General features: G+C 48.1%; 69 protein-coding genes and 8 long non-coding RNA genes across 175 annotated transcripts in view; 42 read left to right on the top strand and 35 right to left on the bottom strand.

Annotated features, from left to right (window-relative positions):
• Positions 1-18,910, bottom strand: part of mtnr1aa (melatonin receptor 1A a) — a 19,770-nt gene extending 860 nt beyond the window's left edge. Inside the window, exons 1-2 of the mRNA XM_037261558.1 lie at positions 18,406-18,910; positions 1-1,280 (exon numbers count right to left, since the gene is read on the bottom strand). The exon at positions 1-1,280 is cut by the window's left edge and continues 860 nt beyond it. Of these exons, the coding sequence (XP_037117453.1) occupies positions 400-1,280; positions 18,406-18,601 (1,077 nt within the window). The 5' untranslated portion in view covers positions 18,602-18,910 and the 3' untranslated portion in view covers positions 1-399. The remainder of the gene's footprint in view (positions 1,281-18,405) is intronic.
• A 1,359-nt stretch (positions 18,911-20,269) lies between these two features.
• fat1a (FAT atypical cadherin 1a) lies at positions 20,270-60,411 on the bottom strand. Of its 6 annotated transcripts, XM_037261499.1 has the most exons (31): positions 60,252-60,410; positions 55,168-58,434; positions 50,283-50,597; positions 45,769-45,830; positions 43,056-43,391; positions 42,610-42,826; positions 42,104-42,172; positions 41,534-41,673; positions 37,287-37,562; positions 36,984-37,194; positions 32,363-36,436; positions 32,086-32,282; positions 31,868-32,021; positions 30,641-30,874; positions 30,155-30,541; positions 29,522-29,736; positions 29,301-29,438; positions 29,083-29,226; positions 28,753-28,950; positions 27,624-28,208; positions 27,265-27,487; positions 27,050-27,184; positions 26,819-26,976; positions 25,997-26,471; positions 25,216-25,369; positions 25,029-25,139; positions 24,313-24,953; positions 23,873-24,007; positions 22,553-22,612; positions 22,287-22,322; positions 20,270-21,857 (listed from the first exon to the last, which is right to left on the bottom strand). In XM_037261499.1, the coding sequence occupies exons 2-31, from the start codon at positions 58,403-58,405 to the stop codon at positions 21,304-21,306; spliced, it is 13,872 nt and encodes a 4,623-aa protein (XP_037117394.1). In that variant the 5' UTR covers positions 58,406-58,434; positions 60,252-60,410; the 3' UTR covers positions 20,270-21,303. The 6 variants fall into 6 exon arrangements, with proteins under 6 accessions (XP_037117394.1, XP_037117404.1, XP_037117414.1 ...); XM_037261509.1 differs by lacking the exon at positions 22,553-22,612; XM_037261519.1 differs by lacking the exon at positions 42,104-42,172.
• Positions 60,412-116,917: 56,506 nt separating this feature from the next.
• LOC119123517 lies at positions 116,918-119,951 on the top strand. Its single transcript, XR_005098094.1, has 2 exons — positions 116,918-117,272; positions 119,319-119,951. It is a non-coding gene; the product is annotated as an uncharacterized LOC119123517 (long non-coding RNA).
• A 1,297-nt stretch (positions 119,952-121,248) lies between these two features.
• frg1 (FSHD region gene 1) lies at positions 121,249-123,523 on the top strand. Its single transcript, XM_037250785.1, has 9 exons — positions 121,249-121,380; positions 121,737-121,804; positions 121,898-122,020; positions 122,154-122,211; positions 122,287-122,401; positions 122,491-122,595; positions 122,665-122,756; positions 123,192-123,302; positions 123,389-123,523. The coding sequence occupies exons 1-9, from the start codon at positions 121,325-121,327 to the stop codon at positions 123,423-123,425; spliced, it is 765 nt and encodes a 254-aa protein (XP_037106680.1). The 5' UTR covers positions 121,249-121,324; the 3' UTR covers positions 123,426-123,523.
• A 529-nt stretch (positions 123,524-124,052) lies between these two features.
• On the top strand, positions 124,053-128,435 carry asah1b (N-acylsphingosine amidohydrolase (acid ceramidase) 1b). The gene is made up of 14 exons (XM_037250775.1): positions 124,053-124,212; positions 124,295-124,341; positions 124,802-124,892; positions 124,975-125,061; positions 125,133-125,211; positions 125,305-125,379; positions 125,477-125,522; positions 125,612-125,756; positions 125,826-125,880; positions 125,978-126,059; positions 126,253-126,384; positions 127,502-127,625; positions 127,899-127,955; positions 128,032-128,435. Exons 1-14 carry the CDS (start codon positions 124,144-124,146, stop codon positions 128,119-128,121), a joined length of 1,179 nt encoding a protein of 392 aa, XP_037106670.1. The 5' UTR covers positions 124,053-124,143; the 3' UTR covers positions 128,122-128,435.
• On the bottom strand, positions 128,168-139,299 carry pcm1 (pericentriolar material 1). 2 transcript variants are annotated; one of them, XM_037250774.1, is made up of 39 exons: positions 139,133-139,299; positions 138,304-138,415; positions 137,946-138,182; positions 137,540-137,872; positions 137,006-137,176; positions 136,805-136,924; positions 136,544-136,733; positions 136,325-136,434; positions 135,935-136,208; positions 135,735-135,870; positions 135,340-135,543; positions 135,077-135,228; positions 134,786-135,003; positions 134,567-134,715; positions 134,359-134,488; positions 134,103-134,279; positions 133,851-134,026; positions 133,575-133,769; positions 133,248-133,491; positions 133,036-133,181; positions 132,897-132,970; positions 132,584-132,773; positions 132,171-132,505; positions 131,925-132,080; positions 131,720-131,776; positions 131,385-131,557; positions 131,187-131,318; positions 131,000-131,105; positions 130,805-130,930; positions 130,628-130,728; positions 130,422-130,556; positions 130,071-130,328; positions 129,881-130,001; positions 129,535-129,731; positions 129,427-129,487; positions 128,912-129,117; positions 128,732-128,827; positions 128,554-128,669; positions 128,168-128,483 (listed from the first exon to the last, which is right to left on the bottom strand). In XM_037250774.1, exons 2-39 carry the CDS (start codon positions 138,397-138,399, stop codon positions 128,474-128,476), a joined length of 6,108 nt encoding a protein of 2,035 aa, XP_037106669.1. In that variant the 5' UTR covers positions 138,400-138,415; positions 139,133-139,299; the 3' UTR covers positions 128,168-128,473. The 2 variants fall into 2 exon arrangements, with proteins under 2 accessions (XP_037106669.1, XP_037106668.1); XM_037250773.1 differs by having other exon boundaries at positions 129,427-129,466; positions 129,499-129,731; positions 130,628-130,725.
• LOC119122508 lies at positions 137,629-139,261 on the top strand. Its single transcript, XR_005097902.1, has 2 exons — positions 137,629-137,739; positions 137,819-139,261. It is a non-coding gene; the product is annotated as an uncharacterized LOC119122508 (long non-coding RNA).
• Positions 139,300-141,900: 2,601 nt separating the features above from the next.
• Positions 141,901-158,420, top strand: tll1 (tolloid-like 1). Of its 2 annotated transcripts, XM_037253585.1 has the most exons (21): positions 141,901-142,491; positions 148,232-148,333; positions 148,416-148,496; positions 148,672-148,824; positions 148,998-149,115; positions 150,178-150,356; positions 150,609-150,714; positions 150,812-150,936; positions 151,342-151,457; positions 151,703-151,805; positions 151,889-152,005; positions 152,069-152,214; positions 152,520-152,715; positions 152,795-152,920; positions 153,287-153,447; positions 153,518-153,698; positions 153,852-153,977; positions 154,373-154,500; positions 155,586-155,799; positions 156,221-156,471; positions 156,698-158,420. In XM_037253585.1, the coding sequence occupies exons 1-21, from the start codon at positions 142,317-142,319 to the stop codon at positions 156,830-156,832; spliced, it is 3,039 nt and encodes a 1,012-aa protein (XP_037109480.1). In that variant the 5' UTR covers positions 141,901-142,316; the 3' UTR covers positions 156,833-158,420. The 2 variants fall into 2 exon arrangements, with proteins under 2 accessions (XP_037109480.1, XP_037109489.1); XM_037253594.1 differs by lacking the exons at positions 141,901-142,491; positions 148,232-148,333; positions 148,416-148,496 and having other exon boundaries at positions 148,696-148,824; positions 150,614-150,714.
• Positions 158,421-158,852: 432 nt separating this feature from the next.
• Positions 158,853-168,002, bottom strand: stox2a (storkhead box 2a). 3 transcript variants are annotated; one of them, XR_005098159.1, is made up of 5 exons: positions 167,516-168,002; positions 162,570-162,722; positions 159,975-162,486; positions 159,138-159,616; positions 158,853-159,042 (listed from the first exon to the last, which is right to left on the bottom strand). XR_005098159.1 is itself a non-coding variant. In XM_037253559.1 (4 exons), exons 1-4 carry the CDS (start codon positions 167,847-167,849, stop codon positions 159,409-159,411), a joined length of 3,207 nt encoding a protein of 1,068 aa, XP_037109454.1. In that variant the 5' UTR covers positions 167,850-168,002; the 3' UTR covers positions 158,853-159,408. The 3 variants fall into 3 exon arrangements, 2 of the variants coding, with proteins under 2 accessions (XP_037109454.1, XP_037109466.1); XM_037253559.1 differs by having other exon boundaries at positions 158,853-159,616; XM_037253571.1 differs by lacking the exon at positions 167,516-168,002 and adding an exon at positions 164,082-165,201 and having other exon boundaries at positions 158,853-159,616.
• A 240-nt stretch (positions 168,003-168,242) lies between these two features.
• casp3a (caspase 3, apoptosis-related cysteine peptidase a) lies at positions 168,243-171,307 on the bottom strand. The gene is made up of 6 exons (XM_037259178.1): positions 171,111-171,307; positions 170,845-170,969; positions 169,846-169,974; positions 169,508-169,683; positions 169,249-169,360; positions 168,243-169,119 (listed from the first exon to the last, which is right to left on the bottom strand). The coding sequence occupies exons 1-6, from the start codon at positions 171,170-171,172 to the stop codon at positions 168,890-168,892; spliced, it is 834 nt and encodes a 277-aa protein (XP_037115073.1). The 5' UTR covers positions 171,173-171,307; the 3' UTR covers positions 168,243-168,889.
• Positions 171,308-171,756: 449 nt separating this feature from the next.
• Positions 171,757-178,173, bottom strand: LOC119122553 (oxysterol-binding protein 1-like). 3 transcript variants are annotated; one of them, XM_037250920.1, is made up of 18 exons: positions 178,083-178,173; positions 177,352-177,500; positions 176,995-177,203; positions 176,821-176,932; positions 176,647-176,758; positions 176,390-176,588; positions 176,214-176,316; positions 176,074-176,131; positions 175,650-175,817; positions 175,336-175,581; positions 175,033-175,153; positions 174,536-174,639; positions 174,375-174,470; positions 174,118-174,302; positions 173,829-174,058; positions 173,643-173,681; positions 173,257-173,304; positions 171,757-172,872 (listed from the first exon to the last, which is right to left on the bottom strand). In XM_037250920.1, the coding sequence occupies exons 2-18, from the start codon at positions 177,489-177,491 to the stop codon at positions 172,727-172,729; spliced, it is 2,316 nt and encodes a 771-aa protein (XP_037106815.1). In that variant the 5' UTR covers positions 177,492-177,500; positions 178,083-178,173; the 3' UTR covers positions 171,757-172,726. The 3 variants fall into 3 exon arrangements, with proteins under 3 accessions (XP_037106815.1, XP_037106796.1, XP_037106806.1); XM_037250901.1 differs by lacking the exons at positions 173,257-173,304; positions 173,643-173,681 and adding an exon at positions 173,028-173,099; XM_037250911.1 differs by lacking the exons at positions 173,257-173,304; positions 173,643-173,681; positions 176,647-176,758 and adding an exon at positions 173,028-173,099 and having other exon boundaries at positions 176,390-176,539; positions 176,867-176,932.
• A 665-nt stretch (positions 178,174-178,838) lies between these two features.
• Positions 178,839-181,774, bottom strand: sart1 (spliceosome associated factor 1, recruiter of U4/U6.U5 tri-snRNP). 2 transcript variants are annotated; one of them, XM_037250887.1, is made up of 3 exons: positions 181,606-181,774; positions 179,116-181,470; positions 178,839-179,082 (listed from the first exon to the last, which is right to left on the bottom strand). In XM_037250887.1, exon 2 carries the CDS (start codon positions 181,457-181,459, stop codon positions 179,126-179,128), a length of 2,334 nt encoding a protein of 777 aa, XP_037106782.1. In that variant the 5' UTR covers positions 181,460-181,470; positions 181,606-181,774; the 3' UTR covers positions 178,839-179,082; positions 179,116-179,125. The 2 variants fall into 2 exon arrangements, with proteins under 2 accessions (XP_037106782.1, XP_037106772.1); XM_037250877.1 differs by having other exon boundaries at positions 178,849-181,470.
• A 440-nt stretch (positions 181,775-182,214) lies between these two features.
• LOC119127297 lies at positions 182,215-183,679 on the bottom strand. The gene is made up of 2 exons (XR_005098781.1): positions 183,571-183,679; positions 182,215-183,152 (listed from the first exon to the last, which is right to left on the bottom strand). It is a non-coding gene; the product is annotated as an uncharacterized LOC119127297 (long non-coding RNA).
• On the top strand, positions 182,886-185,592 carry tnip2 (TNFAIP3 interacting protein 2). Of its 2 annotated transcripts, none has more exons than XM_037259199.1 (6): positions 182,886-183,210; positions 183,604-183,900; positions 183,980-184,066; positions 184,132-184,395; positions 184,497-184,613; positions 184,745-185,592. In XM_037259199.1, exons 1-6 carry the CDS (start codon positions 182,917-182,919, stop codon positions 185,009-185,011), a joined length of 1,326 nt encoding a protein of 441 aa, XP_037115094.1. In that variant the 5' UTR covers positions 182,886-182,916; the 3' UTR covers positions 185,012-185,592. The 2 variants fall into 2 exon arrangements, with proteins under 2 accessions (XP_037115094.1, XP_037115085.1); XM_037259190.1 differs by having other exon boundaries at positions 184,742-185,592.
• A 2,368-nt stretch (positions 185,593-187,960) lies between these two features.
• fam193a (family with sequence similarity 193 member A) lies at positions 187,961-198,792 on the bottom strand. 9 transcript variants are annotated; one of them, XM_037249169.1, is made up of 22 exons: positions 198,388-198,792; positions 197,251-197,325; positions 196,673-196,918; positions 195,605-195,774; positions 195,349-195,516; positions 195,005-195,284; positions 194,800-194,924; positions 194,543-194,690; positions 194,396-194,470; positions 194,247-194,312; positions 194,059-194,168; positions 193,744-193,983; positions 193,362-193,509; positions 193,190-193,297; positions 192,442-192,744; positions 192,082-192,349; positions 191,593-191,931; positions 190,641-190,923; positions 190,376-190,562; positions 189,322-190,297; positions 189,108-189,189; positions 187,961-188,786 (listed from the first exon to the last, which is right to left on the bottom strand). In XM_037249169.1, exons 1-22 carry the CDS (start codon positions 198,610-198,612, stop codon positions 188,693-188,695), a joined length of 4,716 nt encoding a protein of 1,571 aa, XP_037105064.1. In that variant the 5' UTR covers positions 198,613-198,792; the 3' UTR covers positions 187,961-188,692. The 9 variants fall into 9 exon arrangements, with proteins under 9 accessions (XP_037105064.1, XP_037105045.1, XP_037105097.1 ...); XM_037249150.1 differs by having other exon boundaries at positions 194,247-194,321; positions 198,388-198,791; XM_037249202.1 differs by having other exon boundaries at positions 191,635-191,931; positions 194,247-194,321; positions 198,388-198,791.
• A 106-nt stretch (positions 198,793-198,898) lies between these two features.
• On the top strand, positions 198,899-205,850 carry arfip1 (ADP-ribosylation factor interacting protein 1 (arfaptin 1)). Of its 6 annotated transcripts, none has more exons than XM_037249245.1 (10): positions 198,899-199,282; positions 200,489-200,772; positions 201,569-201,670; positions 201,732-201,840; positions 202,167-202,268; positions 203,300-203,412; positions 203,583-203,804; positions 203,886-204,043; positions 204,189-204,363; positions 204,440-205,850. In XM_037249245.1, exons 2-10 carry the CDS (start codon positions 200,491-200,493, stop codon positions 204,593-204,595), a joined length of 1,419 nt encoding a protein of 472 aa, XP_037105140.1. In that variant the 5' UTR covers positions 198,899-199,282; positions 200,489-200,490; the 3' UTR covers positions 204,596-205,850. The 6 variants fall into 6 exon arrangements, with proteins under 6 accessions (XP_037105140.1, XP_037105168.1, XP_037105158.1 ...); XM_037249254.1 differs by lacking the exon at positions 198,899-199,282 and adding an exon at positions 199,317-199,513; XM_037249273.1 differs by lacking the exon at positions 200,489-200,772.
• Positions 205,851-206,190: 340 nt separating this feature from the next.
• Positions 206,191-218,167, top strand: fhdc1 (FH2 domain containing 1). The gene is made up of 12 exons (XM_037258816.1): positions 206,191-206,409; positions 211,048-211,564; positions 212,206-212,267; positions 213,023-213,125; positions 213,217-213,302; positions 213,920-214,020; positions 214,158-214,228; positions 214,286-214,393; positions 214,504-214,574; positions 214,713-214,830; positions 214,913-215,077; positions 215,139-218,167. Exons 2-12 carry the CDS (start codon positions 211,202-211,204, stop codon positions 216,963-216,965), a joined length of 3,075 nt encoding a protein of 1,024 aa, XP_037114711.1. The 5' UTR covers positions 206,191-206,409; positions 211,048-211,201; the 3' UTR covers positions 216,966-218,167.
• A 249-nt stretch (positions 218,168-218,416) lies between these two features.
• LOC119127197 lies at positions 218,417-221,576 on the bottom strand. Its single transcript, XR_005098768.1, has 3 exons — positions 221,534-221,576; positions 221,435-221,501; positions 218,417-219,777 (listed from the first exon to the last, which is right to left on the bottom strand). It is a non-coding gene; the product is annotated as an uncharacterized LOC119127197 (long non-coding RNA).
• A 211-nt stretch (positions 221,577-221,787) lies between these two features.
• trim2a (tripartite motif containing 2a) lies at positions 221,788-228,935 on the top strand. Of its 4 annotated transcripts, none has more exons than XM_037258834.1 (13): positions 221,788-222,003; positions 222,746-222,976; positions 224,294-224,484; positions 224,549-224,801; positions 225,015-225,166; positions 225,229-225,409; positions 226,335-226,682; positions 226,954-227,496; positions 227,605-227,772; positions 227,886-228,054; positions 228,158-228,228; positions 228,292-228,432; positions 228,507-228,935. In XM_037258834.1, the coding sequence occupies exons 3-13, from the start codon at positions 224,351-224,353 to the stop codon at positions 228,657-228,659; spliced, it is 2,313 nt and encodes a 770-aa protein (XP_037114729.1). In that variant the 5' UTR covers positions 221,788-222,003; positions 222,746-222,976; positions 224,294-224,350; the 3' UTR covers positions 228,660-228,935. The 4 variants fall into 4 exon arrangements, with proteins under 4 accessions (XP_037114729.1, XP_037114722.1, XP_037114746.1 ...); XM_037258851.1 differs by lacking the exon at positions 222,746-222,976 and having other exon boundaries at positions 221,789-222,003; positions 226,954-227,332; positions 227,396-227,496; XM_037258827.1 differs by lacking the exon at positions 222,746-222,976.
• A 982-nt stretch (positions 228,936-229,917) lies between these two features.
• On the top strand, positions 229,918-234,406 carry mnd1 (meiotic nuclear divisions 1 homolog (S. cerevisiae)). The gene is made up of 8 exons (XM_037259016.1): positions 229,918-230,104; positions 230,639-230,704; positions 230,785-230,842; positions 231,552-231,700; positions 231,829-231,903; positions 231,978-232,092; positions 233,196-233,240; positions 233,641-234,406. Exons 1-8 carry the CDS (start codon positions 230,102-230,104, stop codon positions 233,745-233,747), a joined length of 618 nt encoding a protein of 205 aa, XP_037114911.1. The 5' UTR covers positions 229,918-230,101; the 3' UTR covers positions 233,748-234,406.
• Positions 234,407-234,612: 206 nt separating this feature from the next.
• tmem131l (transmembrane 131 like) lies at positions 234,613-246,317 on the top strand. 5 transcript variants are annotated; one of them, XM_037258803.1, is made up of 35 exons: positions 234,613-234,816; positions 235,226-235,299; positions 236,581-236,624; positions 238,381-238,452; positions 238,577-238,700; positions 238,790-238,906; positions 239,042-239,146; positions 239,741-239,818; positions 239,915-240,068; positions 240,464-240,522; positions 240,605-240,710; positions 240,783-240,879; positions 240,937-241,081; positions 241,155-241,325; positions 241,390-241,459; positions 241,531-241,654; positions 241,737-241,806; positions 241,875-241,984; positions 242,052-242,121; positions 242,197-242,330; positions 242,441-242,583; positions 242,649-242,841; positions 242,925-243,110; positions 243,191-243,340; positions 243,440-243,956; positions 244,084-244,208; positions 244,283-244,452; positions 244,542-244,724; positions 244,810-244,888; positions 244,995-245,095; positions 245,181-245,319; positions 245,412-245,482; positions 245,560-245,699; positions 245,826-246,042; positions 246,079-246,317. In XM_037258803.1, the coding sequence occupies exons 1-35, from the start codon at positions 234,693-234,695 to the stop codon at positions 246,207-246,209; spliced, it is 4,593 nt and encodes a 1,530-aa protein (XP_037114698.1). In that variant the 5' UTR covers positions 234,613-234,692; the 3' UTR covers positions 246,210-246,317. The 5 variants fall into 5 exon arrangements, with proteins under 5 accessions (XP_037114698.1, XP_037114689.1, XP_037114682.1 ...); XM_037258794.1 differs by having other exon boundaries at positions 245,826-246,045; XM_037258787.1 differs by having other exon boundaries at positions 241,393-241,459; positions 245,826-246,317.
• Positions 246,318-249,273: 2,956 nt separating this feature from the next.
• Positions 249,274-252,661, top strand: pdia2 (protein disulfide isomerase family A, member 2). Its single transcript, XM_037258884.1, has 11 exons — positions 249,274-249,551; positions 250,000-250,203; positions 250,268-250,401; positions 250,468-250,605; positions 251,226-251,342; positions 251,419-251,544; positions 251,618-251,809; positions 251,873-251,993; positions 252,073-252,251; positions 252,346-252,450; positions 252,544-252,661. The coding sequence occupies exons 1-11, from the start codon at positions 249,302-249,304 to the stop codon at positions 252,601-252,603; spliced, it is 1,626 nt and encodes a 541-aa protein (XP_037114779.1). The 5' UTR covers positions 249,274-249,301; the 3' UTR covers positions 252,604-252,661.
• A 192-nt stretch (positions 252,662-252,853) lies between these two features.
• LOC119127151 (lipopolysaccharide-induced tumor necrosis factor-alpha factor homolog) lies at positions 252,854-256,906 on the top strand. 10 transcript variants are annotated; one of them, XR_005098762.1, is made up of 9 exons: positions 252,854-252,929; positions 253,540-253,687; positions 253,834-253,905; positions 253,989-254,069; positions 254,205-254,297; positions 254,374-254,602; positions 254,668-254,677; positions 256,539-256,699; positions 256,818-256,906. XR_005098762.1 is itself a non-coding variant. In XM_037258932.1 (9 exons), the coding sequence occupies exons 2-9, from the start codon at positions 253,567-253,569 to the stop codon at positions 254,942-254,944; spliced, it is 756 nt and encodes a 251-aa protein (XP_037114827.1). In that variant the 5' UTR covers positions 252,854-252,929; positions 253,540-253,566; the 3' UTR covers positions 254,945-255,137. The 10 variants fall into 10 exon arrangements, 9 of the variants coding, with proteins under 9 accessions (XP_037114827.1, XP_037114806.1, XP_037114846.1 ...); XM_037258932.1 differs by lacking the exons at positions 256,539-256,699; positions 256,818-256,906 and adding exons at positions 254,824-254,834; positions 254,890-255,137 and having other exon boundaries at positions 253,540-253,663; positions 254,668-254,785; XM_037258911.1 differs by lacking the exons at positions 256,539-256,699; positions 256,818-256,906 and adding exons at positions 254,824-254,834; positions 254,890-255,137 and having other exon boundaries at positions 254,668-254,785.
• LOC119127198 lies at positions 255,479-255,641 on the bottom strand. Its single transcript, XR_005098769.1, has 2 exons — positions 255,577-255,641; positions 255,479-255,527 (listed from the first exon to the last, which is right to left on the bottom strand). It is a non-coding gene; the product is annotated as an uncharacterized LOC119127198 (long non-coding RNA).
• A 140-nt stretch (positions 256,907-257,046) lies between the features above and the next one.
• Positions 257,047-259,976, top strand: zgc:136472 (uncharacterized protein LOC678514 homolog). Its single transcript, XM_037258897.1, has 11 exons — positions 257,047-257,252; positions 257,487-257,687; positions 257,853-257,980; positions 258,063-258,200; positions 258,296-258,403; positions 258,489-258,614; positions 258,673-258,870; positions 258,935-259,055; positions 259,165-259,346; positions 259,425-259,514; positions 259,590-259,976. The coding sequence occupies exons 1-11, from the start codon at positions 257,090-257,092 to the stop codon at positions 259,674-259,676; spliced, it is 1,542 nt and encodes a 513-aa protein (XP_037114792.1). The 5' UTR covers positions 257,047-257,089; the 3' UTR covers positions 259,677-259,976.
• A 100-nt stretch (positions 259,977-260,076) lies between these two features.
• On the top strand, positions 260,077-262,741 carry LOC119127182 (synaptogyrin-3-like). The gene is made up of 4 exons (XM_037259003.1): positions 260,077-260,306; positions 260,817-261,051; positions 261,140-261,285; positions 261,457-262,741. The coding sequence occupies exons 1-4, from the start codon at positions 260,202-260,204 to the stop codon at positions 261,688-261,690; spliced, it is 720 nt and encodes a 239-aa protein (XP_037114898.1). The 5' UTR covers positions 260,077-260,201; the 3' UTR covers positions 261,691-262,741.
• A 60-nt stretch (positions 262,742-262,801) lies between these two features.
• On the bottom strand, positions 262,802-266,562 carry esf1 (ESF1, nucleolar pre-rRNA processing protein, homolog (S. cerevisiae)). 2 transcript variants are annotated; one of them, XM_037258862.1, is made up of 13 exons: positions 266,331-266,562; positions 265,932-266,247; positions 265,617-265,831; positions 265,443-265,556; positions 265,263-265,372; positions 265,025-265,177; positions 264,803-264,917; positions 264,391-264,697; positions 264,157-264,299; positions 264,013-264,094; positions 263,843-263,922; positions 263,624-263,776; positions 262,802-263,558 (listed from the first exon to the last, which is right to left on the bottom strand). In XM_037258862.1, the coding sequence occupies exons 2-13, from the start codon at positions 266,203-266,205 to the stop codon at positions 263,226-263,228; spliced, it is 2,079 nt and encodes a 692-aa protein (XP_037114757.1). In that variant the 5' UTR covers positions 266,206-266,247; positions 266,331-266,562; the 3' UTR covers positions 262,802-263,225. The 2 variants fall into 2 exon arrangements, with proteins under 2 accessions (XP_037114757.1, XP_037114765.1); XM_037258870.1 differs by having other exon boundaries at positions 265,932-266,234.
• Positions 266,563-267,670: 1,108 nt separating this feature from the next.
• On the top strand, positions 267,671-269,173 carry LOC119123749 (small integral membrane protein 28-like). Its single transcript, XM_037253107.1, has 2 exons — positions 267,671-267,826; positions 268,345-269,173. The coding sequence occupies exons 1-2, from the start codon at positions 267,728-267,730 to the stop codon at positions 268,753-268,755; spliced, it is 510 nt and encodes a 169-aa protein (XP_037109002.1). The 5' UTR covers positions 267,671-267,727; the 3' UTR covers positions 268,756-269,173.
• A 990-nt stretch (positions 269,174-270,163) lies between these two features.
• On the bottom strand, positions 270,164-271,583 carry LOC119123764 (flocculation protein FLO11-like; the record flags this gene model as incomplete). Its single annotated transcript, XM_037253108.1, has 2 exons — positions 270,164-270,188; positions 270,346-271,583. A coding segment is annotated over one exon (897 nt), but the record flags the coding sequence as incomplete, so codon positions are not given.
• On the bottom strand, positions 271,489-272,751 carry LOC119121519 (sialidase-like). The gene is made up of 2 exons (XM_037249124.1): positions 272,589-272,751; positions 271,489-272,410 (listed from the first exon to the last, which is right to left on the bottom strand). Exons 1-2 carry the CDS (start codon positions 272,749-272,751, stop codon positions 271,584-271,586), a joined length of 990 nt encoding a protein of 329 aa, XP_037105019.1. The 3' UTR covers positions 271,489-271,583.
• Positions 272,752-275,215: 2,464 nt separating this feature from the next.
• LOC119123734 lies at positions 275,216-278,485 on the bottom strand. 3 transcript variants are annotated; one of them, XM_037253089.1, is made up of 5 exons: positions 278,352-278,432; positions 277,871-278,060; positions 277,069-277,668; positions 276,648-276,708; positions 275,216-275,502 (listed from the first exon to the last, which is right to left on the bottom strand). In XM_037253089.1, the coding sequence occupies exons 2-5, from the start codon at positions 278,052-278,054 to the stop codon at positions 275,439-275,441; spliced, it is 909 nt and encodes a 302-aa protein (XP_037108984.1). In that variant the 5' UTR covers positions 278,055-278,060; positions 278,352-278,432; the 3' UTR covers positions 275,216-275,438. The 3 variants fall into 3 exon arrangements, with proteins under 3 accessions (XP_037108984.1, XP_037108975.1, XP_037108992.1); XM_037253080.1 differs by having other exon boundaries at positions 277,871-278,085; positions 278,349-278,374; XM_037253097.1 differs by lacking the exons at positions 275,216-275,502; positions 276,648-276,708 and having other exon boundaries at positions 277,013-277,668; positions 277,871-278,086; positions 278,351-278,485.
• A 1,453-nt stretch (positions 278,486-279,938) lies between these two features.
• On the top strand, positions 279,939-286,602 carry akt3b (v-akt murine thymoma viral oncogene homolog 3b). Of its 2 annotated transcripts, none has more exons than XM_037253057.1 (14): positions 279,939-280,265; positions 281,536-281,747; positions 281,853-281,978; positions 282,096-282,207; positions 282,284-282,428; positions 282,551-282,682; positions 282,878-282,943; positions 283,026-283,094; positions 283,205-283,327; positions 283,414-283,542; positions 283,858-284,072; positions 284,189-284,276; positions 284,475-284,577; positions 284,671-286,602. In XM_037253057.1, the coding sequence occupies exons 2-14, from the start codon at positions 281,702-281,704 to the stop codon at positions 284,754-284,756; spliced, it is 1,440 nt and encodes a 479-aa protein (XP_037108952.1). In that variant the 5' UTR covers positions 279,939-280,265; positions 281,536-281,701; the 3' UTR covers positions 284,757-286,602. The 2 variants fall into 2 exon arrangements, with proteins under 2 accessions (XP_037108952.1, XP_037108961.1); XM_037253066.1 differs by lacking the exon at positions 279,939-280,265 and adding an exon at positions 280,291-280,438.
• A 557-nt stretch (positions 286,603-287,159) lies between these two features.
• On the bottom strand, positions 287,160-290,662 carry pus10 (pseudouridine synthase 10). Of its 3 annotated transcripts, none has more exons than XR_005098120.1 (19): positions 290,507-290,662; positions 290,153-290,281; positions 289,846-290,061; positions 289,686-289,772; positions 289,582-289,616; positions 289,403-289,517; positions 289,256-289,317; positions 289,143-289,188; positions 289,019-289,083; positions 288,871-288,956; positions 288,670-288,795; positions 288,531-288,587; positions 288,373-288,449; positions 288,250-288,305; positions 288,041-288,158; positions 287,819-287,961; positions 287,645-287,744; positions 287,424-287,563; positions 287,160-287,389 (listed from the first exon to the last, which is right to left on the bottom strand). XR_005098120.1 is itself a non-coding variant. In XM_037253035.1 (18 exons), the coding sequence occupies exons 2-18, from the start codon at positions 290,276-290,278 to the stop codon at positions 287,525-287,527; spliced, it is 1,554 nt and encodes a 517-aa protein (XP_037108930.1). In that variant the 5' UTR covers positions 290,279-290,281; positions 290,507-290,662; the 3' UTR covers positions 287,160-287,524. The 3 variants fall into 3 exon arrangements, 1 of the variants encoding a protein (XP_037108930.1); XR_005098125.1 differs by having other exon boundaries at positions 287,160-287,392; positions 287,428-287,563; XM_037253035.1 differs by having other exon boundaries at positions 287,160-287,563.
• A 352-nt stretch (positions 290,663-291,014) lies between these two features.
• cct4 (chaperonin containing TCP1, subunit 4 (delta)) lies at positions 291,015-294,309 on the top strand. Its single transcript, XM_037253023.1, has 13 exons — positions 291,015-291,332; positions 291,630-291,682; positions 291,754-291,843; positions 291,917-292,025; positions 292,128-292,392; positions 292,457-292,589; positions 292,669-292,808; positions 292,916-293,012; positions 293,177-293,287; positions 293,365-293,495; positions 293,714-293,948; positions 294,016-294,129; positions 294,206-294,309. Exons 1-13 carry the CDS (start codon positions 291,215-291,217, stop codon positions 294,218-294,220), a joined length of 1,611 nt encoding a protein of 536 aa, XP_037108918.1. The 5' UTR covers positions 291,015-291,214; the 3' UTR covers positions 294,221-294,309.
• Positions 294,310-294,642: 333 nt separating this feature from the next.
• fam161a (FAM161 centrosomal protein A) lies at positions 294,643-298,953 on the top strand. The gene is made up of 7 exons (XM_037253010.1): positions 294,643-294,936; positions 295,670-296,389; positions 296,516-297,114; positions 297,334-297,501; positions 297,660-297,759; positions 298,096-298,220; positions 298,308-298,953. Exons 1-7 carry the CDS (start codon positions 294,760-294,762, stop codon positions 298,552-298,554), a joined length of 2,136 nt encoding a protein of 711 aa, XP_037108905.1. The 5' UTR covers positions 294,643-294,759; the 3' UTR covers positions 298,555-298,953.
• A 441-nt stretch (positions 298,954-299,394) lies between these two features.
• usp34 (ubiquitin specific peptidase 34) lies at positions 299,395-320,513 on the top strand. Of its 11 annotated transcripts, none has more exons than XM_037252981.1 (79): positions 299,395-299,786; positions 301,436-301,529; positions 301,599-302,055; positions 302,289-302,339; positions 302,461-302,610; positions 302,691-302,758; positions 303,045-303,237; positions 303,317-303,378; positions 303,452-303,533; positions 303,614-303,706; positions 303,907-304,032; positions 304,113-304,242; positions 304,314-304,429; positions 304,515-304,838; positions 304,922-305,307; positions 305,439-305,653; positions 305,755-305,873; positions 305,959-306,086; positions 306,163-306,252; positions 306,365-306,460; positions 306,558-306,640; positions 306,708-306,862; positions 306,962-307,075; positions 307,143-307,242; positions 307,312-307,474; positions 307,542-307,668; positions 307,760-307,910; positions 307,988-308,088; positions 308,210-308,425; positions 308,507-308,635; positions 308,728-308,847; positions 308,965-309,048; positions 309,155-309,241; positions 309,315-309,515; positions 309,589-309,671; positions 309,887-309,927; positions 310,036-310,160; positions 310,230-310,382; positions 310,453-310,557; positions 310,946-311,001; positions 311,074-311,378; positions 311,444-311,607; positions 311,674-311,739; positions 311,847-311,993; positions 312,072-312,128; positions 312,224-312,301; positions 312,367-312,461; positions 312,555-312,727; positions 312,819-312,954; positions 313,031-313,109; positions 313,301-313,354; positions 313,425-313,520; positions 313,593-313,657; positions 313,734-313,809; positions 313,886-313,933; positions 314,117-314,182; positions 314,271-314,351; positions 314,431-314,516; positions 314,588-314,756; positions 314,924-314,998; positions 315,079-315,230; positions 315,308-315,461; positions 315,537-315,581; positions 315,719-315,823; positions 315,891-316,038; positions 316,116-316,420; positions 316,631-316,960; positions 317,032-317,189; positions 317,292-317,370; positions 317,451-317,577; positions 317,643-317,750; positions 317,846-317,950; positions 318,040-318,164; positions 318,235-318,358; positions 318,436-318,515; positions 318,584-318,724; positions 318,824-318,964; positions 319,027-319,183; positions 319,266-320,513. In XM_037252981.1, the coding sequence occupies exons 1-79, from the start codon at positions 299,744-299,746 to the stop codon at positions 319,847-319,849; spliced, it is 10,701 nt and encodes a 3,566-aa protein (XP_037108876.1). In that variant the 5' UTR covers positions 299,395-299,743; the 3' UTR covers positions 319,850-320,513. The 11 variants fall into 11 exon arrangements, with proteins under 11 accessions (XP_037108876.1, XP_037108860.1, XP_037108817.1 ...); XM_037252965.1 differs by having other exon boundaries at positions 310,910-311,001; XM_037252988.1 differs by having other exon boundaries at positions 299,396-299,786; positions 304,925-305,307; positions 310,910-311,001; positions 319,323-320,513.
• Positions 299,512-300,495, bottom strand: LOC119123780. Its single transcript, XR_005098138.1, has 2 exons — positions 299,893-300,495; positions 299,512-299,808 (listed from the first exon to the last, which is right to left on the bottom strand). It is a non-coding gene; the product is annotated as an uncharacterized LOC119123780 (long non-coding RNA).
• A 136-nt stretch (positions 320,514-320,649) lies between the features above and the next one.
• On the top strand, positions 320,650-323,499 carry LOC119122597. 3 transcript variants are annotated; one of them, XM_037251010.1, is made up of 5 exons: positions 320,650-320,743; positions 321,152-321,264; positions 321,337-321,351; positions 322,326-323,196; positions 323,266-323,499. In XM_037251010.1, the coding sequence occupies exons 2-5, from the start codon at positions 321,152-321,154 to the stop codon at positions 323,377-323,379; spliced, it is 1,113 nt and encodes a 370-aa protein (XP_037106905.1). In that variant the 5' UTR covers positions 320,650-320,743; the 3' UTR covers positions 323,380-323,499. The 3 variants fall into 3 exon arrangements, with proteins under 3 accessions (XP_037106905.1, XP_037106896.1, XP_037106888.1); XM_037251001.1 differs by having other exon boundaries at positions 322,326-323,239; positions 323,282-323,499; XM_037250993.1 differs by having other exon boundaries at positions 322,326-323,499.
• A 190-nt stretch (positions 323,500-323,689) lies between these two features.
• Positions 323,690-325,004, top strand: commd1 (copper metabolism (Murr1) domain containing 1). Of its 2 annotated transcripts, XM_037251030.1 has the most exons (4): positions 323,690-323,899; positions 324,229-324,519; positions 324,695-324,802; positions 324,893-325,004. In XM_037251030.1, exons 1-3 carry the CDS (start codon positions 323,708-323,710, stop codon positions 324,800-324,802), a joined length of 591 nt encoding a protein of 196 aa, XP_037106925.1. In that variant the 5' UTR covers positions 323,690-323,707; the 3' UTR covers positions 324,893-325,004. The 2 variants fall into 2 exon arrangements, with proteins under 2 accessions (XP_037106925.1, XP_037106918.1); XM_037251023.1 differs by having other exon boundaries at positions 324,695-324,982.
• Positions 325,005-325,102: 98 nt separating this feature from the next.
• Positions 325,103-326,871, top strand: b3gnt2a (UDP-GlcNAc:betaGal beta-1,3-N-acetylglucosaminyltransferase 2a). The gene is made up of 2 exons (XM_037250981.1): positions 325,103-325,668; positions 325,750-326,871. The coding sequence occupies exons 1-2, from the start codon at positions 325,294-325,296 to the stop codon at positions 326,644-326,646; spliced, it is 1,272 nt and encodes a 423-aa protein (XP_037106876.1). The 5' UTR covers positions 325,103-325,293; the 3' UTR covers positions 326,647-326,871.
• Positions 326,872-327,053: 182 nt separating this feature from the next.
• zgc:66455 (uncharacterized protein LOC393502 homolog) lies at positions 327,054-334,155 on the top strand. 2 transcript variants are annotated; one of them, XM_037250967.1, is made up of 10 exons: positions 327,054-327,219; positions 327,325-327,355; positions 327,694-328,503; positions 328,623-328,664; positions 328,750-328,850; positions 328,920-328,981; positions 329,060-329,220; positions 329,342-329,497; positions 329,584-329,846; positions 333,983-334,155. In XM_037250967.1, the coding sequence occupies exons 1-10, from the start codon at positions 327,082-327,084 to the stop codon at positions 334,076-334,078; spliced, it is 1,860 nt and encodes a 619-aa protein (XP_037106862.1). In that variant the 5' UTR covers positions 327,054-327,081; the 3' UTR covers positions 334,079-334,155. The 2 variants fall into 2 exon arrangements, with proteins under 2 accessions (XP_037106862.1, XP_037106852.1); XM_037250957.1 differs by having other exon boundaries at positions 327,688-328,503.
• A 3,581-nt stretch (positions 334,156-337,736) lies between these two features.
• Positions 337,737-344,469, bottom strand: vps54 (VPS54 subunit of GARP complex). 3 transcript variants are annotated; one of them, XR_005097915.1, is made up of 24 exons: positions 344,312-344,469; positions 343,410-343,579; positions 343,042-343,283; positions 342,519-342,606; positions 342,400-342,434; positions 342,188-342,316; positions 341,743-342,128; positions 341,540-341,666; positions 341,358-341,465; positions 341,229-341,284; positions 341,052-341,148; positions 340,718-340,977; positions 340,452-340,587; positions 340,085-340,266; positions 339,905-340,017; positions 339,771-339,834; positions 339,568-339,673; positions 339,406-339,493; positions 339,222-339,343; positions 339,079-339,159; positions 338,866-338,973; positions 338,704-338,798; positions 338,190-338,372; positions 337,737-338,159 (listed from the first exon to the last, which is right to left on the bottom strand). XR_005097915.1 is itself a non-coding variant. In XM_037250931.1 (23 exons), exons 2-23 carry the CDS (start codon positions 343,567-343,569, stop codon positions 338,267-338,269), a joined length of 2,889 nt encoding a protein of 962 aa, XP_037106826.1. In that variant the 5' UTR covers positions 343,570-343,579; positions 344,312-344,469; the 3' UTR covers positions 337,737-338,266. The 3 variants fall into 3 exon arrangements, 2 of the variants coding, with proteins under 2 accessions (XP_037106826.1, XP_037106839.1); XM_037250931.1 differs by having other exon boundaries at positions 337,737-338,372; XM_037250944.1 differs by having other exon boundaries at positions 337,737-338,372; positions 343,410-343,575; positions 344,312-344,465.
• A 172-nt stretch (positions 344,470-344,641) lies between these two features.
• On the bottom strand, positions 344,642-349,178 carry LOC119122959 (UTP--glucose-1-phosphate uridylyltransferase-like). Of its 3 annotated transcripts, none has more exons than XM_037251693.1 (10): positions 348,981-349,178; positions 347,520-347,635; positions 347,103-347,210; positions 346,456-346,641; positions 346,250-346,383; positions 345,903-346,188; positions 345,632-345,829; positions 345,305-345,547; positions 345,113-345,217; positions 344,642-344,909 (listed from the first exon to the last, which is right to left on the bottom strand). In XM_037251693.1, exons 2-10 carry the CDS (start codon positions 347,616-347,618, stop codon positions 344,802-344,804), a joined length of 1,467 nt encoding a protein of 488 aa, XP_037107588.1. In that variant the 5' UTR covers positions 347,619-347,635; positions 348,981-349,178; the 3' UTR covers positions 344,642-344,801. The 3 variants fall into 3 exon arrangements, with proteins under 3 accessions (XP_037107588.1, XP_037107580.1, XP_037107597.1); XM_037251685.1 differs by lacking the exon at positions 348,981-349,178 and adding an exon at positions 347,825-347,967; XM_037251702.1 differs by lacking the exons at positions 344,642-344,909; positions 348,981-349,178 and adding exons at positions 344,925-344,978; positions 347,825-347,967 and having other exon boundaries at positions 345,080-345,217.
• Positions 349,179-349,608: 430 nt separating this feature from the next.
• LOC119122977 (malate dehydrogenase, cytoplasmic-like) lies at positions 349,609-355,088 on the bottom strand. 2 transcript variants are annotated; one of them, XM_037251714.1, is made up of 9 exons: positions 355,020-355,088; positions 352,158-352,256; positions 351,920-352,016; positions 351,257-351,432; positions 351,048-351,170; positions 350,802-350,978; positions 350,559-350,672; positions 350,384-350,473; positions 349,609-349,954 (listed from the first exon to the last, which is right to left on the bottom strand). In XM_037251714.1, the coding sequence occupies exons 1-9, from the start codon at positions 355,071-355,073 to the stop codon at positions 349,832-349,834; spliced, it is 1,053 nt and encodes a 350-aa protein (XP_037107609.1). In that variant the 5' UTR covers positions 355,074-355,088; the 3' UTR covers positions 349,609-349,831. The 2 variants fall into 2 exon arrangements, with proteins under 2 accessions (XP_037107609.1, XP_037107617.1); XM_037251722.1 differs by lacking the exon at positions 355,020-355,088 and adding an exon at positions 353,468-353,614.
• Positions 355,089-356,689: 1,601 nt separating this feature from the next.
• Positions 356,690-366,515, top strand: LOC119122825 (interferon gamma receptor 1-like). Of its 3 annotated transcripts, XR_005097963.1 has the most exons (6): positions 356,690-356,814; positions 359,132-359,443; positions 359,528-359,673; positions 360,048-360,473; positions 360,522-360,638; positions 366,175-366,515. XR_005097963.1 is itself a non-coding variant. In XM_037251432.1 (5 exons), the coding sequence occupies exons 1-4, from the start codon at positions 356,742-356,744 to the stop codon at positions 360,573-360,575; spliced, it is 1,059 nt and encodes a 352-aa protein (XP_037107327.1). In that variant the 5' UTR covers positions 356,690-356,741; the 3' UTR covers positions 360,576-360,602; positions 362,652-362,778. The 3 variants fall into 3 exon arrangements, 1 of the variants encoding a protein (XP_037107327.1); XR_005097960.1 differs by having other exon boundaries at positions 360,048-360,638; XM_037251432.1 differs by lacking the exon at positions 366,175-366,515 and adding an exon at positions 362,652-362,778 and having other exon boundaries at positions 360,048-360,602.
• Positions 362,393-362,600, bottom strand: LOC119122854. Its single transcript, XR_005097965.1, has 2 exons — positions 362,493-362,600; positions 362,393-362,453 (listed from the first exon to the last, which is right to left on the bottom strand). It is a non-coding gene; the product is annotated as an uncharacterized LOC119122854 (long non-coding RNA).
• LOC119122818 (interferon gamma receptor 1-like) lies at positions 363,327-366,801 on the top strand. Of its 2 annotated transcripts, none has more exons than XM_037251418.1 (4): positions 363,327-363,599; positions 364,707-365,013; positions 365,100-365,242; positions 365,608-366,801. In XM_037251418.1, the coding sequence occupies exons 1-4, from the start codon at positions 363,540-363,542 to the stop codon at positions 366,196-366,198; spliced, it is 1,101 nt and encodes a 366-aa protein (XP_037107313.1). In that variant the 5' UTR covers positions 363,327-363,539; the 3' UTR covers positions 366,199-366,801. The 2 variants fall into 2 exon arrangements, with proteins under 2 accessions (XP_037107313.1, XP_037107303.1); XM_037251408.1 differs by having other exon boundaries at positions 363,332-363,612; positions 364,708-365,013.
• On the bottom strand, positions 366,793-369,934 carry ltv1 (LTV1 ribosome biogenesis factor). 2 transcript variants are annotated; one of them, XM_037251388.1, is made up of 11 exons: positions 369,766-369,934; positions 369,337-369,468; positions 369,009-369,197; positions 368,863-368,950; positions 368,568-368,697; positions 368,204-368,423; positions 368,005-368,132; positions 367,808-367,941; positions 367,408-367,460; positions 367,101-367,301; positions 366,793-367,000 (listed from the first exon to the last, which is right to left on the bottom strand). In XM_037251388.1, exons 1-11 carry the CDS (start codon positions 369,766-369,768, stop codon positions 366,887-366,889), a joined length of 1,392 nt encoding a protein of 463 aa, XP_037107283.1. In that variant the 5' UTR covers positions 369,769-369,934; the 3' UTR covers positions 366,793-366,886. The 2 variants fall into 2 exon arrangements, with proteins under 2 accessions (XP_037107283.1, XP_037107290.1); XM_037251395.1 differs by having other exon boundaries at positions 369,018-369,197.
• A 529-nt stretch (positions 369,935-370,463) lies between these two features.
• On the bottom strand, positions 370,464-376,271 carry capn9 (calpain 9). Of its 2 annotated transcripts, none has more exons than XR_005097947.1 (19): positions 375,983-376,271; positions 375,489-375,558; positions 374,699-374,817; positions 374,497-374,630; positions 374,258-374,426; positions 373,740-373,909; positions 373,508-373,585; positions 373,200-373,360; positions 372,946-373,103; positions 372,439-372,647; positions 372,302-372,338; positions 372,130-372,210; positions 372,012-372,069; positions 371,846-371,910; positions 371,707-371,775; positions 371,351-371,429; positions 371,048-371,164; positions 370,838-370,974; positions 370,464-370,787 (listed from the first exon to the last, which is right to left on the bottom strand). XR_005097947.1 is itself a non-coding variant. In XM_037251306.1 (19 exons), the coding sequence occupies exons 1-19, from the start codon at positions 376,184-376,186 to the stop codon at positions 370,711-370,713; spliced, it is 2,064 nt and encodes a 687-aa protein (XP_037107201.1). In that variant the 5' UTR covers positions 376,187-376,270; the 3' UTR covers positions 370,464-370,710. The 2 variants fall into 2 exon arrangements, 1 of the variants encoding a protein (XP_037107201.1); XM_037251306.1 differs by having other exon boundaries at positions 370,464-370,737; positions 370,916-370,974; positions 375,983-376,270.
• A 654-nt stretch (positions 376,272-376,925) lies between these two features.
• Positions 376,926-380,169, bottom strand: taf5l (TAF5-like RNA polymerase II, p300/CBP-associated factor (PCAF)-associated factor). Its single transcript, XM_037251377.1, has 6 exons — positions 380,023-380,169; positions 379,361-379,505; positions 379,146-379,250; positions 378,608-378,954; positions 378,123-378,542; positions 376,926-378,055 (listed from the first exon to the last, which is right to left on the bottom strand). Exons 2-6 carry the CDS (start codon positions 379,500-379,502, stop codon positions 377,258-377,260), a joined length of 1,812 nt encoding a protein of 603 aa, XP_037107272.1. The 5' UTR covers positions 379,503-379,505; positions 380,023-380,169; the 3' UTR covers positions 376,926-377,257.
• Positions 380,170-380,461: 292 nt separating this feature from the next.
• On the top strand, positions 380,462-382,563 carry mrpl4 (mitochondrial ribosomal protein L4). The gene is made up of 9 exons (XM_037251470.1): positions 380,462-380,693; positions 380,900-380,981; positions 381,048-381,219; positions 381,292-381,343; positions 381,497-381,614; positions 381,678-381,784; positions 381,854-381,963; positions 382,133-382,206; positions 382,367-382,563. Exons 1-9 carry the CDS (start codon positions 380,643-380,645, stop codon positions 382,510-382,512), a joined length of 912 nt encoding a protein of 303 aa, XP_037107365.1. The 5' UTR covers positions 380,462-380,642; the 3' UTR covers positions 382,513-382,563.
• Positions 382,564-382,744: 181 nt separating this feature from the next.
• si:dkey-23f9.4 (hydrolethalus syndrome protein 1 homolog) lies at positions 382,745-386,881 on the bottom strand. 2 transcript variants are annotated; one of them, XM_037251456.1, is made up of 12 exons: positions 386,672-386,881; positions 386,189-386,299; positions 385,895-385,996; positions 385,744-385,811; positions 385,409-385,548; positions 385,276-385,331; positions 383,766-383,899; positions 383,644-383,689; positions 383,493-383,547; positions 383,351-383,432; positions 383,244-383,270; positions 382,745-383,170 (listed from the first exon to the last, which is right to left on the bottom strand). In XM_037251456.1, the coding sequence occupies exons 2-12, from the start codon at positions 386,286-386,288 to the stop codon at positions 383,039-383,041; spliced, it is 942 nt and encodes a 313-aa protein (XP_037107351.1). In that variant the 5' UTR covers positions 386,289-386,299; positions 386,672-386,881; the 3' UTR covers positions 382,745-383,038. The 2 variants fall into 2 exon arrangements, with proteins under 2 accessions (XP_037107351.1, XP_037107341.1); XM_037251446.1 differs by having other exon boundaries at positions 386,189-386,324; positions 386,673-386,881.
• Positions 386,882-387,539: 658 nt separating this feature from the next.
• Positions 387,540-394,876, top strand: col9a1a (collagen, type IX, alpha 1a). The gene is made up of 32 exons (XM_037251323.1): positions 387,540-387,732; positions 388,552-388,626; positions 389,166-389,204; positions 389,287-389,349; positions 389,720-389,773; positions 389,879-389,914; positions 389,992-390,015; positions 390,172-390,225; positions 390,311-390,364; positions 390,437-390,469; positions 390,551-390,607; positions 390,689-390,742; positions 390,840-390,893; positions 391,553-391,606; positions 391,675-391,728; positions 391,843-391,896; positions 391,968-392,021; positions 392,179-392,232; positions 392,319-392,372; positions 392,444-392,488; positions 392,555-392,608; positions 392,677-392,730; positions 392,804-392,857; positions 392,953-393,024; positions 393,203-393,238; positions 393,319-393,363; positions 393,435-393,467; positions 393,544-393,690; positions 393,812-393,866; positions 393,934-394,122; positions 394,221-394,298; positions 394,381-394,876. Exons 1-32 carry the CDS (start codon positions 387,667-387,669, stop codon positions 394,587-394,589), a joined length of 2,058 nt encoding a protein of 685 aa, XP_037107218.1. The 5' UTR covers positions 387,540-387,666; the 3' UTR covers positions 394,590-394,876.
• On the bottom strand, positions 394,658-402,036 carry nup133 (nucleoporin 133). 3 transcript variants are annotated; one of them, XM_037251263.1, is made up of 26 exons: positions 401,801-401,916; positions 401,234-401,349; positions 401,064-401,167; positions 400,775-401,008; positions 400,537-400,707; positions 400,256-400,411; positions 400,027-400,097; positions 399,807-399,954; positions 399,588-399,738; positions 399,360-399,517; positions 399,132-399,223; positions 398,853-399,016; positions 398,663-398,757; positions 398,342-398,566; positions 397,839-397,961; positions 397,638-397,737; positions 397,319-397,570; positions 397,028-397,161; positions 396,805-396,963; positions 396,599-396,734; positions 396,412-396,530; positions 396,184-396,264; positions 396,032-396,099; positions 395,841-395,929; positions 394,947-395,080; positions 394,838-394,892 (listed from the first exon to the last, which is right to left on the bottom strand). In XM_037251263.1, exons 1-26 carry the CDS (start codon positions 401,914-401,916, stop codon positions 394,890-394,892), a joined length of 3,399 nt encoding a protein of 1,132 aa, XP_037107158.1. In that variant the 3' UTR covers positions 394,838-394,889. The 3 variants fall into 3 exon arrangements, with proteins under 3 accessions (XP_037107149.1, XP_037107168.1, XP_037107158.1); XM_037251254.1 differs by having other exon boundaries at positions 394,658-395,080; positions 401,801-402,036; XM_037251273.1 differs by having other exon boundaries at positions 394,658-395,080; positions 396,032-396,096.
• Positions 402,037-402,341: 305 nt separating this feature from the next.
• Positions 402,342-408,613, bottom strand: si:ch211-69b7.6 (neuroblast differentiation-associated protein AHNAK). Of its 3 annotated transcripts, none has more exons than XM_037251244.1 (6): positions 408,510-408,598; positions 407,452-407,490; positions 407,254-407,371; positions 406,945-407,114; positions 404,088-406,881; positions 402,342-404,045 (listed from the first exon to the last, which is right to left on the bottom strand). In XM_037251244.1, the coding sequence occupies exons 2-6, from the start codon at positions 407,452-407,454 to the stop codon at positions 402,823-402,825; spliced, it is 4,308 nt and encodes a 1,435-aa protein (XP_037107139.1). In that variant the 5' UTR covers positions 407,455-407,490; positions 408,510-408,598; the 3' UTR covers positions 402,342-402,822. The 3 variants fall into 3 exon arrangements, with proteins under 3 accessions (XP_037107139.1, XP_037107122.1, XP_037107130.1); XM_037251235.1 differs by having other exon boundaries at positions 402,732-402,766; positions 402,797-406,881; XM_037251227.1 differs by having other exon boundaries at positions 402,342-406,881; positions 408,510-408,613.
• Positions 408,614-409,838: 1,225 nt separating this feature from the next.
• abcc10 (ATP-binding cassette, sub-family C (CFTR/MRP), member 10) lies at positions 409,839-417,267 on the bottom strand. Of its 4 annotated transcripts, none has more exons than XM_037251189.1 (24): positions 417,186-417,267; positions 416,340-416,544; positions 415,991-416,277; positions 415,157-415,839; positions 414,749-415,087; positions 414,417-414,644; positions 414,175-414,331; positions 413,930-414,075; positions 413,771-413,850; positions 413,534-413,705; positions 413,374-413,472; positions 413,121-413,310; positions 412,932-413,009; positions 412,671-412,859; positions 412,482-412,608; positions 412,190-412,367; positions 411,722-412,065; positions 411,491-411,660; positions 411,254-411,414; positions 410,920-411,173; positions 410,698-410,843; positions 410,532-410,629; positions 410,360-410,472; positions 409,839-410,298 (listed from the first exon to the last, which is right to left on the bottom strand). In XM_037251189.1, the coding sequence occupies exons 2-24, from the start codon at positions 416,513-416,515 to the stop codon at positions 410,142-410,144; spliced, it is 4,572 nt and encodes a 1,523-aa protein (XP_037107084.1). In that variant the 5' UTR covers positions 416,516-416,544; positions 417,186-417,267; the 3' UTR covers positions 409,839-410,141. The 4 variants fall into 4 exon arrangements, with proteins under 4 accessions (XP_037107084.1, XP_037107101.1, XP_037107109.1 ...); XM_037251206.1 differs by having other exon boundaries at positions 412,671-412,856; XM_037251214.1 differs by having other exon boundaries at positions 412,671-412,853.
• A 466-nt stretch (positions 417,268-417,733) lies between these two features.
• sp2 (sp2 transcription factor) lies at positions 417,734-423,088 on the bottom strand. Of its 4 annotated transcripts, none has more exons than XM_037251346.1 (8): positions 423,031-423,088; positions 421,330-421,406; positions 420,446-421,210; positions 420,104-420,325; positions 419,710-420,004; positions 419,441-419,624; positions 419,147-419,340; positions 417,734-418,885 (listed from the first exon to the last, which is right to left on the bottom strand). In XM_037251346.1, the coding sequence occupies exons 1-8, from the start codon at positions 423,035-423,037 to the stop codon at positions 418,785-418,787; spliced, it is 1,845 nt and encodes a 614-aa protein (XP_037107241.1). In that variant the 5' UTR covers positions 423,038-423,088; the 3' UTR covers positions 417,734-418,784. The 4 variants fall into 4 exon arrangements, with proteins under 4 accessions (XP_037107241.1, XP_037107251.1, XP_037107258.1 ...); XM_037251356.1 differs by lacking the exon at positions 423,031-423,088 and adding an exon at positions 421,806-423,023; XM_037251363.1 differs by lacking the exon at positions 423,031-423,088 and adding an exon at positions 422,786-423,023.
• Positions 423,089-423,642: 554 nt separating this feature from the next.
• On the bottom strand, positions 423,643-428,644 carry socs7 (suppressor of cytokine signaling 7). 2 transcript variants are annotated; one of them, XM_037251286.1, is made up of 10 exons: positions 426,831-428,643; positions 426,639-426,733; positions 426,459-426,566; positions 425,731-425,865; positions 425,452-425,597; positions 425,212-425,380; positions 424,999-425,127; positions 424,647-424,782; positions 424,436-424,560; positions 423,643-424,369 (listed from the first exon to the last, which is right to left on the bottom strand). In XM_037251286.1, the coding sequence occupies exons 1-9, from the start codon at positions 428,153-428,155 to the stop codon at positions 424,458-424,460; spliced, it is 2,346 nt and encodes a 781-aa protein (XP_037107181.1). In that variant the 5' UTR covers positions 428,156-428,643; the 3' UTR covers positions 423,643-424,369; positions 424,436-424,457. The 2 variants fall into 2 exon arrangements, with proteins under 2 accessions (XP_037107181.1, XP_037107189.1); XM_037251294.1 differs by lacking the exon at positions 425,731-425,865 and having other exon boundaries at positions 426,831-428,644.
• A 967-nt stretch (positions 428,645-429,611) lies between these two features.
• si:ch211-156l18.8 (probable G-protein coupled receptor 179) lies at positions 429,612-437,234 on the top strand. Its single transcript, XM_037258485.1, has 11 exons — positions 429,612-430,621; positions 430,769-430,877; positions 431,975-432,071; positions 432,188-432,384; positions 432,494-432,562; positions 432,889-432,998; positions 433,172-433,410; positions 433,477-433,615; positions 433,688-433,790; positions 433,880-434,020; positions 434,136-437,234. The coding sequence occupies exons 1-11, from the start codon at positions 429,756-429,758 to the stop codon at positions 437,085-437,087; spliced, it is 5,022 nt and encodes a 1,673-aa protein (XP_037114380.1). The 5' UTR covers positions 429,612-429,755; the 3' UTR covers positions 437,088-437,234.
• Positions 437,235-437,239: 5 nt separating this feature from the next.
• On the bottom strand, positions 437,240-439,872 carry mrpl45 (mitochondrial ribosomal protein L45). Its single transcript, XM_037258497.1, has 8 exons — positions 439,734-439,872; positions 439,341-439,539; positions 439,053-439,170; positions 438,876-438,974; positions 438,703-438,751; positions 438,406-438,555; positions 437,566-437,739; positions 437,240-437,489 (listed from the first exon to the last, which is right to left on the bottom strand). The coding sequence occupies exons 1-8, from the start codon at positions 439,785-439,787 to the stop codon at positions 437,391-437,393; spliced, it is 942 nt and encodes a 313-aa protein (XP_037114392.1). The 5' UTR covers positions 439,788-439,872; the 3' UTR covers positions 437,240-437,390.
• Positions 439,873-440,830: 958 nt separating this feature from the next.
• Positions 440,831-448,813, top strand: npepps (aminopeptidase puromycin sensitive). The gene is made up of 23 exons (XM_037250138.1): positions 440,831-441,184; positions 442,231-442,315; positions 442,393-442,470; positions 442,602-442,723; positions 442,797-442,904; positions 442,978-443,178; positions 443,473-443,569; positions 443,643-443,676; positions 443,890-444,004; positions 444,084-444,248; positions 444,323-444,427; positions 444,509-444,569; positions 444,866-444,975; positions 445,042-445,105; positions 445,230-445,369; positions 445,441-445,575; positions 445,646-445,865; positions 445,937-446,079; positions 446,151-446,207; positions 446,276-446,383; positions 446,503-446,658; positions 446,838-446,885; positions 446,951-448,813. Exons 1-23 carry the CDS (start codon positions 440,900-440,902, stop codon positions 447,095-447,097), a joined length of 2,784 nt encoding a protein of 927 aa, XP_037106033.1. The 5' UTR covers positions 440,831-440,899; the 3' UTR covers positions 447,098-448,813.
• Positions 448,814-449,115: 302 nt separating this feature from the next.
• c1h6orf120 (chromosome 1 C6orf120 homolog) lies at positions 449,116-450,841 on the top strand. Its single transcript, XM_037250496.1, has 2 exons — positions 449,116-449,216; positions 449,819-450,841. The coding sequence occupies exon 2, from the start codon at positions 449,899-449,901 to the stop codon at positions 450,457-450,459; it is 561 nt and encodes a 186-aa protein (XP_037106391.1). The 5' UTR covers positions 449,116-449,216; positions 449,819-449,898; the 3' UTR covers positions 450,460-450,841.
• Positions 450,842-450,881: 40 nt separating this feature from the next.
• Positions 450,882-451,980, bottom strand: mrpl21 (mitochondrial ribosomal protein L21). The gene is made up of 2 exons (XM_037250369.1): positions 451,655-451,980; positions 450,882-451,479 (listed from the first exon to the last, which is right to left on the bottom strand). The coding sequence occupies exons 1-2, from the start codon at positions 451,973-451,975 to the stop codon at positions 451,183-451,185; spliced, it is 618 nt and encodes a 205-aa protein (XP_037106264.1). The 5' UTR covers positions 451,976-451,980; the 3' UTR covers positions 450,882-451,182.
• A 458-nt stretch (positions 451,981-452,438) lies between these two features.
• Positions 452,439-457,985, top strand: wipf2a (WAS/WASL interacting protein family, member 2a). The gene is made up of 8 exons (XM_037250256.1): positions 452,439-453,046; positions 453,926-454,061; positions 454,133-454,265; positions 454,453-454,545; positions 454,675-455,295; positions 455,952-456,179; positions 456,253-456,354; positions 456,486-457,985. Exons 2-8 carry the CDS (start codon positions 454,005-454,007, stop codon positions 456,527-456,529), a joined length of 1,278 nt encoding a protein of 425 aa, XP_037106151.1. The 5' UTR covers positions 452,439-453,046; positions 453,926-454,004; the 3' UTR covers positions 456,530-457,985.
• A 317-nt stretch (positions 457,986-458,302) lies between these two features.
• cdc6 (cell division cycle 6 homolog (S. cerevisiae)) lies at positions 458,303-462,053 on the top strand. The gene is made up of 12 exons (XM_037259960.1): positions 458,303-458,474; positions 458,969-459,220; positions 459,329-459,595; positions 459,905-460,104; positions 460,240-460,388; positions 460,584-460,690; positions 460,772-460,911; positions 460,984-461,084; positions 461,163-461,224; positions 461,336-461,511; positions 461,583-461,723; positions 461,805-462,053. Exons 2-12 carry the CDS (start codon positions 458,977-458,979, stop codon positions 461,892-461,894), a joined length of 1,677 nt encoding a protein of 558 aa, XP_037115855.1. The 5' UTR covers positions 458,303-458,474; positions 458,969-458,976; the 3' UTR covers positions 461,895-462,053.
• Positions 462,054-463,111: 1,058 nt separating this feature from the next.
• Positions 463,112-474,948, top strand: LOC119138720 (M-protein, striated muscle-like). The gene is made up of 34 exons (XM_037279329.1): positions 463,112-463,259; positions 464,507-464,636; positions 465,101-465,190; positions 465,247-465,391; positions 465,452-465,606; positions 465,675-465,767; positions 466,381-466,469; positions 466,535-466,573; positions 466,645-466,809; positions 466,873-467,034; positions 467,104-467,245; positions 467,462-467,673; positions 468,995-469,172; positions 469,241-469,362; positions 469,698-469,885; positions 469,961-470,087; positions 470,145-470,323; positions 470,386-470,500; positions 470,569-470,728; positions 470,797-470,903; positions 470,978-471,022; positions 471,101-471,240; positions 471,378-471,522; positions 471,597-471,656; positions 471,718-471,785; positions 471,855-471,968; positions 472,040-472,127; positions 472,200-472,238; positions 472,315-472,420; positions 472,882-473,045; positions 473,174-473,210; positions 473,293-473,315; positions 473,394-473,449; positions 473,802-474,948. The coding sequence occupies exons 2-34, from the start codon at positions 464,530-464,532 to the stop codon at positions 474,549-474,551; spliced, it is 4,410 nt and encodes a 1,469-aa protein (XP_037135224.1). The 5' UTR covers positions 463,112-463,259; positions 464,507-464,529; the 3' UTR covers positions 474,552-474,948.
• myom2a (myomesin 2a) lies at positions 467,725-468,972 on the top strand. Of its 2 annotated transcripts, XR_005097367.1 has the most exons (3): positions 467,725-467,780; positions 468,040-468,167; positions 468,238-468,972. XR_005097367.1 is itself a non-coding variant. In XM_037246047.1 (2 exons), exons 1-2 carry the CDS (start codon positions 467,751-467,753, stop codon positions 468,481-468,483), a joined length of 474 nt encoding a protein of 157 aa, XP_037101942.1. In that variant the 5' UTR covers positions 467,731-467,750; the 3' UTR covers positions 468,484-468,972. The 2 variants fall into 2 exon arrangements, 1 of the variants encoding a protein (XP_037101942.1); XM_037246047.1 differs by having other exon boundaries at positions 467,731-467,780; positions 468,040-468,972.
• A 127-nt stretch (positions 474,949-475,075) lies between the features above and the next one.
• On the top strand, positions 475,076-482,468 carry LOC119139464 (protein FAM83B-like). 2 transcript variants are annotated; one of them, XM_037239444.1, is made up of 5 exons: positions 475,076-476,166; positions 476,569-476,733; positions 477,262-477,386; positions 477,513-479,941; positions 480,039-482,468. In XM_037239444.1, the coding sequence occupies exons 1-4, from the start codon at positions 475,714-475,716 to the stop codon at positions 479,347-479,349; spliced, it is 2,580 nt and encodes an 859-aa protein (XP_037095339.1). In that variant the 5' UTR covers positions 475,076-475,713; the 3' UTR covers positions 479,350-479,941; positions 480,039-482,468. The 2 variants fall into 2 exon arrangements, with proteins under 2 accessions (XP_037095339.1, XP_037136468.1); XM_037280573.1 differs by having other exon boundaries at positions 477,513-479,947.
• On the bottom strand, positions 479,576-482,012 carry lgsn (lengsin, lens protein with glutamine synthetase domain). Its single transcript, XM_037249111.1, has 4 exons — positions 481,424-482,012; positions 481,148-481,314; positions 480,417-480,956; positions 479,576-480,325 (listed from the first exon to the last, which is right to left on the bottom strand). The coding sequence occupies exons 1-4, from the start codon at positions 482,010-482,012 to the stop codon at positions 479,669-479,671; spliced, it is 1,953 nt and encodes a 650-aa protein (XP_037105006.1). The 3' UTR covers positions 479,576-479,668.
• Positions 482,469-482,959: 491 nt separating the features above from the next.
• Positions 482,960-487,037, top strand: ptp4a1 (protein tyrosine phosphatase 4A1). Its single transcript, XM_037245949.1, has 6 exons — positions 482,960-483,116; positions 484,563-485,144; positions 485,396-485,488; positions 485,578-485,708; positions 485,782-485,856; positions 485,997-487,037. Exons 2-6 carry the CDS (start codon positions 485,040-485,042, stop codon positions 486,112-486,114), a joined length of 522 nt encoding a protein of 173 aa, XP_037101844.1. The 5' UTR covers positions 482,960-483,116; positions 484,563-485,039; the 3' UTR covers positions 486,115-487,037.
• A 391-nt stretch (positions 487,038-487,428) lies between these two features.
• Positions 487,429-490,178, top strand: LOC119115601 (centriole, cilia and spindle-associated protein-like). 9 transcript variants are annotated; one of them, XM_037242390.1, is made up of 5 exons: positions 487,429-487,577; positions 487,815-487,960; positions 488,281-488,648; positions 488,817-489,115; positions 489,264-490,178. In XM_037242390.1, exons 3-5 carry the CDS (start codon positions 488,300-488,302, stop codon positions 489,456-489,458), a joined length of 843 nt encoding a protein of 280 aa, XP_037098285.1. In that variant the 5' UTR covers positions 487,429-487,577; positions 487,815-487,960; positions 488,281-488,299; the 3' UTR covers positions 489,459-490,178. The 9 variants fall into 9 exon arrangements, with proteins under 9 accessions (XP_037098285.1, XP_037099088.1, XP_037097444.1 ...); XM_037243193.1 differs by having other exon boundaries at positions 488,278-488,648; XM_037243954.1 differs by lacking the exon at positions 487,429-487,577 and adding an exon at positions 487,584-487,722.
• A 2,604-nt stretch (positions 490,179-492,782) lies between these two features.
• LOC119122662 (hexokinase-1) lies at positions 492,783-500,746 on the top strand. 2 transcript variants are annotated; one of them, XM_037251157.1, is made up of 18 exons: positions 492,783-493,039; positions 494,256-494,418; positions 495,247-495,395; positions 495,706-495,825; positions 496,202-496,297; positions 496,364-496,463; positions 496,539-496,722; positions 496,806-496,961; positions 497,029-497,262; positions 497,328-497,632; positions 497,700-497,848; positions 497,913-498,032; positions 498,098-498,193; positions 498,277-498,376; positions 498,459-498,642; positions 498,714-498,869; positions 499,238-499,471; positions 499,549-500,746. In XM_037251157.1, the coding sequence occupies exons 1-18, from the start codon at positions 492,977-492,979 to the stop codon at positions 499,697-499,699; spliced, it is 2,760 nt and encodes a 919-aa protein (XP_037107052.1). In that variant the 5' UTR covers positions 492,783-492,976; the 3' UTR covers positions 499,700-500,746. The 2 variants fall into 2 exon arrangements, with proteins under 2 accessions (XP_037107052.1, XP_037107138.1); XM_037251243.1 differs by lacking the exon at positions 492,783-493,039 and adding an exon at positions 493,098-493,208 and having other exon boundaries at positions 499,549-499,699.
• Positions 500,747-501,016: 270 nt separating this feature from the next.
• Positions 501,017-507,583, top strand: zbtb45 (zinc finger and BTB domain containing 45). Of its 2 annotated transcripts, XM_037251451.1 has the most exons (8): positions 501,017-501,330; positions 502,005-502,729; positions 502,772-502,887; positions 503,243-503,653; positions 504,484-504,618; positions 506,000-506,140; positions 506,625-506,904; positions 506,964-507,583. In XM_037251451.1, the coding sequence occupies exons 2-8, from the start codon at positions 502,246-502,248 to the stop codon at positions 507,353-507,355; spliced, it is 1,959 nt and encodes a 652-aa protein (XP_037107346.1). In that variant the 5' UTR covers positions 501,017-501,330; positions 502,005-502,245; the 3' UTR covers positions 507,356-507,583. The 2 variants fall into 2 exon arrangements, with proteins under 2 accessions (XP_037107346.1, XP_037107267.1); XM_037251372.1 differs by having other exon boundaries at positions 501,018-501,330; positions 502,005-502,887.
• Positions 507,584-508,396: 813 nt separating this feature from the next.
• Positions 508,397-511,863, top strand: LOC119122621. Its single transcript, XR_005097926.1, has 2 exons — positions 508,397-510,988; positions 511,115-511,863. It is a non-coding gene; the product is annotated as an uncharacterized LOC119122621 (long non-coding RNA).
• On the bottom strand, positions 511,623-517,735 carry dla (deltaA). The gene is made up of 11 exons (XM_037250621.1): positions 517,160-517,735; positions 516,753-517,061; positions 516,213-516,273; positions 515,863-516,120; positions 514,862-514,922; positions 514,655-514,785; positions 514,154-514,323; positions 513,849-514,065; positions 513,004-513,769; positions 512,581-512,689; positions 511,623-512,211 (listed from the first exon to the last, which is right to left on the bottom strand). Exons 1-11 carry the CDS (start codon positions 517,214-517,216, stop codon positions 512,206-512,208), a joined length of 2,145 nt encoding a protein of 714 aa, XP_037106516.1. The 5' UTR covers positions 517,217-517,735; the 3' UTR covers positions 511,623-512,205.
• A 5,244-nt stretch (positions 517,736-522,979) lies between these two features.
• On the top strand, positions 522,980-525,960 carry si:ch211-133l11.10 (rho-related GTP-binding protein RhoU). Its single transcript, XM_037250943.1, has 4 exons — positions 522,980-523,307; positions 524,148-524,206; positions 524,296-524,325; positions 524,742-525,960. Exons 1-4 carry the CDS (start codon positions 523,052-523,054, stop codon positions 525,243-525,245), a joined length of 849 nt encoding a protein of 282 aa, XP_037106838.1. The 5' UTR covers positions 522,980-523,051; the 3' UTR covers positions 525,246-525,960.
• The window catches only part of LOC119122330 (basement membrane-specific heparan sulfate proteoglycan core protein-like), a 2,969-nt gene continuing 1,063 nt past the window's right edge, over positions 525,896-527,801 (bottom strand). The window contains exons 3-8 of one of the 3 annotated variants that reach the window (XM_037250810.1): positions 527,447-527,656; positions 527,027-527,377; positions 526,721-526,966; positions 526,270-526,621; positions 526,164-526,203; positions 525,896-526,084 (exon numbers count right to left, since the gene is read on the bottom strand). In XM_037250810.1, coding sequence (XP_037106705.1) covers positions 526,025-526,084; positions 526,164-526,203; positions 526,270-526,621; positions 526,721-526,966; positions 527,027-527,377; positions 527,447-527,656 — 1,259 coding nt within the window. In that variant the 3' untranslated portion in view covers positions 525,896-526,024. Of the gene's footprint in view, positions 526,204-526,269; positions 526,622-526,720; positions 526,967-527,026; positions 527,378-527,446; positions 527,657-527,801 lie in introns of all 3 variants that reach the window. The other 2 variants (XM_037250771.1, XM_037250749.1) reach the window with 2 other exon arrangements.

Here is a 527,801-nt window from a genome sequence, read left to right as displayed (position 1 = left end):
TAGAAGTTGCTAGCAGCCTACTAGCAGGTGCTCACACGCTACTAGCAGAGCGATAGAAGCTGGAGTTGCTGATGACCAATTAGAAGTTGCTAGTGGACCACCAGAAGCTGCTACACTCCCAGGAGCTGCTAGTGGAGCACCAGGAGCTTCTCGTCGACCAACAGCTGTAAGCGGACCAGCAGAAGTTACTAGCTGACTTGGTCCCAGACTACGAGCTGACCTACTTGGAGTTCTTGGTAGAGCAGCAGTCATCTAACTTTAAAGCAAAGTGGCTGACAATAAGAATAAGATAATAATATGCACCCCTGTTGTACTGATTGTGGAGGTCAAATTAGCACCGTGTCGCAGTCACTTGAGGCTTTTCCATTCTTTCATATTTGGTTGTTTTGTTTTTCTTCTTCAGACAGAGTCCACCTTGACGCGGTTATTGTTCGTCATAAGCGGCGAGGGCTTGCTCTTGAGCCTGTCGCCGCCAACGCCGGCCTGATCGTTGGAGCTGTCCTGGAAGAAAAGTCTGGCGGTGCACAGCGACACCACAATGCGCTTGTACTCGCGGCGGAAGTTCTGGTTGAGCACGCCGTACACGATGGCGTTAAGGCAGCTGTTGAAGTAGGCCATGAAGTAGCTGGCCACAAACAGCCAGTCGGGCACCAGGGGCAGCGCCACCTCGGGCCGGATGGCCACCGCCAAACCGATGAGGTTGAGGGGCGCCCAGCAGACGGCAAAGAGCACAAAGACCACGAACATGGTGACAAAGTTACGCACGTCGTGAGGCGTCAGCTTGGGCCGGTTGTCGGGCTTGACTCGGCGCCGCACCTGGATCACCAGGATCCAAATGCGTAGGTAGCAGTAGGTGACGATCATGATGGGCAGGATGAAGTGGAAGAAGACCACGGCGATGGTGTACGCGGAGCTGGCCGACTGCTCGAAAGTGCAGGAGTAGACGCGCGGGTCGTAGCGCAGCGAGCCCACAAACAAGTTGGGCACGATGGCCACCACCGTCAGAGCCCAGATGAGCGCCACGTAGCACAGCGAGTTCTTGTCGCTGTACAGCTTGTCGTACTTGAGGCTGTGGCAGATGTAGCAGTAGCGGTTGAGGGCGATGCCGGTGATGTTGAAGATGGAGCCGATGACGCTGATGCCCATCAGGAAGCCGCTGATCTGGCAGTGAGCGTAGCCCAGGTTCCAGCCCTTGTGGAAGATGGAGGCCAGCACCAGCGGGTACGGGTAGATGGCCACCACCAGGTCGGCCACGGCCAGGCTCACCACGAAGAAGTTGCCTGCGGTCAAACAAAAAATACAATGACTTTATTCTCATTGGGTTTCAGTAAATGAACATTTTTTTGGTTTCAATTTCATTCGCTTTTGTGAACAAAAACAACTTGTGTACGCACATCTGCAAGGCCAGCGTCCACTCGTACATTCGTTATGTCAACACTGACTGTCCATTCACGTTATCGCATGCCAACATTCATTTGTGTCTTCACACACACACACACACACACACGCACACAAAGACGCGTGGCTTTGCTCACGTGCAGAAGAAGCTTCCAGTACAGGCGCTTTGACGGCGACAGCGTCGGTGCCGCGAGCGACTTACACTGACTGTCCATCCGTCTATCAGCAAGCCAGCAGCTAATCTGCGCTGACACGTTAATAGCTGCGATGTCTATCCGCTTCATGACTGGTCTTCTCTTGGGCAGGCCCGGCGTCAAAGCGCTACACTCGACTGTTGCAGCAGCCTTGACCTTGGCAAGGATACGAGCGGCGAGCTCTTTTAGCGGACTGATTGGACATCCGCTATTGATTCGACTTCTGCTTTGTCTTTCCGCTTCAGCCCTATTACTCCAAACTCTCGATTTCAAACATGCTAGTTCAAGTACTTCCCAATGTCACAGAAGGACGTGACCGGTGTGGTCGGAAAGAGGACGCCGGGAAATCGGTGGTGGATTTAGGACTGTCCGCCTTCCTTTGAAAAGTGATCTCAAAGGGAACCATGCCCCCAAATCCTACCAAATCCCAGTTCTGGCACTTCCCAAGGACACGGCGGGCTATTGTTGGAAGACTCTGGAATCTGAGAGCGATCCACTTCGTCCGCGTGCGGCGTTTTATTTACCGTGGTCAGCTGCTCTGCGGCCTCGCTCTCATTACGACCTCCTCCAAGGAGACCGACGCTAGCCAAGAGCTTAATTGGACATTAGCTACGAACCTCGCGTAAACCGAAACGCCGTCAATGTTTAATCCCAGCCGCTTTTGTTTCATTAACGGCTGGCGCGCGGCGAGTCAGTGACTCGGTTGGAACGGCCAGGAAAAAAAAGTTCACACTTGGCTGAGTTTGGCGCGTTGAGACAAGCGTATGAGACGGCCACCTCGGCGCGTCTCTGCGGGGGATGTTGTTTCGAAAGCCGCTGAGCTGTCTCCTTCCGCTGGATCGCGCCGCATCACAACATCGTTAGGCGGGCGGGCCGCTCGCCGCCGGGAGTCGTGCTGTTTTTCCGCCGCTCGCTTTCCAAAGGGCCAACTTCAACCTTTGGCTGCTTGTTTCTGGTTGAGACGGCGTTATTTGCGCTGTCCCTTTTAATACGTGCACGTGGGATGCGATTCAATGAATTTTCAATGAAGAGCTGCTTGATAAATTTGACTTGACGCCGTGTGTAGCTATGCAGTGAGATATTTACTGTCGTCAGAGCAAGACGATTTAACAACAGATCATACGTGTCAAACCCAAGGCCCGGGGGGCCAGATACGGCCCGCCACATCATTGTGTGTGGCCCGCGAAGACAAATTATGCATCAATACTAAAATGACAAATCGTTTTCACTTTTAAAAAATAAAAAATGATCATAAAAGCGAGTTGATATGAAATGTTTCCCACATGTGAGTGCCAATGCGTTTCAATGAGGTCACTTGGCTCCAGCCAGAGACGACGACTACACAACAACGGCAAGCGAGCAACTTTTCTTATAACGCAAGGAATACACTTCATACTCCTGTGTGGTTACGATTGGATTTGAGGGATATTGTCTTTTCATGAATGGAGCCAGGTTTCATCTCCTCGCCTCCTTTATCAAATCTATTTCCGGAAGCCACAAACCGCACACGGGCGCCCGGAACGTAAACCACGTTAATAATGAAACGCAGAAACGTGCACGGCCACATCTGACCGTAGCCGCTCGGAGATGCAGGAAAAGGATGCGGATTTAGGTAAAAGCCGTAATGCGCCACATGCTGCCTGACCTAAATGGCCCCTGGGATTGGAAAGTACTGAGGCAAAGCAGCAGGGTGGAAGGGGGTTGAATGGATGACTCTTTGGCTTTTTTTTTTTTCAAATCCTATGGCGGTGCCTTGTGATTTATGTGACTGACATCTTCGTTTGAGCTTCTTCTTCTTTTTGGGCAGTCGACTGTCAACTAGATAATAAACATAGTCAAAATAATTCGACTTTCTAACTGTACTGCAATCTGAAATGATGCTAAACTGTTTAGCATTAGCATGACTACTCACAACTCTTATGAGAGAAGCGGAACTCGTACGAAAAACATCTTTTTCTTTAAAGACGTCGTCTTCCGGCGGAAGGCAATCGAGTTAAGTAAAGCCCACGGCGCGTTCGGGGTACGTCCGAGGCTAAGCGCCAACGCGGGTGCTAGCGTCAGCAAAACAATCCGCCGCTGCCATGTTAGCGACAGTTTGACAGAGCGACAAGTCAGCAGAAAGCCTTTGCTGGTGCTTCCCTTCAGACGGGGAACGCTTCGTCGTTGTTGTCCTACTTAAGCAAAGAGGACGAAAGGATGCCTGGCGGACGTTGCGGACTTCGCTCGTGTGGCTTATTTGCTGGGGAGGAGTTGGACTGACTGGAGAATATTTGCAGTACACATGCTTCGCCCCGACCAGGCCCCGGCCCGGCCCGGGGGGTCCATACAGTGTCCCGCTCACTGTGACCTTTTGGCTCACTGAGATCAGAAACAGTATGACAACACTAAGCCAGAGGAAGTGCTACATCCATTTCCATCCTTTTATCAACAAACAGAAATATTACCGTAACGACCTAATAACCTGAGGCTGAGTACAAAATCGGCAAAAATGTTCATGGTAGCGTTCCAACGTGAAAGCAGATGTTTGCAGATGTCTAATTTGGATCAAATCCAAACACAAATTGGAGAATCGTCACTGCTAAGTTGACATTAAACGATGCCAAGAAACTATTCAATGATTACACAAGTGATTTGAAATATGCTCAACACACAAGTCATTGTGTTACCATCATTATTATCTTTTTTTTTTTTTTTTGGGCGACACACTCAAAGCGTGGAATCAGATTGACAACATGACACGGGACAAGTTTGTCCAGGGGGGCTTCATCGGCGCAACCTGTCAGGCTGTGTCAGACCACCAGCTGTGAGGCTCTGGCGGAAATCCAGCGTGACACCACCCGTGGTGTTTTGTCATCTCGGCCGCCTCGCCGGAGAACGTAAGCGTGGCAGACAGGTAGGTACTCTGGCGGGGATGCTTCCGCTGAGATTTCAAGTCCAACGTACACCAAGACCATCAATGGAAAACTATTAACTGATACAAAAGTAAATACAGGAAGATGAAAACAAGCGCGTGGAAATCCTTCCCACAAGGGAAAGGATGTGGTCAACTTGTAATCTGGCCAATCTCCCCTTTCGCACCTTCAAGCCAGCCTCGTTCGTATCTGTCTTGATATCTACAATGCCTCCTTTTCTTTTTTGGCTGGCGTCCAATCAGCTCCCAGCACGTCCTCGTGTTTCGCCACCTGATCCTCCACGTCTCGGGCCAACTGTACGCCGTGCGAATTGCTTTTGAGTGGCTCTCTCACATACACACACAAACATTATAATGATTTGCCAAGAGCAAACTGGTTTTGAAGTTTCAAACGGATTAGCAACCCAAAAATGTATTTCCCAATTTATTTGTGTTGGCACAAACCATGCCATAAAAACCCTGACCCGAGTAAATAGCAGTGGAATGAAGTTTTTAAAGTGGGATTTTATTTAGAATTTCGGTCCCATCAAATCACAACATGTTGTCCAGGTCGTGAAGTCGCAAAGCAGCCCCAGACCATCACGCTACCAGCATCACGTTTATCTACTGGTATGAAGAATTTTCATCTTGTCAGGTTAGGAACAGCATTGATTTGAATTACAGTTGATTAAGGTCAGACAGGGTTTGCTTTAGGCTAGACCATTAGGCTACATTAAGCTTAAGAAATTAAACGAGAGCCAATAGTGTGGCTAATGGTCAAGGCCAACGAGCTCAACTGTGCTACTGGAACTCAATCCACATTTTTAGTGAATAGAAGCTTCAATTCTTCCCAAATAAATAATTGGATTTTTATCCGTGTAATCACCGGGATTTGGTCGTGACAGTCACAGACATCGCAAACACACACACACACACATTCAGTGGATCTAGACAGAGCGTGCTACGTCGTCAGTAGTCAGAATCAAAGAAAAACACCTCAATCTTTGCTCACTGCCAATGCAAAGCTGAGATTTTCTTTCGCCGAAGCCACACACGCACATTCAAAGCCGACTTGCAGTGTGTTTTGACAGCAGCTCGGTTTGAAAGGTAAACGGGACGGGAAGACGCCCGCCTGTTAGAAGGCAAGCCTCGGGGCGACCGGACCCCGGGACACCTCCGACCTGTCAACCTGGGCCGACTCCTCTCACGGAGCTTGGCGCGCACGCGGGCTGATAACTTATGTATACGGAAACCCGGAGCGTTCAAACCAAGATCAACGGTGATGTTTTTGAAATGGAAAACGCAGTGTGTGGATTTTTTTAATAAAGCCCCACAGGGAGATGTTACCGTCTCTTTTGTGTTGCTGGCAGATGTTCTCTGTTTTTGGGGGGGATTTGTGGAGCCAAGAAACGTAGAGAAAACAGAACGGTCTCTCTTGACCCGAGTGCGGCCATTCAAGACCGACTAAGAGCAGTCTCGGGTGTCGCAACACCAATTGACACTCTCCGCAAACAATCAAAAAGTCAATTTGACATAACGCAAGCGCTTTTAAAGGATCACCTTCAAGCAGCAACGGTACAAAAAAGAAAAAGGCCCACATTGTGTTTACAAAACAATCACTTTTTTACACCATGTTTTTCCTCAATTCAATAACAGGGATGAAGAGTGGTAGGCAAAAAAAAAAGACCCCGCCACAGACAAAATTGCCAAACATGATGAAGCGGGATATGAATTGGATTTTGGGCCCCGCAGTGAGACGGAGAAAGCAGAAGAAAGCGTCGCGACACACAATGCAGAAGAATTATCTGCTGAAAACAGACTTTCATTCTTGTCCTCACCCGCCACCTGACCCGGCGGAAAACATTTCATCGCTTCTAGCGCACCGCCTCGCTATTTGACGGGCCGGCCAGGTCGGAGCGTGGCCTGTCTTGAAAAGGCCGAGCTTGGCGGGAAGGGAGGGGAGGGGGGAGGAAGGGCGTCTTAACGGGTTGACCCAGTTAGGAGCGCACAGTACCATTGTCCACCAGTTCTGTCTTTTAAAAGAACAACCCCAAAAAATTCCAGTTGAAACAATAACAATAGATGCATTTACTGTACGTGCGCTGCCATTGGCTGACATTGAGTTCAGATGGAATAGGCTCACCATTGACCCAAGGGAGACTAAATAGTAAGCAAAATGGATAAAGGAGGGAAAAAGAAAAAAAAAAAAAACGCCATGAAGTGAAGTCTTTGTGGCTTTTTGGTCGTGTGACAACTTGTGCTGCTTTATGAGTAGAAAAAGAAAATAAGCCCGAGGGAGCGCTTCTCCAACTGTTACATAAAAAGCATCTTGTATGGACGGACACATGCCTTTGCTGATGTTGTGTCGCGTCTTGGGGATTCAACCTGAGACATGCTAACGAAGGCGTGCATCACGTTGCGTTGTGTCATAATCAAAAGATCCAGCTTGCATTTCCGATGTGGCTTCAGGGTTTTTAGGGTTGAAGGTAGTAAGGCCGCTAATGCACGCGCAAAATGAACGTCTGTCTTGGGCTCCCATTTTGCAATTAGCGAGCAGCTTGATCCCGTCAGAAGATTGGAAGCATCCCATTTATGGCATTCAGGTCCCAGGATGGCGAGGCTCTAATGAGAACTAACTGGCGCTCATTACAGAACGAGCACACTCGTACTTGTTGGGCTTCAAGGTTGGAAGGTTAACGCGCAGCGTAAGAGACGCTACGACTCCCTTTTGGAACGTACGATTGCCGAAAGGGAACTCGTTGCAAATTTAATGCAAGTCTGAACAAGGGAGCCGTGAAACAATTTAGCTTGTTTATAGTAGTGGGAATGTATAAAAGCCGAACACAAGTGTCTGTTAGCGACCGCTGGCAACATTAGCATTATAAGAAGCGAGCCCCGTAACATGAAATGTTGCCATTTTAAGTGGTGGGAGTAAACAGAAGCCATTTCGCGACAATGTAACCACAGGTCTCTGTTAGCGTCCGTTAGCAACATTAGCGTTACTAGACAACAACAACGAAACCCCCATTCTTAATTTTAGCAATGAGCGACAAAGGTGTGACGCAAACTTCATTCTTAGACATCAGTCTCAACCATAAACATACTGCATATAATTCGGGGCCGACCGGGACTGCAAGATTATATACAAGATTGCACTTTCGCATGCCGCACTTTCCAGCATGCTCTTTCCCTGAAGTACATTCAAAGCCGACCGACTGGGACAAGAAGAGCAAACGAGTGAGGTCACCTGAATCGAGTGCCTAGTATGCGAGTGACAATCGACCACGTCATAATATCCACCGTGCGGTGGCAGCTTTACGGGAATGCAAGATGGGTAAACATCGTAGCGCTTGTGTGTTTGGCTCATGGGACGCCGGGACCCCGCACCGCTGCACAGCTGATGCCCAGCACGTGTTGTTTGTTTTGCCCCACTTTCCTGGTGTGACAGATGCTGGCAACTTGGCCGCTGTGTGTTGAAGGTGAAATATTTGCGAGCGCTATCAGCAAACATGAATGGGGCGCTTTTCTTGCCATCTGTCTCTCACCCCCCTCGCCCCCGTCCAAATATGTAAAGTTTGATTACTTTCAGCTGAAGGTTACTGTCAAAATTAAAACAATAAGAGAGTTATACATATTGAAAACAAGCACAAGGCCTTTGCTAGCTTAAGGTTAGCATGCGATGGAGACGCCATTCGCACACGGGCTAACGGTTAGCATATTCGTCATGTTTTGTATTTTCTTACCAAGGTTTTACCCGACCGAACCGCACATTTCATTTACGGTTGCACTAATTCTCATTTGAGTACGGCTATAAGCAAAAGTGTCACATCAATTAACCTCAGCCCAAAAAAATTCTGGCCTATATGTCGGCGTAGCGATTCCCGTGTAAAATGGAAGTCGGCCAGCGTGTATGATTATTCTGTGCCGCTTTTGACCCCAATTGACTGGCAAAGAGCTCAGCGTGTAATCTTCTTACGCTATAGTTAGCGTAGCGGTGAGTTCAATGTCTTTCCCTGCGTCTTCGGGGCGCACATAGTCTAGTATTATCGTAAAGGCCCCGAACATGATGAGGCGCGTGTTATTGCTGCGCTTATCTTGGGCATAATCTGACATTATGCGTCAGCTTTGGACGCGCTCTCTAATTTCCTATTTTAGGGCGCTAACCGCTCGGCGGAAGGAGCAGCCGACAATGTCTTGTGCGCACGTGATTCTTTTAATAATATTTTTTCCCCCCAAAAAGTTATCTTTCTTTGGAATCGCGTGCATCGTGACTCAACCGAGCTCCGACGCGCGGCGGTAAAGTGCATAGCGTGTCAACGCAACAGCTGGCAGACAGACGTCAATCTCTCGGGCGCTGGCAGACAATCTGCGTCTAGCCCAAAACGATGTAATATCCGCCGACACCGACGGCCAACTGCTGCTCGGAGAACTCGCACGCCGCCGCTACGCTCGACGGGCGCTTTAATTGAAGTCTTCGGCATTTCAAGTTGCTTCGTGACGGACTGTTTTTCTTTTCGTGGCGGCCTTTTGAGCTTGTAAGCACTCTGGCAACATGTCATTTACCTCTTCAGGAAATGAAATTCTTGGTAATCATATCCCAAAAGCCTCACCCCGCCCCCCCCTTAAGGTTTAGAAGCGTAAACTCATTTAGGATCCAATTACGTGTGCGGCGAACAAGCGAGCGTTACGTCAGCGGGCTTTCGTAGACTAATTGAATTCATTTTCAGAACGTGTCGGGTAATTTTTGCGTTCACAACAAATTGAGGCACAGCCAGACATTGTTCACACTCGGCGGGGGGTGGGGGATGTTCTCCCCCCTTCCCCTCCCGCCTCCCCGGGGTAAGTCACTAAAAATGCAACAATGCATGAGGAATTCATGAAAAGTTCCACTCTGCTGGACTCAATCGGGGATATTTTTCGAACAGAACAGAAATATTCCACGCTCCTATCACTTGGCTAATCCGAATATAATTGCGGTTGTCACGGTTCAGCCTTCCCAGGTTCAGATCTTATCATCCGTGTTAGCGCGGCGAGTCGTGATTCGGAAACGATCGGCGCCGAGTCGTCGCAAAAACGTCAAGCCGCGCGCATCGATGCGCGATGCAACATTGCCCATCGTTGAGCATTTTGTAAGAATCACTCGTGGAAAACATTTTTACATATCCATTTTTTGTTGCTTTAATGTTTTATTTTCAGCTTCTTAGTCACGACCCTGCAACCATTTGAGGCCACCTTTAGTCGTTCTCTCAAATTCTGCATGATAATAGAAAAAAGTAAAAGTTTTCAATTCCAGCAGCTGACTTTTCCCTCAACTTGCTTATCGACTCCCGACTTCAGTTGCGGCACAGCACCGTTTGATCCGAAAGCTTCGGGTTTGAAACTGAAAATTAATTGCTCGACCGCCGCTCCGGAAGAGTCAGCAGACAGCGTTTTATGTTCGCTGTCCTACTGCTGTCACCGATATAGCTAGATTACATTTACCCTCTCTCTCTCCCTTTTTTTTTTTTTTTTTAAATCACGCCACGTGTGAGCATCGTATACGATAATCGCAGCGTTTATGGGTCACCACAAGCAATTTAATTATTTTTCCAACAGGAATGTGTCATAATCTCCCTCCTCATATTTAGTGCGCCTCCACACTGCTAAAATGTGACACAAAATCGGGAAGGTGTGTACATACATACAAATGTAAAATAAAATAAAATAAAATACGGTATATATCACAATCCTGTCGTGTGGCTACAGCTCGTTAATCCCCGATTTATCAGTGACTGTTTAATTGGAATAACGCAACCATAACAGTAATATAACTTAACTGCAAGCCATAAAAAAAAAAAGAGGACAAACACACTATTGCTGCTTCCAGACTCTCATGTGCCTCGACGACAACACTTGGTTCGTTCCAAGACGAATCCCGGGACATTCCGAGCTGGTGGATATTGCGTAATGCAAGTTCATGGAGGGATTTGATGAGAAATCTTTTATGTTTGTGTGCCAGCGTGTCGCTGTGAAATGTCCAATAAAGCGCAGGTCAGAGCTCCTTGGGACGACACATTCTCCTCCACTTCAACTGTGATATTACTAGTAAACTTACAGAGAATTTAAAAAGTGGTAGCTCAACACCTGAACCCCAAAACCGTAATCCTAAACCCAACATTGATACATCCACTCGTAAAACCAAACCTCAAATAAGGAACCACCACTCATAAATCCTAAACCTGTTCTTCCTAATCCTTTTGCTCTTGATTCAGCTTATGAGAGCATCTTGGTAAAGTCAACATGAACTCTCTCTCCCCTGCCTTTGTTTTGTGTCGGCAAATTCCAATGGCGTGCGAGCCACAGCGAGGATCGAGACGCTCGCTTGGCCCGGTTGGATGGAGCTCCATTCACCGCAGCGACGTCGAATGACATTCATGTGTCTGCCGGAATAATCGTCATTACACACCGTTGCCATTAATCACGCCCTGTTAAGTGATTTCAGTGATTTGCTTTGAAGGACATTGAATATGTTTGAAGAGACCTGATGAAAGTGTGCAAAGACTGACAACAATTTAGTACAATTGAGTTTTTTAACATATCAGTTTTTTATATTTTTTGAGCATCAAGCCACTGGGGCTTACCATTTAAGTATCGAGTCCCTTCATTTGATCAGTGGCAGGCTGCATGTTAGCCTGCTAGCTACTATAGCCTGCTATAGCTAGCGGCTAGCACCGACTCAAATGAGAGAATGTTTATATTTCACAGCCTGCTTTCATATACATTCAAATTTTCACACAAAAAAAACTCAAATGTACAAAAGTGCTCCAGTATGTTTCTTAACTTGTATCAAATTTAGTAGCTGTACATTTTAGGCACGTTACTAAGTGGCTCATGGTGCTTTGAACTTCACCAACCGGGGCCTATTTTTTGGAAAATGTGTGGTGTCATTCCATGACACGCTAAGTAGTAGCCATGTGGAAGTGTTGTGTTAAACATTCTACGGCAGGCAAGGCCGAGCGCATTTTTTTCTCCATGAGCGCCCGCCTTTAACGCTCATGCAATGTGACGCATTCACAGCTGGAAGCTGCTGAATGGCGCACGCACGCACTCTTCTTCTTCTTCTTCACTGCCGGCCGCCGCCGCCGAGTCGCGGCGTTCGACTAAGTGCTTCGTTCAAGGGCACCTTGGGAAAATAATTCCGCTTTTGCGTTGTCCCGTTTGGCGGAGAGGGGGATTCAAACTGGCGCTCTTCCCGCCTCGTCCCACGGGCGAGTTGCGGAAGCCGTGCGCGTGCATGCGATGGAGTCGTTAGCGCTTCGCCGTGCGCATGTGTTCTGCATAATTCCCCTTGGATGAGCATTGGCTTTTTACTTGTTCTCACTGCCCTGAGCAGCAGCAGCGGCAGCAGTAGCATGCGTCATGCCGAGCTCCCGTCAAGCAGAAACAACTTTCCACTGTAGACTATTGTAAATACATAAAAATAGCACAGGAATGGGGAAGCGCACGGGGAGGAGGGTGTTGGGAGTAAATGTCTGCTCACGCTTTCATGTATGGTCTCATTAAGTGTTTGTTTGTTTTAATCAAAAATAAAAGAGAGAATATCTGAGCCAGAGCGTGCGCGCATGATAAAGCGAGCTTGTGGGGTGGAAAGGGGTTGCCCTCGATAAAGAGCCTGTTGTCACGGCAGGACCCAACATCCATACTCGGATATCCAATCATAAAAAAAAAGGAAGTATAACGTTAACATCACAGCAGTTGCTGTTGGCAAGAGTTAAAAGGATGCAAGTTGGCCAGTTCTTTTTCTTGAGCTTGCAATTAGACGAACTAGCCACATGGATCGCAGCGTTCACGGTTTAGGTTTGGCTTTTTCTGGACGGCTACCGAACTCAAACTTTGAAACATGAAACGCAAAACTCGAACAAGTTAACTCAAGGTCACATGACCGTGTGCAGAGGCGTAGCCAGGAATTTTTCCAGTAGGGGCGCAGCCCACAGGAAAAAAAATCGAACATCACCCACGCCGTTCGCTGATCGCTAAAACAACATCCGGGTCCGGGAGGCAAACGGTGAATGGATAACATCGCGCACATAGAATAGCGCAAGCACATTCGCGCAAGACCGAAAGAAAAAAACGGCATGAAAATGAAGAATCGAAAAAGCTCGATTTTTTTTCTTTTCTTTTTTCAACCGGGGCGCAGGGAGTCCTAACCGGGGCGCCGCCCCGGCTCGCCCCGGCTTGGCTACGCCTCTGACCGTGTGCGTGTATGACGACGTTCCACCGTAAAGAGACTCATAGGCGCCCCCTAAAGGCGGAATTGTTTAGGGTTCTGCAAGCGACAAACCGAGTTTGAGTCAAAGCGCTTGCGTCAAGAGCCCCTCCGCAGGTATGAGGCTTGAACAAGCGTGAGATCTTTGGACCTCAGCAGGAGTGCCGGGTCAGCGTGATCTAAACAGACAGGATGTCAGGTAACATGAAGCCGGCCAGGTCAAAAGGGAAACGCAACGGAGCCATTTCAAAAATAAGGAGAGAAAGTCTCAGCAGAATGTAAAAGCATAAAAAGAGAAAATAGAGAGAGGTTTTCTCACTGGGGACGCATCACGCGTAATAACGCAAAGCATATCTTCGGAAGGGGATTAGCGCCTGCACGCCGTGTGTGCAGATAATCCTGCAAATATGAGAAAATCATAAAATGGTCTGTGAGCTGATAGGAGGGCTTGCTGGCTTGGCGTTTCCCGCCTGGTCGACCCAAAAAAAAATAGATTGGGGGGGGGGGGAAAAACACGCCGACGTGCTTGGATATACGCTGTCAAACCGCGACAAGACAGCAATGACGTCAAAGTCGAACTCTCGCCATTCGAGCGTGAAGCTGCCACGCACAAAATATTTTTTATTTCCCCGTGCTTGACACATTCTTAATCGTGATTTATGGCAGCACAATAGCGCAACGCTTTCAACGTTTTAAACTCGACAAAATGTGTGACTCGTATTGGGGACGAGTCACCTTTTATTTACTCACGTTTCTCAAATTTTTGTCTTTTGTCTCACCGGCAAGGTCAAGCCTAATTGTATTCATTTGGCCCAAATTCTTTTTTTTTTTTTTTGCCAAACTAATTGTGTACTTTTATGATGTATTGTTCAAGTTGCAGCTGTGGAAAACATGAAGAGACCAACGCCGTTTGCTTCAATTTCATGTTCAATTTAATGTCTGGCGCGACAAAATAGTAAAAATGACTGGCACAAAAGAAATTATATCGAATTTTGTGTCATTCTTTCATAGATAGTAAAGGTACGTTATCATATCGATGTTAGCTACTTGGCTAAATGTTGGCTAACGATCAGCTACTGAACATCGCATCTGATCCGCTGTTTCATATTAAGTATCATAATCGTCAAAAAAACGTAGCATAAAACACATTGCGTTTATTTTAGCTGGTCTCGGCTTTCACGCTGCGCGTTCATAGACAAGGTTAGCCAAACAAAAGATAGCATCAAGCGGTGCGGCGAACTGTAGCAAAGAGATCAGCTAGCTAATTAGATCTTTGCCATATCGACAACATTTTAATCCCGAGACGGTGTCGCTGGGCACGGGCAGACAGAATTAGCGATCAAGTCTTCACATAGTTTCACAAGGTTATCGGGTCCGAAGACTCTCGGAACCATCGTCTCAGATTCGCAGTTTGGAATTAAACGCCCAGCGGGTAAAGAAAGCCTAATCTCCTAATCGTGGTTCTCCCACTCTCTGGCAAACTGTAAATTAATTGTCGAGTCATGACCCGCCGGCTCTTGCGGGCTCCCTAATTAGTGCGCGATTTTTTTTTACCCGCTGGGCCATCTTCCGTCTGAGACGTCGGCGTTAAGCCGCCGCCGCGCCGCGTCCGCTCTGATGCTTATCGTGCCATTCGGCGGCGTAGCGGGACGGGACCCAGCGAGCGGGCCCGGAGAGCAGCGGGTGCAAGCAGCCAAATATGCGCTTTTAATTAAATAACACCTGCGTACCTTCTGTTTTCCCTACCGAGAGCTGGCAGATCAAGACGTGGCTATCATATTCCCGACTGATACTGCAGGATTTGCCGCCGCGCCGTTGGGCTTATTTGGCTAGCCTGGCACGATAACGCGCTGGAAAAATACAGTGGGTACATGACTGCTTGTACAAGCGAAGATGAGTTTGCTGATGGAAAATACTTGTAATACAGTACTTTGTTTTAACGACCTTTTGGCACTTCGTTTGGAAAAAACAACAACAGTACACTACCAAAGGCCGATAGCATGCCAATTGTAAGTTTCGCAATCGTTACAAAATATATATTTATAATATTTGAGAATAATTTCACGAAACAGCGACAATGTTACCATTCAGTAAAGAGGAAGGTTTTCCAAAATGTCCGCCCGCCTATAGTATTATTAGTATATATAGTATATACAGTATATATATATTATAGTATTAGTATAAATTGATGATTTAGCATGATAGCAAAAGTCGTGTGCTATAGTTTAAGTGCTATCGCTAGATTGTGTATTTTTTATCTGTCAGTCATTCAAGCAAATTTCCTCAATCAACTGTGTGGAAAATTACTACGACTCAATGACTCAATTAATGGCTTCTTTGAGAAGATTAACAGAATGTGAGATTCTCTGCAATGTTGATCTCATCTCCATGATGATGAATGAGTGAAGGTAGCTGAGAGGAAGCGGCCTTCCCTGAGTCTTTTCTCAACGGATAGGTGAAGCAGAAAGAAGGGGGGGGGGGGGCTCGGCCGGGCTGACAAAAGAGTCAGTCCTTGTCATCACAGCACAAGCCGCCTGCCCCCCTCCCCTGATACCGGCTGGAAGCAGGCCCGCTGTGCAGCGTAGCTGAACAATGGCGCCCAGGCTGTTCAAACACTAATTAATATTGTCCACAACGAGGTTGATGCGACTGCCATGAACTTGGTGGAAAAACGACCACTTGGTGATAAACTGAGTTCCGAATTGTAATAAAGGCACAAAAGTAAAGCGGTGACCTCCGCTAGATATGAAACAAAGAATAAAACAAGAAAATATCTTAAGTTTGTTCAAATTGGAATTTTTTTTTTCCCTTGGTGTTTTTTAGTTATTTTATAAAAATAAAAAAAATGTTTGTATGACCTCCTTGATGGAGATATTAATATGAAAATATAATATGAATGAATATATAAATAAAGATGTATTGTAAAAGAGTCAGATCCTTCAGAAAGAAAAAAAACTCAACTAAATCCGTTCCGCCGTCATAAATCACACGCGTGCAAAATGGATCGACGTGATAAAAATCATGTGTAGTGGCTGAGTGTTGCTCACAAAGTCTTTGAAATTCTTCAAGCAGGAAACTCACATTGGACACAAGCGGATTTGTTTTCCTTTCACTCATCCATTTACGCTTTCATGATCCAATTTCCGTTGAGGATCTTCCCAAAACAAAGCCAGTGGATATTTAGAAAAGCCGGAACGTTCCATTTTTAATAGGAGACCTCGGCAAATGCCGCATAATTCTGCATGACTGTTTTTCTTTTTTCTTTTTTTCTTGTGCGTGTGTGAAATATTCATTATGCCCAGAGCCACGAGAACGTCAGAGGTTTTTTTTTTTTCTTCCTTTTAATGAACGGGAAACAGCCGGAAATAACATCCCGGCCGACACGCCGCCAAGTCACGCAATCGCTGAGGGTTGAACTTGCGTGTCACATTCAAAACATTCAATGGAATAACAAAAACAAACTCCGGGGTTTGTGTTTTTCCCGTGCGCGAGCCGAGCGCACGGACGCATCACTTTTGCGGATTCGCTCCACAACATCTTGTTTTTATGAACAATTGCCGCAAAAAATGACAGATAATGCAAGTATGTCCACTTCGGGATAGCTTGCAGGCTTGGAACCTAGCTGCCAAGACCATAGATATACAACAGCTAGTGTTTGTGCCTTTCTTTAGTGTCATCAGACAGCCAGCTATGAAAAACATTGAGAAAAGATGCCAACCAACCCTGAGCATGTTTCGGGGAATGTTGAGTGATGACATTAACGCAGGTGTCAGTCAAGTCGATGCTATCTCCGATTCTAACTGTGACAGAAAAGGCTATCTGAGGGCGTGCTTTTATTTTGATAAGCGTCTGCTCAGCCATGTGACACGTATTAGCAGTATTATACAAATGTTAAGCCAAAGGAGAATTCGAGAAGAGCCCCTAGTGACGAAAGCACGACGGAGAACGACGTCAATCCATCTGTCTGCCAATTTGCATACAATTCCCCCAAAACCGGGCCGGTGGCGAGTTAGGCACGCACGCACCCCATCTTCGATCGGAAAGCGGCACCTCGGAGACACGGCGCCACCCGGGGGGACAGCTAGCGCCGCTAAACACAATTACGCAATGATTCGATCACTTGCTGGAGATTGTCGGAACTTTTCCATTCTGGGGCATTTGGTTATTGGCAAGAGAACTACGCTCGCCGTCGAACTCTGGCGGCGGCTGCTTTACGACCCCCTTGCATGTAATGAGCTATAATGAATGGTGCTACTTCAAAGAGGCCGTTCTCTCAATGTACCTCTTGTACCCCCACCGCCTCCATCTTCCCCCTTGCGCCGGTTTAATACTCAAGGCTGACAAGTGTACACATAGCAGTACTAACGCAATAAGAGCATGTCGCCATTGTCCCACGGTGAGCCCCGACGACTACGATCATAACTCCGTCACTGGCAGCCCACTTCAAATGGATCTCGAACATCTATTTCCGTCATTGGCGGTGAACGAGTCAACCGACTCCACCGGCCGCGTGAACTTCACCATTCCAGAGCACACCTGCATTCACACGTTTTTGATGACTGTTTTGATAAACCAAGTTCAGCCAACAACGTCGCTAGCCGTCATTGCAAGCTGACGTTGCCAAATCCAGCTCATTCACTAGACTCAAAACTAACTCAGAGGACACTTCAGTTCGGCTAAAAATAAGACGAGGTACGCCGAAAACATCATTAGATCGATGCCCCGAGCTCGGAGCTGCATCGATTGTCCGGAGGCCGCCGAAACGTCACGGGAAGCATCAATGCCCGGATGAGGCGGCTTCCCCCTTTGGCTTCAGACTGCCAATAATTGCTTCAGTTGTTGCTCTTTGCTCGGCTCTCTGCGCTCACTCGCTCGCTCTCGCGCTTTGGGGTCAGTGAAATTACCTCCGCTTCAAAAAGTAGGCTGTGGCCAGTCCACGCGAGCCGGCTGCCACAAAAAGGGCAAAGGAACACAACATATCTTGCCTCAACAGGAAGCTGACCAGTGAACTGCAGGTGGAAATAAATACAACAATAATAAAAAGGAATGGAAGCTTGACATGCATGGGCTAAAGCTTTGATAGTTCTGTTATTGGGGAAAAGAATGATTACAAGATCAGCCAGCAATAAATCACCACAAAACACAGCAAGTAACTACTCACAGCATCCCTGAAATGTTTTTTTTTTATATCTAAAATATTTGTCTACACTTGACATTGTTTTTTCTCACAACCTCTGTTACTTTCTTACTTTTACTGTTTCTTTTTACAGTATTATAGAAGAAAAGCATATAAAAAGTACTTTTGATTTATAAGACAAAAAAAGGACTGTGCCAGTAACCTGAACCGGGAGTCAAACTTGCCACGTTTTAACGTGAAAGTGTTCACATTGAAACGTGAAACTTATCACGTTAAAACGGACATTTCTCTTGAAAAAAAAAACGTTATTTTTTTGTTAACACATGGCATTTCTTATGTTAAAGAGTGATATTGACCCTGCCCCCTTGCGTGGCAAATGCACTTGTCTTTGGAGAACATTATAAAATGACAATTATGCCAATTATACCTCGTCGAGTAAAGAGTATTTACATTCTCGAAAATAAAGCAAAATGTCACCTTGTAAAACGACTGTGACAAAGTTTGCTCCAAATTGCGCGCGGTGTTCCGGAATGCAACCCACCTGCGTTCCGGAGCTTCTTGTTCCGATAGACGGAGAAGATGACCAGCAGGTTGCCCAGGATGTCCACCACGATGGTGAAGATGAGGAAGCAGCCCAAAGTTGTGGTGACCCACGGCGGGCGGTTGAGAACGGCGGCGGCGGCGGCGTCGTCGGGGTCCGGCGCGGTGCTGTTCAGCTCGGACCCATTTGTGACCATTGTACAGGGAGGACGAACTTGATTGTCCCGAAAGTGAACGAACCGAGCCGAGGGGCCGGCCGGCGGGCGGGCGGTGGACTCGGCGCGCTATCGGCGGGTTCCCACTGCCAACGCCGGGACTCGGTCGCCTGGCGGGGCTCCGGTCCTCATCTTCCACCGCCTCCTTCCTCGCCCTTTCCCGGTTTGAGTGACGGCGAGTGGACTTGTGTTTCCTCCCCGCACCATCCCCTCTTGTTCTGTTTCCTCCCCTCGCCTCACGCGGCGTGTCTCTCCTCTCCGGAGTCCACGCGTGTTGTGTGTGACAACTTCCACACGCCAGAAGCACCACGTTGGGGGGGTGTTTTGGGTTGTCGGTTTTCGGGCGGTAGGGGGAAACACTCCCACCCTGAGACCGAACAGAAGAACTGCAGGCTTCATTCATGGAGCTCAGCCATTCACTTTTGCACCCCCCCACGACGGCGCGTTCTTCATTCACGTTTTTTCCTCGTCTTTCATGAAAATGCCACTAGACAAGGCGACATATTCAGGGACGTGTCTCTCAATGAACTACTCCGGCTCCGTTAAATGCGCATGAAAACACTCACGTACCTGATTAGTCTACATTTTGGAACAGTTTTCGGATCAGAATGAACATAAAAGTGAAAAGGAAAACTCACTTCCAGCTGGACTAAGTTTTTAATGTAAAAAAAAACTAAATATGAATGTCTAATGTCTGAAAATCGTGATAAGTCATCATCAAAATATTATAGGGGAAATCTGTGCTCATTTCAGACTTTGAAAATATCAAAACTATTCCCCAAGTAGCGTACTCCCTTTATGTCTTGGATTTGAGGCTTTTGTTTTAGAATATTTTAATGGCCTTCTTATCTCTCAGAGTTAATTTAAGGTATGAATCTTCCCTGGCACCGAGGTCCTCCGGTTCTGATTACAGCACACACACGGTCATATTTTAAGAACAGACTCAAGACCCATCATTTAAAATCCTGTTATAACATTTAAAGTGTTTTATTCCTTTTTAGTTGTAATTCTATTTTTATTTATATTCTCTGGCAGTGTTCTCAATAGCAATTGTTATCGTTTGATTTTTGCAGTTATTTTTAACACGCGCTCTACAAACATTTTTAGGCCTGTCTTGCAGCACCACCTTGTGGTCTCGATGCGGTACTACATACACTCCTACGGCCACATGTTCATTTAAAATTATAAATATAAATTATACCCGAGTTTTTTCCACAAAATACTGATATGAAATCGTGATAACTAACTCAAACCCATTGTGATACATAAAACAAAATTAAAAGCAAATTTTAAACTAATCAATTACCATTTAGTTTTTTAAACCAAATATTTGAATACATTTTAAAATATCCGAGCACAAATGCATATATTTTAATCTAGAAATAGACTAATATAAAATACATTTAAAATAATATAATTATTTATAGACTATTATTATGTCCAGGCAGTTTTAAAAATCAGAAATTGTAAAACACTAGATGGGTGGAGCTGCCAATGTGGGGTAAACATTTTTTGACTGGCCAATACGTTCAAATGTACTAGCAAGGACGTTCGAACATAGCCAGTCAAAATGTTTTCACTACCCATTGGCACCTCCACGCTTCCGTAACAAAAAACTATCTAAATAAAAAAGATGCACACAGCAATAAATGTATTTTTTAGGAATAATTTATTGCCAGTAGGAAAGCGTGAGCTGGTGGCAGTAATTCAATAAAAACCTTAATAAGACCGATGCGTTGCTCACGCACACACTCGCACATACATACACCTACACGGGCGGTATCCATGACGACCAAAAATATCATCGGGTCCCGTTTCCATGATGGAAAAATAAAAGAGGTTCCAACGTCAACATGTACAAACAAACATTAAAACAAAAACCATGAATAATGCAGTCGTTCACTGAAGACCCTTTTTTTTCTTTTAACGACAAACTTTTTTTCGTGAACGTTAGCACAGTAAGGCCGATCATGTCACACAGTTTCTTCAAAATAAAAGCACTGAAATATCTACAAAATCTACTTTGAAATCAAAACTGTACATAGACATTTACACTGAAAATCACCACTTGTAGAAAATGTTCTATTGATAGAAATTGTTGTGAACTTTTCTTTATTATTGTCAGGGATGTTTTCTTTTTTGTTTCCATCTTGAACTGTTGAATCGGAAAGTCCATTTCCTGTGACTTGACTTTTTCTCCCTAACATGCCATGGATTGACTGACGGGTTAATACTGTTGAAATGTTTGCAAAACCTAAATTGAGAGAAAATAGCAGTTTTCCAGGAAAAAAAATGGATGGTCACAATTACCGTAATTTCCGGACTATAAGCTGCTCAAGTTTTGAACCCTGCGACTTGTCGTCCGGTGCGGCGTATCTATGGATTTTTTGAGATTTTTGTGATGACTTGATCACTTATACACTCTTAAAAAGGCTGTAGACCGCTGTTGTTGCTTTGCTGGGCGGAGGGATATGTGACACGGGCACTGGGGATACAAATTGCAGACTAATACAGAGAAACGTTTGGCAATCCTAAGTGGGTGACATAAGGTATACCAGGTTGGCAAGTATGCATCGGTCCCTTTGTGGACTCAGATCGTACCAGGTGGAAAAGCGGACAAAAAAAAATAAAAAATAAGGAGGGCTCGTGGGGCTGCTTCAGGCACTTTTTGTGGGGATCCAGTGTCAGACTTCAGTGTGCTGCTGGGAGCCCAGCGGCGGGATGGACAGCCGCTCAAAATGGCTGTCGTCACCGCTCTCGTAGTCGCTGATCATGGCCTCGGACTCCTCGCAGCACGCCGACATGTCCGAGCAGGAGGCGGTGGACGCGTACAGCGACAGCGACATGTCGTCAAAGTCCCGACCTGGAGGGAAGCCGACGGTGGCCGTGGTGGAGGATGGCGGGGCGGCGTCGCCCCGGGGGCTCAAGTACTGACCGAGGCTGTACAGTTCCGGCAGGGCGGGACGGCGGCGGGTGCCCTCGGTGGCGCTGGACCGCAGCGTGTCGCCGTACTCTGGCGGTGGCGGCGGCGGCAGCTCGTCGCCGGACGGGAAGTCGTCGGGCGGCGGAGGGAAGTCGCTCTCGATGTCGTAGCCGCCCGGGTAGTAATCGGTGTCCATGGCGCTTGGGTCGCTATACAAGGTGGCGGGAGGTGATTCCACCAGCTCGTACTGCGGAAATTCCTTGATGCCCGGCAGCTGGACGCTCGGCATCCAGTCGGACGTGTCCCAGTGGTATCCTGGGTGGGGGAAAACACAAACGTTTCACATTCTGACGCTAACCTCTTGTTAACGTTGATAAAGCCATGCAACCAACACACCACGTTTTTTTAATAACACTCCACGACATCCCGAGTAAAACAAAATAACAAGGATTTGGACATCTGGTCACACACAAACAAACAAAAAGCAAGTTTGCGATAACTCCAGGCATTTCAAGTTGTTTTGAACTGTAGAGTTTAGCGACAACCCCAAAAAAGAATTAGTTACCAAATAGAATTCCTTCAAACGAAACTCACCAAACCATGCGTAGGGAACGCTAACAAATTTACGCTTCAGCTTTCACACCAGCACACAAAAAGCAAAACAAGCTCTGATTGTTAGCGTCGGGTTAGTGGTTAGCTGCACCCAAACTCACGATAACACACAAACACCAAAGAAAAAGTCACCTCTTGTGTTCTTGAGCTCACGAGCCAAAAAAGACTCTTTAAAAAGTATCCATGAAAGAACAGGAGGAGGAGGAGAAAGAGAGAAAACACATTAAAAATTGCCAAGGATGCTAATAACACAGCGGGACACGGGAGTTGTTGTGAAGGCGACAAAACACGTGGAGGGCCAATTTGACAGCGTTGCCATTTTACTTGTTAGCGAGCTAGCTAAAAGAAAATGGTGACTGCTAGCCACACGACAACAACGACAAATGGAAAAATAGTACCTTCTCCTTCCACCGTGTCAAGCACAGAGTTGACAAAGTGGATGACAGTCACTATGGAGGCTTGCAAGAGGAGAGATGATGGAGCATTAGCATATATGCTCACAAAAAATGAGAACGATACACATGGAGGGAACATGGCGCTAATGCTAACACAGAACATTGGTGTTTCTGACAAAGACATGTTGGCAAAGGAATCCTAAGGGAGGGCATGAACCTACATTCATTTTTTCTTTTAGTAAATCTTGTCTTCTAAGATTCCCCAAAATATTATTCATATTAATAGAAATAACCAAAATAATAATATCGTTCAGAATTATTGGCATGATAATAATGTACATATTGGAATATTTGTTTTGCTTTCACTTATTTTTTTGCAAATTTAATTTTGACCAGATGCTTTTTGCCTATACCCTCTACTTTTCCCCAAATTTCAATTTGTCTTTCAAAGAAATTTACGGACATGCCCATTCCTAACGGTAACACGTTTAAAGGGGGGCGTGGTTGTGGATTACAACATGAACAATGACGCACTACGAGACGCTATTGCTACACACATATTTTTGAATGAAATCCCCCAAAGATTTAAACGGTCGTCCCCAGAAAGGCGAGGGGGTGTGGGGAAATGAGACACTAATGATCCGTGAATTCCATTTTATGGCTCATTTTCATTGTGGAGGATGAGCAATGACAATTCGGTCTGATGACACGAATACAAGACTTGTATCAAAAATCTGCTGCAATTGAGTATGCTCATGATGCAAATATTGGTAGTCAATTTACGTAATATATAAAAGGTGCAGAATTTTTTGATAGGTGTCTTGCATTGGATGGTGACGTGATGAGTGAATGGGAAGAGAGAACAATGAATACCATTCTGATACGTTCCTTGAGGTTTGCTTTAACAAAAAAAAGAAAAGGGGGCATGCTTAAATGAAATAATCAGCGTGCAAGAATTTTTAAACATAACATGGTTGCCGTGCTTATGTCGACCACGTAAAAAAAAAATGGTAGGGAACGACATCATGCTACTGATTTTTTTTTTGTTTCATCCCAGAAGAACTTACAGGTCTTTCTTTTTTGTAATTCTAAAAGCGTGTTCTGGACCTGTGGACAGATTTGATCCATATGGGAGCTGTGCCCCGCAGCAAGGATAAAGAGAGAGTGAAAAAAAAAACCCACATCAACAAAATGCGACTCGGGAAGCCACCACCATTGGGAGTCCAGAAAACAAGTTAGCATAACAGATGAAAGAAAGATATCGAAAGAAAAATAAAAGTTTAGATTTGATGATGGCCGTTGAAAGTGGAGGAAGTGGCTCACCGTTGTCGTCGCACGACTCGGATTGGAAGGAGCTGAGCGACTGGACTTCCGACATGCTCCCCCTGGTGTTGAAAGGGTGACATGCGCTCTCCTCTACGGGCTTCTTGGTCACGCAGTCCAAGTCCACAACTTTGGCTGCGGGGTCGACATGCAAAGTGTTACATACAAATATAAATTGCAGCTTATGTTTAGGATAGGAATAGACATTTTTGAAATCTACAAAAAGTTTTTGCAATAAACTAAAATGTATTCTTTGTATTATCAGTTTGGGCATTCATAAAAAAATGCAATAATTCATTAATTAAAAGTATATTTTACAACAAAGTACAAGTTGAATTAACATTGTAAAAGCATTTTTAAATACAAATAATTACTATATCCTTTTAAAAGTCACTAAATATATTTTTTTGTTAAACAATTGCGCCTTCGCTCCAACTCACCATCATAGTCGTAGTCCCAGCTTGGCTTCTGTATGGAGTCGCTGTCCGACACCGAGTTGGAAGGCGGCGGAGGCGGCAGATTGGGCGCCACGCTGCACACGGCTACCGTTTTGCGGTGGCCGTGCGCGGCGTCCGGGTTGAAGGTGCTGAACTCGGGGTGCTCGGGGATGGCCGAGCCCTCGAAGGAGTTGCGGTCCAGGTTGTTGCGCGAGTCGCTGGGGATGCTGGGCGTGTACGAGATGGGCCGTACGGGCACCTGCGGCGGGATGTCCGAGTAGACGTTCTTGTTGAACTTGGCGTCAAAGTACGGCCTCTGGAGGAAAGAATGCGGCACGCCGGAACCGCCTCGCTTGTCGTCGTCCTCTGTCTTGGACTTAGCGCGGCACGCCTTCTTGCGCAGGAGGACGAAGAAGAGCACCAGGATGAAGATGCTGGAGACAAAGATCACGATGCCCACCACCTCCTCCAGGCCGATGTTCCACGAGGTAGACACAAAGTCGTTGCGGACGTCGGCGGCCAGATCGCACGTTGGGCCGCCGAAGCCCAGAGAGCAGTTGCACTCGTATGAGCCGTACGTGTTGTGGCAGCGGCCGCCGTTGGAGCACGGGCTCCTCAAGCATTCGTCCACGTCGTTCAGGCACCTGCGGCGGAAAAAACATCAGATGCCTCGTCATGCTCCGAGTGGGGGAATATTTCTACCAAAAAGTTTTACATACCATTCTCCTTGGAATCCGGCTTCGCACTCGCACACTGGCCCGTCCAGACTGTCGATACACTTGCCGCTGTTTTTGCACGGGTTCTCCGTGCAAAATGAACCCATCTGGCACCTGTTGTCAAAAAAAAAAGAAATTGCGACACAGGCCAAAAAATATGACGGGTGGCATCCAGGTTGAACGCTTTTACCTTTGACCTGAGTACTGCCCCCTGCACTGGCAGTAGAAGTCGTCCCCGCGGGGTACGCACGTGCCACCGTATAAGCACGGGTTGGAGGCGCAGGGGCTGACGGCCATCTCGCAGTGGGCGCCCATGAAAGCGGCGGGACACTTGCAGAAGTAGCCTGAGGAAGTCCAATAAGACAGCAATCAGCATGTTTCCTTTTGAGCGCTCCGCTCATTTCCCCTCGGGCGGAGCTTGTTCACTCACTCCATTTTTCACTGCTGCTTAGCTTGCGTTTTTTCTTTAATTAGCCTGATGGCTAAAGTGTCGGATGAGTCAAGCGGCTGACAAAGGATTACGACCCCACCTTAAAATGTTGAGTGTGCATACCCGGCACATTAACCCAGCACACCCCCATTAGTATTACTGGATGTAGTTCTTGCCTGGTGGTCGTTTTTTTCCATTTCCTGAATGTCTACCGGGTCCCAATACTTTTGTGCAAATCAACATCCTGGCATGAGAGTGAACTTTGAAATAATGATTTTTTTTTGTACTTATTTAGATGCCCCAATACTTTTGTGCGAATCAACCATCTGACATGAAAAATATTATGGTGAGTCCTGACTGTTTTTACAGCGCATTGCTTGACTGCAGTACCAACGTTCCACCAAGAGAGGGCGCTATAGGCTGTGAAAGACTGGAAATGCATGTTTGGGTGCCGTTGAAAATTCGGGGCAAAAATGGTGTCGACAAATTTTTGGGTGTTTTTTTTTTTTTACAGCCAAAAGGAGCATGTCACTTAACATACCTCCATTCGGCCTGGGGTTGCACACCCCACCGTTGCCACAAGGATTGCTGGAGCAGCTCTCTGGCGGTGCGAGCGCGCAACCGGCCGCCACGTCCTCGATGGCCTCCATGACGGCGTGCGCCCGCCGCGCCTTGGTGTTGAGGGGCAGCTCCTGGCCGTTGAGCGTCATGGCCTCCATGCAGCCACGGAAGCCGTTGGTCACGGGTAGGTTGCGTCCGTGGCGGGCGGCCGAGGCTGCGTGCTGGCGGACGTGACCGCCAAAGTAGATGCTGTTGTCCAGGTTGAGGGTTCGCAGGTTTCCCGGCGCCGTTCCCGAGGCGGCGTGCACGCGATCCAGCACCAGCTTGGCGTAGTTGCCGTCCACCTCCAGGGAGACCGAGTGCCACTCGCCGTCGTTGACTGTGGCGCTGTGGACCGACACTAAGCCGGGGCCGCTGCCGCAGTCGAACTTGTACTGCAAGCGACCGTTCAAAATCTGTTCAAAACAAAGAGGAGGTAATTAAGGATATTTTTTGTCATTTCCAAGTGTCCCAATACTTTTGCAGATATTAAGTGCGCGTGTGGCATTGTGAAATCTTTCAAAGCTTTTTCTTGAATCAAACATTTTCCCTATGGAGTCTGGCCATTGCGGAATGTGTGGAAAAGTGCTCTGCGCTTGCCTCCCAGCCTGAAAATAACTCGGTTATTTTCTTTATCCAACCCGCCGCCAAATTCCCATCGTTGCTCATGTGAACGGCCAACCGTTTTGAGCTGCGGGTTGGCCGTCTTCTCGTACCTTGCGACACGGAACCGCAGTACTACTGCTAAAAGCCACGAACGTACCTCGAGGATGCTGTAGTCGGTGCCCTTGGCGAACATGACGGTGGCGTGTCCGGAGAAGGTGCGCAGGCGCAGGGACAGCTTCATCTGCTCCTTGTTGTCGTTCTCCATCAGGTGGTACTTGACGTAGCCGCTGCCGCTGAATGTCAACGAGTGGCCGTCTGAGCGAACGACAGAGTAGGAGTTAGGTCTTAGGACTCAGCTTGGGGATTTGTCTTTGGAGTGTTCTCTTACCGGAACATTTGTTTTTGTTCCCTGGAGGACACACACACGTGTACTTGGTGTCTGTGTGCACGTCAGCCACACAGTCCAAGCCCTCCGGACAAGGGCTGTGATCACACACGTTGTTCAGCACGGGACATTTGCCACCTGTTGGATGTAAGGTGATGTCAGACACGTGGGTGGGCTGGACCATTTTCCAGTGTGTGTGAGTGTGTGTGGTGAGCGACCTTCACACTGGCAGGTGGCATGTCTGTGGTGTCTGGGCGTGACGAAGCTGAGGCGCGCCGTGCTGTAGGTGGACATGGACGTCCTGTCCAGCGAGACCACCTCGTCGCAGAAACGCAGCGGGCAGTCCATGCCCGAGCAAAGCTTCTGAGCCACGCGCACGATGCGCACCCCCGTCATCTCCTCGATGACGCTCGCCGACGAGTTCAGCTTGCGGAAGACCACCTGGAGGAGAAAGTTAAAAGAACACAATGGGATCAAAAAAATTGAATTTTGTGTGTAAAACTGGAAAGGAAATCTTGCCTGATCTCTCAAATAAAAAAATATATATAGAGAATTTCCTCATAAATGTCCCTCTCACCTCCTGAGACTGGTAGGGGCTTCCAGATCTTTCCAGCGCCAGCAGCACATCGAGGTCTCCCTGCTCGGACGGCTGCAGGCTGACCAGCTGCACGTCGCTCCTTCTCACGCCGGCGATGTTCCTCAGCGCCCTCTGGAAGTTGCGCCAGTAGTCTCCGATGAACTCCTCGGGGGCGATGCTGGCGAAGCGCACGGCGATAGAGTTGTCCAGCGCCTGGCGGGCCACCTGCCGCACGTGAACGTTGACGTCGGCGGCCGCGGTGAAGCGCCCGTCGGTCACCGTCACGTTGAGCGGGTAGTGGCCGGCGTCCAGCGGCCGCAGGGCGATCACTTTCCCGTCTGACGCCGACACGGAGAAGGATTGCGAGGACGCGGCGGAGGAAGGGGCCAGGCTGTACGTCAGCGTGTCGTAGACGTCCTGATCGGTGGCGTGGATTTTGCCCAGGACGCCGCCTGCGTATTCCTCGCCGGCCGTGGACACAAAAACGTCGAGCGGGAGGATGGCGGGCGGGTAAACGCTTTCCTCGATGATGCGGATGCTGATGTAGGCACTTGAGGAGAGCGCCGGTTTGCCGCTGTCAGACACCTGGAAGTCAAACACGGTGTTCAGAAACAAAGTCGACGACATGAAGTGCTAATTGTGTTCATCAGAAGGAATTTGAGATTGGCAACCACTTGCAATCATAAGATATTATGCGTTAACATTTTTAAGTCTTTTGAAAAAATCAATTGACGATTTCGATTTGGTGCCATTTCGGACTTCTCGAGGAGCAACAGGCGCCCTGTAAAATATTTTCTCTACATCCTGCAGAGGGCACTGTTGGCATTCATGAGGCACTGGAGCGCACGAACACACACAGATGGTCAAATAGCACAGTTGGAAGGAAAATTGCTGACTCCACCGCAATGTCCGAAGAAACATCACACCTCCGTTTCATCATTCTATCTTCTCATTCTGTCCCTTAGCACACAACTCCGCCCACTCATGGCACTTGGAGACGTTGGCTTTTACCGCGGACCCTCACAACATGATCACAGATGGAAATGCCAAGCAAAAAAAAAAAAAACACACTAGAAACAGTAAAGAGGAGTCAACACAGAGTGAAGACAAACGAGTCGGCGTATCTGACCTGTGCTTGAAGCAGGTAGTGTTCCTCCACGTTCTTGTTGAGCGGCCCCGCCAAGAGCAGCGCGCCGTTCGGGTCGATGCGGAAGACGTCGCCTGTGTTGCCGCCGGCGATGGAGAAAATGAAGGGCGGCCCGTTGTGGGAGGCGTCTCGGTCGGACACCAGGAGCTGCAGAACGCTGCTGTCCTGAACTTGGTTCTCCTGTGGGACCGACAACAACAGATGAGAACAATCTTGACGTGGGAACAAAACAACAATTGCTTTTTAAAACAACCACATAGCAAATCACGTTCTGCGTTGTCAAAAAACAGATTTGAAATATATTCATAGTACCTGGATAATGAGGCTGTAGTTAGCCTGGGAGAAGAGCGGCGGGTTGTCGTTGACGTCGGAGATGTCCACGTTGACCACGGCACTGGCGGACAGCGGCGGCGTGCCGTTGTCCACGACTAGCACCGTCAGCGTGTAGCCCGACGTCTGGAGGAAAAGTACATCCGCACACGTCAAGAACAATCTAGAATGTAATAAGACTCTTCAAAAAGAATATTTACCTGCTCCCGGTCCAGCTGGCGGGCCACTTTGAGCTCGCCTCGAATGGGGTCGATGATGAAGGGGCTGCCGCTGTTGCCGTCCACGATGGCGTAGCGCACGCGGTTGTACGACGGCCCGTCCGCGTCCTCGGCCACCACCTGAGGGTCACACGAAAGCACATTGCTCAGAAAATAGAACTTGCAGAATTTCCAGTCAAATAGTGTCGTGGTTTGAACCTCACCGTCAAGACTGTCCTGCCCAGCTCGGCGTCCTCGCCGACGACAGCGGCGTAGACGCGCTGACTGAAGACGGGCGCGTTGTCGTTGACGTCCGTCACGTTGATGTTGACGGTGGCCATGTCGCTGAGGGGCGGAGAGCCTCCGTCGGTGGCCTCCACCGTGATGTAGTACTCGTGAGACGTCTCGTAGTCCAGCGGCGCAATCACAAAGATGTCGCCTGAACAACGAAAAAAGATTACATCGGATTGACGTCCGCCTGTCAATCAAAGCGAGTCACATCATTCCAAGACCGACATTCCAAAGATTCTTGTCATGGGAAGTATTATTTTTCCCGTTCCACAAACTCTTTTAGTATTATTTTCGTAAATTTGATCAATGTATTAATTTATTGATTATCTTATTTTGTAGCATCTCATTTTTCTAGGCACTGAAAGGATTAATTTCATCTTCAAACTTCAGCAAAAACTGATTTTGAAATACTTCCTGTTTTCACTCTTAAAATTTACAATGATAGTGTGCCACCACCTAGAGGCCGACACTGGAATTACACCCAAAATAACCAAGTATAACCAAAAAGAGTTTTGATTTGCAAAATAGCGGGACAGGCTTTTCCTGTAGTCGGGTTGGTCCCGTACCTGTGCTTGGGTCCACGCTGAACACCCCGTGCTCGTTTCCGCTGATGATACTGTATCCAATCTCTCCATTGGCATCCGCGTCCCGACTGGCGGCCTGTACCCTGAGCACTTGTCCGCCCACGGCCGCGTCCTCGGGTACGGCGGCTGCGTACTCGCGCCGCTCAAACACGGGCGGGTTGTCGTTGATGTCAAGCACGGAGACCAGAACGCGGCATGTCGCCCACAGGCGTGGCGAGCCCCGATCGGAGGCGCGGGCCTCCAGCTCGTACAGGGCCCGCGTCTCGCGGTCCAGCGGCCGCTCCAGGCTGATGATTCCGCTCACTTCGTCTATGGAGAACCAACCGTCGCCAGAGCCCAGCAGCGAGTAGACCACGTCGCCGTTGAGCCCTGGAAGCGCAACAAAAGTATTTCAACAATTATCCCCAAATTGACTGATATGACATCTCTGTATTTGTCTGATCAGCCGGTGGGAGGCGAGTGGCTTACCGCTGTCGGCGTCGTCGGCTTGTAGCTTGGCCACGAAGGTTCCCGTCTCTGTGTTCTCGAAGACGGCGAAGGCGTACGGGTCGGCGGCGAACTCGGGAGCGTTGTCGTTGACGTCGCGCACGGCCACGTGCACGTCGGCCTCGCAGAAGCGCCCCCCGCCGTCCACCGCTCGCACTTTGAAACGATGCTCGTCGCGCTCCTCGCGGTCCAGGGGCTTCAGCGTCTTCAGCTCGCCTGAAAGGTGACACGGTGTAATTAAGATGACACAATGTGAAGCTTTTTTGCATATTTTCTAACAGTAAATTTGACAGAAAAATATGTGGCTTCACGAAGCACTGCTTGAGTATTTTATTTTGCCAATGAAAAAGCTTCCCTTGCCCGATCTGATTTATTACTATGGTAATTCACGCTGGAGGGAACAAGGTCAGCTAATGTATGCATGAATCCAGCAAAAAAAAAGAAAGACATAATTATGTATTTTCCAGCACCATACCGTGCAAAAAGCATCCAAAGCGTGTAATTAAGTCAGACGGCCACACAAAAAAAAGGATAAAAAGGAACATTAGTGCCTCTTAAAGCAGATTTTCCCCATCTTGTATGCTATAATTTATACATTATACATGGCACCTTTATAACGACCCCCTTTGGGCGCTCAAGTTAAATGCAGGGGACATAATGCCTTAGAGCCAGAATATGCTCTCATGGGAGAAGAAAAAAAAAAATACAGTAGACTGATGGAGCGCGTGATTTAGGGACTCTTCCAGTCGGCATTATTTGCAGGCAACAAGTAGAACAGACATAAATTCAACCTAAGTGTGCAACTTGGGATTTTACTGCTGCCGTGGTTCTTGCCCTGAAGGGAAATAGTCTTGGATGGTTGCAAAAAACAAACAAAAAAAAACCATATGTAACTGGGCACTAGGGTGTTTTGCTGGCCCTTGGCCCCATCACAACTGACAGTTAATTAAAGAACGTGTTGTTCTGTTTCAAGCAATAAAATAGATATCATTTCATGCTGAAAAAAATGAAATCAAAACAGCCCAGCCCAGGTAGCGCGAAGCTAAGGTTTAGCATTTCTTGGAAGGATCGCAAAAATAAGTGAAGAGATATAACTTCATTTATTTTGTTTCCACTTGATTGCGTCTGGCTTTTTGACTTTTCGAGCATGTTGAAGTCCGCCCAAAAAAGGCTAATAATTTGCCACCAATTGGAACAACGTCAACTCACCCGTCTCAGGGTCGATAAAGAAAAGTTCCGAGCCAGCTCCCTGGAGTTCGTAGGAGATTTGCGCGTTGGATCGGATATCGGCGTCGGTGGCTGAGACTTGCAGGATGAGTCTGCTGGCTGGCGAGTTCTCGGCAACGCTTTCACTGTACAGAGACTAAATGGGGAAGCCGAAGTCAAGACTCGGACTGGACCCCGACGTGCTGTTAAATGGCCGTTACCTTATCACACACGGGGCTGTTGTCGTTGGCGTCCAACACTTTGACCTCAACCACAGCTTTGGTTGTAAAGATGCCGTCGCTGGCCGTGACGTTGAGCAGATAATAGTCGGTGGTCTCGCGGTCCAGAGGCTTCCTGACCGACACCTTCCATTCGTTCTGCACATGCTCAATGGCAAACTGTCCCAGAGGGTCTCCGGCTGTTGGATGAAAGAAAATATGAGTTACATATGTACACATACAACTAACAGAAAAAATAAAATAAAATAATCGAACTGACCGGTAATGAAATAGTTGACTTGTCTGTTAATGTCCTCCGAGTCGTCGTCGGTGGTGCTGAGGATGGCGATGACGCCGCTGGGCAGAGGGTCGTCCTCGCTGACCGTGCCCTTGTAGACCTCGGCCGTGAAGCGGGGCGGATTGTCGTTGACGTCGGCCACCGTCACCTCCACCCGCGTGCCCGTCGCGTGTTGGACTTTGTCGCCCTGATCGGTGGCGACGACGGCCACCGAGTACTCGCTGCGCTTTTCGCGGTCCAGCTCCTTGAGGGTGCTCAACCAGCCACTTTCGGCATTGATGGCGAAGAGCTCGGCGATGTCCTGGGAGTTGAGCTTGGCGTCCAGGCTGTACAGAACCAGGCCATTGGTACCTGAGTCCAGGTCGCTGGCTTTGACTTGGACCACCTGCGCTCCGCCAGGGAGGTTCTCCACCACCACGGCCTGGTAAGGGTCCGATTCAAAGACCGGCTGGTTGTCGTTGAGATCTTTCACTTGGATGTTGACGCTGACGGAAGCGGCGACGTCGTAGCCGTTGTGCTGAGCTTGTGCCCGCAAGGTGAGCTGGTACCATTTGGTGGTCTCGTGGTCCAGGCTCTTCTGGAGTTTCAGGGCGCCGGTGTCCCTGTCCACGACAAAGACCTCGTTCTCGTTGCTCTCTGGAGTGTTGCCGTTGATGAGGCTGTACGCAAGCGGCTGTTCGCTTTCTGCCCGAAGCACGTCGATCTCGGTGCCGATGGGAAGGTCCTCGGCCACGGTGTAGCGGTATTGAGGCTCGGCGAACTTGGGGATGGGCGTCTCAGGCGCAACAATCTGGATGTGAACCTGCACCACTGAATGTTTCGGCGGGTTTCCGGTGTCTTTGGCCCGGACGAAAAACGCATAGAGCTCGCCCTCGAGACCAATCAGGCTTTCTTTGGTCACGATGACCCCGGACGTTGGGTGAATTTCAAAGTTCTCCGCCACGTTCTCCACGTCGGCTTCGATGGAGTACTCCACGTCGGCGTTGCTTCCCTCGTCGACGTCAGAGGCGGCGATCTTCACCACCGACGCGCCCCTCGGGGCGTCCGACGCGATGGTGACTTTGTACTCGGCCGCCCTGAACTGCGGCGCGTTGTCGTTGACGTCGGTGAGGACCACGTTGACGGTACAAAAGCCCACCTTACCGCCGCCATCTCTGGCCTCCAAAGAGATGGGAATGACCTTCTCCACGCTGCTGTCGCGGTCCAGGCTCTCCAAGGTGAAGACGTCGCCGTTTTCGTTGACGGTGAATTTGTCCTTGGCGACGCTGTTGACGATGCGGTAGGTGATTTGCCCGTAGATGCCTTCGTCGTCGTCCGTCGCTTTGGCCTCGGCTACCAAAGTGCCGGCGGGGGAGTTTTCCACCAACTCCACGGTGTATTCCAACCGAGTGAAGGCGGGGATGTGGAAGTTGGCGCCGATGACGGCGACGTCCACCGGGGCCGAGCTCCGATAAACGCCGTCCGACACGGACACGTTGAGGTGGTAGCGCGGCTGCATTTGCGGCCGGCGGTGGTTGGAAATGACGATGGCGCCGCTTTTCTTATCAATGGCGAAAGTCTGGTCCTCGTTCCCAGAGACAATCGCAAACTCCAGCTTGTCTGCGTCGGAGCTATCGGCGTCCGAGGCTTGGACTTGGGTGACAAAGTGTCCGCGTGAGGCCAACTCGCTGACGGCCGCCTTGTAGGCCGGCTCGGCGAACACGGGCGCGTTGTCGTTCAGGTCCGTGACGTCCACCGTCACCACCACGTCGCTGAAGAGGGCGGGGACTCCTCCGTCCGTGGCGCGGACTCTCAGTCGGTGTTGCGGGCTCTCCTCGTGATCCAGCACTCGCGCCGTGGAGATGAGTCCCGTGTCGCGATGGACAGCAAACAAATTTGAGCTTTTCCCCTTCTCCTCCACCAACTGGAAGAAGATTTCCTGATTGTGGTCCGTGTCGAAATCAGTGGCCTCGACTTGCAGGACAGACGTACCGATAGCCGACGCCTCCGAGATGGCGGCGTAGTAGGAATTTGACAGAAAGACGGGCGAGTTGTCATTGACGTCTTCCAGGATGATGTCCACGAATACATCCGAGTGCACACCGGTCAGCGAGTCGGTGGCCCTGACGCTCAACTTATAGGCTGGGTGCGTCTCAAAATCCAGAGGCTGAGCCACGTGAAGGACCCCCGTGTTGAAGTCAATGGAGAACTGCTTGAAGGGGTCCCCCTCGGAGATGGTATAAACAATACGAGGCCCCTCCGAGTCACTGGCCTGGACGTGGAGAACGGGTGTGTGCACCTGGACATTCTCGGGGATTTCCACAGTGTAAAAGGCTTTCTCAAAAACGGGGACGGCTCGGTTCACCACGGTAATGGGAACTTCCGTTTCCGCCGACAATGGCGGATCGCCGCCGTCTGTCGCCACGACGACCACGACAAAATCGGCGTTAAGCGATTCTTTCTCCAGCGTCTTCTTGATGGTGATTTCTCCCGTGGGCATGATGTCAAAGTGCTCCTGAGGCTCTTTGAGTTTGTAACGTATTTGCGCATTGCGACCGTGGTCCTTGTCCACCGCTGTGACCTGTCGCACCGGTTGTCCTTCCTCGGCGTCCATCTGCACCACGGCGGCGTACGGGAGGTTGACAAAGACAGGCGCGTTGTCATTGGCGTCCTCCACCGTCACCGTCAAAACAACATGGGCGGCGTCTTCGGATGGCTCCTCCTTGGTCACCTCGACCACGACGTCAAACGTGTCCTGCTTCTCACGATCGAACGGGATCCCGGTGGTGGCGACCACCCCCGACGTCCTTCCGATTTCAAAACGTTTGTCGGGATTTAGGATTTTGTAGAACAGAGGCTCGTTGACTTGGTTACCGACAGCGGCGATGACTTCCAACGTTCTCTTCTCCGACAAGTTCTCTGGGACCGAAGCTCTGTAGGACTCTCTGGTGAACTTCACCTTGCTCTCTTTGTTCTCCTTCAAGTGGATCTTGACGGCGGCGACGTTGGCAAATCTCCCGTCCGAAACCCTGACCTTGAGCTCGTAGCGGCTCCTCAGCTGGGTGACATTCTGGATGGAGATCACGCCGGTGTTTGCGTCTACTCTGAACTTGTCGCCGATGTTGCCTTCGGAAATGGAAAACAGAAGTTTGGCATTGGGTCCCGAGTCCAAGTCAGTGGCATTGACTCGGACCACTTCCACGCCTCTGTAAGTCGGCACCACCACGGTGGCCTCGTAGACGTCCCGGCTGAAAAGCGGCGGGCAGTCGTTGACGTCGATGACCTCGATGGTCACGTTGGCCGCCGTCTCTGCGAAGAGCCGCGGTATGCCCAGATCGTGGACCTGCACCGTGAAGCGATAAAGGCTCCTCTGCTCGCGATCCAAAGCGGTTGTGATCCTGACGGCGCCGGTGCTGGAGTCAACGGCAAAGTAATTGAGGGCGAAGGGTTCCACGATCTGATAGACCAACATGGCGTTGCGGTCACTGTCGGCGTCCGAGGCACGGATGACGAAGGGAGCGTTTTCTCGAGTGAGAACCACGCTGTTGACGGCAGCAGACTCGCTGACCACGCCTTGGAACTCCGGCTGGAGGAAACGGGGGGCGTTGTCGTTCTCGTCCTTCAGATGAATCACCAGAGTGGTATTGCTGGCGAGTCCGGCCATGTTGGTGCCCTGGACCAGCAGCTTGTACTGCGGGGTCACCTCGTAGTCCAGCTCTTTCTGCGTGACCACCACGCCCGAATTAGGGTTGATGTCAAAGGCGTTGTCCGTGTTGCCGCTTTTGATTTGGTAGAAAACCGACGACTGGCTGACGGCTTCCAGCGAGCTCACGAAGCTCCCCGGAGCGGCCGCCTCGCTGATGTCGGCGGAGAAGGCCTTCTCGGAGAACCTGGGGGCAGCGTTGTCCGAGACGGTCACGGCGATGTGGACGACGGCGGTGGTGGACAGCGCCGCGGCGCCGCCGTCGGTTGCCTTGACGGTCAGCTCGAAGCGGGTCTTGCCACTTCGACTGAGTTCTTTGGCCACTGTGATCGTGCCCAAGACGGGATCCACGGCAAAGGAATTTGCCACATTTCCTGTAGAGAAATTCGATTATTTGATTTGCCATAGTGAGGTATTGATTAAATGGAGCAAAACGGTCATAAAGATAAAGCATCAAAGTCCTGTCGGTTCAAACAAAAGCCACGTGTTTAAAAAAGCTCATTAGAGCAGAAAAGTATGCGGGCAATTCCGGGGGTCGACCACATGGCTGACATATTTGGAAACTCCAGACAAAGCCGCTGACGTGTTCCTGAAGATTCCAACAAACATCCAGTAGGCTGACTCATGACTTCATTTGTGGTACATTACAATGAAAGCTTTCATTTCGTCCAAATGCCTCAAGTCCAACATTTTTTTTTTCCACCATAATTTGGGTGAAAAGCCTTCGCTGAAGTTTAAAAGTCAGCATATCGGCGTAACTGCCTTGACCTCATTTTAGCTGGAATGAATCTATTAGCTCAGCTCTGTGTTGGAAAATGTCTTTTGAGCTTAGTTTCACTTTTTCCAGGTTGCTAATGTGCTCTAATTGCGAAATGCTAATGTTGCTAATGTGCTTTTTTCTTCTGATTTCCGGGACCCTACCTGACTCGATGCTGTAGACGACCTCGGCGTTGCGACCTTTGTCTTTGTCCAGAGCCGTGACCTGCAGCACGGCCGAGCCGACGGCGGCGGACTCGAACGCGCGGCCCGAGTAGGGCGTGCCGACAAACCACGGCGCGTTGTCATTGGCGTCTTCGACGTTGACCACCACACGCACCAGGTTGCGTTTCACTGGGATGTCCTGGTCGCGTACCTGCGAAGGAACATAGAATAATACAAATGAATGAAGTCATTGGGATAACAAGGATGGTGCAAAACTTATAAACCGACATCATGCGCACTCACCATCACTGTGAGGACGTGGCTGCGCATGGTCTCGTGGTCCAGAGGTTCGGCGGTGAACAGCGTGCCCGTGCCCGGATCCAACTTGAACTTCTTCAAGCTGAAGGGGTCGGTGCTGCTCAGCAGGGTAAAGGTCAACTTGTTCTTTTCGTCCTGGTCCGTGGCGTCCACACGGAGCACTTCGCTTCCCACCGGCACGTCCTCGGGCACGCTGACTTCGTACTTGGCGCGGGAGAACTCGGGCCGGTGGTTGTTGGTATCGATGATGCGGATGAGCACCTGTTGGTGAGGACCGAGTTTTTGTCATTAGCATTCTTGCAATCCCTCGATAACGGTCGCGTGACGTTTTGGCGATTTGGTTTTTATTTCAAATATCAACCTCATCTTGGTGTTACCATTTTACCATGTCAAAATGATGAACTGGGAAATGTTTTAAATGTGGATGGAACAAAAATGTGACAGCAATGATGCATTGGAATAGATGAAAGACTTCTTCCGAGTCCTTCCACAAAGTCAAATCTGTGCCCCAAATGTCCATACATGTTCCTCTCTGCCTTTGATCAGCAGAAAAGAAAAAAACCCCAGTGCCGCTTTTGTGTACTCCAAACATCATCCACCAAGCTGTAAAATTCCACCGGGAGAGTGTTTTATCAACACCAGCCACTCGTCTGCTGGACTTCCGACAGAGGATTACGGAGAGCTGCTGGAATGCCATCTCGGCTTCACAGCGAACGTCGCCAAACATGGGGAACAAAGGGATCAGGCCCGATTAGACACCTGCATACCAGACACCAGGGGGTGATATCCCTTAAGGAGGTGAAAATAAATAAGACAAAGCTGTGCAGCTCCACTCTTGTGGGTCGTAACGCTGTTTGCTGAGCTCTACGACACACACGGGCGGAACCTGAGAGGAGCGATAGCCCGCCGCCATGCTGGCAATGCGCCTCACCGGGCTCGCTCGTGTTGAGTGTCAAGGTCCGCTACCGCTAATCGCAGACTGCCGTGGAATACCGAAGCTGGCGAGTCGTCAAACTTCACCGGCATGATCAAGCTCCGCCCACACGAATATTCAAATCCCTGGCAATTCCGTCTCGCCCATCTGTCGAGTATACGTGGTCCAAATCTGATTGCAACCGGACCAAATCTCAAAGAATGAAATCTTTCAATGATGCGAAAATGTGTTTCAAAGCAAATGGGCTTCCTTGGAATCATGAGACGTTTTTGTCCTGATTCATTCGCCACACAAATGTCACGTTGCCCAGTAAATCTGGCGTTCAGAGCGAAATTATATCTAAGACTGAATGGATCGACCAAGCCAACGTGCAACTTTGAACCAAAATGGCAGAATCTTTTTTTTTCTTTCCTCCCTAATTCATATTAGACACATCTACCAAATGTCATGTTGCTGAGTGAATCAGGCTTTGAGAGCTGGATTTTCAAGAAACCTCTGGACGGTGGGCTAGCGAGCCGCTTCCTTAGGGAACCTTTTGCATCACACTCTCTTGCCCAGAAGTGGCACTCAGGAATGGGGCCTCTGTTGCATGCTTGCGCGCTTAAGCAGCCATTCCAGGCATGTCTTCTCATGTCATGCCAGACATCAGAAAGCAGCAGATCCCTGATGTCTCACAACACACACAAACAAACACACACATGCTTCAAGTGACCCAATTACCATTTTGTTGGAATATGTTACCATCACCATATGGAATCATCACTTCACTCAATGCAAACCAGACGTCATCGACGCGGGGACAAGTGATCACAAAACGGCTACATCGCAAACAACATTGCAAATGCTAAGGTTGTGCGTGTGCGTGATTGTGTGTGCATAGCCTCCTCCAGGGAATGCTGTGCAGAGGCGTGACTGTGACTGTGTGTGTACACATGACATATGGAGCCACACTGTAGGACGGGTTGGGAAGGGAAGAAAAAGAAGCTGTGAGGGTGAAATAACAGAAATGGAAGCGGGGAATAAAAGATCGAATTTACAAAACATATGCTTGTGAGCGAAAGGTGCAAAGACAAAATGGCTGAGAAGAACAACGCTGCCAGGAAAGGCAAGTGTTAGCATGTTAGCGGTTTGTTTCTTTTCATTCAAAATGGCTACGCGGTGGGATCAAATCTTTATTGAACGGTTTTCGACTGTTATTCATCACTCTCACTTTGGTACTTATTTATCTGCTTTAGTTATTTCTGTATATTGCTATATGCTAGTTAGAACATCAATTGCTATCATGCTAGCAAAATGCTAGCATCATTTGTAACATCCTCTTAGTGCTACCTAACTCGTCAATTTATTTTTATCACACCAACTATTAGCAAGCTAGAATGTTGTTAAATAAGATATTTTACACCCAAAATCATTATCAGTCTGTCGGAACTTTGCGTAGAGTACCATTCTCGCCTTATGTTAGCATGTCAAGTGTTAGCATTTGCTCAATCCTCCGGTCCTTCCGACTTGAAACATGACAAAGGACTCTTAGGAAGGAAGATGGATTCAATGTGATGAAGTAACCTTTTGTGCAGAATTAGGAAGGGGCGGGGGGGTGTTTTGTGCCGATCTCCCCCCAACTGGGACTGGCTTTGGAAAGACCGGGCCCCCCTGCCAGGTGGCAGGTTGCGGGTACTGGCAACGGGCACGCACACATGTTACCAAAACAGGATTAACACCATACTACATACATCTCTTCCTGCCATGTCATGAAAAGAGCCCGGTATACGTGTAAGCATGTTGTTAAAAGAAAAAAGTGAAGAAAGCCAGTGAAAATAGGCCAACGTAGCGTGTCAGGCGTAGCTTCCACATGACTTTGATTGAAGACAAGATAATGGAGCAGAACTTTCACGAGGTCGCCTTTGCAATGCGTGTGATCGCCCACCCAGTCTAATTTGGAGACAAACTCGGCAAGCCTGAATGAAAGGCAAACAAAACTTATATGTTGTCTCCAGAGAATCGAGTTTGCAACGACAACTCGTGATTTGGGGCTTGCGTGTTCCCACTGAGCTCCCACACACATCTATTGAGGTCAGCCCGTCTAGTCGTCCCTTGGTCATCCACATTTCACAAATTTACGTGTAATTTTTTAAGGAAATGATCTGAATTTCAAACTATGCTAATTAACGCAGGCCAATTTGATCTATTTAAGAAAACGTCAAATTTGCTCTTTAATTTCATTACCATGATTCATTTTGCAAAATGACAAGAATGTAAGTTTGATATTCAATTCTGCCTGTAAAGAAACTTTTATAAAACAGGCAAATTTGTGACAAAAATGACAAGAATCGGTTCACCTTTCAGTGCAATTCATTGAAGTACGAGTTGATGTTTGTTGCTTGTAAGATGGTAGCAAGCAAAAAAGAAGTGTTGCACTAAATGAAAGGACGCGCTGCGGATGAGCGAGGGCGGCTCGGCTCGGCTTCAACCGAGAAGAAGCGTGATGATGAAAGGCCGCATTCATAGCCAGCGACAACAAACGGATTCTTTCGCCACCAAGGACAAAGGGTGGCAACGGCGGAGCGTGGAAGACCCCGCAAAACTAGCATGTCGCTACATCGCTAAATCTCACAGACAAAGCGTGACCGTGAGAACGGCATCGCAAGAAAAACGCAGACACTTTTCTCCAAGCGTGAAGATGCACATTTGCATATTCATTTACAGTTACAAATTTCAAGCAAACTACTCCCGATGTCGCTTTTTCTTGGAAATAAAAGAAGCGCCATTTATGATAAGAATTTAAGTCGGGTTTCTATGTCATTCTCTTCTTGGAAATATAAATTGTTAAGCACAGATTTAGTAATGATTAAAAATCCTTTGTTGTGCACGTACAAGATCATTATTACATTACCGTAAAAATAGACTCATTCATCATTTTTAAAAAAAACCTTGACTTATATGCTAATTGGCTATGCTAAAATATTGCTCAAAATGACTTTTATGATGGTGAAATTACAACTGCAGGAAGGGATGAATTTTATTGGCATTATTCCTCAAATTTCAGGAAAGGATTTTTTTTTTAATTGCCGCAGTATGCTGATTAGCATCGTTAAAACACGTCAGCCTTCATTAGCGCAAGTCTCATTTCACAGAATTGATTCGCACAACAATCAAATGACAAGCGATTAACCACTGCAGGCAAAATTTATTATCTACAAACTAGAAAAAGCTAATTACCGATGCGCGAAACAAATCTAATTACCCGAGCTGACCGAATATGGCGGTCAAGTCAAAAAAGATTTTCCATCGGTTTCCTTACCTGTGTGCTAACCGTCCTGGTCCCGTCCGTGGCTTCCACCGTCAGGTTGTAGTTGGACTTCTGCTCGGCATCCAGCGGCCTCGCCACAATAATGGTGCCGCTGGCCTTGCCCACGTCAAAGCGGCTGTCGTAGTTTCCGCCTGGGAGAAAGAGGACCATCAAATAAAAGATGGAGTTTGTATGCTCACAACACTCAAAGGGGAGATAACTCAAGGGTCGGAGGTGGAGTTTTGTACCAGATGTGTCTAAAAAAAAAATTCTGACATTTATTTACATGACAACTGCTCTTGGTTAACTCATCATTTTGTTGCGATTTATTGATTGTGGTGTTGTGTCATTCCAAAGTGACACTGCCACCTACAGGCCTGGCATGCACATTGCAGTGTTTTCTTTTGTTGTCATGTAAACGCGCCCAAGCTAAAAACAACAGAAATAAAACACTCAACACAATAGATAAAGGCGATAAGAACATACTGACAATGTGAAAGTAAAAGGTAAACAATGTTCAAATCGAATGGAGTGGAGGGTAAACGTGAGGCACGAAACGACACCGAGTTTGCCAGCAGCTACCTTCTGCTGTACAGTTGTGGTCGCAAGTCGTCTGAAGGACGTAAAACGTCTCAGTGTCCTCTATGCCGCCTTGAAAGCGTGACAACGCACCAGAGAGGGAAGAAAGAAAGAAATCACGGGATGGTGCTTGAGGAGGAGAAGGAAATGTGCCAGGAAAGTTCAATCCAAGTTTTTTTTGAGAGGTCATAAAATGGGACAAGTTAGCGCTACACTGAACAAAATCGGAGTTATTTTGTGGATTTCAAAACCGGGTTCCGTTTGAAGACTCAAATTAGTTGTCGGGTGAACTTTTGACAAACTTAAAATGCACTCTTCCCTTTAAAGGAATTGTACTTTTCGAAACTTTTCTTTTTTTGATGCATACCGGTAACTTTCGATCTGGTCCTAATCTAGGACTTTCTGTGGCTCTTCCAGTCTCTCTGCTGATGTCACAAGTCACATGACTAGACCAATACATTTCACTAGAAAGCTGAATAGCCGCAACATAAATGTGCGGCGTCGGCTACCTGTGATCTCGAACCACACGGGAATGTCCGCCGCCTCGGTGGCCACGACGCCCACCATGTGCGCCACGGGGTCGCTTTCCATCACGGAAAATGAAAAGGGCGACTCCTCGAAGACCAGCGGGGCGGCGTCGGCCGGAATCTCCGGCTTGGGGATCCACTCGATGTGAAGGCGACACGTGGACGACTTCTGAGGGCGCCCGTTGTCCACCGCTTTGATCTGACACGGTCAGGTAATGATAGCGCGTTAGCTTCTGTGTGCTCTTTTTTTATTGCAACTAATTCATATGGGCGACACACACACAATCTACATATTCATATCGATTTTTCGTCTTATGGAGAGAGTAAAGCGGGAAGGAGATTGTCAGCCAAGACAATCTTCCTTGCGCTGTCTCTCCCTCAGAGACTCTCACGGCGGGGGCGCCCGCCTCCGACTTTCAAAAACTCACCGTGAGGATGTCGTACTCCCCAGCCGACGAGAACTTCTTGGATGACACGGCTCCCGTCTTGGGTTCGATGAAGAACTTGCCGTGCTCGTCGCCCTCCTCCACGCTGTACGAGATCTCGGCGTTGGCGCCGTGGTCGCGGTCGGAGGCCAAGACGCGGTACACGGGGTCTCTCCGGGCGGCGGGCCGCTCTTTCTCGGGGATCCGCTCGCGCTCGGGAAGCTTGATCTTGTAGATCTTCTCCAGGAAGAGCGGACGGTTGTCGTTCTCGTCCAGCACACGCACGATGACGCGCACCGTGGTGGATTTGGCCGGAATGCCGTGGTCGGAGATGGTGACCTGTTGGTAGAAATAATTGGAATAAGATTTAATTTAGCAGAAGTGTGATGCTTTTAAAAGCCTTTCCGTTGGGAACACTGACAATTTTGGGAATTGTACAACTTTGGTAGAAACTTGGGCCGCTTCCTGCTTAATGTAGGTTGACATATGGACGATGGCTACGTTTTGAATTCTGTGCTGGACTGCAACATTCATGCTATGATGACTCAAAGCATTCGGATTGCCAAAGCGGTATCCATTCTGACTTTTACACAAAGAACAGATGTAGCTTTGTGTCATTATTGAGGCTTTTACTCAGGGAATGGGAAAAAAAAAAACACAACTGAACGCGCAGTCACAGTACTGCTGGCATGAGACGCCGCAAGTGCACAACAAATGTCGCCGCCATTAAGAAGCACCTTCCAGCTACACACCATTTGCTAGCGTCATTTCAATTAGCCTGCTAATGTAGTTGTTTGGGGCGTCTGCGGATTTCTGCCAAAATGCACCATTGATACAAGAGAAGGACTTAAGAAGGATTGGTTGGCTAGTTCTATTAGCTGTTAGCGTGCAACACCGTGTTCATGGAGAATGTTGGGAATGAACCTGGGCTCATGTGATAAAGACAAGTTGTTAATTTAATGTTATTGTTTTTTTTAATGAGAATTGAATGAGTTTAGTGCAGTATCAGACTCCAACCAGTAGATGGCAGTATTTTCAGTTGCGTGGTTAGCAAGCTAGCAAACAACTATAGTAGTAGTGTTGTGGGGAAAAATATTAATAGTGTAAAAAAAAAAAGTTGACGATTTAGCTGGTTAGCTTGTTACATTTCACAATGGTTTAAAATCTTACATTTCAATAGTGTAACTTACATTCGACTGTGGTTACCTTCTTTTAAGTAGACTTTATACTTACACTAGTACTTTGATTTAAGAATTAAGTACGAGTAACAGCGTTTTTATACACAAGTACTTCAACTTAGAAATTGCACCTTTTGCACTTGTGTGCCTCAGTCATACACATGAGGTGATAAGGATGTGTGTTTGCCCAGTTGCGTAGCACTCAGGTAGTGATCTAGGTTGCGCTAAAGGCATGCTGTGTAAGCCCACTGTTCACAGCAGATGTTCAGCCTCCCTCCGCCTTTCCCCCTTCTGTTGTTTCTTCTTTCCACTCTTCCTGGTCCAGGGACCTGATTCCTTAGCATGCCCCGGCATGTCCCACTTTGCTACTCCCCCCTTGCTCAACCTCTCCCATGCAGACCGACAAGCTGCCCTAACTGCTCTCTGTGTTTTACAACCAGGCACAGGAACCTACCAACCCCCCCCACGTGCCTTCGACCCCCTGTGCCAAAGTTACCCGCCTCCGACTGGGTGCGTCTGGTTTTGCAAAAACAAAAAACAAAAAAAAAAAAAACGTTTGACAGTGGCTAACACTCGCATGGTAATTCGTAATGCTAACATGAGTGTTTTGTTTACTGATAGCGGCAGTTTACTTCTACACTGGTATCATATTGTGACTAAAAACAATGTTTGAGTCGCCACCATTAGACCCTGGAACTGATTAGAATCTCCACATACAGTATAGTTTGGTTATGTCAAGGTTTTCAAAATGCACAAACAGCTGTTAGTACGAGTGTATTTATCGTCTTATGTATTCTACTCTGCCTCTTTGTACCTTTGTTTTAAAACACGTTTTTAAACATTGTCTGTGGAAATTGCGATTGAACCGCATTCTACAGCTTTAATTGAAACATGTATCACAATCCGAGGATGAGAAATAAGGCGGCTCAGGCAGCAGATGCACGAGCAGCTGAACGCCGCCGCTCCCGACTGTAATTAAAAGCCCGAGAAGAAGAAGTGGAGAGAAAAAAGGCAATTAAAACGGCTCCATTATCAACTTTGGCTTGTGTGGCGAGGAAAGATAGCGGGGCCGAGGTCAATTAAAAGCTTGGAGTCGAAAACATCGACTGCAGTTTCCTAGTGTACAAGACAGAGTGGTGGGGACAGGCAGGGGATGGGGGGGAGGACTTTACTTTTTAGTGCTAACCAGTGATAAATGTTAACACATGCTAACCTGGACAAGAGTCTGCAAAAAGGGACCCATAAAAAAAAAAACAATGTTTGCCATTTAGATTTGAAGCATCAATTTTTGATGAGTAATACCCTCATGAATTTGTTTTTTTAAACCCCCAAAGACAGTTTTACATAGCAAGAAGAAATGTACTTTTATGAGCAAAAAACCAAAAAAAATCTCCGGAACTCTAAAAGAAGGAAGTCTGCAATTTTGGTTGGAAGCGGCCATTTTGGATCTGTAGTGCCACCCAGAATCTTTTGAAAATCCGACCGACCCTTATGACAGTTTCCCTGAGCCACATTAAACTTCATAGTCTCTGCCTTACCTCAAGAATGTGCTCGTCCTGCTGCTCTCTGTCCAGCTTCCTTGACGTCGTCGTAACAAGGCCTATAGGGGTGAAAAATGATCACTAAATCATCATAAATACACTTTATTCAGAAATAATGTAGTGTCATAAAAACTACAACTGTAAAACATGCACAGGTGTAGACGTAAAAGAACTTTCCCGCCGTTAAGAACTTTTGGGCCAAGACAGCTGCCAGACGGACACGTGCGAAATGTCGCAAAGCCCCGCCAAGACCAGCCCAAATAGCTCAGCTGGATAGTGCTTAATTCCTGCGCAAGCTGAACAAACAAAACACGGAACGTATCTAAAAACGGGGAAGAGACACAACTAAATCAGAAAGCCTTTGTTAGTTTTAGTCGTTTTTTTTGTTCTTGGCGATAGAGATGATCGATTCCAAAAAGATTCATTTGTGACAGCCCTCGTTTAATCCTTACGGTATTCTGGCCAAACCAGGAGTTAGCTTGTTAGCTAATTTGGAGGGTTAACCCTAACCCTAACCCTCCTTGAATCTGAAAATCGTCTGCTAGCTAACATAAATATAAAAACAATTCACATGGCTTCCCAATCAGGACCCTTCATTTCCAGCTCGCCTCAGTGTGTGTCCAAAAAGACACTTGCTGATTGCAGAAAGTGCCTTTCCGCCTCATCGATTGGCTGGATGGGGCATCTTTTTGCCAAACGCTAAATAAATCCAGCTCGTCAAACAAGCAGACAAAGGGGGAAGAAAATCTGGCTAAGCGGCAACGTTCTCAGCGGCATCTCGTGCTCGTCCTGCCAGCGTTAATTGCACCCGAGCGCCGAGTTGATGAGCCAGCTCGGACCGCACCAAGAGCGGCCCCGTCGCCGCAACGCGACCCGATTAGCATCGAGCAAAGGATTTCCGAAACCCCAAAAGCCAGCGAGGAGCGCGAAGCCCACAACTTACGGTTTTGCCCAGAAATAGTCGCATGCTCAGCACTGCAATTAGGAAAAGACAAGCCGGCCACTCGAGCAACTTTTCCATTTTCGGCCTTTCCTTTTTGGCTCTTTTTAATCTTAAACATAAGACTACTGATTTTCATTCAAAGGGGGGGAAAAAAAAAGACCAAACAAATGTGCTTTCTTTTCTTATAACCTTCACTCGAACAACAGGAAGAATAAATCTTTCACCCTGAATGGCACAAATGAGTCTTTGTTTTCAATCTTATCCAATACAGGGTGAAAATTCTTGTTAAAGATAAAATTCATTTCTAAAATTTGGAACACTGAAGAGCAAAAAGCATATTTGGTCTCAAAAGTTATGCAAAAAGAAAAAAAGAAAAGGCTGAAGGAAATGTTAGTCAATCTTCTGAAAATAGTCCTAAATGCGGAAAAATGTGTTGCATATTTGCTGCCAAACAAAAAAAAAACCTAATTGTGTCACTTGACACATGTAGCCTAGCAGTGGCCAAAGTATGATTCAGAGAAACAGGTTTTTTTGGTTGCCTTTGCGTCCTACATCTTGTCCTGGTTTTGTTGCACGTTGACAGCAAAGCGTAAAGCGGCGGATTCAGGGCCAAGGCAAACATCTCAGAGAATACTTTCATCTCTTTCAACAGCTCCAAAGTTTGCTTCCTATATAGCTTTATTGGACCTAAAATGAATGCTTGCTAAACAGAACCCATCCTTTCATGCAAAGGATCCGCGGACGATCCCGAAAAGTGGAAAATGATCGGGTTGACGAGCCAAATGAAGTCCGCGCTTCCAACACGCAGGCCTTCCTTTTGTCCCAACGCGCACAAAGCTGTCGCAAGGCGTGGGCCGAGGAGAGCTGACGGTAATTATAGCCGCGGTAGTCGGGCGAAGGGGGGGGGGGGGGGGGGGGGGGGAGTTCTATCCTTCCGTGGAAAATGTATAAAAAAAAAAAAAAGACAAAATGGAGGCCAGTGGGGTAGTTGGAAAAGTAGAATCGCTATTTGCCTTTTTTTTTTTTTATCACTCACCTATGATCTTACAAGATTTATTTCCCTAATCTAGGAAAAAGAAAGCACTCTTAAGAGAATAAAGTCCCATTTAAAAAATTTCATATTCAGTAAGTAGCTTGTATTGCTATGGGACACAAAAGGTCATTAAACAGTATTTTCCTCCAGAAATAGGCATGACACGTAAGCAAAAAGAAAAAAAAAAAGTTGTGTAAAAGTATTCAGGTAATGTTCAACTATTCTTCTCACTGGCAGTGTGACAATAGTTTGACCTGAGGACAATAGCCAGGAAACGCAGGAAGTTGTTGGAGTTATCCTTTCCCTATCTCACTTCCCGTGATAATGAATGTGTCTCTGGTGAAAAGGTAACAATGAGAAGCATCCCAATTTTTTTTTCACCTTCGCTTGAATCCAAACCAGAACGACCCCCGACTACAGATAGCGACAAATGCCAGGTAGAAAACGACAAACACGCAAACATTTAAACACAAACTACAACAAATACAAATATCAACCAATGACAACAAAAACAAGGTAGACAAAAAAACAGTTAAAAATTGCACAGTTGAGTTGTATTTAACAAAGTTTGCGTTGGTTATTTAAAGCGTTACCTACTGCAACATAAATGCTAGTTTCATTAGCACTGACTGTTAGCATTAAGCTAGCAGACTCGTAAGGGCAAATATTGTGGTTTGGTTATGTGATTTTCTTTGTTCTAAGCTCGGCTTTATAGTAAACTAGTGGTAATAAACACTAAGTAGGGATATCATTTCAAAAATTACAGTTAAGGAAAAGACATCGTAAATCTTGCGCGGGGAACCCCAGCCCGAATTGAGCTAGCATGGGTGCCGCGTGATAAGATTGTCATCCGTCCTTGGCAACAATCTCTTTCCCGTGTTTGGCTTGGTTACTATCGCAAAACAAACATGCCATTTACCGGCATGCCGTTCAAAGTCCAACGACACATCAAAAAACGGGCGCCCGCCATTGACGACCTTTAATAAGCTCGCCGACAAATCCTCCGCGAAGGGACAATAAAAGCTGACATGCAGTGGGATGCCTCGACTGAAGTGTACATGAGTCAAGTATGCGTGCGTGGGATTCAAATGAATGCTTGTCCACCCATCGTGACACAAATTGGAGCAGCCTTGCCTATTTTACATTTTAAGCGAGTTGGCACACCCCGAACTCTGGCAAGCCGCAAATTCCATCTTGTGATGTTGATTTTGAAATCCATGCACCTTCCTTGACGCACCCGTATCAAAAACGACACTATTGAAACTCTGAGCGGAGAACCAAAAGCCATCACTTCCATTCCAGATTTTTCCGCCTCTTTTCAAGTAGTTTCTGACTCGAGCCGTTCCGTACTTTGCCCGCGGGTGTTGATTTTTGACAAAAAGAGCCGCTCGAGGATTTCAGGTGTCAAAGTTTTGTGTCGGAGAAGGTCGTAGTTCCTATTCCAGTAAGTGCCGGGCAACCACGACCACCAAGTGAAGCTGCAGTAGATAAAGGAGGACGACTAAGCTTGTTAGCTTAGCTTGAAACACACACACACACGCACGCAAAACATAGGCTTTCATTTATTTTCCCAACCTTTGGTTCACAGGCTGTGCATGAACGCCAAGACGGGGGCCCCGCGCGCCCGGCCGACGCAGATTTAGAACGTGTCATTATGGAAAAATAAAGCCTCGCACGCTGTAAATTTCGACATTTTCACCAACCGGCAATATGCGGTTGTCGTGTCCCATTGACGCGTCCAGCTTATGCAGTCGTTTTCAAATAGAAATCATTCAAATTTGATGTTGAATAACTTTTTACACCTTTAGACGTTGATGACACTTTGCCACTGGAAGAAATTAATTCAACGGACTTGAAATCCTATGGGAGCGCAAGCGGCGTTTTTTTTCCCCCTTCTCTATTCGCCATCCTGGCACATTTAATCAGCGAGCAAAGAAGGGGAGGGGAAATGAAAGTTAGCGTGCTCTTGCATTAATTACTTTCTCCGTCTACTTGGGAATACCCATGCATGACTTATGCCAGGACGGTTTAGGGGAGAGGGAGGGGCGCTACTAACGCTCGCCGTCCTTATTTGGTCAGAAAGATCACATTGGCGGTAGTAACCAAAATAACTCTGAAGCCTCCGACTACCTTTGGGAGGGGGGGAAAAAGGACCACACATACATACGCACATAACTGCCAAAGTGTGGAAGGCATGGGCCAGTTCATAAGAACCCGATGAAATATTAATGGTCACGCCATTTGCGAGTTGCCGCTTGAGAAAAAGTACTTTTAAAACAGGAGAGAGGACCCCTCAGGCACAGACCATAAAAAAAAAAAGAAATTTCTTCTTCATTTTCATAAATTAGCAGTTGTGAGCTATTCACACAGGCACGTTAAATTGAGGCGCACCGATTCATCGATTATCAAATTTAAAAAGGGGTGTGGCCAAATGTGTTGGTGTGGAGGCGCCAGTGCTAGCCTAGAGTTAGCATAAATCTCTGGAAAAGGCTAGCAGGCAATTAGCAATTCATGTAGCCCAAAAAGCAGTCTTACCTGTTCTGGAATTGATGGCAAAGAAGCCTTGCGGATTCCCGCTGGTGATCTTGTAGCTGAGCTTATCGCTAGACTTAGCATCCGGGTCCACGGCGTCTATCTGGATGATGGACACGTCCTTGGGTGAGTTCTCCATCACGGACGGGTAGTAGACGGGTTCTGACGCTTGCGGCGCGTTGTCGTTGACGTCCTGGACTTGGATGTAGACCTCCACGAAGGCGGAAAGCGGAACCACGCCTCGATCCATGGCGTAGACCGTCAGCCAGTAGTGGGGAGTGGTCTCGTGGTCCAGGAGCTCTTGCGTCCGGATGATGCCTAAAGAAATGAGACCATAGCCTGAGTTTAGCCAGGGATTTTCTTTGGGGCGAAATTTTTAGTGTTGGGTGAATTAATTAAATTTTGCAAACGAAAACGATCGCAGGAGTTATGTTTAGATGTCAACATGCTATCGTATCAACAAGAAGCCCGTCGGGCGTGGTTTACATTCGCCAGCAGGGAAGGTTGTTTTACTGCCATGCGGGGGCGACCGTCTTCAGCTGAGCAAACAAAAGAGCTTTCAAACTACCAGGTGAAAGGCACCCAGTCACAATGGCGTCAAGAGGAAGATGGGCACGTCGGGTTAGTCAAAGAAAAATGAAGTCGTGAGGATGGACTGAAATAATTTAAAAACATAAAAAATAATTAGAAAATTTCCAATGTCATAAAATCACCCAATTAGAAAATTTCACAAACTTAATAGATTAATTCTGCCATTTTGCTTTTTGTTTTGCAAAACATTTGTATCCTGACGTGATTTCAATATGTGAACTAAAATAAACGGTTTGGAAAATGAATTCCTGGTTAAAAAAAAAATAGACACACCAAAAGCTAAATAAACCATTGAAGTACGCAGGACTTAAAAGGACTCAAAGAAAAATGTACAGTATACATTTTAGGCGACCTAAATAGTTTACAAAGGGTGTCGCTTTGTTGACACTGCCTTTTGTAGAATGACAGCAGCCGGGATTTGTAAGCGAGACCAGACAAATAGTGGCTTCAGGTCATGAAAAGCTGCTGGGGGGTGGGTGGGTGGAGACTCGAGGCAAGAGGGGGGCGGGATTTACGAGAAGAATGCTGCAATACAGAAAAATACTAAAACGATAGCAAAGTTACAATATTTTGGAAATCTTACAAAAATAACGTCGCCTAGAGAAGTTGTAATGTGCAGATAATCTTAGAATAATCAAGCGAGAAATGTTTTTGAGAACATATTTGCGGGAACTTTTGTTCCTAATGTTCATGAAAAGCAAAAAATAACAATTACATTTTGATTTACGGCCCGGAACAAACGTTATGAAAACCAACAGATCGTAAAGATGATCCACGTGCGTCGCTAGTGCTGCCACCTGATCCACCCCACCCTGACTGAATAGTTTACAAACAAAGCACATATATCTGCTTGCCGCACCCATTCCGCACCGTTATCCTAGCTGCTTTGAAGGAAGAAAGAAAAAGTGCCCTTAGGCCACGAGAAAAGAAAAAACAGACAAAACCAGATTTGCTTTCCACTTCTTTTTTTGCGCTAGCTTTCCCCGAGGCTTTGTTATTCAAAGCTACCTGAGCTGAGCAAGACGTGCAGTGTCATGACCCGCGGCCATTTTTTTTTTTTTGGTGAATGTGTACACTGCACTCACATACACAAAGGCCTTATTGAAACAAGCCACACGGTTAAGGTAGAAGCGAGTCAGGATGAAACAGAAGTACTCGCTTGTTTGCAGCAAGGCATGGGGACCCGGCTTTGAACTGCGCTAACTGCCGCTAGCCCCCCTAGCGACCCGCATTCCGCGAGCCTCCCGCTCACATGCTTCCATAAACGAACTTCGTCTCTGTGCCGCAGACCTGCTGAAACGCTTCGCATTCCGCAAGCGCACTGAGAAAGAAAAAAAAATAGAAAAAGGCTTGAACTGAATCTTTGTGTTACCGGGCAACTTCTTTTTTTTTTTTTTTAACAGTTCCCCAGACTTGCCAAGAAAGTTCCCAGACGTTTTGCCATGTGTTAGAAAAATATCAGTTCATCAAAAGGTAAACGCTTAGCATCTTGCTATATGTTAGCAAACCAACCATTAGCATTAGCAATTCTCACTTGGAATAACTTTTTTTCTATATATATAGTATATTTTTTTAGAATTGATTATTCCTACTGATTAAACAAAACCAAAAAAACTGGGAGCTACTTCTTGGATACCGATTAAAGCAAAGGGAACATCTGAGGTCGCTTGAGGCTCAACTACACGTCACGTTCTTCTTACCGACTTAACGTTGTGATTGCGTAGAATGCAAACTCGCGATCGGCATTACAAAAAAAAGTCCATTTGTGTATGCACAGTCGGTTCAGTCTTGATTGATTTTAGTCCCGCTGCTTTTCTTTATTCATTGCTTTTCTCGAAGGGGGGAAAAACGCTGAAAAGTTTCATAGCCTCAAAATGAAAGTGAATACTAAATTTCATTTTACAACGACAACAAACAAGCGGCATTAATAATACAACAAACGATTATTTGCCTCAGTCTGAACTGGCTGGGTGGTGGAAAAAAAACAAACAAAAAAACAGATTCTCTTCTTATTTAACGGTTACCTACCCCGTGATCGTCGGCTGAACAAGTTTATCTCTCCTCAAATTTATAAAACGGCTCGTTTGTCAGATAATGTGAGTTCAGAAGGCCTTGGTGGAGGCCCTGAATTGAAGTTTGCGCAAGACTCAGAGCAACAGGTAAACGAACAAAGTCTTCATCGGGCGTAGCGGGGAATTTCTTTAGCGGGTCTTTAATGGGGTCGGCGGCTGAGAAGTGCCGCCGCATCCTTTCAACGACCAAAGTGCGCTTTTGGTTGAGCGGCCGGCAATCAACTTTGTCCCGTCGCGTGCATTCCTGCCGCCGTCTCCATAGTGACGGCGCTCAAGCGGGAAGACTGTTTGGATTGGATTCAGGTGGCACTTTGCGCTCCCTGTCGATTTTATCTGAGCGCTAACCCAAAGAGGAAGGCCGCTTAATACTACATCTATCCATTACGGCTCCGATGAAAAAGTTTGACATTTTGCAGCAAGAAGAGTGGGAAAAAGCCAAAGACTTCTTTTTTTTTTTTTTTAAACTGTAATGGAAAATACAATAACACAGTTTCACAAAGGAATGCAGCAAAAGGGCAATGCATATATTATCAGAAGAAAGGGCAACGCATACATTATACAATCTAGTTTGAAGCGGAGCACACCTTTTTAGACTCTGAAGAAAAAAACAATTTGACAACTGCCAAGTCAAACTCAAATCGACATTTTTTTTCCCCTATGTCGGTTTTCTAATTTTGCTCCGTTTTAAAAACATTCCGTCCACCGCAAGATGCAGCTGCGGCTCTGCATATAGCTCGACTTGCTGCTACGCCTTTAGCTCGCCAAAGCAACCGCACCCTCCATTTAGGCGAACCTCTGCGAGGCATTACCACCTCGGCCGCATTCCGCTCGTCTCGGATATGATCAACGTACAACATGGCGGGGCACAAGTCAATCAATCCATATCTGATAATCGCTTTGGGGTCGAAGCCAGGCGAAGACAAGCTTTCCATGAAAGCGGAAGAAGCATCCGGTTATCTGGTCGCTCGTAAAACAACATTATATTGGATTACGACGGGGGGTCAAACACACCACAGCTGACACCCTCAGCCCCCCCCCCCGTCATAAGACGCTAAATATACCTGAGAGCCAACGTTTCCCAAAGGGAAAGGCCTGTGGAAAAAGTCTCACGTGTATCCAATTCTGAATCCAAACGGAAAGAAATCCAGAAACATGGCGAGGCTACTTTTGTACGTCTCTCTATTTACCCAAAAAAGACTTTACCAAGTACTCTGTGTGAGTTTTGATTTTTTCTTGGCCCACTCTACAATCGGCGATGAATGGGTTACTCATCCCGCTATCTGTATCAGTCCACCGCAGATCATAAAAACTCCCCGGGTGGTCCGAGACTCTTTACACAGTTACGGCATTCATGTAAATCTACCCGGAAACCCGCCAATATCTTTGGCCATGTTGGAATTTTCTTTGGCCAACGCATGGTCCCACTACAATTCCTTTAGCAGTTTTCTACATGACGATCCCGCACTCCCTTTTTTTTTTTTTACAGTACTGTATTTATGTCGCCTTACCCAGACCTGTCAGTTTTATAGGTCCTACATGATCCTCCTAACGATGTCTGTCCATTTCCTAAGATCATAAAATCTTTGCAGAGTCCTGTATCTTCATCCAGACCCTCACCAAATTTATGAGCCCCGAAGGCATTTTTTTTCTTCTTGACCCACTCAACCCCCCCCCTCACTTTTGAACATCTCACTTGAGCCTACAGTTTACAATTTCCAATGATCATTAAAAAAAAAAACATTTGCGCAGTACTGTATGAAATCTGGTCTCGCCACACAGGAAGCTAGCAAGCAAGTTCCAAAACAACCACATCAGGTGCTTGTGAGTTTTTTTTTTTTTTTACGGGGGTCTGGGGGAAGGCGTGGGTGCTGCAGGAACTCCTGGAATTCCAGACTGCTTAGTTTTGGAGCTAATTTGACTCAGCTGTTAAAATGATTACCACGATGCAAGAATCCCAACCGGCAATAGTCGAAAAGATTAGCGTGAACAACAAAGAAGGGAAGAAAAGGAGGTCAAGGCGGGGAGAAAGATACTCGCTTCATTCCACGGCGACTGCTAAGAATGTCCGCTTAGGTCTGGCAAGCAGCTGCTACCCCTGCCCCCAATGCTTCGGGAAAAAAAAAAAAAGAAAGGGAAGAGAGAGAGAAAGAGCGAGAAGGAGCAGGAATACTCCCTTCATCTCATTGTTCACACCAACCTTTGATTTTTATTGCAAAATGACTTACCAGTTTCTTCATCAATGGTGAATATCCCGAGGCCAGAGCCGTCCCGGATGGAGTAGCGGATCTCCCCGTCTCGGCCTTTGTCGTCGTCCTCGGCCACGAGCGTCATGACGGAAGTCCCGACGGCGGCGTCCTCCTTGATAAATCCCTTCTCCACAAAGGAGCGGAACAAAGGCCGGTAGAGATTCTCGTTGACATCCACCACGTCCACCTCCACGAAGCAAGTGGATGACAACGAGATGGGCTTGCCTTTGTCTTTGGCCTTGGCCGTCAGGTTGTACACCTGCTTGCTCTCGTAGTCCAAGCTCTGCACGATCCGCACGGCCCCGCTCAGTTTGTCCACTTCAAAGTGGCCATCGCCGTTGTCCATCAGGCCGTAGCGGATCTGACTGGATGGCCCCACGTCGGGGTCGTGGGCCTCCAGCCACATGACCACTGTTCCGACGGGGAGGTCCTCCCGCACCTTGACGCGGTAATTCGGGGGCAGGAATTTGGGCGGGTTGTCATTGACGTCCTCCAGAGTGATCCTGAGCGGGACGGCGGACACGCGCTGGGGCTCGTTCTCGGCCAGGTCGCGGGCCGTGACCTTCAAGTCGTACACGGGACGCAGCTCGCGGTCCAGAGGCTTGGTGACCGTCACCACGCCGGACTCGGCGTTGATGGCGAAGTGATCGGTGCCGCCCAAAATGGAGTACCTGACCGCGCCGTTCTCCCCTTGATCCTTATCCGTGGAGTCCACCTGGATGATTTCCGTGCCCACCGGAGTGCTCTCGCTTATCTCCACCGAGTACGAGTCCTTTAAAAACTGCGGGCTGTTGTCGTTGGCGTCCAAGATCTTAATGTCGAGGAGGCGCGAAGAGGACTTTTGCGGAACGCCAAGGTCGTAGACCGTGACGTTGAGCGTGTAGTGATCTTTTGTTTCCCTGTCGAGAGGCGAATAGACCAAAAGCCAGCCTGTCTCCATTTCGGCCACAAAGTGACTCTCGGTGTCGCCTCCCGAGATGACGTAGACGAGCTTCCCGTTGAAGCCGCTGTCGCCGTCGATGGCGCCTAAATGAGCGACGCGACCCCCGACGGGGAGGTCCTCCCTGACCTCCACTGAGCCGGGGAAGGACTCGGCGAAGCGCGGCGCGTGCCTGTTGATGGAGTGGATGTCAGCAAAGTGGTCGTCGGGCTCGGCCTGAGTGTGCACCTTGCTTCCCTGGAGCAGCTTCTCGGCCAACATGGTGGCCACGCCCGTTTCCACGCACTTGACCTGCACGGGCATGCGGGCGGTGATGACTGTCACGTTCATGTACATGGGTCGGGTTTCCTGTTCGCCGTCGCTGGCCACGATCTGCAAACTGTGAAAGGACCTTTTGGCCGCCTCGCCTTCGCTCAGCGTGTTCTTGAGGGAAAGCACGCCCGAGTTTGCGTTAAGCTCAAAGAGATCCAGCTCGTCGCCCGATTTGATGTAGTAGCGCACCAGCTGCAGCTCGTCGGCGTCGATGGCCGACACGGTGGTTATCTGCTCGCCCACGCCGTGGTCTCTCGGCACGGTCACATCGCAGTCCACGTTCTCGAACAGCGGCTTGTTGTCGTTGAGGTTGTTCAAGGTCACGGTGACGAGCGCTTCTGCCTCCCGCCGAAAGGGGGAGCCCCAGTCCGAGGCTCGGACTTTAAGACTGTAAATCCGGGGCATGAGCTCGTAATCGAGCAGCTCCGAGGTGCCGATCACGCCGGAGAAGTAGTCGATGACAAACGGCTGCGGCTGGACGTTGGTGATGCTGTACGTCACGTAGCCGTTCTCGCCTCGGTCCAGGTCCACGGCCTGGACCGTCACCACGCTGGTGCCGACGGGGGCGTTTTCGTCAACACCGGCCCTGTACGACGTCTGTCGGAACTCGGGCGCGTTGTTATTCACGTCCGTTACATCCACGATGACTTTGGTGGCCGCTCTCCCGCCGCCGGCCGTCACATCCAGCTCGAAACGAGCGGCCGCGTTGGCGCCGATGGGCGCCGCCGTGCTGATCAAGCCCGTGTCGGGGTTGATGGTGAACAGCTCCGATTTGCGGCTAAAAGCATATTTGGGCTGGGGCTGCTTCGGGAGAGCGGTCACCATGACGACAGGCGTGTGAAGTGGGGCAAATTCGCTCAAGTTGACCCTGTAAAGAGCCTTTTCAAAAACAGGCGGTCCCGTTTTGAACCGAGGCGAGGCGACGTGGACCAATTTGGCGGATGAAAACTGAGGCGGGCTGCCCTTGTCCTTTGCCTGCAGAGTGAGATTATATCCAAACGGCTGGCTCTCCCAGTCCACGTCCTTCACTGCTTTGATTTTATACTCCTTGCTCCCCGGGCCGGTTCTCACGGCTCGGAACTGCTGGAGCGGGTCGCCGGCAACGATGCTGAGGGACGCGATCTCCCCGTTGGCTCCCTGGTCGGCGTCCTCCACCGTCACGATGGCGTAGGTGGGGTCGGGGGAGGCGTCGGAGGGCGCCAGGGCCACGGCGGTGACGGCGGGCGCGTTCTCGTTGGCTTGCTCCACTCGCACCGTCAGCTTGGCCGTGCTGCTGAAGCCGCTACTGCCGTATAGCTTCATGCCGCGGTCCACCGCCAGGATCTCCAACTCGTAAAGCTTGGTCTCGGAGTAGTCCAGCCGGCCGGTGAGCGTCACAACGCCGCTGGTGGGGTGCACGGCGAACGTGTCCGTCCACTCGCGGAAACTGTAATAGTACTCCCCGTTGGTCCCGATGTCGGCGTCCGTCGCCGTCACCTTGGCCACGCTGCTGCGAACGGCCGTGTTTTCGGCTAAGGAGATGCTGTACGAGGTGGGCGAGAAGAGAGGTCTCAGATCGTTGGTGTCGAGCACCCGCACGGCGACCTGCGCGCGGCACTCCGCGTCGGTGCTCCTCTCGGTCGCTTTCACCGTCAGCACGTAGTGGTCTCGAACCTCCCGGTTGAGAATGGCCGTGCTACCCCCTTTGGTTCTGATGCGCAAAAAGCTAAAATCTCCCAACAGGTAGTCCTCGGCCTTGAACAAGTTCTCGTTGTCCCCGGAGATGATTTTGTAGCGGATCTCCCAGGCGGGCTCGCTGACGTAGATGCCCATCTTGATTTGGCTCTCGAGGTAGGTCTTGGCGGCGGAGTTCTCGTAGATGGTGGCGTTGTAAACGGGCTGCGTGAAGCGCAGGGAGGCGGCCCCCGCCGTCCAGACCAGCTGCAGGAGCAGCGAGGCCGACCAAAGCGCCCACCGGCCCATCATCGTACCTTTTCGCGCCGCTGCCGTACCACCTGCGCAAAGGGGAACGAGATTCGAGAGTGAATATAGACATTTTAACATCGGTCCAATGAAAAGCTAACATCTATCATAACAAGACGCACAAAAAATTCTCAATCGCCGACACCTGAGAGTCGGCCATTTTGGTTTGAAACGGGCATTTTCTGGCTCCTGTATTAATGAACTCCTACAAGGGAATTCACCCCCAAAAAAAGCCCCGAGCAGTCATCCTGATCCTCGCTAGTGATTCACAATCTGTGCGCTGTGCCGTGGGAAAGTATCCAATTTCACAGGGAGAACAATTAAATGCTCCTCCACAAGATAGCACAGAGTCCAGTTAACCCGTGGAATCACCTTGCCATTCAAACAACTGCCTAATAGCTTTGCGGCCAAACAAACAGGCCCAGATCAATTTTTAATACCATTTCAATATACATTGTAACATTTTTGTTTGGTGGTGGGCTTAAGATCGATACGGGTGTGTGACTTATTTCAAAAAGGTTGGGAAACAGTCTTGACAAACGTAAAATGGAAACTAGGCCAGCTAACATGGGATCAAATTTTGATGATTACTTTGAAGGTCTTTTGTGAAGAAAACGGTGCTGGCGCGAGGATCCATTTCATTGCTACTCGTATCTTTATCCGAGTTAGGATTTTTTTTCTTCTTTAGTTTATATACACTGAGGACAAACCAAACAAGACGGGACACGGACACTTGACTAAGAACAAATAAAGAACCTCATTTTAGTAGTATTTTGCTTGAGTGACAATTTTTTTTTCTTCTAAATATGGAAATAGCACATTGGTGATTATTTCAGAAGCAAAATAAGTCCCACTGCTTTATGCAAAAATGCTACAATAACATGCACAATACATGAAATTTTTCACAGCATTTTTCCACAACTCCCCAATGGTGTGTGGAAAATCTCATTTCCTCAGTAATGTGCACTTTATAAACGGTGTGACGTGCTGTGATAAGCTATCACACCACATACGTTCCTTGCTTGGGGGGGGGCAGTCTAGTGACTCGTTGACTCATTTCTGCGCGCACGCCGCAAATTGCCCATAAACCACCGTTGCGTACACATCCCATTATGCAAATGTATTCCATTTCGCAGACTTATTCCTCTCCATCAATTATGCCACGATGGATAAAGAAATTCCGCTATCTCGCGGCTCCTGTGCAGTCATCAAAGTAGTTCCCGGCACATAAAATGCCAACACAATTACCATTATAACGGAATTAAGAAATCGGGGGGGGGGGGGGGGGGGGGGGTACAATTTTGCGAGTTTCTTTTTCGTGTTCACCTTAAATATGAACGCGCATAGCCTGCAGGTACAAAGAACCATCTGCTGCTCGTGGGCGTCCATTGTGAGGGAATACCGGGGGAGAAAAAAGCCCAACTTTAAATATCTTACTTTAAACAAAAGGAAAATAAGGTTTACGCGTAAGGACAAGAACGGCGCAGATAAATACTTGGCCTTATTTTAAAATACGAGGTTTGAGTTTGTGTCAAAAGTGAAGCGCTAAATGAAAAGTAGTTTGAATTCCCATCCCCCAACTCGAAACATCAACCTCATGCAACTAGTCGAGAGAGGAATTTGTTGGAAAGATGGAAAAAGCGAGCTTTTATTCAAACAACGAACGCGAAAATCACACTCACTACTTTGTAAAAAAAAATGAATTGAGTTTTAGTCCAAATGAAGTCTCAACCCAACAGCGACGTGATTTGGTTCTCAAAAACCATAAAAGGCGAACTAACGCGTAACTTTTCCACACTTTATTCCGCACGGAACAGGGACTATTTCAGGACAAAAACGCGCCACGTACCTTTTTTTCCTCTCCCAAAGAAATAAAGATTAATCCCGAAGCTTGGGAGGTTTGCTGGGTACTTTAGGTAGTCCAAATGTCGGCATGGTGATACGTGGAGCTCCCACTAGCTCGCCGAAGATCCATCTGGTGGCAGCTCCGAGCGGTCTCTCGCTCACCACCCTCCTCTTCCTCACCACTTTCCCTCACTTGCCGCCTCCGCCGTGCACCACTCGAGCGTGTCTCGCGCGGTGTTTTGTATCACTCCGCCGTGGACTGGAACTACTTTCGTTTGGGCAACAAGTAATGAAATCAAATATATGATTCTTGGAGAAGTATTCTTAAATGATCATACTTGAATTTGACAATAGTTAATTTATTTGATTTGTTAATGGCACAATGAATACACTGTGCTGAGTCTCTATCTTCAACAAATACAATTAGTCGTACTGTCATATCACACTCCAGCAAAAGTTTAATCATCATTTGGCATTTTGTTAAAGACTTTTTGTTTCTCGATGTTGATGGAATGGCAGGCATGCCAGAAACCCAAGTAACTGTGTTCAAACAAGAAAAAATAATATGTTCCCTCAAAAAGTGTCTTGGCACTTCCCTCAAACTTTTCCTGTTTCTGGCACAATGCTGCTAAATTTATCCATGTCAGAATGAGCTGCAATGTTAGGAAGCAATTAAGGAAAAATCTTACACGCAAACGTTTTGGGCATTATGCAACTCAGGAGAGATTTACATGGATGTCTAATTTCCAACTCAAGCTCTCCAGACACCCAACAACAGTATTTGTATACAAGCCATTAAAAAGTAATTTCTCCACAAAATGTCCCTTTTAATTTTGCAACATGTCCCAAAAAGCGCTCCCGTTGCTGGCACCACGAATACACCCAGTTCCATCTGCCAATGTCGCCATTGAACCACACAATTAGCCCCGCTGCTACCTGAACATTCTGGCAAATTTCCGCACTTGAAAGCTTAGCCAGAGAAGCACTCCAGAGAATCAAGTTTACTTTTCATGATAAATCCGCTTTGAGTTTCTTGACACCTCCCTCAAAGCACTCCTGCTTCTGGCATATTGAATATCCCACCTTTCATCCACCAATGTCTTCATTCAACACACACGTACAACTTAAGTTTGACGCCACGCTGAGAAGTGGCCGGCGAAAAATGCCCAGGCCGCCCGGAGCCGTTCGGTGGTCTGGCGTGAGAATGCGGGCCTCGTGTCCGTTCGGCAGGAGCTCATTAAAATCACATTTGCCCACGGGCTGAGGCAACCGACAAGACCTGTGGGCTTTGAGTGCGCTCGTATGTGGGAGAATTATTGAGCTTGAGAGGGGAGAAGGAGGAAGAGGAAGCGAGGGGGAGGGCGGCGGCATTCAATGTTTCATCTTCTTCCATCTCTACCTCAGTTTAGTTGGAGACGGCGTTGAGCTTTGTGACCCGCCCCCACCTTCCCTTCTGATCCGCCTGTAAAGCTTTAATTGAATTCAGGTCAGGTGACGCCCGCGGCTGCTTCCTCCGCTTTGATCCCTGCGAGTGTTTGCGCTCTTCGATGCTGGGGGGGGGGAGTCACGTCCCGCTGCCTTATGGACCTCGCGGATGGAGGGACGGACTTGCGGGCTTTTTTTTTTTTTTGCACTGGCGGACTAAAGCGACCTCTGTCAACCAAAGCACAGGAAGTGCTTTATTAACTTGTGACAGAGAGCAGACGCACTTGCGTCCTGGGTGGCTTTTTTTGCTTCGGACTTGTCTTTGGAGGAAATAGTACTACTGCGGTACATAAAATGGAAAAAAAAAAATGCTGAATCTGTATTTCGAGAAATGCAAACCCACCAAATCAGGAGTGCCAAACTAATTTCTGTCACGGGCCGCATCATAGTCATAGTTTCCTTCGGAGGGCCAAAACTGTTCAAATACTTTTAAAAATGAATGGAAATAAAAATTGCTCGCAATAACTATTTTTTAAAAGTGAACTGACTTTTTAATTTAGCATTGGCACATGAAGTCGATGCACAATTTGTTTTCACGAGCCACATAAAATGATGTGGCGGGCCGTATCTGGCCCCCGGGCCTTGAGTTTGACACTTATGCGCCAAATAAACGGGGACCTATTAAGGAAGATTACCAACTTCGACTTGGTTTCTTTGTTCAACTTTTGTTGACCATTTAATGGCCCGTCGTGTCTCGCGCCGCCATTTTTTCTTAGCGCGTGTTGGTAACCAATGGAACAGCGATCCGATCCAGATCCATCATTCGATGTCGTCACGGCAGACATCAATCAAAGCCGTTGCGTCTAACGGCAAAATGGGACTTCATTGAGACATCCCGGTGGCTGGCTACATCTGGCGCGTTGAGTGAGTTATGTCCTGCTTTTCACGGTGACTAATGTCTTTAGCTGTGAGGCCCCCCCTCCCTCCCCGGTAACTCAAAACCGGAGATCAAGAAATGACAGAAGACTTGTCGTACGCCCGCGGCGAGGTCGAGGTAGCTCTCCTGGTTGCGCCGGCCCGCTCTACAGCCGGCCTTTAACGGTAAAATAAAGAGAGGTTGGATTAGAATAATATATGTGGACGAGCCCTGCGGTGATGCCCCCCCCTCCCTCACTGGAAGCTCCCCCCAATCAGCAAGAGAAATGATAAATAGAGACACGGCGCTGTAGCGTAACCTGCTTGGAGACTTCCCACGATTGCCTCGTCATAGCCGCCTGCCGCATTGCAAGTGGGAAAATTTTTTTGTCCTAAATAGACAAGTGCGTGCGTATAGCTTTGCATCCAAATTGAGCTTCAACCTTGGGAACTCAACTGCATTTTCCTCTGATACGGTGTAAGAGTCAAATTGCTTTCAAGACAAAACTTGGTACATTTTTCCGCCAGGTTTTGTGGAGAAGAAAGTCCAATTTTCAGGGTTCAGGAATAAGCCAGTTTGGGACTGAATCGCTCCATCGTTAGAAAACAATCAAGTGGCGCGTGCACAGATGGCGCAGAAGTTGATGCCAGAAAGCTGCAAATATATATTTTTAAGAATCTTTTTTTTCTCTCGGCGAGAAGCGCGGTGGATTCACTCCAAGGTTGTTTGAACGTCACTGATGGTGCTTGCGTTGCCGCCTAAAAGTTGGACGAGAACATCAACGATGCGGCCAAATTAGCCTGTTAGCTTAGTCTGTTAGCTTAGTCTGTTAGCTTAGCGTGAAGAGAACAGGGCGACAAAGAACGTCAACGATGCGCCCAAATTAGCTTGTTAGCTTATCCTGTCATTTTAGCCTGTTAGCTTAGCATGAAGTCAACAGGGGTATAGTCGGAGAATCAGGACCTGGGTCATTTTAGGCTAAAATAGCTCAAACTTTTTTTTCTCAAGTCTTTCAATTGAGCAGCACACCGACATTGATATTTACGGTTTCCAATATTTGGCATGTATGCCTGGCTGCCTCCCCCCACCTTGCACTCATCCCTAATCCCACATAAATTGTGTCGGGATTATACACAAAAGGCACATTTTGGACATGGATTTTCATGGATGGATTAGCAAAGCCTTGTAATAGAGGCTCGCCATTGTGGAGAAACGCCGTAATGTGATGCCGAGCTACGCTCATCGCGCTCGTCTGCCGCCGCCCGGGTAGGCAGGCGGCATCATTTCATGTTGTGATTAAAACTTGGGCCTTTTCTCACACTATCGGCCAGAAACAGAATCTGCCGTCGCTTTTTCATGGTCTGGAAACAACAATCGGAGACTCGTCTTAAAGACGGCGAGACGGAGACATTGGAGAGATTTTCAATCCCACAACGCCTCCTTACTCTCCAGAAAGGATGAAAGTGAAAATAAATAACCGACACCATTTGGTATGGATGATTTTCTTGACTAATCTAATGTCATACTGACATAAGATTAAATAATAAATCTAAAGATGAGTTTTCCTACCAGAAATCTATGAATTTTGGAAAAAAACATTTGAGAAAAAAAAAAATCAATGACTAGATGATAAAAAAAAAAAAATAGTAAAAACAAAAAAAAAGAAGTAGTAACTTTACAAGAATTCACTATCCCACGAACAAATATTTTTCTTAAAAAGAATGAATCATTAATATTTCAACTGGAATATTCACAGTGATTTGAACGTGATTCCAGCTGCATTTTTCTTGCCGCTCAAAGAAAGATGAAATTACAAACAGCAGACAGCATTTAACACTTCAAATGCTCTACAAGACGCTCGGCTGGCTCCTTAGCAGCAAAAAAAATAATAATCCAATCGCCGTCGTGACGATGCATTATGCATGCACATTTGCTTATCTAATAGCGGCCGCTCACATTTCCAAAGCTTAAGGATCTTGGCTACTTCCCAATTCTCACATCTTGGTCAAATCACTCCTGGGATGAAATGAAAGAACCTTAAAGGAGCACGAACGAGTTGAGCTTATAGCGCAATATGGACGTGACGAGCGTGTTGCGCGAGCGTCCTTGTCGTGGCTCTTCAAAAGAGGATGCCATTGCTTAGAGTAGTCTTTTGCATAATCCGCTCCTTTGGCAAACTATCGTGTTCACGTAGCTATTAAACATGCTATTCTGTAGCAAGAAAAACGAAAAACACGCTCCCCTAAATCGTTAACGGAGCAGCCTGAAGCGGAAAAAGAGACGGTTCTATTGACGGTGATTCCCGTAGAGACGGCAAAAAAGTATATAGCTGCTACAATGAACACAAAGTGAGCCGAGTGTCCACTGTCCAAGTTTGATGCTCGGCGACCCTTGAAGATTATTTTGTGGTCTGAAGTGTGTTAAGAGTGAATTTTTTCCTCTGATGATAAAGTTTGTGAGTGTGTGTGTGGACAGCAAATCAGCCACCCTGAGGATGGAATCTTCTCACAATTTTGTTATTGTAATAAGCCACTAGGTCTTTACGGGCAGGAGTTTGCCACCTCCGGGGGGCTCAGTGGTAGGAAACTGGACCGAGATTGGTATTCATTAATTTTTGATGGACTTCTCCCTCAAGCTTAGCGTGAAGACAAACACACACACAAATGTCAACATTGCGACAGGGGAAAGACATCTCGGCGGTGTCTTGGGAAGTGAACGCAGTCTTGTCGTGTCCCCATTTTGTTGTTCCTCGATGCAATTGCGAGGGGCAGCTGTTTCGCTTGAAAGTGATGGTGGCTGGTGTTTGTGATCTTGCATGGAAGAAATTCCCCTGCTGTCAACTCAGTGCTTGTTAAAAATGTGGCATAGGAACATGGGAAATTGGCAAATGGAGACAGCTGACCTGTCCCAAATTTATTTACAAAAAATCTAGTTTTATTTTTGGGGATAATATATATTATATTGTTTTATATCAAATAAAAATATATTTGTTATCTATATATATTTGATCTATTTATATATATTTTTTTTCTTTTTTTCTAATATATTATGTAGTGTATTTATTTTTTCCCAAAGGGAAAAATCATAATTTGAATAGTTGTGGTATCAGGATTGAGGTGTGCCCAGTTTTGCAACGTCTGTTCTGTCGTCTAAAATCAACATAAGTCTTTGATAAATAGATTTTGTTGGGATTTTGGGGAGAGGTTTGGGAGTGCCAATTTTTGCGCGTGCTTTCAAAAGTTTGGGAAAGGCTCGTCGACGATGTACAATGCAAATTTACACACGTCAATTCTTGACGCTAACCAACATTTGTCTTCCTTGATCATTCCGCTGAAATCCGAGAATAATGAGCAGTGTTTTGGATCTTCAGGGGATAAGTGGTCACTTGCCAAAACTCTGACAGAATAAATCAGCAGACCTATTGATTGACTCTTGTCTCCATGTTTGTTATCACGGTGGAACGACAAGGCAACGGCACACTTGCGTATCGATCGGACAGTCCCCACGGTTTTCTCCTGGAGAAATCTAACGTTATTATTCCCCCCTAAAAGGGCTCCATGCAGATTGTTTAAAAATAGCTCAACCTTCAGCGTGTTCACCTGCAAGATAACGCAAGCGTGTAAGATTAAATATTCGCTGCGGATTTGACATTAATTTATCCGGCTACGGCGGAACGCTCGCTCGCTCGGCTGTGCTTATTCATGGATATTTGATGCGTGGCAGCGATGACATGGGATTGAGCTGTCTCCGAGGCCAAGTGCCAATCATGTAGTCCATTTCTCAGGTGTATTGACTCGGAAGTGTTATTTTTTTTCTTCCTGAAGAGGAATTTAAATTACTGTTCGTGCTGAGCATCACACAGCTACGTTACCTGACTCGGAAAACCACTGTGAGGCCGAGTTGATTTACAAATGGTAACATGTAATTAGAATAGAAATATAATCCTGCAATGAATAAATAAACGCATAAATAATAAAATCTAAAGAGGAATAAATGTAAAATAAATAAGATTTAAAGATGAATGAATATTAAATAAATAAATAAATGAATAAAGAAAATCTAAAGAGGAATAAATGTCAAATAAATGACCAACTAACTAAATAAGTTTTAAAGGTGAATGAATATTAAATAAATTAAATAAATAATAATCGAATGATGAATGAACAAAGAGTCGCTGTCAAAACGACATTTGAAGATTGTTAAAGGTACTTTGTGGGTTTTGCCGAGTCGTCATTTTTGCTCGGCGTTCAGCCTCAAAGTCTTCCGTCTGTTTTGAAGCAATGCCGCAAGTTGCTCCCCCTGATAGCGGCGTCACAGCACAGCCTGTTCCCACACGCCTATCAAGGCTCGCAGGGACGGCCGGCGTTTTGTTTGAACACCTTAATCCTTCGCAACCTCCGTTTTACCCGCACTTCAAACACCTGCCGCCTTTTGACGCCTCCCCTTCAGCGAGGCACCTCGGAAATGTTTTGCACACACACCAAAAAAAAAAAATCAAAAGCAGAGGAAGCAACGCGGCGGCCTTTCAAAGGCGGCTGGACCCGCTTGATGTCGAAACGATGTTTTCAACGCAAACCGGAGTGTAAGTCGGGTCGGATGTTTGAACAGTCAACTGAAACAGCAGGTTCTGACTCCCTTTATCACTCTTGACCTTTTTAAAGTGTACGTTTAAAGTGATGCACGCCGTGTTAAGGCGAGCCGTATTGATCTGGCCGTGTCGAAAAGGTCGCGGACTGCGTCGGCCTTGGCGCAACCTGGCATTTAGCTAGATTCGCACAATGCCGACTCGGCAACAGGCTAGTGTATGTGTGTGTGTGTGTGTGTGTGTGCGTGCGTGATGGCTCATTAGCTGTTTGCTAAATGGCTGATTAAGCACCAGAATCCTTGGGGAACACGCACAAATACTCAGTATTTTCCAGGATTGTTTTAAGATCCAATTCTAAGTCTAAGTCAGCACCTTCCGACAAAAGCTACACACCAAAACCCACAACGCCCCCCCCCCCTCCAAATAGCCATCCAGACCCCATTTAGCATATGCCTCACTCTCTCCCGAAATGTTTCAAGTCCATGCGGATGAAACAAAATGGCGAGAGCGGTCCCCACGACAGCACGGGCGCGTCCAAATGACTCTGAAATCAAGTGAGGCGACCATGGGGGAGTGCTCGCTGTCAATGCGCCAAAACAACATTCAGGCTGGAAGTAATAAGAACCAATTCCCACTCCCCCAAGCACTCCAAGAAAACATGACGGGGGATTCTTCCTCAAAGTGGGAAACCCAATCACGATGTGTCCCCCCCCTTCCCTTCCCCTCCCCTCCGACTCCGGTAGCGCCGTTAAAAGGCCTCGTCATTAAGTCCATCCTTCGCTTCGGATGCGTGAGCTCTAATCAGCGTTCAAATATTCACAAAGCGGAATGTTTATTTCAGCGCACCGAGAAGTCATCAAATTTACATGACCTCAGCAAAAAAAAAAATGATGTGAATATTTCACGACAGCGCGGCCTGCCGGGGAGCCGGCGGTCATGGCAGATGTCGATGGAGAGTCAAAAATACATCAGATGAGACTTAAATATTCCGGAAGGGAAGAGGATGCATTGATTTAGCATGTTATTAGCATCATCATTCATTTGGTTCCACCTTTGGACCGCCCCACCGGACCCGCATCTCGTAGAGGCGCCGTTCTCATAAAAAGTCATTTCAGGGGTGTTTTGTATTCTTAGTGGACCATAAAATCGCCGTATAAATTTTCTGATTATTGGAGGAGAGGTAGAAATAATAAAAGAGGATGTGTTCGGCCAGCGCTCTCAAAGGGACTCAGAATCCAGGGAAGGGCCCAAATGTGTAGCTCCATCCATCCATCCATCCATGCATCCATCCATCCATGCATCCATCCATCCTTCCATCCATCCATGAATAACCCATTGGCCATTCGTCCTCTGCCCCGTTGGGCACTTTTCCCGCCATGCCTTCGTAAGTGGTTATGCTAATATATGAATTCCTCGCATTCCACCATTTTTTGCCTTGAAAGCTGATCTATTTTCACAACACTGTGAAATCTCAGCGCCGACGTGCATGAAGGAAAACTAAAGCTAAGATCAATGAGATTGCGTTACAAACGGCGGCTTTGGACGGGGAGCCGCTACCCCCACCTGGGGGACCGCACCGCCGAAGCAATTAGCCACTATTCGGAGAGGCAATTAGAGAATGTAAATAGACGGCACGCACTGCCACCGCCGCCGCTGCTGAAAACACACCACGACATAATTAATCATCCTTTACTCAGCTGTCGATTTGCCCAAATTTAGCTCGTTTGAAATCTGTTTGTTTGTTCGGAAACAACCTCGGAGCGTCGCAGTCCTGCTCGATTTCAATCGCCGGAAGATTTGAAACTTTTCGTCTTCCCCAAACACCCAAACTGGAAACTTTTCAAATTCGAGAAGACGATTTTTCGATTTATAGGCCCCTGCTTACATTTTTTATTATTTTTTCAATTTGTCATAACAATTTTCACGACGTCAATACATTTCACAGCCGGAGGCAGATGTGGCCGTTTCCAAATTGTATTAGCCGGAAAATACCCGCTATGCTAATCGAATGCTTTTTTTTTTTCTGGTTTCACAAGGCGAGTCGATTAGCTCAAGGCCTCCTGTTTGTGAACAGCCATTAATGAATAGTTCATTTTAACGAGCTCTATTTGTCAGCACAAAGAAGGCTGGGGCGATCGCAGCTGCGCCGGTGTCGGCTTTCCGGAAAAAACGCGAGCGTCTGGCGCTTGACCTTTGCAGCTGCCCGTCATCCGCCCGAGAGTAAATAGCGACGACGTGGCCGTCACCCGCGTACATGTACCGGAGCTTATTTGCATGCGGGCGTGTTGACTGGGCCAAGTGGGAGGCTCATAAATTGACTACGGGTGGTCCGCAACCACAAAATGGAGAGAATTTCCATTTGGTTCACGTTAGCGGTAGCATAATTGTAACGGCGTGAGGGGAAAACAGCAGCGGCTAATCAAGCTCGTTTATTAGCAAACGTGCAAAACGTGCCTTTGTACTCCATGAGAAGAATTTTGCAAGAAAGTTTTGTAAGTCCTCAGAAAGAACATATTCGCGAAAAAAAAAAAAACAATCAATGTGAGCCTGACTTAGATAAATGGCGGCTATTGCAGATATTGCCTCCCATAATCAATGCCAGACTGCAATATTTCAAATCAATCAAGAAATAAATGAAATCTATGCATGTTATTTCTTGCCTTCCACTTTAAGATGCTACCACAAAATGCACGGCACAAAAAGGAACATTTGCAGCGACATTTTGATTGTGATCCTTCATTTTCTTCCAATCCAGGTGCAAATAGCTTTTTCCACATTGTCATTTTTGATGATTTCCCTTTTTTTTCAAGCTCCACCGAGTTATAATTTTCCCATCGCATGATTCCGTGTCGGAGCTAAATCAAGATTCAGCTTTTATGACTCGACGTAACAACGGCGAATGAACTCTCCTTTATGGGCTGGCGCCGTTGCATGCTCAGCTGGCAGATAAATTGACGCCAAAAGGCAAAAAGGCTCATAAATAGCAATAAAGTCGCGTTTTGTACAATCAAATTGAAAAAAATCAATAAAGGAAGCGACAGTAGTTGTACAAGAAATTTTGTCTAACCACTTTGAAGTATCGGCAAAATCTGGTGTACTTGGTCGCTAAATTGCGAAGGGTTGTCGTTTTACTCGTATCTTTTATTTTATTCCACTTTTATGTTGGGCCATTTTCTACTGACACTTTCTACTAAATAGCCTCTTGTCTAATTCTGGTGCATCTACAGAAATGTCCCTGTCAAATAAAATAAAATTGGAGCATATACAGAAATGTCCATTGATGTTTCTGTCAAATAAAATAAAATGCATCCAATTGTGTTGGCGTGGGAGTGGAGGCGTGGTCGTTTCACCCTGGCAGAGTTTCAGAACGTTTGTTGGAACTCTGTTTGGACCAGGGCCCGGCGGGCCGTTGTTTCGCGGCAGATGTGATGCGCTTAAACTATACGGCGAGCTTGGCGCCAATTCTAGGGGAGGGCAGGCGGGGCTTAGTGAACTGGCTCCATTACGTCTATGATATTAAAACAAAGTCTTTTAGGGGTTCAATTTGACGTTAAATAATGAAATGACTCCCGACAATATAAACAGCATAACGTTGCTCTTGTCACCTAAATAACAATTGAATGTCCGTTTTAAAATAAATGTTTTGTTCTGATTCATTTCCATCCAGTCCAGCCTGAGTGTGAAACCACACAGCGACTTGGTGGAGCTATTAAAGCTCCGTTGGGAAGGTTATCTCGCCTCTTAACCTTGTAGAGATGACTTAGTGAGGCTTTTGTGTTTTACGACAAGTACCGTGCATACAATAGCCAAAACCCTGAAAAGTTATCTTGTGAATAAAAGTTTTGGGCAGAATCTTGAGGTCAAATTTGGGTTTGGACATTCCCTGAAAATGGCCCAAAAAATGCGAATAACTGCTTCAAACGATTTGGAGTTTGGAATGGACGACTCTCTCGATGCATATTTGGAGAAGGACAAAAAAAATAAACATCCCCACTCACAAATCAAGTCTAGCGTTCACGTGATGCACGGCGTGAAAAAAGCGAGATAAAAATCTTTTTTGGGAGGACCTTAAGGCACAACATCAAAGTGGCGCGCTTGGACACGTTGGAGATAGATGTACCTGCATCCTTTTCACGCGTCTCCGCCTCGGGGAAACGCAAACTTATTAGCATTATTTATACAACACGACACATCGCTGCAGCCAAGTACAACTTGTGCTAAATTATTCCATTAAAAAAAATAAAATAAAATAAGGAAACATTCCTGATTTAATGGCTGTTCACCAAAGAACCAGACGAAGTTAATACCGACCAAGTCCAAACCGTCCATCCTGATCGCGCCTGCACATTTGAACAAAACCCAAAATAGAAACATTATTTCATGGCAATCTAATTTCTGATTTCAATTGCACCGAAAGCCAACGGGAACGGACGGCGCTTCGTAAATCGAGTCTGAAGGAGCCCGCTCGGCCACATCGTAACTCGTGAAGATGGACACTGGATAGGCTGACATTGGAATGAAATGTGCACTTGCCATCAAGAGGCTCACTCATACAGTGTGTGTGTGTATGTGCATGTGTGTGTGTAAGCTGCAAAACAATGAGGGGCCATTACTGGCGTCTGCACTCCTTTTGGACCATTAAACACAGCACAGCCGCACTGCGCTGGTAGTGACGGCAAAAACACACACACACACACACACGCACATTCATCTGCACACAGAAAGTAGTTAATGCTGTGTAGAAAGCTCTTATTGTAATGCAAGGTTATTTAGAATGTATATGATTAGACTTGTACAGCAGTACGTTGAATTACAAGTTGAATTTGTGCCAAGCTTGTCATTCACTTTTCAGATCAAAACCTTTTGTTTTATTGAAAGGAATTGAAAAACAATTTGCTCTTGCAGCCCCCTCCCCCCGACTACAATTTACAATAGTCTTGGCACAAAGAGGGTTTCAAACAACTTGTTAATGAGGATTCCAAAATGAGTCTGAGTAGACAAAGACGAGCTAGCAAGCTAGACGAGTCTTTGGAATCCAGAAGAAGTAACTTGGCCATGTCGGACGACAATGTCCATTGTGTGGATCGCAGGCGATCAATCGGCTTTTTTCATTTATTATTCAACTTCTTTTGTAGCGCATAAGTCATCCTTGGCCTGATATATATTTGTATTTGTGCTCAGCAACACAGCAGGCGTAGTAATGGAATCTGTGCGATTGCAATAAAATACGCTCGAACCCGCAGGGGGGGGGGGCACGAATCTATTTCCCGTTCGCGTCGATGCATTTGCACTTTAACTTCCTGCCACGGGAATACAAGTCATAAGTCCAACCGCCACAAAGTTGAACAATTGCTTACATTTCTGCGTTTGTGAAAATGTATACTTTTTTTGTTTTGTAATCCAAATGTTTACATTATATTTTCTCTCTAAATAAAATCAAGCATATAGCAAAGAAACTTGATTTTCATTGATGATGTACGTATGTTATTGGTTACGCCTTTGACTCGTTTTGTCTTTCCAAAAAAAAAAATAAAAATTAGAGGCCGAGCGTAGACATTCAACACACGTCATTTGTTGTACAAGCAAGAAAAAACCCCTGTCAAGGTACATGTCTCCACTTTTGGGAAAATGTGTGTGAAGCGTCCACGTACTCGCACCAAAGTCTAGCAAGTGCACACCGACTTCATTTATTGTTGGAAATTGACTGCCGGTCCACCTCTAAGCTCAAAACAAAGGCTGGCTTTTTCTCGGGAATAATGAAGTATCCATCTGCTGCAAAGGTGTGTGTGTGTGTGTGTGCGCGCGCTACCATCTGCTAGTTATGTAAGGCAGCCGTTTTGTGTAAACACATTTCCACGGTCGGAAGTGTCAATCCGTGTCTTTTCTCGCCTCAACCTTCACAGTTCATTGAGGCTTCCGCGCCAATTCCATCGCGGCGCAAGTCGGCCGAGAAAAAAAAAAAGAAAAAACACGCCCCCTCCCCCCAAGTAAATATGAACGTACCTTGAGGTACGAGTGACCTAATTGATTCGAGTTTTGAGTTACGAGCCGGCTGTCAAATGGCCAAAAACTGGATAATTGAACCCCATTATAATTGCGAAAAAAGACAAGAAAATTCTTTTTCCATTTTTTTTGGGCCGACGTGGACTTGAGTGATCGCTAACTCCACGCTTCCGTGCTCCCACCTGCACGCGCTGGCATTAATCATCAAGTAGCTGGCGAGGGGCCACGATGGACTCTGAGTGTCGGCCGGCCCCACCTTTCCTTTCCTTTCCCCCGCTCTCTCACCCGCCACCTTTTGATTGGCTTCTCCGTCACTCACCGGGGGGTGGGTGGAATGTGCATTACGTGCCGTTTATCACGGCGCGCCCCGCAGCTGTCATTCGCCCATAATTGTCTTTCTCTCTTCTCGTCTACAGTGGATAATTTGCTCCAGTCAAAGTTGACAGCCCTCATCCGTTTTTATCTCGCACTTCTTCATCCAGATGTCATTTGAAGCCATTGAGTTTTTTTCGGTATTCAAGTAACAATCAGGGCTGCTCTCCAGTGTAAACAGCCCAGCGAGTGGGCGGCTTTTTCCATGCATTTACCGGAACCCTTGAAGGTGACATATTACTCGATGTATTTTTTTTTCTCCATCCATCCATTTTCTGCAGTGTTTATTCTCACTGCAGCTACAGGAGGACTAGTTCCCATCCCACCTGCCTTTGGGATGAAAGGCAGCGTACACGCTGGACTGGTTGCCATATACCGATACGATTACGTTCACATCTTTCGACTATTCAGAGCCGATAGTGAATCGAACTTGCTCCAAACAGAAAGGCGGGAGTTAAAATTCAAACCCATGGACGTCGGAATTGTGATGGCTGGGTGATCTGGCAAAAAAACAAAACAAAAAGATTACAAGGTAGCTTTTCATGTCGTACGATGTCGATTATTAAGTACGATCTCGATTATTAACAAAATATGTTGACACGGAATTTAAACTGACAGTTTTCATCTTCCGAACCGAATGTAGGAAAATACAAAATAGCTATTAGTGTGCAGTGTCTTACTCTGACCAGCAGAGGGCAGCAATTATCGCTAGCTAGGCTAGCATTCTAAAAACAAAGCGCACACTGCAAACGTTATGAGCCGATGTATTTCACATTTTTTGTCTTCTACGCATCAAACAAAAGAAAATATTGCCCAGCCGTAGGCAGACAACATTTGCCACAAATTATTTCACTCGCTGCCACTCGACTGGAGTGGAAGAGGAGTAGCGGACCGACATGTCGGCAACGAGGGGGTGCGAGAGCCTCTTTGAATCTCATCGCCAGCGGAGGCGAGCGCTTGCAGAATGGATTGAGGAGGTTGCGCCATTACAGGCCGTTTTCATGCTGTCCTCAAGCCCGTTAAAAAAAAAAAAAAAGTGTAAATAATTGCCGTTTTATGCTAGCTCACATGTGGTCATCCCTGCATGAAACGTAGGCGACGGATGTCGTACGACTTTATGTGAGCTCGAACTTGCCTGCTATTGATTTCAAGTGTGAAATATGGCGGGGGGGGGGCAGAGTGGGCGACCTGCTCAAGTAGCAGCGCTGTGTATGATTCACCATCATAATAAAGCTTTATGCTTTATGTTAGACTCAAGTTTCTCATTTCATCTGCACTAAAAGGAAATGCGCCTTTAGTGCCTCTTGACATTTTTTTTACCTTTTAATAAAAAACACCATATTTCTGCAAATACCGCCCATGGTGGGCGAGGCCTTTATTTGTGCACAATATAGAATAAGTGGAGGCAATGTTTGTGATGTATTAAGATGTATTACCAAAGCTAGGCTATAAGGCTAACACAAGCACGACGTGTGATCAATAAAAGGCCCGATTTAGTGCGTCAGGCAACTCCAAGGTCGTTTTTAAGAATAAGCGCAGATTAAGTTTATTAGAGTTGGAAGTAAACAAACTTGGGTTATTTGCAATGTCACACGCGGGAGTGTCGGCATTTACCCTTGACCGCTTCCAGATAAGGATTATCTTGTGTGTATTTTTTTTGCCTCGCTGCTTTGCTGCCTCCTATCATTTATTTCCTTCATTTTGTTTTCAGCCTCCTTCGTCTATAACTCTTATTATCTTAATAACAGCCTTTTATTGATACTACTAGGACGAAAAGGGTTTTTTATCTCCCCCGTTTTGCCGCCGTTTTAAACAATACCTTGCGCATTGTTTGAACAGCACACAACCATCCCAGTGCGGTGAGTTTGTTTGTAACTCAAAGCACTCATATTCCAAATCATCTTTCTCATTGAAATATTTTTTTAATTAATCTGTTCAAGCCTTTTCTCATCAGTACGGCGCTAATTCTCTGCAAAATAATCAAGGATATATGAAAATTAGCCCATGTTGGTGCATGTTTTTAAAAACATCTCTTGCCAACCGCTCAGTGTTGACGTCTTTTAGCCAAAAGCTAATTACTTTAACACGACTAATTATCTCCAGACATTTATTAATTATCTTCATTGTCTTTGTGGCCTCATTATCGCTTTGTTGAGTAAACCGAGGTTTGTATTATGTTAATTGACAAAAAACGCCAAAGTCTGCCCACACTGATAAGAAAAATCGTGATACAGAGTTCATGAATTAATAATTGTTGATTTGGAAATACAATGTCTGAAACAAACGATACAGGTTCAGTGAGCCTCCTTTGAAAACCAGACCAAAAATGTTATGTACATGCTTTATGTGCTTCTCATTAGCATCTATGAAATCATTTAAATGTGACACTTTCCATCCTGCAATCAGATCCATTTCCTGCTCTAATGTAGCCATAAAAATTCTCCATGCCTGTCATTAGCCACTGTGCGACATCAGCATATAGTATGTAATTATAATAAGCACGCTCATAATGTAACTGAGCCAAGACATTTCCATTTCCTATCCTACGGTTAGCATCACATTTATGCTAGCCATTAGCCATTGCACTCTCTTAGCTACATGCTGTAGCGTTAGCTTCTGTAAAATGAATCTGGTCGTTTGTGATCATCAATGTTGCTCATATGGAGCAGCAAGAGCCTCTCAGTTCCTGTTCTATGGCTGTTATCATTTTGATACAGCCCACAAAACAGTCAAAAGACTTGAATTCCGCGCGCCGGTCGAATTCTTTAGATTCTAGCTGAGCTAAAGGATTCAAACTTAAAAAAAAAAAAATCCCGCAAAATTATCTTGGCAGACTTTGAACAAGGAGTGATATTAAATATGAAATAACAGTGAGAGAACACGACGAGTCTGTAGCGCTCAGATTTATCCCGTCATAAAAGCCACTGCGGTGCCGTGCCGTTAAAAAGACAAACGGTATCCGCATGAAGGGGCTCTCTTGATAGCCGACATAAAAGCGCCACGTCTGTGAATCCGAGTCATCCCAAATAAGAAAGTTTCCGAAACTGTCCCTTTAAAGCGGTAAAATCAGACAGCTGTTGATGCACTGCGCCCCCTTTTGGTCACAGGCAGAATTTGTTTGCAATTTCAGCCACTTAGAGCAGAGTAGCCCAAAATATATTTTGTATTAATTGCAAAAGGAAGGTCCAGCAGTCATTTGGGAATTGTAGTTCACTTTATGACATAATACTTTTTTTTATGCTGCTGGGCAAAAGTAACTGGACATCACCGCCATATTTTCTGCTACTACCACTTTGATGGCAGCTCAAATGAGGTCTAGCCACGTGCGCCCGCGCCGCCGTGATTATTTTTGGCCGAGCGCCTTAGCCGTCGTACCATCTGCTTTTGCGCTTGTGTGGCGTTAGAGTGGGACTCAATTAAAAGCCGCCTACAAAGGCCATGCATGTGTTATTTGGCCCACCTGCAACGCCTCTTGGCAGGAGAAGGCAGCCGGGGAATCAACATGGCCGCTCTCTTTGTGTGTGCTAATTAACCCGAGGAGAGGATTTGATGTTTCCATTAAAAAAAAGAAAATCAAGTTTGAATCGAATCTGGTGCTTGGTATAAGTGAAGCAGCAGCTAGCTGTTAGCATGTCGTTCATTACCCAACCTTCTTGTGTATTCGGTTTCAGATTAAAAGATCATTTCAAAAATACCCAAGAATTTAAATTGTTCAAAAGGCTCTTTGAATAAACATAACAATCATGAAGTTCCGGACAACAAACATTGATTTCTTTCAAGGCACGAGCATCTGACTATGCTAAGCCTCATCTCAATTTTTGCAAACCAGGTGTTCGCCCCTTGGTGGTTGACTGACTAATTCGCCGAATTTTAAATGTCGCAGATGATTGGGTTAGTTTAACGGTGGCAGCCAAACTTAAAAAATAAAAATTGGATTAATTGAGTCGTGGTTCGGTGCCATATGCTCTGGCGCACCGCCCCACCTGGGTTTTTGGCCCGATAACAGAAAATCTCTCGGCTGCGGAAGGTCTCTATCAGTCACTGAGCAGTCACTTCTTATCTAGCCAGACTTTGATGAGAGGAAGGGGAGGCTGGTGCTGGTGCTGGTGCTGGCGGTGGCGGGTGAGGTGTCTTGATAATCTGAATGTGAAGGTCAACACTTGGTGAGGAATCTGATAAGGAGCGAAGGTGCGCTGCTTGAAAGAGACCCGCCAAAGACAACTGTGCTGCTCACATCCACGTGAACTGGTCGCATGGAAAGCTATTGTCACTATTGGATATTTTTAGAATCGGTTAATTGGATAATTGAAAAAAAAAAATTTGGATAATTGAAAATTTTAAATGAAATCAAAAGTAAAAACTTAAAATTAAGAGGTCAATACTTTGGCTGCTCGAAACTAGTCAACGAGAGTAGTTTTATGAAGCACAGTTTTAAAAACAAAACACATTTCAAGGACAGTGCCTTTTCCAAATGAATTTATACCAGGAGGCACACTGACAAATGTGTAAATTATCCACTATGTCACCTTAAAATCAAAGATAAGAGGGGGAAAAAAAGTTGCAAAGGTTTGATTTGTTGTGTTCGCCGTTCCTTCATTGTTCTTCTTTCCCGCGCCATTAATCTCCAAAGCAAGTCGGCGTGACGTGGCTGCCGATGGCGTGCAAATAACAACATCAATATAACAACAACATGGCAAACCACACCATCGCACGCTTCACTTTTGCTTGCCATGAATCAAAAAACTAATAAAACACACTCAAAGGACCAAATACAAAACGTGTTTCTTCATTCTTTATACGTAAAAAAAAAACATTTTTTCGACAGACTGTCGCGAAGAGAAATGAGTTGAGTTGAGGGTATAGCAATGCCCGGATAGCGCACAGGCATGTCGCCAAGTCATATTCCTCCAAGTCGTATTCCTCAAGATTTTATAAATATTCAGAAAGGAATTAAAAATGATCATAATTATTATCACAAGCATAAAAAGCAGAATTTGCAGGCTGTCCCGAATACCAATGTTGTGATCAGGCCTCGACTTATCTGAATATTTTGAGCCGCAATGTTGATTTAAAGCACAGGAAGGAAAAAAAAAGAAAAGAAAAAGAAACTTTCCGCCAACATTGTTGTAGTTTGTGCTACAATTCTGCTTTTAGAGAGGAAACGCTTGATTAAACCTGCAAATCGGCGAAGAAACATTGCAATGTTGCCAATGACAATGTGCCTCGATGAGAGATGGCCAACTGTGCGGAGGAAGAGGAGGAGGAGGCGGAAGAGCGCGACCGCAGCCCGCAGGGCTCGAGCCCAGAGAGAGTTTGTCTGCATCCGTCCGCATCGGCGTGCCGAGAGACAGACCGGCCGGCCGCGCTTTTATCGTCTATCCTGCCGAGCGGGAACACGCGCCCGAGGTTCTGGTTCCCTCAGAAACCAATCGCTGGAAATAATAGTCGCAGAATTGCTGAGTCGCCGGAAAGAGAGCGCGAGAAAGCCCAAAAGGTTTGGGCGGGCAAAAATAGGGACTAGCTTGCAATGAAAGTTAGCATTTAATGAGGACCAAGCGGCACATTTACGCTCCAGTCTTTTTTGTGGCGTACTACCATTTTTTTTTTTTTTTTGTAGTTAGACGGCGCGTGCACAAAACATCTCGACGAGTAGATGTATCTTGTGTGGATTCTTCTCTGCTGCCAGAGTGCGTGTTGTCATAACTTTTCATTCCTGCTTTTAATAGACTGGCGGTCATGAAACTGCGCTTAAGTGGAGAGGAGACGACACGTTGCCGCCGCCGCCAGCGATGGAAGACTTCTTGAAGAAACATGACCTTCTGGCCTGCACCGAGATTTTTCATTCACTTTTGAGTCAGCAGCGCAAGGCCGCGCGAGTAAAAATGCTTCAAGCGGGAGAAACGGGTCGTTTATTTTGTATTATAAATTGGACTCAAGCATACTCGGATATCAGCCTGTTTTATTATTCATTCCTTTTTTTGCCCTTTCAATCTGCAGGGCAACAACAGTGTTTGTTAGAAACCAAACAGACTACAGACAGACAGACACTAAATTATCAGAGGAAAAATATATTCAATTAAAGCCATATATTCTCAAGAAAAAGTTTCTTTCGAGGGGGGGGGGGAAATCACTATCGTCAAGTGAAACGATATTTTTAAAGAATTTAATATAAAAATGCAAACTTATAAAATCGTAAGTATTTTTGTTCATTTTTGGAACGTGTTTTTTTTTATCAGTAAACAACTACAAGAATAAAAAAATATTTGGGGGGGGGGGGGCCTTGATCTCAGGTGCGTTAGACTCGCACGATTTCTCAAAATACGTCCGTACATTTGACGTGAACGGATCTCCTTTGAGTCAGTCTCAAAAGATCGACACCGTTGGGTAAAGACAGACTGCGTTCGTTTATCGTCTGTAAACATTTCCTGATGGATCAAATTAGTGACTGATCATGAAAGCCAAAAGACATGAGAGCGAAAAGCATTTTGAAAGCATCTTCCCTTGATAGGCTTTTATTGTTTGTGAGTTTATGTGTGCTTTTCCTGCTGACAAGATAAGCGGCCAGAGAGGAAATCTCTGGCAAAGTGCTAGGCGCACACCTGCAGAGCGCAGATTAGCCGTGAATTATCTGAAGAAGTGAGCCTCGGCCGATGGCTCTCCCTGGCTAATCGGACGTTTTCATCGCGAGCCTTCTTATTGCTGTTTGGCTCCCACCGATGCGGGGCCGCTCGCTCAAAATATTCTTGGGCTGATTGCGATAAACTGTCGGACGATTCAAGTGTTGCCGCCGTTTCGCCCAATGACCAAAACTCAAAATCCTTCTGAATCAATTCCATCTAGTCGTCAAATGGCGCGGTAGCAAAAAGGTCTTACTTCATTAAGTAGCTTATTTGTGTCAAGGATAAATGTTGCTCCTTTACACAGCCTCGAAAATCACATTTATTTAGTCCGCGTCAATCTCTCGAAAGTAAATCGAGCGGCGTGACCGTGAACGGAACCTTTTCAACTCCTACTTGATGAGAAGGTTCAATGCCGGTCACGTTTTTGCACTTCCGTCTCAGCCAACTTTATCCGACAAGACCCTGGTGGGTTGTACCTTCCGCTTCTGTCAGCGGCGACTTTGTCCAACCAAACCTTCCTGAGCTAACCTTGACTTTTTGCTAGCTTTTAATAAGCGTCATTAAAAGGGCCCTTGCAGCTCGTTTTGTAACAAAGCCTCTGAATAATCATCTAACTCGCGCTTGGGAGCACCATCTCTCTGTTCCTGATTGGAGCCTATTTGGATTAAATCCAAAGGGCGGTGATTGATTGATTGGTTGATGGATCGGTTAATCTGACTGACTCCCGATTTACTCTGAGTGACCCTACGTGACTGGAGCACACCAGCTGACGGTCCAACTAAGCTAATTTCTTTTGCGTACCTTACGGCTAGATTAACTTGGTAAATCCTCTTTGGGCTTGATCGCTTTGCGGGATTTGGCCTAGAAGACGGGCAGAAAACACGAACCGACGAAGCTTATGGGAAGTAATCGAGACTGGGTCAATCGCTGAGCTCCCCAATCCTTTAGTTTTGCACCTGTCACATGTTCTTATTTCAAACAAACCAGAGATAGACAACTTAAAGGAATGCTATAATGCCTAATTTGCCTAGTGTAGCATTAGCAAAGTAGCAACTGTAACGTGGACAAACAGTATACAATGTGCTAGTATTAGCCTAGCATTCATTTTTTTGTTTTTATTCTTATTTATCTTTTATAGGATACACGCTATATAGCATTAGAAGCTAATGTGATTTCGTTCATTAGCTGGCGAGCCAGCATTAGCTGAATGGAATAGCATTAGCTTGTAAAGGTGCCTTAGACTAGAAAATATTTGTTTTTTGTTAGCCAAAAGAGATAATAAATTGTTGTACGACATTGATTAATGTTTCACAGTTAGCTAGCGCTTTGTACTTTGTTTTTATTTCGCTCATCTGTCCATTGTGTGAGTTAGCCAACATCGACGAACCCACACAGTTGTTTGAGTTGAAGTTTTGTGTTAGTTTCTTTCTTTGCTTCTTTCTTGCGCAAGCGTGGATGAAAGCGAGTCACAAGCCTCTTTTGACAGCCTTTTCCCCTGAGCATTTTTAATGAAGAGATGTCTTCCATCTCAGCTACGTTTTGTTCTTGCTTTCATTTGCCCTTGTTATGTGCAAATCTAACACATCTTTCAATCGCAATTAAGCTGCTCTTATTATTTTGTAGAACTGTTTTCCCACGGAGCTCCTCCAACAAACACAAAAAGAGATTTTATATATCGTGACTTTTGTTTGAATTGATTTACGAGCGGCTAATTAGGAGGCATGCAGAAAGGAAAGGAAACGATTTTTTTTTTTTAACGATGGCAAATGGAACCAAGTCATTATGATGTGTGGAATGCAGATGTGGCAAAAGTACCCTGTACTTGATTTGAAGTACACAGGGGCGCAGTAGAGGGTGGACAAGGGAAGAGAGTCCTCTCCCCCCACACGTTAAGATTTCTTTTTCCCCTTTGCCCACCCCACTATAGCCAAATTTGCTTTGAACGAATCACATTTTTCGAGCCACCCTAGAAACACATCAATGGCCGCGCAATCATCAATCGCAGACAGCAGATGAGAGACGTTACAACGCAAGCTAGCCTGACAAAGTGGAAAATATGTTTCAAATTCTACTTGTAAATAGTAAAGACCTAACTTGGCCTTGTCGTCCTCCAGGATCACCATGGCGATAGGATGGAGGAAAAAAAGGACAAATTAAGTACTCAGCCCCCTCTGCTCTGATTGAATGAGATCACGGGCCCTTAATCAAGACTAATTGAATGTATGGGCAGGCTCAAGGAGTAGCAAATGGATTTAATGGCAGTCATTCACAATTGGAAGTCACAATTTTAAGTTTATTGGCTGACTGGTGAAACAATGGGCTGATTGGGTTGAAGGTCGAGGGAACGTATCGCTTCAGAGAGTCGGGGGGCGAAAACCGTAGCATTACGGAATATTTTTGGAGGTTCGGCGTCAAAGTTTGGATCACAGACTAGATTTAGGGTTTGGGGTTAGACTTTAAGAGTAGGAAGTAAGGATTTGATGGTTAAGGATACATAAACGTTTGGCTTTAAGTTGTCGTTAGCTCATTCCATCAAAATGCTAATGTTAGCTACGACGTGCGGTTTAAATCACTGTCTCAAGGCCTTATGGTCAGTAAGACTTCGGCATTAAATCATCTCGTTGAAAATTATATTAGGAAAAGAAATTGAGCATCAGTTGCTCATTCTGGGAAGTAGATGCCTTGAAGGCGTCACTAGCGAATAGATCAATAGTGTTGTAGCGGACAAGGACACAAATAAGCACCAAAGCGCTCGGTCTGCTCGCGGCAGGAATAGATTAGCAGCATAATCAGAGGCTAAACCTGTCACACTGCACCGGATTAGCCGTAAATCACGCTAATCGCTACGTCGGCGATACCTCTCGGTTAGGTTTTACTGCACAGCCCAGCTGTATATGTTCAAAAAAAAAAGTCAACCTTAAAAGAGAGGCTAACAGATGCTATCTCAACGCCAGAGTGACACAACGCTGCGATAAAAACACTGATTAGCATCGGAGGAAATTGGATTGATCCGACAATTTTTTAACACTCTGTCTCAATCCGATTGTTTTAAATGATTGGAGCAATGTCTTAATTTGTGTGGGAAAGTTCATTTATGACTAAAATGTGATTTAAAGACATTTAATTACACAGACCAAACAGGAAGCTTTGTTTGCGCTACTTCTTCAAACTAGCTCAGTTGGTTGTTTAGCTTCCCGCAATAGTTCAGTTATGGTTTGGCTTGGAATTAGTTTATGGTTTTGGTGAGCGGCCCTTGGCAAAGTTTGCCCTTTAATAAATCCTGGACAAAAACGCTTTTAGCGGCAAGATCTTGACACAAAAACAAGAACACAACCCCTGATACACTGACGATGCAAAACACAACTTTGCTTTTTTCTGATGACATCACACATAATAATAATAATAATAAAACTGAGGCTGTATTAACGAGCCCTAATGTTCACGGTCTCAGCCGCAGTGGACGCCGTTTGACAAACGACCAATTAGCATTATTTGAGACATAATTGCCTTTGCTTGAGCATGATGATGATGACTCAGGGACGTTAAAGACGACCATGGCTTTAATCTAATTTCCCCAACAAATACTCGGGGGGGCGGTCACATTTTATGATGAATTAAATGGCGGAGTGTCGCTTAGCTAGGCACGCGCCATCAAGGCGCAATTTCACCCTGGATTAGCGCTGCTACGCTAGCGGAACTGGACCCTTTAATGAATAAATGAAACGGCGTAATCACGACACTTCAGTCGACGTGATTAACAAGCGGCCGCATAAATTACAAGCGCCGGCAAACTTTTAAAAAATATAAAGTTGATTGATAAAGTATGTAGAGGAGCTTTTGCTTCATGCTAATGCAGAACGCCTTGGACACTGAACAGCCTCCTGATCACCTTCATACAATTGTTGGAACGAGGTGTACAAGAACAACCTTGAGCTGAGTTTATTGTGCATCAAAGGACCAATTCTGAGCTTTATTTTTCCTCCTTTGCCGTTTTTTTTTTTGAATAATGTTAACCACACACGCACATAAAAAGTCCCCCTTAAAATTCATAGACATCAATAATTGATGCTGACTGAAATTAAATCTACTGAACTATTATTTTTTCCATGTGGGACGTATTTAAGACGGATAACTTTTTGGTCTTAATGGCTCCTATTTTCGAGATGTTTTTGAGATGCGTTTTGACAGACTCTTGAAAAGCGGCGGGCGCTCGCTCCCCTGCGGAAAATCATCACAGGAATGAGATTTCAGGGCTATATTTAGCCGGCAACCCTGCGACTGGAGCATCTGCGCCTGCTACGGCCCGCCGCGAAGCTCCTTCCCCGTTGCCAGGAGGCCACACGCGTGCCGCCTTTGTGACCAGACCGCTGCGTTGCCTTCATGCTCCGTGTGCTACGTCCGTGTTTTTGTTCCTGCCGAGTATCCGCCGCGGTCGACGTGTGGTTAGCTGCCTTTGGTAACATTGGAAGAATACCAATAAGCATACATTTGGGGGGGAAAAAAATACCATCTTAAAGTCGCATAAATTGTGAGACCTTGGGGGGAAGGAAATAGCAAAGAAGCCACAAACCATTGTAACCGGTTGTAAAATGTAAAGTTTTTCATCAAATGCTAAATAAGTTGCATTTATTTGATTTTAGTCTCATCCTAGTTTGAGCCTGGGAATTCACTGATAGGATCCCCCCCCCCCCCCCCCCCTCCAAAAGGGACGGGCCGTTTAATTGAATATGCTAATGACGGCGGCGAAACATAATGAGAATGTGCGGAGCGCTAACGCGTGTCAAGTGGGGAGGGCCGATTCTTCCTCCTTCATTTGGATGATTGCGGGATTTCATTAGCACGCAAATGGCGTATTGATCCCCGCTGACAAAGAGCCGGGAGAGCGACAGAATGCAAATGGCGAGAGACACAATAGTTGTGTCACTCTTACAAGTCAGTCAAGTTAATCAGTCTCCGTTTCAAACTGACATTTTATGGAAAAATGACTTTTTAATAGCTTGTATACAAACAGTGGCATCTCTGGAGGGCTTTCCTCGCTATTCAGTCTGAAATAATAAAAAGGAAAATGCCCCCTTCATGAGTGAAAAATGGAATCTACGCTAGTTTTTGCCTTCATACTGCCGCAATTAGCTTTAGCCGCTAGCTATGTCGTCACCCCTCACTCAGTGGGAGGACTGCATGAGAAAGAAACGCCCCCTCAAAACAAGCACCGAGGATAATAAAAAATATGGTGTAATTCTTAATCCTCGGGTTATTTTGACCAAAGCGAGTAGCGGGCGTGCTATTAGCCGCCTGATTTTAAATAGGCGAACATGCATCATTTTTCCTTTCATTTAACATGATTAATGATAAGAATTTAAATTTCAGGAGTAGCTATCGTGATTGCCAGTTTTGATGATTACGATGAAGATTAGCATCATTTGAAATTCACATTACGCGCCAATGCTGGCCGAGGACATTCAAATTCGACCCTATTTGAACATCATTCGATGGAATGTGATTGTTGAGCGCCACCCAAAATAGCAAAATAGCCTTTTTTTTTTAACAATCAACTTGTTTTCTTTGTCCATTTGTCAAATTTTCTTTCACTGCTTGGTTTCTATTTAGCAGGCCTTCCTCCCGTGTTCCGCTGCCTCATTGTTTTTTTCTTCTTTGTTTTTTTCTTTCTTTCCCGGGGTCTGACTGTCTGCTCTTTAAATAGAATTGACCTCAGTTCAAACTGGGCCGCTCCTACTGTATTTAACTCTGGAGCCAGCCATGTAGATTCTAAGATTGTTGGAAGGTGGAATTCAGAGCGGTTGATTAGAACTGGCAGTTGGCCACTTGTTGCTTGGCAGAGTTCATCTGGCTTAATAATAAACATCCAAAAAAGGGGTGATATATTTGACTTTCAGGAAACCCCAGGAGGCCAAATTAAGCCTGAACCAGTGGTGCCATTGTGATTTCTGCTCAGTGTGCATTTGGATTATTCCGATCCAGAGAGAATCGTGGGCGGCAATGCTTAACCAATAATGCCTGTCAATCAGCGTGTCAACCGGGACTAATTGGGCCTCAGAGAAAAGGGGAGGGGCTTATCTATGGAACCCTGGAGCGGAAAATTTGGAAAATTCTGGCATAACAACACCTGAGCCAGGGATTGGTGCATCTTCCAAACGTTTGGGCCCCATTGGGTTTCCAGCTAGCCTAATATTTCACAATATTTCACATCTGTGATGAAAATTTGCTGTCACGCGGTGTCATTGATGGTTCATCATTTTAGCTAGTCACACAAACTGGATAGCGCTATTTATAGATCCACATCAGACCAACAAGACCGATCATTTTCTGCCATAATCTCGTCCCCCGGCAGAGTGGAATGAGAATTGATTGTCCAGATAGGGGAAAAAAAAAAAAGAGTGGCCATTTGCATTCCAGTCGCTGTACGATTTTCTGAACACAACACCTTGTTCACGTCGCTCACTTTTCGGTGGAGCAGCAAAAACGATTATGAAGCGCTTTGCAAACATGTTCGGTCAGAACATATTGATTTTCTCCTGGATTCTGTCTGGAGTACAAGGAGTCATTTTTCTTCCCATCCCACAGAGAAAAAGCATCAAAGGTAAACTTATTCGAGCGTTCATTTAGCTATCGAGTCGCCGATTAGCTGAAAACAACAATGGAATCGTTTAAAGTATAATATTTGAAAGAAATTGAGCTGGTATGCGTTACAAGCTAAAAGTAGCAATTTTAAAAAAAAAATAAATAAATAAAAAAATACTTTGTTGCTTCACACCACTGAGTGGAAGCAACATGTCGGTTTGGTTCTGACAGCTGGACGAATTTTGTCGCTAAAGGAGGCTAGTGAAAAGTCAATAACATCGACGAGGGGTCCGGCTGCTAATTTCCAGCAGAGACACAGCAGAGTGCAGCCAAAGAGTGCGACCAATCAAAGTGTCGTCGCCCTTGTGCTGCCGCCACCGTAGTCGTCCCTTCCATTTTTAACGCTCTCTCTCACCGGCACCGGCGCTAATAAAAGTATTACGTCCGTTTCATAGGAAGCCCGGCAAAAATAGCGACTCGAATTGAACGGAATTAAGGAAGGTCGGGCGGGACAGCCGCCTTGAAATGGATCAAGCAGTTTACACGGGACTGACCTTGACTTTATGCGCCTGTCGTGAAGTCAGGTCGCGGCCGTATTTTTTGGTCAATTTTACGCTAGGAAGCACATTTAGCCGACTGCAACGGTGTTGCCACACCTTTTGAGCCGACGACTCACTAAAGATTACTTCGAGCCAGAGCCAGCATTCTTCTAGTTGAAACTAGCAACATCCATTCTGTTGAAATATCATTTGCCACATGCTAACTGTTAGCATGTCAATGGGATTGTCATGTTAGCATTAAGCTAGCTGAGGCTGTTGGTTTCTTTTAAGTTCACAAGGAGTAATTCTCTTGATTCTGTGAGTTGAACCGAACTTGCCGTGCAGTGTTCATATTTTAAGTCAAAGCAAAAATATCCGAATGACAATTCATATGTACTACATGACACTCGACTGTATTATTATTTCTGTACGAATGATTCCAGTGGCTGTCGCACCCATCCCTTGACCTTTCCGAGCAGCCTATTCTTCGTACTTTTCTCCCAAGGCTAACATAGCGGGTTTTCAGATCCAAATCAATCCGTGTCACCACATGTCACTTTGTAAGAAATTGAAAATGCAGAGGAAATGTACACAAATGCCTCATTTCTGGGTTGTCACCTCCAGAGTACCGGTTGGTAGGTTGATTGAAATTCATCAATTTAGCCAGAAGGATAAATAACATGACGTGTGTGCTTTATTTTTCTTCCGCTTTTTAATCAAATGATTTATTTCCTAGTCAGTGTTTGAAAACACAATTTGAATGCGAGACTGATAACGCTAACCTGACATTAAGCTGTGTTGCTTTTGATTTTCACTGATTCCAAATTATTATGCGGACAATCGCTTCACCTCAACATGACATTTATGCGAGTTCATTTTGATTTTTGACTGTTTTTACTGACTCCACGGACGACTGCATAGCTTTAGCGCAGCCTGCCTGGTCTACTTTGAATTTTTGACCCATTTGAGCGTACCGTCTCGTGGTTTTGTCTGTTAGTTTGCATTTTTGTCCATTTTAGCGGACGACCGCATAGCTTTATCCCCACCTGGCGCAGATTGAATTGACCACGCAGGATTTGTGCAGGTTAGCTCTGCGTTTGGACTCCAAGCAGGTAAATGAAAACCTTCTTGATGGAGGTAACAATGCTATTGTGGTGGATTAAATGTGTGCGGCACAGTCCAGTGCGTTTTAACACAACGCCGGCACGTGACAGATTATCCCGCGTTTGACGGCCGCATAGCTTTGAGCAGCAGCCCGTGTCACATTTCACGGCCGCCCGCATTCACAGATTAGCCCGTTTGCTAAGATACGCCAACGTCGCTCGTTCTTGTCGCCGCTCAACAGCCGAATGGCGTCAGTAAACTTTCGGCCGGGATCGTCAGTCGCCCGGCGGTTTTTGGAATTTGTACGCATGGTGTGATTAATCTGGATCTATTTTCCAATTAAAAAGCAACACAAATAAATCATGGAACATTAAATAAAATAAAACTCGACAATCAATGAGTCAAACGTTCAACAAATAATTTGAATAAATAAAAATACATTATTTAAATAATTGAAAAAATGGAGTTGAAGAATTTTCATCTAATGCTTCTTATTATTACAAACTGAGCATGATCCCATAATCATACCAAACATTTCTAGTAATATGGCAACCGTTTTGTAATCATGTATAGTGTACACGTAAAAGCATGAGGCTGCCTCCAGGTAAGTAAAAACTGCCTTTGCCTACAGAATAACCACTTTTATTTTTTTTTTAAAAAGTGTTCCAATATGAGCCTTCCCGTGTGATTTATGGTCCCGTTGCGGTCTCCCAACACGCAAACACAGGAGAGGGGGAAAAAATGACATCATTTGGGAAACATGTCGGCCAGCCACCACGACGAGGGATTTCCACCGGGATTATCCTCTTAAGCTTCATTGGACTCGTTTAAGGCAATAAGCGTATTGACCCCACTTTTGCTCTCTTTCCACTTTGATCCATTCCGACGCACCGCGCCAAGTCTGTCATCGCACATTGACGGGCTAAAATGAAACAACATGCCGCCGCGGAAGCTCGTTTGAATTGGCAGACGATAAAAGGACCGTTGGGTGACAAAGGGCCTTATTTTGGCGGCTCTACCAAATAAGAGGACAATTGCTATGCTTGTCAATCATAACCAGAACCACGGAAAAAAGAGAAAATCTGACCCACGATGGAAGGACACCAAAAGTCTGGAATTTAGGTTTGAAGTGGCAGTAATAGTCGCCGTTCTTTGCAGAGGATAAAGAATTCATGTATTCCAAAACTAGTTCATCCCATTTGCAGCTCACTTTTTAAGAAAGAAGCAAATTACAACTACTAAATCATATATTTTAACATCATCAAGTTGAGTTGAGTAACAGATGCGGCAGAGACTTCCGGCACGCGCACTGCACGCATTTGCTTGTCATCCGCTGAGGGATTATTTGAGGATGAATGGAATGATGAAGAATACGACGACATGCCATTTCCCAGATTAGGATTGACCTGCTTTGAAACATAATGGCGATTTCGACTCATCCCGTCAAAGCTGCCACATGACCCACATTGTTTGACTTTCTTCGCATTAAACGTCGCGCTAGTTACAATAAAGAACACCACGTGGAATAATCATATTTATGCCAATTGGGATATACCATTGTAAAATTTTTGCAGAGGCTTGATGCTGACATAGAACGATCACAGTATAATAATAATATTAGTGTACCTATTATAACACAATTGCTGTAATGATAAAACTACTTTATAAATCACAAATTAGTGGGGGGAAAAAATTGTCATAAATCAAAATTACATGAAGTCATAATATTAAGTATCAAAATTACAAGTAATTCATATTCATATTAAGAAAAACATAAAATTAAGAAATAATGTAAAAATTATTAAAATCTAGTAATATAACAAGAAATTATGAATTAGGAAAGCAAAAGTTAAAAGAAATTTTAAATTCTATCTTATCATTGCTACTTTTTTTTTTAAATCAGCAGTGGCATTTTTAGTGGAATATCTGCATTAAGGTTGAAAAACTATATTTGTCGACTTGTATGAGAGCTGACACGGTGGCTTGTCAGTCTCCCATTGAAATCTCCAATCCTTTGTGATTAGCTTCTTCTCCTGGGTGGTGTGGGATCATCCCTTCATCTCTCATTGCTTATCTTGAGAGGCTTATGCAATTTTGATACTGTGACTCTTTTTTTGTTTTTTTTTGCATTCGTCTTAATCCCACCACCTCTGCATCTGTTCCTTCCTTCACAAGCACACGCAAGCTTCTCTCCATTCATACAGCCAACTCCTCCGACGCTCAAATTTATTCCAATATCAAAATCAATCTTTCATTAGATTTATTAATGTTATTACATTTTTTGCTTTTATTCTACAGTGGTCAACTTGTCCTTCTACTCCTTGACTGGCTGTTGAAATATTGCTTCGTCAGCAGTTAATGGCACTTTGACCCTGGAAGACAAACTTGCAACTTTTATTTGGAAATGTCAATTTAGCGCAGCATGTACGGCTCATAAATAACAGCGCGCGGTTTCGCCGAGGTTGATTGTGGTCGAACGTGCGCGCAGCACAGAAAAGTGACGCACAAAGTGACGCATGTGGCTGGAATAAATTCCGATTCAACCCGGCCGGATTTTCTTGCCTCGTTTGCCTTTTTGGCGTGGCCGTCAGAAAGAGAGATCGATGCCCCCGCATTGAAGCATTGATTCACTAGCGTTAGCACAAAGTAAACCGCCTCAAATGGATTCCGGCCCGTTGGTGGAACACACCCGCCGAATAATAATGCTTCGTTATCGTCGTATCCACGGCGGGGGGGGGGGGGGGGGGGGGGATGACGAATCAAAACAACGTTTACGGCCGCTGCGTTGAAATTGGGCCGCTTCCTGCTTGACTCAGCAAAACCACGTGGGTGATTATATCAGCACTGTATGTGGGGATTAAACCAAAAAAAGGAGAATTACGGCCACATCGAAAAGTAGACGTTACGCTCATGTCAGCTAATTTGCATTTTGTGCAGAATCGTATCGTAATCGTTTTGAATCGAATCATGGAATCGTAATTGTGGAGTCAATTGTTTCAAACACTACTACAACCAGCTAGTAGCATTTTGATACAGATGAGTCTGTGCTGTCCAAAAATAAAAAGCAAATGAATAGCATATGGAAAGAGAGAATCGAAAATTCATGTAGCAAAAACTCATCTCCTCCCAGAGGTCGGAAAATTCGCTTGTTCACCATTTAACAGCAAAAAAGCGTCTGTTTCATTTGGAAGCCACGCAGCCAGCCACAAGACGTGATTAATAGGTGCGCACACCAAAACATGTTCAACACCACTTGGATTCTTATTTTTCGGAAAAAACACTTAATAGGGATTTTAAAGTATAGCCTCGGTTTCCGCACCTTCCCGTGCCACCCACGTCGCAGGCCGTAATACGGGATGTGGACTTCCCGGGAAGGGAAATGTGGTCGGGACTCGACTCGGCTAATAAAATTTGCCTTCGTTTATTTTCGCTGCATATTTTATGTTTTATCTTGAAATGATGACGTCATCTTTTTTGGTGGAGTCTTTCACACCAAAAAAAAAAACGTCCTTGCAACAAAGATAATAAAATTGGCCACATGCTGCCTTAGAGTTATTAAAGTTCATAAAATGGAAGGAAATAACTAAAAAAAAAAATAGTTATAATGAAATCTCGTTGTGATGACAAACTTGTTGGCACTTACATACGAGCGCAGTGTATCGTTATTAACTAGAATAATGAATCGCATGCTCCTGCCCTAAGGGAAAACATTTTTTTTTTTTTTATTCTAAATTATACAACGCTATCAGACACACTTTTGATGTGAAGGAGGTCCTGGGTGTAGATTAACACCAGGCCACTCGTCTTCTGGCATGTAAATAATTACGACTTCCACCACGCAGGGCTGTAATCGGCAGCCTGTAATCAAGGGCGACCGGTTTTTCCATTTTTTTTTTTTTGACTCTTGTATGGACTGAAGATGTTTTTGAAATGAGCTGCAAGTTGATTGCGGCGAGTTGGAAAAGTGATTAATGTGTCACCACTTCCAAGAAGAACTTTTTTTGATCTTAATAGAAAGAAGGGAAAATATCTGATTCTATTCGGAGCTCAAGCTGCCACATAAAAAAAAATTGGTGTTCACGGCGAGGTTAAGTCAGATTGCTTGACTTTGAAAGTAGCTTTTCTCTCCACACGCACACACATTAGACGACTTACTGGTATGTGTGTTTTAAGTGGATGTAATTTGACGACAGAATTTCTCCCAGCGGCGTGCTGATAAGGAATTGCGCTATTATCAATGGGAATAAAAGAAGACGGAGCGGGAATGCACAAAGTCAAACATCTTTTTTTTGTAAAAGTCCTTCTCATTATTTCTCTGTCTGGAAATGGTTGGCATCAGCGTGACAATCTTTCGGCCATCTCGTGGCAGGTTTGTTTCATTCCTGGAAGTACGCTGAGGTATTAATTAAGATGGATGATATTCTTGGAGTAACAAAGTCAATGATAAAAGATGGAGAGAATGTTCAAAATGTGAGGAACTGGCTCGAGGAAAAGAATCAATACACCAAAAAGGGACATGTCGCTTCGAAAATTACAATGACGAAATTTGTCATTTTCGAGGAGCATTTCGGTTTGATTTTTCCAAGGTCGTTTGAGGCAAAGTTTTTGCACACCAACCGAGATTTGAGCCTTCCCCCTTTTTTTTTTAAATTCTTCATCGAGGGAGTGTCTCGATGGGGTCAGCGAACGCAGCGCACGGCGAAGGCTTATCTCGGCCTCCCCTCAGATGAGGCGAGTGTCTGGAGACCACCTGAAGCCCATCATCTTGTCTCTCATCATTGCATCGCAACGTATTGCTTCTTATCTTTGGCTTCCCTCCTCCCTCCCTCCCTTCTCTTTCTCGCTCTCTTCTTCTTCTTCTTGACGCTTGACTAATAAATCTTTCAGTGCACTTGAACAGACTCCGAGCTCGCCGTAACGGCCCCCAATGACCCAGAAACACAAATAATGCTCGCTTTCTTTGGTTATTTCATTGTATTGACGTGGACAAATCTACAATATTCGCTTTGCGTGCCCAGTCGATTTTTTTTTCTTTCTCAGAGTTCCAGACTTGTTTTTGTTCCCTCAATCTTTCTGCTTTCAGATCTCTCGGGCTCAGAGATCAAATCTGTTATAGCGGGAGCAAACGTCATTTCTTAAAGCGTCTTGAATTGTTTTGCTTTGAAAGATGCCATACTGGTTTTATTTTTTTTACCATCACAAACCGCTTTTCTTAAATGAAGTGCGCTGGAAGATCAAAAGGGTTGTATTCAATGTTCAGGCAGCAAAATCTTTTCATTAAATAATCCATATTTGCACACAAAAAATGCTAATTTCTCCGAACGATATTCCAACGCAGTAGGAGAAAAGTATCTCATGACATTGGAGACGTAGTGGAGCTGTAATGGACCACGGATGGAATACAAACCATCCCAGTTAAATGTCAAGCTCTTTGTCCTGAAGGTCATTGCGGGGTTTTGGCGCAAGCCGGTCGTCCGGTGCAATGATATACAATATAAAGACGAAGCTCCAAGTGGTAATTACCTGGAGGAATATGGATGGGCCCAAAGGTCACGGGTTAGCCGAGAGGCCGTTCTAATTCATCAAATAGCATCGCGGCTGAAATTAAGATAGGAAATTGCCACCAAAGCTAATCATTTACAGGTTTAAAATAGACACTGTGGCCAGAACTGATCCGCTCTGGTCTTGCAGGGAGCATTATTTTATTTTAATCACTTTAAAACTGCTGGTGGACTAAAACAACTTGCTAGCAGACTAGCTGGAGTTACTAGCGGACTAAAAGAACTAGCTAGCTGGCTAGCAGGAGTTACTAGCGGACTAAAAAAACTCACAAGCAGACAAGCAGGAGTTGCTAGTGGACTAAAAGAACTTGCAAGCAGACTAGCAACAGTTGCTAGTGGACTAAAAGAACTTGCTAGCAGACTAGCAGGAGTTGCTAGTGGACTAAAAGAACTTGCAAGCAGACTAGCAACAGTTGCTAGTGGACTAAAAGAACTTGCTAGCAGACTAGCAGGAGTTGCTAGTGGAAAAGGACTTCATCCATTCAAATACAAGTGCGTTCCAAATCAAGGCCTCCTCTCAAATGAAGGCCTCCAGTATTTTAAGTAAAGAATGTCCCTGGTGACTTTGGATTTCTATTTCCATTCACAGGAATAACACGTTGCTCACAGCTCGCTTTTCCTCTTGTTGTTTTCATCCCCCGGTGAGATGTTCTTTAATGCAGGTGTTTATTTTCTAGCCAAGCTTGGCTTGCCTAAGAATATAATGATGTGTCTGCTGCACTTGCCTTTTTAGTTTTCCTGTGAAACTACCCATGAAATAGACAAGTGCTTTCCGCAGAGAGAAGATTAAAGCACGACTGCGGGCAAATGACGGAAAGTGCAAAGTGTGAAATGATTTGATTTTTCTCCCCGTACAGTACATTTATGTTCTCGCTGACATTTTAAGTCATCACCTAAGACGTCGCTCCAGGGAACACAGTTTACGTGCCTCCATTGCAGTTGTACAGTACTTTTAATAACTAAATCAAAATGTTATTGATTTTTTTTATTTTTTATTTTCTATCCGGCGTACTTGCAACTCTCACAGTCAGAACCTTTAATAGCAAGACAACAATCGCATGTTTGTCGTAACGAGGCGACTCGATGTTCAGGGTGACAAAGTTTGACCAAACCAATTGATAATCCATCCGATTAATAATCTATCAATCATTCGAGGGTATCGAGCATATCTTTCTTTTATTGGAAGATGACTTCATAGCAAAGTTCACGCGGTGCATGACAGTGCACGGTAAAAGTCAGTATCCCCTCACACATGGCGTTATGCCTGCCGTCAATCAAACGTCTGACGAAAGGAGAGAAATGCCTGATATGAGACCTCTGGGAAATTGCCTGAGGTGGAAGTCAAAATGTCGGAACTGCTTCACATTCCCCCCACAGAAGAGAGACGGATTATATTGAAATAAAAAAAAAAAACTTTTCATGGGAAGGGCTAATTCCAAACAAACGGCACCAATTCTTTCAAGCGTCTTCTTTACATTTGCCCCAAATTTCTCATCAATGGTTGAAACCGATGACGGGGTTCCACTTATGTCTCACTGTCTCTGCCGCTTCTATTTTGAAATTCATCTTTAAAATTGATTTTCAACGGCCACCCAATTTCATGTGGATGAAATGAAACTGGCGTCGGTGGATTATTTTATTTTTTTCCCTCGCTCTCGTTTTCCAGGTCCGGGGTTTTTGTCCGTATTGAGATGTGAGACTAAATAGCAGGCAAACCTCCAGCAAGGCCAAACAAACAAATCAAAGCATCTTCGACAGGCTCAAGGCTTCATACAGGCTCAAACAAGACAAAACTGTTGACGGGGAAATATGAATTGCAAAATTACAAGGTTACAAATCCGTGTTTGCGATCACGAGGCAGCTCGATGTTAAGTATGTAAAGAAAACAAATATGTTTATTTTACTGGTTCTTTTATCACAAAGAAATTATTTCGGTTTCATTACCTAAAAAAAAAATAAACTAAAAATATATTCTCATATGTGACTGTTCCAAGTAATTAACCATGTTTGTCATCATGATGTGTCATTACAATGTGATTAAAAATATCTCCATCCCATAATGACTGCTGGGGACGTATTTGTGCTCTTCTATTTGGGGGGAAAAGTCCACATTTCTCCTTTTTTTTAGTTTAGGATAAGCCGCTCCAGAAGAAAAGTATTTATTGTGTCTGGCAGCAAGTGCACATAGTTTCCCATTGAGGTGCCCGACGGAATGCGCTGGATGAAGGTCAAAAAAACATACCAGCTGCTTGAAGAGAAAAAAATGCAGCAAGAGAAGTGAAAGAGGTGATAGTTGACTGCTTTTTGCCATTTTGCAATGGGGAGAGCAAATTATGAATCCAATTGATTCACTTGAGTCAGTGAATCAATTCAAGCAAATCCTCCAACAGTTACCAAGATCAGCCTTTGCACGATAGCATCTCTACGGAACGACAAGCTAGCTCGGCCGTTTGGCGTCTTTTGTTGCGCCGGAACGGTGTCTAAACAAGCCCGGCTTCTTCTCCATTCTTCCCCAAGTCAAACTGAGGGCAAAGGAAAAAAAACAACAACACTTTGAGCAATTGGAGTTATGCCGGTGCTAATTGGCCACATTGTCTGATTGTTGTTCCGACTGAGACATCGGAATCAAACGCTTCTTTCTTTTGACACGCTTTCCATCGTCTTTTCTTTCCTCGGCAGCTGCGGGCTGTTCGAAAGCTCGCCGGGAAACTCGAGTGTATTAGCTTTAATTAGCAAGATAACGAGGTGAGATCCCACTTTTGACACCGACGTGGCTTTTGCGAGAATACGCCACAGCGTTCCTGTCAGTGTTAGGTAGGAGATTCAAAACTAAAAAGCGCATCTTCCCGTGCTTCCCTTTATGTAATGCTGTGGGCTGTTTGAAAGTTTGTCTACCAAAATTTATATTAAATGCTGTACCTAATGAAGTGTCCAAAACATTCCTAAAGCAGCACTTCCTCGCAGCAGCTCGCAAGGTCAAAGAGGTTGCACGCGGAGCTTCAAGATGCCAATCGAGCTTCCAGGAAAGGCGCTTATAAAGCTAGATTTTTTTTTTTTTTTTTACCCTCTTTTATAAATCTCTTGAAGGTGTCTCGCCTGGGAGATGAGGCTTAAGATGAAGATGTAATATGGTCACCGTGGGACACCCCAATCTGCTTTAGTGATTCCGTGACCCACATCGGCACACCGGGATTGGCTTAATTTTTAGCTTTAAAAAAAAAAGAAAAAAAGGTCTGTGCATGTGTGAGCACAAGTTGAGATGTCATCTGATGTTTAAAAAAATAAACGGTAAAATTGCAGGAGCTTCTGATGGACTGAAAAAGTGGACACTGAATTCTTTTGCACTATTTTTCCTTTTCATCATCAAACTTTGCCGCTCTGCTTGAATGGCTGCAATGACCAAAATTCCTATCTTTCGCAATTTGGTGTTTTTCTTTTTTGATCTGTCTAGTCGACATCATTGAAAGTTGGCAGCAATTGGAGAAAATCTCTGGAATGAATCCATCCTCGAAAGACCTCGAAAGAATAGGCCTAATTGGCGCTAAACTGTCCGACCTTCTACGTCGTTTCACGGATGGTTTGAAAGAGGAAAATGCCTCAAATTTATCATGAAAAAGCAGCTGGCAAAATCCAAAAGAAGCAAACGGATCTCAGAGGCACTGCAGTTCTTTTAGAAGTGCTGGAAACTTGAAAAAAGGGTCAGACAATCAGACTGGCTACAAAAAAGTGGATCCAGCACAGCTCGCGGTGACGATCAATTTCGAAGGGCGAGACGTTTTCGCTCGCTGTCAAATAATCCCTTTAACCTACTTTGCGCCTCACCGCAATTTCATCTCCCGACTGCTGAGCGTACTTTCGACATCCCATTTTTCACGCTGCTTTCCGAAAATATGTTTTAACAATTCTGTTAGCTTCATTTCTGTGCTCATTACGCCATTGAAAATGGCTGAAGGCGGGTCACAGCTACCGGATTGCCCCTTTTTTTTTTTTTTTCTCAAAAGTCTGCTAGCAGCTCCGAGTTGATAACTTGCAAAGACTAATATGCGAAAAACTCCTCGTTGTCCATTAGCCACTAATTGTCATTTGATATCTACTTATAATAGTCTGCTCGCAAATAATTGTGGGTTGCTAGCAATTTTTAATTGTCTGCTAGCAAGTGTAGCGGCAGACTAGCAACTCCTTGTCGTCCATTCGCTAATCCTCAGAATCAGCTCCTTGTCTGCAAACAACTCGTGGTCCGCTAGTATTTCCTAGCTGGCATTTAATATGAGTCCTTAGCATGTTAGCGACTTCTGCAGAGTAGTTTGCTAGCAACCTGTGGGCCACTGTTGGTCAGCTAGCAACTCTTAGCGGTCTGCTAGCACCTCCTAGTACATTCCATCTTTTTTTTTTTTTTCATCAGAGAGCCTCTTTTAATCCCGACAGTAATCCGTCAGGATCTTGCACAAGGCATCAGTGTGAATATTCATGTGTATTACTTGCTGTTCCATAATAGGAGAAGATAGGCCGGGTCAGCGCTAGTTCACGAGACATCGCCCAGGCAAAGGTTTAACGCTATCGCCGTATGTTAATCAAGGTTAATCCTCTGGCATGAAAAATATCGACGAAAGTCTCGTAGCCTTCCCATCCAATAAAAAGCATATTCAGGATATTCAGTTGTTGTGAATTTACAAACCTAATCTGTGTTTTGGTGAAAGAAATTTAGCCGTGCGTGTTCGTTGTTTTTATTTTGTCATCGCAAGCAGACCAACAAAGCAGGGAAGCATTTTGAGCGCTGCGAGGTTTTATGTGCGTAATAAGCACGGGCTAATGACTAGCTTGCTAATGTTGATGACCAAGGAGAGCGGGGCGATAACATCTGCCTCTAACTGCTTCTGCGTGCTGGTTCTTTAAATATCAAGCCAATTACTCTTACGGGCTGCACTATGATTTAATGGTTTGTCCTGGCATTAGTGATGAACCATTACGAGCATGTATTTAGCCACATTTTTTGCATTTCAGAATGAACTGACTTCTGATGTGACCTTGAAGATGGCCTTTATAAAATCATTCAAGTCGAGATACATTTATATAGTCGCAGCACAGATGTCTGTAAAGAAGACGTATACTGAAAATGCCGCTTCCCTTTAAAAGTGAATAAAACATGACATTGATACTTCTTTCAAGCCAGATAAACCTTCCCCAACAAAGTGAATAGACACATAGGACAGAAGGACATAAAATACACGGCGGGAAAAAAACATCCAAACAAAAGAAAGTGTTGTGTTGCTGACACGCAGCAAAGAGAACTTCCAGTGAGCTTCATCGAGTCGCGGGCGCGGCTGTCGCGAGCAGAATACAAACGTGAAGACCGAGACTGTGTTGTGTCGAGTCGGCGCCACACACGCGCGAGCAACAACACATTTGTCAGCAGGCAGCGCGCTCTCTCCCGAGGCCCGTGTTGTCGGGGAAGGTCTGAAGCGGGGACAAATAATCAATCACGCCGCACAACAGCCGCAGGAGAAGCGCAATCGGCCCAGAAATCTTCCCGATGTTTCAAAGCGGCTCATTTTTAGCTTGGAAAACTTTCTATGTTTAAAGGAGGCTAAACTAGCATAGCGTAGCCCCAGCATCGGTTCACACGGTTTGGCGAGTTTGAGGTCCGGAGCGAGGCAAGAAAGCAACATTGCAAACACTGACTTTACCGAGGTAAAAAAAATAAAATGTGTGAAGCCTCTCTGTCACTATTTCATTTGCTCTTTGCCAGAACGCAGCCGGACAAATCGAATTACGCTCCCCAAAAAAAGCAGTGCCCACCAGGTCGAAGGAATCTCATCAAATAACTCATTTAAGGCGATGAAAAGAAGCCCGGTGTTAAGAGGCTAGTGCAGCACGGAGATACGCAAACAAATAAATTGAATTTCTCATCATTTCTCACCTTGGGAATGAACAAGATAGAATAGATTTCCCTGTGCTGTAAAAGCTTTGGCGGAACAAATGCGACCGAAAGACTCCAAAAATGATTTATTTTGCTGAAAACCTTTATTATGATGTAGTACATCCGTAAACAAGCGGCGAACATGAAAACAATATAAGAATCGACGATATCGACATCATTCTGAATTGTAGTTTTGCGCAATATGTCATATTCCACATTTATGCTAATTTTGTATGACTTGCATTTACAAAAAAAATGTGTGTGTGGTCTAGCTCCATTTATTCATGCTTCCTTCTCTTCTCCATCTTTTCCTTTCATTCTACTCCCTCGTCCTTATATTTGTCTCTCAAACCTTATGTTTGTTTTGGAGTAGACGGCAGTTAGCATGAAACGCGCGCACATTCGTTCGCGGTACATCCGTCCGCATTAAGGCTCATTATGCGCAACGACAAATCCTTCCAAACATTTTAATTGTGGCTTTTATGCTAATTCATGTCTCATTATTTTTATTCACAGACTCCATTAGAGTCGTTTGCTGTGATTAAGTCCTTCTTTGCTTTACTTTCTTTTTTCCCCCCTCCGCAGCCCTTTTAGCTTTGACTCTGGCCGGGGAAAAAAAACACACACAAAAACACAAAACGATTTAGTGCTCTAAAGGGCCAGCTTTCATCTCCGCTGGATTAAGGAGCTTTTAGGACCATTTAGAGGGGATGGAGTTTAAAAGTTTAATCGTCAAACATCAAAAACAAAGCAAGGCTGTCAGTGAGAATGCTCATTTTGTGACAGGAAGTTGGAAGCTTTTACAAGCTCGGTGATGGAGGCTTTGTTCAACTGTACTGACAAATGACAAATTAATTAAAAAAAATAAAAATGATGTGAAATAAATGTTAAATAATAATGTTCACTAAAGTCACACAATTGTAGGTCTCGAGATTGTCTTAAATGTTTACACATAGCTTTGAGTCAACGAGGTTCTTCAAAACCTTTTTTTGTTTACAAAAACATGAACGCAAAGTTAAACTGGAGACCAAAGACGCTTTCCGTCAGGGGCACGCCGTGTATAAAATGGAAGTGCTATCTCTTGCGTTATATTGTTCATTTAGAAGATTTTCTGACATATCAAAAGCCAATTTTCTGCTAATAAATGAGATTCCTTTTTTGTTTGTTTGCAATCAAGCGGCATCTAGTTAGCACTGCAGGTTTTCATCCAAGAGAGTCACACCTGTATCTTTTTCTTATTGGGCTTTTTTCATTTTTTTTTAGCTTTAGCTAACAAACGTTTGATGACACAATTTGAGAAAATGTTCTCGTCGCCTGGAAACGATATGCAACGTGACGAATGAGTGATTTCTCAAAGGGGTTTGCTTTTGTTTTCTCCTCACTCCTGATGGTTCTTCAGTGCTTCCACTTTGACTTATAATGTCAAACACACACAGAGGATGTCGAATATCGTCATTTCGGAATAAACTACGAGTAACACTGCAACAACTGAGTTATTTGTATGGTTGTTAATATACACACAACTTTAGTCAATATTCTTCAAAAAAATAAACTTCGAGCAGTTTATTGCCACTCTCACTGTCAAAGTAAACAAAGACATTTACAGTTTGTGTATTTAGCCTCTGCTAGCTTAATGCCAACATACAAAGGCTCACGAGCTAACAACGAGCTAGCATCTATGTAGCTGTTTTGTTATCATTTATGAAATGGATATATGAACAGTACGCAACACAAGTAGACAAATAATATCACAATATTCACAAGCATACTGGATATTCTTTATCCTCTGCAAGGACCAATTCGCGCACTGAGGAACTGAGAAGCCGAACTTTCAGCTTTTGCCCAACGCTGCGCTGTGATTGGCCAATCTGGTCCATTGTCGAGACTTACCCAAATGTCTTTTTACGTCTGTGAAACTAACTAGTGCCACTGGCATGAGCATGAGTGGATGCTCTAGTTGTCTTTGTAGCACTCAGACTTTCTTATTCATATCAAAGTTCCGCATCCATTTGATGTAATTACAGGATGTCAACCGGCTCTTGTACCTGATGGTCATGCAACGAGCCACATATGGTCAAAATTCGTCTTGCAAAATTACATCCTATGCCTTGCGCTGGTGGAAGAGAGCAATTTGCCCTGTTCAATATGCAAAGAAAATGTGAACGGGAAGAAACATAATTTGATATAATGGTAGGTTATAATCATGCTAATGCGTTTTCTTTCCTGAAGCCGTGGAGAAAAGTGGGCTCCATTACACAGCGTGTGTTCAAAATTGCAATGAAATTTTCACAAGTCTCTCTGTCGATGAGAAGTTTGCGTCGACAACTTCTGGGATAGCGTTTAGCTAAAACAGCTTCCAGGTTTAATATAACAATTGTACATTCTTTAAATGGCACTATAGATAAACTAAAACGTTCTTTTTTGTGATTAATCACTTTTTTGTTTTGAAATGTGTTTTTTTTTAAAGACATCAAACGCTGAAAATTCCACGGTGATATAAAACTTCAGGCTGGTGAGTTGGAGGCGGCAACTAGCAAACACCTGAATCACTGTCTTGTTTTCCCGAGCAACCGCTTTTTTGCCTTGGCGTCAACCTCATCAGTTAGCCAAAGGTTATCCGTCTCCCGCCGAGCCCGGAGTGATGCCTGACAAACGGCAGCTTCATGGAAAGCCGCAACGGCGGCCCGGAGGATGCCGCAGACCTTTCCCACAACAGCGGGGGAAAAAATAAAATCAATACTGTCAAAAAAAAAGAGAGGATTGTTTGGGCGGACTGACAGTGAGCAACGACACCGCGGTTATTACACGTGTGAGGGTATCGAACGCGTGACCTCCCGCTGAAACCCGCTCAACCGCACGCTGTCACCTACTGCGCTACGTCAACAGATGAAAAAATATATAGATTTTGTAGCAGCCACAGAGGATGGCGCAATGTTATACATTCTGCTTCTTGCTTTTAGCCGAGAGTCAATTTGCCGAGCAGCGAGTGGCTAATTAATAAGCTTGTCGTTCGCTTAATTGAATCGAAAGTTGGGTGAATCTGAACGTAACCTTCTATATTCCTTGATGTCTTCTTTCGAGGCTCTTGTATCTTCCCGTTAGACTCCCTTTCAATAAAAAGAAAGCGCTCTCATGAAATTATCATGCGAACCAGCCCGCCTTTCGATGAATCGAAATGTTACTTCTAACGAGCCCTTTTCAAAAGAGTGCTGTTCATTCTCGCTCGCCGTCATCCTGCTTGTCCTACGCTGTCACTTCCACTTTTCTGCACTGTCACAATCCTTCTTGTTCAACATTCCGACATCATTACATCTGTCCCATTCTCCTTGCAATAGCTAATCAGCCACTGGAAAGCTTCACGTTCCTCTGGCACAGTTCCATCGCGGACTGATATTTAAATCACGTCTCGGTACCAAACATTCTTTCTGTCTTCTCCCAAATGGCGGAGCAAAGATGTCAGCTTCGCAGTACGAAGAGTTGCCAGACGTCAGCTCGCGAGCTCCCGAGCGTTTGCTGCCAAAGCAGCCGCCGGCTTAAGGCATCCGCTCAAGGCTGTAGAGCGACCAAACAATCCCTGGCGACGCACCCCCCGGCCCGAGCCCCCAGCCGCATCAACATGCATGTCTGTCTGCAGACGTGCCAAGGACTCTTGGAATTCCACGGACACTTCCCTGTGACCTTCAGAAAACACCTGACAGGAGGTCCCTGGGAAGCTCATTTGCTCTACCAGTAAACAACCACTCAAGAAGCAGGAAGGAAGGAAGGAAGGAAGGAAGGAAGGAAGGAAGGAAGGAAGGAAGGAAGGAAGGGAAGAAAGGAAGGAAAGGTAGGAAAGGAAAGAAAGGAAAAAAGAAAGAAAAAGAAAGAAAGAATTTAGTTTACTCGTTCGCCACACATTGCTAAGCACAATGACTGCTTATAAGATTCACAAATTTAATGAGCAATATGTGTTCGTTTTTCTAATTAAAAGTGAGTCTAATACAAAAGATACAAGGAGATGTGTTATTTTCACTTTTGAAGTAAAATAATCGGGGAGGTTAGCATGCTAGTTGACAACTTAGCGGTTAGCAGAGTGACTGAAACTAGATTTTGAACCAAAACGTTAAATAGTGAGACAGTTCACCTTGAGAAGTTATAGCGCATTTCAAGCTCATCTTGAAATGTCACTCGTAAGCCTGAACTTTTTGCGATTGTGGTGTTTAGTAGCCAAAAAAGATTGTGAAGTAAAACCACCACAAGTGACTTCGCTCACCATTAGTCAAATCCTCGCAGAAATGTGACCGGATTGGTCTTGGCGCTAATGACAGTCATGGCTGACAAATTCACAGCGCGTTCCCTCCCGGCATCTGTGACTTCCTCTTTGGGCGGCAAATTTGTCACGCTTGATTGCTTGGGTAGCACCATTTAGCAGCCATCATAGTCTCCCTCCCCGAAAATCCATTTTCAGACACCGTACTGACACATCATGGAAAATTGCAAGGGCTTCCCAAGAGAGGTTTCGCGAAGAAGGCTCTCATATGACCTTTTTCGTCTTCTGTGACGGTTTTTTATGTTTGTCACTGTGCACACATCACAGCGGGAAGTGTAAAGTCAAAGAGAGAGAGAGAGAGAGCGAGAGAGCTACTCCTATACCTTGTAATCCTAAATCCTTCTGCAAGAGGAAAATAGTCCTTTAAAGGCGACAGCTGCTGTCTGCTTAATATAAAATAAAATAAAAAGAAAGGAAATGGTACGGAAAAATCATGATGGCACGTCTAAAAAAAAAGAAAAAAAAGTGTGACGCTGCTAAGAGGAAAAAAACAAAGGCGGGAATGGGCTTTGGGAGCGGAGAGACGGAAGCGGAGCGATGGCGACAGCCGTTGATTGTTTTCGCCGCTGAAAAGAATGACAAGCGCTGACACAGAAATGTCATCCGGCATTTTCAACCGGCGGCATTCTTGAAGCGACAGTCTGACGACTTTAGTTCCGCGAGGAAGCCTTGGGAGGCAAATATATAAAAAGGGTTGAACCTAAAATACTATTGTTTTAAGACGGAACAAAAATGGCAAAAAACGAAACGTGCTAACGTTGTTGCTAACCGTAAACAATGCTATGTTGATGATATTTGTCCTGTCCTTTACTATCCTGAACCAAAATTGGCCATTTTCACGGTGTGGCTTTTACAAAAACAGCAAACTCGCTTTCTCGCTCAAACTTTGCTTTGTAATAACATTTTGATGAACAGTGTAGCGTTACCTCACCGCTAAGCTAGCAACGTTGTGCCGACAGTAGTTTGGGATGTGGTCGATTTGTTGTGGCAATTCTGGCTAGCACCAAATTCTCTCCCAGGATTTATAACAACACACACACACACAGACACGGCCTTTTACGTCAGTGCTTCCAACCTCGTCCTTATCAATGAGATGCAGCTTCGGTAAACACTGCATATAATTCTGCGGCAATCCTCGTTGCAGCGGTGATAAGCGGATGTTTGCGCCGCCACTCCAACTAACTTTGCGGATTCACCTCGCCGGAGGACGGCAAACACGATACGTCTCGGCCAGGGGCTTTCCGAAAGCGTTTCTAAGCGCATCAATTAGACGCTCGCTTATCCTGGCGTCTCATTTGCATCTGCCGTCGTAAATATCCTTTACCTGGCATGTTTTGGGGGGCCAGGTGGAGACGCTAATGTGCCATTAAAACTTCAGCGGGCTCCCAAGCGGTGATTTCCATTCTGATTGAAATGCTGATGAGACTCTTTAAGATGCAATTCTGTTTAAAGTGATTGACGACCAAGCTACTATTTGTGGGTTGACTGATTGAGGCGGAGCCAACCGCCCGTCATTTTGCTTATGTTTTTATTCTGCCTATTTTTCTTCATCAACAGACCCTCGAATGACAATAGTGGACGAGTGAACAATGTTTGAATCGGTCTCGAAATGTGGATGAAAACTCAAATTTGATTGATGTTTTACGTCATGCGAAATGTTTTATTTAAAAGTTTTCCCGTCGTGGTATTTCAATTGTCATTCACGTTCCGCCATATGCCAGACAAAAAAGGACATGTGAAAATATGATATGTCAATCACAATGAGGACATTGTTATTTGTTGTCATTTTCAAGGTTGTCACCGAGACGTGTTTGTAAAATAAGCAGCAGACGAAGGTTAATCGATGTCCCGGGATGAAGTTCTTTCATTTTGCGTCACGTCATATATGATTGATGCACTTTCTCCCTTTGCGCCGACGTCCTCGTTCATCATGTATCACATTTTGTTTCGAGCTTTCATCCATAAAACAACTTTTAGCTGCCTTGCTATTGCTGGATGTTTCGATGTTATGGTGGAACGCCCAACAATCAAAACACAATTTCTAATTGAAACTACCGTATTTTCCGGACTATAAGGCGCACCTAAAAACCTCAAACTTTCTCAAAAGCCGACAGTGCGCCTTATAGTCCAGTGCGCCTTATATATGGACCAAATTCCGGCCCGTGGGCCAAATGTGTTGTGTGATATTAACATTATTGATATATTGTTATTGTTTTCGCTATTTCAAGTTATTATACTGTGATTGCATTAATGGTGCGCCTTATAGTCTGGTGCGCCTTATATATGGATAAAGTTTTAAAATGGGCCATTCATTGAAGGTGTGCCTTATAGTCCGGTGCGCCTTATGGTCCAGAAAATACGGTAATTGTATTTGTCCAGTCACAATTATCCCAACTGGTAGCCCCAAAAAAATCCCAGAAAATTGGTATTGGACTGTTTCACAGATGAATTGCCTTTCCATTCATTTCAATAGGAAAAGATGATTTGAGATACGTTTGGAGTTACAAGCGTGGTCACGGAACAAATACTTGATCGCAAGGCACCACTGGCAAAATTTCTATTCAGTTCCATTTGTATTGCCAGTATTATTCATGCTACTCTATTATTCCTCCTCATCCATTATGTATTATTTAATTGGAGCCGGTTTTGTGGTGCGGCGGTTGCAGGACATGGAGCTCTATTGTGTAAAAAAAGCCGCCAATGCGTATGTGTGAGAAATGATTCCAAATGAAACACCGAGCACTCAAAAGGCAGCTCCGTACTCGGGGAGCAGGAACACGGCCCGGCCGGCCTCGCGCCCAAACCGCACAGTCGTGTAAATGGAGTCTGCGCTGAGGTCGACCGCCTGCCCGCCCGTTCGCTATTTCTGGAGCAGACAGGCTGACTCCGAAGGAAATGACAGACTAACGTTCGGGAGACGGACGCTCGCTTTTCAGGCGTCTACGCGGCTGTCCATGTGTGTAGATGAGGGGGAAAAAAAAAAATGCGGCGGGAACATGAGTGGAAAGTTTACTAGGAGTTCAAACCAAAAGCAATGTCTCACACACACCCGAGATTGGACATATATGAACATTTTTTATATTTGTCTGACAGCAAATGTAAAATGGAGGGTCTGCATCCTTTTTTGTTTAATTCACGCCGGAGCGCCCACGTGAGCCATTTTGTCCATTAAAGTCATTATTTGAACCAATTAAGTGCAAAATGCAACGCTCTCTCGACCCACCACATCTAATTAAACAACCTCCAAGATCAAACAAAGTGTGCTTTTAAGAGCAATCGTCAACAATGTGGAGGACCTCTGCGACATTTCCAGATTTTCACGGGCAAAACAAGATTCATTTGTTTTTCCACTTTAGTTCAGTTAATGCGTGCAAATTGATCAGAGACTTTCCGTACCTTCGTCTGCTTGCTTAAAGCTAATGCATATGCTAAGATTAGCATGGAGAGTATTGTAGCTTTTTACAATGATACATGATACTGTAGTCTTTGTAAAGAGCAACTATTTGAATCCTGCTGACCTAAACATAAGTGAACTCAATTCACTTGGGATGTCAGCCCACAAAAACAACTAGCGAGATCAAACTTTGCTTAGCTCTGAAGGTGGTTTGAAGTCTGCGAGAAAAAAAAAAACCACACACAAACACACAGTTGGTGAGTTAAATCTTTCGAGTTAGAATTCCTCTGACGCTCCGTTCCCATAAATGCTGACAACTCAACCCGCGGGGAAAAATGGAAGCTGATAAAAGTGCATGCGATTTCAGCAATGGCGTTATAGATAGAATTATTTGCATAAAGAAATGTTTTGCAATTTAAATGACTTTTCTGTTTACGTTTGCCGTCCTGTGCGTTATTCTGCATTCCATTGTGGCGGTGATGGGCTTTTTTTTTTTTCAACAGTAACATCCAAACTATTTGGTTTTCAAACGAGGCGATTTGTGATAAATAATCCCAACTCAATAAATTAGTGCTAATGAATGAGTTTGCTTGCTTTTCGCTTTACAAGAATCTCAATTTAGCGCTTATTAAAGCTGTGTAAGAATGAAGCCATTCCTGAAATTTACTTGTATATTTTATTTGATAAACCCCCAAATACTTCACATTTGGAAAGTAAATACATTACTATTTATTAACATAACTATACCACAAAAACAATGAAGACTGAAAAAGTATTTATAATGACATATATAATTAGGTAATTATTCATAATTTAAAAAAATTATACAAACTAGCTAAGAACAAAGCCATCAACAGCGCCTCTGCTGGCCATACCGAGTATTACATCCCGGTATGACTTCAAGGCACGCTTCATAGTCAGTCCATCGTACATGATTAATTAATCAATTAGCAGACCTGATGGTCTTTTTTACAAGCAGTACGTAAAATGAGACCCCCATCTTGATCCTTAAGCCAAGGGTCAGGCGGCCATTAAAAGCGTTTTACGCTATCTCCTCAGCGGATGACTACAGACAATTCAGGAGCAGGAGCATGAAAGTCAATTCAAAGTAATGTCCTCTTTTTTTAATGAAGTGGGGAATTTTGATTCAACGATTAAGCAATAAAATTATTGATAGATTAATGATTTGAAAATCATTAATGACATCTCTGATATAATATATTCAAGAGACCGGAGACTAAATTTGAGACGGGAATGAAACAAGGCACGCTAATGTGGTAGAAGAACAAAGAACCAAGCAGAATTGTTTTTCTGCTTCCAAACCAAAATTGCAGTAGTGGCCAAAACAATCGACATTTAAAAAAATAAAATAAAGCCAAAGATGAATGAAGAAAAAGTGAGTAGGATTTGTTTTCAGTCACATCATTAGAGGAGACTCAAATGTGCAGCGCCTTTGGCTCCGCCTCTTCTTTGGACATTTTCATCTGGAGTCCCGCCAGAACCACAAACGGGTTTGTATATTAACCTTAAAAGATGTCTTCCATTTCCTCCCATCAATTACACTGTCAATTTATGTTTTTTTACGAGCAAGGAGACAGTTGCTTGCTTGGCCCGGCTTATTCCTCATCCTCAACAGATACGGCCTCTTTCTTTTTTTTCCCTCTCTTCCTCATTTGAACTAACAACCGTCGACGACGCTCGTCAAACGTTCAACAAAGCTGTAAAGTCTCGCCGTCATCTGGGCCCACGGCTCGCCGCGAAGCGTTAAACGCCACCCGCGGGGATTGTAATCCTACCGGTTCTCGCCACAGTGTATATTATCAGCACACAGAACGCGGTTAAACAGAAGGCGGCCAAAAATCGCCCGTCAACGACTTGGAAGGACGCCTGGCGGGATGCGGTCGGTTGCCGGAACGGCCGGCGCGCGTCCGCCAAACAAAAACATCAACCCCCAATTACGCTGCTAATTTGAGGCGTGCACTTGAAAGGTGTATTTATGTACACGCACACGCTCACAGCCCGCAACATTAGCCAGCTAGCACCGTCCGCCGACATCTGACGTGAAACCGAGCCGCCAATGTTGCTATTTTGTCAGAGTTCCTAAAAGGTCGCAAACAGTATTTCCTGTCGTAAAGACATTCATCAAATAATTTGATGGCCAGGTTTGATTTTTTTACTCCTTCATGGTCTCTGCAGGAACTTGGAAAGCTTCGTCTGAGCCAGATGTTTAGTAGTCTGGAGAGCCTCGGCGGAGGGCGCAACCTTTGCCTGCTGAATTTGGATTTTCGGCAGCATGCATTAGCTCCTCCGAGGTGGCGCTGACCTCAAGCGGTGACTTTTGTTTTCTTTTTCTAACACCAATCAGGAGGGAATTGAGCCCGCTAACCCGGCCTGTCACGTATCAAACTGGAGGTCAGCGGCCCTTTTCGCATGAAGTTGCCATCAACAGGCCTCTTGGCGTTCCGCACAACCGAGGCGGGATGTTGTCAGCGCACGTTTGGTACCAGACTATTTTTTTTATTTCTTCAATTATAGCATCAATGATAAATACAATTTCAAAATCTGCAATACAGCAGAGGCGCAAAAGATGAACAGTAATATTGCGGGGCTTCACTCTGTCGATGCATTGTCAGCACTTTCTTGACCGTCGTGATTTTTTTTTTTTAATCTAACGCAATTCTGTCTTTAAGGTGAAATTCCTCTGTTTATTTGTTTTTGCAAATTTGGTTTATCCCAAAATTGCCCACCCCCCTACAAAGTCTCCCCAGGTGTGGTAGACAAGGACATGCGGCTGTGCAAAATCCGACCACTTTGCCTTCAATAAAGAGCGAAAGACGGATGAGAGTGCTTTCATGCAGTCAGCAAATCATTTGGCCGGAGATTGATGTTCTCTCGTCTGCGCGCGTGTGTGTGCTCGTGTGTGTGTGTGCACGGTCTGCAGGCACTCACAAACTGACCATTTTTTTTGGCACTCACTTATTGTGTGTTGATGTTGAGTTTACAGCTGCAACTAGCAATTATCCACATAATTGTTTCATCTGTCCATTCATTGATGAAGTGGATCAGAAAATGATATCATTTCCATCCTTTTGATGAAATTGCCCAAACGGGAATGAGTTAGTTTGGTCTGTCGTAAATTGATTCGTAAAATAATTATTAATTAATTTGATCATCTCAAGGCACCTCTATAAAACCATAAAAAGGATATTTATTTATATTTCCACATTTTGAATCTTTTTTTAACAGTGAGGATTTGGCAACGTAATAAGGTAAAAGGGTCAAATAAATACAAATATTGATTAAAACACAGCCTGTGTGTTTGTGTGAGATGGTGCATTAAATGAGTGTCCTACACTGACATTGTAATTAAACAGATGAAGTTTCGTTTTTTTAGATTGCTTTCCGCAGGTACTCGCATCGCAGGTAATTGCTGTACAAAAAAAAAAGGTCAAAAATCTTCCTTTGTCTCCAATTTATTGTAAGGACGTTAGAAAAGACGGCAGAGTGCTTTTGAGTGATTTTGAGGCATTTAAGTTGCCCTTTAGCGAGCTTTAGCAGGTCCCGGTGGATCCACTCGGGCACTTTTAGGATTATATTTATTCAAAGCATTTGTGAGTGCAATGTTTTTTGTTTTTTTTCAAAGTTCCTCTTAATCTGTCCCATTTAAAAAAAATAAAATAAAAATAGCACATTCTAATTTTATACTTTGGGAAAAAAATGCAACTGATGATTTTAAAATCCTGTTTAGCGTTACAGTTATGTAAAGTTGATAACGGTACGAACAATGACTTAAGTATCGATCGATCCGTCCGCCCGCCGCAGTAGTAAAGGTAGAAATGAGAATTTCCAGTAAAACGTTTTCGCTGTTAGAGGAAGACTCAGCGCTTCTCCGCATCTCGGCTTTTCTTCTGCCAGCTTCTCTCGTCAGCTCTGCCATCACGCTAATTAAACACGACTCACATCAATACTTCAAGTTACTTCTTGTGATCTCTATGGGAGGATACGCCCAACCGTGTTTTCCGCCGTTAGCGTGACCGAGGCTATTCCGCCTGGCAAATGTACGCGTGCGAGCCGTGTTAAGAATTCAACGATTGCATTTAAACTTGTGTTGAAATTTTGAATAAAGTTAGGAAGATGAATATAAATGAACAAACATGTAGAGTTACGGATTACGAAAATAAATAAATACATAAATAAATAAATGTGAAGGGATACATTTTGCACCGGTGAGCTAAAAATGGGAAAAACTACTCAGGCATTGTCTCTGCGAAACACCAGTAAAAGAGCTTCCCCATCTCAATTAAGCTGTCAATTTAGCCGGCACGCTGTCAATTTAGCCAGCACGCTCCAAAGATTACTACTGCAAGGTCACCAGATGGCGGACACTCACAAGGGCTTCAGACTACTGGAAGCTTAAAAGGAGAATATTTGTAAATATTTGTCTGGTTTACATAAGCTCATGTTTTAATCAAAACGCAATTAGTGTCAAGCTAGTCGTGTTGGGGTTTTAGTGACCCCTACAGGTGAAATTGCAGCCAGCTTTGGACTGAATAAATTAGTTTTCTTATATTGAATTAAGTCCTTATTTTACAAGAAGCAGTTTGCAATATTGACAGAAAGTCAGAATATTACATGGGAAAATGTACAGTCGCAAGAGACAAAAATAAATACACATTTTTGCGAAATTAAAATTTAGTCATTTGACTCTTTGGCTAGAAATTAGCAACTGCTAGCTAACTAGCAAGTTAAACGCGCTAAAGAAGCTAGCATCACCCAACAGAAACGACACTTAAATGCAGTATTGTTCCAATCATCAGCATTATTGATATTTTAAAGAGGGAGATTTTCGTGTATACATGTGATTTAGCGTGTTACTTGTTACGCCAAAGTTGCTTGAACATAAAAAGTCAAGTGAAGCGCCGTAAATAAGACAGAGCGGGGAAAACCCTGATATCCCCGCTCCCCACCCAGGCTTGGGAGAGTCCGATAAAGCCAGTGAAAAGGCTTTGTGTCAAGCTCCATTAATCCACGCCGGTGCTTAAGAGATGCTCGTTAAATCGTGGCTATGTGTGTGTGAGCGGTGAACTAGCTTAGTGCTGATGTTGCACCTCAGCTTTTTTTTTTTTTTTTTTTTAATCTCCACAAGTTTAGCAACCAAATTCCCTCCCGTGGGCTAAATGACGACACGGTGAATGCTCAATGAGAATTTAAAATACAGTAAAATTACATTTAAAATGCCTTTTGCTCCTAATTTTTTTCCTAATCTCTCAGACCAATATAGATTTTTTCTCATAATGTTTTGACTCTTCCGCGCATAAATATAACAAATGAATGAAACGGCACTCGCTTAATTCCACACCGGCTCCAGGAATGCAACTATTTGCATACGAGCAAATAAAAGGTCCCATTTGTCATATGTCTCCTTATAGCTGAATTCCAAGTGACGTTATTTCTGTATGGGATTAATTAAGCCCATCAAAGCAGGTATCAGAACCTGGCAACGCAAAATTCTTCCAAAACAAATCTAGCAGCCGATGTTAATGCCTCAAGGCCCTTTTTCCATCAAGCTCGCAAAACGTTTCTGACAGAAGAGAGGGAAATAAAAATAAAAAGGCCCTCCGACCGAAGCTGTCTCAGGGCGGGTGGCCATCTGCCACTTAGATGGAGAGTATAAAAAAAAAAGTCTCACTTTTAAGTCATTAGAGGTTGTTTAGACTTTGAAGCACTGACGCATGCCACAAATATTTCACGAGTCCAACTTCACTAGTTTGACATAGACTTCATGCAAAAAATTCCCAAAGATCCCAAATTGTTTGCAATATACAGTTTGTATTTTGAATATGTGTTACTGATTCAAAAATGTGATGAAAAGGCTAAAAGACGGTTTGTGAAATGATGACATACGGTGCATGAAATTGAAAACTCCCTCCGCAAGTTCCCTACGCACAAAACACAAAGCGGGAAGCCTGACGAAGCAAAAACACTTTGCATAAATTGCTTATAAATCTATCGAAAATCCTCTCCGAGTTGCTATTTCCACACATGGGATCAAGTTTTAAACGCCATTTTTCCCAGCACATTCAAGTCACCAGTGAATAGCAACTGTCCATCTTTGTCTGTCAGTGAAAAGCATTTACATGTCTTATAACTCAAAGCGCCGCCATGAATAATTCATGGATTCCCACAATAATAAAAAACAAAATGCACAATATACTAGCTCGCAGAATGCCGTATTGTATGGAAAAGTAATACCATTCGATTAAAAATGACAATACAGGCATTCGTGCTGTCTTCCTTATCATTGCTAAAAAAAAATGGCCGCCAGCCAGCTGATAAAGCAAAACGCTCACAGTGTGCACGATAAGTGATAGTTTAGCTCAGCGGCAGTTAGCATGCTAAAAGCTAATCACGGCTTCCAGCCAGGCTGACAGAAAATTAGCCCACCTGCAACGTCAACCACCTCGAGAGGGAAGCGAGATCATAAGGAAACATTCTTCCAGTTATTCTTTTACAACTAGCTAAAACGAAAAGCCTAGCATCGAAGGAGAATAGACTTCTATTAATAGCAATAATTTTCAAGACGTCATAGAATAAATATATGTCTGTGAGTTATATTATCTGTCTACATGTGTTGCTCCAACTTTTGTGTTCAAATATCAATTCCTTAAAAACGGTGACCGCTAACCGTTAGCATGCTCATAGTACTTTCCATTCCATGAGCGGTAAATGTGAGGCAAATTCACACAAGGCACCTGGCTGCCGACACATATTTGTGCGCGTCACTCAAGGGCGTCGTCGAGTGGAGAGCTCCAAATTGCCGGCGATCTAATTACGGATGTTTCGCTTGCCGTGAGTCACGCGGGCAAGGCCGCCTCGGGCCCGTGGCTGCGCGTAATGGCCTGTGAAAGCGGCGCAAGGGCACGTAGCCTTTATCTCCTATGCATGCACTTGCCGTCAAGAGAAAAACAAAACAGAGCTCTCGGTTTGAGTGGACACACTTGAAAGGTTTATGTGATGGTAATGTTCTTGTTTATGAGATGAAATGCGCCGGAATCAATCGGGCTGGGAGATACGATTGGTGCCGTTCCGAAGCCTCTGAGCAAACAGCGGCGAAAGGCCAAAACAGGAAGCCAAGAATTTCCCCACATAGCTGCGTTAGCATTAGTTTTGTGGACTCTGTGATTGTTTTAAATGCACGAGCTGTAATTCTCTTTGTTTAATATTTACTTTGATAGTAAATGCTTATAGTTTCTTTTATGATGGATTATTTAATTGTCAATGGCTTATTATGAAGTAGCATTATTGTGCTTTATTTGGAAAAAAATGGAGGAATAAACATTTTCAGGAAAAGGTTTTTCTAAAAAACAAAAAATGTGGGGGGAATGTATTTTATTTTGAAAAAAAGATTTTCAATTTTTTTAATTGCCCTATTCTTTCCAAAAATATACATTATGACCATTTTAAAAAACTCATTATTAGCGGATTATGGTTTATATACATTTTAGTAAACATGAATCTGTGTGAATCAAACCAAATAGTTGTGCAGTTTTATTTTCTCAACTTTAGTCTTATAGTACACGATATTCGATTTTCTTTTACAGCGTGGCCCGAATCCTACTTCTTTTCCAAACCGAACAATCTGGCATTTTGCCGAGAAAGTTTACACTCCTGCTTGCCTTCCAGACGCAGACTTGTTGCTTCTCCGCAGCCGGATGACGGAAGCGGCGGCAGGAAGCCCCCAGACAAGCAATAATTTAACTTTAATCTGAGCTCTGCAGGTGGACGGCGAACAAGTGAGCAGATTTACTCCCCTAAATCTAATGTTATCACACGCACATTCACCAACACGCACACAAACACAAAGAGGGATCGCCGAGAGACGTTACAAGCGGAATTACACCCGTTGCCAAAGAGGTCACCCTTGATAAGGAGCGAATTGCTCGGAAATTGTGTTTACGCGCTGGGAGCGAGTCGCAGATGGGAATCGATGGCCAAATGTAAGAAAAAAAAAAAGATGGCGGAATGGCAGATTTCACTCACACAAAATGATGAATTGAAGTCACAATATACAAACCGAGGAGATACTTCAGATTCACTTACTCGCTGTCAAAAAAATGTTTACAAATTTGTTGTTTTTAAAATAGGAATTCATTCTTGGAAGATGCTGATTGAACAGCTATAGGAATCTTACGAGAGCGCAACTCAGATGGACTTTTATCAGATGACATGAAGCAGTCAAATCGGAAAACCCGTTAAAAAAAAAAATCCAGACGGAAGAGATTTGGCACGCCGCTAACGAGCAGATCCGTGGAGTTAATATTTCCGTAGCTCTATCCAATATGAGTGTATCCTCTTTTGATTAAAACTTTCCCCTAATGGATGTTTTGATTTTGCCGTTTCTTCGGGGAGAACCGAGCGGCTGGCAGCGGAGCAATCATGCGTCTGCCTTTCCCCGAAGAGATTTTCAGCTCCTTTGAGCTCATTGTTTTTCATTTTCCGGGGCCGCGACTTGGCTTCACTCGGCGTGCGCTCTCATCAGCATAACGCTCGAATTTCCCAGCGGAGGCCTGGAAAGCGGGGATCATTTATTTGTTTTTCGCACTCCTTCCGATAAATGCTAGCTGCTAATAAGGCACCGTTAGCTTTGACAATGCTACGCTAAAAAAACACAGTTGGGTACCAACCAGATCAGTAATCATCATCTATCAGAAATAAATAATAACATTTGATCCAAAAGATGGATTTTATAGTATCCACTCATTTGATTTCCAATAAATCATCTTGAAATTTCCTTTTCTGAAAACTAGCGTGACTTAACAGACACGTTAGCGGCGCTAGCTAAGGGAGGCACGGCTCTTTGCCCTTCACTAATGTCCGACCGCCAGTCAACAGCTGTTGAAACGCTTTCTCAATTACAATGCAACGCGCTTCAGCGTCACGTCGGACGAGATGAACGATTGGCGTAATTTGCGTCTTGGGCCGAGGCATCCATCACGCTCAGGGAGGGAACGTCGCCTTCGCCAAGAGGAACATTGAAGTGAACACTTTAGTGCACACCTTGCTTGTAAATCCACTCAGTGGACACTTCATTACACGGCGACAAGCTTGCGTGTGGCGACGTTTCGTGGACGCGGATGGATCGCTCGATCAGTCGGTTAGCCAAAATATGATGTGGTCAGTTCGCTGGTCGCCAAGTTAGCAAGTTTTAGTGAAGTGAGCGGTTCTAAAGTTGTATGGTTTCTTCATTCAGTCGCTTTGTTTCGTTCATCAATGTGCCAAAAGTTCAGCCAGCCAAATTCTCGCCGTCGAGTCTTTACAATCTTCGACCGCGGAGGATTTGCTGTATAATGTGGAACCAATTTTTTTTCCAAACAAATAGCTTCAGGAAATGCTCTGTTGTGAACCGCCGCAACATTTCGCATGCGGCTCGATCGTTCAAGAACTTATCGCTTCATTTGCTGCGCCTCCTATTTGCCGATCTACAACCCCGAGGTTGATTCTCTTTCTTGCCTTTTCAGGCGTTTCTCATTCCTGAGCAAGCATTCAACACCTCCGCATTCATTAGCCCGGCCCAACTTGAATTTGTCACCTGTGTTTTGCGGGTTCCCTCGCGCCTCTTCTCCAGGGAAATCAACCTGACTGAGCCACGAACATACCGTTCGACAGGTCGTGTCATCCCAGGCGTGAAAACGCTCAGTCAGGTGAGCACAAGGACGACATAACAAAGGGAGGTTTTTTTTTCTTAACACGGGAGCGTTACGTAAGAATATGCGGGGAATGCAGAGCATTACTTTGAGTCGTCTTAAATCCCACGGCAGTCAGCTTTACGGGCGCTCCGTCGAGAGGATTACTTCACAAAATGTCAGACTTACTTTCCTCCGAAGCGCTGATGATCACGTTGCAGCTCAGCCGCTCAAGAAAAAAAAAAAGTCCAAGTGTACTTTAAAAGCGGTGAAGTCGCAACAGTTGTTGAAAGTCTCACGACCAAACTTAACATGATTAAACCAAACTGTTTGCTCGTGTCGTTTGTTCGTTCGTTCGTCCCAACCTCTACTTCCCCATGAACTAATTTCAACATCACGGCAATAACAAACAAACAGAGACTGGTGGTGTGTATTTACTCAAACGCAGATGGGGGCAGGCATCCATTTGAGATTTTCTGGAGAGATTCAGCCCAGCTCGGCGGTGCGACAGAGAGCGCAACGGAGGGCACAAGCCATCATTTTCATCACTCCGCCGACGCACTTTTTTATCGACGCTGTGTATATGCTAATAAACAAAGAGTTACGGCGCAGTAAAAAAAACTGGCGGGTAAACAAGCAACCCGGGCAAAAATACGGCGCGAGTCAACCTTGAGGAGAGGCGCTGGTGCAGCGCGGCCGTTAACAGTCGTGACATTAATTAACACGACGCCGCCAATCATGTCGCCCATCTGTTTTGATCGCGCACGCCGTCGGGGGGGGAGACTCGCTCGCTCGTGCGACAAAGATGCTCAAATTTTGATGACGCCTGCTCTTAGCACGGAAGCCGGCAAAGTGCAAGTTCCTGCTGGGTAACAAACTGACAAACATTTGGTTCTTTTTCAAATTCATGCAACTCGTCATTAAATATTTTCCTTCTTCATCCGGCGGCTGCAAGTGCCTCGCATCGTAATTGCCGGCGACCCTCGTGGGCCGTGACGCGATTGGCCGCTCGGTGGCCCCCGCGGGCGTCCTTTGGGCAAGGTCCCGACAGGTTACCGCAACTACGGACGTGGTGGGAATATTCACAAGCGACGCCGGCGGCCTTCCATTGATTTGTCCGCGATGGCTCAGGACGAATGGTCGCCTCAAACGACCATGAGTCTGGCTTCAAAGTCGTCGTTATCAATCTGACTCTCGTTTAACGTGTAAACGCGTGACCAAGGGCATACACAGAAGAGTATAAACAAAACAAAAAAAAGAAAGGACAGTGCACAAAAAGCCTTGGGGAGAGTCTCGGCCAGCTCACATTTAAAATTGGAGCTTCTATAAAAGAAATATATATATGTAATGACAAAGACTCACCAGTTGATGGCGACGTATCCTTGGTCACTTTGTCAGTAAGCCGGTTGGGTAGTCAGTAATTAAGCAGGAATGCCTGCTTCCAGGCATTAATTGGCGATGGATTTTTGATCAATCCGGTGAGTGATTGGTTTGACAAACCTTTGAGCCTCGGCAGAGGTCTCTACACTCCGTCTCGCTCGCTCTTTCCGTCTGTCCCTCTCGAGTGCTCTCGTATTGTTTACAACCACATTAACTGGATTTCTTCTTTCCCCGAATTTGGCAAAATTGACGATGAACAACAAGGAACATTAATCGTCTCGGCTTTGGACTTTAATTAGCGCCTAATTATTTTCCAACTGTTCTTTGAGCCGGGTCGATTAGCCGGCGCGCTAGGAATCCTCAAACGGCCATTTTCGCTCATTTGCTTTTTTACGAGGCAACCGCCGACCACGTTAAATGTTCAACGTGGTTGGCTGGCCTTGTTGTTCATATCACTTCTGACAAGCGGGACGCCTCTTTGTGTTTGCATTGTCACATGCTGTGTTTGGGAGTAGCAACAGGAATTGGAAAACGCTAGCTGGGACTATTTTGTTTTACAAACTATACGTACGACCACAAGGACTCATCTGGGTTATGCAAATAGCTTTGAGCACCTCGTGTTATGCTAGTCCTAAACGCTGATCGTGCGCTCGTCTGTCTACGTACTTGTTTGTGTCGGCGCAGTTTTCGACCAGATGGCTGTCGGTGATCATGATGATGACGACGCTGATGATGATGATGATGAAGATGATGATGAGCAGCAGCAGCAGCGTGTCAGTGTCACTGGGATTCAAGTGTCTGCATTATGGATGGAAAAAGCAGTTTAAAAATACACTGAAGCCTTTTTCAATTATTCACGCTTTTCTCATCAAGGCTTTTTGATGGCAGCAAGTCAACAAAATTAGCCTTTTACGGGGGGGGGGGGGTTCTGTCTGTGTCATGCAGATGAAAACAACAAACCAAGCCGGCATGTAATGTCACAATCCGGCAAAATTCTGAATGGTTTGCTCAAAGACCCATTTAATGAAATAGGCACCTCGCAAACCCCCAAAAGATTTCATTTAATTCATTAATTGATTTTAATAGGTGAATTTAACACCTGATTGGTGGACGGCCTCAGAGACTAAAACGATTTGTACACAAGCAATTAAAAAGTCCATTTTATAGAATATGTTGCCTTTAAACCACGAATGTGTCTTAATAAGGGAAGTTTGTGTGTTGCATTTAAAATGACTTACTGCCATTAAGGATTTAGATGACTTTGTAAAAAAAAGGAAAAAGGAAGCAAGTCTGCCTACTGTAGCTTGCTCTTAAAACGCCACATTGGCAAATGTGTCCATACTGCCACCTCGTGGTAGCCTGCGCAACTACAAATTGTTCAGGAGTCACGTGCTGGGTGGGGAGTGGTTAGCATGTCTGCTTCACAGTCAAGAAGCACTGCGTTTGATTCCCCCCGCCCCATAAAAATGAATTAGTTGTATTCAACACCCTAACTCATTAAATTTTGGTGAACGTGTCCTGTAATTGATTGAGAAAATGGATTGATGTGTCATTGCAACAAAGTAGCTTTACACAATATTGACTACTCTCACTAAAATTCAGCTCCATCTCATGAGAAAGACTTTTATTAGCCCTTCCTATTAACATTATTCAAGTGTATTATTAACATGGCTATTAGCCTGGCTCACCTCTCCTTCTACGTGAGAATCATGTGAAAATGTGAGTCAGTATTTGTGTAAAGTAATTGAACCCATTAACGGGTGACAAAATGCGAGCTAATTACCGTAATGAGCTTTGTAGGAATTTAATTAGTACCACCCCCCTGCGGGGATTGCTGTAGATTATTAACATTATTCTCTGCTGTATTGAGAACTTTCTTCACGTCACTTTTGTTTTGTTGAAATAAAAATTCGCTCTTAGATTGTAACATGGAGGTCAACCTTGATGGTTTTCACGGCGGAGTGGAGCTCACTATTGCTCTGCTTCGCGGAGCTTTGCCTCGGCAAATGGAGCGTGGTGCATGCCGTCATTGTGGAGGACAAGTTGCCCTGCTGCTTATTGGAAGAAAGGAGCTTACAGAAGAGGATTTACACCTGTGATGTGCTGCTGCATGCTATAGTAAATCCCATTTTGACATTTGACATGAACAAAAAAAAAAGACGGGATTATCAACTGTACTGAAATGTTTCAAAGCGAGTTTGATGTACGTTTAATTATTAGAGAGAGAGATATAAAATCAACCATGGTTGAGATTCTCATTGAAAGATTGGAAATGTGAGGATTTATAAGGCAAACAAAACAGGGTCATTGGTGGCATGAAGTAGATTGTATTCACCATCTATGTGCTTTTTTAACAAACTTGTCTGCTACAAAAAAAAGAGTTTTCTGACAGTGGGCGCAATGTAAACATGATTGTAGGCAATGTGGAGGGAGAAAAAGAAAAAGATAAATTATATTGACTATACATTATACTTAATAATCATAAATAGATAAAGTGATAATGGCAACACAGCAAGTTATCCTAACTTACTATTGTATTACTATAAATTGCAATATTGACGCTTAAAAAAAAAAGTCAATATCGAAATTGACTGTGCCTCCGCGGCCGCCGTAGTTGTTCTCAAACTTCCGTTTCCGCCTACGTACCCGTGCTAGCTTGCTACTTTGCTAATTTTCTCATTTCTTACGCGATGGCTGAGTATTCCCGTGTTAAATCGACCAAATTGGTTCTGAAGGGACAAAATAAGTAAGTCAAGAAATCGCTGGTGAAGAATAGAGCGAGCTGGCTCAAAGTTACGAATTCGAAATGGCTTTAGCGATTTGTGCTAATTGCTAACAGGGTTAAAGTTGAAGCCAGTAGGATAAACAATATTTATTTAGCATGTTTTACATGTCACTGGAAATCCTCTGAACATTCAGTGAGCATGCCAAACAGTGATAAACGTGCTAAAACGTGACCGTGATGACAAATTGAATTTGATGCATTCAGCATTGATAATTAGGGATGCACGATTAAAATCGACTTAGTCTTGGTTAATTTTTAGGACGGCTATGATTTTTTTTCTTGTTTTGTGATAAACAATTCCAATTTTTTTTCCACAGGAAAAAGAAGAAGGACAAAAGTAAGAAGCGAAAGGCAGAAGATGACGAATCCAAACCAGATGTTGTCGGTCTGTGCGAGTTCTGCTTGTTTGTTATTCTTCCTCAGTACTGATGTGTCGCATGCAATCGTATTTTAATAACTGGAAATTCCCTGTCAACAGGCAATTGGTGGGCCGTCCGCCGTTTTGGCGACATCGTGGGTACGGTGGCCATCGAGATGCATAACAATTCGTACATCCATGCGTTGGACACGGGGCTTTTCACGGTCGGCGCACCGCACCCAGGTGAGACAGCAGTTTTGGTTAAGTCGACGCACAAACTGATTCGGAGATAGAGCCTCATTTAGTGCTGCTGTTTAGGTTAGTAACAGGGCACCAACAAGCCAAGAAAAATTCATGTTTATGGGTTTCGTTTCAGAGGACGAAGGACCGGACCCCCCTGAACAGTTCACTGCGGTCAAACTCTCCGATAACAGGTGCCGCAAATCTCGCAAAGCTACTCTGACGGATGATAAACGAAATCCTCATTCTTTGTCGTTGGCTGGTTCAAGGATAGCCTTGAAGTCGGGCTACGGGAAGTACCTGGGCCTCAACGCGGACAACCTGGTGGTGGGCCGAGCCGATGCCATCGGATCCCGGGAACAGTGGGAGCCCGTTTTTCAAGAGGTAGCTAACAACAACAAACTGGCTAAGTGTAGCTTAGCCTTGCGAGAGCTGCCGTCAACATAATACGGTTTCGTTTCCTTTTGGATCAGGGTAGGACGGCGCTCCTGGCGGCCAACAGCTGCTTCATCGCATACAGCGAGAGCGGCGACATCGAGGCCACCAGCAAGACGGCGGGCGACGGCGAGATGCTGAAAGTGAGGCGCGATCATTGTCCTTCCATCGCAACCCTCACGACAATGTAACGAGCGTCTGCGCGATTGCAGATCCGTTCGTCCGCGGAGCGAGACGCGAAACCGAAAGATGACATCGCCGACGAGGACAGAGGCAACGTCAAGTCCTGCGAGCTCAGTTACGTGTAAGTACAGTGGACATTCACTAAGTGTGTTTTTATAGTTTGGTTTTACAAGCGCTGTTTCAGGTCCAACTGTATCCCGGTCCAAATTCCTCTTTTACTTGCTGGTCAGCTGACTCGACACGGCCTGTTAATTTGCGTCTGACTAAGACTTGGATTCACTGCTGTGCATGTCAGCACCTTTCTCCTTCTGCTCATTACTTTGCTTCACTGTTAAGTCCACACAAACACTTTGCAGACTACAACTAAGGATACATTTCATTCCAAGCTGATAGCATTTCATTATACCAGAGAGTCATCAAATAAATCCTCTGTGGTTTTGTATTAAATGCTGTAAATAGTGTGTCGTCATTTGTTTGTTATGATGGAAAATGGGCAACTTTCAAAATTTTTGCAATGATTTATTTATTTTTTTTACATGAAAATCTGATTTGACAGGAAGAAGTTTCAAAGTTTCCAGGACCGTCGCCTGCGGCTGAACGAGGAGGAGCCGGCCTTATTGAAGAAAGCCAGAGTAGACGGGAAGTTTCACGAGGCTTTGCTCGACAGGTACCACCCAAACAAACACAAACGTCGCTTCATTCACTTGTATTTGTGATGCGTGTCATGATAATGGCATATTTTTATCATTACAGGAGGAGCAAAATGAAAGCGGATCGATACTGCAAGTGAACTGTTTTATTGTCTTGTTGTTTTTTTCCCCAATAAATGTTTCCATTTGTGTATCGTTCATAATTTAGAAACATTAAAAAGTATCTACTGCAAATATATCTCTTTTAGAGGAATGGCTTTTTCATAGATCACATTTTGATCAAAGGTGTGTGCGTGTGTGTACAGGTCTAAATATTCATTTCAATTTTAAATTCAGATTATTTTAATAGCCTAGAAAACTTGTTTCATGCTTGGTTTACTAACTGTATGTAGAGGGAGATGTAAGTTTTAATTAATACCTATCTATCTATCTATACCTATCTGCTCCTGTAGCCAAAACAATTTAGGATTTTGGTCACCGCTATTTAAACAAATGATAACGATTAACCAGTGTGGGAGTGTTTTAGTCACATGTCGCAACCGAAAACAAAGCAACTTCACCAAACACTTCCGCATGGAAGAAACCATTGAAGGTTTTTTTTTTTTATAATATCTACTCTATTTTACTCAAAAATACCAGTTGAATTCATAAACTAATAGATTTCAACATGTATGTATTCCTGTCAAAACAAAATACAACCGCCTTTCCCCGTCACTTTGAGTAACAAAATCATTAATTAACATTTATAGACTTCCGAGTTTCCCCCCGCCCCACGATGGAACATAAGTCGGCTTCGTCTGACAAGGAAAACAGTAGCAGTCCTCTCGAGTCATTTCAAAACATTTTGTATTGTGCAAAATGGCCCGCTATCTTTTGGTGATTTTAGCTGCTTTAAGCGCAGTTACGTCGTCACAGTTTGTACCGCCGGTAAGTTACATTGTCTCATTGAGGGCGTGTGAAGAAACCGTGTCAAATGATCTTGTCATTCCGCGTATGTATTTAATTGCAGTATACAGAAGACTGTCGAACGGGAATGTATCCGCCGAGTGGGCCCACGTAAGTCAAATTAGCGTGCTAATGTTTTTGTCTTGCTTGTGTTTTGTGGTTGGGCCATGGTGCGTTCAAGTCCACCTCGTTGTGCACAGTTTCAAATTTGCTCTTATTTTTATGCAAACTAGAAATGGAAAATGTAATGAAAATGGGATTTACAATCGAGTGTATAAACAATTTAGAGTATTCTAAGGCTACCAGAAGTTAATGTTTTACTATTGAGTCAACACAAAATGATTTGAAGAGAGAGAGCAAAAGAAATTACGTGCAACTGTTAATTTCAGACTGCGCCTGAGGGCATTTTGGACATCTTTAATTTAATTTAGCAATGTCACTTGGATTCTAAAAAAAAAAAAAAAAAAATCTATAGCAGAAAAATCATTTGATGTCAAAGTACAATAATGAATTATTTATTGTGAATTATTCAAATATTAAAAACTGATGTTAAATCCCAATTGAAATGTAGGTTTCGAGGCGCTGTGAGCTGGTACACTGTGGACCTGGACTTGCCGCCAAAGGACAGATGGACAGCTGTGATCACCGACAAAAAGGCGGAGGTGTATATTTTCATCATTATTATTATCGTTAGTATTATTGTTGTTATTTTTGTCTGTCTCACATTTCTTATTGTGATGCAAGTTGGTGAGCATGATTCAGGCCGTGCGAGACTTGGCCAACGCTTTTGTTCCCGGCGGGAAGCTCATCGAGCTGGTGGACCTCACTCTGGTGAGTCACTTATCTTTTTTTTTTTAATGATTTCTTTTATCATATGAATCCGTTTTTGTATCGCACTGCAGCCTATAGTTGCCAACACGCTCCCGTACCCGTTTGGTGACGAAATGAAAGGAATAGCAGCCGCGTCGGGAGTTCCTCTCGGTAAGCGCTCACTCCCGGGTCACTTTATTAGGTACACTTAATAGGCCAATTGTTTATTTCTGCCATTTCTTTGTAATTATTAATTTTTTGTAGGCGAGGTGGTCCTGTTTAACATCTTTTACGAGGTGTTTACCGTTTGCACCTCAGTGGTTGCGGAGGACGCAAAAGGTCAGTCAGCTCCTAAATCAAACTTTTTTTTTAGTCCTGCGATGGACAAATTATATTTACAAAAATCTATAAATCAAATTAATTTTTGTGTTTATAGGAAACCTCTTGCATGGTCGCAACCTGGATTTTGGTTTGTTTATGGGGTAAGAGCGCTGCTGCCATTTTACATTTTTTTGGGGGGGTGGCGACATTTCGATGGAGTAATGGATGTGTGCGTGTGTGTGTGTGTCAGATGGGACGTGAAGAACAAGTCTTGGGTCATGAGTGAGCAGCTCAAATCTATCGTAATCAACGTGGACTTCAAGAGGAACAACTGCACCGTTTTCAAATCAACCAACTTTGCCGGTTACGTGGGCATGCTGACTGGCATCAAGCCTGTAAATTCATCTACACGCCGACTTTTGATATCAACTATCAATCTGATCATATGTCGTCTCCTTTCTTAGAAAACGTTCACCCTCACCATGAATGAACGCTTTAGTCTGGATGGAGGATATATCGGTCAGTCGCTTTTCTCGTAGGAGTCTAATATTTTCCGGAGAATTTGTTTTCATTTCGCACGATTTTGACACGAACGCTTCGTTCTCGAGTCGAGTAGGCATCCTGGAGTGGATCCTTGGAAAGCGAGACGGTTTCTGGATGAGCTTCCTTACTCGTTCCGTACTGGAAAACGCAACCAGGTATTTTAAGGTTTTTTTCATCTGGACGAATTAAATTTCTTAAGCTAGTTTTACTTCGCAATTTTGTAGACACGTCTATCATCAGTCGATCTAGACAAAGTCAAAACACAAACTAGTTTGAAGTGAAATTTTAGGACTATTTTAGCCATTTTCAAAGATGACTGTCGTGTTATTTCCTCTGATTGCGATGTAGCTACGAGCAGGCCAAGTTTGAGCTGGCTCAGACGAAGCTTCTGGCTCCCGCCTACTTCATCCTGGGAGGAAACAGCACGGGGCAAGGTTGCATCATCACCAGATCCAGACTCACAAGTCTGGACATCCTTGAGTAAGAGTCACGCCATCTTTTAGAAATGACTTGCTTGCATTTGTTTGACTTTTGATATTTTATATATATTTTTGAGGGGAAAATTACAACTTAATTCTTGACAAATGCTACTTTATTTATGGCAGATTTGCACTTTTTTGTATTATTTACATTTTCCTCCTGAAAATGTCCAACTTAACTCTTGAAGACAAGCCCCCTTATACGTGTTAAATAATGACTTGAAGCGGCCCGATGTTAATTTGTATTTAGTGTCGAAACCTAGAAATGTATTTACTGTAGCCCTGCTTGGGCTATCGTCGAAAGAAAGAACTGCGACTTCACAGCAAACTTAGTAACATCAACGGGAAGTGAGAATCGCGTCAAATTGGGGAAGTTTTCGGACGCACAAGCATTAATGCTAAAGTTATTTCACAATTCCTTACCCAACAATTGAAGACAGAAAATAAGTTTAATTAGTGACATCAACGGGAAGTGAGGATCGCGTCAAATTGGGGAAGTTGCTGAGGTGTTTTCGGACGCACTAGCGCTAATGCTAACGATGCTAATTCAATGCTATTTCACAATTCCTTACCCAACATTGGAAGTCAGAAAGTAAATTTAACAAAAAGGTGACTTACCAGCTGTGGAAGAAGTTCTGGAAACGTCCTCGTTGAAGTCTGTGTCCTTCGGTGTTTGAAATGTCCGCTTCTCTTGGAATTGAGAAAAATGATCAACTTTTCCTCGCACATCAGTGTACATAACAGCTAGTCGTCTTGATATTGTTTTATATTATTCAAAAACGTATTAAAAAGAGAAGAAAACACCTTACTTATCAATACGACGTACGTCTGGCGTCGTTTCGTTCCAATCGATTTCGCGCCGCTTGTGATGACGTAGGACGCCAAGTGGTCTATTACGGAGGGGACTTTAAAATTATTTTTGAACAACTTTATTTGTTCGGTGGAGATGAACAAAAACTTGAACTTGTGTTGTTGCTCTTAAAACAATTGATTGCGCAACGAATGACAGCACGAATCGCATGACCGACGGAGCGTTTGTCAACTGATTGACTAAAAAAAATCCACCCCCAGTGTGTCATGCTTTTTTTCTTTTTTCTGTGCCTCGCTTTGCTTTTTAGGATCGATCTAAAGCTGGGCCGCTGGTTCGTTTTGGAAACCAACTACGACCACTGGAAGGAGCCGCTGTTCCTGGACGACCGCCGGACACCCGCCGTCAAGTGCATGAACCAAACGTCGCAAGCTGTGAGGAAAACGACGTTTCTTGCCTTATTTGTGGGAAATAGCGACTTTTCACTTCCAAATTTGGACGTCATTTTACGTTACAAAAATAATGTTGACCTTTTTATTTTCCCCTTTACCAAATTTTAAGTAAGATTTTCCTCATTAGGTTTAAACTACAAATTTAAAGACATAGCAGACTTTTTTAAACTGACTTTTCCTCAATACAATTGCCCTTCTTTTTTTTCCCCCTTGTACATTGCAATAGTTACAAGTCTTGTGACTTTGTTTTGACAGAACGTGTCCCTGAAGACGCTGTACGATGTCCTGTCCACTAAGCCCGTACTCAACAAGGTGAGTGGTGACATCATAGAATTTTGATCGTGTCTCAAATTTGCCATTCTGATTTTTTGTTCTCGACACCCGGCAGTTGACGACATACACCACGCTGATGCAAGCGTCGTCGGGCACGCTGGAGTCGTACATTCGCGACTGCCCCAGCCCCTGCATGCCCTGGTGAACCAACCCACCAGCGACTACGAGGGAAAAAATAACGTCAGCCTTTATTAAAACACCCAACATTTTATTTAAAACGTAACAGTCCTGACATGGAAAGTCCATTTACAGAACAACACAAACAGAAAGCCAATTAGGCATTTGAACTTGTCAGCAGTGTTGACTTGTAACCCAACCCTCCCCACACCCGACACACAAACTTCATTGATTCACTAAAATCAAAATGACCAACTCATGTGTGTGCAGTACAGCTTATAGAACTACAGTATTTGTTAAAGTATCATTAAAATTAATGAATTGAAGATGGTGCGAAACCTACATGAGTGCAGCGGAAGATGGGGGACATCACGACTTATTCAAAAGATCCTGAAAAACGCCAAAAACAAGAAAAATTACAATTCTGTACTTTTCACTACACCTCATATGAAAATCTAACCTGGTTCCTTCAGGTGGGTCATCATTCCCCACCAGCACCGGTTCCGCATCGGCAATGATTTCCATGCGTAGGTCGTTTGTCCGCTGCTCGTCCACGATCCTCCTCTGCAGCTCCTCCTGTCGGTCAAGCCGTCCGTCAAACGGCTCCGTTTGCATTTGTCACCTTTTGCCGCTTTTACCTGGCTGGTGACGGGCAGCTGCAAAGGAAGCTCGTCCACCCGCACAAAGTCGTCCTCGTCCGACGTCCTCTGGCTGCTGTTGCCGGAGACGGTTTCCTGCAGAACAATGACCAGAGTTAGTCCAGTTAATTGATGTCTGCTGTCGTGAGATGTTTCCACGAAGCATTTCTTCGTACTTACGTCGACATTGATCATGACGGGGGATTCGGTGTCGGGGGTGCCGGTGGCGTTTGAGTCTTTCAGGGCCGTGTGGACTTGAGAGCTTCTGATGCTTTCCCCGGCTGCAGCGGCGGCGCCGACTGCATCCTCCTCTTCATCGCAGTTGTGACTTACCGCCTCAGCGGGTTCTTCTTCAGTCGAAGCGAAATCTGCCAGCTCGCTGCACTCTGTTAGGTGGGAGAAAGGATGCAAACTGAAAGATGCGCTAATGGGCGCGTGACGAATATAAACGTCCGAGGCAGCTTCGTTGTGAAATATTACAACACGTGTTGCGATAGAATGGATTATCCAGTGTTTACACAACAGCAATACGTTCAGTTTCAAAAGGACACCATTTTTTGTCAACAACATTAAAAAAAAAAAAGTCTTAAATTACTTCAAAATCATTACATGTTACCAGGAATGATGTATTACAAGAAGTAGAAGAATAAATGCCAACTAGTGGGGAAGAAAGAAGTTTACGGCGGCACACCCACCGTTGGCGTTGGCTGGTTTCAAGTCAGTTTCTTTGGTTTCATCCTGCGTAAAGATGCAAGCGCAGGTTACACACAGCCTGATATGGTGTCGACAAAATGTTGGAAAGCCACCTCTGGCTCAGGCGAGCCCTCTGGCGCGGCCTGCAGGGACGTCTCCACGTCGGCGGGCGCGGCCTGCAGGGACGTCTCCACGTCGGCGGGCGCGGCCTCAAACTCCTCAGGCTCTTGCTCGTCGTCGTCGGCGTCGTTCTCATCCTCGCCGCTGCCGTAGTTGTTCAGGGCTTGGCTCTCGGCTATTGAAAGACCTCCGCAAGACATTGCAGAGTTAACAGCTGACAAGGACTGGAGAGATCATTTTAAACTTCATTTTCACCCAAACATTGTCTGACCATGATGGGACAGTAACCTTCCTGCTACCAAAAGTGTTGGAATATTTCAGCCGGTTTCCACTCACAGATGGATAGCGGCATCGTATGCCCATCGGCCTCGTCATCTTCGTCATTGCAGTTTTTGGTATCATCAGGGGGAGAAGGAGGGGGAGGAGGGAGAACCTCTTGCTCGCTGTCATCTTTATCCTACGATGGAGAAAGTTCAAAGTGGCGCTCGGTTGGGTGGGAAAGTGACGTCGTGTGACTGTCACAAACCGATTCGCAGACCTTGTCTTCATCGGAAGAGGCTGACGCGTTAACCTGGAGCGCTGTGCTTTCCTGATTCGGGGAATCAGTTTGCTCAGCTTGTTCCGTCTGTGGCCTGCTTTCCGTGGAGACGGCGGCAATGCCGCTGTCCAAGTCCTGCATGAGTCGGAAAAAGGCCAGTTCGTTGAAGAGGATGTCCGAGACCTCCACCAGGAGGTCCTCGCCGCAGTCCTTCAGGGTTTGGCCCAGGAAGCGACTGAGGGAATGCTAGAGAAAGGACAGGAAAAAAAGAAAAAAAACAAACATTAAACACGACAGTTCTGCCCTGTTCGTCACGGCAACAAATTGAAAGCGCGTTACCTGCAGGATGCCGCCGAGCTGCCGGTGGAAGAAGCGCACAAACTCCTTGCTCTCGTCCTTCTGCCGCGTGAGCTCCAGGACCTTGCGGCGCAGGATCGTCACCAGCCGCAGCGTCCACACCTCGTGCATGTTGTCCTACGCAAGGAGCCACCGGCTCTTCACGAGTGCACCTTTGACATTCAGCTTGCAAAGTCTGCCGGTGCTACCTTAAGGAAGGGAATGACCGCGCTCATGATGTCCTTGATTTGACGATTGAGCTTGGTGGTGTCGATCTGAGGCGCGTGCACGTCACCAGAGGCACCTTCTGCTCACAAACGGGAGCAGAAACATTTTCAAGAGCAACTCTAAAGATCAACGATGATGGCGTCGGAGGCCGTGCGTACCGTCCGTGGCTTCGGCAGCAGCGGCGGAGGCTTCAACATTGGAGAGGTCCGAGTCGGCTTTCTGCTTCATGCGCTCGTACTGGCGCATCCTGGCCAAAGCTTTGTCCAAGTGGATGACCGTGTTGCCTGTGCGGTCAAACCCGAACATTGTTTTGCTTGTTCGGTCGGCCATTGCGGGCGGGCGGGAGGGCGTACCCAGATCGTCCTTGGAAAACGGATCCAGGTTGGTCGAAGACAAGGTGCTGTCATTCCCCACCGACTCCATGTCGTCTCGCTTCCTCGAGGTCTTCTCCGCCACTTCCTAAATATACAGAATCGACTCATGTTGAAGCCATCGCCCAGCACAAAATAAAGCGAGGCGGCAAGAGAAGGAGACTTTTACCGCGTCGCTGATGGTGGAGCTCTCGCTGGGCGTCAGTTCAGACTGAGAGCCGCCGGTGGCCCAAGACGCTGCACCCAGGGGGGACATCTCCTGGGAGGCGCTTTTCTCTGCCAGGTGCCTGCTCACTAAGTCCTGCAGGAGCCAGCCAAACCAATAGATTCCCCCTTACATGACTCGCTTACGGGTAGGTGTGCTCACCTGCAGGGAATAGAGCGCCCTCTGCCGCAGGTAGTCCGTGTTGAGCAACTGCAGCTCGTGAAAGAGCTCAATGAGGAAGTGAGGCCGCGACTCGTTGTGGGATATCAGCGTGGCCACCTCAGAGTAGATGGTCTCCCTCAGCGCCTCGAACAAGGAGAGGTCGCTGCTGGCGTCTGCCGGGACAGCGGGAAGATTTTTGTCTCAGAGCTCCGGTCGCTAACACCGGCGAAGACAGTGCGGGTCGGTCGCGTGTGGGCCGTGCGTATGCGTGGGTGAGGTGGGGCTGGTGTGGTGGTGGGCAAGCAAAAAAAAAAAGTCATGCGTGGCGACTTTACCTGCAGCTTCTGTGCATGCAATTCTGTTAGAGAGGAAGGGTGTTCTCCAAGCATAGGCTGTCAGTAGGATAAATGAACACAATGAAAGGCGAACGTGACAAATGCACAAAGAACGTCTTCAAAAGAAACGCAAGCCGTGAAAAGAGTCGTGGCCAAACAAGCAAGCGAAAGCAGAGGGGCCGACAAGCGCTTTTTTTTGTCGTACCAGAGGAGATGTCGTTTGGTCTGTTGCCCGGCGTCTTTTTGCTGTTCAGTTTCTCCTGCGTGAGTTTGTCCAACAGATGCTGGTCCTTGCGACGAGCCGACGCTGCCCTCTCTTGGTCCAAGTCGGCTGTGCTGCTCAGGCTGTCGCTCTCCAGACCTGGAGTGGTGGGAAGCAAAGGAAGAGCGGCACAATGTTTGCTGGATGTTTTTGCGGACCATCCCTCACAAAATGATTGAAACATTGTACCTCCATTGTTCTTGTGGGCTCCTTTGCCGCGCCTGCGCCGGCTTTTGCTGCGGGAGGCCAGGTTGGCCTGGGCCGAGGCCTTGCGTCCGCTTTTAAAGGTCTTGGTGACGGTGGTGGGATCGGCGCGGTCGTCGGGCAAGCTGCTGAAACTCGCCTCCGACTCCCGCTCGCACTCGGTCCAGGGGCTGTGGCGCCACTGCTGCGGCGGCGGTGGCGGCGGGGAGAAAAAGAGAGAAGAGAAGGAAGTGGCCCGTTCTCCTGTTGGAGGCGGCTGATATGGCACGGCATTGTTTGGGACGGGGTGGTTGTTGTTGTTGTTGCTCCAGCCCGTGGCTCTAAAAGGAAGTTAGGTGACGCAATGAAGAGCGCGGAATGAACCGCAACGCGGCCGTACCAGAATCGGCGAGCCCTACCGTCTGTCGGGAGTCGCGTTAAGAGGCGAGCGCTGGAGCGGAGGAGGGAAACTCATGTACTCTGTTTTGATGGAGGTGTTGGGGTCCACGTGCTGCTTCTGCTGGTTGGGACTCGCGTGGGTGGCGGCCCTTGCCGCACCTTGAGGGAAGTCGCTCATGGGGGCGGGGAAGAGAGAAAACGGGCCAAATCCTGGAAAAAGAAAATTGGGAAATTGAATACCAAATCGAAGACAATTTACCGGTCTCACTTCCATTTTCCATTTGCAAATGAAACGTATTTTTGTCTTTCAAAATAAAAATGACGTGCGCTAACCTGCGGCCGACGGGGAAGCCTGCTGTCGTATTTGATGTGGCTGCTGCAGGAGCTCGTTCAGCACCTGCTTCAGTCTGGAGGAGTGCGGACGGGCAACGTGTGAAGCCACGCTCCGTGGTGACGGACAATTTCTCATTACCTTTGCACATTGGTTTGCTGCCAGGCCAGCTGCGTGTAGCACTGGTTGAGCTGGTGCAGGAGCAGGTGGACCTGCGGCGACGCGGGGTTGTTGGGCAACGCGCCGTACGAGCCCGTCATCAAGCTCTGCAGCATGTACGACAGCATCTTGGGAAGACACATTGCGTTGCAATTTCTTCAACGTTTCGCGCGTGACCCGAGGTGAGCGGCAACCTGCTGGTCCTGCAGCAGCGTCTGACACATGTTGGTGCTGAAGTCCAGCTGCCTCTGCAGCTGGCCGATCTGCTCCTGCCAATTGGAGGAGCCCTCGGTCGCCGAGAGCGCAGAGGCCCAGCAGAGGTTCTCCTGACGTCTGGCGCTCGCAGGCTGGCTCGCGGATTGGTCGGAGCCTCTGGGTGGCGGCGCTGGCTGTTGCTGCTTGGACCCGCAGGAAAAGGATGCCGAAGGCTTCGGGTTACTGTCGAAGGAGAGCAACAGAAGTTGAACCTTTACGCTACGACGCAGAGAAAAAGAAAATATCGTGATAGACTCTGGACTGACCATTCTTGGTTCTTCATCTTGGTGTAGATGGGTTGGATCATGCCGCCGCCGCCGCCGCCGCTAGGGAAGACACGGCCGTCGTCGACAGAGCAGCTCTCGGAGCTGTCCTCTTCCTCGCCGCTGTGCTCGGAGCCAAAGTCGCCGTCCTCGTCTTGGTCCAGGTTGCAGGGAGTGGAGCCCCAGGTGGCCATCGTTCTGACAACGCCAACACCGGCAAACAAATCTGAGCTCTTTTCATGGAGTTCCATTTCTTGACGTCTGCGATGGGCTCGATACCTTTCATCGCGGCTTTCGGCGAGCTGGGAGGGACCCGCCTGCTCCTCGGTCCCGCAGGGGGAGTCGGCGAGGCCGCGGCGCCTCTGATGCTCGGCCATCAGGGACTCCAGTTGCTTGCGCCGCTGCCGCAGGTCCTCCCGCGCCACCTGGTGGCGACGCATCTCTGACCAGAGCTGCTGGCGACGCAACAAGAAGGGCAACTCGGCTTGAAAGGTTCTTTCCACCTGGAGCGGGTTTTGTGCCTGTTGCTACCTCATTGTCGGGGACTGAAGCGGCAGCAGCTTCGGGAGCGGTGGGATTGAGCACGGCCGGGCTGCTTCTGGCCGCCGCCGCCGAGGAGGAGGAAGGCTGCGCGACGGCCGGCGTGGAAGCTGCGGCCGGGATCTTCCAAACTAAACTCTGCTCGCTCACTTGGCTGGACAGTGATGACTGGAAAAACAAACAAGACGCCATATTCTGAAATGTGATCATGTCTGTCAGCAATAACACTACATTTGAGGAAAGGTACCTGCAAGTCTGGACACGTCAACTGGAGGTCCTGGATCTTGTCCTGGATCTCGCCGAGCATCTGCCGCTCCTTGTGGAGCTGCTTGAGCGCCTGCTTCTGTTGACGGAGCTTCTCTTTGTAGATCTTCTCCCTGTTGTTGAGTCACGTCAAGAGAGGCAAGTAAGAAAAGCGGAGGTGTGCGGGGGATGACTTTGACCAATTGACATACCTGGCCTTGCTGTAGAAAGCCACGTCTGATCCACAGGGATCCTGTTGGGGTCCGGCAACTGGTGGGCCCCCCGCACTCACTCTCGTGTTATTCTGCTGTTGGTGCAAACTTTCCTCCTCATTGGCCGTGGTGGCGTCTGTGTCGTCGCTCTGGACGCAAGAGACTAACACTGTCAAAATACAAAGACATTTTTGTGAAAGTGGACATTGTTAATATTACCACCTGGACCATGGCGACAAGGTCCTGGAGCTGGCGTAGCTTCTGCTTGGCTTTCTGCTGATGAAGCCCCTGGGAGAAGCCCGCCTCGCTGGCCAGGCTGCTGCCTGACCTGGAGCCAGAGGTTCCTTCGGGGTGGGCGCCGGCGCCGTCGCCTTCATTATTGAGACCGTCCTCATCCTTCACCCAATTGTAGGCCGTGTCACGGTTGTACTGGCACTCTGCAGGGGTGGAGGAGCCAAAACCGGGTCAAATACAGTGTGAAAAGTGGCTCAAGTGTGTGCATGTGTGTACCAATGGCTGAGGGGATATTAAAGCTGCGAAGGTTGCCCGCCGAGCGGTTGTTGATCTCCGTGTCGCGATTGTTTGCGCCGGTGCTGCTTGAGACGGCGCAGCGGTTGGCGACGCTGTTCAAGTCGCCCCAGTTGCCACTGCGCTGCGAGTTCCTAAGCGCACCAGGCAAGGGTTGAAATTTCACACGCGTGTGACATTCGAGTCGGGTGACTACAAAAGCATCCCTCCCGTGAGACACAAAGCCACGACGGATCTGCGCGCACCTGATGTTGGCGGGGGGCTGGCGATTGTCTTGCTCATAGTCAAACATGGCCTCCAGCATGGAGCCGTCCTCCGTCTCCTCTTCGTCTTCCTCGTCCTCCTTGACATTTTCGTTCACCGCGTCCACCATCATGTCTGACGTCTGCTGAAAGTACTGCACTAATTCCCGAAGCTCGTTAAGGCGCTTGTGGACCTCTTTCAGCTTCCTATTTGTGGGCAAGATGAAAGACCAAAAAAAAATCTAATTTAACTAAAGGTCAAATGGAAGGCAAATATGGAATGGCTTTGCAACAAGTGACCAAGCATTTGATGACAAATATTTTATTTGAATAAATCATTTGGCTTTCGTGTAGTTTTGGGGGGAAAAAAACCCTACTAACTGTGTTTTTGTGGTTACCTGAGTTTGTCTGTGGAGTTGGCAGCGTCTGCGTGTTGCGGGAGCAAGGGTTGAAAGGAAGCGGCTGCCGCGACTGCATTTGAGCAATCTGACGAGCCGCCTGTGCTCAAACTGCGCCGCGTTGACAACGCTCCACCTGAAAAAGAAAAAAATGTGCATAGCTAAAGCGGCTTAAATCACCTGAAATGCTCATTTCTTACAATAGTTGTTGTTGAGCGTCTGGTCTCTGAGGGAGTGCAGTTCGTGTAAGATCTTGTCCATGGTTTCCTTTTTGTCTTGGAGCTCCTGGAGCTTGGTGAGTTTGGCGCTGGCGGCCGTCGCCCCGCCGTCAAGGCCACCGTGGGGCCCGGAGGCCGAGTGGAGTACAGGCCTGTGCTCAGGGGGGCCAAAGGCCGGGGGGCCCCGGGACCAGCTGACTTCTCTGGAGAGGGAGAGGCTCTCTGCCTGACGTCGGTTGTCCGGCACCGACTTGCTCTGTGGTGGGACAATATGAACAATTCCATTTCAAACACGCAAAGACTCCCAAGTCAGCCAAGGCACGAGTCGTCGCGTGCACGCGCGCACGCACGCACGCTTATGACCTGACGTACCTGAGAGTCTTGCAGTTGGTTGTGGAAGCGCTGGATCAAATCGTTGAGCTCGTCGTTGAGCTCCGATGTGATGCTCAGCCCCGACACGCTGCCTGTGGTTTCTGTAACCACTCAAAGACACGACAACAAAAATCCAACATTCTGCCATATGTAGAGGCGGGCCGCTAGGGGGCGCTATTGCAGTGAAAATAACAATCCTGCTTGTGGTCCGAGTCTCACCTGCCGCATCCTCGATGACTGTGAGCGCCCGCTCGGCACTGTGCTGCATGGCCAGCAGAGCCTCCTGGCGGCCTTGCAGGGCCCTGAGCTGATCCTGCTGCTCCAGCATCTTCTTCAGCAGCTCGTGCTGCTTGCGAAAGTTCTCCAGTTCTTCCTTCAGGTCTCGCATGGACGGGTCGGCCCATTCGCCCTGCAACGACGTTCGTATTTCCCAACAAATCCGACACACCAACCCTGAGGAGTATTTGCGAGGAGGCGTACTGGTGCGTTCGAAGCATCTGAAGACCTCACGTCGACGTTGAGTGAGGCGCTCTCCCCCAAGGAGCCGGAGCCCACAGCAGAATCCTGCGTCCTACCGTCCTCCTCCTCGTTCTCCCGAGCCTGTGGCATCAGCAGAGGCGACGCTTGCCCAGGTTCTCCACAGACGAAAAGCTACTTGGCCAAACAAAGCAGAAGACCCACCAGCATTTTCTGCAGGAAGCGCAGGTAGGACTTCTCCTGCTCCTTGAGGTGCTCGATGAGATGAGAGAGGCGCTCCACGTTGGCCGGCACATCGTTCCTCTCCACCAGGTCGTCGCGCATGGAGCTGGCCTTACAAATGTACTCGCGGATCTGCATCAGCTTGCTTACCAGCTGCACGACAACATTTCGGGGGGAATGGTGTTAGAAAGGTAAAAGAGTGAGACGGAGCGAAAACCTTGGTGGCCAGAGCGGGTCGCAGTCACGAGGAGAAGAACGAACTGCAGCAGGCAACCAGAGTGGCGTATTTATAAACTGCCCTAAATACAGTCCTGCCTCACTTTCATCCTACTTTCTTCTCTCAGTCGTGATGCTTAATCATATTCTCAAATACACATGATCACGAGGGCTGTAAATTCAAATGTATTGATTCGATTTTAAAAAATGCTTTCATTTCTATCCCTTCACATAAATACAGGAATTTACTTCCAATTGAAAAAATAACCAAAAATGCTGATGCGGCGAAACAAGTCATACCAAGCTGCTGACAACTTCTCCTTCCTCGCCGTCCGAGCGTGCTGCCGTCGCTGCCGATCTATCAGCGCTGCCACGCAGTGGCCTCGTTGCCGTTTCCTTGGGGGTAGCCCCGGAGCTGAAGTCATCCCTCGCTGCTGGACTCTGCTTGCTGGTTACCTTGACGACGGCGGCGGCGGGAGTGGAAGGAGCAGAGGTGGCGGGTAGGAGCAGCTCCTTGCTCTTGTTGGTGTTGACGTGCAGCGGGACCAAGTTGTAAGGTTTCTTATTCTCCGCCATTAGCTGCCGCTGGTTGTTGGCGGCTGTCGCGCGGCCCTGGGAGTCGCTACCGATGCTCTGTGATGAAGAATTTTGAAGAAGTTAAAAGTCATCACCTGCATTGCAACGACATGAATGTAATCATGTTCACCTCATCCAAGTCAGAGAAATTGATCCTCTGGTGGATCTTGTCCAGCTCCGCCTGGTCCGGGACGGAGCGTTGGCTGGTGTATTTGACGTGCACGGTCTTGCGGCGCACGCCCCACAGGGTGGAATTGGGCGAAATGTCGTTGGTTAGGCGGCTTTCTGCCACCAAGGAAGCTGACAGCTTTCTTTTATTTTTCTCTGATGAGCGGTTTGGCTTCTTCTGCTGTGTCCCACTCCAGTCCTGAAATGTCACGAGCAATCATCGATATTAACAACAACAAATGTCTGCAAGGTACACAAATGTGTACAATTGTGCTTCTGATGTGTCAAATGTAGTTTTTACTTATTTAGTGTGGGTTTACCATGTTGTTGAGTCGGTCCTCCAAGCTAGCGTTGGTGACGCTCCAGTTGTGCAGCTCGTCCGCGCTGTCATCCAAAGGAGCGCCTCCGGTTGCCATGTTACCACCCACTTAGCTGAAAACAACAACAAAAATGCTCAAGAATGACATTGATTAAGTTTGGTTTGGCTCCAACCACCTTCAGTGTTTAACTGCCACCCCCCTCGACGTTTTCACACGGGCCGAGCTACATGACTCGCTTTCTCCAAGTTGACCCGCTTGCAGTTAGGCAGGCGTTAAAACGGCTCTGAAAGGCGTCACTTGAGCGTCATAAAAGGGAACGCGAGAAAGAGCCAACCTACACGCTGTCAAAGCGAACCGCCACGAACGATGAAAGGCCGAAAAACTACTGCTGGAAATGCGGACATGTTATCTCGCGGGAGGGGGTGCGCAACTTTGAAGTGGTTCCGAGCCCCGGGAATCACCATGGCAACGTCCCCACGACCCTCGTTATGTAGCTTCTGAGTCGTCGAGCATCGGTCTCACCTCACGAAAACAAAGTTTGTGCTAAGTAATATTATAATAAATGGCTGTAAAGGCTAATGGCGTCACTTGTGTGCGAATGAAATGTGTGTGAGGGTGGTTACCTGGCTAATGCTACTGTTAGCATCTTGCCATTAGGCAACGCCAACTATCTCCCAAAACTATAATCCAGGTAAACTAAAGCCACCTGACCAAGTACGGTACAAATAATCCAAAATAGCAAACGAATTCGCACTGTTTTCGGGTACTTAGCGTGTGAGTAAACTGTTAGCTAACTCGTTTGATCAAAGTGAATTCATATAATAATTACCGTAGCTTTAGAAGTTGTGCTTCGTTGGATCCATGGGGAAAATGCCTATGCTGTCAATCACGTGTTTTTTCCGCTTCTACGGAGTTTGCTTGGTGTAAATAAACCAATTGTTTGGGATGTCTTGCTGAACCACACTGTCCGAAAAGCAATATGTCGTCATCAAAGTGCGACAAGGATGGCGCGACTAGTTTTAAAGGCACAGTGCCGCCTCGGGGAAAATGTAACGCCAAACCGACGATGGCTAATTTGACCATTTTCAGCATTTTACCTCATCTTGTTGCCACGTTAACCGAGCTCTCTACACTCATGGACTTATTTGAGTGTATAAGTCCGTGGATGTATTGCAGTTTTATGCGACGTCACAAAACTGCGACAAAAGAAATGTCGCAAAACCCTTAAAGGTACAGTACAAACGAGTAACCCAAAGGAATCGTCGAAGAAATTTCAATAAATTTGTCATGTGTCTTTACAAAGACTTCTCAAAATGGAGAAAATGTAGTTTTTTAGAAAGTATTTGAATGAAAATGACTTTTCCCTAATTTGTTAATAATTCTGGCTAAATTTGTTTTTTTCATTGAGTTTTTCCTGCATATTATTATGATAACAAAATATAGTATTTCTTCTCGAACATTCTTTTTGTACAATAATCAACCTATCTATAGTTTGAGTTTGATTTTAAATCCATTTAAATAAACGTACTATTTTTAATGCTACTTGTATTGTGTTACTTGCTCTGTATGTTATTTGCACATACAAATAAGCACTGCTAATCCAAAACAAATCCTATAAGCATACGCATTACCTTTACATTTCACTGATAAGCAAAAAGTGCACCAACATGTAAATTGTTTCTGATGTAGTTTGTTCAGAATTTACATGGGAAAAGCCAAATCAGCAGTTTTGGCGGCAGTTTGCCAATGCTGCACATCAATAAGCCGCATAGCCAATTAGCCTTGGTGGAGCAATTAGCAACCTCTATTAGCATATCAGCATCGATAAGGAAGGAATGGTGTGATCTTAACAAAGTGGAACGTGATACAGTCGCAGTGTTTCATCACCTGTCATTACATCACTCATGACCTTCAAGAGCTGGCTCAAATTCGATCAGAAGCACTGAGCAACTGACTATGTAGATAAAAGAATTGGTGAGTTTTTGAGTCTGGGAAAGCCCTCAAAATATCCATTAACTGTACTTGGCCTGCGAAGCAATTATAGAAGGGCCTTTGCAACCTTAATAAGACCATATCTACCAAATCTGCAAACCACAGCACTTATTCTCCACTCTCCAAAGTGTGTGTGTTTGTGCGTGTGTGTTGCCTAAATGCTGGTGAGGTACTTTCACAAAGTTTCAGGGACGCACGGATCGATGTCGGCTTTAAATAGGGACACAAATACCTGCAGGGAGCATTAATCTCAATACTTTGGATGCTGTCTAAGAGGCAGACATTTTGCTGATCTGGACGCATAGACAATGTGTGTTTGTGTATGTGTGTCCCACAATTGAGTTTCTTCAAAGCCAAAGTTTGTTTGCAAAAGTCTCTCAAGGTTTTTCTTCACCAACTAAATGGCAAATAAAGAAAACACAACATGCAAACAAACACAATGGCACATGCACACAAAAATACGCACTCAAAAATATGCAAATTTAAACGTGTGCATTATAACGCACTCTCAAAAACACGCACGCAAACGTGTGTGTGCGCGTGTGTGTGTGCGTGCGCACACGAGGGATTTGCAGCGGCCATGTTTGCGGTTGGACAGCTTGTCGGTTGGATTGGCGGCGTGACGTCAGAATGGCGCTACCTGCAGAGTACCTCTGCTGCAGGCCGAGATTAGCGACAACAGGGACAGCGTCTGATAATCTTGTAAAGGTTGTGGAGATTGTGTTAGTGGTGGGGGGGTACTAGCACAATCATACCAGTCCCCCCACCACCACCACCAATGCCCCCAATGCCATCCCACCTTGACCCCCCACTCCAGGACTCTGAAGAATGGCATGATGTCAGCATGCAGGTAAGCAGTGTGTTTGCTTTTGTGTGTGTGCGCGCTGGAGCATGTGGCAGGAGATTAATGCCACTCGATAATGTCGTTGGAAATAGTTTTGAAACGGTGTGCAAGTGGTTAGCAGTTGTGCCTCGCACTGTTGATCTGCATTCAAATCTTAGCGCGCATGCTCTCCCGGTGCTCGCGTGGGCGTTCTCCGTGTGCTTCAGCTTCTTTTAGCAAAACATCGCCTAAACTGCCTCAATGCTACCATCCAATGGGAAATGCTAATATTGGCTGATGGGTTCACAATTAGCATCTGATGATGGTGCTTCCTTTTAAGCAACACATACCTGAACACAATTGTGCCGCTGTCGGCAGAAAACATCAACAGTGTGCTCACTATTCTTTATCCTCTGCAAAGAACAGCCAATATTAGTGACTTACTGAGAAGCTGAGAGATTAGCTGAGCCTCAATTACAGTATATCAATATGTCTTATACTGCCCCCAGGTGGACAAGGTGCGTACAACATAAGGAGAGCGAGAAGGCGAAAATGTAACAAACAGTGTAACTATTTTTAATTGTGCTGAAATATGTCCGGCCTTAGTGAAATGTTTCGGCTAGATAGGAAAGAGAGAGAACATGAATGAGAGAGAGAGAGAGAGAGAGAGAGAGAGAGAGAGAGAGAGAGAGAGAGAGAGAGAGAGAGAGAGAGAGAGAGAGAGAGAGAGGTAGATTCACGCACAGATTGTCAGACTCACTTGCAAAGGAGATGACAGTTGTACTCTCTTGCAAAAGTGTGTCGCCCACTTTAGTCGTTGAATTACCGTAGTTAGTTGGTGCGCGCGCGCGCGCGTGTGTGTGTCTGTGCGTCCGGGCGGATGTTTGGAGCGGGAGCCCGGGTTGCACTGCCTTCACGGACCTTCTTCTTCTTGTTGGACTTCCAGCTCGGTGGTGACGGCCCCTCGGCGTCGGCACGGCGGCGGAGCGCGATGGGGGGCTCACGGACGAGCGCGGCCAGCGAGCACAACAGCACTTTAGCGGCGTCCTAAGCGCCGCTCACCGGGGGACCGGTGACCGGGGCGACCGCCCGGGGCGAGCGCGGGGGCCGGTCGGGGCAGAGGCGTTGGAGGGGCCGCTCCCGTCCCGTCCCGTCCCGTTCCGTTCCGCCTCTACTCCACTTGCGCTTGTTGAGTCGGATGGAGCGAGTCCCGCCGGCGGTGGCCGCCAAGATGCGCTGCTTGACGCTGCTGCTGGCCGGCTTGAGCGTGTGGGCCAAGGTGGGCTTCTGCGTGGACTACGACGACCGCGACTACGAGTATTACGACGATGACAGGCCCGACACCATCGACTACAAGGACCCGTGCAAAGCCGGTCAGTCGCATTGCATGCACTTTATCGTTACGCTCCGTGTGCGTGCGCGCGCGCGCGTGCGATAGCGAGATGGCAGCGTGCTCATCAATAGTTTTGCATCACTTACATATATCCGAATTTATTATTGTAGAAGGGCTCAATGTGATGATTATATTATTTTCAAGCGTAAAATACGGCATGCATCAGGACACTATATGTGCTTGATTAATAATGAAAGAGTGGTCAATTCTTATGATTTATATACCGTAATTTTCGGACTATAAATCGCGTTTTTTTTTTCATAGTTTGGGTGGGGGGGCGACTTATATATGTTTTTTTTCAAAACATTTCCCCCCCCAAAAAAAGTGAAACCGCGATAAACGAACCGCGATGTAGCAAGGGATTACTGTAATTTGAATTTCAAGTGACGTCAGCAGCGCGGCGCGGCGGTTGTTTACATAAAGAACAAAGATTGATCACGGGATGACGAAAATGACGAAGGGCCCCACGTACTACCGGCATCATTCGCGGCTTTGTTTCTAAGTGACACGGCGGACAAAGAGTTTGAAGGATTTAAGGATTTGGAGTGACACAGAAGGTTTGAAAAACTATTATGGCTTTTACCCACGCCCGGTCCTACTCTAAGGAGCTCTCTTTCATCTCCGTGGATTGAAGTCGGGGGCCGGCGCTCGGCCGGGTGGCTGTCCAGGGACGGTGGATGGGGCTCGGACATGGCTTTTACGCACGCCCGGTCCTACTCTACCGAGCTCTCGTTCACCTCCGTGGATGGAAGTCGAGGGCCGGCGCTCGGCCGGGTGGCTGTCCGGGGACGGTGGATGGGGCTCGGTCATGACTTTTACGCACGCCCGGTCCTATTCTATGGAGCTCTCTTCCACTTCCGTGGCTGGAAGTCCACGCCGCCACACGCCTGGAAGTTTGTTTTGTTAAATAAAGAGCCGTTTACCAAACCCACGTCTTTCCTTGAACTTTGTTAACACTACAATATAGTTATATAGTAGATCTGTGAAATAACGACGAGGGCTGACGTCAGGGCGCACGCACGCGCGGCGTTGTTGACGAAGGACAAGGAATTTGATAGATGGATTTAATGATTTGGAGTGACACAGATGGTTTGATAACATTATTGCTTATATAATAGTTATTTGATATCTAATTTATATATCGTTATATGGGCCTGTGGAATATTTTGAAGTGCAAGCGCCGTGCACGCATTGTTGACGAAGGACGATCGATGGATTTAATGAATTGGAGTGACACAGATGGTTTTATTAACGTGTTATTTATGTAATAGTTTTTTTAATAACTCTGAATTTTACGTCAGGGCCGTTCTCAGCTCTTCGTTTGTGTTTATGTCACGTTAGCATACCTATCGTTTAGCCTGTTGTTGCTCGTTCATGACTGTTCTTGGTGTTGGATTTTGTCGAATAAATTGCCCCCCAAAATGCGACTTATACTCCGGAGCGACTTATATATGTTTTTTTTCACATTTTTGGGCATTTTATGGCTGATGCGACTTGTACTCCGGAGCGACTTATAGTCCGAAAATTACGGTAATATAAAACATACTTGATCTTGAGTCATTTCTGGCCATAACATTTAGGCAAAGTCTTTCAATCAATGCAAGTAAACTTTTCAAAATGAAAATTTTACACTGATTGAAAATCTGCCCTATTTGTTTCCCTGGCACATCAAGTTTTCATGACAAAACTATAATAATCACATAAATTGCTATATATTGAGCAATATTGAAGAATTAAAGGTTAGGTTCAGTAACAGGTGGGATCTTTTTTTCTGGAATAGCATAGCAATAAATTACAACACATGGTAAAATCCGTATTGTGCAAGATTTTTTATAGGTCAGACAAAAAAAATGAAAGTATCTTAAAAATCTTAAAATTTGTTGCTCCCTCTAGTGGTACACCACAGCGACTTCATCATTTTATCTGCAGGTGTATATTACAGTGAATTTGTTCGCACAGTTCAGTTGTATTTAACTTTGAAATAGCCTGCAACACAGTTGCATTCAAGTATTTTATTTTAAGTACATTTTCATTAAACCGATGTTTTAATACATGCATTTTTTAAAAATACTTTCAATTGCAATTATATTGGTATCAATAAGGTGCAGACTGCCGTATAAGTCCACAAAAGTACTTGATTACCTCTCAACTATTGTACAAAATCCCCGGAGAAGGTGACGTGCGTACAATGCAGATATTCGGGGCTGAATAACAGCTGGCTAATAAAGGTTCACCTCGGAGGGCGCTAACTGCAGCCAAAATGTGACTCAGGGCATCCTAAGGGACAGCTAAACTCGGGAGCGGGGCGAAGTGACCGCTATCCTAGAAACAATACCGTCATAAACGTTAGCACAGATGCTAACGTGGTGGACAGGCTTGCAAAGGCACCCCCGCCCCGACCCCACCCAAATTTTCTAGGACATTTATCATTTGCGCGCCCGAGCTTTCCCATTTTCCGCACACCGCTGACTTAGCAAAAGTTTGACCAAAAGCTTGTGTGAAGGTGCCAGATGCATCTCATCGGCTGAAAATGTCTCACGGTCTTTGTCGTCACATCATTCAATAATTTTAATTTTGAATAGTTTTTTTGTGATGTGCAACAAAAAAAGTAGTGATCACAATGTAGCTCAATGTCATGGAGTAAAAGTAGTCTTCCTACAAAAGTAAAATACTCAAGTCAAAGTAAATGTTGCATTCAAACCACTCAAAGTAAATGTATCCCCCAAATTACTCGAGTAATTGTAACGTAGCAAAATAATTCTAAATGCACACCTCTGCTAATAACACACACTGACTGTCCACCAGCTGACACCAGCAAACACTCGCACACACACACACTTGCACACACATTCCTGACATTCCAAATGCATAAACCTGACAACCTTTTGCCTGTGTGCACCTTACTCTCATCTGTGTGTGTGTGTGGATGCTTAATCCCGGTACTCGGTCGTGTGTGTGTGTGTGTGTCGTGCAAGGAGACAGTAAGTCTATATATGTCGGGCGGGAGGAACTGAGTGAGTCTTGTAGGTTAAAAAAGCAGAGCCGTGTTGGTCTTAAAAGAATCTCGTACATAAAGGCCTCATTGAGTCAAGCGTGTTTACATTGACTGGATATCTATTCGTGTGTGCTTTCCCAAACACGTTTCAAGAATGTTCGGGCTCGTCCGCATGACGTTGCCAACATTCCCGATCAAAAGGATCCGCGGTATCGATTGACCGTGGAGGAAATGGATCCTTGGAATTCTGCACATTCCATCACCTCCCTTTGTGCTGAGTCATCATTTTTCAATGTCACCCAGCAACTTAGATGAGATACAAACGTACGCCGTGAATGGAAAAATAAGCGAACTGACTGTTTACATGAAGAGCTTTGGCGGCTGTACCGATACGTCGGAATTTATCGAAATATTGTTTAGTTGTGATGACCGCATGTGGCTAACGTTCATTTGATTGGCTGACAAATTACGAGGTGGACCAATGGGGCGCATGCAAACATTACAAAGTGTGCAAAGAAAGACGAGGCGATTCCAGGCACTGACCCTTGTGCCATCGTCTGAACGCGTCGCTATTCCGCCTCCTGTTTTCACTGGGAAAACATCAGCGCGCTATTTGCCTGTCTGCTTATCTTCTCCGAGACAACACGCATGCACGCATACACACACACACACTCTTCCAGGTCTTTGTGATTTCCTTACGTGGACACACACACGCATGCACGCACGCAGCGCTCACTCCATTCACCCGTGCTTATCTCTTCCTGGTTGTCTGCATCCTGCTGCTCAGCTGGAGATGACACACACACACATGCTTAAACACAGAATGCTCCCAAGTCATTCATGCTTCCTTCCAATATCATGGCTCTCAGAAAGAAACACACACACACACACGCACACAAACACACACACGTTGCGAAGCAGTAGATTTCTTCACCGGGAACCCTAAAGACAAAACTTGTTCGTTGTCCTTCCAACGCGTTCGAACGCATTGAATAGTGAATAATGCAAGATTTAAATAAATCAATCAATAAATAAATATTATATATAAATATATTATTATATTGTAAAAAAAAAAATTTCTTTGATGGAAATTTGTGTTTGTTGTGGTTAGCATTATAGATGTCCTGATCACATATTTTTGCGCCAAGTTTGAATCATTTGCTTTTAAGTATCTCAATCCAATATAAGCTTGTCAAAATTTCTATGAAGTTGTATTCAATTTCCAATTCTTTGTTTTTGTTTCCAAAAATGCGTATGCAATCGTTAGTAAGAGTAAGGTTAGCGTTTGAAGGGCAGCGCATCGGTCGGTGTCGGTCGACGTTGCTCTCCGGCTCCTGGCCAGGAAGGAAACGTGGCTGGCGTACATGCGGCTTTAAACAGGATTTTCCCGAGGCTGCCACCGAGCTTCCGAAAGTCCTCCTCAGGATTCCCGCCTCAGCACAAACACATTCACTGTTTTCTTTTGCTCATTGTTTTGCGCAGCGCGGGTGGGCGGTGTTTCATTTAAAAGCGATGAGTCGGCGATTCTGCGTTACTCCACTCACCTGCTAAGCGCCTGCTCGGTTGTGATCAATATTCAATGTGTTCTTTCCTTGGAAGGTAAAGTCACCTTCCTCGCTGCGAACAAATCATTTTTTGTTGGCAACTTGGGGCAAAGGCTCCGCTGCCCCGAGCAGGAACAGGAAGTGACTTCAAAATGGGAGAAAAAACTTCACAATGAAGTCGTGACTGTTGATTTCCGAATATCTAAACCAATAAATGACATCTAGTATCTGGAGATGCTCAGCATCCGCCCCAAAACGCTCACTGCGGATCAACAAGCGGCTTGTACGATGATTACTTTCAGGACAAAAATCCTCCAACGGGGCAAAGAGATAATCTCTTTTTAATATGCATGTTCACGGCCAAATGCGCTGTAATAATATTACAAGGCCTCACATGGAGCGGCGCGTGCACACATTTCGGCCAACCTGCGGCGTGACCTCATGTTTGAACTCTTGAGTCCAAATAAAAAGATCGACCGACAAATTCATGTCCCAAAAAAATAACAAAACAGGTTCATCTTGGGTGCTGACTAATACGACGAACTGAGACGGAAGAATGATTAAACTGAGCATGATTTTGGGGCTGTACGGGAAATCAAATAAATAAAATCCCAAGTGCTCCAACCGGACTTTGCATTTTATAGGAGGGGAAGCGTTGCGACAGCAGATGGAGGATGCCCTTGAGTCTTGAATATTTCAGTGTAAAAAGTGTGAGTCACTCCATGCGAGTCGGAAGAGTTCACACGCGCAACGTCACCATCCCTTCAGGTCAAGCATCCAGTTAGGATTTTTGACAAGAGGAGGGGGGGGAGGGTTTTAATGTGTCCGGGGCAAATGCGATGATCGCAAAAATTTAGCTTATTGAAAACGTTCATAAAACAGGAAGGAGGCAAATGTGAAGATAAACATGGCAAATGGAATTGATAACATCTCATTCCAAAACGTGCCGATAACCATAGAACAAAAAATGTATCATGTGGGCATCTGCAGTTTGGTGCATTACCGTGAGTGCGCGTGGATGTTGACCTTCTCCGTACGCACGCTTGACTTTGTGCTATTTACAGCAACACTGTGGTTTTGTCAACAGCGCCGAGTGAAATCCATTCATGTGGTTTTCTTGTGCTGGGGGGAAAAAAAAAAGGAAGACGTTAACCGATTGAAGTGATGTGCGGTCGTTGCAGCTGCATTCTGGGGCGACATTGCCTTAGACGAGGAAGACCTCGAGATGTTCCAAATCGACAGGACCGTGGATCTGACGCGCACCCTGCGAGGACACACGTCGGGTGAGTGAGGTGGGCGGGGCTTAATGTGGCCACGCCCGTGCTAAGATTGCTCACTCTTGATTTTTGTGGGTGTTTGCGTCAGGTGGTCTGGAGGAACCCCGAGTAGCAAAAAAGAGAGCCTCCTTGTACCTGCTACTTGAGAGGATACGAACTTTCGGTTTGGGTAAGATGACGCTCAAGCGCCCGATGGAAAATAAAAAAACTCCCGACTCAGCACTTAACTCATTCACTGCCAACCCAGTTAATATCTTTGACTCCTACAACTGTCAATGACACTGAATGAGTTCATGGATTGTGAGCCACCCTAAATTGAGATGTGATTTTTTTTGGTTTTGTAGACTTTCTGCGGAAAACCCCCAGTCACAAAAGTCAAAGTGGCAAAAGCATCAAAGCGGGATACAAAAGCCGCTTCCCTCGAGCAGCCACCTCCCGAGCCGAGAGGATCTGGCCCGGCGGGGTCATTCCCTACGTCATCGGCGGGAACTTCACGGGTGAGATTTTTGTAACTGGTAGTCGAAGCCATATCCTTCCCGCTCTGCTCTTTAAAACCCGGCAACATCGGATCAGGATGTCTGAAACCAATTGATTGGATTTCCATTGTTTCCAATGGGAATCGTTGCTTTGGATTTTGTACCATTGGGTTTGATGTATATTTGTTTCACAGGTAGTCAGCGGGCCATGTTCAAGCAGGCCATGCGGCACTGGGAGAAACAAACGTGCGTGTCTTTTATCGAGAAAACCGATGAGGAGAGCTACATCGTGTTCACCTACAGACCATGTGGGTGAGTTACTGCATAGCCAAGTTCTCGTCCCAATTGATGTTTACCATTTGTTGACTGCCTGTTGAAAATTTTTCACAATCCTCGTGGAAAAACAATACCTGAAAAACTACTTAGTCATAAAGTCTTTATAGTTTTTTTTTTTAAATTTACTTCCCAGCACTAGTGTGTGTGTGTGTGTGTGTGTGTGTGTATGTGCGGACGTGTGTGTGTGACCTTGTCACAGCGTGAGACGATACGCTCACTCAACAATGGCTCCGCTTTCCTTCCTGTCCCGCTCCTGTTTCCACATCCCGCCAATCACACTGCGGACTTTTAAGTGTTTGTACGCTCGGCGGGTTTCCTCGTGTGTGTGTGTGTGGTGTGTTCACGCTGCTGAGAAAGGCATTGTTTGGCCGAGCAGTGGCATCTTAAAAGTGTTTGCGGCTTTCATTTGTCACCAAGCATGAAAGGAGGCCTCAAATGCCATTCATTCATTTGAAAAATATGAGCTTTTTTTTCTTAAAAGGATTTAAAAAAAATAAAATAAAAATGCTAATCCTTGCACACATCCGGGCCAGTTAAAGACGACGATGATGATGGCGGCCGTGTCGGAGATTAGATCCTTTTTAATCGGATGGACAAATACACGTGCGCCATGGGGGGAGACAGACAGATGGACAAAAAAAAAAATGCAAGTGTGTGTGTGGGGGGGGGGGGGCACGAATCACGCCATTGAACAGATGAATGAATTCAAGAAACATAAGTCGCAGACCTCCGATTGCAGTTGGCGGGATAACTCGAATCAGATTTGTTAGCCTAGCTTAGATACCTCGGCAAACCAGAACTGAGTTATGAAACGGCGCACGATCCAAGTGTTGGATGTAAATAAATAAATCCTACTGCTTTTCCTTTGCTGGATGTAATACGAGGCAGGAAATCCTGACTGTGTGTGTGTGTATGTGTGTGTGTGTGTCAGAATGTGTAACACGTTCCAACTAAGCCGTCAAATTTGACCTGTTTTGACCATTGACAGAAAAAAAAAATAATAATAAAATTAACAAAATTGACAAAAACTCTTCTCAGGTGTTGCTCCTACGTGGGTCGCCGTGGCAACGGGCCCCAGGCCATTTCCATTGGCAAGAACTGCGACAAGTTTGGCATCGTGGTGCACGAGTTGGGCCACGTCATCGGATTCTGGCACGAGCACACGCGGCCCGACCGCGACGACCACGTCACCATCATACGCGACAACATCCAACCAGGTGAGGACCGCGCGACCCGCAATGCACCTGGACTCACCATTAGCATTTATTTGATGATAGGCGTTTATCAGTCATAGAAAAACGCCACATATGCTAATTTCTAGCGTCAATACTCGCAGTTTTAGAAGCAACGAATATTTGAACACCAACAGTGGAGCAACACAGGTAGACAGACAAACGCTCATTTGATAATAAAACTTTTTTCGACCGTGTGTGTGTGTGCGCGTGTGTGTGCGCGTCCGCTTCACCCAGGTCAGGAGTACAACTTCCTGAAGATGGAGCCAGGCGAGGTCAACTCTCTGGGCGAGCCGTACGACTTTGATAGCATCATGCACTACGCCAGAAACACCTTCTCAAGGTAAACAATTCATCAAATGTCACAATAAAACATTCCGTTTTTTTTTTTTTCCCCGTAGTGGAGGTGTTCCTTACGTTTGTGTGTGTGTGTGTTAAAGGGGGATGTTCCTTGACACCATCCTTCCATCCAGAGATGAAAACGGCGTCCGGCCTGCCATTGGCCAGCGGACTCGACTCAGTAAAGGAGACATTGCACAGGCAAGGAAGCTCTATAGATGTCCAGGTACTCATTATATTTACTCTGACACTGCTCTGTACGTGTGTGTGCGGCCATGGGCGTGTGTGTGTAAGATGAGCTCATCATCAGTGCAACTGCTTCCGTCACACTTTGCGTTCCGATGGCTTCCTGCGCACGTTTGTGACATTCCTGTGGTCCCCTACTACCTCGTTGACGTCAATCTGGGGTCAAATTTATCACCAAGGTTTACGATCTCATCTGTTGAACGCGCAAGTCGTGCGTGACGAGTCGGGTGACATCAACTGTTGGGCCATCTTATTAAGTACAGCCAATCTCCAGCACTGACTAAAAGTAACTTTCATTCAGCTGTTCTCGGTATCTTGTTTTCTGTCCGAGCATGTATTCTATGGATGCAATCGAACTTGTAACACTGCAGTGTGTGTCTTAAAGCGTGCGGAGAGACCCTGCAAGATTCCACAGGCAACTTTTCATCTCCCGGTTACCCCAATGGATACCCTTCCTACACTCACTGCGTGTGGAGAATATCGGTTACGCCTGGAGAAAAGGTATACACACACGTGTGTGTATTATATATCACACGCACAAATATTTGCGACTTATTTCCAATGTCTACGCATTGCCTTTAAAGGTAGATTTGCCCCTGCCAACATGGCCGCCATGCCTGGCTGCTATCAGGCGCTGGTTGAGAGCCTTTTGCATCGTGTGATTTTCAAACATAAAAATGATATTTGGAATGGATGAAAGAAGTTTGACCTAGCGAACCACGATTGAAAATCTTTTTTGCCAACAGATCGTGCTGAACTTCACCACCATGGACCTGTACAAGAGCAGCCTGTGCTGGTACGACTACATGGAGGTGCGCGACGGCTACTGGAGGAAAGCTCCTCTGCTGGGTCAGACGCTTGCAACACACACACAGAACGCTAAAAAAACACTGGTGAATCATGTAAAAACAAATGAGACGTGCGAACTACAGGCAGGTTCTGTGGAGACAAACTTCCTGACGTCCTGACCTCCACCGACAGCAGAATGTGGGTCGAATTCCGGAGCAGCAGTAACTGGGTGGGGAAAGGCTTCTCTGCCGTTTATGAAGGTAACAAAAAAGAAAACTACTCTGGAATTTTGTGCACTTAAATATATGCGCGACTTCTCATAGCGATCTGCGGCGGCGACATCATCAAAGACTCGGGACAGATCCAGTCGCCCAACTACCCCGACGATTACCGGCCCTCCAAAGAGTGCGTGTGGAGGATCACCGTGTCCGAGGGATTCAACGTGGGCCTTAGCTTTCAGGCCTTCGAGGTGATTACGTGCCTATGTCTTGTCTGAGGGAGGGGTCAAACTCTGGGAGGGGAGGGGCGGGGGGGAGTCATATGGATTTAAAGTCCAGGAAAGTCTCACGAGTGTGCGTGGGAACGTCTGGTTAGGATTTCATGCTCTAATAAGATGGTAATCTAAATGTCTGCGCTAGCGTGTGTGTGTGGTCTAGGAGTCATCATGCTGGTTTGGAATTAAAAAGAAAAAAAACAAGTTACTCCATCAATGTAGTTTGTTTACTAAATTGTTTCTTAGATTTTCGTTATTTGACTACGTTTTTACCGCGTTAGATCGAGCGACACGACAGCTGCGCGTACGACTACCTGGAGGTGCGAGACGGGCCGCTTGAAACGAGCCCTCTGATTGGCCGATTCTGCGGCTACGACAAACCCGAGGACGTGCGCACGACCGCGCACACGCTCTGGATGAAATTTGTGTCCGACGGCACCGTCAACAAGGCGGGCTTCGCCGCTAACTTCTTCAAGGGTGAGCTTGGCATAGATCCGCAAAACATTTCGATTTATTGTATGTTATATATTCAGATTATTTATATTGTACATCGTAGAGGAGGACGAGTGTTCCAAACCGGACAATGGCGGCTGTGAGCAGAGATGCGTCAACACGCTGGGAAGTTTCAAGTGCGCCTGCGATCCGGGCTACGAACTAGCGCCGGACAAAAAGAGCTGCGAAGGTATCACTGACGAGTGTGTGTCGCTGAAGTGTGTATTCTCTACTCACCCTCAACTTTGATGACGTGTGTCGGGAAGTGCGGAAGCGGTTTTCCTGAGGGAAAAAAAATTAGAAACTGTAGTGCGAGTGTAAAAACTAGCAACTTGTATTGGAGTAGAAATGAAAGTTTACCACAAACAAGACAATCTGATTTTTAAATTTTTAAATAAAAAAAATTGTCGACTACTCACCCTTAACGAGCAGGTCGCCTGAGCAACGTCTTCCCAAATCTTGATTGCCATTCAAGGAACCATTTCATCATAGGAATGATGACGATGTAGTGTGTAAGGGATGGAGGCTGGCTAAGTGCGCCCTTCCTTCCAAACAGCGGCGTGCGGCGGTCTTCTGTCCAAGCTGAACGGCACCATCAGCACGCCGGGCTGGCCCAAGGAGTACCCGCCCAACAAGAACTGCGTGTGGCACGTGGTGGCCCCCACGCAGTATCGCATCTCCATGCAGTTTGAGGCCTTTGAGCTGGAGGGCAACGAGGTGAGATCGGCCACCGACCTTTGTTGCGGCGCCACCTGCTGGAGGTGCCACCTCACCGTGTCTTGATCAGGTGTGCAAGTATGACTACGTGGAGGTGCGCAGCGGCCTGTCGCCCGACTCCAAGTTGCACGGGAAATACTGCGGCACCGAGGTCCCTGAAGTCATCACGTCGCAGTATAACAACATGAGGATCGAGTTCAAGTCGGACAACACCGTGTCCAAGAAAGGCTTCAAGGCGCAGTTCTTCTCAGGTGAACACACCTTGATGTGGCTTCCTGCGTGCTGCAGAACATTACATTACGTAGCAAAACAAAATATAGCACTCTATCAACTCACTTTTCCCGACTGTCAGAAGCACTTTGCGGTTTGCTAGCTTGTTTTAATACGCGCGGCTTTTGTGTCAGACAAGGACGAGTGCAGCAAGGACAACGGCGGCTGCCAGCACGAGTGCGTCAACACGGTGGGCTCGTACGTGTGCCAGTGTCGCCACGGCTTCGTGCTGCACGAGAACAAGCACGACTGCAAGGAAGGTGCGTCAAAGCACAACCTTTGGCTAAGGTCGTCTCATGTGATTTGGATGAGATCTCATCGGATTTCGCAACAGTGGGCATAGAACCCTTGAGGGTGATTGTAGGAATCAATATATTGATTATTAATTTCGTATCATCATTGATGTGTGGATATAAAGCAGAATTTCGCGCTTGCGTCATATTGCTCCGTTATCGCGAGGAGTGTGCGTGTAATTACACTCAGCATTGTTTGCCGTGTCCATTTCACACTCAACTTGTCAGCGTGCTTTTTTTTTTTTTTTTTTTTTAAATGCCTCCCGCTCGCTGCTTCCTGTTCCCTTTCCATTTCCTTTGACCTCTTCCTGCGCAGCCTTGATTTCAACTTCCTCTCGCCGTGCGCGTTTGCATGTGTGCAGCCGAGTGCGAGCACAAGATCCACAGCGCCAGCGGCAGCCTGAGCAGCCCCAACTGGCCCGATAAGTACCCCAGCCGCAAGGAGTGCACCTGGGACATCACGGCCACGCCGGGACACCGTGTCAGGATCGTAAGTCGACCCGTGATGCCATTTTTTTTTCATAATCTAGGTTATTCGGTTTACAAAGAGCAACCGATTAAGTGCCATGGCATAATTTTTCATCAACTCCAAGGTTAATTTGTTTACAAAGAGCATTTGAGTTTGCCGCCATCTTTGTTCGTTTTAGGTTTCCAAACGGTAAAGTTGCTTTTTGGAATATTTTCCATGCGCCACTCAGAGTTAAATCAAAGATGCACTTTTCTGTAACTGGGCTAAAACGTGCGGAGTGCGTTCATGCAATTGAAAAAGGCCTCAGGTTACTTTCCCCATCTGTTTCCCTCACACGAACGCAGTTGTGTGCTCACATTCATACATGTTATTTACTCCTTCATGGCTAAATGTGTGACGTGTCTTTGTGGTAAGATAAATAATAACGAAAAATACAAATCGTCCTGAGAATAATAATATTAATGATGTATTTGGGAAAAAAACATGAGTAAAATATTTCAAAGTAAATTTCAAATTTGCTCCTTTAAGACTTGAATACACACGTGCTGCTAACGTCTGGTGTTTCCTTGTCACCGATTACTTGTAGTAAAGCCACATCCTGTAACATGCTGCCCTCTACTGGTTTGGAGCTTCACACCTGCTTTCATAAAGTAGCCTCATTTGCACATCAATCATTTTAGTTTGAATCCAGTATTTAAAGTGAGTATGTAATTAGTAGACAGAACAAAATTGAAACTATACGACGTGCTTTTGCTTGAGGTCTTAAAAGCACACACACACACACACACTCATCAGAGCCAGTTGTAACCTGGTTTGCCCTCCGCCGTTGACGCGGGGTCATTAACATTTAATTCCGTAATCTCCTAAAATCGCTTATGTAAGTGAAAATGTTGAACAAACACGTGGTAGACATTATGCCCCAGAATAAAACGTGCTCAACCTTGTCAGTAAATCCCCCCCCCCCCCCCCACACACACACTTTTCATAAAATAAATATGAAAATTGGGATATAACAGTACTTTGAAGGCAAATATTTTCTTGGGTGGTAATACGTTGAAATGCTACAGAATATTTTCAAAAATCTTTGTTCCTCCCTTACCGTGTAGACGTTCAGCGAGTTCGAGATTGAGCAGCACCAAGAGTGCGCCTACGATCACCTGGAGGCCTTCGACGGCGACGGCGAGGCGGCGGCCATCTTGGGGAGGTTATGCGGCAATAAAGTTCCCGAGCCGCTGGTGTCCACAGCCAACCGGATGTACCTCAGATTCATCTCCGACGCCTCCGTACAACGGAAGGGCTTCCAGGCCACTCACGCTACCGGTACACTAAACCACAAGTGCTTTTGTTAATATTTTCAAAAAAATACAAACATTCTAAATGACTCCAATAAACAAACCTGCGCAAGTAAAACTTTGGCTGGATCAATGTCTACATCTAGTGGCCAACACAAAAAAATACACCCTCCGGCAGTCTTTTTTGCACTTAAAAACAATTGAAATTGTTCTTTAAGCTGTTGAATGCAGTAGATTTCACAAGCTTCATTTATATAGAACACATTAACAACCTCAGCTGTAAGCTAGTTCTTTGCATAAAACAGCATAATAGTAATTAAATACATTTTATATTTTTAAAAATGGTGTACAAATAAAGGCCTCCCCGTAATATTTAATGTATTTTTTTTTTGCAATTTACTAATCTTGAAATTGCCCAAGCTTGACAAGCATTGTCGTCTTGTGCGCAGAGTGCGGCGGCCGTCTGAAGGCGGATGCCCGGCAGAAGAACTTGTACTCGCACGCCCAGTTCGGCGACAACAACTACCCGGGCCACAGCGACTGCGAGTGGCTGCTGACGGCCGAGCAGGGCTACGGCATCGAGCTCAGCTTCGTCACCTTCGAGGTGGAAGAGGAGGCCGACTGCGGCTACGACTTCATCGAACTCTACAACGGCTACGACGCAGACTCGCACAGGCTCGGACGATTCTGCGGGTCGGGGGTAAGAAAGTGTGGAGAAAAAGAAAAAAAGTTCTTCACCTCCAACTGAGAGGGAGAATTTTTTTTAAAATTTTGTTGTTGCATTTAAAAATACAAAAAATGTCTGATTTAGGCGAAAGTATGCCTTTTTTTAAGAGTACTTTTTAAATCAGATTTATTGGTATTATTATCATCATGAAAAAGTATGATCAACATTTTAAACTGGACAATATTTTCCCTCCCCTCAGCCCAGGGAAGGAATCTACTCACCCAGCGACGCCTTGCTGATCCGTTTCCATAGTGATGACACCATCAGCAAGAAGGGCTTCCACATCCGCTACTCCAGCACCAAGTTCCAGGAAAGCCTTCACGCCAGGAAATGACCTCCCGAAAACCTTCTCGTCCCATGGACGCCGACATTGTTACCTCCCCCAAAAAGAACACCAGGCGTGGAATTACGCAGTGAATTCCAAACGTTTGTCACGGACGTCTAAGCTGCTCGTTGGATGCGAGAATGACAAATTGCGGATGAACTCAAGAACCTGCAAAAATGGAACATTCTTGGACTGTACAGACTATTGAAATTTTTTTTTTCCTATTTACCGCTCCCAAAATGGCTTCACGTGTTGTGTTGATTGTATGCGTGTGTGTGTGTTTGTGTGTGCCCACAGAGAGAAGATAACATGGGTAAAAAAATATATATCAGACCTCCAACAAGGCCAAACAATCGTGGAGCTACTTGACTGGCGGTGCAGTTCCTTACCAGTCCAGAAGGTGGTGGTAACGCGCAGTAAAATGGGTGCCAAGACTGCTGAATCTTGTGGCTCACTTGCCCCACGTGGCTCCCATGCAAACGGTCTCAAAAAAAGAAATGACATAACCAAATATAATAGTTTCTCAATTACCGTATGTATTTGTGCTTAATCGTGTTAACTCACAGACGAAATGCAATGAAATGTAGCATTATTCACACTTTAGAGGTAAAAAAATGGACAAGATAAACTCGTTTTTTTCGGTGGATATCAGAAAGGGAATATTCACGACGGGCAAGGAAAACGTTCCCAATGGTGCTACAAGGACGGACACGACGGACAGCACGAGTCGTACTACATTATTGCCTTGTCATTTTGTAGCTGCTCGCCATTTAAACGCACGTTCTTTTCCTGCATCGGTGTGTAAGGGATGATGTACAAAGCGTGTGGATGTCAAATGTTTTGAAATGGAAGAACGACAATTCGCCCTTACGTGCCAAGCTCGAGAACATCCCCAACTCATGTGTTTTAAGATTAAGAGTCTGTGTCTGTGACGCCGACAAGTGCTACACGTCCTCCACATTATTAAAGTCCACAAAGGTTGAAAAGATCGACAAATGCATGACTTACCTTTTTTTTGGCCGAGTGAGCCACGTCGAACCAAAATGGTCGTCCTAAGGTATCCGGTTAGTCACGGCCAAAAAGCCGAGAAAGGCACAAAAGTCATGAAAATATCCTAATGAAATATGTTAAAAGCGCATTAAATTGGTGTATTATTGTCACAACTATCATACACGTAAAGTGGATATTAAAAAAATCGACAAGCCTTTTCAAATGCCGGGTTGTTGTGATTTGAAAAGATGAGACCAAGATTAAAACTTTTTCCCCACAAAAAAAAAAAACAGCTGATGGGTTTAGTTAGAGGCACTTTAGATGGTAAATTTTAAAAAATAATTGTGTTGACTCCCATTTAACAAGTTTGAATGTACAGAGGTACAGGTCACATTCATGGTGGAAAGATTTTGGTCTCATTTTGTAAATCACAAAGACCTAACATTTGGACATGGGTGTGTAGAATTACACAATATAAAATGACAGGAATGAGATATCAGAAAAAATGTCAATTTTGCTGTGGTCTTTTCCAGAAATGTCTATAAGTAAAAAGAATACTGTATTATTATGTACAGGTATTACAATATTAACTGTTTCTAAAAGTGAACTGACTTTGGCTCTTTACTTTACCTCCACCTGTTGTCCATGCGCGGTACTGCAGTGTTTTTTGCCGCCCATTCAAACAAAACAATAGATTATCTAAACGGCAATAAAACTTTATGAATAAAAGACTAATTTGGAAAAATATATGACCAAAACACTCAGCAGTCACAACAACACGTAGATCTGTGCAATTTGGATTTTTTTTTTTTTTTTGGGGGGGTGAGGGTGGGAGATGTTTTGGGGAGAATCGGCGGCAGCGTATTCAAACGACGTCAGGCGAATTCATTTTCTATCCAAGATGTCGTCGTTCAGTTCCAGAATAACTGGAACCCATCCCAGCTGACCTTTGGCGAGAGGACCCGAGGTACTTGAAAACAATTCTTCGGCTAATGAACAAAATGTCAAGTGTAAGGATGGAGGCCATTTTGTCCAAACCTGCTTTTTGGTCACATAGCATCTTTAATACCACCGTTATAATAATTAGGATATCAAAAGTATGGAGTATACATTACATCATTTGCATCGCGCCACACAAACCAGAGCTGATTTATGTCGGTATTATCTTTCCTTATCCCTCCTTCTTCTTCTTCTTGTGGTGGTCTCCACATTGTGCTGATCCGTTGAGCCTTTGTTCGGGAAGAAGAACACTGAATTGGACATGAGGTGATAGAAAAAGCTTCCAAATGTTACTTGAATCCTATACTCTACTACTTTCCCATACCGGTAAATCTCCAGATAAGTCAGCAAAAAGTCTTCTGTGAAGTCTTCTGGCCTTTCCTTATGATTTTTTTTTTTTTTTTTTTGCAGTCAAGTTCTTGTTGAAGCTGTGGGAACAGTCTCTAGAAGCCATGCCTGTTTTTTGTTTGTTTGTTTGTAACAGTCCCAGTAAGATTCTCCGGAGTCCCAAGGTGTGTGAATGTGTGAGATACCAGAAGAAAAAAAATAAGGAAAAGCAAAAAAAAAAAAAAAAAAAAAAAGTCGTCCCCTGGCTTCTACACGCTGGTGATGGAGGCCAGGCAGTTGGCGGGCTTCTGCAGTTTGTCGGGCTGCGACGGAGCGGGCGGCTCGGGGATGGCGCGGAAGCTGAAGGGCAGTCCCGCGCCGCCCGGGCCCACGTGGTGCCCGGGGCTCAGCGCCGGGTTCTGCCGCCTATTGCTCTCCACGATGCTGGACGTGTTGGACGCCAGGCTCTCGCGCGTCCTGCGCCAGAAAGAGAGACGGGATGAAAAAAGCAAAACATCAAGCGATGAAGAAGAGTCGACGCAGCATATCAGGAACCAACCGTAGAATGGCTACAAAAAAAGTCCACCTGGCTTTTTCAAATTCAAACTTCTCATGTATGAAATGAGCCACAGTATATAAATAAAGCACATTAGCTAGCTAGCTAGCAAACAAATGCGGAAAAAGTATCCAGCAGCATTCACACAGTCTAAATTTAGAAGAAAAAAAAAAAAGGTCTTTAAACTAAATTATTCAAATATGAAGCGATAAATTTGATCATGGGTCTGTTGTCGATGTAATGAATGATTTGACGAATCAAGCAGCCGAGCGAGCGTACCTGGGCGAGTTGAATCCGCTGTCCACGGTGACGCTGCTACTGTCCATGCTGTCCAAGCGCGCCGAGTGGGCCGACTTCTGACTGCTGCCGTTCTCCGTCTCCTTGGGGCTGAGCAAGGTTAGATTGCTCTCCAGTTTGCGCTGCAGATCGTGCTCCTTCTCCCGCTGCAGGAGCCACTTGATGGTTCCCTCCCCGGCGCCACCGCCGCCACCGCCCACAACGGTGCCGCCGCCGTTACCGCCCGCTTCCCGATGGTCCTTGCCGTCCTCCGCCTTGGCCAACTCTTTGTGCGAGTCCTCCTCCGCCTCCTCGTCATCCTCGTCGTCCGAGACGTTGTAGTAGTCGAAGGAGGCGGGCGGGACGGTTGGCTCGAGGCAGGCCTGCAACATGGCGGGCGAGGCCGAGGCGGAATTGGAAGGCTGCTGGGGCTCAGGATTGTCGAGGGCCTCTGTTGATTTGGCGTGCGAGGCTTTCCGCAATGTGCCAGACTTGGTGTAGCTGCTGTCCGCGTAGCCCGCGGACAAGGCATTGTGTGGGGGGGGTTTGAACAAGGTGTCCTTGCTGAAGATCTCCTTCCTCTTGATGGCACCGCCGCCCCCGCCGGGGTCCACGTTGTGTTGGTGCGGCGTCAGGCGGGCGCTCTGCGCCGGCTCCGGCGTCTGGCTCGGCGTCAGTCGCAGCGATCCGCCGCCGCCGTTTTGACCCTTGGCCGCCGACAAGTCCTCCTTGTACTCCACCTTGTGCGGAGAAGTGAGGCGAGGCGTTTGGCGGTCTGCCGGAGAGCCCTTTCGGCGTCCTCCCGATGAGGTTAACGTGTCATATTCTGATTTTGCCTGAGGCGAGGGGGCAGTTAGGATTGTTTCGTTTGACGTATTGCACTGGAAGTATTCGTCCGCCGAGGGCTTGGGAGAAAGTCCCATGAGCTCGTTGTAGGACGGCAGACTGTCTCTGCTCTTGTTCCTCTCGGCGCTACTGCGGAGCCTCAACTCGTCCGCGCTCCCTTTCCCCAAATCAGGCACATTGAAATCCGAGTGGAACTTAGCAGCAGAGAACATGATCCTTGAGTAGTGGGCCGACTTCTGCGAGGCGCGCAGGGTGCCGTCGTCCGTGTAGTAGTGGGCGCCGCCGCCGCCGCCAACGCCGCCCCGCTCGTCCGCTCCGGCCTCAAAGTCTTCGGGCGGGCCGAGCGACGGCCCTTTAAGGGAATTGTCCATGGAGCGCGAGCGCTCCTTGGCCTGGTCCGAGCGGTCGTGGCGCGACTTGCGCTCCTGATTGTGACTGTGACTCCTCTGCACCCTAGACTGGCAGGTGCCCCGGGAGGGCTCGGGGAAGGGCATCTCCGTCCTCCTCTTGGCCAGCTCCCCGGACACGTCCCACTCGGGCGTGACGGGGCAGGAGGACTCTGTGATGTTGGGGTTGCTGTGGACGAGGTACGTGGCGGCGCCGCCGCCGCCGCTACGCCGCCGCTCCAGGGTGTACATGGCCTCCCGAGGGGAGCGGACCAGCGAGTGGCTGAAGAAGCGGTAATCCCTTTCCATGAAAAGAAGATCCCAGTTGGAACCCTCGGAAGGCTCCCCTCGGGAAGTCCTCGGCTTGCTGTGCGAGCGAGACTTACCGTGCGGGACCCGCCGGTGGCCGCGGCCCCGTCGGCTGCGGGCGCTGTGCTGCGCCGACGAGCCCGCCTTGTGTTTCTGCGTCCGCTCCTCCTCCAGCCGCTTCATCACGGCCGTGTGGCGGGCCACGTTCTCCACCGTCAGGTCGGGGTTGATACGCCGGATGATCTCCATCTCGATCTCGCGGGGGATGGGCGCGGCGGGGACCTCCTCGTCGCGCAACGGCCACTCCTCCGGCGGGAACTGCGCCGAGAAAGTGGCCAGCTGCCTCATCTTGTCCTTCTTGAAGCTCAGGCGGAAGAGGCGCAGGCCGAAGCGCTTGGATTGTTTCTCGCCGCTTCCGCTGGCCTCTTTCTTTTTGGTCAGGGTGTCCGTTTTGTACGGGAAGGACGTCACGCTTTTGCTCTTGTCTGCCGGATCTTTCTGGACAGGGGGGGACGTGAGGGGGGGCGGGTAGGGGTAGGACGGCGGTTCTCCTCGCTGCTCCTTGCTCGCCGGAGCTTGGCCGTGGTCCTTGGGGGTCTTACTCTGCTGCTCCTTCGGCGTCTTACTCTGAAGCCTCGGCGGCGGCGGCTCGTCGCGTCGGGAATTGTACGAGTCGCTGTGATTCTTCCGGGAGGGCTTCTCCGACGGGCAAGCGGGCGCCGACGGCGTGACGTTCCCCGACTTGGGCGAAGTACACTGCTGAGGTTGCGGCGGCGCCAGCGGCGTCGCTTGTCGCTCCTGCAGCCGGTCGTCCAGGTGGTACCACTTGTTGTTGCTTCGGATGAGGGACGGCGTGATGAAGTAGGTTTGGGGTGTGACGATGAAGTAGCCCTCTGGAGTCGGGTAGATCTTTCTTTCTCGCACCAGCATGTTCAGGGTGTGTCGCAGAACCTCCACGCTGGGTGTGGGCACGCCTTGGATGGAAAGAGAAATGGATTGGGATTCTGCCCGGTCGGCCCGTCGGTCGTACCCGCCCGCCGCTGCCGCCGCCGCTTACCTGGGAAGCTGGCGGTGAGGTGCTCCACCAGAGCCTCCTGGCTGACGGGCTTGTGGGCGGCGTTCATGGCCGAGATGGCCAGGCACAGGATCTCGCCCAGCGGGATGAACTGTGACTGGCTGATGGGCGACATGCTGATGGGCGACACGTCACCTGCCAGTGAGCCAGAGACAGCCAGCGAGAGAGAAAAGAAAAGAAAAGCATGGCTGGGTGAGTGAGAGAGAGAAGCTATGACGTAATGGTCAAACGACTCTAGCTCCACCTCGTCCTCTCTCCGTTTCTCTCTCCCTCCCTCCCTCCCTCGCTCGCTCGTCTTCCTGTTTGTGTGCTAGCTGCTGCGGCAACCGTCGACAACGAGTACTCGCGCGCCACGTGCTGTCGCCTTTGTCGAAGTGAGCAGGCTTTGCCGTGATGTCACTCGTAGCGAGCTCACGGTCCCCGCCGTAAGCGTAAGCTCCTTTCCGTAGCGCCGGCCGGTCAGTGGAGCGACGCTATGACGTCATGGCTTCATGTCACCCAACATAGCTGGCGTGCACAATTTGGAGTTGAACATTGCCAGCTTTTGGGATCTTTTTTAGTCAAGACGATTTTTTCCGCCACTATATTCCTTCTTCTAAAACAATTTTCTTTCATAGCGCCAAGACAAATAGTAAAACAACTACAAATATAAACTCTACACTAGTTACACAATTGATTACATCATAGCACGTGAATAAAAAGGTTGAAAATAGGTTCAAAATGGGTGCGGCGACTTTTTCAACCATGACAATGATGGGATGAATGAGATGAATGAATCTTATGAGTGGTTCGAAAGTGTCCCAGTCACTGGGGCAAAAAAACCGAAACAAAAGTAGTGCAGAGGAAAACAGCCAGAAGTGAAAGAGTGCAGGTGCTGCTACGCATGTTGAGAACAATTTCAATCATTAACATTTTTTTTTAAAAATTCAATGAATTGCATATTTTTAAATATCCGTGACGACTTTCAAAAACAGTAAAGTAATTCGAATTGACAATACAGAAAATACGCAAACTGATTATTTTTTTAGTCATTGGTTTGGGACATATCAGAGAATCTTCCAAAACAAAGTAATAAATGTTTGCGAATGTTTTGTTCGAAAAAAAACATACCAGGATTCTTTTTCATTCTTCTTTCATAGACTACAAAAATTGGAGAACAATTGTTAAGAGGCTGAAATTCTGCTACTTGGCAAATTTTACAATAAACAAGGTCTCCGAACACTTCATCAATGTCGATTTATTTGCTGGTCGATTAATCGATAAATTGGGAAAAAAAATCAAATTGGCAAATCTTTCTCATTTCATTCCTCCTTTTTTTTTTTTTTTAAAGCCCAAACATTAGAGCACAGAGTTGGTACTCCACTATTTCAAGCTAAGTGAAAACGTCCTGTTGTTTTGGTGACGCAATATTGTTTCTTGTTTTTGGAGTGTAGTGAGGTGAATGGTCATCCATGGGTGGATCCTTTCCGGGGGGTTTTGAGGTGACGCACTCACCTGATGCCCGAAAACTCGGCGGGGACGGCGAGAAATGGGGAGGAGGAGGTGGAGGAAGGTGCTGCTTCTGCACACGGATGTCTTTCTCCGAGCCGGCCCAGGCCCGCCGCACGTTGCGGTTCTTCTTCATCGTGACCCCCTTGTTTTTTTTTTTTAGGGGAGGTGGGGGGGGGGGGGTGAGGGGTGGTGAAGAGGGGGGGGCAGGGGGGAGGTGGACCAACCTCAGGGGCTCAGCGCCTCCCCCTCATGGGGTAGCGAGCGTCCCGCTAGAGCGATGGCCCACTGGACATGGCAGGAAGAAGTGGCGTGCGTCTCATTGACGAACAGCGACGCGGCGGTGGAGGCAGCGGCGGCGGCTCGTGGCGGGCTCCCTCCCGGGAGGCATCACCCGGCCACCATTTGCATGCGCGGGGGGGCACATTACGCTCCGATGCGGGGGAGGGGAGGTGGGGGTGTTGAGGGAAGGTAGGAAGGAGGTGAAATGGGGTAAATATAATCAAAAGAGAAAGGGTGGAGGGGGCGGGAGGGGGGTGGATGTCGTTTTCAGGATTGTTCCTTTCCCATCGAGGCCTGACAATAGCTCAGCGTTGTCCGGAAAGGCGGCAAAAAAAAATGTATCCAAATCAAAGCTCCTGCATTCAGCCCAACGGTAGTACGCCGAGCGGCGGGGACGCCACGTTCACCTCCATCTTTATCCCCGTCGAGCGCCGCCGCCACACACACGCACGCACGCACGCACGCACGCACAGACACCCCCGTCGTCCTTCTGTTTTTTCTCTCCACCCTTGACAAACACGAGTGAAGGGCGGGGAGGGAGGGAGACAACAAAAACAAGCCAAAACAGGAGAGCATAGGAAGAAGAAAGAAATCAAGTCAAGAATAGACATCCAGCCTCGATGGCGGCGGCGGCGGCGATCCGTTAGCCGTAGCATCCATTCATTAACGCAGGGGTGGGTGGAGGGGAGGGAGGGAGGGGGGCGCTTGTGTGTGAGAGAGTCGGTCGGGGAGGGCGGGTGGAGGTGGTGGGGGGGGGGCAAACTCCAGTCAACGGCTTCTCTTCCCGCCGCTAATGCTGCAGCTGCTCCCAGCACCTCCAGGAAGGGTGTGTGTGTGTATGAGAGAGAGAGAGAAAGTGTGTGCGTGAGCATGCGTCTGGATGCGAGGTGTGTGTGGGGGGGGGTCCACATTAAAAAAATAAAATCACAGCTCAGATGAAGTCAGCTGACTGCATCCTCACCTTGGTGACTTTTTGTTAAAAGAAGGGGTGCACACAAAATGACATGGGGGGGGGGGGGGTCATCTTGTGGTGTCACAACCAATCTGCTCCAGTTCACTGATACTAAAGAAGAGAAAAGATGAGGAGGAAAAGGGAAGGGGGGTGAACTAGTACGCCAGCCATTTTATTCCTCAGTAGTGCTGCAACAGCCTTTGTTGCCATGACGACGCAAGCCGATGAGCTCATAGCTGTTACCTCGCCGAGCACCACCAGAGCCCCCCACACACACACACAAGACCCCCCCACCCCACCTTAAAGTGGCAGTTGCTCACAATAGAAGATGGGGAAGATGTCATACGTCATGTGACTTTTTATTGATTTGGCTTCATTGGTATTCAGTTCATAGGTAAGCATATGCAGCACGGTGAACAAGTGGTCGGCAGTCTTGCCGCGGTGGTTCTGGGTTCAAATCCGGTCGGTTCGGTAGAGGTAATGTCCGCGATGGTTAGAAAAAAATAAAAAAGACTACGGTTTTGATGTTTACACTTTGTTCTCGAGGTTCACGTGTCTGATGTTTTTATAAAAAAAACTGTTTTCGTTTAGTGTAATAGTTTCAAAAAGCACGTAGATTAGGCACACTGACAATTTGAATTGGTCATGTTGTTACAGAACCATTTGGTTGCTTGAAGGGTTAATAAATCACAACATAGAAGCTACTTAGCATTAGCATTAAGCTAGCAAGGCCTTTGTTTTGTGTTTAGTTTGACAGGAAACTTCATAAAGCAGCTGCAAGCCTTTTTTTTTTTAAATGAATTGCTTACTATTTGTCAAACTAATTGCGAAGTGTGTTGAGTTGAGTTTACTTCCACCCAAAAAAATAAATAAAACTCAAGTCGGGTCACTCGAGGGACAGTTTGGTTGGGCCTGTAACTTCTTTACTAGCCTGAGTCATTTCTGCCCTCTAGTGGAACTTTTAAGACGCCTCGTGTAAACTTCATCTATCGATGGAAAACGAGTCAAAAACAAATTCCTGCCGTTTCCCGTCATTCTGTGGCGGGACGCTCCCTTTCCTTCCAGACAGCACTTTTCAGGATACAAAAAAAAAAAAATGCTTTTCCTTCCTGCTCCCCCAATTGTGTATCCAACGGATACCAAGACCCCCAACTAATGGGATTTAACGCTCGCTGCTAAAAACCCTTTGACGGAAAACACACAACCTTTGTCCACTGCTTTAAAGTAGGGGTGGGAACCGCAAAGCCACATCAATACAGCAAGACGATACTTTTCTATCAACCCAGCTAGCTTTTCAATGGAAATGACGATACACGAAACATGACTTGTAACATAATCGATAGAGAACCAACTTTGCCGATTGTATCAAAACTTATAATCAATCAAACACCATCAATATATTGATACATCAAATTTCATTTAACACAATGACAAAAAGATGTGAATAATATCAATACCTGGTACTCACCCACTCCGAAACAATGTAATACGATTTTGCATCGATATTTGGCCCAACCTCGATATTAATTACTCTTCAAGGATAAAATCATCACATAGGGCTGTTTTTTTCTCTCAGTCTGGCCGTGGTGTGTAGTTTGTACGGCAAGTGAGCTATTAGCTACAAGACAAACATTCCTGTGCTTATCGGTGTTTTGCTCCAGTCTCCACACAGACAACTACTCGAGCGCAAACGTTCACCTTTGGACGACACCGAAATGTATGTTGTGTCCAGAAGCAAGCATCATTAAGAGCCCATCGATAACTCATAAAAGAAAACTGGATGATGTCACACAAGGCATCAGTTTTGCGAGCAGCAACTAAATTATTTTTTCTTACTTGAGATGAACGAATGAATAAATTGTCATTTTGCTGAATAATGGTGAACTTTTTGTTTGTTTGTTTGCAGACTGTGGGAAACCTCTGCCTATTTTTCATTTGTTGCTCTGTCCAGAAAAAAATTAGGATTGCTCCTTTTTGGCTATGGAAAACTGGAATTATTCATTCATGATATTTAGCTCAAGTTTACGATATTAATGTAAGGAAGTTTCCCGAAAAAAAAAAAGGTTCCGACTTACGAACATTTTTTTAGATACGAACAACCGCTGTGGTGCCAAATACTGAATAATGACGCATATTGAAGTTATTTGTTACCTAGTGTTAATGGGTAGAGTGTAATTAAATGAACAAAATGGAGGACTGGACCCACCTAAGGAGGTGATGTGGAAACCCGGCGGAGCCTTCAGGGTCCTTCTTGTCCATCCATTCCGCAGCACTTGCAGGTGATCTTCGCGGCCGCGGATCAGCAGCACGTGCTCGTCCAACCAGCCCAGAAAGAAGACCTCAGCCAGGGCCCGGGTGAGCGCCTGGTTCCAGAAATGTTGCATGTTGGTGGCCTTGAAGTCCGCGAACACCTGGTACCCGGCCGCCACTGCTGCTGGCACCGGTGGCGTGACCGACGTCTCGTCCTCACGGTGGCCGCTCAACCTCGACAACACCACGGCCAGCGAGTGCGGGGCGATCCCGAGCACCTTCTCCTCCATCACCAAAGTTCACGGTCACAAACCCGGCTTCGAAACAGCTTCATTCTGTCAAAACTAAAGACAATAAAAATAAAAAAAGGGAATTTGTGGAGAATATTTAGGTCGAAAATAACGACCAACCGATAAGCAGCGTGTGACGCCGTTGGTGCTTTTGGGGTCAAGTTTGGAGCGGGCAAGTTTGGGGAGAGTGTTGCGTTCAAGGTATACTCGGAGACTTCTATATTGCTATGCGAAAAGGCGAGAAAAACAACGATATTTGAATATCTAAGGTTGAAACCATCTTAATTCGTACCATATTTCAAAGACAACTTGTTTATAATACCTTTAAGCAATCTTTTACAAATGAAAAATCTCAACACTCGCCTGTAGGAATGACAGAAACGTAAGACAGTATTTCTCAAATTGAGTTTTATTTTGACATCAACACCTAACTCTTGCGTCACAATTTAAAAAAAAAAAAACCGCACCAAATTGTGTCACAAGATTGTCAATCCAAATCCATTACAAAAAAAAAAAACTGGAATGAAGTCAATCGGAACATTTGTATCATATTTACTGAAAACGTTTCAAATTCAGGATTGATTTGAACTTTTTGGACTCTCATGCATACTCTTATTTAACATTCAGCCACACGAGTTAATTGTTGCCCACTCAGCATCCATCGCAACCTGGTCAACCTTCTCAAGGTTTCTTATTTTTCCTATGTTTATTTTATCTCTTTGCTTTCCATCTTGAAATAAATTTGACTTGGTTATTTTGAAATGTCCTTTTAAATTTATATAATTTATAAGTAATGCGATTGTAAAAAGTGATAATGAAAAAAAAAAGGGATTTCAAGTTTATATTTCCATTTTCCCAGCTTATGTCTCACTAGCGGCTTCACGTCTACCTGAATTGTGTAAACAGCAAACAAACATCAAAATCCCCATCACGTGACCTTTCCTCATGAAATGCTGAAGACAAATATGACTAAATAATGCCTACGAACTCCGGTGAAATACGTGTAAACCCAAAAGAATTGGAAAAAGAACCAGTGTGGGTCAGGGCGCAAAGTACAGCTCCTTGGTCAGCATGGACACGATGCACGGGATCTGCTTCTTGGCGTCAAAGCCCGGCGCGGTGGAGATTGACTCGAACTCCAGCGCCACCTTGCGGTTGACACGGGTCAGGACGTGCAGGAGCTCCAGCGAGCGGCCGTGCTCGGTCAGCATCTCGCACAGCGATTGGATGAACCACGAGCCTGTCATGGTATTCCTCCACGAGTAGTAGCCTGCACACATGATGAAGAAATAAATATATGTATGCTGTGGACTTATTATGATGACATTTGTTCTCATTCATTTACAACTTTACAATAATGACAAGAAAAGGTTTCAGAGAAAAAGACATGCAGCGAGACCTGGCGCAGTGGAGTAGGCGTAGAGGAAGTCTGCCTCGACGGGGATCCTGGCGGTGCCGTCATCGGCGCTGTCCGCTTCGATGCCGGCGTCCAGCTCGGTGCCCCTGCACGCCTTCATCACAAAATCCATTCTGTTTGTTTACAAGACAACTTTTTTCTTTGTTTCTTGTCCAATGTACATAAACGTTTTTGTCTACCAATATATCAGAAATTGCTCCAAAAGTTATGAAAAAAAATCTTTCAATCATTACACAGGTACCTGAATGAAGAAGAGTTTGGGCTTGCCCACCAGCGTCTTGCAGCGATCCCCGCGGAAAAGCGAGGTGAGGTATTTTAGCTCGATGGAGCCGTCGGTGCCGAAGAAGACGCCTTCGTCGCCGTGACTCAGCAACACGCACACCAATGATGCACAGCCGCTGTGATCGTCCTTGGACGCTGGGCGGAAAAATAGTCGATAAATTGGAAGCAAAAAATGTCAAAGGTGAATAAAATGAGCTCAACAGAATTTAGAATTTCAAATGTGAAAGATTTCAATGTGTTATGTTTTATGATGTAAGACGAGTGTTTGTATTGCAATGGGAGATTTGGAGTGCTCACCTGCAGTTAACACCTGTTTCATTTGCGTCACCGTCTGGTCATTGTAGATTTTGCACTTGTAACCCAACTTGGCAAACGCTTTCATGGCGTTGGCTGCGTCCACGTCGGTGCCGTTGCGTTGATTCATACCTGCGACAACAAAAATAACTTTGGAATTAAAGAGACTCCCTTTTTTAATTTCCATCAAATTCCCAAAAGAGGAACTTGTCATGTGACGCACATTTGTGGTTACGTGCACTTCCTGCCAGATGTCTGACATGACAATTTCCAAAACTAACAGCTGCATTGTTGACATCTAAATTCACAGCTCAATATGAAATGTTTGTTGAGATATCTTGTAAAATTCTCTTTTAAGCCTTCATTTACCGTTTTTTCCATGTATAATGCGCAAAATTTAACTAATTTATTGTCCTAAAATCTGGCGTGCGCATTATACATGGGTACTTTTTTTTTTTTTTTATTCGGATATCATACGGAGGCCGCCATTACGGATGCGCTTTCTTCTCTGCTGTTCACTTCAAACACGCTCCATACGAACACAATGCTCTCGTATCAGACGCTTGCTCGATCACCTGCTCGTTTGCTGTCACAATGTACCCTACACAAATCCGAAACATTTCTTCGCTATCGAGTTTGCTAGCGCATGCGCAGTGATACTGACCGGCAGAATAACATCCGGTTGTTCCCAAAGATGATCTTTTTTCTGAAATAATTTTACGTTTACGGACTTAAGTAGGAGTCAAAATTTGGGTGCGTATTATACATGGGTACAGGCTTTTTTTCCAGCATCAACATGCCATTTTTAGGGTGCGTATTATACATGGGGGCGCATTATACATGGGAAAAACGGTATTCCCTCCAAAACCTGCTCCTCTATTTTTACAATACTATGACTAAGCCCCATAAAAAAAATATATATATATTTATTTTCACTCGGCCCTGCCTTTACAGGAGCTCTGAACGTCTTGTTGTCAACATAATATTGTACATGACACGAACCGGTCCTCCTGTCAAAGTTCTTGTTGTTGATGATGATACATTGTCCAATGGAGGGGAACGCGAGGCTGTATCTGTGGCTGTGTGCCTGAGCCTTGCGGGCATCCACATCCGTGGAACTCTCAGATCTGGTACCCGAAGAACAGACACATAACTTGTTAAATCAAAATGATTTTACAAAAAATGACACAATGTGGGCAACGGGTGTTTTCTTTGTCAGCGGCGACAACGAGCGGTTGCTAGGTGGCTAATAAATGATTTCAACTCACGCTTGTCCGTCGCCTCTTCTCGCGTCCGTGCAGTCAACTCCCACAGGTCCGTGAGCCGACATATTTACACGTTTAATATTGAAACGTTATTCGCATCACACGTTATGAATTTGCAAAAAAGTCCACGGCCGGCGATAAGGAGGAAGGCTGGAAAGGAGCCAGAGAGCTGCGACTTTAACTGCTAGCAATCGACACCGGGCGAGTAAACAAAAGACTGTGACGTCACGCCACTTGGGGCGCTTGTTTTACAGAACGCGCTTGCCGTGCGAGCGGTGAAACTCTGGCCGGAAAAAAGCGCTAAAATCGATGTAAATAATGATCAATTAAATTTGTAAAAATATCCATCCATGCATCATCTGCTTATCCAGAATCCAAAACGTTTCTTTTATTTTTTTCTTACATAAAAAGATACTTAAAAACAAATTTTTCTTATAACAATTTTATTCTTGTAAAATGTAATTTTTCACCCATTATATTTTCTAATAAAATGACGCATTAATTAATTTTTTTTGTCATTGCAATGCACACCAAAATTAATGTTCCTACTTAAAAAAAATGCAAATTTTCTCTCAAAACCGATGTCCCAAAAAGCTTGGAAGATTCCAACTTTTTCTTTGAAAATGGCAACACTACACATCTCTTTTTCACCCTGTAAAATAACACAACAATAAAGCTCTGAATGTTCTCAAAAACCGAAATGGAGTGCAGATCACCGATATCTTAAAACCACCAGGAACAATGTATTCTGCTAAACTTGTCTTTACATACACTCATGTACATTTTTGGTGCAGAAGTAACAGACAAAATTACAAACCCAGATTCCGAACATGATTGTGAACCATGAAGCTTGGGAGAAAGGGGCAGTGACACCTTGAGATACGAGTGGCAGGTGACTCAACTCAAACAAAGCAGCCCTTTAGCAAACAACCAACAATTCCTCACGCAAGGATTAAAGTTCTTTGACGCCACGCCCACTTGAAGTCTACACGAAACATAAAACAAGAGAATAACAGTGTCTATAAATTAACCGCCTCAGTAACGTCCCGCGACACTAATGCTAACATATAATGGAAAATGTCATTGACATGCTAACTGTTAGCAACAAAAGTCACGTTTTTTTTCCAACAACACATGTAGACAGATAATATAACAACACTCATGAGTCCTTTATGAGAAAGGACTAATATTACAGCATCTTACAATTGTAGTACTTTTTTTTTTGCTTGTGTCTACATGGCTGTATGTGAGTTACGAGTATTGATGTGGAATATATCAAACTCGTATGTCAAGGCACCACAGTTTGCGAGGGGGGGGGGAGAGAAAGATATACTACAGCATGTAAAAATGTCACTCAGTATTTGATGACAGAAGTTAAGCACACTTTAAAAGTGGAAACCAAGGAATGATCTCATCCACTGCAGTCCTTCAGTCTGTAGGGAAGCAAAAATTGTACAAAGTGCAGAAGAAAAAAATTGTTTGCAGCCTCAAGTATTTTATCTTTGTTTGACTTACAATGTTTGAATTGAAAATGAGCCACCGAATATTGTAAATTTGAACAAAATTCTGATTTAATTCTTTCGTTTTTTTAATGTAACCTTTTCCACCAGAGCCTATGGTCAGAAGATGTCGGGGCAAACGTCCCAGCCGCCGCCCCCGTCCTTGGTCTCCCAGTAGCCGCCCTTGTAGACGTGCATGGTCTCTCCCGACGTGGGGTCGTCGACCTTCTCGAACCACAGCGATTGGTAGCTGTCTGGATGGACGGCTGAGGAAAGAGCAAGAGGAACGCCATCACTTGCATTGTGTGTTAGCGTTAAGCCTTCGGGCTTAAGCAAATGGCCCTTTTAAATACCTGATGTGTAATTCTCTTTATGTTTCAGAATATGTACAGTTGAATAAGAACGTTAGGGAGCTACTTGCATGTGACAGGAGGAAGAAGAAGAGGAGGAGGAGGAGAAGCAGTGTGAAGGTTAGGAGCGTCCTCCGTGTCAGCTGAACGTCAGCACACACAAACATGGTTTGTCAAATCATCAGCAGTCTGTCACTTGACTATTACACGACTACGCTACGGTGATCTTCATTAAAAATGTGACACCACACATCCCTTCTAATACGAATGTACGCTACGAGGCTACGTGGTGATACTTGCTTTCGTCCGAAATCTCACTGGCTTCCGTTCCGATCTCATCCGCTTCGGCTAGAACGCAAATAAGACTAAGGTGAGGAATGACAACACGCAACACACACAAGCCATGAAACTTATTAGCTAGCTAGCTAGAAAATGACATCACTATCTTGGAAAGAGTGCCAGACGGCCGCCTCGAACTATCGATTGTCATGATTATCGATCGAGTCGCTCCACAGTTAAGCTGCCTAGAAAGACACAAAACTACTAAGATTGCACATTTGAATTGTTAAACCGTAAAATGATGACAAAAACATAGATTACTTTACATGCTACATACACCACGCACAGAGGACCACTAGGGGGTGCCCTTGTACCACATTTGAGCTATCATGACAATGAGTACTTGCTTTTCAAAGGCGAGTCACTGTTTGAATCCTGAGAGGAAGCTTAGTGTTGGGACACAAACATGCAAAGAGGAGACAAAGAGAGACAACACGGAGATAAATGTGCCGACTTTGGCTGAGTTTGTTTTAGCCCTGATCATAAGCTAAAGTTATCCATGCATCGCGCCACGTGTCAAGCCGGCTTCTTACCTTCGTCTGGCGTGTTGGCCGCCTTGACGACCTCCCGCTCTCTTTCCCGACGAGCCGTCCGCTGCTTCTCCTCCAGCCTCTGCTTCTCGGCGTTGGCCTCGTCCCAGCGACCCTCTTCCATGAGACGCTGGTCGGGCCGCCGCCGGCTGTCGGTGGGCGCCACGTCTTCCTCGGGTTCGTTGAGCGTCAGCGCCAGCGTGGAGAAGAAGTGCATGCTCTCTGCTCCCTCTCTGCAGAAAGAAAACATCTCAGGCCATCTGCAACTATTTGCTCCGGCAGCGTAACATACGGCAGAGGGTTCTTCCTCCATATCTCCTTGGCTTTGAGAGTCTGGTAGACGGTTCTCTGCTTGCCCTCGGCGCCGTTTTCGCTCTTGCTGCTCTGCATGATCCTGGAGAACTCCATCTTCTCATCCCACGTGCCCGACAGCACGTAATGCGCCTTGCCGTCTTTGTCCGTCACCACGCCCGTCACCTGCCCGCGCAGAAACAAGACATCTCGATAGCGTTCTCGGCAGAGATCGTAAATAGAGAATGGACGAGTCACCTTTCTTGGCACATCTCTGGAGAAGTAACTGTAGGGAGTGAACTTCAAGTGGCAGCGATCGCCCGTCTTGTGGTTGACCACATCGATCTCCCCTGACTGGAAGGGGGGAAAAAAATGTGTTCAAAAAGTTCTGACTACATTCTGACAGGTCATCATCATACCTGATCGATCCATAACTTGCCCACGATAATATTGTGCACGGTGGTGGTCACTTTCTTCCAAGAGTAATGGTTGCCGCTCTTGGCAAAGATGCACTGGATAGAGCCTGACCAAGACAAAAATAATAATCAAGTCAAGTCAAGTTTATTTGTATAGCCCTAAATCACAAGCAGTCTCAAAGGGCTTCACATAGACAAAAATTGACAATTATTCTCAAAGCATCCCCTGATCTTAAGCTCCCAAAAGGGCAAGGAAAAACTCAAAACCCCTGCCCGGGGAAAATGAGAAACCTTGAGAAGGGACCACAGATGGAAGGATCCCCCTTTCAGGATCACCAGGTTGTAATGGATGCAGAGAGGGCACAAATAATACATAATATGAAAATCAAAAGTGGATGTCCAAGTCAGAGCCCTATTATTAAATAAATTTAAAAAAAAAATTAAAAAGCGCTGCGTCGTGTTTGCTTGGAAATGTGAACTGCATAAAAAGGTTGACTCACCTAAGGGGATGATGGACAAATATTTTCCTCGGAACTTGCTGGCTAAGGTGATTTCCTGTCGGAGCGTCCAGCCTTTCTCGGAGAAGGCGTGGTGGGCCGCTGCGGGCGGGTGGTGGCTCACCTGAGGGCGCCAACAATTGGACGGAATCACGTCTCCGTCAAATCAGAGCATTCGAGAGAAACATACTTCCTTGCGTTGGGGAATGACTATGACACGATATGAATGAAAAATACAAATTCCAAATTGAGACGCTCTTGGCAAGTCAGATCTCCTAATTTTGGAAGTTTACAAGCAAGTCGGACCTGCTCGCAAAGAGAGCGGTAGCCGCACTCTGGCAGGCGATCCAGCTCGAAGGTTTCCCCCAGCAGAGGGTTGAAGGGCTTGCCGGTGCGCTGGACGGTGGTGGAGTAGGACGACACGGTGAAGGCGGCCACGTAGCACATCTGCTCCAGCGAGCTCGAACACTTGGCCGCCTTGTCCAGCAGCTCGTAGTACTCCAGATCCTCGGACAGGCGTTGCAGCATGGACAGCGGCTCGTTGAAATTCACCTTGAGGGCGGGGAGACACGACGTTGGCGTTACCGCGTCGGGCTCGGATGGGAGGCGGGCCTTCTCACGGGCATTGGTATCTTGGAGAGCTCCTTGCCGATGCAGTTTTTCATGATGCTCCACAGGTTGAGGTAGTAGTTGGGCTTCTCCGGGATGCACGTCCGCCGTCGCTTGACCAGTTCCGGCTTCAGAGGCGGCGGGGACTCCGGGCTGGACGCCAGCGACAGCTCGTCAAACTGAATCAGGAGGAAAACGAAGATCAGGACAGAGGAGCTCGCTCGGAGTGATGGAATGGGCTTCGGTCTCATTTGGGAGCTTGATGATGAAATACTGCCTGAGCGAGTGAAAATGTCTGTCTTTCTGTCTTCATATTCCGCTCGCTTGCCTTCCTCTCTTCTCGCTAGTCGCAACACCCTACCTCTGCCCCTATCGCCGTGGTAACAAGAGCGTGTCATGCGGACGTTACGTCAACGTATACGAAGACAACTTTACCGACAGGTCGTCCGCGCTGGTCTCGTTGCTCAGCCTGCTTGCGTTGCTGCTAGATCTCCTGCAGAGCAAAATAAAGAAATAAAGAAAGAAAGAAAAAATTCATCGAGCAGCGCTGAAGTCTCGGTGGAGGTACAAGTGACCTGTGATATTTGGGGTCCGCGGGAACGGTGATGAACTCCATGGCATCAAAAAACTCGTTGTCGTCATCCTCGTCGCTGGCGTCCCCCTTTCCCGACAATCCGCCTGAAACAAAGTACGGACGGAGGATCACACCTCATGCCGGCCGGCTTTTATTTTCGCCGTGAAGAATTTGAACCTTTGCTTCCTCCGTCCATGTCGTCGTGCGACGGCGGCAGCACGGTGGCTCCCCTGAAAGCTCGCTCCAGGTGGTTGTGCTGCTTGGCCAGCTGCTCCAGCATCTCCTCCAAGCGGATCCTCTGCGCCCTCTCCAGCTGAAAAGACTTCTGCCAGCGCTTGCTGTGGTTCTGAGCCACGGCCAGGAAGTCTCGGCACGCCTACGCAAGCGGGCCGTCAGCCGCGTCACGGATTCACCGTCGGCCGGCCGGAACTTACGTTGATCATTGCGTTGGAAGTGATTCGGAAGAGCGTGGCCCTCTCGGTGACTTGTCTGATCTTCTCGCTCATGTCCGCTGCGGCGTGAATGCCCTCCAGTTCTGACAAAGATCTATTTGGAGGGAAAAAAAAAGTTGTCAATCCTCAGGTTGGCTGAGGATCTCGGGTTCCTACCTTTGCAGGGCTGATCCGTGCTTGACGATAAGATCGTTGCAGGTGTTGAGGTCCTCCACTTTGCCGTTGAGCGTGCGCAGGGTCGACTGAATTTCCATGCTGCCCGACTCGTCTGCGGACGACGACGATGGAGGGTCAGGGAGGCGGAACGTGAAATGGGAAATTTGAGCTCACCGGATAGATCCGGCGAGGGAAAGGCTTTTGTTTTGGCCAGCTCCAGGGCGGTAATCCAGCGCTGGCGCTCCACCTCCGAGCTGGCCTTCAGGTGGTACGTCTGCGCGCCCCCGTTGGAGATGACGAAGCTGCACGAGTCCTCCACAACGATGTTAGCCGTGGCCAGGTTGATGGTGCCGCGGCACGTGTGGCCCATCTCGGCTTGGCTCCTGCGAACGAGATCCTTGTTGATCTCATCATCGGATTTAAGAGGAAATCAAATATTTTCGGTGTAGCACGATGACATTCGTTGAACTATTTTGGTGACATTTAAATGTCTCATTTCAAGGTGATGGCATCTGACATTTGGATTCCTACCGGTAATATGAGAGCAGCCCGTTGTTAAGGACGAACCAGCGTCTCTGGTAACCTTTGATGTAGTTGGTCCACTTGAAGAGCCAGCCCTTGTACGAGTCTCCCTGGGTTGGAGTGGGGGGCTTGGACTCTGAAGATGACATCACAGCAGCCTGGAGGGAGAAAATAAACAGACCAAAAGTAGGTGAGGTTTATACTTAAAAATAATGGGCGGGACCAAGGAATGAAGACGGACGGGCAAGCAAGAACATGGCTTACCAAGACACGTCAAAATAAACGCATAGAAAAACTTGAAACACCTAACACTGACCTGGATCTCTACATTTGAAATCTTAACTTTAATTGATGAGATTTCATTCAATAAAAAATGTTGAGAGGAAAATGTAATAAAGTGACTAATACGCAACATATGACGTCCTGTGAGAACACACAAGTCAACATAAGCTCCTCTCGTCATCATTGGTTGAACAAATTGACATTCAAAGCGACATTGATCGTATTCCATTTGTTTTAACACTCAAGCAACTGTCGAGTACTTAACTTATAACACACAGTTGCGCGTGTGTTTGTTTGCGAGCTGTCAGCTGAGGGCAGCCAGTTGCCGGTGGCGAGCTAACGTCTTTTCACCGGAAACTTTTTTTTTTTACTCCATTTTAATGAAAACAACTTGGCAGGCGACATAATCTAATATTGTAACTAGAGCTGTTTTGTAGCGTGGAGCAATAACCAGTTACCTGAAAAGAGCAGGAAGCCAATTCAAGGCATGGAAATCTCCTTAAACTCTCGCCGCCACGCTAAGCTTGCTAGCTAGACCGGAAGTGGTCATCCATTCCGGCCGAACACGTCAGACGAGAACAGCCACCTTTCCAAAATGACACAAATTGTAAACAATTACGTTCTATTTTAAATGATGTAATGTGGAGTGTTATTTATATGCCAGCTTATCATGCGGCAGATATATATAATTTTTTTGGCAAACATTGTTGACAGGTTTTGCGGTTAAGAAATGTCAACTATCCGAACTTTGGTTCCGCCCACAGATGACGTATAATATTCAACAATCATAACATTATATATTTAAAATAATGAAACATTAAAGTTATTTGCGAACGGACGGTGTGTACCAACCACTAACTAGTAACGAAAAAAAATCAAACTGAAAATTTCATTTTCATAATGCAAAGGTCAATCGAATGCCACGAGGACACGTCCAAAATGTCAGTTTAGATTATTTATATCAACACTCACTACATGCAGAACATTTTCTACAAACATTTTTATGTCAACGCTATTTTACTTACCGTAAAATCCATTTTCTTTCACCAAACGTGTGCAGGGATGTCATGTCGACACTATTGCATACCAAAGCTGCAACTTCTATTCATGGATTTTAATAAGACATATATATGATTCAGTTCCAGGTATTTTTTGCATGTCAGAAAATTGGCAAAAGTAAAATTTGCTGGCAAATATCTTTTTAAGGAATCTAAAAAAAAAAAAAACTGTTTGCATTCATTTATTGTTGAAAGGGTGTCAGTCCAAGGATTTTTAAACATTGTCTCGAAATAATTTCCAAAGCTCTTTACAACAGTTGAAGTTCAGTTCAATTTGAAGTAGCATGTATGTGACCAAGAAATAAAGAAGGAAAAAACAATCATTGTCTACATTTTATTGACTAACTAGCACACCTACAACCATTTTAGATCTGTAGCAATGACTGTAAAACACAAGTACTAGGTGTGTGTGGAGGGGGAAAAAAAAAAAAATCAACGACTATCTATTTGGTGATGGTGTTGGCGTTCATGCTCTTGCCGCTTCCGCTGAGCACGATGTAGGGTGTTTTCTGCGACTTCTGCTTCTCCTGAAGCAGCGCCACCGTGCCCAGCGGCGTGTCACTGCTGCTCATCTTCTTTAGCAGCGCCTCCTCCTCCAGCTTCTTCATGCGGCGCTCCGTTTTCATCTTGCCCGAGCCCTTGCCGTGGAACCTGTGCGACAGCTGCCGGAAGGCCTCCTTGGGCGTCAGCTTGCGGCCCGACTCGTCCACGTACTCGATCTTGACGTCGGGTTTGTAGCCGTCCTTGTCCTTGAAGTCCTGCGTGAAGCCGCGGTACTCCTCGCGCCGGCTGTACTTGTCGTCGAAGCCCATCTTGTCCTCGATGCAGTAGTTGTCGTTGGGCAGGGCGCCCTTGGTGGCTTTGACGCGGGCCACTTTTTGCATCTCCGTCTCCAACAGTCCTTTGTTCTTGCACAGGTGCAAGGCGGCGGCCAGGCCCGAGTTGACGATGGGCTCTTCGTCCAGGATGGTGGCGGAGGCCGTGGCGAAGTCGGGGTGCTTCTGCTCCTCGTCCAGGTTGACGCTGCTCCAGCCCACGTTGTCCTCGGCGTCCGAGTTGGAGTCGCCGGCCCCTTCCCTCTCCTCCTCTTGCTCAAAGTCCATCATGTCCTCTTGGTCCTCGCGGTTGCCCGACAGGCCGTAGGTGGGAATGTCCCCCAAGGTCCGGCAGAACTCGGAGGTGGCGTTGAAGACAATGTTGCTGCGCTTCTCGGCGTCGTCGACGCTGTCGTCTTTAGAGAGCCGCTTCACCCGCTCGGCGATCTTCTCGCCGGAGTCCTTGAGGAGCCGCTTCTGCCGCAGCTTCCTCTGCTTCTCCAGCTGCTTCTGCAACTCCTGCTCGGCCTCGTCCTCCTCAAAGACGCTGGGCTCGGGCGGCGTGAAGTCCTCGTCGTCGCTGATGTCCATTTCCGCCGTGCGGATGTCGTCCGACAGATCCGTCACCACCGTTGTCGCCGCTATCTCGTGTGGCCAGCTGCCGTCGTTCTCTGCCTCCTCTTGGTATTCCCCTTTGCGTCCACGCCCGCGCGTCCTGGAGCCAAAGTCCGTCTTGCGCGACTCGTCCAGGAGCAAAAGGTCCGCCACCGTCGTCTTCTCCTTCTTCCGGATTTTCTTCACGCGCCGCTTGGTCTTTTTGAATCCCACCATCTCCTGAGGAGAGTAGTACTCGGACGCAATCATGAGCGAGGGCATCTCCAACGACTGCGCCTGGCTGCGGAGCGTCTCCCGCATGGCCTGCAGCTCTCGCTCCCGCTCGCCGTCGGCCACGCCGCCCGTTTGCAAACGGAAGCTTTTCTTTTTCTCCCCATCAATCTCCTCGTCGTACTTGGACAGCACCGTGCGCGACTTGAACGTCACCATGTCGTCCACGCTCTCGTCCTCCTCGTAAGGCTTGTAGTCGGGCTTCTTCTTCTTCAGCTCCACATTCTTGTCCGCCTTCTCCTTGTCCACCAGCCCAACGTTCTCCAGCACGTCCTCCTTCTCCTCCAGCACGCCTTTGTCTTGTAGCGTGAGGATGACCGTCTGGCCCTCGCCGAAGGAGTCCACTTTGTGCTGCACTTTAAGACCCTTCAGGTCCCGCGCTGTGTACGCGCTGTTTTTCCGTCTTTGTCCAAACTCCTCCTCCACCAGGCTGCTCACGCCAAACTCCTGATCCATCTCCTCCAGGAGTTTGGCTCTCTTCTCCGCCATCTCTTTCTCCTTTGCCGCCAGGCGGTTCTTCTCCACCCAAGCGGCGGTGTCCTCCAGCCAGTCGTCCTCAGCCAGGGTCTTGACTTTACCAAGCTTCTGGTTCAGCAGGCGCTTCTCCTTCATGGCAGCCAGCTTCTCCTTCATGTCTTTCTGCTTTTGGATGAGCGCAGGGTTGATGGTCTCCGCCACAAGTGGCTCCTCTTTGGTGCCAAGTTCCTTCTTGGTGTCATTCATCTCGAGCGGTTTCAGGCCCAGCTTGGCTCGGAGCTTGTTGGTCTCGTCAATGCTAAGAGATGCATCTCCACTGGCGGACTGAGCTTGCACCTCACCGTTTCCCTCCTCGTACGCCTTATCAATTTTCTCCTTCTTGATGCGTGGCTCCCCGCCGCTCCTCTCGTTTTTGCTGCGGCTGTCGCGTCCGCTCCTGTCTCTGGACGCGGATCGCTTTCGTCTCTCTTTCTCCCGAGCACCATCTCGGTCCGATGCGTCTCTGTCGCGCTCCTTACGGCGGTGTTTCTTGTGTTCGCGACGGCGGTCCTCGGCTTCCCTGTCGCGACTCTTTTCCTTATGTTTCTTGGATGAGCCCATTGTTATTTCCTCTGTGAGGACAAGTTAGGAACAAAAACTCGTTTAGGGTATCTCGGCTGTAAACAAGCGATGGCAAAATGACGCTAGCTTCGAGTTGCTAACAGGCTAGCATAGACGATTTGCCCCAATTAAACATTTGTACTCACTCAGCAAGCGGAGAAAAGGGAATCCCCGCCCCTGTGGTCGACGTTATGCAAAGCAGTATCAAGATAAGTGAGCTAAGGAATCGTTTATGTCCAACTTTGAGTTTTCGCCTCGGCTCCGACCACTCGGGCAACGAAATGCGGACGACACTTTCCGTTGAAAAAGTCTTTTCCGGTTGTGTAAAGTTATTTGACTGCCATCTACAGGTCAGGCGGATTATTGCAGCAGGTACGCGTCAAAAAGAATGACGAAACCTTTGTTTAATTCATCACATGAGGTACATTTCGAGAAGATTACATTTGTTGAGTGCAGTTCAATTGGGTGTAATGTACAATATTGTACATTTTGCATGAAATAATTCAATTATTTTTGTTTTCATACATTTATTGAAGTTTAGTGTTTACTTATTTGCCAATTCAGATCAACTGAAACCTGATTTATACGAGTTTTTTTTTTTTTTTTCGTGTACAGGTGAGGAAAATACTTTTTAAATCACCAAATGAATGAAATCAGAATAAAACACAACAGGGAAATTCATCGGTACGGTGTTGCCAGACATGTGGGGAACCGTTAAGACGGACATTTCCATCATTTTAAAACACCATTTCATATTTTTTTTGTTCATGTACCAGTAAATTGGAATTTTGTCTGATTCTCTGCAGCTCTTGAATAGCAAACCCGTGTTTATCAACATGATGCATTGAAGGACAATACAAAAACAGGTTGTATTTGTCGGAACTGCAGGGGAATTCGTTGTGATGCCGCGTTTACGGGTAAGTGTAGACACCCTGTAAACTACGTTGGCATACGGCGATTTGCAATGTTCTAGTCCAAATCGTTGCCAAACACCCATGAGTCAACATCAGCGCAGGTATTTGAGTCATTTTATAAACATCTACACAATCATTCATATTCAATTCGTCGGAGGTTCATTTAATTCGATTTGAAATCGATGGACTTCCCACAGTCATTGAACGCGCCACCAGCACTTCGATTTTTCACGATTATCTGATATTTCTTTTCGGGGGGTCATTTAAAGAAATCAAACAGAACAAATTGACAATTTGTCTCATCATGTCGCTTGGAGACGGTGAGTCTGCAAGGGTACACAGTGCTCACTTTGACGAATCTCCAAAATTCCAAGGGAACTTCCCCAGGAAATCCCCCGCTCGGTTATATTATCGTCGACAGCGTGAAGCCGCACCGCCCTATCAACAGTGCGCCTTCCTCGGCTCAATTCGAAGGGAAACACGGCTCGGGAAACCGTCAAATGGTGGCTTAGTAAAACTTAACCAAAGCCAAGGGGAAAAAAAATGGACCCAGCCGACGCTGACAAGACACGGAGCTACAGCACGCTCAACACGCTGTACCACGAGAGCCGACAGGAGATGGAGCTCCTCGCAAAGCAGCTGGCGATCAAGGACAACATCATAGCCGAGCTCAAGTTGAGGCTGGCCGGCCACGAAAGGATTTGCATGGCGGTGGGCGACAAGCAGACGCTGGTGGTCGGGCCGTCCAAGTCACTGCTGGAGAGTTTGTGCAAAGAAATCTACAAGATGAAGCAGAAGAGCATGGAGACGGATTTGAAAATGGTCAGAAAAGAAGAGGTATACATTTAGCTTTTCTTCATTGATGCTATTGATTTAGTTTTTTTACGGGTTTAGTATGACTGACGCAGGGTTTTTCAAATTGTGGCTTGGGTTCCCGAACTGGGTCGCTGGAGAACTTTGGAGGGTCATGATTGTCAAAATAACATTTTCATTGATCTCTAAGCAGGCAATAGTTTCAGGCAATCTTGTCAATTAGAATAATTTCATAATTCCAACTAAAATGTGAACCCAAAAGTTTGAATGGTTAAAAATGGCGAGAGAAAAAAATCTGTACTTTGATTTCAATGCAATTTTTCACAATGCAAGCAATCTTGCTTTTTTTCTCTCAAAGATGTTTTTTAAAATAAACGGACTCACCGGCTACATAGTGATCACAAGTGCTCTTTCCAGGAGATCCAGAGGCTGAGCGAGCAACTACGTCAGAAAGATGAGGAGCTGGAGAACGTCAAGTGTGGCGCAAAGAGCTGCGAGGAATTGAACGGGGAGCTCGAAAAGGAGCTGGAGCTGCAGAGGCTGCGCTCGACCGAGGCCACCAGGGCCGTGTTGTGCACGTCGCTGGCCGAGGAGGCCGATCAGCTGCGGGGCCAGCTGGGTGCCACCGTCAAGGTGTGCCGCCAGCTGATGGCCAAGCTGGAGAAGAGCAAGGCGGGCGAGGAGGCGCAAGCGGGCGACCAAGCTGCAACGCAGGTGGGCGCCCCCTATAGTTTGCCAACAGTAATGACAAGAAACAATTGCTCTATAAATTCCATCCCTTATTTCCATACAGCCGCCTGAGACGCCGGACAGATGTAGGAACTCCCAAACCCGACAACTTGAGCAGGAGAATCAGCAGCTGAAGCAGCGTGTTGCCTACGTAAGAATAAAAACCCGTCAAAACACTTCAGAGCGAAACACCGTCCAACTGACGTGTGGCCGCAGGTCCAAGGTCTGAACTCGCAGTGGCAGAAGTACGACTCCAGCAGGGAGGACTACATCCGAGGACTGTGCCAGCGCCTCAAGAGCATGACGGGGACACCGCTAGTTCCTTCGCTAGCCTCGGCTAGCGCCGCCGTGCTCCGTCAAGAGATCTGCCGACTCAACGGCTTGCTGAAGGACAAACTGAGCGAGTGCACCAGGCTGCGAGGAGAAGCCAAGGAAGCCAGCAAGAAAGACCGGGAACGCATCCAGACACTGGAACAGCAGGTCGGTGCTACCTCACCCTTCCATAGAAGCATTTTTGTTTAAAATATGTTCTTATTTATACACAGAAAACATTCCTTGTTTAACTTGGATTGATTCTTTAGGTACTCATCTACACGGAGGATTTCAAGTCGGAGCGGGCCGACCGGGAGCGAGCGCAGGGACGGATTCAAGATCTCAAGGAGCAAATTTGTCACTTGAAACAGCAACTACACAAACAGGTGAACGGAAGCTAACAATCTAAAATGATTTTCCGTCATTTCAGAATTATGATGAGGTTATTTTCGCATCGTTATTTATCAGTTATCTTGTGTCACGCGACATGCTAACGGCTACGCCATGTCTTTAGCAGGGAGCTAGCCGGGAAACCAGGCAGGCCCCCGTGTGTCATGTGCACATCGGCCATCGCACGTCGCGGCGCCACCATCGGGACGCTGGGGACCGTGCGGGGGCAAGGGTCAACATGCAACGTCAATCGGCTCCCTCTGATACGGTGCCGTCGGCGCTACGGCATGACGACGCCCCGTCGGATCTGCAATGCCCGCGCTGCTTGGCCACTTTTAGCGAGGACGACGCTGCCCGGTACCTCAACCACTGCGAGGAGTGCGCCACCTTGTGAGCACAACCGGGACACTTTGCGCACTACATGGAATACCTCAACCTGGACAAAATGACTTTTATTTTGCACCTTATCAGCAACAATCATTTAGGACTCAGGTCACGTGTTAAGTCGAAGGCCACCACATGGTTAATAATGGGCAAATATTTTTGGATCTCTATATTTCACCATTTTTGTGCAATTTCTATATGGAAAGATTGTTTCGGCGCCATTCCCATGACAAGGACGTAGCGTTTAACGTTTTCGGAAAACGCCGGTTTTTTTTGTATTACTATTTTTACGTAAAACTCCAAAACTAATAAAAATAGTAAAGCAAAAAAAAATGACACACCCCATCCAATTTAAAAGATTTTTGTCAAAAATATCACGGTGGGCCGAGACTTCATTCACGTACTTTGATGCCGACTGCATAAGCTTCCTCTTATTGAATTATAAAATTTCATTTGGTGCTAGAAATCTATTCATGATTTATTATACTACACAAAAAGCCATACGATATTCTTACACTGTTAGATTTTTATATCAAATATAGAAATATATTTATTTAATTTGTAATGTATGTAAAGAATGCTATTTTGGAAGATATGGTGCTTTTTTTTCCCCCCCATCTGAGGTGATTGTCTATTTTTATAATAAAATATTTAAAAAAAATGTATTGTGGGCTGCAGGATTTCATGGACACATGCCCCTAATGCAAGATCACCACCACCCAAAAACACGGAGTGGCTTACATTGACGGGCCCGTTCTAAAAATATCTAGCGACATGATGATTTCCAAGGAACATTGTAGAAGTGATGATTGGAAAATAGATGAATATCAATTCAGAGTCGTCTGACTATACATATCTCAAAATGGAGCTCTCGGTTTCAAAAAGGTCAGCGACCCCATAGCGTGTCACCAAACATTTACATGCGTGTGGTGGGGAAAACCCCTTGGCCTGCCTCCTGAATGGGTCATGTGACACACACACACACACACACACACACACACACACACACACACACATATACAGTCAGACGACTAGTATATCATTACAAAGACATGGGCGGCAACAAAGCAGTATGTCGTACCACTTATGACACACTGCATTTGAATCAGTCACGAGTTCGGTGGAGTCTCGGAGCAGGAAGTCGGACATCCCCTGCTCGAGAAGGAAGTAGGATGCAGACGCAATGTCTACAAAGCATGTCCATAAAAATACAGGTGCGACGGTAACAAAGTACAATCTAAGTATTATGGAGCGAAAAGAGCTTTTTTAAAAAAGAAAAAAAAAAGCCAACATGCTAACTTATTTAGCCAGCATTTCACATAGCAGCAGAGATGACCTGTGTCATTCGGCTAAAATAAAAGACCCTTAAAAAAGCCCCCACTCCCCCAAAAGGATAAAAATAACTGGACGCCCCCAACACCACCGCCTTAAAAAAAAAACCAGCTTTTAAGTCGCCCACCTGACTGCTTAGAGTGATTCCACGTTTGCAACCACTTGGAAAGCTGCCGGATAGTTTACGTGACTACCTTTAATCTTGGGAATGGGAATTTCCACACACACACAAATGTTCAAATGGAGCACGTTTTCTACTTTTCTCCTGTACCTAATAAAGTGTCCATCAAAAATACGCCTGGAAGGTTTTTCTTTTTCTAAAAATAAATCAAAGAAATCAATGGCTGTAAACTTTTTGACATTCACCACTTGCTCATTTGCATATTGGCAGGAGTAACACGGGTGAGCGCCTATTTTAAGATGACACATGCTGTCATTCTTTGAATACAAAATGAACAGGAGGAGGCATGAGTCACTTGAGTTTCCAGCTGGGTGATGTCTTCAAAGACGTGACCATTTTTGTGCTCCACATACCTTTCAAAGGAGGCAACAACCACACGGCGACCTTTCACTTCCTCATCCTGTATCGCACAACTAGGTAGATACTGTACAGAAGCAGAGCTAAACTAGTTTTGGATTTTTCATTCTAGTTTTTTTTTTAAATTGTTATTTTTCCTCCATTTTTAGAGCAGCTGCTAGTTTTAATTTTCTTCTTTGGGAAACAGTAAGTTAGAGAACCGAGTGTATTCTAGATTCTGCGTACTCAATTTTCTTACTTTGACAATCAAATTGTTCACGGGAGGAATGTTTAACCCATAAATGAATATTATTGCGCACGTAATATCAATGATGCGGTCACAATTGAAATTTTCTTCCCACGTCCTGTCTGGGGCTCCATCTGCACAAATGTTTCACATCTCCATGACCTCATTTCACGCCGGGAATGTACTCCATTGCACAACGACTTTCTCTTTGCACTGTCTGATGATAACCAAACCCGATGTGAGGTGTGAGCGGCTGCATACTTTTACTGGATCTCGTTTATCATGCTCAAAATTTGCGGGCTATCTCGGCCCAGAAATCGCCCTGACCTGCACTTGAATTTGTTTCTTAGATATGTACTGTTCATCCATTCACAAACCCACAGCAAGGATGAACGGGGAAGTTGTCTGAGTCAGAATATCACGCCACAATTACTAAAATATGATTTTAAAAAAATATACATACTGATTTTGTATTATATTTGTCATATATATCTAAAATGAAAAGATAAAATGGAAATGTTGAATACATTAACGTAATTGTGAGTAGTCCCCCGAGTTAAGCTATGGCAAAGCTAAATGCTAAGCATATTGAAATACTTGCTATGTCTACTCAAGAAACGTAAATGCTTGGTTAACACTGAAGGCAATTGCTATGCTAAGCTAATTCACCACTAAGCATATTTCAAATATAACTATGTACACAAGTTTGTCCACTAAAAGCACAGATGCTGCACTACTTATGTAAAACATGGGTTGGGAATCTAAGTTAATCGAACTAGTAGCTAACTAGTTTTGTGCTAACAGGTTACCCCCCCCAGATCATATCCATAAATGCCAGAAAATAAGACAACAAACGACAAGCCTGCCATACTATAGTGTATTCCATCTTTCAAAAAGAAAGACATGATTCCATATTACTTAACAATATGTTAAAAAAAGTAGCCAGTCGGGCTTTTTCAGTGTTAATACAATAGACGCTCTATAATCGTTTTGATAGTGAGCTCTTTTCGCTCACTGGCGCGCATACAAGATGGCTACGCAATGTCAAAAAACAGGGGAAAAAAAATGTATCCGGTAACATTTTTTCTTACTTATTTTTAACATGAACTATAAAAAAAAAAAGAGAAAAAGAAAATAACTGTCAGTATTCTGAGCGGTTGCGAAAGGAGTGGACGCCAGCTGACCAAAGCCCCTTTTGAGACGCCGAGTTTGGGAGAAGAGGTAGTGGGGGGATGGGGGGGGGGGCATGGGGATAATAAGCCACAATATGTCAAATACAGCTTTTTAATTAACAATAATAATTCTCTTTCTTCCACTTTCTCGTAATCATATCAGACCATGGCTTGTTCAGTCAGAGAAAATGGCCGACGAAAAGCAAAACAAGCACGCGGGGGCGCTAATTCCGGATTTTGCTTTCCTTCCGAGTTCAGCAGGTCCGTTCGGGCAAGGGGGGTGCGGGGCATGGGAGGAACGAAGGAAGGAAAAAGCAAGGCAGCGTCAGGGGAGAAACAGTCGGGGTGAAAGGTCGATTGGTGGCGAGTGAAAGTATAAAGGGGAGACGCGTGGTGGGCTTGTTTTGGAGGGATGGGCTGAACTTAGTGTGCTGCGAAGGTGGCCTTTTTCAAGCTAAAGTTGGACCAGTTGATTGACAGTCGCTGACGCGTCTGCCGGGCCGAGTCCAAACAGAACCTGAACAAACACATGATGAATAATTAATAAATAAGCCGGCCGTTTTAAGAGAGGTGCTACATTTTGGGGAGTCAGCATATTGAAGGTTTGAATTGCAATTTTATGGGATGCAATTTTTGTTTTCATGCAAGCACGTCTGACCCCCTTTTATATCATGAAATTAAATTACAAAAGAAAATATTAAAAAAACGATTCTCCTGTTTGAGGACTTTTTCCAAAATAGTTCCGAAAACACAAAACGCCATCACAGGACGGATCTCGACCGACGTCACGTCAGCTTTTTAAAATTCCGACTCCACACCAGTGACAAAACATGCGTACCTTTTGAAATACTCCACCTCTCGCTCCGTCTCGTCCATCTCAGTGCTGTCCAGATCGATGTCTTTGGGCAGGAACACGTCATCTGAACACAAAAGAACAGATTAGCATATAAATACATAGCAGCATTTGACAAAATCCAACATCTATTTCAGTCGTCAAAATAATGTTGGTTAGTTTTGTCGATGACGTGGAACCCAAATAGAAGGACACCAACCTATGGAGGTGTTCATCTTGTCCCCCTTCTTCTTTTTGTTCTTCTTGGCTTTGCCTTTGGGTTGGGGGGACTCTGCGCTGGGGGGTTTACCGTTCTGCTCCGTGTGTTCAGACTGGGAGGGGGGAGGATGATGAGGATGAAGATGCAGCGGCGGCGAGGGGTTGGACGCCAGCGGGCTGCGCCGGTGCTCTTCCTTCAGCTGCCTTTTCCCACTGGCGCTCCGGTTGCTGCTCCTGGCTTCCGAGGAGGCAGTTGCGGGCGCCTCGACGGGCCCGCTGCGCGTGGCTTTGGTCTCTGCGGGGTTGACGGCGCCGTTGGCTTCCGGCTCCTTCTTGACGGCGGCGTGCTCGCAAGCCACAAGCTTGGCCGCGGGCTTGGCTTTCACCTTGCCGTCGGCGTTGTGGAGGTGCGAGAAGCCCCGCTCGCCGTGCTGGTCGTTGGCTCGGGGTTCCGGCCGGAGGTCCTTGGGGCAGATGAAGCTCTGGAGCAGGTGCGACTTGCCGTTACGCAGGTGGTCCAGCACGTTCTGGGCTGTCTGCTTGAGAGGCTGCGGGTTGTTTGGCGTCGGCGCCGTGTTCTCCTTGGCTTTGTCCTTCTTCTTCTTTTTGGCCGTGCAGTGCTCCTGCAGCCGGAGGAGCTCGCGTTGGAGCGCCGCCTCATCCTCTTCCTGCCGCCTGCGCTGCTCCTCCTGCTGCGCCTCGGCCTCCTGCCGGGCCTTCTCCTCCATCTTCTTCTGTTTGTGGCGAGCCCGCTTGGCCGCTTTGGAGCTGGACGCCGGCTTGCTGTCGGCGCTGTTGATGAACTGCAGCAAGTCCTCCACCCGCCGGTGGTCCTCCACGCCGCCGCCCGGGCCGTCGCGCTCGGGCGCCGGCTGATGCTCCTCGCGTTTGGGCTGCTCCTCCTTGCGTTTGGTCAGGCGGAGGCGCAGCTTCTCGCGCATTTCCGCGTAGTTGCGGCTGGTCGGCGCCGCCGGAGGCTGCGAGGAACAAAGTTACAGAACCTCACACGTGACTTCTAGATATTAAACGTCCAAAATGCCATCTTGCGTTCTCACCCCGCCGTGGCCGAAGAACTCGCAGTAGCAGCAGTCACAGTACTTTCCTTCCTTCTGGTTGGTGGAGGTGGAAGTGGAGGAGCTGTGTTCCGAACAGCTGTCCTCATCCTGGCTCTCCTCGCCGTCGTAGGGCGGGTGCTCGTACGCCCTGTTCCCCTCGCAGCGGTGACCCTCGCATTCGGGATCGCTGCGGGGCGGACGGGACTAAACATTCAGCACGCCGACACCTCGCGGTCACACTCGAAGCGTGACGAAGCCGACCTACCTGCAGACGCTGGGCGGGGCGCTGAGCGGACCGTCCGACGAGGAGATGGCCGGCTCGGCCGGTGGCAGGCACAGCCCGGGGTGGATCTCCCACTGGTCCGGCGCAGGGGCGGCCATTTTGGGGAAGGACTGCGGCACCATGGCGGGGAGGTGCGGGGCGGGAGCCGGCGGAAGGGAAGGAGCGGAAAGCGACGGGAGGGGGCTCAGCGTGCTGGGGTTGCTTCGGGGGGCGGCTGGGGAGACTTGCCTGTGGTCCTCTTTACCTAAACTGTGAAATACGTCATCTGGGGGCACAAGAAGACATCCATGAAGATGGAAAGCAAACGTGGAAGGACATTTACAAAGTAAAACTTCCATCGTGTCTTATATGACAGACTGCGTGTCCCATTCACTCTAACTTTGGACCCACAGACAACAACGCTCGCGTGTGTATTATACACGCACATTTGCGTACGCACTAAAACGTTGTCGCCGTTCCACAAAGTCCTTTAAAGTGGAAATGTTTCGCCACAGATGATAAGACGTTTCTCGTAAAACATGAGTCATCATTATTTGACTGCTTCTTTCCAAAGTGGTAACCATGACGCATGATTTTTGTATTGTACAGCGCGGGGGGGGGGGGAGTGATGTGTTAATATAACTGTGGAAAGGTTACTGGGTTGGCCAGGCTTTTTGTTGCCAGAAACAAAAGCCGCAAAATGTCAGGCAAGCCCTGTCCTAGCATTGGCACATCCTGTTATATCACAACATGTAACTACGCTAAAAGAAAGTTGGTGAGGAGGTTAGGGCAACATTTCAGGATGAATCTAAAATGCACTACAGATATCCTTTTTCAGGTGACCTTAAATTGACCTCTTCTAACAGGGAGCTGAGGTAAGCTTTAGTTGTGTGTGTGCGTGCGTGCGTGCGAAGTCACGTCCATTCGTAAAAGCACGAACCTAATCTCAGATTACCTAAGGAGGTTTTAGATGCTAGGTGGATAGGTAGGTTATTACTTGACTGGACAGTGGTGGCGGTGCACGACACGGACGCCATGGATGCCGACGTCGCCATCGCCACCCGGTTGGTCTCCATGAAGGCATCTTGGAAGTTGTACAGACACTTCTTCTTGGCGCCGCTCTTTTTCTGATCGCGGGCCTCGGACGACGAACACGAGGACAGGGACGAGGATGACGACGACGAAGGGTGGGGGGCGGGGGCGGCGGGAAGCAAGGGGTGGTGGTGGTCCGCTTGGGGGACCGCCGGCGTTGGCGGGAGAGGGACGTCGGCCAGGGGAGGGTCCAGAATTTCCCCTGGGAAAGAGGAAAACATCGGTTGAGGTCAGACAAATACAAGCTCGGCACAATTTCAATTTGCAGTTGACCATGAACAACAGCAGACTATACCGCCCCCTACTGGCCAAAGACGTTGTGTCGCCTTCATGCTGTTCAAGCACGCCTCACCTTGAAGCAACTCTGGCAGCAGCACTTGACTGATTGATTGATCCAAGCTCTTCATCACGGCAGCATCCCACAGGCTTTCAAAGTTGAGCGAGAGGCACGGCAGCGAGCTGTTCCAGTCGCCCGCGTTGCCGCCGCCGTCGCAATCTCCACCGTCGCCTCCGTTGCCCCCAACGCCAAAGCTGTTCTGGTACATATGCTCGGGCGGCCCGGGGCTGAAGGCCGGCTGCTTGGCAGCCGAGTGGTTAGTCGTGAGGTTGGGTGGCAAAGGCTTGGAGAGGAGAAACAAAGCAGCCGTGAGGTTGGCAATACCGATCGTGGACCGACTCGGGGCGCCGGGCGATCCCGCCACGCTGCTTTCACCTTGTTGTGCGTGAGGGGAGGACTGGGCGGGTAAAGAGTGGGGTGCAGCAGCGGTCGGGAAAAGTTGTGCAATGGCAGGTGTCCGTGAATGTGCGGGTAGAGGTGGAGGGAGGGACGGGCGGGGTTGGTCGCCGCCATCTTGCCGTTGTCCGTGAAGAACTGGTTGCCCAAGGCGGCGGGGGGAGGCGCCGAGTGGAGTTGCCCGGGGGGGAGGCATCCGGCCGGGCCCAGGATGTTGCCAGAGGCACTGGGGTCTTGGTTACACACGTGGCACTCGCACGCGTGCTGGACCTGCTCGACCTTTTGGTGGGGACACATTGGTAGCGATGAGGAGAAATGTACAGACACTCGAAACAAAGACTACAACAATAATAAAATGAAAAATACACGCAAAATTGTAGGACAGGAAAAAAAGGAGAATTAAACCCAAAATAAACTGATAGAAATTAGGCCAAAAAACAAATCAATAAAAAATACACCTTGGAAATAAAAATTATTAGAAAACACCAAAAAACAAATACACTGTAGAAAAAAAATTATTAGAAAGAAAATAAAGACAAAATACTACTATGAAGTTATGAGGGATGAGTCTAATTAGGCCAAAAATACCCAAATAGAACAAAAGTCACACAAAATAAAAATATTAGAAAAAAATGAAATAAAATTGGGGCAAAGAGAATGTAATAAGAAAAAAAAAAAACTCGACGTATAGTCCAGGCCCACTTACTCTATAAAAGCTTATATGTACCTGCTGCTGGTGGTTGTACGACGGAGGAGGACTGTTGGTCTCCTGCTGCCGCCTCACCTCCTCTTCGTCGCCGTCCGACGAGCTACCGCTGCTGCTGATGCGTGGTGACTGCGGCGGGGGAAAAGAGTGCCATAAGGGAGACGCTGAGGAAACTGGGAAGCGCAATACTTACCACCGCATTTTGTGCCGCGCCGACGCCGCCGTTCACGTCGCCGCAGTGTCCGTTGAGCGTCGCCACGCCGTTGTCATGGTAGCCGCTGACCGGGTACATGTCCCCGTACTTGGCGGACATTGGAGGCACTTCGTCGTCGTCGCTGACACTTGGCGGAGGAAGCGCAACGAACACTCGGGCCTTAAATGTAGGTGCAAGCTGAAGGCTATTCCATTTTAGCATCGGTGGCGCTCCCTTGTGGCACAATTTGGTTTAGCATGCAAGGGACCTTTTTTTTTGTTTTTTACAATTGTTTATGGTACTATGGAAAATGATGAGAAGCAATTTGTTACCATCGCAAACCATAATTATTTACAATTCAAGAACAATTCTGCGGACTCACAAAGTGTTGCCGTCCCCAGCGGGCAGGACGAGTCGGGGATGCCGCTGGACGGTGATGGGGGAGCTGGAGTTGGAGCCCGATGGCGAGCTGCCCGAGGAGAGGCTGGGCGGGTGCACCTGGGTCAGGTAGTCCTGCGGGGTGTTGTCGCCCTGCAGCTTGATGGGCAGGTCCTCCGAGATGGGCGAGTCCATGATGCCGCACGTCAGGATGTGCGAGAGGCTGCAGTCGTCGCACGTGCACCTTCGGGCGGACAAAATAATTGCTTCTATGAAACAGGCAAATATAAATCGGCGTGAAGCAAAATCATCTGCTCACCTTCTCCGATAATTGCAATTGGGACAGTCCGGAATGCTGAGACGCGACGAGAGCATTCTCATGGTGTCTGTGAAGTTGTCCCCGCATGGCAGCTTCTTATTGTTGGGCAACTGCCAAGAAGACCGCAAAATGTATCAAAAGCCCACGGGCACATTTCTTCTGCGTTTTGTTTTTGCCGTCCCGCCCACCTGTTCTTCCACGTATCGCCGCTGCTTGAAGAACTCCCAGTCTTCTTTGAGCAGTCGCTGCTTTGTCTTTAAAGTCTGCGGGAGCCCCGCACGGTTGAAAACACGCCGAGTTCAGTTTGATCATCAAATGGGTGACAGAGGGAGCTTACGTTTTTGCCAACCGGCGACTTGCGCGGCTCGGTTCTTTGGTTGGTAAAACTCTGGCCCTCCACTTTGAACAATAACTTCAAGAGAGACACGTAGATCTCAACGCCTTTTTTTTTTTTCTTTTCTCCTCGAAACCACGTTGGACGTACCTGTTCGTCGACGTAGTCGTCGATCCGCTTCTCGCACTCCTGCCACTGGCCGGCCACGCTCGCCATCTCCTGCTCGAGCCGCTGGTAGCTCTCCAGCAAGGTCCTGTACATGTCCACGCTGTACGAGTCGTGCGAGGCCGTGCCGTGTCTGGGAAAGGAATGAGAGTCTTCTTTTCTAATATTTGTTTCTAATCCTTTTCAGATGGATCGCAAAGGCTTGACTTTCTGTATTTCTTAGTAGCGAATCAGAAGCTTACTTGAGCTGTGCAACAAGTGCAGGCAAGCTGCTGTGCAAGATGGGCTCCGAGAAGACCAGGTTCTCAAAAAGGTGCTTGTTGTGCAGCTCCCACGTCACATGGAATTTCTGGAGGTGCTCATTCTCCTGTGCGGGGAGGGCGAGCACACTCGTCGAACCACACGAGACTTAAAAAAACAAAAGGCGAAGCCGAGCCAGCAACTGACCAGAGTGAGCAGGAAGCCGCTGATGGTGCGCGCCGCCTGGCAGAGGGCGCTGTACTCCTCCAGCAGCAGGGACACAAACTGGTGGGCCTGCGGGGGACCCGCCGCGGCTCCCGCCCCGGCGGGACCCGGGGGCGTCTTGGAGCCGGCCGAGAGGTGCTTGAGGAGCCGCACCTTCATCTCCAGCACGTACTCGCGTGCCTGCTGCTCCAGACGCTGGTATAGCTGGTAGGGGTCCTTCTCGCAGAGTCTGAGGACGGAGGTTGATGATGTCATGCATTGGCTGGATTCAAAGAATGAGCCGCCAGTTAGGACAATTCCTCTGTCGTCAATAACGGGTTGAGTACCTGTCTACCAGCTCCTTCATGCTGTCCTTGTCACGCTCCAGCGGATGGTCACGGTCGTCCGCCAGCGGCGTCCCGGCCTGCCGGTAGATGCAGCGCACCAGGTAGCGCACCTCCGACCAGTGCTTCTGCAGTTGCTGCGTCTCCCGTTCCGACTCTGCCGAGAGCTCTCTGCCGAGCGGGGAAGCGAAAAAATGAACAGCTCGAAGAATAGAGTTCACCGAAGTAAAGGGAGTTATATTTTGTGCTCGGGGCTTACCGCCTCTCGTTGCAGGCCTCGCAGCCGCACGCGGTGTCGCCGGGTACGGGCGGGGCGAGGTCGGGGAGCATGGGCGGCGTGGGCGCGCTCAGTCTGTCCGCCGCTGCCGCCGCCGCGTCTGGGCCCAGGGTGCCGTTACCCACGGGCATGTGCAAAAGAAAGTCCTGACTCTGAAATAACAAGCACAGTCAGTGTGATGAGAGACGGAGAGGAGGAACCGGAATACGCAAATACTAACACTGCAGATAAACCCTGCCGCACGTTTCCGAAAAAAAAAAAAAAAATCCCAACACAGGGGAAAAACAGAGCGATTGTGCCCGATGTTGTGGTGAATCACAAGATTTTCCCCCTCCGCTATTTTTAGTTTTACAGGCAGCCCCCAATAGCGTCAATTCTTAAAGACAGTCATTATTCAAAGCGAAAAGATCAGCGGGCTTGACATGTCCTTCACATGTTACGCTTGACCCTAATGGGGTGTACGTTACCTCCTCGCGAGGACGTCGCACCAAATCACAACCAAAAGAGGCGACAAATAAGGCAACTTAATCCGTTTGCTGGCAAACAAACAAGCTCGCCGCATTCGTCGGCCAAGTTGCTGCTTTTCTCGACAGCTGACGAAGTCGCTGTGACTGTTCGCCAGTTGTGTGGAAAATGCGGAATGTCGGAACTGATTGGCCTCAAATTCGCGCCAGGACTGGAGGAGGTGGGAAAAAAAAAAAGCAGCTGCGGGGCAAAACGTGCCAAACGCGCCTGCTCCCACCCAAAAAGATGCTGCGAGGTGCGAAAGACAAATCGAAAGTGACGAAACCTTGGGCTACGTTCACGCGCCGGGTCGCAGCTGACATCCATTTCGCCCAACTCAGCTGCGCCTTTCGCTCCGCGCTTGTTCTTTGTTGACTTCTCGCTATAAAGTTTTGCCCTATTTTTGCGACTCGCAAACAAAAACAAAGCGGGGAAAGGTCGACACCGATCGGCTGATCCCCGTTACTGACCTGAAATTGATCTCGAGCACTAATTGTGATAACTTGAGATTGACTTTTTTCTTCCTCAAGGTCAACACTGACTCACCCCCAGCTGCTCCAGCGCAGTGTGCCGGTCCTCCTTCTCCACGGTGCGCCGGCAGTCCGAGCACACCCACATTGGCAGCGGGAGGGCGGCGGGCGGCTGGCCGGACTCGGGCGCGCCGTTCCGATGGTCGGGGACTCCCGCCTCCGAGGGCCACGGCCCGTCTTTGCTGCGCTCGCAGCGGCACAAGAGGCAGCGGTCGCCGGCCGTGTACGGGGCTCGCTGATTCAGGCCGAATGTGAAGGGCGTCTGGTGTGGAGAGAAAAGTTCATTTGAAGGCATGTTTTCATCTTTGGGAACTTCACGATGACACCATTTGGAGAGCTGTTGTGCATTTTGGACTTAAAAGAATTATCTCGGGCCAAAAGAAGACTTTCGAAAGGTCTCGGAAGCGAGCACGAAGAAGCGATGCAGAATGTGGCTTATGTTGCCATGGCAACGGAGGTGCGGCAACAAAGTGACTATTTACAGACTTGAGACTCTTTCCGGCGGACTTCAAATGAACGGCGCTTGTGCGAAATCATCCCGAACTTTCTTCTCATTTCTAATGGAGGGAAAGTGCAATTAAAAGACAAGGTTACCTGAAGGACTCCAGTGAAATCAGCGTTGACGGGTCCTTCGGTGAACTGCGGCATGACGCTGGTGTTGACTTTGAGCTGCAGAATGACAACACAGAAATGAGAAGCAGATAACGACACCACACTGTTACAGTTCATTTTGTACTCTGAAATATTTTTTTTTTCCTTATGCCGGTTGGCGTGCCAAACTACACCACATACTTGACCGTCATCTGCAAACTGTAGTCAGCTCCGAGTCTTGACCAATATTTCGTAAACCCGGGTCCTTGGCTTTCGTAATTTATTTGAATTCATCTGGTCTTTATTATTCTCTTGTCTGTTTATGCGTTTTGGACGCTCCAACATTTTGACATTAGCACCAGTTTTATAAAGTCATAATTTCCTGAGTATCAGTTAAAGGAAGATTATACACAGGCTCCATTTTAATCTATTTGACTGAATATCAATCAGAGACGCTGAGAGCAAATGGAAAATATGACATACATGTTTTCTATATGGTTAGTGCATGTGCAATATGCGGCTACGAACCAAAAGGCACATTTTTAAAAGTGCAAGTACGACAATGAGAGGAAATCACGAGTGCGAAATCCTATTTTAACTCCCAAACACACCTCAAAAGTAAACATTGCAGCAGTAGAACCGAACCGCCTCTAGGCCCGAGGAAGTGCAGCCGTTAGCATGGTTAGCATTGGTGTTTATTTGTGCGACCGTGGTGCTTTGAAAAGCACTTTTCCTTTTGACTTGTGTGTCCTTTTATCAGAGGAATCACTCCTTGAGTCGAAATAGAACTTCATTTCGACCCAGGGACTTAAATGGACGGAAACGTGTGGCTAAGATCAGCTTCGAAAGTTAAGCTAAGAGGTGGCCAAGATGGTCACGTCGGTTTTACAAGGTTGGACCTCCTCGAACTGTAATGTTTACGGTGGCTATAAAGGCTCAAATGGATAGTTTACAAGAGTTAAAATCTCGCGAAAAAGACGCTTTTAGCGGTACGCCCGGCTAAAGGCACCAGAGCTAGGCGTCTTCCTGTCATCAGTTTCGGGCCCACATCAGATTAGCGTCGTTGATATGTCTGTCGCCCTGTGCCGACATGCTCGGTTGCTTGATGGGGAAGGGAGGGGAGGGGAGGGGGGTGCTTACCTCTCCGTTGATGCCCGACATCGAACCTATGTTGCCGCCCGTGGCAGGTGCAAGGAAGCCGGCAGGTGTCGGAGCTCCCGCGCAACCGAGGGCCGAGGCGACCCCGGCCTTGCCGCCGATGACGCCGCTACTGGTGCCGCTATTGCAGACAGCACTGCAGCTACTGCCACCGCCCCGCTTGTTCTTCCTGCGTTTAGCCCCTCGCTTAGCATCAGTTGGACTCATTTTTCTGCGACACAGCAGGCCGTCAAGGCTCTGTGGGCTCTCCAGTGGGACGCCGGACGCGGGTTATGTTTTTTAACGATTTTTTTTTTTAACAAGGGGAAAGGCCGACGAGGAAAAGTGCAAAATAAAAGCCGACTTGACTGTGACCAATATGGCTGCTTTGGTTGGGTCTGCGCTGCCTCAGCTTGGCTTGGGCTGGCGTTGTGACGTCACGATGCGTCCGGTAGCGCGGTGAATTGTGGGAAATGTAGTTTCTTTGGACACGGGGGCCGCAAACAGAACAAGGCAATTTGTGGTCTACCGCAAACGCTTATAAAGATATAACTAGACCCTCGCTTATACCTCCTACCCCCCCCCACACATTTAATCCACCAAAGGTACACTTTATACACGAAGAAACGAAAGCCGTTCTTAAACTTGCAAGCTGAGGATTTTAACACCAGGGGGAGAGCTCAGTCAACAAATGGTCCACCCTCTCTGTCGCTTATCACTTTTTCCGGGGTCCAAACTCGAAGTCGGGTATACGAGCAAGGGCCCGACCACCGCGATCAAGAGGCTTTTTTGTATTCATTGTGTTTCAAGGAACCCGGTTGCTGTTTCCTGGACGTAGGACACACAGTTTGGGACTTAACGACAATCCGCTAAAGTTAGCCACGACGGCCATTGACAGGTACTGTTAACTACTTCTTCTTCGTTTTTTAAACCCCACACTCCCACACCAGTTATTTCCTTATGACGTGTGGTCAGTGATTACCGATCACTTATGTGACAAATTTGGGGAACGACACGAATCTTTTTTGTTTTGTTTTTGGTGCAGTTTTTTGTTTCAAGTGGCAAAATAGGAGTAGCTTGGGTTAGCTTGTACCTAACTCGCTAGCTACCCAGGTGGCTAAGCTAGCTGGTAAGAAACGTCACCGTCGTGGAAAGGCCGTAAAAAAAACTAAAGCACCACAATGTCGTAATTAATATGATTCTATGTATTTGTATTAACGTATTCCGTTGTTTATGGTCATAATTGGACTTGGTTATTCACGTTAACAAACGAGCTTTCTTGTTGGAAACTTTGCCTTTAGATAGTACACGTGAAGGCTGACTCAAAATTGTGGATGTGGCCACATAATGACCCAGAAAATGCCTTTAACACGTTAAACGTTTAAAAGTGGTTTTTTTTTGTTGCATTTATTGCATTGTACTTTGAAATCCAAGCCAGGGAGTGGTTGGCCAAACTTCCTATTCAAATATACTTCCTGTAAGATGGTAAATGTGCCAATCCAGCCACAAAACCTTTGATTTTACTGTCTTTTTATTGCTGCAAGAAGATTCATGTTTCAATGTTTTCCTTCCGACAAAATGTAAACTTAAGCAAATCAGCTGAAAATTCAGTATATTAGAAACACTTAAATGTAGCCTTTTAGTGATGATGACCATAGAATACGATCTTGAACTTACTGCAACGCTGCGTTGGCAACAAGTGGCACAATCAGTTGTCCCCCAAAATATTTTTTTTGTAGACGGTGAAAATGATCTTGCTCAGTTGTATTTTTTTTTATGAGGAAACATACTCATGCGTGACTTTTTTCAAAAGTAGTCGCAGAGAGACGAGGAAAAAGTCAAGGAATATTGCAACTGAATTGCTAAGTTAGCAACACCCACCGGCTCCTCTCTGTCCGTTCTGTTGTTGGTGTTCGTAGTGCGCATTAGTGGGCATCCTCCCAAGTGATGCTCCCTTTCTTCTTGGGAAAATGCAGTTGTCTTAGCTCGTCGTTTCCGGCCATTTTCAAACATGTATTTTTGAAACAAACCTCTCACGGCGTCGTTAGGCCTGGTTGGGAAAAATGTAGGACCAGTTCATAACCTTCCATCTGTCTGTTTCCAGGTATGTCTGAGGGTAGTCTTGAGACCTCAGCCGATGACCCTCGCGTGGAAGCCGAGGAGAGTCCGCGCGTCGGTGACCCGTCATCTCCGAACGTAGACGAGAGCGATAACGCGTCAGGCGACGAAGCGCTGTATGACATCAGTATAGACAGTGGCGAGGATAAGTCAGGAAGCGGCAACGAAGATGTTGACCAGGGCAGGGATGAGGCTCCAAGTGTAGAAAATTACGGACACCCGACTGTGGATGCAGCAGAGGAATGTGGAGATGATGACATTCGGACAAAGGTGACGCTTGTGCGCAATTGTGACCTTTGAGTGCTTCCTGTTTCTGGTTGGCGGTGGTGGTTTCTCTTCTTCCCTGTGATTCCGTAATCATTCCTCTTCGATCGGCTGTCGTGATGTGATTTTCTAGCTGTCGTCGTCCCGCTTGTGGTGTTAGCGATGGAGTTGGTCTAAGTGTCGCTGTTGTGTGGTTTGGCTCTGCTATGACAACGAATGTTCAATTTCTTGCCCTCCTTTCACAATGGAATGTCCGAAATGTTGTGTCCCAAATGGAATGAAAGGAATTAGACTCAAAATTGTGGGCATTGTTTTTGGTGGCCTCTTCTTTTTCCGCCGGCGTCAAACGGTCCTTTTAAGAATTTATGAGCTGGTCACGTGACACCGCAAAGTAAAAATGTTTGCCGCACATGGCAACGCTTTTATTGCCGGGACGTCGTGGACTTTGGGTTTGTTTCGTGGTTGGTGGAACGGGTTTGCTGGTGATTTAAATATGTGTAGACAAGTTGTGTTTATAGTTGTGACCCACATCTTGTTTCCTGGCTCGCTCGTTTTTGTCCGTCCAATGGAAAAAAAAAAATCCACCACTCAAAGCAGATTTTTTTTTCTATCCTTTTCATTTATTCCTGGAACTCTTCATGTCTGCCAGTCAAACACGTGGGGAAAGAAAAGTGATGTCACGTCTGACGCTTTGCCCGTATTCAAGTCGGTGAACCCTGCCTCAAGACGGCGGCCCACAGCAGTCTCAAGTCCTCGTGACCTTGTAACGAACAAGGATGCGATTCTGTCCTCCCTATCACAGGAGGACGACATGGCCGAGGAATCCCAGAGGAGCTCGGCCGCTGAGATCGCAGTCACCAGCAACGGAGACCTGGACCAGAACCCGGAGGAAGTGTTCTGCGGGGTGAGCATGACCGCAACGATTTCTTCTTCTACTGCCCTTAACCTGAAATTTTAATTTACAGGAGTCTTTCCCAGGGAAGCCGGCATTCCCTGACGTTCCGGAGTCTTGCGTCCCTTCCAGCAACTATGCATCAACGACAGAAGGCGTCATTGAATCGGGCCCGCACAAAGGTAAATCTGGACTGTCGTCTTAGGAATCAACGAGGACCTTCGCAACAAACCTTTTTTGTGCCGTATAACGTCTCCTTTTCCGCAACGAGGCTGACGTCATTTGAATTCAATGAGCCTCCTCTCATCTTTACCCCCGAAGCCCTCCACGTTGCTTTTCATCCTCCTGTTAGAAATGCAAATGTGAATCTCTGCGGAGAGATAATGCACGTTGCCATGGCTATTTTCCACGCTTCACGTAGCCTTTTGTTTTGCGGCCGTCATTGAAATGAGAAGTAAACTCTCCATGATGCAAAACGTCCCCGATGTCACTTGTGACTATCTCCCAGGGTCGTCCAGCCTCCCCTCGTCCCCGGTGGCTCCCTTCTCACCCAGCCCGGCTGTGGCTAGCCGCCTGGCGCGCTCCTACAGCGAGAGCCAGGCGGAGACAGGTACCCACGGTGACGGGCCAGAGATGGAAACGCAAACTAACCGCTAGCGTACCTTTCTTGGGCTTTTCTTCCCGCAGGCTTGCGCTCCATTTCCCCAAACGCCTCCTCTTAACAAGACTGGGCTTTATCGATTTCCTTTTGTCACCGCAAAATCGTGAGCTCTGAAACTGAGTCATCCACTGAAGTCTGAGATAAAAGTTCACATCATCAAACCTCAGTGTAGTGTATAAGAAATACATCTGGCTCTTTTGTAAAGTTAAAAGACCAATTTCAGTTTCAGGGCTCTGGATGTGATCGCTTTGAAATTTTGATTGCAATCAATATTTGACTACCGTATTTTCCGCCCTAAAAGGCGCACCGGGTTATAAGGCGCACCTTCAATGAACGGCCCATTTTAAAACTTTGTCCGTATATAAGGCGCACCGGATTATAAGGCGCATAAAATAGAAGCTATACTGCATCAAACTGAGGTTGACTAGGGTTGCGGTATGCATCCACTAGCCAATAACCAACGAGCCCTCTGTAAACAATCGCGTTTCTCAAACGATCTCCTATAAAATGATCGGAACTGACTAAAGTTCGATCTAACGCATTTGTACTACTTACCTATGTTTCCCTTCCATATCGATCCGTAGATTTACTCGAAACATTAACAGAGCAGCCTATTTTGACATGAAATAGCCTCGCGGGTACAACAGCTATTCGGTGACGCCCCCTGACTACAGTTGCCGTAATGCTGGGAAGCGATGCGACCTTGTAATTTACTAGTCGTACTAAAACGTACTGAAACATTTTGGCAGAGCACTGTGTACAACCAGTATGGATCAACAAATTCATCAGTTGATCCATATATAAGGCGCACTGGCCTATAAGGCGCACTGTCGGCTTTTGAGAAAATTGTAGGTTTTTAGGTGCGCCTTTTAGGGCGGAAAATACGGTAATTGCTTTCTTCTTTGTTCACCGCCATCCTCTCCTTCTTCCAATACAGCATTTTGCCTTTCATAAGTTAATCACTCTTATCAATCGCGCAGATGGGGCCAAAACGGAGCCGTCGAGTGGAGCGCTGGTCCTGTCCGATGACATGAAGACTCCAGCCATGGAGAAACTCGACCTTGTTAGAAAGTGGAGCATCAACACTTATAAAGTAATTCTGTCGAAACATTTTTAGTATTATTCTAATTGAGCCTTAATGCTACCTCCATCTTTAATATGTAGATTTTTCGTGCGCGTGTCAATTGGTAATTAGGCAAATCTAAAATGTTGTTAAAAATAAATTGCGTACAAATGTAATCAATTAAAAGCCGTCTTTTCCAGTGCACCCGTCAGATTCTATCGGAGAAGCTCGGCCGCGGCTCCAAGACGGTGGACCTGGATCTGGAGGCCCAGATCGACGTGCTGCGTGAGAACAAGCGCAAGTACCAGCAAGTCATCAAGCTGGCGCAGACGCTGGCCGGCCAACTGGCGCAGATCATGCAGACGCAGAGGCAGCTGGGCGACGCCTTCGCGGACCTCAGCCTCAAGACTCCGGAACTCCACGTGAGTGCCTTCATCTGAATTGATGAGGAAAAAAAAAAGAAAAAAAATGAATAGTAGTTTTTGTTTTGTTTTTTTTCCTAGGAGGAGTTTGGTTACAACGCTGACACTCAAAAGCTTTTGTCCAAAAATGGAGAAATTCTGCTGGGCGCCATCAACTTTTTCATCAACAGCGTCAACACCCTGGTGGACAAAACCATCGAGGACACCATGATCAACATCAAGCAATACGAGATTGCCAGGTCATCTGCTTTTCAAACTTCCTTATTCAAAAAAAGCTCAATTCCTAAGGTGAAAATGTGTCGCATCGATTGTTTTTCTCGCTGCATCTTTGCTTCGCTAACGGAATGCTCTCCCCCACCGTTAAAACTGGACGTCCGTCGACAGGGTGGAGTACGACGCGTACCGCACCGATCTGGAGGAGCTGAACTTGGGCCCGCGCGACAACAACACCCTGCCGAAGATCGAGCATTCTCAGCAACTGTTCCAGGCGCACCGCGACAAGTACGAGAGGATGCGCAACGACGTCTCCGTTAAGCTGAAATTCCTGGAGGAGAACAAGGTTGGCAAAAGAGGGCTTTACGTGTTTTCTTTTGTGATGTCAGAGGTTTTAGAGGATGACTTATGTGTGGTTTTAGGTGAAGGTGTTGCACAACCAGCTGATCCTCTTCCACAACGCCATCGCGGCTTACTACTCGGGCAACCAGCAACAGCTGGAGCAAACGATGAAGCAGTTCCACATCAAGTTGAAAGCGCCCGGCAGCGAGCGTCCATCTTGGCTAGAGGAGAACTAAAGAAAAATTTAATCTATGAGTAAAAACTACAGGGACCCCCCCCCCCCCCCAGCCTCCTCTCCTCCCCCCTGTCAGGAATGATGGCCTTCCAAAACGATCTTTTTAAGCAACAAAAAAGTCCATAAAAATGTTATTTTCAATGCTACAATCTCTGAGGAAAAAAAATGCACTTTTGACGTTTGACAAATCCATCAAACTGCAGTGAACGCATTAAGCAAGCTGTAAAAATGCCTTTTTTTTTATAAAAGCGATACGAATGTTGTAACCCAACGGAATTAAACTAGCGTTTTTGCCATCGTTTTTCAGCATGAGAGACCATTTTTAACATTCCGTGCAATTCTCGCTCAGCCTCGACAGACTCTTCCTGAAGTTTAAGGGTAATCAAATATTCCAAGCTAATGCTAAGAACCACTAATAAAAGTAGTTTGAGGACATTTGCTAGACTGACATACTTATTCCTTTCTCAATCCAAAAAGCACATTTTTTCAAACAATTTTTGACAAATGTGATATTTTCAAATAATTCCTCATAGTTTGTCCATAATCCCCTGCGCTGACTTCTGGCATCTTATTTTTCGAGAGACAATGAAGGACTCACTAAATGTTTGGACAAAATGTGCCTTGACTCCACTTCCGTTCCCATGCTACATGCTAATACTCAAAAACTTCTAAGCACTCCAAACTACTTATATTAACAACGTATGAATCATTGTATTTTAAAACTTTGCATGAAAAATGTTTGGGAAGTACAAAAAGGTTAGGTGTGATGGAAAAAAAACAAAATAGTTTATCTTGAGAAATGTTTCTTGTAAATTTTCAAAGACCAGCATAACTCTGCTTTAAGCTGCTAACACTTTTCTTGGTTTAAAAATAAAATATATATTTTTAAAAAGCTAGTATGTCAAACATTCATAACTAGCAGTCTCTTGTTTGCTCAGTTTTGTACCGCTGACTTTTTATAGTTTGCGAGTGTGACTCTGGTTTGACACTCCTAAAATGATATATGAAAAAAGGTTTATATATTTGTAATTTTGCCTAGTTTACGCCCTGTAGTCTAGGATTAGTGCATTTTTCCTACAGACTTCCATCGAATGAAATGCTAAGTGCTATGTGAAAGTGTATCTTTGTATAGGAAAAATATTCAAAAAAGTGTTAGGTTTAAAATGATTTGGAATGTTTAAGATTCAATATATACATTGTCATGTGCACAGTAAAAAAAAGTATTTGGGAAAATAAACATACTTTTTGGATTTTCAGGACTTTGGTTTTTGTTGTTGTTGTGTTAATTGATTTCAAAAGACATTGAAATTAATGCTAAAATGTCAGAAAACAGCCTTTTTAGAGTTTGAGGCGCCAGTAACTCTGCAGCTCGGTTTAAATATAGCTTGCTAAATATTCATCGATCTAATAAATCAGACAAAAAGATAAGACAAATAACTTGTATGGTCATATTGATAATTTTATATATTTAACACATTATGTCTAGCTAGCATAATCAAAGCTAGCATTGTTTCAATGGTTTGTTTTCCCGCTCATTCCGCCTACAACCACGTGACTCGTCTCCTCATGAACGCGCCCCCTCCACCTGACGTCGTGTTCGCGCACGAGCACGCACTCGGTGCTCCACAGGCTGCAGCTGGCTGGCCGGCCGAGCTTAGTGGTTCGGTTCCTCTCCCCGCACACTCAGACGCTCTGCGGCGGCAGATAGGTGGTCCTCGTCCCCTTGGCGAGTTCTCGGCGAGTCCGACGGTGTCGGAGCGGATTTTTAAAGAAATTATTTGACGTGTCCCGACCGAAGTGAACCATCCTTACCCGGTAAGTGAGGCCTCGTCTCACCAGTGTGTGTCTTTGAATGTGCGATGTTGGGAACTTGATGCGGACAGGTTCCCAGTGTCTTGTGGTGTGCAGCCGGTTTCGAGTGCGCCTTTTTGGGCCAAACGTGTGCGTCAGTACCACTGCGTGTGTGGACCTGCGGAGTCAACTCACTAAGGTCACCGTGAGGTGGTTCTGCAATGCAGTAGAGGTCCACAATGACATCATAATATAGTTTTATTTACTTTGTGGTTCCGAATCTGTTGCACTTATTGACATCTAATGGAAACGAAGTCGTCATTATTACTATAGTTGTAATAAAGTAATTATTGCTAACTATTGAAAATTTGGCCCATTTGTTTTGGTTGTGTTCAGGGAGGTTGTTTTTTTTCCCCCAATTATTATTATTTTACCAAATTGCAAATTCACAAATTTGCATGAACTTTTGGGGTACAAATTATTTTTGCGTTTTTGTGTGTGGCATCACCAATAAATGTGGTTTGTTGGTTTTGCAAGTAATTATGTACTTGCACTTCAATAGCATACAATTTAGTCAGCTATTTTCTGTTATATGAATGATGTTCCAAAACTTAAGGCAAATTTGTAGTTTTTTTCATGGTGATCAACGTATTGTTAATTATAATTACTATATTAACATCTTTGTAGTTACTATTTTTTTTACTATTTACTTTTTTCACTACTTGTTTTTAATGGATTCTTGTTATTTTCATATATTATTCATTTGTAATATTAAAAAACTGGTGACACTATAGTGTTAATTAAAACTCCCCATTATTAATAATTTAATCGGCCTTTGTGTGTTGTTTTTTTCAGCAGTGATGGGTAGCATATTACAATTTTGTTTGTTAGCAAGGCTAGCTTCTAGTTAAGCCTTTTTTTTTTCCATAAATTATTGAGCAATAGCCCTATTTGGCCGCAAATGTTAACTTCCTGGTTCATGTAAATAATCCTTTTTTTTTTTTTTAAAGCTTTTCTGTTAGCTTTTTTTTCACAGCTAACAAGCTGGCCGTCTGAGAGCTCGGCACGACCTTTTAAAAGTTTTTACAACTCCGCACCAGTTTGGAGGCAGCCTTTCCTTGGCTTTTGTACACGATTATGCCTGCTGAGATGAGTTAGAGGCCAATCCATTCAAGTGTGCGAAACAATACCCCAGTGGAAGAAAAAAAACTCCCCAGGTCGGGTCACTTGGGCGGGGGTGGGTAGGGTGGCGGTTGGCTGGTTGCTGTGGTGGCTGAGACTCACATTGAAAACTCAATCCTCTGACGTCATCCCACCGAGGAAGATTCTAAAATGGTGGTGGGTGGGGGGGCTTGATTTATTTGTGTGAGATCGGGGCTGCCGGCTGAATGGTCGCCGCCAACGTAGAGTCCACTCGAATGTTCTTTATAGCCTGGAAATGAGTCTTACCAATGTGAAACGTTTGGCATAAACAACTTCAAATCAAACAGCCCACCAGTCCCACTCTTTGCTGTCCGCGATACATTTTTTTAAAAGTCGTTCTGTGACATTTAAAAAGTCACCAGTCATTCAATTACAGCAAGGAACAAAATGTCATGAAATATCGTATAGAAGCAGAAAATAATGGCATTAATTACAAAAAAAGTCAGAAGCACTTAACTCATAGAATCGCGCACAACTAATTGGAAAAAATGATGCCGCTTATCCAATAAAATTTAACAAATTTTAAATTGTTGCTAGTTTATCAAATAAAATAAAAAAACGTTTGCGGTGACCTTCTCTACAGGTGTGCACCTTTTTCCAAATCATGTCCAATCAACGGATGTATCTCACTAAACCATGTTTTTGTCCAGGTGATTTGTATTTCCTATACTCAAGTGAGTGTCTGGGTGCCCTTCGGGGTTTGAGGGGTGGCTGGCACGCAACATGTTTGCATTCCCTCCGCCCCTTCCCTGGCTCTCGTCTCCACAGCGACGACGCCAGCACCTGCTGCAACTTTAAATCACGACACCGACGGAAGCGTCGGCGCTAAAACAAACTGGGCCGAGATGCTAGCCACGTATTTGCCTTTTACTTTGCTTCGGCGGCGGATCACATTGCTCAGGTGACACACGAGAGAAACGGCGGGCGTAATTCGACCGTAACAAAGCGGCCGTTTGGTCGTGTTGATATTCTTTAGTGTGAATTATTTACGGTCTAAAATGTAATATGTTATGTATTGTTAGTTACTGTTCTCGCTTCTAGTCAGCCTTTGGCCCGAAAAAAAGACAAGCCAGATTTATCAGAGCCAACCGGAAAAGTGAAGAAAATTGTTTCATGGTGCTTTTTAAATGTGATTTGAATGAATGAGCCATCCATGGGCAGTATGCAAATGAGTCAGCAAAGTGGAAAAAAAAAAAAAAAAAAAACACCATTGTTGCAGACAACCTGGCACACAAGTCCACACTTGCCTCAACAGTGACTTGTTGCGACTTTTGTCTCGTCCCGCGAGTGAATTAAAAGGCTTTATTTTTTGCGTGTCACTTTGATGCAGTGATGGAAGGAGCCCGCCTTGTTCTATTTTTAGTCACGTTGATGAATTGTGGGCCAGCCGAGTGTCTCATCAGAGACCAAATTGAGTTGCCCTGAAGAACGTTAGGCAGCAAAGCACTTGCATTGTTTTTAAAAACCCAAGTTCAAAACCCTAACACTTGCTCAAAACCCTAAATTGAATGAATTCACGCCTGTGTGATTCTCAATTCCTTTAGCTACTGTAATCACTTAATCTGGGATTTTTGTAATAATGCCACTCTTTGTTTTCCTTTCTTAATATGAGTGTTACGTAAGAGTTAGTGTACCCAATCTAGTGTCCAATAAGTAACCTCCATCATCCCGTCCGTCCACGGTGGTCAGCGGGATGGAAAACCAAAACGGTCCGACAGTTCTCCGCTAACGAGCGTTCCCACGGCAACCGAGACTGGCAGATTGTCCCGGTGCGTCCCGTCGCAAGGCACCCCTTTGCCCCCGCGGCGTCGCTGAAAGACCTCCGGCCGGCGCCTCAGGAAATTGGAAGTTAGTGACGGGGGGATTAGGAAAGGCAGCTTGACCTTCATACGTAACGCAAATCGAGACTGAGTTGCTGCTGCTTTTGGACTTTACAGTCGAAGGAAAACTGGAACTCGCTTTCGGTGAGCTAAGAGCTGCTTGTTCGTAATTTTGTCTCAAAATTAGACATCAAACTATGAATCGAATCAGAATTTATGATTGATGATGACAATGTTGTGTCATTTCGTAAAATAGTGTCGGGGTCTTATTTTTACTAACTTTCTAAGCGAAGTTACAAAGTTAAATATGGCTGCTTCAAAACAAAATGGCCGACTTTTTTATGTGTCCTTTTATAAGCCGCCCAATTTTGTGTCAATCGGTGAAACGATTATCAGTTGCAATTGGCAGTGGCTGGGCCCAAACGAGTGTCACATGACATAATGTCGGGCGTGGCATTTGGAGGGATCACCCCCGGGGGGTCGCCAGCAAGTGGACCCACTGGCGGAGCTAGGATTTTTATTCTTGTGGGGGGGATGCATATATCTCAGTGGTCCGCAAAACAAAAAAGCAATTTTTTTACAAGCTAACCTTAGCCACTGACTCGCAGGGAGGTCAGATGTCATCGTAGTGAAGTAGACATGAGCGTGATGAATCACCAAATGTCGGGCGGCTAACGAGACGTAATGCGTCTCATTTGACGGCAATGAGGAAAAAAAATACTCAAATATTTGATTTTAATCTGTCTGTCCGCCGTGCATTTGTTACCATTGTTAGTTTACAACAAAGGTATCATGTCACAGGATTGATGTCAAAGCAGTTTTGTCATCCGAGAACTGTTTTTTTTCCACACTGCCAGTGAACGCCTCATTTTTTTAATGCAAGGATTGTCTTTGTTGTCGTTTACGCCATGCATGAAACAGGAGACCTTAGTGCGTGGAATTCACTCGTGAGATCTGATGAGTTTTAAAATCCTAATTTGAAAGTATGACATCATAATGATGTTATCATACTGTACAGCATGCAAGCATGTGTCACAACATACCAGAGCCAGACTTAAAAGCTCTTCAGAAACTGAAGGGGTCTTGGGGGGGGTCTGACCATGTCCCTGGTTTTCAGCCCTTCTTGACTCCTTTGATCCGTACCCCCCTCCATCGGGCTTCCTCTAATGTCCAATGATTGTCAGCTTGACTTCCACCTCCTAATCCACTCTCTTTATTTTTGTCCCCCTGGAACACTGCAAATGTTCGTCCATTGCAACCTCCCTCAAAATTAAATAGGGAACATTTGAAAAGAAAGCACAAGCACAATAACAATCCGAAAGCGAGTAAAAAAAATAAACAGATTGTGCATCAAGCGCTATTGCTTGAATTCTTTGGTTTGTTCCTCCTGGTGTGTCTGCCTTGGCCACTGGGTGGCAGTATAATAAAGTTGTGCAGATATAAACAAAGAAGAACAGATTTCTTCTGCTATCAAGTTATTTTCAGAGAATATACGTCAATCATTGCAAATTTTGTTTCTGACCATAACCATTTTAGCATGTCAATAATATTTCCCATTAAGATTGACATTTTTATGCAAAATTGTGCTTCAATTAATAACACATTCCTCCTATTGTTTCTTTTCCTTCCTGTTTTTTAGCCCACGTTTTGCTGTGGCGCCACCCAGGTCCCCCTTTGAGTGATGAAGCCGATCAGAACTGAAAGGCGCCGTCCCGACTCTTCCAGTGACTGAAAAGTCTTCAGCGAGAAAGTAGTTAGCATTAGCGCTCCTATGCTAACAAGCGCTCCCCGCCATGCTGGCCAATGAGCCCCAGAGCCGCGGCCCCGCCGCCCCGGACGCGGCCCCCCTTGCCGTTGTGCCGCCGCCGCCCCCTTTGCCACCCCCTCCTCCGCCTCCCCCCATGGTGACCCACCCTGGCAGGAAGAAGCGTCGGGTGCGCAGCTTCTTCTGGAAGCCCATCCCCGAGGAGAAGGTCCGCGAGAGACCCAACATCTGGACACTAGTGGGACGGCAGCAGCAGTACCAAATCGACGTCCGCTCTGTGGAGGAGCTGTTCGGTCAGCAGGATGAGGCGGGCCGAGGGGCGGCGTCCGCTCCCGGCACGGCGGCTGGGCTCAACCGGTCCCGATCGTTCAAGGAGAGCAGCAAGGAAGAGGTGAGTATGAAGCTCGAGATCAGCCTCATTGTTTCTGAAGAGATTCCAAAGAGCTCGTCGAAAGTCTCATTCGTTTTACACCTACACAAAAAGAAAGATGGAATTGCTTACGATAAAAAATGATAAAATAATTAGCATGGTGCTTCTGAGTGTGCAAGAGAAGCAGATGCGATTCCAAAAGTGTCATGGTAGCAACAAACACCGTGTTGACTGCTGCGTGTACAACTAAATAATTTCCCTCGAGGGACTGGTTAAGTAACGGTGCCAAGTTACCTAGAGAGTTTTTTTTTTATCTCCAAAAACAAACATGTTGCATCATGACTCATTCTGGGAAAACATGCACAGTCACCTGTTCTGTAATTTAATACTGCAGGCAAAAAGCAGGTGATCAAAGATTGTAGATTTGTTATTATTTACAAATCCTGTGCTGTTTAAAGTCAAAAATGACCTGAATCACTTAGCGATCCTTAAGTGCTGCTGTTTTGGTTAGCATCAGCGACATAATTCAATGGGTGGCGTTCTAAAGATCTCACCTGGAGAAGGAAGTGACATTGTCCCCTACTGGCCCGGCATGCACACTGCAGCATATTCAGACTTCCTGTTTGGTCTTTGACATGTCGCCTCCTTGTGTCTGGTTGCAGATCAGCATCCTGGACTCCAAGAGGGGGATGAACGTGGGCATTTTCCTCAAGCAGTTCAAGAAGTAAGTCCTGCCCTCCGTCATTTGTTGGCTTTAAACAAACAAACACTTTTTATAGGTGGATTAATGTCAGAGTATGTGTTTGCTAATTAGCTTTGTCACATTTCTGTTGTTTGTCCTTGATTAGATTAGGAAATCAAATTACGTAAGAACCGAGTGCGTCACACACAATATTGGGAGGCTTGTCGGTCGACAGGAATGTTAATCCGTCGTGGATGTACGCATCATTAGCGGAGCAATTTGGAACTTGAAAGAAAAAAAAATAGCACTTCTTATGTCGCTCAAGATCAATTAAAATAAAAAGGAGTTTTTTTCTGCTACATTTCATGTGCATCAAGTTTTTATCTGGAAAGAAGTGCAATTTAATTATTTTCTGAAAATTTTAGTGTAGTCTATTTCGATCAGCAAAATATATACATCATATTCAGTACGAAAGTATCCACAGAAGGCGAATTAAAAAAAAAAAAAAAAAAAAAAATGAAAAGAGCCCTAAGGCTAAATCTACATTTATTTTTTGTGCAGCAAAGATATATATTTTTCCCAAACTATGACAACTTTTTTTGACGACTCTATTGTCAGACGAATGCGCAGCTTAATGAACCAAAGTGAATCCGTCAGTGTTGTCTCCTTTGGCTTCCTGCGTGTTCTCAAAGGTTCTTTACAACCTGGCCAATGGAAACAAAGCGTCTTTTGTGAACTTATTGAAAAGGGCGCACCTGCGACGCATCCTCCCTCCCTCCCTCCCTCCCTCCCTTTAGGTCCAACCCTTGCATTGTGGAGGACATACGGCGAGGACGCGGCGAGGCGTACGGAGCCCAGCCTCTCAAAGACCTCCTCAAGCTGCTGCCCGACACGGACGAGGTCCGTGTTGGAGCACGTCGCCCGCCCGCCGCGTCACGTCACGTCACGCTGATGACAACCAAACAACTTCCTTCCCCTTTGCCTTCCGCAGATGAAGAAGCTGCAGGCGTTCCGAGGCGACCCGGACAAGCTGACGCTGGCCGACTCTTTTATGTTCCTCCTCATCCAGGTGCCTCGGTGAGTCCTTTCTTTGACATTTTTTTTTTTTTTTTGTCAGGGGGGATTACTGCAAGCTTTGTGACCAGATAAATGTTCACATTGAGTCCTGCCAGTGGGATTCATGCAGAATTTTTTCACATATCGTCGATTTGTTCGATGTATCATGCATTAAATATATTGTTATCGCAATGTATCGTAATCGATCACGTATCGTTTCATCTATCGTTATCGCAACATATCGTATGTGTCGTTACGGCAAAATATATTTCTTATAATGACTCAATATCACAATGTAATATCGTCATAAATCATTACTGCAATATATCGTTATCGAAAATAACTATATAAATAAATACAAATAAAATAATAAAAAAAAAAAAAAAATATGTATTAATCAAATAATAAATAAAACATAATAACAAATAATAATAAATAGAATAATAGATGACAATAACAAAATAAAAAAATAACATTGGCTAAATGTCGCCATAATTGTCATATTAATTATTGTCGTCAGTGAGATATCACAACCGCGTATCACGATTTACCCGACCATCATTGTGATATTGACATGACGTCGGGATGTGGAGCAAACGAATCGTCATAACGACATCATCTGGTTTTTTTCGGGTCAGGTTGGAAGTGCGCATCGAGGCCATGGTGCTCGGCGAGGAGTTCCTTCCATCCTGCGCGCTGATGAGTCACGACGTAGATGTGGCACGAGTCGCCACTCGAGGTAAGCGTGACGCACTGTGCGGTGTCTGCTTTCAAGAAGTGCACTCACACCTGATACTCCATCGGCCATTTTGTCCAGTGGGCCATTTTTGCATTTTTTATGTGCAATCAACATTTCTTCTTAATTTTACTCCACAGAGTTGATGTGTTGCGAGGAGCTTCACGCCATTTTGCATCTGGTGCTGCAGGCGGGAAACATCATGAACGCGGTATGCCACGGAAGGTCAGGAGTGGTAAAACAATGAAATGCTAGCCAGTTTGTTCAGGGAGGCTACGCGGGGAACGCGGTCGGCTTCAAGCTGTCGTCGCTGCTCTCCTTGGCCGACACCAAAGCCAACAAGCCGGGAATGAACCTGCTGCACTTTGTCGCTATGGTAACAAAACCTTTTTTTTTAAAATAGCGTCATTGACATATCTTCATTTACTTTATTCCTTTTTGGATTAACACCATTTTTGTTTTTATTTTGACCACTTCTTCATTTAGGAGGCTAAGAAAAAAGACGAGGCGCTGTTAAAGTTTCCTGAAAAACTGATCCACATCCAGAGTGCCGCCAGGTAACGACAAAAACAAACGTGTAACAAAACTTCATTTCTAAAAGTTTCAAACATCTCGGAAAGTTGAATTGATAACTGTTTCATGCACAAAAATCAGTTTGTTGAACGAGTAGTAAAACTGCGTGACCACCCCCATAGGATCTCGGTGGAGAACATGGAACTGGAGTTCTCGTCCTTGTATGTCCGAATCCGAACTCTGGAGGAGAAGGTTCGTGAAGATCCCGAGTTAATGCCGCAACTGGAGCCTTTCCTCCAGGTCTGTCACTCGGTCGATCAATCGGCAAGAAATATGGCGGCGTGACAAATCGATCATCGGGTCGGTACCAACTTGTTCTCAGAGTTCTATGAAGACTCTGACGGATCTGAAGCGTCGTCGTCTGGACCTTTGCAGAGAAGGCAACGCTCTGGTGGACTTCTTTTGCGAGGACAAAGACGCCTTCAAGCTGGACGAAGGCTTCCGCATCTTCCACGACTTCTGCGTCAAGTTCAAGAAAGCCGTCAAGGTTGGCCCTCACGCTTCAAATTTTCTCCTACGTTTCTAAACGTGCTTTTGATATCTCGCAGGACAACACCGAGCGCGAGCTGAAGGAGGTGGCGAGGCAGCGTCGCCTGAGGGAGCTGGAGGAGAAACGACTAGCGTGGTCGCTCCAAGGCGGCGGCGGCGGCGGCGCCTTCGCTCGCAGCAGCAGTGAGAATGACGTGGAGACCCTCACCAAGGAAGGCCTCTTGGACTTCTTTCAGGGGAGGTCCAAGAGTCCTCACAGTCCGCCGGGACGTTCGTCCAGCGCCCGCCGCCACCGCCACACCCTGACGTCCATCGCAGACCGGGAACTCCACAGCTACCTGGAGCTGTTCGGAGACAAGTTCAACAGCCTGCCGCGCTCGGGCCGCGCCCCGCAGCGTAAAAGCGCACCTTGGATGGACAACCGAGACCTGACGTCTCCTCGTGCCGAAACCGAACCCATCAGCCCTCTTGCCAGGTTTTCCTCGGCGGGGCTGAAGGCCGATGAGGACCGATACAACAACAACAACAGCAGCAGCAGCAGATACTCGTGTCCTCCTCCATCTTTTGGTGGCCACATCAACGTGAACGTCGAGAAGCACACTTTGGTTCCATCTCTGCAAGCCTTTCACCTCCAGACTTTAAATTTTGTCAATCAGGACGACATCCAGGTGATTGATCTGGAACGAGACGGACATTCCGGAACTCTGGATACAGATCCGGGACTAGCGATAGATTCTTTGACGCAAGAGGACGAAACCAGCTCGGTTTCCTCGACAACCTGCGACACCCCCCTGCCCCTGGACACACCCTTGTCCAATAAGAGGCCGGCGTTTTACGTCCCGGACTGCACCGAAGCCGACTGCTCGGTCACCCTGGACGTCTCCGAAGTCGACAGCTCGTCTCTTTCCAAAGAGGGACTTCATCCTGGAGCCGGTGACAAAGGCAGCCCCAGAGAGCTCAGTTCTCCGTCCGCCGATTTGGACTCGCCCGGGGAGTCTTCGGTCCCGAGAACGATGGACGTCGCCTCTGCCACGCCGCCCGAGTGGGGAAGCGAAAGCTTTGACGACGCTGCGGTGAAAGAGACTCGAAAAAGCGGAAAACCGAAAAACAAGGCCGGGGACGAAGGCAGTGATGCCGCTAACGGGGGCGCTAGCACTTCTAGCAGCGGTCTCGGCGGAAGCGGCGCCGCTGTACGGACGCTAACCAGCAGCGAAAGCCAGAGCATGCGGAAAGTAGTGCCGATTAGCCGACTTACCAGGACGGGGAGCAAAAAGAAAGCAGAGGCCACTCTAGATCGACCACACCGCGACCAAAGCACCCCACCGAGAGGACGCCGCGAAAAGACCCTCAGACCCCAGCGACACTCCAGTCTACCTCCTGACGACTCCAAGGCCCAGCGAGGCGGCGGCGGCTTCCCTATCGGCACGTCAAGATGCGCGTGCGATTCCAGTAACTTAAAGAAAACGTCCTCCCTCAATAAACCCAGCGCCAAACCCTTGAGGAATCTCCCTAAGCCGGCCCCCGAAGAGAAGATGTGCCGTTCCACCATGAGGGCCCTGACGCAAGTCCAGGGCGGCTCGCTGTCGGAAAGCAGCAGCTCCAAGAATTCCCCCGACGTTCCCAGCTTCGCCCGCAACACAGTAGCGTCGTCTTCCCGGACCAAGAAGGAACGGTCGGCTCACGTCGCCGCCGGTTTGAGTCGGCAGGCGTCGGTCAAGCAGACGAAATTAGCCTCGGCCGTTGCGGGTGCTGAGGAGCGGACGGGCGTGCGGCGAGTGCACAGCGTCAAGGCGAGCAGTCGCGCCGCCTACCGTAGCCAGACGCCGCCTGCACAGTCTCGGGATTTGGGGACGCCGAGTAGAAGCGTCAAGCCCAGCTGGAAGTGAACCACAACCAAGCTAGCGTCTTTGAATTCATGTTACAGTTTCTCAATAATACGATCAAATCATTTGATAATCGATCAGTCATCGATTAATCGTTGCACGTCCAATTGTCATATACTGACAATCATCGAGCTCTAAATCCTCCAGATTTGATAGTAGCCTCAAAACTTAAAACCACATTCCTCTCCAAAATGGAGTTAGCCACTCTCGGTCTCAATTATTGTACGTGGACGTCTTTTTTTTTTTTGCTGCATGATGTGGCCTCTACGTGAACCTTAGCGCTACATTCTAGAAATGTAGACAACTACCACGTTGTAGAGAAACATGTAACCCGTTATACAACATACGGTACTGGTTGTGCCTGTTGCTAGTGTTTTGAGGACGCCCCCATACTGTCACGGGGAAGCATGCCACGCTACGACGCTAATGCTAACTGAGCATTTAAGACACTGTGATGTGAGTTTTCTTGTTATTATTATTTTGTATTTTTATTTCTTTTTGCGGGAGTTGACAATTTGACTGTGAATGTAGCACCTGGTTATTTAATGTGTGCGTGTAGCTTTAGCTCATCTGGTCAAAATATTAGGTACACCTGAGCTTTTTAAAAGGGTACCTAATGATGATGATGACAATGATGTTGAATGTGCGTTATTTTGTACAAACGAGTGTTAGGGCTTCATTGGAAAGTAAGAAAGATGAAACATTATGACAATAAAATTGTAGCTTTAAGAAATGAATGTCAATAATTGGTCTGATAAAAGTCCCACTTCATTCTCTTTTTTACCAAAGATTCAACTTTGATGCAAAGAATTTATTGACGACGCATTATTCTTTTTTTCTATTTTCAGTAACTCTAATTGTTTTCTTTTTACTGTAATATTTCAACTTTTCTCCCAAAATGTTGCCTTTTTTTCCCCACATAATACCCCCAATTTATTCTTCTCTGTGTGGCCCTAACACTGTGCGTCCTTTTTTCGCTGTTGTCATTTTGTCACGCTTGCGTCTTTTATTATCAACGTTGGCATTGTAAAGTACACTGTCATCATCTCCATGGCAACCACACTTAACACACACCAAACAGCCTGTTGCCTTAAAGCCTTGTGTAGCTCCATACACGCATATTAATATCAAGACATCCATACAGCTGCTTTGTGTACATAATATAAAGACATATTTTTATGACCATTAAAGCTTTATATACAGTACTTGTCTCATCATGTGTGTGTGTTTGTGTGGATGAACGTTGTGATGCAAATCAAGCGGGCGCCACACAAAAGAGACAATGGCACGTTGTCAGTGTGTGTGTGTGTGTGTGTGGTCTAATAACAGCCAGTTTATTGGTCAATGGTCACAATATTAGGGACAACGGTCAATACATCATTTTGCTTAAAAAAACGATAATAGTGACATTCTGTTCATATTTATGTTAATATAATTAATATTTATTCTGGAGTTTTAAATCATTATTTTTGAAGAATAAAAATAACACGCAACTCCTTTCCTCTTTAAAGTATTTACTATGAATATTTTATCTAACCTCAGTAAATAACATTAGTACAGTAATGTTCCTGCTATGCACACTTCGGCCTCTTGGGGGCGGTGTAGTGTCCGCATGCGGATAACACACCCAACAATATACTATTTGAGAGACCAGAAGAAGAAAGTATGAATTGAAAAGTAAAGTTATTTGTGTAGAAAAGAAAAGAAGCAGCCAAGTTGCCCAAGGTTTCGCACTGGTTTGCTCGACCAAAGTGCCCGCCTGCCCGCTACGACGACGGCAAAGTCACGGCACACTGACATGGAACTCGGCTGGCTGAAACTCGTGGGTAAGACTTACAGTACTGATTTGAAGCTACACAACGTCAAATAGTGAACAATTCTTTAAAAAAAAAAAAAAAAAAAAGAGGAGGCTTCTAATTAATGCCACTCTCATTTGAAGTTTACTGTCAAATCAACCATAAACAAAAGATAATTAAACCTTATATCGTGAAGAAAAGTGGTTCAGAAACATCGGTCTGTTTTACACTGCCCCCAGGTGGGCCAAGGTGGGAACAGCAGAAGGTGCATTCAATTGATGCAGTGTTAATCGCCAGTGCGGTTGCCATAGCAACTCAACGGGCCATCACTTAATGCTGCCAAAGTGTTTCTTTGCCACAAGAGGGCAGCAGAGGATTTCGCAGCGTCATCGTCTGGCATCCCTAACGCTATGTGCTTATTTTGTTATTTGATTCAACCTTTTGGTTATTGGGTTAGGATCATTGTTTTCAATGTTCGAAAGAAATGTATTGTCAAAAAATTTCATATATTAAGAGGACAATGTGCACGTGTGCCTGTATTTTGTTGTTATTTCAAAAAGCATTTTTTTGTCATATGTTGAGGAGATGTATGTTTCAATGAGGTGACTTGCTGTCCTGTCCCCGGTGGCTGTGTTTGTGTTTTAGCGGTCATGTGTGAGGGATTATGCTCGTCTCAATCCTTCTTTATCCCGCAGCTCAATGTCACACCTCAACACGACTCAGTCACTCACTCACTCACTAACATGTCATGGTGACTTTCCCTGACAAACCACCTTCAATGCATTACTACTACTACTAGCACACTTAGTGCATTTCTGCGTTAACCTGCAACGGACGGACGGGCTTTGCTGACATCACAAACAGTGAGTCATGTCGTGGCAGCTGATGTTTTTAATCTGTGTTCTATTTGTTGATCTTGCTGCAATGTTCATGATTTGTGTAAAGGTCTTGCTTGTTTCTTTTTAAATGCAGATGAGATGAACGTGAGGTCCAAAGTGTGAGTGAGTGAGTGTGGATTCCTAAGAGGGACAAAAATGGAAAAAGACATGAGGTAAGACAACTTTTTCTAGTAAGGCTATGCCAAGGTCTTCGAAATTGCCTTTTTGGCAGTTTCCTCACACAGAAAAAGAAAAAAACTAGACCACTGAATAGAGATTCACTCAGCAACATGAAATTAGGGCAGCAATTTTATTATGAGAAGACCCACAAAATGGGAAGTGTTTGGTTTGAGAGCTGCCATTTTGGGTCAGACACCCTCTCCATTTTTAAAAACAATAATTTAGGCCCCAAAGGCTGTTTCAGCGAGCAAAATTAAATTTGTCCATCCAAAGTAGACCCACAAAAAAACTCAAGAAGCTAAAAAGGCATACAAAGTCTGCTGTTTTGATTGAACCGAACATTTTTCTTCCAAAATTGAAACATGTCCACAAAATGAAAAGAATTCTTAGGGTGGTCCCGTGGTTGTGTGCCCTGAATGCTAAACAGTCCAAGCCCCTCCTCACAGTCCCCTCCGACCACTGACAATAAAAGCTCTCATTCCATTGGACAAAATCATTAATGGCACAGAAATGCAAATAACGTTATCCTTCGCGTCTCACTTTTTTGTATATTTTTTTTTTTCCATGAAAGGAGCCTTTAATGGGATGCTGCATTGATGTAGTGTTGCCATGGTGACACCTTTCAGGAATTGTTAGCCCCAGAGCACACTTGCAAATGTGTTCCATAGAAAAATGGTTTGTTTGTTTCTCTATTTGAAACCATCATAAATTAACGTACGATAAAGAAGAGTCATTTTACTTTAATAAGCGATTTGGTTTCTAAAAATTAAGTAAACAATTTATGATTATTCCTGTTCATTATTGTGCTAAATTTACTTTATTCGTAAGCATTTACAGACAAATCACCCTTTTTTTCTTTGTTTTGATTTTTTTTTTTAAGGGGGGGGGGAGCGTTACTTTGCATGTGATTGGTCGTGGTCGAGTGAACTGAGCTGGAAATGTATTGACGTGCTGCCAGTTGGTACGGGATGGATGCCGCGGTTTCCAAATGAACTTTCCGTTCACTTCATAGACGTCCAGTGAACGTTAAGAATGATCGTTCGTCTTCGTCTTTCACCGTTTTATATTTTTCAAACCCAGGTGAGCGCTTAATTTGTTTTATCCAGCACTGTACCGCAATAGAGTATGTAAGTGTACCTAATGAAATGAACTGCGAGTGCGCGATTGATAAATTAATGCAAAGAAAAAAGTGAGTCAATTCAGAAAATGTATTATAATTTTGTCTTTGAAGATGCAAATAGTTATAGTTGATCTTCCTTTAGCGTAATAAAATTCTGTCCGGCCCTGATTTTTTTTAAAGTTTAATTCATCATTTTATTTTATTTACTAATTGCAAGTAATTCGGGTTTTTTTCTTTTGTTTTTTTAGCTCTGCGGGAAGGTGAAATTATTAGAAACACAGCGAGCTATTAATAGCATTTATTGGCATTTGTCTGTTGGTGATGAGTCATGTAGTTAATTATTGGACTTTGCCGCTGACAAACTGGTACTTCGAGTGTGTGTGTGTTAATGTTTGGCGTGTGTGTGTGTATGTGTGAGCGAGTGCATGTGTTGTCTGTTATCTTAAGTGGGAAAAAAAAATTTGAAAAAAATTCTGAGTGATTAAAGTCCAACCCTACCTTATCGATTAAAACCCGTGGCTTTGCCTGCCAAAGAAAATACTTGCAAAGGACAAATTCCAAATTCCTGAGCATATACTAAAACTACATCGCATGTACCGGATTCTGTGCCAATCGGACCCGACCGATGCCACATGCAAAAAACACCTCAAGGGGGCCTTTCGTGTTTCATTCAGGCGACTAATAAAATCCTAGAATACGTAAATCATTCACCCAAAAAAAAAAAATAAGTAAAACATCCAAAATTAGTCCAATGGGATGTACGTATATGTAGTGGTCATGAACAGTCGCTTCTGATTGGTCCCCCCGCTGCCTCCCCCTTAAGTCCCGCCCCCTCACACACACTGTCTGGCTATCAGTCTGTTTGGATTATTGCAAGCATTCACATGCATTCCTGCCTTTTTTGCCATCCCGCATCCAAGATGAGGATTAGTTGACCAGCAACACACACACACACACACACACACAGTCGGGCAGCCATGATGCGCTCGCTTCAAGTGAGTGAAAGGCAGGAAGTGGCGACTAACATTGAGGATGACTGATGTGACAAACGGATGCTGGCAAGTCATGTGAGTGACAAGAAATTCACTTTGTTTACCTTTTAGCATACGATGCTAGTTGCATGTTTGTATAGTCCACTGGAAATGTTGACATTTTTCATTCAAGTCTGTATGGTTTGTTTTTCACATTTAAATTTTTTGAAATGTAATTCCATCACCTGCAAAACTGCAGAAAATCAATCAAAATGCAAAATTAGCATTAGCTTGTCACTTGTTGCTTGTGTGCTTCAACAAAAGAACAAACGGACGGTTCGTGGTCTTATCTGGCGTGGCCAGAAACGTGATGATGACAAGTGCGTTGAGCTCACGTGATGCATTCGACACCCGCGAAGTGGCCCCGGCCTGCCGCCGTAATATCACGTCGCCCTGCACCCGCTGGACGCTCCAGATTAGATTGGAAGTGGCTTTGTGTGACATCATCTTGGAGCGCGTTGCTAACCCAAACAGCAGCACCGACTCAGGCGAGATAACAGCAATCAATTTTGTTAATAAAAAAAAAATAGTGAGTAGTAATGAACTGTGGAGTTGAATGTGGTGCAGCGGTAAATTTAGGTGCAACTTGTGTAAAATAATTGTCGCAATCTATGATATGAATTAAAAATAAACAAAACGTTTTTTTAATTGGAAATTTAAAGTAAATGATAAAAAAATATAAATAGCTAGAAGTATTTTTTTTAATGATGTGTTAATTAAAATCGGAATAATCTATAAATAAATAAATACATTCTCATTTTCAAATGAATAATAACAGTTGGCTCTGCGGGGTGAGTCAGCATCCGAGGCTCCCCGTCGGGAGCGCCCATAATTCCATCTGCTCGGTCCCCATTCGTCATCCCCCCTCTCCTCCTTCCCCTCCCTCCCTCCTTCCCTCCATCCCTCCATCCATGCTACACACGCTCAAAGGCAGCGAGACGACGTTTACTTGAGGACAAGAGGGATGCGACGGGAGGTAGCGGAAGAGACCATTCTCAAGTATTTACAAGTGAGTCAGCTCATGACGACGACAACGGTGATGTCTTTGTTTTGACGCCTGTTTCGTCCCACTTGCTCTCCGCAATGTTTTGAACGTTTCCATTTTTTTATTATTCTCCAGCATGAAAACGGGAATGGCTTGCTTGATGGGATTACATAAGAGCCGTCAGTCCGTGTGTGTGTGTGTGTGTGTGTGTGTGTGTGTACACTGAGGCGGGTGCGCGCGGTTGCGTTAGCATCGAGCAAGTCAACCATGGTCGATGGAACATGGCATTTTCATCCTCACTTTTCAGCAGGTGCACCAAATGTAGATTTGTTTCCCAAAGAGTTTGTTTTCACTGCCAGAAGCGTGAAAAGAAATCTTGACCACTTAGTAATTTTCTATTGAGGTGGTCGGTGAGTGACGTGGGTGTCAGCAAAACGCAGGCTCGGGATGGCTAGCGCTTATGGCTAACCTTTAGCCAATCTGCTAGCCGATCACCGATGTCCTGGTGGCATTATTTGACAGTGAGCACATCGCATTACCTCATTGGAGTGCTAATTGAAAGCAGACCGCACTTTGTGGTGGAAGTCCATTTAGGCGGGGAAAAAAAATGAAAACAAAACATAATCGAGGATAAACATGCAGTGCAGTTGAGCCCCAGCGGCTTTTTTTTTTTTCCAGCTCGTTGCGGCACTGACACACTTTCCCCGGATAACAAAAGTCACTTTGTGAATAAAAGGACGCTCTGACAGTCAAGCCGGCTGTCACTGGTGCATTGTGGGTAAGGCGTTTATTTTTGGAGCCAGCACAGAATGCCCCGCTTTCTGTTTTCTCCTTCATTATGGATCAGCCCCGTCGAGAGTGCTTCTTAAGAGCAACTCGCCGCGGGATGGCTGCTACTCTCAAGAATGGGGGGGGGGGTGCGTCGCTCGGAATGTTTGTCAATGGCTGAACTTGGATATAAAAGCAACATTTAGCGCTAAATGAGGTTTGTTTCTGCTTTTATTATTGCTCAGGTGGGCGATGGGGGTGCGCGACAACCTTTTGCATCTTGCATTCATAACTTTTGAGAATGTGTTGCTGAAATATCAGCTGATCAAATCAGACAATTCGAAAAGGATGCCGACACTGTTGAAGGGGGTGCGCGGGTGCGCTGCTTCTTAAAAAACATTTGTTTAATCTTGCTAATCCCATCAGTGAGTAAAACGAGGGGAAACTTCAAAGTGTTGATTGTACTTTCTTCTCCGTGACGGGATAGCGACGGCCGGCGCACCTTTTCGAAATAATCCACTCACGCCTTGGAGGAGGTCATCGCTGATGGAGTTGATACTTTATGTCTGGCAGGGCTCAGGCAAATAAGAGGCAGAGCCGGGGCGGCCATTACCGAGTCCCGCGTTTAGGATGGCCGCTGACGCCGGCAGCATTCCCAGCCCGGTGGTGCGCCAGATCGACAAGCAGTTCTTGATCTGTAGCATCTGTCTGGAACGATACCACAACCCCAAAGTTCTGCCCTGCCTGCACACTTTCTGTGAAAGGTGAGTTGTTGTTTTATTTGTTTCGACTATGACACATTTCAAATAATGTCTTGCCTCAAACCAGGTGCCTGCAAAACTACATCCCGGCGCACAGCCTGACGCTGTCGTGCCCCGTGTGCCGCCAGACGTCCATCCTGCCCGAGAAGGGTGTGGCAGCGCTGCAGAACAACTTCTTCATCACCAACCTGATGGACGTCCTGCAACGCTCGCCGGGCCGGCGCCGAGCGGGCGGCGATCAGGAAGCGGCGGCTGTCCTCAACGACATGGCCACGGTGGCGGCGGGGCAGCTGCTCTCCTGCCCCAACCACGGAGGCAACGTGAGCGTTGCCGACTAGCTTCAAATCGATCGCGCAATGATGTTCTTCAGAATTTATTTTTGATATTTAATGATCCAAACCTTTTTTTCTTTTCATTTGTGTGTCTGTGTTAGCTTAAAAAACATTTTTTAAAAATTGTCATGGATAATTTATATATTTTTTTCATTTCAAAATGGAAATGACAAACGCTCAATTGATTTCCTTGTGGCTCAGGTTATGGAGTTCTACTGTCCGCCGTGCGAGACAGCCATGTGTCAGGAGTGCGCGAGCGGCGAGCACGGAGAACATCCCACCGTGCCGCTTAAAGACGTCGTGGAGCAACACAAGGCTTCGTTGCAGGAGCAGATGGACGCCGTCAAGAGAAGGTACGCGTTAAAAAAACTCTTTGAAAAGAACTTTCTGTCCTCTAAAAAAAAATTCCCACCAGGTTGCCAGAGATCGACGGCTCCCTGCTCACACTTTCGGGCATCCTGCAGCGATTGACGGGTCGCAAGAGCGCCATCGAGGAGGACATCCACGCCGCCTTCGACGAACTACAGAAGACGCTCAACGTTCGCAAGAGCGTCCTGCTCATGGAGCTGGAGGTCAACTTTGGCCTCAAGCAGAAGGTGGGCTGACCTCAAAATAACATCAGAGACAATTTACATGTTTGGCAGTTTAGAGTCTGTTCATGCTAACGAGTGAAGAAGAGTCCCGGTCTCGCGCTTGCTAGCTCATTCCTCATCCCAAAAGCAATCATCTGCTCGGCTTGCTGGCCCCTGGAGCTTGATCACATGCCATGATGACTCACAATTGAACCAGCGGAGCCCTGAGGGAGGAGGGAGGGGAGGGGGGGAGGTTCAGTGTGGGCCGGCCTCGCCGAGCGGGCGGGTGTGAGGAGTGAGTGAGTTTGCGTTCCGTTGCGTCTGCCTGTAGATAGATGGAGCCAGTGTACAGGGTGCACTCACTGGCAGGGTGTGTCGCACTGCATCCGAGGACAAAGTCCTGCAAAGGGTTTCGGGGTCTCTTTGGGGAGGGGGAAAGACCGTGCAGCACTAATGGGCTTTTGTACTTGGACGTAAATTCACAATGGCCTCAGGCGGTGAACCAGAAGACGAGTGTGACAGGCTGATTCACGTGAGTTTGCGTCGGTCCTTTCAAAAACAAGACGGCGTCCAAGGATGATCATTTCGTGCTCCTCTTTGGGGTTTTTGATAGTCTTTGAGTGTCGGTGTTTTCCAAAAAGAACTAAACAGCGAGTCTTCTGGCCGCCAAAAGAGTGCTGACGGTTTTTTGTTTGTGTCCCAGCCGGTTTGCTGACGTAATTAATAGAGCACTATGGAACAATGCTGCCCCCTGCTGCTTGTCCTAAAACGTACAATCGGTTGAATGGAGACACAATTGTCTTTGTTTACCGAAATGTGCGCACTAATTGTAAACTTTTTTTTTGTGTGATTTTGACTTTGAAACGGGAGTTTTATTGAAGACTACATTTGTAAACTTGTTTACTAAAACACACTACATAAGGAAAATAGTTGATAACCACTCATGCAGGTGCTGCAGTCTCAGCTGGACGGCTTGCTGCAAGGCCAGGACGGCATCCGCAGCAGCTGCGACTTCACCGAGCAGGCCCTGAGCCACGGCGGCGAGGCCGAGGTTCTGCTGGTCAGGAAGCAAATGAGCGAGCGTTTGGCGGAGCTGGCGGCTCAAGAGCTCCCCCTGCGGCCCGGCGAGAACGACCAACTGGACTTCCGCCTGGAGACGGAGGGCGTGAAGAAGTCCATTCACAACCTGGGTAGCGTGGTCACCACCAACGCCGTGGCGTCCGAGACGGTGGCCACCGGCGAGGGTTTGCGGCACTGCGTGGCGGGCGTGCCCACCTCCATCACCGTCACTACCAAGGTGGGAAAGGAAAATAATATTGTTCTTTGTAAAAACAGATCGTATTAACATATTGAATATAATGCAAAACAAAAAAAAAACAATTTGCGCTCCCCTTTCTGATGTGTCTGTTTTGGCCACAAGGGGGCAGTACAATACAATCAGCCAATGCATTGTGTTTTAAATTCACAACGTAAAATTCTCTTGGTTAATTTTACAAAATTGCAATCAGGGATTAAATGGGGGATGCCTCAAATGTCACAAAATCAACCCACGTTTGCCTTTTGCTCAGGATAAAGACGGCGGCCTTTGCAAGATGGGCAACGCCGTCCTGACGGCGGAGATCTCGGCGGCCGACGGCAGCAAAGGCGACGGCGAGATCCTGGACAACAAGAACGGCACCTACGAGTACCTGTTCACCGCCCCCAAAGAAGGCACCTTCACGCTGTCCCTGCGCCTGTACGAGGAGCATATCAAAGGCAGCCCCTTCAGGACCAAGGCCAGCAAGTCGGCCGACGCTTCGGTCGCCTCCGACGGCGTCAAGAAGAGGCTCAAGTCGCCGGGCAGCAGCGGGCATGTCAAGCAGCGGGCCATCAAGAGGCCCGCCAGCATGTACAGCACCGGCCGCAGGAAAGAGAACCCCATCGAGGACGACCTCATCTTCCGAATCGGTACGCATTTTGTTTGCGTTGGACATTTTGATGAACGTTCAAGAGCGTTTTGCATCTGCGCAGGCAGCAAAGGGCGAAACAAAGGCGAGTTCACCAATTTGCAGGGCGTGTCCACATGTGCGGGCAAAGTGCTCATTGCAGACAGCAACAACCAGTGCGTGCAGGTACAATTCTACACCGTTTCAATTTTGAGCCCTATACTATTTATTTATTGATTGATTTCAAAAAAATAAAATAAAATCTTTATTTTACTGCTGTTATTTTTATATTAGATTTTCTCCAACGAAGGCCTGTTCCGGAGTCGTTTCGGGGTCCGGGGCAGAACGCCCGGTCAGCTGCAGCGGCCCACGGGCGTAGCCGTCCACCCCAGCGGAGACATCATCATCGCCGACTATGACAACAAGTGGGTCAGCATCTTCTCCGCCGACGGTAAATTTAAGGTGAGCCGGGCAACGTACCAAGCACCTATCACTTGAGAAGCTTTATTTCGACAACTGTAGTGCTTTGGTGGCAAGAACAATAATCTGGATGGCTTTTTTGTTTTGTTCTGTAGAACAAGATCGGCTCGGGCAAGCTGATGGGCCCCAAGGGCGTGTCGGTGGACAGGAACGGTCACGTGATCGTGGTGGACAACAAGGCCTGCTGCGTCTTTATTTTCCAGATCAACGGCAAGATGGTCACCAAGTTTGGTAACCGTGGCAACGGCGACAAGCAGTTTGCAGGTGACGGCCAACGTGAACGAAAAAAATTGCGTAACACCCGTAAAACAATTTTGAGTTTTCAGCCTTTCAACTTCTTTTGATTTCTTTTCTTTTCCCCATTCAGGACCTCACTTTGCTGCCGTCAACAACAACAACGAAATCATCATAACAGATTTTCACAACCACTCAGTCAAGGTACGTCATCGCCGCACAGATTTGCGATCGATCGGGAAGGAATTGTGGACAAATGCGCCGCAGGTGTTCAACACGGAGGGCGAGTTCCTCTTGAAGTTCGGCTCCAACGGCGAAGGGAACGGTCAGTTCAACGCCCCCACCGGGGTGGCCGTGGATGTTAACGGGAACATCATCGTGGCCGACTGGGGCAACAGCAGGATACAGGCCAGTTAGCATATTTCTGCATTGTAATTACTTTTTATTTTCTCATTTGAAGGATTGTTCTTGTTTTGTGTCAGGTGTTTGACGGCAGCGGGTCCTTCCTATCCTACATCAACACGTCGGCCGACCCGCTGTACGGCCCTCAAGGTCTGGCGCTCACTTCGGATGGACACGTGGTGGTGGCTGACTCGGGAAACCACTGCTTCAAAGTCTACCGCTACCTGCAGTAGCCCCACATGCACTGAATACAAATGATCACACACACTTACGTAAGGAGCAGATTTGCACTCATTCACCTTCACCTGTTGTGCGCTATTTGTGCCACTGGGACTTCCTGTTTTCTTTGTCCTTTTAGGAATCACTTCAAACCAACGTACACATTCCATCACAGCTATTCTGAATTGCAGTGACCAAAAAAGAAAAAAGTCAGTATTTACATTTTGCCGGATTACTTATAAAGTATTGTATGAAGAAGTATAGGTGCCACAATGAAAAGGGAAAAAAAATATATGAAAAGAAATATTGGGGGGGGGAAACAAAATCATAGTCAAACGACAATAAATATCATGAGAATATTTTCAATGTGATGTAATAATTTCATTCTCAGATTTTAAGCGCTAAGCCGTAATACAAAGCTAAAAAAAACTAACGCTGTTGCGGAGAAAGTCTTGTTATATTTCTTCGGATAATACACTCAAGTTCCAAAGTAAATATGTGCACGTCCGCGACGTAACAGTACGATACGACAACGCTAAATATACGCATGGCTCTTTATTAAGCGTCAATCCAAGGGGCAATCCAAAACAAACTAAGTCACGTGCTACTGAGTCACTAAGTGCAATCTGCTATATTGTGACGTCTGCACCTTCAAAAATAAACATTTTACACTTGCGTACTAACAAAGTAAATTGTAGCAAGTCAATAGTTTGACAGTACAGACACATGGTTGCACAGTTTCTGAGAATTTTTTTTCTACACATTCCTATTAAATTATTACATTTTTTGTTGTTTCTTTTCATTTTGAATGGAATTAAAATGTCCAGCGGACAATAAAAAAGGATGTTTTGATGTCCTCTTATTTTTATGATGTGATGTGTGCTAAATAGTTGTAATTGACATGAAAACATACTATTGTAGCATTTTGATATTTTATATATACTTTTGTTGGAATATTACAACTATTATAAATTTATTTTATCTTATTTTTAACTTTTTTTTTTTTTTAATAAGCAGTAGAATTCAACAAATGCAAAGGTGCCTTCACTGTCATCGGAAAACGTTTAATTCACAACAACAATCAGTCCTTTTACGTGATTTTGATCATCTAAACATGGATTGGGGAAGAACATGTATGCTTTGTGAAAACGCCAAGACAAGAAGATTTCTTTCTGACAAGACAAGAACTTTTCTTTCTGACACATTCTCCAACACAGAAATAGCTGCGTCGTAGCCATATTGAAGGTTTCATAATTTCCAAGATACACGTGAACACAACACAGGGCGGTCATTTGACAGAGTTCCGCGGGAATTTCAGAGGCATTTCGAGGCTTGATTTTCATTTGGAGCTAAAAACAAACAAAATCAGACAAGACTAATACCACAAAACACGATTTAACGAAGATTTGTCACACATTAGAGGTGGTGGACGTTTGTAGGTGGCCTGCCCATCAAAATGGTGAGTTATTTTCTTGTCCCTTGTAACGTTTGGACGAGGTTCGAGCTGGAATTCCACTTAAGTGATATGTTAAAGAATAAACTTACAACAAATTCAAACGTTTTACTCTAACGGCTTATATTATTGAATTGTTGAAATTATTTCTTATGTTAATGGACTGTAAAAAGTATTGATAAGGTCAAACATTCTGAGAAAATTGTTGCGGATTGGACAGTCGTCGTAAATGGATGCTGCATGTCGTAAAGATTGTCGTCCCGACACTGAATTTCGTTTTACGTCCCAAGTGGATGAGTTTATATTTTCAACGTAATATTAAATAATAATAAAAATACTTTTGTTAAATTAGTTTTATAATTATTAAGGGGCTTTTTGTACAAGGTTTAAATTTAGTAGGTTGAAGTTTCCACAGTTTTGTTACTTCTTCTGAGCCTCCTTAGTACAAGGTCAACCATAAATAATGTGTATTGCAATATTTGTGATTTTGAATGTATTATTTGTGATTTTGACATTTGTGTTATCATCACTGTGTTTCAGTCCAAAAAGAAAGGATTAAGTTTTGAGGAGAAGAGAAGTCGCATGATGGAGATTTTCTTTGAAACCGTCAGTAATATTTTGTGATTTATACAAAAAGAAGGTTGTTGTCTCCAAAATAAATCACAAAACTGTTTTCTTTTTTGTAGAAGGACGTTTTTCAGCTGAAAGATATTGAGAAGATTGCCCCCAAAACAAAGGGAATCCGTAAGTTAAAAATCCATGATTGGACCTCGCCCCAAATAAAGCCTTTTAATCAAGTACAAATTGCTATGGGCTTCCCTCCCTCCTTTTTACAAGTGAGCCAGAGACTCTTTTAAGCAGCAGTGCTACACTATGTAGCGAAACCACAGCACTCCAGTGTGTAAAAGCGCCTTTACTTCAACAATAACAATGTAGATGTTCGGGCCGGGCTGTGATCAAAAGCACATGTTTTGGCGCTCCTTACTCGGGCATGATGTTGTTACTTAATGACGATGGGGAAGAGTTTTTTTTCTGCAGTCCTTCCGAGCTAGTGTAGCTCTGAACAGAACGCTGCCATTTTTTTTTTCTCTCTCAAAGTGTCACATTTCAGATGTCATTCTGGCTCCGCTACATTCTCTCCAAGTGGCTGACAGGCCGCAGATGTTTTTGCTTTGTTGGTGTTAGAGAGGCACACGCATTTATTATAGTTTTATTGACTGCAAAGACGTTTTATGCCGCATTTTAACATTGGTAACTGACATACACGTGTAGAAAGTAGTGAGCCACTGCTTATAGCCAAATTAAAAAATATTTAAAAAAAAAAAAGCTAATATGCTACATTGCAAAATGCATGTTTGTATTCTTATTATTGTGAAAAAGCTAAACATGCCTCACTTCTTTAGTAAGCTACTACTACTACAACCAATCATGTTGTGTCTTTGATGTCTTTCAGAGGCCATGACGGTGAAGGATGTGCTGAAGAGCCTGGTGGACGACAACATGGTGGACTGTGAGCGCATAGGCACGTCCAACTACTACTGGGCCTTCCCCAGCAAAGCTCTGCACGCTCGCGAACTGAAACTGGAGGAGCTGGACAAACAAGTGAGCACACTTATAGAAAAATAGATCATGAATGAGGTTTGATAGTACTCAAATGTATTTATGATAACCCTTATGTTTAGTTCATAGTGTGTGCAATCTTCTAATTCAGGATTGTCTTCGCTCAAAAGGTGTCTGAGGCAAAGCAGCGGCAAACCTCCCTGCAGGACGCCATTGGAAAAGCCAAAGAAGGACGGCAGGATACAGTAACAAAGAATCTTTTTTATCATGCCAAACTTTTTAGTATGTTCACAAGCTGAATCACTATGTGTGTGCGCAGAAAGAGAGAAGCACCATGCTGAAGGAACTTCAAGCGCTGAAAGACGAGCGAGCTCAGCTGCAGACCGAGTTGGACAAGTACGAGGAGTGTGACCCGCAAGTTGTCGAACAGATGAGTGAGTTCTCGCCTGGCCCGATATTAAGTATCTTAAAATCTGCAAAAAAAATATTGGCAGATATTTTTTGGGGGAGATGTTTTGCTTATTTTTTATTTTTTTTTAACATATATCAGAATAAGTCAACGATAATGACATCCAAACTTTCCAGACCCCACAAAAAAAATCTGCCAATTTTTGCAGATGTTTCTTTCCGTTGTAAAGCCAAAAATATATGCTAAAGTACAAAGTAAGTGGAAAACAAATGGTACATAACCACCATTGGGATTGTTTGTTAGGTGGAGCGTCTATTCAAATGAGGCGTCTATTATATTAACGACATCTATTAGAAGGATTATAAAAACTGAGGTTATTTCCGTGAACTAGCCCTATTTTTCTTGAAGGGCGTTTATTTGAGTTATAATTGATGGCACACCTCAGTGGCATGGCATTTGCAGTATTCAAGAGTCTACTTGAGGTCGGCGTTGATGATGTAAGAGTACAACGCACCTTGCGACTATTTATCACAAACTACCCTAATAAACTTTGAGATTATTACACTTCCTACAACGCCATGGGGCATTAATTTATTTTTCTCCAATGGATGACAAAACGTGGCGAATCGGGTCAAAGCGTCTATTTGAAGGCATGTCGTGTAGAAGACGGCAACTTCGTGCGAAGCATCAATTACACGACTTGCGAGGGAACGTAATGTTCACCTCGCATGATTGACAGACAGACTTTAAGCATCCACGATAAACACTTGCACACTTTGGATGCGGTTTTACCTCAAGTTCCTGCAGCTTCATGGTTTTTCTTTACTATTTGGAGTTGGTGGAACGAAAAAAGCCAGTCAGATAAATTCAGACCTAGATTGCAAAACAGTGAGGATTTTTTTTTTTTTTTGTTGCACCGTATTCATTTCAAATAAATAATGAAAAACAATGCGACAGTCGTACATTATCTTGTTCCCACTTATCGAAGATATAATTAGCCGAGGTCTGATCGTTAATTGCTTGAATAATCCATATTGTTTGGTGACCTAATAAAATGGTTATCGTTATGATTTATTTGTTGTCGCCGTGAGTAATCCACTAACCAGTTTGCCTTTACACGTTTTGCAGGAAAATCAAACGTCGTGGCCAAAGAAGCCGTCTCCAGGTGGACAGGTGAGACATTTATGGGGAATTTTCCGCCACGCCCTGCTCGCAATTTATTTCCAGGGACCGCAAATGCCGCTTGTGAAACAATTGACACATGCAGGCTCGCTCTCTGTTTTTCTGTGGCCTATTGTCGATTCCTCAAGTGTAACCGTGCTGACCGTTGACTATTTTGGTCAACCAAGGCTGCCGAAAAGGGTCACTATAGAAGATGGGACAAAATGTAAACAGGATTCCATTGATTGTTGGCAAAACCCTAGCTGGACTTCTTTGCCGCCTAAATGGGTTGCTGGAGAAACAGAAAGTAAACAAGAGTCCGCAAGTGAAGGACACAATTCAGTTTGCTGCCTAAAAAGTTTGCTGAATAAGCTGACGAGGCGTATACATTTTATTTTTTTTGTATTTCTAGACAATGTTTTCGCCATCAAATCTTGGATTAAGAAAAAGTTTACGTTTGATGACAGCCGCATCGATCAAGCCTTCGGGATCCCCGAGGACTTTGACTACCTGGACTGACTGACTCGGTCCTTCACTTTTGCCAGATGGATCTCCTCGCCCCATATTTGACTTTTTGGGCGAAGCCAGACAAAACAAGGGCATCCGTTTTGTGGGCTTGCTGTCAGAAAACAGCTTGCACCTGTTAGTCTAAAAAAAATGGACTTCCTGAGGAGTTCTTTTGTCGTTATTCAGCCATTTTCTATTGAGTTCCTCTTTGCCTCTGCAAATGTTTGTCCGTTTCCACGCCAGGCCCGTACAAGTCATGTTTCTGTTTGAGCCAACAAAATGGTCTGTCGCGGCACGTCAGCGATGACTCCTGGTGTCTTCTGAGAAGCAGAACAGAACTGCTTGTGTCGTAAAAGATGTGGACGACTTTTCTTGACGCTTCACGATGCGTCGGGGGGCTTTGTAGCTGCACGCTGTTCACGTTTGTTTGTTGAAAATGTGCTGCCCTTATGAAGTAGCGCGAGAGAGAGGGAAAAATGTCAATAAATGCCTGAGTGCAAGTTTGTTTGGACACACCCACCTGACACGCTCGTGTGTTTGTTCATGTGTGTGCTTGCCCAACCTGTCTGCAGAGCCGATCGTCACGATATTTGAATGATTGGAATTCTGGAAAAATGTGAATCGGAATTTCCAAAATTTGGATTGAGGAATTCTATGTGTGTTGTTGAAAAGTGTGTGATTATTTGTGGACTGTCACGTGTTCCCATGATGAGTTGAAAATTCATGGACGACGTGACATTATTTTTTTTTATTATTGTGCCGTTTTTCGCGTTCACTTTGGCCGACCACGTCGCCAACTTGTCGGCGATGTAGTCGTGCGCGCGCCACTGCGCATGCGCGTGTGGAGTCCACGGAAAGAGGGAGGGAGTACTCGCTGGCGGGGGTTGAGCAAGCGGCTGTTGCTGTTGTGGCCCGAGAGATCGAGCGCTGCGGCGGTAGTGTGGCGGAACACAAGGCATGGCGGGGCCGCAGGACTTCCAGCAGGGCAGCTATTGTCACCGGAAGACGTGGCTCAACGTACTACTGGGAATATTACACTTAATCTTACCGTGCGTGCAGTACGGAGGAGCCCAGAGACAAGGTCCGTCTTCATTTTTTTTCCTCCTCTCGTCATGTCAAGTACGCCAAATGTTGATTTGACAGCAGCCTCAAATGGGGCTTTAATAGCCCCCTTCATCGCTCTATTTACACCCACAGACTCATTATTATATTGTTCAACACTAATCGCTTAGATTAGTTGATCAAACAAACGCAACACAAAGGTTTATTTGTGTGAGCAAGTTGGGTTAGCCGCCTTGCTAACGCTTCCTGCTAACTAGCGAGTCTTTGTCAAAGCGATGCCAAGTCACGTCACAATTGTCGCTTCTTTATGCGAATACAGTTTACTATGAGCTACTTTAAAAACCGCCGATACATCTCTCGAGCGCCGCTAAATAAACTTCCCAGCTCACATCTGATCTGATGTGTTGTTTTTCTCGCCCATTCAAAAGCTCTGAGTCAAATGGCCACCAGCGTGGTCGAGGTCTGGCAGCCGGAGGATGCAGACACGCTTGTCCCGCTGCAGGTAAATACAACTGCTTATTTATTTATGCACGTGTGCAAATATTGTTTTTCGGAAGTCATTTGTTTCTTCATTAATTTTACCATCAAAAAGAGTTCCAATCGGGAGCACGTGTGTGACATCTATTGTTTGGCTTGTCCGCTGCACATTTGCACGGTTCTCCCCCCCCCCCCCCTCTATTGTCCGCGCACTCCATTGACGATGATCGCAATTTTACTTTTGCATGCTCATTATGCATGTGTAAATGATGCAAATGTCGGATACATGCCATGTAAACGGAGCCAAGTGCCCCCCTCCACCATGCGGCTGCACGCCGCACCCCATGTTCCAGTTTGTGCACTCCATTATGGAGGGTGCAATTACACATGGAGGCAGGCGACCCCACGACACTTTGCAACTCCACAATATTAGGAACACATGTACATACTGGTTTTGATGAAACAAAGTTGATTCTGCTCACCATCATTGTGCAATACTGTTTACAGCCATGATGGTTTTTAATAACGGTTGTTTGATTCGTTATCATAACTTTGTAAAGGAGCAATAAAGATCCGCTTTTAATATTATTGGGTTAGGGTTATATTGGAAATGTTTGCCGACACACGTGGGATTATTCAATTTAGCTAAATATAGAAACTATTAGTATTTTTGCTATTTAATATCCTTGAATGATAGCTGAATGTAAATTATGATACCAAAAAATGAGTGTAATTTAACCATAAAATGTGTGAGTGAGCGATTACGCAAGCGCACGTGAACCAATAACTTCCAGTGAAGTTGCCAGCTGACTGTCGTACCTGAGGGAGGTGTGGAATTTGGAAGGGGGGCGGGGTCTTTTGTAAATACTAGACTCGTGCGTGAGTCGTCCACCTTGTTACACATGTTTTCAGGCGTGTTCTTATGACAATTAGTGGGGGTTAAATGCTAATTAAAACTTTCGCTGCATATAATTAAATGTTAATATGCATGCAACATGTTTTCCCACCGGTTAAATTGCTTAGACATGCGAGCAAAATGGCGGTCGATTGGCGTGCTTGACTTCAAAACTTTCCTCCATTGTCAACGGGGAAATACTTTTCTGCATCTTCAGCATATTTGCAGGCAGCGACAACACAAGTTGTCATTGTTGCGCGACATCAGCTGCTCTTGTGCTCACTTCATCCATTAGGATGTGACAAAATAGTTTTTTTGCCCTCTGACTGGATTCCAAATTTTTTGCCCCCCCAAAATATATCACCGTTTTGACACCATATGATTGTCTTAACAATTCTCTCTCGTTCGTAGATGGAAAAGGGGCCAAGAAAAGATGAGCTTCCACTTCAAGACAGGTAGGTTGGTTAACAATTTGTGGGATTGCCTGCAAAACTAGCTGGCAGACGTAACGCTAACCCTAAATACACCCCGTCGACATGGGAGCAAGACACAAAGAATGTCAAAGCAGGTTCTTCATTCTCACTTGGCCTGTGATCAAACTGCGGCTTGTTGTTTTGAATTAGAAAAAAGCTCGCTCACCTGTTTCTGAATAAACCAGTTCTTGATCCAAATTCCATTCTTGCACCACAAAAAAAGACCATAAACGAGTTATTTTTTCATATTTGGTGCACAACGATGTTTTGAATAAGACCAAAAGCAAGTTGCCAAGCCTTTTTGTATTATTATTATTTTTTTGCATATTCCAAATATTTCTCAATGTGCTGCGTTCTGCTTGTAATTGTGTTTGCGACGGGCCTTGCCCTGCATTCAGGCTATGTTGTTTATATTGGTGGGGGGGGGGTTACGGTGGGAGTTTGGGGGCCGTGGGTAAGAGAGAGGCACAGAACAGAATTCCTGACTAATTTTAGAAGTCCTTAAAAGAAAATGGAGGGGACGTCCATCGTTCCCAGCTGCTCCCCCTGCAAGAGAATGCTTTTTTTTTTCTCCATCGATGGAAATATCAACAATCAGCATCACGATGAATCCATCCCCGGGGGCATCTCTTGGGTTTTCTCATGAACTTCAAATGGGGTGACACTACTTTGAAACGCTAAACCTGTCTGGAAACCTTAATGACCTTGTAAAGTGGTTTCGGAGATTAGTTTCGACATGCTTGAAATGAAAATGTTTTTTTTAAAGCGCAGCCCTTGTTAAAACTCGAAGCCACGCCTGACCCAAGTGTGAAAGCCTTAACCCTGGGCTTGACAGCCAAGACTTTGTTTGAAACCGTGACACAGTCAAGGGATGCCACCGGGCTTTATTAGAACTAATAAGAACTAACAAACTGGCTCTGAAAACTTCATAAAACGACCAAAAGTCAATAAGAAAAGGAAAAATCACCATAATTCAAATTCTAAAAGTCTTCTCACCTCACCCAAAAGACATTCTCGTTCCCGTCCAAAGCTGCCGAGCGGCGCCGGGTGTCTGCTTTTAACCTCGGGGAGGTGACAAGCGGCTCATTGACCTTGACGCTTCCTGGGTCGCGTGACCTCTCGCGTGCCCGTCTTATCGGCCGAGCGGAGAGGCGGCAATTAGCGCCTCCGTCACCTGAGACGGTGGGCACAACCCTTGGCCGCTCTCTCACTCACGCGCTGCTGCTAACCAAAACAGCAGCACGTCGTTCATATGCAATTATTTGCCCCAAGGGGAGAGGGAGTGCTGCAAGTGGGCGTGAGATAAAAAATGCTGCCGAGAAAAAGTCTTTTCCTTCTCAGCTTGATGTCGACATCATTTAGCACCTCGTCTTTGTTATCTTCACCGCCTCACAACTTGTGCCAGATTACCGTCGGTGTGCAAGGAACTGCTTTTACTTTCACTATGACTCTTCCCCGTTTCGAACAAGGGGATATGCGCAGTTAGCACCCCACCCCCCCCCCCCTCTCTCTCTCTCTCAACCTCGTGTGCATTTCTAACCATGTGTGGACTGCTCACTCTGTTTAAAGGAAGTGCCAGTGAAGGAACTGTGCAGCTGCGCTTAGCGTACGTTAACCATTAGCCGCAGCTACTTGGGACGTCAGCAAAATGTGGCTAATTTGCCGCATAAGTTGCCAACTATTTCTCATGCCAAATTTCTGTAACTCTCCTGTAACACGTCGTTCTTCTCTCCAATAGCTCGTCCGCATTTCATTCGGAGGTTGGGAGGCCGTTGCACTTCCAACCGCCGATATTAAAGTTCGGTAATCAGTAAGTCACACACTTCCTGCTCTACACAAATGCCCAAAACCTGACAAATGTTTTTTTTTTCTTCACATATCAAATATTTCCCGGCTGTGGTTTCATCACTCATTGTCCGTGGTCTCTTCCTTAGGCCGCTGTGGCTGCCGAGAGCCGAAACCATAAATGTCCACAACCCCAGCCAGGAGCTTCCCGTGACGCTGCTGTCTATGTTTACGTCCAGCAGGCACTTTCACATACCTTCCTCGCACAGAAGAGTGAGTGAGCGAGCCTGCTTCATATCTCCTTGACTCTCCATTCTCCGGCCTCTTGAAGTGACATTTGCTTTATTTTGTTTTTGTTCCAGGTCATCCCCCCCAGAGGGAAAACATCTTTTAAACTCATTTTCCTCCCATCCGAGGAGGGCAACGTAGAAAACACGCTATTTATAAACACATCAGCCCACGGGCTGCTTTCATATCAGGTCAGTGGACTTTTGTGTGATCTCTTAGAAAGAAAAAAAAAAGGAATTTGATTGAAAAGCTCAACTCTCTGGGTTTGCTTTGTTGTGGAACTGTGCTAAACTAATATCTTAATCATTTCCCCCCCCTCCTCTCAGGTCTTTGGTGTCGGTGTCCACCAGGGCTCGTTAAAATCTGTCCAACGAAAGGACAGCGAGTTGGTGTTCCCGCATATCCAGAGCATCAAGTTGACCCAAACTCAGGTATGCATTCATCCAAAACTCTTTTCTGCAGGCACAAAGAAGCTTTTTGTCGTGCAAAAATTCAATTAAAAAAGAAAAAGTGTCGCGTCAGCAGCTCGGATGACACAACACAGTCCGGCGTGCACAGGCGCTCACTTGACCTGATATCCGACACCAATGCTGCTATAATTAGCAATATAAATGACACCCCAAGGGTGGGGTGGGTGTGTTTGTGTTTATTTATTCATTTATTTTTCAAGAGCGTGAAAGTCTGCGCGTGTTTAAGTGATGTAAAAGTCAAGACGAAAGCCACGCAAGAGGAAGTAGCCTGGCAGGGTCACTCTTGCCGCTCAGTCCGTCCGCAGTTCTGCTTCTGCTTTCAAAAAAAGGTTCTTACGTAACCTTACTGTACTCGATTGACACACGTATGCAAAATCATCCAGACGAGTATTTATACGATGTTGTGCAACAATTAAGCAGATTTTAAAATAGTGTGGGTTCAACAAGTTTTTTTTTTTTTTTTAAATCCATGTATTTTTATCGTGACTTACCCATACTGGAAAAAAATAGATCCCACTTTGAATGCCAGAGCATTTGTGTTTGTTACTCGTGCAGGAAGATGTGTCCAACATCACCATTCTGGGTCTCCTGCTGGAGTGCAGCCTGCCCAAGAGTTTGTTCGTCACGTCACAGGTACCGGTGGATTTTTTTTATTCTGCGTATTATTGTCCGAAACTTCTCGTGCTTGGGAAGCCTCACCGGGCGTCTTGCCAACACACACACACGCAGGGTTCCTGCCTCCAGAACGAGGAGCGGCTCAGCCTGCAGCTGGACCTGTCGGCACGCTGCGAGCAGCCCGCCGATCTGGACAAGCTCAAGCCTTACGTCCTTGAGCACATCCTGTTGCTGCTCACGGTCCCCGCTGCCGGACAGGCCGCACTCGGTGGGTGTCTCCTTGTCGTGCCCTGGAGAAGAAGGAAAAAAAACACAATTATAAATAATTACTGGAGACAAATATTTAAAAAATAATAATAATATAAATAAGAAAAAAAAACTATTATAAGTAATTACTAGAGATAAATATTCTTATTTGAATTATTTGCATTCCTCTGTTTGCATTTCATTTCATTTGATAAAAACAATCCACATTAAAAAGAAATTGTAATGGGTTTTTTTCTCATTGTGTAAAATGAGATTTTCTACCTCAAAACGTACTGGAGGTATCGCTACTCTTTGTCAGCTATAACGTATATAGAATGTTTGAAGTGCATGGCTTGCTTTCATTTGTTCTGAATTCGTTTTAGCCTGTCATTTCTTTCTATGTCATTTCTGTTGCAGGGGAACCAAAAATAGGAGTTTATATGCAAAATTCCGGAAGCAAAAGGCTCTACATAAAGGTGACTTGTTTGTCTTTGGGGGCTGATTGCAAATCCAAATGCATGTTTGACGCTTCTCTGTGTTTTGAATCCACCCACCCAGGACATGCAGTTGCTATCCAAAGTGGACGCCGCTCTGGAAATCAATCGAGTTCTTCTGCGTTCAGAAGCCAAAAACTTTACCCAAGTGGCCACCCTCACCTGCAGAGGTCCAAACTTTTCCCCTTGCTCCTTTCTCACTCACAGTTTATTCACCTATCTGTTTTCCCACGCCATTCCAGGTTCCGGCCACGGAAGCAAATGCGTCCGTCATATCAGCGTAAAGGTGCTCGGCAACCAGATGACGCACAACCTGGCCGGATTACATATCGCGCACAGGTAACACATTCCAATACGGCCATCAGCAGGACGGTTCTGACACGCACCCGGCCGCAGGTGGAGCACGGAGGACCTGTCCAGCCTTTTCCAAGTCAAACAGAAAACCACAGAGCGGGTGGAACTGTGGCTGACCAACCCGTTCCCGCTGCCGCTCACCGTGACCGGCGCCCGTCTCTCTCCCAAACTGAAGGGGGCGATGAAGGTGCGCCGTTTGGAAAAAGAATTGGATGCTGACTCAGTGTAGTCGACAGCAATTTTTTCTTTCCGCCCGCCAGGTGTTGAACTTCGGCGGCCCGCTAACGGTGCCGCAGGGTTGTTGGTCCATCTTGTCCCTCCGGCTCTCGGACCGGGCGCCGCCGGCCGGTCACTCCCTCACGCTCGGCCTCAACACCCAAGTGGGCGCAGCCGTGCGCGTCCCTCTCTCCTTTCACGCCGACCCTTCCGAGGTAGGAAAATCGCCAACTGGCGTCGCGGAAGCCGCATTGAGTCGTTGGTTATCTCCCGTCTCAGCAGGGAGACTTGGTGTTCGAGTCCGAGCGAGAGTGCCGGCGACCGTGCCCGCTCAAATTGTCCGAAGCAGGTGAGGCCTGAAAATAAGTCTTTGAAATCGGACGCTCGGTTACGATTCATCGAATTCTGCTTGGCGTCCAGATCGCTCAGAGTGGCAACGCACGCTCCTGCCGGACTTCTCGCGCTCGTCCTGGACGCTTGATAGCAAGCTGGCCGGCCGACTCTTCTCCCGCTGGCAGAAGAATAAAGACAAGCTGCCTTGCAGGTCAGCGTCAACAAAAGGCTTAACGCAATCCTATTCTTAAAATATAAAAATGCTTTATTGGCGGCTTGTGTGCATGTTTCAGGTGGCCCAGGCTCCCCACAGAGACGTCGTCACCACTGGATTTTGGCGCCACGCCCATTAATGAGAGCAAGGTGATTGAGCAATCGCTTGCGTTGTAACGTGAAACAAATGCTGAGACAGGAAATATGTGTGTCTGTAGGTGAAAACTTTGCTGCTGAAGAACCCTTCGTCATCTGTGGTTTCTGTGGAGATCCAGATTATTTCCCTCTATCCTTCCCCACTTGGAGCTTTGGACATTCTCACCAAATGGTACAACAGCGTAGCAGGGTTTTTTTTTTTCTTCACCTTTTCTAAATGTAGCAGTTTTCTTTTGCAGGTTCAACATCAGCCCCCTGGCGGTCAACATCAGTACTGCAGAGTTCTCATTGTTGAACGTACCACCCAGGGTGAGCTTAAAAAACAAAACATGATTCCTCGTTGCCTTCATTGCATTCCTTGATAGATTCTCGCCCGTTTTCAAGGCGAGCGAGGATGCGAAGACCCCGAGAGGTGACGGCGTCCTGCGCTTGCTGCTCCAACCGTGGGAATCCCGGGAAGTGGCCGTCGTGTTTACGCCGTCCGAGCACAAGCCCACCACCACCATCCTGATCATCAGGTACACAGACCCTCAAGCCAGTCTAGTGGTTCAATTTAGACAATCAGAGCTCTGACGTCTTATCTAAGGAGCTTCAAATGTAGTCTCAGTTTGTGTGTGTACATTTTCAGGAACAACCTGACCGTGTTTGACATGGTCACGGTGAGGGGCCACGGGGCCAAAGAGCTGCTGAGGGTTGGCGGCAAGCTGCCCGGTCCGGGGGCCTCCCTGCGCTTCAACGTTCCTCAGTCCACTCTGATGGAGTGCAGAGATGGTGAGGGCTCCATTTTTTTTTTTTTTAAATCATGAATGGATTGTCATGGTTCATCCCGTCCGTAGCTGGCCTGCGCGGCGACAACAAGCCGCTCTTCGCCATCCGCAAAAGCTTCAAAGTGGAGAACGCCGGCGAGCTGCCCCTCACCGTCACGTCCATGAACGTCAACGGTTACAAGTGTCAGGGCTTCGGCTTCGAGGTGCTGCAGTGCCGCTCCTTCAGCCTCGAACGCAACGGCTCGGCCGAGATTACAGTAGCGTGAGTGGGACTCGCTACTTCCTGTTTTTTGTCTGGCAGGCTAAAGCAAATGTCAGCAAACTCGTTTGATTGCTCCCGTCCAGGTTCACGCCGGACTTCACGTCGTCCTGGGTGATCCGCGACCTGGTGCTGGTGACGTCGCGCGGCACCAGCTTCCCGTTCACCCTCAACGTGACGTTGCCCCACCACATGCTGCCCCTGTGCGCTCAAGTTGTGCCGGGCCCGAGCTGGGAGGAATCCTTCTGGGTGGTCACGCTTGTCTTCACCTGGTCAGTTGCTACTTGACATTTAAGTTAGCGGTTAGCGTTACTTTGGCGGACCTCCAACTTCTTTGTGTGTGTCTTTCCAGTTTCTCCTTGTTGGGTGTGTGCTTGATGGCGTTCCATCAGGCGCAGTACATCCTCAGCGAGTTCTCCGTGCCGGCCATCCGGAGCAACCACAACTCCAACTTGTCCCGCGACAATGGCCCCGTCAACAACATCACACCCAACGGTGTCAAGTATGTTTTTTTTTTTTTTTTTTTTCCACCATCTTGCTTCCGCAGAACAAAAGTTGTTTACATACTTAAATTGCGTCTTTTTTTTTTTCCCCTCTCAAGTAAAGCCAAGGGTAGTTGTAAGAGCTACGTGGACTCGTGTCACACCTCGGATAAGGGCAAAGGTCGCGGTTCCCCGGCGCTGTCCAACAAGCCCGCTCAGCGTCCTCAGTCGTCCAAGAAGAGCTCCCCCGGCGCCCCGTCGCAACCCCAAAAGAAACACAAGGTGTCCCTTTACTACGGCAAGTACAAGCCCAGCGCGGCCACCGCGCCGTCGGCGCCCACGGACGAAGAGCACGAGGAGCGTGAGGAGTACGAAGAACCGGTACCCGAAGCGCCTCTGACGCCGGACCCCGACGTGTCCAACAACAACGAACCGTCATTTGTCAGCGAGATGGCCAAAAAGGCGCCGGCGGACTTGAAAGTTGAAGACAGTGTGCCAGCAGCCATTATGTTTCCCGTGGAAATTCCTGCTGGCTTCCCGCAAAACGTCACGCTCTGCCCCGGACCCAGGCCGGGCCTCCTGTTGTGCAAGCCCGTGGAGATGAATCACGCCGAGGCGCCCGACGCTGAGCTACAGGTCAGCGCGTTGATAGTGTGATTTACATTGGAAATGGAAAACCATTTGAGCGTAACCAAACGATTCCACTGAAAATGTCAGTGCTGCTCTTTACTTGCAATCAAACTATTGTTATTTTCTCTTACAGTTAAGGGAAGACAACAAAGACCCCCCCAAAAAGGCGTCAATTGCCGACACGGGCAGTAGTAGTAATCTTAGTAATAATAATAATAAGGGAAAGAAAAGTCGCCGGAAGACGGAGTGTGTCTCAAGGTAGGCCGGCCGCCAGTCGTTTTTCTTCTCGTGGCTTTTTCTCGTCGCTAATTGTCTCGGTTGGAACTTTGCAGCGCTCCAGAACAGAAAGCACTGCTGCTTCCGGAGAGGCAGCGGGAGCCCGATTGGAGCGCGGCGGACCGCAACCCGGCGCCGTCACGCACCAAGAACCGCTGCTGCAACGCTCCGGCGGTCGAAGCTCCCAAACCCGGACTGCGTGCCGACAACGCCGTCAGACAAAACGGTGGGCAAAGCTTCCCTCTCTTGCCTGCACACTCAATCGCATTCGACGGTGGGACTTTCATTGCGGCTGTTTTATTTGGACTCCGGCAGGCGCCTGCCCCGCCCGCAGTCGGCGAAAGTGCGTGGCCGAGCGGTGCGAGTCGGGCTCGGACTCGGGCAGCTCGTCGGGCAGCGTGCGGGCCAGCAGGGGGAGCTGGGGCAGCTGGAGCAGCGCTAGCAGCGTGGAGGGCGACAAGGAAGCCAGACACGCCTGCGCTACTTCATCCAGAAAAAGTACACACACAAAAACATCTCATGAAGTGGCAAGTCATGACGTGGTCCCACGTTTTATGAGTTGCCTTCTATTTCCCCCCCCCAGGGGATCCGATGCAGTATAACATGTACACAGCAGAGCGAGACGCCTACCAGCCTGCAAACGCCAACTGCAAACCCTTCAAGTATTTAATGACTCACGCTAGAAGTGGCTCCTCATGCTTCCCCCCCCCCCCCCCCCCCCCCCCCCCCCCCTTTTTAAATCGTAACTGTGTCACGTGTTCCAACCAGCAGCGTGTACCGTAAAGACCAGTGCCAAAGTCCCGACCCGGCCGTGTCCAGCTTCGCCCCGAGTTTTGCCGCCGTCGCCGCAGGGGTGGAGAGGAACACTGGTAACCAGGCCGTCCGAAATCCAAAACATCTTTGTATGTGAAAAACTTTGTAGCTGATTTTTATTGTATTTTTTTCCCCCCCCAGACCTGACGGGTCACTTCCGGCCCGAGGAAACTTGGTCGGCACCCTCGGTTCCGCTCACCAACGAGTTCCGGTACAACACCAGCACCGCCGAAGTGCTGCCCTTCATCCCTCAGACGACCTCGCCAAGGCCGTATAACGGGTATGATGCCATCCCGACCGACACTTTTGGAAGAACCCGTCACCAACTGTATGTGTGTATATCTAATATTTTTTGTTTGTTTCTTCCCACAGGTTTGCATGGCGAAGTGGCAACAACCACTGCAGTAATCCGTACGCCTACAGCGAGGACGGCTGCTACATCGGTACACAAGCCTTCACATTGGTGCGCGGCGTCGCTAACCGCACATCCTCATTTAAGCCTCGTGTGACCGTCCGACAGGAAACGCGGCGATGCAGGCGGGATTTCCTCATCAAGAGTGCCACGCCGTCCCCCCCGCCAGTCAGGCGGGCTGGAGTGAGCAACATACCCAAGAATCCCCGGGCTCCACTTGGGACTCTGCCGCCTGCGTGGGCACCAAGGTGACCATCTTTACAATCACACGTTTTCATATTCACCATACATTGTCGGTCGAGCCCCGCTAAATTTTTTTCTCAACAATCAATTTGGCTTTGACGCGCTTTAACGAAGAACCGGTGGTTGGTCAGCCTTTCTTCTCAGGCACCCGCAGCCTGTCGCCCATGTCCAGCCTGTTTGGCTCCATTTGGACGCCGCAGAGCGCCCCCTACCACCACCACGGCCACCTGCAGCATGAGCGCTCGGCGCCCATGTCGCCGGCGTCACCCATGTCGCCGGCGTCACCCGTCACGCCGCCGCATTCGCCCTTCGCCCGTGAGACGGCAGAGGCGCCCGCGTGCGGTGGTGGCGGTGGCGTCCCGTTCTCGGCAGCGGTGCCCGCGTGCGGTGGCGTCCCGTTCTCCAGCTTCAACCCGTTCGGCCCTCACATGAACTTGGACATCTGGAACTCCTCGTCCAATCGCAGCTCCAACTCGCAGCTATCCAACGACTCGGGCTACTGCGGCGACGTTTAGAAAGAAAGAAAAACAACCATGAGTAAAAAAAAAAAAAAGCATCACAATAATTGCAAAAACATATAGAACATGTATACCACCAAGTAAAAAAAAAAGAATGTTCTTTTATCAATAATGGGGAAAATGTGAATATTCCTTTTCTTTTATGTTCCCATTTTCAAACGTTGTGGACATTTGTTGTATATTTTTCTAGATGTTTTGCAGTTTTGATCATAGAAAATTAAAAACAAGGTTTTCTACTTGAAAAAGTCTCCATTTTGTTGAATTCGTTTTAAATGCGGCTGTGTTCAGAATCAACTTGGAAATAAATCTTCTCAGACATGACGGCCTTCTTCAAATGGTGAGTAGTTTTGATTTGATATGGTTTCATCACTGAGCTTCTCTGACTGTGTTTTGCCCCCAGAGTTCTGTGAAAGTTTAGAAGCCTCACGTCTCCCTCTACTGGCCATTGGAGAGAATGCAGGTAAGTACATTTTCTTTTCCAGTTTTGCATGGACCTAAAATCTGTTTGCCAAGTCACATTTGGTCGTCGGAAACAGAAACGTGCTTAAATTTTGTGATCAAATGGACTTCATATTTTTGACAGAAATCCGAAACTATCATGATTTATGTGTTTACAACGTGTTTTGTTTGTGTTGTCACCTTAACTAAACTTGCTAGAAAGGTTTCTAATTCAGTTAACGTTTGTGGTGATGATTAAACAATCCCAAAACGATCATGTGCTTTTAAAGCGATGGAAAAAAGATGACGTCTGCGTATTTCTGTGCGCTAGTGTGGACATAGAGCTCGTGTGGCTAAAAGAGCGTGTAATTTGCGATCAGACGGTGGAGTGCTGCCATATTGCCGCTATTGATCTTGAGGCCTAAAGTCAACACAGAAGCCAGGATACTGATGACCAGGGGGGGTCCTGATAACGCATGCAGACATAAACACAATGTAATTGACTTGTGTGGATTTAGTTGACCCTCTGATGACGCTTTATGACAGCAACGCTTTTTTAAAATATAGGAAAATTGGGGATTTAAATGTATCAGTAAAGTATCATTCCAAATAAGGAACGAAGAGAAAAGTATCAGACTCAGTAATCATCCAAAATACGTTAGAAATGAACAACAACCATTTACTAATTAAAAATGTAATCATTAAACCAATGTAACAATAAATCAACGTTGGATAAATGAATGAAAAAGGCAGATCAAAGGAAATAATCAAACAAAAGTATTTTGTAAACTGTATAAATAAAAACATATTGAATAAAAATAAAAAGATAGCAAAAAAGTGACCCGATTAAATATTAATACCCAGATTAAATATTAGCAAAATATATCAAACCAGACTGAGTGAATTATGTACATAAAGATTTTTAAAAAATCTTTATTGAATTAAATATGGTTAAAAATGGATTTAAAATAACGTCTATCAATTGAAGGCACAAAGTGATTTGGTTTACATAATGACAATTATATAATGATAACATTGCATAATTAAACCCATCATCATTTTAGCTCATTAGTGTTTCTTGAGATATGTTTTATTTATTATTATTATTACGACGACATTGGCATCATGTGTTGGCTTAATTTCTGCCCTCCTTTAGAGATCAAAACGGCGTGAAATTCGCTTTTACGCTCTTTTTACCTTTTAACTACCTCATAAAACCACGTTTGTTTATCTATGCGTGTACGTGTGCGTGCCCACGGCAACTTTCCATTGTGGCCCCAGCAGAGCGTCCATTAAGGCGCAGACCCTCTTCCTAGTTGCCGGGCGCTAAAGTAAACAAAAGATTATTTGACCAACACAAATATTTACACCCACTTTCGCTGAGGCGTGCGTATATATACAGTTGGCATTTTTGGCCAGCGCAGCGCAGCGCAGCTCACTCACGACGATGGCGACGGGCGTCATGCGCAACTTGCAGCTCCGGGTGCCGTCCCCAGTCTATTTCCCTCTGGAGGAGGAAGAAGAAGAGGAGGAGAGGTGGTCCACAGATGAAGATGAAGACGAGACGGTTTCGGAGCCCCGGGTCTTGTCAGACCCACAGGACGCGACCGAGCGTCTGCTGAGGTTCGCCGATGTCATCAGCCGCGACGTCCGCCGGTATTTCGGCCGGGATGTCTACGACGGGGGCACCGCTTCCGACGACATCAACGACGAGCCGCTGAGGCCGGTCGTATCGGCACGCGAGGAGCAGCCCTCCTCGGAGCTGGGCCCCCTAGCTGAGCTGTTTGAGTCCCGGGGCAAAGGCCAGGGCCGCCCCATGAACGCAAGGCACCTGCCGCTCAGTTTCTGGAATGAGCCGGACCCTCCGGAGCTTCACGATGGGGACACCCACATGAATTTCAGCCTGCACACCCTGGAAAACTCCCAACCGGACTTTAGTGACCTGCTTGCCAACTGGGACCCCAACCCGGACGACGCGGATGTGCTGCATTGACAAAATCTTTTTGGATTGTGGCCTTTTATTATCACTGCTGTCACAAATTGTTGTGTCTGTAAAGAGTCTTAAAAGTGCAAAAAATAATACATTTTACATTTCAATTTGATTTATAAGTCTTTGTTGTAACTATGTAATTATGGGAAATGTGGCTGTATGTTACGTCCCTTTAAAAACGATTTCAATTTAATTTTAAATATAAAAAAATTAGATCCACATTCAATTTGGCGCAGGTGTGATAAGGACGAGCGAAAGTGGAAGTCAAACATTTTAGTTTGAAGCAGACATTTTAGGGCCGAAAGTGCCAGGACTACGTAGAAGAAAAAAAAAATCTTAACTATCTGGAGGATGAATGAAAGCAGAAATATGTCCAACTCATACTTGGTATCATTGCCAATGTTTGTCCTATTTTCTGTTATTTGATGTTTTCCTTATGACGAAAGCCGTCGTGAAAGTGCTAAAAATAAAAAATAAAGACGTCTATCGTATTAAAAAGGCACGAAAAGATACGTTTGCTTATCCGGGGCAATTTGTTTAACACTAAAGAGAGGCCAGAATGAGTCCACTTGATTGGCTGAAAGGCGAGGCCAGTAGAATTGTGCCACACGCTCCTCTCAGTGATGTCAAAAAGGCTCCGAACGTCACGAGGCTCGCAAATATGAGGATGCCAAAGTTAGCGCGAGCGGGCCTGCTCCTGCTCCTGCTGCCGCTGTTACTGCTACTGCTGGCCTCCTGCGATGAGCACGCTGAGACGGAGAAGAACCACGAAGAGCCCCAAAAGGAAGATGAAGAGCCACCCAAGAAGGAGAAGAGCAGCCAGATCGACGAGGACAAAAACGTGATGGTGCTCCATGGCAACAACTTTGCCAGGGCGCTCAACCAGACCAAATATTTATTGGTGGAATTCTGTGAGTAACACACGAGTCACGTGAAAGGATTTCAAATGTATTGATTTGCAATAAAAATATAAGTCAATATTTTTATTTAGATAATTAATTCGCATTTTCAAAGCCATACGCTCCACCTTTCTTAGTTCCTCAGGTAATCTAAAAAAAATACATTTTAAAAATTATATTGCAGCATTTTTATCCAAACAAAACTAGAATGAGTGTTATATTTATTTAATACTGTTTAGTGGAATACTGCTGAATGATGATTTGATTTTGTATTAAAAGAAAAACATTTTGAAATGTATCCTTTATAGCTTTGAGCTCCGTTTAAAGCAAGCAACCCATTGTCCAGATGTTCCGCTGCCTCCACTTTCCCACGTGCTCAGGGAGCAAAGTTTCAGGTCCTATCAGCGAAAAACGTCACCTAGTTGCTTTTCAATTTGTATTCTTTTTTTCATGCATGCAGATGCCCCATGGTGCGGCCACTGCAAGCAGCTGGAGCCCATCTACGCCGAGGCGGCCGGCAAGCTGAAGGACCAGCCCGCCGTCGGCTTGGCCAAAGTGGACGCCACCGACGAGAAGGAGCTGGCCGACGAGTTTGCCATCAACAGCTTTCCCGTTCTCAAGCTCTTTGTCCACGGCGACCGAAAGCAACCCATCGACTTCAACGGTACTCAAAAAATAAAAGAACTATTGTCGCCTAAAGCTAAGCTAGTGAATCAAACTGTTTCTAGGTCAGAGGACAGTAAATGGAATCATCCGGTGGTTGAAGCGTCGCAGCGGTCCCGGCGCAACGGTCCTGGCGGACGCTGACTCTGCCGCCAGCTTTGTTGACGCCCACAACATCACCGTCGTGGGATTTTTTAAGGTCCGTCCTCAGCTCTTTGAATCTACACGCATGTATGGATCTTCATACTCCACTTTTCTCACCCAGAGTTTGGAAAGCGACGCAGCCAAGGAGTTTTCCCAGTTGGTCATGGACACGACCGACACGGAGTTCGGCATCACGACATCTCCGGAGGTTTTCCAGAAGTATGAATTGAAATCTGAGACGGTTGTGCTCTTCAAAAAGGTATGTGGACTTAACAGCATCCTGGGAATAAATACCGTTTTTTCCCATGTATAATGCGCAAAATTTAACTAATTTATTGTCCTAAAATCTGGGGTGCGCATTATACATGGGTAAAAAATGTTTTTATCCGGATATCATACGGAGGCCGCCATTACAGATGCGCTTTCTTCTCTGCTGTTCACTTCAAACACGTTCCATACGAACACAATGCTCTCGTATCAGACGCTTGCTCGATCACCTGCTCGTTTGCTGTCACAATGTACCCTACACAAATCCGAAACATTTCTTCGCTATCGAGTTTGCTAGCGCATGCGCAGTGATACTGACCGGCAGAATAACATCCGGTTGTTCCCAAAGATGATCTTTTTTCTGAAATAATTTTACGTTTACGGACTTAAGTAGGAGTCAAAATTTGGGTGCGTATTATACATGGGTACAGGCTTTTTCCCAGCATCAACATGCCATTTTTAGGGTGCGTATTATACATGGGGGCGCATTATACATGGGAAAAAACGGTAAGAATAAAATGATTCTTGCATTTTTTAAATAAATTTGGTGGGTGGCAAAATTCACAAAATTCGCATAAATTTACATATTCTATTTTTTAATTTTTTATTTAGTTTGATGACGGCAGAGTGGACTACACCCTGTCTGACGACGGCAAGCTGGACAAAAGCAATCTAACCAGCTTCATCCAAGAAAACAGCCTGGAGTTTATCATCCCCTTCACTAAGGAGGTAAACACACACACACACACACACACACACACACACACACACACACAATTGGCCTTGATGATGTTTGTTTGTGCAGACGGGGGATAAGATCTTCAGCTCCAGCATTCGCCTTCACTGCCTCCTCTTCATCAACTCCACGGTGGAGAGCCACACGGTGCTGGTGGACCAAGTCCGGCCCCTGGCCAAGACCTACAAGAGCAAGGTAGCGCTTAATATGTCCGCCTGCCACCAAAGTTTTCGTTGATGTTGTCCAAAACTCGGATTTTTGGCTTTAGATGCTGTTCGTTACCATCGACGTGGCGGGCGATGTGTTGTTCGTGCTGGAATTCTTCGGTGTGGTGCTAGCTGACGTGCCGACGGCTCGCATCATGAGCATGGACACGGGCAAGAAGTTCAAAGTGGACACGGCCGATCTCAGTGGGAGCCTGCCGTCATTGTGTCAGGAGGTTCTGGATGGGACGGCCAAGGCACGCGCACACACACACACACACCTATTGATCTCATTGTAATGGATTTGTTTTGTAACGCAGCCATACTATCGCAGTCAAGACGTGCCCGAGGATTGGAATAAAGCACCCGTGAAGGTCCTGGTGGGGAAGAATTTTGAGTCGGTTGCTTTGGATCCAACCAAGAATGTCTTTGTGAAATTTTGTGAGTTCTCCATGAAGCGTCCTCAAAGCATGAACTCAATCCAAATGAATAAAATGCCGATTTTTGTCCTCCTTTGCAGATGCTCCTTGGTGTGGCCACTGCAAGGAGCTAGTTCCCATTTGGGACCAGCTGGGTGAGAAGTACGCCGAGCACGAGGACATCGTCATCGCCAAGATAGATTCCACCGCCAACGAGCTGGAGGCCTTCACCATCAGCGGCTTCCCCACGCTGAAATATTTCCCCGCGGGTGGAAAAGAGGTACCGACACACACATTTCACTCACTCACACACTCGTACTTGTTTATGTGGGTTGTTGAGGACTCTCTCAAGTGTTTCTTCTGTCACCTTGCAGCCGGTGGAGTACTCAGGAAAGCGAGATCTGGAGACACTGTCAAAGTTTCTGGACAATGGAGGAGTTTTGCCCAAGGAAGATGACGACGACGACGAAAATGAAGCAGTTTGTATCTGCGTGCTAACCTCAAAATTAATATTTCTCTCTAATAATAATCATGATGAGAATAATGAATACAATTTCTTTTTTGTTTTTCAGAAAGCCGTCGAGTCTGTGAAGAAAGCCGACAACGCGACGTTTGGCAAAGATGAGCTTTGATGACATTTTTTTTTCATGGTTTTCAAATCAATAAAATTCCTTTGAGGGACAGAAAAAAGCAACAGTCAGCCCTTTTTTTTTTATTTGTATTGACAACTGGCTGATGACGGAGGAAAGTCAAGGGCCCCAGGACAAGAAAAATGTCATTCATCATTGTAACCTCGCTTGTCACATTGTCATGAGTCATTGTGACTTGTATTTTTGTTGTTGTGTGGAAAATGAACTATTTCACAATCCAGAAGCAAAACAAGTCCAACAGGCCGGCCAGGTGATGTTATTTCAGTCTTGCCAGTCTTCCACTCAGTTGGCTTCGTCCTTTGTCCAAGGTAAGACTTGACGCTTTAAAATCTCCACTATCGCACTCTTAAAGCTGCGACAAAAACTTTTGAGAGTTTGCCATAAGTGAAAGTAAATCACTGAGGGTATTTCTGACTCGAGGTTCCCCGCAGAGGATTAGCATGTAGCCCGCTAGCTAGGGTTTTGAGTTTGGGCTGATCTAAGAAACACATTTGACATGCAAAAAGCTCAGAAGACAAATTTAATTTTTTAATAGGTGAAACTTGAGCGCGCAACGATCTTATTTGCTGTGTTTATTTCTTTCTACTTTGTCAATCAGGGTGCGCCGCTTTCTGATGACGTCACGACTCCGGAAGTTGTCACCTTTCGATCACCACACGCTTTTTAGGGCTTGAATTCCGCACGTTTAATATTTAGGATGGTCGCTCTTTCGAACTGTTTTGAATAATGTAAAAAAATAAAAATAAAGGAAAGTTTAGCTGCACAGACTAACGAGTAAAAATGATGAAAAACTAACTTTCGTACGTCATAGAATGACTGTTAATTGTTCCTTTCGAGCGCTGCCTCCGCCCATGCAATCCAACGACTTGGCAGAGTTTTGGTGCTAATTGTATTACCTTTCCTTCCTTTTGTTTGCAGCGTAACGCTTGACAGAATCACCCGTTGATGAAGCCGCCTTCCTACGCGGAGGCAACGCTCCGTCCACCGCCTCCAGCCACCTCCCAGACGCCCTCCGAGGCGCCGCCATCCTACGAAGAGACAAGTGAGTCCCAATTCCTGGTGCCCAGTTTACCATCGTAGTGATAAACATGACTCCAATTTCTCCCTTTTTACGTCATCTGAGATTGCAATTGTTTCAATTTTGCCTTCAATTATGTCCATCAATTGAATTCAAAAATGCCTTGCCAACCAAGCGTGTCACCGTTTTTGCAGTCAACGCCGCTCCAGGTCGCGTCGTGACAACCACCCACACGTCTCAAGTCTTCACCCGTCAACCAAGAGAGGGTTCGTAAAGATCAACCTCATTTTACATCATCCGTCAGGCAACAAGCCCCTCATTTATTGAGGCCGCCGTGGCTGTTTTGCAGGAACTCTCCAACCGGGTCCAATTTCCATCTTGGGCTCGCCCATTGTAACGTCTCAAGTCTCCTACTATCACTCAGGCGTTGGTATGTAAATCTTAACCTCAAGTTCTCATTTTCAGACAATCATCCTATTTTTTATTTCCTCCAAATACATCAACGTGATGGCAACGTTTCCCCGAATTTCAAGTGTTGTAAACAATACAAATGGCTGTTTTGCAGTCAATGTCCAGCCGGATCCCTTTCCCGTCTTGAGGACGCCCATCGTCACCACCGCCGACACGTCGCGAGTCTTTATCCATCCACCCGTTGAGGGTACGTCAAGCTCACATCATTTCGCTGTACGTTTCGTTTGCCGCTGACCTCACACGTCCGTCTTTTCGTCTCTCAGTGGGCCAGCGGAGACACCAAGCACGCCGCGGCGGCGGTGCGCACGCAGCGCCGGTGCAAGTGGTGGTGGTGACGCAGCCGCAACCACAACAGACCATCTCCATCACCCGACTGAGGAACCATCCCGGTTATGTGCGATGTTCAAAGTGTCATTACAAGGTCACCACCGTAAAAGTCCTGTGTCCCTCGTCGTGCTCCTTCTTCGCGTGTATCATGATCCTCGTCGGATGGTAAGTTGCTTGTGTGGCCCATTGGTGTCCGGAATAATAAGTCACTTTTTCTGCTCGCATTTCAGCTTCTTCTGCGGCTGCTGCCTGATTCCGTTTTGCATTCCCAGCTGCTGGAATGTGTACCACTACTGTCCTCGTTGCCGCAAATGTATTTACGTGTACGACAGGGGGGGCTACGGCCCTTAGCCTGCGTGTGCTCATTTATTGATGATTGATTGCTATTTTTTTTTTCCCCCAAAAGTATTTTAAGTTTTTATGTGCCTAATATTTCAATTAACAATCATCATTAGAATTTCTAGAATGAACATCGATAACGAATCATGCAGATTTACACAATGCTGATTTTTTGAGCTTTTTTTAATTGCTTAATCTTTATTTCCATTCCAAGCAATATATTTGCTATTGTTATTTAACCGTTTTAGGGAAAAAATAGTAGCTTGCTTTCTGTTGTTTTTAAATTATATTGTATTTTTTAATTTAAAATAATGCCTGTAAATTGACCAATAAATCTTTTTTTGTTTTGTACAATACAAAGTTGTACTTTGTGTTCAAACCAAATCTTACTCGTTTATGTAACGTGCCGCGCCCCAAAAGTGATTAAGCGCTATATGGGACATGAAATGATGTTTTGAAACAAGTTCTGCGAGTATTATGTAAGTCGCTAGTGAACGCATGCATTGCATTATATGTCAAACATTTTCAAATGTTCCCAGCCAAAAATCTGACGTCAACTCGTTCGAATTGTAGGTCACATTCCCTTTCTATCGCATCAAAAAGGTCAAATCCTCTCAATAGTCGGCCGCTTGAAAACCGTATTAACTTCATTGCTATGATTCTACTCAACAAACGTTTTGCTTTATTTGTCGTGTATTGTTTGTCAAATATTTTATTTTGCTTGGAGTAACTTTTGAAAGCTATGCATGACCTATATAATGTAAGTCTGCTTGGAGTCATTTTTGAAACCTATGCATGACCTATATAGTGTAAGTCAAATGTACGCTAATTATAGGTTACGAGAACTACTTTTTTGATCGTGGTAAAGAACAGGTTGAACGGCTTAGATCTCGTAACTAGCACGACGCATCCTCGCAGTCCAACTCGCGACTTGCTTCAAGGTAAGACTCCTGCTCCACATCCTCTACATTCACACAAACTGTAGCCAGATTGAATCAAAAATTCTGATGACCTTTCACTGTTTTTAAACTGAATCTGCTTCAAATGTGTTTCCCGATTGCCACTTTGTCTTCCTTGTCAGCAATTTTGTCAGCATGCTGATGGAGCCTCCGGTGTACGAGGTGGCCACACCGCCGCCTTACGCTGTGGACGTCGAAGGGTTTGACCTTGGCCCTCCGCCTTCTTACGACGCTTCAATTTTGCACTCTCCAAACCCGCCTCCCTATCAAGAAACCAGTAAGACCGCTGACCATCGGGTGTCTGCGATAAGTCGGGCTTTTTCATCGTCGACTGTGTGTCCAGATCCGTTTCCTGTCTTGATGCCAATAATCTTCAGTCCGCCGCAGACGTCTCCAGTCGTCACCCTTCCAACCCCGTTGGGTACGGAACAAATGGAATAAATCCAAGTCACAGATGACGAGAATTCTTTGATAGGATTCTGCTTTTTATTTTGGGTGGCAGAAACCTACCAAAAGCAGAAGTAGCGTTAAACAAACTTGATTTGTTGACAAACAGACACGGTGGTGTCCCAGCCGGCGTCGGAACAAATCTCGACCTCTTCCAACCTGCTGGACTCTCCGGGCAGCGTTCAGTGTCCTCACTGCCGCCGTGACATCACCACCAAAATCCAACAAATTCCCGGGAAGAAAGCCTTCACTATATGCTGCGTTTTGGCATTCTCTGGGTAATTATTAGCGTGTCAGCACGTTTGCATATCTCAACACCTTATACAAACTTTGACTTTGTTCCCAGATTGGTTTGTGGCTTCTGCCTGATTCCTTTCATGATCGCGAACCTGTGGGATGTTCATCACTTCTGCCCTCACTGTAGAAACCATCTACACGTACACCGTAAATCTTGACTGTGGATTATTTCAACACCTCGTATGGCACTTTATCAACTTTTTTTTTTTTTTACCGCCTCAAAGCCGCATTAAATGTGAACACAAACTATACATCCAAAAATGGATGTCGTGTTTTGAGAAGACATCCATTTGGGACACATACCAGTAAATATTGAATTAAATGTTTTATAAAAAAAAAAAGCACATGTTCGAATTTAGGTCATTGGATTCTATTAGTCCGCCAATAGGTGGCGCTGTACCTTCAATTAAAGTGTTTTCCATTTTGACCTTGTTAGGTCAAGTGCATTCGGCAACTATTAGCAATCATCTTGATACGAGTAACCGTCAATGAGAGCGCTGAGATAACAAGTTAATGAGCGACAAGACAGGCCTGATAACATTCACAACTACCTGTTCAGCCCTCCGGCCGGGCACTTTCGTCTTACCTTACGGAACGGGACGTTGCGACAATGGCGAGGCCGCTGCTGCCGGTGCTGGTTTTCTCGGCTTTATGCTTCGGTGTTAGTGGCCAAGAAGCCGAAATGCTCCCGGAGGAGGACGGAATTTTACTGCTAAACAAGACCAATTTCAACAGCGCACTGAGGACCTACAAACAACTACTGGTGCACTTCTGTAAGTCTTATGAAGTCAAACTGTGAACATGAAATGTAATCTCCAAGAAATGTTCAATTAAAGCATGTACTGAAAAAATTGGTTAATCAGAGACTCAAATTTGTGTTGATGTTTCAAAATGTTTGTTGACGATGTAGATTTGTCAAAATTAACTTGGAAATTTTTGGGGTGGATTAATTGATGACGAAATCCATCCATCCATCCAAAATCGTCTTCACCATTTCTGTCCATTAGATGTTCCGCTGTCTGCAGATGGCCGTCGGTTGTCGGAAGTCTTTCAAGGAGCCGCTGGCCATCTTCAGGACTCGGATGTCAAGTTGGCAACCGTGGACGTGACTAAAGACAAAGAGCTAGCCAAAGAACTGAGCGCAACAGGACCACCAAGCATCAGGCTCTACCTTTTCGGAGAGAAATTCAACTTTGTCGCTTGCCCTGGTGAGTTCAAGTTCACTTTCACCCCCAAAATATTCCCAAAAAAAATTTAACTCACAAAATGTAGTTATTTCTTTTCTCCTATAATAAAAGATGTTTAACAGCCCACCCCCCCAAAAAAACTATCACAAATATTTTTGCCTAATACTGCCTGGTGTGCGATTGAAGTTCCTCAGAGTTCCGCTTCCATCGTGACGTGGTTGAAAAGGAGGGCGGGGCCTGCTGCTGACCTCATCAGCGATCTCAGCCAATTGGTGAGCTCGAAGGAGGAGCTCAGCGTGCTCGGATTCTTTCAGGTGATCGCCATCAAACTGTCTCTGGCTTCGCTTCTCATCAATAAGATTATTGTTATCATTAAGCGTGTGTGTGTTTGTATAGGAGCTGGACAGCGAGTACGTTCGGATATTTTATTCGGCCGCGGTCAGTCTCCCGGACATCAGCTTTGCCGTGACGCAGAATGATGATGTCATCAGGAAATATGATGTCACGCATGATGTGGTGCTGCTCCTTAAACAGGTACACACAAATAACACGCTTTTTTGAAAGGTTTTATGATCATAACTAAGGAATTGGGTTTGTGTTCCATTTTTGGCGCATGTGTTCCCTCGCAGTCTAAGCTGATTCAGGCCTACAAGATGACGCCGCAGACCTCCGAAGTTGACTTGATGACTTTTGTCAGCGTCTACCAGATGGAGCCTGTCACAGAATACACTGGAAAGGTAGCCAAGGACGACCAAATAAAAAACGTTGGAATAAAATTAGAAATAGTCACAAATCAAATAGAAATTTTAATTTATTCATCAGACGGCCAACCAGATCCTGTCGTCGCCCGTTCTTAGCCACGCCCTCCTTTTCGTCGACAAAGGCTCGGCCGACTTCCCCCATCTGCACGCCGCCTTCAACGCGGCCGCCGAGGTCTTCAGAATGAAGGTAACACATGCAAACGCACACATACACACAAAATGAATTCTTCCACGTATGTCTTAAGATTCTGTTCGTACTGGTGGACGTGTCGGAGCCGCGCAACGGCCGCCTGATGGAGTACTTCCGCGTGCGGGACTACGAGGCTCCTCTCGTGCGATTGGTCAACCTGACCGACCACGTGACCTACCAGCTGCCCTCGTCCACGCCAGACGCCGACTCCATCGAGGCCTTCTGCCGGGACTACTTGGACGGCAAGGCCAAGGTACGGCCAGTCTGTAGCGGGTGTGACGTGAAACGCAAATCAAGTGTGTGTTTTTGTGTATCAGGCCAAGATGCAGAGCGAGCCCATCCCAGAAGGATGGGACCAACGTCCAGTGAAGGAACTAGTGGGAAGCACTTTTGAACAAGTTGCCTTCAACCCCAACAAGACTGTATTTGTCTTGTTTTGTGCGTATACAATGCACCACACAGACACACAAGTCACTCATTTATTTCACGATTGGACTTGAAAAGGGTGTACCTAATGAAGCGACCTATGTTTGCACGGGTCTTGTAGACGTGCCGTACAGTCCCGAGTCTCGCGCGGTGTTCCAGCTGTGGGAGGAGCTAGCAGAGGCCTTCGAGGCTCGCGACGACGTGGTGGTGGCTCGCATCGACGCGTCAGCTAATGACGTCGAGATGTCGGTGCAGAGCGGCTATCCGGCCTTCTGCCTGTTCCCCGCCGTCTACGCGGAGAGAGTATGATCACAAAAGATCCAAAATAATAGAAAAGTGTGAAGCACATTCGAATTGGCAACACTCTTATATTTCCCCCAGGCGGTGTTTTACACTGGTGACAGGAAGGTGAAGTCTCTGCTTGCTTTTGTTCACCAGGAGATGAAGAAAGCAGCAAAAGACAGAATCAAGGTAAACGTCCTTTTTGTGCACGTAAATGAAACATTGGCTAAAAATACAGCTTTTTTTTTGGTGGGGATAAAAAAGGAGGATGATGACAGGAGCAAGTACGTGGAGGCCTTGAAAGATGAAGAAGAGAAGAAAGAGAGAAAGATCAACAAGCAGGAACTTTAGTGGAAGTCAAAGCAGTTATAAAAAGAATTGTCCTTGTTTTGACTTCATAAAAAGTACGACAAAAATACTCCACATTGGCTGGGAATTTGACAGAGAAATTGCAACTACTACTAATGAGGAAAATCTTTGTCAGTATAATCTTTAACTTCACATTTAATTGGAAGTCATTTTTTTATTGAGTAATATGTCAAAAATTACTGGAGCAAAGCATTTACATTCCATTGAAACTAATTTTGTTTTGTGATTTTTTTTAAGAATGTGTATAAAATAACTAATGTATTTACCAATTAAAAATGAAATAAAAAAGACCTGCTATTTGGAATAGTTGACACAAACAAGCCAATAACAACCAGGCAGCAGTCTGGGTGTGACGTCATCGCGAGGCTGCTGCTGGAGGCTGCGGCTGCGCACAGCGGCGCACAGCTGCTTCTGTCGCCGTCTCGTCCGCTTCTCACGGCGGGGAGAAGGAGCCGCGCTAAGCCGGTGGAGGTCGCTACCAGTTCGCTCGGAGGGGGGCAGGCCGCCATGGAGCCAGCGGGCGCGTACGGGGCCGCCAAAGCCGGGAAGCTTGTCTTCGACCCGCTCGCCTTCTTCACGCATCCGCGGACCATCTTGAGGCTGCTGTCGTGGGTGAGCATCTGGAAGAAGAAGAAAAAAAAAAAGGAGGGAGGGGGGGCTGCATTTCCACTCTTTGTCTCTCACATCACATTAGGTGCATCATCCAGCATGAAAAGGTTTAAGCTATCGATGCGGCTTCGTATTGATCGATTTCAGTATTTGGCGTCTTTTGTCCAGAGCTGCAACCCGCATGTTCATGATGCACATGAGCAGCGGGATGCGATTTGCACGTCATACTTTAACCGCGTCCATTTCATTTGAATATCCTACAAGCATTTTTTAAATATATTTAAATGTACTTACTGTATCGTATATGCATACTTTCAGTTTCAAAACTGATCAAACTAATGATCACACCTTGAACTAGTCACCAACCAATCCTCTATCATATATTTTGCATTTCAATCATATTTAAATGACGAGTGTTAAGTAAAAAAAAAAGTGTTTAAGATGATTTCAAAGAAGACAGCCGTACCTGCGTAGGGCGCCGCCACTGAGGCAAATTTGTGACGCTCGCGGCAGGTGTTCTCCATGGTGGTGTTCAGCTGCATCGTCAATGAGGGTTACGTCAACATCGGCAGCGAGCGTCTGCTGTGCGTCTTCAACAAGAACGCAGACGCCTGCAACTTCGGCGTGACGGTGGGCGTGGCCTGCTTCCTGGCCAGCGCCTTCTTCTTGCTCCTCGACGCCGTCTTTCCGTCCTTCAGCAGCCTGACGGACAGACGGCGCGCCGTACTGCTCGACCTCATCTGCTCAGGTAAACAAAAACAAAAAAAAACCCTACTGTGGAACTCTGGTTTGAAACCAAAGCCTAACACTTGCCATTCCTGCTTGTGCGTGCTGAGGTGTGGCCAGCTTCCTGTGGTTCGTGGGCTTCTGCTTCTTGGTCAATCAGTGGCAGGCGACATCAGCGGACGAGCTGCCTTTGTCGCAGGGCGCCGACGCCGCCCGAGCCGCCATCGCCTTCTGCTTCTTCTCCATCATCACCTGGGTCGGTCACAAGCAAGTCAAGCTTCATTAGTTGGAAGGTCACTAGGGCCCTTTTCAAATCAAAGAACGTGGGGGGGAATTACCCCCCAAAAAATCGGATTATTTTGAGCAAATTCCTTTTCTTCATTTACACATCAGTCAACGCTAACTAACTTTGTGCGCTCATCAACAGACGGTGCTGACGCTGAGCGCCCTGCGTCGTTTCAAGTCCGGCTCGCACGCCAACCTGTTCACGTGGCAGCACCTGGACGCCGCCCCCGGTCACGCCCGGGCCACGCCCTACCCGATCGTCAACGGTGCCACCATCGTGACCACCAAAGCCTACCAAGCCCCGCCCTTCACTGAGACCCTGGACCCGCAGAAGCTCACGCAGCAGCAGCACAGACCCGTAGCGCCCGCCTTCTAACGGCCCGTCACTAAGGCGATTATGTTGTTGCCATGGCAACCCGCTTTATTTGCTTTTGTGTGTTTGCGCACGCACACTTGCAGCCACACTATGGTAGTATCTCACACACACACGCACACACACATGTACACTAGGGACGTGCGGTCAGGGGAGGCAGGAGAGGCTCTTCCTCACCTGTCATTATGACAAGTAAAAAAAAAAAACATAAATGAATCTTAATATTTGTCCACTGATCTTTTCAAACATTTTTGTAGTCAAAATCGCTGAAATGGCATATTTTCTGTTCAAATACAAAGGTGAAACGCTTTGTTTTGCTGATGGCACATAAAAGCGCAGTAAAAAGGCAAAGGTTGAGGCAGATAGTACTCTGCCGCACCGATAGGGGCGTACGTGAGCCAACGCTTGATTAATGCTGCCCCAGGTAGAGGTAGACGAGACAACGGACGTCACAACCAAAGCACAGCTCTTTGTTATTTTACGCGATGTAACGAAAAGTGAAGTGAAGGAGGCGTTTTGGGGGATTTGATGACGTCAGTGATGATAGACGAGCTCCAGCTGGAGTCTTGGGACTGTTGGCATCAGAGCTTCATGGGGTGCGGGCCAAAATGAAAGAAAAGGACTTTTACAACAAAGTAACCAAACTTCTTGTGCCGATGGATAGGTGCATGGACTTCATCTACAAATAAAGGTAAGACCACGAAGAGCGTGTGTGCGTAGAATTCTGATGAGATACGAACTAATCAGTATTGATTGATTGACCCTTTTGGGTTTATCTATATTTGTAAATGCCTCACCGCACGTCACTGACGTACACACACACACACGAGCATGTTCTTTTAGTGTAGAAGACACATTATAAAAGGACATTTGTAGCGGAAGTTTTTCCTCGGCTCACTTTGTGATTGACAAGCAGCAACAGAGGGGCGGGATTTGAGGGACATCGTGGCAAGGCAATTTAAAAATGGCATTCCTGAATGTTCCGCCCCATGTGAAATATTTGTGATTTTAATATTTTATTGTGATATGCTCAAATGTATGTATGATAAAAAAATGAGAAAAAAAAGTCAATAAATAAAACCAGCAACACCATCAAATGAACACACAGCCTTTATGATTGACATTAATTTTGGCACGAAGAAACCTTTCGTTTCTTTTGATTCTTTTTATTTGATTTCGAGATCACGAATGACCTACATAATGTTCTACAATGCAAAGTGTCAAATACTGACGCTTGATACAAATGAAAATGAAGCGAAAGCTGTGGCGCTAGTTGGTATTTGTGCTACGTGCGCTCCCTCTAGTGGCGACTGACGTGCATTTCACGTTGACCTTCCAGAGGAATAGAAATAGACCTCAAACGTTTGAGGCCTTCAACGACGTCGTTTGTCCTGGACATGGTGTCCACAGTTCTCGACGGTCCGCAATAGAAAGCAGAGCGTTCACAAAAGTCCCGTTCGTGTTTCTGGAAGGGCAGAAGCGACTTCATCGAAACGTGTCCAAAGTTGGGCCCTCAGTGTCCATGCAGGAAGCGGAGTTCAAAGTATTTTCGCTTTCTTACGCGCTTGGAAGTCGCGCGTTTTGCTCTTAATGGACTTGACCAGTAGCGACAAGCTGGCGTCCCGCGAGGGCTCGGCGCCCCGGTCTGCGGGTTCTCTGGGAGCGGCGTCCCGGTCTGTGCCATCTCCAGGCGCCTCGCGAGCCCCATTGTCAGTGGCACCCTCTTGTTTGTGCGCTTCCTCTCGGCGCCGTCGCTTCTCATCCAGGATGCTCTGCGTGGCCCGCGTGCGCTTGTAGCTCGGGTGCGACGGGTCCAGATTGAACAGGTGGGACGTGAAGACTGCCTGGAAGCGAGGGTCCGACACGTCCACCTGCAAGCGGAAAAGCGGCGGCGTCACGACGTGCGCGCCATGGCGGTGACGGGCGGAACTCTGACCTGGAAGTTGTCCTCGTCAGGCACGTTTCCCTTCTTGATCAACTTTTTCTTCTTCTTCTTGCTCAAGTTCTGCTGCTCCACCAACTTGTCGTAGTTGAAATGTTTGTGCCTCTCGTCCTCGTCGTCCTCGTCCATCAGCAGGGACATCTCGGCCTGAACCAACGCATGCATTAAGTTGTGATAAAACACATTTTGAAGCACATTGTGTGTATGTGAAACCTTGTGTTGGTCCACACGTTGCTGTTCTTCTGCTGTACGCTCTTCTCCATCCTGGTTTTTCTTCTTCTTCTTCTTGCCTTCTGAGGAGCATCAGCGGGAAGTTGTCACGACTCGACTGCATGCCTGGGCCTACGTGTGCGCTAGCTTGCCGCACGCTAGCTAAGCCTCACCCTTAGATGTGAGTTCCTGGCGGAAGAACGGGTCGTTGAAGCCCACGGGGTCGGGAAGGGAATCGTCGCTCAGCTGGCCGTCCTGGCGAAGAGCGCACGTGAGCGTGTCGGTCGGCTAGGTGCTAACTATGCTAACGGGCTGACCTCGTTTTGGGCTTTCTTGTTGATCTTCTTGGCCGCCTTCTTGTCTCGCTTCTTCTGCAGGAATTCCTCCCAGGGCGTGGGCTGCTGCTGCTGCTTCTGCTCCAGCTTCTTCTTCACCAGCTGCTCTGTGGCCTCCTTCAGGCCTGGAGGAGCAAAGCACAGCGCAATATGAAACGCCCATCTCAGACCTTTGAAATAGGCATTCAAAGTCGCCTTTTGGGCTCTTCATCCTACCCGGCACCCAGGTGACCTCCATCTCCATCTTTTGGGCCTCCTGCTGCTCTTTGCTCTCCTTGTCGTGGAGGCCTTGCAGCAGCCGCCGGTACTTCTCCAACTGATCCTGGCCCTTGCTCGCCTTGCCTTCCTGCTCACCTTCGTCCTCCTCTTCCTCCTCCTCCTTCTCAGCGTCGGCGTCCTCGCTTTCGCTGGACGATGACGCCAAATAGGCCCTGAAGTCCATGTCCAGAAGCTCGTTTTTGTTGAACTTCTTCTGGAGGGCGCTGACACGCTCCGGGTCCGTCTCGTCCCAGGTCAGGTCCACCTGAATGCACCACATCTGGCTGACCGAGCGATTGACCTCCCATGCTTTGGGCTACTTCCTGCGATGTCACAGTGTAGACTCCGCCTCCCGGCCCCCCACGACTACCTTGGAGGTTGCGCTGGCTGACGAAGTGAAAAGTTTGGGCGTGTACGTCGCCAAGTTGACATCGGTCGCCACGTCTTTGGGAGGGTCCTCGAACGTCATGTCATCGGGGATAAACCTGAGCGGACACGCAACGTAAAATAGAGCAGCCACTGAAGCAGAGGCAGATAAACTAGCCTAGCCTAGCGCGTGTGCGAAGCGTTGTTAGTTGCCGTGACGACGTACCTGAGGTCCACAACGGAGCAGCTGCTCTCGTACTCAAAGCCGTCACACTCCTGGTAGATTTTGGCGGCGGTGGCGGCCGAGTCGCACTCAGCCACGGCGTAGAAGTACTTGAGACGCTTGAACTGGTAGTCGCGCTTCTTCTCTCGGTACGACCTGCCCACACAATGCGTCATGGAGACGCCAAAACGCGCAGACATTTGCTGCGCTAGCAGCATCACGGCCTTCGTGAGAAGGTCACCTGTCCTCTTGGGTGTCGTCCTCAGAATCATCAGGCAGTGCCCGGAGCTCCGGCGGGCCCTGGGACTCCTCCGTCTGGAGTCTTTCCTTGCCAAAGTCTGACGGGTAAATCTGCAGCAGTCGAATCAAACTTTGAAATACCGCAGCTCAATTCAATCGCCATCGGGCCGAGCGGCCTTACCTTGACGGAGAGCACGGCGCCCCCTTCAGGTTTGAAGGAGTTAAGTATGGCCAGCAGGTCTTTTGCCTTCAGGCGGTCCCAGTCCACGTTGCAGATGGCCAGCCGGCGCCAAACCTGCAAGAGGCGGCGAGCTCAGACCTCCGGTCGACACGGGCCGCTTCAGGCCGAGCTGACCTGCTCGCTGCGCTCGGCATCCTTGCAGAGTTCGCCCCAGTCGTGCTGGATCTCCTCGTCCTCGTGCTGCAGGAAGTCCTCAGCTTCGTCCTCCTCGTCCGAGCTGGTCTCCACGTTACCTTTGCCGCGAGCCAGGTCCGGACCGCTGTCGTCGGAGGAATCCAAGCCCGACTCCTCGTCGTCTGACGAGCCGGCTTCGTTTTCATCTTCATCACCTGAGAAGACTCAAGCGTTAGTTGACATCCGTGCAAGAACATGGGCTGAGAAGGCCCCAAATTGATTCTTTATTATAATAGTCGGTTGAGGCTTCCTTACCTGTCTTGACTTGCTCCTCGTCATCCTCATCTTCATCGTCGGAGATCTGGTAGAAGCGTCGGAGGTCCTCGGCGGTGGAGTGTTGGACGGGTCGTCCCCGCTTGTCCACCGTGGATTTGATTTTGAAGCGCTCGTCATGGAACATGGACGTAAAGCGCTTGTCGATGGAGATCTTTTGCTGGCGGTCGGGCATTTCCCAGAATCGTGGGTCCCGCTTGACGCGCGAGAAACGTTCGTCCGCCGGCGCCTCATCTTCCTTCTTTGCGCCAGACATGGCACCCACCTCTCTAGGCTGCAACCTTTCTGAAATCGAAAGCTACGGGTTCATGCTAACGAATGAACACTGTCAATTGCCGGTTTTTCATCGTACACTTGCAAATAAGACTGCAAAATACATACAGAGAAACTTGAGTGTTGTTGTTGTTGTTGTTCGACACAAAATGGAGGTCAGCAGCGTAAACACGGGCGGGCAAGGAACTCAGAAAAAGCGATACTGATGAAAATGTAACTAATGGAATGTGGAAAAGACACAACTTGTATAAAGGTTTAAAATATTGCCTGATTTCTTAGCTGAACCTGATAGTGGCGGCACACGTGTTTTCCCAGCATGCAACGCGACACGGCACTTCCGGACCTAAGACTACGGAGAGCAAAAAGGGACGGAAAGGGCAATGGCAAGTATGAATGGCAGTGTTTTGATTAAAATTTAGCCAAAGTTATCAGAGAGCCTGGAAAAGTAAGACGGAGAATAAACTAAACGAATATGAGCGAACAATCAAGTGGAGGAGAAGGGATAACGTTTCTATTAAAGTGTCGGCAGGATTGGAGCCATGTTTGCCGTCTCGCGTGTCACACAGCGCCCCCTGGCAGCACGGCGGCCGACGCAAATCACCATTCCGCCGGCTTGAGGATTCGGGTGTCATGCAGACCCCTCGCACGCTCGCCTCTATCCCCCCCTGCGCGCGCCACGTGATAAATTTCACGGGCACGCTAGCGACATAATCCCGACTCTGACCAGCCGTGCAGATGTTGACGCCGCGCCGCCGACTGTCCGCACGCACGCACGGAGCGAGCGACCTGCCGCACCGTTGCTACTTTGATATGCGACAGTGCCCAACTTTCTGAATTCAGACATTGCACGTTTGATTGAAGGCAAACAACACGTATTATTTTCCAAACAGAAAAAAAAAGAAGAAATAATGTCCCTTTCTGAAGTGGAATTTATACGTCAAGCGTCACCAACCTGTTGTGTATATGTTTGTTGGATGTTTGTGTGACTGCATGATTTTGTTAGTGTGGATGAGAGTGTGTGTGCGTGTACACACGTGCACGCGCGCGCGTGTGCATGCGTGATCTGTAATATTCCAATGGGGATTAATGGATGTCAGTGGCACGTCAGCGGCCCTCGGCATCTGTTTGGGCATCAACAACATGACAAGCAGAAAGTGAGCCTGACAAAAGTCCATCTCCTGCACGCTCTCATTCAAACAGTGACATCGGCCATGATTTGTTTGGTGATCTTCAACATTCAAGTTCAAGCAATGTTTTCCATGAGAAACGATGATGTCGCCTTTTCCTCTCTGTCAATCACGTGCGCACGCATGCATGCGATCCAACATCAGGATTCAGGCCAGCCGACAGATTTACCGCTGCCCTGCATTGCTCTCATGTCGCCGCCCCTCTTGAGCCCATCGCACTAATCGCCCCCCTCCCCTCTCCCCCCCAACCTTGTTTACCCCTCAAAGCGGCATGCGTGAGCAGAACGCCATCAGATCCTCATCATCTGCACGGGCAGCATGCGCGGTCTCCTGGAGAGCAGCTGGCGCCGCTTCGGCCCGGCGGGGCGCGGCTCCTACGACTGGGTGACCCCGGCGCCCTCTGCGCGTGAGCAACAGGTGAGAGCAACCTGCCTGACACTTGCACGACGTACCCGTTTTCGCATATTCGTGCTTTTTTTTTCCCCACAGATTTCTGCTAACCAATTAAAGTAACTTGCAACTCAAAAACAATCAGTTAAGTGTTCAAGTTACTTTTAAAAGAAAGTATCTATCAGTGGAAGTGTTTCTATCAGTCGAGACAGACAGACAGACAGACAGACAGAGCAGTCCGGTGCAATTGAGGCTCTCGTCTTATCTGGTGTCGCCAGATCAGAGCGGGCGTTGATAGCTTAAGATGAGAAGATTTGCAGATCCTCATCAGCGAGGATCAGCATGCGCAGTCACAGGTCAGTCCAACGAATAGCACTCGCTTCGACAATCCAAAGTATAAAAACAAGCCGGCCGGCTACGGGGTCGGTTGACCTCCCATCATAAAGTCTAGAAAGACAAAAGCAAGAAGGAAACGAATGAATGCAGTTCACTGAAGTTGTCAGTGCTTTTCGTCGTAGAAAAAAATTATATTTTTATGCACGCAGGGCTTCAACTGGAATGACCTGGGCGACGACAGAAAATACGAGCTGCTTCTGTACGTGGTCCTGCCGGCGGTGGCGGTCCTGCTGCTGGTGCCGCTGGCGGTCTCCGTCTGCCGCCGCTGCCGGGCCTCGGCCTCCCAATTGGGATTGACCAAGGTGATCACACTGGACCCGCAGGATGCGGAATTGCTGTCGTCGTTGAGCCGCGGCGCCGAGCGCCACGCCAGCACCAGCTCCACGGGCTCGGACGGGGTCTTCGTCATGGTCTACCTGCCGCCGCCCTACGAGGAGACCCTCAGCAAGATCACCCGGGCCGCCAGCCTCGGCAGCTCCAAGGACGCAGAGTCCATCAAGATCGAGGATCTGGAGGCCAAGCTTTGCCCGGAGATCAGGTCCAGCGGTCGCTACGTGTGACAAGGATCTCAAATTTCACATTGCTTCCAGAACTGCTCCCTTGACTTACGAGTTTCATTTGTTTTGTAACCAAAGTCGAATATCAAAACAACTTGCAGAGTGGACCCCTAGCTATTTGTGGTAGACAGGGACCGTGTGTGGGCTCAGCTTGTTTGTGTTCTTCTGCCCTCTGCTACCCAACAGTCAAAATAAAAAAATCCAGATGAAAACGTAACAAAGTGATTATCTATTTGCGGCACCTGTGAAATGAATTATTGGTGTAGGTGTTTTATAATTCACATTATTTGTTTCTGAAATACGTATAGATCGAAAATGAAAGACCTCAAATGTGGAGATGAAATGTAAGATTATTTTCATGTACAATCGTATGAAAAGTGTAAAAAGAACATTCCCATTGTGGGGCCAGAAATGAATGAATCACAAATACAAAAAAAGGCATAAGAAATGTCTGCAATATTTATAAAATAACTAACTTTAATAAGAATTTCCTTTCATTTAATCACAATTTACCAATTATTTATGAAAATGTGTTTTTATGATATTTATAAAATAACTAACTTTAATAAGAATTTCCTTTCATTTAATCACAATTTACCAATTATTTATGAAAATGTGTTTTTATGACTATCTCTTTGAAGTAATCCATATGAACCGATTTTTTAATGAGGTAAATGAATAAAAAAAATTAAGGGGGCGGGGACTAAACGAACTCAAGAAATATTGGTTGGGCCCCATGAACGACGGCAACGGACCACATGAGGCCCGCCGGCCGTAATTTTATCCGATTGGAACAGGACGGCACCAGCAGCCCATCAAGAGAAAGACGACGACTTGATTGGTGGGAATCTGCCGTGCATTTTTATTGAAGAAGCAAAAAAAGAAAGAAAGAAAGAAAGAGAAAATACAATCCATCAAAGCTCCGGTAGGTAGGCCCTCGTTCAAACATGTCTCTTGCCGTTGTTGGAAATGCGTCCGCCGCTCGATCAACCGCATCCGTCAAAGTAGTGGCTGACTTGGTAACACTGGCTGCTGGCCGAGCGGAATATACTCCTGTTGAAGAGCAAAATACAAATAAAAAATACAAATCGGACAAATACTCCGCTTGGACTCAAGCATCCGGGACACAGCACTTTAGTCAATCAAGCAAAATTGGCGTGGCCATTCCGTCGTGATCGGAACCTTCGTTGACGTGCAGTCAGAAGAAAAAAAACTTTGACAACTAACAAACGTAAGTAAGCCATAAAAAAAATTCCCCTCCGTAAATATGACCACATTCTTCCATTTTAACTTCCTGTTGACGTCCTAATACTTCAGAATCCTTAAATCCATTGAATTAGCAATGTGCGTCAGAAGACAAAAAGTTACCACTTACATCCAGTACCGAGTGTTCACAAAGCATGCTACGTCATCGGTGATGTCGTCATCGATGAACGCTTGAATGGGAAAAGGAAAGTAGTACATTTCAGGTTCAGAAACATGCAGTTCAGTTCGCCGTATTTGTGAGACACTTTTTAGGAAACGGACAGACAACTATTTGGGACATTTGCTGTAGAACCGAGCTAGCATACTAAAAAACAACTGATGACCCACCTCTGCAGGATGTAATACAGTAGTTGTTTGTCCAAGGATCACCTGAGAAGCAGAAATCCTTGTCCGACAGCTGGAAGAGTCCGTAATAAGTGTTGTGTTCTGAAACCTGCCGGCGCCGTCGCCGCACGCCTCCGCTGGCTGCCTCTTCTGAGCTCCACAATCCATCTACGTGCTTCTTCAGTGCCTCAATCTCGGCCTGCTGCGCTATTTCGATTGCTTCGTTGTCGGGAAATTGTAATGGCAATTCGAGCAACTCGGGGTTGATTGTCGTTGCTTCAGCATCTATTGTGAGGTTGGTGGTTGGCAGTACGATGGGTCCTATGGTGGTGGTTCTTGAAAGCTCAGGGGCTATTATGGTGTCGCTTGGTGCTAGTGGAGCAGGGGCTCTTGTGGTGTTGGTTGATTCTAGTGGCGCAGGGGCGATAGTGGTGTTTGCTGGTGCTAGTGGGGCAGGGGCGATAGGAGTGTCGGTTGGTGCTAGTGGTGCTGGGGCTATTGTGGCGTTGGTTGGTGGTGCTAGTGGGGCAGGTGCGATTGTGCTGTTGGTTGGCGCTGGTGGTGCAGGGGCTCTTGTGGTGTTGGTTGGTGCTGGTGGTGCAGGGGCTATTGTGGTGTTGGTTGGTGGTGCTAGTGGGGCAGGGGCTGTTGTGGTGTTGGATGGTGCTGGTGGTGCTGGTGGTACTGGTGGTGCTGGTGGCGCAGGGGCTATTGTGGTGTTGGATGGTGCTGGTGGTGCTGGTGGTGCAGGGGCTCTTGTGGTGTTGGTTGGTGCTGGTGGTGCAGGGGCTATTGTGGTGTTGGTTGGTGGTGCTAGTGGGGCAGGGGCTGTTGTGCTGTCGGCTGGTGCTAGTGGTGCAGGGCCGAGAGGAGTGTTGGTTGGTGCTAGTGGTGCAGGGGCTATTGTGGTGTTGGTTGATTCTAGTGGTGCAGGGGCAATAGTGCCGTTGGTTGGTGGTGCTAGTGGGGCAGGTGCGATTGTGCTGTTGGTTGGTGCTGGTGGTGCAGGGGCTCTTGTGGTGTTGGTTGGTGCTGGTGGTGCAGGGGCTATTGTGGTGTTGGTTGGTGGTGCTAGTGGGGCAGGGGCTGTTGTGCTGTCGGCTGGTGCTAGTGGTGCAGGGCCGAGAGGAGTGTTGGTTGGTGCTAGTGGTGCAGGGGCTATTGTGGTGTTGGTTGATTCTAGTGGTGCAGGGGCAATAGTGGTGTTGGTTGGTGCTACTGGTGCAGGGGCTATTGTGGTGTTAGTTGTTTCTAGCGGTGCAGGGGCTCTTGTGGTGTTGGTTGATTCTAGTGGTGCAGGTGCGATAGTGGTGTTGGTTGGTGCTACTGGTGCTGGGGCTATTGTGGTATTGGTTGGTGGTAGTGGTGCAGGGGCGATTGTGGTGTTGGTTGTTTCTAGTGGTGCAGGGGCTATTGTGGTGTTGGTTGGTGCTACTGGTGCAGGGGCTATTGTGGTGTTGGATGGTGCTGGTGGTGCTGGTGGTGCTTGTGGCGCAGGGGCTATTGTGGTGTTGGATGGTGGTGCTGGTGGTGCAGGGGCGATTGTGCTGTTGGTTGGTGCTGGTGGTGCAGGGGCTATTGTGGTGTTGGTTGGTGCTATTGGCGCAGGGGCTATTGTGGTGTTGGATGGTGCTGGTGGTGCTGGTGGTGCTGGTGGCGCAGGGGCTATTGTGGTGTTGGATGGTGCTGGTGGTGCTGGTGGTGCTGGTGGTGCTGGTGGTGCTGGTGGCGCAGGGGCTATTGTGGTGTTGGTTGGTGCTGGTGGTGCAGGGGCTATTGTGGTGTTGGTTGGTGCTATTGGCGCAGGGGCTATTGTGGTGGTGGATGGTGCTGGTGGTGCTGGTGGTGCTGGTGGCGCAGGGGCTATTGTGGTGTTGGATGGTGCTGGTGGTGCAGGGGCGATTGTGCTGTTGGTTGGTGCTGGTGGTGCAGGGGCGATTGTGCTGTTGGTTGGTGCTATTGGCGCAGGGGCTATTGTGCTGTTGGTTGGTGCTGGTGGTGCAGGGGCGATTGTGCTGTTGGTTGCTTCTGGAAGTTCGTCGGGTCTCGTGGTTTTGGTTGTCGATTCAATTAAAATAGGATTGGTAGGGATAGTCCTGACTATGCTGGTGTTCAGATTTGACATTCTCTCCAATTCACATGTTACTGCAAAGCATAAAGACAATATTATTCAAAGAATAGCCTTGTGTCCTGACCCTTAATGTTAAGAATCTTGAGCTCATTCCATTTCCATCCAACCTTCTCACCTACTGACACGAGGACTTTTCTGAACTTTTCAAGGCCTTCCGGTAGGTCGATGGCCTGTTCTAGTCTGCTCTTGAGTTCACATCTGGTGATCATGCGGCCCTGGGACAAGCTCGGTGCCAGGACCGTCAGGACCAGCAGCAGCAGTCTCCACTCTGACCTCATCTCAGGAGCTGCTATGAGAACAAGATTAAATTGTGGCAAATGAGAAACGTCCTACTCGGTCTCCCGAAAAAAACCACTGATAGACTTCAGCTCATCCAAAACGCTGCAGCTCGCCTATTAACCAGGACCAAGAAGAGAGAGCACATTAGACCAGTTCTAGCTGCTCTGCACTGGCTTCCTGTAACATTTAGAATTGATTTTAAAATCCTTCTCCTTCTATACAAAGCCCTCAACGGGCAGGGACCAAGCTACATTGCAAACTCTCTTGTTAGCTATATACCTCCAAGAACCCTGCGATCATCTGCTGCTGGTTTATTGGAGGCTCCCAGCAACAGCAGAAAGAAGATCGGTGATGCAGCCTTTGTTAATTACGCCCCCAAACTATGGAACACACTGCCAATAGGTATCAGGGAGGCCAGGTCGCTAGATATTTTCAAAACAAAACTTAAAACTCATTTCTTTACCCGAGCATTTAACTAATTACGTTTTGTAAATGTCATTTTAAGCCTAATTTTATCTTTATTTTATTTTTTACCTTTTCTTAAAGATATATTCTTTATTTTATTAAAGCGTGCTCCTATTTTAAACTCACTTTATTAATTGTGTATGCATACATTAATGTTTTGTTTTTATGTATTCATGTTTTTCTTTCATTGTTGTAAAGCGCTTTGAGCTGCATTTCTTGTATGAAAGGTGCTATACAAATAAAATTTATTATTATTATTATTATTACCATTGGCTAAGACGACCAACCTGTTGGAGCCCAGCCTGGGCCAGGAAATGGCGACTGAGTCTTATTTCTTCTGGTCCTGGATTTGATCACCTTCTGCCAAGAAGGACCATTGTCAAAGGCGTGTTTATGTTTTCCTCTCCAATTTATTTCTCTAACCTTTCTTTTAAGCAATTTTGTTAATTCACACCTGGCAGAAGACCGCAACTGGCAGAAAGTTAATTGAGGAAGCAGAGCTTCTGGAACGCCACCTCAATTGTGTCTGTGCTAAATTGCAAGTCATTAGGTGTGTGGGAGGGAGCAGATTGTCAGACTAAAAATACAATTCATGAAAACAACACAAGCCTAAAATGTATTTCATAATATACCCTGGCAAATATAGGCATATATTGGACGACAAGTGTTTTATGCGCAATAATATACGACGGCCACGCAGAAAAATTCGAAACAATTAAAAACAACAATTAAACAGCAAACTGATTATATGGCAGAAAGAAATTCACACAGATAAATGTGACTCAGCAACATAGCATGATTAGATAACACGAGCAGTCGAAGTATGGATACCGTAAGCCGAGAATATCAATTACATATTTTTTGGGTGTCTATGAATCTATGCCACTTGCATGTGTGTATATGTGTGAAATTGTGGTGTTGCCACATATATATATATGATCATATATATAAATATAACATCACAAGACTAGATGACTTTTAAACGAAGCGTGATGATCACGAAGCAACAAGGCACTTTCAAACAACGTGTGTGAAAGCAAATGTAACAGGTTTGTATTTGTGTGAGTAGATTGCGCGCACAGACACACACATACACATGTTCATCGCTAACTCGCAGGAAGATCATGAAAATACAAATAAAATAGAAGAGTCCTCACCAAGTGTTGTCACTTGTGTCAGCGCAGGCTTGCTTGTGTCACTTGAAGTCCCATCAATTTGTGTGTTAGGACCGATTGTGGACAAACCTGTTTGTATTTTCAACTTTCCACATCCTTCTTCGTCATTTCCACCTCTCTCTTGGATCCGAGTCAAAAGTACATGCCTGCATTGTCTCGCAGTGCTGGAAACAAAACTAATTAGCCTAGCAAGGTGACACTTGATGGATACCAATGAGATTGTTCGAAATGCTGAGTGGGGAGATTCCATCAAAGATAGGGCCGGCGGGCTGGAAACGGCCCGCTGGGGTCGGTTCTGGGTCCCACAGAAGTGTGCTTTCACAGCTATTCCTTGGGTCAAGAAATCAACCCAAGGGTCTTGTTTGGTCATTTTGCTTCTATTTCATTTACTGAATGATCAAAATAGATGGATTTGGGAAATAAGAAAGCCAGACGTAATCTAGTCCTGACGCAAATGCAATTTGTTCTGAAGATTTGCTAAGATGCTTTTGTCAAGATTGTCCTGGCGCAATTGCTTAACTCGGCAGTAAATCAAAAGGCGGAAACGCCACTGTTATTCCCATTAATTATGCCATTTTCCCGGTGCCACCCACTTAGGGTTATTTTCATTGTCCAATTAGACGCAGAAATGTATTTCCTGCTCAGTGTATTGCAAAAGTACCACGTTGCTAAGGCTTGGCCAAAGAAAAACTTTTGAATTCGATGTGCGCAACAAAAGCATTCTCCAGCAGGGTGTGTTCTTTCTATACTTTCCCCAAAAAAGTAACCACTTCTTTTTCCATTTCCTGTTGCACGCTGAGTTTCCAAACAATGATGACAATAGTCCTTTTGAGTGGCGGCACGCCTTTTATTGATTCTCTCTTTATTGATTTGTTTACAATAGTTGTTTTTCCATCATCGCTGATCATTCGTGTCAGCCAATAAAAAGTTAATCGAAACATACACAGGCAAGTTGCATTTTTACGAAAAATAACGCATGATGTTGGTAATATCAAAATTAGCAATGAATATTTTGCAAAGAAAAAGTGTACATTGTAAGTGACGGCTCAATTGCACTCGTTAAAAAAGTCAGGTTGGTAGCAATTAGGCCCCGCTGTCATCAGCAAGTACCTGTCGGGTGGGGGGGAAAAAAAAACGAGGATTAGCGGCATCGAATCACTTCTGAGAAATTCGTAACCAAACATGTCAAATGAAGCTGTCCTCATCATCTCTGGAATTCATTCAAAGACAGCGTCTGAATTCACATTGCTTGCTTTGAAAGCAATTAGTGCGCATTTGTAATGTGGAGTCCCGCAGGGATCTGTACTCAGCCCTCTACTGTTTTGCATTTGCATACTTCCCTTTGATGGCATGCGGAAAGTTAACGTTATTTTTTGTTTTGCAGATGACACCCAATTGTATATGTCTATATTAAAAGTCTGCAGTTACTACAAAAGTATGCAGCGAGACAAGAACATCCGGTACTCGCCAACTTGCAAGTGAAGTTCCCGTCCAGCTGTAATTTTCCGAAATATTTTCTATTTTTTCCCAGCAGTCATTTGAAGTTGCGTGAATTTCCACTTGACACAGAACTGTTCTGATTTTGCTGCACCTGTACCACACTGGCCTGGCAAACAAAACATGAGCTCTTTCCAAGTCCTTCTCACGGTGTTCTCATGGTTGACAAGGTTTGGATGGAATCCAACAAACGTTAAATCATCATGTTAGTCACATAACACATCACATGGTGGTGATGGAATTCGTCTGAAACGGGAACTCCAGAAGGCTTCACGTTATGTCTAGGAACTTTCGATTCCAAACGTGTTGCAATTTAGAACTTTTGTCCAGTGGAATACATGATGACAAACACCTCCTCTTGCCCCATGCCGTCATTTCATCATGTATGCAAATGAGCAAGAATGTGGCATGAAGTTGGTTTAGTGAGTCTCAAAGTGTGGAAAAACGAGTTTGACACGCTCGCTAGGCAACATATGGAATGCCTACTTGACACAATACTGCCACCATGAGTTTTAAAATACTCATTACATGACTAAAAAAATCATTTTCCTCCCTTTGGTGGCAACGTGTATCAGAATTCCTAAAATGATAACGTTTTGGGATTTGAGGATTGTATTTTAGGAGATAATTGGGAATTGGCAGCAAGTCAACCATAACATTTTATTTATCTGTCACCACAACAGCCTCGGACAGCGAAGCTAACATTAGCATCAAAATGGCGGAGTAGCAAACTGTTGAAGATGTGCGATGTTACTTACCACCAATAATTAGTGCGGAACAAGCACTCCAGGTCGTTTGTGATGTTGTCATCGGTGAACACTGTGGAGGGAAGAAGAGAGAGGAGTTCAACTGATAGCTAATTAGCATGCTAGCGTTCAAATGACCTCATTTGTTTCTAGGACACCTGGATGAGCGCCAAGATGATTCTGTATGTCTTAAGAAAAATGGGTTTTGGTTTTTGTCAATCAGCATCTGAGCTTTTGGGGCTACATTAAGTTGGATCTGTGGTTCTGGGACATGATTTGGGTCCAGATTGTTGAGTTGGTACTACGTATGATTCGAGGTCACTGATTTGGTTCTCTGTGTTTTTTGCTTCCTTAGTTTGTCTGGTTTTTGGTCTACGTGGAATTTTGGTCATTCATTGGTCAAGAATTATGATTGGATAACGGAGGCACTCACCGCCGCAAGTGCTGTTGCACACGTTCATGCTACACCGAGCAGTTGTCTGACAGAAGAAGCCGTCCGAGAACTGGAAGATGCCGTGCTTGCCCAACGACCAATCCATGTCGTTCTTGTGATCGTCGGAGTCGCCGTCAGCGTTGCACACTTGGTCGTTGGCCACGGCCAGCATTTCTTCATCAAACTGGATGTCTTCTTCATTCAGATTTTCCAACAGCTTCAACCAGTCGTAAAAGTGAGTGTTGGTTTCCTGGGCCACGTAAAGGTACTCGCCCTCCTCTTCATAAGCTTCTTCTACGTCTACCACAGCGTAATAGTTTTCTTCATCTTCCGCCGGAGGTTCTTCTTCTTCTTCTTCTCCTTCTTGGTCCTCACCTAAAGCTTGGTCTTCCTGGTCTAGGTCATTGCCTCCGTTTGTGTCGTTGGCCCCATTGAGTGTTTGGTTAGAGTTGACTGTTTGGTTGCCAATGATGGTTTGATTGGCAGGTGTGGTGGAGACAGTCGTGGTGGTGGTGGCGGCGGTGGTGGTGGTGGCACGTTCACCGAGAACGTGCACTTTGCTTGTGCTCAGGCCGGAGATCTTATCCAGGTGGCACACAACTACGGCAAGAACAACAAGCAGAGATTTCAGATGAAATGAACTTTGACCTTATGATGAGGTCTATTTATTTATTATGTGTTCACAGCCGTAAACATTGGCCTCAACTTACTTACACCGAATTGCGTAAAAAGTGAATTTGCTTTATTCCCGTCTCACGTACGAACGTCAGCTAAAACTTAAGAGTGGTGTCACAAGACTTACGCATGAGCAAAACCTGGTCCGTTTGGTTCTGGTTGCGTTCCGAGAGTGCCGCCGAGACGTTCTGTCTCAGCCGGTCTCGCAGTTCGCACCTGGACAAGGTGTTGGCGTTGCACTCGAGCGCCAACGGCAGCACCAGCAGCAGTGAGCCCAGCAACGGGAAGAGTTGGAAAGATTTTGGCCTCATGTCGTCGTCGTCTGTCAGCGGACACAAGCACCCTGAAATCTTTAATAATCCCAAACTTGGCCTTTTGTAATTTCAACAGAAAGCTGAATTGTAGCCTTTTTTTTTTTTTTTACAAACTCGAGTTGAATATTTACTGTATATAAAAACAATGTATCTATAATTGATTGGTGGCTTAGATTTAACCTGGTTAATAAATAAAAAATGAAAAATGGTCCGGTTTCATCTTAACTCGTATGAACTTAACGTATGAAAACATAAAATATCAAAGTTTAAAAGATCGTTTAAAAGATGCTTACCTGTCAACTGCGAGTTTCTTTTATGGCTGCCTGCTCTTGCAAACGAAGTGTTGGTCTATTTGTGGACCAACCTGTTCTGCGCTTCTATTGACAACAATTTTTGCCTTTAAGAAGAAAGCGAAATAGTTCAGCGATGTCCGCAACAGCAGGCTGAGCAGGAAGAGACGAAAATATTTCAACCAGTATTTCAAGCTGGTCCACCGAGTGGGCAAACTATTTTTCTTTTTTTGAAGGGAGCAAAACTAACATGGTGAGGCAACATTTAGCTGTTAGGCTAATAATAGAATAATAGAATGAAGTAAGCACCATATTAAAGTACTTTTTTCTAATTGTTATAATTAATTATCTTATTGAGCTGTCTAAAAATGTATATTATAATTAATTATGTTATTATTGAGCTGTCTAAAAGCATTTTTAAAATCATATTCGACATTTTCCTTGCATGGGGCAATTCTTTTAAAAGTTTTTAAATCGGTTAAGGACTCAAAGGATGGTTTGGCATCAAAGCAGCGTCCTGATTAATATCAGTGCTCATCAAATTGAGTAAAAAAAATATTCGAAGAATAACCAAGAAAAGAATTTGAGGTTAGAATAACCTCAAAATTAAAAATAAAGGCCCCAGATTGAGTTTAAATGTTGACATTTTAAACTAGAGCCGCTAGAGGGCGCTGTTGGCTAAATTGATTTAAACCGAATTGATTGGTGGATTTACTGGCGTGTTTTAAGCGCATCTCAAACACTTGCGAATGTCAACAAATCCAAAAATTCCGATTATACATTTGGTGCAGTTCTAATCAGCACTTAATTCTTACAAATGTTTTCCGTAGGGCTTCCTGACAAGTGATTTGCACATCAACCCAATTAACAGATTCATGGTTTTCTCTACGTCCACTTTTTCCATACATCCACTTGCACGCGTGCATATTTGTTTGTTGTTGTTTATCCAGGCAAGCTATTTGTCACCTTTGTGTTAATCATTGTTGAATGACAACTTGAAAGTAACAATGTGTAGTGTTGTTGATGCACGCCTGCAGCCACACTGAGAGCAGGTTTGCCAAACAAAGAGGCCATTCACATTAGAGGAGGAGGGGGCTGGAGAGGATGACTGGGGGGGGGGGGGGGGGGGGGGGTGGGGTATAGATTTTGGTAAACCCAAAACTACAATGATGACTAATATACTGGAAATGTTGTTGTGATTTTTCAAGTCATATTGTAATGACAAAAGTTCTCTGCAGATGAGAAAAATCAGCTACACAAACACACACACGCACAAACACACGCTCACACGTACACACAACAAAAGCCAGGGACCAACAAAAGCCCAAGATGCCATGAGGAGAGCGATGCTGCCTTCATGTATACTCTGTAAAGCCCCCACTTGACGCGAATCGATCCATTTAGCGCGAGAGTAAATCATGATTACTCCGTTACCATCGGTAGGCGCTTGCATGTGAACATTTGCTGGGAACCTGACGCCTTTTAATGTAGAAATAGACACGAACAAAGCCGAGTTTAAGTTGTTTTGAGGTGGGCCTAGTCGTCACACGTCCAACAGCTCGCGAAGGCATCAGCAGCCCTTCCCGGTGGGTCAGATCTGGCTGGCTGCTCGTGACGTGCCGACTGAACCGAGCAGAGCCGAGACGAGCCGAGTCTCGCCGAACCGAGCGGGAGCGATTTTTTTTCCTGGCGGAGCAGCGGCGGAGAGACACGAGCGGCGTTTGTCTGTGTGTGTGTCCGTTTGTCCTCCGCCGCCGCCTCACTCTCCCCGTCTGTCCGTTTCGGGACTCGCGACCGGCGGCTATGGATCCGTCCGCCTTCTGCTCTCGCCACTGAGGGACCGTCGGATGCTCGAGCGGCCGTCGTGGCGGAGGGGGAGGACTGGGAGGGGGCATCCCGGTCGTTCTTCGACCACCAGGTGAGACGCCCGTGGCGACCGTGTCGCCCGACAAGGGCCGCCGTCCTCCCGGGCTCAAAGGAAGGAAAGAGGGAAGGAAGGAAGGCGGCCAGGGAGGCGGCTCTTGGTCTCCTCGTGCCGGGGCCGTGTGAGGAGGAGCAGACGTTGGGATTTTTTTTTTTTTTTTGAGGGGGGTAAGGAAGGGAGAGGAGGGCCGGTTGTGGCGGGTGGGAAGCGAGGTTAGCACGCTAGGCTAGCTGCTCAGCTGCGGTTAGCGGGGCTCGCTGGTCGGCCGCCCTGGGAGGGAGGATGCTGCCCGTTATCTCGAGGGGGAGGGCATGGGAGGGCGAGTCGCGGCCTCGCCATGGCCCCCCTACCCGCTATAATTGTCACGGCTATTACAAGCACGTCTCGAATAGAAATGAAGGCGGCATCGCCGCCACTTTAGCATCCGTTAGCATCCCCCCACGCCCCTCCTCCCGCTAGCATCCTCCGCTCGAATCCCCGAACCTAAGGCAACCTAACGCCCGGCGAACCCCACGCCGCCTCCCGCACCGCACGTAAGACGCCGAGCGGGCGGCTTTCCAAGCGCTCTCCGTTGCCCGGCAGACATTTATTTGCTTGCCTTGGCAAGAACATGGAAGTGCGCCTAGCGGATGTTGTTATGTAACAAATAAATGACACCACACACGCCCTTGAAACAAAAGCTCTGGTTCCGTTTGTTTGCTTGTATGTGTCATGGACGCGCAGCACCGGGGCCGGTGGATTAGAACCATCCTGCTTGGGTGGAGGGGGTCCGTCCGTGGGGTCGCGACTCAGGAAGCGCATCACCGGCTGCTTGGCCATTGTGTCGGGTTTGTTGTCTAGCACTGGAGGATCACGAAGCGGCATTAGATGAGCGGCCAGAGCACATTTTGGTAGATTGACCGAACCCTTATTTATTCCGCTAAAGCAAATGAGAACAGATTCTTGTTGGCAATGTTGACCTGGCTGCAGAATAAGCAAGCGAAAATAAAAGTAGCCACATCACAAGAGTTCCCCAATAAAACAGTCCGTATGTGCAATGGTTACTCAGACCTAACGCACTAAGAATTTTTGAAATCCGTTAATGCCCTGCATGTAGAGGAGCACGCCCAGAAAGATGAATCAAAAGGTGGAGGAGAAAAGAGAAAAATGTGGAAGACACATGGGAAGGAGAGAGGGAGGGCAACGGAGGAGACCGGAAGTGTGTTGCGGTCCCCCACAAAAGGAAGCAATCCGCTGACCTCGGCTTTGTTTTGCTTCCTTCCAGGCTGACTCACCAGGGCAGCGTCTGACCACAGAAGAAGAGGAGTGGAACAGGAGAAAAGAAAGGAAGGAAACGAGGAGGCAGGAGAGAGAGAGAGAAGGTGACGAGAAGGCGGCGAGGACGGGCCCTCAACCTGGGAGAATCTGTGACGAAGAGGAGGCGCGCCACCATGAGCGACCAGAACGTTGTCAAAGAAGGATGGGTACAAAAAAGAGGTGATCAATTTGTAAACCATCATTTTCGAAAAGCCAACCCCTCCGTACAAGGATGAAACTTGCCCCAAAAAAAAAAAAAAAACGTGCGACATTTTGTGTGTGCAGGCGAGTACATCAAGAACTGGCGTCCTCGCTACTTCCTGCTGAAGACGGACGGCTCCTTCATCGGCTACAAAGACAAACCGCAGGATTCGGACCTGGCTTACCCGCTCAACAACTTCTCAGTAGCAAGTGAGACGCTGCCCCACTCTTTCTGAAGTTCTGCGAGAGAAATTTGCATTTTTTGTTAGAATTAGACACGTGGAGCATGCGGCGCTACATTCGGGTTAGCTCACTCTTTGTTTTCAGAATGTCAGCTCATGAAGACGGAGCGTCCCAAACCCAACACCTTCATCATCCGCTGTCTGCAGTGGACCACCGTCATCGAGAGGACTTTCCACGTGGACACGCCGGACGAAAGGTCAGCAGCCTTTCCTCGAAATCAAAAAGAAAGACAAGCGACGCTAACGCCACGGCGCCCTTGACCGAACCGGTAGGGACGAGTGGGCGGAGGCCATCCAGATGGTGGCCGAGTCGCTGGCCAAGCAGGAGGAGGAGGGCATCCTGTGCAGCCCCACCTCACAAATTGAGAACGTCAACGAGGAGGAGATGGACACCTCCATCAGCCACTACAAACGGAAGGTTTGTCTCCACTGTTTCAAAGTCGCATTGTTATGATAGAGATTTTTAAAAAAAAAAAAAAAAAAGTCTCCCCAATGGAGTCCCACACAGTTTTTGAAGCTCTTTTCAACCTGATCCTGCAGACAATGAATGACTTTGACTATCTGAAGCTTCTGGGCAAGGGAACCTTTGGCAAAGTCATCCTGGTGCGCGAGAAGGCCAGCGGAACTTACTATGCCATGAAGATCCTCAAGAAGGAAGTCATCATTGCCAAGGTAGGGAGAGGGAGGGGCTGTGCAATTTACTACGTGGACTATGGTCAGATTTTTTCCCCCTAAAACGAGGAATGACGGTGTCCGATTACTTACGGTAATTCCAACATCAATTTAAAAGAAAAAAAAAGGGAATTGTGACTTTGGCCAGAATGGTCCAATTCTTCCACATCAGGTGACATTTTTACTTTGCCACAGGACGAAGTCGCCCACACGCTCACAGAAAGTCGGGTCCTAAAAAACACTCGGCATCCATTCTTGACGGTGAGTGTGGTGGCGGCGCCCCGTCGGTCGTCCGAAACGAAACAAAGCATCAAGTCGTGTGCTCTTTGTCACACTGCCGCAGTCTCTCAAGTACTCCTTCCAGACCAAGGACCGCCTCTGCTTCGTCATGGAGTACGTCAACGGAGGAGAGGTCAGACCGGGATCGTTGGCTTTTCTTTTTGTCACTTGAGTCACATGACTTGCACATGATGCGAGACCCGCCTGCAGCGTTTCTTCCCTCAAAGTCTTTCTTTTCCGCAGCTCTTTTTCCACCTGTCACGGGAACGAGTGTTTTCCGAGGACCGCACGCGTTTCTACGGCGCCGAGATCGTCTCCGCTCTGGACTACCTGCATTCGGCCAAGATCGTCTACCGGGACCTCAAGGTGGCGCTCCGCCCGACAATCGTCTCTAGCGTGTTTTTTTCAAATGTGACACGGGAGCCTCTTGTGTTTGTGTTGCACGGGAGCAGCTGGAGAACCTGATGTTGGACAAAGACGGACACATCAAGATCACCGACTTCGGCCTGTGCAAAGAAGGCATCACCGACACGGCCACCATGAAGACGTTCTGCGGCACGCCTGAGTATCTGGCGCCTGAGGTCAGCAAAGCGCACTTGCCAACCGAAGCTTCACCTATTTGCAGATTTTTTTGGGGGGGGGGGGGGGGGCAACACCCGTTTTTGTGTAAAACACATAGTTGAGGTTCAGCTGTGTTTTCCAAAGAGAGAAAAAAAAATTCATATATTTTCCAGTTTGCTTCAACAGGTCTGTATTATTTTGGTTGTATCGTTTAAAGTTGTAATGTCACTATCAACCACTGGATGGCAGACATAGTTGGGCTTGTCTCTATACTCGGGTGTTGGCCGACTCATTTGCGGATTTGAATTTGCTGAACTTGCTGATTTGCGGGACAGGTGTTGGAGGACAACGACTACGGCCGCGCGGTGGACTGGTGGGGCTTGGGCGTGGTGACGTACGAGATGATGTGCGGCCGGCTGCCCTTCTACAACCAGGACCACGAGAAGCTCTTTGAGCTCATCCTCATGGAAGAGATCAAGTTCCCGCGCACGCTGTCGGCCGACGCCAAGTCGCTGCTCTCCGGCCTCCTCATCAAGGACCCCAACAAGCGGTGAGAAAGCTCCTCTTCTCATTCTCCTTTCCTCTTCCTCTTCCCATCCTTTCTTCCCCACTTCATCTCCACCGCCACTCAGCGCCTTGTTTTCTTCTTCTCACCAATGTGTTCAGGCTGGGTGGGGGACCGGACGACGCAAAGGAGATCATGCGACACAGTTTCTTTGTCACCGTCGACTGGCAGGACGTCTACGACAAGAAGGTGAGAGGGCTTCCTTCTCGCGGAAAAACAGGCAATTGAACCGCTGTGATTTTTCGGGGCCGATAATGAACAGCCGCAGAGGCCACATTTGGAGCCACTGTTTGAAGTTTTAACACACTTTAGGAATGTTCAAACTGCGTGTCGTCCACATTTGTCCACAAAACTGATCTTTGTTTGCTGGCCATGCCTCCCTTGCAGATGGTCCCGCCCTTCCAGCCTCAGGTGAGCTCCGAGACGGACACGCGCTACTTTGACGAAGAGTTCACGGCGCAGACCATCACCATCACGCCACCGGAGAAATGTGAGGGACGCGCGCCGACTGATGGATGTCCCCTTCTAGTCTTGTCCGGTTCAAATGCTCGGTCGCTAACGTGCGTGTGATTTTGTCCCGCAGACGACGAGGACGGCATGGACGCCGCGGACAACGAGCGGCGGCCTCACTTCCCGCAGTTCTCCTACTCGGCCAGCGGGCGGGAGTGAGCGCCCCCCTCTCGTCCCGACCCGAACCCTGCCCTAAACCAACCCCGCCTGCCTCCTTTCCACCGGCGGCCATTTTGAGGAAAACACGTAGCCATTTTAGGGAAAACCAGTACCAGTCTCTCCTCTCTGTTGTCCCGGCGGGCGGGCGGGCGGGCGGGCGGACGGACGGAAGTCGGGAAGTCTCTCGGTGGACTTTAAAGAGTTTTTTTGCACAGTGGGCTCGCACCCACGCTAAACAGGAGTTGGCCACATTTTTCTGCAGGAGGCCAACTTTGTTCGTATTTATTTTTCTCCCCGTCTCAGTATTACCATCTTCACGGCCATCTTGTCCTCCTCGTCCTTGTGGTGATGATCGCCCCCCCCCCCCCCTATTTTTTCCCCCCTTATTGCACTTGCGTCGGAAGCCGAAGATGACGACGAGACGCTTTTTTCTTATTTTCCCGGGAACAAAGCACCAAAAACGTTGCCTTACGTGTGCTCACCCTCACCACCGTCGCATCCGCACGCTTTTCGCTTTGTTTTGCTTTGCTCGAGACTAACGTGCATGACTCCCGGTTCGCCCTGACCGTACCGCACGCCAAAACCACATTTCCGTTTGTCGTCATTGCCGTGGAAATGCTTTCGCTAACGGGGACGAGCGTTCCTCTCATCGTTGCTGCTGTGTGACCATCCCCCCCCCTCTCACGTGTACACACATGCGTACACACACACACAATGAGTCACGTACACAAATGTACACGACAACATGCACGCATACACAGACAGGAATGTACATGGGTACACACATACAGACATGTAAACATACACAATTGCACACAGTACATGCAAATACACAGCAGATACACACATGTACACATTGCTACACAAACGTGTACTTAAACACATACAAGACACCTGTGTTTGATTTACGAAATGCTAATATGCTAACGCTAGCAGGGAGGCATGTTTGGGGAGCGCTTGATTTAAGTTTAACCCAGCAGCTTCTCGCCCGCAACGACAATATGGATTTCTACCGCGTTAGTGTAGCGAGGAGGCGCTCGATTTGGCTTCGTCCGGGACCCGACGCGGTTTTTCAGCGCCAAAACTCAGGAGTTGTGCATCTAGTCTGCCGGAGTTCCTATTGTTTGTTATTTTTAAAGGTTAGCAAGTTAACGTTAGCGGCAAAAGAAACAAAGGAAACGAAATAAGGAATCATTACGTTTGCAGAAAAGTGGCGAGTTGGCGCGACACTTGTTTGTTTCGTTCCCAACACACAGACGGACTTGTGGTCGTTTCATTCCGAGGGCGACCAATCACCTTGAGTGCAAATGACGCTTCCAGACGCAGAACTCTGTCTCATTCCAGAAACATTCCCGTGAAATGGCACCGCCCAGTGTCATGTACATAGTTATGCAATACGCTCTCTCTTGTCTTTTTTTTGTAACCGGTCTGTCGCCATGGGGATGGACCTCACCCCCGTCCCATCTCCTCCTCCGTTGCCTGCCATGCTGTTGCTGCCAGCGACCATTACGACAAGAGGTTGAAAGATTCAAAAAGAAAAAGAAGTGGCAGCTTTTTTTGTTTGTTTTTTTCGCGGGTTTTCGCCATCCTCTCTTGAGTCCCTTTCCTGTTTTTCTTTAATTTGTTGAGCTGGTAAAAAATGAAAAGCACCTCTGTAAAAGTTGCTGGATGCTGAAGATGACGATGGGTTCATTAACTGAAGTCTTTATTTTTCCCTTTAGTTTTGTTTTTGAATGGTTTGTTTTTGTTTTCTTACCAAAACGTTAGAGCAAGAACCCAGTGTTGGACTTGCTTTGCTGTGCTAGTATTTATTTTCAATTAAATTAAAACAAATACATTTCACCACTCTCATTTTTTCTTCTTTGTTTCTTCACACATTGCAATCTAATATGACAAAAAAGAAGCCATGAAACACAAATATTTGTGTCACTGACTCACAAATATTAACCTGTTTATTACTTGACGAGCTTTGTTTACTAATCCTTCCATTGCCAGGCTTTATTTTTGAGCGCAATTATTCGACACTCTGCTTTTATTTTGGCGAATTTCCGGTGGTTCAGGAAGTGCCGAGTCGTCAGCGGTGGCGCGACTCTTTAAAACAGCAAGGTAGCTCACGGTTGAGGTGTGACATGTTTTCATTATTATATTTTACGGATTATACGGACGACAGCACCCGGCCGGAATGGAGGACAAGGTATTTTTTCGATCTTATGGCTGAAGTCATTATTTATTTGCTTGTAAGAGCAGAAATCTACGTTTGAAATTGTTCGTTTGTGCCGTAGCTCTTACGGTGTTTCCAATGACAATAAACAAATCATTTAAAAAATCAAATCTGCATGGAACATCAGTACGCTTCACCGTCGTCTTGCTGGATTCGCTGCAGTAAGAACTTGACCCATTAAGGCAGTTTGATTTAGTCTTTTTAATGGCAGAAAAAAAAAAAAAAGTCTGACACGGCCATTGGACTGTCGCAAGCATGTTATCATGGCGATCTATTAACTAAAAGTCAACCCTCAAAAAAGGGTTACAAAACAAAAAAACAATATTTAGCAACTAAGACTAGTGTCAAATGCAACCCCCCCAAAAAAAAATCACATAGCCCTGAGTAGGAACAACCAATTTGGACCAGACCTGTTCTGACAAGATTTGTGTAGACTAGATCCATATAGATTTAACAGGTCTTAACGAGACCTGTTCAGACTCTGTTAATGTCGACTGAGCCCGTTTGGACCGGATCCGTGTGGACTGTGCCTGTGTGTGAGTGCAATTTAGTCCGGCAGGGCGGGAGGCCAGTCCACGTCGACGGACTGAGGGACAGGACAGAAAGACATGGTTATTGAGAAAAGACGAAAAGGAGGAAGAGACGAGAATCCAGATTTGCGGAGTACCTGTACATCAAGTTCTAGGATATCCGTGTGTGTGTCCAGCAGCTGGCACAAGTTTGGTGTAGTACGCCCAAAGTCTCCATGGACAAACTCCTTGATGTAGCTAAGGGGACCGCTTGAGGAGAACAAAATACGACTGGATCTCAAGTTGGGAGGCGACAGCGCACAAGAGGATACGTCCCGGCCTGCGTCTTGAGGCTGAGTCGGAAGTGGTGCTCGTCCAGCAAGCTGGCGTTCATGCTGTGGATCAGGCGCTGGCGCACCGCCAACGTGCGACGGTGCAGAACCCTCAGAGGTGTCTTCTGGTCTATCGTCAGGTCCTCCAGGGCCAAAACACAAAGACAAAGCACACGTCAACGCCGGATGATTGTAGTCGGTCACGCAAAACAAAATGTCCACCTTGATGTGGTTGATGAAGGCGATGTCGTCTTTCTGGATGGACTTTTGCGTCCAAACCAACGCCAGGTAGGACTTAGTCTTCTCCTCCTCGCCCTCCTTCATACGACTCATGGCATCTCTACAGGCGCCAACATTTGGACAAAAGTATTGGGTCACCCAAAGTGAATCGTGCGTCGTCAAAGAGAATTTCCATCGTCGTCGGGTTTTACCTGCTGACCATCTGCAGATCTCGGACTCTGATCTTCTCCGAAGACGTGTTGATGAGCTGCAACACGGGATTGTGGACATCACGGCACCACGTACGCACACACACGTGGTAAGTGTCGCCGCACCTGCTGCACGCTCTTCATGTCCTCCTCGCTCAGTTTGCTCTTGCGCGGGTTCAGCAGCTCCAGCGCAAACGGTCGACCTGGAAGACCACGAGGAGAAGGCGGAGTGGTCGTCATGGTGACGATGACACGAGGAAGGCAGCGTGTTTGTCGCTGATTACCATTTCCCAGCGTGCGGACGTCAACGTCTTCACGGCCAGATGACGAGAAATTAAACCCTGCCCCCAAAAAGACAAAGTTGCCATTACGGCCGGCGACCGCCATCTTGATGTGTTTGCAAACAACTGTCGCCAGGTTAACCTTGCGCTCCGAAGGCGGCGAGCACGGGCGCGGCGATGAGCTCCTCCACGGACGACTCCATCCGTCGCTGGCCGTCGATGAGCCACGGCGTCTGCGGCAAACTGCGGCAGAACTTATTGTAGCGCCCTGATGGACGCCGTGCAAAAATGCCACATCAGCAAAAAGAAAATTGCGCCGCGCTCGACGTGTCCCGCCACGTACCTGCCACAAAGACGGACACGTGGACACACTGGACGTCCTGCGGCGTGCAGCTGCTGCCCGGACGGGACGGCGGGCACGGCGAGTGTCTGACAAACAAAGCGGCCGCTTTTTGTTCACGCAACTTTTTCTTCTTCAAGGCGGGACTCACTTGATGAATTTGCTGTCCGGAATCTTCTCCAGCGCTTTCACCACCGCCATCCGAGTAAACACGGACTGCAAACGCACACGACTTGTCACCAACCGTTTGTCAGCGACGCCGCTTGCCAGCTCACCTGTTTGTTCTTGGTGGCTTTGAAGCAGTCGGGACAAGTCGACGCACTAAAAGAAAAAGTCTCGTCATCCTTCCGGCTCAAAGCGTTGCCACGGTAACGGGTTCACAACTCACAGGAAGTGGCAGTCGGCGTCCGTTTCCGGGTGAGTGAAGCCCACGCTGACCTCCAGCGCACTCTCAAAACACAAACACACCAAAACCATTTTAGCCACAATCGTTTTTTAAAAAATGTAATGCCGTTCTGTCCAATGCGCCCCTCACTTTGGTAGCCACGGCAACGCCGGCCAGCTCCTGGGCCAGCAGGTCCTGCATGATCCACTTGAAGGCTTCCTTCACCTGGATGACATCATCGCGGCCCAGCACGCAGCATTTGGCTCTGGCGGGTCACGCGACAGTTCATCAAAATCGTCAAGTTTGCCACCCAAAAAGTTTGCCGTTACCTCACTTGCTCCTTCACATGAAGCCAACACGAATGCTGCGGATTCAAACGGGCGTCAACGACATAACAGCAGCAAGCATGTGAAGCCTTAGCAACAACACTGACCTCGCGGACGCACATCTGAGCAGGCAGCGAGATGGACAGCACCAAAGTGTCCACTTGGTACTTTTCCTTTCTGACGGCGTCGGCGATCTGTCAAGACAGCTTCTTTCATTTCATTATCAATCAAAATGTATCAATGAAAGCATTTGTGTGCGGGTGTCACCTGCGCAGCCTGGCTGACGTCGCTGAGATCCTGGAGGACGCCCAAGCACACCACGCACACGCTCGACTCCTCCGCCGGCTCCTCCGTCTCCAGTTTGCTTCTTTTGCTGGCCGGTTCGAACTCTGCGGCATTCTGAGAACTGTTCTTTTCCTCCGACTCGGACGACGTGCCGTCCTCTGAGGCGTTCGCGAAAGCTCGAAGCTGCTTGAGCGTTTCCTGTTGAGGAGAAAACACCGTTGCGTGTCTGTCATATTGGCTGCATCTATCTGGTCTAGTCTGTGCAAGGGTGAATTTCCGACCGCCTTACCGGTGGTGTGTGCCTATAGGCGTCCGGGACTCCGATGCAGCAGAACCTAAGCACGCAGCGAGCGCAGCAACCTGAGGCCAACAGCTTCTTGATGATCTCCTTATCCTTCTGCTTCAGGGGCAACATCTCCTGTTCGCACAGCAAACACAACCCCAGATGATTCCACGTGCACCCGATTCACATTAGGATTCGAATCTTGACAATACGAGTCGCAATGGTGATTGTTGTCAATCGGGTTCATTGCACGATTCTGACGTCACGAATTGTTTTCACGCGTAAAGACGCAACTCGTGCAGTGCGGCATGTGTGCGTCACACCGGTGGCTAAAGTAGCTTAGCTTTAACACACACTGACCCAAGTGCACGCTCAGCAGCGATTAGGAGACAAAATAAAGAGAACACTTATTCGGCAAGTGATCCCTATCAAATAAAGTTGTCTGCTAACATGCTAAGGTAATTCAAAACTGCTTCCGTTCCTTGTGGTTCACATCGAGCAGGCTTAGTAATCAAACCCAGAGCAGCTCGTTTTCATTCACACGTGATTCTGTACTTGCACACAAAATGGGCTTAATAAAAATGTATTTCTAGGACATCCAGACTTTTACATACAGTTTTAAACAGAGCAACAGCAGATAATGCGTGGTGTTGCCCAGGGGTCGGTATTTCTTTCTAATCGTTACATGAAGGATATTTACTGTATTTAGAAGTTAGTCGAGTGAAATATTTGTGACAAATGATGTAATTTATCACCACTTGTTTTCTTTATTTTATGTTTTGTAGTTACTTTTGTTTATTTTTTCGGTTTACATGTCTGAACAAAGCATTAAATTCAATCCGATGCAATCTTTTGTTTCGATGCTCAGCAAGTACTGTCTGCTGACGTCATCTTTGCGCGCCCTCTTCTCAGCTTCCCCGAGCGTCTCTGGAAGCTTCTGAGTTCGGTCGGGTCGACGTTGGATAATCCTTCTCCATCTCAAGGCAAGACTCGACATCCAGTCCCGGGGACTCATCGGTCCTGTTGTGAGCGTCCCCTTCGACATTTTCCATCGAGTATAACATCGCGATGCCCGAAGTGATGGCTATGCCGAAGGCTTCCAGTGGAGGCTTCTACAAAGGAGGGGCGTACGTGGACCGCGACAAGCCGGCTCAGATCCGCTACAGCAACATCTCTGCTGCTAAAGGTAGTTAAAAGCCACAAAGTGATGAAAAGTATTCAGCGAATAGGAGTTGACCAAGGCGGAAGGTTTCGTCAAGTCGAGTCATCGCGGTTTGGGCCTGGCCTGGCCTGGCCTGAGACCCTTGCATGACCAAATCTCATTCAGTTAAAATGAAGAATTTATTTGGTTAAACCTCCAATGAAGTTTCTTCTGAAATGTAATTCATGTAAATCAATTTTCGTTAGTGAAATGAATTGAATCTTTTAATAACCACTTTTCTCGCTCATGAATAATTCATCATGTTGTTGAATCATGTGACAGCTGTGGCCGACGCCATCAGAACCAGCCTTGGGCCCAAAGGAATGGACAAGATGGTCAGTGAAGGCATCACCTCAACTCTTCTGCACCACGCCCTCCACTAATCTCTCGTCTTCTTTGTCTTCAGATCCAGGATGAGAAAGGCGACGTGACCATCACCAACGACGGGGCCACCATCTTGAAGCAGATGCAGGTCCTGCACCCAGCTGCCAAAATGGTACGTTCTGCCCCGAAGCATCTTCCAGCCTCTGTGAGCGTGCCCCTCTCACGGGCGTCTGTCTGTGTTGCAGCTGGTGGAACTGTCCAAAGCGCAAGACATCGAGGCGGGCGACGGCACAACGTCGGTGGTGGTCATCGCTGGCGCTCTCCTTGACTCCTGCTCCAAACTGCTCCAAAAAGGTCAGAATTGAAAGAGTGAAATGGTCCATTTTGCGCCTGTCGGCAGGATGATCTTGATATTTGCTCAGCGGTCTCTAACACGTCTTCCAAAACGGGTCACAGGCATCCACCCCACCACCATCTCGGAGTCGTTCCAGAAGGCGGTGGACAAAGGCGTGGAGGTGCTGACGGCCATGAGCAGGCCGGTGGAGCTGAGCGACCGCGAGACGCTGCTCAACAGCGCCACCACGTCGCTTTGCTCCAAGGTGGTGTCGCAGTACTCCAGCCTGCTGGCGCCCATGAGCGTGGACGCCGTCATGCGTGTCATCGACCCTGCCACCGCCACCGGCGTTGACCTGCAGGACATTAAAGTCACCAAGAAGCTCGGGTAAGGCGCGCCTGCACCGTTTTTTTTTTGTGACCACACGTGATGGCTAAGTCTCGGGTTTCAGGGGCACCATTGACGACTGCGAGCTGGTGGAAGGGCTGGTTCTGACCCAGAAGGTGGCGAGCGCCGGCGTCAGTCGAGTGGAGAAGGCCAAGATCGGCCTGATCCAGTTCTGCTTATCTCCGCCCAAAACGGACGTGAGTGCCCTCCGGCGTGTGTGGCCGTCCCGTGTCAAGGCGTTGACGCCATCTTTTGTTTTGTTGGCGCCCGCGGCAGATGGACAACCAGATCGTGGTGTCGGACTACGCTCAGATGGACCGCGTGCTGCGTGAGGAGCGCGCGTACATCCTCAACATGGTCAAGCAGATCAAGAAGGCCGGCTGCAACGTGCTACTCATCCAGAAGTCCATCCTCAGGTAACAAGTCGATCAATTGTGAGTTCTAATGACTCAATCCGCTCTCACAGCCGTTGATGAATTTGATGAGCGTTTTAATTACGAGGCTAACGCCGGCGTCACGACAGGGATGCCCTGAGCGACCTGGCGCTGCACTTCCTCAACAAGATGAAGATCATGGTGGTGAAGGAGATCGAGAGGGAGGAAATCGAGTTCATCTGCAAGGTGAGCAGCGACCAACATCATGGCAATCATGGCTCCCAGGCTCGGCTAAATGTTTTAGAAAGTTCAACTTGGTAGAAATAGAAACAAAAAACGTTCAAGCAGAAATGACAAGTTGAGCTCTTGAAATGTTTCCTTTCTAGGTCTAACGCTTTTTGTCTTGTCAGACCCTCGGCACCAAGCCCATCGCCCACATTGACCACTTTGCTCCCGAGATGCTGGGCGCCGCCGAGATGGTGGAGGAGGTCAACCTGGACGGCTCGGGCAAGCTCATCAAGGTGCGCGCACGAGGCGGGCGGCAAAAGGGTGAGCCGCGTCGCTGGACATTGCTTGTAACCAAGCGGGCCTTCCTCAGATCACGGGCTGCGCCAACCCCGGCAAGACGGTGAGCATCGTGGTGAGGGGGTCCAACAAGCTGGTGATCGAGGAGGCCGAGAGGTCCATCCACGATGCCCTCTGCGTCATCCGATGCCTGGTCAAAAAGAGGTCTGTCCTTTTGCGCACACTAAAAAAATCCTCCTTCAAAGGCGCCCCAGCGCATTTCCTTGGTGCTGGGGCGTAACAAGTGGAGGTATATTAATGTCGACGCGCTCCCGTTTGTTCTCGCCCAACTGTCACGTCAGCCCGGCGAGGAAGGGGGCGCTCGCACACGTCAACTTGTGTGTCGTTCCTCAGTAACGCAAAATGTCTGCCCGTCCCCGCAGGGCTCTGATTGCCGGCGGCGGCGCCCCCGAGATCGAGCTGGCGGTGCGGCTGGCCGAGTACTCGCGCACGCTGGCCGGCATGGAGGCGTACTGCGTGCGGGCGTACGCCGACGCCCTGGAGGTGATCCCGTCCACGCTGGCCGAGAACGCCGGCCTCAACCCCATCTGCACCGTCACCGAATTGCGCAACAGGCACGCGCAGGGAGACAAGATGGCCGGCATCAACGTGCGCAAGGTGATTATGTCAACCCAAAATATAGCGGAGGCTCACTGTCTTGTTGTTGACGGCACGTTTGCCTCAGGGCGGGATCTCCAACATCCTGGAGGAGCTGGTGGTGCAGCCGCTACTGGTGTCCATCAGCGCGCTCACCTTGGCCACCGAGACGGTGCGCAGCATCCTCAAGATCGACGACGTGGTACGACCGAGCCCCTCCTTCGCGCCGCATTTACATTCGATACTTGAGTCGATCATTGTCGTGTTCTTGTTTGCAGGTCAACACCCGATAATTGCGGCGAGGCGCCAACCATCCACCCAACTTGCCCAGGCTCTTGATATGTTGCCTAAGTTAATAAAATTCTTTGTTTGTGGAACTACACAAGTGCCTCTGTTTTTTTTTTTTTGGTAACATCTTCATATTCTGACAAATGAAAGTGAGCTCAGCAAACAAATGAGGGGATGAGCATCCTTTTGTGGTGATGTCACGACAGAGTTGTAAAATTCACAAAAAGTCAATGATTCTCATCTCAATAATGTTGATGTTTTAAAATTTCAGATTCTAGTCCCGATTCAGGCGTACTTTGCTCATGTTACGTTTAATACAACAACCCTTTGAAAATGGAGAAATAATATTGGTTTTAGTTGCATGCGACGTCACTTCCTTGACAACTCGGCTGGTTCTGTTGCTAGGCAACGACCGCTTCCGTTTTAATCACCCTGCCTGCTCCTGGCACGCGCAGAAAGGCTCAAATCTCTCCCACAATTTTTGTCCTGTGACGATTTCAGACAATTCTTCTTATTTTGAGGGCCGCTTTGCGTGTCATATACGATGGCCAACGCGCACTGGAACAATGTGCTGGTGACGTCGTGTCTTAAGCGGCCGGTGGACCCGCACACCAGGGTACCGCTGGCCTCCTACGAACGGAACAAAGAGACGCCCGACTCGGCCACGACTCACGCGGACAACCGCGACGGCTACCAGCAGGAGCAAGAGAAGGAGGACGAGGTAAGGTAAAGAAAGAGTCGAGCAAAATTGCCGCCCGCCGCGCTCCGCATGAAATGCGACTTTCCCACTATCACGTCAACTTGTACTTTGTCTTTCATGGAGCACCTTAGAAGTTTCTCCTTGTACTCCAATGTCTATGTAACGTCAACATTCTGCAATAACAATTATTGTATTATTGCTTTACAATGAAGGTATATTTATTATAATTTTGCTATCTGACTAACTGTACTTTTAGGGCATGGCGTTCCACAGGGTTCTATTTTGGGGCCCTTGCTTATTCAAATAATTGTTAGTTGCAGGCTGAGATGAAGTGCACAAAATGTTGCATTGGCTTCAACTTGTTTTTTCCACTACTGCAATTGTACATCACAGTTGACTTGTATTCAACTTTGAAATACATTTAGTCATTTAGAACCGTTTTGCTTTCAAACGTTTATTTAGTAAGCGTGGAGCACACGTTTAGGGTTGGACCAAAATAAACGTCATCGTGCCGATGGGAACACTTTGTCTATTCGTGGGCGAGATTAGACGTCATTCTGTAGGCAATGTTGCTGCTAATCCTCCATCCTTGTTGTCCTCCCACACCCTGCCTTGTCACGCCGGGCGTCTGGAGGCGACTTGACGCCGCCACGTTAAGCCGCCCTGGGTGGGCCTCCCTCCATACTCAGCCCTAATAGGCTTAAACTTAGTGCGCTTTTGTTTTAAGCTCGTTCTGTCTGCCCACTCACTCCAGGTGGCGGGCGGAGACATGCGCGACCAGAAGGCCGTGGCCCAGTCGGCACCCACCGGCATTTTCTTCTCCAACGAGGAGTACTACAGCAAGTTGGAGGAGTTGAAAAAGGCTCACCTGCGCACCATGGCCGAGCTGGAGAGCATGTACCACCACAAGCTGCAGCTACACGCCTTGGCTGCACCCGACACGCAACAACACGGGCCAGGCGCATTTCAGGATCTGAGGAAGTCTCACTCGGCCGTCGAGCTCCGGAGAGCTTCGGGCGCGTCGTCTACGTCGGACGACGCCTCGGGTTCTGACGTGGAGAAAGGCCTGCTGTTCTGCCCCAAAAAATTCACCCAGAACATGTGGACCGACTTCAAGCTATCGCCTCGAAGCCGCCAGCTGTCCACGTCGCTGCCGGGAGAGCGCGACTGCTTCCGGCTTCGGCGAAGGGTCCCCGGCGTGACCGTCCCCAGGCCCTTCCAGATGACGCTGCGCGAGGCCGAGCGGCGGCAGCGCGAGGCCGAGCGGCGGCGGCGCGGCATCCAGACGCGCGCCGAGGTGGAGCTGGAGAACGCACGGCTGAGACGGGAGCTGGAGGAGATGGCCGAGTGCCGCAACAAGTTCCGCGCCAGCCCCGTGCCGGCGCACGTCCACCTGCCGCTTTACCAGGAGCTCCAGGAGCGCCGGCGGGAACCTCGTCGCAGCATGCCCGACAACCGCCACCTCAAGACAAAGGTTACGAGGCTCTCTCGTTTTACCGTGTAGAAACGATTCATCGAAAACTAATGGATTATCAAATCATTATTTCTGATGTATGATTTAGATACCTCATTCGTGTTCCCCGCGGGGTCTGTCTCTTAGCCTTTCAGCTTCCTGGAGAGGGAACGCCTGAAGAAGGAGCAGCAGCAGCAGCAGCAGCAGCAGCCGCCCGGCCAGTCGGAGCGGCCCAAGCCCTTCAAGGCCAAGCCGGTGCCCAAGTCGGTGTCGGCGGCGGGCGATCAGAGGAAGGAGGAGCAGCTGTACCGATCCATCAAGAAGCAAATGAGAGCCCAGGAAATGCTCCGCAGCGCCTCGGCCCCTCCCAGCACGCTCAGCAAAAGGCTGGCGGAGAGCAAGAGGTGCAGAGAGCAGGCTCAGACCTTCAGCCACCGCCCGCTGGTCAACAAGGACGTGCCCGACTTTGACGTCACCTTCAAGCGCTTCCAGAAGCGCATGGAGCAGACCAAAGAGGTGAAGCCCACCACCGCGTGCGAGCCCTTTCAACTGAGGACGGCCTGCATCCCTTCGCAGCGTCAGCTGAAGGAGGAGAAGGAGTGCGGCGGCCTGACGGCACCTCGCTGGCCGCGCGTCCGGCGCTCCGGCACGCCCGACTCCAGCCTCTGCTCGTCCCTGTCGGGGAGCGTGGAGCTCCTTCCCGCCAAGGACACGGACGCCACCAAGAAGCGACACCAGGCCGTGAGGTACCCCGGAGGCAGATCCCTCGCCTCCTCTTCCTTCCCAAGGCATAGCCTCCTTAGCCACCTTGCTAGTGACTGAGTTTCCTTTCGAGGACCCCCCCCCCCCTCCAGAAGCCCATGTAGATCCTTCACAGAAGTTCATCTAGTAAGTCATTGACAACATGGGGGGGCGACTACATTTAGAGGAAATGGTGGACAAAGCCGGTGTGACTGTGTGAGCAGGCAGGCCCTGGAGCGCAGGAGGAGGGCTGAACAGGAGGAGGCACGCTGGACGGAGAGGCAGAAGGAGCGTGAGAAAACGCTGCAGAAGCTGGTGCAAAAGCGGGCCAGCGCCATCGACCCGCACCTGGCGCTCACGCACACGCACGGCAACAAACTCCAAGAGTTCAGGTGAGAGGCGCCAGACAAAGCGGCACTTTTTTTTTTTTTTTTTTTTTTTACTTCAAGCTGCCGTCCCACCTCAGAGATGTCAGAAAGCAGGAAATACGGACTCGGAAGCGTGTGGTGACAAAAATCCCACTTTGGGAATGTTTGTGTGCTTCTCGTAGGAAACAAGACCGCCAGCGCAGGAGGGAATATCAGCAGGAGATCAAGGAGATGGAGGAGCGCGTGAAAAGCAGACCGCTGCTGCTGGAGCAGGTTGCCCAGGTACACGACAAGTCACATGTCTTAAAAACAATTCCCCACATTTGTACGCACCAAATACAAGGTGCCGTGAGAGCACAGTGACCTGACTTTGCCCCCGCTAGCTTAATGCTAACACATAATAGAAAACTTCATTGACAGGCTAACAGATAGCATTAGTGGTTGCGGTCATAGAATGCTGTAAGAAACATATGAACACAAACGGTGGGGCAACACATGTAGAGAGATAAAATAGCAAATTAGCACGTTCTTAGCTTGGTTGTCAACTTGTCCCTGTCTCCATCTATACCGAATTCCTCCTCCTTGCGATTCTGAAGATGTTCTCTGTCACTACAACAGAAGAACGCCAAGCAGGCGGCACAGAAGCGTTTTGCTGACACGTTGCACCGAGTCCACCTGAGCGAGGAATTCCTCAGCAGAAAGGCGGCGGCTGTGGCGGCACGCACTGGCGCTGACGCCACACGGTAACTGCTCCTTGACAATTAGCACAAGGGATTACTCGGCCCTCCTAGAGATGACGAAACGTCGATGTCTTCTCTCGTTTTGGCCAGCGAGCCTTCGGAGTCGGAGGACGGCGCCCTGTTGCCCGTCCACTACCGGAAGATCTTCCTAGACAACCAAGACCAGGAGGACAGCGACAAGGCTTCGCCTGATGGCAGCGAGGACGCCGGTCATTACTCGGACGACGACGACCACCGGAGGGACGCGGAGGAGGCTGAGGATGAGAAACAGGACGACCACCAGAGGGACGTAGAGGAGGCTAAGGATGAGAAGCACGACGACGAGGAACTGGCTTAGCGCTCGGCGCAAAGTGCACCGTGGCGAGAATGCGAGCCGTTCGCGATGATGTAACCAGAACCAAATCCCACGGTACGACATCTTCACGCGATTAAGGCCACCAAGAGGTCACCTGCAAAGAAGCACATTTTCTCAATAAAAAGATAAATCAATGAATTATCAGTCTTAACTTTGTACCACTCTTAATGTAGTGCTGTGGTGAATTTGATTGAAATGTGTGACATAATTTCCCCTAAACTTAATTGATCATTTTATCCATAATTCAACATTTGATTTAAACACCTTTTTTATTGCCAATGGAATTTTCACCTGAAAGCATGAAATAGCAATTCAGCAAGTCTCTCGCAGGGCTTCTGTGATGTTTTGGGGTTCTCATATTAAATCAGTATGAGTACATAACTCGACCTCAACTGTATTTCTTTTCACTTGATTTTCTGGGCAAAAAGAGGTTGAAATCGCTCTTGAAACTGATGCAAATGCTGTTTTGCCTTTGTTGATTCCGCTGAGCTGCAATGCTTTTCCTAGTACAGCAGAGAGCGCCATTGATTCACCAACACGGTGCCAAGCCTCAGCACCGAAAAGCGAATCTTAAAAATAAACTTTTAGAGAAAACTGTACGTTTTTGTTTTTACAGTTTTTAACAGGTATGAAATTTCATATTTGTATTTTTTTTTAATAATCATACTTTTTCATTTGCGAAACTGACGACGTTACGGTCGAATCTCGCGACATCTCGGGAAAGCCCAACGTGCTGCACACGAGTTCGCCGGAGACCGCCGGAAAGTGTCGGAAAAGGCCGAAGAGCAGCGCAGGCTGCGTCAACTATAAGCCCCCGCCCCTCCCTCCTCCTAGTTTTAAACATGGCGGCCATGTCCACTCTCCTAACGAACGTCCAGCCGCCTGCAAAGTGACTCGGCTTCAGTCGGCTTCGCTCGGCCGCCGTTTGTTTCTCTTCTGTCGCTCGGATGCCAACGTCGACCGCTTGCTCGCCAACAAGCTCCGTGCTCCGGTCGGCCCGCCGATCGCTGTAGCCTCCGCGAGGGGCCCTTCGTTGGCTTCTATTTGGGAGCCCAAGCAGCAGCCTGGAAGTCAAAGGCCAGCCCCGGCCGTCAGCCGTCCAGCCGCCTTCCTTCCCCCCGTCCGGAGGATGGTTTGACGCGGAGCACTCGAGCCGTCCTCTGCGCCAACGATGTGTGAAAACTGCGCCGAGCTGGTGGAGGTTCTGAACGAAAGTGAGGAGGGCAACCTGCTCGGCTAGTAACACACACAACACGCACACACACAATCAACGTTAGCTTGCTGGCTAACGTTAGCTCTTTGCAACTTGCCCCCCCACACCTCATTTGGGATCGTGTCGGGTGCCATCATTCAATCCATTGGTGTCCAATTGTCACATTTGTCGGCTCATATTGTCAGGCAGTTTGGGGCCTTGTATATCCGTCAGTCCGTCCGCCAAGTCGTCGACAGTCGTCCCTGGCTAGTCAGCCAGTTGTCGACGGTTACCTCCACAAGGGCGTGAAAATGTCCTGGAAAAGTCTTGCAGAAAAATATAAGCGACAGGGAAAGTTAGCTCGATAAGCTAGGCCTGCTAGCCACCTTGTTTGATGTTTGTCAGCTCGAGCGACTTTGCATGTTTTGTTTTGGCCACACTGACAATCCCGAACAAGATGGACTCGTGTCATCTGGTCGTGACTTTTGTCCAAGTCACTGTCGTTTCTACCCTCCTGCTAGTCTCGTTTGGCAAAACTAGTCAATCGTCGTAGCCGTTAGCTCAGCTAACACTAGCACCGTCCAACTTTGCTCCCTGAGCGTGTCTCTTTTTATTTGTTCTCCTAATAACCACCTCATCGCCAGCGGATGTTGGGATCGAGTGTTTTTTTTGCGGTCGGATTTACTCGAAAATTGCGAGCTGGGGACAATGTCTGCTATGGCCTACGCGTGAGAGCGACTGGAATAGACAACAAAAGAGAGGAATAGTTACGTTAAAGTGTCAACTAACTCGTGTTGTGCTCAATACCGCGACATCCGAGATCAAGACTGGACAAATCCGTTTTAAATCAAACATGACATGGTTGTGCAGTTCAAGAGCATTCTCACTGTACTTTTCCATTTTCTTTTCAATGGAGTTGACAGGTTCAAAAAACAACAAAGAACGTGTGGCATCTGCAAAGCTATCAAAGCACAACACGCAAAGCTAGCTCTCAAATTTGAACCTTTTTCCCCAACTCCATGCCTGTCGTGAGGTTTTGTTTTGGGGGCGACAAGCCAAATGAAAATCAAAATAGGAATCTTTTCACGTTTGTTTTTTTTTGGTGTATTTTATTGATTGATTATTATGAGTCAAAAAGTCAGTCTGCTTTATTGTCAATTTCTTCACAGGCCAAGACACAAAGAAATCGAAATTACGTTCCCACTATCCCACGGTGACAAGACATAGTACACAATATACATACAAGTAAACAACACAAAAAATAAAAACAAGGAGGCACAAACAATGAATAAATAAGAGTAATGAGGTGTGTGATACCCTAAAATGTTGCTGACGTTTCAAAAGTTGAGTTACTGTTGCGGGGGAGCGTTGTCGGCTGTGCGTTTCCGGTCGACCGGCAGCTCCGTATGTCGTGTGCCGCCGACCTTTGAACCCAGACTTGCTGCGGCAGCAGCACACGCTTGCGCTTCGGCACCAGAAACAAAAACCTGGTTTACAACCTTTTGACAACCCCCAACCCTGCAAAATCTTTATCTGCTTCTCTCGGTGACGCCCCGTTCATGAATGAATGGCGATGACAACGTGCTCCAAACATCCCCCACAAATTGTCATTAGTCAACATTTCAGGCTTGAACATTTTGTTTCATTTGCGGCGTTGCGCTCGCTCCTCAGTTTCGGACGCGGATGGCGGCAGCGAGGGCGGCTTCCAGCTGAAGAAGGAACATGCGCTGCGAGTATTGGCTCACATCAGCTCGTGGACGCAGAGGTGAGCTGAATTGTTGTCGTTGCTGCCGTGGCGATGACTGACGGACGGCCTGGCTTTTTTGCTCGGCAGACAATGTCTGTGCTGCTTCAAGGAGTACAAGCACCTGGAGGTCTTCAACCAGCTGGTGTACGCGCTCATCAACCTGGTGGTGGGACAGATCGCCGGCCTCAGGGACCGCCTGTGCCGCCTGCGGGCCCCTGAGGGGGCCGCTGACTGCGACCAACGGGGCCCCCGCCGGCCGGCCTCGCCCGGCGAAGACGAGCCCGTCAACGTGGAGCGGGACTCGGCGGAGGAGGAGGACGCCCAGTCCCCGGGCGCCGACCTGAACCGGAAGCAGGCCGAGGAGGAGGAGGAGGAGGACGACGACGATGAGGAGGAGGACGGCGGCGATGGCGGCGAGCTTGACGCATTCAGCTCGTGGAGCACGGACGAGCGAGAGAAGCTGCTGCTGTGCGCCGCCAAGATCTTCCAGATCCAGTTCCCGCTCTACACGGCTTACAAACACAACACGCACCCCACCATCGAGGTGAACATGCGCAATCACACACACACATCATGATGAAAATGATTTGGAATGTAGAAAATAAAGTAGGTACCCCACCCCCAATGCATTTACTGAATCTACTGTAATTTCCCATTTGAGCTCCTGGAATAAAGAAGGTCTTGTCTGCTGTTCCAATGCATGTCGCGTAGATTGAGCGGATTCCCTCGTGATGGCGACTAAAAGGATGACTTGTCCTTTTTTTTTTCCTTTTCCAGGACATACCTGCTCACGAGAGCAGCATCCTGGGCTCCTTTTGTGACATGAATGTAAGCTAAACACCCTTTGACAAGCACAAAAGTAAAGTGTTCATAATTCAGTCAAGCGAGGACAGAGGGGACAAAACCAACATGGGTGACTCTTCACAGAAGTCCTTCTTGTGCTTTTCAGGACGTGGAGGTTCCTTTGCACCTTCTGCGCTACGTTTGCCTCTTCTGCGGCAAGCACGGCCTCTCTCTGATGAAGGAATGTTTCCAGGCCGCCACGCCCGACAGCCTCCCCTTCCCCATCGCGCACGCTTTCATCAGCATCGTGTCGAACGTGAGTTAGGACGGGACGTAGGATGACTCGCCCGGTTCTAATTTTGCTCCTTGTGTGTGTGTGCGTGCGTGCGGCCTCAGATCCGGATATGGCTTCACATTCCGGCCGTCATGCAGCACATCATCCCCTTCCGCTCCTACGTCATACGGTGAGTGCACCCATTTATTTATTTTTTTAAAACGCCCCACTCCTCCGCATCCCGGCACACCGTGCGCTTGTTGCTAGGTAGGCCCGTTGTTACCATAGCGACCGTTTCCTGGCCGCCGGCAAGCCTCTCCTCGCATGACCCGGGAAGAGGCAGGCCGGCGAGCAAAGAACCGACATTGTTAGCGGTTTTTTTTTTTTTTTTTAAAGCGACGCTAGCACTTTGTTGAGTACGGGTTCAGGCCCATGAAAACGTTAAACGGGAATCCAAACGTGTCTCGTCCGCTCAGGTACCTGTGCCAGCTCTCGGACCAGGACCTGCGTCAGAGCGCGGCGCGCAACATGGCCGACCTGATGTGGAGCACGGTGAAGGAGCCCCTGGACAGCGCGCTGTGCTTCGACAAGGAGAGCCTGGACCTGGCCTACAAGTACTTCATGTCGCCCACGCTCACCATGAGGCTGGCCGGACTCAGTCAGATCACTGTCAGTCGCCTTAAAACCCCGCCCCCCTTTTTTGGTTTCCTCCTTGAATTGTTCTAATGAAAAATGTTCTCCCCTTCAGAACCAGCTGCACACTTTTAACGACGTCTGCAACAACGAGTCTCTCGTGTCCGACACTGAAACGTAAGTAATGCGTGTGCGTTATTGTGTGTCGATTTGTACCCAGTTGTCATCAATGCGTGCGTTTTGGTTTCAGGTCGATCGCCAAGGATCTGGCCGACTGGTTGATACACAACAGCGTGATCGAGCACCTTTTTGGACCCAATTTGCACATTGAGGTGCGAGCGGAGCAAGATTCGCACCGTCGGCTGGAAATGTTCCCAAGGCCCACGTCTTGTCTTATTGTGCTTTTCTTCAGATCATCAAACAGTGCCAAGTGATCCTTAACTTCCTGGCTGCGGAAGGCCGACTCAGCACGCAGCACGTGGACTGCATTTGGGCCGCGGCTCAGGTAGAAACCTCGGCGCTGGGGTTCCAAATTGTCCAAAAGATCCAGTGGACAAGTGATGCATCAAATGCAAACGCTATCAAATAACCAGCGTGAGCTGGTCTGAAAAGTGAAACAGCGCCCTCTGCTGTTCACTCTATGCGGGTGAATCCGTTTTTTTTCTTCATTTGCTGTTTGTCAACGACATCTCCCTCCTGTCCCAGCTGAAGCACTGCAGCCGCTACATCCACGACCTTTTCCCTTCCCTCATCAAGAACTTGGACCCGGCGCCCCTTCGCCACGTCCTCAACTTGGTCTCGGGTCTGCACCCCAGCGCGCACACCGAACAGGTACTCCAAAGCGTCACATCTTGACAGCCGTCCCGGATTGACTGCTTGTATCTGGATTTGACGCTGTGGTGGCTTTGCAGACGCTCTACTTGGCCTCCATGCTCATCAAGGCTCTGTGGAACAACGCCCTGGCCGCCAAAGCCCAGGTGTCCAAGCAGAGCTCCTTCGCCTCGCTGCTCAACACCAACATGGCCGTGGGCAACAAGAAGGGTGAGTGCCGTGCCCACGACAACAGTTTGGTTCCATTTCCGTCATTGCGGTGCGTGACCTTTGTCGCTCAGGCTCTCCGGCCGCCAGCCCCGACAGCAGCGACACGCAGCGCAGCGCCGGCAGCGACATGGACGAGCAGATGATGTCGGGCGGCAAGCGCGGACAGCATCGGCTTTCCGACACCGAGGTTTGTACGCCGATTCTAAATATCCTCAAAATACCTCATTGGCATTTCTACAGTTGTTTTTATTTTATTTTTAAATGTTTGTCAGGAGTCGATGCAGGGCAGCTCGGACGAGACGGCCAACAGCGCCGAGGAAGGCAGCAGCGGGCCGGGCAGCACCAGCGGCCGCAGCGACGCCTCCAGCAACGAGGTGGCCTCCAGCGGAGCCAGCCAGTCGGCCGGCAGCCCCGCCAGCAACGTCCACTCGGACGACATGGCCGACAGCGAGGCCCTGAAGGAGGATGAGGACGAGGAAGATGACGACGACGACGATGAGGAAGACGAGGAGGAGGACGAGGAGGACGACGATGATGATGAAGAGGAGGACGAGGAAGAAGAGGTGTCTGCTGACAGCAGGTCGCACAAGGCGGAGGTGGGAAGAATGTTACTAAGGAATCAATAATCCTATCCGATTGGTTGCAATCACATGACTGACTTGCGGCCCCCGTCTGACAGAAGGACCCCCGGGACCAAGGGGAGTCACGCAAGAGGAAAGCGGGCGAGGCTCTGAGCGACGGCGCAAAAGCCAAGGTCCTCCCCTTCAGCCCGGAGACGTCCGCCATCATGGCTGCTGCCGCCGCCGCTGCGTCCACCTCCCTGGAGAATCGTATGCGGATGATGGACACGTGCGTGGCGTCCTCGTCCGCGCAGACCTCCCAGGTGCCTGACGTCAGTCCCCGCCAGGGAGGGGCCGGGCCTCAGGATCCATCCTGCGTGGCCCGGCCCGCCAACTTCCTGGGCGAGGCCATGGGCGGGGAAATCTTCAACTGCCGGCGCTTCATTGGCCCCCAGCATCATCATCACCACCACCATCATCATCATCATAACCACCATCACGATGGGTAAGTCGTCGTCACCGCCCTCAACCGCAGCCGCTTGGTCTAAGTTTTTATTTATTTTTTTAAGTTTGGTCTGCGTGTGCTTTCGTCTGCCATTTTGGTCTTTTACGGGTTTTTTTCCCTCCTGAGCGCAGGCCCACGGTGGAGGACATGCTGAGCACGGACGACGTGAGCTGCAGCAGCTCGCAGGTCAGCGCCAAGTCGGAAAAGAACATGGCCGACTTTGACGGCGAGGAGTCGGGCTGCGAAGAAGAGCTGGTCCAGATCAATTCGCACGCCGAGCTCAGCTCACACCTGCAGCAGCACCTCCCCAACCTGGCGTCCATCTACCACGAGCACCTGGTGCAAGGTGCGGCGCCAAGTTCTCAAAGCCGGCTTGCTTAGCTGCAGTCGATTTTCGCCGAATCTAGCGTTTCCTCAATTTTGAGAGCTTTTGCGTTGGGCTTTCAGGGCCGGCCGTGCACAAGCATCAGCACTCGGGCGGCCACGCCGTCGCCGACGTCAACCTGGACAACGTCTGCAAGAAGGGCAACACGCTGCTGTGGGACCTGGTGCAGGACGACGACGCCGTACGTTGACTTTTTTTGCTGCATCGGGGACTTCCCGTTCTCTTCCCAACACTTTACGTCCAACATTTGCTCGTCCGCGTTTCAGAGCCACCTGTCGGAGGGTCTGATCAACGAGGCCGAGAAGCTGCTCTGCTCGCTGGTGTGCTGGTTCACCGACCGGCAGATCCGCATGCGCTTCATCGAGGGCTGCCTGGACAACCTGGCGCACCACCGGTGAGCACCCGACCCGCCGTCCGCCCTCAGGCGGGCCAGTGAGCTCTGCTAAGCGGGAGCGCCCATGTGCCCTCAGGTCCGTGGTGGTCTCGCTGAGGCTCCTCCCCAAGCTCTTCGGCACCTTCCAGCAATTCGGCTCCAGCTACGACACGCACTGGATCACCATGTGAGTAAGGCGTGAAGGCCAATCAATCATTTGATGTCAAGCATCGTTTTTTCTAATTTTTATAATTGTCAGTCAAACATTTGAGAACCGCCGTGTTTTTTTTGTGGGTCAGGTGGGCCGAGAAGGAGCTGCACATGATGAAGCTGTTCTTCGACAACCTCCAGCACTACATCCAGGAGGTCCGGCAGCAACGCCACAAGTTTGCGCTGTGAGTCTGCCCATTTGACACACACCGCTCAAGAAAATGACACCAGCAAGTTGAAACGTCAGGTTCAACGCCAACGTTTTTTGTGCCCTGATTTTAGGTACAGTCACAGTGCGGAGGTGCAGGTGCGCCTTCAGTTCCTCACGTGCGTTTTCTCCACGCTGGGATCTCCAGACCACTTCAGTAAGATCTTGCACTGGTTTAGCTCTCTTGATATGCACGCCTCAAAGTGATTATTTTTGTTGTTCAGGACTGAGTCTGGAGCAGGTGGACATCCTGTGGCACTGCCTGGTGGAGGACGCCGAGTGCTACGACGACGCCCTGCACTGGTTCCTCAACCAGGTGCGCAGCAAGGACCAGCACGCCATGGGCATGGAGACCTACAAGCACCTTTTCCTGGAGAAGGTACCAGCCTGCCGACAGACATGAAAACCTTCTGCCCGTTTTGGATCAACGTGTTCTTTTTAAACCAAGTGGAGAATGACATCTTTTTTGTGTGTCCAGATGCCTCAGCTGAAGCCGGAGACCATCAGCATGACGGGCTTGAACCTCTTCCAGCACCTTTGCAACCTGGCCCGGCTGGCCACCAGCGCACTGGACAACGCCGCCAACTGCGAGGTCTTTCCCGGCCCGTCCGGGTCTCAACCCATCTTCTCACGCCGCTTACCAGCATCCTCTCTTGCAGCTGTGCGGCATGGACCAGCTGTGGGGCATCGCCCTCCGAGCTCAGTCGGCCGACATCAGCCGCGCCGCCATCCAGTACATCAACTCCTACTACATCAACGGTCAGTAGTCGTCGGATTGGCGCCGCTTCGGGTTTGGTGCCGATGGCGCTTACTTAATGGCGTTTCCAGCGGGCAAGACGGGCCTGGAGAAGGAGCAGGAGTTTATCCGCAAGTGCATGGAGAGTCTGCTGATGGCGTCGGCCAACCTGGAGAAGGACCCCCAGTCGGGCCTGACCAGCATCGAGAGGGGCCTGCTTATGCTCAAGACGCACCTGGAGGCCTTCAGGCGCAGGTAGGACCCAAAGGGACAATCCCGCTCACCGTGCCTCCTCGCTCACCCCCCTCCTTCCCTTTGGCAGGTTCGCCTACCACCTGCGCCAGTGGCAGATCGAGGGCACGGGCATCGGCAGCCACCTCAAGGCGCTCAGCGACAAACAATCGTTGCCGCTCAGGATCGTCTGTCAGCCCGCCGGACTTCCCGACAAGGTCACCTGGCATCATTCTTCATTCACATTTCAAGGGTTCAAAGTCACGACGACTAATTGAAGACATTTTTTTCCCGTCTTCTTCCAAGCAGATGACCATCGAGATGTACCCCAGCGATCAGGTGGCAGACCTGCGCGCAGAAGTGACCCACTGGTACGAAAACCTGCAAAAGGAGCAGATGAACCAGCAGGCGCAGCTGCAGGAGTTCGGCCAGAGCGGCCGGCAGCCGGGAGACTTCTCAGGTCCGCTTCGCGCCACGCCGCTCCCACCCTCACCCCGGTCTCCGAGGAAACATAACGCGCGGCAATGTGCTTTCCAGGGGGTCTGATGGGACCCGTCCGTATGATCTCGTCGGGCCACGAACTGACCACAGACTACGACGAGAAGACTCTTCATGAGCTGGGCTTCAAGGACATGCAGGTAACTAACGTCTGCCACTTGAGAGGAAACCTGGGAGCAGCCAATGATTTAACCTCTTGACCATTGGGAGAAAAGATGCCAAGCATTCAAAGGTGTCGCTTCTTTTACCGCGCGGCGTCAGATGGTGTTTGTGTCTCTGGGGGCGCCTCGGCGCGAGCGCAAAGGCGAAGGCGTGCAGCTGCCGGCGTCGTGCCTGCCTCCCCCGCAGAAGGAGCACATCCCCATGCTGCTGCTGCTACAGGAGCCGCATCTCACCACGCTCTTTGACCTGCTGGAGATGCTGGCCTGCTTCAAGGCACCCAGCCCCACCCACGCCGAACGCCACCACGCTCCCGAGGTTGGTCGAGACCACCATTTTTTTTTCGTAGCTCATCTGCCTCTCCGTGATGGTTGTCCACGTTGGTGTGTGTGCGTGCAGATGGCTCGCTGCGAGGAACTGCACCTACACGCCGAGAACCTTTCTCGCCGCGTTTGGGAGCTTCTCATGCTGCTGCCCACGTGTCCCAAGATGCTACGGGCCTTCCAGAACATCTCGGACGACGGCCCGGTGGGCAGCCGCTCTTCCTCGCCATCTGGCTCGCTCGCTCGCTCACGTGTGTTCTGAAGGCCTGCCCTTTGGCTTTTTGCTGCTTCTTTCAGGACGAAGGGCCGTGCTGGAAGGAGCTGCTGAGGATGAAAAGTGCCCACAAGCTTCTGTACGCGCTGGAGATCATCGAAGCACTTGGCAAGCCCAACAGGCGCATCCATAGGGAGTCCACGGTCAGACCGTCCTCCTTCTCTCCTCCTCCCTTTTTGTTTTTCTTTCTCACTTGATGGTTGGGCCGGTCGACACACTACTTTAAGCCTGTATGTGTGTGTGTGTTTTTTTTTTTTTAGGGCAGCTACAGCGACTTGTACCCCGACTCGGACGACTCTAGCGAGGACCAGATTGAAAACAGCAAAAACTCGTGGAGCTGCAAGGTGACAACAACAACAACAACAAAAAAAGCACCGGCACGGATGACAGCAAGTCCAGCATGTCACAAACTTTCTCTCCTTCTTCATCCTCCACCCTTCGTCCTTCCAGTTTGTTTCATCTGGCGGTCTGCAGCTGCTCCTGGAGATCTTCAACTCCGCCATCCTGGAGCCCAAAGACCGGGAGTCCTGGACTGTGGTGAGCTGCGACCAGGAAGTCTCTTCTCCATTTTTCCAAACTCATAATTGAATTTCCTACCCGCTGTGTCTAGTGGCTGCTGGACTGCCTGGCTTGCCTGCTGAAGCTCATCTGCCAATTTGCCGTGGACCCCGCCGACCTGGACCTGGCCTACCACGACGTCTTCTCCTGGTCCGGCCTCGCCGATGGCCAACGCAAGCGGTCCTGGCCGGGGAAGTCGCGCAAGTCCGCCGTAGATCACGGCAAAAGTCTTCACATCCCCAGACTCACCGAGGTGGCTACACACACACAGGCACGTTCGTATCCATCCATCAGGTTCTTCTCCAACTGCCTTGTTTGCTTTTCAGGTGTTCCTCAGCCTGGTCCAAGGAACCAACCTGATCGAGCGGCTCATCAACGTGGCCTACACCTACGACAACCTGGCGCACAGGTGGGCAAACGTCGCCTCGCAGCGGGATTGCATGTTCCACCCCCATCCTCCAGGTGGCAGCAAAGCGTGTACAAACCACCAAAAACTAGCCTTCAGCTAACTGGGATGTCGATGAATATCCTTTCGCCGTAACAAAGCGCTTTTCACTGTCTGGTATTTTGTTTAGCTGTGCCATCGATTTATTGGATGTGATCTTTTTTGCTGTTGTTCCACAGAGTTCTGAAGGCCCAGTCGGATCACCGGTCTCGACATGAAGGTGAGCGTCGGGAGATATTGCTGAGAGGTTTGCCGATACGGTCCACTTCAGGATGTTAGCGCTAGGTGTTGTCCGACGCTAACGGCGAGCGTGTTCGTGTGTGCCTAGTGACTCACTACTCCATGTGGCTGCTGGTGAGCTGGGCCCACTGCTCGTCGTCCGTCAAGTCCAGCCTAGCCGACAGCGAGCGTCTGCAAGACTGGCTCAGGAAACTCACCCTGCTGGTGCCCGAGGTGAGAGCGCCCCCTGGTCTTTCTCCGCCAGCGTTTCCGCCCCTGCGGCAATATTTGATTTTCTTTCAGGCGGCGGTGCGTCACGAGGCGTGCAACGGCCTCTACAAGCTCTCCCTCTCGGGCCTGGAAGGCGGCGAGTCCATCAACAGATCTTTCCTGCTGCTCGCCGCATCCACGCTGCTCAAGTTTCTGCCCGACGCGCAAGCTGTCAAACCTATCAGGGTATTAAAAAAAGACGATGACTTCGAGGGCGTGCGATCCGGAGGGTAACGCACGCGTCTTTGGTGTTCAGATGGAGGACTACGAGGAGGAGCCGCCCCTCAGAAGCGGTTGCAAAGAATACTTTTGGCTGCTGTGCAAGCTCATCGACAACATCCACGTCAAAGACGCCACCCAGGTGGGACGCGCTTGTTCTTTGCTCTGGGTGTTTATTTCATTTGATGAGTTTGAAGGTTCTTTGTGAGGATTTGCTTTGCCAATATTTTTGTTTTCCGTTCACAACTGCGTCGCCCCAAAAACCCCCCAAAAAATTTTTTTTTTTAAATAAATAAAGAACTAAAAAATCATTATTTTAATAGAAATAAAGGAAAAATATATATATATTAAATGAATAAATAAATAAAGATAACTAAAAAATGATTATTTGAATAAAAAGAAAGAAATAAAAGAAAGAAATAAAAGCAGGCACTGGCAGGACGGGCGTTTGTTGCTGCTGGCTAGCGTTGTCGGTGTGTTTGAACTCACGTCAGGTCTCTCCCTCTCTGTGGCTGGCGGGCTCGGTGCAGAGTACCCTGCTGGACCTGGACGCGTTGGCGCGACACCTGGCAGACTGCATACGAAGGTGGGCGGGCGCCTCTGCCGTTTTATCGCCACGCAAAGGCGAGATGCCAAGAAGGCTTTGCTTGCCGCGCAGCCGCGAGATGCTGGACCAGCAGGACGGCAGCGTGGAGGACGACGGCCTGACTGGTCTGCTGCGGCTGGCCACCAGCGTCCTCAAGCACAAGCCCCCGTTCAAGTTCTCCCGCGAGGGCCAGGACTTCCTGCGCGACGTGCACAACCTCCTCTTCCTGCTGCCCAGCCTGGCCGACCGCGCCCAGCCCAAGTGCAAGTCGCACGCCGCCCGCGCCGCCGCCTACGACCTGCTGGTGGAGACGGTCAAGGGCTCGGCCGACAACTACCGCCTGCTTCACAACTGGGTCATGTCCCAGCACATGCAGGGTGAGAAGATTGCCGGCTTTTGAATCGTTGAACCCCATTGACATTTTGTTTTGTTTGCCCGCCAGCCTCGCACGCTCCGTACAAGTGGGACTACTGGCCTCACGAGGACGTGCGCGCCGAGTGTCGCTTTGTGGGCCTCACCAACCTGGGCGCCACCTGCTACCTGGCGTCCACCATCCAGCAGCTCTACATGATCCCCGAAGCCCGCCAGGCCATCTTCACCGCCAAGGTCGGCCCCTCCTCCTCTTCCTCGCCGTTCGGAGCGCTTATGTCGCCTCGCTGTTTGCGTGCGCAGTACGCCGAAGAGATCAAACACAAGACCACCCTGCTGGAGCTCCAGAAGATGTTCACCTACTTGATGGTGAGCTTTACACGCTGAGAGGGTTTCAAAGGGACCACTTGAGTAGCACGTGAGAAAAAAAAAAACCGAGTGGCACCGCTGCGGTTCCGTCTCCCGTCTGCGCGCAGGAGAGCGAGAGGAAGGCGTACAACCCGCGGCCCTTTTGCAAGACGTACACCATGGACAAGCAGCCGCTCAACACGGGAGAGCAGAAGGACATGACTGAGTTCTTCACCGACCTCATCACCAAGATTGAGGAGATGTCGCACGAGCTGGTAAAGACTCCTCCCGCCCCGCCTTCTTTCCACACTTCCCTTCCACCTCGCTTGACGGTCCAACGTTTGCCTCCACAGAAGGACACGGTGAAGACTCTGTTTGGCGGCGTCATCACCAACAACGTGGTCTCTCTGGTCAGTCGGACGACATCGTCGGCACGCCCACGTTCCCTCGTCGACCAATCAAACGTTCCCGAGCGTCATTCTGTCGCCCGTTTGCGCTCCCGCAGGACTGCGACCACGTGAGCCAGACGGCCGAGGAGTTCTACACGGTCAGGTGTCAGGTGGCCGACATGAAGAACATCTATGTGAGTACGCCCGCCGCTCTTCACGCAGACACGCGTGTGCCAACATTGTGTGTGCGCGCATGTAGGAGTCTCTGGACGAGGTGACCATCAAGGACACGCTGGAGGGCGACAACATGTACACGTGCTCCCACTGCGGGAAGAAGGTCCGTGCGGAGAAAAGGTCAGCCACACAGTAGAGAATATTTTTATTTCCGTTCAAAATGGCTCCCGGGTATTTATGTTTGCTGAGTTGAGAAATTGTACGTGCACGCAGGGCTTGTTTCAAGAAGCTTCCGGGCATCCTGAGCTTCAACACCATGCGCTACACTTTCAACATGGTCACCATGATGAAGGAGAAAGTCAACACGCACTTCTCCTTCCCGCTGCGTCTCGACATGACGCCCTACACCGAACACTTCCTCATGGCCAAAGGGGAACCCAAAGAAGGTGTGAAAGAAACAAAACGATTTTGTGTGTCTTTTCCGCTTATTGTGTGTGTTGATGTTTTTGCTCTGTGTGCGCGCGACGCTGCGTTAAGGCGAGTCCAAGGCGTCCGAGAGTTCCGAGTACGACCTGATCGGCGTGACGGTGCACACGGGCACGGCGGACGGCGGCCATTACTACAGCTTCATACGAGACATCGTCAACCCTCACGCGTACAAGAACAACAAGTGGTGAGGGCGGCGGCGACGCTCGCTCGCAAGCACGCACACACAGCACGTTTAAAAAAAAAAAATGGCGTCCGCGCAGGTACTTGTTCAACGACGCCGAGGTGAAACCCTTCGACTCGGCACAGCTCGCGTCCGAGTGCTTCGGCGGAGAGATGACGGTAAGACGCTCACAGATGCCGCCCGGGGTCATATGCTGACTCGGCGGCCATATTGGGTGACGACGGTTTGGTGAAGATGTCGACGTGCCGCGACGGTTTCCCAGTCCGCTCGCTTCATGCTAACGCTAAATGAAATCAGCGTTGAATGAAATGAATGAAAGCCACTAATGTAATTCTTTTTTTCCCCGCAGACCAAAACGTACGACTCGGTCACCGACAAGTTCATGGACTTCTCCTTTGAGAAGGTAAGGAGCGGCTTTGCGTGTAAGCGTGCAAGCGTGTAGCTGACGCGCTGGTTGTTTTTGCGTGTGTCAGACGCACAGCGCCTACATGCTGTTCTACAAACGCGTGGAGCTTCAGGAGGACGCCGCCAAGGAGTTCACCTTTGACGTTTCGCCGGACCTGCTGGAGGTATGACTGATTTCACACTTGTGTGTCTGCGGGCTTTTTTTTTTTTTTTCTTCAAGTGTGTGTCTTCTGCAGTGGATCTGGCACGACAACATGCAGTTCCTCCAGGACAAGAACATATTTGAGCACACCTACTTTGGGTCAGTGTTAGCAGCAGCGTAGCAATAAATGACGATGATGTTTAATGACGCGTGCGTGGATGTTGTTTGGCCGCAGCTTCATGTGGCATCTGTGCAGCAGCATCCCCAGCACGCTGCCCGACCCCAAAGCCATCTCCCTCATGACGGCAAAGGTAACGTGCACACTCGCTCGTCGGGACTTGAGTTGTGCCGCGCTGACGTCTGCCTCCTTTTGCGCTCGTTTTGCAGCTCAGCACCTCGTTTGTTCTGGAGACCTTCATTCATTCCAAGGAAAAGGTCATTCAACACACACACACACACACACACACACACACACACACACACACACACTGCTTTACACTTGACTCGAGCGTCATTTTATAATCAGGGCTTTAAAAGTAGTGCTTGACTGCTACTAATTTTAATCCTACCGGGTCTCAGGGGAATTAAATTTTTTTTTTTCTTGCTCTATCTCATCAGCCCACTATGCTGCAGTGGATTGAACTCCTCACCAAACAGTTCAACAACAGCCAGGCAGCTTGTGAGGTGCGCACACACACACACACACACACACACACACAGAGTTGTTGTGAACACTTTCTCGATGATGATGATGATGTCCCTCTCCTGTCAGTGGTTTTTGGACAGGATGGCAGACGACAACTGGTGGCCCATGCAGATCCTCATCAAGTGTCCCAATCAGATTGTCAGACAGGTGCCTTCACCTTCCCGTTCTTCATTGTGTCGTCGTCATTGTTGACGACATGTCCTGAGTGCTCTGCTGTTGGGCTCAGATGTTCCAGAGGTTGTGCATCCACGTCATCCAGAGGCTGCGTCCGGTCCACGCTCACCTCTACCTGCAGCCAGGCATGGAGGATGGGTGCGTTCTCTTTGTTTTGGCGCCCCCCCTGCACTGTTGGATGTGACCTTGACCCCTTCCCTCTCCCGCAGGTCCGACGACATGGACGGGTCAGTGGAGGACATCGGCAGCCGCTCGTGCGTGACTCGCTTCGTCAAGACGCTGCTGTCCATCATGGAGCACGGGGTCAAGCCGCACAGCAAACACCTCACCGAGTACTTTGCCTTCCTCTACGAGTTTGCCAAGATGGGAGAGGAGGAGGTGGGTCGCAAGGGACAAAAGGAATTATTGGCAAGAAAAAAGTTTGGACTGGGGGTAGAATTTAGTTATCTATTGAAGAAAAAGTAAATATTCAGAAGATTCCGCTGTGTTTTTCTGTCTAGCTGTTAAAAGTTGCTGAGTCATGTTTTTTTTTTTTACCCCCCCAGAGCCAATTCCTGCTGTCGCTGCAAGCCATCTCCATCATGGTGCACTTCTACATGGGCACCAAAGGACCGGAAAACGTCAGTGGAAGACTTTCTTTATTTTTACTGGTAACCAAGCGGTAAAAGCAGCACTCACCTCAGTCGTTTTCATTCCTCAGCTACAGGTGGAGGTTCTGTCAGAGGAGGAAGGTGAGGAGGAGGACGAGGAGGAGGACATCCTGTCCCTCGCCGAGGAGAAGTATCGCCCGGCCGCTCTGGAGAAGATGATTGCCCTTGTCGCGCTCCTGGTGGAGCAGTCGCGCTCCGAGCGGTACGTGCCCACGATCAACAAAGTTCTTCAAATAAATTTTCCCTACCTGCTTTTGACCAATGGCGGCGTGTCGGCAGACACCTGACGCTGTCCCAAAGCGACATGGCGGCGCTGACGGGCGGCAAAGGTTTCCCCTTCCTCTTCCAGCACATCCGAGACGGCATCAACATCCGGCAGACGTGCAACCTCATCTTCAGCCTCTGTCGCTACAACAACCGCCTGGCCGAGCACGTGCGTTTATGGGCTGGATTATTGTTTATTGTTATTTTTTTACCTTGCGCTGACTCCGGCGTGTACGTTTTTCAGATCGTGTCCATGCTCTTCACCTCCATCGCCAAGCTGACGCCTGAGGTGAGTCATTGATGACCCAAATCGTTCTGCAAAGTGCAATTTCTTTTTTTCAAAAAGGGATTTTTGTCGTGTAAATAACGTTAATTTCTGTTGCCGAGTACAAGAATTAAATGTGTGTGTAATTGTGCTGTGGCCAGGCTGCTAATCCTTTCTTCAAGCTGCTCACCATGCTGATGGAGTTTGTAGGCGGCCCCCCGGGAATGCCCTCCTTCGCCACGTACATCCTGCAGAGGATCTGGGAGGTAAACACTCCAAACCGCAAACACACACACAGAGTATTTGTCCCTCTTCAACTTTTTGATCGCTCAGGTGATCGAGTACAACCCGTCCCAGTGTCTGGACTGGCTGGCGGGGCAAACTCCTCGGAACAAGCTGGCCCACAGCTGGGTTCTGCAGAACATGGAGAACTGGGTGGAACGCTTCCTGCTGGCCCACAACTACCCTCGCGTGCGCACCTGTAGGTCTCCGCCTTCCTCGAAAAGCCGGCAGCAGTAACCAAGGCCCGTTGATGAAGGATTTGTGTTCCCGACGCAGCGGCGGCGTACCTGCTGGTGTCGCTGATCCCCAGCAACTCCTTCCGTCAGATGTTCCGCTCCACGCGCTCGCTGCACCTGCCCACGCGCGAACTGCCGCTGTCGCCCGACACCACGGCCGTGCTGCACCAGGTCTACAACCTCCTGCTGGGCCTGCTGGCCCGCGCCAAGCTCTACGTGGACGCCAGCGTGCACGGCAACACCAAGCTGGTGCAGTACTTCAGCTTCATGACCTACTGCCTCATCTCCAAGACGGAGAAGCTCATGTTCTCCCTCTACTTCATGGACCTGTGGAACCTCTTCCAGGTACGTGTGGAACTCGCAACCTTGCACACTTTGCATTATTATTATTGCAATGACCAAAAAAAAAAAAGCCCTGTGGCCCAATGTGGTACTGCGTTATGCACTCAGTTCCCACTTGCTTGTATAGTGTGCGGTCAGAACCCGGGGGGGGAAAAAAGATGGCGCCAAAAGTTTGTCGTTGCTGACGCTTGGCGGGCGTGTGTTTTGCGGCAGCCTAAACTGTCGGAGCCGGCCATCGCCACCAACCACAACAAGCAGGCGCTGTTGTCCTTCTGGTACAACGTGTGCGTGGACTGCAGCGAAAACGTCCGGCTGGTGGTTCAGAACCCGGCCGTGACCAAGAACATCGCTTTCAACTACATTCTGGCTGACCACGACGACCAGGAGGTGGTGCTGTTCAACCGCGGCATGCTGCCCGCCTACTATGGCATCCTACGCATGTGCTGCGAGCAGTCGCCCGCCTTCACGCGCCAGCTGGCCTCCCACCAGAACATCCAGTGGGCCTTCAAGAACCTGACGCCGCACGCCAGCCAGTATCCCCGGGTAGGCCCGCCTTTGCTCGCTGCTCCGCGCCGCCGACTTAACTGGCACCTCACTCGCCCCCTCCCTCACAGGCGGTGGAGGAGCTCTTCAACCTCATGCAGCTGTTCGCAGCGCAGCGAATGGACATGCGGGAGGACGAGGTGGAGGACGTCAAACAGTTCAAGAAGACCACCATCAGCTGCTACCTCAGATGTCTGGACGGACGCTCGTGCTGGACCACCCTCATCAGGTAGCCCGTTGGATTCCCCCTCTAGTTTTTGCGCTTAGCATCAAATTTGCCGCGTTTAGCGTATTGCGGGATTTGACGTTTTGCACACGGTGGTTTTTCCAGCGCCTTCCGGGTCCTGCTGGAGAACGACGAGGACCGACTGCTGGTGGTCTTCAACCGAGGCCTGGTCCTCATGACGGAGGTAGACGGCGGCGGGTTTGCGCGGGTCACGGTGTTTTTTCCGAAGCAGGCGTCTTGACACGAGCCCCTCTCTCCCCGCAGTCGTTCAACACGCTGCACATGATGTACCACGAGGCCACCGCCTGCCACGTCACCGGAGACCTGGTGGAGCTGCTCTCCATCTTCCTGTCGGTGCTCAAGGCCACCAGGCCCTACCTGCAGCGCAAAGGTAAGGTTTCCAAAGTGACCTTTGCTTGCTCCAGAACTCTTGTCACTCTTCTCCATCCCTTGCAGATGTCAAGCAGGCTCTGATCCAGTGGCAGGAGAGGATTGACTTTGCCCACAAGCTCCTCACGCTGCTCAACTCGTACAGCCCACCCGAGCTTCGCAATGCGTGCCTGGGTAAGCCTCTGACGGGCCGGGCCGGGCCGGGCCGCCTCTCTCCGTCCCGGGACCCAAACCCACCTCGGGGCTTTTTGTCCTCTTGCTTTCCGCAGACGTGCTGAAGGAAGTGCTTCTGCTCAGCCCGCACGATTTCCTGCACACGCTGGTGCCCTTCCTGCAACACAACCACTTTACGTACCACCACAGCAACATTCCCAGTGAGTCGAAATCCGCCGCGCCGGTCGGTCGACAGATTGGCCTTCCCGGCGGGTGTGAGCGAGCGTGCCGCTCGATTGTCGTTGTGCAGTGTCGCCGGGCCCGTACCTGCCCTGCCGTGAGAACATGAAGCTGTTGGGGGCCAAGAGCAACGTCCGCCCCCCGAGGCCCGAACTCAACATGTGTCTGCTGCCGTCCATGGTGGAGAGCGCAAAGGTCAGGCGGGACCTCTTTCGAATGGCGCACTCTCGTCGCTCGTATTTCACATCACCTTCTCCGTCACCAGGGCAAGGACGAGGTGTACGACGGCATGCTGCTGGACTACTTCCTGCCGTACCAGCAGTTCATTCACCTTGTGTGTCGCGTGGCCATCAACTGCGAGAAGTTCACCGACACGCTGGTCAAGCTGAGTGCGTGTCGCCCGCCCGATTGGTCGGCAGCCGCCGGGAGGGGTGCGTGTCGCTGACTTTTGGCTCGTCCCCCCCAGGTGTGCTGATGGCGTACGAAGGACTTCCTTTGCACCTTGCGCTCTTCCCTAAACTCTGGACAGAACTGTGCCAGTCGCAGGTGTGCGCCGTCCCGCTCCGTCGTACTGACGTCAAAGCCCCGCCCCATCATCTGTGCGTTTGTTTCAGTCGCTGCTGTCCAAGACCTGCGTGAAGCTGCTGTGCGATGACGCCGCCTTCAGCGAGTACATCAAGCGCGTCCTGATGGATGATCGGGGCTTCCTCAACAACAACACCATCTACGCCTTCCTCACGTGCTTCCTGCACAAGGTGCACGCACGCACGCACACATGGACATGGCTTCCTTTGGTTTCCCGGCCGCACGGAGCTGATTCTGTGCCAAAGATGTGACTCAGGTGTGTTTCCCAGGTGCAGGTGTTGTCGGGCGCCAGCTGCTGCAGCCTGGCGGGCGTGTTGGTGGCCAGCGTGCTGAGCGAGCGCGGTGGCCTGCGGCCCGAGCTCGCCTCTGATTGGCCGCAGCTCAGCAAGACCGCCGGCCAGCTCAACGCGGTACGTACGCTGTTGTGCGCACCCCCCCCCCGTCATGTTGTCAACGTGCGTTGTTGTTGCAGGATCTTCGGGCGTTGACGCTGTTGCTGTCGGTGCAGTCGCCACCGACCCTCGACCCCGCCCTGGGCCCCGCCCTTCAAGAACTGACGACGCGGTGTCACCTTTGTGTGCAGCGCCGCGACGCGCTGGCGGACGCGTGCCGCCACCGCCGCAACGACGGTACGTTTCCATCGCCATCCATCTTTCAGCATTTTACTGCCCTCAAGCGGAGAAACAAAATACAGTATATTCTTTTTAAAAGGAGGACACATGATTGGCATTTTGACTAATTTTGTCATGTGCTTGTTTGCGGGATCAGAGGAGGAGGGCGCCATCCCCGTGAAACGGCGGCGCGTGAGCAGCGATGACGAAGACGACGAGGTGCCCAGCACGTCCGCCGCCGGCCTGCCCCCATCTTGCGGCGAAGCCAGCGCCGGCCCGCCGCCGTGCCCAGAGTCATCCAAGTCCGAGCGGCAAGGGGCGCTGACGCCCACGAGCACCTCCGACACGGAGACGCGGGACTCCTCATCCCTCATCGACCCGGGCACCGAGCAGGACCCCCCGTCCCCGCCCGACGCCGCCCCCCCGTCGTGCCCCGCGGAGCCCGCACCCGCCGCTGCCCTGTCCCCCTCGCAAACCGCTCCCTCCCCAAAAGCGGACAAGATGGCGGAACGGGAAGACCCGGACCAGAGAGCGGCCGACCCCCAGGCCCCGCCCCTCCAGGAAGACGCCGCCCTCTCAGCGGGGGAGGGAACAGAGGACGTGCTGGACGCATTGTGCAGGACACTAGAAGCTGCCGTCACCGCGGTTACCAAAGTGACTGCGAAAGACCCGCCCTCCTCGTGACATCATTGGTCACTGTAAGGTTGACACCCCCCCTCCCCCTCCCGCTTTGTTGCCTTGGAGTCGCACTTTTTTTTTTCTTCTTCAAAGGGCAAAAAGTGTTTTTCTTATTTTATACAACAAGTGAGGATTTTTGTTTGACGTAATTTAATTTTATTGCATTTTTACTGCTCGTCCTCTCTGTGCCACTTTTTGTACTTTTGTCAACGACGAAGCGATGACGGTGAGATGAAAGGAAAAAAAAGTTGCCTTGAGTAGACACGTTTGTTGCGATAAACAGTTTACGCGTACATGAGAACCACAAAAACAAAAACTTGATGTCTGAAGGTGTATATGAAAACTATAAATATATATATGTGCGTGTGGGTGTACGTGTGTATATATAATATATAATGTATATTATATATGTATATATATTATATATGTATGTGTATATATATATTATATATATACATATATATATATTATATAGATGAAAGTGGTGCTTTATTGGACTGAGGTGCAAATAAAGCCAGGCGTTGGTGTTGGACCAGTCAGCGGTTTTGATTTTCCTGACTGGCACGACCATTCCCGGCGACCATTCTGCTGTTGAGTTTTAGCCGCTTGTGTTGTCCTTCTTTCATTTCACACACAACCTCTCAATAAAAAGATCTTTATTGACAATGTACAGCGGCGTGAATGCTGTTCTTTTTGTTCTCCCACACAAGTTTTTGTCTTGGTGACTTTTGTCTTGTTCCTCTGCCCACTTCTTCTTTTTCGATTATCTTGGTGAAGCATCTGCTGTCAGCATGATCATGCAGCGCAAAAAAAAAAAAAAAACCTTGACCTTGTATATAATGTTCCCAGGTCGCTGGCCGTGTGCATGAGTCGTCGCCTTTGTCCTCATCTTCCAGATATGTAAGTCCAAGCCCTTTTGTGTTCTTCAAAAATCGGACTTTTCTTGTTAGGATTTTTATTCATTTATTTCTTATGTTTTTATTTTTTTTATTTCCTGCATTTTGTGACTAACAGGTACTAACCATATTCAAAAGAACAAAGATTTATTTTGTTGGGTTGACATGTGATCTTCATAATGAGGAATCCAAAATAAAATAGAATAAAGTCATTTTAAAGTTAAACTAGGAAAGAACGAAATTTTTGCAAATGATTTTCCAAAATACAACTTGATTCTTTTATTCAAGAACTTTTGCAGATTGTGTTTTCCCCTCAAACTCGTCGGGGGTGATACTAAAATAAAATAAAAATTCTCTCTGATCGTTTCCAGGTAAACACGAATAAACACGCGTTTTGTGTTTGTGTACTCAGATGGCGATGCTGCGTAGGCACCTGGTGGTGGCGCTGTTGGTCGTCTTGTCAGCGAGGGCCGCTGCAGTGGATCCGAACACACTTGCCAAACTAGTCAATGACATGCTCCGCAAGTATGTTTGATTTGTGCTGGATTTCTCTCTGTAAAGCACTAACGTGGCGGCCTTGGTTCTTCTCACCCGCAGGTTCCAGGTACATAGGTGAGTTTGGGCACCACAATGACGTCATCCCTGGTCAGCTCTTCATTTACACTCAGTCAAGAAACCTAATCTAATGCAATGTCAAATTAGTAAATATACTATATATATACACTACCGTTCAAAGGTTTGGGGTCACAAAATTGTTTGGGTGACCCCAAACTTTTGAACCGTAGTGTAAATATTATAATAAAATATTATGAATTAAATATTATAAATTATATCTTATATTTGTATAAGATTATATATAATCTATGAATATAAGTATACATATATATATTATAAGATTTTTTACACAGAAGATTATATATATAATCTATAAATAATTATCTAAATAAATATATACACTACCGTTCAAAGGTTTGGGGTCACCCAAACAATTTTGTGACCCCAAACTTTTGAACGGTAGTGTACATGGCTTGCAAAATGACCTAACTTCCTGGGTCACTCCAATTTTTTTTTAACCCAAATTGAGTTGGTTTTGGGTTTGAGTCAGCTCAGTGGCCTAGTGGTAGAGTGTCCTCCCTGAGACTGGAAGGTTGTGGGTTCAAACCCCGGCCGGGTCATACCAAAGACTATAAAAATGGGACCCATTGCCTCCCTGCTTGGCACTCAGCATTAAGGGTTGGAATTGGGGGGTTAGATCACCAACTGATTCCCGAGCGCGGCACCGCTGCTGCTCACTGCTCCCCTCTCCCCCAGGGGATGGATTAAAATCACACGGGGATGGGTTAAATGCAGAGGACAAATTTCACCACACCCAGGTGTGTGTGTGACGATCATTGGGACTTTAATCTTTAATCTTAATCTTTTGACCCAGCAGTTTGGGGAGGTAACTGTGTGTGTGTGTGTGTGTGTGTGGTGTGTGTGTGTGTGTGTGTGTGTGTGTGTGTGTGTGTGTGTGTGTGTGTGTGTGTGTGTGTGTGTGTGTGTGTGTGTGTGTGTGTGTGTGTGTGTGTGTGTGTTTGCTGTGTTAGCGGTTTGCCCATGTTCAGTATGGCCGTGAGCATCCCGCCCGGCGTCGTTCCAGGTTCATACGACCTCAGTCGAGTCCAAGAGTTGGATGTGAAGAAAACCATCTTGGACTGCAACGTGTACGAGGGCAACAATGTGTTGGCCGCAACCGTTCTGAGGTGGCCCGACGTGGCGATGCAATGTCCCAGGGCGCAGGTGCCGTGGCAGGATGTTCTGAGAGCGTGCCGGCAGGAGTCCATGACGTGGCACGACGTGGCCATGAAGTGCCCCGGTGCTGTGAAAGACGGCCAGTCGGACCACGCCGAATACCGGGTCCTCGAGAAGTTCAGCGCCTGGGCTACGAATAAGGATAAGTCGGGTCTGTTGGTGTTCTATGTGTACACGACACCCTGCGAAGCGCGCTGCGCCAAAAGAAATAACGCCTTGAGCATCCTCAGAATGCTACAGGGCATCCAGGGATGGAATGAACACGTGCTCGTCTTCTCCAAATTAGTGAAACCTAAAAGCGGTACCTCCATACCCGTCGACAGGCTGAAAAGAGCCCTATCCGACATGGGGAAACATATAGGCGGCCTGGAAAATATCTTTCGCTGTCAGTTTGCCAGCGGTGCCATGACGTGCAGCAGTTGCTCCACCTTGGGGCAGATCTCCCCTCAATGCTACTTGGACGAAGGCGACTTGGAGGGAGTAGGGCAGCCAAGTGGGGCGCAAGGGCCAGTGGGAGGCCAAGGTGTGATTGGCACGGAGGGACAAGGAGGTAGAGGAGCAGGAGGGTGGGCGCAAAGAGTAGGAGGGGCAGAAGACGAGTGGCAAACAGTGGGGCAAAGAAGAGGTGGAAATGGGCCAACGCGAGGGCAACATCAGAGGGGCAAGGTGGCGGTGGGGCGGGCCGAGGACAAACAGGAAATGGGGCTGCTCAAGGGCAACCCGGGTGGTGGCAAGGTGGCGGTGGGGCGGGACGAGGGCAACACTGGTCGGGGCAAGGTGGGAATGGGGCAGGAGAAAGAGGAAGATGGGCCTGAGGTTGTTGATGACCAACAACTCTTTGTTTGCTAAATGATAAGCTTAAGCTGGCATTAGCACGCTAACGTGACTGATATATAATGCAAGAAAATGATGTAAAAAACAAACAAAAAAAACGACTTGCTCATCATTAAAGCTTTATTTTCACGCCTTTATTCTTGTATTTACCTTTTAAAAACTTTTCATTACGTGACGTTTGTGAAGTCATATGTTTTTATTTATTTATTTATTTAATCTTATTTCTTTTATTCCGTTTTATTCGGTGTATCGAATGCGTGAAAATGAACTCGGTCGGGCCGCGGAAGATAAACTCCAAGCCCCAGAATGCTGCACGGATGTGACGTCATTTTCCAGCGTCACAATGGAAGAGTCCAAGATGGCGGAGACGGAGTCAGCCAGGAGTCCGCTCGGCGCGCTGCTCAGCGGTGTCGCGCAGCAAATATTTTACCGAAACAGCGACGTGACGGAGGAGCATTTGAAAAGTCAACTTTACCCCGAGGCCACTCCGGAACACTTCAAGGCTTTATACGACAAAATGAAGGCGCTCCTTAAGGTCAGAAACACTACAAACTGTCACTTCACTGGTTCTTCTATTCATTTACAAATGAACCTAAAACAAATTGTTTGATATAGAAGAACCAGTGAAGTAATTGAAAAAGAAAAAACAAGATGAACCTAGTACAACTACTACAAACTGTCTGCGATGATGTTATTCGTAAAGACACGGAGTATTGTTGATAGATACTCTTCACGCTATTAATGATAAGTAAAGACATTGATGTATTGGTAAAGACAGCGCCTGTTAATGACGTCACATGTGATGTCACGTGAATCGGTCTGAACTGAAGGGGTGACACGTTTAACGTTTTGCACCCTCCCTAGTCGATGGCCACGGCCGACATGGACCACGCCCAGCTGGAGGCCTTTCTCACCGCCCACACCTGCAAGCAGGGGTCGGGCGGCGTCACCCCCGAGCAGGCTGCCGCCCTGGCCCGCTTTTGGAAGAGCCAGCGCGGGCGCGTCCGTGAAAGCCTCCTGGCGCACAGCCGCTGGGAACCCGCCCTTCGGGGCCTGTCCTGGAGGCTGGACCTCCAAACGGCAGATAGACGCGGAGGGCCGCCACTTGGCGGGCCACTCGCCCTGCTGGAGCTGGAGCTAGGCAACGGCGAGCAGGTAAGCCTTTTCCGGATGCCAAGACTTTGTCGGGTGGAATCCCTTTCTGATCATAATTCTGCCAAATATCAGAAGAAAATATTTGTTATAGTCTGACAATAACACAGGATCGCTTCCCGGACAATATCGGCAAATTTGACGCGGCTGCCATTGTTTTGACAATTTTGTCTTACAGGAGTCGAACTTTGTGTGCGTGGAGATGGACGAGCACAACGTACAACACGTGCTGAACAAGATGGCCGCCATCCAAACGGCCATTGACGCCGCCGTTCAGCGCGCTTGAAGCTCGTGTTGTGCTGAAAAGGAAGTCTGAGGCGCGGAGTCTCATTCGTGACCAGCGGGCTAACTTTCCTGTGGTTCACGTTTTGATGACGTGTTTGTTTTCCAAGCCTGGATCCAAAATGACTCACAGACTGTATTTTTTTGTTAGCCTCCCTCAGAATGAAAATATTTTGCCCCCCCCCCCAAGAGATTATAAATTGTATCTTAATCTTATGTCTAAAATTTTGTTTTAATGACACCTCTCCACTCTTGTGCACTCTGACAACAAGACTGCGTCTGCCACCTACTGGAGTGAATGTGCAATTGCACTTTATTCCACTCCTACCGAAAAAAAAGACATGCCTCCCCGCCCATTTGAGAAAAACCAGTTCATCTTGTTTCAGCATCACGTGGGGGTCTTGATTGCAAGCGTGTGACGCCTGTTAAGTGCGGGAGAATGCCATCCTTTGTGCGGACGTGCGTGTTGAGATTGCGCAGCAGCCACGCGGCGCCATGTTCCCAAATGTTCCGTTGTATCCCAGCGCCGGTGAAGCATCTGAAAGTCCCCCCGGAGTCCTCGTCCAGACTCCGGCATGGCTACGTGCGTTGCAGGTGGGGCCGGGCGTAAAAGCGGCTGCTCGGGCGCAAGTGCGGTCCTGCTGTGTGCCGGCCGCCATGCCAAAGCTGCTGCTGCTGCTGTTCCTGCTGCTGCTCAACGCGTTGACGTGCAGCATCCTGGCGACGCTCAGCTGGATACCCGGCCGAGACCACGGCGCACTTTTCAAGCCGCGCACGCGCGCGTCCTTCTGGAACCACGAGCAGCGGCGGCTGGACTTGAGCGGGCCTCCACCGGACTCGTGCCGAGCGGACCGCAGAGCTGTCACCCAGGTGATGGAGACTGTGGCGCCACACAAGTGTATGTTTTTGGGTTGATATTTCAATTTGTTTTTCCTCAATTGTGAACATCAGGTCTGGGACTACAACACGTTGCCCCGAAGCCTCCAGGACTTCCTGCTCTACATGCACTGTAGGAAGTCCAATGTCGTCATCGCTCCGAGTCTGGGGTGCCGACGAGCGGATCCCTTCCTGCTGCTCGCCATCAAGTCCCTGGTGCCGCATTTCGGGCGGCGGCAGGCCATTCGCCAGACGTGGGGCCACGCTGGCGTCCACGCCAACCGCACAGTGGCCATCGTCTTCCTGCTGGGGCGGACGCCGCCCGAGGACCACCACCCAAATCTGCAAGGCATGCTGGGCCGGGAGGCAGAGCTTCACGGGGACCTGCTCCAGTGGGAGTTTAGGGAGACGGCCCTCAACTTGAGCCTGAAGGAGGCCCTCTTCCTGCAGTGGTTTCGTCGCAATTGTCCTCGAGCCCGCTTTGTCCTGGAGGCCCACGACGACACCTTTGTCAACACGTTCCGGGTGTTGGACTTCCTGGAGTCTCTGCCCCGCACCGGCAGAGACTTCCTGTTTGTCAGTGATGTCGTCCTCAACGGCCGCCCGGCCGCAGACCGGGCTCTCCCGGACTTTGTCCCACCGAGTGTTTTCACAGGAACGTATCCGCCTCGCGTTGCATCGGGCGGCTTCCTGCTCTCCGGCGCGCTGGCGTTACGTCTTCACGACGTGTCGCGCCGCGTCCTCCTCTTCCCAGTCCACGAGGTCTACGAGGGCCTGTGCCTCCGTAAACTGGGTCTGATCCCACAGAAGCACCCGGGCTTTGCCGCCCGCAAGGTCCACCGCAGTGGCGACAATGACGAGGAGAAGGACGGCGAGGATGCGTGCGCGCATACCAAGTCGATGGTGGTGAACGGTCGCACGGCGCAGGAGATGCTGAGGATGTGGAAGACCTGCGGTTGGACGGAAACTTGATTAGAGACAGAGGCTCAGCACGTCAAATGCCAAAGAGTGAAAGCTCGGCTACTGATGGGATGTTTATTTTTATATAATATTTCATACAATTGAAAAAATGATGTCATATTGAGTATTAATGTCATAGAAATGATAACTGGGTATCAGTCAAGACCGCTTGTATCATCCATGATGTATTAATGATCATGTTTGTAAAATAACAAACAAGAATCCACTCCAACAGAATTTCTTGTATTTATAATTCGTATTGTGGATGAACCAAACACAAACAGGACCCAATGTGGATGTTTTTGTCTCCCTCTGGTGGCCATCGGTGACACGACAACCAATCAACTCCCCGATTAGCCCCAGTCGTTTGCACGTGCGCACTTGAAATAGGCGCCCGCGAAACAACAAGAGGTGGCCACGTCACTTCCGCCTGGGCACTTTTCATGCATGTGTATCGAAAAGACAACAACAAAAAGAATACAAGCCTGCCAAAAAATGTTTGCTCGCAAACCGATGACCCTTAAAAGTCACGTGCTGCTCCTGAGCCTTGTGCTAGGGACTCTGCGGACCTCCTGCAAGGCGCAGGTAAGAAGAGCACTCGAAACGCTTTGCTTTGTTGGGGCGCACCTTCTTGTTTGCTGACTCGTGTGTCATCAAATTGTGTTTGGTGCGTGCTCTATCTATTTGCAGTTCCTGGGGGACGAAACCAAACAGGTCTCTGGTTAGTCAACCTTTGTTGTTATTCTTATTCTTATCATCGATGTTATGTTTGCCACACATGAGTCATTCAAATTATTGTTGCAATTTATGTTTTATATGGCACCTCCAAAGTCCAACACAAATCTAGTCACGGGCAAATCTCGCCAACTTTTCTGGCGTGTCAATACAGAGAGAGTTTTACTATCTTTTGATTTGGTTGACTTTGTTTTTTTATTTCTGCATTTTCCTTTACTCTCACTCTTTTTAGGAGTAGTTTGACTTCGTTTGAGTTGGATTTTGTTTTACTGGTGAAACTCCCTTAGTGTCTCTACTGTGTGTTCTATATTACTTGAGGTACAGCAGGTAAAGGGGGCGGGGCCTTCTACGCCCTGAGAAGCTGCCACCGGCGTCTGGGAGGCGACAGCGGCGACTTCTTCTCGCCCGACTACCTTTGCGCCAACCCACCCCTGTGGTGTAACTGGACCATCCAAGCCCCCGATGGCAAGCGGGTCTACTTGCACCTCCAGGACCTGACCCCCAATGAGGACTGTCACCTAAAGCAGGATCAAATCCACGTGGATGAGCCCGTCAAACCTTCGTCCGGAACCTCCGCGGGTCACCGGGTCCTGCAGGGGTGCTGGCGCGAGGCCACGTACGCGTCACTGTCCGACACCCTCCGCGTGGTCCTGCTGATCGGCGGCTGGCCCGCTCAGCAGTACCGGGGATTCTACGCACGCTACCGCACCTTCGGACCCCCCGTGGCCTACCACCCGTCAGATGGCACCTCCGGGCCGGACGGGAACTGGGACCTTGAGGACTGGGATGAGTTTGGACCGATGATAGCGGGGGAGCGCGAGCGGCGTCCCACGGCGACCGCTGACGTGTTCCCCCTGTTAGATTCTTCTAACATTGCCGACGCTCCTGAGTCACCACACGGAACGTCCCGTCTGGAACGAGGCGCCCCCCGAATCCTCTTGGACCCATCTGACCCCACGGGACCAGCACACGAGCAAGTGAACCAACTCCCCGGCGGCTTCCTTCCCACCCTGAGCCCCAACGCTGGACCTAATCTGCCAGAAAATCAAAACCAGCCAACGGAAGCAGGTCAAAACAAGATGGTCACAAATACGTCCTCATCCTCCGGAGAACTTTCGGATCACGGAGGGACACGTGAGTACTAACAGTTTGACGTGTCAAATAAATTTCATCGAGTCAGACTCAGAATTGTATTCTACCAATAATGGGAAATTCGATGGACTATTATTAACGCACATACATGTCACCTGCAGTCAACATCTGGAACTCTTCTCAAGCTCTACATCAGCCCGGCGGTGAGTCCACATCGGTTCGGAACCGATCCCGAGCCGTCCGCCTCACTCCTGTCCTCGGCATTGTCCCGGCTCGCTCTCTGAGCAGATCAGCTGTTCGAAGTGTCGGTGGAGGTCCAACTCAATCAGGAGCACAAGCGCAACCAGCATCATCTGGACGGGTCACTGATCAAGTCTGTCAGGGCTCTGGTATGGCCGCCGGAACTTTTGTTGACCAACGTGTGCGTTTATGAATAATGACAATGACCTCTTCTTCAGGTCCTCCAACATCTGGACGGGCTTCACATCCCCATCAGCTTGTCCTTCAAAAGAATTAAAAGGTTTGTTACACTTGCTGCTCGTTTAGTTTTGTACATTATCGCTTATGTTGAAACACGAAATAAAAAACCAATGTCCAGGCTCCGAGCGGGAGAACTTTACATCATGTGGCTGAGCGTGGGTAGTGGGCGGAGCCACGCCTTCTCCGGCATCCACCAGAACCTCCACAATATGGTCGGCAGCAGCGTCGGCCCAGTTGGGAGTCCGCATCACAGCGTCGTCGCTTCGGTCTCCATTGGAGGTGAGACCGACTTGCAGAAGTGGGCCGCCAGACCTGACCACATTTGAGTTTATTGTCCTCAACCAATGTCAGAAACAGAAATTTGGTTCTTGCAGTGATTTATTTTTTTCCCAAACCGCAGACGTCAACGAATGTGGGACCCAATTGGCGCTGTGCGGCGTCAACGCCGACTGCTTGGATCAGTTTGGCTCGTACAGGTGCCGCTGCAAAGACGGCTTCCGGGACGAGTCGCATTTGGGACCCGTGGGCACCGTGTGTGTGGAGCGCAAGCCCGCAGGTCACCATGACAACCGTTGTCTCACTGTGTGACCCCCAGCCCATTTGGCCCGTTGTCCCACAAGGTGTGTGTTGTGTGTGTGACAGGCTGCAGTCGTGGCCTGTCGGGCGAGACCAAAGGCGTGTACGTGCTGTTCTTCCTACTCAGCTTCCTGCTGCTGATGTCGCTGGCGGTGGCGTGCGCGCTCTACAGCCGGCGCCGCTGCGGTGCCTTCCTGCCCAAAGGCCAGACGCCCGATTCGGCTCGCCGCTGTCCGGACGATGACAACGCTTACGCCGCCGCTGCCTCGGACCTGTCGCCGCCTCCGCCGCCCGCTAGGGGGCCACGCGACGCTTGGCCCATTCACAAGGTTGATGTGTATCGATGAATCGTTACACCCCTACTAATTAGGGTTTCAAACTAGGGTTAGGGTTTCCGACTAGGGTTTTAAACCAAGGTTAGGGTTACAAACTAGGTTTTAAAGCTAGGCTTAAGGTTTCCAACGGGGGTTTCAAACTACTTTTAGGGTTTCTAAGATTAGGGTTTCTAACTAGGCTTTCAAAACGAGGGTTAGGGTTTCCGACCAGGGTTTCCAAGGAGTTTTGCCTTTGCTATTTAGGGTTTCAAACTAGGGTTAGGGTTTCCGACTAGGGTTTTAAACAAAGGTTAGGGTTACAAACTTGGTTTTAATGCTAGGGTTAGGGTTTCCAACGAGGGTTTCAAACTACTTTTATGGTTTCTAAGATCAGGGCTTCTAACTAGGCCTTCAAAACTAGGGTTAGGGTTTCCGACCAGGGTTTCCAAGGAGTTTTGCCATCGCTAATTAAAGTTTCAAACAAGGGGTAGGGTTTCCGACTAGGGTTTTAAACCAAGCTTAGGGTTACAAACTAGGTTTTAAAGCTAAGGTTAGGGTTTCCAACGAGGGTTTCAAACTACTTTTAGGGTTTCTAAGATTAGGGTTTCTAACTAGGGTTAGGGTTTCCGACTAGGGTTTCCAAGGAGTTTTGCCATCGCTAATTAGGGTTTCAAACTAGGCTCAGGGTTTCCGACCAGGGTTTTAAACCAAGGTTAGGGTTTCAAACTAGGTTTTAAAGCTAGGGTTAGGGTTTCCAACGAGGGTTTCAAACTACTTTTAGGGTTTCTAAGATTGGGGTTTCTAACCAGGCTTTCAAAACTAGGGTTAGGGTTTTTGACTAGGGTTTCCAAAGTTAGGGTTAGGGTTAGGATTAGGGTTGGGGTTAGGGTTTCTAACTAGGCTTTCAAAACTAGGGTTAGGGTTAGAGTTAGGGTTAGAGACAGAGTTAGGGTTACTAACTAGGCTTTCAAAACTAGAGTTAGGGTTAGGGTTTCTAACTAGGCTTTCAAAACTAGGGTTAGGGTTTCCGACTAGGGTTTCCAAGGAGTTTTGCCATCGCTAATTAGGGTTTCAAACTAGGCTCAGGGTTTCCGACTAGGGTTTTAAACCAAGGTTAGGGTTTCAAACTAGGTTTTAAAGCTAGGGTTAGGGTTTCCAACGAGGGTTTCAAACTACTTTTAGGGTTTCTAAGATTGGGGTTTCTAACCAGGCTTTCAAAACTAGGGTTAGGGTTTTTGACTAGGGTTAGGGTTAGGATTAGGGTTGGGGTTAGGGTTTCTAACTAGGCTTTCAAAACTAGGGTTAGGGTTAGAGTTAGGGTTAGAGACAGAGTTAGGGTTACTAACTAGGCTTTCAAAACTAGAGTTAGGGTTAGGGTTTCTAACTAGGCTTTCAAAACTAGGGTTAGGGTTTCCGACTAGGGTTTCCAAGGAGTTCTGCCATCGCTAATTAGGGTTTCAAACTAGGCTCAGGGTTTCCGACTAGGGTTTTAAACCAAGGTTAGGGTTTCAAACTAGGTTTTAAAGCTAGGGTTAGGGTTTCCAACGAGGGTTTCAAACTACTTTTAGGGTTTCTAAGATTAGGGTTTCTAACTAGGCTTTCAAAATGAGGGTTAGGGTTTCCGACCAGGGTTTCCAAGGAGTTTTGCCTTTGCTATTTAGGGTTTCAAACTAGGGTTAGGGTTTCCGACTAGGGTTTTAAACAAAGGTTAGGGTTACAAACTTGGTTTTAATGCTAGGGTTAGGGTTTCCAACGAGGGTTTCAAATTACTTTTATGGTTTCTAAGATCAGGGCTTCTAACTAGGCTTTCAAAACTAGGGTTAGGGTTTCCGACCAGGGTTTCCAAGGAGTTTTGCCTTTGCTATTTAGGGTTTCAAACTAGGGTTAGGGTTTCCGACTAGGGTTTTAAACAAAGGTTAGGGTTACAAACTTGGTTTTAATGCTAGGGTTAGGGTTTCCAACGAGGGTTTCAAACTACTTTTATGGTTTCTAAGATCAGGGCTTCTAACTAGGCTTTCAAAACTAGGGTTAGGGTTTCCGACCAGGGTTTCCAAGGAGTTTTGCCATCGCTAATTAAAGTTTCAAACAAGGGGTAGGGTTTCCGACTAGGGTTTTAAACCAAGCTTAGGGTTACAAACTAGGTTTTAAACTAAGGTTAGGGTTTCCAACGAGGGTTTCAAACTACTTTTAGGGTTTCTAAGATTAGGGTTTCTAACTAGGCTTTCAAAACTAGGGTTAGGGTTTCCGACTAGGGTTTCCAAGGAGTTTTGCCATCGCTAATTAGGGTTTCAAACTAGGCTCAGGGTTTCCGACTAGGGTTTTAAACCAAGGTTAGGGTTTCAAACTAGGTTTTAAAGCTAGGGTTAGGGTTTCCAACGAGGGTTTCAAACTACTTTTAGGGTTTCTAAGATTGGGGTTTCTAACCAGGCTTTCAAAACTAGGGTTAGGGTTTTTGACTAGGGTTTCCAAAGTTAGGGTTAGGGTTAGGATTAGGGTTGGGGTTAGGGTTTCTAACTAGGCTTTCAAAACTAGGGTTAGAGTTAGGGTTAGGGTTAGAGTTAGAGTTACAGTTAGGGTTAGGGTTAGGGTTAGGGTTACTAACTAGGCTTTCAAAACTAGAGTTAGGGTTAGGGTTTCTAACTAGGCTTTCAAAACTAGGGTTAGGGTTTCCGACTAGGGTTTTCAAGGAGTTTTGCCATCGCTAATTAGGGTTTCAAACTAGGCTCAGGGTTTCCGACTAGGGTTTTAAACCAAGGTTAGGGTTTCAAACTAGATTTTAAAGCTAGGGTTAGGGTTTCCAACGAGGGTTTCAAACTACTTTTAGGGTTTCTAAGATTGGGGTTTCTAACCAGGCTTTCAAAACTAGGGTTAGGGTTTTTGACTAGGGTTTCCAAAGTTAGGGTTAGGATTAGGGTTGGGGTTAGGGTTTCTAACAAGGCTTTCAAAACTAGGGTTAGAGTTAGGGTTAGGGTTAGAGTTAGAGTTAGGGTTAGGGTTAGGGTTAGGGTTACTAACTAGGCTTTCAAAACTAGAGTTAGGGTTAGGGTTTCTAACTAGGCTTTCAAAACTAGGGTTAGGGTTTCCGACTAGGGTTTCCAAGGAGTTTTGCCATCGCTAATTAGGGTTTCAAACTAGGCTCAGGGTTTCCGACTAGGGTTTTAAACCAAGGTTAGGGTTTCAAACTAGGTTTTAAAGCTAGGGTTAGGGTTTCCAACGAGGGTTTCAAACTACTTTTAGGGTTTCTAAGATTAGGGTTTCTAACTAGGCTTTCAAAACTAGGGTTAGGGTTTCCGACCAGGGTTTCCAAGGAGTTTTGCCATCGCTAATTAGGGTTTCAAACTAGGCTCAGGGTTTCCGACTAGGGTTTTAAACCAAGCTTAGGGTTACAAACTAGGTTTTAAAGCTAAGGTTAGGGTTTCCAACGAGGGTTTCAAACTACTTTTAGGGTTTCTAAGATTAGGGTTTCTAACTAGGCTTTCAAAACGAGGGTTAGGGTTTCCGACCAGGGTTTCCAAGGAGTTTTGCCATTGCTAATTAGGGTTTCAAGCTAGGGTTAGGGTTTCCGACTAGGGTTTTAAATCAAGGTTACTAGGCAACTAGGGGTGTAAATCGCGGGTTTTGTAACGATACGATATATCGATACAAAGAACCACGATACGATATTTGCAGATATCTTAAAGCCTGCTGTGATTCATTCACGATACATCACGATATAGTGCTCTACGATCGATATAGAACAATATCCTGATTTCTAACAATTCATACGCAAAATCAACAAGGTACTGCAAACTCTTTATTTAGGAAATTACAAAGTGCTTCCAAACGAATGACTTGAAGCCCAAAGGGGAGCGAATTTCCTCGTCTTCTTGGACACTAGCCATAGCACCAGCCCAGGAGCCGCGTAGTTGTCGGCTCCCCTTTCACGTGCCTGCTCTGCTCACAACACAACACGCCGCGCACTGCTCCCGGAAAGAGGAAGCAAGCAACAATGAACTGGATTTCAAAATAAAGTCGCGTCTAATGTCCGAGGTCAAAAACGGGCGATATAGATCGACGTTTACGTTTAGCATCGATGCCGACAAATCGTAGAGCATTATATCGATGTATCGATGAATCGTTACACCCCTACTGAAAATGTGTGTGTCTGCCAGGAGCGATGCGTGGCCGTGGATCTTCCGCTGCTCCGTTTCAGCCCGCTGACGCCGTCTGACGTCTACACTGACTCTCAGGAAGGCGGCAAGAAGTGATGAGGACCTGTGTTTTTTTTCCTCCTCCACTGTTTGTGATTATGTACTCTCACTAAAAACAACTGCAACATCCTTGACTTTGATTTGGCTCTGAGCTGCAAACTTCAAATGTTTTCTTCCCTCAGTCAAATTTGATTGTGGGAATGTTCTTGGGTTTTTCTTTCGGCTCATATGACTTTAACCAGTAGGTGTCAGTAATGCGCATTGAAGCTGGTGCCACCTCGCCGTAAAACAAAACGAAGAATAAAATGACGTCACTTCCCGTTCACGAACGAGTTGCGAATTGCATTTCCCGTTCACCAACGGAACGGAACTGTGAGAGTAAGTGATTTGCATTTCCAATTCATCGCGAGAACGGATCAGTGAGGGAACGAATCGTGACTTTGAAGTGCCTTCCTTCCTTCCCATGCGTGCATCAACGGATCAGTCAGTGAACGTGTTGCGTCGTCTCCCTCCTGGCGTCAACTATGGAAGCCAGAATGTCGATTGACGATTTGCCAAGGAAAGAAAGAAAGAACCACTCACTGAACCACCACTTCTTTTATGCAAGCTAACGGCTAACTTTATTGCATGAAGGGATGCGCCGTTATGCAACAGCGTATGCTTCTCTTTGGGTCATCTTTATTTTATAACACTTATCGTAGTTTTTAAATAACGTGTATGCATATATACGCCTAAATATTGTTGTCCAATATATCTACTGCAATTTCATATTAGATTGCTGGTTTGAAATGTACTTTTATTATTATTATTATTTGAATAAACATTTATGTTAAAACTTGTCTGGTGTCTTATTCCTTGTTTTTATATTCGCCAATTAAAACAAATAAACCTGATCTTTGGTTAACTGCTTTATATGACAATATGTATGTGTTTTACGTTGTTATATGAGTTGGTGTCCCCCAAAATAACAAATGTCGGCACAACGGATTTTTTTTCCCAACCTTTTATTCAAACACATTCGGTATAATAACACCATCAACAACAATCCAACAAATACAAAATTAAAACATCAATGTCTGCATAACGTGTGTCGGCTGGCATAGCAGCAACGCTGTCTGTTTCATTCGTGAATCTTCGCGAACGAACATGAAAATGGTGGTGTACCTAATAGAGTGTCCGAGTGACGTCACAGATCAAACAGCCAATCAGAAAGTGGGGGTGAGGGCGGGTGTGGCACTTTTTACTTAAACCAGGGGTGTCAAGCTCCAGTCCTCGAGGGGCCGCGTTCCAATATGTTTTCCAAGTTACCCTCGTTAAACACACCTGCGTGAAAAGTTTTAGCTCCTTTCACGTTCCGCAGCAGCTAAAACTTTTCACGCAGGTGCGCTTAACGAGGGAATCACACGGACACTCCATTAGGTACACCGCCATTTTCAAGTGTACCTAATAACAGGCCACTTTATTAGGGAAATATCATGGTCAAAGGTCACAGGTGTCAAGCTCTAGCCTTGGGGCCGCGTTCCAATATGTTTTCCAGGTTACCCTCGTTAAACACACCTGCGTGAAAAGTTTTAGCTCCTTTCACGTTCCGCAGGAGCTAAAACTTTTCACGCAGGTGCGCTTAACGAGGGAATCACACGGACACTCCATTAGGTACACCGCCATTTTCAAGTGTACCTAATAACAGGCCACTTTATTAGGGAAATATCATGGTCAAAGGTCACAGGTGTCAAGCTCTAGTCTTGGGGCCGCGTTCCAATATGTTTTCCAGGTTACCCTCGTTAAACACACCTGCGTGAAAAGTTTTAGCTCCTTTCACGTTCCGCAGGAGCTAAAACTTTTCACGCAGGTGCGCTTAACGAGGGAATCACACGGACACCCCATTAGGTACACCGCCATTTTCAAGTGTACCTAATAACAGGCCACTTTATTAGGGAAATATCATGGTCAAAGGTCACAGGTGTCAAGCTCTAATCTTGGGGCCGCGTTCCAATATGTTTTCCAGGTTACCCTCGTTAAACACACCTGCGTGAAAAGTTTTAGCTCCTTTCACGTACCGCAGCAGCTAAAACTTTTCACGCAGGTGCGCTTAACGAGGGAATCACACGGACACTCCATTAGGTACACCGCCATTTTCAAGTGTACCTAATAACAGGCCACTTTATTAGGGAAATATCATGGTCAAAGGTCACAGGTGTCAAGCTCGAGTCTTGGGGCCGCGTTCCAATATGTTTTCCAGGTTACCCTCGTTACACACACCTGCGTGAAAAGTTTTAGCTCCTTTCACGTTCCGCAGCAGCTAAAACTTTTCACGCAGGTGCGCTTAACGAGGGAATCACACGGACACTCCATTAGGTACACCGCCATTTTCAAGTGTACCTAATAACAGGCCACTTTATTAGGGAAATATCATGGTCAAAGGTCACAGGTGTCAAGCTCTAGTCTTGGGGCCGCGTTCCAATATGTTTTCCAGGTTACCCTCGTTAAACACACCTGCGTGAAAAGTTTTAGCTCCTTTCACGGTCCGCAGGAGCTAAAACTTTTCACGCAGGTGCGCTTAACGAGGGAATCACGTGGACACTCCATTAGGTACACCGCCATTTTCAAGTGTACCTAATAACAGGCCACTTTATTAGGGAAATATCATGGTCAAAGGTCACAGGTGTCAAGCTCGAGTCTTGGGGCCGCGTTCCAATATGTTTTCCAGGTTACCCTCGTTAAACACACCTGCGTGAAAAGTTTTAGCTCCTTTCACGTTCCGCAGGAGCTAAAACATTTCACGCAGGTGCGCTTAACGAGGGAATCACATGGACACTCCATTAGGTACACCGCCATTTTCAAGTGTACCTAATAACAGGCCACTTTATTAGGGAAATATCATGGTCAAAGGTCACAGGTGTCAAGCTCTAGTCTAAAATGGCGGTGTACCTAATGGAGTGTCCGTGTGATTCCCTCGTTAAGCGCACCTGCGTGAAAAGTTTTAGCTCCTGCGGAACGTGAAAGGAGCTAAAACACGCCACTTTATTAGGGAAATATCATAGCGGTGTACCTAATGGAGTGTCCGAGTGACGTCACGGATCCAACAGCCAATCAGAAAGTGGGGGTGAGGGCGGGTGTGGCACTTTTCACATTTATTTAAGCTTTGACCATGATTTTTCCCGAATGAAGTGGCCTGTTATTAGGTACACCTGAAAATGGCGGTGTACCTAATGGAGTGTCCGAGTGACGTCACGAATCCAACAGCCAATCAGAAAGTAGGGGTGTGGGCGGGTGTGTCACTTTTCACTTTCCGTGAAGCTTTGACCATGATTTTTGACATAATTGATTTATTAAAAAAAAAAAGGATCAGTGTGTGTGTGTGGGGGGGGGGGGGGGGGGGGGCGATTTGTTGCACGATTCGTTTGAACGAATCTTATGCGTGAACTGATTCTAAAGATTCAGTTCACTTAAAAGAACTGGAATGCACATCACTAGTGCGGACACATTTTACGGGGGGGGGGGGGGGGGTGACGTCAGTGCCTCCCCAGTCATGAACCTCACAGCACGTCACTGAAGCCTTCAATCCACATTTGCATGTCTGACAACACTCACACAAAAATGTGTCTGTCAAACATTCACTGACGCTATCTCATTTTCAATCTTTCCCACACACGCAATCACAGTCATGTCGAGGCAGATTTATAACATCTGTTGATTCAATAAAGTTTTTTTCAGGTTTGAAGAGAAAAACAATTTAATGTACAACTTATGAAAAGGAACGTCCCAGGTGTCCTGAGATGCCGCATTGCACTTATGGAGAAGTCACAGTTTGGTCCACAGCTTCTTCGGGTTGTGTGTCTGTGTGTGTGTTTGTGTTTATGTATGAACCAATCATTTTTGACTGGTCTCAACTGGGCAACTCGTTGCTAACTGGTCAGATTCTAAAATTCCACTACATAAGTACTCGTCAGTTGTCAGCTTTGGCTTGCTCGTAAAGTGTGTAGGATATTGGATTCTTGGACTAGTTTTGCGTACGAGTGGGCCAAAAGTGACATTTGTAGTGGAGGAATAACGTTGCTAGTAAGACAGTCGCTGAACTCGTGGTGCTTGGTTGTCTTGCTGGCGAAGAGCGTCCTTGTACACGCGAGACGTTGAGCTTCCGCGCATCCACGAAGCGTCCGGATGGCTTTCCGTGGCGATCCGGTCCCGCCGATCGTCCGCCGTCTTGTTTCCGATAACGTTGCTGTCGGCGGCGTCAGCGGAGGGTCACCTCTTCTGCTCCCAGATCTCGGCCATGTTGAGGTCCAAAGTCTCCAGGTTCTTGAGGGCCTGCACGTTCTCCGTGTAGAAGGCCACGTCCACCACCACCAGCCTGAGAACAATCGCAGACAACCAAGTGAAATACAACTGTACCACACACAGGAGACTTGCTGGCCTAAAGTTTTTATTTGACTCACAAAAACCTTTTTTTTTTTTTTAAATAAAAAATAATATTTCCGTTGAAGTTTTTAATCAATAAATCAGATTTATTTTTTGGGGGAAATTTGATGTGTTAAGCACTAGTGGTATCGGTACTTGATATCGGTGACTATTCAAGAATTGAGTTTTTGTACTGCATTAGTCTGAAAAAAAGGGGTATCAGAAATTGTATTTATTATTATTATTGAATGGTATAGCACAATATTTCAAAGCAAGCAAGTTACCCGTGCTGAGGCCCGCCGTCGTTGACCACGCCGAGTCGAGCCAGCTGCCTCTTCAGGTTCATCTTCAGGCTGCTGTTGATCCGGACAAACAGCATCTACGCATACGCACCGGCGTCAGCCGATTGATCGCAGGAGGCCCAAACAGGAAGTGGCGTGGCGAACCTGCGTCTGCTCGGCGGGCAGGAGGTCGTTGATGGCCTCGTGCATCTTGACCATCTGCTTGCACACGTTACGGAAACACGCCGACGGCATCGGGGCCTTCACCTCATACTGCGCAGATGCCGTGACGTACGCGGCAAGGAGACATGACACCCCAGATTAAAATGAAAGCATCCATCTCGCCATTTTCTACTGCTCATCTCTTGTCTTCTGTACCTTGGTCAGCACCTTCTCAAACACGCTGTCCATGATGGCCACCAGCTTGGCCCAGATTTCGGACACGTGGTCGTTATAGTCCTGCGCGCACGTGAGAATCAACAAAGTCATCCGGAGGTGGATGCGCGCGGCCGTGTGGTTACCTTGATGATGTGGTCAAAGTGTCTGAGGACGCTCAAGTGCTTGGACTGAAGCTTGCTCTCAAAATGTTGCCGTATGACAGGAATGTAGAACACCACCAGCTGCAGGCAGCGTGAGGCTAACGCTAGCACAAACGCATACATGTCAAATTTCCACATTCATATTGTTAGCGCGGGGGGGGCTTACCGAGGTTTTTGGTGGTGATGGTCTTGAGGCCGACCACCTGCAGAGCTCCTGCGCCGAGAACCAGCTGACAACTGCGAGAGTTGAAGTGCTGCGACGCATGTAAACACACCGTTGGAGATGGATTCAATGAGCAAATGAACGAAAAGTCAAAAGGGTTCTGACCTTGAGGAGGTCAGCCAGCCGCATCAACATGTCGGTGGCGATGGCCGGGATGTCGTTGACGCACTGGCAGTATTCCAGAAAGATCCGGATGAGGAGCAGCACCGTCCTGAAGACCACCACGGTCCACAACCAACGCAAAGCCGGTGAAGGAGGCTGGCTCTTTGCTCGCGTGCAGGTCACGTGACCCGCGTGAGCGCACTTACCCCACCACGGCGTACTTGTGCCCCTTCACCAGCAGGAAGTCGCCCGGCTTCCTCTCATCTGGACCTGCCATGTGGTTACAAAGCTTATCTTTGACCGATCCCGTTCCAAAGTGTACGTGCTGGCGGCTGGCTACCTGCTGCTTTGCGCACGGCGAGCGCAATGGTGCCGTCCGCCATGGAGTCGACCAGCTCCTGAAACTCGGCAGGAACCTCCGCCTGTTTCCAACGCTCGTTATCCAGCAGGAGACTGCGGGCGCAGCGACACGTCTTCATCAGGATGCCCGACGGTGGTTATAGCGACGGCTGCCGCTCACCTGAGTTTGGTCTTGCGCTCCTCGTGGAAGCGGTGGACGAAGCGGTCGGCCTGACTCTGCAGCGCCCCCCGCAGGGACACGCTGCGCCTGCCGCACAGCTCCTCCGTGTCCTTGGCGAAGGACTCCACCGCCACCGAGAGGTCCACAAACTCGGCCGAGCTGATGCGCTCCAGAGAACCGTCCTGGTGTGTCAAAATAAAAATTCCAAAACACTTTTGAACAAAAGAGATTTTCGCAGTTCCAAAATATTTCATAGTTTTGAACATAACATTTTAGAAAAATCGATATTTATGGAAACAATTTCCTTTAACCGTTGTGGACAAACCAAAGTCTGTCTTGGAGATTTATTTATTTTTTTTTTTTGTACCTTGGCTCTGGCGGTGAGGATCTTGACGCAGCGGTCATGGCTGATGTCGGAGGCGGCGTGCAGAAGCTCCTGGATGTTGTTGAGCACGCGGTTCAGCTCCAAGTCGGACGGCATCGTGTCGCCGGCACTGTTGTACCTGAAGCGGGTTCATCGCAGCAACGCCAGTCGTGCCATTTTATCAACGCACTCAGTCTGCCAACTTCAAATTTTTTCATTTGGAGTCTACTTGAGTTCAATGGAGGGAACGGGAGTTGAGTGCGACCTACATGAAGTTCTGCTCTCCAGATGCTGAGTCAGCGTCCGGCGTCCCCGGCGGCGTCGCCGCTCTGGCTTGCTGGGCGCCGTGGAGGGCGTCGCTGATAAAGGGGCCGTCGTGCGTGAGGTAGGCCAACTCGGCGACGTCCACGCACGTGCCGGCCGCCTCGTGAGACCGAAGCTGCTCCGGGTGGGACTTCTCCGCCGAGGAATTCTTTCGGGCGGATTCCAGAACCTCTAAGACCACCGAGCGGATCACGCCGAGCGTGGCCTGGGAGAAGACAAGAACACGCTCTGGGTTACGGATTGGAAAGACGAACTGATAAGCGAGACATGTCAATTTACCTTCATCCTGTGGAGGAAAAGCAGGAAGCAGTCGAAGACGTCCTTGAGGAACTCAAACCACTGAGGGAAGGTCATCAGACGCATCTGCTCGGCCAACCTGGAGGTGGGACATTCCCAGGCGTGACGCACTTGTGACTTCTTCATCGGTGACATTGTCGGGGAGCCGCCGCAACTTACTTGGTGACGACTTCCGTGTCGATGTCATCGATGGACAGGAGCCGCTCGGCGACGCACTGTCGACACAAAATGACCGTTGACCGACTGTTGCAGTGAACACACGGAGAGCAAAAAATACCGGTGTCGCACCTGGGACACGATGGCCTTGGCCGCTGCAATCATCTCGTCGCCGTAAATGTCCAAAAAGTCCAACTTTCTCTGGCGCAGCAGGCCAAACACCAGTGACTGAAGACGCTCCTGCACACAAACACGAAAGCCAGGTCAGCTTTGGACCGGCAGGATGCGCGGTGCCGATTGACTTCCAAGCAGACCTTCTCCAGGAGCTGCGTGTCGTCCCTCAGGCTGCGGTTGAGCTCGCTGCGTGCGTACATGCTGAAGTCCTCCACCATCATCTTGTCAATCAGCTTCTCCAGCTCGCACAGCTGAGAGCCCAGGTGTCTACGCGCACGGGCGGGAAAAAAAACACGTGAGCCCGCAGATCGCAGAGTGCTTGGGACAGCCGCCGTCACGTCACCTGAAGCTGTGGATGCCTTGCAGCTCCTGCTGCAGGACCTCCTTGGTGGTGGCGATGAGCTCCAGCGCTCCCACAAACTCAGAGGTGGAGAGCAGCAGCTGCACGGTGGGCTGCGTCTGGTGCACGGCCGCCATTAGCTTTAGCTTGCCGTGTAGCTTGACGCAGTTGTTGCGCGCCAGGGCGGCGCGCAGGGCCGCCAGCGGGCCCTGGCACATGATGCGGTCGATGGCGGCGGTGCGGCGCCGTAGAACGGCCACCGCCTCCTGCGTCTCCTTTAGGCGGTCCCGCAGCTCGTGCTGAGACGACATGGCGTGGAAGAAGGCCTCGGAGCGCAGCGAGATCTGCCGCGCGATGCTCACCTCCACCACGTCCAGGTAGTGACTCAGCTGTAAACGCGTGCACACTTGTCACATCAGAGGTCACTTTGAAGCACGCGTAGACCCACCTTCTCTTGCAGCAGTTTGGAGGAGGCCACGTCACGGCTGCTGCGCCCGCCGCCGTTGAAGTGCGACCACGGCAGGACGGCGTTAAAGGTCACCGGCTCCTCCAGGGCAAAGTCGGGTTTCAGGAAAATCTGAAACGTCATCACGGTCAACCACACTCGCGTCTTCTGGCAGTGCATTTGGACCACGCAAATGAACAAGACAAATTTGTTACCTTGGGAACTTGGTCCAACTCTGCTCTCGACTTTTCTATGAGAACCAAAAGGACAAGAAAAATAAAAATGAGTCACATGACTAAAGCCTGCGTGACGGCTTCAGCAGATGAACTGGAACCTTGGTTGGTGTTGACGCTATAGATGGCGTCCGCAAAGTCGTCTTTGACTGGACAAAGAGTCTTGCATCGTTCGTGGATTCGTTCCCTCTGAAAGCAACAAAACACTTGTTGTAACATTTGTTGAAACATTGACGACAAATTGTCAGCTTTCCAACCTTTTAACTTTGCTTTAGCGCCAAGGAAAAGGAATGACGGTGAGCGGTGGCACCAAAAGGATGCAGACGACAAAGAAGACCAAGAATGAGGTGACGATAGAAGTTCAAAAAGGGAGAGGCAGGCATGAGGAAGATGTTGACGCAAAAAGGACAACCGAAATAAGGAAGCGGTGAAATGTGCCGTGAGCTGCGTTAAGTAAGCAAGAATGTCGATATTAGCGCATCATGTGACTTATCTTAAAATAACATCACGCACGAGAATTGCGGCTAAAAACAAGTCTGTCTTCAGATTAAAAGAACACAATCAAGAAAGGCTTTGGTGGACTTGAATCACACAAACCGGAAGATCCACATCACAAGCATTCACCTGCGCGCTCTCCTGAAGGTACGCGCGGAAGTGTTCCTGCGTGATGTTGCCGAGGCAGAAGGACGGCATCACCTCCGTCTCGGCAAAATCCAAACCCCAGGTCTTGGTGAAGAAGTCCGACTCGCGTTTGGCCAGCCTCGGGTCGTTGAGGGCCGCCGGCAGGTTGACCTTGGAACTGTAAACCGTCCAGCGGTCGTGCTCCGAGACCACAGACGGACCCTCGCGTAGGCCCCGTGCATCGCCTGCGCAGAGCATTATTAAGATGCCACTGATTAGGGCTGAACAATGAATCCAATTCAATGTGATGTTTTGATGTGTCATCATCACACAGGCGATGTGTTCAGATGAGCGTCGCCATTTGTCCTCACCGGTGGGCTCTTTGGGGCACACGTCGGGCAGCGAGCGGACCGGCCGACGCCGGGAGGATGAGGGAGAGGGGCAGGGCGACGAGGGGTCCCGCTCCTTGCGGTAGAGCCCGTCTGGGACGGCGGGCCGAGGCACTGGCGAGGAGACGGGGCGGGCTGCCATCACCAGCTAGCTGCACGAAGGGGAGAGCACGCGTTAAACATGGGCAATGCCTTCCAAGTGCCATTGTGTTGTCTCTTACATTAAACAGCAGTGGTGGCTCTCCTTGCCCACATGCTAAGGGACTTATTGTTTTTTTGTTTTGTTTTTTAATGAAAAAAATTCACTTGAAGAAGGGCCTAACTGACGCTTGCTTGCACTAAGAAAAAGCAAAACAAGACAAAAATAAAAGTGCTGGCTTGTTATTTGAGAAAATGGAGTCAACTGTAAGTCAATGTCCCATTGCACCTGTGACATGAGTAAAGTTTAATCTAATCTAATCTCATAAATTTAAGAGGGGCTCGTGCAACTTCTTTGGCAACTCTGCGCAAGTTGGAGAATTTGTGAATTGAAGGCTGAGTTGTCAATCCGGACGAGCAGCTGTGACTGACGCTCGTAGCTTTAGCATTAGCATCGGCGTTGACAGCGGAGCTCTCGCTGACCCGCAGCAGACGCTACGACACAAACTCTGACTTGGTGGCAACACAAAGACGAGCAACGTCCATGTTTGATTTCACCGCTGTAATGTCAGACGGCCGAGCTAACGCTAAGGCTAATTAGACTCGGCGGTTCCACGTACACTGACGCTAGCAGGTTAGCTGCTAAGCTAAGTCAAGCTACGCTGAGAGCCAATCAGCCAGTCAGCAAAACACGCAATCCAACCAACAAAACCAAATCGCGGGCTTGGTGCATCTCCCTCGCTTACCTGTCGTCAGAAGCGGCACAGCAGCCGACGTTGTTTCCTTTGCTCCTCACCATCACACTAACTAGCGAGGACCCACTGAGAACACCAACCGCTACTAGCGTTCTGCCGACCATCGCGCACTGCTAAACGGCCAGCGGCGTTTTGTTCTGACGGGTGATTCGCCGGGCGCTTTGCTGCCGCCTGCTGGACATGCACGGAATCACACCAGTCGGACAACCTCCGCCTTTTCGCGATTCCTAAATTGCCATCTCACATTTTGGTATTGATAAGCATTGCCTGTTTTAGGTCTTCACATATAGTGCTTGCTTTCACAAAAAAGAGCCTCAGGCAGACCATATAGACTTTTCATTTATTGACCTCAAAATCTCACAGTTGCGGACAGTAACAGTTTGATGACCAAAAAGGCTTGAACGATTCCCGCTTGTGGGTCAGACATCAACATGAAGAAGAACACTTTTGGTTTTTCGTTTTCGTCGCCGTCCCCTTTTAGTTAGTGGTCCAGGATACGCAAGTTTCCTGATACGATCTTGTTCTCCAGCATGGCTCCGGCGGGGATGTCGATACGGTCGCCGTGGTTGGCGATGATGATCACCGTTCCCTGCCCGCACAAATTCATACTTGCTCTTAATTAAGTTTGTATGTGGTGCTGCTTCCCAAGTGTTAATATTTATTTATTTATTTACAATTACCGTATCATCTCTTCTCATTTCAATTGGCTCAACTATGGTGTTTTGCATGATATGTTAGCATTAAGCTCCAGACTGATTTGGTTGGTACGAAAGGCATCACGAGAGTTCCCACCTTAAGCGAGACGTTTTTCCCGAAGGTGACGTCTCCTGACACCGTAAGGTGGTCCAACTCCAGCATGTCCGGGATGCTGTCGAATCGGGACAGGAACTCTTGGACCTGACGGAGCAAATGAGCGCTGAAGCTACGTGTTGCTAACACAAATGTAAGCCAACGCTAATGTCACAGCCCGCAACAGCCACTGACCTTGGAGAAGCAGCCGCCCAGCTTGACGTGCGGCGTGGTGGGAAACTCCCTCTTTTGGCTCATGGTGAGCGAACCCGCGTCCAGGCTGTAGAGGTTGGACATGACCAGCAGGAGGTCAGAGGACGTCTTGACGGGCAGGAAGCGTGAACGCGGCACGTTGATGCCCATGGCGTTGCGGAAACTCTTGATGGCCGCGCCCACCGCCGTCTCCAGCTGGATCACGTTCAGACCGCCTTCCAGGGTCTACGCGGACACATCGCACGAGACGGTGAGGTGACATCACATCCTAGACCAGGACGAGATCTGACGGCGTGTTGTGCGCATGACCTTGGGGTTGACGATGACCTCCATGTCCAAGGCGTTGTTTTGGAGTAACCTCTTGATGGCGCTCAGTGAGATCCACAAGTTGTTGGTGTTGAAGATCTTGAACTTGGTGACCGACTTGAACTCATCCACGTGAGCTTTGGGAACCTGAGCGATCTCCAGAAGCCTCAGGTGGTCCTCGTATTGGATCAGTGTGCCGCCCTGAAAGTCACAATCGCAGGAAGTGAGCGTCACTTTTAGAGTGGCTGCGCCGGGAGGTGCCCTCGGGTCGCACCTTGACGTCGGCGCGGGTCTTGTCGGTGAGCTCCATGACGAACTCGCAGCGCCTGTCGGCCGGTTGGTCGATGAGGCGTCGGAGGATGTGCAGGTCGACGGTGGCGCCCAGGTTGTCGATGTTGGACACGAAAATGTACTCCTTGCCGTCATCCAGCAGTCGCTGGAGAAGGCCCGAGTTGGCCAAGCTGGCGTAGATGTCGCCGTGACCCGGCGGGTACCACGCCTCGGCGCTGTCCAAACCTTTGGCGATGGGCAGCAGCGACTCCTTGTTGATGCGTGGGTACCTAAGCACCACACATTTGGTGTGTGTGTGTGTCCACCTGCCCATTTTTGTCATTTTTGTACCTGCTCTGGTTGAAGGTGTGTATCTTGAGTCGGTGATGTTTGTACTTCTGAAGAATCTTCTTGGTTTCTTGGTCCGTGTTGAAGGAGTTCATCAACACCAGAGGGACGTCGGCATCGTACGTCTTGTTCAAGTGCTGCAAAAAGGGAGGATGAGAAGCAGAAGCAAGACAAGAGGAAGGAAGGAGAAGGCTCGACGGCTTGCTGACCTCGATCTGCTTGACGGTGAGGTCGAGGAAGGTGTTTTCGTTGCGGACGCTGATGAGACTTTTGGCGCCTTTGCAGCCCATGCTGGTGCCCAGGCCTCCGTTGAGCTTGACCACCGCCAGCTTGTTGAGGCACGCCGCCACGTCGGCCGGCACGTCGGCCGCCACCATCTCCTCGTACGCCACCACCTCGACGACGCAACGGCTTATGTCACACGCGTCGCTGACCGGCGGTGCGTTCAGTGACCACTCTCAAAGTAGGACATCTCAAAATTACATACAAGTAACTTATTCATTGTCCCTCACAGAGGAGAGGATTTATTTTTATTGAATCATTTCTTAATCAATTTATTTATTTTTACATTTAGTCCAATTAGGAAAATCAAAATCACATGACAAACCCGATCTGAAGTCAAGGTCAGCCGTGAAGCGTCAACACGGGCGGTGACGCAACGCGAGCGGCCGCTAGGTTGCGGCCTGACCCCGAGGCGCGTTTCAACATGGCCAGCAGGTGTCCAAAGGTCTGGCGCTCATCGCCCGAACACAACAACTATTCCTGGCGCTGACCTTCAGTGGCGCCGCCGCTATTCCAGGCGTGTGCATGCACGGCGTGCTCATTTCAAGAACCGGCACTCAACCGGGTTACTCACGGCTTCCTTGGGCAGGCGTTTGATTTTGGCCCAGTCCACGGAAGGTCCTTTGACTTGTAGGAACCTGTGGAAGAGCCTCTTGAAGCCCTCAAAGTCTTTCTTGCAACTCTGAAAAAAACACAACAAAGACACAGCGGCTCCTTCAACAGGATGACGACGAGCCGCCGCCGCCGCTCACAAGCTCACGTCGAGGAAAAACACACGGCAAGCCAGCAAGCGAGTCCGACGTTTGGGGCGATTTGTCCAATCCCAGCGCTCCTTACAAAAAGAACTTTAAGCAGTTGCTACTGCTTGAACGACTGCAAATAGGGATTTTTTTTTTTTTTTGTCGGAAAAGCAACCAAAAAAAAAAGCTCGTGTTGAGTAGGACTTCCGGTTGGTGCTTTTGCCATGACCTTTAAACTCCTTTCATCTGACCTGCGCGTCGGCATCGCCGACGGTGGCGACGAGCTCGTCCAGCTCGCGGCACATGGACTCCTCGTGCTGCTGCCGAAGCTTCTCCTGGAACTCCGTCATGGCTGCTGCAGTGAGATCTGCGCACAGGAAGTAGACCAGTTTCTTTTGGTAGTCAAGTCGTCTGCACTGAGGGGAATTGATATTTACGGAAAATATGTGCGCCTATCGTTTTGCTTCAATGTGTTGTTGTTCCAAGTCAGGTCTTTTTTTTTTTTTTGGTGAAAGTGATTGGAGGGGGAAAAAAAGGATTAAAAATCAAAACTCACCCGCCATCATCAAGGCAGACACGGCGTCACACGGTGGTTTTAAAGCTCATGCACGCAGAAGCGACCCAGTGAGTGCGTCCCTCACAAGTGGCAAAGTCTTCATCCCCCTCATCCTCAGAACGCTGACTGACAGCCCCGCCCACAAGCGCGCCAGCCAATTACACGTAGCGAGATAAAGGCTTCGTTCTTTGTATGTAAAGGGTTGCCGATGAGGCCGGCAAATGTCATTTTACGGCAAATTGCCTGTAGATGAGAATGCGAGTGCGGATGGTCGTTCATCTCTGTGTGCCCTGTGATTGGCTGGCAACCGGTTCAGGGTGTCCCCCGCCTACTGACAGCTGGCTCCAGTGTGGGGGACGAGTGGTACGGATAATGGATGGATGGAAGTTTACTTTGAGATTCTTTCCAATCATAAAATACTGAAAATGTATTTTTATGGTTAAAAAGATATCGTTGGGCACAGACACAAACAATAATAATAATGCTTGATGTACCGTTTTTCTTGTAAAAAAAAGAAAATTATTTTTTTTTATTCTTTTTATTCTATTTATTTTTTATTTTATGCACTGATCGGTTGGCACTTTTTAAATTTCGTTGTACATGTGTGACAATGACAATAAAGATCTATTCTATTCTAAAAAGAAAGAAAACTAAATCTCTATTTATTTTGATTCCTTCATTCACACTACTCCGCTTTGGTTTTGTACTTTTTTTTGTCTTTTTTTTTTCCTCTGGGTGTTTTTTCCCCCCTCCTGATGGAACAGAAGTGTACGCTATTTGTTTTGATGTTGAAAAAAACAAAAACGTGTTGTAACGTGAGCTTGAAGTTGACATTTCGACTGGGTTAGCGTTGTAGTTCAAACATAGAACTAAACTATTATCCGTTTCTACATCGATAATCATTTCAAACACCAATTGATCAAATACTCTTAACAATCAAATGTCCACAGTTTATCTGTTTCGGACAATTTTGTGCAACAAGTTTGAACCGTTTACATAATAGTTATTATTAATGATAAGATTCTTAATCATTATTCATCTAAAACGTGCACGTTTGCTTTTGGATGGAATTGAAATGCATTTGCGCTTCTATGAATGCAACAAGACACGCACGAGTTCGCACGCGCATTCAACGCTTGACAGACGACGTGCTCACCTCAAGACTAGAAGAAGCGAGTCAGGTTCAGAAAAGCCAACACGTCAACTCTGTCGCCTTCCAAAACTAACTCAGTCCAGCGCCACACAAAAGTTGGCTTTTATGGGCCAAATTTGGCTCAGCGAGCATTTTCCTGGGAGCTAGCCCAAATAGCCGCCTAGCTTAGCCTTCAGGCGACCACGCCCCTTCCAATTTCTAACGTCACGGAAGTTTACAGTCTGGCCAGACTTGTTTGGTCAGATTTTCCTGTCAATCACGGGTGCCGGATGTTTGCCTATTCAATTATAAAACAAATTAGAATTTGACAATTACAATTCCAACAAAGTTTATGAGTACCATTAGTTTATATTCGGCTTTAACAAATTAACCTTAAGCAGGCGTTAGTGCTGATTGGGTCAACTTTGCTGTCAACCTCTTGACGTACGTTTCTATAAATGAAGGTCGTTTGTAGAGTTTTGCAGTCTGATTTATTGAGTGTTTTGGAGTCTTTAATGTCAGAGCCGATTGTTTACGCTTGCCTGGTTGTCAAATCCCGAGTAATCTCAATCGCAAGCGTTGAGACAAAACCCAACCGTCAAGAACTTTTTAGAAATGTTCTGTCTCACTTTGAATACATCACAACGATTAAAAGTGTTTTGTCGTTCAGCCTGATGGGTTTATTATTCTTTTGTTGCTTATGAGTGCTTTGGCCAACGCCAGGTTGTGATGATTGACAGCTTTGAAATGCCTGAGGACAACAAAAACAAACACACACACACACACTGGGACAGTGCGGGTGATGGCGGGACACGCGGGTTTGTCGGTCTTCACAGCCGAGAGCAAAGGTGGCAAGCGGGGTCGACTGGTCTCAGTCACTGAGACAGAAAGTCCAGGGCGGTGTCGCGCTCCTCCACCAGCTCGCCGGCTGTGGCATCCATCTTGGCCCGGGAGAAGTCGTTGACGCTGAGGCCGTCCACCATCTTCCAGCTCCGGTTCTGCAAAACATGTCACAAGTATACGAAATTGACTCACTTTATAGAATTAACATACATGTGCACTCAACTTAGAATAAAACAGTGGTACGATTAAAAAAAAAAAGAAATTATCCACATAGAGTGAATATTACCCATATTCACAGTTTTACAATTTTTGGGAGCGCAACAATAAATGTATAGCTTTGGCGCCATCTTGTGGCAACCTGGTGCCACAGGATTATGTTGAGAGTTGAGCCTCTTCATTTGGACAAAAGTTGTGCTTTACTATCGGCTTGTGACAGCTTGGCGTCAACAAACTAAGTTAATGTGAGGCTCTAAGCAATGAAGTGTGTTACACCACATTTAAGTTTGTTATATCACGGATGTGGCTCAAATGTATTTCCCGCTTTGAAGAGCGATCTACAGCAGTTGAATAACTTGCGTACTGACTTTGATCTGGACGGGGAAGGAGTAGATGAGGTCTTCCGGGATGCCGTAAGAGTTCCCGCCGGCGTACACGCCCATGGACACAAACTCACCCTGAACACCCAAAAAGGAAACGTCAACAAAATGGAGAAGAAGAAAAGTCACACGGTTGGTTAGCGTTAGCCCGGCATGATCCAACCTCCTTGGTGCCGAACCAGAGGTCCCTCATGTGGTCGCAGATGGCCTTGGCGGCCGACATGGCGCTGGACAGCTTTCTGGCCTTGAGGACGGCGGCGCCGCGCTGCTGCACCGTCTGCGCTGACACAAAAACGACGACAAGGTGAGAAAACGTCCTGTTTCGTTCCCGGCGTCTGTGACGTCGTGGTATATTTGATGATGAGACATTTGACATGACAATTCCTTTTTTTTTTTTTTCGCTCACCGAGATGAAGGCTCCCCTGAGCCAGGCGTCGTCCTTGACGCAGTCGTACGCGGACGCCTCGGCGCCGCGCACGTTGACCTTGGCATGGTGAACGTCTGGGTATTGCGTGGAGGAGTGGTTCCCCCAGATGATGACGTTCTTGACCTTGTCGGAGGACACGCCGCAGCGCAGCGCCACCTGCGGGCAGAGGACAAGCCGCGTCAGCGCGCTTCGCTTCACACGGTATGGCGGTTAGCGTTAGCACACCTGCGAGGAGGCGCGGTTGTGGTCCAGCCGGGTCAGGCAGGAGAAGTTCTCCTTGGGGATGGACGGAGCCGACTTGGAGGCGATCAGGCAGTTGGTGTTGGCCGGGTTGCCCACCACCAGAACCTCCACACAGAAGCGAGACAATGAGGGTCGGAGAAGCGCTAACTTTGCAACTTTTTTGATTTTGTGAGCAAAATGTCTGCGCTCACCTTGACCGTCTTCTTGGCAAACTTGTCCAGGGCGGTGCCCTGCGTCTTAAAGATGGCCACGTTGGCCTTGAGCAGGTCTTTCCTCTCCATGCCCTCCTTTCTGGGCATGGAGCCCACCAGGATGGCGGCGTCAATGTCCTTGAAGCCCACCTCCACCTTGTCGGTGGGGATCACCTCTGGGAGGACGAGGAGATATCGCCCATGAGCTTGATTAGCATCGTTAGCACGCGAGGGGGACAACACTCAAAATCTCGTAGTTGTCATTTTTCCCTGTTCTAAATGATGTTTTATTTATTTATATATATACTTTCTTAGGTGTTGTCTTCGTTCAAACTATTTTCCTTGAACTGCAGTGATTCTTAAATGGAAGAATGTCGTCACTCCCCGATTGGAGGACAAACAACCTTTGAGAAGCTTCCAGAAGATTGGCACGAAATGATAACAAGCGTGCTGTTGTCATTATCAAAGCGGACTTCAGTCGCCGTTCACCGCCCCCTCCGATCCCCGTTCCGATTGGCTGCCTTGTGAAGGCCCCTCCACCCCTCCCTCCCTCCCTCCTCACCTGGTCAACGCACTCAAAGCGGCGACTGTGATCTTTGCGCCCGTTTCCTAAGCGCCGTTACTCAAGCTGAGCCGGGATGAGGTGACAAGATGGCGGCTCACCCCTCAACAGCGGGAGGGCGCAGTCCTGAAGCTCCATCACCACGCCGTCCAGCACCGGCAGCATTGGCGGGATGTCCAGGAGCACCAGGACGATGGGCTGACACACACAAGACAACATCATGTGGCATTAACAGCAAAGATTTGTATTTTTGTCTTGGAAACAATTCTTAATACAGGCGTGTTGACATCGTATCAATCCATGCATCAGCTCAGCATCCCGTTACCATGGCAACCTCACCTGCTCCTTCCCAAAGACGTCGCCCTTAGCGATGCTGTAGAGCAGCGAGTAGGCGATCTGTCCGGCCGCGCCGGTTACCACAACTCGGATTGGTTCAGCCTGCGGACAAGCAAACACTCTTTATTCCTCGCCTCAACCCGACAAATTCAAAAAAGAAAACACCCGGGAGACGAGGGAGGGTGGACATCTATCTTTGTCTAACGGATTGTGTCAGCTCGTGTAACTTTATACGCAAATGACTTGGGCTAAATTTAGAGATGACATGCCATGTCTGCTGCCATGTCTGTTCACTGAAGCGGAGTTGGAGATGCTTGAGGTAAGATGGCTTTGCACAATTGCGCGATGAGTCACATGTCTGTCTCATAAAAGCTCGACTGGAAACAAACTTCCATTTAGTCTCCATCGTGTTAGATGTTGCATCGATGTCCATTAACAAGCACTCTCACGGCACTGAATCGAACGCAATGTGACCGCTGTGGTCTTCAAAGATGTTGGCGTCCTTCCTCACAGTCCAACCCTAATCAAGACTTGCTGAGTGAAACCTGCAATTGCAATCCATTCCAGGCCCTCAATATGAAATGACCAAAACGAATGAGAAATATTCTGAGGCCATAAGAACCACAGGAACTAAGACAATGTTGCAACACTCATTGAAAAGTTCTACTCATGTTACATTTCTTTTGGCTTTGCGCTAACTTGATGTGGAAATGACAAAAACTATAAGTAGAAGTTGAGATGCCCAGTCTCCTCCCCGTGCAGTGTACACTGAAATCCATTCGGATCCACGCGAAGCAAGATGACTTTGCACGTTTGCACGACGAAGCACACGTCCCTGATTCAAATTGAGCACAAAATAATCATTAATGGTTCTCATTTTCTGTCCAGTTAACAGTTGCACAATTGCATTTTGGACTCAAGACTGCCACGTCCAGTGTTCACTTGTGTATCATGATTTGTTCGGCTGTTTTTCTCCAGTCGTCCTATTTGAAACTGAGCTGGCTTTTTTTTTTTCTTGCACGGTCGCGTGACACAAGTCTGATGACGTCACCGCAATCCAAACAAATACATTCAAGTTTCATCAAACATCATGTTTTGCCGTGCAGTATTTGAGCGCATTTTCCCATCACGTGATTCCGTCAACAAAATGGGTCACGATGGACGATCGAAGAATGGAAGAAATGTCATTCAATCACATTCACGGAGGCGGCCATTGTTTGGCGCATATTAAAGCTCACAGGGGAAAATGGCGAAAAGGGACATAGGTCGTCAAATTTTGGTGTATTGGAAGAACATTGAAATGTTGTTCTTACCATCTTGGACGAGGAGACGAGCGAGGACGAGCGAGCAAGAGGAGCGAGGAGAGGATGGAGGAAGACTCAGCCGCTTGTGCTTGGAGGCTTGGGGGTCACCTCTGGCGAGGCCACCTCCTTCCTCACGCGTGACGTGTGGGACTTGTAGTCCTTCAACGGAGTCAACGCCTGCCAGCCTCCGCAAAAGCGACTCAAAGTCCCATGAGGCATCGCGCCACCCTTCCCGCGCTCACTGCTCCGAACAAGGCTCGTGACCAGGAAATGTAACTAGACATGCAAATTCAGTCATAATAATAATATAATAATAATAATAATAATAATAATAATAATAATAATAATAATAATATTATTATTTTAATAATAGTATCTTTTTTATCTTTTTATTCTATTTATTCTATTTATTTATTTTTATTTCATGCACTGATCGGTTGGCACTTTTTAAATTTCGTTGTACATGTGTGACAATGACAATAAAGATCTATTCTTATTCTTCTTATTCTTCTTCTTAATAATAATAATAATAATAGTTTATACAACGTATGGTTTCATCGAAATGAAAAGCTTAGAATACGGTATACGTTGTTGTTTTTTACTCACTTATTACACTATTACTAGCATGATTGCATGCTAGGAAAATAATTCCATAGCTATAGTTCATTCATTTGCTATAATTTTTCTTTTTCTTTTAATCCATATTCCATTAGCGACATCCTGTGGCTATTATTAGGACTGCAGGACGGCTGGTCAAAGTACGGAGCCAAATTCACGCGTAGAAAATGATCAGAATTTATATGAAGTTTTCAAGTAAGTTCCAAGTGAAAGAAAATCGGAATAAATCATTTTGAAAATAATAAATAGTAATTGTGTTGTAAGAGAGTCATATGAATTGTAAGAGCGTGTCTGTGCTGAGCGGCTTTCATGTACTTAACATGATTTAAGAACCTTAAATAAATAATTTTTCAATTATCTTTAATTTTCCTCTTGAAAACGGGAAGTGGAGAATTGTTTGTAATGTGTCTTGCAATCTCGCATCAGATGGTTCAAATCCAAACCTAAAGAAACATAGTCCACTCCAGACACTTTACAAACTAGGATCAAAAGTTCAACGGGAATGTCTGCCAGATCGTTAAACAAGCACCGTCTGATCTGATCTTAATGCAAGCCCAGTTTTCCGAGAACAGATGCAACCATTTTCTATGTCATCCTTATATAGTTCCATTCAATTGAATCCAAATACAAACATTCTTTATCTTTTCGGAAACCAAGAGACGCAATACCAAGAAGTATTTTTTTGTGTGTCACACACACATTCACATGCGGGAATCGAACTCACGGTGTCGACACAAGACCACCAGGGAGTCTCGTTTGGGTAAGTTCACCTTGTGACGTCACGGGGAAAGCACCGGTGCATGTGCAAAAAAAAGAAAAAAAAGAAAAAATGATGCATTCATGGTCCGGCACCCTAATCTGTAAACGGCAGTAGCAACTTCGTGAACCGTGCCCGTGATTGCAGCACTGTCGGTGTATCGCGTTCACGGACCGTGGGACTCACCTGCGACGAAATGGCACGGGCCACCAGATACATGGAGGTCAGCAGCGTCAACATGGTTCTTCAGCGCAGACGACCACGACGATGATAAAGATGAAGGCCGCGTCCTCCTTCCCGCCACCAAGAATGACACCTTGACAGAAGGAGAAATAGAGAGCTGCGCATGCGCGAACGGATGACGAAAAGCGATGCTCCCCACACGCGCTCACACCCACCCACAGTCTAGTCTCCTAATGAGATTTAAAGAACAAAAATAGATGCTACTAAACCGTTTTCGTGTCAATCATTAACTGTGTATGTACTCCACAACATCATTATTCACAATCAGACACTTTTTCTATTGTGGGGCACAAAATGAAGAATTGTGCGTATGTGTGTTGTCCCCAAATGTCAATTTATGTTTATTCTTAATGGCCACAAATCAACTAAATAATCCAGAGGTATTAAATGTTTATTTGCTTTAAGACATTGCTTCATTTGTCAAATAAAAAGTGTTAGTGTTTTGAAAAAAAAAAGACCACATACGTTTTATTACAATCATGTTCATTTATTTCAATTTGTTTTTCTTACTTTTAATTCCAGAACATTTTTATCATCGTTTGAATTCTATGGGTCGTTTTTTTTCATTTGACTGTTAAATCGCATGTTTTCAATCTGTATTCTTCACATTTCTAGTTTTAATTTGAAAGTGGCTGTGACGTCATGCAAGAAACTGAGGGAAGGAACTGAAAAATAAATGAAATAAATAAATGAAAAGTAAAATAATACCCTTCATCCAGATTTCAACAACCAAGCAATAACCATTTTCAACAACATAACATTCATCTTAACTGGATGGCCTAATTCTTAAAATCATTTCAAGCTAAAGGAAAGACTTGTCACTATCATCAATATTTACAAAACTGAAAGGAAGTCTTATGAAAATAAAATCATCAAACATCAAGTTCTCAAACTAATTTATAAAAACAGAAACATTTATAATTTTTTATTTATTAGCTAATAACTCAAAATAGTTAGGGAACTGATTTGTACAACACAACAGTTACAGAACAGAACATTTAACATAACTTTTTCTTCTTTTTTTAATGTATTTTTTTATTAGCAACTTAATAACTAAAATCTCCTCCTTTCTCATTCTTTTTTCTCCCCACTCGACAACAAAATAGTTAGGGAACTAATTTGTACAACATAACAGTTACAGAGCAGAACATATAACACATAACTTTTTTTTAATGTATTTTTTTATTAGCAACTTAATAACTAAAATCTCCTCCTTTCTCACTATTTTTTCTCCCCACTCCACTCTACAACACCAGTCTCCTATTTCCTTGTGCAAAAACTCTCACAAATTCATCCATATCCAAGTTACTCGTTATGGACCTCTCATGGTCTATCTTTCGCTTCCCTCCACGTAGGGGTCCGGCAGACACCGCTCATTTGTCCTCAGTCTTAGATGCAGTGTACAGCGCTTGTGACTTGAGAAACACTCCCAGTGGGTAAAAAAACTATTTCCTCATTTGACTGCACAAATACTCACGTCTGGCAGCGGCTTGCCTCATTTGCATACTCACAGTGATTGGATGTTTACGGCGGCTGAGGGCGGGTCCGTGTTAACGTGATTTCGGCAGCGGATTTTTCCCTTCTAAAACTTTGATTCGAGAGGTCAGGAGGAGTCAGGACATCTGCTTGGGCGCTCCGATTTTGGATTGAGTGACAACGCTTGCGATGCCTGCCATTGTCGCGTTTACGACTGCCCTCCTGATGCTGTTGGAATGCGCGCTTGTCCAACAGCTTGCCGGTGAGTTGACTCCACATCTTATTTCTCTTTGAATTGTTTCTCAACATTTTATAATATCTTGTGCCGCACACTTTAAAATCGTTAATCACTGTTACCAAGTATTTTCATATACTTCAATGATAAATATCGACATGTAAACATGACAGATTTCATGATTAAAAAGATTTTTTTAATTCTGTTTTTTTCCCCAACCCCATCGCCCATGTTGGGTCGCATGTGTTCATTTGAAATGTAACATTTGGAATCTCGTTTGTCCAGTTTGCCCAACTCTATGGGATCACGAGCCAAAGTTTTTTTTGTACACATGATACACAATATTCATTTATAAATAGAGCTATGAGCATCAACGTGAATGTATATGTGAGTGAGTTGTGTGGATAAGGTAAAGTGTTTGGGTGACTCAGTGGCCCAACCTGATATATTGTATAGTCCAGGGGTCACCAAACGGGATACGGCCCACGGGACCGTTTAATCCGGCCCGCCAACCCTGAACAAATTGTATTATTAAACTTTTTTTTTGGTCATTTTCCCTGCAATGACTGCGTTTCCCCAGTAGATGGGGAAGCGCTCGCCTGCGCATTTACTACCGGAAGCCGTGTCAGAAAGCGCGGTGCACACTCACAAGTGCGTGTACGTACTCAGTAGTACGGACATGGTGCACTCGCGCTCTATTTGTATCAGTCCCGAATTTAGAGCGTGGGCTGTGACGACAGCATTTTTGTAATTCGCGCGCTGAGCTTTCAGATGCAGTTTTGCGCTAAAGCCACCCACAAACCTTCCCCTGGAATCCTTCCATTAAAATGAGTCGCCCAAGGAAGAGCAAGGTGGACACAGTGCCGAGCGTTTAAAAGAGAGTGGCCAATTTGGCTCGACGTACGCGACGTGACGTTCAGCCACATGAACGTCAACATCAACCCGTCACAGATCGAGGTAAACGGACCAACACTTCGGATCTCGCCTAAGAATTGCCACAACAAATTTTACTCCAGACTATGACGCACTAGCAAACTTTAACAAAAAAGACAGCGGTGTCTACAAGCCTACTGGAACCTACAAAATGATTATAAGGAAGGAACACAAGAACTCACCAGCTCAGTGGCCTAGTGGTAGAGTGTCCGCCCTGAGACTGGAAGGTTGTGGGTTCAAACCCCGGCCGGGTCATACCAAAGACTATAAAAATGGGACCCATTTCCTCCCTGCTTGGCACTCAGCATTAAGGGTTGGAGTTGGGGGGTTAAATCACCAACTGATTCCCGAGCGCGGCACCGCTGCTGCTCACTGCTCCCCTCTCCCCCAGGGGATGGATTAAAATCACACGGGGATGGGTTAAATGCAGAGGACAAATTTCACCGCACCCAGGTGTGTGTGTGACGATCATTGGGACTTTAATCTTTTTAATCTTTAACTTTAAGAGACTGCTCATATGTGTCAGAGAGATTCTGCTCTGACAACTGAGTTGAACTTTTATCTGTTAAGATTGTGCATGGCACAACAGAAAGTTAATGTTCCATGGCTTTTTTTTCTATGAGGAACCCAGGGAGAGTTATTTGGTTATTATTTATTTCCTGTTTTTTCTGTGAAGAACTCAGAGAGGGTTATTTAGTTATTATTTATTTCATTAATAGTGTTATTATTTGTTTCCTGACTTTTTTTCTGTAAAGAACCTGGAAAGGGTTATTAAATAACCGTTATTTGGTTGTGTGTGGCTTTCTGGAAAACAGTACATTTTTTAAGCTCCCCTACGATCGTCACACTTTTTCTGTTACAAACTGACACCGGCCCCCCATCAGAGAAGGGAAAAGTTATGTGGCCCTCACAGGAAAAAGTTTGTGGACCCCTGGTATAGTCCAACGTTCGTCTGCTAAAATGTCGAACACGCACACACCTTGTTTTGCCTGCAATAAACCATTCGGTACAATTGAACACAATAGAAGAATTGCTTCTCCGACTTTGCTCTCAAATGATCACACAGCCGACACAAGAAAATAATTTGCACCGCCATCCAGGGACTATGTTGACCTTGGACCTTGAAGAGTTGAAATCTGTCAAAGTAGTCATTAATGTTGAGGAGAGTTGAATTGTGTTAGTACAAAAGTAGTGCTTTGCCGCCATCTTGTTGCATCTTGCTGCAAGGAATGTCAAGGTGAATTGAGGAGCTTCACTTAGGCAAAAGTAGTGCTTTGACGGCATCTTTGTGTCAAGTAACTGTGTTGACCTGAACTGAGAACTTTTATGTCGATAAAAGAGCGAGTTGATAAGAAGTTGTTAAGAATTATATATACAAAACTAGGCAGGTGTAACTCACTTCTTTTTCCAGACGTGCCTTTAGCTCCGCCCACCAACGTGACGGTGAATTGCACGGACACTCAGGGTACCGTGCACTGGCAGTACGGCGAGGAAGCCCATGTCCGCTTTCTGGTCGATGTGGGCAACTCCAAGAGTAAGCCCGAACGAAATGCGGTGCAAGAGCACTTCTACAATTGTATAACCGCTCGGGTGTGGGAGTCGTTGGAGAGCGCCATGGATGTGCACTACGTCGGCGTGGCCGCCGTGGTACCCGACGGACGTTCGTCCCCCCAAATCTCCACCACCTTCACGTACAACAGCGTCAAGCTGGCCGAGGTCAAATGTGAGTAGCCTACCGTCGCTCATTTATCAAATGATTCGGTTTACCGATGAATCGACAGATTTTGCTTTGTTTTTTGCGGCTCAGGCAAGTTGGCCTTTCCTGACGTGGACGTGAAGGCGGACGACGGGAGCGTCATTGTCAGCTTCCGCAACCCGTTGCACCAGAACCCGCAACTGCGCCTTGCCACAAGGGGGGCCGCCACTTTCAGATTCAATGCTACGTATGACTCTGTAAGAACACAATTGGCAGATGCCCATTCTGATATTTGGCAAAAATACAATTCCGAGAACCAATGAATCGGCAAATTAGTCAAAAAACATATTGAAGGAAATATTTTTTTCACACCAACATTATCTGAAGTATTTGACTTTATGACTTTTTTTTTTCTTTTAGGGGGTTAGCGGTAATTGGATATTTTTGTTACTGGGGATTTTTAAATTATCTTGCTCCTATGTTTTAATGTTTAAACCGAAAAGAAACATTCTAGTTTTTTTTTTCACTGATTTTAAATTCATCAAATATTTCCGTCACACGTTATGACATCACACGTGATGACAACACACACGATGCCGCACGTTAACGGCGTTACCTTGGCTCCTTTTAGAGGGCGGTGGAGAATTCCTGCCACCCACATCAGAACGTGTGCCGGGCAAACGTGACCTTCCCGCCGGGTTCCGCCGAGTGCGTCACGCTGACGGGATGGGTGAGCGACTCGGGGGGAGGCCGGCTGGAGTTCGGACCGTCTGGCCGCGCTTGCGTAAAGCGCTCGTCGGGGCGCGTGCCGCTGCTCGTCGTGCTGACCAGAGTCCTGGTGGTGGCGGGGCTGCTCATCTGCGCGGTGGTGCTGGTGTGGAGGCGGCTGGCCAAGGCCCCCAAGGAACCTCTCTTTCCTCAAGTGTCTGCTTGTTGCCAAAATTGGATTAATTGGATTCAAAGTTGCTTCGCATGCTCAAGTGGGCTGCTGCAGGGCCAACGGTGGCACCGGCCACCACAGTTTGAGGGTCCAGCTCATCTCAGTGGAGGAGTCCAGTTTCTTGATTCTCCTCTGCCCCAGGAGGACGAAGTGCAGGAAGTGGAACAAGAAGAACTGAAGGTGGAGGAGGACGAGGAGGGGAAAGGGTGCTGGGGCTGAAATTACGACTGTGTCCATGAGAACATAGTGAACTTTAAGTTGGACATGGGCGATGGAGACAAGGCTGTGGGAGCCCGTAACACAGCATTACACAAAGACTGCTGGTGTCCTTCTATCGCTGCTCCACAGAAAGCACTTTAACGTACTGTATATGTGTTTGGTACTCCAGCTGCACTGCTGCTCAGAGGAAAAAGCTCCAATGGGTCATCAACACAGCACAGAAGATCATTGGCTGCCCTCTCACCACACTGGAAGACCTTCACAGAACCCGCTGTCTCAAAACAACACAGAACATTCTGAAGGACACTTCCCACCCTGGCCACTCCTTTTTCGAACTGTTGCCGTCAGGCAGAGGCGATTAATTAGGTCAAAGACTAGCAGATTCGCCAACAGTTTTTACCCTACAGCGTTAAGTTACATTGAATGCCGCTAAACGTAAATTATTATGTCTGTGTATGTTCTTCTGTGGGTTTTTAGCTTGGATTTTTTAAATATTTTATTCTATTTATCAGTTAGCACTTTTTAAATTGTGTTGTACATGTGTGACTGACAATAAAGATTGTACTGATCTCCCTGTGCGTTATGTACTTCGTGTACGTTGTCACAGTTCATCAGTCAGCCAAACTCATGTATAGAACACGTGAGCCAGGATTCTGAGCGTCTTGCTCCCTTTATTTCTGTTCGGTGTTAAACACAACGAGTGAAACTGCAAGTGAAACAACAAACAGTTTCTTCTATAAATATTCTTCTTATCTTATAAACAATAATAAAGTTATCCAATAAACAATGATAACTTACAGCCGTTGATTCCGTGAGGATGAGAGTAGAAAGATCCGTTTAGATGACACGAGTAATGCTAACGTCTCAACTCATCAGTTGTCAAGTCGCTTCAACAAAAACATGCGCAGCTTCCGGTGCATTTCAAAATAAATTTCCGCTTTGCTTCCGAACGACAAATAACCATTGTGTATGCTTCTTTACATAGAAAACATTTCTTACATCATGAAAACAATTCTGAGGGCAGAACAAAGATCGATCTATCAGGGGAACCCCTGTTTACTCACTCGTTGCTCTGCTTTCTTTTTCGTTTTTTCTCAATCACACACCAACATGTTTATGCGATTTACTCTGCTGCTCTGCGGAAGAGGAGCTGTAAAACGAGTAAGAATCTTATCTATCTAATCTATTCTCCCTGCTGCCCTCTGGGAAGAGGTTTCGCAGCATCCGCTGCAGGACCACCAGGTTCTGCGACAGCTTTTTCCCTGCTGTCGTCAGACTGTTGAACTCTAAACTGGACTCTGCATCACACATACACAGAACTGAACATTATGACACTACGAACCACTATCTTGCACTGCCAACTTTGCTGAAATTTCATAATCCATGTAAGTTTAAATGTACGCAACCTGGTTTAGCATTCCTCTGCACACTTTTTAAATACTGCTTTGTTTCCTTGCACTATTACATATTTATCACTGCTGCACTTTATACTTATTTTATTTTATATTTGTGTGAAGGCGATATGTGTGAAGGCGATATGTTATTCTACACCATTTACTTTATTATTGTGTGAAGGCAATGGCCTTCACACATATGTTATTCTACACCATTCACTTTATTTATTCAACCAAATTCTCCAAAATTCGTTTTTCTACTCTAATTCCTACATTTTTCAACCGATTCAAGCCATTCCAACTTTCAACTGTTCATCTTATGCCAACCTATTCCACAACTTCCCACTTACCAAAAATTCCAAATTTGAAATTCAACCAAATTCTCCAAAATGTCGTTTTTCTACTCTAATTTCTACATTTTTCGACCGATTCAACCCATTCCAACTTTATTCACTTTGTTCACCTTATGCTTACCATATTCACCCTCATTCACCACCACTTCCACTATGTTTACACAATTCACCCCCTGACCCCCACTTCCGGTGAGGCGGCCATCTTGGATTGACCCTGAAGTGCACCCAATGAACCCAGAATGAACCGGAAGTGCACCAAATCAAACCGGAAGGCACCCTGTGCAGACAAAATGACAATAAAGTTTGTCTATGTCTAAGTCTATTCTTGTCAATTGTGTGGCATATGTGTGTATGATATATAGTTTATATAGAGTTATATGGGCCTGTGGAATAATTTGAACTGCAGCTGACGAGTGTGTATACATGCAAATTAATTAATAAAATAATCATAATAGTTTACACAACGTTTGGTTTCATCAAAATGAAAAGCTTTGAATACGGTATAAGTGTTTTTTTACTCACATATTGATACTTTATTACTAGCACGATTGCATACTAGGAAAATAATTCCAATTGCCGTAGCTCTTTCATTTGCAATTACTTCTCTTTTTCCTTTTAATCCATATTCCGTTAGCGACATCATGTGGCTAATATTAGGATTGCAGGACGGCTGGTCCAAGTACGTACCCAAATTTACGCGTAGAAAATGATCAAAATGTATATGAAGTTTTCGAGTAAGTTTCAGGTGAAAGAAAATCTGAACAAAACATTTTGAAAATAATAAATAGTAATTGTGTTGTAAGAGAGTCATATGAATTGAAAGAGCATGATATTTCTGAGTTGTGTGGATGTCTGTGCTAAGCGGCATTAATGTACTTAACGTGATTTAAGAACCTTACACGCGCATTTGTTTTGACTGTTAAATGGCATGTTTTCAATCCGTATTCTTCACATTTTATAGTTTTAATTTGAAAGTGGCTGTGACGTCATGCAGGTAACTTCCGACCGAAAGGTAAAACCTGATTGAGTCCTGAGAAAAAATTAAAGTAAGGAAGCGAGTGTGCGCGGTCGCCTTAACGTTCGAACTGGGCGCAAAAGACGAGCTCAAGTGTTGCCACTTCATCGTTTGACGTCCATTTGGGTTGTCAAATCGGGTTTGTCTTGTGATAAGGACCCGCGTGGGCGCTCCGATTTTGGATTGAGGGACCACGCTTGCGATGCCTGCGATTGTCGCGTTTACGACTGCCCTCCTGATGTTGTTGGAATGCGCGCTGTCCCAACAGCTGGCCGGTGAGTTGACTCCACATCTTATTTCTCTTTGAATTGTTTCTCAACATTTTTTTTATCTTGTGCCGCACACTTTAAAATCGTTAAGCACAGTTTCCAAGTATTTTCATATACTTCAATTATAAATATCGACATGACAGACAAGTATTTTCATATACTTCAATTATAAATATCGACATGTAAACATGACAGATTTCATGATTACAAAAAGATTTGACTTTTTTAATTCTGTTTTTTTCCCCAACCCCATCGCCCATGTTGTATCGCATGTGTTTATTTGAAATGTAACATTTGGAATCTCGTTTGTCCAGTTTGCCCAAGTTTACGGGATCACTAGCAAAAGTTGTGATAAGTCAAAATGTGTTAATTACCCTTGTAAGCCATAGATCGAAAAACCAAATAATAATTATGACAATATAGATCCTATTAATATTACTTTTACAAAGGAGATAAAAATCCAAATTTTTACACTGGTGTTTGTAATTAATTGGCTAAAAAAGATGAGTTGAGCTGCTCTGGGCTCAAAATTTCTACATTTGTTTTAGCAAACAAGCAACATGTCACAGACTGACATGGAATTCTATTTTTATTGGGCTCAACGTGCAAAGATAAGATAAGAACATAAGGTAAAGTGTTTGGGTGACTCAGTGGCCCATCCCGATATATTGTATAGTCCAACGTTTGTCGGGATTAATGACCTGCTAAAATGTCGAACATGCACACACCTTGTTTTGCCTGCAAAAAACCATTCGGTACAATTGAACACAATAGAAGAATTGCTTCTCCGACTTTGCTCTCAAATGATCACACAGCCGACACAAGAAAATAATTTGCACCGCCATCCAGGGACTATGTTGACCTTGGACCTTGAAGAGTTGAAATCTGTCAAAGTAGTCATTAATGTTGAGGAGAGTTGAATTGTGTTAGTACAAAAGTAGTGCTTTGCCGCCATCTTGTTGCATCTTACTGCAAGGAATGTCAAGGTGAATTGAGGAGTTTCACTTTTTTATGTCGCTAAAAGAGCGAGGCGAGTATTATATAAACAAAAGTAGGCAGGTGTAACCTCTGAGGATCGCTCATGCCTGGCTTCTTTTTCAGTCGTGCCTCTAGCGGCGCCCACCAACGTGACAGTGAATTGCACGGACAGCCGGGCTAGCGTGCACTGGCAGTACGCCGAGGACGCCAATGTCAGCTTCCGGGTCTATGTGGGCGACTCCGAGCAGCACGAGCAGCACGAGACGACGCATCACAGCTACGAAAATCTAAGCGCTTGGGTGTGGAAGTCGTCGGAGAGCGCCATGGACGTGCACTACGTCAGCGTGGCCGCCGTGGCGCACGGCAGTCCCTCGGACAATAAATCCGCCACCTTCACGTACAACAGCTTCAGGCTGGCCGAGGTTGAATGTGAGTAGCCCTGCCGTCGCTCATTTATCAAATGATTCGGTTTACCGATGAACCGACAGATTTTGTTTTGTTTTTTTGCGGCTCAGGCAAGTTGGCCTTTCCTGACGTGGACGTGAAGGCGGACGACAGGAGCGTCATTGTCAGCTTCCGCAACCCGCTGCGCCACGACCCGCAACTGCGCCACGTCACAAGGGGGGCCACTTTGAGATTCAATGCTACGTATGACTCTGTAAGAACACAATTGGCAGATGCCCATTCTTATATTTGGCAAAAATACAATTCCGGGAACCAATGAATCAGCAAAATAGTTCAAAAATATTTTTTTTTAGCTGAAGTATCTGACTTTGACATTTTTTTTTTTTTTTAGTGGTTAGCGGTAATTGGATATTTTTTGTTCATTTAAATGATCTTGCCCTTATGTTTTAATATTTAAACGGAAAAGAAACAATCTAGTTTTTTTTTTCAGATTTTAAAATAGCTTTTATCTGCTGATTTCTTAAATATTTTTCCATCACACGTAATGATGACATCATACGTGATGATGACATCACACACTATGCCACCCGTTGACGGCGTTACCTTGGCTCCTTTTAGGGGGAGGTGGAGGCTGTCTGCGAACCATACCAGAACGTTTGCCGGACAGACGTGACCTTCCCGCCGGGTTCCGCCGAGTGCGTCACATTGAAGGGATGGGTGAGCGACCCGGTGGCCGGCCGGCTGTACTTCGGGCAGTCTCGTCGCACTTGCGTGAAGCGCTCGTCGGGGCGTGCGACGCTGCTCATCGTGCTGACCAGCGTCCTGGTGGTGGCGACGCTGATCATCTGCGTGGTGGCGGTGGTGGTGTGGAGCCCGCTGGCCAGGGCCCCCAAGGAACCTCTCCCCAAGTGTCTGGAAGTTGCCAAGCTCACTCTGCACGCTCGGGTGGGCTGCTGCGAGGCCGACGGCTGCGCCGGCCACCACAGGCTCATCTCGGTGGGCGACTCCTCTTTAAGCGTTTCCACAGAGATGGAAAGTCTTCCTCTGCACCTGGAGGAGGAAGTGCAGGAAGAGGAAGAAGAAGAACAGAAGGTGGAGGATGACTATGAGGAGGGGTGCTGGGGCTCGAATTACGACTGTTCCCACGGGAACATGGTGAACTTGGACATGGGCGATGGGGACCAGGCTGTGGGTTACATGGAAAGGTGACAAAAGGAGGAGCCAGAGAACACTTTGAAAAATGACTCAGGGACCTGCAAAGAGCGAAGAAAAAAACACAAGGTGGATTTGAAAGCATTCCTCTGCTTTTCTTATCTGCTTTGCTTCCTTTTGCTATTCTATGTTTCTATTTTATATCCCCTCCATTTTTTTCTATCACAACCTTTGAGCAGGTCAATACTTGGTGGAAGAACACTGAAGAGGCCAACCACTTGGATGGTGACAATTCTGAGGCCTTTTGACAACTGGTTGGATCCCATTCCTGTGGCCAACATGGCAGCTGTCCAGCTTGCTGTCACGCCGTGAAATACAAACACTCCCACTCGTGGAAAATTCCCAAAATCGCGTATGTGCGTCACGATCCCGTCGGTGCGTTTGATTTCTGAATCACGGCCGCCTCACCCATTGTGGAATGCACACTGGCACCGACTCGGCAGCATCACGCTGCGTTGCCGTGGCGACAGTCAAACGGGTGGAACCGGTCGCGCCGTGGACTAAGCTTCTCGTGGATGGAAAGCTACTATCGTGGATATTCCTTTTGTGCTTGTTTAATTGACATGGGTTTGAACAATAAAGAGGCAAGCGAGCGGTCAACTGACCTCCTGTATTTGGCCAAGAGTCTTAAAAAAAGCAAACCAGGCAGAAAGAAGTCCCGTGTGCGCCATTTGTCCCGCGTCTTCTACGAGAGTTTGAGGCCCTGAACATTGTTCCTGATGTTGAGCATCTGTTTCTCCTGGCGCACTTTCTCCTCCTTGAAAGCCATCTTGTTGGCCTTCTTCTCCACGCGCCTCTCCTGCAAACGCAAACAGAGATCAGACGCTGAATTTGGTCGTCATCTCACGGGAGCCGCTTTCAGCAAGAACTGAATCGGAATCAGCCAGGCGAGTGTTGACCTTGCGCTCCTCCTTGATGGCGTTCTTGCGGGCCTTCCTCTGGTCCTTGCTCTCATCTTTTTGTCGCGGAAGCGTGGCGGCGCGCGGCAGGTCGACGTCGTTGATCCTGCACATTCGCTCGACCTGCTTGCCGGTGGGACCTCTGGCGGGGAGGACGTCCAGAGGGATGCCCGACCTGGCGGACACGCGGATCGGCTTCACCTGGACGGCAAAACGACAGTCCAAAGTTTACGTCTTGCATCTTATTTTATTTGAGAACAAAAAGCAATATTGTTTTTTAGAGAAGAAGGGTGATGACGGTTGGTACCTTTGCAGGATCTGGGATGACTTTGGGTCTATTGTAGATGTTGGAGTAAGTACCTGCACGAAAACCTTTGGCTTAATTCCACATTCATTGCCAAAAAGGTCCTTGGCAGGCTGTCATGATCATGCCGCAGCAAAAGGAGGCGCTCGTTTGAAATGACATTTTGCCCACATTTGCATTCTATTAGTTCACCACTAGGTGGCAGTAAAATGTACACTATTCTTTTCATTTGTTCTTAAACATTAGGATGTGACCACTGTTAAACATAATTTAATAATACATATTTCTAAAAAACTAAAGTACACCATAGATGTGATGATTGTATTTTTTTTTTTAAATAAAATAAATGAATGCATTGCATGAATATATTTTTTTGCGTTGAGCGGCGCAATGTGGTACTCACTGATGATGCTCTCACAGTCCCACTTCTCCTCTGGAGCTTTGATGACCAAAGTTTCCATCTCCTCCTCCTCCTCATCTTCCTCCTCTTGTAGGACAAAAAGTTCTTTTGGGCCCAGGTCGTCAGGCCTCAGAGCCCTGAAGCGCAAATGACGTGGACATTTGATGACGATGAAGACGATGATGATGATAAGAACTCACTCTTTGGCTTTCTGGGCGAAGTAGTCCTTAATAACCTCCTCCAGACGAGCACTGTCGGGCGCAATGTAGCCTTCCAGCTCGGCGTTGTCCAGGGCGCCGATCTCGTCGTCGTCAAACTGCTCGTAAAACTAAAACGCACATTCCGCCGTCAGCGCAGACGCGTCCGTCGCTATTTAGCTTGTCAAAGTAGCGTGCGGACCTTCTCGAAGCGGTCGTCCAGCAGGGTGAGCTGTTCGTTCCTCCGCATCACCGACGACGTCATGGAGTAATCGGTGAAGCGAGTCCTGGTCTCCTCGTCTTCGAAGAGCAACTCCCGAGCGCCGCCCTCCTCGTCCGAGAAGGCGCCCCCGGAGCCAAAGCTGCCGTCCTCGTCATCGTCCGTGTCCTCCCACGAGTCGTCGTCGCCATCGTCGTCGCCTCTGTCAAACGAGATGTTTAGCAAGCCTGACTATAAAATGAAATCTCAAAAAAGAAAAGTGACAGAGTCTCCTGATTTGTGGCCCAGCGTCAGAGTTCGGATTCGACTATTTCCGAAAGATAAAGTGGCGGCGGTGAAGCCTCACCGGAGCTGGGCGCAGTTGGGAATGTTGGCCTTGGCAATGAAGTCGTCATCCAGCAGGTTGTCAGGGTCGTCGAAGTCAAAGTCCTCATCCAGAGCGGCCACGATGTCGGGGTCCATGTCCAGACGCGGACCTGAAACCGAGCGCATGGGTGACACCAAGTGAGTCAAACTCAGGAACAATTTACTTTTTGATTAATATGTTTTTTTTTCTGTACATCGTGTTGTTTGGAAGTGATCACTACTTAGCGTGAAGGATCATTTTAGTTCCTGTCAGCATCACGTGTTCCAGGGCTCACCTGAGATGGGCGCGGCTTTGTTGAGGAGGCCCACATCTTCCTCAAAGTCGGAGGCGAACACCGATGACGGCAGCTGGATGCTCACCACCTGCAAGACAACAAATAGTCACGTAACTTGAATTCTTTTTGACAGTAGATGAACTCACGGGTACCACCTGCTCCTTTTCGTCAGCATCATCGCCATCATCAGCGCGAACGTGAAAGCGGGGCGAGGGCTCAGCAGCCAACAGCTCAGTCTGTCCAGAAGATTCCTTCAGGTGTTGCAGGTAATTGTAGTCGTCATCAAAGAAGACGCCGAAATCTCTCTGCTCCGCCCGCCGCTTCTCCACGTCCGCCTGTCACAAGAAACAACACAGCCGCAAGAGTCTCACCGTCATTCACCATCCAGTCAAGTAAGTGGAACCTCCTCCCTTCATCATCATAATTGCGGATTCACTGTTTTGATGGTTGACTGGAAAGAAGAGCAAATGGCACCTTGGCGGCAGGCAGCAGGACATGCTGAGGCGCTTTCTCATCTGCCGCGAGGGGGTCCCTTTGGCTCCTATGCACCAGGTGGAAGGTCACCGCCTTCTTCTTCTCAATGAAGGACTTCTTCTTGCGGTGAGGCTGCCAGAAAACGATTGAGACTGTTTAGTAGAGATAGACAAAAACTTTTTTTCATGTTTCTCCAAATAAAGGCACTTCACGAGGCCTCATTATGAGTGGTGGATGTTTTTCTTATTGCAGATCTTAAACCATTTAATAATTATTGTTTCTGATATTTGGGGTTCTGTGCGTCACACATAGAAGTAGTCTAAGAAGGATTTAAAAAGAACTTAATTAGCAACAGCATGTTTACCTATGACCACCAATGTTAGCTTGTTAGCTGGCAAGCAAAGGCTCATCCAAAATGTGACAACTTACCATTTCTTTCTTATTGGTCTCGGGGTAGGCTTACGTAGAAATAGTCAAACCGGACGCTGCTGTCGTTTTGCTCCCTCAACTGTAATGTCATGGACAGTTTAACCTTTAAATGGTCAAAATTAGGCAAAGATGTTTGTAGATCACGTTGACTCTTAGCTCCGCCATTTTGTCACTGTCGTCAGCACTGGACGCAACCATTGCTCGTAGAAGGAAGGGGTCGTTTGTGAACTACTAAACTTCACGATAAACTCAATTAATGCCAAGGCTTTGCTTTTTTTCCTCTAACGATGCATTTGAAACAATAATTCGTGCTAAAAATTTGGAGGGACAAGTCGAATAATTCCCCTAAGTGCGCTCAAGTTGTTGATTTGTCTTTCTCCAGTGTCAAGATTGGTATGGCCTTATTTTTACTACTGTACGTACGGTATCTGTTCGTACCAAAACAAAACAGAATTTTGGTTTCGTTTTTTCACATTTTGGATCTGTCAAGACCGGAAGTTATTAATAATCAATTGAAACTCTTAAACTTGAAGAGGCGGAATATTTTTTAAACATTTTTTCCCCATTCCTATCTTTTATTTGATAAAATTCACACTATCTGTTTCTGTGCACAGGTACCAACATTTTTAGCATCAGTGATTTCAAAAAACTGTTGCACTTGAGACTGTCTAAAGAGTAAAGAAAAAAAAGTCACAACAAATATTTCACGGCTTTATTCACAATTTATTGGTTCATAGTGGTGACAAAAAGAAAATCAAAAAGTTCTAATCAAACATAAGTTTAAGCCCTCAAACCGATATGTCACATTCTTTGCTCCATTCCTGTCCAGACTAGAAAGTTTTACAGCACAATGATAGAACAAGCATTTATGTATATGTATGCATCTTATGAGAACGGGACAACTTTTGTTCTTCTGTAGGCTTCCGTTTTGCTCACGGCGTCTTCTCACACGTTCATGGACAACATCAGAAACTGACAGAGAAGCAAAGACCAAGTTAAATGGAATACAAAACCCTGTACACATGCATGAATGAATGGATAAAGGGAGGAGCCAATCAAATAGAAAATTTGATATATTCTACATCCACCCGTGATGAGTGAAAATCAGCAATACTAAAGAGGTTTAGCATGAATGTTTGCGTTAGCTTACCTGCAACATGTTCATTCGAATCCGGCCCTTGTTGTGCTCATCCATAGCCTGGAAAACTCCTGGAAAAAAACAACAACAACCCGGATTAATCGTCTGTGCTGTTCTGAGCATGTTTGTCACAGCGGGACTTACGGAACATGTTCTCCAGTCGGACGATGCAGGTGAGATAGTCATCAAAGTCGATGTCGTACTTCTCGTCGGCAAACCTCAGGCCAAGTAGTTGCAGCATCTGATTGTTCAGCTGCATGCCTGCACCACACATCAGAGAGGACTGAACATTTTTTAAGAACATGTCCAAACATGCTAGTTTGAATAATGTTGCATTTTTGGAAAAGGAATTAAACATAATCGATTTTTATTCATTTCAGGGAGATGCAATGAGGGCCCCCTGGTGGTTAAAGTACAACACTGCAGGTTGCAGTGACCGAGTCTCACCTGCAGCTTTGAGGGCACTGCGGAGCTCGTAGGAGGACATCTTGCCCGAGCGGTCTGTGTCAAAGGAGAGGAAGAGCATCTGCAACCAACACAAGAAGAACCAGAAGAACCAGAGCCAAAAGAAGAAGCAGAAGGAGAATCAGAAGAAGAAGCAAAAGAGGAAGAACAAAAAGATCCATGAGGTCCAGAAAAGGTTGCAGAAGGAGACTCAAAAGAAGAGAACCAGAACAAGGAGACCAGGAAGAACGAGGAGGAGAAGCAGCAGCAGCAGCAGAAGACGATGAAGCGAGACAAGGTCAACATCTCCCATGATGCACCTGGCCCAACTGCCAGCGACTGCCGTGCGGCTCACGTACGATCCACTTCTTCATCTTCTCCCAGAAGACCTTAAATTCCTGGAACTCCATCTTCCCGGTGTTGTCCACCTGCCAGTCTGAGTTAAAGAAACAACGAAGCACTGCCTTCTTGCTCGCTGGAGTGATGAAGGAAGGATACGTCCATCAGATTCATGATGCTGTGGCACGTGTGGAGGCTCAGGCCATCAAACTGGATCTCCTTGCCTGTGGACAGAAAGACAGTTCTGGCACGATTGTCTTCATTCGGTTCGTGGCCCGGCTGGACTCTAAGCGACTCTAAGCACGAAATTAAAGTGTTGACGTACGGCTGCTGAGGACACCGTTGAGCAGCTGCTGAAGTTCCCTGACGGAGATGGCTCGATCCTGGAATGAAATAAAATAAAATAATGTCCCCCACGAAAAAACAGGTTAGAGCGGACTCACCGATCCAGCCAGCTGCTCGAAGAGCCTCCTGAGTCCTTTCTCCTCATCCGTCTCATCCTCGGGAGCGCTGGGCGGTGGAGGCTGCGAGTTTGGTCGGGGTTGGAGGAGAAATCAATCAACTGTGAAGGGGGCGGGACCTAGCCGGTGATTGACATGTGGATGATGCGCTCACCTCAGGCAGGTCCGCGTCTATGTTGCTGCCCATCTCCCTGATGACCAATGAAGTAAAAGATTCATTAAATAATATCAAAATGAAATGATGATGATCTTAACTTTATTTTTGTGTGAGTCTTTTTGGGCGGTACTCACAGGGCAGCCACCTTCTTCTCGGAGAAGATGCGCACCAGGAAGTCCGCCTCATGGTGCGGCTGGAAGGTGCTGGGCACCAGCAAGTAGCGGCCCGGTGGCAGCGTGAAGCGCCCCGACACCTCCCGCAGGTTGATGTAGGTATTGCTGCGAGCTTTGGACGCGTGCGTGCGGAAGAAGTCTTTGCCTTGCTGATCGGCGTTGTTGGGAGCCTGAACGTCAATATTCCATCTCTTAGAAAAACTCAAACATTAGAACACGTGATCGAAAGTGCTCGTGCCACCATCTAGTGGCCAGCAGTGAAATTACACTCAAAATAATTAGAGGCCAGAACAAAACTTAATTATATCATGGACCAAAAAATAAATAAATGAACGAAATCGTGAGTACAGAACATCTTAACGAAATTGTCTAAAAAGTCTACACACCCCTATTCAAAGGCCAGGGGTGTGTAGACTTTTTAGGCCACCCGAGTCAGTGAGCAAACTGAACGACGACTCGAAGTCAGACCTCGTAGACGGAGAATCCGATGGTCTGGAGGTCCATGCCCTCTTTCCTCAGCTCCCGTCGGTTCTTCTGCATCAGCGCGATGACCACGCTGCACACGTCGTCGTCATCGTCGGCGTCCGCCAGCTCCAGCTTGAATTGGGGGTTGGTCCAGAAGGTGTCTGCCCAACGACGCGCAACAACGCTCAGGCCACAAATCACACGGAAGCAAGTCCAAACTTTCAAGCAGGTAAATATTTTTGCGCTTCGTTACTCACCGATGAAGTTTCGACAGCCGCCGGCGGTGGAGCCGCGGATCCACTGGCCCTCGAACAATTGCGCCTCCCAGTGGCGCTTGGTGTTGTCCGTCAGCGCGTCCGGCGTCATGTTGCAGATCTCCACCTTGTCAAAGTTGGCCTTGAAGTCCTCAAACGTCATCCTACCGGCACGTGCGCACAAAATGGAAAAGAGCTTCTTGAAGCACAAACCAACATTTTGAAACTTTTTGCCTGAAGTAATGAAAAATTATTTGTTTGAGTCGAAGAATTCTCTGTTTTACATTTCACAAAGAGTGCAAAAGACTCACCAGAATTCGCCGTCTTCGGAGGAGTGCTGCAGAATTCGATTTTTCTCCCCTTGGTCCACATAGTCCCACTCTCGGGAACTGCCGGGAAAATCAACAAAACAAAACTACAAATATTTAGTTGAGCAAAAAAAAAAAATCTGAATTGAGCTGCAGTGTGAGCGATGCCTTGGAGACCAGATTGGACTGGTCGCCAGCCAAGGTCAAGGCGAATTGCGCAATGTTGTTGCCCTACCCGTCGCTCCAGGGTCCGTTCCACTCCACCTGACCCCAGGGGTTCCTCACGCGGACCAGTTTGACCCTTTGACCTCGGCAGGTGATCTCCTGCAGGCCGGTGACGGAGTAGGCGTGACCTTTGACCAGGCCGCTGCTGGTCTTGGCCTCCGACTCGGCCGAGCTGGTGATCTGAAACCAACAACTTTGATTTTTGCTTATTTTTTTACATTCAATTAGTTTGAATTATACTTTTCGAGAAAGTTTTTAGTTTTCATTATTCTTTTGGGTTCGGGAAATGCTTTAGTTGAATTTTTATGATTTAAACCGATTGATGATAAAAATAATTTTGTGTTAATTTTTATAATCAATTAGTTGTCAATAAATTCATTTGCTGCACTTCTGAGAACTGAAAACGTGAGAATGTCGAAAAATAAAATGGCTCTATAATATAAAATTTTATTATTCATTATTTGTATGTTGATGTGTGCCTTTAAGGGGCGTGGCCTACTAAGTGACATCACAAGCCGGTTTTCTTACGTCGATGGAGCATCCCATCATGGATCCTCGGTCCAGGCCTTTCTTCATGATGTTGAAAAGATCCGCGTTGGCTTTTTTGGTATCGTGCATCTCGCCAACGCCGCCTGTGAAGTCTTCCATGGCCTCCATGGTGCTGCCGCCCTTCAGCGACTCATAGCTGCCGTGCAGCCTGCGGACAAAAACACGTGTTGGCAAACAGCCACTGCTTCCTTCCTCCCAGCAACGAGCGCGGCGGTTACTTGGCGTAGGCTTTCTCCAACAAGGCGCTCCAGAACTCATTGTTGGAGGCCGAGTGCAGCAGGATGAGCTGGCCGCGTACCGACGGCAGACGGTCGTCCACCACCACGTCCAGCCACTTGTTGTGCTGCCAGAACTGCAAACGGGCCCAGTCCAAAAATATCAAGCAGATGCACAGAATCTGCTAATGAGTCGGCGCCCTACCTGGAAGTGGAAGATGCCGGCGTAGCGGTGCTCAAAGTCCTGGTCGTGGGGGACCACCCGGGCCAGAGCGTCCTTCTTCAGAGTCAAGGACGCGATGGCGGCCAGGAGCCAGCAGTCCCCTGCGGGAGTGGAATTTCAATTCTCAAAACGACACTAGTAGATTAAAAGTTTCCGCGTGAACCTCGGCCGGTTTCTTTATCTGTGATGCTCGACTTCGATTAAATGTGTTTTTTTTTTTTAATATTATATATATTTTATGTATATATTATATACAATATATTTTTTATTTTAGATATACACTACCGTTCAAAAGTTTGGGGTCACAAAATTGTTTGGGTGACCCCAAACTTTTGAACGGTAGTGTAAATATTATTATAAGAAAATATTATGAATTAAATATTATAAATTATATCTTATATTTGTATAAGATTATATATAATCTATGAATATAAGTATACATATATAAGATTTTTTACACAGAAGATTATATATATAATCTATAAATAATTATCTAAATAAATATATACACTACCGTTCAAAAGTTTGGGGTCACCCAAACAATTTTGTGACCCCAAACTTTTGAACGGTAGTGTACATCTTATTGACCTAATAGTATGAGCAGGCAGGGACTGTTTTTTTCCCCCTTTCCATTTCAGCGTCAAGTTTTGTTGGACTCCATAGCATGTGTGTAGTGGTAGTTATCAGAAGAGTGCACAACGTAAATGAGACCTTGGATATATGACGACGAGCATAAAACTGAACCTGAGCCCACTTGTATTTTTCTACGTACCCAGCTGTCCCTGGCAGATATCTGTCCGGTGGGCGTCGCCCACGATGAACTTTGGGTTGGCGCCCAACTCCTGAGGTGACAAAAAAGATGGGAGGGGTCGGTGGGTGAGGGGGGGGTCGAAGAGGGGGAAGACCAAGAATGAAGAGAATGAGGAGGAGAAGAACCAAAACAGGTTGAGTGACGTGCCAGCTGGCAGGTCTGTTCACATTCCAAGCTTATCAATCAAAACACACACATGCCACATTTCTTGCTGGGGTGTGTGTGTGTGTGTGTGTAGTAAATTGGCAGAGGCGCAAGATGGCCTTGTGAACCAACTACTACGTTCATTCAACATACATTCAAATCGGATGCATCATGTTGGCTTCCATAGCGACATGCAGGGCAAATGTGATGCGTCGTGAGATGCAATTGCCACATGCATGCAAGTGTTTGAGACGGCGTCATCTTCACAAGCATGGATTGCCGTGAAGATGCAAACACAAAGCGCTACGTACCGGCGGCCTCTTCCACTCCATCCTGACTGGAACCGCCTGGCTAAAGAAGAGCGACGAGTCTTGCGCAGGGAAGTCGGGGTCCTCGAACAGGACCCGCTTCTGGAGGCATTCCTGACGCAGCTGCTCGAAAGAGCGGCCGTCCATCTGCGTGTCGATGGCGGCCCGGCCGGCGCGGCCCCCCGACAGGGTGGACTGCAGGGGCATGATGCTGGCGGATGGACGAAGCGGCGGAGAAGTGAAGCGCGGCGGCGCGGCGCAGCCGTGTGCGGTCTCGGCAGCGCGGCGCTCGGGTCACCTCCTCCACGCCCTCCTGGAAAACGGGTTTGTCCTCTCGGGCCTCGCCCCGCCGCATTCTGCACTCTGGAATGACGGCCAAAGGGCACAAAGAGGCAATCGTCAACAAGGCTCAATAGCATGCATTCCCCAATCGCGGCCGCTTCCTGTCATTAGGATGATGTCATCAGTGAATGAATGCAGTAAAAAAAACAAATCAATTACAAATTACGGTAAGTGACAGGAATGTTCAGTGCCACAAGCAAAACTGAGAACTTTTTTTTTTTTCCAGACCCCATACTATGTTATTTGTGCGCATTATTCACCATGTGAAAATGCCCAAATCTATGAACTCTCTTGGACTTTAGCTGCCAACTCGTATCAGCCATGGATGTCAGAAAAACAAGCAGATTTCAGCCACACAAGAAATGTAAGGTCCTCATTCCTTGGATTCTAATCATCTTTCAGAAAAGGTAAGTCAGACTTGTGGGATCTCATTCTTGTATCATGTTTGTGGGCTTTTGTTTCTCTGCTCGCTAGCGCCACCACGCACTGACAGTCACATGGCGGAATCAATTCTTTCTTTGTCACGTGATTTATTTTAATTTCAGGCCACCAGAGGCCACAAACAAAAAGTTTAGAAGTGACGACAAGCATCCAGACAAACTACTTGGTATAAAAAAAGAATAATACATAACCTCTCAAAAGTGTGCTTCTTTCCAGCCAACAAATTGATATTTACATTTTTAGTGCGTGGCAATACATCAAAACGACCGGGGGGGGGGGAGGAAAAAAAAAAAAGTGACTGAAATAACGCTGACATCAGCGATTCTCCAGCGCTGTGGCGTGACGCATCGTTGAGTGCGCTGCCAGTATTGACCCAATTCCACTTAATTGCCCTGACAATTACTTCTTGGATAGAAAGAAAGAATGCATGTGCGTTCATTTGTCAATGCCAGTGAGCTGCTCCGGCAACCATGTTCAAATCCACCTCGGTGTCCTCTAAGCTTCGGTTTTATCTCGGGCGCTGCCCGTCACCAGCAGCAGGTTGCAGGCCGTGAACTGCACGTTGAGCACGTTGCCGGTGTTCCCGGCGTACGAGCCCACCAGTTCGGCGGACGAGCCGTCGGGCGGCGCCGCGCCTTGTGAGCCACGCACGTCCCACACCCGTACGGTGTTGTCGGTGGACGAGGACGCCACCAGGCTGCTGTCGGGGCTGAAGGACAGGCCGGTGACGCTGTCGGCGTGACCCCGCAGGTCCTTGAAGAGCGCCCCCGAGGCCAGGTCCCATAGCTTGACGCGCTGGTCCTCGCCGCCCGACGCCAGGTACTTGCCGTTGGGCGAGAAGGCCAGTGCCAGCACGGGCCCGCGGTGGCCCGTGAAGAGGCGCACCGAGGCCCCCTGCTGGGTGCTCCACAGCCGCACCGTCTTGTCGCTGGAGCCGGTGGCCAAGTAGTTGGAGTTGGGGTGGAAGCCCACGCAGTCCACGTCGGCCAGGTGCCCGGCGTAGACGCGCAGCGGGTATGTGCGCGAGAAGGTCCAGAGGCGGGCGGTGCGGTCGTGCGAGCCGCTGGCGAAGTAGAGGCTGCACGGGCTCACGGCCACGTCCCACACCGGGTAGGCGTGGCCCTGGTAGAGTGCTGTGTTGGTGAAGCTGCCCAGGTCCCAGTAGCGCACGCTGGTGTCCTCGGAGCAAGACAGCAGGCCCGAGCTGTCCGTCAGGAAGGCGGTCCGGAACACGGGGCCGCTGTGGCCACGCAGCATCTTGATCTCACTGCCCGACGTGTCCTCCTCGTCCATCTGGGATAGGACAAAAAAAGTCAACGAGGAAAAAAATGTCTTCTGGGCGGGTAGGGCAAGTACTCACTTCTTCCTCCAGGACGTCACAGGCCAGGTGTACCCGCGACACATCCGCCACGTGCGGCCTGGCCTTGAGTTTGCGGGCACGGAGGCTCCACAGCTTGACGGCGGAGTTGTCGAAGCCGGCGGCCAGCAGGCGGCTGTCGGGCGACACCTCGGCGGTGTTGAGCAGTCGCTCCGTGTGATGGAAGGCGTAGAAGCACACGGTGGTGAGCGAGGGCGGACCCTCGCGGACCTTCTTGATGCAGTCGCGCAGTGCCTCCAGGGCCGCCTCGTTTTGCGGGGCGCCCGCCGGCAGCGGCTCTGCTGCCGCCTCGACGCCTTCCTCGCCGCCGTCCGCCCGGATGGAGTTGGGGGCGCCGGCGGACGGGGCCGTCCCGACCGCCGCCCCGTAAAGCTGGTAGTCGGTTCGCTTGGAGGCGCTCACCTACGGAAAGCGGTTTGATGTACTTCTTGCAAATCCGTTTGCATGTCACGGCTTCACACGCTCACCTCCAGCTGCAGGTGCGCTCCGAGGACTTTGCAGATGGCGCCGTTGTCGTCGCTCTGCAGGTAGCGTAGCAGGTAGCCGTGGGCGCCCTCGCTGAGGCGCACCACGTACTTGTGCTCCAGGAAGGCGGCGAGCCTCGGGCTGGCCGCCACGTCGCGAGTGCTGAAGACGTTGCGCAGCTGCTCCACCGTGGCGCGCTGATCGCTGTCCTGCAGGAAGGCGGCGTGGAAGCGCGCGTAGAAGCCGTCCACCGCCGACTTGAGGCCGCAGCGTACCATGTCCAGGTGGAGGTAGACGAAGAGCGGGAAGAGTAAGGCGCTCACTTCCTTGGCCCATGAGATGTCGGCTTCTGGAGCGCCGGACAAATTACAGATTCAACTGCCAGGCCGAGGTTACGCTGTACCTATTGTTTATCTCGGGCTGCAAATGACAATTACTTTTTTTTTTTTATTTATATTACGATTATTTGATGAATTAGAATAAAAAAAAAAAAAAAAAACACACGTAGAGATGGAATGATTATTTGACGCCGTAACCTACCTGACAGGAAACAGCGCAGCCTGGCGTACTGCGACTCGTATTGCTGCGGGTCGGACTGGCACGGCACCGCAGACACCACGTTGGCACAACCCGACTCGCTCTGGACTGCGCACAAACACACACACGAACACACACACGAAGCTGAATAAAGTCCGTTTTAATATGGTATGTTAGGTTTTCAAAATATGATCCATCTGTATGATTTAGTTTTTTACCAGTGAGGCTGGCAGCCATCTCCTCAGCCGTCTGGAAGAGTTTGGCGGCTTTCAGGGAGCCGTCGGTCGAGTCCACATACTGTCTGCGCTTGAGGTACTGAGCCACCACATACTGGATCTGCTCATTGCGGACCCGCTTCATGACCTGCCGGCAAAACACCCAAGATCCAGTTTGTGTAAATTCATTTCACTTTTGACAGTTTCCACACACACGTCATAAGTGTAGTCGACTTATGAAGCTGTAATGACTATAAGAATAAATAGTACAATCTTTTGCCAACTAAAAAAATGATCAAATGTGAATATTGGTCTCTGACAGGAGTGGAGTTAACCCAGGCACATAAATGACGAATTTAACGGGAATGTTTAAAACTTCTTATTTGAGCAATGTTACAGAACTTTGAAATGGCTAAAGCGACAGCAAGGCATCCAGCTAACAGCTTGACGTGGAGGAGGGCAATAATGCGTCCTTTCAACTGGGTGGCAATTAAATAATAAGACGTACTGTGGAAAATTAGATGTAAAGTTATCGAAAGGCTGCCATGTCTCCATTGTGATGTGTGATCGAAGAGCTAACCGCTAACTTAGCGTCTCCGCAAAAAGTGAGCCCGCCCCAGCCGGCTCCGACGCTGAGCGTTTACCAGTCACCGTCTTCAACTCACTGCATTTCCCCTCCGGCCCACTCAGTGATGCGCGGCTGGTTCCACTCCGGACGGGTTCAGGACAACAGCGAGTTTCTCTTGTGCACCATTTGGTTGTTCCGCCCATCCATCTTCATCGCACTGGCGGTGCTTCTTCTTCTTGTTCATCGCGGCCTGCTACCGTTACTCAGAACGTCAAGACTCACTACTGACACGTTTTGACTGGAGTGTGAAGTACATGATGTTCGAGATAAAGCGAAGCCACAGGCGGCCATCTTACGTTGCCAATCATAAAAGCCGCCTCTCTAGTTTGTGTGTAATTCACAGTAGCGAGACGTGGCTTTTTTTTTTTTTTTAGATATGAACCTTAATTACATTTCCAAACAAATAAAGTCCCTCTATTTATTGTTAACGGATATACTTAATTCAGTCCGTTCTCGTCACAATCAAGCGTCTTGTCAAGTGCGCGACAACAAAGCGCGACGGACCAGCAGTTGACAAACTCCACTTGGCCCGACCGAGCAGGCTCGACCTCCCCGTGGACTTTCCGAGCGAACCGGGCGGGGAGCGACCCCTGTTTACTCACTCGTTACTCTGCTTTCTTTTTCGTTTCTTTCGTTTTTTCTCAATTACACACCAACATGTTTATGCGATTTACTCTGCTGCTCTGCGGAAGAGGAGCTGTAAAACGAGTAAGATCTATCTATCTATCTATCTATCTATCTATCTATCTATCTATCTATCTATCTATCTATCTATCTATCTATCTATCTATCTATCTATCTATCTATCTATCTATCTATCTATCGTTTTATTTAATTAATTTGAAGAACAATATCTTGTTCCTTGGTACTGCCTACAATGAATGACATTCGTGTGTGAATCGTGTCGTTACAAGTGTGCATCGTCGCTGGCAGGTGAAAACACTCTTCCGCCCAACTTGCTGCTGCCCGCCAACATGCGAGATCCGCCAAGAACAAGTTTGTGCAAATCCTATTCTGGTGTCAAAATTGATTTCCGTGAGTGACTGTTATTTTCTGTCTCAGGGCGCCCCTTGCCCCCGCCAGATTCCCCACTGCCGCTCCTGCGGCGTTGTGACGCCGATATTCCCGCCGATCGGAGCGCCGTGCGGCTGTGGGTGGATGCTCTGGAGGGACGGGACAGCGACCCACTGGGCCTGGCCGAGCTGCATCCCAACGTCTTCGCCGTTCCCCCCAGGTGAGCTGGGTCGCCATGGTGCAGAAACACACAAATGCAACCTTTGACGTCACTGTTTTTGTTGCCGGCAAGACTGGACATCCTGCACAGCGTGGAACTGTGGCAGAGGGACTACAAACGCATCGTAAGCTGCCTGTTCCTGCGTCATTATGGCTCGCTCCTTGTGCTTGCATGCTTTTCCTCCTTTCCTGTTCCTGCATGCACAGAAGTAGTCTCATTCCTGCTTGTTACAACTGCCTGCACTGAACACGCCTGTGTGTGTGTGTGAATACGACAGAGTCATGCCAATACCAAGGTGAGGTCGGAGGTGAGGGGCGGCGGGCGCAAGCCGTGGAAGCAGAAGGGAAGCGGTCGCGCTCGGCACGGCAGCATCCGCTCGCCTCTTTGGAGGGGAGGTGAGCCCAAGTCCGGTGACCCCGCCCCTTTGTTGCGGTTCTGATGTGGTGTGATGTCATCAGGGGGCGTGTCCCACGGTCCCCGGGGGCCCAAAAGTTACTACTACATGCTGCCCATGAAGGTGCGAGTGCTGGGGCTCAAAGTGGCCCTGAGCTCCAAGGTGGCCCAGGTAGGACACGTTTGGTAGATGACAAATGATCAGAATTCAAGTCTGGTGTCCTTCCATCCGGGCATCCAGGGTTTGCTTCATGTCGTGGACTCCCTCGACATTCCCAGTCCGGACTCACGGGACCTGCTGGACGCCGTCGCACACAAAAACTGGGAGGAGTCGCTGCTCATAGTCGACGTGTACGTTTTCTCCTTGAGAACTTTGAGAATCATGTTTGATTATCTGAAGAAGCGCATAGCTGATCTTTGACCGCAAATTGATTGCAATTCTTTCTGCTTATCCGACATTGTCATTTTGTTGATGTTCCTGTCTGAAATCCTTGTATTGTTCCCACGTGGCTTTCTTTAGAAGTGACAACTTTCCCGACAACATCCTGAAGGCCACGGAAACTCTCAAGACCGTCAACCTCATCCCAGCCCTCGGTGAGTTCATTTGCATGTGCTCTTGTTCCTGCAAGTGTCACTTTACTTCCTACTTGATCCTGTTCCTGCTTATGTTCAATCAATTGTCCTGTTGTGCATATATTCACCTCACTTGAATGGCAACAGGAAGATGATGTCGCTTGTGTTTGTGCTGGCGCAGGTTTAAATGTGCACAGTCTTCTGAAGCACGAAGGTTTGGTGCTCACGCTGGAGACGCTGCGCTTCCTGGAAGAAAAACTGCTTTGGCACGACCAGCGCTACACACCGCTCTACCCATTTAAACTGCCCTACGCCGACTTGCCCTGAACTTCCTCGTGCGTCTGTTTTGTGTGTGAAATAAATATGAATGATTATATAAAAAAAAAAGTTTTATTTCTGGTGGGAGGGAGAAAAAGAAAAACAAGCTTAGAGCTTGTCACTTTCGTAATTGTACCAACTTTTGGTCATCTCACATCCCGTCCTTTAAAAATATCAACTATTTCCTCACTTCAGCATCTAATCCCCTACTTTGCCACCTTTTCCTTTGTCCTTGTTACTGCTAGCTGAAATGTCACAAAAAAAAAAAAAGTGCGGAAAAAGGCCAGAATTGATAACATCATGGAATGGGACTATTTTCCAGGGTGTCCTTGCTCCTTCCTGTGTGTCACAGGAAAAAGCGAAAAGGCCTCAAATTGATGCTTCTCGTCGTTAGGGTCCATTCATCACCTCGTTTCAGTTCCATGACCTATCCTTGCATGTTCCTGTTCCTGCAAGTTGCCACCTCAGTTCCCATTTTTGTTTTAGTGCTTGTTGTTCCTTAAAAGAAAGAAAAGGCCCCAAACTTGCAGACGCTTCAAAAGCGGCACGTGAACTTTTGCGGCAGGGGGTGCGCCATGAGGTTGCGGATTTCCCAGCGCAGAGCCGATCGTTTCTTTTCCGTGGGGACCACGTAGCTGTTGGCCGCCAAACACCGGCGAGCTTTGGGCTAAAACACAAACACGCACACGTCAGGCTTATCCTCACGGGGGGGGGTTTCAAACTTTTGGGTTTTTACTCACGGGCGGCTGCCGGTATGCAAGTCTCTCCTGTGATCGCATGGAAACAATCATGGAAAAAAAAAAATTACTAAGGGAAAAAGTGCTGTTGGAAAAAGAAAAATTCTTACCCTGATTTCCCAGCGGAGTTTCCGGTGATCTTGCTCCCCGGGGAGCTTGAGCTCGTCCCACAGCTGCTTGTACTGGAAATACCTGCGGAGCGACGACAGCGCGAGGAGGTGGTACCGGACCACGAGTACTCCGAGGTCTCACCTGGCCACCGGGTCCTCCTTCTTGATGGTCTGCTGAGTCAGGATCGGCCGGATGACTGGAATGACACAGGTGAGAGGTTTTTGACTAGGGCGCTTCAGATTATGGAGAAGAATTAAAAAAGTCATTTTGAGGTTCTTGCTACTGTTCTTACAGGATTTGGGTTTGGTGCGGAAGTCGCTCTCGCTTCTCGATCGTGTCTGGAACCAAAGGAGAGCATCTTTTCAGAGCTTGACTATATCATCAATTTACATAAAAAAAAATAAAAAAACATACCGAAGACGTGGTGAAGGACCCAAAGGTGCTGAGGGAGTCTTCCTCCATATGGCCACCGGCCACGCTGGCTTTGTCGTTTTCCGCCTCGTGTAAGCGCAGCTCCGACAGACGACCCGACAGCGAACTGGAGCAATCTGCGGAACGTCAACACGCAATTTGACACAAGCAAAGCACGTCCATCAAATGTCAATGGCTTCCCCCCAAAAACGTAATGACGGTGCCAAATGTCCAAGAGCCTGTGACGACATCATGGTGATGTCACACGTACCCTGGCGTCTGAGCTTTCTGTTCGACTCAAAGTTGAGAAGGCTTCCTTCAGAATCAAGGAATTGGACGTTCTGGCTGCTGGGATTTTTGTCCCGGTCCCTGATGCGTTCTTCTTCCTCACTGTCCAGAAGCCCGCCCATTGCTTCATCCTCCTCAATCCTGGTGTCATAGTACGACTCGTCGGGTTTCTTCTTAACTTCATTAGGATCATCTCCGTCCTTGCTGTGAAGGTCTAGATAAGGCTTCATCTTCTGGTCTTCATGAGGAACGTGGTCGTTTATTGCACCAGAGTGGCGGTCATACTGAAACTGCTGGTTTTTCCTGTCTTCATGAAGAACGTCTTCACTCCTTGCGTCTCGTTTCCGCTCGTCAGAAGGAGGACAATAGTTTCTTTTTTCTTTCTTGTCATCTTCATTTTCTGTGTCCGTCTGTTGAGTGTTCTCTGGTCGCTTCTTGTCTTCTGGAGGAGTATCTTGAATGCTGGTCTCAAGATGGAGATCATCATCCTGCTCTGGTTTCTTCTCATCATCTTCATCGCTAGTGTTTTCCTCAGTTTTTGCCCCGAGTCTCTTCTGGTCCTCGCTCCTGGTGTCAGCGTTTAGATCCCAGTGAGACTGCTCATTCTCTGGTTCCTTCCGCTCTTCATAGGGAACGTTGCCTCCACAAAAGCTGTCTTGGTCATCTTCTAACTCTAGGCTGTCGTCATCATCATAAAAGCTGTCCCGTGAGCCGGGGTCCTCTTTACTGTCTTTCATCCGGGTATCGTCTCGGCAACTATCCCGTTCTTCTCCCGGTATCAGGGTCCCGTAACCAGACGTCATCATGGAGTTGACGCCGCTGCCGGCATCACTGCGAGTATCTTTGTCGCTCCCCGTGTCTTCACCGCTGGCGTCTCGGTCGCTACCATCTTCTCCGACTTGGTCTTTCGTCGGACCCTCATCTTCTTCGCTGGCATCTTCTCCAGTCTGGTCCTCTGAGCTGTCATAGTCGTCGGTCCCTCGCTCCTCCTCGCCGGAAGAAACGGACGGGCTCAGGGAGCTCTCGTCGCGGTCCCGGCACCTTCGGTACATTGCGGGGTGGCCAAGAGACGGGTGAAGACGGATGTCTCGAGAACTCTTAAGACGCTGCTAAGCTGATTAGCCAAAAGTCAGTCAGCACCGAGGATTGGTGCGCCCCCCACAGGACGCTCGTAAGATTGCACGTGATGGCACTTGACTGTGATGCAAACGAGTGGAAGAGTTACCAGAATCTTGGCTGTAGATGGATTCATCGCAGACCAGCGATTGTCCTTCACGCTTCCTGCTCGTCAACAAGCGAGAGAAGCTTTCAGACGCGTGCAAACCAGGATCGTCGGCATGATTGCGATCGATACGCACCTCAGCACTTTCCTCTTGATGAAGTGCCTGCAGCGGGTGTCTGGTATCAGCGTGTGAGTCGTGGCGCTGTGGGAACTTTCCAACAAGTCCCCGCGGTGTCGACGCGAGCAGCCATCTTGATTGGAACGCGGGCTCACGACCTAACAGTGTCGCAAGAATCAATACCCATTTGATAATAATAACAATAACACACACACAGATTTTTGCCAATTGAACTCTCTACTGCAAACCGTGAATGAATTGCTTTATATTCTATGGAGTGAGATTGGGGTCAAAGGTTTTGTACTTGAGAAAGTAAAACTTGATACTTCATGTGCTGAACTTGGGATTCTCACCTGTGTGCGACGTTGCTCGTCATGTATAAAAAAGCTTCCGGGAGTCTTGCCCACGTCGCACGGTCTTACTGGAAGACGCGACAAATATTACACGGAGACGCACACAGGCTTGTCACGTTGCTAAACGGCACGGGTGTGCACACACACATACCTTTCTCCTTGGTGAAGGCGGGAGGTCCGGGCTCGCCCCTATCGTAGGCAGCAACGGTGGTCACCTTGGGCCGACCGCCATTTTGAATCAACTGTTCCAGATCTGACGACAAGTCGGACAGTCAATTTCCTTTGTGAGGCTCTCGACATGTTTTCACTTATATTTCGCTTTCATTCACTTCATCGTGGGCTGGCCATGTAAGCAAGTTTTACGATCACGATTACAATGATGGAGTTGTTCGATCGTCGAAACTGAAAGCTTTAATTCACAGAATTGGGTGAGACGTGGAGTCACCTTGCTTGAACTCTCGCAGTCTGTGTTTGGGGACGTCGGTGTACCCCAGAAGCACCAGCTGCTGCTGGATCTCTTCCTCGGAGAAGTCCAGGTTGTCCATGGAATCGTCGCCTGCAAGTCAGGCCAGCTGGAATTCGGAACAACAATAACATTTTTGTTTCTTCAGTTTCATAATACAAATTGAAGCTTGAACAGATAGAAACATGTGAGAGGGCATTGCAATATTGTGCTTTATGTTTGTAATGAGACACCAGCAGGTATAAAATCTATTTTATGGTACAATTTTTGTTGTTATTTTGCTTTGTTTTTGTCGTTTTAGCGTCGAACTCAAGCGTTGAATCGTCGCCACACTTTCGGACTATTTTGTTTACTTTGACATCACATTCAAAACTAAGTTGACAATACAAAACAAAAGCTTTGCCAGACCTCCGTAACGCTACAAATAATCTGTAGCGGTTGTAAGGAAGTTTTTGTTTCGCTTACCTCGGCGGCTCGTCCGCGTTCAACAAAGCCCGCAAACAAGCACGGTGAATGCGAAGTGTTGTTTAAAAAAAACGCTCTTTTCTGTTATTGAAAAATTCGGACGTTTTGCATTTTTGTTGCTTTATAACACGACGTCAACAAACGCTCGTTCCCAGGCGACGGGTCGCGACACGACCGTTAAATCAACGAGCATTTAAAAAGGACGCTTCTTCTTCTTCTACGCTCTTATTCTACTTTGGTGGTGGTGGGTGAACACACAATTGCTGTACTGCCCTCTTGTGGCTGGGCATGTTAGCAGCATGTTGTACATTATATTTGATCACGTTATGTATTTCGTTAAATGACTCGTTTTATGACCGTATTGTTTTACTTTATTAATGGGAGTTTTTACTTTATTTTACTTGATGAATTGGAGTACTTGAAAACAATTCAAGTATCACAAGCGTTTACGTCATCCTGAAAATTTCAATTTGGTATGCAATGACACTCAAAAATTTGTTGAGTTGCCCACCGCAGAATTGTTTGACAATTTAGTATTTATTTTACAATGTACTAAGTAACAAGAAATAAGCCAGACATGTCTATTAAAAAGTCTCAAGAATTGAAGGTTGAATGACACAACCCATTTTTGCCAGCCAATTCATAACCTGACTTAAATTTTGTCCAGCTGCTACTAAATTGGAAGTGGCTGGCCCAGAAATGGTCATGTCGCAGAACATTTGACATAATGTGACATTCAAAATTTTGAATTGGAATGAAGCAGTTCTGTGGCAAATAGACCTTCAGGAAATTATACAGATCATTTTAGGTAGACTCCTTGTCCTCGGCCTCCTCTTCTACACGGGAGCTCCTCCCAGAGTCCCTTCAGGGAGGGAGGCAGGAAAAGGGGGACTGGCAGGCAGGCAGGCAGGCCAACAGGTGGCCTCTTCTTGACTCATCGTGTAAAATCTGGAAAAAAGGGGACTCGCGGTGCGACGGTCAATCCCGAGAAGACCATGGATCTCTCTGGGAGCTGCCGGCTGCTTCTTCTCCTGCAAGCGCTTCTCGTCGCCTCCGCTCAGGTGATGCAAATTTCCACTTCTTTCTAACATCACTACGGCTTGCTGTTCGAATTGTCAGGAAGCCGAGTGCGACGTGTTGACGATCACCATTCTTGCTTTTGAGATCAGGTGGAAGTGGAACTTGTTTATTTTGTGTCAAACAAGAGTAGGATTGTGACGGCTCGCCGTTTGGTAATAATCCAAACCTAATGACTTTGATTAAATACTGTAAAACGGCTTTCAAGGGATTCTTGGACCTCAGTTTGAGGATTAGAAGTGGAACCGCAAGTGGACTCGACTTGTGCTGGTTTTATATTCAATGCTAGTTGTGACCTCCATAAGCGTTTTTATATTTGAGATCTTTGACCTGCCTGCATTTATTTTTGTTGTGGCATTACGAAATCCGTTTCTATTCATGTGGTGGCATTCACACCTTGCACAATTCACAATCTCCTCTAAAGGTATTGGAAGGTCAAAGGTCAATTGCTTTTGTTTTTTTTCGAATACTCAATATTTGGGTTTCAACTCAACAATGAATATAATAGAAAAAATCGGAATTGTTTTTTGCGATGGAGCTTCCAAGTGAGCAAAAGTATTGGAACGGACCTGATGAAATGAACTTAGTGCATAACATGAATAAATTATTTGGTGGTAGAAGCCAACCACGGTTCTCAAATGTGTGTTTATATGGACACGCACACACATTGACGATGGCGTTCACACGTGGCACGGATCTCTAATCCCACCACACTGACCTCGGATCAGCCAAACAAAGGGCGTCTTGTGTGGAGGTCCAATGCCGACTCTCCCAAATAACTTGTTTTTCTTGTTATCCTCCAGAGGGGCCCGGTGGGTCCAAGAGGCCCGCCGGGGCCACCCGGAATTGCCGGCGTGCCCGGCGTGGACGGGATTGACGTGAGTTTGTCGTCCTATTTTTTGACCTTGATTCTTCTGCGATGTTCTGCTGAGGAAAGCCAAAGGCAGTGCATGCCAATGGAAAAAGCTGCTTGGAACAACATCAAAGCCTCCAAACTTGCTTCCATTATTTTAAACAAGTTCAAAATCCCGTTTTTGTCAATGTTTTATTTTTGGGTGGGATTTTAAAGGGGACGTTACCAATTTTTTTTTTTGTATTTATTTATTTATTTAATTATGTATATTTCACACATCCTCCCAAACTGCGTTACTATAAAATGGTTTCACGGGCAACATTGACAAAAAATGCAATCAAACAAATTTTTGCCATTATAAAAATCAAACTTTTCTGTCATGCTACGCTCAATAGTCCATCTGAGACAAAATGGCCGACTTCCAGTCGATTTTCAGGCGTAGCTCGTTGAGATTTTTTTTGTGGGTCTACTCATAAAAGACACGCCTACCAACTTTTATATTGCTTCATCAAACTGGCCCGAATTCTCAACTAAATGACAACCGGAGCAATTTATTGTGTTCAGGGCGAGCGAGGGGTGGACTCCAAAATCAACGGCGGCCCAGTGAGTGAGCGCACACAAACAAAGACACACACACACACACACACGCCTGCTCAGGTGTTACACAGCTTTTTTTTTTTTGCAGGGGCCTGCTGGGGAAAACGGCAAAAACGGAGCTCCAGGAGCTGCAGGCCTTCCGGGAGCAGATGTAAGTGGAGCGATGACAAAACACAAAAAGACGAGATGAGACCATACGGTCGGTCGCGCTTCACATGCAGCTGAATGCTGCTGCTGATGTGAGCACCATTTTTTTTTTGAAGGCCTTGATGGCTTCCTGATGGAAACAGGGCTCTATTTGTGCGAAATGGCGGCGGGGGGCTTTGGGTGGGGGGGGATTCGGGGAACGGAGCAGAATGGAACCAGTGTGTACGCTTCTGTTACCCGTCTACTCAGGCTTCGATTGCCATATAAAGCAAGGAGGAGGAGGAAGTTGGGCATATGTGTGCCCCCCTCCCAATTTTTTAATTTAGAAAAAAATAGTAACACCAGAATTTCAGCAATGTTCTTGTCTTCCGCAGGGACCTGTGGGACCTCCCGGAGATCCAGGTCCAACGGGTGTAAAAGGACCCAAAGTGAGTAGATCAAATGTGATCCAATTCAACATGAGAAACATTTTTGTCTTTCACTGGCTGATTATTGAAAAATTTCTCAGCGTTTGTGCATGATCTTGTCTTTAGGGGGATCTCGGACCACCGGGCCCGGTCGGGAAGCCGGTATGTACACGCGTTGTTGTTCGTGTTTATGTTTGTGACGTTCTTTCTGTTAGTGAAGGATGTGTGGCTTCTTGCAGGGTACTGGACCAGATGGCTTGGATGTGAGTAAAACCAAGAATTATTTTTAGTAAAGAAAATCTCTTTATACTGTTTCCTTAAAAAAAAAAAACATTTTTGTAATAGTTAAAATAAATAAATACTAATAGTTAAAAATAAATAAAACCAATATTGCCATTTATATTGTATGGATTGACCAGGGAATCCCAGGGACTGACGGGCTCCCAGGAGAAATGGGCAAAGCGGGCCCTCCTGTGAGTACCCAAACGTAACATGCCGACTACCAACTCCAACTGGTCTAATCGAAACAATAAGAATGAAAGTTGCCTGTCGGTACAGGGAGCCAGAGGCAAGCGGGGCCAAGTGGGCGCCACAGGAGCCGTGGGAACCCGGGTAAATTCCACTTAGATGCTGCCACGTTTTTTTGTTTGCTGGTGCCAACGCTTGACGAAATGTTTCTTCCAGGGTCCGCTGGGGGTTTATCAAGGCCAAGAACTGGTGGGTTCTGGACTGACCTTTAGATGCTTAACTAATGCTAACACACGCTAACTGGCAATTAACTTGCTATTGTTGTTTTAGTGCCCTAGCGCTTGTCCATCTGGACTGTCGGGACACTCTGGACTGCCTGGCATGAAAGTACGTTTATATCCTCGACACCAAAGACCAAAATCCACATGAATGTTCTTTTTGGTCCAAGTAGTCGTTTCCTCTTTGCAGGGTCACATGGGGGTGAAGGGGGAGTCCGGAGAGCCCGGCAGACAAGGACACAAGGTGACGGTCCTTGTACTTTAGCTTTCTGTAAAGCAAGCTTGCTTGCTTTAATGAAAATTTCTATAGTACTTTTCTGAATGATCAAAGATGTTTTCAGGGAATGGAGGGGGAACAAGGACCACATGGAGAAGTTGGATCTCAAGGACTTCCGGTAAGAGACCTTCATATCCAGACCATCTCCCAACTGATCACCATTCAGTCTGATAAGTCAATGGGTGAAACAGCGCTCTCTGGTGGACAAACGTGTGCAACACCAAAATGTGTTGGAATCCACCTGCGTCGATAGTGAAAATATTCTTCTTTCTTATTCAAACATTTTTCAATAAAACTAATGAATATATATGAAAATAAACATTTATCGTAGAAGTAAATATTGTGCCTGATCTTTTGACGTCAGAATGGCGCTAATTAGCCGAGCAGGAGGAAACAAAATCAAACCATCTTCTACTTTATACGCAAAAAGAAAATAGTGATTAAACAATTAACTTTGATGGAATACACATATACTTAAAACAATAATAAACTAATATTTATAAATGTTAACTGAGGCTTTAGGTTATGGATAAAAGATGCTAATTAGGGGTAACTTTGTCCTAGCGAATTTAACTTAGCACTAACTGTGGCCCACATAGTTTTATCTAAATTATTTGGCCATAAACTAGTAAAATACAAACATCCAGTTATGAAATACCCAAAGACAAACATTTGTTTTTTGACTAAGACAGTCGTTATGGAAGGTCATGAGAACAACCGCGTGGAATTGATTCATTATTTGGCATTAGCTAACACACGCTAACATGCTACTTCCAGGGCCCAGCTGGAGCCAAGGGCTTGGCGGGAATCATGGGCTCCAAAGGTGAAAGGGTAAGATGCTCAAACTCCACTTCACTTTCAGATTTTGTCCCACTCATGCCCAAGATGTCACCCAACAGGGACCCCGAGGGAACTTGGGGGGTATGGGACCTCAAGGCCGCCAGGGACCTCCGGTGAGTTCCGCTGTTCAAGTTTCTTACAAATTAGTATTATGGGAGAAAAAAAAAAGTTCCCATGTCATGTCTCTGTTCCACAAGCAGTCTAACAATACCCTCCCACAAAATTAGGGGGACTTTGGCCAAAGAGGAGCCATCGGAGAGACCGGACCCAGGGGGGTGCAGGTTAGATCACTCCCTGAATATGCGCCACCACGGTTATGGCCGCCTCAGACGTGGTCTTGGTGTCTTTGCAGGGTGATCGAGGTCCTTCCGGAATCAGAGGACCACCAGGACCAAAGGGAGAAGCTGTGAGCATTTGCTTCCAACTTAGCATTGAAACTTGAACTGAGGCTAACTAAGCAAAATAGTTATAAAATGCTAACGAGCTGCTAGCTGGATTTTGTTTCTCCTTGCCCTCGTGGGGGCTATGACCGCTAATTGCCTGGCAACGTGTTACTCTCGCAGGGCCTTCCGGGTCCGGACGGTCGTGAAGGAATCCCTGGACTTCCTGGTTCAAAGGTGACTCTGATCTTAGCGGTTTTCGTACGATCCAAAAAGGACCTTTGGTTTGCTTTACGGTTGGGATTCTGTGCTTCGTTCATCAGGGTCTTCCTGGCAAGGATGGAGCTCCGGGCGACGGTGGACTTCAGGGGCTTCCTGTAAGTGTGACTAGTAGCAACAAAATGACTTGTTGATTAAGTGAATAACTTTGTGCTTTTTTTTTTTATAGGGGGTTCCAGGTTCTTATGGCCAAAAAGGAGTTAGTGGTCCCAAGGTATTAAAGCACCATCGGTCATAAAACAATTGATCAAAAATAATCACACCCTTTTTTCTTTTTCAGGGCGCGTCAGGTGATCCGGGCGTTGCGGGACTGATGGGGTCTCCGGGAAACCAAGTATGGGAGTCTGGAAAACGTTCCCGGTGAAGTGGGCTGAACTCTAACTGGACAGGGTTTCATTCCAGGGCGAGCGCGGCGACCAGGGCGAGGTGGGGCCTGTCGGACCCAGAGGAGGACCGGTGAGTGGTCGCCAGTAAATCCAGAGACAGGTACACTCGGCCGGATGATCCCAAATCAACTGTTTGATGTCAGGGTGCACGAGGGGAAAGAGGACCGGTTGGACCGGCGGGCGCACCGGGACCACGGGTGAGACCACTCAACTTCTGCTAGCAAAAAAAAAAAAAAAAAAGGGGGGGGGGGGGCTCCGTCTCTTTAACTTTTTTTAATATGTGTTGTGACAGGGAGGCAAAGGTGATGTGGGTCTTCCTGGACTCCCTGGACCGGCTGGCTATCAAGGCCAGAAAGGCGACAGGGTAAGAAAATAGAAAAAAAAAATCTTACAAGTGACTCAGCAAAGTGTTGGAAAGTTGTTTTTTTTGGATAAGATCAAAAGTTTAGTTTCTTTAATCAAATTCTTGTCTCTGCGGACTGTTAGATGACCTCGCTGAGGTCGATGCCAATTTACATTTGTTTCTTTTTTCCCCCCGTCAGGGTTCTGTGGGTCTGGATGGTCCAAAAGGAGAGCAGGTGCGTTTTTTCCTCAACCTCAAAAGTGTCATTGCACAATTTCTTAACGGGATCACAAAAGTGTGTGGCGTCCACTCCAGGGACCCCCGGGCGCCGAAGGGACGCCCGGATATCGAGGAGACCTGGTGAGCGACTGCCGGGCTATAAATATCTTCGGACGTGCTTCTTCCCCTGCAACTTGTGTCTTGTCTTGCAGGGCGAACTAGGCGAGGCCGGCGAGAAAGGAGCGGTACGTTGGGCCAAAAACACCATTTGGGAGGGGGCGGGGCCTTTGTAATATATATTGATCTATTTTGCGCGTGCAGATGGGCCCACCAGGCGAGACGGGGAACAAAGGACCAGAGGGCGGGCGAGGGCAGCAGGGCAAAGAGGGAGAACCGGGCCAAGTGGGACCGCGTGGCATGCAGGGCGACATGGGTTTGCCGGGGCAGCCTGGTGCGCAGGGACCCGCGGTGAGAACGTTTTTCTTTTCAGTCTTCAGCAAGTGGCAAAATGGCCGCCTGCTTGCGATGGTTGAAAACGGCTTCACAAAGTCAATATTGGAGCAAATGAGTTGCGCTTGTGTTGACGCAGGGCAAATCACCGACAGACACGCACATCAAGCAGGTCTGCATGAGAGTCATGCAAGGTGAGGCGTCGTCATTGTCACCCCCGTGATCGCCGTGGTCCTAACTTATAGCGGTGCCGCTTCACAGATCAGCTGGCCCAGCTGGCGGCCAGCCTGAGCAGACCCGAGTCGGGCGTCTCGGGGCTGCCCGGCCCCCCGGGACCGCCCGGCCCCCCGGGGTCCAGCGGTGAAAACGGTTTCCCCGGTCACACCGGATCCCGAGGGCTTCCCGGTCTCAAGGGACCGCCCGGGCTGCTGGGTCGCAAAGGACCCAAAGGTGGGATTAGGGGGCGTGTAACAAAACCCGATTCAAATCGGTTTTAATTCCATGAACTAAACAGAATCGTAACGCTGCTGAATATTTTTCGTCCACAGGGGACCAAGGCGACAGGGGGGACCGGGGCCTCACCGCCCGTGGCCCCAAAGGAGTTGCGGGTACTCCTGGTCTACCAGGTAAACCGCCACTTGGAGCCATTGGGCTGGGCGAGCATGTGACGTAGTTTTGAATACGTGACATGCTTCCTTTTGAAAACAGGGCAGCCAGGCCGGTCGGCGTATGGGAGCGACGGGCACGACGGTTCCAGAGGCCCTCGTGGGGCTCCCGGAATTCCTGGCGTTCCCGGCCCCCCCGGACCGTCGGGGGCCGCTGGATACTGTGAGTCATCGCAGTGTGTCCTTCCTGCCGTGGCGTCGCCGGTGATGGGGGGCAAAGAATCGGCCCTCAAGGGCCCCACTGACATGTGAGCGGGAAGCGGAGCGCCATCTACAGGCCAGCCGCAGAAAAATGCCAGGAGAAAAAAAAAAAAGGGGTCTTTTGTGTCCGCTTGTAAATGTGTCAATACGTTCAATAACTCGTGTTTAGTCCCAAAAATGTTTCACTGCTTTTATTTATTCCAGCAACATTCCACCGGAAATAAAAGACATTTTGATAAAATGCTGACAGTTTTTTTTCTCCCTACACAAAAAAGAAAAAAAGTGATTTTTTTTTTTACGTTTTATTTTGACTATACAAAAGATTTTGAGGAAAAACCGGGAAGAAAGTGTTCAGTGTGGTCGAACGTCAAGCATTTTTTGAAGGGAGAATTTCAAAGCGGGCATTCACATCTGCGCCTGTAGGTAATGTTCGTAATTTGCCCGCAACACAAACTCAAAGTACGGTTTGGACCTGAGAGCGCTCAGCTCGTCCAGCTCCAGCAGCTCCTTGACCTCCGGCAGGTACGTCTGCAGCCGGACACCTGCGGCATCGGCGGACGCGTTACGAGCCGCCGCGAGACGATACGGGCAACAAGGACAATGACCGTTTTCAGCGACAACAGTTCAACAATCAATCGCTAAGTTGTGGCAGAAAAAACAAAGATGATCGACAAAGATGTTTTGGCTCGATTAATAAAATGACACATTCATGCAAATGGTTTGGTTTTTTTTGCAGGAAAATGCATTCTTTTATATTAATTAATTATGATCTAATTGTTATATTTTCATGTTTGACACATTTTGTAATAAAAGGATAACATTTTGACTTATTTCATTTTTATATTTTGATTTTTTTTTACTTCTAAATTGATTTGTAACATATTTCAGTTTTTTTTTAGAATTTCAAAGGCTTTCTATATTTAATCAATTGTATTTTTCTTTTAAATATTTTTGAAAACATTTCAATGTACATTTTATTTGTATTTTGTATGTTTTTTTAGAATTTCAAAGGCTTTTTAAAGATTTTTCTATATTTAATCAATTGTATTTTTCTTTTAAATATTTTTGAAAACATTTCAATGTACATTTTATTTGTATTTTACAATAATAGTGAAATATTAGCCTTTTACATTTTGTTGGCTTTATTTTGCTAAATATATATTTTGAAGCTGATTTTTGTTATATTGACTAAATGAAGTGATTCTATGAAAATTCTTCAAACATTGCAATATCGTTTAAAAAACGATACCGTGCACGTGACGGCAAAGAAGACGCCACCGCCGAAGCAGAGTTGGAACTCACCTTCCTGCGTGAGCATGCCGAGGATCTTGACAAAGACGCTGTCCTTGGCGGCCTCCAGCGGGTCGTCGTTGCCGTCGACAGACGACCAACTGGAGGAGGAACAGAAAGGAGGTCAACGTGGGCCAGGTCACGTTCCCGTCATTCCAAAATACACGTACTTTTGACCAAAATAGGCAAATAAAAGCGCTTACTCGTCTCTCCTGAGAACGGTTCCCAAAATTTGGCACTTGAGCGAGTGGATGTTGATATCGTCTTCCTGCTGAAACGAGGGAAGAAAAACAAAAAAACAAGGTCAGCACAAATGCTATCAAAACAGTCCCGTGCGACGGCGACAGGAAGTGACCTCGTGGATGTACTGGAGGAGATCCAAAGCCTTTTTGAAGTCGTACTCGTTGGCCCTCCGGTTGTCGTCGCAGATGTAAAGCTGCGCCAGCCAGCACAAGCACACGGAATGATTGTCACCAGTGCGAAGCTCCATTTCGTCAAAACTAGTGCTTTGCCGCCAGCCGGAACTATACGGATGCCAGTTTCCTTTGGAAAAATAATGAGTGCGTCCAACATTGTGTCTGACCTGAACCAGCTGGTGAGCGCTGAGTAGGGGCATGGTGTCGGGGTTCTGCTGCTTGTCCTCTAGAAGCTGCCTGGGCAGCGTCTCCTGGTGCAGCAAGAAGCGCTCCTGCTCCACAATTTCTGAGGGCCAAAGAGAAAATGTGCAGAATTGTACCGATTCTTTCATTTGGCCCGTTTTTTTTTTTTACCGTCGACTTGTTTGGCCAGCTGGTCCTCGGGAAGCTGCGACGCCAGCGCCGCTAGTTTGCTGAGCGCCAGCAGAGTCTTCTTCTTGGCAAAGTAGCGCGTCTCCGCCTTGGCCTGCTTGTACAGCGTCTCGTGGGCCTGCGCTCCAAGCGGCAAGTCCAGTTTAAAAGACGCGCCGGGCGTTTGGAGGCGGCGGCGAAGGACGTACGGTGTGGTATTGCTGCACGTGGATGTCGAGCAGCCAGCTGAGGTGCTGGTGCGCTTGCAGGAACCCGGCCAGCTGCTGGTGCTGAGCGGCCGGCTGCGACAGAAGCTTCCCTCGCTTGCCTTTCTCCATGTACCAGCGGAACAGGAAATCGGCAAAGTTCTGCGAGACGACGAGAGTCAAAAGGCCCGCTGGGAGTAGGATGTGTTCGGAGCGCTCGGTGTACCTGGTCTGCGAACTTGCTCATGTAGTGCTGCAGGCGGCTCTGGTTGTCAGTCAGCTCGCACATTTGGACCAGGATGTCAAAGTCGCAGTACTTCTCGGCCAGCGCCGCCACCCACTGGTACTGACCCAGCTCCACTGAAGCGACACACAAGTCAGTCACACATCTTCTCCTAAGACTTTGTGAGGTCCTATCTCTGCTGATACAGCATTTGTTTTTTTCCAAATTGCGTGAAATGAATACCAATTTTCTTTCCTATTTTTTCTCTCTGCAAAATAAAAGCAGAAGACTCACAAAGTGGCGCCAGGAGCTCGTATCGCCGCTGACTGTACTCCATTTCCAGGCTGTTGTAGCGCTCCTGCCCCTGCTGCCGCTTCAGGGAGTTGAGCTGGGCCACGTAGCCGCCCAGGTAGAAGTCCAACAGCGCCACCAGCTGCTCGCACAGCACGCCGCGCAGCTCCGAGTCGGCGTGGGGGTACATGGAGTGCAGGATGAGCTCATGCTGGCGGGAGATGACCGTGCGGACGCCTCCTGGCCCGCCCAGCGCTACGGGAGGACCACCGGCGTGAGAAACAGGATCAAGTCCTTTAGCCCGTTCATTTGTCGCTCTCACCCGTCCACGGGACGTACTCGGCGTCTACGTCGGCACGTTCAGACGCTCGGTACATGGACGCTTTGCTCTCTCTGTACTGACCCGCAGCATGAAGCATATCCTGCAAAAAAAAAAAGTACAATAAATCTTTGGCGCTCTAACTATTTTCCCCAAATGTGCTCAGAAGCCGGTCCTTCTCCGTTTGGACCAATCTGCGCTCACCTTGATGATGACGTTGACGGTCAGAACCACCTCGGCCCATTGCACCGAGTCCACCGGCTTCTCCCTCAAGCTCCTCTCCTCCTCTTCCAGAAGACAATCAAAGATGGTGGAGATTTGCGAAACCTGTGACAGCCACGCAAGACGGGCCGGGCCTTCCATTAGGTGCAATTCTTAGAACGTCCCATCTCGGCATATTTGTGAAAACCCATGAAATGTTTTTGCTCGACCGACGGACAGGGCGTGAAAACATTGAGAGGTCAACGAGTGTACCTGTTTTCGATCTGTGCGGGGCTAGTTGTTTTAAAAATAATATAATAGATATTAAAAATAATATGATAATTCATATAATATTAACAAGCATTAAAAAAAAATATCGAATAACAACTAACAAAGCTGCCGTGAATACCAATTCAATTTCCGTAACTAAATAATTGAAGAAACAAATCAAGCCTAACTGTAATTTAAAATTCCAAAAGTCCCTAAGAAGCCTGCTCCCGTCTCACCTCCCGAAAAAAGACGTCGGCTCCGGTGAGGCTGGCCGGCACGGTGACGTCGTTCCTGTGCAGCGCCGCGGCGATGGCCCGGTTGACCAGCTCGCCGTGCTTGCTGTGCTGGTTCTTCAGCACCATAGCCGCCTGCAGCTTCTCGGCGTGCTCGCACAGCAGCAGCCGCGTGGCCATGGGGGACGAGCGCACCCGAAAGCGGCCGAGACGCTCCAGGAGACCCACCTGATGGGGAAAAAAAAAGAAAGTCAAACATACTTGGCAAGGTTTCAACTGCACTGGTACCGGGCACCAATAGAAGCCGAGGTGGTGTTTGTGTACCCGCAGCAGGAAGTCCATGAAGCAGTTGTGGGCCTTCATCTTATCTTCTAGCTGATGGAGGATGATGAGGGACGTCAGTGGGAACCCGGCGCTCTCTGAAAGGAGAAGAACAATTTTAGACGCCACCTTGACTTGACTTCCACCGTTAATTGTAAACGTAAGTTGGTGGACGTCAAGGTACGGCGCTCACCGTCAGGCACGGACTCAGCCCAGCGGGGGTCTGAGGCCGGGTAATCGTCCAGCAGGTCCAGGTTCATCTGGATCACCATGGCGTCCAGCTCACCGCTCTCCACCGCCTCGTCGCCGGTCGGGAAGAGCTCGTTGGTAAGCGCCTGAGCGCCCAGGAGGTCGTTGCTGAGGACGGAGCAGGGAGAAAGAAAAATCCAAAACATAACCTCGTGAAAATAAAATTGATACTGAGAGCCAATTGGCTTCAATAAGAAGATAAAAATGTATTCTTGCTGGTTACCGGCAGAACTGCAAGAATGCCGCCTTCAAGCGCTTGGGTTTGTCCTCTTGAGCGACGGGATCAGCTCGACCGGGCTGCTCCATCATGGACACCTTGAATGGGGAACACCGGGACTCATTTTAAGATCAGCAACTTGTAAGTCAAGGAACTACTAAAATAAAGATGATCTCGTTCAATTGGCTCAGAAAAGCGTGCAGACGAGGCAAGGATTTGTTTCGGGCGACTAACTTCTGGCGTCGCCGCCGCCAGAGACGAACACAGCGATTCCTCCACGGTCTCGGGCAGGATAGAGGCGCTCTCCCGGGCCACCACGGCGACCAGGCCGCTATTCTGGGAGAAGACGACGGGCAGGTTGGCGCAGCAGCCGCCGCCGCGTATGGCGTCGCCTAGGGAAGAAACGCACCGACGTCACCTCCAAAAACACCATCGAGTCTGTAGCCCCGTCGAGGAACCCACCGGAGTCGTTGAAGGGGATCTTCTCGTCGGGGGGGCCCGCCCTGCCGCTTCCCGTGGAGCAGGCGAAGACGAGCTCCTCGTTGTAGAGGAAGGCGGTGGCGCCGGTAGAAGGTGGCAACAGGAGTCGCGTGGAGCGCAGCTCAGACTCGCTCTGAGAAAGACGGTAGCGACAATCTCCACACCGTGTCCATCTCGTTTGCAGAAATCACCTGGACTCACCTGGAAGGGGGGATTATAGTTGGTGACTTCCACGGTGAACTGATTGGAGATGGCGGCGCCCAGGTCCTGCAGTGTGACCAGGCAGAAGTAAGCCACGCAGGGCGTGTCGGACGGGTGCCAGGCGGCGGCCAGGATCACCAGCCCGAGCCTGGGAGAGCGCGAGGCTTCGTTTAATGACGAGACAAGGAAGAAGAAAAAAAAAGACAGACGGCCAACTCACTGGCCGAGCTTCACGTCCAGAAAGGTCACATTGACGCCGTCTCGCATCTCCTCGTAGTTGCCCTCCGAGCCCTGGTGGAGGGAACGAGGCGTCAGACAAACGTCACGGTGAGGGACTGATAGGTACCAATTGGATTTGGCTGACTTTCATCTCTCATATACTAAGAGCTTAGCTTCACAGTTCGCAAAGTTAGCTTACCTGCATCTGACTGTTGAAGTGGTCGACTCACCCAAATGGCGTCGGCGATGCTCTCGTTCAGAGCTTGCGGGATGTCCCAGCTGATCGTCTGTTGCTCCCAGCTCTCGTCCACTTCCCACTTGCTGAGGCGGGAGTTGCTCAGCGCATACAGCCGGCCGGTGGCGCCCACCCACAGCACGCCGTTTAGCTGCAACAACAAAAAAAGCAAAGGTCTCAACTTCACAATTCGCACCATTTAAACAAAAAAAAATCTGATCCCATCCCCCCCAAGTAAAATAAGCTTCATTCACTTTGAACGATGAAAGCACTCACGGTGTCGTTGGTAGGCGGCGACAGGATGCCGAACAGGCTAGACACTCGGCGCCCGATGCCCGACAACACGCCTTGGCCCTGTTGCAGCGCTCGGTACTGAAGCCTTCGGGAACCGTCGCACCCGACCCGCAACATGCGACTCTTAGCCGAGGACACCACAAAGCTGCCGCCCTGCCAGGAGCAAAGAACACGGCGTGGGCAAATGTACCGCTCGACTAAAATGAGCGTTGTGGCTTACATTGACCGCCACCACAAAGGCGCACAAGTCTCCCAGGTCCAGGTCGGCCTCGGCGTAGTTGCCCTCCTGCGACAAGCTGGGCCACAAGCGAGCCGCGCCCTCGGCCGTCACGGCCAGCACGGATACGGCCTGCACGGGGGCAGCGTCCAGCGGGCCGGACGACGTCACGGCCACGCGCTCGGCCGTGTAGTCGGATTGGCTTGCGGGCAGCTGCAGCTCTTTGCACACGCACAGCTGCAGCAGCAAAACGAGGTCAGCGGCCATATTAGAAAAGAACATTTCAACGTACCTTGGCCACGGCCGTCTGGCAGACCTTCCAGATGATGAGTCTGTCTCCGTAAACCAGCCAGGCCCAGCCGCTTTCGCTCACCTTCACCGAGATCCGCTCCTCGCCTGGAGGACACGGACATGAATGTCATGACAGAACGCAAAGGGGGCAAAAAGAGTCAGCCGATTTACCATTGAGCATGGTCAGTGCCTCCATCACTTTGACAGGAAGCGAAGAGCCGAACGTTTGCACGTCATAGTTGAGGCCATCGGCGGCGGCATGGCTCTGCTCGCGACTGGGGGTTGCTCTGTCCGCCACATAAGCACACAGATCAAGTTTTTAATAGAGATTAACAAAGTTAAGTTTACAACAACAAAAACTGCTACTTATGACGTCATACTTTCGAATGATCTTGTGCTAATGACAAGAAGCAGGCGATTAGCATTTTAACTGAAGGCTCTCCATTATCAATGAAATGTTTATTCACCTCTTAAGTGTAGACAACATATCATATAGACTTTTGTTTTTTTCAAATTTATTTTGTTTGTTCGTGATTGTCTGTTTTTGTCAACGCTTAGCAATAAAGTTTGACGTGATTGAAGTCAGAAGTCTTCACTGCTTAATTGATTCAAATGATAAAACAACACGGAAACATTCACGGTAATTTTGATGAACTTATAATCGTGAAAGTTGTTTCGAGAGAACGAAGCAAGTGTTGATTAAATTATAATCGTAAAAGTACAGCAAGTGGTCGTTACCTCGCCGACAGAGGTGTCCTCCGCGGGGTGAGCAGCAGGCTGCTGGACGTTCTCCTGGCCGGGGTTCTGTTCTGCTGCCGGCGGGCCGAACTCGGGCCGGAACGCGGAGAAAACATCGGTGCCGTGAGGCTCAATTATCCAAAGAAGAACGTAATTATCCTCTTAACTAATGCAATAGCACCTTTTGCTTTCCCCGCCAGCGCTCTCAATTCGATAGCGCGCGGAAGTCGCTTGGATATGACGTCATCAACATGCTGCGAAATATTCTTAGGGGAGGGAGGGGGGGGGTGAATATCAGCACATAAAAAAATGCCAGCAATCAAATCAGTTTTAAATAAAAATCAATATAATTGCCAAGGGAGGAGGAGTTACATTACATAATATCATACCTACTGTTTTATTTGCTATTTAGTAACATTATTCAACAATTATTTTTTATTTGAACTTATAATCACTGGAAAATATTGTAACATTTTTTAACTTGGTTACAGACCACCGACAGGCAAACTTTTTTATTTTTTATGGACTAAAAAAAAGGCCATTTTGAGTCACGTCCTTTTTATTGGACACAAGCCTGCATATAGTTACATTTTGTATTCATTTTACCATTATAGCAAAGAGGAAGGAAAAGAAACCTGAAACTTCATATTTTCCACATTTACAACATATAATGCAGATAAATATAAACGTGTTTTATATACACACACAAGCATCACAATTATTTCATAAAATAACCCAATGTACATTTTTTTACCGTTCAACGCCATTTAAATACTTCAACTGACTCAGCCGAGTCACACGAGTTATTATTTAGGTACATGACATATATTGTATGCGTGAAGAATGTGACAACGACAGACAAGAACCTCACAATGTCATTCAAAAGAACATTAGCAGAATAAAGTCAGAATGTAAAAACAACAGACGATTTTAATTAAAATTGACAACAAGCATCGAGCGGAACTGAGCTTGCATTTCGTTGAGATGCTTTTGTTCTTGTTCTTGATTTTGCGGCAGCCTGACTAAACGAGGTTGGAGAACAGAAAGGTGGATCCTTTCAGCTCGTCTCGATCGGGAACTTCCAAGTTGACGTCGCCGGAGCCGAAATTAAGGCCTCCGAGGCTGCCGTACTTTTGCTTTAGGTTAATCTCGCTTTCTTCCTGTGAGGGGAAAACAGTCACCATGTATCCGTCTGAGGTATCGACAGGTTTTTTCTGAGAATACGACCAGCGGCCGTCATTTAACGTCTGGGCGGCTTTCACGGCGTGGCTCGGGTGCAAAATGGAGTCTGCGTTCAGTGTGGCGCCGCTGAATCGGGTAACCCTCTGATCAGTTGTCAGCCCCGTGGAGGTCGAGGGCAACTGGAGGTCCAGGTCAGACCCGGGGACGTGATACTTCCCGGTGAAGTCGTCAATGTTGAGGTCCGAGCGTGTGAAATTCAAATCTGATTGCATCGAGCCCTTGGAGCGAGAATGAATCATGCCTTGGTCCAAGTCGAGCCCGGGCAGCGGCACGCCCGAGCCGCCGTGCAACGACTTCCTGAATTGGAGCGTCGAGTCGTCCACATCCAGATCTGAAGTTCTCAGCTTGCCGTTGGTTCCTGACAGACTCACGTCCGGTCCGTTGACATCGATGTCATCCATGTCTAAATACGGCATCGTTGGCTTCGAATTTGGACCTCTCACATCGGGGAGACTGAGGTCTGGACCCTGAAAGCCTCCGTTCAGGTCCGTGTCGTACCCTTTCGGCATCTTCATGTGAGGCTTTTTATATTTTGTTTCTGGGGCGTTCCAGTCTGTCCTCGGGGCTTTGAGGTCCACGTTTGGTAGCTCTGCTTTGGGGGTGTCCCAAGATCCTTTGACTTTTGGCGCTTTGACATTCATGTCAACGTTGTGTCCTTTGAGCTTCCCGTGATATTTTGGTGACTTCATGTTTGGTCCCGACAGCTCCACATCCGGCACTTTCAAATGCGGCTTTCTGTATTTGCCCGATGGTCTTCCGAAATCCACGTCTGGCGCATCAATGTCAAAGTCTGGACCATCGATGTTTGGTCCGTTCAGGGTCGGCATATTGACCTTGGGAAATCTCACTTTGGGCAATTTCATTTTTGCTTTCGGCGCGTCGATGTTGAGGTCGGGACTTTTGACGTCCAGTCCGCCTTTGAGTTTTGGCGCTTTCAGCTTTAGGTCTGGAGCCTTGACGTCCAAGTCTGGAGTATCGAGATCCAACTTTGGGGCATTCAGGTCCAGTTTGGGGCTTTTGAGATCTAGCTTTGGTGCATTCAGGTTCAGTTTAGGGCTCTTGAAGTCCATCTTTGGCATAGTTAAGTTTGGCTTCTTGAGTTTCCCGCCAGCGTTAAGATCCAAGTTTGGTTTGCTACCTTTGAGGTTGAGAGTGGGAGCGTTGATGTCCATATCTGGAGCATTGAGATCAACATCCAGGTCTGGACTTTTAAGGCTCGGACTCTTCAATTTGGGCATCTTCATCTTGGGAAACTTAAATCTAGCTTTTGGTGATCCAATGTTGATGTCTGGAGTTTTCAGATCAATCTTGGGAGCCTTAAGGTCCAAATCCGGACCATCCAAACCACCTTTTATCTTTGGGGCTTTCAGATTTACATCTGGACCATTCAGATCTGGCAAGTCCACATTTGGCCCTTTGAAGTCTAGTTTTGGACTTTTTAAATTGAGTTTTGGCATTTTCATATGTGGTGCGTTTATCCCACCATGGAGATTAGGACCACTGAGGTCCAGGTTGGGAGCAGTAAGGTCCAGGTTAGGTCCGTCGATCTTCGGACCATTGAGATCTAAATCTGGCATGTTCAAGTTTGGCTTTTTGAACTTTCCATCAATACCAATATTTGGCATCCCTAAATCAGCGTTGGGACCTTTGAGTTTGGGTGCGTTGACGTTCATGTCCAGACCATCGAAATCTGCATCAATGTCAGGACCTTTAAGGCTTGGACGACCGAATTTTGGCAACTTGAATTTGGGCATCTTCATTTTTGCCTTTGCTGAACCCATGTTGATGTCACCTTTCAGATCTAACTTTGGACCTTTAAGATCTGCACTCGGTAAGTCCCAGTCAGGGCCATTTATGTCGCCTTTTAGCTTCGGGGTTTTCAGGTTCAGGTCGGGACCCTGAAGATGGGGAAAATCCATGTTTGGGCTTTTAAGGCCCAGTGTGGGGGGTTTAAAATCAAGTTTAGGCATATTCAAATCTGGTGCGTTTATCCCACCATGGAGATTAGGACCACTGAGGTCCAGGTTAGGTCCATCTATCTTCGGACCATTGAGACCTAAACCTGGCATGTTCAAGTTTGGCTTTTTGAACTTTCCATCAATATCAACATTTGGCAACCCTAAATTGGCTTTGGGACCTTTGAGATTTAACTTGGGTGCTTTGACGTCCATATCTGGAGAATCGAGATCCACATTCAGGTCTGGACTTTTAAGGCTCGGACGCTTGAGTTTTGGCATCTTTATTTTGGGAAATTTAAATTTGGTTTTTGGTGATCCCATATCTAACTTGGGCGTTTTAAAGTTGGCGTCGGGCAAGTCCAAGTCAGGGCCGTGAATTCCACCTTTTAACTTGGGAGTTTTCACCTTTAGGTCTGGGGCATGAACATCTGGCAGGTCCAAATTTGGGCTTTTGAAGTCCAGTTTGGGGGTCTTAAAACCAAGTTTAGGCATCGTCAAATCCGGTGTATTTAACCCGCCTTTGAGATTAGGAGTACCGAGGTCCAAGTCAGGAGACTTGAGGGCTAGGTTAGGACCATTGAGATCATAATTAGGCATCCCTAAATCAGCTTTGGGACCTTTGAGTTTGAATTTGGGTGTATCGACGTCCATGTCCCAATCATCCAAGTCAGGCTCAACGGTACGACCTTTGAAATTCGGACGGCCAAATAAGGGAAACTTCGTTTTGGGCATATTAGGAAGGTCAACATCTGGTGAGTTCAAATCTAACTTTGGAGCTTTAAGGTTTGCGTCCCAATTGGGGCCATCAATGCCCCCTTTCAAGTTTGGGCCATTAAGATCTGGCATGTTCAAGTCCAGATTGGGGGTTTTGAGACCGAGTTTGGGCATTTTAAGATCAGGTGCCCTGACGTCACCTCGGAGATTGGGACCATTGAAATCCACGTTAGGAGATCTGAGGTCCAAATTAGGTCCATTGAGATCATAATCAGGCATCTTAAAGTTTGGACTTTGGAATTTCCCATCAACATCTGGCATCCCTAAAGCAGCGCTTCGACCATCGACTTTGAATTTGGGTACATTGGGCATGTCCATACCACCTATGTCCCCATCAAATTCTGGAACCTCAACAGTTGGTAAACCATAATTTGGCATGGTGAATTTAGGAGCCTTGTACTTTCCAGACGGGACCTTGGCGCGAACTCCAGAGGTGGTCACACCGCCACCCTGAAACTGAGCATTCGGCATTCTCAAATCACCGCTGGTCCTGGCTCCTTTGATGTCAAAGCCACCTGAACGGCCGTCCACGTCGAAAGCGGACCCCTGAAGACCGCTGCGGCCATTCAGATCGAACTGGGGTGCATTTAATCGAGAAGACTGTCCGGCCAGATGCATTGCGGGCGATCCGTCATAACCGTCCATGTCAAACTCTGCATTGTCGTTGTAGCTCAGGAACCTCCCGTCAGTGCCTTGGAGGGCCATTTCAGCGTCATCTGGATAAATTTCAGAGTAGACTCCAGCGTGTGAATTCACAGACGGAGCGCGAGCGTTCAGCATCTGCGGCACCTGAACCCGTCTTCCCGCTTTCACCTGGCCTACGCCCAGAGGCGGGAGGTTCAGGTTGGCCTCGTGCGCAAACGCTCCCGACCCGTAGGCGGCGTAATTGCTCTCGGAGTCGGCGCTGTAACGCCTGCCAAGCGTGTTGGGACTCAGGCGTCCAAAGTCCACCCCCAGACGAGGTAAGTCCGAGTCTTGCTTGGTCTTGAGTTTGGAGGAGCGAGGGAGGGTCACATAGTCTTTCAGGTTCTCGCCATTAGACATGTCGTTGTGCATGAAGCGCTTGATTTTGGTGTCGTAGAGCTTGTTGTAAGCATTGTGCAGCATCTGAGGACAAAAGTGGAAACATTTGGGTATGTCAAGCAGGCTGGGCGAGGTGGCCTCCTTTACCGTTTCAGGACTGACAGCCCCCTGGTTGAGGTTCCCCATGCTCCTGCTCATGTTGTTCTTGGTGAGCACTTGGATCCTGTCATCGTACGGTTCCATCATCTTCAGGACACCCATCACCTCATCTTTGGTCAGTCGGTCGAACTTGATGGTCGCCCCGACCACTTCATCCCCTGAGGAAGATAAATTGACATTTGTGCAGAATTTCAAAAATAAATTTGGTGGACATGGCAGAAAGTTTTTTGTGGGTCTGCTCATTCTCGACATGCAAACAAAGGATGGGGGGTCTGAATTTTCAAAAGCCTCGCCCACCTTCCCTCAGCTCCTGATTAGCTCCATCGACGTCGTCGATGTTGGCGATGACCAAGGCTCCCCGCTCGGATCGCTCCAGCGTCAGGGCTTCCGAGAGCCTGCGCTTGAAGTGATACGCCTGCGGGGTGGGCGAGAGGGCCAGAAATCTTCAAACATGACAATTCAAAGGGACCGTTTGACTTTGGGAACGTTTCCTACCATTGATGGTGGTGGAATTTATCACCGTGAAGAATTAACCTGCAGGAGACAGAAAAATGTGAAACGACTCGCAATGAGCAAAACGGTTTGAGCGAGTCATCCACGTGGGAACATCGGCCGCCGGCAGGAATGCTCGGCGGAATGTCAGCGAGGTAAACGAGTTTATCCGGGGCGTCATCGTCTTTCGGGGCGTTTCTCGCCTTCGCTTAAGCTCGGTGGCACAATCGAGAGTTTTTTTCAATTTGATTGCTGGTCATTAAGTCGAGTATGTGCACTATGTGCACAATGTGCCGCACAGAGATTACAGAACACGCCTTGTGGTTGCAAAAGGATGACAAACACTCCTCTGGCTTACAAGTGTCAAAGTTAGAGTCGTTTTATTTTTGGAGATGACATTGGGTTCAAAGGTGTACCTAATCAAGTGGCCGCCGAGTCTCGATACAAAAGTATCGGAACAGCTCGGAACACAATATATTTCATCGGATTTACAATTACGCAATACAAACGTTGGCACAGTGAGATTGTGATATCAAAACTTGAGTCTGGTTTAGACTACATGGACAAAAGTATCGGGACACCTGCAGGCAATGAAAACGGGGGAAGTCTTAAAATTAAGATGGGCTGCAACTACCGATTATTTTCACAGTCAATTCGTCTGTTGATTAATCGATGAATCGGATTAAAAAAATTCCATCCCTTTCATAATCTGTAAACTACATGGATGAGCTTGAATTCACCCAAAATCTTTTGTTGTTTTTCAAACTTCATAGTCTTCACAAGCGATCAATATTGCACTATAAAAATTAAAAAAAATAAAAACCATTTTTGCAATACATCACAGCCAACATTCGAAGCTGACTGCAATAGAAAATAAAGTGTCAAAAATCCTTTCAGAGCAGGATGGAAAGTTTTCCTCCTTTCAAGAACAAACTTTCTCATTTTACGACAACACACACACACACACAAGCAGGCAATCATTCACAGCTGAGCACAAAGTACAACCCGAACAGCGTACTATGATGTATTTTCAAGTCCACAACAACAAACTCAAAACTTACCTGAGGCACCATCTGCATGCGTGTGTGTGTGCGTGTGTGTGAGCGGGAATGCAAGGCAGCAACAGAGAACAGGTGGACCTCTTGAGCACCTGAAAGCAGACAAACAGGTTACACACGCGACGGACGGGCCCCGCCCCTCACATACACACGCCGGCGAGGCACAAACACACAATCAAGTGGACATATGAAACACACACACACACACGCCCTTTAGTTGAGATGACAGATGTGTGCATATGACTGTGATTCTTTGTGTGTTTCCAGTGTTTGTGCATTGTGCGTCTGACTAGATGTGACTGTTCTTGTTATTTTGTCTTTGTGTGCCAGTGTGTATATTTTGGTGTAGCGTGAAGTGTGTGTGCGCATGTGATTGTGTGTTTGACTACTTGTGTGTGTGCAAGTGATTGTGTTTGACTACTTGTGTGTGTGTCCATCTATCTCCAGTGAGTCTGTATGGTGTGCGTGTCGATTGTTTATGAAACTGACACACCCTGGCGGGTGTTAATTGCGGGCGTTGACGGTGAGTCAACGTGATTGTGTCTGCAGAACGCACACGGGTGCTTACGTAACACGCTGTGTGACGCTTTACATGGGCATGAAGACTTCAAGCTGTGCACCTGGCACCTGACCAACGTTTGCTCAACATTTGACCTTAAGCTTTCGTTTTATGTCAACCTTGGTTGCCGCGTAACGACCAAACGCAAAATGGTGGACTTCCTGTCGCAAGCAAAATTCAAGATGGCTACTGAAGCTGAATTACCAAGAACAAATACTTTGAGTTTGAACATAATTGCAGCACAAGACTTCCAGATATGTCATCTCAAGAACTTTCATGTGTGTACAAGAACAAGTTAGTCTTTTAATATGAGTATTTTGCAAAACACACCAAATTAAATGGCACGCTTCACAGAACATCAACTATGTGTGCAAACCAGAGCGTGGCAACAAAACATATTTCACTGCAGCTCTGCTTACCTCTGAATGTTTCACACAGTAGTGCTTAAAAGTGACTCTGGACATTCAGCCAGCTGAGCTTCCGGTCATGGGCGGAGACTCTGTTGTGGGGGCGGAGTTAGGAAAATCAAGTCAGTGGGATGCGTTGTACTGTCAAAAATTCAACAGGATTCAGTTGTCATTTGTTTCTTCAACTATTTCCTTTACCAGAAACAAGGCGGTTCGCCACTCCTTGGTCGGCTAGTGTGACTCAGAGTTTTGGCGTGCCCATGGCGACGCCAAGCAACAACACGGTGCATGTGCGTCGGCGAGAACGATGTGAAATGGCCATGTGGTGAAAAGACGTGTTTCGGGAAGCCATTTTTCACAAAACATCAGGTAAGACACGTTTGTGTTTATTTATTTACAGCCGTTTCCTCATTCCACCAGTTTTGTCCGTTGTGAATCCTGTGCCAAAATGTTTTTCTTTATAAATTTCTAACATACAAAATGACCAATCATATTAGAACGACCTTCTTTGTATCAATAAAAAAAAAAAAAAAAAAAAGGGGCTCATAACAAAAAATATTGAGGTCATGGCAATCAAGTCAAGGCTCCACCGTCGTCTTTCAACTCAAGTGGCGCATTATACAAACGTGAATGTCCGGCGGGCGGCGTAAATCCGCAAAGAAGACAACGTCAAAGCGTCGGTCCCGGTGTGGCGCTTCCCTGCCTGCCGAGGAGCCGCTGGAAAAGCGAATCGTCCTTCTGGCACAGTGCCGCCGGCGTGTCGAAGTCCACCACCTTCCCGGCGTGCATCACCAGGACACGCTCGCAGTCCATGATCGTGTTGAGCCTGGTGCATGTGGACATGTGGACATGCGAACGCCAACACACACGCAGACACACACACTGACCTATGCGCGATGGTGAGGACCGTCTGGTGCCGGAACCTGTCGGCGATGGTCTTCTGCAGCAGTTGGTCCGTCTTGTGATCCACGCTGGCCGTGGCCTCGTCCACACATAGAACCTACGCGGAGGCTTCCGTCATCATCCGCGCCGAGCGCAAGTGGAGGATTGCGATCTGACCTTGGCCTGAGTGAGCAGTGCGCGGGACAGACACAGCAGCTGGCGCTGACCCACGGAGAAAGTCCGGCCTCGGTCCAGAAGCTCAGCATCCAGACCACCTGGCGCGGACAGAGAAGTGTCAATCGAAAGGAAATATTACCTGGCACAACCGAATCTCGTCCCTCACCCATGGCATTGACCACGGAGCCGAGGTGACACTGGTCCAGGACCTCCAGAAGCTGCTGGTCCTGGTGCTGGCCACAGGGGTCCAGATTCTCTCGGACGGTCCCGCTGAACAGGAAAGGATCCTGAGGAATGATGGCCAGCCTGGACCTGCCGTGGACACACAGAGCATTAGAGACGCCAGTTGGAAAAGCCAAGCAATTTTTAAAAGCCCGTGAGAGGTCACCTGAGCTGATGGAGCCCCACGGTGGCGACGTCCAGCCCGTCCAGGAGGATCTCGCCGCGACTCAGCTCCACCATGCGGAAGAGCGCGGCGAACAAAGACGACTTGCCCGAGCCCGTGCGGCCCACGATGCCCACTTTCTCACCGGCTCGCACCACCAAGCTCACGTCGTCCAAGGCCTTGGGAAGACCTTCCCTGTACACCAGGACCACCTGGCGGAACTCCACACTCCCGCACTGGGGCCACGACGGCGGCAGCTGGAAACACAAACCGGACCCGCCGCTGAGTCGCTTGCGGGTTCTTCGGGTGGCCGTCGTTAGGTTTGCCGCCTGCCTACTTCCGGGTTCTGCTGCTGAGGTTCCGCCGGGAGCTGGTTGGAATATTCGTGGGCTCTCTCCACGCTGACCAGCTGCATCTCGGTCTGCGTGAAGGCGAAGATCAGGCCCGACAGCAGCGAGGTGATGGACAGCGCGTACGACAGCGACAAACCCACCAAGCCTGGAACACGCCAAGATGTCATAGCAGCTCGTGAAGGTTACCGGAGCGCAGGTAGCAGATAAGCCCCGCCCCTTACCCGGGTCCACCACCCGCAGGTGGTGCTGTACCACAGCCGAGACGGCGAGGCCGGTCACCACGGCGACGCCCATGAGCTGCAGGCGGATGTCCAGCCACTGCGTGGCGGCGTTGCTCAGGAACAAGCAGCGCTGGTTCTTGTCCAGCCGACGCACGCTCTCCTCCTCAAACCTGATGAAAACAACGCTGATCATTCCGTGCGTCCGCTGCGCCGTCGCCCATTCGTTCTTACCTGGCGCAGCTGCCGCTGGCCCGAATGGTGGCGAGGCCGGCGAGCGTCTCCGAGAAGTGCGAGTAGACGGGCGAGAGCGTGACACTGCACAGTCGCTTGAGCTCGCGCGAGGTGTGCCGGTAGTAGGACTGCGTGCGCAGGTAGAGCAGCGCCAAAGGCGGCAGCGCCAGCAGCAGCCAAGGCAGCGCCAAAGTCATCACGGCCAGCGTGCCCAGCAGAGCAAAGACGTTGGCCAGCAGGATGTTGAGCACGAAGGGCAGGCTGTCGTCCACGGCGTACACGTCCGACGAGAAGCGGTTGAGGACGCGCCCCAGCGGCGTGGTGTCGAAGAAGCTCACCGTGGCCTGCCGACACAAGCCCCGCTCATCTTTAGCGTGACCTCAAAAACTCAAGAAAAGCGATGCAATGGCGCCATCTACAGGGAACTACAGCGTCCACACACAGCGGGGGAAGCAAACTCGCACTCACCTTGACGACGCGATCCAGGAGCCGGTCGTGGATGGAGGCGGCGGCGCAAAGAGCGCCGTAAGCAAAGAGGAAAGCTCGCAGGGCGGTGAAGACGCTGTTGGCGCCCGCTATGGCGCCGTACACCGCCAGGTAGAAGCGCACTTCGCTGCCAGGCTCCGGCGCCGGCGACAAAGGAGACCTAAGGGGGGGAACGTGACGAGTTATCTTTCATCTTTTATAGTCGCGTATAAAAGAAGTTATTTGGGGGGAAAAAAAAGTTGAGATGTTTGATAAGGTGCTGGAGTGTGCTCACATGAAACTCCCGCCAGAGAAGAGCAGCAAGCGAGGCGAGGCAGGGGAGCGGTTGGCGCTGGCGGACGCGTTGCTCTTCAGCGCCGAGATCCAGTGAGACAGCCACCAGTCCGACGTGTTCTTAGAGGCTACGCACAACACGAGCGTCACGCTGACAACGCCGAGCGGCTCGGTCAAAGTGGATGCCAACCTTGCATGGCGAGGAGCGACATCAAAATGGAGGCGGCCAGGACTCCGCCCACCGCCACCCAGTAGGCGTGGTACACTTTCCACGACAGACCTCCCGCCTGCTTCTTCTCCGAGTCCGAACGGTCGCCCTCGTCATCGTCCAGACAAAGCTCTCGGAGGGAAGTCTCCTCCTCCTCCACCTCAGCTTCTGCTCGCACATATCGTAGCAGCGTCACGATCAAAGTAGAAGAAAGCGTCCAAGAAAGCGGAGAACTTCACGCACCTTTTTCTTTGTCGTCGTGCTCCTCGTTGAGTTGCGTCGGTTCAGCTTCCAGCAGAGGAAGGATTTCTGCTGGCGAACCTGAAGACAACAGAAAAGTCACTTTGGGAAAAAGACGCCATTCATCGGAGATGTTTCCCCACTAGAGGGCGCCATGCGTCACATTTTCCAGCCAATCTGAAAGCAGCTGACCCGTGTTGACGACGGTGCCGTTATCCATGAGGACGACCACATCGGCGGCGTCCACCAGCTCCACGCGGTGCGTGCAAAGGATTCTGGTCTTTCCCGCCAGCTGCTCCAGGATACACTTGCGCATGAGGTGCCGAGCCACCTCGGCGTCCACCGCCGCCAACGGGTCGTCCAGCAGGTACACGTCTTTGTCCTACGCACATGAAAATCACGTGTGCTGTCGGATGAAAAGGCGCAAACGCCCAGCGCGCCTCACCATATAAACGGCCCTGGCGAGGGCCAATCGGGCCTTCTGGCCTCCGCTCAGCGTGACGCCATTCTCGCCCACTTCGGTGAGGTCGCCGTTTGGTAGAATCTGGTAGAAAGCGATGAAAATGAACCCAAGGTCAAGTTTACGCACGGCGTGGCCAACGTACGGCGAGGTCGTCGGCCAGAGCGCAGGCCTCCACCACGGCCCGGTAGAAGGAGGCGTCGTAGCTTTTGCCAAACAGGATGTTGTCGCGGACGGAGGCGTGCTGGATCCACGGCTCCTGCGCCGCCAAGCCCAGGCCGCGCTCGCGATCCGCCACGTACACCACGCCGCTGTGCCTACCAAGGAAGCGCGCACGTGCGTCAGGTCCAGAAAAAAAAGTGAAAGAAAAGAAAAGCCTTACCTGTTGAGTTCTCCGGTGATGGCGGCCAGCAATGAGCTCTTTCCGCAACCCACTTTTCCGACCACCACCGTCAGCGACCCCTGGAAAACGACACACGCGTGTCGTCACGGTAACACCGTGGTTAGGAAGCCACGACTGTACAAGGTTGTGTCTCGGCACCTTTCTTATGCTGAGATTGAGGCCGTGCAATAGCAGCAGAGGTCCAGTGGGGGCGCCACTGTCCAATTCAGCATCCCCCTGGGGCCCCTGCCAACTAAACGTGCCCTGATTCAACAGCACCGCCGTCTCCTTGTCTTCAGGCCACACTGCAGATGTAACGTTTGGGAAAAAAAAAAAGTTACATTCAGATTTTTACATCTACGGCGTCGCAAGGTGACAAGTCAGCGGCGAGAGGCGGAGCCTACCCAGGGCGTAGTAAGCCTGCAGATTACGGTTGGTGAGTCCGAAGAAGCGCTGGATGCGCTCCAGCGACACCTTGGCCTCCAGGATGCCGTTCAGTACCCACGGGAATGCGTTGAGAGGAACGATCAGCATTCCCACCAGCGCCAACGTGGTGAACACCTGCAGGGGAGAGGAAACAAGCAGACCAAGTCAAAGGCTGCCGTGAAGCATCTGAAGCTGCATCTGAAGCTGCATTTGCGCTTGCCTTGGCGGCGGTGAGCTGGTGGCCAAGGAGCACGTAGGTGAGGAAGGTCAGGATGGAGATGACCACGGGCAGCGCGGCCCACGTGTACACGCACATGGCGTCCAGGTACTTGACGGCCTTGAGGTGCGACAGCTCGCCGCCACGACATGTCCCCACTTTACGGGCAAAGTGGGACTCCCAGCCGTAGAACTTGATGACGCGGATCCCCAACAGGAGCTCCGTCATCAGCTGGGACCGCGTTGACAAAAGTAACGGGACAGCTGTCAATCACTGAACTGCGATTCCTACAGAGGTCGTCGGTCCATCTCGGGTTGTATGGGTCGAGGGCTCACCTTGACGCGGGCGTCCTTATATCGCAGCATGTGCCGGTTGTTGCTGACGATGCGAGAGGCCAGAAACTTGTTGAAGGGGACCAGCAGCAATGCCACGCCCAGCCCGCCCAGGAAGGCCACGCCCACCTGCAGGTAAAGCAGGTAGAGGGCGATGCCCAATTGGAAGGGGAGGCTCCACAGCTCGTGGAAGCTGTTGAAGAAGTTGACCACGCGCTCCGTGTCGGCGCTCATCAGGTTGACCACCTCCCCCAAGGACAGACGGGCCAAACCGGCGCCGCCCACTCGCAGCGCCTTGCCGTAAATGGCCGACACCAGGGCGGCGCGGGCCGAAAGAGCCACCTAAAGAAAAGACAACAAAAAGGATGGCAAAAGCACAGTGTGGTTGTGTGCGCCAAACAAAAGTCCCACCTTGGACACTTGGAAGGCGAAGATGTTCTGGAGGACGGCGCAGAGGAGGGAGCTGGCGAAGAGGGCGGCGCAGCACCAGGCGCCGTGACTGACTGGGGCATCCTGGTCCTCCATGAAGCCCACCAGGAGGCTGAGCAGGAGAGGCCCGCAGAACCGCAGCATGTTGACCGCCAGCTTCAGCACCCCCAGGACGTAATAGCGCCCTCCAAAGGCCACGTGCAGGACGCGCAACAGACTCACGTCGCCGACCAGCTCGGGCAACTCCTCCCCGAAGTCGCAGACCGGCCGAGGCCAGGGGTCAGGCGCCGGCCCCCAGCGGCACGTGGCCCAGCTCCGGTGAAAGCGGCGCCGGATGACGGCGGTGCGCAGGCTGCGGGGGAGGTGGTAGACGCGGGCCGCCCGGTCCAACTCGCCCCGCTGGCCCCGCCGCAAAAGTGGCGTTAGCCAAAGGTAGAAAAGGCGGGAGAAGCACCCGCTGCCGTCTTCCGCCACCATCTCGCCTGTGTCCTCCTCAGGAAGCAGCGGCGTCACATCCTCGCCTTGGCCACGCAACATGGGTCCTTGTGTGCATGGCGGCCGGCACGCTACCCCCGCAAAGTACAGCAACACGGGGAGCGTCCTCGCGGCGGCCAGAACCAAGCGTGCCAAAAGGAGGGTTCCGCTCGAGGTCACAGGGAGGCTTCCTACACATTTCCAAACTATTTTCACTTTTCAGTTAAACCATTTCAAAATAAAAGTGTCATGATTTTTTTTATTTATTAATCTATAATAAACAATTTGACAAAATATCCTCCCATATTTAAATAAATAAATAAATAATGTGAAATTCCATACTTTGGAGGTAGATGAGGAAGGTGATGACGAGGTGTGGGACGCACAGAAGCACGGACAGGCTGAGCAGCAGAGGGCCCCGCGTCCACCGCGGGAGGGCGGCCACCGCGCCCATGTGGACCAGCCAGGCCAGGGCGCCAAATCCGCCGGCGAGGGCGTCCGGGTACATGTCAGGCCGCCGGGCCGCCACCGCCAGCGCCACGTCGGCAGCGAACAGCGCCGACGCCAACGCCGACGCCACTAAGCGCAGCGAACTGCCACAAGGTGGCGCTGCCCACACCAGATGGCACCTAATAACATTCACCGTCAATTCACAATTGTGGTTCTGAAATGAGAGAATCCCAATGTTTACCTGGCCACGCCCAAGTAGAAGGCAGCGAGAGCGGCCATGACGGTGTGGGGCAGGACGCCGAGGACCAGCTGGTTAAAACAGACGCCCACGTGTCCATCCTGCCACAACGGGAACGGCTGCTGCTGGTCCGTGTGGCAAAACTCCACCAGCAGCGCCGTGGGCCCGAAGACCCCCATGCCGGCCTCTAATTGACCCACATCTCTATCTATGAAGGAACGCAAAAACAGTTCCGTTAGTTAAGTTGGTTTGAGGGTGATTACATCGAAATCAGATGACAAAAGGTTCCCACTTCAAGGCAACACATTTCTTTGTAGGGTTGTAATAGTTCTGGAATTTTCATCATATTTTAGATTTCATTTTGAATCTAGTAGTCACTTTTAATTTGGTTTTAGGTAGGTAAGGTAAAGGCTGTGAGTTTAGAAATGAATAAATATCATACTTTGGAGTGCAACTGCCATTTTAATTTAATATTAATTAGATTGGTAGATCGCGAAATATTGCAACTTTCGTTCATTTGTGGTTTTATTTATTTTCCTACTCATCTGGCAGGTGCATTTATTGGATATGTCTCTTCATGATGAACTATCACAAATTCTATTTGTTTTCATCTGCATTGAAGATGTCACATTATAGTTTGGACGGACGTTTTAAAGCAAGCGAATATTTTTGTGGGATCTTACGAAAGAAATGTCAGCACTTACCTTAAGAGATAAATAGAAGTTCGACGAATGACGAAAAGGTGCCAAACCGGTTGGACCCCGAAAATAAACACGCGCAAACACGAAATTAACAATATTTGCTAAACGAGAACATAAGCCATTTCAATAGTAAATGTGTATTACTCACCTCAGCGCTTTAACCCCACGTCAGACAAACACACTATGACGGGAAATTGAAATAAAAGTAAAATAACAGTATTATCTGTCGCTTATTGATGACGTTAGATGGCGGGTGACATATATTTTATTTCTAACAAATTTTTAATAATTACACCCAAAGCTCAAAAACAACGGCAGTCCAAACAAATCTTGAAATTAAGAATTTAAATTCGAAATTAAATTAATCGTTATTGTCGTTTCTTCGACGTAAATCCGTCGCTTACTGGTGACGTCAAAGCAGTCACCCAATCACGCGTCGCCCTCAACGAGGACTCGACCGTTTTTAATATTTAATATGATATATAATGTATTAATAATATATATGTATATAATATATAATATATATTATCAGTTTGACAATGTTTCTTTATATATTCATATTTATACACGGTATAAAATAAACTGCTGGTTTCCTGGCTTGACCTCAAACATTAAATTGTTAAAAATTAGACTATTATTATTAAATGTAAATTCTGAGACTGGTCAAATCAGCGCACAAGAGGTTAGCAAGGAACATAAATTAAAAAGACAAAGTTTATTTTAAATAGCTGTCTAAGGCATCTTTAATGATAGAAAATGGTCTCTAGAGGTCTTTTACAAAGCATTAATGAAGCAAATATACAATGTCACACATCATATTTCAATACACTGTACAACGTCCTCCTCCTTCACTACATCATTGAGGGAGTGGACAAACATAAATAATACCAGCAGACTCCGCCCCTCTCCTTTCACGCACTTTGTGCGTCTCCTTTCATGCCAAGTTCAACCTTTGGGGTCGGTGTCTCTCAAGCTGCTTTGCGTAAAAGGGGAACAAGTGCTCAGACACTGCTTGATGTGGATTTAACGCTTTCACACACACCAATGATTGCATCCTGTGGTGATTGTCGCGTCACTGTGGTCCAACCGGTTGATAGCTTATGAGGTTAAAAACATATTTAAAATGTTGTATGGAACAATGTGCATGATAATACTGGTGTCAACTATGGTGCAAAATTCTTTAACAAAGAGCAAAATTGGCATTGAGCTCCAATCCCACTGAGGGGCGAACAGTTGACTGTTTTCGAAGGCAACGAATGTCACGTTTTCATCTGCGTCGTTCAAGGTCGCAAATGTTTGCGAAACGAATGTTCGAAAACACTCGCAACTGGGCGGGAAAAATCCACATGCGTCAACTTAAAAGTAGGCAGCAGATGTCAATGTAAAAATAACCATTAAAAACTTAACCCTGGGAGCTTGAAGCACACGGAGAAGGAGGAGGGGGGCGGCGGCGGTAAACAAAATGGTGGCTGCTTTGAGATAAGGACACAAAATGGAGGCCGCTCTGACTGGAGTCCTGCCGTTGCACGTAGGCTGGGGTGTGTCAACTTTGTCCGTTTCCAAAAGGGGTCATAAATAAGTTGGAAGGAGTCTCTTCGGCCTGCTTTTTCTTTGTACATGGCGTTCCGCAAGAGTCGCACGATGGGGCTTTTTCCATTTTTTTTTTTTTTTGAAGCAGTGGCTTCGGGGTCCCAGTATGGGACAAGCGACGAACTCCAGTTTTTCAATGTGGAGTCTTGTTGTTTTCTCACAGGTTCTTGGTGTTTATGTGCGTCTTGTAATGCTTGGTCAGGTGGTCGCTCCTCATGAAACGCTTCTGACACTGGTTGCACTCAAAGCGTTTGTCTCCTACACACACAGACACAGCAAAAGTTCGATTCATCTTTGCAACAGACTACAACAACTTACATCCAAAGATGATGTCAACTAACAAGTGACAGGCAGAACAATGCAAGGCTCTTCCACTAGGTGGCAGAAGGTGCAACAAACCTGTGGGTCCTCCAGTTGCCACGAGTGGCCCAGAAGAATAGGTTCTGGCTCAACTACCAGCCTGTCACACCGAGCTCGACATTTGAGTAAATGGAGACGTGTGGCGTGCGAGCGGCGTACCCGTGTGCGTCCTGGCGTGACGCTGCAGCTCGTCGCTGCGCGTGAAACGCTTGCCGCAGAAAACCCAGTTGCAGACGAAGGGCCGCTCGCCCGTGTGCAAGCGGACGTGCGCTCGGAGCAGCGACGTCTTGCGGAAGGTCTTCTCGCAGCCGGGGAAGTGACAGATGTGCTTCCGCTTGGCCACGTCGCCCGGCCTGCGGGCGGGGGACAGCGTTGGTGACAGTGACCTTCCCGTTCTGACATTGGAAGAGGACGAGGAGGAGCAACTCATCTGCAGCTCGTATCGCGTGATACCTTTTCTCAGCGTCTTTACAGTTGGGGCACGTGCAGGCCATGCGTCGCTTCTTCTCACCGGCGTGTCCGGGAAGTTCCAGCGTGAGCGTCTGGTCGACGTGGATGGCGGGCTGGCCGTGAGCCGCCATCCCCGCCAGTTGGAGGCCGCCGCCCTGCATGGTCTGCACTGTCAAGTGCTGCTGGCCTGAAAGAAAAACAAAAACGGTCATTTGAAATCATTTTGCCCGCCCCACTCGCTGGGCGACATTTCAACGTCATCCCTCCCTCACCTCCTGCGTTGGTGATGGTGACGGGAACTCCCTGCACTTGGACGCCATTGATGCTGATGGTCTGCACCGCCTGCGCCGACGACGACAGCGGAGACGTGTTCAGCGCCATCATTCCGCCCGCCGGTGCAATTTTGGCCAGCGTGCGCTCCTTTCTGCCGCCCGTCGAAGTCTTCTTGACAACGGCGGGGGTAGGGGGCGGCGAGGCGGGGGTGGCGACAGGAGTAGTGGGCGTCGTGGAGATGGCATCCTGGATTTGCACCGACCGCCACTCGCCGGCTCCCGTCTTAAAAAAGAGCTGACAAAAGAAGACATTTTGCGTATTGTTCAGCACTGGAAAGGAATGAGGAGAAGTTGCACAAATTGGCAGCTCGCGAGACGGGTCGGCTTTACCCACCTGTGTTGGCGCCGTGTCCGGTGACGCCACCTGCAGGCCGGAGGGCGCGGGCGATTGGCGCTGCGGGACGGGCGGCAGCGAGGCGGAGGCGGCCTGCACCACTTTCAGGGCCTGCTGGGGGATCTGGACCATAGGAGGGTCCTGCTTAGGGGGCACCAGTTGCACCTGCTGTACCATGGCCGGCTGGCCGGGACTCTGCACGATCAGCAGGTTGTTCCCCGCCTGCAGAGACAAAATCAAACTTGATTACTCAAGGTCAGCCATCTGTGAATGATGTGGCTGGAAATGTCGACATTCTTTTTTTTTTTCCCGGGTCGCCGCTTTGTATACATTGTTCCCAACCTGAATGATGTTGTCCGCAGTTTCTATCACGATGGTCTCCATCTGCTCCGGGGGCGGAGAAGGAACCTGCGGCAGCGGAGGAAGCGAAAGCTGCGGCGGCGGCGGGGCTTGAGCGTCCAGCATCATTTTCTTCTTCCTGCCTCGTCGCGGCTTTCCCACGACGGCGGGTGCCGTCGCCGTCTCGGTTACGAATTGAGCGCCGCCCACCTCCCCCGTCGCCACATTGAGCGGCAACTGCAACAAGTTGGCGGCGGCGCTTGACTTCCTCGTTTTGGGCGAAGGTTTGATAGCGACCGTCTTTTGCGGCATGATGGGGGCGGCCACGGGGGCGACGGCCGCCTGGGCCGGCACGGACATGGGGGTGGTGATGAAGGCCTGGTTGGTGCCCGGTATGAGCTGGATCTGTCCGCCCTGCTGCATCACCTGGATGGTCTGGGTGCCCTGGATCTGCGGCATGACCTGGTACTGGATGTTGGCGGGGGACTGGGGGCCGGGGCGGCCCGGGCTCTGCTGGATGGTGAGCACGATGGGGCTGCCGGGCGCGCCGGTGCCCAGGCCGGCCGGGAGCTGGATCACATTGCCCTTAGCTTGGAGGAAGCCCAGGTTCTTGGGAGGCGCCGGTGCGATGGGAGCCGGTTTGATTGGAAGGAGACGACGAGGCTGCGGCGGGGCCGGCGGCGAGGCGGCAGGGGCTTGGGCGGCGGGTGGGCCGATCTTACTGCAGGTGGCAGCCAGCAGGGCCAAAGGAGACGGCTGGCTCTCTCCCTGTACACACAGAGAGACAATTCGGATTTTAGAATAAGCTTAATTTTTTTGCCATACAACCCTTCAAAATTGTGCAAGAAAATACACGTCTAGCACGTCTCCTTCCTGTGTTGCCTCACCTGTGTGGTGATGGTCGAGGGCTGGAGATATTCACTGGGACTGACAGCGACAACGGTGGCCATGTTGTCCTTTAAATCTGCAACACAAACAAAAATTGGATCAAATGAGCAATAGCGTGTCATGGCCGATATTCTGTCAATTTAGCAGCTTCATGGGTACACTTGTAATCCAGGAAAATGTGTTTTAATCGCTTTCAATCATGTGGAAGGGGGCAAGTTATAAATCCATGTTTTTTGCTATTTTTATCACGTTTTTTGTCTCAGTCAGGGAGGTCAGGAATGTCAAAAGGAGGTTCACCGCAATGTATTGGGGAGTACAAGCACACGCGCACATCACCTGACTGAGCAGGATGCTGTTGCTTAGCAACATCAAAACATTCAGGAGACCGGTAGGTTTCAGCCATAGAAGGAACGATGTATATGAATAACAGAAGAAGAAAAAAGATGCAACAGGAGCAAAAGGAGGAAAGACTCACACAATAGCAGACTGCAAAATCGATGGCGTTATTTCTGAGGGATGCATGAACAGCTGCTTGTTTTTACTGTTATTATAAATGTGTAAAGGCAAAAGTGTCAAAGGTTAGGATCATTAAGTCCCTTGTAACCGTAGAAGGAGAGCAATGCATGAAAAACGTGCAACTCACATGGTTGCAGCACAACTATTTGTCAGTTTCCAAATCAATTTTATTGATGTCCCTACCATTATGCAACAAGTGTAATTTAGTGGGCCACCATTATTTGCTCAGTCAATGGGCTCAAGCAACAAAGCTGCAGCAAAATGTAATTTGCCCCCATGCAAGTTGAAGAAATCAGCATACATTTGTATTGGACTGCCCTGGAATCAGTGTTCTTCATATCCTGGCCTAAAACTTGAAATCATCACTAAATTCTGAAGACGACTTCAAACATGGCTGTTTCTGCATTGCAATAAAAAACCAAAGCAGCAATAAAACCAAAGCAGCAAAACAATAATTGCCAAATAAAAAGGGCGCATAACAAGTGTCTTGACCTTTATTTATCGAATTATATAGAAGATAACCAAATAATAAATACCGTACGAGAGAAAGGAGGACAGAAAAGATGCCACACAAAATAAGAACATTTACAATTGTATACTTGTATACTACACATTACTCTGTAGTAGTAACAAGTACTTCAATTTGACATTTGATCACTAGCCGGCTTGCTCGCGTTGGTTTGTTTGTGCTAATGACGTTAGCACACAAGCTACACACACAACAAATAGAAGCAGCAGCAGCTCCGGTGGCTAACAACTAGCGGCTAGTCTAATCTGATTTATTTCGTGTGCGTTTTAGCAACGGCGGGGAAAAAACAAGCCGCAATACGCAAACAATTTGGGTTCCACGCACGTGAGATTGTACTTTATTAAAGGGAGTAGGGGGCCATTTGTGGGTAACGTTTGAGGAGAGACAAGTCCAAAAGCATCTTAGCTTACTCGGGCTAGCTCGGTGACGCTAGCATCCGCGTAGTTAGCGAGTTAAACTCTTCGGTAGCAATACAGAAAAGGGAAAGCCAATTCAGGAAGTGTGACGGCTTCGGGCTTGACGCGAGCCCCCGCAGGGCGGCTTTAATTTCCATCCTTTGGCCGCGGAATAGTGGCGCGTAGTCGCGTGCCACGCAAATTTCATGTTTTACCAAGTAGAAGGTAATATAAACGCCAATGTTTGAATTCCTACCCACCGCTCATGACGACATTCGCTGTCCGTTCAGCCTCGAAACGCAGCGAGCGCCGTGAGGAATCCGCCCGCTCGCCTCTGCACCAATCCACGCACAGAGGAGACTTGATTGGCGGCAAGATTGACCAATCGCATTGAGACATAGCCGTGATTGCGATTCAATATAGCCAATTGGAGAGGGATTTGTGGGGACGTCAAACGATGGATGACGGCTAAGCCAATGGCTTCTGGAGAAAATGGCTTGAAGGGGCGGTTCTTCGCGCGACCTTGCAGCCTATTAGAGGAGGATTGAACTTTGAGTGACGTGACAAACGTCCAATGTGAGATTTGAAGGGTGGGGCGGTACGAACAAGATTGACAAAGCCCTTGGCCAATCAGTTACACACACTCCAAATTTCCAGAATTACACACACAACATACACTTAATTACTTTTTTTACAGGATTATAGTAGTATTATATTATATAAGTATATTATAGTTACATAGGAAGTAATTTTCATATGTAAGACTCAAAAGGAAAACACGCCAAATCCTGAACTTTTTTGTTTAAGCATGATAGTTAAAAAAGTTTGTTTTTAGTTGAGAAACAAACAAAATAAAGAGAAATCACACATCACAAGTTTGCATTTTTCTTTTATGTTGACTTAAAAAAGAGCCGCCATGTTGTGAGAAACACAATGAGCAAACCACATTTCAACACATGAAGACGACTCAGGGCAGACACACGTGCACGCATAAGCGCACGCACACAAATTGTCTTGCAGCAAGGGATGATGGGAAAAGTCAACTTTACAAAATCAAACAATGACATCATATACTGGAACCTCCAGTCAAACAATGCAAGCTTCCTCCGCTTCTGATCGCGTTGTTTAAAAAAATCACCGAAACTAGTTTCGAGGGCAAATTCTTCAAACTCCGGCGAATGGCAAAATTCACCCTAAAATGCAAAATGAGTGACATCCTGCTCAATACGCTTTTTTTCCACTGCTGAGTGACTTTCTGAGGTCTCCTTGCATTGAGACAACAAATACAGCATGTTGTGTGGGCATGTCTGCCCTGAGAGCATCCTGAAGCCACCATCATCACATTGGACAGAAAGAGAGAAAGAGAAGGCTGCAGAGAAAAGGGAGGACCGGTCCAAACAGAAACAATCAAAGCGAAAAGCACTTTAGCGTCCATCTGCCCTTTGCTCTCCTAACGGAGCTTCGAGGAAGGAAGGACAACGCCAAGCTTCTCCTGAACACTGGCTCGGCGGCAGTCCGCGCAGGAACAACAAGAGCCGAGAGAAGCTGCAGCGGGAGCAGGTCCTCCTTCTGGCCGACACTCAGGCCTCCACGTGGCGCCTTGAATTGGAACCAGCGTCGTCATCAGAATTGCAACATAATAAACAAATGCGTGCTTTGACGTACGTTGATGTTGTCGTTATTTGTGCTATGTGTGCACCTCCAGCGCCGCCCGGATGCTTTTGATCGACAGGTACATCTCCTCCTCGGGGTCGTAGTAATAAAACTTACTTAGGTAGGACACCAGCGACCTGCGTGCACAAAAAAAAATAACAAAAATTAAGTTAAGTTTTTCAAAGCGCAACCGGAAGCGCTACTTAGATTGTGGTAATCGGACCTGGGTAGTGGAAGTTGTTGGATGTGATCGATGCGCACGGTTTGCCGGATGCAGAATCTGCAAAGGTGCTGCAGGGACTTGACGTTGCTGAAGCGGGACACGGGATACAGAAGTTGCACTGGCGTTGGAGGAAGGCCTGGATCGCAAAAAACAAACAAAATAGAATAAAAACATTAGCAAGACCCATTAGCATTAGGCTAGCAGACTATGCTGGTTTAAAAACACAATGTCTTTGTTTTATTTATTTTTTTACATTTTTGACTTTTCTAAGCGACGACTTCTTGGAAAGTGGAAAGTCGGTATCCGCAAAATTGTAAGTTGGGTTTGGTGGGCCGCACAGCATTTAGCGTACCTGGTACTCGGGATCGCAGGAAGTAGAGGAACTTTCCGTTCTTGGAGTGCATGATGGCGCGCTCGATGAACTCCACCACCGAGTGGCAGCGGTCCTCAAACTTGGGGTGACACCATAAGCTGAATGTGCCTAAAAACACAAATGTCCAAAAATAAATCAAATAAATAAATAAAATTTTAAAATAAATAAAATACAGCGTTAGCCGTGTCTCACCACGGTAGTGTTCCATGCGCGTGTGGTGCGTGACGCCCTGCGAGCGGAAACTGAGGCTGAGGATGTATCTTGGGTCGGAACTGTCTCGGACCAGGAACGATCCGTCGGGTTTGCCCTTCAGCTTCATCTCCGCGTCCTCCCAGTTCATCGGACCCCAGTACCAGCCGCACTGTGGACCCACACAAACTCAACATCAAATATTTTTTCCAGCGTGGCAGAGACGACGTGAGGACGGCTTACCTTCTCCAGCTCTCGGAGGCTGGCGGTGAAGTTGCTGGCTTCGGACCTGCGGAGGGCGCAGAGGACGGACGGCGGCGCCTGCCTGGAGGCGGGCGGCGTGTCGGCCTGCGCTGGGTTGACGTGAGGAAGCGCTCGCAGGAAAGCGTCTGAAACGATACGACACGCCGAAGGCTTGAGCGTCCAGACATCCGTCCCACCCTGTCATTGTCCACTCCCGTCATGTTGTTCTTGTCCCGCTCTGTCTTTTTGTATTGCGATCCTGTCTTGATTGCATCTTACCGTTGAGGCTGAGGCTGTGCTGCATGGTGGCGTGCGAGGGAGGAGCGGGAGGGGGGAGTGGCAGGGGGAGGGACTGCAAGGACGCACCCATCACGCTCAACAGGAAGCCACCCGACTGGGGACCCGAGATGCCGTCTGGTGCAGACGCCAAGGGAAGGAGGAAAGGAAGAAAGGTGGGGAAGAAGGAAGTATGTGAAGGGAAGGAAATGCACCAGGAAGTAGGCAGACAAGGAAGGAAGGAAGGAAGGTGGGAAGTCAGGACAGAAGGAAGTGAGGAAAAAGGGGGACGTGTCGATTCGAAAATACAAAAATACATGCCGCCTTTGAGTTTGCATGCAACCAGAGAAACAAAGTACGGACAAAGAAGAAGCAAAGACAGACGGAAAGACGAGACACATTGAGGACACAAAGACAGACATGAAGGAGGTCGTGGCCAAAAAAGAAACTGAGAAAGGACGTAGAGACAGACAGGAAGTTGAGGCCAGACAAGTAGGTGAAGGGAGACAAGAAAATAGACAGCAAGTACATGCAGACAGGAAGTAGAGACAGGCAAGAAACAAAAAGGAGACAGACTGAAAGCAGTGACAGACAGGAGCAGGCTGTGTCTAAATCCACAGGCCAGGTCCTCCAAAGGATGTGTTTTCCGCAATTAATCCACACGTGGTGTCCCAATTTCCAATTATCCACGTGCCAGGAAGTAGTGACACTGACAGAAAGTCAAGAAGTACCTAAAAGGCTGAGACTTCGCCGTGGTGGAGGCGGCGGTGTGGGCGGGTGAGTGGTGTTGGTGGTCCCTCGCCGGGAGATGTCCACATCCACCAGAGACACCGTCTCCCCTGCGTTCAGAGTAGACCAACAGCGCCACTGTCAACTTGTGCGCGCGTGTGCGCCCGACGAGGTGATCTTACCGGTGAAGGCCGAGAGGGAGGCGGGACAGAAGGCACCGTGGGCCCGGTTCAGCCCGCCGCTGCTGCCGCTGCTCCCGGCCGCCTCGTGATCCACGCTGAGCAACCACAACAAGCGATTAGCTTAGCATCATCAGCATCACCAGTTGAATCATAACAAATCCTCGTCGAGGTCCTTTCACAGGCTTTACTCACCTGTCCGAGTCCAGCGCAGGTCCAGAGGCGCTCATGTGCGCGTCTGCCAGGGTCCCGATGGGGTTCCTGCAGTCCTGGTCCAGCAGGTGCGTGGAGCCGCTACAGCTCTTGGTGCGGAATAATCTGCTCAGGCGGACCCTCAGCGAGCCCTTCTTGGACCTGGCGGCCAAGGCGGCCACCCTCAGCGTCTTGGTCGCCCCGCAGGGGGTCCGTGGGGCACTAGCGGACCTCTCCGGTCTCCTGCGGAGGGTGGAGGCCTGTGGGGAGTTCTGCGAAACCGGGTTGGCAGCTCGGGTCGTCTCATCGCTGACCTCCTCCATTGTCACTTCCGCCCGGAAAGAAGGCATTTTGCCGTCCAGGTCTGCTTTCGTGCCGACTAAAAAGTGCCGGTGCCGTTCCTTGTCATCCGGACTCCGGTCCTGCAAGCCCAGCCCGGCCACCTCGTCGCTGCCGAGCCCTTCCAGAACGAGCAGAGCGTCGCTGGTGACGGCCGGGTCGTCGGCATTCTCCTCACCCGGCGCGTGCGCCCCCTGACACGCGCAATGAGGGAGTTCGCCCGCTTTGAGGAGCATCTTTGGTACCGCGCCCACCCCCAGCTCCCCGAACCTCCGGGCCAACTCCAACACGGCTCCTTCCCGGTCCCGGCCGGCGCAGGTCCATCCAGGGTCGATGACGGCCAGCGGGGTGGAACCCCCCGACGGCGAGGACGGCGAAGGCCACTCGGGCGGGTTGGACAGCAGTCGGTGTCCGTGGCACACTTCTGCAGATCCTTGCGGCTCCGTGGACCGAGGGACCGGAGGACACGTCCCCCAGATTCTGTCCAGTCGATCCTGCTGTTGCCGGACCTCTTCCGGGGTCCGAGCGTTGTTACCGAGGGTCGGTTCAGAGCAACCGGCCCCCGAGCCCGGACTCTGTAGGTCCAAGCCCAGCGGAGTCCTCTGCTGGTTGAGTTCTAAGATTCCGTCCCTATTCCGCACAAAGTCCGAGAAGACCAGCAGCTGAGGACGCAGACCAGAGCCGAACTCGCATCCCGGAGTCTGCGCGGGGCTCTGAGGCCGAGGAGGCGCACACGGTGGTCCTCTGCCGTCGCCGCCGTCAGGTGCAGCCGGGCCGCAAGAGGCCGGGGCTTTGTTCCGCTCGAGGCCCGCGTCTCGGCTAAGCTCCAAGGCTGCTTTGTGAGCCAGCGCTTCCCGGCCCAGCCCCGCCACCACGACCCCCCCCGGCGGCGCGGGGCCGCTCTCTGCATCCGGGCGGTCTTCCTCGGCGGCGGACACCAGGCGCATGAGCACGAAGTCGGGCGACATTTCCTGCGCGTCGCTCGTCATTTTGCTCTGGATGGCGCGCGCACGATCGGCAGGCAACGCGCGCGTCACATCGCGGCGAAAGCAGCGCAAGTCGAAGACCCAGCAGCCAAAGCGGGGCCGAAGCTCCCGTCGAGGCGCAGCGAGACAAAAGGCCGATAGGAGACGAGGAGGACGACGTCAGCCGCTGCGTTCATCCTCTGCGGCGGCGCGCGCTTGGCCCGCGGCGGCGTGCAGGCGGAGGCCGGCCGCAGAGTCCCCGCTCAGTGAAACACAGCGTAGGCAAGGCAGGCAGGCAGGCAGCCTGCGTCGCGAGCGCCAGCACCTTGCTCTCCATCCAGGCCCCACCCGCGCGCTCAGCATCACTCGTGACGACACGACGATGATGAGCGCACCAAATCATCTTGACTTGATTTACTTACTGAAATCATCTAACGACGTTTTTGTGCCTGCCCCACACACTTATTCATTTACAAAGTCTTAAAAAAAATGTGCGAAACGTTTCCTCAAAATAAATAGGACATGATAGCGTACATTATAAAACACGTTATATTTGCTCAACTGTGGAGTCATGAAATACTGTTCAACATAAAAAGGGAGTTTTTGCTCTTCATCTCGTGAGCGAGTGAGTGCAAGTGAGTTTTTGTACAACAGGTGGCAGCAAAACAACAAAAAGACGCTCGATGTGAACTACTTCCGGTATTCGATCAGTGTTGCGGCAATTACTATCTTTGTCAGCAGGGGGCGCTGTTGGGTCTGCCTTGACGGCAAAAAAACATTGAAATGTAGAAATCTCATTTTCCACTGGAAGTCATCGTCAATTACGTCATAAACGTGGTCATGTATGACAAACATGTGAGATTAAACGCTAAGAAGAGTGACAGTGTATAGAGTGTGTTTGTGTGCATTGGCATGTGTGTGTGTGTGTGTGTGCATGAATGAGGAGAGCCGTTGCCATGGTTACCACAACAAGGGTTTTTGGCCTGCATCACACCTCACAGACGCTACATGGGCACACTTCAGAACAATGTGCATGCGTGGTGCTCTTCAGTGTGTGTTTGTGTGCACGTGAGTGTGTGTGTGTGTGTGCATGAGCACAGTAAAAGCGCATCCAGCGAGTCTTTACGTCGGATGCGTTAATCCCAAATGATGCACAGCTTAGTTTCACACTCACACGCACGGCAAATGCCCTCTCACTCTCATCACCTTTGAGCAAGCAGCATGTGTGAGGGGAGGAAGGGAGAAACAAAAAAAGAGCGAGCGAGCGAGAGGGAGGGATGGGATGGGAAGGCGTAGGATGGATGAGTGTAATCATCAGAGCTTCTGGAAACTCTTATGGAGCAACACGCAGCTGAGCGGCACAAAAGAACAACAAGTTGGGGGGCCGCCCATCTGACAACAGAAAGAAGGCAGAGTAGAAGAAGAAGAAGAAGCTGCAGGCTCTTCGGGTGCTGGTGATGCAGCAGGAAAAGACAAGCAACATTGGAAAGAAAACTTTGGGGTTCCTGGTGCTACATCTGGAGTTGAGGATGAGGTTGTGCAGTGAAGGTTTGCTCTTGTGAAGATGATCTTCCAAACCTCTGTCACCATGTGATCCTTGGCGGTGGCCACAGAAGCTTCCAGAATGTTTCTTCTTTTCTTTTTACTGCCGTCGCTGGTCAGAGGTCAGGTGACTGCCGATGCCTCTTTGAGAAACGTCAGTGACTCCTTCAACGCCAGCTCTCCGGAACCTCTTGGGTCCACCCCGGACCCGACCGGGCCTTCGTTCAGCACCTCGGAAGCCCCCCTGGAGGATGACTGGTCACCAGCGGAGACCTTCCTGTACACGGGGGACTCCTCTGTCGTGGGGGCGGCGCGCTGTTCTCGGGCCTACAGCCCCCCCGGGCGGCCGGGCCCGCTTCCGGGCAGCATGCGGACTTCCCTCCGGCCGGCCCTGGACGCGCTGGCCAACACGGCCAACTTCCTCAACATGATCTTCCAGGCCAGCGACTTGCGTGAGAGCTCGGTTCCCGAAGACATGGAGTGGTACCACGCCCTGGTCCGAGCCCTGCTGGAGGCCGCCGGGCCGATCCGTCTGGCGCTGCTCACCTTTGACTGCGACCCGACTGGCATTGCCCCCCAGCTGGTGCTCCGGGCCAGCCGCGGCCCCCAAACTGGGGCACCCAGCATCTTTCTCCAGGACTTATCCAAGACATGGGACGGCCTGCACCCGCCCGCCCCGGCCCCGGACGACGGCTGGTTCCGTCGATTCAAGTTTCCGGACGCGACCCGGCCGCCCGCCCTCGCTAAGCGAGTCCTGCTGAACGACCTGAGCACCTTGGAAACGCCCAAGTGGAGTCGGGGCGACAGCTACGTGAGCAATGGCAGCGGCGTCCGCTGGGCCGGCGCCCCCTACCTGGACTGCAAAGATGGCCGCTTCGTACCCAGGTGGATGCTCACCTTGTCCACCGCCTTCTACGGCCTCAAGCCCGACCTCACCCCCGAGTTCAGGTCAGCACGCTACACAAGCACAATTGCGATCCAACTCGAGCGTGGGACTCGCTTGGCTCATGAACAAACCCCCAAAAAACACATCCTTACCAATCTGATTGCAAATTGCCATGTGAGTGATTAATCCATTAAGATGTGTGTGCGTAGGGGTGTGATCCGCGTGGATGTGGACATCCAGAACATGGACGTGGACCAGTGCAGTACCCAGGACGGATGGTTTGCAGACACGCACCAGTGCAACCGCACCAGCATGGAAGTAAATAACACATGTCACTGGTTAGCATGTCGCTAACAGAAAACGAACAGAATGTCGAAATGAAAACTATCCTGAAAAATCCCAAACTATTCTGACCCAGGTTGGCGCCATTCATAATTCGAGTCCTTTCCCCCGGGTGGTCTATTTAAAGATGGCGGCTGCAGATGTTCTGCAGGATTATGGCGTTAATCCAGCCCGCTGACACACTTCCCCTCCCTGCCGGAGGTCTGAAAGCAGTAGAAGCGGAAAAAAAAATACAAAACAAAATTCCAAAGCCACAGAGCACCTCTTGTCCCATCCTACCTGCCAGGCTTAGCGGATACACAAAGCTAACAGAACCTTTCAGGGATGTCAACACCAACCGAGGCTTGTTAGCCACATTAGCTTCAACATTTAGATGCTATAAATTGTGTTTTTGTTGTCTGTCTACAGTACAAAAATGCTAGAATAGTTTCAGAGCAACCCTAATCAACCAAGGCCTGTTAGCCACATTAGCTTCAACATTTAAATGCTAATTTGCAGCTTCAAATGCAAATAATGATGTTTCTGTTGACTGTTAGTTGCATTATTTTCTGCCTTTAGGTTTTTGTCATCAGTTTTTTTGTGGCTATAGTGAAACCAAAGCTAAGATGACTCAATAATGTAACTACAGCATCCAAAATGGCGGCATACTGATATAAAGGACCGGCGTGAAAATATAATCCATATCACTTTAATGTTCAGCTTGCACCATTTATGGGATATACTTTGTGTGCGCGTGTGTGTGCTCGTGTGCGGTCTTCCTTCAGAGAAGGATAAAACACTCAGGCGTGGTTTTATGCATCCATTTAGCTTTTAACGTAGATTAACACACAAGTCAAACAAGTAAGAATGTGTGTGTGTTTACTATTTGTGAGGCAAAAAACAATTCAGTGTGAAAATGTTTTATGCAAAAACGTTACATAAAAAAACCTAACAAAAATGGATTAGTTAGCCATTTTATGAGCAGTAAAATTGTCTTCTTGATTCTTCGAAATGTTAAATTGGAATCAACTGAAAAATGTCAAATCTGCACACATTCAGTGACTGCAAGTTGAAAAGTTGCTTGTTTGCCGCAGTGTGTGCCGATTAGCGGGCGAGGCTTCCGGCTGGGTCAGTACTGCTGCCGCTGCAAAGACGGATACTACGACCCGGACGCGGCCAATCAAGACGCAGGTAAGACATTGCCACCGCAAAGCACGCTGCAAGACTTTCAAAATGGTCTTTTCGGGTTTTGACTTTTGGGTAGGGCTCAAAATTCCTCTCTAGCATGGCGGGCCCTTTTTGTGCAGATGACGGCGGCGCGTGTTACCCGTCCTTGCCGACGTGCGTGCCGTGCTGGCCGGGGTGCGGGCGGTGCCGGGACGGCGCCCCCTGTCGGGTACAGGAGGACGGACCCTTGAGGGCCGTCGTCATGGCCGCCCAGGGGACCTTCATGGTGCTGGTCTTTGTTAGCATGCTGGCCGCCTACCGACATCGCAGGAGCAAGGTAACTGCAAAAACAAAAGACTTCGCAACATGGCGGACACACACTACTTTTGTCTAAAAGTTTCACTTCACTTTATTAGCGCATTAACGTTTGCTTTCCGTCTTTTCAGCGGATTCGTGCGTCGGGCCTCCTGCTGCTGGAGGCCATCTTGTTTGGCTCGCTGCTCCTCTACTTCCCAGTAAGCGAAACATTCTTCATGCAAAGCTTCTGTTTGCTTAGCTTTAGCTTAGCATCGCTCTCTCGGTCGAGAGCTTCGTCTCCCTGGTGTTGCTGGCAGACCTCGACGGGAAGCTCAGCATTTGTGCTGATTAAAAGGACACGTTGAGTGCACGCCGTCCGCTTACGCGCGTGCGTCGTCAACACAATCATGTATCACTTTTTTTTTTTGGAGCTGATGCTCTTATCTCGAGTGGCTGGACGGTCTAATTCCTGGATTACCGGATGACGGCGCCAAACGGCTAGCATGTGAAGCCAGAGCAGTTATGAAAGCCATGATGTGCGCAGGTGTTCATCCTCTACTTCAAACCCAGCACCTTCAGGTGCATCCTTCTCCGCTGGGTCCGCATGTTGGGCTTCTCCATCGTCTACGGCACGCTCACTCTCAAAATGTACAGGTCAGATCAGAGCACGTGCATGGACAGAAAGGTTGACAGCATCCAACATTTTGCACCTCACAGATGACCTCGAGAGACTCCGAACTCCTCACTGGGTTCGGATTTACAGCGTGGCTCCAAATTGTAGTCTGGGTTAAGGTCTGCCATCTGGAAAGTTGTCAATGTTCCTCCAGGGTTCTGAAGGTGTTCCTGTCCCGCACGGCCCAGCGAGTTCCTTACATGTCCAGCCTGCACCTTCTGAGGATCCTGGGCGTCATGCTGATGACGGCCAGCTGGTTCCTGTGCGCCTGGACGGTGAGCGTCCTCCAGAACCGAGACAGGAACATTCCCGTCATCGTGAGCACCACCACGGCGCAGGGTCAGGGCTTTGACCTTTGCTACCTGGACCGCTGGGACTACATGATGGCCGTCGGTGAGGACCAGAAGAAAATCTTACCCGCTAGCAGATCAGCTGATTGTCACTGACGCGCTCCCACAGCCGAGCTTCTGTTCCTATGCTGGGGCAGTTCCCTGTGGACCACCGTCCGGCCGGTACCCTCGGCTTTCCACGAGCCTCGCTACATGGGCATCGCCATCCACAATGAGCTGCTTCTGTCCACCGTCTTCCACCTGTGCCGGTAAACGGCGAGCTGGATCGGCGTTGCGATAAAGGAACCCGCCGGAGAAGTAATGTGGTCTTCCCCCTTCAGCTTTTCCTTTCCTTCTCTGCATCCTGACTGGATGCTGCTGCTCTCCTTTGCGCACACCCACGTGACCATCACGGTGACACTCGCGCTGGTCTTTATCCCGAAGGTAAAGAACATCCTTGGGGACGTGAAGTTAAGTCTTGATTGCTTTCAAAACAGGAAGTGAAAATTCGGAGATTTGTGCTCTTCTGACAGTTCCTGTACATGAGCAAAGGTGGCAGGGAGGAGATGGCCGCCGAGGTGTACGAGGACGAGGTGGACCTGCGGCGCTCTTACCTCAACAGCAGCTTTCGCTCGGCCTGGAGCGAACGCAGCGTGGATCCCGATGACTTTCGGGTAAAGTTCCGACAAAGTTGTCATCTTGCAACAGGACAGAAAAATATATCGCAAACCTTACCTCTGACGTTTTGTCCATTTCTGTCCTCCCCTTACATGCCTTGTACTCAACCAGGACGAACTCAAGAGATTATACATCAAATTGGAAGTCAACAAATCCAAGAAGATGACAGTAAACAACCCCCACCTGCCAAAGAAGCGAAGTTCTCGATGCGCTTTGGGCCGATCGCTTATCAAGCGCATCGCTGAGATCCCCTTGAGCCGGCAGTGCAGTCGCGAGGACCGAGACGGATCCTTCCGGAGCAGGAATCACTCCGGCTCTTTCAGGAGGACGCCGGAGAACCTCAGCATCAGAAGTTCCATGAAATCCCGATCCCCGTCTCTACGCAAGTGTGATCATTACTCCGCCCACGAAAGAGATTCATCCTCGCGGGATTCCTCCAGACTTCGGGCTGACGTGGCCAAACGATCGTCCCAAAGATCAGAGACGGACTCTTTAGACATGCACCCGGCGGTCTGCAAATCAGTCAGCGCGCAAAACTTAACCATCGATACCAATTTCTTGCACCTTCCTGATCACAGCAGGCTTCACAAGTCGTGGAGTCTCACATCCACTCATTCCATGGAGAACATGTCCAAGGGGAACGGATCCAATCTCTCTATTAGCGAGCAGACCAGGAGTGCTCTGCAGTCAGAGACTTACGACAAAACCGAGGTGTGCCCTTGGGAGGTGGAGCCGGAACATTCGGGCGATAAGAGCCAAAAGCGTGTCACCTACGCAAATTCTCAGGAGGATGAATGTCCGTCCTCGCCGGTTGCTCTGGTATGTCCCTGGGACCATTTTCCACTCACGCAGAACAACCTATCGCAAGACAAAGCTGACGCCGAGTCCCCCAAACTCCCGGTCTCCGCCAGCGCGCCGGGTTCTCCGAGAACCAAAGCGGACAAAGATCAGCGGGTTTTTTCCTTCCGACATACAACCACCAAGTGGCTCTCTGTCAAATCCTTCCTGACGTCGGTGGAAGCGGCTAACAAAACAAACAAAGATGACGTCCTAGATAGAGAAGGTTCCCAAAAAAGTGTCTCGTCGTCATCCAGGTCGTCCGTTCGGCGTCCGAGCGTGGAGAAGAGGGCGCTTCGCAAGAGATGCATGACCACGACAGATGGAAAACCGTGCCTGGTGAAGCAGAACGCCGTGCGACTGTCCTCCGGGGATTCGTCCGACAGGAGCCCCAGAAGGTTGGTGATCGTCAGATCCGCCGTCCATCCCGTCGATACGGACGACGGCCCCTACGAAAACGTATACCTGTCCAGGCAGGGTAGCAAACGAAGCAGCATAAGCACCTGCAGTTCCAGGACGCCGTCCACTCACAGAAGAGGAAGCAAACGAATGGTGGCGGCGGCGTTGAAAAACGTATCTCAAGCCGACGTTTGTCCGTGGGAAGGACTGGCGGAGGCGGTAAAGACGCAGCAAAGCTTGAAAGCAGACGTTTGCCCGTGGGAAACAGAAACACCTCAACAGCAAGACACAGTGACAAGGCAGGACAGTGGTCGGGCGGACGCGTGTCCTTGGGAGTCTCAAGATCTTACGGAAAATCCGTATGCCATTCCGGTAAAGACCCAACTGTGTCTGAAGCCATCCGTGGATGTATGTCCCTGGGAGGCAGCAGAAACTCCTGTACCCATCATCAAACAAGATAGCGAGTATGCTAACGTTTGCCCTTGGGAAGCAGAAGTCGTGTATGAGAACCTAAACCCTGTCCAGACCAAGGGGTCCCTCAAGGTGCCCTCACGACGGGAAGCAGCAAAAGCCGCAGTCTTCCCTGGTGCGTCAAAAGAACAAGTTCCTGCCATGCATCAGGACAGGAAAATGACCCGGACCCAAGAAGGTTGTCCGTGGGACTTTCCGGAGCCACCAAAAATGACGGATGGTATTTGTCTTGTAGAGGATGGGAAAGCAGAAGCGACAGCTTCGCAAATTACCATCAAGGCAGATATTTGTCCCCGGGATCCTGGACAACAGATCGGGCGCCTGGATTCCCAAGTAGAGAAGCCACACAGCGTTCGAGGAAATATTGGCCCCTGGGAGACGTCAGAATTGGAAAAAGCGGAGCTCTCGGAAATGTCCAAAAACATCAGACAAGATACTGCCCGTGAAAACGTCTGCCCGTGGGAGGACACCACGACGGTCGAAATTGGGACCGAACGACCAAAGTCTACACCAAGGCAAGACAGCACAAGGGAAGATGTTTGTCCTTGGGAGACAAATGAGCCAAATGTTCTGAAAAAGCAGGACAGTTCTAAAGAAAGTGTTTGTCCATGGGGGACAGAAAACCCCAAAACCCTGAAAAAGCAGGACAGTTCCAGAGAAAACATTTGTCCATGGGAGACAGAAGAACCAAAAGCCCTGAAAAAGCAGGACAGTTCCAGAGAAAACATTTGTCCCTGGGAGACAGAAGAACCAAAGGTTGTGAAGAAACAAGGTTCTGGAGAAAGTGTGGACCAGCCAAAGGTTCTGGAAAAGCAGGAGTCCTCTAGACAAAGTGTTTGTCCATGGGAAACTGAAGACACAATGTCTACTAAGGGACAAGATACCACAAGAGATGTTTGCCCGTGGGAAAAGGAAAACCCTCAAGACGCTTCTGAAACTCATGTGGCAGGAGACAAAGTTCTCAAGAAAGAGGACAGCTCTCGGGCTAGCGTCTGCCCTTGGGAGACTGAGGACACCGCAGAGCAAGAAACCTTGCTTTCAGAAACAGGAGGAACGAGCGGTGACCAAAGTGGTACTCCTGCTGAAATCCTGGAGCCGCAAACATCAACCTCGCCCAGCAGCGAGAAAGAAGACATAACAGAAGAACAGGACACAACGGACGAACTCAAAGCCAGCCTGGCACTAGGCCGTCGTGACGCCTTGTGTCCCTGGGAGATGGCAAGAAGTCGCTCGGGATCCTTCGCTGACAACAACTCTGACGTTTTCACGTGGGAGCCTGAGAACATCCCTGAGGAAGACGAGGAAGACGATGCCGAATGCGCGGCGGAAGCGCTCATATTCCCGCCCGACTTGTGACCTCGAGGCCTGACGGGACGCGAGAACACGTGAAGGCTTTTCATGGAACCGGGTTTTGATGAGACCTTTTAGAGATGCATCTGCGTGCTAAAGTTTTCCTCCATCCAGCCATCCATCCATGCATCATCATGCAGCATAGAAATAAACCTTCGTATTTGTGAATGTCCATTTTTCTTCGCTTTTTTTTGTTTGAATGATTTCAAATAAAGACAAAAAGAGGAACCAGAGTGTGAAAATAGGCAAGATTTAAGCAACCAAAAAGTGCTCCAATAGTGGACTTTGAATGCAGCACTACCTGGAGGCTCATTTGGACCACTGCACTGCCTCTGCTTTGGGAACTTTGTAGTTGAGGGCATCGAATTCTTCTTCGGGCTTTAGGTCTGGACCGGGGATCATCACGGTCTAAAAAGAAGGAGCTCAAGTTGCAAAGCGCCCTTCGAGGTGACCTGAAGTGAACGTGACGGCAACTGCTGCTTACTTTAGTGACGGGGGCCTTGGCGGGGGCCCAGGACGGCACAATCTTCCCGTGAAGTCGCCAGCGTCCGTATGGGTTGACCAGGTGCCGCTCCATGACCACATATTCCAACACGTCTTTGGGCTGAGCTTCGTCGCCCAGCATCAAGCGGCCGAAGCGGTCGTAGATGGCCAGAATCTGCCGGAGGAAATGCGCAAATGCTCCAACTCTTTTTCAATAAACGTATGCAAAAAAAATAAAGAAATATAAAATAATATAAAATATAAATAAATAATATATATAAATACAAATTTAAAAATTAAATAATTGTATTTTAAATGATTTACCAAGTACCGTATTTTCCGGACTATATGGCGCACCTAAAAACCTAAACTTTTCTCAAAAGCCGACAGTGCGCCTTATAGTCCGGTGCGCCTTATATGTGGACCAAATTCCTAAATTGAAACTGGCCCGAAGCATTGTGTCATGAAATCAATCATAAGTGGCCCGCTGAAGACTATGAATCATGAATCAAAAAGACTATGGATTATTATTTTGTGATTATAAAGTAATTTGTTAAGTCTGAAGTTGAAATAAAGATAAAATGGAGAATGATTTGATTTGGATTAAAAATCTGACATGATGCATTAATGGTGCGCCTTATAGTCCGGTGCGCCTTATATAAGGACAAAGTTTTAAAATGGGCCATTCATTGAAGGTGCGCCTTATAGTCCGGTGAGCCTTATAGTCCGGAAAATACGGTACAAAAAATAAAATAAAAAAGCCTACGAGCCTTTAAAAAAAAACCCAAAAAACACCTTGCATGTTTGAGCAATAGCCTGACCAATTTAGCTCGTGTCTTACCTGTCGAGAGTGCATGCGGACCGTCACCTGGCCGTAGAGGTTGCCCTTAGAAACCATGTCGGGGCAGCGGGCGTGAACCACGCGGGGCGGCTCCAGCGACTCCACCAAGCGCCAGCGCAGGGTCTTGTAGCGGTTGCCCCGAGTCATCTCCTGCCATGAGGAGAGCTGAGTTGCCACCCCAACAAAAGCCAACGGGGCTAGAAAAGACTTTTTGTTGTCTTTTAGTTTTTTTGACTAATTAGCTCATCACAGTCTCGAAATTATTGAGGTGGTCAGTGTAGCCAGAGCACGCCTTACCGGGTAACAGCGCTCCGTCACCAGCGAGTGAAGCTTCTCTCTGTTGAAGCTGCACACACATTGAAAGGAATCAACTGTTTCAAGTTGCATGACAATTAGTCAAATTAGTGTTATTTCGTAACACCCCCCCGAGCTTTACAGAACCATTCATTGACAACTGAGAAATTCCGTACGTGCACAGCACATTGTGAGCCTCCGTGAAGATTTCCTGGGCTCGTTCGGCAAAATCCTTAGAGGAAAACCCGGAGTCGAACTCTTTGATCTTACGAATTCTGAAAGGATGAAAAGCAAAACATTTTGTGACCATTCCTAAAAGATGTCCGGGCCTATTTGCGACGGCGTAATCTTACGCCAACTGTGAGGAGGCGCTCTGCCGCAGCTGCTCCGTGCGCTGCTTCAAGCCTTCTTTGGACAGAGAGGAGAGACGAGCATCGCCTTCGGGAGGAACGTAGGGGTCAAAGATTCCCGCTGGAAGACAGCAAAACAGACTTAACAGGGAAGAGTGAAAAGGTCACGTCACATTTGTTTTGAAGTCATCTTTCTACCACTAGGTGGCATGTTGGACAATTGTGACAGGAAGAGTACAGATTTATTTTCAAATTAAGAGCAAATTAATTGGAGCAGAAAGGAGCCAGTACCGGTGCAGGAGATATTGATGGGCCTCTCCATGTACTCCTGCCGGAACACAACACCAGCCGCTCTGGCCTTGGCTTCGGGGTTGACATCCCTCTTGCCCTTCACGCCCACGGGCGGTGGGACATAAAAGCGCTTCTTGGTCCGCACGGGCACTATAAGCGGCACGGGGTGCCGCGGCACGCCCGCTGAACTTTGGGAAACCTTGTGGGAAGATGACGGGCAAAGGCTCAGTCATTTATTCGCTGCTGAGAGGAGTCTATATGCATGCTAACCAGTCACTAGCTAACGCTACGTTCAGGCGGTGAGTTAAAATGTGCAATCAACGCGTCAACTAGATCAACAAAATGAGTCTGCTTTGTTGGACAAAATGCTTCAAAGGTGAAATGGTCGTTTACCTTCCATGTCGCTCGCTGCAACGCCGCTAGCGTCCTCGCTGAGGGCGCCGCCATCTTGATGCCATTTAGCGGAAATTGTAAAGAAAACTATTTCCGGTGGTGTTCCCTGAACGCAGCATTTCTTCACATACAAATACATACAATTAGTATTTACATTTTTAAATGCTACTACTGGTTTAACAGAATCTTAAAAGTAACAAAAGTAAAAATGTGATTTGACTCACAGACACCATAGCCTTTTGATAATTTTGCAACAATTTTAGTAAATACCAACACATTTACACAAATACGTGTGCCACGGTATTTTGCGGGAATCGGCCTGGGAGATTTAAAAAAAAAAAGTTCAGCTGTTCTGACGTAGCGTGCGCGCGCAACGCACCCCAATGCGGTCCCGGGACGTCAGGGTAAACGTGGCCGCGCGCACGTGATCCGACAAAGGGTGAGCACACAAACCTGACATGACGTCACACATGCATCCGCTGATTGTCGTATATATTTTTTTTAAGTATCACAAATCGCATTCCATTTTAAAAATTGACGTGATAAAGCTACATTTCATAAATGTATTTTTTTATTTTATTAGACTCGTAGTGTTGAATATATTGTAATATTTCAGGCTACATAACACGGGCAAGCAACACGTCCACGGATAAAGTGAGTATAAATGATTGAATGACACTACAACACTATCCAAACACTTCAGCATTCATGAACTTTATTGTTATTATTAGTGTACTACATTTATATTCTTTGGCTTTTGTCTCTGCATGAGACATGTTTTTTTTTTTTTACTGTTTTTTCTTGTCTTCGTTCTTAATTTGTTTTACCTGCGTTTATTGTGTGACTTCATTGTGCTCCATGTGCTCCAATTGTTGCATTTGAGATAATTATTATTATTATCATTACTGTTATTATTACATGCGTACAACGTGGAATGACCCCGGTGTGCATGTGGGTGTGACTGACTGGTTGTTTGGCTGGCGACCAGTTCAGGGTGTTGTCTGAGAAGCTGGCATGCTGTTGGGTAGCCTGGGCGGAGTGTGTTGCCCTGGTGGGGTGGGACCACGCCATCAACCGCTTCCGATTGGGACCTCGGAAATTCCGCCCGTGACGGGAGGAGACTCGCTGAGTGTGATCCGACAGAGAGAGAGCGAAGCTTCCGGTTGATGTCGCTCCTTCTGAGCCGCACGCTCACGCAGTCCTCCCTGCTGGTGCAAAGACTCAGCGGCCGACCTGCGTCCACTGTCCTCCCGTGCGCACTAATAAAAGTCCGCCAACTCGTTGCAGATCTTCCCACGCTGAGAGCGGCCGCTCATTGTACAGCAGCCATGGCCAAAAGGAGGCCCTTCGAGCGGCTACCCACGGACGTGTACCCCGTAAACTACGGGCTCTCTCTGCAGCCCGACCTGGTCAACTTCACGTTCGGCGGAAAGATGCAGGCGATGGTGGAGGTACTTGCAACCCAAACGTGACGCAACACGCCTGTCATTCACTCACTCACTCACTCAATGCACTCTTGATTTTTTTTTTTTTTTTTTTTGCCCTTATGTAATATGTCAGTCAGTTGGCCATTAGCTCGCCTGTCGTAGCCTAACAAGGACTCCCCATTTAGAAGAAATAAGGCGACGTGCACAGTTTCCATTAAAATATAACTAATGTTTAATGTTGTTGTTGTAGATACTGCTATGCTTCAGTTTTGTGTGTCTGGACGCCAAATCGGTCAAGACTTGCACTCTCATGTTAGCTTAGCGGTTAGCAATTAGCGCGCTAGCTAACATCGCTTGTCACTGCGACTAATCATTGTATTTTTATGTTGCCTCCGCGGTTAAGCCCTTTTCCTCACCGGTGCTTGACCGCTAAACAACTGTTTGCAGTTGTGGTGGTGATAATATTAACATAACAAGATTAATAATAACAAATGTCATTCGTAGTCGGTGGATGGATAGTTGCAAGATGGTTAGTGTTTGACAAGGCCCGACGCGCACGCACACGCACAACACACATGGATTTTGTTCATCTTAAAGCAACACTAGGTAACTTTTCATCATTTAACTTTTGTTAGTATTGTGTGTTGTCTGCACTGATCATCTCACACACGCACACAGTGATTTCTGTCCCATCACTGTTGTAAAATCTAGTCCTCCAAGACACAATTATTTCCAGATCAAATGTGATCTAATAAAAAAATCAAGAAAAAACAGCAAGCTCTGCTTGTTTCACAGTAAGGTCACTTCTTGACTGGTCACATTCCGTCCTATGTCACAATTCTCAAGACTTTGGAATGGTCGACTTTCCCCACACACATGAACGTTAGCGGTGTGAGTAGAATCCAACGTGTTCAATCTCTCTTGTCAAAATACAAAGTAGTGCCCACAGTTCACGCAAAGACTCGATTAGTTGCTCGAGGGTTTGTCCGCACAAAATTTCCTAAAGTCCCTTTTTGGTCTTGAAAAGAGATGATTTGTGAACTTTGGATCTGTTTGTGTTGTCTGTGCAGGTAATGCAAGCTACCAATCAGATTGTGATGAATTGCGCCGACATCGACATCATCACCGCCTCCTTTGCGCCTCATGGAGGAGACGGTGAGTGATTGATTTGTACCACACCCCTTTTTTTTTCATCACATGATCACTTGAGTCTTGTATTTTTTTTTTTTTAGAAATTGACGCCACGGGGTTCAACTATCAAAACGAGGACGAGAAGGTGACCCTGTCCTTTCCTTCCGCTCTGAAGAAAGGTGAGAAGATTACAAAAAGATGCTCATTTTAAAAGTTGGTAACGGCCAAAAATTGAATTGTTGCCCAAGAAGGCGTGCTTGAATCTTCTTATGTAACTTTATTGGACGTTTCGCTCTTTCTTCCTTGTAAGGTTCTGGCGTGCTGAAGATCAAGTTTGCCGGGGAGCTGAATGACAAAATGAAAGGTTTCTACAGGAGTAAATACAGCAACACCATGGGAGAGACTTGCTACGCTGCCGTCACGCAATTTGAGGTGAGATGTTTGTGCCTTTTCCGGGCCGGACTTTAGTTGCTTCCTACCGTGATCTGAAATTTGAACTCCTCAGGCCACGGACGCCCGCCGAGCGTTCCCCTGCTGGGATGAGCCGGCCATCAAAGCCACCTTTGATATCACGCTGATCGTCCCCAAGCACTGCGTGGCCTTGTCCAACATGGTACGAGAACAATCCACTTCCCGTCGCTATCTTTGCGCACGTTGTTTGCATCTCCGCATTTACGTTCCTCCAGAACGTGGTGGAGCGCCAGCCGCACCCCGGCGAGGAGGACCTGGTGGAGATCAAGTTTGGCACCACGCCCGTCATGTCCACGTACCTGGTGGCGTTCGTCATCGGCGAGTTCGACTTTGTGGAGAGTCAGTCGTCGGACGGCGTGCTGGTGCGCGTCTACACGCCGGTGGGGAAAGCCGAGCAGGGTCGCTTTGCCCTGGAGGTGAGCTTGCCCGTCTTCCACTTTGGCTTCTGCTGGAGAAAAAAAACGAATGACATTGACCCCCTTCTGGAATTTGCTTTAGTTCTCGTCCTACCAAACAAGCGCCATTATTTTTGCATGTAAACAGGAAGCTGTTCGAAATAAACGGCCAGTTGCTATATATAGCAACAATGTGGCTTATCTGGCAACGCGGCCTGTGCTTTTGGAAACGAGCGCCCCTATTTTCATCCGTGTTGTCGGTGTAAGCAGCGCTCGTCCGCTGGGGACTCATTGACATTTTTTGCGTGTGTTCAGGTGGCAACGAAGACGTTGCCGTTCTACAAAGACTACTTCAATGTTCCTTATCCTTTGCCTAAGATTGATCTCATCGCCATTGCTGACTTTGCTGCCGGTGGGTGGTTGTCTCCGCAACGTTTTGCAAGCACACAAGCCACTGTGAAAAATGATTATTTTTTTTTGTTTAGGTGCCATGGAAAACTGGGGCCTTGTTACTTACAGGTAGCTAACCGTTCCTGCTCGTTTGGATCCAAAAGTGTAGTTTGGATCCATGGGAGCACAAATGTGATGAACGCAACTCGTGTGCGTTTACATTGCTGGCAAATATCTGGATCAGAAGTGGATCAAACTTGAATCGCGGTTCATTTCAAAAAATAAAAACAAAGGGGTCGCGCTAAGCTAGTTTACAGAACGTATTTGTTGCTTTCTGTGCAGGGAGACGGCGTTGCTTATTGATCCAAAGAACTCGTGCGCGTCTTCCAGGCAGTGGGTGGCGCTGGTGGTGGGTCACGAACTCGCTCACCAGTGGTTCGGAAACTTGGTCACCATGGTAACCTAGCGACAGCTGCACAAATCAACCAAATGTTCCAAAGGGCCACGAAGACAACGCGCGCTTGTTTTGCCTGCAGGAATGGTGGACGCACTTGTGGCTCAACGAGGGCTTTGCGTCTTGGATCGAGTACCTTTGCGTGGACCACTGCTTCCCAGAGTACGACATCTGGACGCAGTTTGTGTCCGCCGACTACACGCGCGCTCTGGACCTGGACGCGCTGGATAGCAGTCATCCCATCGAGGTGGGCAACCGTCGGGTTGGCGGCGCCGTCGCTTCGCCGCGCTGACAGCCCGTTTCGTCTTCTGCCGCCCTCAGGTGAACGTGGGCCATCCGTCCGAAGTGGACGAAATCTTTGACGCCATCTCTTACAGCAAAGGGGCGTCGGTGATCCGAATGTTGCACAGCTACATTGGCGACGAGGTGGTCCGGCATTTCCAAAAACTTTGTCATTTGTTCCGAATCCCAAAACAACCAAGCGAACTTTTGCTTGCTTCTCTGCAGGACTTTAGGAAAGGAATGAACGCCTATTTATTGAAGTTCCAGCACAAAAATGCCTCAACAGGTACGACGACGCCATATTTTTTTGGTACTAGTCAGGAAGACGAGGAAGAAAAAGCTCCTTACAGAGTTATTTTTATTAAACGAGGTACTCCAATGAATGGTGCTAACCTCTTTATTCGCACTTGGCTGTATTTTGTATATTAACCGATTCACGGCCAGCACAAAATGGCTATTTGACGGCTATAGCTGTCAGTGGCAGTGAATGAGTTCAGAAAAAGTTGGTCGGTGTTTTGTTAGTAAAAAAAAAAAAACAGCAATTATAACCATGGACGCTAAGACGTGTATTTTGATCTTCAGAGGACCTCTGGGAATGTTTGGAGCAAGCCAGCGGCAAACCCATCGCCACGGTGATGAGCTCGTGGACCAAACAGATGGGCTTCCCCATTATTGTGGTGGAGCAGGAGCAGGTGAGTCAAAAAAAAACAATAACTTTGAGGAACTTGCTTGTGACTCCTTGTTCGTCTCGTTTGAAGCACGGCGAGGACCGCGTCCTCAAAATCTCTCAGAAGAAGTTCTGCGCTAGCGGACCTCATAATGGCAAGTACCTTTTCAACATATTTGTTTACTTAAGACCTGTTCAACTTCTGCCCAATATGTTTGCTTTGTTATCATTGCACCTTTGTGTATGGAAATTAAAGTTCACGCTAAGGCTCTTTCCCAGGTGAGGATTGCCCTTACTGGATGGTACCCATCAGCATCTGCACCAGCAAGGACCCCACCTGCAACAAACTCCAGGTTCTACTGGACAAACCCCAGACCATCCTCACCCTGCAAGGCGTCACCCCCGACCAGTGGGTGAAGGTCAGCACGCCCGAACGGGGGCCTCCGAACGGACGACACGGACCGGCTCTGACCCGCCGCCCGCTTTTCAGGTCAATCCCGGCACGGTGGGCTTCTACCGCATGCAGTACAGCTCACCCATGCTGGAGAGCCTGCTGCCCGGTATCCGAGACCTCAGCCTGCAGCCCGTGGACCGCCTCAGCCTTCAGAACGACCTCTTCTCCCTGGTGAGTTAAAAAACAAAAAAGAAAGAAAGTCCCGTTTTGTCACACGGGTAATAAATGTGTTGTGGCAAAGTCCCGCGCAGGCATGATCAGCACGGTGGAGGTGCTGCGTCTGATGGAGGCCTTTGTCAACGAGCCCAACTACACAGTGTGGAGCGACCTCAGCTGCAACCTGGGCGTCCTGTCCTCGCTGTTGTCCCACACCGACTTCCACGAGGACATCCAGGAGTTTATCCAAGACCTCTTCACGCCCATCGGACTCCGCCTGGGCTGGGACTGCAAGGCTGGAGAAGGTGAGACGACGGCGGGAAGGTAGAGGCGGCTTCGATTGATTCTTAAAAGCGTGTTGTCCCCCCCCCCGCAGGGCACCTGGACGCTCTGCTCAGGAGTCTGGTTCTCGGCAAGTTGGGCAAGGCGGGACACAAGCCCACCTTGGAGGAGGCCCGGCGGAGATTCAAGGAGCACGTGGACGGCAAAAACATTCTGCCTGCCGACCTCAGGAGCCCGGTAAACTTCACGCGTGTTGTGGCGCAAAGCGGTACTACACTGCGGACGGTTAACGGTGTCTTGGTTTTCAGGTTTATTTAACAGTGCTGAAGCACGGCGACAGCAACACGTTAGACACCATGCTGAAGGTAAGACGGACGCCGCTGTTGCGTTTGCTCCTCTGGCAGACGGTTGACGACGTGTCCTTCTGTCGCAGCTTCACAAGCAAGCCGACATGCAGGAGGAGAAGAATCGCATCGAGCGAGTACTCGGCGCTATCTCGGCGCCGGACCTCATCCAGAGAGTGCTCACCTTCGCTCTCTCGGTAAGCCGAAGCTCTTCGAAATGCTTGATTTATTTCCCCGAGCGAAAGAAAAAGAAATAAAACAACCGCACGCGGGCGGCCGTGGGCACACACGCGAGTTAACCCGTTTTTGTGTTCAGGAAGAGGTCCGTCCGCAGGACACGGTGTCTGTGATCGGTGGCGTGGCGGGCAGCAGCAAACATGGCCGCAAAGCCGCCTGGAAGTTTGTCAAGGACAACTGGGAGGAACTTCATAATCACTACCAGGGCGGATTTTTATTGTCCCGGCTCATCAAGGTCATTATCGTGACAATAAAATCAGTTGATGACACTTAGCAGTCGCGCCGCTGTGTTTCTGATGGATAAGACAAGTCGAAACATTAGGGACACTTGCGCAACTAAACAAGAGCCTTTGTAAGAAATTGTCAACATTTTACACTTACAGTTGACGTTTATTTTCTTTGTCATCCTTCCAGCTGACAGTGGACGGGTTTGCCGTCGACAAAATGGCCGCAGAAGTCAAGGTCCGATTTTTATTTGATTTGATTTTCGTCCTGGCGCCAAGCTAACATCTGCCCTTTCCCGACAGAGTTTCTTCGAGAGTCACCCGACGCCGGCGGTGGAGCGCACGGTGCAGCAGTGCTGCGAGAACATCCTGCTCAACGCCGCCTGGCTCAAGCGCGACGCCGACGACATCCACCACTATCTAATGCAGCGCAAGGCGCCTCCCGTTTGAGACACAACCCCCCCCTTCCCCTCCGCTCCATTCCCATTCCCCGCCCCTTCTTCCAGGCCAGCCCCGCTCCGTCTTCCTCAGGCGGTAGAAAATGGACCGCGGACGTTGGTTTTCTCTCCAGACGCTGAACACCGCAAAGCAAAGCCAAGAATTACACAGACTACACGACTGCTACATCATTTACACCTGGACTGACAGGGATGCTTGTTTTTAGCCCCGCCCCCGCTTAACCCGACCCCACACCGCCCCCACCAAGACTCGTCGTCATCATCCCCGCCTGCCTCCAGACAACTGTGAAGCCCTGTTTATCATGCATGACTGGCTCAGCGTTATCGGCCAAGTGTGTTAAAAAGGCACCAGGAGGTCGGCTCACGCTCTCCGACTTTTTACGTCGTCAAATCAGTGCGGCCAGTCAATAATAGTCCGACTGGTAATATGAATTCCTAACAAACTAATCACGCGTGAGAATCTTGATTTGGTATTATTAGGCGAGTTTTTATTTTGACTTTTCAATTTCCCAGCACACAAAATGCCAGTAGTACGACGAAACAATATCGAGCGGTGGAAAATACAAAATGGTCAAATACATTTGAGAAAGAAGTACAGTACATTCATTGAATGGAAATTGAAAAAAAATTCTGAAAAAAAAATATCAAAAACCTATATGTGATGTAAAAAAATATAAAAAATTATGCAAGTGCAAAAAATACGACAACAAAATCCCAATCGCTTGAGATTCTTGATTTGGTGTTTATTAGAGGAAAAAGTGGGGATGTGGGCAAGTTATTAAGTAACAAAATGATGGTGCATGAAGAAATTTGCTAAAAAATACAAATGAATGAAAATTAGAAATTATTTTTTAAAATTAGGCAAAAATACAGACAAATGTGACAATACCTAATTTTGACTAAAATATTTGAGAGAGAAATGAATAAGGGAAAATGGGGGCAAAAATATATTGGCCAAAAATATGCTACAAAAATACACAGGTGAAAATAGAAATAGATGAAAAGTCTGAAACATGACAAAATGCTTGTCATGGACAAAATAACTAAGTATTTCAGCCAATACTTTTCTGTTCTAATAATTCTATGAATTCTTATTCAGTAAACCCATCTTACGTGAAAATTTGTGTTGATTAGATTTTTTTCCCCCCTCTCAATTTCCCAACACACTACTAGAAAAAGTTTTCCTTTTTTTTTTTTTTAAATTTCTTTTGCTCTTTTTCTTTCTTTTTTTTTGTCTTTTCTTTCTATCTTTCGGACAGACAGGTCAGTTGCTGTTAACACCTAGGCCAGCCACATCCTCCATTTTGAAGCTTTTTGTTTGAGCAAGGTTAGCGCAGTCCTACAAAGTACGTGACAGAACCTTTCTGCACCCCCGTCCCTGAAGTTTGTACAAGACCACTTGATGATGACTTAATTCTCTTCTGAAACAAGAAGATTCCCCCGGATGACCCCCCCCAACCCCTTCCTTATCCGGAAGCCTTAAATTAATTGGTCGACTGCTTTGTAGAAAGTGAAATGAAAAGACGAAAGAAACGCAATGATTCTGATTTGTGGTAGGAGTACAAGAATATCACATTTAGAGTTTGATGTCCTTTTGGAAACATTGAGTTATCCAGACCTCCCCGGACATCACACCCAGGAATATTTATTGTTTCGTTTCTTTTATGTTCAAAGTATGCTCGGTGTTCATTAAAGTGAAAGGATTATACAACGTGCCTTTTTTTTGCGTGATTAACTCATTAAAACGTCATTTTGGGAGCCACTTTCACACAAATCAATTGCAGTCAAATTTACATTGCCTAGCAGGGTTGCAAAATTAAAAAAACTAAATGTCCATGATAGTTGCTAGCAATAATATACACTCGTGTCTTGTTTTATATCAATAACTGTAATTGGCAATTTAATGTCGATAAATTACTGGCAATATGAATTAAAAATCCCCGTTAAAAGCAGTCAATTTAGTGGTAGTTCACGTCTCTTCCTGTTGAGGGCGCCATTGAGTATTTGCAGTCGCTGTGGTGACCGGTGAGGCGGCGAAGAAGAGCAACTTCGCTGAGCAGGTTGTTGAGCTTTACAGTAGATAAGGAAAATGGGGAGCAACTGTCAGCCGCGTAAGTGACCACAGAAGCGTGTTAAAATGTCATTAATGATTGACGTGTCTTTCTTCTTTATCCTCGTTTACGTAGACTTAGCTTTGGTCGCGTTTTGTGGTCGTTTTCACTCGAGACCTGAGCGGAGCGTGAACTCATCGCGACTAGCCGCTAAATAGCTAACGAAGCCGAACAAGTCCATTTTTGGCGACACAAACAAAACTCGTCTTCCAAGTGTGCATTCGACTTTGAAATGTTGCTTGTGTGAACATGGCTAAAGTTGTACAAAGCGTCCTTGGGTTGCAAACAAAGCTGAGCGTCAGCGTGGCACTTGTTGCCGCTCTGTGTTCGATAATAAAACGGTCTTTTGAAATAATGCCAATCATAAAAGTATCATGTTAAAAAGTTATGACTTAGCACCTGTTTATGGACAACAGCTAAGTAGATACGTGTGTAAAATTTCAGCAGAATTAACAGTCGGCCCCCTCTTCACGGATTATAGCAAAAACTATTCACCCATTTTTGACAAACCCAAAGAAGTCTACAAAAAAATCTGGTTGTCAAAGTAACAGACAAAAGCATTGAGTCGTGAGTTTTACTTACGACGTGATGTGATTGCGCAGATGTGGCCAACGCGGCGTCCAGCTAGTGACGTCACCGCCGACCGACAGCTGCCATTTGTCGGCCACATGTGTCCGCTGCAATGACACCTTCCCGCGTCGCTGCTGCCGCCGCCGCCATCGTTATCTTCCTGCTGCTACGCTGCCCGCCGTGCAGGCCGGAGGATGTGGCGGCTGGTGTCCCCGACGAATGGGTCCTGCTGCACGTGGTGCGGGGCCAGGTGGGCGCGGGCAACTACAGCTACCTGCGGCTCAACCACGACGGCGCCATCATCCTGCATATGCTGAGCGTGACGGGCGACGCCGACCTATATGTATCGGACTCCACGCTGAGGCCCAGCTTCGACGCCTACAAGCTGCAGTCGGTCACCTGCGGCCGCGACGCCGTGGTCGTACCTGCTGAATTCGCCCGGCCGGTGGGGGTCGCCATCTACGGGCACCCGTCGCACCAACGCAGCGACTTTGAGATGAGGGTCTACCGCGATCCCGCCGCCCCGATGGACCCCTTCGCCACAGGCTCCACAGCTGAGGACTCCCACAAAACGGAGGCGGACGATGTCGACGGCCCGGACTTTGACGAGGACTCCATGTTCTGGACCAATCTCATCAGACTTTTGGAAATCATTCTGGAAATCCTCTTTTAAAACCGGCTGCTTGTCTCGCCCAAGCGGGCCACTGACGGGCAGCGATGGCCACGCCACGCGGAATGAATGATACAAAATACACCTGTGAAAAACAAAAATACACAACATGATACACACACACACACAAGACACAATTGGAAAACAAGCAGATTCAGATGTGGAGGAAAAAAAGTCTGCTATGATGCGCAAGTGGAAAGGGAACGCCACCTATGAAAGCGTGAAGTCAGTCACAATCAGGTTTTAGCACAGCCACCTTTGAGCACGATTGGGTTAGCACTTAGCACGTTAGCGCCCTGGTGCCTTCGCGTCCCCCCGAGCTCACTTGGGCCCTTTTCGGAAGGACCTTTTGTTCAGTAAAGAAAGAAAATGCTTAGTATGATGATTTACTATACAAAGATGAAGTGTTTACAAGAAAGCTTTCATTAAAATTTGTTTTTTTAATGATATATTGCCAACAATCAATTATTAGATCATTGTTCCAAGGAAATCACAATGTCCCATCAAAGCTGAGCTATTTTCGGAACAGGTGGGCGGCTACCATGTTGGATGACTGAAAGTTTTCCACTACCGCCTCCACCTCCTGCATGACATTTGTACACACAAGTACAACAAATACATGTTATTGGTGGGCAGGTTGGGTGCATTGTACTCAATTGTCCACAGTTTTGCCCGACACCATTCCGGTAGCGTGCCGAATTGTCACACAGTTTGTCAGGCCGGCGGTCACGTGAGCGCCGGGGCCAGCCTCACGCGGTTGATCCTGAGCACGGTCTGGGGTTGCACGATGATTCTCTTGCGCTGGAAGCGGTGGCGCTTCCAGAAGCGCATGTGCACTTTGGGCCACGACTGCGTCTTCTCCAGCACGGTGGCCTCCACGCGTACCAGCTCCTTGGCCAGCAGCGGCCGACCCACCAGTGTGAAGTCACGCGCCCCCACCAGCAGCACCTTTTCCAGAAACAATCGATCGCCGCACTCCGCCTCCACGTGGCTCTCCAGTAGGATCAGGTCCTCGTCCGTCACCTGTGGGACGGATAAGCGAACGGCGTCACTTAGGCACAACTTGAGATGGCAGTAACGTTTGTCTTAATGAAACTCAACATGGTTCTCGGGCACCAAGATGCCACAAGATAGCCCCAAAGCACTGATTTTGTCTAAACTGAACCAACATGTCACATCATATTTTTGTCCACAACACCTTCCACTGACGGCCGGCGAAGTGCACGACGGCGAAGAGGCGGCCGAAGTCGTCTTGTTCGATCAGCCGGTTGACGGTGCTCGTCAGGACAGCGTGCTGCCGCCGCTGCTCCTCCTCGGGCACCAGCTTCGTCTCCGGCCATGGAGGTCTGGACAACGAGGTCACGGGAACTAAGTGGCTACTAACGGAGCTCTGTGAGCGGGCAGCGTCAGGGGGAAGGACGGAGGATGCTGATTTTAACACGCGCCATGTCCTCCGTAAGGTCGCCATCATCAGCGCCATTTTTGCCGGAAGTGCGTCGACCAGAGATGTTCTCCACATGAAGATTGACGAGGAGCGACGACTTTGACTGTGTTCTCAATGGATCAGTGAATTAAGTTGGTTATTTAAACAATACATTCTCATATACACTATGTCATCCAAATATTATTTATTTATACGTTTTGCGCTTTTAGTGGAACTTGGCAGGCCTTTGGATACTTTGTAGGTAGAATAGGATTATGATCCATAAATTGGTTGAAACTGCGCATGCGTCGACAAACTTCTGTGAATGTGCATTTATACTACTGAAATTTTATACTACACACATTTTATACATATCACGATTCACCGTAACTGCGGCGAAGTATTAAATCATATTCATGTTGGTGAATCACTTTACTGTGTGCAACCATTGTCTATAGCTTTTTAATTTAATCTATCAGACTGTTTTTTCAGTGTTTCCATCTATCTGGGAGCCAGACATCCACTCGCAGTGACAGAGACTCCAGTTTCCGCGGCGCATGAACGCACCACCAGCCAAGCTGCCTCCCTCCATTTTGTGTAGCTGGCTTGCTTGGGTTCTCTTCGCTTCGCTTCCGGGCTTGCTTAGAAGAAGTCTGCTGCTGGAGAAAGAAAGCGCAGGAGCCCAACCAGCAAAACAGGATGGCTCCGCAAAGGCCTCGACGGTGCGCCTAAAATTAAAGACAAACTGTCACCCCGCAACGTTTGGATCCATCGCCGCCTCCGAAAAGGAGGAACACGACGAGTCGTCGCCCAAACTTGTCGCTACTGGCCGCTGACAACTGAACGTAAACAGCTACATGCTAAGCAGTTAGCTACACTTTAGCACGTTAGCTTCGGAGCTAACCTGCTAACTGCACTCATAGACGACTTCGGACGATTAGCCCCTCGGGCTAACCGCCTCTGGACGTGGAGCGCGAAGCTTAGAGGGGTGTCGCTAGCCGGCTAACCTGCTTGCTGGTGCTGGTGTTTTTCCTCCTTGCCCAGTGGCCTCTCACTTCAATTTTGCTCTCCGCCAAGTACCTAAAGAAGGATTTGCCACAAAGACAATCCCCCCCAACCCATGTTGTTTTTGGCGACGCCGCCTTATCGCTTCCTTGTCGAGTTTGGGTAAGTAAACCTGAGGCTAACTTAACTTTTCATTTTAAAATATTTTTTTTAACAGCTAACTTGAAGCGAGCTTGGTCGTGCAACTTCTGTAGAGTTTAACGCGTTTATTATGAAACAATTGCTTCTTGTGTACTAGTGACACCTTGGCACCACTCGGGCCTTCCATATTGCCCGTAAAATAGCTCCGAAATTCGTTCACCGCCGACCTTTGGCCGTGTTGTTTTGTATTTTTTTTATCTTCAATGATACCATGGGGGACACGTTTAGTTGCAAAGGGCGCCTGGTTGGTTGGTTGAACGTGTCAAAAGAACAACTTCCGTGTGTGTCGGATCCCAGCCTTCTCTCGGCTGGCCTGCAGGGGGCGACTACCCGTCTGCTTGGCTTGTGTCAACATCGTGAGTTAACCGATGAAGAAATACAGCTTGATGTATGGTTTCATTTAAGTGACCAAGGTCTTAACAAATATACTCTCACATGTTCTAACAGTTTTCTTCCTCATTTTTATTTTAAATATTAAAATTGGCACTGGCCTAAAATAAAAAATTCCATATCGGTCAGGCCCGAGTAGATACTGTAGTATTTGTGTTGGTTCTTTAAAATAGACATTTTCCTCTCACTTTCACGTCACCGCGTGTTTGCCGGCTCGCTGGGCTGGATTCCACGGCGAGCAACAACAATAAGAAAAAAACCTGTTCGGGGAGATGCGGAGACTTGAGTCAGTTAGTGCGTGCGTACGCTCGCTCGCTCGCTCGTGTCACATGTTGCAGCACTGGATTGCCCAGCAGGAGAAACTCATTTGTGGGCCTCAAACTGAGTCCTCAGTATTAATTAATTGTTCAAGCCGTGTGTGTCATTTCTTTTTATTATTTTCTTTTTTAGGAGTGGGTGCATATCACCGGCACTGAGTCGGTGTCCTTAAAGAAAAAGTCCTAGAAGAAAGTGCCAATCGAGGGACAGGATGCCTATTCCCCCTCCGCCCCCTCCGGGACCCCCGCCTCCCCCCACCTTCCATCAGGTGAGCGAACTCTTGGTCGGCCCGGCCCCGTCCAAGTCGTTTTAACCCGTGACGTTCCCCCTCCCGGGCAGGCCAACACCTCTCCTCCCAAGCTGAGCTCGTCCGAAACTAAAGGCAGAGGGGCCCTGCTGTCGGACATCCACAAGGGGGCCAGGCTGAAGAAAGTGGGCGTGGTCAACGACCGCAGCGGCCCCATCATCGAGAGTGAGCGGCAGTGACTAGAAGCGGATCTTTCTCAACTCATTCAGCCCAATACGATGTCAATCGCTTGAGCTTTTTGTAGAATTTCACATTTAACACACCAAAATTGGCCAAACTATCCCGTGGCTTGTTTATCTGTTGTAGCCAGAGCAGCGGCTCAATAGTCCTTATCGATTTTGTCTTTTTGCAGAATCTGGTGGAGGAGGAGGAGGAGGAGGAGGAGGTCCAATGGGGATGGGGGGCCTCTTCCAAGGAGGCTTGCCAAAGCTGCGACCAGCTGGAGGTAAAAACAAAATAACAATGTCATTATTGTGTGCTTTTTTTCTATTCAGCCTTAAATGAATTTGGTAAATGTACATTGACTTGACATGTTTGTTTCCTGATTTTGATTTTTGTGGTTTGCCGCCCTCAGACGGTTCAAGCGGCGGCTCGGTGGGCAGGTCCGCCCTGAGACCGCCGGGGTCACGGCCCTCGGCGCCCCGCCCTCCATCGGGCCGCTCGTCATCGCCGTCACCGCCGGAGCAGCAGCGCTCTCACCGGCCTTCTCTGCCCGACATCACCCGCCCCCCCAACACTGGCGGAGGCTCTTCAGGCGGCGGCATGAAGCACAGCACATCGGCCCCGCCACCTCCGCCCCCCTTCAACCGGGGTGGCCGCAGCAACGCCCCGCCCGCGCCCAACCTGAAAGTGTCGGCGTCCTCGGCCCAGAAGCCCTTGCCGCCCACGCCCAACCGAGGTCCCGCTCCTTCCAACGTGCTCAAAAACGCCCTGTCTTCCAGCCGGCCCCCCACCGGCGGCTCCTCCGCGCCGCCACCACCGCCGCCCTACAGGATGCACACGCCGCTCTCCAACGGGCCGGCCCAGACGGACGGGGGCGGCGCCCCGGAGCTGCCGCAGAGGCACAACTCTCTGAGCAAGAAGCACACGGTGCAGGGGCGAAACCACGCCCCGCCCCCGCCGCCATCCTTGTCAGCTTCCCCGCAGGTCAGCCGACCTCCGCCCCCCGCCAGGGAGCCGCCGGGGCGCAGAGCAGGTAACACATGTGAAAACACTGAACACGTCATTTCGCGTACCCTCACATTGCTTCATCGCATTTCACAACAGCTGGAGCTGTAACAAAGTGAAAAGGTTCGGGGGAACAGCTTCAGTTGAACATTTTCCGACATGGAAGACGTGAAACATTTGATAACACGTGTGGACAAGACCCGAGTTTGCCTTTGAATCGTGCTGGAATGTTGCCTGCAAGTTTGAACGGGTCGCCGTGTTGTTTTGGTTGTGCAGAGCGGGGAGAGTGGGGCCAGGCTGTTTCACGTCGTCACTGGGTTGTTGTTGTTTTTTTTTTTTTACTCTTTCAACTTTGACTCTCCAACAACCCCGACTTGGCTCATTTGTTCGCTAGATCAGTCGTAGACTCCTCCTGCGACAAATAGCCATGATGCGTCCTGGTTCCTCTGCATTCCTCGTCACCGCACTCGCCGTCGCCATTTCCCTCCAACCTTTCCCTGACTTGCGCACACAAACATACTTTGACCGTCTCAGATCATAATTATTAATTGCATATCCATTATGTCTGTCTGCCTCTAAATTTTCTAGTATACGTCTAAATCTATCATTTCCAAACAATATGTTTTATTGATTCTTGAGTTAGTGTTGCCCCCACCTCATGATGTGCCATGTGCCCCCACCCAGCCCCTCAGGCGCCCCTTTCCAACGCCCGCAACGGCAACCGCGACGCCCCTCCGCCGCCCCCGCCGTACCGCGGCCACAGCTCAACCCCGACGGAGTCGGCGGGCCGGGGGCCCAAACCTCCGCCCCCGTCCTCCTTGCCCTCCCGCACCCCCGCCGGAGCCCCACCGCCGCCACCGCCCATTCGCAACGGACACTCTACCAGCTCTACCCCCTCCAAGTTCATCATGGGTGAGTCCTTCACGCTAGCCTCGCTTAGCGGCGTACAACGAGCTGACGAGGTTCCTTTCTCTTCCTGCTCTAGACGATTTTGAATCCAAGTTCAACTTCCACCCCATGGAGGACCTTCCACCTCCGGAGGAGTATCGCCATTTCAACAAGGTCTACCCCAGTAAGAGTGGCAAGGGTAAGCCGGGCCGAGCCAGTCCCGTTGTTGTGGGCGCACTCAGTCGTCCAGATTCTTTTTTTTTTTTTTTTTTTTGTATGTTGTGTGTCCATCAGTGTGATTTATTTACTTTCCACTTCTTTCTTCCCCAGGCATTTTGCGAGGAGCCCCCCCTGCTCCACCAGTGGGAAGGTGAACGCACGCACCTTAAAGCTCAACACCTGAAACCAGCAGCCAAGCGTCTGGTCTGGTCTGGTGCGGTCTGGTGTTGTGGGGAATGAGGAGGTTCACACACACACACACACACACGCATACACAAACACACACACAGCACCAGCCATGTGGACTAGACGAGAAGAGAAGAAACCTCATGAGACTTTGATGTTTGTGTTTCTTTAACCTTTGAGGACCAAAAAAGAAAAAGTCTTCACAAGCGTCCACAACTGCACATTCCCTCTTTTGATACACTTCTTTTTTTTTTTCTTTCTTTCTTTTGTCGGGTGCCAGCATTGATCTTGTGGGACACACACACAAGCATGATCATGCATGAATGTGGGCTCTCTCCTTCCTTTCTTCTTTTTTTTTTTTCTGCTGCTTGATTTTCTTCGTCGCTCCAGGCTGCGCTTGGAACGACTGCATCCATGTGCCAAAGGCGGGTGGGGCTTAAATGATGACAGTCTGAAAAGTCAATTGTTGGATGCCTCATCTGCTCGTTGAGTTTCACATTCCGAAGGGTGTCAAGTCTTTTGGGGGAAACGTGTTGATTCCTGTTTTGAGCCCCTTCTTTCTATCCCCTCCGTCTTCTGCGCTTGTTAACATTTGGAAGAGGGGGTGGGGGGGATTTCTACTACAATTTTTATGTTGCACATTGGCCACCAGAGACGCATGATGCCCATTTTTGCACTTGCGGCACCGGGACATTGGTCATAACTTAGAACTTCAGAGCCAGTGTCTCACTTTTGGAAAACCTGCGTTCACTGGGCCGCTTTTTGCCAGTTGACCGTAAAGGGATAGTTTCAAGAAAAAGAGGGGGGGGGGGGGGCTGGGGTGGGGGTTGCCGGCGTCCATCAGCCAGGAAGCGACCCACAGCTGCTTTTACTATGCAAGAATTTGTACAGGTCGTAGTTGCTAGCAGCTAACAAAGCAAATAAAAAAGAAACACTAAAGTGCCAGAGAGAATGTAGAGGACGGAGCGTCTTTGTGTCACTTTTAATGATCATTAAGCTTAAAAGGAAAAAAATAAAAACCGATTCAGCTGTGAATCCACAAGATGAAAAAACACTTCCAGATGGGGCGCCCCCTGCTGCTCGTCAGTTGCCTTACACGCGTTGTGTCCCATAACGGTACCTGTGCTAAATTTATTTTTATTTAAAACAATATTGGAATCTATTTGCAAATGTATATTTACACCATAGAATACATTAATCCTAGTTACCATTGATCTATTTTTGTGCTGTACAAAGAGTGTAATATAGGAAAGTTCTAACGAGGAGCAGCGTGCACAGATGACGTCATCATCTTCATTATGATCATCTTCAGGGTCACTCTGGTGTCACATTTGCCGCCTCACGGTTTTTTTTCTTGTTAATCAGCCATGTTTTTATCACATGAAAACGTTTTGAATAAAAGTATTCCTGTTGGGGAAAAGGGGACTCAGGGAGTGACGTTTTTTTTTTTCCTTCGAATCCTTGTTAAAATAGATGGGGTCTTAATATCAGCCCCTGACGCCAATTTCTTCAATCAGCATGAAATTTGGCGAACGTGTCAATCATAACATGGCACGATGCATGAAATTAAACTGAAAGTCGCAGAATGTGTAACACTTCTCCCTCCCCCGTTAAGTGTATGTTAGTGTTTTAACATCTTTTCCCGGCAAAACCAACAGCTGTCGAATTTCCCGCCTCGCCTCAAATGGTCCCTGAAACGTAACATCCTGTGTCTTTGGGGCGCGGCCAATGAGCATTGAGCCGGAAAGGGTTGGACCAATCAGAGAGCGGCAAGTCGGCCGGAAGCGGCTGCGAAGGCGGTCAATATTTGGCGCTGAAGTTTGCTGCGTTCGAGAGCAAAGAAGAAAAGAGCAGTAGCAGCACGACCCAAAAACGACAACACGCAACTTTTTCTAAAACGACCCTCACAAAAAGGTGAGTTTACAAACACTTTAAGTCGTACCGATATAGCATATTATGGGTGCGTATTTGTCAAATACGGAAGTAAGCGGCTATTGATGATTATGTTTGCCCTTTAAACGATCCAAGTCGCCTCAATTATTTGCATTGGATCGACACTTTATGATGATTATTTGATCAAATTGCGTTTTGGCGTGTTCTTACGTGAAATATTTCGTTTTTCCTCGGCGCTACTAATCCGATCTTTAGTTTAGCGCCCCAAAACAAATAACTTTTACCTCCCGCGCTGCCACAAAGGTTGGCAACGCTCGTTCAGAGATGTGTTTGTCTCGCCACATGTTTAAAAAAAACTTAGATTGCATTGCTACACATCTTTAAATTTGCGCATTTGCTTAAGACTGCAATTTTTTTTCTCCCCCCAATATTTCATTCTAAATGAGGTCAAACGCTTCATGAATAACCAAACATGTCTATGCTCACTCACGAGTGTGTTTTTATTTCTGTTCTAGGTTTGGAGATGCCGAGCACTCGCTCGCAGGCTCACGCTCAGCCCACCCTGTCCTTCCCCAGACGCAAATCCGCCAGGGTGCTGCCCAAGTCCAAAACAAACCCGCCTGAGCCCACCAAAGCCCATGGGAAGAAGACGACGCCCGCCGCGCTGTCGCCCCGACGACCGGATGCCATTCACGCCCCGCCGACCCAGCTTTCTGTCTCACCGGGCACCCCGGTGAGGCTTCCCCTTAGCCCGCGGAAACGCACAAGTGAGTCTTTGCTCACTAAGATAAGCACAGATGTTAAAATGCTTTAAATTGGTTCACCGTAGCAACCCTAATTGAATGTGAATTTCTTTTGTCCGATTTTCATTTAAGGTGATGACAATGCTGTCAACGTGGACACCGCCCTGCTGGCGTCGCCTCCCAAGCAGAGCAAAGCGTCCACGCGGGTGTCGCAGTCTTCTCAGCGACGTTTAATCTTCGACGAAAACGCCACCGTCCCGGGTCAACGCAAGCCGACGCCGTCCTCTCCCGTCGCGGCCTCGACGCCGAGGCGCCTGGAGTTGGTCTCCGGTAGCCCGGCGAGGCCGAGCCCTGACAAGAAAGCGGCGGCGGCTGAGGCGTGTCGGCTCTTCGCTGAAAGTAAGTATTTGTTTTGTGCTTTGTTGGATCGCGAACGTGCGGAAAACTTGTTGGTTCATTTTGCTGAACTTTACAAATCTCACATTCTAAGATTTTTATATTTACGGATGCCCTGTCCAAATTAAATCCCATTGTGTTTAGTGCCATCTAGTGGTAAACTAATATAATGCAGTTACCTAAATTCCAAACGTCTACTCCAAGCAAAATGTCATCACAAAGGACTTCTGCTATTTTTTTTAAGTGACGAGAAGTGTTCTGCATTTGTAAATGTGATTGAAATAAAAACTCTTTATTATATTTTCATTGCAGAGCAGGGCCTGGCGAGCGTGAAGCAGGCGCTGCACACGGCGGCGCCCGAGCGCCTCCTCTCCCGAGAAGCGGAGTGCGCCTCCATCCGGAGCTTCCTGGACAAGACGGCCGTGCGGCGGCTACCCGGCAGCCTTTACGTCTCCGGAGCGCCCGGGACAGGGAAGACGGCCTGTCTCAACTGGGTCCTGCGCGACATGAAGGTAAAGCTCCAACCAAAGAAAAATAAATAAAATCCACAAATATGAGGAGGTGATTTTCAAAATCCTTTTCCAGTTATAGTTTTGTACCGAGAGGTCAATGAAAGCATTTTTTTTTTATCTCTTTTTGTTGTTTAGGAGGAGTTGTCGGAGGTGCAGACGTTGCTGGTGAACTGCATGAACCTGCGCAGCTCGCACGCCATTTTCCCACTTTTGGCAAACAAGCTGAGCGTGTCTGCCGGCCCCAAAGGTCTGCAGAAACACCTGACCGGACCTGGACCGGCTGTGTGAGTACACAAAATCCCTGACCAATTGACACCACATGCTTCTAAATTGCCTATAGGTGGTGTAGCAAAGCACTACTTTTGTTCAAATGAAACTTCACAACTTCCGTCAACATAGTTTTGGTGGCATCGAGATGACAACTGATACTGGATTTTGGTTTCAACAAAACCACTTCAACATAGTTCCTTGTTGTTCAGCTTGTTGGTTCTGGACGAGTTGGACCAGCTGGACAGCAAAAGCCAAGACGTCCTGTACACCATTTTCGAGTGGCCACACCTGCCCAAATCCAGACTCTGTCTTGTCGGTAAGATAATCGTCATCTGCTCGTCAGGATGTCCAGGCCCGATCCAGATCCACTTACTAAAATGACCCTTATGTGATGTAGGAATCGCCAACGCCTTGGACCTAACGGACCGCATCCTACCCCGCCTTCAGGCTAGGCCTGGCTGTCGCCCCCTGCTGCTCAATTTCCCGCCGTACAGCCGAGAACAGCTCAGCGCCATCGTGCAAGACCGACTCGCGCAGGTACCCACGCGATACGCTCAGGGCTGTGTTGTGTGTGTCCAGTATATCATGTCTGTATTTTATTGTCATCAGGCATGCACGGAGGGCGTGTTGGATGCAGCAGCGGTTCAGTTTTGTGCCCGTAAAGTCTCGTCGGTGTCGGGAGACGCCAGGAAGGCGTTGGACATCTGCAGGTTCGTCTTGGTGGACGCGCTGGCGAATGAGCGATCGTTTGATATTATTGCTTGATTCCATGGACGGTGTGTTGGCAGGCGGGCGGTCGAGATCGTCGAGTCCGAACACAGGAAGAAGGCGGATCAGCGTGCTGCCGCAGGTCCGAGCCTCCGCCGCTGCCGTCGTGACGATGTCGTCAGTTTGTCTTGGGGTTGATTCTGTTCAAGTCGTCGATTTGGTTTTCACGCCGAGGTCACGCGTGTGATTTCAGACTCGTCGAGCGTGTCGGCCGGCGTTCCCCAGGTGGCGCGGGTCCTGTCCGAGGTGTACGGCGACCGCATGGCATCGTGCACCGACGAAAGTTTCCCGCTGCAGCAGAAACTTCTGGTGTGCTGCCTGCTGATGTTGGTGCGGGCCGGCAAGAGCAAGGAGGTCCCGCTCGGCAAGGTAACGTCGCGGTGCAAGCCAACGTTTTGCCGAGCTTAGCGCGCTGACCTTTTCTTGTCACACCCTCGCAGCTCCACGAGGTCCACAGCCGACTAGCCGCTCGACGCCAGGTGGGCGGGATCAGCCAGTCGGAGTGTTTGTCGCTTTGCTCGCTGCTGGAGAGTCGCGGTGTCTTCGCTCTCAAGAAGGCCAAAGAAGCTCGACTCACCAAGGTAACGGCGACTCGAGCGTTTGGCCTCTTCAATTTCAAGACACCCTGTTACGATGTGTAACGTTTCATCCATTTTCTTCAGGTGTTCCTGAAGCTCGACGAGAAGGCGGTTGAAAACGCTCTGAAGGATCGCACGCTAGTCGGAAGCATCCTGGCGGCGGGGCTCCAGTGAACTTAGCCGCTGTCAATTCGTTTTTATGGAATTTTTTTGTTATTCTCATTTTTGCTGAGAACTTTGGACAGTTTTTAAAAGTCTGAGAGTTTGTTGTTGTCAATAAACCAAGTGACACTTTTGAAAAAAAATTCATATTTATTTTGACCTTTCTAAAAAGAGGTTGTGCGAATGTGTCAATAAAAACAAATGGAGATTTGTTCATGTTTTTTTAGTGGCGTCAGTTAATCGAGTTATTCTCCCCACATCACACTGACGGACGTTTAGTAAATAATGGCAACATTGGTCAGTTAACTTGTCAATTTATTTTCCGTGTTTTATTTCTTTATCTATGCTCGCTCACGCCCCTACGCCAAGCACTGCGCATGCGCGTATTTGTGATGAAAACACCGCTAATTTTGGACACTTGTTTAGTTGTAGCGTTCCCTGCTTGACTTCTGAGTGAAAGTGGCTGAATGTCGTGATGATGAAAGTTCTCGCAAAAGAAAGCCAGTTTTTGACGTCTTTGAGAAGAGGAGGACATTGGTTGAACAACAAAACAAAACGCGAGTTATTCTTGGTGAATCGTTTTTGTTTCGGTCTGCACTGAGAAGGAAATTAGAAGTGATGCATTGTTCACCAAATTTCTTTTGGACATGTATGTTTATCTGTATAGTTCGTGAAAATAACTTATTTTATGGCCTGATTGATTCATGTCATATATTGAGACGGCGTTTCCTAAAAACAGCAGGGAAGCGTGGGGAGGAGGATCCTGCGCATGCGCAGTATTCACAAACGGAAAGATCGTCTGTGACTTGTACAGTAAGACATGAGGCGTGTGCGTGCGTGCGTGCGTCTCAGGAGTTTAAAAATAACTGACTGCTGTCCGCAAGTGTGCAGCCAAGGAGGATAGGCGACCCCTGCCCCCATCCTAAAAAGGTTTCGTCGGGCTTTTGCCACCTTCTCGCAAATAAATGATCTGTAAATTTGTAAGTCAATCAACCTAAATGCCAATTAACTGCTAAATTGAATCGTTTACCAATGAAGAATAGTAAAGGGCCAATTACCGGAAAGCAAAAATATGAGAATAATTCATATAAACAATAATAAAACTAATAATGGGGGGAAAGTAATGAATGAGTGGATGAGTTAGTAGATGATGCAGATGATCAGAAGCTGGTCTGATGGATAGAGAGAAAGCAAAATTTGTAGGTACTAGCTATATATAGTCGCCGGCGCGTCCATACATGGGGTGGAAGGTGATCGGCATGCCCCCGGCCTGCGAGGGGCGAATGTGGCCAATGTTTTTCTTCCCACCAGCAAAGTGCCTCCTGATCCACGTCCGCCAACGCCGCCGTTGCTTTGCGCTCATTTAATCTCTCGGGGGTAAGTTCCCGCTTTTGTCTCCGCTTGGAATTGTCCACTAACCCTCTTGTTGACATTGCGCTTTTAGCAGCCCGCCCGCAAAAGGATGACAAATAGAAGTTGACTAGTCACTTGGCGACTGCCCAAGTGGCCCGTCCATGTCGATTGTTCATTTTAGACAGCTGAAGACGAAGAGGGAAAGAAGAATCTTCTCACATTTTTGACTTTCTAAATGGGCCTAAATATATTTAGACTTTACACAGCCTCGGGTCAAATTGACCCCTCCAAAACCCTTATCTCAAAGTACTAACATTTCTAATCCTCTGAGTTAATTTGAGCCCAGAAATTTAAACCACCAGCATATCATTTCATACGGCTAAAGTAGCTTTGGGTCAAATCGACCCGTAACAACAGAGCTGTGTATAGGAAAATGAAAATATGAATTGAATGTCATGTGCTGATTGTACTCACAAAAGTCATCAATATAAAGATAAGTAAATGAGCTTAGTCATTTTAGTTCATCCTTGTTGCTGACAATAAAAATCCAGAAAGCCAACATTTTTTTGCTAAGACGTACTTATCCAATCACGGCTGACAGCTGTGAGCTATTCATAGCTGAGCGCCTTGAGGTTGTCGGGCCAAACATTTCAAAGGCCGCTGAGTTTGTCCTTGTGATTTTGTGGCTCTTCTCATGAGTGATATTTCGACCAAATTTCAGTGAAGCCTTCTGTCAGGTTTGGACTTGAGAATGTTTTATGGACCGGAAGGCAAAATGGCCTTTTGGGGGCAGAATTTTTGTTTTTAAAAAAAGTTGTGAATCGGAAGCAAAATAGCATATTTGACATTTGTGCCTCGTTGGGCAAAGCGTTGGATTTCGACTGTAGTGGTGATTCAAATATGTTTGCAAGAGTGATGTCGCCGCCTACTGGCCCGGCATGCATGTTACATCGTATACAGAATTGTTTTGCAGCTCTTGTGCGAACGAGGATCCAATGTGAAACTGTTTCAAATAAAAGTTCACATCAGTCAAAGAATTTTACATATCTTGCTTTTTGGGGAGTTTTCTGACTTCAGCATCTGCGACTGGCTGATTTTTGGTTGCTTTTTGGACAGCAGCACAAAGTGATTGCTCATTTTGTTGCTCACTGAAGAAAAAAAAATGGTGCTTTTGTTTTTTCTTGTCTAGTATTTTCCTTCTGTTCAGAGCCAGACAGAGAAAATTATTATTGGTGATGTGGTGATGATGCTTTCCCCCCTTCTTGGTCAAGGCTCCTTTTCTAGCGTTCCCGTCATGGCGTCCACAGTCATTCCCTGGTACAAGCGCAAGCGCCACAGCCAAGTGAAAAGCGATCTGGCTTATCAGTACAGCACCAAGCGCATCGTGGTCTCTCAGCAAAGGTACCCACGCCGAGACGGAGGCTGCCTCTCGCTGCTTGGCTGCGTTCTGTTGGCGCGGGGTGGAAATCATTTTTCCTTCTCGGCCTTCATGCTGAGCTTTCTCTACGCGCCTCCGTAGCATAATAATAATTCATTAAATTTGTATCGCGCTTTTCAAAAACCCAAAGACGCTTGGCTAGCTTGGCGTCGTTTGAAGAATGACTCCACAGTGCTGACGCTTAGCCGCTTCCTTCTGTTTTTTCCAATGCACTTGGGAAAATGTGGCAATGCTGGTGTTGTTCTGCCCCCCCCCCGACCCCGTGTCACAGGGTGCATGACCTACTTGTGGCCACCAGCAGCTTGAGCACCAAATGTCAAGTGCAAATGTCCTTGCTCTTCTTTCAATTCTAAGGCGTGAGGTTTCCACGGCAACAAATTGCGAGACAAAATGACGCCGGCTGACTTTTTATTTTCCCCCCTTTCAGCCAGAAGTCAAGTTCCAAGTCGGCGAGGCAGGTGCAGGCCACGGAGGCGATGGCGGAACAAGCGTACACCATCCCGGTGTTCCGGCACAGGTGAGGATGACGCGTGGCCGCTTTGTCCTCCATCACATTTGATCCAAATTCAATAGGACCAGCGAGGAGACAGGAGAGACGGAGGAGTACCTGCGAGTCAGCAAAAAAGTGGAAAAGGGCTTGGCTGCCATCCAGGAGGAACTCCACAGAATGAGGATCTCCACCAAGGCTCAAGTGGATAGTCTGGCCATCGAGAAAGAGGCAAGCGCGCTCCGCTTCTGTCCGCCAAGATCTTGTTCCTCGAACCATGTGCATCATCAGGTGAAAGAGAAGATGTACAGGAGAGTGGATTTGCTGGAGGAAATCCCCCGCATGCCCGATTTCATCGTGGCTCTGCGGCCTCACACCGTGTGGGAGAAGATGTCCGTCAAACTCTTCTGCACCGTGCTGGGAACCCCCATGCCCGTCGTGAAATGGTACAGCCCCTACCGCCGTCTTCCACATCGAGTTATACCCAGAGGTCAAAGGTCACGCTCGTGCGCAGGTACAAAGGAGGCGTCCCGGTGGACCCTCTGAGTACTCCCGGAAAGTACAAGATTGAGAGCAAGTATGGAGTCCACAGTTTGATCATTAGCAGGTACGACAGCACCAACGCCTCTCCGCGCACTCGTACTCGACATGATGTGGAAATTCCTTCCGATAGAATTTCAAAGCTCGGCGCCGGCCCCCCTACCTCACCCTGTGTGTCTCTGATCAATAATCGACTCGCGCACATTTCAGGGATGGCAAGACACAGCGCTTGAAGAAAAGTCTGTCCCGTCGAGAAAAATATTTGGCGTCATAAATAATGGCTGCCTGCAATCAAGCCGAGCTTCTTTGTGCGAGGGGACATTTTGGGCGTTGGGGTGAAATGTTTCAACGCTGTCGTGGAGGTGGGGGCGGCCCCTCCTGATATCTTTGGAGACTCTTCAGCTGTTTACAGCTCTGCTGACCTTTGCGTCATTGGAGCCTCAAATTCTTGCCTTGCTTTTTTTTTTCAAGCCTGCTTGTCCTTCAGACACCCTGCAAAGTCTCGCACGCATGCAGCAGTGCTCTCTGTTTAGTCCACTTTGGTCTTTTGATTAAAAACACAACTTAATCCCACAGTCTCATCCCAAAATATTGCGCAATTATTCATGACCCCATGTTGACCATGATTGGACCATTTTGTATGATTGTCATTGTTACAGTTTTTGAACATCGTTTTTCAGGTGTGCAGTGAGCGACAGTGCGGATTACAGCGCCGTGGCCACCAACCCCCACGGCACCGCCACCAGCGCGGCCGCCGTCGCCGTCAGGAGTAGGTCCACCTAATCAATCGTCTTGACTGGGCGGTGTGATGACTACCTTTGTGTGTGTGTGCAGGCGCAAGTGGAGGCGCATGGGCCAGCCAGATCGGTCTAAGTAAGAGCAGACATGAATTGATGATATGGAATCCAGATGCGAGCAATTGACTGTTTCTTCCCAAATTGTAGTCCCCCGTCTGAGCGGAAGCCACTTCAGCAAGCTGGAGGTGAGCCTGGTGCATTGTTTCCCGGTCACCTTCGGCACGGAGGGCGAGTCGGCCAGTCTGCTGTGCACCCTGGTGGTGGTCCCCGACCTCCCCAACCTGCCCCCCTTCGTCGAGTGGTACCGAGACGGTGAGTCCCGCAATCATCGCGAATGATTCCGGCTTGAAGCTGACCATTCTTCTTCTCTTCCAGAAAAACTTTTGCAACCCGGCCCCCTGGTGGACATGTCGGTGACGGGCAGCGTGGCCCGCCTGGTTCTGCCCCAACTGGCTAAGGACGACGAGGGCCTGTACACCATCCGCGTCTACACCAAAGACGGCACCTCCGAGCACTGCGCCTACCTCTTTGTGTCAGGTAGCGCCCCCTAGCGTGCTAGCATGTTAGCATTTGCTCAAACGATTTGCTTTGCTCCTGGTTTCCCAGACGCCGCCGTGCCGGTAGCCGGCGCCCCCGGAGCCCCCATGAGCGTCAAGGCTTACGACATCAACTCGGACTACATCCTGGTCGCCTGGAAACCGCCCAACACCGTCAACGAGGCGGCCATCGTCGGCTACTTTGTGGACAGGTGGGAATGAATGAATTTGAAAGAATTCAATTGGAACTATTAAAAAGAACATGTTGACATCAAATACAAAAATATCTTAATTACAAATCATGAAATATGAGCATGAACTATTATTGTTGTTATTGAAACCAAGTTGATCTTTGAATGCAAAAGTTTGCCGACCCCTTATGTAGCAATTAGCATGTGATGCTAATTTCTTTCTTTTTTTTTCTTCAGGTGTGAGGTGGGCAGCGACTCTTGGGTGCAGTGCAACGACGCCCCGGTGAAGGTGTGCAAGTACCCGGTCCACGGGCTGAAGGAGGGCCACTCGTACCGCTTCCGGGTGCGAGCCGTGAACAGCGCCGGCATCAGCAGGGCCTCCCGACCCTCCGACAGAGTCACGGCCCTGGACGCCGCCGAGAGCGCCAAGCTGGAAGGTAGCGCTGAAGGTAAATGCGGCGAAAGGAAATCCAGGCGATGACTCGTGCTTTTTTTTCCGTAGTGATTAAGACGCAGGGAAAGTACCATGTTGTCACCAGGAATCATGAGCGGGAAGGTACACCAGGATTCTGGTAGCTCCTCACTGTGTGTCCACTGAAGCAACCTGAGCATTCAAAAACCTGATAGCTGCTTTTAAAGCCACCCACCTAGAAATAACCTGATTTGAAAGCCACTGGACCCAAACGTAAAGCCACCTTGAAAGAACCTTAGACTTTGCTACCAGAATGCAACACCTTGCATCAAACTAAACCCGTCTGAAACCACGTAAAACAACCTTAAAGCGCACTTGAAATCTTAAACCCTAACATGCTTAGGCCAGGAGAGCCTTCCTGGCCCGCCCAGCGACGTTCACGCGTCGGAGGTTCACCAAACGCACGTGGTGCTCAGCTGGACGCCGCCCAGTCGGCGTGGACCGGCGCCGCTCTCCTACGTGGTGGAGAAGGTGTGTCCGCGCACTTGTGTGTTCGGGTGGTAGCGTTCGGGGTGCAAAAGAACCAAGTGTGTCATCTCAGTGTTTGTCTGCTGACGGCGAGCCCGGCGGGGCGTGGCATCGCGTGGACGCGGGCGTGGAGCTTCGCTCGCCCCGTATGGCCGTCTTCCATTTGCCCGACGACGGCGCTTACCACTTTCGGGTGTTTGCGTTCAACGCGTACGGCGTCGGCCGGGTCTCGGAGCCCTCGCGGCCCGTGAGGAAGGCCGAGCGGGACGGTAAGGGAAAGCGCGGGTGTCACGTGGTCCAAGTCCCGTCCTGTCGGTGACCATATAAACGCTGTGTTGCAGGATGCGTGCTGCCTGTGGGTACGTAAGAACACTTTGACTTGCTACACTTTGTTTCACCTCTGAGCACATTAAGCTTCCTCACATGCGGGTCAAAATGACCCATAAGGAGTTTCAAGTCAAGAATGAAATGCTCACTAATGGGGTTAACAATGATGTTGAAGCAATGATTTTTTTTTGGTTGTTTGTGATAGTCGGTTACTTAAACATGACCTGGATCAATTTGACCCGAGTCATGTTAACATGATCAAATTGAGATTTCTAGAGCGACGACACTTGATGAGCAACCAGAGAAAGTTTTTGATATTAAGAAAGGAAGGTTACATTTTTTTTTAAAACGGGTCGAAGGCCAGCAAGAGGCAAGCAAAGTGATGTCGTTGTGGTTGGCAACAAGATTAACTCACATCTTTTTTGAATGGCGCACCCTTCACCTTGGTTAGCCACCCTGTCGCTCACGGCTAACGGCTCCCGTCCGTTTCTCCCGACAAACAGGCGTGGCGTCCGCGCCCGGCCAACCGGTCGCCACCCGGAACACCAAGTCGTCCGTTTTCGTCCAATGGGACGCGCCCAAGCACGGCCAGCAAGGCCTGATGGGATACTACATGGACGCTCGTGCGGTGGGCAGCAAGGACTGGTTTGCCTGCAACCACAAACCCTTCAAACTCAACAGGTCCAGCATATCTGCTCATGCGACAAAGTCCCTCTTCGCTGCTTGTTCACGTTATTTCATCTTTCCAGGTTTGTGGTGCACGGCCTAACGCCAGGGGAGACCTACGTCTTCCGGGTGCAAGCCGTCAACGTCTTCGGCCTGAGCGAAGAGTCCCAGGAATCGGGACCCATCGCAGTGGAGCCGGCGCTGGGTAAGCACCGCTTGCAAACTTTTGAGCGCTTGCTTGCTTGTCTTTTGGGTTTTTCATGTTGTCTGCCATTGTTCTGCCAGGTGGGGGGTTTGAGTATGGTATGTATGAAACGCTTACGCTCCTCTAGACCCCGAACCACTCCCGCCTTGATTTACGCACCACATCACCATTCTCCTCCTCCACGTGATTTATTGTAGTCATCACAAATCACATTTAAAGAGTTGTGAGGTTCTGATCCAACACTGATGCACCCACCCACCACTCACCCGCCAACGCTGTGTCAGGGACAAACACGGGCAAGGAATGAAATGAATTGACGCGAATCTTTCCGGCAGCCACCCCCAGCGCCCCTTACGGCATCAGCCTGCTGAACTGCGACGGCTCCTCCATGACGGTGTCCTGGAGCAGCCCCAAGAGCTGCGGCGGCTCCAAGATCAGCGCCTACTACGTGGACCGGCGGGATGTCGAAACTCTGGTCTGGAAGGAGGTCAACGTGGGTCCCATCGTGGACCGAATGTGCACGGTGAGTGGAGCCCATCGGCCATAGCTTGGAGCTCGTCAACATATTTGGCAACCGACTTGCCTTGCCTTTCTTTAGGTGGATAATCTGACGGAGGGAACCTTCTACGAGTTCAAAGTTCAAGCGGCCAACGTGGCAGGCGTGGGCGTGCCCTCGGCCCCCAGTCTCCCGATGAAGTGTGAAGCTTGGACCATGGAGCAGCCAGGTAAGCCTCACCGTCACGTTACTCGAGCTCAGATGCTGAAAAGAAATCTGGTTGCAGGTCCAGCTTATGACCTGACCTTCAGCGAGGTCCGTAGTCATTCCCTGGTCCTGGTTTGGAAAGCTCCGGTCTACACAGGGGCAAGCGCCGTCTCCGGGTACTTTGTGGACATGGCCAAGAAGGGCTCGTGCGATTTTGTCGCCTTGAACGAGAACGCCATCAGCCAGCGCTACATGCAGGTGAGACCGAAGACCTGACGCTTGTTGTTGGACGGAGCTTCCAGCTGGCCTTTGTCCTGCAGGTAAGCGGTCTGGAGGAGGGCGAGTGGTACGTGTTCCGGGTTCGCACCGTCAACGCTCACGGCATCGGGAGAGCTTCCTTGGTGACCGAGGCCGTCTGCGCCAGACCTCCCCCAGGTAACGCCTCAGTCTTCACCGGGTCTGCCGAGCAGGTCTTCCTCAACGCTGCTCGCCGGCGTCTCCAGGCACCAAGGAGATCGTGGCCGGCGTGGATGAGGAAACGGGCGACATCTTCCTGTCTCTGGAGGCCAGCGACATCAGCCAGACCTCCGCCTTCGTGTGGTCCAAGAACTACAAGCCCATCGGGGAATGCCCTCGCGTCAACGTCACCACCAAAGGACGCACGTAAGATGGCCGGCCCCCGAAACATCTCCAGTCAGAGTCGTGAGTCTTGGAATTGGTGTCCGTTTTAGTTCCCGACTGAGTTTCCTGAACCCCGACAAAGACGACCTGGGACGTTACTCCGTGCTGGTCACCGACACCGACGGTGTTTCCGCCAGCCACACTCTCACCGAGGATGGTACGCCGCCAAGGCCGGGCCGTCATCCTCTGACCCAAATCTTTGCCTTCACATTGGATGTCTTTCACCCACAGCACTCAACTCCATGCTGGAGCTGAGCCATGCCATCAGGAATCCCAGTGAGTGTCACGCTTGACGCCGACTCCTTCCTCTCTTTGGGAGTCAGTTGAAACCTGAACTTTGTCTCCTCCGTGCAGTCGTCCCGCTCAAGCACGGCCTGAACTACGAGGTCCTGGAAAAAGGCCCCGTGCGCTTCTGGGTCCAGGCCGTCCAGCTCACGCCCGCCGTGACCTACAGGTTCGTCGTCAACGACAAGGAGGTGACCAGCGGCAAGGAGGTAATGGAATGAATTATGCATCTTCAAATCTGTGGGAGGTGTTTGTCTTTGAAGGATGGCCGCTTCATACCAAGTTGGCGGACTTCCTGTGCAGGGTCTTCGTTTTCAATTTGCACGTCTGTCGGCATTTGTCTCAGGGCCATAAGATAAGCCACGACGCGTCCACGGGCGTCATCCAGATGATCGTCGACAATTTCACCCGAGAGAGCGAGGGCACCTACACGGTCCAGATCCACGACGGCAAGGCCAAGACGCAGAGTTCCCTGGTCCTGGTCGGAGATGGTAAACCTCAAGCCGCACCCCGCTCGCTGTGGTAGTGCTAGCACAGATGCTAACGTTAGCATGTGTCCGTCCAGTCTTCCTGGCTGCTCTGAAGGAAGCCGAGTTCCAGAGGCGAGAGTACGTCAGGAAGCAAGGTAAACTCACGAGGTTTGCTTGTCCGTCACTTTCTTCTTCACGTTGTTACTTCACTTTCAGGTGCGCATTTCTCCGAGTCTCTGGGTTTCGCCGTGACGGACGACTGCACAGTGATGCTGGCCTGCAAGGTCCGGCAAGGTGGCCTGCCTTTGTGGCGTTGCCTTGCGAACGCGGTCAACACCTGCGTCTCTTTGCAGGTGGCCAACGTGAAGAAGGAGACCACCTTCCACTGGTACAAAGAAGACGTGGAGATGGTTCCGGAAACCCCCCCCAACGTCATGTCGGGAGCCTGCGCTATCCCCATCCCGCTGGTGAGGAACTCACTCATGGTGATTGACGGACGGACGGACGGACGGATTGACCGCTTTCTTGCTGGTTTCAGTTTTCCAGGAAGGATCAAGGTGTCTACAAGGCTGTGATTGGAGACCAGCGTGGAAAGGACACGTCCACCTATGACATTTCCGGACAAGGTACGACTGGTCCGGTTCCTGCTTGGGACATTCTTCTCGTTCCTGTTCATGTTTTGCATTCTGTCTTTGCAGTCTTTGATGACATCATCAACGCCCTCGCTAGGATCGCCGGTGGGTCCGCAATGTCGATACGTATGCACGCGTCTCCGTTGCTGCCGTAGAGATAATGAAGGATTTTGTGTTCCAGGCGAATCGGCCTCCGAGCTGGTGCTTCAGTGTACTCCGGAGGGCATTCGTCTGCAATGCTACATGAACTACTACACGGAAGAGATGAAGACCGTGTGGAAACACAAGTACCCTTTTTGTCTTTTTTTTTTGGTTTGTTTTTGTCTTGAACGATTTTCAAAATGGTTGTCCATTATTTTCCAGTTATGTTAGAGAGAGAGAGGGAGGGAGAGAGAGAGAGAGAGAGAGAGAGAGAGAGAGAGAGAGATACTTTATTAATCCCCGGGGGGAAATTCAGTTGCGAGCAGTTAAGTACATAAATAAACAGATAGACAATATAAAGGTCGGACACGAAAAAAACAATAACAAAAGAGAGGAAGAGAATAGATCTGATGATATTAAATCAATTTAATAATACTAATTTATATTGTTTATTTTATTTGTATTATTTATTTATTTATATTATTTATAACTATTTCTCATTATCTAATTATTATTAATTTGAAAAATATCAAATGAATAAACAATAAACAGTATCATGACGCTCAGTTAGCAAGCCAGTTACCCCGTGTGACATCACACTCTACAGGGAGAGCAAGATCGCCTCCTCGGAGAAGATGAGAATCGGCGGCACGGCCGAGATGGCCTGGATGCAGATCTGCGACCCGTCCGACAAGGAGAAGGGGCTGTACACCATCGAGATCTCCGACGGTGTCAAGACTCACGCCAGGACCTTTGACCTTTCCGGACAAGGTATGGCCTACCTCAGATGATGTCATTGTTTCGGATAACACAATAAAAGTCTCAAGCACGCAGGAAGTGTGCCATTTATCAACATGACTTAAGCTTTGAGGTTGAAATGTCCTTTTGTCGTCGGGCAGCGTACACCGACGCCTACGCGGAGTACCTGAGACTAAAGTGAGTCGTTCATCTGTGTCAATATTGACCTCGTGTTCTCGCTGCTTCTTCCGAGAAAACTTAACTCCTTCTGTTTTTTCAGGGCTGCTGCCTTTGCGGAGAAAAGTGAGTATTTCGACCGACCGGGATGTCCAGTCATTCCACGTGAATGCATTCCACTCATGCGTTTGTTTGTCTCGTCAGATCGCGGCCGAGTGCTTGGCGGCCTGCCCGACGTGGTCACCATCATGGAGGATAAGGTACGTTGGACAAGACTGGGCTCTGACTAAAATACTGTGTTCACTCGCTCGTAAACGCTAGCACGTCGGCCTCGGGTGGAGCTTCAGCTCCCCTGCTGCATTCCAAAGTCAGCCGTGTTGGAACCCGCAGGACATAAACAGCGGCCACGCCCTCCTCATTTTAGCATGCAGGGCGGTAAACAAACTGAAACAATATATATTTTATATATAAATATATTTATATAGTCATTATACATATTTATTATATATATATTTTTTATATATATTATAAATATATTTATTATATATTTTTATGGTTTGTAGTGGTCTAGCCATTTTGACAAACATTCCACTTGTCCTTCCACTCGTCCAGTCCCTGAGCCTGACTTGCACCGTGTGGGGCGAGCCCACCCCTGAGGTGACCTGGTTCAAGAATGAGCAGGAGGTGGTCTCCAACGAGCACACCAAGATCACTTTCGACGGCGGAAAGTTCTCCAGTATAGTCATCAACCAGGTGACGCCCGAAGACTCGGGCAAGTATAGCATCAACGTGCGCAACAAGTACGGCGGCGAGTTTGTGGAAATCACCGTCAGCGTGTACCGCCACGGAGAGCAGATCCCAGAGTCGAAGCTGGGCCAACCCAAGATGGCCACGCCCGCCGTCATCTCGGCCTCAACGACGCCCACCCCCGCCCCGTCTAAGTCCCAGACCCCAGCCATGTCCATGAAGAGCCCCACCCCCGCCTCCACCCCCAAATCCCCGACCCCGGCCCCCAAATCCTCAACCCCGGCTCCCAAATCCCCAACCCCGGCCCCCAAATCCTCAACCCCGGCTCCCAAATCCCCAACCCCAGCCCCCAAGTCTCCCACTCCAGCCCCCAAATCCCCAACCCCAGGCCTAAAATCTCCTACTCCAGCTCCCAAATCTCCCACCCCAGCCCCAAAGTCTCTCACCCCAGCTCCAAAGTCTCCCACTCCGACCCTCAAATCTCCAGGCGTTAAGTCTCCAACACCATTAGCAAAATCCCCCACCCCTGCCCCTAGTCCTAAATCCCCGACGCCCAGTGTCAAATCGCCCACTCCATCACGATTCATGAAGTCTCCGACCCCACCCAGGAAGTAGTTGGTGGCGCTAAAATCCCTCTCCCCCAGCCTTGAAAACTCCCCAAATCTCCAGGTCTCCAATTCCTTGGGAATGTCTCCAACTGGTGACCCCCAGCCCTGAAATCCCCAAATCCTGATTCTGCAATTCTATTATTAAATTATCTCAAGTTGTCAGCATTAAAGAGAGATCTAGTATACCATTTTTTTTCTTCTTCTTGTTTCTGAAGTATCTACCCGCACATCAAGTTTGAAATTAAACAACCAAGTCAAGATAGGCGACCGCAAATTAGCATTTTGTGCTACGTCATGACTTAGGCTCCACAGTTTCCTGCTGTTTTTCTATTTTTTTTTTTCTTCTTCTTTTTTTTGGGGATGTGTAATGCAAAATATCCTCAATAAACAATGGCACTGACGTATGGACCTGGTCTTAGTTTTTGTTTTGTGGTGTCATCTGTAAGGCCCGCCGGCTAGCTGAACAAACTCGCCGTGGGCGAGGCTTGTCGGTGTATGTAGCAGGTACAACAGGTTGTTCATCCGCAAGCTCAGTCGCGTGACGCCACGCAGGACTTGACATCCCCACAGCTAAGCCGAGCCCAGTCGGAACCAAACCAAAGGTAAGCTCCGGCAAGTGCTAGCGTGTGCGTTCCTGGGAAAGACTCGCCCAACTTTGTTTACTCACACTGGACCGACCGGTTCTGGTGTCTTTACTCAACGTATTAGCTGCAGGGTTAGCAAAAAAGACACGAGACGAAGAGAGGAGACAAAAAATGAAGGATAAAGCAACTGCACGGAGCCCATTCGTGTGAATCAGCTTCAACATCAAATGAAGGACTTTGGAGACTTCAAGTGTGGAACTGTCCATCAAGTATGGCTGCCTTGACTTGGGCAGAGGACTTAGACTTCATAGAGTGGACTTGTAGACTTTGTAGAGTGATCTGGTAGCGTGCACTTGCAAACTTGATAGACTTTTGGACATTGTAGAGCCGGTCTTGAAGGACTTGATGGAGGTGGTGAAGTGGACTTAAAGACTTGTGACCTTTGTCGATGGAAATCTGTTGTCTTTGAACTTGCAGACCTTGAAAGATGTAGTCCTTTCCAAAGTGCACTTGTTGACTTGAAAATTGTCGCTCAAGTTCCAATTTGGAGGAGCAGACTTTCAGATTGAGACGGTTGGGGATGCAATGGCGTCCAAGGAGTCTTTGTTGTCGGGCTTGTCTGCTCTGAAGGATGGCGATCCTCCTCCTTACATCCACCCTCACTACAAGGAGTCCTACCGTCTGGCCATCTACGCGTTGCTGTGCGGAGGCCAGGATGCCTACAACGACTTCCTCCAGGCCGAGCAGATCAACCACTTCCTGTCCGAGAAGGAGATCTGCTTCATCTTGGAGAACGCCGAGGTCCCCCTGATAGAGGACGTTGATGACGTGGAGGTGCGGCGCCCCGCAGGCGAGCCCGGACCGTCCACCTACTTCCCGCAGGAGTCGGACGAGGAGGTGCCCGACCTTGACCTGGGCTGGCCCGAGGTGACTCTGGAGGACCAGGACACCAGCATCAGTTTACTCTTCCACCCGCCCAGGGCCAACACACCCACCATCAAGGAGGTGGTCCGCAAGCAGATCCAGGATGCCAAGCAGGTGAGTCATTGTGTCATGATAAAACAATAATACATGAATAATAAAATCCACATTTTGCTGCAATCATTTGTTTCTATACATGAATTCATACTTTTTGACAATTTTGTCTAAAATAAAGAGTCACCTAAATCTTAATAAAACATTTATTTATGTATTTATTTATTTATTTATCTGTTTATTTATCTGTTTATTTATTTATTTATTTATTTATTATTTATCTGTTTATTTATCTGTTTATTTATCAGTTTATTTATTTATTTATGGTAAGTCTATGTTTTGATGCATCAGTTATAAAGGGTCTTTGGAGCATACGAGAAAAATAACGAGTGCAATAAAAAGGTTGGATATTGATCTTGTCAATTTCTAAACATCATTTTGAACATGCTGCTTCTGTGTTTCTAGCTGATCGCCATAGCCATGGACGTCTTCACAGACGTGGACATTTTCAAGGAGGTCCTGGGCGCCACGCTGCGGGGGGTGGTGGTCTACATCCTCCTGGACGAGGCCCACTTTGGCAGCTTCCACGCCATGTCGCACAGAGCAGGCGTCAACATCCAAGACCTCAAGGTGACCATCGAGTGACAAGGCCTGCTGACACACATCCATATGTAGTTTACATGATTAATACTTGATCGAATTCCAACCTGAGGTTTTCTCCAAACCCAAGAAATGGTCAAAATGTCCGACTGAAATAAAAAAAAAGCAGAATAATATGCTCAAAAGCTCCATTGCTCACATGATCACATCTCTTCCATAGCTATCAGGCTTTATTATGAAAAATACGGCGATGACAAATGCTCGCCGTGAGTTGCGGCGCGTCCGGATTTTCCTGTCAAGCAGCATCGACTCCAACAGAACAAACATAACTCAGTCCTCCACTTCAATCAAACGTCAGTCAGCGTGTCGGGTCTTGACGGATCGACCTTCGTGGAGACACGCCTCCTGTCAATGTCATCTTTGACATTCGTGCTTTGCTCACAAACATGTCAAAAACGTCCAGAATCGTCAACAGCATTGAATGTACTGTAGCGGCGGGAGCACGGGATTTCACGTATCCAAAAAAGTCACCACCATGGGTCCAATTGTCTCCATCAGAACATTCGCGTGCGGACGGTGCGAGGTCAGCAATATCGCTGTCAGTCTGGCGTCAAGTTTCACGGCGGCTTGGAGCAGCGATTCATCCTGGTGGACTGCCGCAGCGTTTTGTATGGAACCTACAGGTGAGAATTGATCCAATGCTAACAGTTGCTATGCTAACACAGAGAAAACCCAAAGGCAGATTTGACGGACAAAAAGCACAATAGCTATCTTTTCAAGTCTTAACCGATGGATTCCTTCCCTTCCAGCTACACGTGGTCTTTTGAGAAGATCAACGTGAGCATGGTACTGGTGGTCACCGGTCAGCTGGTGAGTTCCTACGACGAAGAGTTCCGTCGCCTCTACGCTCGCTCCACCGTCCCCGAAGCGTTAGAGGAGCGGTCGCGGGCCGAGTACCTGCGAGACGCGGCGCTCCTGCGTAGTCCAAACTCCAGCCAACTTTCACTGCATCAATTCCACGTTCGATCTCGAGGAACCCGGGGCTTGAGGGCTCAGGATGAGCTCTTGGATTCACCCGCCATGATGACCAGGGGCCTCAGCATGCAGGACCGCCTACATCTGTCCCACTTTCCCGACCACATGACAAGAGGCCACAGTTTTGGTGGAGAACTGCAGAGGTTAAACTCCATGACTCGGCTGAGGATGGGAACCAAAGACATCCTTCCAGACAGGAGCCGTTCCGGCCTGCTGGTGCCCAACCGGATGTCTCACCAACTTGTTCGACACCAAAGTCGCTACGGTCTGGATCAGAATCTGATCCCTTTCAACTCCGAGACCTCCCTTCACAGGTGGAAGATGGATACGTACTTGAACAGCCAGGTGAACCTCGATGGAGCGTACGACGCCTTGTCCCCGCTGACGTCGCCGTACAACAGCCGCACGGGACTCAACGACCATCAGCCGCCGGGGATCCACAACAGATCCAGGGACATCAAGTCCCGCTTGGACGAGATCCGGCAGAAGAGACTCAGTTTACAGGAGTACAACAATCTCAGGCAAAGCCAAGAGTCCTTGCGAACCATGTACCAAAGTCTGGATCGGCCCAAGTTCAAATCTTCGTTGAGAGGCCTCGACGCGAGGCAGAACGTCGCGGAGGAGGACGCCAACCACAAAGATCTCGATTCGCAGCCGGTGGATGACAGCAGCGGCTCCACTTTGTACTTTGACATCCAAAGAGGTCCCGAGCAAAAGGCGAGCCCAGCGTATGAATGGTATGAACCGCTTGCCAGGACTACTTCGGCCAGCCAACTGGAGGACAAACTCAAAGAGTCGCCCCTTAAGTACCCCGGTGGTCTCCAGCGCCCCAGAACCATGGAGTCTCTCATCGAAATCCCAGAGGAGAAAGAAGGTTGCAGTAATCCCGTCAATAGTGCTGATGTTCTCAAAGACAGAACCAGAAACCAAGACAATAATTCCAAAAAGCACTTGACTGAGAAAAAATCAGGATCTCAAGAGACAGAACCGGATTCTCAAGAACTAAAGTCGCCTCGTGAAAAGGAAACTCTTCCAAAGATCGTGACTTCCTCGGAGGTGAAAGGTCATCATCGGGAGGATTCCACGCTTCAGCGGAAGAATTCCACCAGAGTCAAAAGCTCAGAAGAAAAGAAGACTTCCAAGAAGGAGGAGAAGTCCCTCCAAAGGAAAGCCTCATTGAGATCTCAGAACTCTTCCACCTCAAACTCACGGGCGTCTCCCGTGGGAAAAACCGCCACCGAGCACCGAAGCAGCCAGAACTCCATCGGCAGGTCCACGGCGGACAGCGAAAAGCCAAAGTCTTCGTTCACCTTCCACCGATTTTCATCTCAGCGCTCCAGCAAACGAAAGTCCAACCCGGCCACGACGGAGACGGCGCGGGAAAATCCGGAAGAGCAGCAAAATGCGGCTTACGAGAGCCGGCGGGAAAAGGCCTACAGTCGCTACGAGTACCTGCTACATTCTAGCGTCCCTCGACACAAAGCCAAGCGAGGTGACGGAGTGCAGCTCTCAGACAACGACCCGGCGTACCAAACACACGCCGGCGGCGCTGACAACAAACTAGGACGGTTTATGCAGCGGGTTGGGAATCTCATCGGGAAGAACAAGTAGACCGGAAGACGGTGAATGTGGTCAGGTGCTCGCAATCTTCTTGCTTTGAAGAGACACAAATGCGACGTCTTGTATCCCTCAACGCCGAGTTTCTCGGCCTGATGGAAATACAACGGAATCTCTTTGACTAGACTTGACTTGGCTTGGTTTTTCAAGACAACTCAGGACAGACTTGAAACTTTACAAGTCACATTTCAACTATAAGCTATAAAAACAAAACGACATCTTCTACTTCAGCTTTATTTGTTAACCGTACCACGGTAGCAATGACACGTCCATTTGAACACATCTTATATTTTGATTTGATCGTGGCAAGATTCTAGATAAAATATTCCAGGCACTTGTTCCTCTCGTCATCCAGTTCCTGGGTCTCAATCTCAAACTTCTTCATGGCGATGAAGTACTGGACAAAGGGTTCCCCCAGGGCACTGCGGATGACGTGGTCTTCGGCCAGGGCCTCCAGGGCGTCGTCCAGCTTGACGGGAATTGAAAATTCCTTCTGCTGACCGGGCGCCTTGTGCAAGCCGCCCTCGATGGTCAAGTTGCGCCGGACGCCGTCCAGTCCGGCGGCGGCGGTGGCGGCCAGAACCACGTAGGGGTTGGCCATGGCCGAGCCCAGCTTGTTGTCGATGTGGGTCTCGCGTCCTCCGTGGGACTTGACGTTGAAGGAGCTGCTGTTGTCGTTGCAGCCGTACGTGGCGTACAGCATCCGCTTCGGGTCCTTCACGGCCTTGGCCATGTGGCTCCGGCACCCGAGGCCCGGCGACATCAGGCAGCTGAGGGCGGCCGAGTGCGTCAGGAGCCCGGCCAGCCACCGCCGGCCCATGTCGGAGAGCTCGCCCGTCGCCTTCTCCCCGCTTTGGAACAGGCTACGGCGTCCGCCGGCGTCCCACAGGCTGTGGGAGAGCACGCCGGCGTTGTAGAGGCCGTCGTCCGTGAAGAAGCTTGCGATGTAGCTGTGCTTGCGGGCCATCTCCTTTTGTTGGCAGGACCAGAAACAAAGAGAGGAAAAGAATTTTGCGCTACGCCGGACCCTGGGTCTGGAAATAAAGCAGACAACTTTCAACCTTGATGCCGGTGCGGAAGGTGAAGGCGCTGTCAGCTGCCGCGATGCCAAATTCGGGCCTCAGGTTGATCTCCATCTGGCCTGGCCCGCTGGCCGAGGCCATGCTGTCTACGTCGGCGCCCATGCAGTACATGCCGTCCACCAGCTGCTGGAAGAAAGGCAGGTCGTGATTACCCAGCAGCGTGGTGGCAGGAAACAGCAACGTCTTGGGCCCGATGCGGTCCGGCGCCCCCAGGACGCAGCACTCGTAGGTGAAGGAGGAGCGCAGGGAGAAGCCCAGGCTCTGGAGCTGGCCCAGGAGCTGCTTGGCCAGGAGGCGAGGTGACGTCCGCAGGGGGCTGCCCGTCACCGTGCACGGGTCGCAGATGACCCTCGCCGTCTGCTCGGCCCACGGGAGGATACGGAAAGTGGACAGGTCCGGGATCAGGAGGATGTCACTGCTGAAGTTGGCGGCGTTGGCGTGGTCCACCTCGTTGCTCTTTGGACTCAGCGTCAGCTCCAGGTAGCTCCTCGGCATTGGGATTCCGTACACTGCCTTTTCCTGGAATGAAGGTTAGATAGAATGTTGGATGGATGGATGGATGGATGGATGGATGGATGGATGGATGGATGGATGGATGGATGGATGGATGGATGGATGGATGGATGGATGGATGGATGGATGGATGGATGGATGGATGGATGGGTGGATGGATGGGTGGATGGGTGGATGGGTTGGGTGTAGGTGATTACATGAAAGAAGCGGACAGGCACAGTCTTGGATCTGGACACCCCGTGCAGGTCGGTGGCCTCGAATCGTACAAAGTTGATGTTCTCCCTGGCCATCTGCTGCTTGATGATCTCCATGCTGGAGATGAACCTTTGATTCCCTGACGCGTCCAGGTTCTCGTTTCCGTGATCTACAGGCAAGAGTGGGCCTCTAACCGTAAGGCTCATGTCTGAAAACGATTTCTCATCATCTCTCCAAAACATCTGCACAATCCCCGTCGTAAATCTGTCACAACCGACCTGTATGAGGAGCTTTGGTCTCTCGGCGGGAGCCTCCGCTGTTGCATATGCGAGTCGGGAATTCTATCTGCCTATTTGTGTTGGCATCGGGCCTGAACGAGCTGGATGACTCCATGGTGGGAGGCACCTGAATAGGAGAATTCTCTCTGGAAGCATCAGGCTGAGGTTTGAAGGTACTGAACGTTCTTTGTGGGCTGACGTCAGGGCTGCCGCCGCTGCCCCCGTGCAGGTAAGAGTAAGGACTTCCTCCAGGGTGGAGAGCCGCTCCGTCCTTCAGGAAACTCTTCAGTTGCTCCACAGTCTGCCTGTGCGGCGCCCGACTCAGAGGAGCCCGAATCAAGTCCCCCCCGACGTCTGGTCCCTCCATCGCGGGTAGGTCCAATGGCTCAGTTGGGGGTCCACCAGAGATAGGAGAGTCTGGAGGTTTGTGCGAGATTCGGACCCAGTCGATGGGGGGCGTGACTCTCACCCCTTTCCTTCTCTGCACGCTCATTCCTGTGCCGTCCATTTGGTCTTGGCTCCTACGTGGGCTTTTGCTTGAGTCCATGAAGTGCGGAGTCGTCACCTTGGAATCTTCAGAGTCATTCATTTGTACATTTGAATCAACTCTGCTTTGTGGAATTTGATTGTCAAGTGAGGTCCTCAGTGGGACATTAATTTTTATACACAATTGGTACAATGGTGGAAGGTTCTTTTTTTTGCCTTCCCCGCCCCACTGCAGCTGGGGATTGACTGGCTCCCACCCGCCGGACAGAGAAATGACATAACTTGGAACCAATTGGTTGCCGCTGGTGACCATTTAGGGGCCTTTTGTGTCCTAGCGGTGCAAAAATGTCGAGCTCAGCTGCTTTCTGCCTTTCCAGAAAGACGGCAACCAAAGTGAGGCTTGCGTGTGGAGACAACAGGAAAGCGCCAGGAGCACATATAGCCACTTGGATGGATGCATTTTGCACTATATAGACAGAATGACACTCCAGGTTGCATTGTTTGATTGTTTCTGAATGGTAGATTTGAAGACTACAACATAAAAAAATATAAAAAACAAAAGAAAAGTTTAGCAGGTCGGTTTGTACTGTGTTGAATGTTCTCTAAATGTGTTTGCACGTTAAGATGAAATCCAAAGCTGTATAAATAACTGCATGCACTTTAAAAAGAGAACGAGAAAAGGTCATGATTTTTTTTATTTTGCCCTTTTTTTTTTCCACTTTTGAAAAAGAAATACATTTTGTACATTAAAAAAAAAAAGATCAAAATGCGTGTGACTTTTTTTTATTTTATTGTCAGGGTGGGGTTTGAAGAGCTGCATCAAAGTTGCATCAGAGGAAATGACGTTAGCCTCCTGAGCTATCCTTCAACATAAACTTGAAAAGCGCCTTCCAAATGGAAACAAACTTCTTGGGGGACGATCAGCCATTAAATATGATCATTTCCTATAATATAACAACGGAGGGTGTGTTCTAATTCATTTACTCCGGCTCTAAAAATGTTTTACGCATGTGAGAGAATTTTGTTTTGAAGGTCCTGAGAAGAAGTACTTGGTTTTGCTTTCTCGATTGTGAAGACTTTGGGCTCCACTCGCTCGCTCACGTAACGTAACGACGGGCTCGAATGGTGAAGAAGCATTTCATCGTTTCCCCACCTGAGGACCGGCTGTATGATTAAGTTACAATCTTCAATGAGTAAGCATATCCCAGTGAGTATTGTTTTTTTTTTTTCCTTTTCTTTTTCTGTATGCTTCAACGAGTACCCCCCCCCCCCCCCCCCACACACACACACAAAATCACGGCTTCGTTGCGCTTTTAAAGCTGGTTCGGAAAGTCTAATGGTGTCAGCTAAAGATTGCAAATGTAGTATAAAAGGCACGAGAAAATAACACAATGTGGGCGCTCCTCGGAACCCGATGGCGGTAGCTTGGCTCGAGTGGTTCTACAAGCGACATTCGTTTGCTTTGTATGGGAACAAAATGGGCTTGTTATTTCTCTTTTTGGTTGTGTTTTGGTGGGTTTTTTTTTTTTCCTCCCGTTGTGGTTTTGTCGAGGCGCCATGTTCGGCGACATTCCGTTTGTCAGCCCAACATGGCGGCGGCACAAAAGGCAACCTCTTCTGTGCTTTCTTTTGACATTTCGGTAACAACTCGTACGACCAAACCTAGAATCTACTGTGTCAAGTTCGAGACTCATTAGGCGTCTTCTGCTTCCTTCTTTGTCACTTGGGCCGCCATGTTGGCCAGATGCAGTTTGAACCGGACAATGGCGGATTTAGCCGGTCGTTCTCGTGACGTGTTTTATAACAAGATTTTGAGACAAGATTCGTTAGAATAAAACATTCAAAACATACAAAGTCGCCTTAAATGCCAATTTTAAGTTAAGAACAAGTGGCTGGTGTCGAGTTGGATGACACACTTGTCAGACGCGGTGACGTCACGGCAGAGCTTTGTTGCGATGACGACAGGCGACCATGCAAATAAACCACATTGAAATATACTCAGTGAGATGCTTCTTTATGTACACCATCTAATGAAGATAAAGATGTTTAGTTGCCATTGGTCAGGGCAGGTGCAGACATTCTCCAACTTTCCAACAAGTTCGAGAAGACTTCGTTTACACAAGGTGGCAGGAAGCTGTTTTTATTAAGTGTGCCCCCACTAATTGCAGAGTCTTGACGCAAATAGTGAAAATCTGCAAGTGTTTCCCCACCCCCTCTCAAAAACAAACTCCCTCTTACAATTGCCAATCATTTGCAATGTGACAAGATATCCCCAAATCTGACATTGCATCAAAATGCTGAATATCATACAATGTGTTTGAAATGGGAATGTTTCGGGATTGCACTCGAAACCGTATGCATCAGTTACTTGCGACTTTCTGAGATGGCTTTCTGTCCCTTGCTGATGCTCTGTCGCAAGTCATTAAATCTGGCTCACTCTGGTTTCTTTTAATTCGTCAGCTCGCTTGACATCAACCCCGCTTTAGTGGTTAGCAAAGTTTGATATTTGTTAGCATGATGACAAGTGAGACAGGACTTTCTATAAAGCTAGGGATGCGCTGTCGAGCTTCCACCGTATGGTAGAAAATGAAAAGTGATTTTGAAGTGCGTTTCTTGCAAAGCGTTGAGTTTGTTGTTGATGTCATCCTCGCAGCAGTTCTGTGGTGTTCTGGGTCGCACATTTATGGAGTTTCTGAAGGGCAGCGGAGACTACTGCCAGGCTCAGCACGCCGCTTATGCAGACGAGTGAACGGTCCAACTCCGCAACCGCCCGGAACGCACCTGAGCCTCAGGAGGACGAAGCCACGAGCGGGACGCCTCCCGTAACCAGCGACAACTCGGCCTGGATGGGGTAACTTGACCCGCTGCGCACCGCCCCACCCCGTCGGCTCCCGCCCGGCCACGAGCAAGGCTCGTTTTGTTGTCCCACCCTCCCCGGCGTACACGCCCGCCTGCCTGACCGCCCGCCCGCCACCCCCTGAGCGGTCGCCCGACCAGACGCCCGCCACCGCCGCCCGGAGGATCCCCGTCCCTCCACGCCAAACTGTTTACGTTTTGCGTCTCTAGCTCTCCCCTCCCTGTGCCGAAGCCATCCTGCCTTTTTTTCCCCGCTTCTTTTTTACCTGTCGCTATGGCGCGCATGAACAGACCCGCACCGGTGGAAATCACCTACAAGAACATGAGGTTTCTCATCACTCACAACCCCACCAACGCCACCCTCAACAAGTTCATTGAGGTGAGCCTCGTCTTGACTCCCACAAAGTGTCATAACGTTTAAAGATTTTCACATCCCTCGTCTAAGTGCATCAAGTCGATTTGTTACCGTGCGTGGCCATCATTTTGTTGTCTCGAGGAAAATTTGTGTTTTAGTCTTTGTCCCAAAATGTGAGAGTTGGCCATTGACGGCCAGTGACGAGGGCAGTTGCTAATCGCTGTTAGCAACCGTAGCCACGGTGGCGTTTGACGCGTGTTGCCTGTCGCCTGCAGGAGCTGAAGAAGTACGGCGTGACCACGGCAGTGAGGGTGTGCGAGGCCACATATGACGCCACTCTGGTTGTTAAGGAGGGAATTCAAGTCCTGGTGAGTCACGTTGGTTTTTTTTCCCTCTATGAGCATTGCGAGCCGTTTTTTTTATTTTTGCGCATGTCCCACTTTCCGCCCCCACGCAGGACTGGCCGTTTGACGACGGCGCTCCTCCCTCCAACCAGATTGTGGACGACTGGCTCAACCTGCTCAAGCTCAAGTTCCGCGAGGAGCCCGGCTGCTGCGTGGCCGTGCACTGCGTGGCGGGCCTCGGCAGGTGAGCGGCCGGCCCTCGCCGCCTCGCCGCCGTTGCCCCGCGTTCCCCATCCAATGTCTCGTTTGCATTTCAGAGCTCCCGTCCTGGTCGCCCTCGCCCTCATTGAGTGCGGCATGAAGTATGAAGATGCTGTGCAGTTCATTCGGCAGTGAGTGGCAACATTTTCTTCGCAGTAACCCGTCATGGCTAAGAAATCAAATGTGCCATCCCATAAAAATGTTATCTTTTTTTTTGCCATCCCAAAAAAAATGTTAATTCTTTTTTTTTTTGCCGTTGCGTTTGGTCCAGGAAGCGTCGCGGCGCGTTCAACAGCAAGCAGCTCTTCTACCTGGAGAAATATCGTCCAAAGATGCGCCTGCGCTTCAAAGATTCCAACAGCCATCGCAACAACTGCTGCATTCAGTAGGACGACAACGACGACATGTTGCCTTTGTCTCACAGCCCGTAAATAACAAAACATCTCAGCATTTTCTCCAGATCCATCTTAAGGTCTATGTACTACGTAGTACACGCTCTGTCCTCTCGATTAAGCGCACTAGGAGAAAGGTCCCACCGATACGGATTTGTTTTTTTTTAGGCTGATTCCGATATTTAGCGTATTAAAGTCTGAAAAGATATAATGAATGAAATGACACAACTGCAAAGATGAATAACAAATAGCAGAACATTATTTGTTTTTACAATACTTTTCTTTTTTATTTATTGCCCTTTACTGTATATTTAGCTTTACAACAGGCAGAAGAAATGGCTAATTATTAATTTTTAAAGAGCTGATATTTGCCAATTAGTTGTATGGACACCACCGATTTTTGCCAATTTGAGTTTTTGCACACTAGGACCACTTTGACCTTTTGAGGCTACTAGCCTTTGACATGCTAATTGTCGCGACTGGCGACCTTGTCAGCGCCTCGTGTGTTACCAGTGAGGACAAAGCGCACTAGTACATGGACCTCAAGCTGGATTTCAAGGCTATCAAATGCTGAAAGGCCTTTCCTTCCTTACCAGTTTGTCCTCACGGCCATCTTGTCTCATTAAAAGTCTAGATTAGCTTCTTTGCTTTTGTTTACTAATTAAACTGCCACAATGTGATTTTGTTTATTTGTTTTTTCAAACTGGATACCCGACGTTTGCGCTATTTTGTACGCCTTCTCATTTGATGTCCCTAACTTAACTCTTGGATACTTGATCATTTGATGTATTTGATGATTATTCGTTTTCTTGGTTGGCTATTTATATCTTATCGATGGACGTGAGTGATTCAGTTTGTGAGCAGCAAAGTTGTACCTGTTGACCAACTTGTTACGGTTCTATTAAAGTGACAAACCACCATGGTTTTCTCTTTACTTCTAAATGTGACATGACATATCAGCAAGGAATTGGAATTTTGCTGTTCATCTCAGGAGGTTTTGCAATATATTATATTCCCCCGACAACAGGTTGCTTTTCAATGGGCTTCAGTCGCGAATGGCTCCACCTTGTGGACATGTTCAACACTGCAGCCAACTTGTGCAGCTCGTGACGTCACCGGAAATGCGTTCCAGTACATTCATACATACATTGCCATACATACAAAAGAATATTTTTTTACCGCACATCGGAGTGAATCAAGACGAGATATATATTTTTTAGTAGGTGACATTTTGGTTTGCAGTGATTATTTGATTGCGTAATTATTTTAGGACCCTATATCTTTTTTCTTTCGTTTCATACGCTGAAGGTCCAAACCGGAAATGGTTGTCTCCACTCACGTTAGCTTACACTTCCCCTGCCTCTTGCAGGGCTGAACAGAACCGAACCGATGCTAGTACTACTCTAGAGGGATTTACGCGACTCAAGAGGTTAGCATAGGAACCCGAACTCCTTCCCTGTGTGAGTGGAACTGTCTCAAATCGGTCCCGTTATCGTCGTCTTTTAAACGCCTCGCTGTGTTTCCCCAAACCTACTGAACGGCGGGAACGTGCCCGTCGTCGTTGAGCGTTTCTAAACCTTACAAGACCTCAACATTCAACATTGCGTAAGACGTTTTCTCGATAAAAAAAAAAAAGACCACTAATAACGCGAGCAGCTCAGGTGAATCATCAATAATGAATGTTGTTTCCATTGAAGCTGACAGGTTGCGGGTCACGTGACAGCGCGCGTGTGGAGTAGATCCACTTAGCCGAGATCAGCCAAAAGGGGGGCGTGGCTTTGTACTGTACCTGGCAGGTGACGTCACCTAGGACCGTTTGCCGGAAACCGCTGCAAAATGTCGTGTAAGAAACAACACACCTCGTTTGTTTACTATTTACTGACACGTTACAAATCGAACCAGTAACCGAATCATAATTAATTCATGCTGGTGTATATTTTTTACTGTCAATGGACTGTTTTGGAATAAAGCTTTCAACTGGTTTTATCCAAGGGACCACTATTATAACCAAGAAGCAACTCGGGGACCATTGCTTTGGCAGAATATTATTTTACTTTGCACTGAAGGAGGATAGACCTATACAGGCTATTTATTTGCATATGTTTGTCTATTTTGGGAACGTGTATGTACCCTAAGCTTTGTCTCACACTTGCATCCCAGCAGCGACGTCACACTCGTCGCCATGGTGACCAAGAAAGTCCGAACGGAGTACATGAAGAAGTTCCGGGAGCCCAAGTGGGAGACCTTTTCCAAATGCTACGAGGATTCCCTACATTACCGCCTGACTCGGCGGGTCATGGAGCACTCGCACAAGCCCTGGTTCTGGGAGGGCGGCTCTGTGCTATCCAGCGGCCAGTCCACGCCCAGGACCGCCGGACCTCGGGCCAGATGCAACCGGGTGGCTCCGCTGTCCGTTACCGCCGTAACAAACCAGCTGATGTCCAGTCCTGGTGCCGGGAAGCCGTCAAACGAGGAGGAGGAGCAGGAAGCAGAGGAGGAAGCCGTGGACGCCGATGCAGTGACACCTGCAGGTGAGACACCGGCATGTTCTTTGTTGCCATGGTAACGCCGAATGTGATGACCGATTAAGCGTTTAATTTCGACACCTGTCGCCAGCAGGAAAGGATGTGATGTTCTTTTGATTTGTCACAGAAAGGTAAAAACAAACAATGAATGTTCTTTCTTTGGATTTGCGACAGAAGTGGCACAGACAGAAAACGCGGTCTCAGCTTCTCCTAACCCGAGCGGCGCCTCAGACGAGCTGGAGCCCGCCAACGGCCCAGCAGACTCACCCGACTTGAACACGGATCCACCCAAGGCAACGGCGGTACCGACAGGACAATCCTGCCCCCGCCAGGGCAGTTGCCGCAGCAACAAGTTGTCAGCTGACCGCAAACCAGAGCGCGCTAAGAGCCAACCGCCACTGGGGGGCGCCAGGGACAACCAGCGGAGCCGATGCGAAGACGCTCACACCAGCAAAGTTGTAACGCCCAACAATGTAAGTCCTTGACTGAGGTAAGCTACTGCTAAGCTAATGTATCGTAAACACTTGGTTGATAATGTGCATCACTAAAAAAAAAAAAATTCAATCATGTCTGACACTCAATTTAATGAGGACATGAAAAATGGTGAATTCCCACCTTCAGGGCGAGCGTTGCGACGCAAGTGTCCAGACACCGACCATGATGTTGCGTCCTCCCGACAAGCGTCCGGCGAGCGCCGATCGCCGTCGCGCTCGCTCAGCCGACCCGGACAAGCTGAGACGCTGGCAGCTGACGACGTCCGCCTCCGAGCGCTGGGTGACGGAGTACATGCGCTGCTTCTCTGCACGGGTCAGGTAGACGAAAGGACACGCCTCCACGCAAAAATAAAAATGTTTGGATGGAGCGCAACAAAAACACATATCTACTCGGAGTCTTTAACATTCCACAGTTTTTCTCTCCTTAATCACATTCGAGAGTATCAATATATAAATTGTACTTGTGCTGTATTTATCTATTTTACTGTATTTATTTTCATCCCAAAGGGAAATTGTGTGCTTTTGTTTTTCCGCAAGTTAATTGCAGTGAAATATTTCGATTGTAGATACTTTAAGGGTTAGAAATATGATGACGTTGGAGTGTTAAGCTTTGTTTTTATTATCGCTGACCTCGTTTGTGAGAACTGACGCGGCCGTGCAAACTATGCAAACGCACACCAGCATAAGCTGGACAAACAATCATGCTTATGTGAAGCGGAGATATTTCTATTTTTATTCCTTGATGTTGTAGCGGTTTAGTGTGTTTGAATCGTGAAAAACAAAACCGACGTGAATTGGTGAAAAGCTTGCAAATGAAGATACCGCTAACTAGCACTAACGTTTGTATCTGTAAAGAATGTTTCTACATTTGACAAAATATGTATTTTCTTTTATTCACAGTCCATTTTGACAGCTTTTTTGCTACTTTGGTGCATGTAAATGTGATATCACCGACAGAACAGGAAGTACGCGCTCACTCGTTTACACACTTTTGTTCACTAACTTGATAAAGATAAATAAGAATAAATGATTTTTTAAATGACCATGTATAGCAAGGCTTTTTATTTAAAAAATGGCTTTAAATAAAAAAAAGAGCATGTATAGTCAGGCTTTTATTTAAATGACCATGTATAGTAAGTTGTCAAGTGATTAAAATATTTAATAATGAATCGGTTTTTTATTGTTAGCTCATAGTTAATCACACTTCAAATCTTTTGATTTTTTTCCTGATAAGTGTTTTAGCAAATTTTAACACCCTTAATGTGAAGAAAATTGATTTTCTTATGCAGACATATTTTATGAATATTTATATTATAAATATTAGAATTTTAAAAATAACATGCGCATGAAATGTGAAACTTGGGAGTTAGACTATAATGTCTATCAGTAGAAGTCCCACAGAAAAGTGTCAAGAAGTCTCGTTTTTTGTGCTTTGACGCAGGGTGGAATAAAGTTTTCTTGCTTTTGTTTCTAGCAAGCAGCAAAGAGAGGCGCGCCGCGCACGTGGCACGCACGCAGATACCAAAGATGGAGATGCAAGAAGCAGAGCTTTCCTCTGGCGGCCAACTTGTGAACGACACTGTTGTGACGTCAGAAGAAAGTAGCAATGTTACAAATGCTAAAAAAAAGAAATTCTTTGGCATTTTTGTTATTGTTAAACATACTAATAATGCCAAAGACGACCGATTCTCACAAGTTTTACCCCCCCACCCCCCGCCAACCTCCATGACGTTTCTTCAACAGGTGAGCATTTTTTCCTTATTTTGTATTATTAGCTCGTGTCGTAGTAAAAATATGACTTGAAAGTCGAACGTGGAACGTTTGAGAGCTGCTCCTCCGCGCGGGACGGCACGGCACGGAGGGGTCATCGGCGAGAACTGGAGCGTGATAATATGCCGAGTTGCAAAAGCTCAAATATGCTCTTTTAGTCGGCGTCAAGCAATTTCGACACATAATGCTGCTGTTCACTTCTGCATTTACAAAATGTTTTAGAAACAAGGATGTAGATCTTTTGGGACGCTGATAGTGTCGATTCTCCTGCTGCCAAACTGGAATTTCCCTATTGTAGGACCAACAAAGGCTGCTTCTATTCACAAACAAGAGTAGAAAAGGGTCTTTGGGGGGAAGGTCACCCTCAAGCTGCCATGACAGCCGACGGGCCCTCGGAGGCTCGCTGTCCCCCCTTTAGCAGGGAGGGAGGGGGGGGGGCGTGTGTTGGTAGTAGTAGTATTTTTTAAACATATGGAGTATGTCTTGACTTGTGGAAAAATGTCAACTGCAATTCTCAGGCGACCTTTTGACCCTCCCTCTTTAGCACAGATGTGCGGCAATACGCAACATTTCAAACCAACCCCCAAAGTTCATCTAGATATTAAGTAACGAAGGATATCTTTGTTAAAATGAAATAGTTTGTCACTTTTATGAAGGTAGAATCTGGTCTATAATTCCACTTTCTCTTTTTACATTTATCCCCTTAGAGTTAATGCCTCTGTCATGATGTAATGGGGGGGGGGGGGGGGGGGTGTTCGTGACGACGATGCAAAGCTACAAGCTTGCAGTGACCTGCAAGTCACGAAAGTCATTCAATAAGTTTTACGATGCAAGTTGGAGTCCAACTGGGCGTGTTGGTTCTTTTATTTCTTTATTTGAAGGAGTGGAGTGTTTGCTCACCATATCAATCCGACACCTTGTTCATTGTCCGAAGAAGTTTGCATTCATCGCTAAAGAGTCCCACTCGCTTGACCTTTTACAGATACGAAAAAAAGCAAACTTTGTAGGGAGGGGGGAAAAAAATCTGATTTAAAAGATTTGTAGAACTTTGGAATATATTCTTCTAAACAAAAATACATTTAATTAAAATTTTTAAAGTACTAGTATTTCTTATTTCTTGAAAAACAAACCATTTCATGGACAAATGATCACACCATAACATTTCTACATTCCTCCAATTCAAATTGCGCAGTAGACGATATATGAGATTTTTTTTATGATAGATAAGGGCTGCTCGGAATGTGATGTGACATCACATGATGGTTGCCCTGCCTATCTGCACGTAGGCCCTTGGCTGCCGTGGCAACATGAGAGATGGACGTGCCTACCATGAAGGAGGGGTGTGGGTGGGGGGTATCATCTTATCATTCAAATGCAGCTTTCTGCTTCATGGTAGAGGGGCCGCTTGAACCTCTCCTCAAGCCCTCATTGTTTCCTTCCTCTTCCTGCTTCCCCATCCGTCTTTACTGCTCGGCCAATCAGGATGCGGCATGGGGGCAGGGCGTCATTACACAGCTAAGCTGCTGCTGCTGCTTGGGGCATTTCCCCCCCCTCAAAATAAATAAAATAGAGATTTTTTTCTGAAGGAAAAGTTTGAAAATATTTATTTTCCAAGCAGCCAACCTTTACCAGTCATGTCAAATATTTTTTGTCCAACAGTTTAAAAAGTTTAGAAAAAAAATCAATAATTCTCAATGAAAAAAAAATCTCTTAACTACTTTTTCATGGGAAAAAAATCCTATCTGTATTTTTCCAGTCTCTTCCTTTCTGGTTGCCAGCATGTCCTTCTTGCTCACTCAGCCAATCAGGACGGCGGATGGGGGCAGGAGCGCCATTCCACAGGCGAGCCGCTACACAGGAAGGAGGGGGGGGGGCACAGTGGAACCCCACCCTCCCCTTCGTGTTTTAGTCGCAGACTCGGAGACACGACCGCTGCTGTTCACTTTTCCCTTTTGCCTGTCAGCCTCGCCCACCAGTGGGAAGGAAAAGACGGGACACGAAGACAGGAGGGCGCACAAGCAAGCAGGCGGCCGAGCAGCTTCTTCTCGAGAACCCCGGCAGGCAGGCAGGATGATTGCGGCTCAGCTCCTGGCCTACTACTTCACCGAGTTGAAGGATGATCAACTCAAAAAGGTAAAAGCGGCTGATGGCGAGCTTGCAACACGCCACTTGCGTCTCACGGCAGCCATGTTACTTGTCGGGTGGGAGGATGCAGGGAGAAGGAGGAGGATGAGCGTGGTAGCGGCGGCTGGAGGTTAGCGGCGTGCCCTTGACACGGACGCCTCCATGACAGCTCACACAGGTGTCCGTCCACCAGCGTGACTTCCAAATTCTTACGCACGAGCGGCCGCTAACCTTTCCGAGATGTGACCTTGCACAAATTAGCTGGCGGGCAGCTAGCTGCTGTTGCTGGTGTGTGTGATGACAGACCGGCGACATGGATGGAGGCTCGGGGGAGGGCCTTGTACTAGTAAAGTCGGGGGAGGGGGCAGGGAGAGCTCTGACGTCACAGTGCAGTGGGGGCACGTGCGCAGAAAGGAAGTCGTGAAGAATGCCGCTGAGAGTGATGTCACGGCTGTTTGGCGGTGGGGGGGGGGGAATTGTTTGCTTTGTGGTGATGCTTCCCGATTTGGTTCTGTTCCCTTGGACTCGGGAAAATCCATAGGTCTTGTATAATGTGGCCAAAAATTATTTTTAATTATTAAGACACGAGCTATTGTTGGTTTTGGATTATTATTTAAATATTTGTATGCATTATCAATCTATTTTTGTTGTTTATCAATGCAAGTGGCATATAGTGATAGGCAGAAAAACGATTTCCATTGTGCATTGTGCAAGTCGGAGCCTTCAAGTTTCAGCCAAGTTCCAAGTTACTTAAAAAAAATGAAGCAAGTCACCACAAATTTCAGTCCAGACAAGTCATTACTTTGTGCAAGCAAGTCTTATGTTCTTTTTAAAGGCAGCGTGCTGTATTATTAGGAAGGGTTACTCGGTCATGTGACCTGGTCAACTGGCAGACAGACGTGCAATGTTAATGAGCGTTTAAAAATAGCAGTGCCGCAAAGGTCAGCGTGTGTCACATGACACAACAGCAGCAGCAGCATACCCGAGAGTTGACCGGAATGTTTGGCGCTTTAGGTTTTGTCATGATCACAGATGATTTCAGCATTCGTGGTGTTGAATTCTTGGTTAGTTTGTTTTTCTCTAAAAATATGTCTTGTAAAGCACATTTCACAATTATTTGATCCACCTGAAAGCTTTGTAACCTTTGCATCCTGTCAGTGCTGCCCTCGTGTGGTCATGGTGGCTAAGTGACCAATTTTCTGTATCGCTTTTGTGTCCCGGGCAGATCGACAAGTACCTCTACTCCATGCGGCTCTCTGACGATACGCTCAAGGACGTCATGAACCGTTTCCGCCGGGAGATGGAGGACGGCCTGGGCCACGGCACCAACCCCACCGCCACAGTCAAGATGCTGCCCACCTTCGTCAGGTCCATCCCTGACGGTTCAGGTAGCATTTAAAAAAAAAAAAAAATAATCACTTCATTTAGTCATAAGGTTTTTGGATATATAATTAATATGACATCAATTGATTGGCACAAAAAGACAACATTGCCATGGCTTTTGTGAAACCAAAATGGCTGACTTCCAGTTCAATTTTGTAAATTGGTCCTTGTTTCACGGACGTATTTTTCTCACATTAGAAGTGGCATTTGTTTTCGTAATGCGAATGTCACAAGTTACAATGACAAAAAAAAAATCTGTGATTTAACGATGAATGCCAAATTTGAAAGCACTTTGTTTAGTCGTGCCAGCTAACTAGCCGCAGCCATTGCTGGTACGGACGCTAATCGAGCTAGCTTAGCGTCGACAATTCCAGAGTAATGATACTCAACAAGACAACAAGAAGGATGTTTTCATTTTAGTCTGGTAGAGTCTAGCCCGTCTATCACCCAGTTCTAAATTTGACAGAGTTGAGTTCCACAAGACTTACTTGAGGCAAGCGACAGCGAGGTCAGAAGTTGAGGCAGCCGGAGCGGCGCTTTCCAATGGATCGGGGCGGCCAATGCACAAAGGATGTTAGCGGATCAGCACATTCCCGCCAGCAGATGCAAACTTCGTTCACACAAAACAATGTCCATGAGGCCCCGATCAAAATTTGATTTCAGGGCCCTGTCGAGATGCTAAAAATAGCCTCAGGTGGCAGCGGCTTGAGGGGACACGCAAAGGGCACGCTTGACAAACATTGAACAAACAAAGCGAGACGGACGGGAAAGAAAGGAATGCGCTTTGACCGCCCAAAAAAATGGTTGATCTGTGTTGAAACGTGTTTTGGCAGAAAAGGGAGATTTCATCGCTCTGGACCTCGGGGGATCCAATTTTCGCATCCTGCGAGTCAAGGTGACCCAGGATAAAAAGCAGCCGGTTCAGATGGAGAGCCAGGTCTACGAGACCCCCGATGACATCGTTCACGGCAGCGGGACTCAGGTAAAGCCAGAGTGTGTTAACACACGCGATCATTTGTTCGGGGATTGGTAAGCAAGTACCAATAAAGTTGAGTAGTTGGGAGTCGGGTGACATCAGACCTGCGTTGAACTAGCATGCCGCCGTTGTAACACGATCGCTAAATGACGAACGATCAGCAGATAGGCGTTTGTAAAACGGCAGCTGCGCCTAAAATGTAACACGATACACAAGCCGGGTTAGTTACATTTCGTAAGGACGGGTCAAGATTTCAGCAGCTGGTTGACGCTAACCGTAGCCACGTGTCTCCCTTTGTGTCTCGCTCTCTCCGCAGCTCTTTGACCATGTGGCCGATTGCCTGGGCGACTTTATGGAGAAACAAAAGATTAAGGACAAAAAGCTTCCCGTGGGATTCACCTTCTCTTTTCCCTGCGCCCAAACCAAACTGGACGAGGTAAGCGTCTTCTTGCTAGACTACTCGGCAAAAAACAGCCTTAAAAATGTGGAAAGTCCTGACTTGAAGCAAAATTGACTCATAATAATCATATTAATAAATAAAAAGAAATATATATATTAATAATAATAAACATTGACTCATAATCATAATAATAAATGTTTATTCACAATAATAATAATGATAATTATAATTGACTTACAATAATAATTCATATTGACTACTAATGAAATAAATATTGACTCACAACAATAATAATCATCATCATCATAAAATAATGAGCATCGTCATAATCATAATAATCATGATAATAATAATAAAATCTCAAGAACTACTTTTGCTACCATATTAAGATTTGTGAGCTTTTTATTGACAGGCCGTCTTACTGACGTGGACAAAGAAGTTTAAGGCCAGCGGCGTGGAAGGCATGGACGTTGTCAAACTCCTCAACAAGGCCATCAAGAAACAAGGGGTAGGTTCCGCAGAGGCGCCCGAGTTTTCACTCCCGGCCGGCTGAACGTCTCCGTCCGCTTATCAGGACTACGAGGCTGACATCATGGCGGTGGTCAACGACACGGTGGGAACCATGATGACGTGCGGCTTTGACGATCAACGCTGCGAAGTGGGCATCATCATCGGTGAGTCCGAGACGGACGGCAACCTGCCGAGCGGCGGTTTATGACTTGACTCCTCCCACTTTGCTCCGCTTCCAGGAACGGGAACCAACGCCTGCTACATGGAGGAAATGCGTCACATCGACCAGGTGGAGGGCGACGAGGGTCGGATGTGCATCAACACCGAGTGGGGGGCCTTTGGGGACGACGGCTCCTTGGAGGACCTCCGCACCGAGTTTGACCGCGAGATCGACAGGGGCTCCATCAACCCGGGAAAGCAGCTGTGAGCCTTTTTATTGACTCTGGAGATTCTGGAGAAGGAACGGCTGGTCTGACACACCGGCCGTGTTTTGTTCCACCGCTCAGCTTTGAGAAGATGGCCAGCGGCATGTACATGGGGGAGCTGGTGCGACTCATTCTGGTCAAGATGGCCAAAGAAGGTCTGCTGTTTGAAGGACGCATCACACCTGAGCTCCTGACAAAAGGGAAGATTGAGACCAAGCATGTTTCTGCCATTGAAAAGTGAGTACGGTTCGTTCTGACCTTTCATTATTTACCATGGGATCGTCTTAAAATTGTCTTCCACCAGGACTAAGGAAGGTCTGAAGAAGTGCATGGAAATCCTAACCAGGCTCGGGGTGGAGCCGTCCGACGAAGACTGCCTGGCCGTGCAGCACGTGTGCACCATCGTGTCCTTCCGCTCGGCCAATCTGATCGCCGCCACCTTGGGCGGCATCCTCGCTCGCCTGAAGGAGAACAAAGGCGTGGCTCGCCTTCGCACCACCGTGGGCATCGACGGTTCTCTCTACAAGATGCACCCTCAGTAAGTGCGAGAACCTCATCGTCGATGATCTTCCGAGCTGAGAATCCAACCATCTGCGTGAGCAGGTACGCCCGGCGTCTGCACAAGATGGTACGCCGCCTGGTGCCGGACTCGGACGTCCGTTTCCTGCTGTCGGAGAGCGGGAGCGGCAAAGGCGCCGCCATGGTGACGGCGGTGGCTTACCGCCTGACGGAGCAGGCTCGGCAGATCCAACAGACCATGGCCGAGTTCCGGCTGGGCAAAGCCCAACTGCTGGAGGTGAAGAAACGCATGCGGGTGGAGATCGAAAGAGGTCTCAGGAAGGACTCGCACCGAGAGGCCACGGTCAAAATGTTGCCCACGTACGTCCGCAGCACACCGGACGGAACAGGTAGATCTTAAAACTCAACGAAGATGTCCTGCCCGCGTGACCACTGAACCGTTTCCTTCCCATCCAGAAAACGGGGACTTCCTCGCTCTGGATCTTGGTGGGACCAACTTCCGGGTGCTTCTGGTAAAGATTCGCAGCGGGAAGAAGCGCTCGGTAGAGATGCACAACAAAATCTACGCCATTCCCATCGAGGTCATGCAGGGAACGGGAGAGGAGGTAAGAAACGCAACCGGGAATTCTCCTTTCCGGTCTGACGGGTTTTTTTTTTTCCCCCCGACAGCTCTTCGACCACATTGTGCACTGCATCTCGGACTTCCTGGACTACATGGGTATGAAGAGTGCCCGTTTGCCTCTGGGCTTCACCTTCTCCTTCCCTTGCCATCAGACCAGCCTGGACGCTGTGAGTTTGCCAGAAGACCTTTGCCACATCCCTTTCGTCTTTGCTCATTGCTTTGCGTTCGGCAGGGAATACTCGTGACCTGGACCAAAGGCTTCAAAGCTACCGACTGCGAGGGCGAAGATGTGGTGGAGCTTCTGAGGGAGGCCATCAAGAGGAAAGAGGTCAAAGATCACTCATTCGGTCGGATCGTCAGCTGATATTTCAGCTTGTCCCATCAGCATCTTTGATCCGTTTGCTTTCTCAGGAGTTCGAGCTGGACGTGGTTGCAATCGTCAACGACACCGTGGGCACCATGATGACTTGCGCTTATGAGGAACCCAACTGCGAGGTGGGCTTGATTGCAGGCAAGTCACCTTCCCGTTCGAGTACCAAAAGACGAGATAATGCCGAGTCATGTTTAAAAAAATATTCACCCCCCCCCCTCAGGGACGGGCAGCAACGCTTGTTACATGGAGGAGATGAGGAACATTGAGATTGTGGAAGGGAATGAAGGTCGCATGTGCGTCAACATGGAATGGGGAGCGTTTGGAGACAACGGCTGCCTGGACGATATCCGAACCCAATACGACCAGGCGGTGGACGAGAACTCACTCAACGAAGGCAAACAAAGGTCACGGTGCTTTTCAGTCTCTCACGGTACGTTCAAGTCGAGACATCCTCAACGATCTTCTCCTTTTTCAGATACGAGAAGATGTGCAGCGGCATGTACCTGGGAGAGATCGTCAGGCAGATTCTGATCGATCTCACCAAACGTGGATTTCTTTTCCGAGGACAGATTTCTGAAACGCTGAAGACTAGAGGCATCTTTGAGACAAAGTTCCTATCTCAGATCGAAAGGTGAGTCATTTCTCAAAGTCCTCAATACGAACTCAGATGTTGTAGACTTGGGATTCGTTCTCAAGACCAAAACTGCAAAAAAAATTCACATCACTGACTCCATGTCAGATTCTTCAGGTTTGACTTGGCCCTTGGTCTTAAATATCTCCATCTTGACTTGGGGTCTTAACAAGTTCCCAGCTGCTCCCAGTCTTGTCCTTGATTTGGTCCTGGCTCCATTATGTCTCTGGTCTTGGTTTTGGTCTTCTGGTCTTGGTCTCAGCTCCTCAAAGTTTTCTTCTTCCCTTATTATTGTTTAGATTTGACTTACTACTGTGAAGGATCCGGTTACTCTCCTGCTTTTTTGACCCTCCTAACCTTCTCCACAGCGATCGTTTGGCCCTGCTGCAGGTCCGGGCCATCCTGCAGCAGCTGGGGCTGGACAGCACCTGTGACGACAGTATCATCGTCAAGGAGGTTTGCGGTACCGTGTCCCGCCGCGCCGCCCAGATCTGCGGGGCCGGCATGGCGGCGGTGGTGGACAAGATCCGCGAGAACCGCAAACTGGACCACCTTGACGTGACCGTGGGCGTGGACGGAACGCTCTACAAGCTGCACCCACAGTAAGGCAACCTTCTTAAAACCCATCGCAGCCCGGCTGCTTCTCCACCCCCTCACCTTATTTCTTCTCCCTCCGCAGCTTTTCCAAGATCTTCCAGCAAACGGTGAAAGAGCTCTCCCCCAAATGCGACGTGACCTTCCTGCTGTCCGAGGACGGCAGCGGCAAGGGGGCTGCTCTCATCACGGCGGTGGGATGCCGTCAGAGGGAGCAGGAAGCTCAGCAACACTGAAGCCCCTTCCTGGATAGTTCGAAAAGAAACTAGCCGCTGCTCCGTGGGCACCTTTCACTCCCCCCCCCCCGACAGCCGTGACTCCCCCTCGCCCTCCCTCCCTCCCTCCTGCCCGCACAGCAGGGCAGCGCACAGCAAGCACCTCCAGCTCTGCGTATTTATTGTCCCGCATCAGCAGCTTTCTCGTGTTTTGTCCGTTCTCCTCGGTAGCTCGTCATCGTCTAAACTCCGTTCGGTGTGTCATATTTGTGTATCGCTAATTTTATTTTTATATGGAGGCAAATGTATGACTATTTATACAGCTGGGGCCATTTGGGGATCTGCTAGGATTTTAAACCACAGAGACAAGAAAATGCTTGCACTTTTTATATCGATACACACACACACACCCACCCACACACTCAGACAGGAACCCGAGGCGTTTCCCCAATGTATCTTTCCGAAACGCCGGGCGACAAGGGCTCGCTGCCGAGTCACGGCTGCTTCATTCCTTCCCATAGTGCAAAGTTACCGGGCAAAGATTGTGCAATCAAGTCGTGGCGACTTGGGACTCCCGTTGACTTAAGCCGCCACCACCGTACCGGCGAGTCGGAAAAACAAAACGGAACCTAAAAATGACACGGGACTTGTCGGTTAAGACTTGCACATGAGCGACTTGATCCAATCTCTGCTCGTGACCGCTGGTGTGCGTTCTGTCCGTGTCGGTCACGTGTCCAAGTAGCAGGCGGCAAATATTATTCATAGTTTAGAACTCATTTGTGAACTTCTATGCTTTGTTGTTGTGATGAATCCTGCATCTGACTGGGAGAGGTGGAGTATTACTACTGCTGCTGTTGCTGCGAGCGCTTTATTGTGTATATTGTGTCAAGTGTGTGTGCGCGCGTGTGTGTGCGTGCGTGTGTCGGAGCTGTTCGCTTTCAATGTGTAAAAAGTGTGTGGCGACTGCATGCCTTACACGCAGACAAAAAAGGGGAAGAACGAGACGTGATCGTTTCGTTTCACACGGTGACAAGTCAGTTCATGATTAAATTCTATTTTGTTGTGGAACAAAGTCTGCTGTCTCATTCTTAAAGCCTCAAGTCCAGCCAAAATCAAATGGACTAGATAGACTGCTGATCCAGATGTGTTTCTTTGTCATTCTTGGCTGATGCGTTCACGGACTTTCGAAGCACCTGTCAGATGTAAGAAACCAAATGACATATTTTCATCCTTTTGCTATTTTGAACATTTCAACAAATTGTGCATTGGAAATGCAGACAAACAAGCAATCGTCTCAAAATTTCCGCGTGAAATTGCGTGGGTGTGCGTTTGCAGGTGTTCGTGAACGCGATGCGCACTCATCAAGGTAGCGCGCTTCTACTTCCAGCCGTCTTGTGAGCATGCGCGTGTTTCTTTGAGCGCTCTGCTGGCTTTTTTTCCTCCCCCTTCGATTTTTTTCTTGCTGTGGTTTTAACATCACGTCCCTGCTGTGCTGAGTGTGTGGGCGTGCATGTGTTTGTTTCCAGCCCTCACCACCACCACCATCAGGCGGGCAGCTCTCAACTGCGGGCTTTCTTGCTGCATCCACCCCGCCGAAGCAACAAAACGAAAATAAAGACACAAGAGTTCCCAAGTGTCAGCGCACGTCTCAGGTACGCAATTGGATTGTAACATCGTGCGTGCACGCTTTCCGCATTTGTATTTGGCGGTGACGTTGCTACGCCGTGCAGAAAAATAGGCAGTAGCTCATTAGCTCTACATGCTAACGTGGTTAGCTAGGCGCTTAGCATGTAGCTAGGTGAAAGAACGTGGAAAGGGCGGGGGGTGCCAAACGAGCTAGGATAGCCGCTTAAATTAGGAACTTTATCTGACACCCGCGTACATTTACCGAGATTTATTTGTCGAGTCGATTGGAAATCTTTTATTTTTTTTAAGTGCATTTCAGCGCGGCTAACGTCACCAGCTAGCGCCGAGCTATCCTTGGCTACGTCACTCGGGTATTGACTTCAGACTACCTGCTCCATGACGTCACTCCCAGTCAAACTGCAGCCGCCTCTTTTAACTAGGACATATTGTACAAACTTTTCTTGGTGGAACATGTTCAAAACTTCCTTGCAACAAGAAATCAGTTTGTGACTTGACTGTAATTAAAATGTAAAATTCTGCCACAACAATGGAGATGCCCCCCCCCCCTTTTTTTTTTTTTCCGCCCGTGTCCTTTTCTGTAGTGACCCATGTTTTGAGTCCTACTGCAGGGGCATGAGCGTACTCCTTAATGTCCTGTTTACAAAAATGCAAAAGTGATTTTGTCTTTTCCCCTAAACAGAAAGAGTGAAAATCCAAAGTTCTGACCACGGACCTCGCTCCAGAGGACGGCAGCAGCTCGCCTGGCTCAGCAGCACCCGCCCCCATGTCTCTTTGAGTCGGGACCCGGACCCACCGTGGCCCATGCGCTGTACCCGTTTCCCTCCCCGTCCTCCTCCTCCCGCAAGCTGACGCAGAACCCCAGGCACCTCCCTCCCCTCCCCCACCCCCACTCGGTCGCCAGCGACTCGCCGCCGCCCGCCATGGCGCCCGGCACCGAGACGGTCCACTACATCCACCTGCACAACTCCAGCCAGTCGGTGCTGGAGGCCCTGCGCACCCAACGGCGCGAGGGCCTCTTCTGCGACGTGACGGTGCGCATCCACGACGCCTCGTTGCGGGCCCACGCCTGCGTCCTGGCGGCCGGCAGCCCCTTCTTCCAGGACAAGCTGCTCCTGGGCCACTCGGAGATTTCCGTGCCACCCCTGGTTCCCGCCGAAACGGTCAAGCAGCTGGTGGACTTTATGTACAGCGGCTCGCTGGTGGTGCTCCAGTCACAGGCGCTCTGCATCCTCACCGCCGCCAGCATCCTGCAGATCAAGACGGTTATCGACGAGTGCACGCAGATCATCTCGCAGAGGAAGGCGGCGAGTGCCGCCGCTGCGGCGGCCGCGGCAGCCGCTGCTGCTGCGGCGGCAGCCGGCGGGGGGATGCTGGGCGGCGTCCTCCCCAAGCAAGAGGAGCGCGGTGGCGGGGGGAAAGGGAGGGAGAGTGGCGGGAGCTGCTCAGGCGGCGGCAGCGGAGGATACTCCAACTTCCCCAACTTTATGGTGGAGTGTAGCGCCAGTAATATGGGCGGAGAGAGCGGGCCCGCCGGCCCCAGGGTTCCGTCGCAAGTATGGAAAGTATGGAACTTGATGATTTCAAATTTCCAACCTTGGAAAATGGATGGAGGATGTAAACGGTTGTATATTCAAATATTACACTGGAAAACAATCTCCAAAAAAGAAGTTTTTGCGTTTGAATCGGATGCAGCTTAAAACTCAAATTGGCATGCTCATTCCAAAATTGCAAAAAGGTTTTTCTCCATAAGCGCAATTCCACAGATTTTTTTATTTATTTACTCTTTTTTTTTTTTTTCCTCAAGCAGAAAAAATCTTGAATTTTCAACCTATTTGTTCATCCATGCATTATCCTAATGGCTTATTTACTTTTTCAACACGATGTATGGATTTTTGATATTCTCCTCCGCATATGTAGGAACCCTGCGGCCCCATGGAGCAGGCCAACAATCTGATGACGCTGGGCGACATGGGCGCGGCGGTGTCCCTGTGCGGAGGCGGCGGCGAGGCTTTGGGCGGCGGCCTCATGAAGCAGAGCCCCAGCTGCACGCAGGACGTTCGCTACAAGCTACGCGACCTGCTGGCGCAGACGGCCGACAACGGGGGCGCCGCCCAAGCCGGCAGCCTGTCGGCGAGCTGCAGCTCCGGCGTGGACAGCGTCGGGAGGGACGGTCTCCGCGGCAACGCCACCGACCTCTCCGACGACCTGGTGGGCATGGAGCACTTCAGCGAGGAGGAAGACTTGGACGGCAGGGAGCGCGGCAGAGACGGAGACCGGGACAGGGGGGCCGGACACAGCCGCAAGCAGAGGCAGCCGCTCAGACTACAGGTCAGTCTGCCTCACTGCTGCTGAATTTAAAAAGTGAACATTTGCAAAGTAGAAATTTGTGCTAGTCAAATTCTTTTTAAGGATTTTTAACACGCACAACGTTGAGCATCACATGATTTCCTCGCCCTTTGGCAGACTGCCCCTCCTATGGCCACTTTGGCCACCGGGGGCAGTATAACACAAGCGTAATATGTCATGTAAATAAGACGCAGCACATCAAGAATATCGGTGTACAAATGTTTTTGTCTCCGCATGTGTTGCTGCACCGTCTTTGAAGACGACCATCACGACATCAATGCTCCTTTCCTCAGCCCTTCGACGGTTTTGCATCACATGTTAGCATTAGGCTAGCTCCGGTTGAAAAACATCAATCCAAACTTGCAAGTAATCTTTACATTATGACATGCCACTCCTTTTCACCTTATTCAAACAGCAGTCGCGTCAAATCCTCAAAACAATTTGGAGGATTTAATTTTGCACTTAATAGGCGCGGCGACATGTCTCATTTTTTTATTAACACACAACTATCTGTCCCTAAGTAGAGAGCGTGAGTACTGTTGCTACCTCGGGTGTGGGTGTAGGGATGGTAAGGGGGGGGTTATGGGGAAGGGTTGCCATGGTTACAGCTTTCAGGCATGCAGAGCTGCATCGCTTGGCTTTCCTTTGCTTTTGCCTCCTCTCGTACTGCATTGGCGCACATGACTGACATGTTGGTGCACCAGTGCGCCTCCTCCACCGAAAGCCATGGACGTCTGCTTGCTCACCGTAGGTCCTTAACAGACATTAACAGAACCCCTCTCCCCCGATGTCATCGACGTGCTCCGTTCCAGGTGCTGGGAGGCGAGGGCGTGGTGGTGAAAGACGAGGGCGCGCAGGCCGCCGCCGGGACGGCCTTCGCCCTGGAGGACGGCCGGCGGGACGGAGAGCAGGGAGGACCCCAGGGAGCCATGGCGGGCTTCGGACAGGTGAGTTGGAACAGCGGGGGAAAGCGTCAGATGGATGCCGGTGGCTTAGCGGCGGGGTTCATTTGGAATGTGAGGCGTGTTCATGCAACAGAATGCATGAGGAGAACACAGCTTGTGCAAACATTATGGAACAGACAATGAGTCACACCATGCTACAGCACCCCCATCCCCTCCCCTCCTCTCCCCGCGAAATCTAAATAGACTTCCCTTATATGAACAGTGGCTGCTATGCACTGCGTCAAAAAGCTAATACATTTATTTCATCAAACCTTTCATCGAAAAATGATTCCAACTATTTCCCTATGCTATTCCTTAATCCTCCCACCCAATTGTTAATTAATTAATTTGCATGATTTGTGCCATCAGATGTTTTAAGATGATTTTAGTACATATGACTAAACTGACATTGACCAAAAGGTGGCGCTAACGACCAGCTACCTTGGTGCCCCTTTTACAGAAAAGTTTTAGACGCGGTGCGCGCGTGGAGTGGGACTGAACCAACTCGCTAATCTTTCAACAGTCATTACACGCATGTGTTGCGTGATCCACGTGAGAAGATGTGATGTCACGGGCTGCTGCAGCAAACGCCGTCATTAGCGCTGGTAGTCGTTTGCAGCAAATGGCCCCACCCCCCCCCTCTCGGTGAGCCGTCGGGAGGCGAATGTTTGACACTACATCGGAAGAACCTGTGTGACCAGGAGGGTTAGGGTTAGTCAAACACCCCTCCCCCCCCAGCGTCGCAAGCTTTGCTATGTTCTCTGTCGAGGCTAAGCGTGTCACGTATGAAGCATCGACATCATCTCCAAGCCTAATCTAGTCTGGACTTTACTTTCTAATCAGTTGCCACATCTCTGAGGTGCTTTTCTTCCTAAAATTGGGCGCCAGTGCACTTTTTTTTTCTCCATTCCATCCCAGCCAGGGTGAAAAACTCCACAAGCACCTCATCGAGACGATAGCGTGCCTCTCCTTTAAAACGAGCGTGACGCTTTCATGAATTACTGCGGCGTGCGTGACTCTTTGACTCGTTGCGATGGCGGGGGAACCGCCACGACTGACAAGTTAATTGCCGGCGGCTTGGGATCCTAAAAAGTGCACAGAAAGACAGCCGACGATGCGGCCCGACCAGTCTGACGGCTGTGTTCTTTCCGACCTATGCATTCGACTTTATGTGGCGTTCATAACCTTCGTTTAAAAAAACAAAAAACAAAAAAACATTCCAGAGTGATGCGCAGTGAAAAGTAAAAGCCTTGAGCGTGTGACAGCGCCGCACAGACAAGGAGCGCTGCACTCATGGAGGTGAGCGTTCTCACGCCCGTTTCCCATCCGGGATGGGCGAAAAGGAGCCGCACGGTTTATGCCGATTGCCTTTTTTGCATTCTAGGACTTCTACGATGAGCAGGGCGTCTTCACCGAGAGCTTCTGGACGCAGAGCGAGCCTCCTCAAGCCATGGGGTTTAATCCCAGAGGACGGGTCAGCAAGCCTCTGACTCCGCCCCCGACCTCGCAGTCCATCAATAACCAGGTATGTGCGTGTTTTGTCACCCTCGGAGGTTTTGGACTGGGAATGTGTCGCGTTTGAAACACGATCGGACACGCTCGCGCCTCGAAACGCGCTCATCTCAAGTCATGCCATTAATCCGTTTGAGCCTGCCATGATTAGGCTTTTTTTTTTATCAATTGGCCAATTAATCGGTGATAAGAATTTTAGTCTGCCAAATAAAATGAATTAAAGTTAAAAAAACATTCATTTTCAATGAATAAAATGAATCAGTTATCAGACTTTTAGTCTGCCAATTTAGAACATGCAGAAATGACACGATTACAAAAATGTACTTAAATGTAAAAAAATGTTGCTACTGTTGGTTGGACATTGCGCTGCTTCTTTATCGAGGACAAACGTGCCCTTGTGATTTTTAATGAAGGAAAAGAGTCAATAAATGGATTGAACAGCGATATTATGTGAACGAGCCTCAATCTCACCAGACGCTCGCTCGCTGGGCACGCAGCTTCTTTTCCAGTACCCGGTCAGCCAGTCGCAGCCGCAGCCGTTCTACATGGGTGGGATGGACACCATGGCGGGGGCGGAGCCCAACCAACAGGCGCCGCCGGCCCCCATGACACCGGCGCCGCCCCCCGCCACCAACACGGCCACCGCCGTGCCCGCCGCCTGCTCTTCGGGCCCCTCGCCTTCCTCCCAAGGATCCGAGACCTCCTTTGACTGCACGCACTGTGGCAAATCGTTACGTTCCAGGAAGAATTACAGCAAGCACATGTTCATCCACTCCGGTAAGTTCACGTGGCGTGACGACGTGACGCTAAAAGTAATTCCACGTATCCGCCCGCAGGTCAAAAACCTCACCAGTGCTCCATCTGCTGGCGCTCCTTCTCCCTGCGCGACTACCTCCTCAAGCACATGGTGGTGCACACGGGCGTGCGGGCCTTCCAGTGCACCATGTGCGGCAAGCGCTTCACGCAGAAGAGCTCGCTCAACGTGCACATGCGCACGCACCGCGCCGAGCGCACCTTCCAGTGCAACGTGTGCCAGCGGGCCTTCACCCACCGCACCCTGCTGGAGCGCCACGCCCTGCAGCACGCCGCGCCCGGACGCGCCGCCGACATGACCTCGTCCGCCAAGCGTAGCCCTCCCGCCATGGGGGTGCCCTCAGGTATGGCCGGGGCGGCCGGCATGGTGGGCGGCATGGCCAACATGCCGGGCCACGGCGCCGTGTCCAACTAGAGCCGCCGGCGAGGGGGGCGTGGCGCCGGGACGGAGGTGGGGGGCACCGCTCACGTGACTTGACTCTAGTCGGCGCTTTTGACACTCGGAACTTGCGTGGCTATAAATTTGACTTGACTCTTGACTTTTGTTGGCTAAATGATTCCCAACTTTTTTTTTTATATTAGAAAAACATCAATGCACACCACCAATTAATTTTTTTTGCCATTGCTTGTGACCCAAAAATTTTTTTTTGGAGGGGGGGGGGGGGGGGGGGGGGGGGTTTGCAGATGTTACTACAGTTACTCTTTGTGCAAGATTTTTCGACTTGACTCGAATTCAACGTGGACTCGACTCGCTTGACTCTGACCACGGTAACTTGGGACTGACTCACCCATTGTACAATTGGCACATTTCTGACTTAGTCCCACCTCCGCCGAATAGTCCGGAAACTTCCAACGGGGCTCCTGCAGAGGCTCTTTTGGAACCCAACGCACAACTCATCAGGACCGTAGTTCCTCATCCTCACTCTGAGCCTTCACGGCTAACAACCTCACAGTATTAACCTACACTTGAACGCTTCCGCAAAAAAACAAAACAAAAGCCTCTGCAGGAGCGCTGTCCGGACCAAGTCCCGGCCGGGCCAGTCCTCGTAGGCGGCTTGGATGGGTGCATTGAGGGTGGGGGTTGGGTGGCTTGTTGCTTATCGGGTGGTGGTCTTGGGGTGGTGGGGGCCTTTGAGAAAGCTCCTGAGGAGGTTGGAAAGGTTTCATTCACAAGCACTTCATTTGCTCTGAAAACTTGACAGTGGATCCACGGCATGCTGGAGTGACTCGGAACCTCAAGTGAGAGCTCCTCAAAGGCCAAAATAGTAGCTGTGCCCCATTTTAGCCTTGCTAATATGTAGCCAAGCTTGCTAGCTAATGTTAGCGTGACTCACGTTACTCGTTACTAAGAAGACTCCACCAATGCGTTTGCTACCAAGACGAATTGAACGGCACTGAATTGAAAAATATTGCCAATTCTGTGCCAGCAAAGTTCGAGGCGAGCTATATGCAAACATATATTTGGTTCTGTTTTGGATTTTTGAAAGTTCAGTCCAGTTTGACTTGGCAATGTGAGATTTGGTGGACTTTTTTCCCCTCCTTATTAGACCCCGTAACCAGTTTCCCCCCATAACGGCATGAAATTTGATACACATTTTCCATCAAGAGTAGACCCACCAAATATTTGGTTGTTTAGATTTGTTTTTAGGGGTGCTCTTGAGCTTGGCATAGCGAATTTTGTTGAGACTCGAATGAATTGATTGTGAATGAAACCCAGGGTGGAGTGGAAATGAAATTCACCTTCATCCATTAAGACACTTTAGGTCACAGTTCCTTCGGGCGTCTACCGGCTGCCCCCCGCAATCAAATACCTCGAAATAGGATGGACTCCAAATTAGGAAATGTTTGAGAAACATTTCAAGCGTATATTACACACACACACACACACACATATACACACATAGCTACAATTACCTCGGTGGTCCAAAGACAGGCTTTTTTGTGTCATATTTGAAGCTACAACCGTTAAAGCTTAAAAGATGGATCCGTTTACATTTGAAATGTTTCATACTTCGGTGTAAAAAAAAAAAAAAAAAAAAAATGGCGGTGGAAGCGCTCACTTTAAAAGCGCACTCACTTTGTTCTTTGTTGCTCCTGTGATGCAGAAGTCTAAAAAAAAAAAAAAAACTGCTTTTAACGTAAAAGAGCCATTGAGAGGAAGTGAAAGTTGGTGGGAAAACTTTGACAAATCATTGATTTCTATCAGGATTTTATAAATATATATACATATATTATAAAAAAAAAAAAAATGAATGTTTGGTTGTGTTTCGGGGCTTCTCAATGTTGGTTGCTCTTCTCACGGCACAAAATAATTTTAACCATTTTTTTTTAGTCAAACTAAAACTGAATCATGAAATTGTACAACCACCCCTCAAAGAGTTTTTGACTAAGTCAAAAAAAAAAAAGGTGATAATGTGACGTTATCACGTAAATATTTATTGCAATTTGATCTCTATGCACACTTAAATTTGCACATCCTGTTTCTTAGAGCGAGATGTCGTTGTCCCCCCTCAAGTATTTGGCCTCTTTTTAGTTTTAATTTTTTGGGTTCCCCCCCTTCGGCGCAGCTCCTCGCCAAACTTGAATCCAAATTGTTTTCGTAGACCTCATTCAAAAGATTTGACATGAAATGTCCCTGAAATGCGGCAAAGATGAGGAGTGAGCACGAGCACTCGTGGAATAAGCTAAAATGTCCACTTTGAACGCCAAACCTCTGGTGCTTTTTTTTTTTTCTTTTTGTCAATGTTGTTTGTGTTCTCTCTCTCTGGACATATTTACCTCATTTTGCCAGCTGCCAACAAGACGCAGGCAGCGCACTGCTCAGTCCACTTAAGTGTTTTTGAAATTTATTTTTTGTTTTTGTTGGATTTCTCCTCAGCGGCAGAAGTGGTTGTGATGCATTCAAGGACCCGTGTACAGTACTGTAACATGTCGGCGCTTTGTGACGTACTGTGTGATGCTTTTTCTGTTCTTTTTTTCTTCTTCTGGGATCTTTTCTAGAGGAAATCCTCTGACGAGCAGTGGCGGTTTTATAAACTTGTCATCCTTAAAAAAAGAAAGCTGAAAAAGAAAATGCAAGCTGATTTTTTTGTGTACGACAAAGGCTAAGAGGCATGATTTTAACCTTTTTCTGACAACTTGTAGATGTTGTAGTTGATGACTTTAATTGAATTTGAAAACTGAGTGATTTCAAGGATTTCTTTCTCCAATTAAACGTCTTCTATGACTGATTTCGCTCCCTGTTATTTTTTTCGTTTGTGTGACTTGGACAAAAAAAATATTATTTTTGGGGGGGCGTTGTAGAAAACAACCGCATTTTATTTTAATTAACCTGAATTGTCAATGAATATTTCAGCCTCTAATCTTGACCTTCTCCCCGAAGCTGTCCAGATCTGAAATGTAAAGCGTCACAACGGCGCCCTCTTCAGGTGTCTGGTAGTCAGTACAGCGTTTGACAAACCAGAATTTTAAAGGCAAGCTGTTGGAAAGCATCATTAATGTGGATTTCAGTCGATGGCAGTAAATGCTTCTCTTCCATCGACCAATTATTATTATTTTTTTTGCTTTGCTGTCAATGTGAACAGTATCACCATTTCTAACAAGTTAATTTATTCCCAATTTGAACATTTGTCAAGAAAAAAGCAGAGCCTATGGAGTGCCACACCATGTTTGAACTTTTGTTTTTGTCTTAGTCCATCTGCTGGCGGCCAACATCTGTCACGTTTTTTTTTTTTTTTTTTTTACTCCCGGCGTGCTGAGGTTCGAGCCGGGGGCCTTTTGTGAGTGGCGCCATTGTGTGGGCGTCCATTGTGTGTGTGTGTTTGTGAGAAATGATTTGCAGACATTTGGGCTTCCTCTGAGCATTTTGCAAACTTTCAACTGCCTGAAAATTGTCTCTATGTATTTCATACATTATGACATGCTTATTACGTGAAAAATAATTTGCAATTTTGTCCATTTCAGTCAACTAGCATTTGTGAAGCGCTAAGGAGCGTCGGACCCAATTCTGCTAACAGATGTGAAGCACCGCTCACAAGTAAGCTGTAAGGTAAGAAAAATTCATCTTTCCCAAAAAGTTTTTCCAGTTTCTGCCAACTATGTCCCATAACTCTTGAATCAGTCTTGAAGGCCAAAAAAAACCCTAAACCTTTTTAAACTTTTACTTTCTTTTTAGTTCTCTCGTTGAAGTTTCTTCCCGTTTGAGAAGCTGGACCATTGTTGGTGTTAAATGTAGCAGCGGGAGCGACATTGTCTTGAATGAATAGACCCCCCCACACACACACACACACGCTCACACTTTTCTGTCTCCAAGGAGACACTTTAGAGTCGGGGTGGCAGCCAACAGTGCATCCATTGAAATGGCCGCCGCGGGGTTGACAACAGATTGAGGCCGCACCACACCACACCAGCGGAGCACGTTTAGTCTCTTTTTATTATTTGCAAAAATAGTCTTGGCTAATTCCTTCATTGACAAACAGCAGAAGAATAAAATGTACAGCACAATTCCTCTTAAATAACTTTTTTTTTTTTCATTCCCATTGACCTGAAGTGCCTTTGCAAATATCATCATCCGTCAAAAGAAAGCAACTTAAATAATCCTGACAAACAAGCACAAATATACAATACAAAATAAGAATAACACAGAATGCTTAAATTAACTTAAATTAAATCAGAATAAAATCATAATTTTTTTTTTCTTTTCTATTTTACAAAAAGAGGACAATCGGTTTCGAGGAAGAAGAGGACAATGCTTTTGTCACTGGCGTATTAGAGGGCAAAAAAATTCATAAAAGGTCATATAGCAACCACCTTTTTTTTCTTTTCTTTTTTTACGAAGAGGCCATTATGGCCAAACATCCGCTGTTTGATGCGGTTCCTGGGTCTGAGAAAAAGGCCTGGGTGCAAACATTGCAAAAAACAAAAAAAAACCAAACAACAAAACCCCTATCTTGGCGCCTTTTCTTTTTTTTTTTTTTTAAATTATTCGTTACAGTCCATTTAATATTTATTCTTCATTTGTACTCCCCGATGCCCGACAGAGGCAGAACAGAAAGCTAATCGTCCGTTTACGTTTAACCGTGAACTTGACATTTTTTTTGTTCTCCTTACACGAACGACCCCGCCGGTTCCTATTTCCAGTCGAGAACCAGCTCAGTCTGAATATCAGTCAAAGGTCTCAGCAGCAGCGAGCGTAGAGCAGCATCTCATCAAGGAGCATAAAAACTCTCCCGTACAGCAAAATGAGCGAGCCCGTCGCCGGCCCCTTTACACCTGCAACAGGTAGAAGATCCGTTTTTCGCAACAAATGAAAAGCAGTTGTCGGAAACATCTGTAACGAAAGTTAAAAGCTCCACGCGACACAGATATGGAGCAAAGAACCGTATTAAATGAAAAATATTTTCAAAACAACACAGGCTCTAAAATTGATCCCTGTGGAACACCATTTGACAAAGCGGTAGTCAGAGCATCGGAAGCTAACTCAAAATGTTCTGTCTGCCAAACGGAACCCAAAGCACTTGTGAGCGCCCACCTGTCGGTGAAATTGAGCCCTCCACCATAAATCCAACAAAAGCAAAGTTTACGATCTGTGTTGCACGGAGCCAAAACGAAGCTCCCTTGAGAACATCAACAACAACTCACCTCAGTTGCAATTATACATTCGTCCTTCTCCTCCGACATGACAAACACAGATTTGTACTTGTTGTCCGCACATGCAGACATTTCTGGACTATTTAATTCCGACGTATCGCTGTGGGGAAAGAGAAAGGAAAAAAAATTAGCTTTAGCTTAACTTTGCTAGGTTCTTGCACAAGTATGGAATTCCATCTGAAGAGTGAATGAATATTCTAAGGCAATATTTCAAGACGATCTAATATCCCGTATTCTTCTGGAAATGATGTCATGACATAATAGCATATGTATTCTAATTATGTTTTAAAGTGACAATTCGGGTCAGTCTGTCCAATTGAAATTGGAGTTCAATTATGATGACAATTGACATGGATGTATTTTCCCCAAAAGTGTCCAACTCTACTCAGGATTCGGTGTTGGCGATCTTCCTACCATTTTAAGCGTTTGCTGTGTTTCTCCTCAAACTCAAAGGAGTCCAGGGATTGGCACTTGTCCTCACAGGCCGCGTCTTTGGCCGCCTGCTCATAGTTGACCTCGCGTACCAGGTTGTAGTCTGCGGGCGGCGGTCTGCTCTTGTAGCTCCGCCGTCCGGGCGACGCCCCCTCGTCAGGGTCCCCCCCGCCGCACAAGTCCATCTTTTTGTTGATGTTTTTCACCCCCGGAGTCAGCACGACCGGGCCGTCCCGCTCGCCACGTTGGCAGTTATTGGTCAGGTTGTTAATGGTTTCGCCCTCGCCGCCCGTTTCCCCCGAGCCGTCGCGTTGGACTTTGGAGCGGAAGAATCCAACCAGCACGGCGCACCCCGCCAGAAGCAGGAGCACCAGAGCCACGCCGGAGCCGATGGCCATCCAGGGTACCTCGGAACCTCGGATGGCGGCGTGCTCGGGGAGCAGGAACTGGCAGTTGCGGCCGCCGTAACCCGGGACGCAGGCGCAGACGTAGCGGTTGTTCCTCTCGTGGCAGGTGGCGCCGTTGTGGCACGGGTTATGCTCGCAGCGGCTGATGGGCGAGCTGCAGTTCCGCCCCGTGTAGCCCGGCGGGCAGGTGCAAACGTAGCCGTGGCCGCCGTCCTGGCAGGTGGCGCCGTTCTGACACGGGTACGAGGAGCACTCGTCACCGGTGTGGTCGCAGTTCATGCCCGTGAAGCCGTCCGGGCACTGGCACAGGTACGAGTTGACCAGATCCACGCAACGAGCGCCTGGGAACGCAAACGAGCCGGTCAGGACTAGTTCTGAAATGATCTGGTCTCCGGTTGTGAATGTATTGATCGTCCTCACCGTTGGAGCAGGGAGCGGAGGTGCAGTGGTCTATCTTCTTCTCGCAGGTGAAGCCGGCGTAGCCGGTGGGACACTGGCAAAAGTAGCCTCCGTCGGGGTTGTCGCTACAGCGGCCGCCGTTGGAGCACGGGGCGTCGGCGCACGTCATGGCGCTCAGCTCGCAGTTGTTGCCGTAGAAACCGTGAGGACATTGGCAGCTGTAGGTGTTCTCCAAGTCCTGATGGGGGACGACAAGAAGACGGCGTGTCAAAATCACAAAAAAAAAAAGGTCCGTTTGTTTGAGTTTGTGCGCCAACGTGACTCACGGTGCAGCTCCCCCCGTTGCGGCAGGGGTTCCCGGCGCATCCGTTGACTTGGATCTCGCAGCTGGCGCCGCTGAAACCGGGTCTGCAGGAACAGGTGTAGCTGCCCTGGCCCGTGTTGCTACAAGTGGCCCCATTCATGCACGGCTTGTGGTGCGTGCAGTAGTTCAGGTCTGGACACAAGATGCACACATGTGGATTAGCCCCCGCGGAATGTTTTGCTCCCGCTGGACTGCGGTTAGCAATTATTCGTGCCCCCGACAACTGGCTCCCCCCCTCCCCCCTCCAAAACCACAGCTGTAGCATTAGCGACTTAGCATCAGGTTTTTTGTTTCAAGAGCACAAGAGGTTCCTTTGATGACTTTCTTTTAAACTGGCTTTTCAGATTAGTGGAACTCTCGGAGGGTTGCAGTACCGCCAGAAAACCGCGGGGGCAGCCGAGCTCGATTTACGGTATGTGATTGCGCCACCAATTTCTGTTTGGTTCTTAATGATGGTGCCCACCTTGGTTGCAGAAGAGGCCCCCCCAGCCCTCCTGACAGTTGCACTGCCAGGGCTGCTGGCAGGTCCCGTGGAGGCAGCCCGGGTATCGGATGCACTCGTCGCAGTAGCGGCCCTTGAAGCCCACCCGGCACCTGCGGACCGAGGGGAGGACGGTAAGAGCGTACTCGGGAAAACTTTGAGCCCGGCCACACTGCGGCAGAACCTTACTTGCACTCGCCGGGTTTCTCGCAGAAGCCGTGCTCGTCGTCGCAGCCGGGCAGGCAGATTGCTAAAAAACACAAATCGGCATTATTAGCATTAAGCGAACTTTTTTTTTGTGTTTGCTTGTGTGCGTGTAATCTTGTGTTTTCCATTAGCGCGAGTCTTTTTTCTCTTGTGTGTTGATAATGTGTGTTTTGTGTGAGCACGCGCTCTCACACAGCCCCCCCACCTCTCTCCTTGACCCCCCCCCCCCCCCCCCACAGCCACTGTCCTTATTTTTTTTCCTCTGAGCTGCAGTTCAAAACTCTTTTATTCACCCTACACACACACACACACACCCACTGGTGGTCCCCGATAGATAAGAGTGGACAGCTGGCGAGTGTGTTGCCAGCGTGCGACAGCTGCCCCATTGTCTGAGAGCTGCCGGCAGCTGCCCACTTCAAACAATGACGCCCCCCCCCCATTTCTAAAGCCCCAACCCCAAACCACCAGCGGCAGCCAATCACGAGGCCTGCGTGTCAATTTATGGCACGCGTGACATTATTCACCCCAAAACTTTCCTTGGAATAAATCAAGTGCGCGTGTGTCACATGGGGTTGGGGGGGGGCTGCTTGGCGGGCGAAGGGCTTGTTTACTCCCAGAAAAGTTCTCGACACTATTGGCACAACGCTAACTTTCCAGCCGGATATTATTTAACTCCAAAAACTCTGCAACTCTCAACATTTGCATGTCCATGTGTCAAATTTGACTCTGGAATAAATACGCCGACTTAGCAGCTAGCACGCTAGTTGTGTAGCTAGCCGACAAGAACACTCTTTTGTGGAAAATTGACAGCACATCACTGTAAAAAATATTTCATTTAAATTTAAGGCAACAATTCAACTGTTTAGATTTGGGGCTTGTGCAAATTTGCTTTGTTGAGGTAACAAATACATTTTCTGCAAATGTCAATCATTTGTATTTTCATGTTCATTTAAATTGTTGAGGCACAGTGTGTGCGTACTCACGCTCGGTGCAGTATTGTCCCTTCCAGCCGGCGTCGCACAGGATCTCGCCGCGCTCTCCGCACGTAAAATGTCCGAAGGCGTCGTCGCGAGGCCGGCAGAAGACGGAGCATCCGTCGCCGTAGTAGTGCTCGTCGCACACGAAGCGGTACGCGTACTTGAGCTCGGTGCGGCCCGCCGTGTGCAGGTCCTGCGACCAATCCTCTCCCACCGTCAAATGGCGCTGGGTGCTCATGGTGCTGATCACGCGATCCGGGTTCTCTGCGGGAGGCGACAGAACAGGCGTGTTTGTGCATTTGCTCCCTCTAGTGGTGTGTGAAAGAATCACTCTGTTATGGTGGGGGTGGTCTTACCTGTGGACAGGTCGTCTTTGGAGTCGGTGTGCAATGCCTCGATGATGAGCGAGAAGGTCCCCTGAGGAGACAAGCGGCTTGGTGAAGCTGCCGAACCCCCAGCGGTGTCATAAGTCAAGCCCCGGAGGGCCGATACGCAAACACGCCCCTCCCCTCCCCAACATCATTTCCATCCTCCCTCCGGATCCATCCACCCATGGATGGATGGATAAGACGGACATTTGGACCATCTCAAATGGTTTCCCAAGGCAACAGACCACCAGATGGATGGAAAAAGCAAATTGAGCAGCAATTTAGGATTGGTTAGGAAGGCGACTGCGTGGATGGATGATGGAGAGTATGTTTTTTGAAGAGGAAAGTGGAATTTCTGATTTTCGTGAAGGCATCAACAGGAGAGAAAGTGAGAAGGAGATCAGTTGTTTTGAAGGGAAAATTGTGATTTCTGATTTTTTTAAGTCAACACCAGACGATGGAGATAGAGAGATAATTGACTTTCCAAGACAGGTGGCACCCCTCCCTCCCTTTCCGCCTCGCGCTTACCGGCCAAGTGAAGCCAAAGTTGATCCTGATGGGGTTGCTGAAGGAGCTCTCGGGGATGGCGTCGGGGATCTGGAAAGAGTTGGCGCCCAGCACGGGCGTGACGGCGCCTCCGTAATTGCATGGCGGCTCGGGCGACGCGTTGGGCTGGTAATGCTTCAGGCACACTCGGAAGAAAGTCTGGCAGGCGCACTGCTGCGCGGACGACGACGAGGGGGACCCCCCGCCACCGCAGCAGTTCCTGTTGCCCTGCGCGCCCTTCTTGTTGAGGAACTCCTGCAGGCGCAGCTCGAACACCCCCGAGCAGAAGCCCTGCGTGCGCGCGCGCGCGGCATCAGAAAAAAAGCGAATTTAGCCACTTATTGCCCAACTCTCAAGTTCACGTTGAAGGAAATCCAAATGCGACTTACCTGACATAGCAACGTGGCCAGCACCGCGACGCCCAGCAGCATCTTTAATAAATACATGATAAATAAATAAATACAAATAAATAAAGAAAAAGTTTAAACGGGCCCGCTAGGAAGATGCATGGAGCGGCTCATAAAGCGCCACCGCGCATGCGCGTCCCGGAGGAGTTGAGAGAAGAAAAAAAAAGCACAGCGAGACTGTTAATCCCAAAAGTTTCTTCCGAGATGAAAGATTGAAAATTGTAATTTAAAAATAATCAAATTATCTTTTGTTTAAAAAAAAAAAGCGTTCCAGCGGCGTTATAATCCCAGACAAAGGTGGCCTTCTCCTTTCCTAATTGAGGAAGAGTCCAACATGTTTTCCTTTCTTGTCTGTCCTCGTCTCCTTCTCCTTGGTCTTCTTTTCTTCACGGCTGTCCGGCGCAGGCCGCCTGCAGCCGGTTATATACATGCTATGCTAATAACATGCAAATGAGCCCTGCTCCTCCTCCTCATGCTCCTTCTTGTCTTCCTCCCCCCAATCTGGCCCTCGCTCGTGCGCGCTCCCCATGCATGCACCACGCCATGCAGGAGGAGCTTGGTCGTCCTGCAGCACGTCGGGCGGACGACAGGAAATCTGAAACTTTTCTCTGGTTTTATTTGACGTTTAGTGACTTCCGAATGGTTGACATCTGACGCTTTTGTTTCCTTTCGCTTCCTTCAAACTTCTTCTCATCCCCCTGCAGTTGCAACACGGCTAATGATTTATATATTTTTTTAATCTGATGATGAAAATGATTTATATATCATTTTTAATCTTTGGACAAGTTTGGGGTGGTGATGAGAACTTCTTTGAAAACGTCTTTGGAGTTTGTGTTGTTGGTGATGACTTCCAAGTTGTCCCACCACCTTTTTTTCTTTCCTTTTGTTCTCTTCTAACTTCTCATCTTTCTTCTAAGATGTAATTAATATTACTAATGACTTTATTTTCCCCCACGATTGAGGAGTTTGTGATGTTGAGATCTGTCAAACTTCCACACACAGCTAGTTTGACACGTTTCTACAGATCAAGTAGGAGAGTTTTTTTTTTTTTCCTTAGTGGACTTGGTGAGAACTTCCCAAACGGTTGACATGTGACTTGGTTTCCTTTTGTTGCCTTCAAACTTCCCAAAAGAGTTCGTTTATTGCCTCAACAGGGACACACCCACTCACAATCTTGGCACACAACTTGTAAGCTTGCCTGATTGTTTTTTTTTTTTCCCCATCCCTCTTCCTCCTCCTCCTCATCTTCTTCCTATTTGCTCCAAAACATTCCTTGGCAAAGTTGTGCGCTCAACGAACTTGCGCTTGCAAGCAACATGATGCGCGCGTGTGTAGCTTTACATTGTGCGTTGTGTACATTGTGTGTATGTGGCTCGCGTGGCCAACATGAGGGGGAACTTGTGCCATTGTGTGCGCGCAAGCCAAGGAGGAGCCCCCCCGCTCCCAACCTCCCCCTCAGCTGTATGCTAATTCAGCTCGCACCTGCTCTTCTCACAACACCATGCGCGCGCCCGGCCCAGGCAGGCAGGCGCGACCCCCCCTCCCCTGAACACACGTGCCCCCCCCTCCCCACAGACTCCACGCGCATGCACACATCTGGCGCGTGCACGAGGGTGTCTCTGCCCTGTACGTTCTTGGCGTCACGTGACGTCAGACCCCAGCTACTCCGCTTGTTTATTTGTTTTGGGTGATGTCAGAGGATGATTCGGCTTCCGTACTTTCTATTCTGGTTTCTCGGTCAGTGTGCGATCGAGAGAGTGTGCGTGTGTGAAAGTGTGAGTGCGTTCAGTGTTAGTGTGGTAACAAGTTAGTGAGAATCCAGCGTGTGTGTGGAGTGGGGGGGGGGCTGCATGGGGCATTAGGAGGTGTTCAGCGATGGACCACGACACGCCTTCAGACGCGGACAGACCCTTGCACGCCATCTGCCACGAGCCCACAGCACCGAAGCCCACCACCACCACCCGCGCGCTTCCTCCATCTCCAATTATGACCCCCAGTGGGTGCCTCAATCTCGCCTCTATGTCCCAATGTCCGGCGGGCGGGCTCCCGCGACTGCAAGCATGTTAAGGAGCTGTAACGGTATGGGCCCTCAGGGGCCATATGGTGAGGGAGCTTGGGGCGGGAGGGGGGGTCTCCGAAGAGGAGACACCACATGGTCACTCGTGGGAACGTAAACACGGCGCCCATCACACGATATCGATCATATGATGAGAGACGAGGAGGGGAAGGGGTGATCGTGTGTGTGTGCGCGCGCGCGCGTGCATGTGCTCGTGCACTTGCGGGGAATATCAATACGCGTGTGATGCCACGCTGGTGGTGGTTGACAATGGAAGGCGCACTTTGTAATGACGCGCATGCGTACTAGCAGGCAGGGTGCTCCACTTATTTTGGGTTCTTGACATTCGGGACTCCTCGAGAGTCTAGTCGTTTGCATATTCATGAAGGAGGTTCCTCGAGACGTGCTGAGTTTAAATTGGTGCGCCAGTAAAACGCAGAACTGTTGTCATTGCGTGGGGGCCCAGGGACGCCTTTGCGCGCGCGCGCGTGTGTGTGGGGGTTGTAGGCGTGGTCCTTACGTGGCCAGTCGCGTGCCAATGTTTTGAAAAGCAAACGCCACGCATGTTCAATACACACACCCAAAAAGGAATGAATTCTACAAAAAAAAAAAGCAAAACCTTATGATGACGTCATTGTGGCACTGTAATGGCGATCCCACCAAAAGTACAGTGAGCTCTGCTTTTTGATCAGAGAGAAGTAACAAAGTTAAAATGTATCAAATAAAATGGATTTCATGCAATGTCAAAAATATTGATATAACTCTTTATTACAAAAAAGTCTCAAAGGGCTTCACTTGATTAAAAATACGATTAAAAAAAAAATCTAATCACGAAATGGATACTATATGGGATACTTCTTTCATCAAGATGAGTTACAGAAAATAGATTTGGTTTGGCTATTTTGAACGACGACGGTGTGACTTGAGGAAGTTCTGACCCCCCCCAAGTCCCGCCTCCCCCTTGTCTGTGTTGAATCACCGTCTCTATCCTAACCACGAGCATCTGCCTTGACTGGAACAGATGCACACACCTGCCCCCCCCCCTCCCACCGCACCTCCCAAACAGCCTTTCAAGCCTCCATGGGAGCCCAGCGGGCCCACAATGGGGGTGCGGTGGGGGGGGCAGTAACCAAATACGGCCTATCCCCCCAGGACAAGACAGGCGTTCTGTTGAGTCGCTGTCCCAAACAATCTGCTGCGCCACTGCTCATTTGAAATGTGCTCCGAGGTGTTCGACTCAAAATGCCACGCGATGACATCGGCATATTTCCGGCCTCTGACTGGCTCGTTGATTCCATGTTGCAGGCCCGCCACCGGGTACGAGTGGCTGCCGGGAACCCAGTCGGAACCCCCCGGGCCGATCGGGGGCGGCAGGTGCTCCCTGGGCCGGGTGGATGAAAGGCAGGGGGGGGGGGGGGGGGGTCTGTCGGAAGACCAGGTTACACATGAAAAGGCGTCTTTTTGTTCCAGAAAAAGACGCGCAACAGCCCATTGCTGGGGCAGCGGTGCTTAATGGCGCCATAATCGCCCCCGGTTCCTATCTCTCAGCTGCCACTGCGGGACAGAGGATCCACACGCACCTGTTGTCCCCCCCCACCCAACCCCTCCCGTCTTGCCCCCGCCCCCATTGTGTCCGGCCCCCGCCTTCGCCCTATAGCGTGCTACACCTCAGGAATGCTCCTTGTCCCCGGAGAGAGCTTATGCACGATGGGAAGGGGGGCGGGCATGAAGGGTGGCTTCAAGAGGGAGGAGGGTGCCGGCCGGCCGGTCTCTCCGGGAGCCGCTCCGTCCAGATCCAGAGAATCATGTCCTAAATCACCGGCTCCCGAGGGAAGGCTCTCCATTGTGCCGAGATGGCCCCTGCAAGCTGGGCTGCCAGCTGCCACTGCTGCAGCGTCATGTGCCCCCCCCCACCACCACAACGCTCCAAATAACATTTGGCCTCCTTTGAAAGTTTGCCATGTTACATCCACGTTGGCAGCTGCACGCTTCCGTAACCAAACATTTTTTGCTTGGTGTTGTTATTGTCCCATATCGCTCAGCGGATTAATTGCTTCTGTCAGCGGTGATGCGACAAATAGCGTCGAAGCAAAAGTGAACGCGAAGGGAAGCTAGACGGAGTCGGCAGCGTGACGTGTCACGGATCAGGTAAGCCAATGAGCTTCCTCCCCAATTTGTTCCGAGTGGCAAAGTTGCACCGGCATCAAGCCAGCCTAATTCATCAGCCCTGTTTACCAAACCACATTAGCATTTTCTTTATTCCCCCATCTCAGCCCCCCCTCCCCTCTGTGTATTTTTCCCTCGCATGCTTCAATGTGCTGCAGTCTAATGAAGATTGTAATGATGGCTTGTCAATCTTAGATAAGAAGCAGCACGCCCCCTTCGGAAGGCGGGGCGGGGTCCTCACGTTCTCATGGTGGCCCGGACAGGAGGGCGGGGGGGGCATTAAGGGTGGCGACACCCATGGCACACGCCTGTTGACCGAGCTACAAAGCAAAAGTGTGTGACCCCCCCCCCCCCCCCCCCACAGAGCCTGCTGCTGCCATTGTCCTGCCAAGACACAAGACCAATCCTGTTAGACCCCCTCGGAACCCCCAACACACACACATCCATCGGTTTTACCAATCAGCTGACCCCCACATGGCTTTTTCACCCGCTCCTGCTTGAGCAACTTTTTTTATTTTTTATTCCGCCAATCAACTAGAATGGTTCTCTCAGAGCTTTCTCTTCTTTGAATTCTGTTGAGATTTTCACTTTTTTGTAAGTTTTTTGGAAATGGAAAACTGGAAATCCATCATGGTGCCTGCAGGGAGGAGCAGGTGGGCGGGGTCTGATAAGGGGGTGGCGTTCCCGGTCGCGGGACAGGACGTGTGTGGGGGGGGGGCGGACGGGCGGCTGGCTGGCTGGCTGGTGCGGGGGTATGGCGGCTGGCGGGGTCAGGCCCGCGTGTCCTGGGAAAGTTGCGCTCTCCATTTAAATGCGCACATGTTGCGGCCTTCTGGAGCCCGCGTCAATGCGCACGCTGACAGATGGCCACGGGGCCATAACTATGGAGGCCCACCGCCATCACGTCCCCCCAGGGAGAGACGGACGGGGAAGCGTCTCTCAGCTGATCCCATCATAAAGAGGAGTTGAGGAAAGGAGTGTGTGTGCGCGCGCGTGCGTGTGTGTAATCTCTAAATTGACTTAATGTATTTGCCTGCTCTGCGCAGATTCTGATGAGATTTGATCAGATGAGGGGAGGAAGGCTGGACATGACTCCAATGGCAACGTTGTGTGTCTGAGTCTTTTTCAAGTGTGTGTGTTTGTACGGGTGCGTGTGTTTTTCACCCATCAGTTAAAATATTCAATTGACAGGTTGAGCCGCAAGAGGGCGCCACATCCTCGCTATAACAACCTGGCGTATTAGTTGATATCAGTTTCAGAACAATCAATATCAGTGATAGAAATGTCAGTTGTGTAGATGACGTCAGTTTTGTGTATTGGTGTATTTCTATTGTTGTGTAACTAGTTATACAAATCAATTTCAAAGTTTGCTACCAGCAGTCGTGCGTTGGCTCCCTCTAGTGCGACGTGAAAAGGTTCAAAGGTCAATGACATGACACGTCATTATTTAGAAGGTTTTTAACACGACGGCTATGGTCGGATTATGTTTGTGGTTGACTTGCAATGCTCTGCTAAGCGCGTGCGTGTCCACTCTGCATAAGCTCCTTAGCGAGTGCCAATCAGGAGAAAGCTGAACACACGGGGAGGATGCTCGCACTCTGACACTCAGCGCTCTTCTTTGTCTTTGCGTTTTTCTTTCTTATTCATCAGCCATGCTTCCCGCCGACGAGAGCGGCCCCAAGCCTCGCCGCGTGTCGCTGCCGGCGCCCCCGCCGTCCCCGCCGGGCCGCCGCCACTTCCCGCTGCACTTGGGCGCGAAGCGGCGGCGTTCGGGCCCTGCGCCGGAGCGCCGCGTCAACTGCGTCCTGGTGGGAGATGGCGCGGTGGGCAAAAGCAGCCTGGTCATCAGCTACACCACCAACGGGTACCCCGCCAGATACGTGCCCACCGCTTTCGACAACTTCACAGGTACGAGCTGCTACCTTCAACGGCGTGAGATGTCAATTCAGATGATTTATAGATACGAAAACAAATCCCAAAAGTAAATGGTTTATGACCCCCCCCGTATTTGTAACTACTGTATTGCTGTAGGCCCCATGATGAACCCAAATCATTGATGCCCCCCCCCACTAGATGGATTTATAACCCCCATTATTAATTAGACAAACATATGACCCCGCTAATCAGATGTTAAGCACCGCGGTTAATCAGATTTATGACCTTGTTAAACATATGAGTTTAAAACCCCCGTTAATAATCACATTGATTTTTCATCTCCCATTATTGTCCGTGATATACTGATTTACCCCCTATTAATAAAAAAATAGATTGATTTACCTCATTATTATTATCATTGGTATTTATTTTTATTCTTATATTTACTTTTATTTTTTCAATTTATTTTTATACACTACCGTTCAAAGGTTTGGGGTCACAAAATTGTTTGGGTGACCCCAAACCTTTGAACGGTAGTGTAAATATTATTATAATAAAATATTATGAATTAAATATTATAAATTATATCTTATATTTGTATAAGATTATATATAATCTATGAATATAAGTATACATATATATTATAAGATTTTTTACACAGAAGATTATATATATAATCTATAAATAATTATCTAAATGAATATATACACTACCGTTCAAACGTTTGGGGTCACCCAAACAATTTTGTGACCCCAAACTTTTGAACGGTAGTGTATATTTTTTTATTTTATTTTATTGAGTTATGCCTCCCAATTGTATTCCCCATTCTATGCTAGCCTAGCTTCAGCGCTAACCTTTCCGCTGTCTCCTCAGCCGTGGTGGTGGTGGACGGGATGCCGATCGGACTGCAGCTGTGCGACACGGCGGGACAGGTACACACACGCCTACTTGCCGATATGGGCAAATTCACTCCGCTAACGCCTTTGTAATGTGTATTCTTTTGTCCATGCCGTCACTGTAGAAATGGGGAGTTGCTGATGAATCCATCAATGTAAGTCATCACTTTTCATCCAACTTGACTTTTTCATTTGTTTCACTGAACGATATGAAATTTGGCAGACGTAGGCTTTCAAAAGTCTGCCATTTTCATTTTAGGTGCATTTTCGCCACTTTTGCCCATTTTCATTGGGCCTTGGTGTTACTTTCTAACATGTCACCTGATATTCGACACTAAATTCGGAAACATTTTGATTCTAATCATTGCATGTGGGTGAATTTTGATGACTCACCGCGAAACAGGAAATCCTCAATCACAAAATCAGTCTTATCGAGAAACAGGAAACACTCTTCTTTTGAGTTTGTACCCGCAGAAAAGTGTCAAGAGTTGAATTGAGCCAGGGTGTCGGCCATTTTGGTTGAAACCCGCTTGAAATTGTAATGATCCTGATCCAGTTTGGTTCCTCTCAGGACGAGCTGGAGCGTCTCCGGCCGCTCTGCTACCGAAACGCCGACGTCTTCCTGCTGTGCTACAGCGTGGTCCGACCCGCTTCCTTCCGCAATCTGACCCAACGTTGGGTTCCCGAGATCCGCCGCCACTGTCCCGGCGCGCCGCTCGTCCTGGTGGGCACCCAGCTGGACCTGCGCGAAGACGTCCAAGTGCTGATCCGGCTGGCCCGGAGCCACGAGCGTCCGGTGGGCTCGGAAGAGGGCCGGCAGCTGGCCCGGCAGCTCGGCGCCGCCGGCTTCGCCGAGTGCTCGGCGCTGACCCAGAAGAACCTGAAGGAAGCCTTTGATTGCGCCATCCTGGCGAGCATCCGGCACATCCCAGATGACGGCGACCTTAGCGATTGGCCACGGAGAGTGACCCTCAAGAGGACCACTCCTGACAAAATCAAAAAGCTCTCGGAGGCCTGGTGGAAGAAGATCCGATGTCTGGTGGGGGAACAGAATTGTGACCAGCTGACTATGTAATCGGGTCAAGACACTGAGCGATTGTAGGAAAAGGTTCACCGCAATCACCAAGATGGAGCTTCTAAATTCCTAACGTACATGTCGCTGAATCGTTTCCTCTTTTTCTGAGACTTTGCTGAATGGACCTTCAGGACACAAATGAAGGAAAGATGAGTCTCCATTCTCAAAACGCAGCTTACGTCCCGAAATGATGGGTCGGAAAGCAAACACACAAAAAAGGCAGCGGCGGCGGCGGCGGGGGATGAGCTGGAGATTCTCGGCGTCTAATTGGAGCCGACGGGACCACCTGGGCGGGATTACGCCGCCATATGGCGGCTCAACACGCCACTGACACTCTTGGTGTGTCGGCGTGCTCCACTTTGTGACCGCAAATCTCGTTAAGGAAGGATGGCGGCGACAGTTGGCATCTTTGAAGAACTTCAAGACAAGCCCAGATGGAGCATCATTGGTACCTAAACTGATCATCCATTTTGACTTTGGCACTGGACCTCAATATTGACTTTGGGATTGACTATTGATTTCTATTTTGACCTAGATTAGAGCTTTTTGAACTTTTGACAGACACGACAAGTTTATTTGTAAAAGCATCCGTTGACGGTCAATCCATACAGTTTAAAAAAAAAAAAAAAAAGTTAAAAAACTTCAAATGAATATGTCCACTCAGATTGTCGCCATGTCAAAGAAACGTATTTGTGTATAAAGACGCTGAAACGAGTACACTGACTGGCGGGAAGTTTTATTTGGCAAAGTCGAGACGTCCTTCACAGCGTGTCCTCTTTTTAACGTTTGCGTGTCTTCGCTGAAGCGTAGATATTCTCATAGTCCACATGGTGGCGCTTCTGAGGAGACATGGTTGAAAAGATCAGGATCAGTCTGCAGGACTTCCATTTGATCTATCACCTCTTTGGACTGTCGGACCTCGTTTGGTCGCAGTCTGGAGGAGGACGACGTCTTTTTCCTGGACACGTCGAGATCACAAGTGAGTATGACTCATATTTTGAGGACCAAATCGTTGTTCTTGTACCTCATGCAGAGAGCCAGTAGGAGCAGCAGGAGCAGGAGCACAAACATCACACTCAACCTGATGATGTTTAGCACTCTCGCTGATGGTCTGACGTCAATCTCCGCACTTTGCGACGTCGCCTTCCCCAGCTCGTTCTCCGCAGTGCAGAAATATTGGCCTGAGTCTGAAGACTTGATGGAGCTGAAGAGCAGCTGCGGTCCCTTTCCGACCATTTGGTGGTTTGCGGGTCCCATCTTTTTGTGCCAGCGGTGTTCGGCCAAAGCGCTGACGCTGGTGCAGTTTAGAATTAGCCGACCACCTTCTAGAATGTTACCGGAATGACTCAGCGACACCATGGGGGGGCTCAGAGCATCTGCGGGAGAAGAAGGCAACAACGTGGCCCGTTTGACTCGGATTGAATCGGGCCATTTCGAGTCGACTCCAGTCAGGATATTTTTTTTTTCTAACTCACACAGGCGAGGTGAGATGCTGAGTGGATGTCCTTCTACGTGGCAGGTGACGTAGTCTCCAGGAATCAAGACCATTTGCAGATGTTTGGTGGTGTGGTCAGGAAAGCAGCGAGCCACTTGATGGCCGTTCTGCGCCAAGCAGAAGGACAAACTGGCTGACGGTCTGCAGCTGCTGTGACACGACAACAACGCCACCGTGCTGGAGTTTTCCACTCGGACGCCGCCGCCGTTCACGCGCACCTGCACAGCTGCGGGCGAGATTAGCTCGGGCTGGAGACCTTCGTACCTTGAATCTCATTTGAACTTACCTGCGACGTTCAAATTGATTCCCGGTAAGCTATTCATCCATTCAAAATCTCGCGTGGTGAATTTGAAACGATACTCGGCGGCGTCACTCTCCATCACGTTTTTGATCCTCAGAGTGGAATGTCCGTCAGCATGGTGAAGAAACTCGAAACGAGCGTGATACTGCTCTTCCAACTGGAGGTCCTGAGGCACAGAGGCGTTCGTCCACAAGTGTTTGCGATCCGGACTGAACCAGAACTTGGACTTGACCTGGTCGTAGCTGCTGTAGGTGCAATTAATGTCCACCGAGGCGCCTTTGAGGGCGCAGATGCTTCCGGTGTCGTAATGCACCTTGTTACAGGAGCGGGACACGCCTGAAAGGTTGAACGAGCAAGTTAGCATTAGCGTGATGCTAAGCGTCACGTTCCAGAGCAGCGACTCACACACTGGAGGAGACACAAGTTGCCGGTGTCCTTCTACGGCACACGAGAAGCTGTTTTTCGAGTCAGGCGTCGGTGTGTACACTTGGGAGTTTTCTTCTGGGATTTCCTCTCCGTTCTCAAACCAGACGTACGAAGTGGACGGCCCCAGACTGCACTTGCTGACGCAGCTCAGAGACTTGACACGAGTTCCGTACCACTGCACACTGAGATCTGCATTTATGAGGGAGAAACAAGAGGAACTGCTTTACGACTCATTTGATTCATTTGACTCGGTTGAACGGCTATTTTCAAACCACTTTGCCGCATTGGCAAATCTGATTCTGACTCTGTCGGCGGTTCAAACGGGAATCCGTAC

The sequence above is a fragment of the Syngnathus acus genome, chromosome 1, assembly GCF_901709675.1.
Source record: "Syngnathus acus chromosome 1, fSynAcu1.2, whole genome shotgun sequence".
NCBI classification, from domain to species: domain Eukaryota; kingdom Metazoa; phylum Chordata; class Actinopteri; order Syngnathiformes; family Syngnathidae; genus Syngnathus; species Syngnathus acus.
This window is presented reverse-complemented; position numbering and strand designations above follow the sequence as displayed.

Excerpts from the sequence above, each read along its gene's own strand:
- fat1a (XM_037261499.1), bottom strand. The coding sequence starts at position 58,405 with ATGATGGGCCGGTGGGCGCTTTGGTCGGCCTCGCTGCTCCTGCAGCTG. Across the intron at positions 29,439-29,521 it reads TGGGCAGGACAGTCTTGACG|GTGGTGGCCGAGGACGCGGA; the intron begins GTGAGGTTCAAA and ends TGTGACCCTCAG. Across the intron at positions 22,613-23,872 it reads CGAGTCGTGCGACGACAACG|CCTCCATAGTGACTGTCATC; the intron begins GTGAGCCACTTC and ends TCCTCTTGCAAG.
- frg1 (XM_037250785.1), top strand. The coding sequence starts at position 121,325 with ATGGCTGAGTATTCCCGTGTTAAATCGACCAAATTGGTTCTGAAGGGA. Across the intron at positions 122,021-122,153 it reads GGTCGGCGCACCGCACCCAG|AGGACGAAGGACCGGACCCC; the intron begins GTGAGACAGCAG and ends GTTTCGTTTCAG. Across the intron at positions 122,596-122,664 it reads GCGACGGCGAGATGCTGAAA|ATCCGTTCGTCCGCGGAGCG; the intron begins GTGAGGCGCGAT and ends GCGCGATTGCAG.
- asah1b (XM_037250775.1), top strand. The coding sequence starts at position 124,144 with ATGGCCCGCTATCTTTTGGTGATTTTAGCTGCTTTAAGCGCAGTTACG. Across the intron at positions 125,757-125,825 it reads TGCTGACTGGCATCAAGCCT|AAAACGTTCACCCTCACCAT; the intron begins GTAAATTCATCT and ends CTCCTTTCTTAG. Across the intron at positions 127,956-128,031 it reads CTAAGCCCGTACTCAACAAG|TTGACGACATACACCACGCT; the intron begins GTGAGTGGTGAC and ends GACACCCGGCAG.
- pcm1 (XM_037250773.1), bottom strand. The coding sequence starts at position 138,399 with ATGGCAACCGGAGGCGCTCCTTTGGATGACAGCGCGGACGAGCTGCAC. Across the intron at positions 131,106-131,186 it reads GCTCCACCATCAGCGACGCG|GAAGTGGCGGAGAAGACCTC; the intron begins GTAAAAGTCTCC and ends CTGTATATTTAG. Across the intron at positions 130,726-130,804 it reads TGCTGCCGAAGCCACGGACG|AAGGTGCCTCTGGTGACGTG; the intron begins GTACGCACGGCC and ends GTTTGTGAGCAG.
- tll1 (XM_037253585.1), top strand. The coding sequence starts at position 142,317 with ATGGAGCGAGTCCCGCCGGCGGTGGCCGCCAAGATGCGCTGCTTGACG. Across the intron at positions 150,357-150,608 it reads ACGCGACAACATCCAACCAG|GTCAGGAGTACAACTTCCTG; the intron begins GTGAGGACCGCG and ends CGCTTCACCCAG. Across the intron at positions 150,715-150,811 it reads GCCAGAAACACCTTCTCAAG|GGGGATGTTCCTTGACACCA; the intron begins GTAAACAATTCA and ends TGTGTGTTAAAG.
- stox2a (XM_037253559.1), bottom strand. The coding sequence starts at position 167,849 with ATGGAGGAGAAGGTGCTCGGGATCGCCCCGCACTCGCTGGCCGTGGTG. Across the intron at positions 162,487-162,569 it reads CCTCACCGCCAGCTTCCCAG|GCGTGCCCACACCCAGCGTG; the intron begins GTAAGCGGCGGC and ends TTTCCATCCAAG. Across the intron at positions 159,617-159,974 it reads AGCGGATTCAACTCGCCCAG|GACGCGCGAGAGCCTGGCGT; the intron begins GTACGCTCGCTC and ends TTTCTGGCGCAG.
- casp3a (XM_037259178.1), bottom strand. The coding sequence starts at position 171,172 with ATGTCGGCTCACGGACCTGTGGGAGTTGACTGCACGGACGCGAGAAGA. Across the intron at positions 169,975-170,844 it reads GAACTTTGACAGGAGGACCG|GTATGAATCAACGCAACGGC; the intron begins GTTCGTGTCATG and ends TTGTTGTCGCAG. Across the intron at positions 169,684-169,845 it reads GAAACAGGTGTTAACTGCAG|CGTCCAAGGACGATCACAGC; the intron begins GTGAGCACTCCA and ends TTTTCCGCCCAG.
- LOC119122553 (XM_037250920.1), bottom strand. The coding sequence starts at position 177,491 with ATGTCATCTTCAGAGTCCAAGCCCCCCACTCCAACCCAGGGAGACTCG. Across the intron at positions 176,933-176,994 it reads TCCCTCGCCGGATCTATCCG|ACGAGTCGGGCAGCATGGAA; the intron begins GTGAGCTCAAAT and ends CGTCGTCCGCAG. Across the intron at positions 175,582-175,649 it reads TCTCCAAGATACCAATGCCC|GTGAATTTCAACGAGCCGCT; the intron begins GTGAGAAGGCCC and ends CCCGCCCTCAAG.
- sart1 (XM_037250887.1), bottom strand. The coding sequence starts at position 181,459 with ATGGGCTCATCCAAGAAACATAAGGAAAAGAGTCGCGACAGGGAAGCC.
- tnip2 (XM_037259190.1), top strand. The coding sequence starts at position 182,917 with ATGGACCCAGCCGACGCTGACAAGACACGGAGCTACAGCACGCTCAAC. Across the intron at positions 183,901-183,979 it reads GCGACCAAGCTGCAACGCAG|CCGCCTGAGACGCCGGACAG; the intron begins GTGGGCGCCCCC and ends ATTTCCATACAG. Across the intron at positions 184,067-184,131 it reads TGAAGCAGCGTGTTGCCTAC|GTCCAAGGTCTGAACTCGCA; the intron begins GTAAGAATAAAA and ends GTGTGGCCGCAG.
- fam193a (XM_037249150.1), bottom strand. The coding sequence starts at position 198,612 with ATGAGTCCAACTGATGCTAAGCGAGGGGCTAAACGCAGGAAGAACAAG. Across the intron at positions 195,775-196,672 it reads CTGCGCTGGAGCAGCTGGGG|AGTCAGGACTTTCTTTTGCA; the intron begins GTGAGTCAGTGT and ends TTGTTATTTCAG. Across the intron at positions 194,169-194,246 it reads GGCGATACGTGGAAGAACAG|TTGCCCAACAATAAGAAGCT; the intron begins GTGGGCGGGACG and ends TCTTCTTGGCAG.
- arfip1 (XM_037249245.1), top strand. The coding sequence starts at position 200,491 with ATGTCTGAGGGTAGTCTTGAGACCTCAGCCGATGACCCTCGCGTGGAA. Across the intron at positions 200,773-201,568 it reads ATGATGACATTCGGACAAAG|GAGGACGACATGGCCGAGGA; the intron begins GTGACGCTTGTG and ends TCCCTATCACAG. Across the intron at positions 203,805-203,885 it reads TCAAGACTCCGGAACTCCAC|GAGGAGTTTGGTTACAACGC; the intron begins GTGAGTGCCTTC and ends TTTTTTTCCTAG.
- fhdc1 (XM_037258816.1), top strand. The coding sequence starts at position 211,202 with ATGCTGGCCAATGAGCCCCAGAGCCGCGGCCCCGCCGCCCCGGACGCG. Across the intron at positions 214,394-214,503 it reads TGCTGCACTTTGTCGCTATG|GAGGCTAAGAAAAAAGACGA; the intron begins GTAACAAAACCT and ends TTCTTCATTTAG. Across the intron at positions 215,078-215,138 it reads AGTTCAAGAAAGCCGTCAAG|GACAACACCGAGCGCGAGCT; the intron begins GTTGGCCCTCAC and ends GATATCTCGCAG.
- trim2a (XM_037258827.1), top strand. The coding sequence starts at position 224,351 with ATGGCCGCTGACGCCGGCAGCATTCCCAGCCCGGTGGTGCGCCAGATC. Across the intron at positions 228,055-228,157 it reads CGGCGACAAGCAGTTTGCAG|GACCTCACTTTGCTGCCGTC; the intron begins GTGACGGCCAAC and ends TTCCCCATTCAG. Across the intron at positions 228,433-228,506 it reads GGGGCAACAGCAGGATACAG|GTGTTTGACGGCAGCGGGTC; the intron begins GCCAGTTAGCAT and ends GTTTTGTGTCAG.
- mnd1 (XM_037259016.1), top strand. Across the intron at positions 230,705-230,784 it reads TGGAGATTTTCTTTGAAACC|AAGGACGTTTTTCAGCTGAA; the intron begins GTCAGTAATATT and ends TCTTTTTTGTAG. Across the intron at positions 231,701-231,828 it reads TGGAGGAGCTGGACAAACAA|GTGTCTGAGGCAAAGCAGCG; the intron begins GTGAGCACACTT and ends TTCGCTCAAAAG.
- tmem131l (XM_037258771.1), top strand. The coding sequence starts at position 234,693 with ATGGCGGGGCCGCAGGACTTCCAGCAGGGCAGCTATTGTCACCGGAAG. Across the intron at positions 235,300-236,580 it reads ACACGCTTGTCCCGCTGCAG|ATGGAAAAGGGGCCAAGAAA; the intron begins GTAAATACAACT and ends TCTCGTTCGTAG. Across the intron at positions 240,880-240,936 it reads GGATTACATATCGCGCACAG|GTGGAGCACGGAGGACCTGT; the intron begins GTAACACATTCC and ends ACCCGGCCGCAG.
- pdia2 (XM_037258884.1), top strand. The coding sequence starts at position 249,302 with ATGAGGATGCCAAAGTTAGCGCGAGCGGGCCTGCTCCTGCTCCTGCTG. Across the intron at positions 251,994-252,072 it reads GAATGTCTTTGTGAAATTTT|ATGCTCCTTGGTGTGGCCAC; the intron begins GTGAGTTCTCCA and ends CCTCCTTTGCAG. Across the intron at positions 252,451-252,543 it reads ACGACGACGAAAATGAAGCA|AAAGCCGTCGAGTCTGTGAA; the intron begins GTTTGTATCTGC and ends TTTGTTTTTCAG.
- LOC119127151 (XM_037258911.1), top strand. The coding sequence starts at position 253,567 with ATGAAGCCGCCTTCCTACGCGGAGGCAACGCTCCGTCCACCGCCTCCA. Across the intron at positions 253,688-253,833 it reads GTCCCAATTCCTGGTGCCCA|TCAACGCCGCTCCAGGTCGC; the intron begins GTTTACCATCGT and ends CCGTTTTTGCAG. Across the intron at positions 254,070-254,204 it reads CTACTATCACTCAGGCGTTG|TCAATGTCCAGCCGGATCCC; the intron begins GTATGTAAATCT and ends GCTGTTTTGCAG.
- zgc:136472 (XM_037258897.1), top strand. The coding sequence starts at position 257,090 with ATGGCGAGGCCGCTGCTGCCGGTGCTGGTTTTCTCGGCTTTATGCTTC. Across the intron at positions 257,688-257,852 it reads CAACTTTGTCGCTTGCCCTG|TTCCTCAGAGTTCCGCTTCC; the intron begins GTGAGTTCAAGT and ends GTGCGATTGAAG. Across the intron at positions 258,201-258,295 it reads TGGTGCTGCTCCTTAAACAG|TCTAAGCTGATTCAGGCCTA; the intron begins GTACACACAAAT and ends GTTCCCTCGCAG.
- LOC119127182 (XM_037259003.1), top strand. The coding sequence starts at position 260,202 with ATGGAGCCAGCGGGCGCGTACGGGGCCGCCAAAGCCGGGAAGCTTGTC. Across the intron at positions 260,307-260,816 it reads TCTTGAGGCTGCTGTCGTGG|GTGTTCTCCATGGTGGTGTT; the intron begins GTGAGCATCTGG and ends CGCTCGCGGCAG. Across the intron at positions 261,286-261,456 it reads TCTTCTCCATCATCACCTGG|ACGGTGCTGACGCTGAGCGC; the intron begins GTCGGTCACAAG and ends GCTCATCAACAG.
- esf1 (XM_037258862.1), bottom strand. The coding sequence starts at position 266,205 with ATGTCTGGCGCAAAGAAGGAAGATGAGGCGCCGGCGGACGAACGTTTC. Across the intron at positions 264,095-264,156 it reads ACAAGAAAGCCCAAAACGAG|GACGGCCAGCTGAGCGACGA; the intron begins GTCAGCCCGTTA and ends GCTCTTCGCCAG. Across the intron at positions 263,559-263,623 it reads CTGACGAGGACAACTTCCAG|GTGGACGTGTCGGACCCTCG; the intron begins GTCAGAGTTCCG and ends TTCCGCTTGCAG.
- LOC119123749 (XM_037253107.1), top strand. The coding sequence starts at position 267,728 with ATGCGCGGTCTCCTGGAGAGCAGCTGGCGCCGCTTCGGCCCGGCGGGG. Across the intron at positions 267,827-268,344 it reads CCTCTGCGCGTGAGCAACAG|GGCTTCAACTGGAATGACCT; the intron begins GTGAGAGCAACC and ends TTATGCACGCAG.
- LOC119121519 (XM_037249124.1), bottom strand. The coding sequence starts at position 272,751 with ATGAGGTCAGAGTGGAGACTGCTGCTGCTGGTCCTGACGGTCCTGGCA. Across the intron at positions 272,411-272,588 it reads AAAAGTCCTCGTGTCAGTAG|GAATCGACAACCAAAACCAC; the intron begins GTGAGAAGGTTG and ends CCTATTTTAATT.
- LOC119123734 (XM_037253089.1), bottom strand. The coding sequence starts at position 278,054 with ATGAGGCCAAAATCTTTCCAACTCTTCCCGTTGCTGGGCTCACTGCTG. Across the intron at positions 277,669-277,870 it reads GGACCAGGTTTTGCTCATGC|TTGTGTGCCACCTGGATAAG; the intron begins GTAAGTCTTGTG and ends TTCTTGCCGTAG. Across the intron at positions 276,709-277,068 it reads GTGCAACAGCACTTGCGGCG|TGTTCACCGATGACAACATC; the intron begins GTGAGTGCCTCC and ends TTCCCTCCACAG.
- akt3b (XM_037253057.1), top strand. The coding sequence starts at position 281,702 with ATGAGCGACCAGAACGTTGTCAAAGAAGGATGGGTACAAAAAAGAG. Across the intron at positions 281,748-281,852 it reads AGGATGGGTACAAAAAAGAG|GCGAGTACATCAAGAACTGG; the intron begins GTGATCAATTTG and ends TTGTGTGTGCAG. Across the intron at positions 282,208-282,283 it reads GTGGACACGCCGGACGAAAG|GGACGAGTGGGCGGAGGCCA; the intron begins GTCAGCAGCCTT and ends CCGAACCGGTAG.
- pus10 (XM_037253035.1), bottom strand. The coding sequence starts at position 290,278 with ATGTTGCCCCTGAAGCAGAAGGATAAGGAGATCATCAAGAAGCTGTTG. Across the intron at positions 289,189-289,255 it reads GACGCCGACTGCCACTTCCT|TGCGTCGACTTGTCCCGACT; the intron begins GTGAGTTGTGAA and ends TTTTTCTTTTAG. Across the intron at positions 288,306-288,372 it reads ACATGAAGAGCGTGCAGCAG|CTCATCAACACGTCTTCGGA; the intron begins GTGCGGCGACAC and ends CCCGTGTTGCAG.
- cct4 (XM_037253023.1), top strand. The coding sequence starts at position 291,215 with ATGCCCGAAGTGATGGCTATGCCGAAGGCTTCCAGTGGAGGCTTCTAC. Across the intron at positions 292,026-292,127 it reads CTCCAAACTGCTCCAAAAAG|GCATCCACCCCACCACCATC; the intron begins GTCAGAATTGAA and ends AACGGGTCACAG. Across the intron at positions 293,949-294,015 it reads CCGGCATCAACGTGCGCAAG|GGCGGGATCTCCAACATCCT; the intron begins GTGATTATGTCA and ends CGTTTGCCTCAG.
- fam161a (XM_037253010.1), top strand. The coding sequence starts at position 294,760 with ATGGCCAACGCGCACTGGAACAATGTGCTGGTGACGTCGTGTCTTAAG. Across the intron at positions 297,115-297,333 it reads AAGCGACACCAGGCCGTGAG|GCAGGCCCTGGAGCGCAGGA; the intron begins GTACCCCGGAGG and ends CTGTGTGAGCAG. Across the intron at positions 298,221-298,307 it reads ACTGGCGCTGACGCCACACG|CGAGCCTTCGGAGTCGGAGG; the intron begins GTAACTGCTCCT and ends CGTTTTGGCCAG.
- usp34 (XM_037252914.1), top strand. The coding sequence starts at position 299,744 with ATGTGTGAAAACTGCGCCGAGCTGGTGGAGGTTCTGAACGAAA. Across the intron at positions 302,056-302,288 it reads ACACGCACCCCACCATCGAG|GACATACCTGCTCACGAGAG; the intron begins GTGAACATGCGC and ends TTCCTTTTCCAG. Across the intron at positions 316,039-316,115 it reads CTACCCTCGCGTGCGCACCT|CGGCGGCGTACCTGCTGGTG; the intron begins GTAGGTCTCCGC and ends TTCCCGACGCAG.
- LOC119122597 (XM_037250993.1), top strand. The coding sequence starts at position 321,152 with ATGGCGATGCTGCGTAGGCACCTGGTGGTGGCGCTGTTGGTCGTCTTG.
- commd1 (XM_037251030.1), top strand. The coding sequence starts at position 323,708 with ATGGAAGAGTCCAAGATGGCGGAGACGGAGTCAGCCAGGAGTCCGCTC. Across the intron at positions 323,900-324,228 it reads AAATGAAGGCGCTCCTTAAG|TCGATGGCCACGGCCGACAT; the intron begins GTCAGAAACACT and ends CACCCTCCCTAG. Across the intron at positions 324,520-324,694 it reads AGCTAGGCAACGGCGAGCAG|GAGTCGAACTTTGTGTGCGT; the intron begins GTAAGCCTTTTC and ends TTTGTCTTACAG.
- b3gnt2a (XM_037250981.1), top strand. The coding sequence starts at position 325,294 with ATGTTCCCAAATGTTCCGTTGTATCCCAGCGCCGGTGAAGCATCTGAA. Across the intron at positions 325,669-325,749 it reads ACCGCAGAGCTGTCACCCAG|GTCTGGGACTACAACACGTT; the intron begins GTGATGGAGACT and ends TGTGAACATCAG.
- zgc:66455 (XM_037250957.1), top strand. The coding sequence starts at position 327,082 with ATGTGTATCGAAAAGACAACAACAAAAAGAATACAAGCCTGCCAAAAA. Across the intron at positions 328,982-329,059 it reads TCCTTCAAAAGAATTAAAAG|GCTCCGAGCGGGAGAACTTT; the intron begins GTTTGTTACACT and ends ACCAATGTCCAG. Across the intron at positions 329,847-333,982 it reads ACGCTTGGCCCATTCACAAG|GAGCGATGCGTGGCCGTGGA; the intron begins GTTGATGTGTAT and ends TGTGTCTGCCAG.
- vps54 (XM_037250931.1), bottom strand. The coding sequence starts at position 343,569 with ATGGCAGCCCGCCCCGTCTCCTCGCCAGTGCCTCGGCCCGCCGTCCCA. Across the intron at positions 341,285-341,357 it reads CCAAGGCCATCGTGTCCCAG|TGCGTCGCCGAGCGGCTCCT; the intron begins GTGCGACACCGG and ends TTGTGTCGACAG. Across the intron at positions 338,974-339,078 it reads TTGAGAAGGTGCTGACCAAG|TATGAGGTGAAGGCCCCGAT; the intron begins GTACAGAAGACA and ends GCATCTGCGCAG.
- LOC119122959 (XM_037251685.1), bottom strand. Across the intron at positions 345,548-345,631 it reads AGGTCATCGTCAACCCCAAG|ACCCTGGAAGGCGGTCTGAA; the intron begins GTCATGCGCACA and ends GTGTCCGCGTAG. Across the intron at positions 344,910-345,112 it reads GGAAAAACGTCTCGCTTAAG|GGAACGGTGATCATCATCGC; the intron begins GTGGGAACTCTC and ends TTGTGCGGGCAG.
- LOC119122977 (XM_037251714.1), bottom strand. The coding sequence starts at position 355,073 with ATGTTGACGCTGCTGACCTCCATGTATCTGGTGGCCCGTGCCATTTCG. Across the intron at positions 351,433-351,919 it reads CGCCCTCCCGCTGTTGAGGG|AGGTGATCCCCACCGACAAG; the intron begins GTGAGCCGCCAT and ends TCGTCCTCCCAG. Across the intron at positions 351,171-351,256 it reads TTGCCAAGAAGACGGTCAAG|GTTCTGGTGGTGGGCAACCC; the intron begins GTGAGCGCAGAC and ends TTCTGTGTGGAG.
- LOC119122825 (XM_037251432.1), top strand. The coding sequence starts at position 356,742 with ATGCCTGCCATTGTCGCGTTTACGACTGCCCTCCTGATGCTGTTGGAA. Across the intron at positions 356,815-359,131 it reads GCTTGTCCAACAGCTTGCCG|ACGTGCCTTTAGCTCCGCCC; the intron begins GTGAGTTGACTC and ends TTCTTTTTCCAG. Across the intron at positions 359,444-359,527 it reads CAAGCTGGCCGAGGTCAAAT|GCAAGTTGGCCTTTCCTGAC; the intron begins GTGAGTAGCCTA and ends TTTGCGGCTCAG.
- LOC119122818 (XM_037251408.1), top strand. The coding sequence starts at position 363,540 with ATGCCTGCGATTGTCGCGTTTACGACTGCCCTCCTGATGTTGTTGGAA. Across the intron at positions 363,613-364,707 it reads GCTGTCCCAACAGCTGGCCG|TCGTGCCTCTAGCGGCGCCC; the intron begins GTGAGTTGACTC and ends CTTCTTTTTCAG. Across the intron at positions 365,014-365,099 it reads CAGGCTGGCCGAGGTTGAAT|GCAAGTTGGCCTTTCCTGAC; the intron begins GTGAGTAGCCCT and ends TTTGCGGCTCAG.
- ltv1 (XM_037251388.1), bottom strand. Across the intron at positions 367,461-367,807 it reads GGACTGTGAGAGCATCATCA|GTACTTACTCCAACATCTAC; the intron begins GTGAGTACCACA and ends GTTTTCGTGCAG. Across the intron at positions 367,001-367,100 it reads CCATCAAGGAGGAGCGCAAG|GAGAGGCGCGTGGAGAAGAA; the intron begins GTCAACACTCGC and ends TTGCGTTTGCAG.
- capn9 (XM_037251306.1), bottom strand. The coding sequence starts at position 376,186 with ATGCCCCTGCAGTCCACCCTGTCGGGGGGCCGCGCCGGCCGGGCCGCC. Across the intron at positions 374,818-375,488 it reads TATCTGCCAGGGACAGCTGG|GGGACTGCTGGCTCCTGGCC; the intron begins GTACGTAGAAAA and ends CCACTCCCGCAG. Across the intron at positions 372,070-372,129 it reads TCGAGCAGCTGGCTGGATCG|GATCGAGCCATCTCCGTCAG; the intron begins GTGAGTCCGCTC and ends ATTTCATTCCAG.
- taf5l (XM_037251377.1), bottom strand. The coding sequence starts at position 379,502 with ATGAAGCGGGTCCGCAATGAGCAGATCCAGTATGTGGTGGCTCAGTAC. Across the intron at positions 378,955-379,145 it reads GCTGCGCTGTTTCCTGTCAG|AAGCCGACATCTCATGGGCC; the intron begins GTAGGTTACGGC and ends CCGGCGCTCCAG. Across the intron at positions 378,543-378,607 it reads GAGCGCACCTGCAGCTGGAG|GTGAGCGCCTCCAAGCGAAC; the intron begins GTGAGCGTGTGA and ends CGCTTTCCGTAG.
- mrpl4 (XM_037251470.1), top strand. The coding sequence starts at position 380,643 with ATGTTTATGCGATTTACTCTGCTGCTCTGCGGAAGAGGAGCTGTAAAA. Across the intron at positions 380,694-380,899 it reads GAAGAGGAGCTGTAAAACGA|TGTGCATCGTCGCTGGCAGG; the intron begins GTAAGATCTATC and ends TGTCGTTACAAG. Across the intron at positions 381,964-382,132 it reads TCGCTGCTCATAGTCGACGT|AAGTGACAACTTTCCCGACA; the intron begins GTACGTTTTCTC and ends GGCTTTCTTTAG.
- si:dkey-23f9.4 (XM_037251456.1), bottom strand. The coding sequence starts at position 386,288 with ATGGACAACCTGGACTTCTCCGAGGAAGAGATCCAGCAGCAGCTGGTG. Across the intron at positions 385,997-386,188 it reads ACTGCGAGAGTTCAAGCAAG|ATCTGGAACAGTTGATTCAA; the intron begins GTGACTCCACGT and ends ACTTGTCGTCAG. Across the intron at positions 383,548-383,643 it reads CCGCACCAAACCCAAATCCT|TCATCCGGCCGATCCTGACT; the intron begins GTAAGAACAGTA and ends GTGTCATTCCAG.
- col9a1a (XM_037251323.1), top strand. The coding sequence starts at position 387,667 with ATGGATCTCTCTGGGAGCTGCCGGCTGCTTCTTCTCCTGCAAGCGCTT. Across the intron at positions 387,733-388,551 it reads TTCTCGTCGCCTCCGCTCAG|AGGGGCCCGGTGGGTCCAAG; the intron begins GTGATGCAAATT and ends GTTATCCTCCAG. Across the intron at positions 391,729-391,842 it reads AAGGCCGCCAGGGACCTCCG|GGGGACTTTGGCCAAAGAGG; the intron begins GTGAGTTCCGCT and ends CCACAAAATTAG.
- nup133 (XM_037251254.1), bottom strand. The coding sequence starts at position 401,916 with ATGTTTTCTCCGCGTTCCGGCCCGAGTTCGGCCCGCCGGCAGCAGAAC. Across the intron at positions 398,567-398,662 it reads TCATGGACTTCCTGCTGCGG|GTGGGTCTCCTGGAGCGTCT; the intron begins GTACACAAACAC and ends TTTCCCCATCAG. Across the intron at positions 395,081-395,840 it reads CGGCATGCTCACGCAGGAAG|GTGTCCGGCTGCAGACGTAC; the intron begins GTGAGTTCCAAC and ends CCGATGCCGCAG.
- si:ch211-69b7.6 (XM_037251227.1), bottom strand. Across the intron at positions 407,115-407,253 it reads TAATCAGGAGCTGAGGGAAG|GGGATGAAGTGGTCGGGGCG; the intron begins GTGGGCGAGGCT and ends TATCTTCCTCAG. Across the intron at positions 406,882-406,944 it reads GGGCTGTCAGTCCTGAAACG|ATGCTGCACAATGCTTACAA; the intron begins GTAAAGGAGGCC and ends TTTTGTCCTCAG.
- abcc10 (XM_037251189.1), bottom strand. The coding sequence starts at position 416,515 with ATGGGGGTCTTCGGGCCCACGGCGCTGCTGGTGGAGTTTTGCCACACG. Across the intron at positions 413,851-413,929 it reads TCAATCTCAGCATAAGAAAG|GGGTCGCTGACGGTGGTGGT; the intron begins GTGCCGAGACAC and ends GTCGTTTTCCAG. Across the intron at positions 410,630-410,697 it reads CTCCGTGGTCAATGCCATGG|GTGGTCTGGATGCTGAGCTT; the intron begins GTGAGGGACGAG and ends TGTCCGCGCCAG.
- sp2 (XM_037251338.1), bottom strand. The coding sequence starts at position 421,733 with ATGGCTGAAACCTACCGGTCTCCTGAATGTTTTGATGTTGCTAAGCAA. Across the intron at positions 421,407-421,666 it reads ACAGCATCCTGCTCAGTCAG|ATTTAAAGGACAACATGGCC; the intron begins GTGATGTGCGCG and ends TTTGTGTTGCAG. Across the intron at positions 421,211-421,329 it reads CCTCGACCATCACCACACAG|GGAGAGAGCCAGCCGTCTCC; the intron begins GTGAGGCAACAC and ends CTGTGTGTACAG.
- socs7 (XM_037251286.1), bottom strand. The coding sequence starts at position 428,155 with ATGACGAGCGACGCGCAGGAAATGTCGCCCGACTTCGTGCTCATGCGC. Across the intron at positions 426,734-426,830 it reads CCTGCGCTGGACTCGGACAG|CGTGGATCACGAGGCGGCCG; the intron begins GTGAGTAAAGCC and ends GTGGTTGCTCAG. Across the intron at positions 424,561-424,646 it reads CAACAACTTCCACTACCCAG|GTCGCTGGTGTCCTACCTAA; the intron begins GTCCGATTACCA and ends TTGTGCACGCAG.
- si:ch211-156l18.8 (XM_037258485.1), top strand. The coding sequence starts at position 429,756 with ATGTTTCTTCTTTTCTTTTTACTGCCGTCGCTGGTCAGAGGTCAGGTG. Across the intron at positions 430,622-430,768 it reads GACCTCACCCCCGAGTTCAG|GGGTGTGATCCGCGTGGATG; the intron begins GTCAGCACGCTA and ends GTGTGTGCGTAG. Across the intron at positions 434,021-434,135 it reads TGGATCCCGATGACTTTCGG|GACGAACTCAAGAGATTATA; the intron begins GTAAAGTTCCGA and ends GTACTCAACCAG.
- mrpl45 (XM_037258497.1), bottom strand. The coding sequence starts at position 439,787 with ATGGCGGCGCCCTCAGCGAGGACGCTAGCGGCGTTGCAGCGAGCGACA. Across the intron at positions 439,540-439,733 it reads TGCAGCGAGCGACATGGAAG|GTTTCCCAAAGTTCAGCGGG; the intron begins GTAAACGACCAT and ends TCTTCCCACAAG. Across the intron at positions 438,556-438,702 it reads TGACGGAGCGCTGTTACCCG|GAGATGACTCGGGGCAACCG; the intron begins GTAAGGCGTGCT and ends TCCTCATGGCAG.
- npepps (XM_037250138.1), top strand. The coding sequence starts at position 440,900 with ATGTCGCTCCTTCTGAGCCGCACGCTCACGCAGTCCTCCCTGCTGGTG. Across the intron at positions 443,179-443,472 it reads AGGGTCGCTTTGCCCTGGAG|GTGGCAACGAAGACGTTGCC; the intron begins GTGAGCTTGCCC and ends GCGTGTGTTCAG. Across the intron at positions 446,886-446,950 it reads AAATGGCCGCAGAAGTCAAG|AGTTTCTTCGAGAGTCACCC; the intron begins GTCCGATTTTTA and ends CTTTCCCGACAG.
- c1h6orf120 (XM_037250496.1), top strand. The coding sequence starts at position 449,899 with ATGACACCTTCCCGCGTCGCTGCTGCCGCCGCCGCCATCGTTATCTTC.
- mrpl21 (XM_037250369.1), bottom strand. The coding sequence starts at position 451,975 with ATGTGGAGAACATCTCTGGTCGACGCACTTCCGGCAAAAATGGCGCTG. Across the intron at positions 451,480-451,654 it reads TCGCCGGCCGTCAGTGGAAG|GTGACGGACGAGGACCTGAT; the intron begins GTGTTGTGGACA and ends TCCGTCCCACAG.
- wipf2a (XM_037250256.1), top strand. The coding sequence starts at position 454,005 with ATGCCTATTCCCCCTCCGCCCCCTCCGGGACCCCCGCCTCCCCCCACC. Across the intron at positions 454,546-454,674 it reads AAAGCTGCGACCAGCTGGAG|ACGGTTCAAGCGGCGGCTCG; the intron begins GTAAAAACAAAA and ends TGCCGCCCTCAG. Across the intron at positions 456,180-456,252 it reads CCCCTCCAAGTTCATCATGG|ACGATTTTGAATCCAAGTTC; the intron begins GTGAGTCCTTCA and ends TTCCTGCTCTAG.
- cdc6 (XM_037259960.1), top strand. The coding sequence starts at position 458,977 with ATGCCGAGCACTCGCTCGCAGGCTCACGCTCAGCCCACCCTGTCCTTC. Across the intron at positions 459,596-459,904 it reads GTGTCGGCTCTTCGCTGAAA|AGCAGGGCCTGGCGAGCGTG; the intron begins GTAAGTATTTGT and ends TTTTCATTGCAG. Across the intron at positions 461,225-461,335 it reads GGATCAGCGTGCTGCCGCAG|ACTCGTCGAGCGTGTCGGCC; the intron begins GTCCGAGCCTCC and ends GTGTGATTTCAG.
- LOC119138720 (XM_037279329.1), top strand. The coding sequence starts at position 464,530 with ATGGCGTCCACAGTCATTCCCTGGTACAAGCGCAAGCGCCACAGCCAA. Across the intron at positions 471,241-471,377 it reads AGGTGACCAGCGGCAAGGAG|GGCCATAAGATAAGCCACGA; the intron begins GTAATGGAATGA and ends CATTTGTCTCAG. Across the intron at positions 471,523-471,596 it reads CCTGGTCCTGGTCGGAGATG|TCTTCCTGGCTGCTCTGAAG; the intron begins GTAAACCTCAAG and ends GTGTCCGTCCAG.
- myom2a (XM_037246047.1), top strand. The coding sequence starts at position 467,751 with ATGTTGTCACCAGGAATCATGAGCGGGAAG. Across the intron at positions 467,781-468,039 it reads CAGGAATCATGAGCGGGAAG|GCCAGGAGAGCCTTCCTGGC; the intron begins GTACACCAGGAT and ends TAACATGCTTAG.
- LOC119139464 (XM_037239444.1), top strand. The coding sequence starts at position 475,714 with ATGGCGTCCAAGGAGTCTTTGTTGTCGGGCTTGTCTGCTCTGAAGGAT. Across the intron at positions 476,734-477,261 it reads TCAACATCCAAGACCTCAAG|AACATTCGCGTGCGGACGGT; the intron begins GTGACCATCGAG and ends TGTCTCCATCAG. Across the intron at positions 477,387-477,512 it reads GTTTTGTATGGAACCTACAG|CTACACGTGGTCTTTTGAGA; the intron begins GTGAGAATTGAT and ends CTTCCCTTCCAG.
- lgsn (XM_037249111.1), bottom strand. The coding sequence starts at position 482,012 with ATGAATGACTCTGAAGATTCCAAGGTGACGACTCCGCACTTCATGGAC. Across the intron at positions 480,957-481,147 it reads TGCCTGTCCGCTTCTTTCAT|GAAAAGGCAGTGTACGGAAT; the intron begins GTAATCACCTAC and ends CCTTCATTCCAG. Across the intron at positions 480,326-480,416 it reads CCTTCCGCACCGGCATCAAG|GAGATGGCCCGCAAGCACAG; the intron begins GTTGAAAGTTGT and ends TGCCAACAAAAG.
- ptp4a1 (XM_037245949.1), top strand. The coding sequence starts at position 485,040 with ATGGCGCGCATGAACAGACCCGCACCGGTGGAAATCACCTACAAGAAC. Across the intron at positions 485,145-485,395 it reads CCCTCAACAAGTTCATTGAG|GAGCTGAAGAAGTACGGCGT; the intron begins GTGAGCCTCGTC and ends TGTCGCCTGCAG. Across the intron at positions 485,709-485,781 it reads TGCGTGGCGGGCCTCGGCAG|AGCTCCCGTCCTGGTCGCCC; the intron begins GTGAGCGGCCGG and ends TTTGCATTTCAG.
- LOC119115601 (XM_037242390.1), top strand. The coding sequence starts at position 488,300 with ATGGTGACCAAGAAAGTCCGAACGGAGTACATGAAGAAGTTCCGGGAG. Across the intron at positions 488,649-488,816 it reads CGATGCAGTGACACCTGCAG|AAGTGGCACAGACAGAAAAC; the intron begins GTGAGACACCGG and ends GATTTGCGACAG. Across the intron at positions 489,116-489,263 it reads AAGTTGTAACGCCCAACAAT|GGCGAGCGTTGCGACGCAAG; the intron begins GTAAGTCCTTGA and ends TCCCACCTTCAG.
- LOC119122662 (XM_037251157.1), top strand. The coding sequence starts at position 492,977 with ATGATTGCGGCTCAGCTCCTGGCCTACTACTTCACCGAGTTGAAGGAT. Across the intron at positions 497,263-497,327 it reads CTCTACAAGATGCACCCTCA|GTACGCCCGGCGTCTGCACA; the intron begins GTAAGTGCGAGA and ends CTGCGTGAGCAG. Across the intron at positions 498,194-498,276 it reads AGGCCATCAAGAGGAAAGAG|GAGTTCGAGCTGGACGTGGT; the intron begins GTCAAAGATCAC and ends TTGCTTTCTCAG.
- zbtb45 (XM_037251372.1), top strand. The coding sequence starts at position 502,246 with ATGGCGCCCGGCACCGAGACGGTCCACTACATCCACCTGCACAACTCC. Across the intron at positions 506,141-506,624 it reads CGCAGTCCATCAATAACCAG|CTTCTTTTCCAGTACCCGGT; the intron begins GTATGTGCGTGT and ends CTGGGCACGCAG. Across the intron at positions 506,905-506,963 it reads GCACATGTTCATCCACTCCG|GTCAAAAACCTCACCAGTGC; the intron begins GTAAGTTCACGT and ends ATCCGCCCGCAG.
- dla (XM_037250621.1), bottom strand. The coding sequence starts at position 517,216 with ATGTATTTATTAAAGATGCTGCTGGGCGTCGCGGTGCTGGCCACGTTG. Across the intron at positions 514,786-514,861 it reads GAGAAACCCGGCGAGTGCAA|GTGCCGGGTGGGCTTCAAGG; the intron begins GTAAGGTTCTGC and ends CTCGGTCCGCAG. Across the intron at positions 514,066-514,153 it reads GCAACGGGGGGAGCTGCACC|GACTTGGAGAACACCTACAG; the intron begins GTGAGTCACGTT and ends GTCCCCCATCAG.
- si:ch211-133l11.10 (XM_037250943.1), top strand. The coding sequence starts at position 523,052 with ATGCTTCCCGCCGACGAGAGCGGCCCCAAGCCTCGCCGCGTGTCGCTG. Across the intron at positions 523,308-524,147 it reads CGCTTTCGACAACTTCACAG|CCGTGGTGGTGGTGGACGGG; the intron begins GTACGAGCTGCT and ends CTGTCTCCTCAG. Across the intron at positions 524,207-524,295 it reads TGTGCGACACGGCGGGACAG|AAATGGGGAGTTGCTGATGA; the intron begins GTACACACACGC and ends CCGTCACTGTAG.